Source organism: Colletotrichum truncatum (genome assembly GCF_014235925.2).
Source record: "Colletotrichum truncatum strain CMES1059 chromosome Unknown Contig_0010, whole genome shotgun sequence".
Lineage (NCBI taxonomy): Eukaryota > Fungi > Ascomycota > Sordariomycetes > Glomerellales > Glomerellaceae > Colletotrichum > Colletotrichum truncatum.
In genome coordinates this window covers 56-468,786 of record NW_027222407.1, presented here as the reverse complement: position 1 = coordinate 468,786, position 468,731 = coordinate 56, and the positions used below count along the sequence as shown (strand labels likewise).

Genomic DNA, 468,731 nt, shown 5'->3' with positions numbered 1-468,731 from the left:
TGGATTAGCCGTGGCTTGAGACTACGTCGTTCCATCCTCATGCATGTCTATTTCAGTACCGTTCAGGGAATGATCCGTAGCAAGGTAGTTTGTGTATTTTGGAGGGGCTTTGACGTCGTCAGGACTCGAGCGGACCTTATGCTCCATGCCTTTAACCCGCCTGTCAATTTGCTGTCAACCCTTACCCTTCTGCTTTCCTGTAAATATCTAGCACTCCTACCCCAATCGCCTTGAGACCGTTGGTCCTTTCCCCTGTTGCTTTTCTTGCTCTTGCCTGCCATCTCACCGCGTTTGCTACCCCCAGCGCTGACGTCACATATCGCACGGTTTACTGTCCTGCAAGAGGGAGGAGAAAGGAGGGGTTGTCCCTGCACAGGTAGACGTCATGATTGGTGACCGTGGGACCCACAATGAGGTCCAGCCTTCAGGGGATCGAAGGAAAAGTGGAGAAATCCGCAAAGATCGTCTTGAAAACGACCCAATGCGCGTATTCTATCCGCGGACCCGACGTCGTAATTGGATGGCGCCTCTAGCTATGAAGTCAAGTGCGGCTCCTCCCTTTCTTCTGGTTCTCACTCCTTTCAGGAAGACAAGCTCACATTCTCATTCTGGCTTGACTTGCAGCGGCCCCTACACGCTGTTCTAACCCATCAGGGAGGGGAATTTACGTCGCCCAAGGCTGTCATCCGACCTCTTGACCTGTCAAAGGGCGGCGTTTCTCCAACATATGAGCAAACGGATGCTGGGACGCGGGATGTGGGTTTCATGCTTTTGCTTGCCCTACGTAGTACGTCGTCGGGCCCGTCCGCCTGGATCGGAGGTGATTACTTATGGCTGACGGTTCCTGGTGCTAGTGCACGTGAGGCCTTCTTCAGCCCCCTAGTCTTATTCGATGGGGCTGAACCTAGTTCTGGCCACTTAACCTGTTTTTCCGTCTCTTTCTTTTCGAATCCCGCTGTCAATCGGATCGCATCATGATGATATACATAAAAGTCACCTAATGTTGTCAACGGACGGACAACTCCAAGAAATCGGCCGAGTTAGCCGAGACAAGGCTTCTTCTAGCGTCTGTCCGACTTCTTTCTAATAGCTGCTCTCCTATTGTTACATCTTGACGCAGTTCAACCGCCTTTCCTACAGCCACATACATACTGTGAAGTACAAATAAAAAAAAGGTTTTAAGCAATAGCAATTATAATCTTCGTACGTGCTTGTAGGGGAATTGTTGCGTGTAGTATTGTAAAGGCAAGCAGTAAAGCAACGGATAACTGTTCGAAACAAGACTTAAACAAGGGACTGTGGGCGCCTAGGGCGTCTATGTTCGATTCATATATGGACGCAATCCATTCAAAGGCCCGCCAAAGAATTTCGCTCGCTCATCAACGCCGCATGATCCAACTTACAACTTCCGCAATATGTATCGTACCACTCTCTCAACGTCTCCCTTTTGCCCTCGTCAATGTTCGGCGTCATGACCTTTTGATCGCCGTTCCGCTTGGACTTGGCACTTGGCCCGTCTCCGTCGAGCACCGACTTGAGTTTATCGCAACGGACATTCTCGTCGGAAAGCCAGTTCTCCCACTCAGATTGCACCATCTCCCGCTCGATACTGTTGACAATGCGCATCGCAACCAACAGATCATGCCGATATGACCCCAGGCGCTGACGCGTCCGACGAAGTCGGCGAGCTGTTGCTCGGCTTGTCGCCGTTGACAGGGTCGACCCTGCGTCCTCGAATGGCGCGTCGAGATCGGTGGCGTTTGCAACCAACTGAAAGGTTGTGAAGCTGCACTTTATTAGCGACTGATACCCCCTGGTTCATATAAGCGGTTCGACGATACTTACCAGGCACTATCAACAGGCCAGGAACTGTTGTGGCCCACTGCTCCTGTTGCCTCACCCAAGTCCGCCATGTAGATTGCTTTGCTCATCATCACGTTCGGGCCGACACCAACGCGGCTCATGAATTTAGCGGCTCGTCTCTCGGTCCACCAAGTAGAGCTCTCCTTCGACGTCAGGAACACATTCGTGAACGTACTTCCAGCCAGAAGGATAAGAATGAGCCGGTGGGTCGACAATACGCTGAAGAACTTGCGCACTGCGGCGATTGCCCACATGATAAGCGATGTCACCGCACTCTCACCGAAGGAACGTAGTGTCTCCAAGAGCATAGCCGTTAGCGTGCGCGGTTTGATCAGCTGTTTCTTCGACGCAGCAGCATCGGCTGGTGAGAAGACTACAACCTGTGTTTGCTGTCCGATGTTTCCATAGACTTGGATTGCCCTTTTCGTACGGCTGTGAGCGCCAAGCTTGCGTACCTGATCCGTTGCCACATCCGCTAATTCTTCTGCGTCGCCTTCTGCATCATTAAGAGCTTGTCGTTCGACAAGACCCTTGGAGAAGGCTGGCATCTTAGACCAGTCCACCTTTGTGTAGATGGCCAGCTTGCACTTTGACTTGGCCACGTGCGTGATGACAATCTTTGTCACAAGCTTGAAGTACTGGGAGTGTGGAAGATGCCATGCTGTCTTGACGTGAGTGACGACGTACGTAACGTGGTCTTGGAACACGTCCATGGTCTGGTAGTCAATGACATCCACAGTCTTTGGCCGGCCTAGCATGTCCTTGTAATCGAACTTGAATTGGAATTCTCGCCTCATTCGGCCGTGGTCTGCGAGAGCCCATGGACCTTGAGCGATTTGCTGTGCCCTACGCTCAAAGTAGAGCTTCGGGAACACAAAGCTCTTATCTCCAAACAGTACGTGGAAGCATGCCTTGGCGCTAATCTCGAAGTGCCTCTCAGCCACCTTCCTCTGCATGTCTTCGGGTTCAAAAACAACGGGATGCGCTGGTAACTGAAGCTTGGGTGTATGCCGGGTACTTGGACCTGATAGGCGAAGCCTTGGGCCAAACTGATTTGGGCGTTTGGCAGGACGGCCAGAATGGGTCCCATCATCAAATGGCGTATTCGATGAAATTTCTTCCCAGCTTTCAACGCTCGGGCTCCGCTTGCTGTTATCCTCGTATTCCAGGTTAACTAATGCAGTGATGAGTTCCGGCAACTCCATTGGCTCTTCCGACTGGAGGTCGTCGATGAGCAGGTTCAGTCTTGCATGTAGCAAATGGAGGTTGTCAAGGAAGATCTTGATCGTGATTCTAGTGTATCCGGTCTCGTTACCGTCCTCGCCGAGATGAAGGAAGATGAAATCACATTCCTTCCCGGGTGCTGCTGTGACTTCGGCAATTATGTCAAGACTGATAGCATAAGCCACGACAAGGCCCATCTGCTGTCCGTAAAAGTACATGTTGTCAGGCGTGATGTAAATGCGGCCGTTGCCGGCAAGACCTTGTCCATTCGATGGAGAATCTTTGCCCGATGAGCTTGACCAGGCAGCACGGAAAACGAGGACGAGCTTCTCATCAAGAGGGACGGTGGGAAACAGAATTCTGAATTGATGGTGCTGGATTCTCAGCTCCGGAGGATACCCTGGTGGAAATGTTTCGACAGGTTGTTTAATTGGAGCGTGCGGTTGGTTGAACTTGGCATCGACACTAACCGTCTTTCTATGTCCAGTTGTAGGCGTCGTGGGCTTCTCTTCGCCAGTTTTACCTACTTCTCGAACGATTATTCCGAATGGATTCTCTTCGACTTGTCCAGGAGTGTTAGGACGGCCCGGACCTGAGCCATAGACTGTGCTCCATGGGCTGCTTCCCCAGTAATTTGCAAGAACAGCGGTGGGCATATGGCTTGTGTTGTCGCCCATTATGCTTCTGTCAACCGAAAACATGACTGCAGTTCTGCTCAGGTTGGTTGCCGCGGGAGGTCTCGCTAGCGTCAACGGAGCCAGAGTTCCCTGAGCCGGATCAAGGGTAGGAAACCTTGCCGCGGACATGTTCCTTGGTGTGCTTTGAGGAGGAGAAGGGTATCCAGGCAGGTGACCGTGACTCGCTATCATACCTGCGATGCCGCCACTGCTGGGTGTAGCAGCTGCGGCAACAGCAGCTTCGGCGCCGGCCCCAAAAGTCGCTTTGCGGTGAAGATCCAACTTCTGTATGATCCTCGCAGCATGCTCACGGTTACTTTCACCTTCTTCTCTGACCATTTCCCTCCCAAGATCCCGACCGAGAGCTGTTATGGAACGGCGGGGTGCATTGCCACCTACGTCAAAACTGGCACGGCCAGCCAAGTTGTTGTCAGATCCAGGAACTGGAAGAGTGCCAGCCCGATCAAAGGTTGCTGCAGGCTCTTCACCAGCTACCAATGCATCCAAGGACCTTGCAGAAAACTCAGGTAGCGGAGGAGGAGTGATCGAGAAGGCTGGGTCGGCTCCCGCAGGCGAAAAGTTGCTGTCTCTATCCATACTAGCCTCAAAAGCTCGCTTTTTGGCTACTTCAAAGACTTCAAGCCACTCAGTGAGCTGACTCTGAGTCTCAGCTTGAAGTACCAAGGTCTGGCTCTTGGTTTTGACTTCGAAGCAAAACCTGCGGTCTTCAGCCACAGCAGGCTTGGCATTGCATAGAAGGACGCCAATCTCGTCGCCTTGCAACACACCCTGGGGGCCATTGATCAACCAGCCAAAGATACCATCACGGCAGTAGTACCAGCGACGGACCCAGTTCGACCTAGCGGGCTTGCCATAGAGGGTCTTGAGGAAAAGCCAGCCCTGCTTCTCCGAAATAACGGCGGAATTCTCATGCGCCTGGACATTAACAGGACCCCTAGATCCGAGGAATGGGACAGTAGAGGCGCTGTAGTCTTCCAACTCGCGAGACGGCTTAAATGCTTGTAGAGTGCTCTCCCCGATATCACGCCTGGCAATCTGGAGTTCCCTTTTGAATACAAACTCTGATGTTTCCATCTCCCTAGACCATCCGCGAATACGCTCCATCTCGGAACCCCATTTCGTGGAAGCTGTAGAGGCATCCCTCGAACGCTTCATCTCCTTCCAGAAGTCGGCGCTAACCCGCACCAGCAGCTTATCGAGGCTAAAGCGTATTTGCGGCGCAAGCTGGCAGAAATCCATAGCCACCTTCAAATACGCTTTGCGAGTCTCGTATACAGCAAAGGCTTCTTCCCGAATTGCTGAAGGCTCCTTCGTCTTAGACTGACTCATATACCGAGCCATGGCCTGGTCGAAATTTCTTTGCGTATGTTCTAGTACTCTCCGTACCTCTTTGAACGACCGTAGGTCGGCGGCAACAAATGAACGGATAGGGTCGACCGAAATGGTATCTATCTTTCTCAGGGTCGACATAATCTGCGACCACCACTCCTTGGAACCATCGCTTATCCTACGCAAAGCGAGCAAAGTGTAATCGTGATCGATAATGGCGTCGGCGGTCGCGGCAGGAGGGAAGATCTTGGAAAGGTAGGTGTTGACGCCCTCTTCAAGGGCCAACATGTCGCGCGTGACTCGAGAGGTAGACTTCACGTAGTCATCAAGCCATTTTTCGACATTGTCAATATGCTCCCCGAAATGCTGGGCGGTCGATCGGAAGGTCGGCGAGTCGAGTGCGGCTTCGTTCAAGCCAACGGGGATCGCAGGACTTGATTGCTTTTGCACTGCGGCGACCGGCGCGGCCGGAGCAGCGGGTTCGGCCATTGCGAAGTGGTCGGGGCGACTGGGAGCCGTCGTCTATAATATTATCATTGACTTGTATGGCGTAGGAAAAGCATGCTCGGTATATTGTGATGATAGAGGAATGTGTTTTCGTAGTTGTGATGACGTCGGCTAGAGCCGTATAGGGACAGGCAGTTTAGGAGGTGTGCTGTCAATGTCAAGCCTCATCTGAGGTACAGGCTGGGGACGAACCAATGAAACCTCAGGTATAATATGTGCATAACGGCTTGGGTAGTTAGTTGATCCAGCCTTGCGCTGTGATTTAGCGGCCGGTCCACTGTAAACCCAGACAACAAATCATTCGATAGGCCGCAGCAAGGCTCTAGGCGGCCTGGGGAACAGTGGCCCAAGCTTCCCATTAGTGCTGTTATCTTTGTCTTAGCCGTTTGACAGCGGGCGCCAACAGTTCTCCAACGTTTCTTCCTCCAGATTTTCCATCTTCACCCCCTCATCCCCGTCGGCCCTATGGATGAGATTATAACCTTGCGCTCACCATCTATCCCACCGTACCATTCTCCCAATTTTTCCTTTCCTGAATAACAAGCTTTTTACACGCTTTGAGCTTCTTAAAGTCTCAATGCGCTGCTCCTCATATCGGCCAAAGCCTTACGGAGTTCGGCAAATTCAAATGAGCCTGACCTTTTGTTGACCTGGACTATTCCACGTAGTAACGTCCCACACCCACTTCTGGGCACCCCCCACATTTGGGCACCCCATTTACACCAAAAACGCCGTTTTTCGAAATTCTATATTAAACTAAATACTTTACTTATTAAAGAGAATAAATATATGTTAAGTAGATTAAGACTTAATTATAATACTTAAGTAGCTATATACTAGTATTATTAATAATAAGTATTATAAATTCAAGGTTTAATATTTATAATACTAATTTACCTAGCCTATATCTTAATATATAAAATAGGTAGAGATATTTAACTAATATGATTAGAATTTTTAAGTAAGATATAGTAGATTTATATATTCTTATACTTAGTAAAAAATTCTTTAAGCTTAGAATAATATTTTAAAATTTCCCTTAAGAAAAGTTTCTATTATAGAATTTTAACCCTTAATTATACTATATTTACTAAAGTAATACTTTTAAATCTCTTTTAGATATAATTATATACTTTTAATAAGTATAAATATTAATTTCCTAGATTTTTTAAATAAATATATATGAGCGAAAATATATTTTTCTAATGTTAAGGAATACTAGTAAGTTACTAGTATTGTCACAGTTAATAAGTCGTTCTAGTCATTGTTGTCTATTAGGTTAGGTCTATCCTAGGTCTAGCGAACAGGTGGTCTAATATACCTATAGGGCGGTCTAGGGCGACAGTATCGCCCCACGTGTGGCAGCCCCACTGGCAGCCACACTGGCAGCCCCATAACTGTGGCATCCCTGCTGTTGTGTCTAATAGAACTGTGACAGGTGCCCGTCCCGAAAAAGACGATCGTCCCGATCGTTTCGGCTGCCTAAACATGACTTTAAACGGCTTAATAACATGACTTCCTTAGGCCTCTATTAGTGCGAGGCGTAATAGGGGGGTATGCCTAAGGCTGGCTGTAATTAACTGGCTGGGCGTAACTGTCTGGCTGGGCGTAACTGTCTGGCTGGCTGGCTGGCTGGCTGTAATTAACTAGCTGGGCGTAACTGTCTGGCTGGCTGGCTGGCTGGCTGTAATTAACTAGCTGGGCGTAACTGTCTGGCTGGCTGGCTGGCTGGCTGTAATTAACTGGCTGGGCGTAACTGTCTGGCTGGCTGGCTGGCTGGCTGTAATTAACTAGCTGGGTTGGCCCAAAGCGGGCACTTAGTCCCTTCTGTAGGCCGTACCATCCTAGGGCCCTATACCGGTTCCTTTCCACGGGCCTAAGGTGATATTCCCACCAGCTGAGTGCTTTACCTCTGAGTAGGCTCTGCCATTCTCGGAGGACTTCGTCTCGAGCGTATGGATTAACGATTTTCCTTCCAATTGCTAAGAGCCATAGATCTACGTCTCGGTAGCATAGTGTCTGTTGGTCATAGAATATAGGCTCCCTGCCGTACTTGCTGTCGGCGTCGGGCCAGAATACTCCGTATCGTTGCTGAATGTTCGTTATGGCTGCGAATCTTCTCCCTGGGTCTGGTAGGAAAAGCAGTTGCTGTTGTTGTCGTTGGGACTGTAGCATAGTCATACAGAGGCTAATTTCGGTATAGATATGGGCATGCTTAGCGGCGTTGAAGAGGGTCTGTAGAAACGGCGCAGAAGCCCGTTCTATAACTTCTATGGTCTGGCCGGCAGTCTCGGCAGTAGTCTCGGCAGTCTCGGCAGTAGTCTCGGCAGTAGTCTCGGTAGTAGTCTCGGCAGTCTCGGCAGTAGTCTCGGCAGTAGTCTCGGCAGTCTCGGCAGTCTCGGCAGTAGTCTCGGCAGTAGTCTCGGCAGTCTCGGCAGTAGTCTCGGCAGTAGTCTCGGCAGTCTCGGCAGTCTCGGCAGTCTCAGTAATCTCGGCAGTCTTAGCAGTCTCCTGCTGTGGGATTCCAGCCCTACAGGCTGAGGGCTGGCAGCCCTGTTGTAGGTGTCGGAATAGGGCGTTGCGAGATGTGAAATCGCTATAGCAGATGCGACAGCGAAACTGGCTTCCACAGCTATTGGCATAGACGTGGCGGAAGAGAGCGTTCTTGCTGGGGAATCTAGCGCTACACTTCCGGCAGGGCTCTGGGCGCTGTTGGCGGGTCTGGATAGCCTTGAGGTCGTCAATTGACGGCCATACCGTTGGGTCCCACGCTGGCGTAGGCGTAGAGGGATAACGGCGTTGACGGTACGAGGGGTGATGGTCTCGCGTAGGGTCTTGAGGGGAGGCGAATAGTATAGCTGGTGCGCGCATATTGGCGGCGTCGGCGTTAGCAGCAGCGTTAGCAGCAGAATTAGCCTGGTGCGGGCGGATTGGCCACGGTCTGGTGTTTCTCAACGGATTGAAAAAAGTAGCTTATTTGCCCATGCTGAAAAATTAACTATGAGGTCGCGAGGGATCGCAAAGTAGGTTGTGCTACCACTTGTCACAGTTAATAAGTCGTTCTAGTCATTGTTGTCTATTAGGTTAGGTCTATCCTAGGTCTAGCGAACAGGTGGTCTAATATACCTATAGGGCGGTCTAGGGCGACAGTATCGCCCCACGTGTGGCAGCCCCACTGGCAGCCACACTGGCAGCCCCATAACTGTGGCATCCCTACTGTTGTGTCTAATAGAACTGTGACAAGTATCTACTAACATTTTAAAGCTTTTAGTTTTAAACTTCTATATTATAACTATTATTATATTTAAACCTTTATAAAAAATTAGATGGCTATAATTATACTTAACATAGTTTATATATATTTTCTTTTCTTAGTAAGTATAGTAGTTAGTTTAATATAGAATTTCGAAAAACGGCGTTTTTGGTGTAAATGGGGTGCCCAAATGTGGGGGGTGCCCAGAAGTGGGTGTGGGACGTTAAGTGCCGTGGCACACCACACGTTGAAGGATGTGGTGTTTCTATTACACGTTGATCTGAAAACAGACAAAGTAGACGCCGGTTTAACATGTACCTTTGAAAAATTTCTTTGTTCAATGGCTGCCTGCGAGACCAAACAGAATCGCATTTCTTGTCTGACAGGTCCATGCTTGTCTCTCCTAGTCGGCTTTACCACCCTACATGTCCCATCATGCTTGTATCATTGTGATACCTCATGAGAGAATGTTTAAGGACGAGGACAAGCCTGTGGCATATTGAGTGTCGCAAGTCTCTGCTGCGCCGAGTCATGGATGTCGCTCCACGGCACGTCAAAAGCTGCTGTTGCATATTAAAGCTCAGCAACACCCAGAGCTGCCCCGCCACACTTACTAGAGCTTTTCTGTTCGAAACACGGGGTTATCATGACTGGTTACCACGTCGTTTCTACGACATACGAATACACAACTACAACCGACAACCCAACCCCAAACACTGGGCCCGTTTCTGTAGCGGGCTTGGGGTGCCTCTGGTGAAACAAATCCCATCATCAATGTTGGGGAAAACTCCCATGAAGTTGGCATCATGCTGGCTACAACTTGTGTGAATGCCCCAGAGCCGCTTCTGGGCCCTCTTCAAAGTCGCGTGTCTGTCGCTAACGGCCCCTGTGGTGGTGTCCTCTGCTGAACAGTGAGGGCCAAGTCAATGCCAAAGTGCCCGCCACCAACGAGTCAACGTCGTACCTTTTTTTTCCCCCCCATTCCCAAGCGGGCAGCACAGCCCCTTAGCCCCTCCTGTGTGGTCTCTATTATGCAAAGTCGAGACCCGGCGACCACTAGCAAGCCTCAAGCCAAAGAGATCAGCGGGCCCTATGCGCTGGTTGCAGCGCATTTTCAGCTGCTCTAGGATAGCGAACCACCCAACCACGGAGGCCCCGTATTCGGCCCATATCCCCTGAGGTGTGCATTTTTCCAGAAGACATTTTTTTCTGGGACATTCATCAACTACTATGTACGCAACCACGTTGCCCCTCCCTCACCAGCCTCCCGGCTCCTCTGCGCCACACGCGGATCTTCACCGGTAAGGTTGTTGCCGGATCGCTTCTCCCCACACCGGCAGTCCCTGTTCTTTTTTTGGATACACTTCCAGAGCTGCAAGATCTGGGGAAACCCTACGATTTTCGGTTTACGATGTCAACATTTCCATGTACGAAGCGGACATGTAACCGCCTGGCATCCGGGAAAGGATGGCCCTGCTTGTCTTTTTGCTTGATTTCATCCACAACTCAGTACGTATCGACACCCACATCCAGTCGGCCCAAGGCATCAATGGACAGTGTTCCGGCTCTGACACCATACGAAGTGTGTTAAGTGGCGAGTATTGATACCAGGAATACCTTTCTTTCCAGTACCCGCCCGAAACGAAACATTCTGTCTGTATACTTGGGCCAGGTTTTCCATGCTATTTTGGATTCAAGCAAATTTGGCTTAGCATATGCCCGTGTGCCATAACTACGTCGCCAGTCGAGTATGGTTACACGGAGCACCTTGAGCTGCATTTAATGCATGGCAACAAACCTTGAAGAGTCTCCATCACTAACTGAAGACGAATGAAGCGAGGAGGATACCGTTCCGCAGAACAATAATTTCTGGGTTCGAAGAAAAGCGTCTTTCCGTTGTCTACCAATCGACTGCTGATGCCAACAATCACCGAGGGATCGCCATTCGGACAACCGTGCATCAAGTCAAGGTTTGCGGGTCGCGGGTCCAGCCATCATGGCATGGATCTGCCTTGAAATACGGCTACACCGGAAACGACACGGCCTGGGAGGCTTGGCGAGGTGTAATTCAGAGTGAACTTGCTGGGGCTGGACACTGCGGTTGATGGCAAACAAACACGGGATGGCGGATGTTCACCATTGAGTCTGGCTGGGGGTAGAGTCAAGTGACGATGCAAGAGGTCACGAGTATCTGTAGTAGTGAGGACACTGGCTGCTGTCAGTCACCAGTATTGAATTGTGGACCACATTCTGTAGCGACAGCCAAAGGCCACGGGGGACCAAAAATAGGTAGTCAGCAGACTTGCCGCCACGGCGCAAAGACTGACACCTGCCAACCGTGATTGCAAGTGAGACTCCACCCGACTCACCGACGCACCCGGTTTTTTTTTTTTTTATCCTTCCTCTTTTGTCGCCCCCTTCCGCGTCTACGACCGAACAACCGCCGCTCAGGCAAGAATTCACCTCCGCCCACTCTTCTGCTGCAATGCCGACAACGGTACTACACTGGGGCAAAGACGCCAGGTACCGATGCATTAAATGTACCAGGGGCAGACTTCTTCAATCCACTTAGGTAAGACGCCCTTGGTTGTCACTGGACTAACATGCCGCGATGTAATTGCCGGGATAGTGATGATGAAGCCCTTACTTTTTTTCTGGACACGTCTCTGAGCAATGAACCCTTGCTCAGTAGTCCTAGAGAACAAGGACAGAAAATACATGGTTTGATTGGGCCGCATTTCAATTAGCAACAAATCCCAATCCGCTTCTGAAAAGGTTCGAGAACGCTTGTTTGAGCAGTTGGATATCAGCGGACAACATAGACCCCTACCCAGGCCACATGAGTATGTAACCTTTCTTGATGCCCTTGACCTTGCTGTGTTTCTAGCCCCTTAACCTGACAGGAGGCTGCTTCTGTTTGCGCCATTAACGCGGATACTATTACTTGACGGCCATGGCTCAAAGGGTATCCCTTGAGACCTTTCGACAGTTCGCGTCTCTGCTCATCGTGGGTTTCGAAGCTTTCTGGCATATGATTGGCTATATATCAATTGAGGAATTTCAGCAATTATTGCCAATCATTATAAGGCACTCGGCCTTTTTTTTCGTCTGGACCCACATGGTCTCAATTCGGCCATCAGCTCAATAGCCAATGAGGTTTCAGAAGCCAGCTTTTTCGCAGACACACCTCAGCTCACCTTCCGCCGCTAGCAAGGGCCTCAACCTTGTCACAAGCCATCTACAGGCTGTCGTTGTTCGACAACTTCACGTTTAACCGACCATTCTCTATCCACAGTTCTTTTGCTACCCATTTCATTTTGACAAGCCAAACCCCTTTAGGTCGAAGTCCATGCGAGGTTTAGAAGAAGGACTAGGAGTTCACGCTTCTGAGAGACTTTCCCCACGCCGGTTCCTAGGAACATTGGCAATGCTGCTGCTACAGTACGCCGCGCCATCTGGTCTGATGTTGCTGTCACTGACGGATCTCCAACCGGAGCTCCAACAAACAAAGCCTAGTGTTGGTCCCTCTGGCGGTTCTCTTGACGGGCTCTTGGGCCGCTCCAATCATTGTGTTGCCCTGAGTCTCAAGAAATTGGAGCCGGAGCATCGATTACGACTCTACTCTGCCAAATAGTCCGAGTTACACATGGAGGTGCCCAGCACCTATCTCTGATCACGCATAAGAGGCTACCCGCCGTCACGGCTGCGCCTGCATCGTTTCAAGACGATCTTCTGCTAGAACCGACATGATGCAGGGCGACTATCAGATGTGTCCTGTACGCACATGCAAGTCATGCAATTACTGGTTTCCTAGCATGCGCAGAGATTTCTGTCGGTAGTTATGTGACTGGACAAGATGATTATTCGGCGAGATGACGATAGCCAAAAGCACAAATATCTTATCTCCGGGAAAGTCTTAGCTGAGCCAGGCCCGAATGTGCTGATCGGATAAAGCAGCGCGATCATCGTATTGATGACAGTCAAGAAGGCATGTTGACGGTGGCGAGGGCAGTTGTTGGTCCTACAGTAAACAACTTAGACCGTACGACTAGGCATCAATAATGGTCAAATCTGGTCAACTGCATAAGCGCAACTATTTCACGGAACTCCTGGATAGCTTCCTAGCGGCGGGCGAGTCTAAAGGCTTCGGCTCCTTGTGCACCTGCATACTAGGTACGGCACCGGCGCCCATTTCTGGGTCGCAGCAGGCCCGGACCTGCTTGGGCGTATGTGATTGAGCATGATATCATGAAATGTTCCAATCATGATGAGGGGCGTCGCAAATCTACGAAGAAGGGCCTGCGCCTCGACCGATCCGATACTTGGCGACTGAGAGTGTGCTGCACAGTCAAGGAACAGGCTAGTATGTGATCAGAGCGATGTGTAATATTCGCAAAATGACACATCGCAAAACGATATTGCAAAAGTATGGTTGGAACTGTTTAAAAAAAAAAAAATACGGGGGAGGCATATTTGAAAGCCCCGGTGCAGACCCGGTGGGCAGAGATGTTGTCGCATGCTTGAAGTAGTCGTGTCAGATGAAGCGCCAGGCGCTGCGTCAATATCGTTTGTCGTTGCAAACTCGCCTCTTCATTCTCCACTTCTCCTTTGAGCTTGCTCCCCAAAAGGTGGACTGGCAGCTGGCGCGCTGGGACAGACCCTGTGGCTAGTTAGCAAGGGGATGCACTCTTCCGGGAGATACATGTGACAGGAGGTGTTGGTGGGTGTCGACAAGCAGGGGTTGACCTTCTTTGGGGAAGAAACATTCCTTTTGCAGAAGTGACAAGTCGTGGCTAGTTTCTTTTTTGCCAGCGTAGGGGCGGCCGGGCTTCTTTGGTTCCGCAACGATGATAAACGACGCCGGCACTGATTCAGACTTTGGGGGCCAGCATTTCTATGAATTTTCAAAACAGGGCAAATGGCCGCGGCCGGCTGAGGCAAAGCTCGCAGGGAGACTCATAGACGTATGGCGAGGGGTGTACGTTGGTTGGGGGAGATGCATGGGTGGCATCCTATACCGGTATCAATTAGCTGTCAAGTAGCGGCAGAGCCAACTTGCGATGACGGAACGGTCGAAACGAACAAGAACCCGAAAGTATGGGCTGCAAGAGGCCAACGCCAAGATAAGCGATGTATTCGTCAGTATTACACGGACAATACGACTACGACTGCGATGTACTTTCCTTCTCTGGGAGTGATTCAGCTTTCTGGATCTCTCGTTTTGCTGCTCGTCGCACAGGCCGCTAGGCAGCTGGAGCAGATATCAGGCCGACTTAGACCGGGCTTCCTTCGATGATGAATCGGCGGAGCGCACAGCTGGTCTAGCCTTGGGCCGCGTGAAGCTACATATCAGCTTTGGAGGCCGCATCAAGACCATATCAAAACCAAGACGTGATGTTGGTTGTCTGAAGCCAAGAATTTCCATGGAATTTCGGAGTGGCTTGACGCTTGACAGGCCACAGACGACGCCCCAAAAAAGCCCACAGACACGAAGACCAAGACGGCGCCGAGATGGGACACGGACTCTGGGAGGAAAGGGGAAAAAAAAAGAACGGATCAAAAGCTACGTATCCTTGCCTTGGTCTGGCTACTTGCATGGCGGCGACGACAGGCTTGCGCTTTGCATCTGCACTGACATCGGTCGTTCAGCTGGGATTTTGCGGGTTCCGACGGCTCCCATTCGCCTGGCCCTCTCGGATTCTGTCATTCAGCATATGCAGGTCGCAGCACAGCCCTCGTCTTTGCGTCCGTCTCTCTTTTTTTTTCCCCCCTCAATGTGCCTCCCATGCTAACCTCGCATTTCCGTTCTCTGTGCTTCGTCTCGCTCGTGCCGGAAGTATCTTTTTTAGACTCTTTTTGGAGTATGCATAGTGCTTTCTAATTCCAGGAAGACGGAGCATTCAAAGAAAGCGCTTTCTTTTCCCTCCGCCCTGGCCCGTGAGCGCCTGCCGAACCTGCCGCGGCTGTTCGTTCCGGGGATTTGAGGCCGAGGAATACCGACCGGCGGCAAGTAAGACGAGGGAGGCGACTTGTATTCTGTACATGGCATGACACTCGAAGATTCAGCCTCTGGGTCTCTGCTACGGAAGTCTGTTCACACCCAAAGACAGATCTACCGGAGCATTGCGTCGCCCGCGTACTCGGACCCATACAGAGGCCCTTGTTGCCCTATATCTTCTGTCTTCATGACAATCTCACCTAACCATCTTAGTTTTTAGTCTCTTAGTGCTACCTTGGATGACGACGTATGGTCTTTTTTTTTTTTTTTATCTTTTTCTTCTTCGCTTCCCCTCATCCGACTGTCGCTTGGCTTTCGGGCAGGCTACCGCTAAGGTAGTTTGACATTCAGGGCCTTTCCCGTTCTGATGTCTTCCTCAGAACGTGCTGTGGCGCACTCCTAAGCAAGCCAGCCCACGCATACCTTACACAAACGCCTTTTACCCATAGGCTGCCTTTGCCAAGTCTGTTTGGACTAGGCCGGTAGGGGACATATTTTATACACGCTTACGTTGGAAAGAAAGAAAAAAACGGGCAAAAAAGAAAGAAAGGCTCAACGTTCAGCATCATTACTAGTATGAGAAGTTCCGGCTTAACGGGCAGCCAGCTAGCCACATTGTCTCAGTCAGCCAGTCGACCTGGCCATCAATTCGACTTTCCTGGTACGAGCACACCAACTCAAGGAAGGCATCGGGCTAATAGGAAAGGGAACGCGAAGGGGTGAAAAACAAAATAATCCAAGCCGCAGGGTGGAAAACAGTGGTAACGAGAACAAGGTGGACATGGTGACATTAAACTCGAGGGGTTCAGTAAACAGGATATTCGGAATGTACGAAGCACTTGGCTTCAGCCAGGCTTTTCTGGTTCCAGCTGCTTACGCTGCCCACCAAACCTTGCCTCAGGTTGTCATCTTTTTCAAACTTGTCGATGTACCTAGCTACCAGCCGGCACAACCCTCCTTGTAAGCCGAGGGAGGCACACACACACACACACACACACACACACACACACACACACACACACACACACATTCATGGCGTGTATGCAAGCGCCAAGGGGTCTGAGGTATCTAGCTAGGTTGAATTCCAATGCAGGTGAAAGACAGGCAATCCCGAAAAGCAGGGAGGAAGAGGAGGCGCTGGGCCGAGTGGGCTGGCTGGGTGTTTTTTGAATCGAGAGTTTGTTAGTTGATGGCGCAAGAGACGACGTGGACAAGGACGGCAGGGAACGTTCAATCAAGGCGACGGCGAATTTTTTTTTTTCCCCTCCTCCTTCGTTACTTCCTCTCCATCTCCCTCTCAGGCCAACTTTTTTTGGTCAATGCCTGTTGGAGTCCTCCATCCCGCAGCATTGGGCCGCCGTCCGACTGGATTTTCCTGCATGTTAGTCACTGGCTTGGGTCCCCCTTAGGCTGGCTGGATTCCCGCGGGAGACCAACGCCAGCGCCAGCGCCAACAGAGGCTGGCCCAGTGAGGAGCCGGCACTATCAGCTCCATGATCAGGGCATTGAAAGCCCCATTTGAAGTGGATGGAGGCCCGGGTGAGGCGAGAGGCGTAGGGACAGTAGACGGGCCTGGCAGGCGGCCCAGGATGCATGCACTGCGGTGGCCTGGCAGCAGGCGTTCCGAGGAGTGGACTACTAAAACTACTACTTACTACCAATACTGGCTTGTACATGTTTAGGTAGTGTGTAGGTACGATTGGCAGACGTGGGTACAAGGAGAAGGTACCTAAGGCACCCTATAGCAGGGTGGTCCCCAGTGCCTTAGGGAGATCCGATGCTACTGCAAAGCGCGCTGCGTTGCCCCCGCTGGTGTGCATCATCCATGGATCCTCGTCGTTCCCGCTCCTGCTCTCGTTCCTCTCTTTCTTTCTCGCTTTCCTCCATCCCCCTCCCCCCCTTCCTTTTTTTTTTTTTTCTTTCCCTTCCCGGGGTACTCGAGGAACTCGAGGAAAGTGGTGCCCGGCAAAAGTAGACGTTCCTCTCCGTATGTCACTCCACTTGCTCCTCTCTCCTTCCTCCCATCCCCTCCCCACTGTATAGCTGCATCTGCATCTGCACCTGCTCCTTGCGCCTGTATCGTAGTACCTACCACACACCCCCTCACACCCCCTTCCCTTCCATTCTCTACCCTACCCTACCCTTCCTTACTTGCGCCTTCTTTCCCACCTCCTGGACCATGACCGCCTGCCGACAGCCCACCGATGCAGTCGAGGCGAATGGGAGTAAGGTAGGTACCTTGGATCCCTCAACCCAGGAATGTGTAAAGGTGCGAAGCGAGGAGCGGACAAGGAAGGGGGGAAAACGAAAGACAGGTATCCCGTACCATGCTAGCCCAGCCCTGTACTCTACCGTCCCAGCCCCACCAAAAGAGCAACCTAGCCTACGGGTTAGGTACCTCACCACCCGCTGCAGCAGCGCAGCGACGACAGGCGGGCAAGACATGACTGGACTTTGACAACGTCGTGCAGCGACAGGCGCCTGGCAGGTAGACAGGTAGACGGCACGGGTAGACAGCCAGACCTGCTCGACCGATGACTATAACACCCCACCACCCTCGCACCACCTCCTTCCACTTCTTACCCTCCCTCTTCTCTCTTCACGAGCTCTTCGTCCACTGTTCTCTTCTTCTCATTCGCGGTAGCAGGCGTGCAAGCCAAATATCCCTTGCTCTACTCTTGGGGACCGCCCAGCTCCGTCATCACTTGTTTCCTTTATTATTCGTTTTCCCCCTCCAAATATCCCCAGATTTCCGAGACCCCACCCCCCGGCAGCTTTCAAGATCAAGACCTCAACCCTGGGTAGACACACAATCCAACATTACGACACAGTCCGCCTTTACCCGTTGCCAACTACCACCTAGGGCCTCTTCATCTTATAACGACATATCCCTGTCACCGTCGCCGCCGCCGCCGCCGCCGACTTCTCTTCGTGACACCAGGACAGCTTCTTCCTCCCCAGCCTAACAGAATCCTAACCCACAACCTTTACAAAGATGCCTGTTCAACTACTGCCAGCTTCTGCGGCCGCTTTTGCTCCCAGAGCCTCATCAGTCAATGTTGTGCTGGGTTCCAAGGTCGAGCCGTGGTTGACTCAAACCCTCAAGCGCATCAACAGGATTAAGCGCCCTCTCAACAGCGTCCCTCAACACCAAAGATGTCTAACCGAGACCCTATCCTCACCGAACGCTATTTGGACTCTCACCTCCATCATGCTTCCCAAGGCTCCCGAATCTGAGCTGCGCCAGGACTCCAATCCTCTGGTCGAGGCCGTCTTCAACTACCAGCTCCTCCACATCGAGGCATACATCGTCCATGTTGACATGGTTCTGCGCAACGAGGTCGCCTTCAAGTTGACTACCGATTCGATAGAAGCCCTTGTCGAGTATCACAAGGAGATTCACTGTGTCGACAGCAAGGCTAAGACATACGACTGGTCTGAGAAGGATCAACAGTGCAAGAAGTTACACGACGACTTCGTCCAGTCCATCAACAAGTTTGTTTACAGGACGCATGTCTCCGCCTTGGAAGGCCTCGAGGAGGACGGTGCCGGTGAGCTGCTCTCGGGTAAGAGCGATGAAGTCAAGAACAACATCATGGGCCTGATGAAGCCCCTGCTTCCGCCTCCGCCCCGTGTCGTGGATGTCATTAGACAACCTCCTCTGTTGCCCAGCTCACCCGCAAACGTCAACATGTGGTCGCAGCCTACCACTCCGGCCAACTTGCCCACCGTCGACGCATGGAGGGTGCTTCCCTCAAGTCCGAGTATCACGACTTCCCAGGACTCCACACCCATTTGGGCAAACATTGGTATGAGTGAGGTTCAAATTCCCTCTCCCACGCCTTCGTACAGCCAGCCCTTTTCCACTGCCGGCTTCTTCTACAGCTCGCCTGGCATCACGGCACCCATCCCGGCGTTGCCCCTGCCTAGCATGTTCACTCCCCAATGTGGCGTGAGCATCGGCTACGGCGGCTTCGGTTGGGACCGTTACCAGGAGTACACGACGACGATGTGACAACCAACGCCTGTCACCAATGATGGCTATCCTGCCGTAACGACCTCATAGCATTGCCTGACGCGTTTGTCCATGTTTCCCGGAGAAAAGTTGAAGTCCTCTCTCTCACTTTCTCGAATTGCTCGGCATAGAACCACATTCGAGGCATCTCGGCGTTTTGCATCAACTGGGGGAGCGAACGGCGTTACGGAAACTCGCGCAAGATGAATCAACTCAACAAAAAAGATATAATCTCGGCCTTTTCTTTGTTGGCAGCAAGCGAGCGTCTGATTTTACAATTCTGTCTTTTCGATATCCTGGGAATAACAACCACCACTCAATACGCCGCAAGCTCGGTCACCTTTCATTCGAATCACACATCATGGCTGGGTCCGGGGCGGGCATTTGAGTGCATTTACATTTGGGGGGGTTTCGCGAAATAAAGGCAACTTGTGTCTCTCTTCCCTTTTTCTTTCATCTCTTTTTTTCCCTTTGGTCTTCTCATCTAAACAAGAGGAACACGCAGCAATGCAACAACCCCCCGCTCGACTCCAGGCCTGGAGCCGAGACAGAAGAAACCGACAAACCTTGGATTCTCGATTCCCCCGTTTTTTTGGATTTTTTTTTTTTGGTCCTTTTCTTTTTTTCTTTCATTGGTTTAAGAGGCTTTCTTAGAGATACCCCATCGGCATTATACTGGATCGGAAGATACCATACCGCTGCGCACTTGCTTTCTTTCATTTCCTTGGCTTGGGTTTCCTGTCTTACGGATGATTACGACGACCGTTTCACGACGAATGACGAATATTCACGACTGCGCGCCTTACGATTACGATTGAGATGACACTGCTCACAGGGCTAGATGCCGCGACACGCAGTTCTCTTGATCATTTTCGATTCGCAGAGACTATTCGGTTTTTCGGTTTTGACGGCGATGACTTGCACCCGGACTGGATCCAATAATGGCAACGTTTGTCGCACGGAAGGGTCGATTTCGCAAAATAATCATCGCGTAGCCGAGACTTGCACGTATCTGAGATACAGCCGTCGGAGCAGACACTGGTTTGTCGACAGGATTCTTGCTGCTGCCTAAACCCCGCTGGGGGCGCGGTGGACACGGAAGTGAAGGAGAGGTGGGACACACTATCAACACATCAAAGAAGCTGGGCATCGCTACGGAAACACCCTGCAGGTCAGGGACGTGGTGCAAAGACCTCTTTTGCCATAGCCTCGGAATCTGCTCTCACGGCTACATATATCCTCACTCAAAGATACGCGGGGCGGACGAACCCGACTACCTAGGTCATGCTGATTACCCCAACCGGAAGCCAAGTACGACGTTGCTGAATCCTGCGAGACGGGACCAACGATGAACGGAAAGGAACAAACCGGAGAGGGGGTCATTGCATGTTAACCTGGGGTCAAGGGGGGTCACGCCCTGTGGCAGCTTCGGGCTAGGGGAAATGTAGACGGGGGACAGTGAGAACAGGCGACATGTGGCTCGCCCTCACGCATGGCCTCCCCGCCTACCGAAGGAAGAACGATTCGGACGGGCACCAGACTGCTCTGGCAAGGGATGGGAAAGCCGCATGGGAGATTAATTGGGTGTCTGTATCCGCTGTGCGGGTAATAGAACCCAGCTCCCCAAGGAAGCAATTCTGCGGCAGAGGGCGCTGGGAAACTTTTTGAGAGAGAGAGAGGCAGAGAGAAAAAGGAAATATGGGCAACAAGGCAACCCTGGAGGTTTTTCTAACCTTGGCCTGGACATACACTGCTCAATGGGTTTTTGATTGCATTTTACGTTATTAGTTAATCCGAACAAGATTCTGTTCAACAATGTGTGCGTCCTTGTGTGCTTACGTGAGGTGTATACAATGGATGACGAAAACGTAGAGAGCTTGGATCGACTGACGGAAGACTTGGGATGCTCGCATGTTCACGCGTTGGTGAGAATCGGGGTAAGATCTGCCCCTCCTCAGCTTCCTCAGCTTCGACTCTGGTGGGTGGATATCGGAAGGGGAGGTTGGACAGGGTGCATGTTTTACTTTGGAGTCTGTTGTGCCATGCCGCGTTGTCTTTGGGCATCATCGATGTTCAACGGGGCGGGAAGGAAACAAGATCTAATCTGCCAAGCACGGCTGGGGTAAGGCCCCTCCCTCCTTCCCCATCTCTCTACTTTCTCTCCCCCTCATCCAAAAGAGAAGGAAGTAAAGAGAGACAGTGACCGATCGGTCGGAGTGGCGAATTTTCTTTTGCTTTTCCTTTCTTTTTTTCTTACGCTTTATTTTCTCCCTTGTCTCCCTCCCCCCCTGTATCCGATAACCCAACACCTTGGTGAGATTCAAGTCAGCACTTTGCATCCAAGGCATAACGGTTAAAAAGCAAGATTTGCCTGTTCGGCGCCGGCAGGCCGGTGTACTCGGCGGAGCTCCCAGGACCGAAGAAGGGGTAAGGCGTTCTTTTTTAATCATCTTTCAATAGGGCGCAGGTTACGAGGAACGTCTCTAGCCATGTCCCCCGACCCCGACCCATGCTTTTCGCGGAATGTTATCAACACCTTTTTTCCCTGAAGTCATATTAATCCGGAGCCGGTTTCCTACTCTGGCATATAACTGTCGCAAGTGTTCGAGACAAGTTTGTCTGGACTACTAGTAGACCCTGGGGTCGGGCCGGATTACACACACGCACACACACTCCAAATATTCACCTGTTCTTTTTTTGAGCCTCTTTCTAGACACCCCGTTTTATGTTGCGGGTTTCTGGCCGGAGAGACATTCCCGAGGAAGAAGCGTCTCAGACACAAGACACGCGGAGGTGCCAATCGATGGGGAATATGGAAAGAAAGGAATGTCTGAGGGCGCCCCGGACGACGTTCTAGAAAGAGACAAAAAGAAAGGAAAAAGACCGGGCGTTGAGTGGATATCACTCAACGCCCGGCGTCTGAGCGTCCCTTGGCTGGATACCCGTCATCGTCGTCGATGAGGTAGTAAGTGCCCTTGGACGTTTAAAGAAAAGACACGGCCACCACCCCCACCATGTACGCTCGGAACTCGGGCCATGTGCAGGCAGAAAAGCCTCGTTGACGCCCCCTCGCACGGACGGGAACGTCTGAACGCCGGGGGGACTATACAGCCCTGTTCAAGGACAGACGTGGATTGTTGTAACGGCGGCGTGATGTGTTCCACCGGTTCCGAGGGTGAGGCTTCTAGGACATGCCGGGGACTGTTTTCTTTCTTTTGTTTTCTATTTAGGTTGATCTATCTTGGTACGAGACACGGAGGGTCACGATGAGGAACGAATTGGATGGACGTGGCGGCGAGGTTGAGTTACATGCAGTGAAGCTACGGCGTCGCGCGGGTTGTCGTCTGGACAGTTACAAGTTTGACGGGGGGGAAAGGGCCCCCCCAAAAGAAAATAGACTTCGATATTTGATGTTATAGAATTTGGGTTGGCAGCTATCACGTTTGGAAAGGGGTGCGAGGATCGAGAGGCCCGGTTGGAGGTGGTTGGTGCTCTGTGCAGGGCATGGGGTTACTGCCGTCCGTCCCTGTGAAGAAATGTTTGGGGTCTTGCGGATGTGCGAATTACGCGTCCTCTCCTTCTCTCTATCTCTAATGTTTTCTCTCCCGCTTCCCCGGTGGGAAGGATGGTACGTTGAAGTCACGTTGAGGGAAACGTCGCATGGGCGTTTGCAAGAGGTTTCCCCCTCCACACCAGAGTTTTTTTTTGGGGGGCTGAAGATCGACGAGTGGGTATACGTGTGTGTGTATGGGCGCAAAGAGGGTTCGGGCATTTTGAGTTTCTACTATCATTTGCCTGTTAAGGCCTGTTCAAAGTCTTTTTATTTCCCTTCCCTTTTCTTGCATTTTTTATTTTATTTTATTTTAATTTTTCTCGTTGCTTGCAATTTGGAGAGAATTTGTTATGGTTCTGGCCCTGGCGTCGCATGAAGGACGTTGATGCGTACGTTGATGCGTACGTGTGGGGGATGATGACGGGTACTCTACGCATAACGGGGGAACTTTGCTCTGCGTGTGTGGGTTTGAAGTCTTTTGATTTCCCTTTTTCTTTCTTCGGTCTATGTGTTCCGCGCCCCGGCGCCGCAGCGTAAACTTCATGCAAACCGGAGATGCAATTGTAAGGCTAACCTTTTTGCAAATACACACACACATACACACACACACACACCAAGTCCGTCTTTACGGCAACACCAGGCTCGGCATTCGGAGGCGGAAGAGACAACAGATGTGCTGGAGCACCCAGAGTGCCAGAGCAGAACAGGGGGCAGACGGGCAGACAGGGAGGGTGTGGCTTGCCACTTATAGAGAGGTGACAGGGATAAAAGGCCGAGTTGCGGCTGAGCAGGTCCAAAAGGGGATGGTGGGGACTTCGCGATGTCCGGGCCGCAGGACGAGGGACGAGGACGTGGCAGCCCCCCCCCTCTCCCCGGCTGATGTGGCTGCCGCGGGGCCGAGGTGGAGTCGATGAGGCGGTGCAGCTCCGGTACGTTTTACACATTGAAACGAAACATTCTGTGGAGAAGCGAGGAGTGGGGTGCGGGGAGGCCTCAAGCCCGCATTGGTCGGGTTACGAAACCGAGGCCCCTCTGAACGGAAGGTGCTCCGGTGAGGATGTGTCTGTATGTACATTTTGCTATTTTATCTTAAGTCTATCTGGCACTCCCGAAAGGGGAGGGGGTAGAAGCCAGCGGATGTGGCCGAGACTCAAAATCCGCCTTGGTTCTCTGGAACCCCGGGCTTTTTTTGTTTTTTTTTTTTTGAGGGACCACGGGTACAATCTGACGTGGTCTTGATGTGGAAAAGGGGGGGGGGGGGGGCACGTTGGGACGCTGATCAGCCAGACTGAGCTGTTGTCTGGTTTTTTTTTTTTTTTTTTTTTTTTACCGCCTCGTCCCGAGAGGATTGATTACCCTAAAGGGCAACTCAGCCGGGACTGCACGCATAAGTGAGAAAGCCCATGGCGTCTCTGTTGTTTGCCGCAGGACGATCGAGCACACACGCGTGTAGACTGGCAGACCGACATGGAGGACATTGTCCGGTTGTATTGTGGCTGCTTGGGTAGTGGTCATGTAGCACTGGGGCGTGGAAACCCCGGCGGAGCCAGTGAATATAACACGCCAGCCTGTTTCTCACAACCACATCGTCACGGTAAATCGCAGCTTAGCAGGGATGCCTAGATCCCAACAGTGGTGCCTGAAAGCCTTGGGCACCCTATCTTCGCACTCCGACTAATAGAATTCGTTGTCGACGAGGCGATCGGCTCCGACTCCGGGCGTCGCCTATGTGGAGGATCGAGGGGGCATGCTGAAGATCCTTCAAGTCGGATGACGGCCACGGGGGGTGGGGGGTGTGGCGTGGATCGATCTCCGGTTTTGACTGCAATGCAAAAGCGACCCAGGGATCTGGTCGTGGAGGGCATCATGATGACTTCGATGGGTGTGATGCCTCTTTGGTAAGCGGTCGATGCCTGGACTGCAGTTCGCGGGTGACTGGGGGCTTGCTTGCTTGCTTGCTTGGATAGGTTGGGCTTGGCGGTTTGTTAATTTGACGGCCACAAGTAATACTTCCAGATGAGAGAGATTGCAACTCTGACATGCAGATGTAGCTTCCGCGCAGAACTGGACACTCGTTAGTTGGACTGCATTCGCCTGCTTCTCGAATCACTTTCTAAGCTGTGATCGCGTTTGATCTCTAATCAGGTTGTACCTGTGGTCAGTAGCGGTCAGCAGCTCGGACGCAATCCTATCAGCACGAACTATCATGAGAGCATTAGACTCAACAAGGCAATAGTACATCAATGCAAAGCAGATGAGGTTAATGGTCGAGATGGTGCAGGATCGTTTCGAGGGCAGTCATGGAACCTGCCCCGGTTGACGTGCCAATCAGGCAGGACAACTCTTAAGCTAGGTGCTATTCCTTCTGTTGAAGTGCCACAGCAAGAAGTTTGAAATGTGCATTAACAGAGAATCATATGGTTAACGAAGTCTAGTCAGGCAATGGCCTTATGACAACTTTGTCTGAGTTAAAGTATTTCTCAAACCCCGTAACCGATACAAACTCTTATGCCTTGAAGCACCTTGACTTTGCACAACTCATTACACTTTGTTGCACGGCTACCTTAAAATTCTTGGAGCGGCATGATTATTTCATTTTCAAGCCTAGGCAAAAATAATCCGCAGTTACTCTGTCTCTACAAAATTCGGATTCTTGCTACTTAAAGCCAAGAGTTTTAGAGGTCAACAAATTGAATTGTTTTGTAAAGCTTGTTAAGTCACAAAATACCATCACAAGCACGACTTAAGGTAGCTCGTAAACACAAAATCCGTGCCAGTCAGTTCTGTGACGGCTCCAACGCCGCAACCATACTAAATAAATCGTTTCTAGGCGTCCTTAGGTTTCTGGCCGTTCTTGAACCAGTCCTTCAGGAGGCCAATCTCCTCGTCGGTGAGTGCGGCCTTGTCGGTGCCGTGAAGAGAGATGACATAGGCCACCAAACTGCCGGACTTGGCGGGGTCCGACGCCAGCCCGCGAGCGTCAAGAAGTGCGCCGGCTTGAGAGGGGTTGGCAACGAACTGAGAGAGTAGGGCCAGCTCGTCCTCGTCGAGGATCGGGCAGGGGTCGTTGTTGCGGTTGATAATCTCTTGGGCCAACGTGTGGGTATCGATCATGTGGCGAGGGGAGGGGCCGGTGTAAGGGGCAGACTCAACGGTGGCAGCCATTTTGGTTACGTTTGACGGTGGCTCTGATATGATTGAGAGTTGTAGATATGAGGATTAATGCTCTGAAGCTTTGGATTGAAGAGGTATGGCTTGGCCTGAAAGCACGGACGACTCTTGGTTATATACTTTGACCCATCTGTGACGTGAAAACCATTTATCAGCTAAAAGAACCGGGATCGTTGGTGTTTGTACCCAAGTGTTGGTGTGGCAGCGTAAACAAGCAAGCAAGCCGCTGTTTGTGTTTATGCGATTGCCTGGGGCAGGCAACAACCAAAGTCGTTGGACCTGCCACAACGAGAAACTCATTCAAGCGCCAATTGGCCAGGCCTGTTGGCACCTCACAACCAACAGCATAGAACAGGCTGCACGGAATCAGGCAGAATTTCGTAGCCCTAGCAACCGCCACTAATTTTGCTGAATAGTTAGCCAAAGCTCTCTTTATCAACATGCCAATGGTAAAGAGCAGTAATGATTACACCGTACCGAGGGCACGAAACAGGCACAAGTTACGACATGGGGGGGGGGGGGTCAACTTTTGTATGACACCACGGGACAAGTTGCTTTTCTCGTCCTCATAACACCAACAAGAGCCTGGCTTGGCATGCAAAGCGCCGAATGCTTGCCTACGTACCATTGCAGCTGCCTAAAGTTCACCAACTAAGGTATGTAGGCCACCCCGCTCACATCGGTTCTGCTACGTGAAAGCAACCATCCCCTCGCGTTTCATTAACTGAAATTACACCTAAAATCACGCGTATCCTGAGTACTTTTTGACGACAGTATGGTGGATCCTACCTCACAGAGTGATATGCATCTCGCAGCAAGCCGCGAAGAAAAAACAGCCCATATGGCCCAGCATATGGACCAGCATATGGAAAGGATACAGGGCCAACACCCCGAAGTTGACTTAAAATTGTCTTCGCAATGGTGGATGCCAGCCATCGACCTTGGGGCTGATGCTGAGGTGAGAAGACGCCTGAAGCGAGCGTGTTTCATACTGTGCTTTTTCGCCCACCTCTTCGTATCGTACGCTTAATTACATCACTAAGTATCTTACGTCATAGGAATCACTGGATGCCGATACAAACAGCAAAGTCAACAAAATATTGAATAAGGCAATGGAGAGCAAGTTTGACCCTGAAGTTATTAAAAACGTTCGGGAGGAGTTGAAGACGATTCTTGTGGGACAAAAGGACATCCTGAAACGTATTGAAGACATCATATTCCCGAACGAGCATGCTATGGCTCAGATGCGCCAGTATATCCAACAACAGGAGGAGAAGGGAAGTCAAGCCTTTCCCGCATGCTCCGCTAAGCCGGGTTCTGGCAGCTATCAGAAATGATGTTCACGGTGATGGAGACGAAATGAGAAAGCCTTACAAGATACTTTACTTTCCACCCTCAGCAGCATGCTAAGAGCTTCTTAAGTCTCAGTATCAGTACAATTAAGCATACTCAGCCCCCTTAATATCGGAAATCTAGACTGAGACCATGGGGAAAGCCTTTGGCAACAGCATTTTGACTAGTTGTTGCATCAATAGGAATATGGGGTAAGGCCGCCCGGCACGTGGGGCTTGAAGGCACAACTTCCTCTCTTCGACATCTGTTGGATTAGTTAGAATACGAGGCCACCTGGCCAGGCCCCGGCAGTAGGTCTCAGAAGGGACCGATGTCTTCTTTCCATACGTGACGAGCAATGAGACTATATTTCCCACTTTCACTTCTAAACCACCACTTCATTCTACTTCTACGCATCATGTTTGTTAGGAACTTATTGTTTTGCTATTTTACCCGTACGGGACCACTTTCACCCCGTGAAGCCTACAGTTCTCCGGCTCATGTGAGGGTGGGTAAGCTTGATTATGACATTGTTAAGATTGTTGGTCAAAACAGCCTGTGTGATTTGTTCATGATGAATCTGGTTTACATAATTTGGTAAAGCTGATTTCATGTGCTGACCAATGCGCATACTTGACTCAAATGTGTTTACTGCTTCCTTAATGACCCTAGGAACCGAATCGTAGTTAGTAGAGTATAACTAGTGTGAAGATTTCCAGGCAAATTTTGGCTTACAGTGGATGGATAGCACAGAGTAAGCAATAATCTAAGCAACAGAAGGTATTGTTTCTCTTAGCATAAACCATTTAGCTAGCTGGTTTATGAGGGACTTTGAAAGCGGAAAGTCAACCCCAGAATAACAGGATGAGCTCTACTTAGGATAACAGATTGATAAACAGCTTCATTACCAATGCCAACAATTGTGTTATGAACAAGTCGAAAGATCTCAACTCCGCGGCACATCACGAGATCGCAGGCAACAAATTTGAAAACACAGAAATTGCATCCATCCCGGACAATATTATCAAGATCTTGAAAAGAAAACTGCGCATTCAAGAATTGTTCGGTAATAAGCGTCAGAATACTAATCGCCCGCACTGTGACTGCTTGTTCCATCATTTTCTCAGTGTCACTACAAAGTCAGACGCAGCTCTTTAGGACCCTACTGAAACCCGAGAAAGCATAAAGTTCGGCATAGAGTAAAATTAAGTTTCTCAGTCCCTTGAAAAGACCAATCATTTTTAAACAGCCACTTAACTGCAACCTAAAGATTACAGCCGGAGCCTTGCAGAGGTCGGCCCCTCGGCTCCTATTCGGGACCGACGTCTTATTTAGGTAATCTTCTGCCGAGTTTTCAACCAGCATCAGCTTCTACAATCTATACCCATAATTCGGCGCCGATCAATCATGAAAACAAGTATAAGAAGCATTCAGTTCGCTTATTATTCTGCGTGTCGCTGCTTAATATCAATCCGACTAATAAATCGAAAACTTGACTTCCATACTTTGGCCCGCACTATGTCGACTCAAAACGTTGCCACCATTTATCAGGCTTTCCTGGTGTAGGTTTCACAGGGGGTGAAACAGGGGGTGAAACGGAATTCCGTTCGTCAATAACAAATAACAGTAAATTGGTTCTAATCGATGGTTCATGATGATAGTTGAAAGTGGTGTTGTTGACTAGAAGGTGGGGATATTCCCCCTTGGCCTGTCACGTGGGTCTGGGAGGCTTGGGCCTCTCAGCCTGGCGGGCGTGTGGCTGGAAGTGCCACACGGCTCCGTATTCCAACTATCGCAACACTGGAAACTCTCTTTTTATGGTGTTGAAGCGGTTGGAATACGTTGTCCCTATACAGTTCCGTCTCCTCGTCAATTCGGCCTCCTATCCCTACTTTCTCCCGTAGTTACGGTCTTGTTACCCATCCCTCCATACGTATCGTTATCGTGTTGCTATCAACGAATCTCTCGAGGGCTCGATTTGGTTTGCTCTTCGTGAGGGCATCAGCAGGGTTGTCTTCGCCGTTAATCCAACGAATTTCTTGTAGTTCTCGTCTTTCGTACGATTGTCTCAACGCCATGATATCGATCATGAGTCGCTTTTCTTTGGTAGTGCCCAGCTTCACGAGACACTCGTACAGCGAATAGGAATCGGTACAGACAACTGTCTGAATCGTTGGTAGGTTGAGGTGGTCAGTGATTGTCGCCAGGGTTGTGGCGAGGGCGTAGGCCATATCGACGCCAGCGACCATCCCGTAGATCTCTGACGCTAATACGCTGCGGGTGACTCGTTTACTCTTCGTAGAGCTGTAATGAACGAGGTTACCGTGAATCGTGAATTCTCCGTTGTTGCTGTCAGAGGAAGTGTCGTTGGCTAGGATGATCAGAAACCCTAATTGGGAGGAGAGGTCGTGGTTATTAGCGAACGACCCGTCAACGAAAACGAATAGCTTGGCTGTTGTAAGGTCGAGTGGGATAAACGTTATTCCTCGGTTAGGCGATTCTATTTGCCATCGAATCCGTTGATTCAGTGCTTTTATCGCTTCTGGCGAGGGGTCTTGGTGTTGGGCAGCAGTGGATAAATCGAAACAGGCCTCGGGTTGGCAAATTGACGCGATGTACGCCCCTCTGGCGCGTTGTTCGACATATTGCTGTTTTGGGTTGGGTTTAGTAGTCTCAATACATCGTAACTTCTTGGCTTGTCCCTTTTGCCTCAAATTGATCGAATTGTCGGTTGACAGCGCGATTATCCCTCCGTTGAATTGGAGGGGTTCGTCAATTGTGAGGATATTCTTCGCTTTTGCCGTAAAAGCCGCTTTTTCTAACTGTTCGTCTTCTAATTGTGAGAACGCCTTGTCTGACAAACCGAGGGTATCGTCGGTTTGCATGCCGATACAGCCAAAGTGTGGATTTTCGGTAGATGAGATCAATAGGCATGGATCGTACGAAGAAGTAACCATCTGGAGATTCTCTCTGTGATGCTTGTGATACGTTGCCCACCAGTGGGTTCCAGCTTCTGCGATTCCGTACAGAGGCTTCACAACCTCCATAATGGTCCCTTTTGGGTACTGGTCTTGAATTTGCTTCGGTGGGTAGGCGAGAATAGTACGATTGAGCCTTGTGGAGGATTGAACGTAGGCTTGTGTGATATCTCGAAGCCATAGTTGTTTCCCTTCTCGTAGGAGTGACGGGGTAATTGACAGAATTAGCCGTTGACTCGCCCGCTGAATCGTTGGCGATTGGGTCAATATAGCCTTCTTGCCATCGTCGGCGTAACCCTGTATTACAAGTCTCGATTTCTCGTAGGGTTCGGTTGTTTTACCCTTGACTTCGTTGACGATACGAGATCGGAAGATTCGTACGTTCTGGTGCCTTCTCTTATTGAACTGGGTGAATTTGAACACTCCTCTAGCGATGAGGCTGTTGATCTCTTGTTTAGTTGACTGTTCGAACGGTTCGCCTGGTGTAGTAATAACACCTTCTCGTCGTAGTTTGATTGCCAATTCTTCGTCTGCTTGCTCCTTAATCGATAGGAATATTTGTTGATAATCCGGGTCATCGTTGAATTCCTCTGTGAAGTGGGCGATTGGCAGTGGTCTCTTCCGGGGTCTGCCCGGGCGTCTTCTCGGTGGCTCCGGTGCCTCTTGCGGTTCGTCCGGTTCACTGCCTCCGCCGGCGACGATAATTTCGTCGCGTACTACTTCCTGCTGCGGTATCTCAGCTTCGGGTTCTTCTTCTTCTGGCGCGGCGATGGAATTAGGTGGTTGATCGGGATCTTCGTAGTATGGTTTGACTACGGTAGACCGGAAGGTCTTCGGACCACGTGGCGTATCGACAGTACAGGTTTCGCCGTTTATGGCTGCTAAAGTAAACGGTCCGGTCCAGCCCTTCTTTTCGCGCCATACTCGTACTTGCGACCGTAGCGGTAAATTAACAATTGGCCCTGTATCAGGGCCATTGCGGGTGGCGATAGCTTCTGCCACCTGTCGCCTTGCGTGAAGTTCGCGTACTTCGCTCGTCGCCTTCTTAATCGCTTTCGCCCGCCTTGTGACTTCGGGAGATGGCGGCGAATCGTCGGTAAGTCGTGGGTACGAGCCGAATACCAAGAGTGTTGGCACTATTCCGTTCGGGCCAGCAGTATCGTTGACTGCTTTGACTGCTGTTTGAAGTGCTGATTCTGGCGTAATTGTTGGGTCTTCTGCTCTGATGATTTCGTACGCCCTCCTTAGAGGTGTATGGTATCGTTCAACTTTCCCAATACTGTTGTGGGCTTCTATGGGAATTTCCTTGATTTCAATTGCCATTCCTCTCGCCGCGTTTCGGAATTCTGTTGAGCGGAAGTTTGTTCCAGCGTCGGTAACTAGCCAGTCTGGGGGTCCCTGATACACATCTATCCAGCAGAGGCGTAGGGCTTCCCAAGTGGCTTTCGCAGAAATGTCCTCAAGGAACCGGGCGGCGTTGAACGCCGTGGCGGTATCGACGACGTGGAGGACCGGTCTGTTACCCTCAAGGTACATCACGTCGGCGATAACCTCGTAGTTGAATTCGTAATCGTCTCGTAACGTGAATTTGAACCGTGATGGCGCTGGTGCGTGCATTTGGCATCGATGGCAGACTTTCGATAGTTGCTCAATTGCCGTAATTTCAACTGGGTGGCCGGCCCTCTGGAGCACCTTGTGTAATCGTTGAACAGATGGGTGTCCGAAGCGACGGTGAACCCGTCGCAATTCAGCGTCTGTGAGGTGGTTCCAGGCGAGTGGTTTCTCCTTATCGAGTAATAACCATGGGTGGCCCCATTTGCGAATAATAGGTACGACCTTATTTCCTTGGATGAGGGTATTCGTAACGTTGTTAAAGTAGACCTTCAATCGGTCCATATCTCCTAGGCACATAAGGAAGGGAGTGTTAGTCTCAATAACGTGAAATTTGACGCTTCCAAACGGCGTTGGCACTTTGGTAGTCCCTATAGACTCCAGTGGTATCCCATCGCCGAATTTCACTGTAACGCCGCCAGCCGCCTCAGTGTTTAACGTAATTCCTTCGTAAATTTGTTGTAGGGCCACGAATTGTGGGTGGCCAGCGGTTGAGAATCCTGCTGCGCCCGAGTCGGGCATGATCCCTTGGAAGTTCTGGGCAGAGTAGCGTCCCTCGAGTGTGAATTGCGAAGGTAGCTCTTTCGGTTCTGGTTGGTTGCGGAAGAGGTCTTCTTTCGTAATAGCATGGCGGGTTGACTGGTCTGCTAGGATCGTGGCGATCCTGTTGCCGTCAATTGCTGTTGTAGTGAAATAGGCGGTGACCTGGAATTGACTGTCGCTGCCGGTCTCTTCCTCTTCGTCACTTTCACTGGTTTGTTCGGTTACGTGGTAGTATTGCTGGGGGTCTTCGGCGGTAGGTTGTAGGTCTAACCCGTCGAAACCCTCGTATTGGACGAGAAATTGGCCATATGCTGGAAGTGACGTATCCTGGGCATATTGGGTGGTTTTGAACTTCTCGTACGCTTTTCGTCTCTCTTCTGTGGTGTGTTTGGTTGACCAGCAGTTAGGTTTTCCACACACGTAGCACTTCTTAGGCGTTGGCGGTAATAGGGGTCTGTCACGGCTTCTTCCTCGTGATGATCGACTTCGTGATGAACGACTGTATCGTGAATAACGCCCTCGACCGTTGAAAGTTCTGTCGGTCCAGTACTGCTCTGGTGGGTTGGCTACTGTGTTGAATTGTTGTTGGTTGAGACGGGTAGCTGTCTCGATCGACGAGATTAATTGGCTGCGAAGTCCCTCGTACGTCTCAGCCGGTACAAATAACGCCATTGCACACTCTGGAATATCTCTACAAGCGTGTAGAAGTTGGGTATGGAGGGATCGGTCGTTATGATCCTGTTGTGGCAAACCGGGCTGAATCTTGCTTAATTTGTCACATAGTATGTCAAAACACTCCGATTTGGTCTTTCCAGGGTTATCGCGAATGATTTGGGGAAGAGTAGTTGTATTCCACTGCGTAACGTACGCTTGTTGCCTTTCCCTAGTCTCGAAGTGTGATTTCAATTGGTTGATCATGGTCTCGAAGTTGGGCTGTGGGTTGATCACTTTAATCGAGGCGTAGAAGTAGGTTTTGGCTATTCCTTTCAGTATTAGGGGAAGTGCCCTGTTGTATTGGGAGGTGTGAATTCCCAGCATTCTACAGTGATCCACGAATACTGGCATCTTCTTTTCGAGTACATCGTACATATCGCCGCTGTATTTCATATCGTCGGGGTACAGTTTCGCGAATTCTGTTAATTGCTTTCCGATACGGTCTGTTGACTCGTATGGTTGGAAGTCTGTTAACGGAGAGACCGTGGGATGTGGCGGTCGGTACGGTAGTTGCCACTGTTGTTGTTCTTGTGGAGGAGGTGGCTGTAGGGTTGGTTCGACTCTTCCTCCTGTGCTGTTGGCTACTGTTGCCGGTCTCGTGATCTCTTCGTGGAATTCGGGGTCTTTTATCAGAGCCTTCAGGTTGCGATATCTCTTGACGCCTTGTTCGAGTTCTTGGGGTGACCAGTAGTGGAATTCTTCCTTTTTGAGGGCTAATGCCACGTTTTTCGAGATTTTCTTGCCATCCATTTCGACGTAGACGCCGTTACCGATTAAATAGTCTCTGAAGAATCGTAGGATTGGGGGAGGTACGTTCTGGAAGTCTTCTTCTGACCAGTCGGCGAAATCGGGAGAAACTTCGTTCCATAGCTCGAGGCCCGTGAGATTCCTCTTCTCATAGGTCTCAAGTAGGAAACCCATATAGGAACCCAGTTGCTGTGGGCTAGCGTTTGTAAGGTCGATTGCCCAGTTGCCCCATACTGCTGGATCGATCATACTTTCGATTCTCTGTGGGATGGGGACTGTTGATTGGCTTTTGGCAGTGACGCCGCTCGCGGGCGATCCTTCTCGTGAATTTCGCTCCATTCTGACAGTATAAAAGGATTACTTCTGTTCAGAATCTTGAATTCTAATCCTCAACAGCGTCAGCTGCGATTGGTGCAAGATGCAGGCCTGGAAGTGGGAGTCAAAAGACGATTCGGGATATTACGATTCTAAGGGGAAAGAATCGTGAAATCGGGGATTTTCGTCGGTTCGTCGTTTGTTTCCGTCGGCGCCGTTCTCGCTGATGTTCTCGAGGGGTGTGAGGGTATACACAGGTCTCGAATTGGTAGGGAGAGAGTTCTACCGTAGATTCTCTCGTGAATCTCTCTTTCTCGCTTCGGGCTTCGCTCCTCACTGTTGGGAAGTTTAGAATCTAGCGGACAGTTGGCCTTATGACGCCCACAACCACGTGCGTTTCTCCTAAGCCGCAGCCTCGGAGGCGTATACGTATAGCTGTATAGGCGGATTACCGCCGGTAGTCTCCGCTCGCCTTTCGGCGTGTTCTTCTTCTAGTGGGGAGGTCTCTTGTGGCAGGCGCCTCGCGGTTGGCACCTCGTCTGGGGATTTATTGAGAAACTAGCGGGCGCCTCGTGATTGGCACCGCGCGTGGGGGATAGTTGTAGTTGGGGAAGTTGTTATCCCTTGTGGGATTCGTGAATCTTCGCCCTTGTGGCGTGAAGAGGTTGGAGGACCGTCGATTCGGTAGGTCTCTTCTTCTGGTGATTGAAAACGCGTGATGGAACGCTCTTGCCAGCGATAATTGGCTGCGATTAACCTTATCCCGCCCAGGGTGAGCGTAGCAGTCCCTAGGTTACTCGAATAATCGGATTGCTGGTAGATTCGAGGAAAAGAAGCTTTCTTCTGCTGGTTTCCGTAGATCCCAGTTACTCTCGCTTCTTCTCTCGTTAGCACGAAATCCCTACTTTTACCTGGGCTTGGGTATCCAGTTCAAGAAGTCGTCTCTTCTGGTGTTGACCTTGCTGATCTGCGGTTTGTCCGTAGCAGAGTGGTAATTGTGAAGTTAACCAAATTAATGGCAACTGTGAGGTTTACCACTGATCAGTGTAGGTTTCACAGGGGGTGAAACAGGGGGTGAAACGGAATTCCGTTCGTCAATAACAAATAACAGTAAATTGGTTCTAATCGATGGTTCATGATGATAGTTGAAAGTGGTGTTGTTGACTAGAAGGTGGGGATATTCCCCCTTGGCCTGTCACGTGGGTCTGGGAGGCTTGGGCCTCTCAGCCTGGCGGGCGTGTGGCTGGAAGTGCCACACGGCTCCGTATTCCAACTATCGCAACACCTGGACAACTTAAATCTCAAGAAATGGGACGAAGCAAAGAAGTTGCTTCAAACTACGGTAACCTACAATGATCAAAAGACAAGCAATGAGGACTTTGTCGACCACGTTGCTGCGGATATTAAAAAGCGCAACGTTACTCATATCAGACTCGACGGCGTTGCTGTTCACCCTGACGGGAAATCGTTTGGCGGTCGGCAGATCATCAAGACAAGTGACAAAGGTGCACCTAAAGCTGATCCTTGGGCTCTCGTTCTGGTCTTCATTGACGACACGAACAAGATTTCGCGGTTATACAAGATAGACGATCGCCTGATCTCGCAGGGTCCTCCAGCAACGAGCCTATCGGAAATTACATACAAACCATCTGCCAACCCGTTATCATCGGATGATCTGAGAAATTTGTACCTCGAATATATCAATAGCTACAATATCGGCACCATGTCAACTGTCCTTCCTCAAAAGTTGGCTGCCGAAATGGCAATGCAAGGAAATGTGGCCAAGGTGGAACAGGTTGTGATCATCCTCGGGCAGATTCTTTTGCCTGCCGTTGCAGGACTCAAGTACAAAGTTGAAGACATGGTGACCGATGTTGAAAAACAACAGATTTTCGTCAGGCTTTCACTTGAGGGTGTTCCAGAGAACAAGAACCTGCAGAAAGGAGCTGACGAAAAGGGGAGGGTCAAGGTTTATGAGCTTGCGACATATGGAGTGGAAGAGGGCAAGATTGCCTGGGCATGGTCTGCACCAGACTTCGATATTTTGCCTCCTCAATAAAAATAGAAGGAAGTATTGTTTTACGTTATCTAGCTTCAGTTGGTCAACTAGTCTGAGGTTCAGGACTACTCGGAACAGGGCAAGGGAAAAAGGTTTTTTTTTCGATCAAATAGAAAAGAATGCCGACTCTCATGAACCATTACCAGTGACTGGCCAATACAAACCGCAATGAAAGGCGATATTCCTAATGAGAACTGACTGGTGTAAGGAATAGTAGGCATGTTACTAGCATTCAATCTCAAATTTAAAGGAATGTGGTGTGCGTCTGGACTGGCTGGTAAGATGAAGTCAAGCCGGTCAACTAGGTAAGCTCACCTAGTACACTGAATAATTCTTAATATCTTTCCTTGTAGCGATGAGTTTTGTTTGGAATTTGGGTGTCATTCCGCGCCTACTCCTCTTCATCACCCTCCCATCCGTCTTTCAATGCTCCCACGGTTTCAGCCCTGTTGTCGTTGGTCTTGCATCTTTGAGCATGGGGATCGGCTAGTTGACTGGGCTTTTTGTTTTCGGCATCTTAAGCGACCACGCCTCACATTTGTGCGCAAAGTTAGAGGTTCGATCGATAATTGGGCGCCAGCTAGTTATTTATGACCTTGTTCTGCGAGACTTTCCATCTATGCATAAACTTAACACTACCAAGCACAATGACTTCTGCGTGTTATGGAACATCCTTCCTCGGCTTTCACGCCCTATTCGTCATTGAGAGATGTTTTGTAACTTTAAACGGACTGATTAGATGAACTAAAAAAATTGAAAAGAGGCCTGTCTAAATATACCTCGTGCATGTGTTCGGCTCTGCGGCTGTCCTATCTGCTCTCGGTGCGAACATCCCTCACCGTTAACTACCTATTTGGTGCTTTTATCCCTGTAATTGACCCTAAGATGGACGATTCACCTGATATAGCTGGGAAAAACACTATTTCCCGCTTTCGGTCTCTAGCATTCGCCCCTTGACCTATGCCATTTTGCAAGTATAGAGAGGCCGTCAGTCAGCCAGAACTTATCTAACTGTTAGTTAGACCTGACAATTCCTCAATCAAGACTGGGAGGGTTGATCACATTGCGATCCGAGTAGCAGTTAAGTCTTGAAGGTAGTATGTAACCGTCATGTTTTTGAGGTGTGTCCTAGAGGGGCCTGCTTATCCAATAGAGACAAAAGTGCAATTACCTATCACTGGCTAGTTCGTTATCAGATTGAGCAGATTTAGGCCTCCCTACGTAGTAACAGAGTGACAATCGAAGACAGCCTGATTGGCTGTTTTTGAGGCCTTTTACAGCACTACCCTTTCTCCTCCCGCGCATAGATAATAATTAGTAATGCCGACTGTTCCCTTGTACCCGCTTGTATCGCATGCCGTTCTGTTGGGGTTAGGCAGAGTCTGACACCGCCCTATAACCATCTGACATAATCCTCGAAGACCGCAAAATAGGTAGTGTCTGAGATTGACTAACTCCCCTCTGAGCACAAACCAGGCTCTCATTGTTGCCAGCGATGTTGTCGTCGCAAAGCATCTCGGCTGGGTCTGAGCGACACCGACCCCCGCTCAACCGGCGAAGGGATAAACCTCAATTGTCTTGTAACCTCTGCCGCCGCCGCAAGTCAGTAAAGCCCAAGTTCGAAAATGCTTTGAAAATGGGAATACTCACGGGTAATTGAGCCTCACAGACTTCGTTGTGATAGACAGCAACCCTGCCAAACATGCTCCCACCGTGGCCTTCCCTGCACATATGCCAACAATGGACCTGCATCTGCAGGAATTGCCCGGCATAATGCTTCATCACGACCGCAGATGAATTTACAAACTCGACTGTCTCAACTTGAAGACCTAGTGATCTCAATTATGGACAATTCAAGCCCAGCGGATGAAAATTTGCTCTCAAATGATCTTCAAGGAAGCAGCCTAGATCATCCGATATCAAGGGAACTGGCACACAAAGACCAGACCACGCTAATCGATAATTATGAAAACTCCTCCAAGACCCCCGAAAGCGGCAGTATTCGCGTCAGTGCGTCCGAGTCTCGCTATGTTGGGACCGGGCATTGGGCTTCAATCCTGGACAGCATAGCCGAGCTTAAGGATCACTTGGAAGCGGAGGAAGAGACACAGACAAGCAGTGCGGCGTCGGTTTCGTTATCTACTACTGATGACTATATGGAAATGCCGCTGTTATACAATAATAAGCCCATCTCAATAGTTGATATTGTTGGCTCAATCCCCTCTAAGCAGATTGTGGACCGATATATCTCATATTATTTCAATTCATTAGACTTCGCATCCGGTTTGTTGATCAACCCTCAGTCACGTATGGCACTTGTCTGACATTGTTGAAGGCGCGGTTCATACCGGAAAGTTTTTGAGAGAAGTGAGTAACTCATATGTAGTCGCCTACTATGATAGACTGACGCATCTCAGTATGAAAGATTCTGGCAGTCGCCATCTGAGACTCCAGTCATGTGGCTGGGACTACTATATTCAATCATGTGTATGGCAGCCATGGCATCGAATTCGCTAAGTAGATCCGAAACAGATGATCCCACGACATCGATTAACCATTATCGAGAAAAGACTGCACAATGCTTGCTTATGGGGAGATATGCCAACGGTGGCCCCTATACATGGGAGACTCTTTACCAATATGTCATCATCGAGCTGTCTTCGCGAAGAGATGTCGCCTCGAGCATCGGTATTCTTCACGGAATAGCAATGAATCTTATCCTTCAAATGGGCTATCACAGAGACCCATCTCATTTCCCCAGTATCTCACCCTTTGACGGGGAGATTCGGCGCAGAAGCTGGGTCAAGTCGATAGAGGGCGATCTGCAGATGGCTATGAGGACAGGCATGCCCCGTAGGATCGTCGACGGCCACTGGGATACTGAGGAGCCGCGCAACCTTCATGATTCCGACTTTGACGAGGATTCAAAAGAACTTCCTCCCAGCAGACCCGAGTCTGAGATGACAATTGTTCTACAGCTCATTGGAAGACGCCGCATGCTCGTCGCTGTTGGCGCTGCAGTCGATCTGTCCACTTCTGTAAAGCCGGTACCTTACTCCGAAGTGCTTGCGGTGGATCGCAAAATACAAGAGGCAGAAGAGAGCCTTCCTGCGCCGCTGAAAATAAGGTCTCTAGAGGCGTCCATCACGGATCCACCGCAGTTGATATTCCAAAGATTTTACCTCGCCCTTATGTTCCGTACAGGCGAGTTGATGATCCATCGCAAGTATCTAAGTGTCGATACGGAGAAGGACAGTTTTTCCTACTCTCGTAAAAAATGCCTTGATGCCTGCTTGTCGATCCTGACCATTCAGCATACCCTTGGCGAAGAGACTGCTGTCGGCGGTTTGTTGCACCCAGTGAGCTCTAGGTTGTACTTAACGGGCAACCACTATTTCCTCACAGCTTGCATGACGCTCTGTGTCGTAGTACATAGAGGACTAAGTTCAGCCGGGAATGATCATGCTCAAGCTCGGGAAGAAGATATCAAAAACGCACTAAAGAAGTCTCTCAATGCTTGGAGGCAGCGCGAATCTACGTCGAGGGAGGCCCATATTGCTGCAGAATCTATCAGCCATATACTCAAGAAAAGCGTTTGGATGGAGGAAGTACCTCCGAGCGCAGAGCAGCCATCTTTATGGGATAATGTGACCGAACCCGAACTCTTTGGAGGTTTGTTATGGCCTGAAGCGGACACATTTATCGATGCCCCATTTACCATGTACGGCAACGAATGGGATGGAGGGATATTTTCTTGGTTTGCAGATTCTTCAAGAGGTGGCATCTGACTCAATGATTATCAGGCTATGCCTCATGGATATGGTGGTACAATAGAGTAAAATGATGATACTTGAGGCAGCTGAGCTAAGCTTTTGTTTTTAGGTTAGAGGCGGCTTAGCGTCTCGAAAGCAATAAAGAGGAAGTAAAAGCACATATTCTGTGACGCCTGGAAGTGTTCTCTGCAGATCTTTGAGTAGTTCGTGGCAGCATTGCATATCCTGCAATATAGAGATTGAACTCTTTGAGCATGAAATGTGTGACGTTCTCACCTCTCTGCAATTTACGTTGTAATTATCCCAACATCAGTAATTTTCTTCACATTTAGTTCTGTCTAGAAGTTTCTGGTTAGTTCCACATGGTATTCTGACTTATTCGAATGTTATCATGCATGGTGGCATATTTCGTAGACTTATTGGGGTGGCTTATTTATTGTATAACCCTAACCCCGAGAAGTTAATTTCGCCTTCTTATTGTAAGAAACATTTGACAACTTTTTCTCACATATCAGACACAGCTTGGGCAGCGTACGGGAAGATACAAGCATTGTGGTCTAATGCTGAAGGATAGAGACGACAGCACCAAATAGAAACTCGCCATAAGAAAACTACAATATCTTAAAAAAGCAGTGGCTGAGGCTTCATTCTCAGTTCCAGAGATCCCTGACTTTGACCTGGAAAGAGAGACAGCCACTCTCCCCACATACAGACAATGTCCTGGTTGGGACGTGCCTTGGTCCCACTAGGGAACACATATCGCTTCAATACAATGCCAATTGATCTGTTGGCGCTAAATGCGGGTGGTTTGATGGCTTGCATGCAGTTTCATCTCGCGTAGCTGAATTCGGACAACACAGGAGCTTCCCATAGGCACAGATTTATTTTCTATAACGGAGTACCTTCCTAGTTCAACAGTACGCGGACATGAAGTAATGGGCTGATTTTTGCATTGTCACGACCTGGACTTCGAGCCCTTGCTCGTCAACAGACCGGGGAAAGCGAAGCGGACCGGGGTGATTGGCTTCGGATGCAACGCAAACAGAATGTGCCACTGAAAGAGCCCCGCTGTTGGACCATGGCGAACCGTTGATTAGCTCCGGTCCCTGCATGCCTGCGAGTTTTCTCCAACAGATCTGTGAAATGGAACGTTTGGTTGCATATCATATGCTTCCTTGCACCAACAGAACCAAACAATGGACCGCTGGGCAACGAAAAGTGGCTGAACATAACAGAAATAGGGACGAGTATTAAAACCCTTGCTTGTCCAGAGCCATTTCTCCTCTCGAACCCCTCTTTACTAGCACCTCCAGTTCAGAGTATTACTCATGCCAGATCACCAGTACTTCTGGACGAGTACAGCATAATCTTCAAGATGGCCGACTCCTCGACCAACCCGCCAGCCCCAGTTTCCCCTTCCAGATTGGAAACAGCCGCACCTGTAGTGGAAGCGTCCGATGAGCCCGCTGCACTGGCTGCGATTGAGGCTGATGACACAGATAGTGTTGGTCCCATCTCAACCCTCTGAGGTTGCTCCGCTGATGAAGCTAATCAACCTAATAGCTCGCTGATACCACCTCCACCATAGATGAACGAATGTAAGAACATTTCATGAATTTACAGTTGATCACTCATCGCTAATCATCCAGCTCGACCTACACGGCATCGCTGAGCTCCAGCGTCGTTGATTATCCCACCGAGAACGGTCGGCGGTACCATGCCTTCCGAGCGGGAAGTGAGTAACTGAACAAACTATGCAGAACTGTCCTGCTTCATCGTTGTATGTATTTCAGTCCATCACTGACTGAGAAATAGATTATTTGGCACCGAACGATGAGGTAACATTAGCGTGATTGCTTAAAACGAAGTATTTAACTTGCTGACACCTTCAAATGGTAGAGCGAAATGGACCGGTTGGACTTCAACCATATGCTGATCTTGAAGACTATTGGCAAGGGAGAAAAGTTATTCTTGGCTCCAGTCCCGCAAGAGACTACCCACCGAATTCTTGACATTGGTACAGGGACCGGTATTTGTAAGAGACACGAACTTTCACATTGTTGTTTGGTCACCTGACATGTTGCAGGGGCTATCGAGGCCGCAGATCTGTTTCCTAATGCTGAGGTTTGTAAAATCATAGCTGTTGATTTCATTCATGTTCAATTGAAGCTAAAGTTTTGTACAGGTTGTGGGAAACGATTTGAGTGCCATACAGCCAGAGTGGTAAAAGCTTCCCGATTCTTTCCAAAACGCTATTGAGCCATGTCATGCATTGTACTCATATAAAACAGGGTTCCACCTAACGTCAAGTTCGAGATTGACGATGTCGAGAGCGAATGGTTGAATAACGAGAAATATGATTTCATTCTCAGTCGATACATGGCTGGATCCATCGCAGACTGGCCGAAGCTGATAAAAAATATCTACGAGTGCGCACAAGAATTCTCTATTCACGATTGGGGAAGTGTTAACAAGTATCTAGTAACCTCAACCCCGACGGCTGGGTTGAGTTTCAAGACTATGATATCACGTACCATACGGATGACGGTACCTTTACAGACAAGCACAAGACCCACAAGTGGATAACAACTTTGATGCAAGCCTGCAGGTTAGTTGGCCGCAACCCGTGCCCTGGGCCTGAAATTGAGGGCTGGGTCAAGGAAGCTGGTTTTGTCGACGTCGTTCATCAGAGCTTCAAGATGCCTTTGGGTCCTTGGGCGAAAGACCCCCACCTCAAGGATGTTGGTATGGCGAATTTGATCCAATGCTTGGATGGACTGGAAGGCTTTAGTCTGAGGGCGTTCACAACCATCATGGGATGGACGAAAGAGGAGGTTCTAGTGCTGCTTGCTGAGGTCCGCCGGGAACTGAAGTCTCAAGCTTTCCATGCCTACTGCAACATGTAAGTGTACTCCCTATGGGTGCTTGATCCCGGAGGACACATGCTAATGAAGATTGTTTAGCCACGTGGTCTACGCGCAGAAGCCCAAGGACGAGGAAGACTAGGGAATGGAATATTACGGAAGTATTGATGAAAGACTGATAGGACACATGCAAACACCAACGTATCAATTGCGAGGTAGAAGATTCATCCTAGCTACCAAAGCATATATCTGTTCGCGAATGTCCTGTTGCGATAGTTGGAATACGGAGTCGTGTGGCACTTCCAGCCACACGCCCGCCAGGCTGAGAGGCCCAAGCCTCCCAGACCCACGTGACAGGCCAAGGGGGAATATCCCCACCTTCTAGTCAACAATATGTTACGACCCGTTGGACATGGTCGCCAACACGACCCCGCCTGGATCCCGGCGGCTAACGCAGGGCATATGTAACCCAGCCGGACAGGTGTAACCAGGGATCCTCGGAACGGAAGAACTATGGACAAGTCACGTGGCCTCGGGGATAACGCGGGGTAAGGACAACCCGGGCTGGATATGTTGGATATGTCAAATATCCAACCGATCCCCGGATATGTTGGATATGTCAAATATCCAACATAGCCAAGATAAGGAGGACCGTTCAGGACTTGTATATAGGATGGACTCGAGCCGGGCTCGAGGACAGACTTCCATAGCTCTTCAGCAATCAACTTTGTGATTACCCTAACCGGTACTTTCAGCTATACCTAAGTGACGACTACTCTACGACTCTTGTTGAGGCCTTGACTGATCACCAAGACCTTTGAAGATCTACGATCTATTCGACCAGGACCACGGAACGACTGTTACTACTCTCAATCCCTGGCTTACTGTTAACACAAACCCACTGTCAGTTAGCTGGCCGTAACATTAATCAGGTTAGGGGATTTGCGAATTTATTTATCTTTACTATTACTTCCTACTATTATAACTATTAGTAGCTAATAGAGAAGAATTAGAATTGTTACGGGGTTTTAGCTAGGAATAGTTATAATAGTAATAAATATCGTATTTTTCTAAAGCTAATTCTTAATCTTTTAGATTAAGAGCCTAGAGCTAGAACCTGTCTTTTATCTAGGTGTTATGCCTTGCTAGGTGAAATATATATGTTAACCTTCTTAGTATAGCGCCTTATAGCGCTTCTAGTAGTATAGCGCCTTATAGCTCTTTGCCTTGTTATATTTACTTAGTTTAATAAGAAAAGGTATTAGAATGTATAAATCTTTTAATCTCGTATCGTTAACAAAGTTAAGGGTAAAATAACTAAACCTTATAAGAAATCGAGACTTATAATATAGGGTTATGCCGATGATAGTAAGAAGGCTATATTAACCTAATTGCTAACGATTTAGTAAGTAAGTTAATAGCTAATTTTATTAATTACCTTATTACTTTTACGAGAAGGGAAATAACTATAGCTTTAAGATATTATATAAGCCTACGTTTAATCCTTTACAAGGCTTAATTATACTATTCTCGCTTACCTACTAAAGCAAATTCAAGACTAGTACCTAAAAGGGACTATTATAAAGGTTATAAAGCCTCTATATAAAATTATAGAAGCTAGAACCTACTAGTAGGCAACGTATTATAAGCATTATAAAGAAAATCTTTAGATAGTTACTTCTTTATACGATCTATACTTATTAATCTTATCTATCGAAAATCTATACTTTAGCTATATCGGTATATAAACCGACGATACCCTTGGTTTATTAGATAAGGCGTTCTTATAATTAGAAGATAAATAGTTAGAAAAAGTAGCTTTTATAGTAAAAGCAAAGAATATCCTTATAATTAACAAACCTTTCTAATTTAATAAAGGGATAGTCGCGCTATTAACTAATAATTCGATTAATTTAAGGCAAAAGGGATAAGCTAAGAAGTTACTATAACAAGGCAAAGAGCTATAGGGCGTTATACTACTAGAAGCGTTATAAGGCGCTATACTAAGAAGGTTAATATATATGTTTTACCTAGTAGGGTATAATACCTAGATAAAAGACAGGTTCTAGCTTTAGACTCTTAATCTAGAGGATTAAGAATTAGCTTTAGAAAAATACGATATTTATTACTATTATAACTATTTGTTAGAAGTATAAGTATATTATACTTCTATTTTACTTATTTATCCTATTTAGTCTTATCTAAGACTTAGTAGGACTTACAAAAGTAACTAGCTAAGAATGGCTGCTTGCTAGTTTAAACATATGACATTCAGATCCCTATGGAATACTCTCTTTAACCTTATCTAAAAGTCTATTTAGTTAAAGAAGATTCTAGTCTGATTTATAAGCTGCTTTATAAGCTAGTTGACGTATATACTTACGTATACTAAACCTAGCTTATAGCTTCCTATATTAGCTATTATAGGCGACGTTATACTACTATATAACTAGCCTAATTCTCTCCCTTAGCTAGCTATTAGTTCCTCAACCAACTCAGCTTCAATATAAGCCTATACATTCTTTACTATTAAAGCCCTACTTCATAAGTACAAGTTCCCTTACTCTAATACCCTGTTATAAGGATATCGTACTATCTACGAGATTCCTACCTACCATTCCAACACTATTCCTAGCTAAAACCCCGTAATAATTCTAATTCTTCTTTATTAGCTACTAATAGTTATAATAGTAGGAAGTAGTAGTAAAGATAAACGAATTTGCAAATCCCTTAACCCGATTAACCTTCTTAACAAACCGGCGAGTTAAGAGAATAATAGCTATACTTAGCTAAGAAAAGTTGATTATACTACTCTTCTAAAGCGAATCGCCTAACTTAAGATATCTTTATCTTAAACTAAATGCTAAAACGATCTATTAAAATAGCTTTAGTAGATATTATTAGTATAACTAAAATAAAGTCTTACCTCTAGCAAAGGGGGAGATATTAAGGTTAAGAATATCGAAGTATTTACGTTAAAAACTAGCTACCGAAAGCATACCGAATAGCTTTAAGATTTAGAACAAGCCTATAAGGGAGCTTTTAAAAGATATAAAACCGATATTAAAAAGATAGTCTTAGTACTAGACTATATAGACGCTAACTACTAAGCGAGATAATACCTATATAAAGACAATTTAGATAAGGAATACTAGCTAAACGCCTAGGAATATCTATACTTTGTTTATTAGACGAAAATACTTGTTAAGGATACTTAATTCTAGGAACCCTAAATCATAAGATAACTAGTTACTATAAGATAGCAATTAGATTAAAAGCTATAAGACTTTTATACTTATTTATAATCTTTTAAGAAGGAATTTACCTTTCGTTTAGAAAAAGAAAATACTTTAGAATTTTATGCTAAGTTAACTAATAAATTACGGAAGTATATATAGACTAATACTGCTAACCTCCCTACTACGCGAGAGGCTATAGTAGCTATATCTACCTGATATTAAGGTGTTATCTAACCGAACCCTAAGCGAAAGCGCGATGATAAACAAGATAGTAAACTAGGAAGGGTTAAGAGATAAGCTTAAAATCTTACTTCCTCCTCTCCTTAGTCGAGTCTTAAAAAAGGAAGGAAAAACGGCGTTAACTATACTACTAGCAAACTACGCCTTTGTTATATCTACGGTAGTCTAGACTATTTATCTAATATTTATACTAAATCCTTAAAGGAGGATAGAAAGAAAATAAAAGGAAAAACGGGGGTTTAGTAAGTAACTACTAATACTAATACCTCTACTTTAGGAAAAGGCAAAGGGAAGGAGTAACTCCTTATCCTCCTTCCTAGCTTATAGTAGGGACTATTTAACGATTCTATACCTTTGTTAAAGTTAAAAGAAACTAAGTAATAATATCTACTAATATTGATTTTGATTCGGGAGCCGAGTACGATTTAGTTTCGTATGCCTTTATATAGTAGTAAAGACTAAATTAAGCTAAGCTAACCTTTCTAATCCTATCTATATTAAAGCAAAGTATTATCCCTACCTATAAGGTTTTTTAGGTTTTATTTATCCTTATCGATTCGCGAAGAACTTATCGGTTATTTACTTATTCCTATATAGTAATTAACCGCGACCCTCAACCTAAGGGAAGCCTTATATTGCTTTTAATAACTACTATTAAGTATTATAATATTTTCCTAGAGGGAAAAAACCGTATATAGTAGTTTAAATATTTATAAAGGAAATAAGAGAAGTGCCGAGCCTCTTGCTTTGTAAAAAAGGCTATTCGAGAGAAGGTGTAGGTTTTCGCTATTATATAGCTCCCCGAACCATAACCTCTCCCGGATAAAGAGGAAGAGGAGCTTACGATTAGGATTATAACTATCCCCCCGGAACTACGTTCGTTTATTAACGTTCTTATACCTAAGAATGCTAAGAATCTCCTTATTTTCAAAGCCTTAGACTATTTTATTAACATAGAGGAGGGAAAGTCCCCCCCTTAAGGTCTTATCTACCCCTTATTACCTAAGGAGCTAGAGGAACTATATAGTTACCTCGAAGAGAATCTCTAAGCAGGACGTATTCGTCTATCAAAAAGCCTAGCTAAGGCCCTTATTATCTTCGTCCCGAAGAAGGATAGTTCCTTACGACTTTACGTTGATTACTAAAGGCTAAATCGTATTATAGTTAAGAATCGCTACCCTCTCCCCTTGATTTCGGAGATCCTTAACCGGATTACTGGTGCTTAATATTTTTTAAAGATCGACGTTAAAGATATATACTATCGTATACGTATTAAAGAAGAAGATAAATAGAAAACTATGTTTCAGACTTGTTATAGTTTATATAAGTTTTACGTTCTCCTTATAGGTTTAACTAACGTACCTACTACTTTCTAAGTATATATTAATAATGCTTTGGAAGGCTTAGTAGATACTATCTATATCGTTTATCTAGACGATATTCTAGTCTTTTCTAAGACTAAAGAAGAATATATAAACTATTTATACTAAGTCTTATAACGTATGTAAGAAGCTGCCTTATATACTAAACTATCGAAATATACTTTTTACTAACGATAAGTTAGGTTTTTAGGGTATATTTTATTTATAAAGGGAATCTTTATAAACCCCTGTAAGGTTAAGGTAATTGCCTAATAGCTAGAGCTAATAACCTTCTAAGAAGTTTAAGTATTCCTAAGGTTTTATAACTTTTATCGTAGATTTATTTATAAGTACTTTAGGATTATACGCCTTCTTACTAATCTCCTAAAAGGAAGTATAGGAGGCTATAAGCCTAGTAAAGTATAGTTAGGATTAGCTAAGAAGGTAGCGTTTAGGATGCTAATCCTAGCATTCTAAAGCGCCCCTTTCTTACGCTATTATAACCCTTAACTAAGGTCTTATATTAAGACCGATACTTCCTACTATATAGTAGCTAGTATCTATTCCTAGCTATAGCTAGATAGGAAGTAGTATCTTATTGCTTTCTAGTCTAAGAAGTTTAAAAGGGTAGAGTTAAATTATAAAACGCTTAACTAAGAGATGTTAGCTATAGTAAAATTATTTAAATACTAGCGATACTATATCGAAGGGGCGGCGTTTCTAGTAGAAGTTCTAACTAATTACTAGAACTTATAGACGTTTATATTATAGCTAAGGCTAAATAGTCGCTAAGCGCGATATTGCATGCTACTAGCTTTATATAATTTTGTTATTCGATATCGATAGGGGAGAACGAACCCCGTAGATAGGCTGTTAAGAAGACTAGATTACGAAGGCAAAAAGGGGCGAAAAGGGGTCGAATACTAACCTATTACCTACCTTACAAGACAAGGTAGACCTATCTTAGAAGGATATAGTCTTATAGCAAAACATGCTAGGCCGACGTATATAGGCTATTATACAGGCTATAGCCTGTCGAGTAGCTTATAAAGAGGAAGTTTATAGTAATAATACTTCTAACTTCCTTAGTACCTTAATTAAGAAGGCTTAGGAAGAAGATCTATTATATAGACGTCTTAGAGAAGCGTTGCAAGCAGAGGTACTAAGGAAACTATATTAGTCCTTATTACCTTCCGGCTTCGTTTAATTCTATAGGAAGTTATATATCCCTAAAGAAGCTAGTCTAAGGTTAGAGATCCTCTGTCTATTCTATAACGATCTACTAGCGGGATACTTTAGAAGAGACAAGATACTTAAGTTAATCTAGCGAAAATTTCGTTAGATTAATATAGAGAAAACCGTTAAAAACTATGTTCGAGGATATATAGTATGCTTAGGTATTAAAGCTAAGACCTACCGACCTTATAGGGAGTTGCAAGCTTTACTAAGACTAACGCAACCTTTTAAATAAGTATCTATAGACTTTATTATAAGCTTACCGCCTATATTTAACGGTTACCAACTCGTAGATGCGATCCTTATTATAGTAGATCGTTATACTAAATACTATATTTATATTATAGTTAATACTTTTATTACTATAGCAGAACTAGCTGTAATTTTCTACGAGAAGGTTAAGTTATTCGGAGGCAGCCTTAAGGGAGTTATCTCTAATTAAAGACCTGTTTTTACAAGCTAATTTTAGGCTTAATTCTGCTATTATGTAAAGATAAAGAGAATGCTTTCGATAGCGTTTTATCCCTAAATAGATAGCTAAATAGAAGTAGTAAACAAGGCTTTAAAACAATATTTAAAAGCGTTTATAATAAATAGAAATTAGCTTACGCTACTAGCATAGGCATAATATATAGCAAATAATAGAAGAAATGCTATAATAGGAATTTTACTTGTAAAGGCATTGCTAGGTTATTAGCTAGAACTACGCCTTGACCTCGAGGACGAGGTTGTTTAAGGGGGAGTATAAGGCGTAACTAAACGCCTAGAAAAACTCTAAGAATTACGTAACTAACTTAAGGAATACTAGGGAAAGGCAACCGAATCGTAGGCGAAAGCCTATAATAAACGGTACTAACCCCTTAACATCCCTAAGAAGTCCCTGGTTATGTTATCTATAAGGAACTTACGGTTTAAGGCAACTTAGCATAAGTTAGCCCCGAAGTTTATAAGCCTTTTTAAGGTCTTAGAAAAGATTAGCTATTAAGCATACCGACTAGTACTACTAAAGCAATATAGCCGGTTATATAATGTTTTTTATATTAGCTTACTAAAGCCGTAGTATAGTGTTGGAACGGTAGGTAGGAATCTCGTAGATAGTACGATATCCTTATAACAGGGTATTAGAGTAAGGGAACTTGTACTTATGAAGTAGGGCTTTAATAGTAAAGAATGTATAGGCTTATATTGAAGCTGAGTTGGTTGAGGAACTAATAGCTAGCTAAGGGAGAGAATTAGGCTAGTTATATAGTAGTATAACGTCGCCTATAATAGCTAATATAGGAAGCTATAAGCTAGGTTTAGTATACGTAAGTATATACGTCAGCTAGCTTATAAAGCAGCTTATAAATCAGACTAGAATCTTCTTTAACTAAATAGACTTTTAGATAAGGTTAAAGAGAGTATTCCATAGGGATCTGAATATCATATGTTTAAACTAGCAAGCAGCCATTCTTAGCTAGTTACTTTTGTAAGTCCTACTAAGTCTTAGATAAGACTAAATAGGATAAATAAGTAAAATAGAAGTATAATATACTTATACTTCTAACACCCCCTCTTTTATACTATTTAGTAGAAAAGATAAAAGGGTAATTCTAGTTAATACTAGAAGAAGGATCTAAACCTATAAGTTTAATAAACTTAATAAAGTTAGGTCTAGATAGAGGCTTAGTTAACCCGTCAGCCGGCATACTAGTAGAAGGAATATAGGATATAGAGATATTTCCTTTTTCTACTTCTTGCCTAGTATAATAATAGTATATCGCCGTGTGTTTTGTTCGATTATGATATTCTGGGTTATAGGCTAGGTTTAGGGCTCCGTTATTATCGGTTTTGATTGGTATCGGCTTATAGTTAAAGCCTAGTTCAGATAGGAGACCTTGAAGCCAAATAGCCTCTCGTATAGCCTCTTGAATGCCGTTAAATTCAGCCTCAGTTGTAGAGAGGGCTATAGTTGATTGTTTCTTAGATTTCCAGCTAATAGGGCCACCGTTTAAAGTAAATAAGTAGCCGCTAGTTGATTTCCTAGTAGTAGGGCAATTAGCCCAGCTGGAATCCGTATAGCCTATTAATTCAGGCTGTTGAATATTCGATTTAGACTTATAGTTAATACTAAAGTCTTTTGTAGTTGAAAGGTACTGAATTATACCTATAACTGCCTTTAATAGCGGTTGAGTAGGATTATGAAGAAACCGGCTAATAAAGGAAACACTAAAGGCTAAATCAACCCTAGTCATATACATAGTGTAAATCAAAGAGCCAACTAGATGTTGATATAGTTTTAATAGCTCTTTAGAGGGTTGATAGTTAGGGTTATTCTGCCCTAAGTCTTGCTTTAGAATTCCGGGAGATATAGGGATATCTGAGCCTTTGAGGTGTTTAAAGTTGTTGTTTTCTAGGATTTGTTGAATATAGTGGCTTTGAGAGATTTGTAAAGACCCATTAGGTCTATCTCTAGTGATCTTGAGACCTAGAAAATAGCTGATTTCGCCTAGATCCTTAATTTCAACGAATTTAGAAACCAATAACTTAAGCTTCTTTATTTCGTTAAGATTCTTAGCGAATATAATAAAATCGTCGACGTGGGTTACTATGATAATAGGATTGTCCTTATTATTATTATAGTAGGTTGCCTCGTCGGATTTAAGAGGTTGTAGGCCTAGTTGTTTAAATATAGCCTTAACCTTAAGTTGCCACTGTCGAGGGCTCTGTTTTAGGCCGTATAGGGCTTTTTCTAGCTTTAGAACCTGATTACTAGTAGGATTATATCCTATAGTGTTTTGTTTAGGGTTCTGTTTAAAGAATTCAGCTAGAGGAATATTAGAGGGATCTAAATAGATATCTTCCTCTAATTCGCCGTTTAAAAAAGCTCCTATGATATCGATATGATGAATTTCCCAATCGTAATAGGCGGCAAGGGCAAATAAAACCCTATAAGTTGTAGGGTTAGACCCTATAGCGAAAGTCTGGAAATAATCGATTCCGTAACGTTGTTCAAAGCCTCTAGCCACAAGGCGGGCTTTATATTTATCGATTTTTCCATTAGGTAATAATTTCCGCTTAAATACCCATCTAGCCGTTATAGGCTGGATTGAGGCTAACTTAGAATTTATAGCCTTAAAGGTGCCTTTAGAGATAAGTTGGGAAATCTCTTGATATATAGCTTTAAGCCATTTGTCTTTTTCAGGGCTTTTAAGAACCTGTTTAATAGTAGACGGTTCCTTAGTATAGTAACTAGAAAAGAGATAGTGAATAATATAGTTATTCTCTTTAATAGTTATATATTCCTCCTTGTTCTTAATAGAAGGAAGCCTGATTTCGATTTTGTTTTTAAAGTCTTTAGAGACTATAACGTCTTTAGAGACGTCTTTAGAGGGTATAACTTCTTTAGCTTCTTTAACGTCTCTAGAGACGTCTTTAGAAATACTAGAAGTAATGGATTTAGAGGAATCTTGAGCCTCTTGTTCCCCCTCTCTTATAGTATTTCGTATAAAACGAATATGAGTAGCCCTTATGATTCGTGATTTATAAGGCTTAGTAGGGCAGTATATAATATGAATATTTGTTGCCTCTGTATAGAGGTATATGCCCTCTTGAGTATAGGTATAAACCTTATTCGATTTGACTTGTTTTTCCTTAGGATAATATATATAGACCGAATCTCCTATGTTACATAAGGAAGATAAATCAGGTCGATTATCCTTATTAGGAAATATATAGTTGAAAAATGCCTCGTATGGTGTAATAGGGAGTCTTGAAGTAGCTGTATAGTTTAATAACTTAATAACAGCTTTAAAGACTTCATCCCATAGAAATAGAGGTAGTTTTAAAGCTAGTAATATAGTTCTAGCCTTTTCAACTATGATTCGATTTGCTCGTTCAGCTATACCGTTTTGTTCTGGCGTGTATGCAGTAGTAAGCTCTATAACTATCCCTTTAGGTTTAGTATAGGCTTCTAATTCGCTTATAGCGAATTCAGTACCATTATCAATTCGTAATGACTTAGGGTACTGGTTATACTGCGTATAATAATATTCTAGCTTATTTTGTATAAGAGATAAGATTTTATCCTTAGTAGGACTGAAATCTATATCTCTATAGCTAGTATAATCGTCAGTATATGGGATAGCGTAGATATTCCCAGCTATAGTAGAAGGCGTAATCTTAATCGTATCGATACATAGTCGATCGAGAGGTTTAGTAGCCCTGTTATAGTTAACTATAGACTGTTGTCTAGTTAACTTAGCTTTCTCACAGCTAGGGCACTGTAAATCGTCCTTTTTAAGCTGGTTGATAGGAATCCCCTTAGTTATCTTAGCTGTCTTATATAGGTAAGAGTAACTAGGATGTCCTAATTTGTTATGCCAATCCATAGTAGGATTAGTAGGGTTATTACCCTTAAGATTAGGGTTATTTTGACCCTTTAGACCCTTAGGGTTAGGGTTACCTTGTAATTCCTCAAAAGCCATATAGTTAGAGGCTTCAGAATCGGAAAGTTCATCAATTCTAGAGGATAAATCAACCTCGTTATAATTAGAGGTAGTAGACTTTTTAGTCTTATTAGTTGAGGAGGACTTATTCGTCTTCTTATTCCTCAAACTATGAATATCAGGTTCTAATTTCTCATATATAGATAGGAAAAATCCCCTTTTAGGGATATTCAAGGCAGCAAAGGCTTTGTGAGACGGGGTATATAAATAATTCCCGTTAATATAGCCTCCTGAGAGATAGTGCCTTAGACCTGAAATAATATTTATAGGGAAATCCGGTATATATAAGGCTTGTTCAAGCCTAATAGTTGACCTTTGACCTTTAAAGTAGAGCGGTAGGTCTATAGTACCTTGGCCCTTAGGTTTTATAGGTCTAGCGCCTGTTTTGACTTCTGGGAGGTTGTCTTTAGAAGTATAGGCTGTAAAGAATTCTCTACTGTTAGCTATGTGAACAGTAGAACCGGAATCATACAGCCACCAGTTCTTAGGACTAGAACTAGAACTAGGGCTATTAGGCCTCTTATTAAAGTAACTAGCATCAATCCCACTATAATATTCTAAATTATAGAAAGAGTAGGAGTTGCTAGGAGGCTGTTGGTTTTCCCTTTTATTATTGCCTTTAGAGGCATTAGGTCTATAGTTAGACCTCTTAGTCTTTTTAGACCGTTGTTGAGACTGTTGCCTATGGATATAGGAATTAGACATAGGGGTGTCCTCATCACGCCTATTTTCATCTAATATATCCGTAATAAGGGCTTCTAAAGTAGGTATCTCTTTAGAACGTAAGGCAGCCCTTTGCCTTTCAGCCCAAATAGGAAATGATTTTGATAAGGCAGCTATAAAGACCGTATTTTGGTCTATAGTCTCGATTTTTGCTCCTACAGAGGCTAATTTAGATAAATAAGCCTTAAAAAAGCTAATAAATAGATTTAAAGAGCTATAATCCTCGAATTTAATAGCGTGGAATTCGAGATATAGCTGTTGCCTTAGAACCGGCCCGGAACCTTCATAGGTATCCTTTAGTAACTTTAGGGCTTCTGCTGGGTCTTTATTATTAAAAACCAGGCTAAGAGGTTCTGGCTGTAAATTTTGCCTTATAACTAGTAAGGCTTGTGATTTTTGCTCTTCGGTTATAGCTGAATATTTCTCTTGATCCTCAAAGTATTGGGATAAATTCAGCAATTTAAAATAGATTTGAAGGGTAGTAATCCAGGTATTCCAGTTATCTATACCCTTTAATCGTTGGTTTTCAGGCATTAAACAGCCTGTAACGGCTCTTATAGCAGTAGTAGTAGTCGTAGTAGTCGAAGACATATTGACTTTTAATAGGGTGCTTATTGCCCTTAAATATAGGGACTTATAGCCCTTGGGTACTTATTGCCCTTGAGATAGGGGACTTATAGCCCAAAAACTGCTTATAATATAGGGAATTTATCCCTTAATAGGCTGCTGAAGATACTAAAGAGCTATGCCTTGAGTAAATAACAGGTATTTTGCCTTGTTATTAAGTGCTAAGCCCTAGGATATGCCTTTATAATAGGGTATATAAGCACTAAAAGCAGCAAGTAATATCTTAGAATAATAGTTTCTAAGACGTAATCCCCTTAATAGTCTCGTATTTAGTAGTACTAAGGACTTACACTTCGTCTGCCTTAATAGTACTAGAATAGAGTTAAAGTTTTAGACTTTTCGTCTTAGGGGAATATAGCCGTTATAATAATAACCGTTATAATAATATACGGTTTAAAAGAATAATAAATATAAATTCCTAAAACTTATATCGTTTATAGGAATAAAATAGAGTTTAAGATATTTAATAACCGAAGAGTTGAGGATAAAAGAATAAGTAAAGTTATTACTCCGCTGGGCTCATAACCTGTTGGAACGGTAGGTAGGAATCTCGTAGATAGTACGATATCCTTATAACAGGGTATTAGAGTAAGGAAACTTGTACTTATGAAGTAGGGCTTTAATAGTAAAGAATGTATAGGCTTATATTGAAGCTGAGTTGGTTGAGGAACTAATAGCTAGCTAAGAGAGAGAATTAGGCTAGTTATATAGTAGTATAACGTCGCCTATAATAGCTAATATAGGAAGCTATAAGCTAGGTTTAGTATACGTAAGTATATACGTCAGCTAGCTTATAAAGCAGCTTATAAATCAGACTAGAATCTTCTTTAACTAAATAGACTTTTAGATAAGGTTAAAGAGAGTATTCCATAGGGATCTGAATATCATATGTTTAAACTAGCAAGCAGCCATTCTTAGCTAGTTACTTTTGTAAGTCCTACTAAGTCTTAGATAAGACTAAATAGGATAAATAAGTAAAATAGAAGTATAATATACTTATACTTCTAACATATAGTAATAAAGATAGCGATCTCTTACTAATGCCTGACTTAGAGGAGGATAACTAGTTGTAGGAACTAGACTATATCGTTAGCCGTCGAATAAGGGGAGATAATACTTACTACCTTGTTAAATAGAAAGGGTAGCTAGCAGAGTATAACTTTTAGGTATACTTTAGTAATATAGTTAGCGCTTAATAGGTAATATAGGATTATGAAAAGAAACGAAAGAGATAATCTAAAAAGAGTAAAATAAAGGAATAATATTAAGGTAGCGCGATACCTAAAAGAAAACCTTCCTTTCTAATACCTAACCGCCGGGATAAGCTGCCTATATAAGGCGATCCTAACTATCAGGACGTAACTAGCTAAGAGGATAGGAAAATAAATTAAAAGGGGGATAGAATACTACTATTCGGGGTTAAATAGGATTATCTACTATAGTTATTCCTAAACCTACGATCTTCTTAAAAAAAAAGTCTTAAGCAAACCGAACGAAAATAAGGCGAATAATAAGTAAAAATAAGATAATTACTATCTAATAAGGATAGGAAAGCCGAACCTTAGTAAAGGGAAAGCTTAATAACGCGCTTTCGGAAAAGCTTGAAAAGATAAACTACCTACTAGTTATATTATATAGCGTAGCCTTAGGCATAGAAGATATGAAAAAGTTCTTTATAAGCTATCTTTTTAGCTGATTACTAACTTATAAAGCCTATATCTTTAGGGAGGACTCGGAGGTAGAATTGCTTACGCTTTGCTAGATAAGAAAGTTAGAAAATAAATAAAGAATATAATAAAACAGGGTCTTTACTAGATAGCGAGGGGGACCTTTATTACGAGTAAAGGCTATAAAATCGTCGTATATCTAGTAGCGATAGTTAATAATTACCTTATAAGCTATAATAATCGCCTAACTAAACGTTAGTAAAGACCTTATAAATAAGTTAATTAGGAATATATATAGGTTTAGGCTACTTAGAAGTAGTTATTTTATAATACTTACGGTAAGCGCTTTCTAAGGCGTCGTAGCTAATAAATAAGTCGCGCGTAATAAAGGAGATTTACTAGCAAATATCTCTATTATCCTCGTCTTAAACATAGTATATTAAGCGTTAAATAACTTTTTATAAAAAGAAATAGTCTTAATAGTTACTAAATATAAAGGATAGTATTTATAAAGATAAACGTTAGCTAATTACTAAAGATAAGGAAGGAAAATGCTTTACTTACTATAGTATATATATCTCCGCGATAGTTATATTACGTATAATATAAAGATTTTTTTAAAGTAAAAGAATACTTAAGGATAGCGACTTGCTTAGGATTAAAGACTATTCTATCTCTTTTACGATCGTATTTATATACTTCTATTATAATACGAATATAATAAAGATAAGGCTAAAAAGTAGTATTATTACTTTCTAACTAAGGGTTAGGAAGTTACTTACTAGGAGGGGGCGAAGGGAAAGCGTTATTAAAGCTAGACTTTATTATAGACGAAGGGGTAGGGGAGCGTTAAGCAAGGCTAGCGGTAGGCAGGGGACTAGGGGTCGAGTCGCTAGCGTTAGACTTATTACTATCGCCTTCCTTACTAGACTTGCTTGATTTAGACTTTTTAGTTATAGTTAAATTAGTAAAAATACAGTCTTAATCTTTACCTAGGGAAGGCTAACGCTTCTTCCGAAGAGCAGTATTATAACGATAGGTTTTCGCTACCTTTAAGGTATAAAGTCGCTATACCTAATTATGCTAATTGCTTTTTTTACTACTAAAAGTAAAGGTTTTGTTAATCTTGCTATTACGAACTCTGCCTTTCTCGCAAGGCGTCTAAGTCTAGGGTTTCTAAGGCGTTATACTATCTAATCGCGACTAAACGTCTAGAGAATAAATAAAGATAATCTCGAGAAAGAGAAAAATAAGGCGATTCTGCTAAAGATAAAGAGAAAAGCTAGTAAATAATACGTAAGTCGTAATCGATAGAAGAAGCGAACGCTATAGCAAGGATGTTAATAGAAAAGAAAAGTAAATAAATAAAGTAAGCGACAAGGAAATAAAAGCGTTAAGAAAAGGTTTTTTTTTAGAGAAAGGCTAGCCTAACTAAGCTATACCGAACTCTAAGCGAAAGCCTAACTAAGCCTGACCTAGAGCCTTACGCCTTGCTTAAAAAAAAGAAGACTTATATTTTCTATATATAAGTTGCTAGGGATAGTAATTATAATAAGGGAGTAGTTATAACAAGGTAAAAAGCTATAAGGCGTTATACTATTAAAAGCGCTATAAGGCGTTATACTAAGAAAGTTAATATATATGTTTTACTTAGTAAGGTATAATACCTAGGTAAAAGATAGGTTTTAGCTCTAGACTCTTGATCTAGAGGATTAAGAATCAGCTTTAGAAAAATACGATATTTATTACTATTATAACTATTCCTAGCTAAAACCTTATAATAGTTACGATATATTAAGACTACTAAACCTAACTTAAAATAGTAATATATCGAATAATACGCTAGAAAGGCGTATATCGCGTTAATTTGCTAACCTAAGGCTTGTTTCGATTTATCTACTACTACCTAATACTAAGACCCCTTGCTAGAAGTAATAAAAGTACTAAATCAACGGATTCGATAGTAAATAGAATCGCTTAACCGAGGAATAACGTTTATCCTACTCGACCTTATAATAGCTAAGCTATTCGTTTTCGTTAATAAGTCGTTTACTAATAACTATAACCTCTCCTCCTAATTAAGGTTTCTAATCATCCTAGCTAACGATACTTCCTCTAATAGTAATAATAGAGAATTTACAATTTATAATAACCTTATTTATTATAGCTTTACGAAAAGTAAATAAGTTATTTATAGCGTATTAGCGTTAGAGATCTATAAAATAGTTACTAGCGTCGATATAGCCTACGCCTTTGCTATAACCCTAGCGATAATTACTAACTACCTTAACTTACTAATAATTTAGATAGTTATCTATACCGATTCTTATTCGCTATATAAGTATCTCGTAAAGCTAGGCATTATTAAAGAAAAGCGACTTATAATCGATATTATAGCGTTAAGATAATTATACGAAAAACGAAAACTATAAGAAATTCGTTAGATTAACGGCGAAGACAACCCTGCTAATACCCTTACGAAAAGCAAACCAAATCAAGCCCTCGAGAGATTCGTTAATAGCAATACGATAACGATACGTATAGAGGGATAGGTAACAAGACCGTAACTACAAGAGAAAGTAAAGATAGGAGGCTGAATTAACGAGGAGACGGAACTATATAAGGATAACGTATTCCAACCGCTTCAACACTATAAAAAGAGAGTTTCTAGTATTGCGATAGTTGGAATACGGAGTCGTGTAGCACTTCCAGCCACACGCCCGCCAGGCTGAGAGGCCCAAGCCTCCCAGACCCACGTGACAGGCCAAGGGGGAATATCCCCACCTTCTAGTCAACAACACCACTTTCAACTATCATGAACCATCGATTAGAACCAATTTACTGTTATTTGTTATTAACGAACGGAATTCCGTTTCACCCCCTGTGAAACCTACAGTCCAACCTACCTTACGCACAGTGAGGTTTACCATTTTGGTTCAAGTGACAAGGATATTTTTGGGTACCCATTCATGGCATCTGGCTCATCAGTTCATGTAGTCTAACATATTTTCTGGGTGGAATCGATAATTTGGAAAGCGATATATTGCTGGTTACCTTAGTTCTAATTGTACCACAAACGAAATCGGATCTGACCGTGTTCTCCACCCAGCTCCCAACCAACCACAAATTGATTCCAATTCTTTTAAGCACCTCACTTAAGAGTCCAACAAATCATCATCTTCTGTCATTGGGTTGTATCCAAAGCACGCATTCTACTCGTATTTGGCGGTGTGAGATGGGAGCTGCTGAGTCGATTCTTACATCCATGTCTTTCTGGAACTCGACGTGCAGATCAGGGTAGGTAGAAAGTGAGTTATAGTCAGTCAGTGGTCTCTCGTGTCAAAGCGTCGAGGTGCTCTGACCCGCCCCGCTGTTAGAGCCGTTGATTAGCTCTCAAACGAGGACGTCATTCCATGTAATGGATTATTCTGGGGAAAAAGCCAACTTTTGTTGTCATTTCCCTTCATTTTACACCAGCAACTTGGTCTATCGAGCTCCGGGAGGCTCATATGAGACAGGCTGCACAAAATAGTATTTCGTGCTCGTCTAGTCCCGGCCCTCCCCAATCTCTGACCCTGTGCACAACCCCGCGTGCCCCTGACGAACCATAACAGTATTCTCCGAGTGTCGGCCCAGCCTTATTCACCATATTCAGAACCTCATGCGACGTGTATAGAAGATGGCAACTCATGTTGAGGTAGAAAATGATGTAAGATTCGATACTTGTCTATGGCTTTAAGCATACTTACTGATTCAGAGATAGCTGTCAGACGCCGACTCAAGTATTGACGACCAAATGTATGGACACGCAATTTTTACCAATATTTCTACGTAGCTGACGTCTCAGGTCGGCGTATACGGCAACATTGACATCGAGCATACTCAACTACCCTGTGGAATATGGTCGACGCTACCATGCTTATCGATCGGGATGTGAGTAACGTGACCATTATCCAAGTTTTACTCTTGTACACACTTGAGCTATCTGGTCCATGGTGAGCTAATCCTTCCTTAGCCTACTTTGCACCGAACGATGAGGTAAAATAACCCAGTAAATAGGTATGCAATCACATAATCAGATACAGTCGCTAAGCAATCGACCTTTGAAGCACGAGATCGATCGGCTAGATTTTACCCATACCTTGATTTTGAAGACTCTTGGCGGCAAACTCTACATGGCACCGTTGGAAACCCACAAAGTCCAACGAGTTCTAGATAGTGGAACAGGCAGCGGAATTTGTGCGTGAGCTTTTGAATTTGTGTTTGAGAACGCACCTAATTACATGCGATTCAGGGGCTATTGAGATGGCGGATATGCTCGAAAATGCCGAGGTATTTGATGCCGTCTCTTAAAAGAAATTACCTGCCTTACCAAACTCTAACAGATCATTGGCAACGACTTGAGCCCTATTCAACCAGAGTGGTACAAAGCCTTCTCCGGCATGTTTTGGAAATGCCATCTAAAATGTTTACTTACTTTAGCACAACAGGGTTCCACCCAACGTGAAGTTCGAGGTTGATGACATTGAAAGCCCATGGCTATATCCATTCAAGTTCGATTTCATCTTTAGTAGGTATTTGGCAGGAGCAATTGGTGACTGGCCAAAACTAGTGGGGAACGTTTATGAGTACGTTTATCATCAGAAATCAGAGCATTCTAGTTACTAATTACGTGCCATAGTCATTTGAATTCTGGAGGATGGGCCGAGTTCCAGGATTATGACTTCTTGTTCAAGTCAGATGATGCTTCTCTTACGGAAAACCATTATACCTGGCAATGGAACGACCAGTTCGTCAACGCTACTACTAGCATCGGTCGCGAATCCCGTCCCGGCCCCAAGCTAGTAGAATGGGTCAGGAATGCTGGCTTCGTCGAGGTCCAACATTTCGTACACAAATGGCCAATCGGTCCCTGGCCAAAAGACCCTTACTATAAAGACCTCGGCATGTGTAACTTGGTACAGCTTCTAGCAGGGCTGGAAGCATTCACTTTCCGGGTCTTTTGTGAGGTCCTGGGATGGCCCAAGGAGAAAGTGCTGGCGATGCTTGCCAAAGTTCGTGAAGAACTAAAGAGTGACGCGTTTCACGCTTATGGAAACTTGTAAGCTGCCCCTCAGACTAATCGGGTTTCGTAGGCATTTAGCTGAAAGAGCTTACAGCCATGTGGTCTATGGTCGAAAGCCATGAGACACGGAAAAATGTGCCGCCATAGGTAAATGGTTTTACAGGACACTGATATAAGCGAGTCAACGGAGTACCCAGCGCTAACATACTTCCAAATTGACGAAGTGCTGGTATCAGGGGAGGTTGATATGCCGTTCCAACCTCTCCGCCTCCGCAATCCCCTCCGACCGAACCGACCCACCGTGCTAGCGGTCCGGCCCCGCCCGGCGTTGCTTCCGAAATGGGGCTATCGACGAATCCTGGTATTTGTCCGATGAACCTGTCCACTGACCTAACTACGGGCAGTGTAGCCCAGCCGGGGGCTTCCAGCGAACGCCCGACGAGGGCTTATCAACTCTAGGCAAACTGCTCGGCGCATATCGAATGACAGTTTCCTAGCGTAGGATTGGAAACCCACAACCACCATCTCCACCTCTGGTTTTTAGTGGCGGACAGATAAACGGAGGAACGGATTTTGGTCAAACGGTGCGGCTGTTTTTATTAAATAACACATTATCAGCTTTGGTTTCGTCGTTCGTTCATCCTGTTCTCGAGACATCTTATTGTGTTTCCCCTACACGCAGAAATGGCCAGTGATTCGACCCTGACCGTCCTGGCCGGTGTCGCACTCCTAACCATCTTGTACATTGTGTCATCGAGAGCCAAGAATGCCAACTCGTCCCCGAAACCCCTCAAACTTCCCATCATCGGCGATCTTCACAGCTCACCGCTGGAGAAGCCGCTTCTGCACTGGGATGCGTGGACCAAGATCCAAGGGCCAGTGGCCACGCCTAGACTCTTCGGCATTGTTCCGTTTGTAGTCCTCAATACGGCCGAAGCAGCAACTGAGCTCTTTAGTAAGCGCAGCGCGTACTACAGCAACCGGCCAAGCTCTGTTAGTATGGAGATGATCACCGGCGCGGGCCCAGGAAAGTCCAGGTTTACATTGATGCACGACTACGATTCGCATTTGAAATTGCATCACCGTATGCTATCGCCCAGCTTGGGCGCTTTGGCTGCTCCACGTTACCAGCCTCTCATGGAGTTGGAGTCGAAACAGCTTCTTCGAGATGTTCTGAGTTCGCGTCCAGGAGACAAAGGAGAGTTGGTAATGAAGAGCACCGAGATATACCCGCTGCTGGAGCGGACGCAGGGAAGCGTCATCTTGGGCCTGCACTATGGCATACGGGTGCCGAGCCACGATGATTCTCTCTTTAGCGAAGTCGTCGATACCCAGCATAAGGTCACTTATGTTGCTGCCAATCCCAGTCTCGTCGACTTCATACCTCCGCTACGCCGCCTCCCTGCCATTATCTCGCCTTGGCACCGGGCGGCTGATAAGTTATTCATCGCGCAAAAGGAACTTTATTCGAAACTGCTGGAAAGGGGGACAAATGAGCCTGGCTGGAACGCCACAAAGCAGGCGCGTGCCGTGGCTACCAAGCATATGGAGGCTGGGAGTGTACCAGACTTGGACCTCGCCTTCACCCTAGCAACCAGCATCCAAGGCGGTATGGAGACAGGACCGAGACAGATGCTGTGGCTACTTGTAGCCGTGCAAGAGAACCCCGGCTTCATGGCCAAGGCTCATGCTGTGCTGGATGAGGTTGTGGGCTGGGATAGACTGCCGAGGTTCGCGGATCGGCCCAAGTTGGCTTACATTGATGCTGTGGTATCCGAGGTAATGCGTTGGCGCCCGATCTCGCCTGGAAGCATCCCGCGAAGAGCAGATCGGGAAGATGAGCTTAACGGCACCCGAATTGCCAAGGGAGCAACGCTGTTTGCGAATGCATGGGCTATTGGGAGAGATTCGAAAGTATTCAGCGAAGAAAAGGGTGATCTCGGTACTTTTGTGCCGGAAAGATGGCTGGATGGAAACGCAAGAGTGCGTACGGATCTTCCATTGGCGGTGTTCGGCCAGGGTCGGCGCAGCTGCTTGGGTAAGCGTGTTGCGTTGGATAACACGTTCATGATGGTGGCAAGTTTATTGTGGGCTTTTGATATCGTGGCTATCGAAAAGATCGATACGATGGCTATGGACGTCACTGGTTTCATGACTGTGCCTTCCGAGTTCAAGTTCAGCTTTAAACCTCGTGGGCCTTGGGTTCAAGAGGTCATTCAAAGGGAATGGGATGCAGCGGAGACGGATTTGGAAAAGGTAATGGGGCCCTGGGTAGACATGGAGAGCTCCTAATGGAATGATTGAGAGACTCATGAGGATTCATTTCTGCTTCTGTTTATTGTCGCACAAGTTGTGAATCTTTCTGCATTCTCGCTGGAAATCCCCTCTCATATTTCGGCTTGACCAAGTTCACAGACTAAGTTATTGCCTGTTCGCCAGCTCCGTATCGTGCATTGTACGCCACCACATGTACCGGAACGATAGTGAATTCGGTGAAAAGGAGGTTACGGATACTTGATACTAAAATAAGGTTCGGCCAGCTCCATCATTATTGTCATGGTTAGCTTGTTGGCAAGATGCCTTGGCCCGTGTCACCACATTTCAAATGCCAAATAGTGACTCCGCATCCTGCGGACGGGGTTCATCCTGATGAGAACCAGTTAGGCTAGCTCTAGAAACGACTTGATGCGTTTCGCTCCTGGCTGGACTACTGTTCTCAGCATGATGTCCGTTTTGCAACGCCAAGATCTTGCATTGGGCATCGAATGACTCAAATAGCTTCATGGAAGGACTCAATACCAATCGTACCTACTCAAGATTACTCTTGTTTGAATAATCTCCTACCGAAGGACAGCACGAAGAGGTGGGATGGCCGGTGCTGCAAATAAAAGGTCGTGTTCACCATGGAGTATGTAAAGGGGAGTAAGAGAGAAACCAGGAGCCAAAGGGTTTCAGCCTGTTTGTTGATTCGCAGAGTATCATCTATTTACTTTTTATTGATTTTTTTAAGAAAACGCCGAAATAGTTTACCTCGCTCCATCATCTCCAAGTCACAGCTATTTCTAATCGGAACGCCGATGCAGCCGGCGTCTGTATCACCGTAAGACTCCCCCCTTCATGGCTCCATAAGATGTCTTCTTAATCAAGTACAGGGTAACTGTTAACTGAAGATGCAGAATCCCTTGTTTGTTCGTCAGTTTGAGACGTGGAAATGGGGAATGATGAGACGGCATGTGCGTCGGCAAACCGGACGAACGGCAGTCACTTACTCTGATGAAAGTTGGATGCAAAAGGTCGTACTAGCCAGAGCCGCATACACAACCCTCGCGAAGCGCAGGGTTGATATTGGGGAAAGGAAAGCATTGACGGCCCTCGGCTTCACAGTTTTCGCCTGCGACGCCGCAGTTGTTGTCTTTGCAGGGGCCAGTATACTGAGCAGCAGAGACAGCAACGAAGGCAATGGCAGTAACGAGTATGCCGCGCATCTTGGCTGTATTATCTGAGGCGAATGACAGAAGAACGGGCTTGAACGGTCGAGGTAGAGAAGGGATGGCTTCCGAGCGTAGGTATTCGGATGAAAGGAGAAGCGAGCTGAGAGTTGATACTTGAACTATGAGATTGAAGCTGTGCGTTCGCTGCGATTATATACTCTTATCTGACCTCAAGCGTGCGCTTGGTTCTCGCCACGCGATATTTGTGGAACTGGGAGTCTTGGCGATTAGGCCTTGGAATTGCTCAAGTATCCCAGCTTCCGAGCCAGCTTCCGGATACAGTACGCCGTTAGCTATATCGGCAGATTGTTTTCACAGTAGCTTGAAGTTGGGATACTATGGCGTGCATCTAATCGCTTGTTCCTATCCTGCTGCTTCTGTTTCTATTCAAAATCTTAAGATTTCTAATGTGATGTTGAAGCCATAGTCAACCAGGCTGTGGATGTCAACGACTACCGGACATCAAGCCTAGATACTATCATATTATCCTGGACCTTTAAAGACGCCATGGTTGTTTTTGCGCTACACTCGTTACAGATCCTTTCATAGGGTGTAACGTTTTCTTCGATCTTGCTATGTCACATCTGAGGTTTTGATGGAGGATTCTCCGGAGGCTCTTGTTTTTTAGGGTGTTACTTCATGCGATTGATTGCGCCTTTGGCACTCACTTTCTCAGCCCCTTTTTTTGTTCTATGAATATTCTAAGTGGCGTCTTGTCTATTTGAAGGTGTGCTAATTGAGGCTCGAATTCCCATCCCTGGTGTTGTAATCGGATGGTGGCCCGAAGGCTTGGCTGCACCTTGGCGAGTTTGAGGTATTATCGGTTTCTCAGGAGGGAGTGGCAGCAGGATTTGGGGTCACTATCCGTCATTGCTGAGTAAAGAAGGTTTTTATGCTGCGGTTCAGTTGTGTCTTGGCGATGAACGTTTCAATTATCTCTTGGCTTCTACTTTGGCACGGGATGCTGTCCGCGGCTTGGGTGAAACAACAGTCTTTTTTAAAATAGGACATCTCTCCTTGACTGTAGTGACACTGGCTGTGGATTGACGTCTGATGGAATGTGAGAACCACGGTTGTAAAACTGGTCCTCTTCACTGAGTTGAACGTCAAAATAGCACAAGAGAGTGTCAAGCCCCTGCCTCGTTGTTTTGGTCGTGGCGGTGGTAGACATCCTTATACTCGCGGCCTGTGTCAGTCAATAGTCGTGGCCCTGAGAGCTAATGTGACATAGGCTCATTTTGAAACACGACAACGGGGATGAATGGGACAGGGTTGGGGTCGGAAAGTCGCGCTCTGCGATGCGCTACATGGATTCGCACATCATTTTACCGTCAGTCTAGGTCACACTACTTCTTTACTTGCCGCATCCGACTTTCTTAACGATGTAAGAAAAGACGAGTTGAGGAGATATCAGCGACAGGACCGAGTGTAGCACCGTAGAAACTTCAAAAAACGCCGGGTTGCTTGGCACAATGTGAATGTTCGAGGCTTTATTTATTCCCCGGTGACTCATCGCCGGAACTTGGGTACAGGTCCCGTGGAAGAGCATTCCCTTAAAGAGAAAGTGGCGGGAACTGGGTGCAGGCCGGAGGGGTGGGTCTCAGTACCGGAGGCCTATGGGGCCCCGCACTGGGGTCCGTCATTGAGCGGAACAAACACCTCCGCTACCTATTTTCCGGTCTTCCAACTACCTTGGATATGTCTTGATTTTTTGACATACCGATAACAATGCAGAGTACCGTTATGTTTTTCAATCGACGAAAAACAACCATTAATCAACGAGTCAAGTTAATGTCAAGATTATGACGTGCATAGCAGCAATTCTACGCTGATTAGAGCGGTTGGCTGCTCCAAGACATTGAGAATTCCAAATGAGAGTCCAGCGGCTCACATTGCCATCTGTAGTCCAACAAGTCCTTCATATAAAAGTAGCCGTGGAATTGTCGTTGCTGCAGTCGTATGAGCTGAGTGGCTGGTACCTGGGTAAGCACTTAGGTCACGTATTGCTTTTCTTTTTCCGTAACAGGTAAGTCGTGGTAAAAAATCCTTTCTAGGCTCACTGCAGACGCCACCAGAGCTTCCCCACCTCTTCTCTACTGTGCCGCACAACCAATGTTGCCCGGTGTGACTAATCGGAGCTGACGAACTGTTATTGGTTGCTAGAAACTCTTCCGCTTAACGCTTCATGATGTCCACAAGCTCTGGATGACATAAAGCCCCAGGCAAGGCTTCAGTTAACGCCTTCCAGAGCTCAGGCTGCTTGCAGTAGCCACAGTCTCTCGCCACGATGAGCTCTTCATGCACTAACGACGATACACTGGGTCCCGTCGTCCATGGTTGCCGTGATGACTTCGATTTTACCGTAAAGTTCGAGCAGGTTTTCTTGTCAATCCTGCCTTCGGCAATATTCATTCTTTTCGCGCTATCACGTTACCTCGTCCTACCTGGCAAACCGAAAGTTGCTACTGGGCCCGTATTGCAATGGCTGAAGATCGTTAGTATCACAGGACAAGATTGTCTGGCCTTATTCTGATTCCCAAGCAGTTGTTCCTTGCCTTGTATGCAGGTCTTCGATTGCGTCGACTGGTTTCAACAAGCCACGGCGCGTCATGGACAACCGAAATGGCTATCACATCCGACGTGGTGAACTTCATCGCCGGTCTTGTCATGATTCCCCTCTCAATTTTGGAACATTCTCGGTCACTCCGACCGTCGATCCTACTTGGGATCTACCTCCTCATCACCCTTATTTTTGATCTTGTTCAGTTGAGGACGCTATGGCTCTCAGTAGAATCTGATACCGACTACCGGCAAGCCTATCTCTCGGCCGCGACGGTCGTCATCAAAGCTGCAGCTTTGGTACTCGAGTCTTTTCAGAAACCCCTGGCATGGCACCTTGAACAGAAGCCACGAAGCCCAGAAGAAACAGCCGGTATTTTCAAGCTTGCAACATTCTCTTGGCTAAACGGGCTGTTTCTCAATGGCTTCCGCAACCTCCTCACCGTCCGCGACCTGTATCTGCTCGACGAAGCCATGACCGCCGAAGTCATGTACGCTAAATTCGAACCACGTCTGCAAAAGAACATTAGCCTAGGCCGCAAGCATGCTCTCCTCAGGAGTCTTCTTGGCACACTCAAAGTACCCTTTTTCCTACCTGCGGTGCCACGGCTCTGCCGCATAGGGTTCCTGTTTTGCCAGCCTTTTCTAATTGAAAGCCTGTTGAAGTACCTTCAGGAACCCGATGGCCATTCATCGCCTAGCAAGGGGTATGGATTCATTGGCGCCGCGACATTAACTTACGTCGGCCTGGCTGTGTCACAGTCCACATACTCCTACTTACTCGGCCGTTCCCTCTTCATGATGAGAGGAGTCCTTGCCTCTGTTGTTTACCGCTACACAACAACACTAAAGCTCTCCGCGGCGGATGATTCAACGGCGCTAACACTCATGAACACCGATGTAGAGCGTTTCCAGATTGGTATAGGATTCTTCCACGACTACTGGGCGAACCCTACCGAGATTGCGATCGCATGCTGGTTACTGCAAAGACAAATTGGCGCGGCCTTTTTAGCTCCCATTGGTCTCATAGCAGCATGTGCCGCAGCCGCGTTACTGCTTTCCAAGTTTATCATCCAGCGCCAGATAGTATGGATGCAGGCCATTGAGAAGCGAGTCGCCGTGACCTCCAAAGCAATCTCAACCATGAAGGCGCTGAAAATTTCCGCCATGACCGGCCCTGTAGAGAAGTCTATACTGGGGCTCCGGCTGCGTGAGCTTCGTGACGGTGGGAGGTGGCGCACGACGCTCGGCATGGTAGTAACGATTGCCTTCGCGCCCACCCTGCTAGGGCCGGTCGTGGCATTTGCTACTACATCTTCTGTTCTCGACGTCGCCCGCATTTTTACATCCATGGCTTACTTGGTGCTTCTAGCTAGCCCATTGGGGATGCTCTTGCAATCCTTTGCCATGTTTGTCGGGTCACTTGCCTGCGCGGGTCGCATACAAGCTTACATTGAAAAGGAAGCACGCGTTGACTTCCGCAAAACATTTGACCCTAAGAAACCTGCAGCGCAGCATAACGGGGCTCTTGTTTCTGATTCAAAGGCCACAGCTATTAAAGTCGTACAAGGCTCCTTTGGTTGGGAGGAAGAGAAGAATATCCTGGAGAAAATCAATCTTGAAATTCCTGCGTCCTCGCTGACCATCATCGTTGGACCTATAGCGTCAGGAAAGTCAACGCTGTTGAAGGCGCTCCTTGGGGAGACAACCTTTCATTCCGGGGACGTGATCTTTGGGGCCAACAACCGCAGCATAGGCTACTGCGACCAGTCTCCTTTTCTTTACAACAACACCGTGAAAGCCAACATCATCGGCCACTCCGCCTTCGATCAAGAACGCTATGATCAAGTAATAAAGGCTGCAATGTTATCGGCCGACCTCGCTACGTTACCCAAGGGAGACGGCACAAAGATCGGGAGCAACGGTGTGACTTTGAGCGGCGGCCAAAGACAGCGAGTTGCCCTCGCGCGCGCCCTCTATGTAGACACCGAGCTTCTACTTTTCGACGACGTTCTTAGTGGTCTTGATGCCAACACGGAGGAACACGTCTTCCGCAGTGTCTTCGGCCCCAACGGTATAGTCCGCTCAAGGGGCGTGACGGCAGTACTTTGCACCCACTCGGTTCGACACCTACCATCGGCCGATCACATCATCGCTCTCGGCGCGGATTCCACCGTGGTAGAGCAAGGGACTTTTGCCGACCTCAAGGGTAACGGCAAATACATCCAGAGCTTGAAAGTACAAGAAGCGGAAGGCGCCCCCAAAGAAACCAAGGACACAGATGCCCCTGAATCTGACCCCTTGACGCGGACCAAGACTGCAGGTTCCATTACGACAGACGGTCCAGATGCATCGCGGCGGGTAGGCGACTTTTCCGTCTACAAATACTGGTTCGGCACAATGTCGAAGCCGGTAATCGCGGCGTTTTTGTTCTGGAATTGCGGCTACGGTGCCACCTACGCCTTCCCAACAGTATGGCTCAAGTTCTGGTCCGAAGACATCACGTCACCGCATCCAACACACTCATGGTCATATTACATGGGAATTTACACACTCTTTGAGTTCTTGTGTCTGTTTTGCCTGGGCATGGCTGTTATCACTTGCTTGCGGCCAATGATCTTCCAGTCAGGGGGGGAACTTCACAAGCATGCTCTCCGTACGCTTATTGGCGCGCCCCTGAGGTATTTGACTGTGACAGACGCGGGCACGATGACCGGCCTGTTCGCTCAAGACATCACCTTGATAGATGGCGAGCTGCCCATGTCTTTTATCAACTTCTGCCTTGGCTTCTTCACTTCATTGGGTATGGCGGCTGTCATTTTGACCTCGTCGCCTTGGATGGGCATCTCCTACCCGCTTCTCGTCGGATTGTTGATCTTGGTCCAGATGTTCTACCTTCGAACATCGAGGCAGTTACGATTGTTGGATCTTGAAACCAAAAGCCCCCTATAGTAAGTACCATCTTCTTTATGATTTTTTATTTTTTTTTCATCTTGTCTGACCACCATAGCTCTCACTTCATGGACACCCTCAAAGGCTTGGCGACCCTTCGAGCCATGGGGTTCATCTCTGCCGATATCTCAGTCAACAATGAACTCGTCGACACCAGCCAGAGACCCGCCTTCCATCTCGCCCTGATACAGGGCTGGCTGGCGTTCATGTTGAGGGCCATCGTCGCCGTCATCGGAATTGCCGTGGTGACGCTGGCAACCCAACTTCGAGCGAACTCGGGTTACACAGGCGCGTCTCTTGTGACTATCATGTTGCTAAGTGACGCTCTGACGATGCTTTCGGCCGCCTACACGTCCGTCGAGACAAGCATCGGAGCCGTGACTCGCATCAAAACATTCCAGTCAACAGTCAAGCCGGAATCGGGTCCTGAGGAGGACGTGATTCCCAAGGAGAACTGGCCGGAGAGAGGAGCCATAGAGATCAAGGCAGTCTCAGCTTCGTACGATGCACCCCGGGATGCGGAGGACGCCGCATCGCCCAATAATCTGGCTCTTCGCGATCTGAATCTCACCATCAATCCCGGCGAAACAGTGGCTGTGTGTGGGCGGACGGGAAGCGGCAAGTCGTCTCTCGTCCTCCTGCTCCTCCGGCTGTTGGACCCCATGCCGGATTCCACGGGTGGAATCACCATAGATTCGGTTTCAGTGGACAAGGTCAACAGAGATGCACTGCGCAAGCGCATAATCGCCGTCTCTCAAGACCCAATCTTCCTCCCAGACGGCGCTAGCATTCGTAGAAACCTCGATCCGTCCGGAGAATCAGACGAGGCGGATTGCAAGAGCGTCCTAGAGCTGGTCGGGCTGCTCCCGGCAGTTGAAGAACGGGGCGGCCTCGATGTCGCGCTCACAGCAGAATCGTTCAGTGCCGGTCAGAGACAGCTGTTTTGCCTCGCGCGCGCTGTTGTTCGCCGGCGCGTGAGGAGCCGGAAGGGCGCTCAGGGTGGCATTCTGCTTCTCGACGAGGTCTCTTCCAGCGTCGACCGGGCCACCGAGATACAAATGCACGAGGTCATTCAGCATGAGTTCAGGAGATACACCGTCATAATGGTGTCTCACCGGCTGGACACGGTTATGGATTGTGACACGATTGTGGTTATGGACAAGGGCCGCGTGGCGGAGAAAGGGGAACCGAGTGTGTTGAGGGAGAAGAGGGGCGGCATGTTTCGTGAGCTTTGGAGCAAGAGCAAGACTACGGAGGAATAATAGCTGGCTGGTTTGGATAACAACACCGTGTTGGGGCGTCGAGATACCATCTCCCCTTTGACCCCTCCCCCCTTCGAAGCTATCTGGCTTACACTACTGTCCACTTATTTCAACGTTGTAGTAGGAATAGAAACCTCTCTCTTTCTATACGACCATGTTTGATTCACCATGACACAGGTGAACACCAACTCTGTCTAGCTGTTATAAATCTTTCAGAAAACTACACATCATTGGCCTTGTTCTTACATCAGAGTGTAAACTCTGGTGTCGATATCAACGACACTGCCGTCAACAGGTAGAACAAAAAAACTAGTTCTCCTCGACAAGTTGCATCTTACACCAAGATAGACCCGTGACCCAGACCTCATTCCTGTATCCAGACGCCAAAGTTTCACAGAAAGATCGATTACAATCCTCGAAACAACATACTCCCTTGACTTACCCTCGTTCTCGCATATCCCAACTTGAAAGTCCACACACACACACCCCATATCACACCGCAACCATCACCAGAACCACAGATCCGCACCCAAGACCCTGCAAACTGCGTCAGAACCGCCGTCATCGCTCAGGCGGCCCACCAAACTAGTCCCCCCCCTCCCGCCAGGGACCTGTCGACGCGGCGAAGGCCAATGGATCCGTGCCGGGGGCCACTTGGAAAGACCGGGGATGTCCTCCCCGGGCGACGATTCAGTCGGCCGGCCGAATCGGTGCTGCGTTACATTTGTTTATCGACACTCCTTTTTTTTTTTTTTTTTTTTTTTTTTTTTGGTGCCGTGTTGGTGGACAATGGACTTGACGCATGATTTTTTTTTTTTTTTCAACTTCTTCTTTGGGAACCGACTTCAACTTGACATGTTGCCACGGAACCATTGCGAGAGCTCCCTCATCGGATTATCTTTTTCCTTGTTCGATGCGGGAAAATGTGGACTGGTGAGATATATATCCCCCCCCATCAAGGGTTTTGGGGGGGTACAGTGACAGTATCATGTCACTGCTGGCATTCCAGGCCTTCCAGGCGAGGCTTCAGCTCTTTTACTTGGCTTGTCCCGGATATGATCAGCGAACTCTGGATTTAAACATCATAGCTTCCGAGGGAGCGTCGTTGTGACATAGTATAGATGGGCGCTAGTGAATGATGTCAAAAAAAAAAAAAATGGTACTTGGCATGATATCAGACGTGTTATATCGTACCCAGATTCTGGTTATCGCTGTGCTAAACATGTTCGGGCAGAACCAGGTAGTAAATTCAGATATTGTAGCAACATACGGAAATCCTGGGTAGTCACTCATTGCCGCTTTATGCCATGCCGGGCTGTTGTCCAAGCTTGGAGCTGCGTCCATCTAGCAGGAGGGAACTACATCCAACCAGCCAGAGCCAAGGGATGACTTCCCAAATACAAAAGTCATGTAGTCGTGACACGTACCGCAAACCTCTAGTCCTAGCTTCGCATATCAGATTAACTCATGGAGCTCGCGCGACCCTGCGGCGCAACCATAACCACCCACCCCCAGGTGAACCGTCACATCACCGACGTCATGGCTATATTACCTGAGCTCAAACTGGCGTCAAGTACAGCGGAGTCTCCTGTGAGGGGGATGGATGGATAGATGGGCAATGCGCGACAATCCAGCGAACTACCAACTTTGGATGATTAAAAAAATATCGCATCAGAGCTGAATCGTGCTGGAGTTTGCTCAGCACAGAAGAGAAGAGGAAAAAAAAAAAGATCTGATCTCGATTCATCGAGCGATCCCGTGTCATCCTGCCTAGAACGGAAGAAGAGCGTGCTTCCGATACGTCATGGCAGCCTGATGAGGCGCTACCCCTAATTCACACACCAGCGATCGACAAAAGATAACCGCAAAAAGAAGAAAAAAGGGGCCCTTTGTTGGCTGGTGCGACCGTGCAACCGATGTAGGATGGCCGCCGGGCTCTCACCATCGGTAAGGGTCATCACGGCCTTGGATCGTTTGGTGTTTGGGAGATCAATGAGATGCGCAAGCGAGATGCAGTTTGTTTGATGTGTACTGTACCCTCGGGGCAAGGGGACGCGGAGGAGGAGGAGGAGGAGGAGGGGGGTAAAGCTGGTCCCAGTTCATGCGGGATTCCTCACGCATTCCGGGCGATCATTGGGAAATCCCCCTTAAACGTCACGGAACGTTTGGGACAGAGTACTGGGAAAGAGATCGTCCGCGACCGGCGCAATTTCAAAGGGGGAAGAAGATGGAGAGAGAGGACAGGCCTGCCCGTCCTTGGTTGCACGGATCGGCAGCCAGGGCAGCTTGCTGCTGCACACCCCCAATTCCAACTCTTCCGTCTGTTGTCTGGTGCGAAAGCGACCTGCCACCTCGAGAAATACCTCCTGTCTCTCAATTCCCATATTTTGCTTTTCTCCCGAACCCTCCAATCCCCTTTGGCCATTTACCCCCCGGATGACGGATTGAGGTTTCCTGACCAAGCCATCAAGCCATCCGTCCTTTTGCTTTCGGTTGGTGGTGCCGGGAGCTACACCCGGGCCCGGGATGAAGGGTAGTTGGGGGATGTGGCCGACTGGAATGGGCGACGCAGCTGAGGCGGAACGTTGCGTTGCGGTATGTCACTAGGCGGTGAAGAGCCGTCACCGACTCTGCCGACGAGGGATGCCGGCTCAGCGACGTCACATGTCGAACGCCGTGCAGTAGTTGGTCCAGCCAAGTGGCGGCCAGCTGCAACTCTCTCCAGCGGTGGCTGCCAGCCGGTTCAGCCAGTAGCGGGTGCCCTGTAGGTAGACGTAGAGTAGAGTGGTAGAAGAGTGGTGGTGGCAATCAACAACGGCGGCAGCCAGCAGCAGCAGCAGCAGCAACAGCTTTCTGCCGTTCCCGGAATCGGAGATGCTCTCTGCTCGGCGGGGGAGTGAAAATGCCTGAGGCAATTTTACATCATCAGCACTTATAAGCCAACCAATCAGGTCTCAGCGATAACGGTGCAAACACAATGGCCAATAGACGTGGAGGACCCTGCATTAATTGATTAAGCGCAGGGATGCTGAAGCATGGCATGCAGCAGGGATACCCATTTGAGGCAAGGCGCGTCCGTGCTTTTTGCGAAAAGTGGTCCGTTATCTCGATTCGCGGCGCCCGATTTTCCCTCCTTCCCAGCCAGCCAGCCAGAAAGAAAGAAAGAAAAGAAAAAAGTTGGAACGGAGGTGTGTCCCAGCGTCTCGTCTCTTTTGCCCATTTTGTTGTATCCATCCGTATCCGTCGTGTCTGTCCCAGCGAAGGAAAATAATCCCCTCATTATCCCGTACTTTTACCCGTTCGCCGCCTCCTTGGGACCGCCTATCCTTGATGGAAGGAGGGGCGTGAAGGCAGTCGTGATGGTGTGGTGGAGGAGCTCCCTTCACTGCCGATGCGACCCAACTTCAAAACTCACCGACTTTAGCCCACAAGGCCAACAACGGAGAAACACCAACCGCTCGTTTTTAGTATACCAGACACACTGGCGGCAGACCACAGCACCATGAATGTACTTCCGGCAATCTGGCCTGTTTTTCTTGCTCTTTGCGTATCACTGAAACCAACCACCTCCCGACAACACCCCTCCCCGTCTCCATCAGTTACCCTCGCGCAGATGAGGCTCGTTTAACGACGACATGTCTCATTTTGGGGTTCATCTGGGGAAGACCACGTCGGTCGCACGTGAGAAGTAACCGCAGTAGGGATGATGGCGGCAGCGTGACTGACCGCAAAAGCCTGGGGAACTCGAAATATGTCTTGCCTGCAATCATCTTACTGGCAAAAAAAACGCGGCTGTTTTTTTATTTTATTTTTTGGTAGTAGTAGTACGTACTCCGTACTCCGTAGTAGGGTAGGGATTTTCTTTTTCCTGATCCTGTCACCAAAGGAAGACATGCACACCTCAGTCAGCGTACCCACCGCCTCCCGCAAATAAGAAAGCAAAAACCTGCCGAAATGTCTGTCTGGGCCAGCCGGCCGTGAGCTTTACTCGGCCGGCAAGAGAGGAACGTACTGTATTGATCGTCGGGGTTGTCCAATCATCTTACAGGGATAAGGGAAAACCGTCAACGGAAATGTCGGTGTCCCGTTTAGAATCTCGGTCCTTGGCCGTCAAGACTCGTGTCAGTTCGAGAGCCTGTGTGTACATTGTGTTGCGCCCCCAAAGTCTTCATCGCTTGTGTCTCCCGGTTCTCTTGGACGTCACAACCGCGGTCGACGCTTCGGTCCTTTGTGTGTTTCGCATCCTCGTCAACGCCTCATCGGCTGTCAGGCGGACGGCGGCAGCAGACCTGAACAGCCTCGGCGCGGACTTAGCTGTCAAAAGGGGACGAAGACCGAAGGCCCAAAGGAAGAGCCGCCGAGGGAGCGGGATAGGCTGGGCGGCGGGTGGGGTCGGCCAGATTCCGGGGATTCTTCTCTGGCGGCCTGCGTGTGCAAGGCACAGCGCTCTTCGGCGACAGCGAGAGTGAACGGACTGTCGTCGCAAGGCTGTGGCGAAAAGAAAAGGGGACAACCCAAAGCACCGGACGAAACCCCATCAATGCTGCGCAGCGGTCTTGCCTGCAAAGCACCCCCGCCACATGATTCTACCCGCTCGGGCGAGGCGGCAGTGACCAGCAAAGCCAACCTGTCGTCTTCGTCGCAATTATCCCTCTCTTCGGTGCCACTGAAAAAAAAACCCACGGCGACGCGCCTTCGCGGGCGGGCCCTCCTAGCAAGCTATTTGCAAATGCCAAGTCAAAGTGTACCCACAAACGGCCCTCATCTCCAGGCTTCTGGAGGTGTTCTGGAGGCAGTGGAGCGTGGGAGTGCAAGTGGACGAGTTCCACCTCTTGGCAGATGGTTGGCTATGGCTGTTCTTTGCTGAAGTTTCTGGATCTCTTCTTTTCTGCACCATGTTCTTGATCGGGACCAGCTCCAAGCTCAAGCTGGCCTCTTTGCCTTTTGGCCTTTTGAAAATTGATGAGCTTGGCCCCGCCAGGTCTCCATTGTGGGCGGGAACCTCCCCTGTGCAAGCGAGCTCCATCGCCAACGATGACAGACGGTGGTGGGGATGTCAACGTCGAGCCATCTGTGCTATTTCCCTCAATTGTCCAGTTTTGAGAGTGAGAGAGAGAAGATCTCTCATCCGTGGCTGGATTGGGTCTTTGCTCTTGGAGGAATTGATGGGCAATGACCGAAATCTCTCAGTGTGGTACGTCGCACGACCTGCGTCATATGCAGTGGGTGAACTGACTCGAGCCCTCCTTCACGGACCTTGACCTACGCCAGCTTTGTTTCGTACGGGATTCGTTCGGAGTCTTTGCGAGCTTGGACAACCAAGGGGAGGGGGCCAAACTGCCGTCCCTCTCAATTCACTCGGCCGACGCCTCACGACCCGCCGCAGTGGCCAAGCGGTCCCCAAATCTCAATTGGCGTGCTGATAATGAGATCAGGGTGGATAGTGGCGCCGAGGAAGCAGCGCCGCTTGATGGGAGAGATGGAGAGTTGCAATTGCAAGCGGAACTACTCCTGCCACTAGAGCAAGTCATTCCGGGGGCTACATGGTACATTTGTTGATAACCGGTTTCGTTATGTGGGCAGTAGCTGTTGGCACACAACGGCTGTCGGCGGCAGTGGGCTTGCCGACTGCCACTGCTGAATTGAGCTGTAGTGTAGCAGCGAATGGCAGTGACGACCGGGCAGCGTCCTACATACACATACACACCCATAGTACCAGAATGCACACTACGCAGTCACTGCAGTGTAGTAAAAGCACCCTCAGACATTGCCATGTGCTCTATTGATTTCGCCCCCCCGTAAATAGTACACCAAGATGCTGTGGCACCCCCACCCCATTGACAACTGACGGGACGCTTGCGACGTTCGATGCAGCTAAGGGCACAGACAGGACAGACCGCCTTATTCTGCAGAAGACATCCTCAGCCCCAGCAATCACAAGTCACTCACACAGAACAGAAAGGGGGAAAGGGGGTTCATTCGTGGCTGGAGAGACCAACCGGTGGATGAAACCTCGAGGCTTCTTCCCAGCGGACCTCGACAACAACCGGACGAACAACAAGCAACAAGCCTCATCTCTCTCCTCTCGACTGGGGAGGCTGGAGATCGGAAGAGAGCGACTCGCGACGATTGGAAATGAACAGCGTTCGTCTGGTCCAGCGAGCCAGTGTCAGTGGAGGATGATTCTCCACAATGGTGGAGAGACAACGCCCCCCGGTCCAGGTGTCCCAAAGCAGTAATTGAGCAGATGGGTAGTGAATTTGGGGGATGAGGCGGAGAAGAATGGCAAGACGAAACTGAGAGCTTCAGAGACTGAAGAGTTGCAATCGCTTCGACATGACGCCTGCCTCAAAATAAAAGCGTTGCAAGGAAGATTACGCTTTGCAGCGGCCTGGGCATTACCCTTTGACAGGGTGTTTGTCAACTTGTCAGACGCAAGACCAGGCCTTGTCTTTAGTATCCGCAAACTGTAAACCGGGCTAGGCGCGCCTGCCCATGCGGCAGGGCGACTGAGGTGTAGTCCAGCGGTCGGGAGAGTGAGAGAGTCTGTATCCCGTACCTCATTTGGCGTTCTCTGACTCTTGTTTCTGGATCCCCAACACACTACGTGCAGCAATTCTGACCTGTCTGTCATTACCAGGAGGGGCACTCAGACCAGGTGTTCCGACGTCGCACAAGGCGATTGGATCCCGCCTATCGCGGTGCAGATGCATAAGGTATCCTGCAGGATGGGTGCGAGCACACGCATCTACGCATCGGAGAGGGGGGGCGGGATCACCATCGGAGGGGGGCATGGAAAACCGTCGACCGGCAGCAATGACAACAAATGACGAGGGAGGTCAACGATCATGACATTCAAAGTAGCGCCGAGGAACGGACAACGGCGACCGACAAAAATTGCAATAATAAAAATAACAACAAAGAAGACAGCTTGACAAAACACCCAAGACAATTAGCACCAGACAAGCTACGAGAACAGCACTACTCCAAGAAGGGCGGCTCGAGTCCGATGGTATTTTCGTATGCGTACCCAGCCCAGCCTGCCTGGAGACCAGCCAGCTTAATCTTAGGCCACGGCGTTCCTTGTCCTTGTCGCGAAGCATCGGCTTATACCCCCTGCTTCTGCTACTGCTTCTTTGCTGCGGCGCTGGATGCTTTCAACATACCCCATCCATGGAAAATAAGTGGAGGATGGATCCCCGAATCCCGATCCCTGAGAAGCGACTGACTGGAGACCTGGCCACTGCACGCGTGGGCTGCGATACGAGCGGCAGCCGGCAAAAGAATAAGAAAAAAAAAAAAACACAGAGTCCAGATCGGTCTCTGTCCGACAGGCCCTGTCGGTGTTGTTATTTCTGTAGTGACGATGCAGCAACCGCAGATGAAGAGGAGCCAAGCATTTGAAATGAGGGGCGCAGAACCGCCGCGGCGATGAAGATGTAACATTTGCCGGCAGCTCAGAGGTTACGATTACGTCGAGGTTATTCTAGAGGCGGCGGCTTTGGCGGCGACTGGTGTGGGACGTATCTGTGTAACGACGATAGCTCGGGGCATCGTGGTTTGACTACGATAGTATCTATCGGTTCCTCCGTCCCTCCCGCCCCTCTGTCGACGATAACGATCATCACGAACAAAGTGCCTCAGGCAAAGTGGTTGAATTACAGCTGCATTGGTTCTCCGGGGGTTGCCATGCCACGACAGTTCATATTAGGTACTGAGTAAATATGTGATGGGTCGGAGTTTGTGCTAATAAGGCGGGTGAGAGAGGTTTATCGGTGAAGGTGGATTTTAAGGGTCTTTTAGGAAGCTGAGCGTTGTTGTTGAAAGGTATATCCCTACAATGTCTCGTCCACCGCTAATTTGCAGGGCCACGGACGCTGCAATGGCATTATTGCTTTTTTGGCCTTTTTTATTTTTGATTGTTTGGTTGTCACCTTCTCGCTGCTCTCGGAGTGCATTGCGGCGGCGCGAACAAGGAAGAGTCGAGACCCTTGGCCTAAAACCAAACCTGCCCCTTGGCCCAGCTTCTAGAGCCCACCAACCACTTCCTCACTAGACCTTAGGGGAAGGTGAAGGAGCGGCAAGTTAAACCCCAAGCAACTAGCGCCCGAGTCGACCACGCGCACGCCCACCCCTCTAGAAAACAAACGATTACGGTAGGAGGTTAAGAAGCATTAAGGAGTACTGCTCCTACTACGTATGTACTAGTATAGCTCAAACTATTGCTGCTTACCATGTAAGTAATACGGTGAGGAAGGACTTGTAGAGAAGCACGAGAGTTAAGAGACATTGACGGAGTGACACGCGAGCAAAAAGCCTCGCTCCCCTCGCTCAAGGAGGTTCCCAGCGATCTCCATCAGCCCACGGACAGTTAGCGCGTCGAGGCGAGAGAGAAACAGCACCGCCTGGTTACGTAGTGTCGTTCTTCATTTCAGGGTCCTTTTTCTCCAGAGCAGCGCAGGAACTGATTCCGCTATCTGACCCAATTTGTAGTATGCTAAGTTAAGCTAACCCTTCGTTATCCCCTGGATTCATCTCTGTCGAGCCGAGGCGGTGGCGGGAGAGTGGACGAGACGAGACAAGCAGGGCGGAAGCCGAGCGAGAGGGACAGACAGGACGGTTAGGTCCAGTTACTGGGGAACGGGCACCCGAAGCGGAAAGGATCAAAAAGAAAAAGAGGACGGTTGAAAGAAGAGGCTTGGGCTCTCTCTCTCTCTCTCTCTTGCTTTGGAGGGGTTGAGAGCCACTGTGGAAACAGCTCTTTTTGCAGTTAGAACGAGAAAGAGACGAGAGAGTGTGAAAGACTGAAGGGAAAGAGACCGCGCCCCCTCGACGGGGACATGGCCGGGGTGTTTAGGTGGGTTGAAAGACGGTTTGGCCCAACCACGCACGCGGAAAGAAACCCGCCCACAGCAGCAGAAGTCGCTAATCCCCTTGTGGGATTGGGGGCACTTTGGCTTTACTCGGGGCAGGTGGATACTTGGGTGAGAGACACAGAGAGAGAAAAAAGCACTGACTGGGACGCTGGGACTGTTGGACGGGGGCTTCCCTTGTAGGTGAAAGGGCGGTCGCCGTCGCCTCCGCCGCCGCCAACCATCATGGCCGCCGCCGCCTTGCCTCTCTTTCGCTCTCTCTCTCCCTCTCTCTGTTTCTCGGGCTGATACCTCTGTATCTACCCCCCCTGACGCCACTGGGATTTCTGGGCTTTGGCCTTGGGTTGGATCTGGGGAGGGTCTCGCTGAAATTCCGTCGAGGTGATATAGCTGAGGTGGTGGCTTTATCTTTGTTTTTTAATTGCTTGGTTTTGGGATTGACATGCTCATTACACCTTGGCAGGTCGACGTTCGTATCTCTCAAAAGAGAGTTTAAAGGCTTATCTCAGTCGAGGGAGGATTTACGTGGAATGATCGAGGATGAGCCAAGTTGCATCTATCGGTGTGAACATCTTGCTGCACTGCTTGCTCTCTTTCTCTCTCTCTTCCCATCTGCCATAGGGGGTGTGGTGTGCACTCTCCAATCTACCCCCCTCAGCGATAATGATGCCCTGGTATGCAGCGTGTCATGTCCCGTCCACCCCTACCACGCTACCGCGCTACCACACTCCTCTTCCTCTTCCCACCACCCCCCCAAGAGGTGACACTCCCCCTCCTTCCCCAGCGCCTGGCCTTTCCTCTCCGCCTCCCTCCCACTCGGGCAACTCACTCCGGCCAATTGCCGCAGCATTAAAACTAATAGGGAACCCGCTCCCGCAAGCCTCTACCTCATTCACGGCTCGCCCTTAAGGCTCCTTCTCCCACGCCCCCAGTCACTGGTGTCTCGTCCCATTTCATCCCCCAATCGACCGACCACTACTTCACCAAACCCGCTCCCACCTCCCATCGCACGAACGCATTTTATCTTTTGCGACTTGCTTCTTCCTCTCCCTTGGCCTATTTCTTATCTTCACCCAAAGAAACAACAAAAAAGGGAACACACCAACCTGGTTGATCGAGCGCATCTTTTAAAACCTCCACGATAACACCAACACCCTCGACCTGTACTTTTGGACGTTTGCGGCACGCTTGCTTCCAACCCACGGTTCACTTAGACCCGAGTCCTATCCTGAAGCATCCCTCCGATAACACACATACACACGAGACCTAACGCCTCGCCTTCGTTCTTAATCAAACCCCCCCAGCCGCCCGCAACATTCTGCCACGACACGAAAGCTGTTGCATTCCTCAACTACGCGCCTCATTTGGATTACTTTAATCGGTTCTTACCGCTGCCATCCTCGAGACGCTCCATTATCCTCAACTACCCTCAACTAAGCTTACACCGCACAACTTTTACAACCACCTTCACACTGTCTCCGATACAATGGCAACCGAACTCGTAATGCCTGCCCTCATCGACCAGCGTGGGCCCTTCTACGCTCCCCAGCGCCCCGATTTTGGCCACACGAGATCGCAGTCTTTCCAGACGGCGCCCCGTCCCTATGGCCAGCGCGTCTCGCCACTGAGCACTCCCCACGATGGCTCCCCGACCTCGCCCAAGTCGTGCTTGAACGAGTCGGTACGCCCCATCTACATGCCTGCCGTCCTCCGCCCGACCCAGCACCACTCCAAGATGCCCCGGACTCCCAAGGCCGAGGACATGGACGGTGAGGACCTCTTGTGCCTGCGCCGCTCCAACAGCAGCTTCATCAGCTTGCCCGGCTTCAGCGTCATCGGCCAGAAGCTGTCGCGTCGCTCCACTGGCGACAGTGGCAAGGTTATCGACCTTGACCTGGATCCCGATCTGTTCCCCGAGGTCACCGGAGAGCCCACCCGCAAGCACTGGAAGGTAAGTCCCACGACGGCTCACTGCATATTTGACGAGCCTGGAGAACTAACAAACTCTCAACAGCCCGACACCGAGTCCACCATGTGCGACGACCCGACCTGCAAGCGCAACTTCAACACCTTCACCCGTCGTCACCACTGCCGCCGCTGTGGCAACATCTTCTGCGGGCCTCACTCTGCCAACGTCATTCCCCTCGACGAGGGCTGCAACTACAACCCCCGCGGAGCTCTCTCCCGCGCCTGCTTTCACTGCTTCACCGAGTTTAAGGTCTGGAAGAGCCGTAACGGCAGCCGCAGCGGAAGCGACCAGAGCTCCGACTCCCACAGCAGCAGCACCACCACCCCGACGAGCCCCATCGTCGCAAGCCCGGTCGCCCCTTCGACTCCGGGTCTCCTGCCTCCTACCAAGGGCCCCGAGGTTGCGGCCAGTGTCCCTCGCGACTGGAACTGGAGCACCTTTTGAGGGACAGAGAGAGAGACACACAAGACGACAGCGGAAGGCTTACACAAGAATCTTTTGGACGCGAAAACAATAAGCGGATCACGACTGAATGCCTTTAATTTTACGAAGAGCGAATCACAATAGAAATCATAGACATACACACGGCGGCGGAGATTCTCACCAACCACCCCGACGATACCAAACACCAACACACAAGAATACCCACTAATGGACTGCACATACGCGTCACAACCATTACACTCGATCCGCACATAGAAGGCCTTTACAGTTTTGAGTCTGACCGATTCGACTTTGGCCGTGTTTTGCATTTAGCGTGGCGTTTGATGGGACTATCAGGTTTTGCATTTGGCTTGTCTTTATTTGTTTAAACAGTATTGGGATGGCTCGCCACAACATTGGGCTCTAATTTAGCCCTGGCGAGTAAGGAGTTTGACGGCATACCCGATGGAGGTGTCTATACCCCAGATGTGAGGGCCGGGTATTCCGTCTGTTCCCTGACCCTCAACCTTGCGTGGTGGGGGAAGGGGAAACAGGAAAGCGGAATAGGTCGGCCGAACACCTTCATGGATCGGCGTTTTGTATTTAGAGTTGACATCACCGTATTGGTTGATGACATGGAACGATACAGGATGGGGGAAAGAGGAAAGGGGAAACAACCCGGACGGGCTGCGAGCTAACCTTGCTGTGCTCGACGCCGTGGCCAAGTCTCCTCGAGTACCCCCGCATGACAGAAGAAGAATACTATTTGTTGCACGTACAAAGTTCAACCTTGCACGCCTCGCCGTTTTGTGACTGAAGTGATTCTCGCCAGGGACGATGAGAGGCGAAGCCTCTTGGTCGTAGACTTTTGTATGTTGCCCGTGTGTCTGCGATGTCACCATGTCACGATATCCACGATACTCACAACGTCCTACCCCTCGCGCCTCGAAAAGGCCAATGACTCCTCACCGACATGGTTACTTTTTTTTTTTTTTTCTTTTCTTGGGCATCGTCCCAGCATGGCAATCCTTTAGTTTGGGAACGCGAGACACCTCTGTGGATAAACAAGACTGGTTGTGTGGAAGGTGACTTTCACCAGTGTAGTAGTCAGTCAGTCAGCCTGTTCCCTTTTTTTTTCTTCTTTCGTGCCGAAGCTAGCCTAGCGGCTTTCTTACTATCCCCCCCCCCTCCCCCTCCTCTCTCAGCACCGGCGTATTCCGTCCTCGACGGATGGTTTAGACTTGTTTGTTCGCCCCCCCCCCCCCCCCCCCCCCCCCCCCCCGCATATCATTATTGAGCGAATCTGGCGGCGGTAGCGGTGGTTAGTTTGGAGGTTTTTTTTTTTTTTTTTTTGCGTATTACTACCTTTTTATTTTGTATAAGTGGATGTCGATGCGTTTGGTTATTATGATTAGTTTCAAAAAGTCATTTTGGTCTTGGGTACGAGGGCAGCTGTTCGAAGGAGCGCGAAAGAGGGGGGGGGGGGGGGGGGTAAGGTATCATGAAGGCAGGTCAGGTCGGTATGATCCGTCGAGAATGCATGTGCTTTTTCGTAGGTTTATAAGAGCAAAGTCTTATTCTTGGTGTGTGTATGTGTGTGTGTGTGTGTTTGCACATGGGCGGGGTTTTGAAGAACGGGACGGAACGAAACGAAACGGCGTTATGATGAATGAATGACTTGATCCCTTCACCCCTTTTCTTGCTTACTCCAAGCCTAGTAGGAGATGGATGGATGAGTTTGGTGGTGAGCTGTGTGGATTATCATTACACGCTCCGTCTCATTGCCACATCATTATGACTGTACGCCAGACTGTGACTGACGGGGGACATGTGAAAGGGAAGATTGGGGTATGACGAGACTCGGCGGATAGGTAGGTCTCATGGTGTTGATGTCTGCAACGTGGGAAATATTATCCACATACACACACACACACACACTTACACGTCCACTTTTCACGCTCACACTCACTCACATTCCAACACCCAAAGTCAGAGGTCAGAGTCAGAAGTCGGAGTCAGGATGAGGTAGGTAAGCACGCAGACGACACACACACACACACACACACACACACCAACACACCGACTTTCGACGAACGCGGACTATAGCGCAGCCGCTAGCCAACAAACACACCCCCACCCCCTCCTTCCTTCCCCCTTCCCACTCCCCGCACCATCTCATACAGTAAAATGAGTGGAATAGGCCTTCGTGGACACGCATCTTGCAGCGAGGGTATATATAAAGACTGCAGCAAAGTACCTACCTACTTTACAACCCCGCACTCGAACGCCGCACGCGCGCGCGCCCGCGCGGCTGCAGGAAGCCGTAGCGGCAAATCCGTGAGGGAAACCAAACCACATGCCCGTCTGTCTGTCCGTCTGTCCGTCTGTCCGTCTTGATACCCCCCTTCCCTGTGGCGCCCCCGCAAGTTTAAAATGTCGCCGCATCAGTCCGTGTTGTGGCTCAGACGTGTCGGTGACAGTGGGCACGTGTTGCTTCTGTTGCTGCTGGTGCTCGGTGGGTGCGGTAGGTTTGGTGTATGGTATGTCAGTGGTGAAGGATTCAAAGGGTCAGGGTCTGGGCTTTAGCGTTGGCTTTGACATGACAACCGAAGCGCAAGCGTGTCTTTGCATGTCCATCCATCTGCGTGGGGCGTCGAGTCGGAATGTCACCTTGATAACAGTTTCAAGATGGGGTGCGTACGCCGAAGTGTGACTGAATGGAAAATATATATACATGACTGGGCTGTGTCCGGATGACCTCCGGCCATCATCCCGGGATGCGTGATGTGTCGCCGGAGCCCATAGTCCGGATCTCGGAGGATGCCCCCACATTTAACGCACTTTTGTGTCGCCGCTTCCGGGCCGTGTGCTGGTCCCTGTCCTCATCCGGCTGTGGCGTTTTCCCGACATTCTGGTCACTAGACCCAATTCACAGCTGTCGACTCGCCATGGCCACAAACTTATTGGCTCCAAATCAAACATACGACGAACACGGACAAGCGGGACCTCTGCGTGACAAAATTCAGGTTGGGTGACTATGTATATATACTCGTGCCGGGTCGCGCCCGATTTGCCTATGTACCCCTCCCCCAAACGGTGAAATGCAAACAAAGACTCTAGACAGTTACGACTAGATAACGAGCGCTACGGGCGATGCAAATGCTTACCCCAAATGTTTTCCCTGCTCAAAACGCCAGTTAAGTATGACCATGCCGCCTCCTTGGACGCCTCTCTCAGTGCCGTCCCTCCTCCAGTTATCTCGTGTTTCCCATTCCCATTATCACCCGTTCTGCTCCCCATACAAAAATCCACTTAAGCACGGGCCTTGGCCTTTCCGTTGGCGCGGCGGGGGCTGCCCTCCACAGCGTACTCGGCAGAGCCGTTGTAGATCTCGCGGTTGACATCACGAGCCGCATCCCAGCCAGCCTTCTCTGCCAAGGTGACGTTGCTCTCGCGGCGGGCCTTGCCCTTACCCTTGGCCGACTCGGCGCTGCTACGGCGGAGGTAGCTGCGGATGAAGAACATGACGAACAGGTAGGTAAGGGGAGCCAGGTAGAAAACATTGAGCCAGATGGCGAACGTCTCGCCGCTGGTGGTGATGCAGGGCTGAGTGACGTAGACGGTCTCGGCAATGAAACCGGGCTGGGGAGGAGCGGCAGCGGCGACGGACGCGCTGGCAGCCTCCTCAGCAACCTTGGCCGTGGCACCAAAGACCATGTTCTTGAGAGTCTCGAAGGCACCAGCGGCAGCAGTAGCAGTGGCCTCAACAGCGGTGCTGCTGGTGGCGGCCTCAGCTGCAGCCTCGGCGGCCTTCTTGGAAGTGTAGACGGTCACAGGGACGGTGTATGACACAAAGGAGTGGAGCATAGCGTACGAAGCACCGACGAGGAACTGGGTGATCTGGAGGGTGGTGAGGGTTCGCTTGATGGCCATGGGGACGCGGATGTTGAAAGCGGTGATGGTGTAGTAGGTGTACTAGTTCGACTGGTTAGCATCTCTATTGCCCCCAAAAAACAACAAGCGGCGCGCAAAACTTACCATCATGGCGTGAATAAAGGAGTTGACCAAAACGAACATCCAGATGGGGGCAGACATGTAGCGAATACCGGCCCACATGCACATCATGGCACCGGCGTGGTGGTAGGTCTGGAGAGTGGAGCTAAGCTTGCCCTTGGCCAGGATGATGAAGGTATCGAGGACCTCGTAGAACTTGCTCAGATAGAAGATCCAGCCGTAAAAGGCAAGGCCCTCGTTCCAGATTCTGCCAGAAGCGGTACGGCTGGGGCGACCATCGAAACCAAGCGCGGACTGTCCAGTCAAGCTCTGCCAGAAACCAACAGTCTCGTTGTAGACGGTAGCGGAACCGAAGCCGCCGTTGCCGTTGAGCTGGCAGAAGCTATCGGCGGTGGCAGCGAGGCCATTGGGACCGAAGGGGCTCACAACACTCCTGCGCATGCCTCCCAGCATACCCCAGAAAGTCCAGGCCGAGTAGACGGCAAGGAAGACATTGTGCAGGACGACAAAGGCGAAGAAAGGCTTCGTCTTGCTGATGGCCCAGGGCTTGCGGTTAGTGGACCTGTTGTACTTGTTCAACAAGCTGACAGTGACGGCGTAAGTGGCGGCAATGGTGATGGGCACCTTGGGGTCAAGGGCGGCGGAGAAAATGTGGTCAGGAATCTCGAAGGGGGGTGCGGCGGCGATGGATCCGGGCTGGGGTGGGGGGATGGCCATGTGGGCGCCGTCCGGCGGGAAGGTGAAGAGGGAGGCGGGCGGAAGCTCGCTGAGCACGGTGACGCCGGCCATGGTGGGGGGTATTGACCAATTGAGGGCCTCGATTCGATTTCTTACGGTCCCGCTGTTCGCTCGGGCGTTGGGGTTGCTGAATCGCGTTGCAGCAAATGAGAGAGAAGCTCGTTTGCGACGAGGGCAGCTGGGCACACGACAGTCGCAGTGCTAACAGAAAGCTGTTGAGTATAGTTCGACGGTCTAGCAAGTGCTTCTCTGCTTCTCGTAGACGTTTGATACTGAATAATAGGAGCTTCGAGGTCCTCCTTTCAAACAAAATAAGTTGAAACTCTGGCGTATGCAAAGCTTCAAGCTATGAGGCAAAGACAAAGATTTTGTCCGTCGCAAGGGGATGGTGAAGAGAGGAAGACGAGGTGAAGAACAGAGGAGAGAGGAATAAAGAAGAGGAAGAAGCAGAACAGGCGGCAAGGTCAAAGCGAGGGGATCCTCGAGGTCTTAATATGGGGAAAGGGAGGGTGGTGGTTTTCTGGACCAGACGGGGACGGGGACGGGGACGTGGACATGGACGTGGAGTGGATATGCTGTGTAGTACCTAGACTGGCGGCTCCTCCCACCTCGTCACGTAGCTTGACTGAATTTTGGCGTGGGGAGATGGGAGAAGTTAGTCTCTGCTCGGGCTTTAGTCATATTTAATGCTGGGCCGGGTAGCAACAGTGTACGTTAAGCATGTCAAGCATGGCAAGGCAAGGCATAGCAAGCTGGGCATCCATCCGTAAATGCGCCTTCCACCGTCTCAATGCAACGCTCAAAGTCAAACGGTACGTACAACTGCGACTTTAACCTATCAACAGGTGCCCTGTTCAAGTAAGGGGAAGGAAGACATGAACCAAAAGATGGGCCAACAAGAAGGAAGGTGTGGATGGGCATTCTGCAGATGTACTACGTACCGTTAGAGAAAGGATTAAGGAGAAAAAAAAAATTAACGAGTTGTGACAAGAGGTCAGGGACGCATGGCCAAGCACTTACCACCACCACCACGACTACCATGACTTGGTACCAGATCAGCAGGATTCAACAAGCAGGAACAGTGATGGAAAAAGATAATGCTTATCGCCTTCCCGAAGCCGCAAGTCCCTCGTGCGCGCTTGCCCGCCTTGTCGGATGGCCGCGCAAGGTGCCAATTTTCTGTGGATTCCACTTCTGAACACTAGTATTACGATTCGATGAGAGTGGACCGCCAAGCAACAGACATACATTCATCCATACACACACACACACACACACAGGCTCATCATCATTGCAAGTACGGAGTACCTTGTCACTCTCGGCCTAGACGATGATTGTTGAGCAAGCACATGATTAACACCAGCAAGCTTAACTCCGGACGAAAGGCACCGCAAACGCAGACTGCAATCTTGTTAACGATTGGCGCCTTGTTAACGGATGGGGAACGGGAGACTCCATCTTCAATCTGAGCTCAACTCCTTAAAGCTGACTTGCCTCGGCTTCTCGACATCATCCTTGCCCCCGGTCTTCTCGCTATTCCCAATTCTTTTCCTCCTTTGACCTAGCAGGATAAACTAACGACCCTAGCCTTCTGGGGTGAATTCCGCAAAGGAAGAAAAGGAAAAAAATGGTCCATGCAACTTACTCCAACGTACCAGACGTGAACATCAAGCCTCGGGTCACTGACCAAGAGGAATCATTACTGCCGTTGAACAATCTTGCCTTTGCGCGGCTGCCAATTTGCTGACTGAAACAGTTGGAGAGCTGCGACATGGATGCTTCCTTGAACGTGTTCCATGACCACTAGAGCTATTCCCTTTTTCGATAACGGCAAGCCAACGGCTATGGCAGCGCATTGGGAGCTTTGGTCACCAGCTCCAACTCTAATCCGGCTGCGGCTGCGGGTGTGGCAGGAAGGCATGATACGGAACATCTGTTCGACCCATTGTCAACAAACCTATTGTCTACCTAGCAGCACTGACTGTGTCACCGTGCCTTTCTTTATTCCACGTCAGTCAGTGCTCACGGGTCACACCACTTGCAACATTATGCGCCGAATGCGAGTACATGCTGAGCTTTGTCTCTATAAAGTAAAAAAAACTGTCATCGGGAGCTCCGGACGGTCAAGTTGAAAAGTCAGGTGAAGTGTAATACACATTTTGGAAATGCAGTTGGGTAACAAGGGGGCCTTCGTTGTCCCCCACTCCCTTCTGGAAGCTCAGGCTGAGGTTCTGCCCCTTGTTCCTAGCGGGTTCCTCACCTGCGGATCTCGTAAACATACGGACCAACTGTTAGTACAGAGCGCTACGGGCTGGTTCCCACTGCTAACAAGCTCAAGGTAGTGCAAGTAAAAAACTTACTATCAACCATCTTTCCGCGTGGGTCCTGGCTACCCGGCCTCCGTCTATTTTGTTGGGGAGCGCTATGCCCGATGCAGCACATTCTTCTGCTTCGTGTCGAAGATTTTTCAGTTTTAATTGCAGCTCTTTTGCAGGCGGATCCTCTTATCTAATCACCATGAAGTCACTTCTCGGTCACCGATAAGCATGTGAGCGACCAACCCCAGAGCAACAGCACTCTACGCGGTTCGCGATCGTATCATTGATGACGGATTACCAAGTCGGAGTTTGACTGATGAGCACTCGGCCGGAACGGACGGGAAGAAGCCGTTTATGCATGCCTTTACGTCTTCCCCGTTCACCCAGCTTCGGATCATTCAAGGCTTTGTCTTGGTTGCACCCCCCAACCGGTCGCGCCCAACCAGACCTTCTTACAGTCGGTTTTGGTTGGTTGTGTACTCCCGTACTGAACACTTCAACGAACATGCACCCGTGACGCTCAACTCCGAAATCCGCAATAACTAGGAAAAAGGAAACCAGGAAGGAGCTTGCGTGTGTGCTTCCAAACGGTCAACAATTTCTTCGCGGATCGACTCTCACATGCATTTTTCCGACCGTCAAAGTCAAGTTTCCCAACAAATTCGGCTTCGAGAGGCAAAACGCGGCCCCAACTTCCGTTTTGAACGCTCTTGGCCGCCAGACCGCCCATCGCCAGATGTCACCCCGCCCCCTGTACTACGTAGGCAGACCCGCCTCAGGACCCTGAAAAATTCCACGCCTGCAGGTTAGAGGGGAAGCCAATCTGGCGTTTGGCCACTCTGTGAGGCCAGCCAGCCAGCCTGCCTGCCTCACTGTCACTGACCAGCTTGCCCGCTCGCCCGGATCTGCTCGCTCCCGCCTCCAGTAGTGCTAAACGGCAAGCCCATGCGCTCCCGGGTGCTAGACTGGGCGTCTCCGAGCTCTCCATCGCCGATCCCGACTCTAGTTTCCCGTAAGAAAGGTCCGTAACGCCGGAGTCTGATAGGCTTCGACTGCGGACTAGGACGGCCGGGCCGGCACAAACGGCTGATCCGGTCACAGAGCTTGGTACCGACAAATCAGAGGACCAACATCAGCCCTGGACGTCACTGGCACTCGAGAGATTCGCAAGGCTTGTCCTAGCATGGCACGTAAGTCTGCCGGAAGAAATGCTCGCCATCAATTGGTAAAAGTTTATCGCATCTAAGCAGATGAAATAACTGACGGACAGCTGCTGAGATCATAAGCTGACTTTTCCAATTTTGTGGTGTCCATGCGAGCCGAGGCTGAACTCTTTCCAGCTTAACAGACTGCATCAACGATCTGCCCCACAGGATCTTAAAATCTCACCCAAAGCAAGGTAACATACGATCTGCAGATAGAGTCAACCCGGCATTTTCTTGTGGGCGCAACCATGTACCGCCTCCAAATTTGGCCATTGTTGGTTTGTCGGGAAACATGGCTAAGTTGTTCACTGCACGACTGGGCCATTTTGAAACCAGTGCCGTTTTTTTAAGACAAGGACAACACGTGTCGCAACCGCGCTTCTGTTGCTTTGCCTCTTCGTTCCAGTGTTAGTCAATCCTGCATCGGGTGTCATTGACTTCAGTTGAGTACATTTGGTACATGTGGTATACTGGTTGCATAAAGGTGCTTTCCTCTCTCGTCAACGAGCAGCTCTCGGTGTCCGACTGGCTCCCGTTCCTATCCCCCTTCCCCGCACGATCACCCAGCTCGGTAATACATCACCAGCTTGAGGTTGCATGCGCCCACCCAAGTGCCGCGACACAGCCCTGCACCCCACCAGGAAACAATGTTGACAGTCCAATCATCCTGTGTTAACGTTGTGGCGCTGGCTTTTGGCTTTTTGGGCACGCTGAAGATAACTAGAGGCTTAAGCAGGTTTCTAGAGGATATCAAGTCACATTGCTGGCTCACTCTTAAGCCGCCACAAAGTGTCCCGGATCGGGCCTAGGTAGCCCAGCCGAAAAGAAGAAAGCTGAAGATGGGCTTGGAGCTGGGCTCGTCTCGTCGCACAGACCCCGCACCCATGGGAAACAAACACCCCTGCAGCACCGCCATGCGAGTAGCAGGGGGTAGCCAACGACGTATCTGTGCTTCCCCCCCAGCCCAGCATCAGTCGATCATGAGCTTCCGAGGTGCCTTTCCTCACGCGCGCCACTGAAAGTATACCTTATCTGAAGCTCTCCCTCGCTTGATTGCGTGTAACTCTGCTACACATCGACACCCTCCGTCTACTGCCTGCCATATACTGCAGCATTGTGTATCCCGAACAACCAGAACTACTGTACCAACATCACGACACTCCATCGCAATGGGTTTGCCGGACCAGGTCTCCCAAATCCAGCTTCCGCCGCTGCCGGCGTCCGAGTTCTGGAATGAGTTGCAATGGACCGTCCTCTTCTCTCTGCTCGAGGCAGCTCTCCCGTCCATCTCGCAGCCAGCGACCCTTTCGGACCAAGCGAACCAGGTCCGAGTGTCTGAAGCCGAATATGCCCAGGCCCTCCACCTCGTACAGAACACCATGAAGAAGCCCCCGTCAGAGGAGAAGTTTCAAGAGTGGCTAGCACACTGTCCCGCAAAAGAACCGAAATTCGTCGAAAGCGTCAAGAGAACGCTGGCCGTATTGCCCGGTGCTGCGCAGCGCACACTGGGTGGTGCAATGGGTGCTTTGGCGTATGTAATAATCAGTCGAGCTTTCAATGATCTTGGATAAACCAATTAGCTCTAACTATTGTCAACAGGACTCGCACTGGTACTCTGTTTCTTACTGGGTACTGGACACCGGTTCATCAACAACCGGTCCATGTCCGTGAGAGCATGCTCAAGGCGTGGCAGACCTCCAGGCTTCCAACTATCCGCGTTTTGTCAAAGTCAATATGTCTACTGGCTCAAAAGTGTGCCGTGCAAACCAGTCCCTTATTCAGGGAGTTGACTGACTACACCGACATGCCGGACTTCCAGACGCATGGCGAGGGCTTCGACTTCAACTTCATGCAGTTCGACTCATCCCCCTCGCCAGCCGTCGTTGAGACCGACATCGTAATCGTGGGGTCCGGCTGCGGCGGTGCCGTGGCGGCGAAGGTCTTGGCTGAGGCGGGTCACAAGGTTCTCGTTGTCGACAAGTCGTACTACTTCCCCCCGTCCCAGCTACCCTTGCCGCAGGACATGGGATGTCAGTACTTGTACGAGAACGGAGGCTTTCTCACCAGCGACGACAACTGCCTCAACATGGTTGCGGGAAGCTGCTGGGGTGGTGGTGGTACCGTCAACTGGAGTGTTAGCCTGCAGACGCAGGGCTTCGTACGGAAAGAATGGTCCGAGAAACGCGGCCTGCCGTTCTTTACGTCTCCCCAGTTCCAGAACTCCCTGGACAAGGTTTGTGAATTTATGGGCGTAAGCACCGATAACATCCGCCACAACCACCGTAACAAGGTCCTTCTCGACGGTGCTCGGAAGCTTGGATGGCACGCCGCTACGGCCCCGCAGAACACGGGCGGTGCAGAGCACTATTGTGGCCAGTGCCACCTCGGCTGTGGATCAACGGAGAAGCAGGGTCCTACCGTCAGTTGGTTGCCGGCGGCTGCAGCGTCGGGCGCCAAGTTTATCGAGGGATTCGAGGTTGAGAAGGTCACGTTTGATGAGTCTACTGGTACCAAGCGGGCGACTGGTGTTGTTGGAAAGTGGATTTCGAGAGACGTCAATGGACTTCTCAGCACGCCGGTGGACCAGAGAACTACTAGAGAGGTTATCGTGAAGGCCAAAAAGGTCATCATGTCTGCTGGCTCAGTCTCCAGTCCATTGGTGTTGTTGCGGAGCGGCCTGACTGTGAGTGGTTTTCTTTCCAACGCCAACGTCCTGTCCTAACTGTGCTAGAACCGACACATTGGACGTAACCTCTACGTTCATCCCTGCAACTTTGTCGGAGGATACTGGAAAGAGGACACCAAGCCATGGGAAGGTGAGTAATAGTTGTCTCCGCGGGGAACACATTCTAACGCGGACAGGCGGCATCATCACAAGCTATTGCTCCAGCTTTGAGGACCTGGACAAGGCAGGCCACGGCGTCAAGCTCGAACCAACCTGCATGATTGTACGTTTTCACTCCTCTTCCTTTGAACAGCCTGCTTACTGATAACCCCTTCAGCCCTATACTATTCTGTCAAGCATGCCATGGCGGTCCGGTTTTGATGCGAAGCTGGTACAGCTCCGCTTCCGTCACTTTGGCGCCTTTATCTCGCTTACCCGTGACCGTGACCCTGGCCGCGTCTATCCTGATCCGATCACTGGTCGCCCCAGAATCGACTACGTCGTCTCCGACTTTGACCGCGCCAATACCATGGAAGGCGTCATTGCGCTCGCAAAGATTTGCTACGTGGAAGGCGCGTCAGAGATTCATGCGGGCTTCCCCGGCCTCGATCCTTTCGTGCGTGACGACCATGCTGAGGCGCCTGAGAAGTCCATGGCAGACCTTTCGTCTTCATCGCATGATTGCAATTCCAATGACGACGGAATGCTAGACGGCATCAACGACCCCAAGTTTGTGGCTTGGCTGGACAAGGTGAGGCAGGTGGGCAACGCGCCGCCAGTGGCCATCTTCTCGTCCGCGCACCAAATGGGCACGTGCAGGATGGCGCCGAATGAGGACGAAGGCGTCGTCGGACCCAAGGGTCACGTTTGGGGCACGGAGGACCTCTTCGTTGCGGACGCGAGCGTGTTCCCGAGTGCCAGCGGAGTGAACCCGATGATTACCAACATGGCCATTGCGGACTGGATCGCGGGGGGTATCGCGAAGGAATTGAAGGCCGATGCTTGATGGAGCGCAGACGGAACTTGTACAAAGCTGTGCTGTAAAGTGGCGACTGAAGTCAAATGTGCATGTATACCCGGATCGCAGTCATCGGACGCGCGCATATAGGGGTTGTATTCCCAAGATAGATGTGTTTTTTGCAGCAAGCGGCTAGTCCGTTCGCGAGCATCATACACGGTGTACTTGAGTATTGTATCGTTGTAACATTTACTATGCTTCTTCTTCTTCTTCTTCTTCTTCTTCGCCTACAGACCCCCCCCCCCCCCCCTTCTTTTTTTAAGAGTCCAAAAAAACATGTTCCAACATTATCCCTAGCGTGAGCTATCACTAACCCGAGCAAAGTTCAACAAAAAAGGTACCATCACAACTGCAAAAGAGATCACGGCATCTCCCACCGCCCGCTCTTCCCGCCATCCTTCAAGACAACCCTCAACCCCCCAATCACCATCCCCTTATCCACGGCCTTGCACATATCATACACGGTCAACGCGGCCGCCGAGGCAGCCGTCATGGCCTCCATTTCGACCCCGGTCTTGCCGTCGCACGTAACCGTCGCCTCGACGTTCAACACCGTCTCGTCGTCTGCCTCGGACGCGGGCTCCAGCTCGACGCCGACGTGGGAGAGCAGAATCGGGTGGCACAGCGGTATCACGTCCGGGGTGCGCTTCGCGGCCATGATGCCCGCTATGCGCGCCACGCCTAGCACGTCGCCCTTCTTCATCTGGCTCGCGCGTACGAGGCGGAGGGCCGTCGCGGAGGAAAAAGTTACTGTGCATACTGCCTTTGCGACGCGCGAGGTCGGGGTCTTTTCGGAGATGGAGACCATGCGTGCTGAGCCGGTGGGAGAGACGTGGGTCAGGGATGGGTTGGCGAGGTTGTCTTTCGGGGGGGAATCGTCTCGGCCGCGGCGGCGGGTGGTCGTTGAGGAGAAGAGGCGAAGTTGAGATGTGACGGTGGTGGTGGTGGTGGTGATGGGTAGGAGGTGGGTGGGAACTCCTGGGATGCCTCTGGACCACCGTTGCGAGATGGGTGAAGATGGAGGGAGAATCGGGGACACGAGTTGTGAGGCACGGCGAGCTGGGCGACGAGACGAACGCGGTTGTTGAGGATCTAACGTATAAAAGGAACAAAAAACTATTTAGCCTTCCCGGGTCATGATACATCCATTTGAATTCATTAAACCCCGTTTCCCCGGAACAAGCCCGCCGCAACCAGGTTTCCCCTCCAAAAAACTGTGGTATGCAACGCCGGTCTCAATGCAATAAGAGTAGTCTGCCACTCCTCGAAAAGACACAATGATGGGGGAAAGGAGGAAAAGAACAAAAAGAAGAAGAAGGCCATTACCCACCTATTAAGATCATCGGCCTGTTCTTCATGTGCTCCAGCTCCCCGATGCCCGCGTGCTTCTCCTTCTTCCGCTTGACCGCCATGCCGATGACGTCGAGCAGCTCTGCCTCATTGAGGGCCACGCCCAGAGGCTTATCCGCTTCAGCCAGCCCCTGCCGGCGGTCCATCTCGATCTGTTTCATCGCCTCAAAGGCCTGCTCGTCGATGGGGTCGCCATTGTTGGACTTGCGCAAAATGTCCCGCAGCGAGACCTCGGTGTTGCCAAAGAGACACACCTTGAGGTTGCCGTCGCTAGTGATGCGCAGCCGGTTGCAGGTGCCGCAGAAGTTGTGCGTCATGCTCGTGATGAAGCCTATCCTACCCGCGTGGCCGGGGATGCGCCACGTCTTGCTCGTGTCGTTCTTGTGGTCCTTGACCTTTTCCAGCGCCGGGTACTTCTCGCGGATCATGTCCAGCATCTCGGAGTAGCCCAGCATCTTGCCTTGGTTCCACTTGTTGCCATCGAACGGCATGTACTCGATGAAACGCACCTCGACGTTCTTGTCCCGCGTCATCTCGACGAAGGGCACGATCTCGTGGTCGTTGCGGCCCCGCATAACGACGCAGTTGATCTTGAACTTGATGCCCGCACCGACCTTGTTGAGCTCGAAGATGCGGTCGATGCTCTTCTTGACGGCCTCGAACCCGTTGCGCCGCGTCATAATCGTGAACATGTGCGGGTCTAGAGTGTCGAGGCTCAGATTGATGCCAGTGAGTCCGGCTTCCACCATGCTGTCGAGCTTGCGATGCAGCGACAGACCGTTCGTCGTGAGACACAGCTCCTTCAAGCCGTGAGGTCTCAGCGCGCCGATTTGGTGCATGAGCGGTACTATATCTCGCCGCACCGTTGGCTCTCCACCGGTTAACCGGATTTTGGTAACGCCCTGCGATACGAAGACGGAGGATAAAAGCACAATTTCCGGTGTCGTTAAAAGCTCCTTCATCGGCGATAGCGGCACGCCTTCTTCCGGCATGCAATACACACACCGGAGGTTACACCGCTCCGATACCGATATGCGGAGGTAGTCATGCTGCCGGTGAAATGTGTCGGTGAGAAAGTCAGAAAAGGGTTTCGCGTCCTTGATGAGCTCGCTGCGCGACGGTGGTCGCTGTTGAGCGACTGGTGTGACCTGAGCTGCGGCGGCCGCACTCAAACACCGCGTCTGCGGGGCGCGCCCCAATTGTGGTCTCCAACCCCGCGGCAGGCGTCCCCCGCGCAGGGCAGCGCGAGGTATTATGGTGTGTCTCATGGTGGCCGACTTGCTTGAGAAGAAAGTGGCGATGAGAGGTTAGAGACGAAAGGGAGGACGCAGTGGAAGAGATGGAGAAAAGAGAAAAGGGAGCCGTGGAATGGCGATGTCAGGCACTATTTTACCTTGGTCGTTCCCATTACTGATATTTAGTACTTTTCACAGCAGTGGGAAAGTGAGACGGAAGTTTTCAGATCAAAACGGGGTTGAGCAGGGGTTATTGAATTGATATGCTATCATGGTGATGGGATTACCATCTCCGAAGTCGTACTAAGAGATGTGAAGAGGTGAGTCAGCAGAAGCGTGGCGATTACTATTTGGCCGTACTTATTACCAGTTAAAGGGCGTCCACTAGGGAAGAGGAAGAGGGCAGATAATGGAGGGGGGCGGCTGCCGCTGAAACGCACAGATCACCGGGTCTGGCGGAGTTGGGCGAAAGTTCAGCGGGGCTCCGGCTTAGTATACACTAGTAGTGTAAAGAACGAGCGGTTCACGTCGGCGGTGCTGCAGCGCTGAGTTGGCCAGCTCGGAATCACTGAATTAGCGCCATTGTGATTGGTCCCGTGGGGTTACCGCTGGGCGCGCAGCTGCCCACAATCTGTCAGTGACCGGGCCAGTGAACTCCACAGTGCCTTCACTACTGATAGTCGGCAACTTCCACCTTTTAGGAAACTGCCAGGAGACCAGACGAGGTCAGAGCCCCGCACTAGCCCCAGATAGGAAATCATGTAAACAACGTTGGTGACGATGTTTCTTTCCGCTGCGACAACGGCTTTTTTTTTTCCTTCCAAGACTCCACCGAAACCCCCCAGGCACTTACCGGATTCTTCACCGTGACAAAAGGGATACATACCAGCGATCCTGAGAGCTTCTTGCTTCACCTTGTCCACACCTGTCTCAGACTTTCCCAACCTGGACTAACCCGATTTCAACTTCCCTCGGAAGGCGCAACAACATCTCTGCACCTCCTCACCCGCGGCACTAACCCGTGAGTGCCATGCATGATGCATTTCTCCAGGATCTTCAAATGTAAGACGCTCCCTGATCGACATTAGCACTTGACTGACACCTTTTTCGGTAGCATCGCCTCATTGCGTATCAAGCCCTGATGGCACTTTGATCGCGACCCTGACTACAGACAGCATCAGCATCCGGTCCATCGAGACACTAGAGACCATCCACAGTGTCAAGCTGCCATCCAAGGTTGGACTCGCCAATGCTTTTCTGTGGTCGCCATCATCTCGTCGTGTTCTCGCCAGCTTCGCTGATCAGATTCATGTCTACTCGGCTCATGAGCCTGGCTATCATGCGGTCATCCGGAACCCCGCTTCTCCCAACTTTAAGCCTACCTTTGTTCAGTTTGGTTCTTCAGACAATGAAGTCTTGATGTGCTCTTCGTTTGGCCTCAAATTCTCCGTTTTTGACCTCACTACTTCGAAAACAGTGGAAATCGGCAACCCCAAATTTCACCAAGCTGCGGCGGCCTCGCGAGGGTTCGCTCTCAGGCCGGGTTCGGGTCACTTGGCCCTGTTGACCCGTGTTACTGGAAAAGACATTGTCAGCATCCATCATCCCACAACGAGGGAAGTTCAGCGCTCCTGGCACCCGGAGACCGTGGATGCCCAAGGCTTGGCCTGGACACCAGATGGCCGCTGGCTTATCATATGGGAATCCGCAGCCCAAGGGCACAAGATCTTGTTCTACACATCCGACGGCCATTTGTTCAAGACGTGGGCTGGCCCTGCTTCTTTCGAAACTGAGGACAAGCACTTCGATTTAGGTGCGGGGGTGAAGCTCTGCCAGCTGAGCCCAGATGGTGCCCGCATGGCTGTGTGTGACCACACCAGAAATGTGTGCGTCTTGGAATCCAAGTCAGCAAATACTGTGATGAGGCTCGAACATCCTTCAGCAATCATTCCCAAAGATACCGTTCAGGTGCTTAATAGAAATTCCAAACTTACATTCTTGTAGACTAATTTATTGGCAGATTTGGCAAGAGCAAATTGGCAATGCTTCCTCGGCTTCCGCTCACTCCTTCATTAAAGCGACACAGTCTGTGTCTGCCCCGGTTCGAGCGAGTGGTGGAAGCGTAGAGGCCAAAGCAGGTCGCACCTTGGCCGTCTTCGACGCGTCGTCCAGTCTGCTGGCTACGACGTTAGAAGACTGGCCGAGCACCGTCTGGGTTTGGGACGTCGAGTCGTTCGAGCTTCGTGCCGTTCTGGTCTTCCACAGCAACATCTCTGCATTATCCTGGCACCCAACGCAACGTGAGTTGCTTAAAATCACTTGTGAGGGCGACAGCTACATGGGCTTGGTGTTTGTTTGGGACCCGCTGTCGCATGGACCGAAGACTATCAACTTCGCAGAACACCTACCCGACACAAGAGTGTTTGGAAAACCGCAGGTATCGTGGGTTGACTGGACCGGGGACTCCGCCGTGCTTCTGGTGGGAGACACTAAGCATCATCTCATGGTGTCCCTAACCGAAAACGATGACTCTGGAGCTCCGTGGCAAGATGCACAGCGCAATGATTTGACCATGACTACCGGCAAAGATGAGACACAGTTAGACCCAGCTGCATTGGACGAATTCGACGAGGATATCTCCGGATTGGATATGTCTGAAGTCGACGACACGTTCTCCTTCAAAAAAGTCTGATCGATCTCGTGCTGGCCACCGCCTCGGTTAAAGAACGACAACGGGTACCCAAACTCCTGGCCAACCACTCAATTCAGCCAAGCCCTGCCGTGTTCCAATACGGCGATTTTCATTGGTTTCCCAAACGGCTCGGGGGCAACTCCTAGTGCAGCCGGGAGAGCTCTCAGACACAGGATCCCCTACAGGAGTGGATTGGCTTCTGCTAAAAGAACCCTTCTGCTATATGCAATGTCACTGCAGCCATATTCTGCAAGAAGTCCCTTACGGATGTCCCTCAACGTGATTGGTGCTCTGCGCTAGAGTCAAGGCACAACCGCGGTTAGAGGGGAAGAGAAACCTGCATGCGCACTCTCTCCTACCAAGCTAGGTGGTTTGGCGCTTTGCTCGCCACTCTATTGTTCAAGAACTTTCTGCGAACACGTTGTCAATTTGACAGATGGGCGTGGCGTCTAAGAGTAGCCTTACCTATTCTTTAGTTGATCTTCATCTAACTAATGCCAGCGTGCATTGGCTACTGGTTGATAACGCCGCTGATGTAGAGCGTTTCCACGATCAATTCTCTCGGCTGTACGCCACCGCAAGTGTTGCGTATGTAGATGTTCAAACTTGCAACGATGCCGCTTCAGCGATATCATACTTGCAGACAGGAGAGCCGCTACCCAGCGAAAACCCAGCGAAATCGCCTTTGGCCGGCAACTTCTGCTGGTTGAGGCCTCTGCGGGCAGATTGGACAACACCAACCCCTGTCAACGCTCAATAGCGCCTTAGCTTCCTGCCCCAGACCCGAACACTAGTTGGTTTAGAGACAGAACGACCCCAGTCAAATCGGAGCTCAATGCAACCCACCATCGAAAGCTATCTCTAGCTTGCATGGGAACTTTTCTCGCAATAATTACAGCTTATGCTTCAAAACTCTGCCGTCCTACGACCAACCAAACACCAGGTCCGTAGCGCAGATTGGATCAGGCGACTACGATTGTTCTCGCTTACGTGCACCACGGTATGCGGGTGGCAAGCGACGGAAAAGCAAATTGAATTCTGAAGACCTTGCAACGCGAAGAACCCCTTAGCCGTGGCATTCCCATTTTCTCCTCAGGCCACCGGTCTCGGATGGTCACCAACTCGGATGTCCTGCCATGGCGCCGGGCCGCTGTTTACCTAAAAACAAAGACCCAGTTATCAAGCATTGGATTTGGTCAATATCCCTGAAGACGTCCTGCGGCTACAATCCCAGTCGCATCGGGCAAAGATAGCAAAGTCCCCTTTTGGGCAAGTGGCAATATTAGCAGCATGGTCGCATGGTAGGCGTGCTCCGAAGGAGACCTTGCCATGTTGACAAACTTATCAAAATATAAAAAGAATTCCCACTGTTCTCCTCTCGCAAACTCGCTCCACTATTTGTTTTCATCCTCTCTGCGGACCCTGGCTGAAGGGTAATGTGGTTTCTCGCCGGATCTTGTACTACATGAGATATTCTGTTTCGTCATCCTCCTCATTGTCACGCCAAGAACCAGCCCAACCAAAACGTTGGTTTGCATAGCTGAAGGGTTCTGTTGTACTCTGGGAGCCGGTTACCGTGTTGCACATCACTATGCAATCTGCGCAGGTTCCTCCTGGTACTGAAACGGGAATTTTCTATATCCCGATTTGTAACGTGCGTCTTACCAGCTGTATGCCTTTCCAAATTGCTTCTAACGATCTGACACAGCTACCATTCGAGACCAGATGGAAGCCACTCAAAGAGTGGCTCTGCCGGGATTGTGAAGTTGACTATGTCCAGATCTTTACCATAAGTACTTCGGGATGGATTAGAGTCAGGGGCTCATACAACTTTCATCGTGTATGTGGTAGGTATATTGAACCTCGGTTGCATCTGTGCGTTATTTTAACATGCCATCAGGTCGTTTGAAAGAAGGGGTGTTTAATGGTAGACGTATCATGTATGATGACCGAAACATGACGAGTTCAGTCGTGCTCAAGGAGGTTCATGATCCAAATGCAAGTCCCGTATCCGCGCCACTGGGACCTGGCCAAGCTGGACTCGCATCAATCGACCGACATCAAAACAGCTCTTACTCGTTTGGCCCCTTTTATGGAACGCCATATGACTCAGTGAGAGCTCAGGCATTTCACAACCTTTCTCCTGTCAATGATGAACGGTGCTTACAGTGGAATACATCCAGTTTACCCGCCATTCATGGGCATCACACAGCTCAGCAACAGGAAACTTGGTATCCCGATGATGTACCCAGTGCTGGGTTCTTCCCCAGCACATCTACAACATCCTCTTTCGGTTCCTCTGATAAGCCCAAGCAAGTTGTTGCAACGGAGCATAGAAGGATCATCATCAGACGGATAGGGCACAACATTTCAGAGGATCAGATTAGGGAACTCATCAAACTAAGTCTGGAACGCATCACTCCAGTGGCATCAGAACTACAACGAATTGAAATTCCGCGGGGGTCTAGCAACCAGACAAGAGGCCACGCCTTTGCGACCTTCCGTACCCCAGAAATAGCAAGAAGTGTAGCTGAATCTCTGAATGGCAAGACGTGGAATTCTCGCCAGCTCGAGGCGCGCCTCACCAACGAGGGGCTCACTGAAGAACAAAGCAACTCCGGGTCGCAGAACGCTACCTCACGACAGAGCAAGGTTAGTGACGGAGCAAAGAGGAAGAGGCCAACCGACAAGGTGAGAGCGTCCGGTTCTTCGGGATTCAGCATCCGGCCATCCAGCGAACTATCCTCCTCTCGTCTGTTCCAAAACCAGCAAACAACAGGGCCGATCATTGCTGATGGGACCAGCCGCAGGTCTCGATCCAAATCGAAGGAAAGAAAGCCAAAGTAAAGATTCGATCCAACACACGCAGGCGCGGGCCGGGTTATCGGAAGCGCCAACAAGCTCCGTTGGCAAACGAAGCCAACAAAATATGGCGCCACATCGAGAAGGTGCTTCCTCAGGTCTTGGCTTTAAGCAGGCTACGCCGGCAAGCATTGTGCCGTTTTTTAATGTTCACCGCTAGTAGTTTTCTTTTTGGCAATGTATCGAATGTTAGTCGACTGGAACCTGGCGCTTTGAATGTCGTCGTGACATGGGTTATCTCAACAACGACCAACATGCTACTGAAAGAAATTCAATACCCAACCATTTCTACAGTGATACGTACATGTTTAAACTGCTATTACCTTGCTTTCTGATCCTTGGCGAGGCTTTGATTTGTCCATCGACAGCTTTGGGGGGGGGGGGGCTACAAAAATGGGGAACATGCCTGATCAGCCGTCCGGACCATGCAGCCGGAGTTGCGCGGGTTGCATATGTTGGTGCATGCCTTTGGTCCTGTTGGTCGAATATCGGGCCCAGGCGCCTACTCTTAAGAACTCCTACGGCTGGAAAACAAACATTGGTCCCGTTACGGCAGTCAACGCGCGGTCATGATTTGACTTCGTCGTCGAATTGGCCGGCAAACAACGGAGCTTTAACCACGTCCGGAGGCTCTGAGACCGTTAGGAGTGCTGCCAATCTATAGACCGCAATATTGGCTCGGCAGATTCGACAACGAGATGGCGTCAGTTATCAATAGAGAAAAGTGCATCAAGTGTCACAGCCTCGGTTTCTGCAGATAAGAGAGGGTCGGAGACGGACCCCAATTGGTATGTATGTACGATTGAGGTCGCCGCACGACAACGGGCATTTCATTCATTGGCCGTCTCTCGTAACACGAATGGCGCAGCCAGCCGTTGCGAATATACCAGATTGGGGAGGGGGCACGAAAGCCGAAAGATCTGTCGTGGACAATGTAGTATGGGCCGCAACGGGCCGTCGCCGGCCCCAGCCTGGTGCTCAATCTAGCATGTGTCCCCTAACATGCATCAACGGGGAAGGCTGTTGGTAACGACGCGACCGACAACTTGAGATATGCGGGACTAATTACTCTGCACAATCCTACCTCAACTTCTTTACGGGCGAAGCGGGCGGCGCCCACGGAGATGTGAGATCTGCGGGGGGAAAGTTCGCCTTCCGAATCCCCGGGCCGTCTGGCGACGGCAAGTAAGCCATTCACAAAGCATCAGTGACTGAATCTATTTGCTTGAACGGGACCGCGGTATGTCCCGGTGTTGGCAACTCCTATGTATGTTGAAAACCCAACACAGCCCATTCATTCCCATCCCCATGTAACATAACCAACGCACTGTGAATCCCGGTTCATGTTTGCTCGGGGGGTCACTGCCCACATCTCCAAAGTCCGAGGACACTTCTTGTCTCCTTCCCCGGCCATTTTCGCCCATCCACCACCCCCCTTTTCACTCCCTCTCCAGTTCCAGTCATCCGGGGAGGAAAGTCCAGCCGGAGTTCATGCGCGCGCGGCTGCAGATACAACAAAAGCTACTACTACCCCATTCACACCTTCCCGCTGCCCGTCTAGATTCTGCCTTGTCATACAGCCTAGATCGTCCGTCGATCCGGAACGGACACCCCTGACCAGCGAGCGAGCGACAAACACTGCCCTTTTTTTTTTTTTTTTTTTCTCCTTTTCTGTCTTTTCAGCCTAATTGGTCATGTCGGAATATGCATTGAAATTCACTTACCCGCAGACTCAACGCTGGTCCTTATCCCGAAACCATCCACGACGGATTCGTGACTTGGCGAAAAGTGAGGAGGAGAGGTCTTGCGGCTGCAGCCTCCGGGACGTGTGATTATGCAGCGAAATCTTTTGTCTGTCTAGACAGATTGGCATCTATGTTTTATGTTCTGCGGTCCGCATGAATGAGAGATACTAAGAAAACGAGGAACAAGTAAATCCTGTACTGTATCATCCTACTTCCAAGCTTCTCCCCCTTACATAGAAAAAAAAAAAAAAAGGAGGGGGGAAAAGACGGACAATTCCTTGTTTCCCCTGAATATTTGGGGACGAGCACCATGATATCCAAAAGGGACAATGAGCCGGACGAGAATAAAACGTGAGAATCTTGTTTTTTCTACATCTACTTCATGCCCGTGTCCTCCTCCTCGTGCGCGAGGAGGGTGAGTCGGTCGTCTAATGCTAACCCAACGCCACACATTGCCTTCCCCCCCTTTAGTGCCGTGAACGTGCCGCTTCAAGTTCATGTCTTTTGGATACATTACTCATAAAATAATCAACCGCCAAAATCCATCTTTAGAGCAATGCTGGGCTGTCCAGTCGCACCAGTCGACGCCTGCTCCGACGATCCCTGCTGACGGCCCCACCTGATGACCTCATCCAGGAAAGCCTTTTGTCCGTCGCTCATGCTGGCCACGACGGTCCGAAACGCGTTCTGGTCCACGGCCGCCAGCTCCAACAGTCTAGCGCTGGTATCCCTGTATGCGTCCTCGCCTTCCGACGACGCACGTGCGAGGCAGGTAGGGAGCACGAGCGCCATGGCCACGGGGATGCGGTCCCGGGGCACGATGCCCACGTACTGGCTGAGCGAGTGCGCGATCAGCGAGCGGGCGTTCTCGGGGTCCTCCGGCGCCGTATTAGTCACGAATGCGACTAGGCGCGGAAGGAGGTAGCGTGCAATGGTGTGGTCTGCCGGCGTGGGGTTCGCCTGCAGGAGCAGGGATCTGATGCAGTTTGCTGCGATTTTGGCCGTCTAAATAGAGCAGAGTGTTAGTCACTTATTGAACCTGCAAGACATCAAGAAGGGGGGGGGGGGGGGAAGTGGGAGGAGGAAACAACATACCATGCGGTCCGTGAGGCAATCAATGACCTCGTCGAGGTACCTTGCCACAAGCGGATCGTTCGCCGCCAAGTGATTCGTGCCGCCGGTAAACAGTATCGTGCTCGCCAACAGACAGTTCTTGACGCACGTCAGAGACGTGGGGACCTCGCGCTTCTGTGCATTGAGATAGATGGAGAGGAATCGACGCAAGCAGCCCTGCACCTGGACGTCTGTAGGCGTCGGGCCGTCGCCGTTGGTCCTGGCGGTGGATGATTTGGTCATGCTTGCTACGAAGCGCTTCAAAGTGGGCAGGGACTGCGGGACAATCACCTCCTGGCAACCTGGCGTCGCGAGGATAGTGGCCAGGATATGGATGATGCAAGCATGAAGATCCGTTTTGATGATGGAAGGGAACACCTCGGCGGCGTCGACGAGGGCGTTCAGAGATGAGCGGATCAACAGCACCGCTTCCTCCGTCATCTGGTGGCGGACGGGCTGGTTTGCTTCCGTTAGGTTGGGCAGCAGGCCAGAGAGAACAAGGACAATGATGCGGGTGAGCTCGAAGAGCTGGTCTATATCGTCGGACAGGTCACCGTCGTCGCCTGAGCCCTTTTTACGCGCAGACGGGTGGGAGACGCAAAGGGCCCTTGCAATCTCTACAATGACACCCTGAACGTCGAGTCCTTCCGTCAGGACAAGTCGGTCAAGGAGGTCCATAGTTTCCGAAAAGATTGCTTCTCTGTAGATGGCATGGCCAGACACGCTGGGGTGGAGAATCTTCTTGAGGGCCTGCAGGATAGCCAAGTTTTGTTCCTGGGTGGCTAGCGAATCGCTTTGTCCGGGACGCGTTGCGAGAGCCTCAAACGCAATTCCGAACAAGACGAAGAAGAAGGCGACAGGCTCATCGCGGTAGTTGATATCAGGTCCTTTGGTGTTACCGTTGGTGTTGAGTCCCTCGGACTCCTTTCCATCCAGTGCATCAAAGACGAATTCGCTGTCCTGCTCAATCAGACTGGCAATGGCGTCGACAAGCTTGAGCCAGGAGTCTTGGTAAAACTTGAGCAGAGTCTCCCGGTTCAGCGCAGCGTAGATCGTATCGAGACTGCCGGACAGAGAAGGTGGCCCCAGGGTCATTGAGATGTCAGGCTCGAAGCGCAAACGAGCAAATTCTCTCAATGACTCGAGCCACAGCGGCGTGAGCGTTCCAATGTGTGGCTTCAGCACGTCGAGCAAGTACTTCTGCTCAGAGCTGGCGACCTGCAACTCGGCCCAAGCTGAGAAAACTGACATCTTGACCATGACTTGCGCGTTGGAGCTGAGACCCTTCAGGTCGCCGATTCCCGCGTTCTCGTTGTCCTTTGAGAAATTCTCGAGGGCGGACACGAGGGTCTTGAGAATACGGCCCATTCTGTCAATGTCCGTGACAATGCCGGTCGAAATGAAGCCGGCGCAGACATTGACCGCTTCGGAGGCAAGCTCAGGAGACGAATCCGCAGCGAAGGCGGGCGTCAACGCCGAGCTGATCTGAGCCTGGTACTGCTCCAGAAGCATCGCCTCCTCAAAGTCAGGATCAGGCGTCCTGCCAAACATCTTGAGGACGGCGCCGATGATCTTGAGACCCCAGACGCGCAACTCCAGCACGCTCGACGTGGACGCGGAAAAGGCCATCCGAACAACATCGGCAATCTTGTTCTGGAGCGCCAACTGAGCGGCAGACTCGCCATTAGTCATTACGTCCTTCGCAATGAAGACGAACATGTCGTTGATGCAGCTGATCGCAAATGTAGTAACCTGCCATCGGAGAGGTTCAACTTCGGACCCGGCCTTACCGTCCTGGTCGTCCTTGGCAGTTCCAGCGGCGGCAGCGAAGCCGGCGACTTCCTCATCTTGCAAGTCCGGCATGCCCCCTGAGCCTTTGTTCGAAGAGTGAGATTCCTCGGTTGCCTTGGCTCTCGTCATCTTGAGCACGTTCTGGAACCGGGTGAGCCATATGCCAGTGTCCGTGAGACAGGTCTGTCGCATCCAGTTGCGGAGAATGTTGCGGATGCCGTCGTGCGTCGGCGTGGTGTCAAGGACCAGCCACAGCTGGTCCTCAAAGCCCTTCTCAGCAGCACCGATAACATCGTTTGGATTTCTCTTCATGATGTTGTAGAGGCCGTCGACAGCAACGTCCCGCAAAATAGGATACTCCGAGTTCAGGTACTTCTGGAGCGTCTTGACATACTCCTCAAAGTTCATGTATCCTGGGGCATACAGCGAGAGATGCTCAAGGCAGCTCAAGCAAGCTCGCTGGACAAGCAGGTCATCCTCTTCCTGGAGCTGGCTGACGAGGTTAAGGATAAGTTCTCGTGACTTGGTAGAGTCTTGCAGATCGGGACCGAGGACGTTGATGAGAGAATCGACGCATCGTGTGATGGCAGCCGTTGTTGACAATTCCATCTCAAGGTTCATGGTAATGGCGGAAGAGATCTCGGGGTTGTGCGTGTCGGAGACGTAAAGCTGTGCCAGCATCCCAAGCGTGCTGGGAACATACCCTGCGAAACTCAACCCAGCGGCATCAGAAGCAAGAGCCAAGGCCTCCAAAGCCCAAAAATGAACCGTTGGGTGAGGATCGTTGCAGAGCGACATGAGAATACCGAGAATCGTCTTCAAGTGATAGCCAGCCGCCATACCACCAACCTTGGTCTGGATCGACCCCAGAGCCATTGCACAACCCGCGCGGGCACTAGGCTCACGGTTGCTGACAATGGTGTCGACAAGGTACTTGATCTCGTGGTTGGTAAAGGCGTTGCCGCAAGCGTTACAAAGTCTCGCGACTGCGGCGTAACCGATGCTTCGAACGTACTGGTCTCCATCAATGACGAAATCACGTAGCATATCCTGGAGAAGCCTCTCCACGGCGAGATTGGTAACGTTACCAGGAGAAGACTGTGTCTCCTTCACCGCAACTCGCAAAGTAGACAGAACCGCGACCGAAACATTGACGTTGATGGCAGCCTTCCTGCCGGGGTCTCTTAGCAACGAGCCGGCTGACATGAACGTCTTGACCTGCTCGAGAACGCTCTCCTGGACCTTGGGCGGCGTCAGCGGGAAGACAAAGGCAAACAACTGAATCGCCATGTTGATAACTTCAGTGGCCGGAGGGTCGGGAATCGTCAGCTCTGAGGTTGTATCACCGACGTAAAGGAGGGACGCGTCGTGCTCCAGAGTACCGCAAACTGGAGACAGCAACAGACGATCTATGGTCTCTTCCGGGCTGTCTTCTTCGAGGGGCGTTCCTTCTATGAAATTGTCCTGCTGTCCTGGAAGCCCCTTGATTTTGAAGCCTGAGATCAAGCCAGTGATACCAAAGCCGGAGTTGTCGCCAACATCCCACACGGTCTCAAACGTGGCTGCGGCATTAGCTATAGATGCGCTGAGAGAGTTGGCAGAGTAGTTCTCCGGGTCAGCAAAGAGCGAGATTGCAATGGTGAGCAAGTTGGACTGCAGCAGCGCCTCGCTGCCGCCGGCTGGGCTAAGGTTCACCAGCTTGATGTAACACTGAAGCACTCGACGCTGGACCATCATGTCGAGGTCGTGCAATTGGAGCGCGGGTGTCAGTCTTTGCGACACATCGTCGGTGATCTTCTTGGATGGCAGCGTTCTCAAGAAGGCTGACGTGTTCTGCAACATTGTTGCTATGCGCTTGGAAACGTCAACCGTCAACAGCCGAGTGTTGAATTGCAGGAACGACAGGATTGATCCCAAGGCGCACTCTCGCACATGTGTCAGGAACGAGGCTTCGAGGAGACTCCGATGAGCTGTGTTGTCCTTCGACAGAGGCTTCGGCAGCGCGTTCTTCCACAACAACAGCAACTGGGAAAGGTGAATCTTGACGAAGTTGGGTCCGAGGGACATGAGACCGCCAATCAATATCCACGCAACCTGGATCTGGGTACTAGAGACCCTCAGTTCCGATTGTCCACTGGACTTGAGGAGATTCGTGGCCATCGTCAAAACACGGCTGTTGATGTCGACCGATCCATGCAGCGGCCTTGCAGGGCTTGCACTGAGGGTAGCTGCCAGGCCGTGGGCGAAGCCGACGCATCGACGAGGAGAGTTTCGCCCGCTGGTAAGCAGAGACAGCTCTCTGCTAAGGCTGTTCATGCAAACCGACAAGCAGGGCAGAAGCTGCTGGGGGCAGGCCAGGACAAAAGCCTTCATGCATGAAGATGCATGCACCTGAACTGAGTAGCTGGGGTGTTGCAGAACCCCGAGGAGGCCGTCTCTGCATGGCTCCGCGAAGTTGTTTGCTGCGGAGCCTAGGGTGTTGATGAGAGAAGCTATCGCGCCGAGAGCTGCGATCAAAGTATGCTTCGTCGGCTCCGAGCGCTCCACCAGAGCTTGCGGGTAGTTCTTGAGAATCTCGTTGATAATGAGCTTGGCGGCCGCAATCTGCCCGGACTCGCCTAGAATCTTCTGTCCAATAATGTCTTGAAGGATGGTGTCGACAATGCGCCTCGAGATGAGGAGTCGGTAACGGTTGTTGAGGATGTTGGGCTGCCCAATCAGATCAATGGTCAAGTTCTCGAGAATCCTGAGATAGTGAACCTCCACAGTCTTCTCTCCGAGCTTCCTAAGCACCTTACCGTAGCACACGCCGATGGCGGCCCTAGCTTTGTTGGAGGTCGCCATCTTCGTATATTGCGTTGAAAGAACCTTCAAGATATCGGCCAGCGAAAGCGCTAGATCCTGCGCTCTCTTCCCTCCAGGAGCGGGGCTACCCGGTCGGGACGTGGGCAGCTCATCATCGTCTGCCACCATACTGGCCGGCGTACCAGTGCGCTTGGGAGGCTTCTTGGTGAACTTCTTGGCCTTCGCCAACGGAGCGCCATCCGCGACACCGGTCTCGGAATATCCTCTAACCATGGCCTCGGCCAGCGCCTCCGCAGCCGCGTGTCTGACCTGAGACGAAGACGAGTCAAAAACCTTGAAGATGGCCGCCTGCAGCTTCTCGAAATCGTTCGAGTTCTCAAAATACGGCGTGTGCCGCACCAACGCCCTCAGGCATCGACACGCGGAGACGACGACCAGCGAGCCCTTGTCACTGGTGGCGTAGCTGCGCGACTGCTTGAAAATATCCCTCGCAATATTCTCGTCTATGCTCCCTTCCACCATCTTGATGATCTTGCCCAGAGACGTAAAAACGGCAGCGCGCAGGCCTGCATTGTTGGACGACGATTTGAGCAGTTTGACGAGCGTAGTGCAAGCAAACGGGTGCAACCCGATGGCACTGTCGCCGGCAGACCCATACACGTCGCCCAGACAAGCGACAGCGGCGTGTTTCGTGCGCGGGCTGGCATCGGTCTTTGACCTAACGCCGGAAATGATAGCGACCAAGTCGTTGATGGTCTCAAAGAGGAGCTTGCGGTCGCCATTGCCAAAAATGTGGGCGAGACACTTGCCGAGGTTGTTCCTGACGACGCGACTCGGCTGGGGCGAGGGGAGGTTGATGATCTGAAAGATCTCCTTCTTCAGGTAGAACTGCTGGGCGGTGCAGTCATCGGCGGACAGGCTCAGGACGTGCTTGGAAAGGGTAGACACGAAGGTGAGCAGGAAGAGCTCCTGCTGTTCGGCGGGGAGGGCCTGGAGCTTGGAAACGTCGAGCTCGGGGGTCGATGTCGCGGCCGAGTCGGTGATGGAAGAAGTTGTCGCTGTCAGGGGAGGCGGCTGTGATGGTGGTGCGGATGGTGCAGCAGATGAGGGCCTCGACGAGGCAGCTGCCTGTGCGGTGTCCCCGTCAGAGCCATTTGGAGCTCCTGTTGACGACATTGGGGACGGTGGTGAGGGCTTGTATGTGTGTGTGTGTTATGACGCCAGAAAGCGCATACACGAAAGGGGGGTTATGTGTTGTTTTCAATGGATTGTGCCCTATTGTCCGTCGAAGCTGTGGTGGAGGTGGGATATTGGGGACAGGTTGAGGGACAACAAGCATGCGGTCAGGTAAGGTACGGGACGGGATGGTGGTCCAAAGGCGATTAATTAGGGGCGCCGCGGCGGCTACCCCCCGGCGGGTCAGCCCAAGTCTTGGGGGACCATAAGTCAGTCCATGACATACCACTTTGAGGCGCTGGACACCCACCTTTCTGTGGCTCAGCCGGGAACTCTCAAGTGTCAAATAAGGTCTCTCAGGGTCTGGACCAATGGAAAGCCACAGCCAGCCGTTCCCGTTGGTCCCACTTAAATTTTGGAGCTCCGACACATTGAGAGAGAGAGAGCTTCCCTCTCTACTTCAAAGCCGCTGTTGCTGTCCGTGTTGCAGAACTGTGTTGGTGGAAACATGACATGAACCGGAGGAGGTAGAAACCCAACTCTCTCTATCCTACCCCAAAACCCCGAACGCCGACCCCCCGTTCCGAAGTACCGGCAGCGACTCCCACCGAAAAAAAGAAGAAGAAAAAAAAAGAGTTCGACAGAATGCGCTCCTTCGCCGCTAGGTCCCTCCGGGACTTTACGTCCCGCATCACCACCCCCGTTCCTAGATCTCAGCCCACCTTCTGCCGACAATGCCTCCGCCCATTGTCGACGACGCCCGCCGCGCAGAGCGGGCACAACAAGTGGTCCAAGATCAGGCATAAGAAGGGCGCCGCCGATGCGCAGAAGAACAACATGCGCAGCCAGCACTCCAAGACAATTGCGCTCTACTCAAGATGTAAAGGCCGTCTCTATGGTTTCGCAATATATCGTCCACTAACCACGACTCGCAGTATACGGAACCAACGATAATCCCCAGTTAGCTGCGGCCGTTGCTACTGCGAAAAAAGGTACCTGAACGGCGGACGAGACACTTCAACCCCCCAACAATGGAGGAGAGACGGCAGTAGCTGACTGGACCAACCTTCCCCCTCTCACAGACGGTGTGCCGAAAAGCGTGATCGACTCCGCCATAGCCCGAGGCCAAGGCCGCTCCGCGACGGGAGCGAGCCTCGAAACCCTGACCCTCGAAGCCATCCTACCTCCGGGCGTTGCGCTCATCGTCGAGGTCGAGACTGAAAGCAAAGCCCGCAGCCTGCAGGACCTGAAGCTGCTGGTCAAGAAGCACAAGGGCACGACCAACACGGCGACCTTTTTCTTCACCCGCCTCGGCCGGGTCGTGTTCGAGGCTAAGGAGGGAGCCGGCGTGGACGACATCATGGATGACGCCATTGAGGCGGGCGCCGAGGATATCGAGGCCGACGAGGAGGGAAACCTCATCATCTGGACGCAGCCCAACATGACCACGTCCGTCGCCAACGGTGTAGGGCCCAAGTTCGAGCTGAAGCTGCTCAGTTCGGAGATCATTTGGTCTGCGAACGAGGACACAAAGGTCAAGCTCGACGGCGCCGAGGAAGCGACGGTGCTGGGCGACCTGCTGAGCGCGCTGCAGGAGTTCCCCGAGGTGCAGGCCGTCTACGGCAACCCGGCCAAGGGAGAAATCCCCGAGGACGCGTGGGCCAAGATTGAGGAGAACCTGGACTCGTAGAAAAGACGATGTATAACCCCTTCCCCGCGGAGGGTGTGCAGATGTACACCCCGGACATCTTCCCTCTCTTCTCTGTTCAAGTTTTACTTTGTTATTGCTTTTTTTTTCTCATTCTTGTACAACATGTAGAACACAGGTATAATACAACAACAACACTATAGCTGCTCTGAGAGGCGATGTTTGGCTTGTAAACGGGGACCCGGAAACGAAAACTGCAATAGTCCTCTTGTCCCCCCCAAACGCCGCGTCCATCTCGTATGACGCTTTCCCAAGCCCATTGTTTTGACATCCCGAACGCCAATATAGTACAGCGCACATCCCCCCGTTTCTCAAAATGGCTTCTCGCCCTCCTTCTCCTTTTTTCAGTCGGAAGAGTTGCGGACTCCGCCATGGATACTCCTCTCTCTTTTTTTTTTCCTTCTCTCGTTCGATTTTTCCGATTCAACTCGTATGATGATCCACCTCGATCCCGTCTCAGCAGCCGGAAATGCCCAAATCGACATCGCGAGACGACATTCACTGCTCCTCGTTCGAAGGCGGGTTCTGCGCCGCGTGCGCCCTCTCCCTCTCCCTCCTCATCTCCTCTACCAGGCGCTGCCTCCGCGCAAGTCTAATGTACTCCTCCTTGATGTCCTCGCGGTCGAAGGGGATCTTGTGCGAGTGTTCGGCCTTGGGCCAGAAATCGGGCACCGCGAAGCGGTTGTCGAGGTTCGTTCCGAAGTAGTACATGATGCCAATGGGGAACATGACATACATGCCGAACTGCGTGGCGCGGGGAGCGTCAGTTGGGTTTGGTGTTGCCTCCCGACGATCTCAACGGCGTACGAAATGCATGAGGCGAATTGGCAGAATGAGAAAGAGGGAAAGAAAAAAAAATAGAAATTTGGGCAACGTACCTTGAAAACCTCGAGATTGAGACCACCCATTTTGAATCGTTTGCGCAGGTTTTTTATGCGTCGTGTGCAAATGCTAAATCAGAATCAAGAGGTGCTTGTGATGATCGGACGATTTCGAGAGTGGATGTTGGAGCTCTCTGCTCCCACTGAGAATCATCTGTAGCGGGATTGGACACCGGGGACGTGCGGGAGGGCCGGAGAGTCGGCGCAGGTTTTTTCCACCTTTTCCGGGGTTTGCAGTGGGGCCCAAGCCCGATCTGACAGAGCCCGAGGGGGGGCATGCGATGCGCCGACGGTAACTCATGACCAAATTTTACTCCTCTTGCCAAATGACATCTAAACTGAAACTCATTCAAATGACCCGTTGGTCGCTTTTTCGCATTTGATATTCATAAACTACGATGATGTTTAGTATGCCATGTGCGAACAATGCTTTCAACCACCGTTCCCAAAAACCCCTCTCCCCACCCAAAGACTCAGCATGCCGCACCCTCCCAGTTGCCCCAGCCTGAATGCCTCTAAACGCCGAAGGATGGTCTATGTACAGACTTCCGGAACTCTACAGTTGGCTCATACCCGTATCATACATGAAATTCAGTGAATAAGCTACGATCCCACCACAGTTATCGCGGTCGCTGAGCCGCCGCTCGTCTCTGGCTCTGTGCTTCCTCCATCATCATCCGTTCTGTCAAGCTTCGAGGCGTCCCCGAAAACAATACCTGCCCCACACTGGCGCGGTAACTGTTCAAATCGCCGTCGTCGACGCCGCTGCGTCCGTCCAATCCACCGATAAAGGTGCTGACATCCCCAAGCGAGGCTGCTTGCTGGTAGATTTCAGGGTTCTTGACGACAGGCATCGTCACAGGACGACCCCTGAATGACCCAACCGATCCAGAGATGAGATGTGCCGGAATCTGTGGCTCAGGCGGCTTGGGAATTGACACGGCGGGTGATGTTGAGTAGAGCGTCTGAGCCACCGGTTGGTTGACTTCGTGTTCGTCATCTTCCTCGTCCTCGTCCTCGTCCTCCTCTTGTATCGGTGCGGGTCGCGCTCGAGGCTTAGGTGGAGCACTGAGACCCTCAAAGTGAAACATGTCATCGTCGTCCTCGTCCTCGACTTCTATTTGCCTCGCCAATGTCTTTGCCTCGGTCGACGATCCTGTCTTTTCCGGGCTCGGACTTTGAGGCACTGGTGTTATCCTTGTGGGCGAGCGAGATAGCGGAGACAGAATAGCCTTCTTATTCGCAAAAGATTTCGGCTTTGCCATGGCGAGGAAGCCATCGTCGGATGAGCTGTCGTCGCTATCATCGTCATCCCTCGCCATATTAGGAATCTCTGGTGAAGCGGGGCTGGTTTGCTCCAGTGTCCGCCCACGCTCCACAACTGGACTCTTTGGTGACTCCCGATACTTGGGTTGGGTTTGAACGGAGTTGTTGGCGTGCAGTGAGCTCTCCGAATCGGACGTGGCCATGCTTCCGTTCTCCTTCTCGGCATCGGATCCTTGAGCGTCGGGGTTTACAACTGTCCAGACCGTATTCGCATCTAAAGGAGCTCGAGAAAGGGCGCGAAGGGCTTGAGATGAAGACACCTTCTTCGGTGGGGGGCCAAGGTCCTCGTCAGGTCCCAACAACGACTCGACAGACATTGACTCCTCCTGAGGTGGCGTAGGTGACCTCGAGTTGGCAAGGGTATGTGACAGTACCAACGAAGGCTCGGATGACTGCGGCGAGGCTGTAGGTAGCACTTCCCCTCCCTCGAATTCGAAGCGCACTCGGCGGGGGCTAGCAGGGGTCTTGGATCCGCTGGAGGTCCGTCGCAAGGCACTTCGGCGCACCTTGGAGTCGCTCTGCTCGGAGGTGCCCGATGAGGTCGTGTCGTCTGTAGCCCGACGTTCGTGGTTCGGGCGATCAGGAGTCTGCGTTGCAGCGACGGACACCTGGACCGGACGACGCCCAGAGTCCTGTCTGGAATTAGGGGGGTCCATTTCGTAGTCGTTAGCAGGAGGCTTTGGGGGTGGCGAGAGGACTGGCGAGTGATTCGTTATGGGCGACGGTTGTGCGCCGTCCAGCAGAGGCAGGTAGCTTGGTGTGAAGAGTCCGTACAGTTCCCTTTCCCTTTCCCTTTCCCGGTCGTGAGCACTGTCGGGAGAGGTTAGGGTGGCAGTCCCGGCATTGGCGACGACGGATGAAGGAGGGGCAGAATGAGTGGCCTGTGACTGCGGCGTCGGAGTGGATTCACGGCGGTCGGGTGCGGTTTCGGTGACCTTTTCGGTGTCGTCGGTAGGCGGCGGTGGCGGTGAGTCAGGGTGGTCTCGTGGTGGACAGAGGGCGGGACTGAGGGCGGGATAATTGTGGTAGGAAGCAGCGACAGCACGGTCGACCTCGGCTTGCAAGTCGTTTGGGAGGTTCTGGAGGAGGTTTTTGGAGTACCTATGGAACTCAGTTGCCATGTCTTGGCGGTAGGCTGCAACCTTGTGGTCGAGGTCGGCTAGTTTCTGATGCAGGTCTCCAATGAGCCTCGTCGCATCGTCCATATCCACCATGTCGCTCAACAAGGCGAACAACGACAGCGGCTGCGGTGACCAGGGGAAATGGACGGACGAGGGTTAGGAACGTGAGCAAGGAGGTGGGCCAATGGATTCCTAGGCTTGGGCATGACGCAAGGCGTCTGAGGAAAAAGGCAGCCCGTCGCGGCGAAATGGTCGGCGGCGTCCAATGTCTGGTTCGGGTGGGCAATTTACGGTTGCGGCCAGACCACACCCACACAAGACAAGGGCAGAGCGAGAGTACGATAAAGCCTGGTGACTAGCTAACTGGGGGGGGGGCCCTGAGGAGGGGGCGGCGGCAAAGGCGACGGCGGGCGGAAGAAAGGCGTCGGGTTGCAGATGAGCGGCGGGTGAATGGGGAATGTTTCTCCTTGTGCTCTGATCTTCCCCGCGGAGAGTTGGGGGTGGGAGACAGAGAGAGAGAGGGAGACAGATAGGGAGAGAGAGAGAAAGAGAGATGAAGTCTTGGAGGGGTGTGTAATTGTTGGCCAGGGGTGGTGGTCTCAGATCAGGCCAGAATCTGGGTTTGTCTCTCTTCGAGGTAGATCAAGGCCAAAGCGAGAAAAATAAAAATAAAAAGTGCGCAAAGAAAGGCAAGCGTGCAAAGGCCGGCCAGGTTCGAGGAGGTCGTAGGAGACAGAGGACACAAGTGACAAGGACCACACAGGCAAATGTGCGCTGAGTTTGTGGTCTGAAGAGGGGACCGATGCACGATGTGGGTTTAATTTTTTTGGGGGGCTGCTGCTGGACGTGGTTGGCGGGCAATTGGAAGGAGAGGCCTAGAACACGCTCAAGATGGTGTCCCCGATCCCCGCTGTCTGGACTTTGGGTCGGTTAGTCGGGTCGGTGGTTCTCCTTCAGTGTGTGATGTGCCCTGGTGGCCATTTAGGGAGGGGAAAGGGAATCTTGGGGGCGCAGTACGTACCGAACGCCAAGCGAACAGGGGGTGGGATGCCCCAAAGCCAAGGGCCCGTTCGGTGCTTTCGGTGGACGCTGATCCTAGAACCATCCATCCAGTTGATGGGATATCGCCTTCCATTTCCAGGGTACGATTGCCAGAAGGACATCACGCACGCACTTGCTCTTCTTTTTTTTTTTCCCCCCCTGGATGATGAATCGTCATGGGGATTTCCCAATATTCAGCGCATGGGCCCGCATCTGCGTATCTGGCCTTACGTGTGCTTCGCCTTCGTCTTACTCAGTATCAAACGAGTAATTAACATGTCCATCGTTCGAGCGCAATGCCCCTCGCTCTCGGGTACCAACGCCGCCCATCTATCAATCTCACCGAAATGCAGGTCGGGGAGGCTTCACGAGGTTAGCACGTGGACAATATCCCCAGCCTGGTCCCGCTGCTCGTTTCTTTTTCCTTTTTTTTTCTCCCCTTTTCTTCTCCTTGGTCTGTCTCTTCCTTTTTTTTTACCCAGTTTCCAGCAAACCTTGGAACCGGAACCTGGCTTACGGGCCAAGTTGGTGTCATAACGGAGTGAGCACCTGGTGTCAAAGCAGATCAACTCATACCCACCCCTCCTCCAATCGGCCATTCCGTCCGTTCTCGACTCATTCTCGAGACTCACATGGATCAAATCTTATGATGCAACTGCAAGCCTTCTTTCATGTGCCTTCTCTTGTAATTCAATCTTTACCCTGTTTCTCCCCCCTTTCAATGCTACCCCTCTGCTGCCTTCGGTTTTCCCACTGGTTTACTGGGTGAGCAGCGTGGTTCTCGCCGTGTGCGGCTGCACGTCTGATTTGATAATCCATAAATTCACATTCCCATCCGCCCATCATTTACACCGTCCAACATCAGATTGTCCAGGACCAGAAGATGGAAACTTAAACCTCCCCGGCTTTAGAAGGGCGGCGCTGTTGCAACGATTGCTGCAACCCTAGAGCTGTCAAACGATCTCGGCGACCGGCAGCGTCTCGCCTTTATACTAAGCAAGGACGCGTGCGTCTGCCCAATCTTCTTGATAATCATGAGATGAGCCGTGCCGCCCACCCACCTTTTAGCTACTCCCCGTCTTCATATCTTCGTATCACAACTTCATACTTCTTGTGCACTTACAACTTAGCGCATGCCAAGCCAACCCTCCGCGAACCCGCCGCCAAGAGCCAGAATCTTGACTTTGCTGATAACACGGGGTCCGTTTTGGATGAAAAAACTAGAATTTTGGTCTTCGGTATGGGTGCCGCGCAACACCTGTTCTACGACATGGTAGGGCAAGGTTCAGGCTTCAAAACAAGCACTGACTGCGGGTTCAAGCTCAGCAAAAAGCCAAAAAGCCAAAAAGCCGGCCTCTCACGAGCGTCCCAACATTGCTTCTGATGCCCCTCTTCCCCAGTAAAAACAAGGTTTAAAGCAGCGTTAGCAGGTCGCCAAGGGGGCTCCTGGGACGGATAACATTGTAGCGGCATTCGCTGAATCAGAATGGGGATGCACAACATTTGGCTTTTCTGCATGCTTTTCTCTAAGTTCCGCCGAGATAAGGTGGAGGGATGGAGGGGAGGGGGGAAAGTAACTTGGAAGTGGGATGTCCATCCAGTCCAATCCAGCGTCATATTGTGTGTTTGTGTGATGTCGGGGAAATACCAGCCCCTCATCCGGCCACCCACCACCACCACCTTCCATTCCCCCCCTCCCCCTCACACACCCCTCCTACCCCCCCTTCCCCCCCCGCCCGTCGCCTGCGGTGGTTCCTTGACCGAGTCCGGCTCTTGGGTGTCACGCGGCCGCTCCCCACGGCGCATGACTGGCCACGCCCTCTCACCGGTCCCGGAATCCCGTGACTGACTCCTCCCCTGTCCCACCCGAACCCACGGGGTCAACGACTTCGAGTCACGGGACCGACGGGAGCAGAGCTGTTTTTTTTTTCCTTCCCTCCCCCTTCTCTGTTCCAAGTTGTTCGACTTTTGCTTCGACCTTGTCCAATCCCATGTCTTGCAGATCACTCGCAGGCCTACAAGGCCCGCGCCCCCGCCAGGAACTTAAATTAACCATTCGACCCGGCTGAATATGCCATGGCATTACGGAGGAAATCGCCTGGTTTCGCTCGCACTTCCCATTGCGCCGGAAGGCAACAAAGCTCGGGGAAATTCCTGACACGCTTGTCCTCTAAAGCGGCGGAGCGGAGGATTACATTATGCCCACGGGATCCGAGTACGACGTCTTGGTGGCGGCCAGCAAGGGGTGGGGTGTTCTCCCCAGGGGCGGTGCACGCAACTTGTTATGCTTAGATTGAGAAATGTTGATGGTCCAGACTAGCTGGATAATATCCTCCGACCATGCATGACAGAAAAAGGAATAATGACAGAAAAAAAATAAAACACACAAACCCCCCAAGGGACAATTCGCGCTTCGGCATCCCCATTGCTTCCCTTTTCGGTTCGCCAGTTTTCCCAGTCGAGCAAACCGAAAGGGGTCTAGACAGTCTCGGTGGCTGTCGCTCTCCCGCTGTCACCGCTGCATGGTGCGGTCATGTTGACGGCTGTCCCGAACCCGCCGTGTCACGCACGGCTTAGACTAGCAAGGGTTCCCGGGCAATAAGTTCCGGCGCCGCGGCTCGCAACGGGCGGCGGAGGGCAACCCTCTAGCAGCTTTTTGCCGGGGTAGTTGCTGCGAACGCGCGGACATTATTGGATCATTACTAGCTCAAGGAAGATTATGAACATGGTGAAGGTCGTCGTACGGATTGGCTCGTCGTAAATATTCTGTCATGCCCCCGGCTTACGGAATGCCGGTGGTGTGGCATGCCTGCATATGCACAGGTTATACTAGATGGATGATGTGGTAGAATTCGACTACCGTACATCTTTGTTGCAAAGATGACGGTGATAATACGCGAACTAGAGACGTAGTGCACTTTACAGATGCCGGGCTAACACCAGCATGCTATCTTACAACGGTTTCCGGGCCGTGGTACACAACATGGTCTAACTGCCGGTCAGTTGATCGACACACCTTAGACTTCTTCACCAAGCAGCACGGCAATCTAATTCGAGCCGTTGGTTAGGTAATGTTTACTGACACAGCTTTCCTCTTACCACTCATGCCTTTGCCATCCCGACACCTTACAGGCCGGAGACTACGTAGATATCATTTCAAGTGAGGTGGCAAATGTAACAGAAACTCAACTTTCTGTGTGTGTCCTATCTAGACCTCCGATTGAGGTTATTCAGAGTCTAATCTGAGCTTGTTGTGTCCCTCATATGGTCACCCAATAGGGAGAACTTCCGCCCAGACAACCAAGCAAGTGTACTAGAGCAAGTATCCACAACATGATCATCCATCCCAAGAAGTCCGTCATCCAAACCTGCAATACCCAGTTCGTTCAGTCACTATCGTGGTAGGATGAGTCGCCATCATCCTGCTCAACATAGTCAACCTCACAACTTTCGATGACAGCTTCATCCTCCTCAACCGCAGTTAGTGCAAGAAGCAAATTCTGGTAGAAGCTTCGGAGCACAGGGCCGAGCGTCTTTCGAGCGCGGTTGTCTGCCTCCGTAACGACGGCACCAATGAGCCCCGAATAATCCTCATCCATAGTGGATATGATACTGTTCAAGTCCTGCAGGATTATCACGTCTAGGCTTTTGATAGTTTCATTAACAGCATTGTCGACCTTGTTAGCAGCATTCTTGAACATGGTGTTTTGTGAGGATTCGACATGGCTCTCCATGATTCCTTTTAGGGCCATGAGAGCACCAACTCCTAGCATATATGTTAGCAAGACATATCGGCCACTCGCAGGCCGTTCTCTCTTACCTGTTTGCTGGGTGCAGATGTCATAAGCGGGTTGCATAACGCCCAAGATAGCAGGATAGAACAGACGACTTGCGTCTCGCTGATTGTTTTTCAGTACCGTAAGATGTTTAGCTGCCATATGCGCCAACGTCTCGTTTTGCCCGGCGAGATGCTTAGCCACAATATTTTGGACTAAATCGCCATTCTCGGCGAGGAAGCGGCGGCCCTTCATACGTTCGTTGAAGGCATCAATCAACTGTTTGCAGGAGGCTGCAAACCTTTCAAGCTTCTCAGGGATCCGCTTGTTGAATACCTGATCCCATTGGTATGCTGTGTGGTTCTTCAAAGGCTTAAGAAGTTCTATGGTTTGTGAGTTAAGAGGAAATTCGTATTATGATACGGGCCAGGGCAGACGAATTCGTACCTTCGTTAAAATCACGAAGTCCAGCGACACCCTTAAATACGCCACTATATTGCGTTAGCACATGTCCAAGGCATTGGTGGTTTATAATCTTACCCGCGGCGACAAGTAGCTCTGTATGTCATAAATCGAAGTCCACCAGCATCAGGCTTCGCTCCCCAGCCTTTCGCGGTGTTGATAGCCTTGGCAGAGGCAAACAACACTCCCTCCCGTGTCCGCTTGATAATGTTCTTCTTGACAATCGAGCGACATTCTTTCATACAAGTAGAGAGAAGTTCTCCGAGTGTCTATGAAAGATTTAGCTCTCGTTCTAACAAACAAGACACTCAAGGCTTACCGTTCCAAGCTTCTCCAATGACTTCTGCAGGTACTGGGTTTCTGCCTCCTTCTCTTGACTTGACAAAGCTGTGGAGGCCATGTCACCGGCGATGAAAAGGTCCATCATGCCCAGCAAGCGAGAAATTTCGCTCATGTGATGCTTGAAATGTCTAACTTGGATTCTGTTAGCCAATTCTAGAGTGTGCTCTCGGAGGGCCGGAATTTCGGTGTCATCAAGGGAAACGAATCCTGCAACGCGACGGTCTTTCTTCATTCTTCCTCGGAGCTGCTGGTAACCGCGGCTGCTGATGCAAAAGACTGGAAGATCTTGTCCAATCTTGTTGTAGTCCGGCTGGTCTGCCTGTAGCTGTTGAGTGTCTTCCTGCGAGTCTGCGAGAATCTCATCGTCGAACCTAAGTACCTGATTAGCTCATCCAAAGAAAGCATTATATAGATATTTAAGTTCATAATACTCACTCCTTCATTCCAAAAGCAAAATCTTGCTTGATTGCTGCGCGAGAATAAATATTCCGCCCCCGGATACACTCCTGATACATGCTGGTCTTCGTGGTTGCTAGGTTAATATTGAGTTTCTTGATGCTAGCTTTGAGCTGGGAGATCTGCTTTCCGATGTTATTTCTCTCATTCTTGATAGTTTTCTTTAATGCCTTCAGCTCATCGACCTTCGCAAGTGTCTCCTCGGCTGTCAGAGGCTTGGAGAGACATTCGGGCTCATCAAGGTCATCGGCATTCATATCTGAGTCGCTGCTGTCTTCCTCTGTCTCGCTCGATAGAGGTTCCTTTTTCACATTTGCAGCTCCATCGCTTTGCTTCTCTAAAGTGGCGGTCTGGCGCTTTCGCTTGCTTGGGGATGCGAAAGGAGCATACGCTACTGTCCCGTTGGAGGTCTGTAAGTGAAGACCACGCCAGGTCTTGAATTCCGAGCTAACCATCTTCTGTCGTATATGAAGGCTTTTCTTCTCAGTCTCTAGTGACTTCAATTCTTGTTTCTTGACGTCAATATCCAATTTCATGGCGCTAGACTGCTGTTGTTCATGTGCAATGAAGTCTTCAATGCCCAAGCTGAAAGCCGCCTCATCAATAGAGATGTCGTCTGCTTTGGTGCAAATGAAGGTGATATTCGTGTACGAACTATCGTACTTCAGCTGCTGTTTGAAATTGTCACCCAACAACGTTTTGGCTGTTTTATCGTCCACGGCCCGAGTGATAGGGGCAACAATCCACAGCCGAGAACACTCTTTGACGTACTTCCCAGCAACGGCAGCTCGAGCAGCGTTGGAGTCGCGACCACCAGGCTAATTTGTTAGTCAAGGACTCAAAAATTCGGGGAAACTTACCAGATCTACGAGGACAACACCGGTTGATAAGATTTCAGACTTCAAAAACACGCGCACAACCTTGATCAACGGCCAAAACGCCATCGTCGGCTCCTTTGGCGGCGTGTCGTCCGCTTTCTTTCCTTGTTTCTCTTCAGAATCGACATATGCTTGTATGCCTGAATAGAACTTGTCGCACTTCTCTTCCTCGACCAAGATTGTGCGCCCGGTCACTTCCCGAACCTTTGTGTAGTTCGCCAGAACAGCAGAGTCTGTTTCCCTCAGCATCTCATTGGTGTGTCCTGGATACACGGCCTTCAAAATAGCATAAGCATTCCCAGCGTCAGTATCAGGATTGTGAATATCCGCTGAAAGTCTACCATCGCTGTCAATGATATCTCGGTGGAGAGTCAGGACCTCCTTAGTCCACTCGGCCTGAGTGATGAATTCGATTTCCGCTCGGTACTTTTTGGTTGAGTCTTCCGAAATATTCCACGATATCTCAGTGATCACTGCAGTGCAGGCTCTCATGCAGTTCGTTGGTACGACTCTCTCCTCGTCCAGAACAGCGTTGATCAAAGAGCTTTTTCCGGAGCCTGTGTCGCCTAGAACACCAATGACGAAGCGTGGCATCTGATTTTCACCTTGCAGCTTTCCGATAGATTCAATCCATTGCTGGGCGCGTCTCAAGTCAGAGATTTCGCACAGGCCTGCCGTAATATCTCCTAAGAGCTTGGTGGCTTTGCTGTCGGCGTCTCTCAACTGAGAGACTGACATCGCTGTCTTTGCCTTCTCTAGGGCTTCTTGAGCCATCATGCTCACTGAGCCACCCTGCCCATCGTCCGGATAATCCATATCGGCTTGGATCTCAGGGACAGAATGCTACCAAGAGTGCAGGGTTGGACTAATACGGTGCTGTGAGATGTAAGCTTCGAGACTCCTGAAGAACCTAATTATGGCAGGGCCATTCACTCAGCTGAATTTAGAGGATTTGGGTGGAATGGAGTAAGAACATAGATAAAAGTACCGTAAGATGAGCAATTGACAGACTGTTCAAATAAGAAAAGGTGGGTAACAAGTGAATCGGGAACAGAGAGAAAAGGCTCAAGAGGATCGTAGATCAAACTGAGCGCGACTCCCAGTCGCCGTCGCGTTCCGAAATAAGAGAAGACTTACCAAGAGCAAGACTTCTGCACAGAGTCTGACTTGCCAATTGAAATATGTACTTCGTTCCAGAAAAAGATTGGTTTGGGAGCCGAATTTGACTTGCACCGGCTCGATATAGAGTTGAGGATGTAGATACTTGTTGCGTCTGCGACTAAGTTGTAGTGCGTGAAGCCAAAGGTTGGCGATGGGGAAAGTGTTACGAAGGAGAGAAAAAGACCATAAACAAAAACAAAAAGAAAGTGGAAATAGGGCAGAAGGCAGGTGGAAGGAAGGAGGTGGGATATTGGAAGGTTCCAACCACTTCTCTCTATAGTAACAGTGGAAGGTACCTGCCTCTTCTGCCTTCCAAAATGGTATCTTCAAACCAGGCAGGATTTCCGCCTCAGGATTCAAATTTCCTTAGACTGTCATTGAAAATAAGTGAAACCTGAAGTGAAGACCCAAAAGAACTCTCGCCAGTTGAGAACTTGTTGTTTTTCACGTGGCAGATCATAATGGAGTGAGCCATCACACCAAGTCCTATGCAACTTTAATAGTATATGCAAACAATGCACTTTCTCCAGCTCACCCCTTCGCTGATGTTTCCTCTAATTCCAAAAGGGGCTTTGATGAGCAAGAGAAACACAACAAAGAAAGGATACGGCAGATAAGTTCCGCAAATCTACGAGAGCGTGGAGCATGTAAAAGACACCGTTGACATCAAGAAGTACACGTAGAGAAAACACGCCTCAAGCATTCGACCTACTTAAGATGAGTGGATCTATGACATACAAATAACGATAAATTGAGAAGGTACTGGACGAAGATACTGTATGGGATATTTGCAGAGTTTCTGGAATCAGGATCTAGGGAATGTCGGATTAGCTTACGTGCAAGAGGCGTCAACCTGTTACATACTATTTCAAATAGTGACTATCCTAACATGATTTTTAAAAACATATCCGAATATTGCAATTTAGCAGCAATTCTGAAAGTTCACATACTGAAACTGTCGGTAAAATGAATAGTTTGCAGTTTCTGTCTTGCAATAGTTGTGATGCATTGAAGTGTCGTTGGCCTAGTGTAGACAGCTTGGGGGAAAACAGGGTGGGGCCAGACCCCATACATGGTGTCTTGTCGTTCACCGCCTTCCTCTTTAGAAGGCCGTCTCCTGGTCGTATCGTGGAGCTGGAGGCACCTTACTAGGTCTTAGCTCCAGCCATCTCCTTGCGCCTGCCACTACCCGTAACACTTGTATAGTAACAACAATTGCAGTTCGCATCCCATCAACAATTGCCGACGGCGGAAGCTTCTCAAAATGTCCACGATCACTACTACGGCCCTGCAGTCGGGCGAACCGCCCATCATCCCCCTCTCCTTCAACTCCAACCAGCCAGAGACAATCCGTCTTTACCCGCTCTCCAATTACACATTCGGCGTGAAGGAGACCCAGCCTGAGGAGGACCCCTCCGTGATCGCCCGTCTGAAGCGCCTCGAGGAGCACTACACTCAGCATGGCATGCGCCGTACCTGCGAGGGTATCCTCGTCTGCCACGAGCACAACCACCCGCACATCCTTATGCTACAGATCGCCAACGCCTTCTTCAAGCTGCCCGGCGACTACCTCCGCCCTGAAGACGATGAGGTCGAGGGGTTCAAGGCGCGTCTCGACGAGCGCCTTGCCCCCGTTGGCAGGATCGGCGAGGGTGAGGAACCCGCGGATTGGCAAATCGGCGACTGCCTGGCGCAGTGGTGGAGGCCCAACTTCGAGACGTTCATGTACCCATTCGTGCCCGCGCACGTAACTAGACCGAAGGAATGCAAGAAGCTTTACTTCATCCAGTTGCCCAAGAGCAGTATGTGCTTCCCCTGGCGCGGCGCCATGCGTCAATGGATCCAGACCTGAAGAAAACCCGCTAACATCCCCGACAGAAGTACTTAGTGTGCCGAAGAACATGAAGCTCCTTGCAGTGCCCCTGTTTGAGCTCTACGACAACACGGCTAGATACGGACCCCAACTCTCCGCGATCCCCCATCTTCTCAGCAGATACAACTTTGAGTTCGTTGACGAGAACGGCAACATTGTGGCGGTTACACCTGGCTCGAGTGCTCCGGAGGGATACGTGCCAAAGACCAAGGTTCTGGCCGGCGATGACACGGATATGCAGGAGGCGAAGGATGAGAACGGCGAGCAGTAGAACTGCAGGTGCGCATAGGCATCTCACGGGACAGGATTGGGCGAGGCGTTCGGCGTAGGTTAAAAAGTATCGTACTAGACCTGGTGGCTGTACAATAGGTTTCGCCTCCATACTTGGGACTATACCATATAAATTTGGTATTATTTACTTCATAAGGATTCGGTGATTGATATTCTTCTAACTGCGTTCCACTACCGGGCTTCATGCCTTGGGCTCTCCCTGAATGGTGGCCACCAGCCGGCGCTGGTGTTTGCTAGCTCTGAACTCCAAGTACCAAATTCCTTGCCAGGTTCCCGTAGCCTGCAAAAAGGATTAATCAGGCGTTTCTCATGCTAGGAGATCCATTTTACTTACCAGTCTGCCGTCCTTGATGGGAATTGTAACGCTTGCGCCCACAAGGGCGCTCTTGATGTGAGCCTATGCCATGTTAGTAATTGAACCAGACCACAGCAATCAATAGAAACTTACCGGCATGTCATCAGGGCCCTCGGCGCTGTGGCGGTACAGCTCCTGGCCCTTGGGGCCGGCCTCAGGTGCGATACGGTCCAGCGCATCACTCATGTCGGCCCGGACGTCATCGTCCCAGTTCTCGTTGAGGCTGAGGGCGCAGCTCGTATGCTGCACGAACAAGTGAAGGATGCCGACCTTGTAGTTCTTGAGTTCCGGGAGCTGGCCGACGACCTCATCGGTGATGAGGTAGGAGCCGCGCGACCGCGCAGGGAGCGTGAACTGCTTCTGGAACCAAGAGCCCGTCATTGTCGCTGATGGTGGGGTATGACGTGGGGTAGACCTGCTCGACGTCGAGGATGCAAGTCCCACAAGTGTGAGAGGAAATTGCCAAAGAAAATGAAATAAGTTTGGGAAGAGGCAGACAATCAAGAAAGTGAGAATGAATAGGGTGGTTGTCGCAGAGATGTGTTGGCGGTTGTGTGGTGTCGGAGACATGTTTGCTGCAGTGCTTGGGAGTGAAAATGGTGCTGGCGGTCCAATCTGGTGGGGCAGGTTCGATGGGTAAGTGAGGTCAGATGAATTGCGAATCAAGGCACTTTGATACGCACAGAGCCAATGAGTTGTGCATCTTCAACTTTCTACAGCAGCCGCCACTTTACTTTACTTTTGCCGCTCTGTTTCCTAGACATATCTATAAGAAAAATAGTTTCTTTGCAATGTCGAAGTTGACTTTGTTCAATGGCGGAGCATGGACAGGTTATTCCAAGGCGTGTAGAGAAATACCGTAGAGAAATATTGGTTGCTTCCCAGACGGGTCAACTGATCCACCTCCAGATATCATATTATGCCCATGGCACAATCTAACTTGCCTCCAATTCTCACTTTCATATGTGCTGGGTGACAACACAGATAGATAAATTTTAATTGCCATTACGCCGCTCGTGACACCGATAAAAGCCAAAATGAAACCTGCTTTCAGAATTGATCCTGCTTTGCCTGGGAACATCTTGAGTGGGTTAATCGTCCTGTAGTGCCACAATACATGGAAAACGACAAGGTTAGAATCCCTGCCCCGTTGTAAAATGTGTCACCTAAGCTCTGGTTCCGAGGAAGGATGAAATAGTTCTTCAAAGCATTGATTCTGCTATATTTACAAAACATCGCCTGTCGTTTTATAGCTCACGGCTGATGCTCCTTTTCGTCGTAACCCTGCCATTGCTGACACCCGCACACATCACAACAATCTATCTATGCGAGGGGGTACGAGGTCTCGGGAAGGGACTCGAGGTGCTTGCGGTGGTGCTCGTTGGCCTAGTCATTCAATTAGTCAATGTCTCCCATACAAATACACCTCGCTTTCTAAGCGGATATAGTTGAAATCGCAAAGTCCAAGAAACATACATAGGGCACGCCGCAGTAGTTGCAGGTAGCGATTTCAGGCTTGTCAGTGTTGATGAAGATTCTAGGGTGTCCGGCAGGACCGCCGCCACCGTCGCACGCAACGACGCGGTTGTGAGTCCACCGGACGGGCTCCTCGTGAACAAGCTCCATCGCTGAGTACGGTTGTGGCTAAGGTTCAATTGGTTAGTCCCCGGCCAGAAACGTTTGTCGTTGAAGCCCAAAAGTGTCTCATCGTCTCACCTGGAGAGAGAAGTCGGTCTGCTCAAATCGGGGGCCGGTCATGGCCTGAGCTCTGGGCCTCTGGCTGCGCGACCAAACGAGGGCTCGGTTAGGGGCCTGGCCGACCTCCTTGGGAACGGTGTTGTCGGCCGTCTGGGGGGTGACGCTCTCGGTTTTCTCGACGACGGCGGGTCTCTCGGTCGTGCGGGCGGCCGTCGACACGGTGAAAGGGCGCGAGGCAACGCGAAGCTGCCGCGACAAGGCGCTTGTCGCTCTTCTGGATGCCGACAACATCGTGCTGGCTCAATTGGGTATACGGTTGGAAGGGACGGGCGATTCCGGCTCACCAGATAGACGGTTTCTGGGGAAGCTTGGAGTTCCTGAAGCAATTGATTACACCTGCTGTCATTCGTCGGGAAGAATTATACCCCGTCAGCCGAGGCGGTGGGCCCGCTTTGGTCTGCATGTGCGCCCAGAGCCCCATTTTGCCAATGTTAGCGTGGGAGGGATCTCAGAACCACCACTTACAGGCCTGAAGTTCATTCAATTGACTTGTGTGCAAATTGCCTGTGTCTTGGTTGAAGTAACTATTTTTATTTCTTCTATGGATGATAGATGAAGTCCTGTGGTTAATAATCCCTTGGAATGAACCTAGAACCCCTACAGCGGCTTCCTTCTTTCCTGCTACAGAGGAGCCCCTATGACTGGAAGTTGTCAGTATGCATCTATCATTCCTAAACAATCAATGGCCAGCTCCTCTGCTTGAAATAGCCGGCTGGCATCCTTAACAGAGATGTCAGCTGTCGAGGCTCTTTTCGGTACGCTGATCTTCTTACGACGGCCACCGTAGCCCAATGACAACTGTTCCGAAGGTCTAGATTAGGGGATAATTTACCTCAACCAACAACTGGCAATAAACCGATGCAACAATATAAAGAGACTCGAACACCAATGCTGAATTAAAGCTCTCTGTGATCGTGTCGTCGGCTATAAAAGTGCAGTAACTTGTGATCATCAGACCTCTGCGACTGTTCAGCGAGCTTCGTATCATCTGTACAACCAAGGCACTAGTAGTAGTTCCTTCAGTTTTTGAAAGCCATGCCGACTACGCACCGAGGTTCGAAGCCACACCGCTTTTTCTGTTGCCCTCGCAATGGCGTTCTGGCAACGGTAGTAGGTCGAGTCCCTCCTCAAGCGCCAGGTTGAACCCTACAAGGATAATTGTATCAATAGCAATCATCATGAATCACAACACCTTGGTGGTACTTAACGTATTATTATACTTCTATGATAAATGAACACCCAAGCGAGGCTTGAACCTTCTTTTCTTGTCGTAGGAACACACACGCATTTGAATCACCGATAATACCAGCAAGTTTACGGCCTTAGACGATTAACCATAATGGGAACACATATCTGGGCCAATTTCAATTGGCGGTTTTTAGCCGAGCCTGGTTATTTAACTTGAAAAGAGTAGTGTATGAAACCAAACTAAATCGAGTCAGACCAACGCAGTCACGAGTTTCGGGTTGTAGATCAAGCTTGTATTCAGTCCATTTACACCGTTCGCTACATAGTTCGAAACTTATCTACTTGAGCAGAACCAACTTATACCTCCGGCACAGTCGCAGTCGACTTGATCTTCCTGTCACCAGAGTCAGCAGGATGAGACTCCACTTGCTCCACGTCCTTCGGCTCTGCTGTCTCGAGAATCGTCTCCATGTAGGCCTGTCTCTTTGGTCTACGAGACCGTTAGCACGGGCTCGAACTTGGGTCCAAGGTCAAGAACTTACAGCAGATACTTTACGTCGATGTAACGCAGCACGCACGTCATCGTAATGACGAGTACTCCGATGGCAATGGCCGATTGCCAGGCATACTTGTCTAGGAATTGTCAGCTGATGAAAATTTTGAGGTCTCGCCAATATAAAACATACAATAAGGAGCTTGAACAGCAGGCCAGACCAGGACTTGAGACCATGCGGAGATGGCGTAATATCCGGCAATAGACACGCCGATAATCAGCGTCCTCGCCTCGGGGTCATGAGGTAGCAAGTCGGCGAGCCAAGCAAAAATGAGCGGCGCAGTGCCCATCGCGGTGAAAGTGAGGAAGTAGCACGCATAAGCAGTTCCGAGCGGTGTAGTGGTAGGGTAAGTCGTCCAAACGCTCATGGCAATGTTGCAGACAAGGCCGATTACAGCTGTTGCATTGTTAACATCTTGACTTCTGTGGTGTGGAAGGAGAGAAGAAGGGCGTGTTACCTTGGACAATGATGAGTGTCCACCGCGTCTGCAGCAGATCTGATACGATGGCCCAAACCCAGACTAAATCTCCTGATTAGCGCTCTGTAAGACCGAAGCATTTAGAAGAATTATACTAACCAAAGACTACATTGATTGCGCTGGCACCAATGGGGATGGCGTTCACCTCAGAAGTTGTCCATCTGGGGCTGCCATCCGCATTCTTCAAGCTTTTCAAAAATAAGTTGAAGTAGTTGCTTCCATATGTTTCAAGCACCGTCGCAATGTAAAGAACCGGTAGGAAGTAGATAACCCAGGTCTTAAACGCCCGCCTACTGTGCGTTAGTCACCTGGCCCTTTTGCTGGTACACGGGACATACTTAGTGGCGGCCCAGGTCATCTTGGAGGGCTCTGCCTTTCCATGACGTTCGAGTCGTTCCATAGCCAGTTGAGCGTGCCCTCTCTTGAACCAGAATGCCCGTGGGTTAGGGTTGTTGGGTGTATCAGGCAGCAAAACGAAACCCATGGCACCGACCAAAACGGTCATAATGACATTGATAATAAAGAGCCAACGCCAGCCCGGGAGGCCTTTGATACAAAGTCAGTTCAGCTTCTAGGTCGAATAGGAGCGTTCATACCGTGTGAACCATCCATGGAACTCCTGATGGCCACTTGCAACGCGCCTGACATCATGGAGCCAACTGCTTGGCAGGAATGGTAGAAACCCATGCGCTTAGCTAACTCGGACGGCGTGTACCAATGCATCAGAAGTGTCATCATGCCGGGCCAAGCACTGCTCTCGCAGAGGCCGAGGAGAACACGCAAAACATAAACCTGCTGCGCATTCTTAACAAGTGCGAACATTCCCGTAATGATGCCCCAGCAGACTTCAAGGCCAGAGAGCCAGTAGCTTGGGCGCACGTAGGTCAAGATGACTTGAGAAGGAATGAGCATGATGCAGTAGGCGATGTTGAAGTACGTGGTGAAGCTGAAGCCACGAGTAAGTATAACATCTTCCAGATGAGGGGTACTGCTAATACGAGAAAAAGAAAAGAAGAACCAACTAGTTGTATTCATTTCCGTGGAGATTGAGATCTTCTTTCATGCCAGAAACGTATGCGTTGGTAATGTTCGTCTGGTCCAGGACTTATAATGTCTATCAGCACTTTTTATTTACTTCACAGCTGACTTGATTCCAAGACTAACACTTGATGACTACAATTTGCGTTAGCTAGATGTCTATTGGCAAGTTGTCAAATTATTCTTGCCTTGAGAAATACAACCGAAGGTCATGAGAAAGATGTCTAGACGCCTTACGAGGTTGGCTTCCTCCGGCGTCCGCTCATGGCGCGCCGCCAAGGCGAGGTTGCTGAGGCTCAGTTTACCCATTGCCTTGGATTGAACGAAGAGGAGTTTACACGGAAACGAAGAGAAATTTTAGAAGGAGAGTTCGAGACGACTATTCTATATACACTTTCCCCGCAATAGCACCCATGGGGCGTCTAACAAGATCGACCCTGTCAGAAATCCTCGGCTATAGCGTTTCTATTGTTTATTGTTGGTGCCCCGGGTACTGTTGCCCTTCCGTTATCAATGGTTAATGACATCCAAACGTTACGTTACTCGAGTGGAGTTTGCGCATGGTAGGAGCAGAGTTGCATTCGCGCACAGCATGGAGAAACGCAGGCCGTCTCCTCATTGGAGCAGCTTCCGGCGCTCCTGAATCGGCGGTCTTCCGACAATGCAGACCCCGTACGATGCTCGGATGGAGTGGAGTCATGTGCGGCCTGTAACTTACTCGTTGAAAAAATTAGATATGGGGTTTTCCGTCTTTCTACGGTCTAGTTTCAACATTTAGCCTCCGTTATGGATACGGGGAAAAATGGACTGTTCCCGGTGTCGCTGACAAGGACCGGTCGTGCGCCGCTCGCTGAACGACAATCCCTCCAGCTTTGACTATGCTGATCGCGCCCGTAATTCGCCGTATACTTCTCATTATGAAATACGGTGAGAAATTTTTTATAAGCTTCCCTGGCCTATCTCAGCCCGGATGGGTTGATGGGCTAGGCTCTCCCCCGGAAGTCGAAGAATCGCCTCAAATGCGGTTAGTCGTTGGCATACCGTTTGTAATTGTGTGGGAAGATTGTGTCTTCGCTGCCAATAGACTACGAGCAAGAGGCTCACTTACCACATGGATAGAATTTTTGTACTCGCAGCCATGGGATAGATGACACACTACTTGAGTCACAGTGAAGGGAGCCGGTGACAAGGACTTCAGGGTAATGGTATTATCAGCTTGGAAACTCTGTTACGGTAGCAGCTTTCAAGTTAATTAAACCCGGCGGGCCTGAATCGGGTATTGTAATTCCCGAAGCATGGAAGGCAGCAGATGGCCTGGGCTGTCGAGCGTGGGCGAAAACAGTACGCATTATGTTTTCTTTTACGCACAAAATAGAAGCTCCATGATGAGGAGAGAACTTGGAAATGGTAAAGAGTTGATTGCTATGTCCTTCATGTTGTCAATAATTGTGTTGACGAGCATGGCTTGCAGCGCAACTTGAACCCCAAAATACACACCGTGGCTGCTTAACTGAAGAGTATGCTATTCAAAACGCCAAAGGTCCCCGAGGAGTACCAAAAGGCGGATGGTAATGAGTCACACAGCACGACCTTTTTGGATGAGAAGGCCACAAAAGGGCTGGAGCTTAAAGCTTTGCGTGCATACGGATGGCCAGCCGGCTGAATTCATGAAGGGTTGTATTATGCGTAGGCGGCCATCATAGACATTACTCTCAACAGGATGTCATTTGCCGGCTAGATCCATGGTTCTCCAGGATAATGGAATGTCATCAATCTCAATGAGCATAGCAATTTGTTTGTTCGCTTTGAGTTAGACGATGTAGTTCAGACGAAGATGCCAAGAAACAACGTTAAAAATTAACTATTGTGATACGGATGTGGAGGACATGCGGTGAGAGCCTCATGCCCCGCGCCAGTTGTAGAACTGGCGAAGGCGTTGGGGTAACAGTTGCCGGTTATGATAATGATATGCTTTTGTCAGCGCATGTTTCTGACCCTTATCTATAATATAAGGCATCACTTTTAAGTTAACGGTGAATAAATTCAATAGCAATGAAGATCTCACGTTCTCTCAGATAAATCAGCCAGGCGAACTCTGTAGGTTGTATCCACCAAGTACGCACGGTCCATGAAGTGCACTCTGTAGTTTAGGCGGTGACAGCCCACTTCTGCATCTTTCACGGCAGAATTTCCAGAATTTTGGATTGGCTGTCTTAAACCAAGGATTCCGATCGATCACCTTACTTTGACTACGACACCGCGTCGCACTCTCACTTACCCCGTTCTTTACTTACTTTTAACTCTCCTACGGTCTTTTTGGCACGCGGACAGAACCTCGCACTTTCAAAACACACACAAATACCATCGTGACCAAAGAGGGAACTACGTCACAATGCCTAACTTGGCCCCCGAAACTCCCCCAAGCAGAGGGGTCTCCTCTCGCTTGCTGACGATGAAGTTTATGCAGAGGGCTGCTGCGACCGGTTCTCCCGCGGAGTCATCCCCTGATGAGCCCTCGTCGAAGCGGCGCAAATTCCAGAACTCCCCCCTCACCGGCGACTTCCACTCCTTCGACCAGACAGCTGTACAGGCAGCTCTGAAACAGCAAGAAGCCAAGCGCTTGTCGGCACTTGAGGCGTCGAGGGCCGAGTCCGCAGACACACACTGGGTATTGGATGGCTCATGGGGCAAGTCGGAGGATGCCAAGAATGCACCGCCGAATATTGTATACGTCGGGTATGCGGATATAGATGGAGCCAACGAGGAGGATGATTCAGACAACGCCCAACCTGTCGGGAGAAAAAAGATTGGAAACTTCAAAGGCAACGGAGCCAAGGTACGATTCGAGAGCAATGGTTTGGGGGGTGGAGGATACGCGCTAACTAATGGAGCAGAAGCCAAGCACCGAAGCTGCACCGCAGGATGAGAGCGATTCGAGCGACTCTAGCGACTCGGATGAGTCAAGCGACGAGGGCTCGTCTTCAAGCGACATGGATACACCTTCGTCAAAGTCGACATCTAAGCGAATCGAGGGTCTGTCCTCGGGCGGCCAGGGACGTACGAGGGTGAACCTGAAGCCGAAGAAATCTACCGAGTCGCTCAAGGCCCAGGAATTCCGAGACAAGAGAAGGAAGAAGGAAGTGAGGCTGAACCAACTGTCGTCAATCTCCGGTGGCTTCTCAAACAGCCCCAGCGGAGGCAAACCGTCTTCCTTCCCCATGAACTGCCACAACTGTGGCAAGGCAGGCCACAAGGCGGTGGACTGTCCCAAACAGCGACGAGACGGTAAGCGGAAGCCATCACAGAGATCGCATTGAACTTGGATTTTTTTTGCGAGCAAGAAACAGTTTGTTTTGGTTTCGAGATACCCATATTGCTTAAGTAGGGCTTTTGCGGTTCGTCAGCTCTCTTTTGCTTGACGGGGGCCGTGATGACGGAGCCACAACTACATCCTATGATAGACCAGAGAGGGGCTTGATGCGCGGATACGAACGGCAATGCAGAGGCATGTCGTATGTTATGATACGTTACGTAGATGGGTATTGGCGGGCTTCATAGGGCCTCGACGGGCCTGGTTCGGCCTGGCAATTTCAGATGGAAAAGGGGGGAAAAAAGAAGAGATTTATTGAACACACCTGTAACCTGCGTGATCGTACAAAGCTTCAAGCTCTAACAGTGACACCGCGCATTTACCAACAACCGTACTCGGCAAGCGTCGCTGGATGGAACCATGAGAAAAGGCGTCAAAGCTGAAGAATCATACCAGCAGACACGCCAGCTTGGCCGCTACACTTCATACCCGGGAGGGGGTCAAGCATACTACAACTGTCAACGCTAGCAGACACGATGGCGTGGCACGCTACTACTCGTTGAGTCGGACATCCCATCGGTTCTGGGATGACAGAAAATGCTCGTTGGACGACTTCACATCTGCTCCGCAGGGGGTCTGCGGGCCCCGGCCAGTCACCTGTCCAGAACCGCCCAGAAGGTATCCGTAGAATCAAACAAGTCCTCTCGCCGCCTCGGCCCATCACTTGATGGATCCAGGCCATCGCCTCGCGGGTCAACAGGTCGGCTGGAAACTGCCGATGTAGAAACAGGAAACACCACCAACCCTGTCGACACGTTTTTGTTTCACTCATCTCGATGTGGATCTATTGTATCGATCCCCGTTTCTTGGCCACCTTCAACGGCGAACTAATGAATTGTCGACCCCCTGGACTTACACACAGCTTCGCTCAAAAGGGCAAAACGGGGAAGCTCGGGAGCATTAACCCCCCCGGACAACTAGAGAAAGACTGTATGTCTGGTGATGGGCTGACCAAGCGTTACCTCGGCTTCTCAGGGGCAACGGACGACTGAGGGGTCATCTAATATCATTGCAACGGTCGTCCGGCGTTTTGAGGAGCGAGATTACATGGTGTTGACCATGAACGAGCCAGCCGCAGGATGCGCTATTGCCTGTGAAGAGGAGATGGAACATTCGATATCGACGAAGGATAGATATGTTGGAGCCAGCACCCACTGCCCTGTTATACGAGATGAGGCTTGCCGTTTCTGGTACCTCATCGCCCAACTCCCTGAGCATTGGTGCTTTGAATAACCGGAATGACGAGTGAAGCTCCAGACTTTAGCGAGGCACGGACGGATATCGCTGTTGCGACGGATTGGCATCGACACATGAATTACTCTTTCAAACCGATAGGTAGCACTCTGGTGGTAGAACGCGCGGTTCACATCGCAGTCGTAAATTGGACGCAGGAGGAGAGCCAGCAATAGTCCAGGATTCGAAAATGTTTCAAGGGCTTACGGACAAGGGGAGCTTTGCTTGAGTATCTCGCTTCTGGTGATGTAATCTGTGCAAGATTGAAGACTTGCACGCAACGGCTTGGCGGCCACGAGATTGAGGCACACCGGTAATATCAACACCCCGGGCTTGAAACGAAACAGTGGGGATTTGTTTCTTCGGGACAAAGTCCCGAGCCATCGGAATATGGGTTCCACCCTGTTTAATTCAACCCAAGGTTGGCGATGTCTTCCTACAGACCTTTTGTTCGGGCCAATCTACCGGCATCCTGGCAGCCTCTTGACTATTAGCTTTCGGGGCAACATTACTTTCCGGCCCGTTATTGACCGGGCCGTGTATGAGGTGGAAGGAGTGGAACCACCGAGACTGGGACCGGAAAACTGGAGCATTGCAGGGGGGCATGATCGGTAAATCGTTCCTCGTACCGCATGCTGCAGGGCGCGATGGATGCTAGTAAGCTGCACCGGCAAACTTTAGATATCATCTCCTCAGACGACGGAAGCGCAGGCAGCGAGGAGAACCCAACGAGGCGGCAGGTGCAATTGGCGCGGCGTTCCAGCCCCAGAGCAGGCATCTGATGCACGTAATGTCGTCAAACTCGACCGGGAACGGTTCTGTTTCCTTATTGAGGCTAGCGCGGGTGCATCATCAACAGCAGCGAGGCGAGCGGGACACACGGCCCAGGAGTAACGGTGGGAGGGGTTTGAAGAGGAGACCCGCGTCAATTATGAGGAGCGGCGGGCGCCCTGATGGCTTTGCATCCCAACAGCGGTCAAGGACCTCGACGGGCGGTCTGGCGGTGGGCAGGTTGTGTCTGTTGCGGGTTCAATCACTTTTCTAAAGTGGGCAACGGCCAGGAATGACTCGTTTGCAAAGCAGAAGCGATCGGCAGTGCGAAAAGACCACACCGAGAGGCTTGAAGGATATTGATATCTCCTCGCCGAATAATGAGATATCGGAGTAGTCTCCGATTAGTGACGTTCCTATTCTAGCTGTCTCTTCATACGTCCCAGATAGTGCCTGACCGTGCCCGAAACGGCGTTCTAACAAGGTTACTGTTGTGTCGGCCTGGTGGTAAGGAAAGACGAGTAGAAATGATGGCGGGCCATGGTTACATGACCTGCCTTGCCGGGGTTTGTGCGTGAGCTATGCATCGAGGATCTGCTGGACGGAGAAGTGTTGTCTGGCTTGAAGTTGTGGGACGACTGAAAGAGCTTCCCTCCTGCAGGGGAAAGCCCAAGATGTGGTTGAATCACGGGGCTGTCCTCCTGTCGAGATGAGAGTCAGTTGGAAAGTATAATCGATGCAATCTTGCCAGAGTCCGTATATTGACCAACGGCATTGTCCTCATCATCCTCGTTGTCGAGTAATGAATGCATTAACCTGATATCGGCGCCCTCGATCGTTTCCTGTACCGTGCGTTTTACAGATGATTTGATAGTGGAGTCTAATCGGAACAACCCTTAAAATGGCAGAGTCTGCTTGGTAATTAATCCGAGCAACGACGTGTTTCTGACTACGAAGTACATTACAAGAGAGCACATGGTCGCTGAGTGATACAACGATACGTACTAAGAAGCCGTTGAGTCAGAGATTACAAAAACCAAATCTAATAGAATTACATTCTATTAGCCGCTCCTTGATTTTTTCCCCCTTCCAACCTCACGTCTTGCGAAGCATGGATAATTCCCTCCTCTAATCTGTAAAGTACTTTGAAACAGAGTCCCTCTCATCATCAGGTCAGGTACGCACATACCAGTTGTAGACAGGAGGGGTTTAGTCTGTATGCTTGGCATCACCCCGGAATGTGGAGGCTAAGAGCTCGTCGTTAGCTCCTCAGCAACAGGCACAGGAATGCAGTAAGAAAGTGATCATCTCGCTATGACCTCGAATGAGATTGTATGGAGACCTCCCAAGTGACATGTCTCCTCTCTCCTACCAGAGCATGTAGATGAGCCTTTGACCGTGCATGAGAGAAGCATGGCATCGCGCCAGCCGGATCGAAGCCGATGTGTTGGGCTTCAGGGGTAACAAGGTCCGCATGGTGTCCTGCCTGTCTGGCTTACAATGCTCAAATAGTCAATCTGCGTCTTTTACTCCAGCAGGCCAATACAAATGATGGTAGTTTGTGGCGGGGTGCTAATGTACGGCATGAGAATAGTGTGGCGGGCCAGGTTCGTCCAATGCGCATGGTAGAACACCGCCCATCCATGCATCAAACTGTTCGCGCGATCTGTTGTTGAAAAGCCTTACCTTGCCCCAAAAGGTGAGGCGAACATAACTAAAGGGCTTCAATAGCCTTGATAAAACAGCTTTCGTATGTGCGGCCACCGCTCAATTGGTCCGTCACCTCGACATGTCCCATGAGACAAGCAACATGGACAGAGAGCGCTGGTCGTTAGATTAATGTACTATGGTGGCATATACTCCGTACACGTTGAAGTATGTTAGGCCATGAGGGGGTTTTTTTTTCTCTTTTTTTTTTTTTCTTTCCTATTTTTTATCTTATCTTTTTCATTCTACCTTCTTCATTTCCTTCTCCCTTTTCCCCTCGTGGACAGTGTTCGTGCGTTACCTGCAGTCAATGTAGCCAACTTAAACGTAACTCAACGACGATTTTCTTTGCCTTTCACATCACATCACCATGAGGTAACCTGGGTCCAAGCTTCTCTTTGGCACCTGGCAGTTGAGCTTGCCCGCAACCAGATTCTCGGGAAAAACGCAGACGGCGCAAGGGACCTCCGTTTTTTTTTTTCCTGCCCTCCCTAAACAAGTAAAAAACAGTACCCTGCTTGTTTGATTTCTTTTTCGGCGTTGACACCCGGAAACTGCAACACACCGGCTCTCATCCCCTGTCACCGTCTCGCAACACGTTTCTCCCGTTCTGTCTCAGTTCTCCGCCAACGTCCGGGACGGGACAAGGGTGGGCAGGGCCTCGGATATCAAAAACCCTCACAGACGGTTTTTGATGGATCGGCGGTAGAGGTTCGTATGTTGAGCCTTCCACTGGGCACCATCCGCCTTGCCTGTCCCTCTCAGTTGGCTTTTCACTTTTAACGTCATACAAGTCATAAGAAATTGGACCATTACGAGAAGGCTAAGCGCCACGGGAGTGAAACATTGGGTACCCTGATGATTGGCTTATAGAGGGACTCAAATGCAGGGCAGAGTGGCAATTTGGGGGACACATTTGACATACAGCGGGCCAACCCGTGTTGAGTGTTTTGCTCTTCCTTCACCCACCCCTTGCTGGGCTAGAGGGAAGCAGTTCATGGGTGAGCGAGAGGATGGGGGGACCAAAGGGACATAGGATTCGAGTGAGCAAGCCGGGCCAAGAATGATGGAAGAAACAACCCGACAAGCCTGTTCCCCTGCTGGCTCATCAACAGTTACTTTTGCTCTCCCCTGTCGTTTATCCTTTCCAACTTTCCCCAGGCCGGTCCGTTCCCGAACCTCCGCGCCATGAAATTTCTAAAGACTAATCAAACTATCGTGCGTTTCGACGTGCCGTATCATCCCACATTGAAAAGATGCAACAGCCAGGCCCATGGAAGATTGTCTCTTTCAAAGTAAACACCCTCCCCCCCGGGAGGCAGGCGTGTGTGCAGGACTCCCCAGGGCCCATGTTATTCCACCACGGGGATTTGTCAACGCGGCCAATGCTGTATTCCAATACCGAGGGTGAAATTTGATCAGAGTACAAGTGATCTCTTACAACCCTCATGGTTGTCAGGTCTGACCTGTACCCATAAGAGCGCTGCACATATGCGCTGGTCGTCGCGCTCCGGGCCCCTTGTTCGTTACCGAGGCCGAGCCCGTTCGTCATCCACACTCACCCTTGGGTCTTTGGCCTCTGACATTAACAGACCGATAATATAACCGCCAGGGAAGGATAGTGGTGCCAATCAGTTCCTTGCCACCCTGCTTGCCCTACCTTGCCCTGGCCGCAAACCTGCCACTGTTGTGGTTGCGTACATAGTACAGTAGCGCAACTTGTTTCAAGCTGACAAGCCGGCCTCTTTCCACGTGGAGCTCTGGGTGTCGGGGTATCCCAGCGGAGAAGCACAGGATGGGGAGAGTAAATCGAGGCCTTCCGCCGGGGGCGGGCAGGGCTTCATCTGACTGACTCTCTCACCTGGGTGTCAGGGGATAGACAGGGGAAGAGGACGGGATCTCGCTTCGATATTTCAGCTCCATGTCCTCATCTCCAGCCTCAATTTCAGATACTCTCTCACATCTACCACTCATGCCCTAGGGCGAGATATATGAGCAAACTCTCGGTTACCTGGGTAATGTATGAATTCCACACTAGACGGCTCGTCACGGAACAAGAGCCACTATATGTTTCAGGGCCTGGTCGTCATCTCGCCGCCTTTGTGTGTACGTACGTGTATGTGTGCGTGTGTGTGTTTGTGTGTGTGTGCCCTGACATCACGTCTTTCAGCCATAGAATCCATAAGGTGTAGCGGTACTTTCGGTAGGGGGGGAGGCCCATTGCCGCGATATTACTTTCTCGCATACCAGTCAGTCAGTCCAGTCAGTCAGTTAGAATCAGTAGCCCGTCGTCGCACATTGTCAAAAGTCACCACGCTGTCTTGACGTAGCAAAACCTGTCGTCATCTCGAACTATGTGCCCCTACATCGGCTTCTTTCTCCTTGCCTCTGGGCAGCTCAACACAGCAAAACGCCTTGCATCTGCCGTACCCCGATACAGCCTACCGTCGACAGGCCTCCAGGCACCGTTCCAGCGATCAGCAGCCCAACTATCCGCTTTCGTCTATCGTCTCTGGAGTCCGTCTAGCTGGTACCCTTGAGTCGCACAGCGGTAGCGTCCCTTGCGTCCCCACACTGAGCACAGACCCTTCCTGGCCTGCTGCTTCCAGGTTCTCTCTCTCTCTCTCTCTGCAGTTGGTGCTCCAGCCATGGCTTCTGTTTCTGCCACTGCCGCTGCCACCGCCACTGCTGCTGGTCAATACTCCTGCTGTCACCCTCATTTGTACACTACCTAAAGAGACACACAACCACCGTGGCGGCCACTGTTACTCCACCTTTACACCCGCTGCTGGCTGTGGACCCTCGTTTCCTCCAGCTCCCTGTAGTGTATTACAGCCCCCCCGGCCAGTTCCAGTTTCTGTTCCAGTTTCCAGGTCCCCTCCCCAAGCTGGGTCTTTCCATCCACCTCTCCGACCAGCATCATCATCACTGTTGCCTCCAGTCCTAATTCCAGGCCCAGGCCCTAGCCACGCCTTTGCACACGCAGTACGGACTGCACACATAGCATACACATATATACTTACTTACATCCATACGGGTACAGCGCCTGGTATCCCGCACCAAATAACCCCCGGTCTTGATACCAGCACCAAGCACCAAGCACCAGCACCTCCCCGGCTGCTTCTTCCTCATCCTCCACTATCAGTCCCACGGCTGATACTTACACATACGCACTTTGCATCTACCACTCTCTTGTGCACACGTCCCTCCAGTTGTTGTTGTTGTTTGCTCCAGCCTTGATCACCTTCAGAGTGGTGCATCTCGTCACCCTCAGTCAGACCTGCGAAACCCACTTCTTCTTCCTCATAGACGTCCACATCCCCCCCTCCCTTGAAAAGTGGCGTTCCCCCACTACATGACCAGAGCTTTCGCATTCTTACAACGTGCCAGGCGACCAGCAGTCATCTCCCATACCGTCTTGCTGCAACCCCGAGCCGCACACTCCCTTTCAGCCAACTGCATCTCCCGTCGCTGTACGAGGATCAGCACCATCGGTACACACAGCAACATCCCAATCCGATCCGACCTCGCCAGTATACGGTATAGGCACACATCCTCCGACATGTCCAGCAGAGACCCCAATTCCGCCCGTCCTGGGGACCTGGATGGCCCCAACCGCGAGCCTAGACCTCAGCCCGTCGAGCGGGTGACGGATCAGCTCGAGACTCCTTCCCTCGACGACAGAACCTACCGTGTCATTCGATTGTCCAACAAGCTCGAAGCACTTTTGGTACATGACCCGGATACAGACAAGGCGAGCGCCGCTCTTGACGTCAATGTCGGCAACTTCAGCGATGAGGAGGACATGCCTGGAATGGCCCATGCCGTGGAACATGTACGATCCTGCGCCCAACAGAACTTTCCCGTTTTTCTACGTGTTTTCCTTTTGACTAACACCCGCTTGCGCAGCTCCTCTTCATGGGCACCAAGAAGTTCCCCATAGAGAACGAATACTCCCAGTACTTGGCCTCAAACTCAGGCAGCTCCAACGCCTATACGGGAGCAACCTCGACCAACTACTTTTTCGATGTCTCTGCGAAGCCTGCCAACGACCAGGAACCCTCTGCCTCGAACCCCTCGCCCTTTAGGGGAGCCCTCGACCGGTTCGCCCAGTTCTTTATTGAGCCGCTGTTCCTCGAATCGACCTTGGACCGAGAACTGCGCGCGGTGGACTCTGAGAACAAAAAGAATCTGCAGAACGACCAATGGCGACTGCATCAGCTGGAAAAGTCCCTCTCCAACCCGAAGCACCCCTTCTGCCACTTCTCAACCGGCAATCTTGAGGTTCTCAAGGCTCTACCAGAGGCTAAGGGCATCAATGTGCGGGCTAAGTTCATGGAGTTCCACGAGAAACACTATTCAGCAAACAGGATGAAGCTGGTTGTGCTTGGGCGTGAGCCTTTGGACGTTCTGGAAGACTGGGTTACTGAGTTCTTCTCTGGCGTTCCTAATAAAAACCTTGTGCCGAATCGTTGGGAAGACGAAGTGCCTTTCCGCGAGAGCGAGCTCGGTATGCAGGTGTTTGCCAAGCCAGTCATGGACTCACGAGAACTGAACCTATTTTTCCCCTTCCTTGATGAGGAGAAGATGTACGAGTCTCAGCCTAGCCGATACGTGAGCCATTTGATCGGCCATGAGGGCCCCGGCAGCATAATGGCCTATGTCAAGGAGAAGGGCTGGGCTAACGGACTGAGCGCCGGCGCATACCCTGTCTGCCCGGGCACCCCTGGCATTTTTGACTGTCAAATCCGCCTGACGGAGGAGGTGAGTCTGATCGATGCTGTTTTAACTTGGAGTCAATCTAATCTCTGTCACAGGGTCTCAAGAACTACAAGGAAATCGTCAAGGTCTTCTTCCAATACGTCTCCCTCCTTCGAGAATCACCTCCACAAGAATGGATCTTTGATGAACAGAAGGGCATGGCAGATGTGGACTTCAAATTCAAGCAAAAGACTCCAGCAAGTAGATTCACAAGCAAGATCAGTTCCGTCATGCAGAAGCCTTTGCCTCGGGAGTGGTTGCTCAGCGGATATAGTCGGCTGAGGAAGTTTGATTCCCAATTGATCGAAAAGGGCCTGGAATGCTTGAGACCAGACAACTTCCGCATGACCATTATATCACAAAAGTTCCCTGGTGACTGGAACCAGAAGGAAAAGTGGTACGGCACCGAATATCGCCATGAGAAGATTCCCGAAGAGTTCATGGCGGAGATCAAGAAGGCGGCTGCAAGCCCCGCTTCGGCACGCCTAACCGAGCTTCACCTCCCTCACAAGAACAACTTCATTCCCACCAAGCTTGAGGTTGAGAAGAAGGAGGTCAAGGAGCCGGCGCTGTCACCGCGTGTCGTCCGAAATGACAGTCTCGCTCGGACGTGGTTCAAGAAAGATGACACATTTTGGGTGCCCAAGGCCAACCTCGTTATCAGCTGCCGGAACCCTAACATCTACTCGACCGCAGAAAACGCTGTCAAGGCCAGGCTGTTCACCGACCTTGTTAGAGACGCTCTGGAGGCATACTCTTATGATGCGGAGCTCGCTGGTCTGCAATACAGTGTCACTCTTGATGCCCGTGGGCTGTTCCTAGATCTTAGTGGATACAACGACAAGTTGGCAGTCCTCCTGGAGCAGGTTTTGATAACGATGAGAGACCTTAAGATCAAGGACGAAAGATTCGAAATCATTAAGGAGCGTCTCAATCGGGGTTACAACAACTGGGAGCTTCAGCAACCGTTCAGCCAAGTTTCTGATTACACGACTTGGCTGAACTCGGAGCGCGGCTACGTCGTGGAAGAGTCTTTGGCTGAGTTGCCCAACATCACTGCCGAGGACGTTCGCCAGTTCAAGAAGCAGATGCTTTCACAGATGCACATCGAGACCTATGTGCACGGAAATCTCTACAAGGAAGATGCCCTGAAGCTGACCGATATGATCGAGACTATTCTGAAGCCCCGTGTTCTACCGCGACCTCAATGGCCCGTCATTCGATCGTTGATTGTCCCTCCTGGTTCTAACTACGTCTACAAGAAGACACTAAAGGACCCCGCAAACGTGAACCACTGCATTGAGGTTTGGCTTTACGTTGGCGACAAGGGTGACCGTCTGGTTCGCGCCAAGACCATGCTGCTCGACCAGATGTCTCATGAGCCAGCCTTCGACCAACTTCGAACCAAGGAGCAGCTCGGATATGTTGTTTTCAGTGGAGTAAGAAGCTTTACCACCACGTACGGCTTCCGATTTATCATTCAGAGTGAGCGCACACCTGAATACTTGGAGTCAAGAATCGAAGCCTTCCTCAACTTGTTCTCGAACAACTTGGATTCGATGTCGGAATCCGATTTTGAGGGCCACAAGCGTAGCTTGATTGTCAGACGCCTTGAGAAGCTCAAGAATCTGGATCAGGAGAGTAGCAGACACTGGGCCCAGATTGCCAGCGAGTACTATGACTTCGAGCTGGGTAAGTAAACACACGTGGACTCCTTGGAGTGATATGCTGACAGTTCATTCTATAGCTCAACAAGACGCCGCGCACATCAAGTCGCTCACGAAAGCGGACATGGTGGAGTTCTTCCAACAGTACATCAAGCCAGGCTCGCCGACACGAGCGAAACTTTCGGTGCATCTGCATGCGCAGGCAGGAAAGTCGGCCGAGGCGGACGCCAAGGTCAATGGAGTTAAGGAGGAGGAGACCAAGGCGACTGGTCCGGAGCCCGTCCTCATCACAGATGTGCGCAGCTTCCGAGCGGGACTGCAGGCGACACAAGGTGCCCGATCAACCAAGGATTTGAGCGAGTATGAAGATACGGACGCGAAGCTATGATGGAGAGTTGGACCAGAGGGGTTCAATAGATTTGCAAACAGGAGGCGTTGAGACTTGGGGTGTTTTTTAAAGAGACATTTTCTAGAATGACAACGGACTCAGAGCCACATGCGTTGTCTTGATGTCAAAATGGGAAAGGACGGACCCTGAAACAGCTGTTTGGCTCGAGCCTTGGTGTATTACAAACATGCATTGTTGGAATAGGGGAGACATGATGTTACGAGGCTTCACGACAGGATCGGGATAGACGCCTAATAGCTGAGGAGCCCACCGTTTCGTCTACGGCAACAACCGCGATGACGGGTTAGACGGCAAGACTACCTAGGACTAGGTAGGTAGAGAAGCGCAGGATAGAAAAGTGCAAGTTATATGCTTTTACGAGGAATAGAATGCGAAACTATCTGTTCTTTCTGACAGGTTGTCGCGTGAGAGGCGAAGTCCGACACGAGTCAGAATTGGATGGCATGTGGCAAATGAGTAGTTGCGCGTCGAATTGAATGCCAACGCCAAAAGGGTAAGTTTCAGGGAGAGAGGGTTGAACAAAGATTTTGAGGTTCACTTGGCGTCATAACTTTAATTGGATTCTGGGTGGCATAGGAGAGGCTCTAGATAACGTAAATGTGCCCCTATCAGGATGTTTACTCATTCTCTTTTTCAACAGCTAGAATTCTGTTATAAAAAAAAGTTCCCGACAAGAAGAGCAGGGGGTGAAGAAAAGACTGACGTCAGGCAAAGCCGACGCAATGAAGATGGGACTGTGTGGGTGGGTGGGTGGTACGAGGGAAGTGGGGCCGCGGGGAGGACGCTTTGACGACGGAATTTTTACGTATATTTTTTTCTTTCTTTCTTTCTTTTTTGGTAGTCTCGGAATGCTCAGACTGGCGGGCACAGGGTGTGGAAGTTGCCAAACGCAGAGACATTGGGTAGCCCGATAAAGCGGGATCGACGCGTCTCAGTGGCTGGATAGGTCGAAGTTCTGGAAGGATCATAGTAGATGCAAGAACAGGGTGCAGAGAAGTTGCGAGAATCAGGCACTTCAGGGATTGAATCTCTCTGTTGGATTTTGGTCTATTATGGTACCCGATTCCCGGAAGTTTCAACGAAGCACACACACATGACCTGGCTCTGGCTTCTACTATGTGTATGTACATAGCATAGTACGGAGTATGTGTGTAAAAGTGCACACATCAACATCAAGTGAAGTTGCCCACTAGGGCATTTAGCAGTGACCTCTCAGGGCTGCACCTGGCTTTCACATCCGGGATTTTCCCAGCGCTGGGATTGGAGGTGCTCGAGGCCTAGGAGAAAATCCCTCCTTTTCCCCGCCATGCCCGCTCCTAATACCACACTCTTTGCCCCCAAAAAATCAACTTTGGCAAACAATAAGTGCTGAGGAGCCTAAACGGGCAGCTACGATTCGCGAGCAGCAATCGTTTTTTCCCCTCTTGGTGGGGGGGGATGAACTGCTGCGGAGCAAGTACGAAATCTCAATCGATAACCGATACATGTACCTTCCCTGAAATAGTCTACTATTTTTTTTTCTTCATCTTTGAAATTTTTTCTCATCTCTTACCTTATCCCGCATATGTTGACCGTCACTTCTCTATTGAATTTTTTTTGTCAAATGTGGAGAAGTGGAATGAATACCAATTCGAGATTTTGTGTCCGTCCTGTATGTAGGCTGGGTTTAACAGTGATACTTGACTTCGCCTGAGTTTCTGTCCCCGTAATTCAAATGGCTTTGCACATATAGAATCATCTTTGATGACATTAGGCATTTTTATTTTTATCTCTATTTTTCTTACTAACCCTGCCACTAGTACAAGAGGGGAGGAAAACAAGTAAAAGAGAAAGAGAAAGAGAAAGTGAGAAATACGTACTTTCTGCTACGTACAGCCTCCTTCGCGCCCACGCTCTCAAGGCACTTTACACAAGTCATTCACCCATCCATCCCATTTCTTAGTCAAGTCAGCCTGGACGGACCCGGGCACCGGAATTCTACTTCAGGGGCCCCGTGCAGAGAAACGCTGAGCAAAGAATTCGGCCTAAACTGCGTCAACCGCATCCGCATCCGCCATCCACTCAGTCTCCGCACTGAATTGATTGCACTACTCTCTTCTTCACTGCGCTGTACCCTTACCGCAAGGCACCACACCAAGGGCGGCACTTCCTGCTCCTACACCGTGTGTCTCCGCAGGCCAAGACAAGGCGGAAGAGAGGTCACAAAGCAGACGTGCGCACATCTGCATCTGATCTGTCCCAACTCAAACACGCACACTACCCATCCGTCATTTTTTTATACCCACCTTCCACGCCCTACTCACGACTTGGACCAGCTCCTGCCGTCTCCTTGTGGGATCCAATTCCATCAGGTCCTCCCGCTTTCTCTCCTCTGCCACCCCACAGCCCCGATGCCCAGTCCGCTTGGAGGTCCTCAGCTGTAGTCTTCCACCACCCCGTCGACTACTTTTTTTTTTTCTGTGCTCTGCCCTGGCCCGCCATTCAGAGGTGCTGCTTATCGACTGGCTGGCTGCACTACTAATGCAATACACCTTCTCCCACCTTCTATCCATACACCTAGACTTCCCCCGCCGCCATTCCGGAGCTGCAAAGGCAGCTCGCCTTCACCACGTCTTCCTCAAAGAAGAGAAAGCTCTCCCGCAACCAGTCCCGCGACGACGAAGTGCCTGACACTTCTTCCCCCGCCGACACCGTCCTCCCGTCGTGCGAGCCAAACGACGATCCGGCCTTCTCCTTCTCCGCCACTTCCACCGACGGCCGGTCGACCCCTACCTACCTTCGCGGCGACTCTATCCCGGCTTCAAGCCTGCCTGCGCACCTGCAAACCGGCTCCCTCGTCTCCGCCGACTACGCCTCTAGCACCGCTTCTTCACCCTGCGGTGTCGCCGACCTTTCCATCGACAGCGATCGCGGAGGGGACATTTCCGGTCCCGAGACTGGCACTGCGCTGACATCACATTCAGCCAGAAGCCGGTCTCCCTTCAACGTCTCCCGCCGGGCCATAATGACCAGTGATGCCAACCCGCACCAACGCTCTTCCTCGCCCTTAAAACGACGTGCTTCCAGCATGGACCCCGACGCCGACGTCAGTATGAAGGAGGATGTCGAGATGACTCCCGCCCAGTCCACCGAGGATGCCGAGGCTGCTGCGCCTTCCTCCAAGGCTCAGTTGCCCCGCGCCATGAGCGTCGACTTGCCCGAAAATGCTGCGAACGGAGAGTCTGGCGCGACCCAAGACAAAAGTATGAGTGTATCCCCCCAGCCGCCTGCGGGCCGTTGTATACTAAACAAACCCCCTTCGCAGACCTCCCGCCGCTGCCAGACCAAATCAAGACGATCCAGACCTTGCTCAAGGCTTTTAACGAGGAGCCTCCCAAAGCGGGTGACATCGCTTACATAGTATCGAGATCATGGGTGGAAAAGGCGCTGGCACTCGGGGGAGACCCCAAGTTTGCCAAGAAAGAAACCACGAACGAGCCGCTAGGACCTGTGGACAACTCAGATTTGATTCTTGAAGTTTTGCCGCAGCCCAATGGCGAAGATTTTGTGCGCATGAAGCCTGGCACTAGCATGGAGGAAGGCGAGCTCTTCCCAGAAGATGCGTGGACGCTCGTGTCGGAGTGGTATGGCGTGAAGAATGGACAAAAGCCCATCGTTCGTCGTGCTATCAACACGGCCCCAGACGCGGCAAGCCCTCCCAACATCGTCTTTGAGCTCAACCCGCCCTTCTTTACTATTCACAGGTTGTGGTCGCTGTCCAGTCCCTACCAGATCGATGACGATCTCAAAACAAAGCCCCCGCTGGTTCTCGCCCGAAGCGCCACTACGCCGTACAACCCCTTTTACAAGGAGCTGAAGGAGCTTACGCGCATTCCTCTAGACCGCAAGATGCGCGTATGGCAAGTCACGCAGAAACCAGTTGCGCAAGCGACGCAGGAGGCATCACCTCCATCCGCGCTCACACCACCCGACTCTCCTAACTTGGACAAGGATTCGACGGACCCTTGGCAACATCTGCTCGTAGAAGTGCCCAACTTCTTAAAGATTGAGTCTTCAGATCGGATCAAGGTTCCCGCCGTCGACAATACTGCCAACCCTAACTACAACGGCAACTCGCCGGTGTCTGTGTATGGCCTAACCCAAGATTTGACCCTCGTTCTCGACGAGGAAATTTCCAAAAACCAATGGGTATCCAACTACTTCAAGGGAGCTCGCAATGATAAGATCATTCCCTCGCGAGGGAGCGCCTCAAGCCTGGCTACCCAGAGCAAGAACAACAGTGGAAGGAGCAGCCCTGCTCCCGGGCCGGTGACCAGGGGCAGGACGCAGAAGAAGCCAGGAAGAGGCTTAGGCGCCGTTGGCTTACAGAACCTGGGAAACACTTGCTATATGAACTCGGCCCTCCAGTGTGTTCGCAGCGTTGAGGAGTTGACCAAGTACTTCCTGACCAACGAGTACGAGAAGGAGATCAACAAAGCCAATGCCCTCGGCTATAAGGGACAGGTGGCTATGGCATATGGCGGTCTTCTGAAGGAGATTTACGCGGATTCGCGCGGCGCAGTCAGCCCCCGTGACTTCAAGAACACTGTTGGCCGCGCTCGCAGTACCTTCCAAGGTTGGGGCCAACAAGATACACAAGAGTTTCTGGGTTTCCTCCTCGATGCCCTGCAGGAAGATCTTAGTCGCATCAAGAAGAAGCCGTACATAGAGAAGCCGGACTCCACTGATGAGATGATCGGAGACGAGGAGGCCATTCGTAAGATGGCAGAAGAGGTTTGGGATATCACCCGAAAGCGCGATGACTCGGTCATTGCAGACCTTTTCACCGGATTGTACAAGTCGACCTTGAAGTGCCCCGTCTGCGACAAGATTAGCATCACTTTCGATCCTTTCAACAACCTGACTTTGCCGCTTCCAGTGGAGGACATGTGGAGTAGAACGGTCAAATTCCTGCCACTCAACGACGCGCCGGTCCAGATTGAGATTGAACTTTCAAAGCACAGTGCTATTGAGCAGCTGAAGAAGGCCATCTCTGAAAAGACCGGTGTGCCCGTCGAGCTGTTGCTGGGAGCTGAAGAATTCAAGGGCAAGTTCTTCAAAATCTACGACGATAGCAACGACGTTTCGGATGAGATTCAGTCAAATGACATCCCTACCTTCCATGAGCTGGAGGCGGCACCGACCAACTACCCCCCCAAGGCCAAGAAGATGGGTGCCCCCAGCTCCATGCTGGATATCAGCGATGAGCCTTGGGTTGACCCGCGCACCGAGCGCATGGTTGTGACTGTCCTCCATCGTAAGCGTGGTGGCTCATCTTACCGCCTGAGAGGAGACGACGTGGTCTCACCTCCTCACTTCATTGTCCTCACTCCTGAAGAGGTAGGCACAATTAAGCGCGATTTGCTGGATTTGAACTAACAGGCTGTAGGCTCGCAATGAAGACGCTATCCGCCGTAAAGTCCTGGAAAAGGTCGCCACTTTTTCCACATGGTCTGAGTTCTCCGAGACTGACGACAGTACTGATGCCGACATGGTCATCACGTCCCAGTCGGATGCCGATTCGTCGGGAGACAGTAAGGTTGTTTCCCACTCGGTAGAGGGAGAAGATGACATTGTGGATGTATCCATGGTCGCAGGTGGTGACCAGGCTAGCCGACGAGCTCTGAAGCAGTTTAACACCAGCCGGCCCAAATGGGTCAACGCCAAAGCTTACCTTCCTCCCCAGCTTCAAAACCTGTTTGAGCTGAGCTACTTTCCCGAGAACGGAGACTCGCCGCTACCGACAGGTTGGAACTCGGTTGACGACAACAAGAACTTCCGCACTCTGGCTTCCAGAGCACCCGAAACTGTGACTGAGCAAGACTCCAACAGCCCCGACTCTACCAACAGTGCCGACAGCGAGCACGAGAGTGCCAGCGAGGAGCAATCTCCTCAGTCGGTTGAAGAACAGACTCGCATGGCAGAGGAGTCGGAGGAGGACGAGCCTGTCCGGCTTCCCAAGGTGAGCACACTTATGATGGGTGTTTCATGTACAAAATTTGAATCGGGATTTAACATGAAGCAGGCCGCCCGGGGCAGAGGCAACGCCAAGGTTGGCGGGGCTCGCCGTAAGTTCAACAAGGGTAACAAGACCTACGGAAAGAAGGGCAACAAGCGGCGCAACAAGGAAATGCGGAACAGCAAAGAACAGTCATACCATGTCGTCGACGTTGCTCCCCAGCCGTCGCCTCTGGACGACGTTCCTGGTGGCCCGCTTGTCCGTCTCGGTGAGGGCATCATCGTCGACTGGACTGAGGAGTCCTGGGACATGGTCTTCGGCAAGGATTCCCGTGATGAGGAAGACACGCGGGGCCAGAAGACCTTTGTCGATCCCGAGAAACTCAGGGACCCTGTTCTGGAGCAGAAGCGGAAGGCGCGCATGACACGCAAGAAGCAAGGTATCACCCTCGACGAGTGTTTAGACGAGTTCGAGAAGGCCGAGGTGTTGTCCGAGCAGGACATGTGGTATTGCCCACGCTGCAAGGAACACCGACGAGCCAGCAAGAAGTTTGATCTTTGGAAGACGCCGGACATTCTCGTTGTCCATCTGAAGAGATTTAGCAATGCTGGTTGGCGACGTGACAAGCTCGATGTTCTAGTTGACTTCCCCATCGAAGGCCTCGACCTCCACAAGCGCGTCCTCTGCCAGGAGACCGGTAAGGAAGAGATTTACGATCTTATTGCCGTCGACGATCACTTCGGTGGCCTCGGTGGTGGTCATTACACAGCCTACGGCAGAAACTTCATTGACGGACACTGGTACAATTACAATGGTACGTACAGATCCCGAAAAAAATTCTTATTGATACTTGCTTACCAGAAGCAGACACTTCGGTCAGTAAGACCACGCCAGAGAGCGTAGTGACCCGGGCAGCCTACCTGCTCTTCTACCGCCGTCGATCCGACGGCCCCTTGGGCGGTCCTCGCTTCAAGGAAATCTTTGACAAGTTCGACAAGGGCGGCGAAGATGACGAGGAAGAGGACACCGATTCGGGGGAAGATCAACGTCTCGTCGGGGGCTCCTCCCTAACTGGATCGTCGAGACTTGGGACCGGAGCCGAAGCAACTCTCCCGCGCGGAAATCGTGGTTTGGCTAGTAGCACAATGTCCACAGCAAACCGCGGCGCAGAGGACGAGCTCCCGCCTTACGATGGCAGTTCGAGCACGAACGTTGGCAGTGAGAATATCCAGAACAGCATCGAAGATGAAGGGATCGGTATGGCTGACAACATGACTGGATCAACCGGATTTCAGGCAGCACAGAATTGGAACTGGAACTCCCTGAGCTCCAATGAAGGACCAACCAATTCCCTCGGGATGGAGGGCTACGCTAGCGACGACGCCCAGCCCGACTCCTCCGATGAGAGAGACATTTCTGGCAACGACACGGACGTGCAATTCGATGACACCATGGGTGACTACGGTGACGCGATACACGAGGAAGCCGCACCGCCGCCGCCGGACTTTGGCGCCCAGGTCAGCCTCTCGGAGATCCAAAACGCTGCGTGGGAGCGACAGAACAAGGACAAGGTCATCTCCGTTCCGGCTGCCGATGACGATGTCGCTTCTACCGAAGCGGCTGAGATTCACCTCGACGACGAAGCGGACCCACGCCCGACTCGGTCTTAGTAGTCACCCACTGGCAATCGGCGTCGGGGGGTTTGGCGGCCTGTTTCTTGGGAGGAGACACGAGAATTCGAGAATTTTTGCGTAAGGAGCAACGGTTCTGAGTATTGTGAGAAAATGGCAAGACTTGGGTGCATGTTTCAGACGTTGGTATGCATACGAGTCCACGCATCGGAGGGCTGGTGGAAGGCATTACAAAAAAAAAGCAAAGAGGATACAATGAGGCGTAAATAGAGATAGACCCCTCATGCCCTGGCATACACGAGGCGACACTTGTCCTCGTTTTTTTTCTGTTTTTTTTTTTTTTTGTCGGAGTCTAGGTTGCATGAGGCCATGCATGTATGACTTTTTGAGTATTACGGTTCGCTATCAATAGCATACAGCAGATTCGTAACAGTCTGTCCCGTTGATTGTATTTTTCTGAGATCTGTATCATGTTGTCCAAGAGCCCAATGTCATGTGTGACCATGCGAAAACAAGGCGACTTTCTCTAACCGTGAGCCATGGGGGCAATACGGGCTTGAATAGTTATTCCTCATTCTACAAGGAATAATCAGGGTTTAGATGCGAACTGCGGCAACGGGCGATTGGTTAAATAGGGCCAGCTACAAAAGGTGTTGTTGGATGGTATCGTTGCTTCACGACTTTCCTTTTACGGAATAAAACGTCTGGCCCTTGATTCGGTCTACGAGGCTCTTTTTTTTTACGGTTTACATCGGTTTTATAAACTAACAAGAGGTTTCAAGGGCTGTTGTGTTTTGTTCAGAAACCAAGTTGATTTGCGTTTGCCGTTGACTTTGCGTAAAGCATTTTGTTTTTTTTTTCCTGTGTTAATGTACGCCGCTGGCAGACAGCCGTGGTATGGGGCTCAATCGTATTCTCTCTCTCTCTCTCTCTCTCTCTCTCTCTCTCTCTCTCTCTCTCTCTCTCTCTCTCTCTCTCTCTCTCTCTCCTCTCTCTCTCTCTCTAAGGCCAAGTATGCTGTTGCTTCGCGGCAACGTAGACATCTTACTATATTGATACTTGTGTCGGCAGCTAAGAATCAAACTGCGTGATCTGTGGTCCAGGGCTAGAGGTTATTGTTTTATTGCCATCTTCTCGGTTGGTCAAAGTACATATCCACGAAACAATGAATTGCCCATCCACTTTCACCATGGTTCTCTCAAACCTAGCGGTTGACTGGTGTTGTTTTGGCTTCAAGTGTAGGATTCTCTTTGCCCTTAAAAATAATGTACATTGGTTGTGAGTTCATCTTGGGAAGTTGAACGATCAATTACGCATAAATGACGCCTGATATTATGAATGCCGCTGTACTCAGGTGGTTCCGTTGTTTAGTGGCCTGAACAGCAAAACCAATTACCATCTCGTCAGGCTACCGAGACTCGTCCAGGAGACGAAAGACGTTATTCTCAGCTGAAGTGCACAAAATGAATCTTGAAATGTTGTTCACTGCGCCAGGAAAGCACGTACATTGCGGCCGGAGGACTAACAAGACAAGACACCCAAGCAGGTTTACGAACAACCAGGTGGTTCTCTCAATTTTCTCCTTGGTAAACGCCTATTTTGTAGTTGCCATTATAAGCGTGTCCTATCCCCAGCCATTGTTTTTTGGTGCTGTTTGTCCACAAGAGGCAGAGTTTGATTTCTTTTAAAAGGGTCATTGTGCGAGCTTCATGTCGACCCGGTTCATTCTAGGCGTGATAAAAGTAGTTTGGGCTCACTTGTTCAAATCCTCGTACCTACTCTACTACGAGACCTCCCGAGAAGGTTACGAGTATGACCTGTCATGGCGGTTGTGGGAACTAAACTTGGTTACTACGAGGCGCTTGTCTCTTCACTGCCCGCTTTCCGTGCTGGTAAGGGAGCCTGCCGAATGAGTTACGGTCAAAATCCCAGCCCAACATGTTTGTCGGATACAAAATTGAGCGGATGCGTCTCAGCCCGGTAGGTCAACGTCCAGTTGGCGCCGACATAGGGGAGCGGTCACAAGGGCGTGTACGGGGCGGAGTGACTTGGAACGTTGACGAGTGTATAAAGGCCGTCTCTTCTGTTAAAATTGGCTGTTTTCGTTGTGGAAGCAAGACCATTTACTTTTCCACGACCACCATTCTAACAACTCTTTGCATCGGAAGGCTTAAAATCTCAAGGTTATGGACGCAAGTGTTACCGTTAATGTCAGTATGGTGCTCGAAAGAACTGATGTGAACTACGTCAAAACCAGGAAGATGGTATCTCAACAACTTGCAAACGTATCTTGTATGAGAACTATCGCGGTACAAATCTAGGGGAAAGAATACAGAATTAGGTCCTGGGCTTCTGTTGATATCGTACTATTTGCAGGTCTCTCTACACGTTGCACCGTTACCTAACCACCACACCCCAATCATATAGCCAAGGCACAAGTCCAACCTGAAGAGTACCTGTCCTTCATCAACGTCTCTTCAAACATGACAGCTGGGAGAGATGCTCGACAACTAGCTGATCAAAACTATGTGGAAGGGTCGTGTCATTTCACAACTAGATTAACCGGCGCAGGGGCATCGATTAGGGACCAAGTGACCCTTCATGAACAAAAAGGATGCCAAACTGGCAAAAGAGAATCTCCTCGACGGGGAATTGAACCCCGGTCCCCGGCGAATCGTATGAATGACAAGCCGATATCCTCACCACTAGACTATCGAGGATTGATAGATGTTGTTATTTGATGACTGAGATCGAAGCGAAGGTGGATATGAAGCTCGTGATACCCACTTAGGTCACGAAGCCTAGGGTTTCCTAAAGAGTAGAGTGGTCGGGGACAACTAGAGACTTTGGAACTTTCAAGTAGTTTGAACGGGAAATTGATAATGTACTACTAACCCGTCCGTTCGCGAGCTCAAATCGAGTTGCAAAAATTCATAAGACTCTCACAACATGCGCCATCAACGCCCCTTTCCCAACCCAAGCCTCCTAGTCATGGCAGAAGAGGTGTCTGATGCCCGCATGGCCCAATTCTCCCTAGGCAAATTGCAGCAGTTCTTCTCAAATGGTTACAAGTCAAAGTGGGAGTCAAGGACGGACGGACGGCGCCTTGATAACTAACTCCTTCTGACATCTGTTCCTAAACTTCGTCCAGATCACACGAGACTCGGCCTAGTTGGCTGAAAGACAGCTGTCAAAACGCGATAGTTTCTCAGCAGCGAACGAGAATCTGGTAGTTAAATGAGTCAGTAATTGCGATTCGTCAGCTGAGGGTTTTGCCTTGAGGCATGTCTTCCACCGCAACCCCAGTCACCAAGCTTATGCGCAACTATGCCGCAAGAATCGACGACGATCATCTCGCACACGGTGGTTCGGGATTCATGCTATATCGGACAGTCGAGGCCAGCAAAAAAGTCCTCTTCGCCGACTCCGGATGCCTTACCTGACATGCGCCCGGCAGCTGAAGATTGCTTGGGTGGACCGCTGGCAAAAAAAAGAATTCGCAAGTTTCACTCCAAGCTGTCAAACCGTCGCAACCCACGGGTTCAGTCACAGATAAAGAGCAATCCAAGTGGATATCCTAACCAACCAGCCCCGCCATCCACACAACAGGAGCTTCGTCCGGGGTAAATGAACCCTCGTGAAAAGCCTAAAGGGAAGCATAACCAAATCCTCGGTTCCAGCAATCCGACTTTTTTTTTTTTCATTTATTTACCAGGCGCTTTAAATTCGCCAGCCCAAGGAACCCCGACATTACGAACCAAAACCACACAGCCATTCCCGGCCCGTACCTAACCCCCCCCCCCCCCCCCCCCCCCCCATCCTTTCCAGCGTTCATGAACACATCCGATAGTAGGCAGAAAATGAACCTCTGGAGCGCGTATCCCAGACGAGATATGGTCTGACCCCTGAAGCAAAGACCTTCTCGGGATCTACGCCGAGAAAATCTCTTCCTCCCATCTCAAACGAACGCGTCCCAAAACCCAGGGGGGGTGAAGGATGAGCGAACGTAGTCGGGTTTTTTTCCTTCTTCATTCCCCCCCTCCCTAACATTCTAGAGCGGGCTTCACATTGTTTGAACTGTTCTTAGGGCGTAACAAAACTTTTGAGATGAAGAAGAAGGAGGGGGGAGAACATGAGACAATCAACTCCTGCACTGCGACCAGTAGAGGTCGTAGACCCGATATGCAAGCCTCGCAGCTGCGACGCTCGAGCTTTTTCCTTTCATGTAGTTCTTCTGTATGAATGCATGGGGAAGCCGAACGAATGAGAAAGGGAGAATAAAAAAAAAAAAACCCGATGTTGATGGGAAGATTTGGCTCCCCTCCTCGGTCCATCTACTCCTGCACGAAATCTTCCTCGCCTCCGTGAATGCGCAGCCAGAAACCGCAGAGACTGAGCATGAGACGTTTGATCGGATGTGTCATCCATAGTTGGCGTGCAATAACGGAGTCGTTTCTCATTGAGTGCGATTGCGCTTGGGCCCAGCACGGACATGGTTCACAGTTGCAGAAAGAGCAGGTCAGGAACGATGTCGCATTTCAAAAGGCCATCATGGAGCAAGCATTGAACTTGGCCGGGTAACAGCCAACATGCATATTTGACGGAAACCGACACTTTTGCGACGGATTTGAGAAGACGGTGTTTAAGAATGGAGTCCTGGAAGCAGCCCAGGTTGCCCAGGGAAGCATTTGGCTATGGCGGCAGTGAAAGTGTTCTGGGTGTGTGTGTTTGGACAGATCGACAGGGCTGAAACAGAGAGTTGGCGAACTGCCATCGACCTTAATGGAGCGAGCGTCCAAGAGGAATACTTGACACTCTCCATGCACTTGCTTGTGAAGTAGTGCTACTATTACCCAGGGGGGGTCGCCTACAGCCGCATCACTAAGGGGCTCAATCACGCCTTCCGGCGTATCTAGCAAGTGGGAGACCATGCCGGGACGGAATAGCTGCCCATCTGAGAAGTTCCTCAACAAGGCACATGGATAATGAATACCCAACATATATAGTAGATGAACGGGACTGGGGAACCCAGACGCCCAGAAAGTATGTAACCGTGGAAGGGGACATGCCCTTGATATCGAGCATGGGCGATGGCGATATATTTGTATCTTCTATTAGCGGGTAACAATGGGCTGGCCACGAGTACGTGTTTTTTTTAGGAGGGGGGGGGGGGGAGGGGGGTTTGCTACGCTGAAGCAACGTCCCGTAGGTTGTTTATTGGGGGGGAAAAAAAAGACAAGAAAGGGAATGGAGCGCTGGCAGAAAATTAAAGCTGAAGCAGAGCTATTTTTGATAGTGCCATTAAGGAAATTTTAGTAACGGATCGGAGATGCCAGCGAGCACATAGACATGCGTTGAACTTTGATGCGGTCCCACCACCTTCCCAATCGTCATCCGCCAACTGAAGCTTCAGGCCTCAACTACTAGTAGGAGCCTTCGGTCGCCGCTGAAATACATACACACTTGCCAGACGTTGCAAAATGCCATTGATTAAAGGCTTGGCAAGGCACAGTTCTTCAACCATGTAACTGATCTGCGGGCCAGAGGGGTGGATACGGAAGGTCCGGAGGACATTATGGCGGCAATTCGGGATCGCAGAATGACTTCTGGAAGTCGCGGGCGCAGAGCTGCGGGCGCGGAAGTATGGCCGATGCAGTTGCGGACGTGAGCAGCGCCCGGAAGGGAGAATCGAATCTGCGTGGGCGGGGAAATGGGGATGTGTCAGTTGTCAACCGTCAAGTCAGTTTGCGGACGCTAAAGGGACCCATGACTCTGTGACCAATGTTTACTCGTAAGATGAGAATCAAAATGTCGGAATCAAGAACCGATCTAAAGTATTCGTAAGTAGTGATTGGCATAGGCATGGGCTGTTCATAGTCCTTGGACAAACTTGCCGTGTGGTTAGGTTACTGGGGTGGGATGGTGGTTCTTGCAAGCCCGACTAACTGCTCCACCAACCAAGGCCGCCATAGGCTGGCGGGGTTGGAATGTTTATCGTCATAGACAGATCGTGATTTCATTGGCGAGCTGATGACAGCTGAGATGAACCCTAGGGGGGCACGGATGAAACGGATGCAGCAGCAATGACTGGAAGGAGGGTATTCTCTCTCAGGACCAACCAGGTGACCTGAATCAGAGAAGGATGGACATTTAATTCAGCGACACTGGAATTCCCATGTGGGTGAAGGCCAGGCATTCCGTTACGATGTTCCCAGTGTCCAACGAAATGAAGCAATACCCGCCGTTTCGAAAAACCTTAGGGGTCAACCGCAACAGCTCGATATACCGATCCTCATTTTGTTTTGAGTTGATGCCACGATACTGGATTTCCGAACATTCCATAGAATGAAGAGTTGATCAGTCATTGGTAATTGAAAAGGCCCAACACGAAATTAGTTGACGAGGCACGCAAGAAGATGGGCCAACCTGTTGTTCAGGAGACAAGCTGAGGCTAGGAAGCGGGGAGCTGAATGGGGAAGGTCGACCAGACAAACAGGCATCGTTTCTTAGGACTCGACGAGAACTGAGACTCGCCGAGTGCAGCGGGAGTATTGGTAAAGAAAAGAGAGCCTGGCCACCAGAAGTGGCAGACGGGTCGAGCAACAGATAGCATCGTTTTCATCTGAGAAAATTCCTGCATTGTCATTCTCGTCGCAAACAGAATAAGCTTTTTCCTTTACTTCCGTCAGTTGGCTGGATCGGGGCAGTCCCCAAAGGGTCGATCCTGTCTTGCGCCTCGCCAGTGGCGAGACCACAGCGAAGCGTGACGTAGGTACACAGTAGTCCATACAACTCTCCATCAGAAGCAAGGTAGCTTTGGGACCAGGTTAGGATCTGCTCGGCCACAGGCGGCAGTCGGCAATTTATCGGGGTCCAAACGAGGGTTTTAATTGATAGATTCAGTGACCGTTCATGCTCAGTGGGCATTTGACCGGGTTGAGCAAACAGAGCAGACGAACGGTGCTTTTGCTTCCCAGTTTGATTGTGACTAAGGCTGCTTAGTCGGTCGTTGTTGACACATGCAAGCAAAGGGGCTAGTCTACAACCGCTCCGACTAGAGGCAGGGGCGCGGCCTTGGAACATCTGTGGATGTTCAGACCTGAGTGTGCAGGGCAGGCCGCCCAAGAGGGAAGAAGCTCGCAGTTGGTTGCGGGAGTGCAGATGCAGTTTCTAGGGGGGAGGGGTGGTCCATGTCCTCTTTATTATCCTTTTCCTTTTTTTTTTCCCTTCTTTTCCTTCCTCTCTCGCAGTCCGCGGCGTGCGACTTAACTTGGGGGTTCCTGGCTTTTCGGCTATGAGGTTCGACGCAATGTCGAAGGTCCCTTTAATACGAGGTAGGTACTTGCAGCCCAGAAAATTTGAACCAAATGGCACAGGTCATTCGTGTTGATATGGCGCGGGGCAGATGGTTGTCCTTTGTAGCGAGCGACGACGCAAATAGTCTCCATAGTGGGCTCCGTTCAAAATGTGCGCCAAGAAAGAGTACGCAACAGGTGGTGGTGCCGTCCGTAGAACAAACCAGGGCAGGGCAGGGCAAAATCGGCCTTGATCAGGAATTCATCAGCAGGTGTGGACCAGATCAGGGACTCTATCCATTTATCCACCCCGGGATCACAGAAGCACGTAAGGGAGCCTTCTTTTTGCCCCTTCTCCGCCTCTCCATTGCTTCTGGAAGACACGAAGAAGGAATGGATCATGGATCATCGGCGATATTGCGCAAAGTGGACAGTAATCTGCCATTCGAGAGCACGGAGCCATGTTTGCCATGATGCTGGCTGACCAAGGTGGGTAAGTGTGGATTCACTCCCTCTGCGTGGCAGGCTGGTCCCAGCTTGTGCGAGGCGAGGATCGGCACTGCGCGTGAACTGCGAGTCGAGTTTCTGTCTTCGAACCCCTTTCCCGCACGCTCGTTGGGAGGAGGAAAGTACGATGTCACGATCGCAGCGATGAGTTGGTTCAATACCCATCATTGTTTGCGGAGCGGGAGGGGGCATCGGATGCAAGTACGGCAAAGGGAACGCATGCAGCCAGGGCGACTGATAGCGGCGGAGTTGAGATGAGGACGGCACCGTTGAGGGAAATGGCGACGATTTCAAAAAGCAGAGGAGGTTGGAGGGATTGGATTTGTGGTTGGTTTCGGTGGGTAGAGTAGAAACGGGGATTGATGAGGTAAAAAGATGGGCAAGCAAGTGTACTATAGTACATGCCGGGTACGGCGATGGGCACTGTAGCCCTGGTTAATGAGTGGCCGGTGGAGGGACAGGTCTCTTTGCCGTTCAGTGTTGGGTGCTAAAAGCGGTGCCAAAAGCTGAGGGAGGTTGATAACGTCTTGTGGCGAGGTAGAACAAAGGACCACACGCATGTGTCGTACCTGCCTTGGTGACAGTACACATCAAAATACGGCATAGTAAAAAGCGAGGAATTCATAGACTCGATGAACGGGCAACCGCTTGAGAAGGGTTTCTGAGGTCAATTTTTTTTTTTTTTTTTGTATGTCACTTACCCGACTCCCTGGAGATACCCGACAACAAGATCTGTCATTCCAGCTTGGTAAACGAGTGATTAGCTGGAGCTGGTTGTGACCGGTTCGTCAGTTCCAATCGGTGGGGTGATGAAACAGGTTTACCATACAGTACGGATAGAGACAGAGAGAGAGACAGAGTGTGGGTTTTCATCTGGAGGGGGGGCGGGAATGCAGTGTCGAGTTGGTTGGGTTTGCTGCACACCACTGTACGACGGTACAGCACAGCAGCGTAGCTCCGCTAGAGGATGGAACTCGATTGACACAACGGTATCTGGACGCACACACGTAGTCTCTCTCTCTCTCTCTCTACCTCTGTACGTCAGTTTGCAGCAGCAGCAACAGCCACTACTACGTAGGGGCGTCTGCTAGTGTATGTACATAGTATACACTACTTAGGCAAGGTGCCTACAAGGTAAGGTACTCGGCAGCGCCCCTTGAGCCAGTCACAGACGGCGCGAGCGGGAAGGTGGGTGCCACGGTTGCGCCTCCCCGGTGCTCCCTTCCCATTTCCAGCGTTTCCAATGTTCCTTCCTGCGTCCCTCACCCTCGCTCTTGCCCCAAAACGCTCCGACCCTGGACTAGTTACCCTGGCGTGGTAGCTTGGGTCCATGTTCCCTGCAAACCCTGTTCCCAGCTGTACCAGTAGGAACCCCCGATACGCCCCCCCAGTGGTCCTCTCGAAGCCTTCCACACTTTCGATCGATGTTCGAGAAGCCGGCCAGAAGACCAGGAGCAGGGCCCTTTCCTTCCATCCCCTCGCACGAGCACGACCAGGGCCTGCAGAGATAAGCAGTGAGCAGGAGTAGGACTAGTAGCAGTAACAACAATAACCCACTGCAGACTGCACGTCACGGGGGGCGCTGGCCAGGAAGGTTGTACTTCAGCACGGCGCAAAGGTAGTGAGCTGGGAACAAGGAGGGAAAGAAAACACAACGTACACACGCACACACAGACAGACAGACAGAGGAGCGGAAATAAGAACCTTTTGCGGTATTGCTCGCATTTTCTCTCTCGTCATTCTGGCCTCCCCCCCCACAGAGGGTCGCGGAGGCAGACACAGATGCACACACTCACTCACTCTCACACGCACTGCCCCATATCCATGATCGTCCCATTGCTTGCCTGTTCTGATTCCGACCTGGGGCTCCCATTCAGGACTACCTAATTCCCAGGCTGACGCCTTCCCATTGCCCTCGGTTAACAGCAACCAACCCCCTCCTGTGCCTATGGCCTTTGCCCTGCTACGGAGTAAACACCACCCCGGAGGCCACGACGGGAACAGAGCCCAAGGTCCAGAGCCTGGCTTTTAGTCAGACAATTTGGTCGGATCCATCACACACGGTCCGTCTATTCGCTTGCTTTTGGCCGCACTATCACGCCGTACCCTTTCACCATTGTTTCCTTGCCATCGTCCTGGCTGTCGGGTTCACCAATTCTCTTTGGGCTTGAAGTTGTCTCTCTCGCTGCTTGCAGTCGGCCACCCACTCCATTCCTCGATTCCTTCACCCCCCCAACCGACCTTTGACTTGATGTGGATGACGGGTGTCAACGCCTGTGCTATGTACTAAAGCACTATCGACTTTGTAACAAGTGAGAGATAAATAAATAAAAATAAAACAGGGAGAAAAGAAAAGAGAAGAGAAAGAGGACGGAAAGGTAGACCGAACCAGGCTTCGTTCGCCGGCTTGTAAGCCAAGGAACCCTGCCTTGCTTGCTCTGCTTTGTAACGCCTGCATCGCCTTCAGCAGTCCCAGTCCTGTGTCGAGGCCAAACCGCACCCACGTCACAATAGCATCTCACTGCATCTCAGCCCAGCACAGAGCAGCACAATACCTAAGCTTCGTGGGCGCTGTCTCTCAGCATGCCTTTGAGAGCATCTATCCACCTTTCCTACTCTGGGTTGTCGTCTCCATTCCTCTCTGCATCCATCCATTCTCCTCCTAAGATGCGCCAGTAAAACCTTAGCCTTTTTTACCTTCTCTCCCATAGTGCTTTACCTTACACGCTACACACCACTACCATTGTTAACACTTACCATTTACTACTGCCTGCCACCACTACCTCACTCGTTCGCCTCCTCCTCTGCCAATCCAACCCGCATTCGCCAATCTCTCTCACCCATTCCTTCTCTCCATCGGCTTCTCCTCCTTCTCCTTTCCCATTCTCATTTTCTCCAAGCCAACATCTCGGGAGGTAACCTTACGGGCACCGGCACTACACCCTACGCACTTGTCCGGCCCCCCTCACTTACGCAATCCCTTGACCTTTCGCCCACCACGACCGAGGGGAACAGAACAAGAGGAAAAGAAAGAGAAAAAGAAGCTCCCGCTTTACACCTTGGTAAGTATTTGCCCCACGCGAGGGAGGGAAAAAAAAAAAAAAGCCTTCAAGTCGCACTCTCGTAGACTATACGTCTTGAGCTTCCGTGCTGTTTCTCGTTCCATCCCGCCTTGCTTTGTTGGGCAAAGTATGCAGAGGGGAAGGCAAGGCAAGGAAGCTTGGTCTGTTCTGTGCCGCTTCTGGGCCCTCCCCTCCTCCCTCTTGCGCGCGCGTCTCCCCTCTCTCCCACCCACCAAAAGGCACCACACACACTCAACCCACGCACACACACACCACACACACGCTAGAGTCTGTCTCCTTCTCGCACCCACCCCCTTGCTTAACAATTTCGTATTCGAAGCCTGGTCCATTGTACTCTCTTTCCATCCTCCCGTCCCAGCTGCCTCACGCCTACCTTCTTCCCTTTTCCCACTTCAACGCCCGTTCGTCCCAGCCCTGTTGTACGTAGCCTGCCCTCATGATATCACTTCTTTTGTCGTTGTCGCCGCCTGTTTGTGCTCTGTTTCCTTGTCGCCGCCCGCGTTATTCTGTTGTCTACCTGGCTTTAACCCACAACTAACCTAGACGACTCGGTCGCTGCCAACAGCATAGAGGAGCCTCCACCTTCGTCTCGAGTACATAACGAACTTTCCGCGCGACGGTACCCGCAACTGCGAAACGACAATCCCCCTCTTCCGTACTTCTCTAGTCGCCGTGCTAGGTGAGATTGATTCTGGTCAATCCTCCCATGATCTCGGCTCCGTCGGCAAAGCGCGATCACTATCAATGCCAACTTTGGTGACCATCACCACCGCTGCGCTTCTGCTTTAATCGCGTGCGCTCGGCCATCTACCCCGGATGAGAGCCCCGGCCGAAACCTCGACTTCGCTTGTCTTCCAATTGTCTCGATCCCACCAGCCGCAAATCTCTACCCTTCGAACCCATCCCGCCAGCCTGCGCATTTCTTGAGTCCCCGCGGGCGTCGCGCCGCCGTGCTGCAGTTTAACAGGACCGGGTCGCCGTCCTCGAGCCATCCCACTGCGGACCTGTTCGAATTGTCGTTTGATTTAATCGCATCGCACGCTCCCAGCCTTTCCTCGCCCTTGTGGCCAGAGCGCTCCGGTCGCGAGACTGGTTGCTCCCTGAAGCCACGATGGACAATGCCACTTGCCATGTCGTCTATGTGAACCGCCAGGTTCGCCAGGACAGGCTCATCCGTAACGATGCCAACCACACCCACTTGTTAAACGGGGTCGCTCCCGACGGAGAGATTGAAGATGTTCAGAAAGACGCCGCTCTTTTGCTGGATACATTCGGAGAAGGTAGGTTTCAGCGCTCTCTCTCTCTCTCTCTCACACACACACACACACTCTCTCTCTCTCTCTCTCTCTCTTTATATACCGGGTTCACTTGTGCTAAAATGCTGTTCTAGTCTATCTGTGTTCCACAGGTTCAGCGTGCCTTTCGACGCTTTTCCAACTTTCGGACGAGTCCATGATGGACCTTGTTCCGACTCTTGTTTTAATCGACGTACCCTACGACGAGCAATTACCAAAGGTCCGGTCGACCTCTAGATCACCTTCACCACACTCACGCCCAACTACTGCAGATGTTGACATCCATACCCCGGAAGAGGAGGTTTACGGTCTCAAGTTGCTGCAGAGAATCATGACCGAAGCTCACCTGCGTAGCATATCCAAGCTTATCGTTCCTGTTCCCATCGTGAGCTTCGCTTCCTTTGAGGTTGCACAAGCAAATGGTGGAATCATCGGGAACTCACAAACAAAATCCTCACCAGCAGTGGACCGTCGATTGATCATCCGATGCCTCGATCTAGGTGCTATCGACGTCATAATCAGCCCTTTGCACGCCAAGTGCATCACAAGCCTTGAAATCCATGCTTATCGTGCGCATAAAGAGGCAGCAAAAGAGCAGCAGGAAATGCTGGAAGTACGGAGGGGAAGAAAACGCTCTTGGGTCGGCGTCAATGAGGAAAAACCGTTTGCATATCTTAGGGAAGCTATGGTATCCGGACTAATGAGGGGCATTTGTCGGTCCGGCGCGGACTCGGACGACGATCGGATTTCTAACGTCAGCATCGCTGTCTCCACAGATCGCCAAGCCGCCGTCGCTGCCGCTGTAGGCAAGTGGCACTTTTGTGCCCACAGTTTCACCGACGACGAGTTGCTTGTGGCGGCCATGATTATGTTCAAGCATGCGTTGACCATGCCAGAGTTGGATCGTTGGCGGATACCGACAGGTAAGGGTCTCGCGCTCATGCTTAATCAGTTCTTAGTTGCTGACAGCGTCTAGATCAACTCATCAGTTTCTTGGTTGCCTGTAGAGCTGCGTACAATAGTTTTGTACCATATCACAACTTCAGACATGTCGTGGATGTCCTGCAGGCCACCTTCCACTTCTTGGTCCGCATCGGCACTCTGGCGCCATATCCCCCTGACCCACTGGGATACGATGAACTCCCCGAGAAGTCGCCCGTAGCAACCTTGCTGCATCCTTTTGAGGGCTTGACCCTTCTCATCACGGCGATAGGCCATGATGTTGGGCATCCTGGCGTGAACAATGGGTTTCTTGTTACCCTTAATGCCCCGTTAGCACAACTATACAACGACCGCTCTGTTCTCGAGTCATTCCACTGCGCGGCATACTCCCAAATCCTTCGACGGTATTGGCCCAGCGCATTCGAAGATACCAAAATGCGGAATCTGATGATTAGTTCCATCCTCGCTACGGATATGGGCCTTCACTTTGATTACATGAAAAAGCTCGGAGACACTCAGGAGAAGCTGGATGCTAGCAACACAACCGACGGATGGAATGGTCGGATGCTTGAGGAGCAAAAGGCATTGGCATGTTCATTGCTCATTAAATGCGCTGACATTAGTAATGTGGTAAGCCTAACTCGGCATCGTTTGACATGAACAGCAAGATAACATCGTGGGTTGCAGGCGAGAAAACACGAAACTGCGTTGAAATGGATGCACATCCTTTCGGACGAATTCTCTCGCCAGGCTTCAATGGAAAGCGAACTAGACATCGCGTCCTCTCTCCTTGCGCCTCCGAAGAAGGATCTGATGTCGCTTTCCAAAGCTCAGTTGAGCTTCATGAACATGTTTGCCATCCCCCTGTTCCAAGGAGTGGCAGACATCCTTCCAGCAATGAAGTACACGGTCGACGAGCTTGAGATCAATAAGAGTCTATTTGAGCAGCGCATCCGAGACGAGCAAGCGAAGGAAGACCCCATTCGCAAGCGACTTCTCCGCGACGGGACATTCTCACCGCGAACCATGAGTTTCGTGTCAGGCTCAGAAAGTCAGAAGGAGTCTGCTACCCCACGGGTGACAACGCCCATGGCAGAAATCGCAACACCGCCGTCGCTGATGGACGAAACAAGTACAGAGGACAAGGGGCTGTCCCCTGAGCCGGCCGACCCGGTAAACAGGCCAATGCACGTGCCAAATACCTCTGACGACTACAAGGAAGTAAACGGGATTGTGACATCGTTTGACTCGGTGGCAGACTTTGCAGCCAGTGATCCCTTCCACTGTAGGGATAGGGCGAGCAGTTCTCCCGACAACCACCATGGCCATAACGGCAAGCAGCGATGCAGTGAGACAACCGATGGAAGCACAACTGGTCCCTACACCGGAGACTGGGCTTCGCAGGCCACCAGCGCTACCACAGGCAAGATGCCTCTTTCTCCCAGCACTCAAGGCACTAGCATTGTCAGCAGAGAGTCAACCGAGCATTTGCCTGGGGTGCCCATAATCTCAGAGCCCAAGCCTTTCAACGACAACAAGCAGGAGCCCCCGATGCTGGATCAAGAAGCGAATGGCTCTCATCTATCACACGGTAGCTACAAGGCTGACGGAGGCAAGGTGGTGAAGAAGAAATCGAGCAGGTTCCGAATGAACGCATTCCAATTCTTCCGACGGAACAGAGCGTCAAGCCCTTCCATGTCGGCGGCCGACACTGCTGGCTGATGATGTCGATTCCTAAGCGAGTCCAGGCCGAACATTTTAGCCACACAAGTGCGGCTGCATCAGGGGCACGGGAGATCCACAATCGTGGTGGTTCATACAGCAGCCCCGGTGGTCAATATACCCAAGCCACCATGTTATTAATCTAATAACAATCCGAGATGACCGGGGCAGCGCCACACACGCAACGACTTGTAAAGCACAGTATACGGACCTAGCTATATATGTACAGTATCGGAGACGGAGTTAATGCGAATTAGGGGATTTGGTGTTCCGCCCACAAGGGCGACGGCAATGGGGGAGACGCGGCCGCGTCACTCATGACCTAGATGGGAGGACCTATAAGAGCTTGGTTCTTGGTGATCTCGGCAGCTTTATGGACACCAAAATAGGCTGGACTGGGGCGGCGTTCTGGGCAGGTCTGTAGGCTGTGACGATAGGGCATTGGGACGGACGGAGACGGTCTGGGAATGGGGGAAGATGGCAGCGAAGCCTTGTTTTGATTAAGGCCAAAGTGGCCTACCACCAGACCAGAGGAGCGATATCACGGAGGGCATACAGCCGAAAAAGACTGATGGCCCATGGTAGATGAAAGAATACAAACCCTGGCAAGTTCAAATGCGATACGCGAGCGGCGAACTACATTTTCAATGAAGGATGGCGCAAAGTGACCTTGAGTACTGTACGGATAGAGGAGAGACATTGCTTTCCACCCCAGTCTTGGCAGCGGGTACTGTTTTGTTTTAAGGTCTGGCTGGATTGAGCAAGGGCATGCAGTCGCTGACGTCGACGCACATTGAGTTGCAATGGGAAGCAGCTGTCAGTATCTTAATAAGGGGTGGGGAATTACAATGTTATGCTGAGGAAAAGCGTGTGCAAGCTCAAAAAATTAAATCAAAATCTACTTGAACAAAAAATAAAATATAAAAACCCCCCGTGGTCGTCTCTGCTAGCAGAGAAACAAGGTGTAACCAAAGAGGCGAGGGACTACAACAAGGCGATTCCGAAATGGCGCGAAGGTTACTCACAAGGAGGATCTGGCCGCAGAGGTTCTCGACCGAAACACGGCGACTAACGTCATCCACTCATTCGAGGAGCGAACAGCCTAGGATTCTCTGCCTGCCTACTAACACTACTAGCTGCCAAACCTGGTCACATTGTCCTGACAGCCCGTCGTCGTCGCCAGGCTCTCCGCCCAAGACACTGTACGTGCAGCGTTTGTGCCTGAGAATCCTCCGTGCTCTCGCGGCGAATCGGAATGCGTGACACTCTTATCAGGCAGCTAAAGTGTGGGCCCCATGGCAAAAGGTCCCAGGTTCAGTACCTGTACCTGGCATGACGCAGTTGGCCATGCTTGGTATCAAGGCACACACGCAAGCCTGCTATTAACATGCACCCACCTCTCTCGGGCGATGATGTGTTAGTGACTCTGCAACAGGCAGGTCCCCTTTTTAGCGTTCGAGGCGCGGGGATCAGCTGGACGCTACCAGTAACACGAATTCCCCAACTATCGCTTGGCCAACCTTTGGCCTGGCGTGGAGAGGGGGGGTCCTTGGCCTGCGAGCCAGTTGTTGCTCTACTTTCGAAGCTGGAGCTCTCCCTCCCCCACAACAACAGACTCAAGGTCCATGCTGAGCTGTTTTTGCTCGTCGCTACTGTTACGGTTGCTGCGTCGGCTGCAGCTACTGCGACAGCGGGCCCAGTGGATGGAAGGGTGGTGCGAGCGCCCCCAACCGGTAGCAAGCAGTGAGTGACAAGCTACACGCCCGCCACCACCACCGCTGCTGCTGCTGCGGTAAGGGATTTCTCCATATCCCCTAGCAAGAGTGCACGCAACCCAATCAACCCGCCCGCCTCCGTCATGTTTCATTTATTACGTCCGCGAGCTTCCTGCCTGCGACCCGATTACCATACTTACTTCCGAGCTCCCTCCTCCCAACAACTCCATCCACACTCTCTCATCTTCCATCATCTCTTCCCTTCTCCCCCACCACCCCTTCCCCCATCGCATCTAACCTTCATCAACCTCATCTCAATACCTTCATCAGAGCTCGCAGCAGTTCTGTCTCCGAGCTAATTGCCTGCCCATCATGAGGTTCTCAACCTCGGCCCTCGTGCTCGGCGCCGCCTCCACCGCGGTTGCCCTGGACCAGCACGTCCTCGGTGGTAACAAGAGCCCCTTCGATTCCATCAAGACCACCGGCGAGAACTGGCTGTCGGCTTTTGAGGACAAGTTCGGCAAGATGACCTCGGAAGCCAAGGCTGTCTGGGACGAGATCACCTTGCTCGCCCCCGACGCTGTCGAGGCCTTCAAGAAGAACGCCATGCCGTCCAAGCCCAAGGCCCACACTCGCAAGGCCGACAAGCACTGGGACCACGTCGTCAAGGGCGCTGACCTTGAGAGTATGGTAATTGAGAAGAATGGCCAGAAGCACCGCAAGGTCGGAGGCAGCCTGAAGAGCTTCAACCTCCGCGCCAAGAAGGTCGACCCTTCTGCCCTCGGTATCGACAAGGTCAAGCAGTACAGCGGTTACCTCGACGACGAAGAGAACGACAAGCATCTCTTCTACTGTAAGCCATTGTCATTCAATCCTCGTCTCACCTTGCAATGTCACTAACGTATGCCGCAGGGTTCTTCGAGTCCCGTAATGACCCCAAGAACGACCCCGTCGTCTTGTGGCTCAACGGTGGCCCAGGCTGCTCCTCCCTGACTGGCCTGTTCCTGGAGCTTGGCCCTGCCTCTATCGACAAGAAGCTCAAAGTTGTCAGCAACGAGTGGGCGTGGAACAACAATGCCTCGGTTATCTTCCTTGACCAGCCGGTTAACGTTGGTTACTCCTACTCCGGTTCTTCCGTCTCTAGCACGGTCGCTGCCGGCAAGGATGTCTATGCTCTGCTCTCCCTCTTCTTCCACCAGTTCCCTGAGTACGCCAAGCAGGACTTCCACATTGCGGGCGAGTCGTACGCTGGCCACTACATCCCTGTCTTCGCCTCTGAGATCCTTTCCCACGAGGATCGCAACATAAACCTGAAGAGTGTTCTGATTGGCAACGGCCTCACTGATGGCTGGACCCAGTACGGATACTACCGCCCCATGGCTTGCGGCGAGGGTGGTTACCCCGCCGTTCTCGACCAGGGCGAGTGCCAGGCAATGGACAACGCCCTTCCCCGCTGCCAGAGCCTGATCAAGAACTGCTACGACTCCGGCAGTGTCTGGTCTTGCGTACCGGCCAGCATCTACTGCAACAACGCCCTGATTGGCCCCTACCAGCGCACTGGACAGAACGTCTACGACATCCGTGGCAAGTGCGAGGACAGCAGCAACCTCTGCTACTCTGCCCTTGGCTGGATCAGCGAGTACCTGAACCAAGACAACGTCAAGGAAGCTCTCGGCGTCGAGGTCGACAGCTATGACAGCTGCAACTTTGATATCAACCGTAACTTCCTCTTCGCTGGCGACTGGTTCCAGCCCTTCCACCGTCTTGTTCCCAAGCTCCTTGAGAAGATTCCCGTTCTCATCTACGCCGGTGACGCCGACTACATTTGCAACTGGCTCGGCAACCGCGCTTGGACTGAGGCTCTCGAGTGGCCTGGTCAGAAGGCCTTCAACAAGGCCGAGGTCAAGGGTCTGCACGTCGGAAAGGGTGAGGAATACGGAAAGGTCAAGTCCAGCGGCAACTTCACCTTCATGCAGGTCTATGGCGCCGGCCACATGGTTCCCATGGACCAGCCCGAGGCTTCCTCCGACTTCTTGAACCGCTGGATTGGCGGTGAGTGGTATGCTTGAATGCGACCACAGTAATGAGGTTGTACGAAATGATAGAGTGAGTTGCGTAGAGCAGACTGCCACAACTGTAAACGCTTGGATAGGTCCGTAGTATAAGAAATAAACGTCTTCGAGTTTGCCAACACCAGAAACCATGTCATTTGGCTAATGCGCAGGTTCCGGCGCCGGTCCGGCGCAGTAGAAACTATTACGCTATCAAAAACATGAGGTTTTTTTTTTTTTTTTATTTTTTTTATTTTTTTTTATTTTTACAACAAAAACATCTGGCTTGAAGATTAATGTTGATGTGATGAGCGTTCTGGTTGAGGGTGTGGTTAAGGCGACTATTGGGGGGGGGGGATAACCTGACCAATTACCTACTTATTTAAATGAATTATGGGTCTATCTGACCAATTTTATGATTGGCTGTATTGAGGTGAAGTGGGTCTACCTGACCATGGAATTTTTAATCGGTCAGGTGCACGGACCAGTTACTGATTGCGTCCCACTACTGATTGGGGTGCATACCCCATATTAATATTTAAATCCCTATTCCATTCTGATTCTCTTCCTTTTCCCTCCGTAACCCTTTCAAATCGTATGCGCCCCCCCCCCCCCCCCCCTGGCGCACCGATTCCTAATTACTTCCGAATCAGTTCAGAAATCCGACATCATGCCTTCATACAAGGATTCTGTAAGTACAATGGAATCGGTTTAGGATCGATTCAGAATCAGGACGATTACAAGACCTACAAAGAAGGTCTTCTCCAGGGCGGCAAGAACCACCGCATGGAGGATCTTCCTCCCTTCGAGTTCAACGAGGTAAGTGATTCAGAAGCGATTCCACAACGATTCAGAAACAGTTCTGAATCGATTCAGGCTGGCGAAGTCAAGCTCGCCCCTGGCGAACTCTACTGCCGCTGGGTGGTAGATCCAGCAGCATCACGTGCACCAAGGTAATTCAGAATCAGTTCCGGATCAGTTCAGAACTAATTTCGAATCGATTAGACGGAGCGGTTCTCGAGCGAGTCGAACCTCAAGAACCACATCAAGAAGCACAAGCTCGACGGGGTCCCGGCCAAGGTTAAGAGCCGCAAGTCCGGCGCGAACTCCGTCGAGGAGAACGATGATGCAGCTGGTAAGTGATTCTGAACTGATTCTGTACCGATTCTGAACTAGTTCTAAACTGATTATGAATAGAATTCTACGACCGCATCCACGGCATCGCCATCGGCGCTCGCGATGACAGCGAGCTGCAGACTCCTTCCAAGAAACGGAAGGCGCAGACCCCTCCCCCCCTTCTTGCCGTGCCCACGCGCAAGCGGGGCAACCAAACTGTGGTAAGTGATTCTCAATCGATCCGGAATCCTTTTGGAACCCATTCTGAATCGATTCTGCAACAGATCAACTTCGCCGAAATGCGTCGCGCCGCCGGCTTCCCTGCCAAGGGCAAGTGCACCTACTGCACCACTGCCCGCAATGCTAGTAAGTTTAGAATCAGTCTTGAAGCAGTTCAGAACTAATTACGAATCGATTCAGAATGTCCTCCCGCCCTTCGCGATCAGGAATGTGAGGTCTGGGCCCGCTTTGAGGATGATGAAGAAGATGAGGCCTGAATCAATTCAGGATCGGTTTGGAACCAGTTTGGGACTTCTTTCGGGACCGATTTGGAACCGCTTTAGAATCAATTCTTTATAGATACCCGGGGCGTTCGGTTTTTAAGCTTTTTTTTAAAAAAAGCATTTCTAAATCAATACAGAAATGATTTAGAATCGATTCTCTACCTATCCTATATGCTATCAAAGTCCTAACCTTCTCCGCCGCTCTGCTAACTCTAGTTCCTTTTCTTGTAGTTCAAGCTTCTGTTTTTCAACTAGAAGTTTTCTTGCTTCTAATTCTAATCGCTTTTCTTCTAATTCTAGACTTTGCTTCTGTAAGTCAAAGTCATCTTGTTGTCCCTGTCTGATTTCGTTTCTTAAGTTAGAAATAGATGTTCTTTGGAGAGTATTTGACCTAATAACCCCAGAAGATGAAGCATGGGAAAGACGAGGGGATCGATTCCGAATCGCTTCTGAAAGACTTCGGGATCGATTCGGAATTGAGGATGGACTTCTTGAATTAGTACCCCTTGAGGGACTAGACGTAAAGAGTCGGGTTGATAAAAGCCTTTCAACACGTTCATTATCTAGTTGCTCACGGGATTCCCTCTGGCGTTGGCGTTTAAGTTCTAAAATAATTTAGAAATAATTATTAATAAATATTAAAGTATTTTTAACTTACGTAAACGGCTTGCAGCTGTATTATAACGGCTAATAATAGAAACATCTTTCCAGGAAAGCCGGATTCCTAGTGTTGTAAACACTGTATCCTGCTCTAAAAGATGGCGATCGTATTCTGCACATCTAAGTACTTTTGAATTAGTTCTCAACGCATTCCAAACCAATTCCGAATCAGTTCAGAAGGGATTCCAAACTTACTTCTGGATACATCTAAGTAATGGTAAATACCGATTACTCCAAGTATATGAGGCTTCATGTAAAACCTCAACAGTATTTGTATTAGGTATGAATTGACTCCAATCTGATAAGGGGATTTTAGAGCAGTTCTGATTAAGTCCAGCTGCAATTGTTTTTCGGGCTTTATGTTGAGCCCATGCTTTTATTTGAGGTTCAGCTAAGTAAATTAGTTCCCAAGTGATTCTGAAGCGATTCGGAAGCGATATAGAATTGTGGGAATTGCCGGGCATGGTTGTACTGAATCTGTGATGTAATTAGTTCTGAAGTAGTTCGGGATCGATCCCGGATCGATTCAAAAGTAGTTCGTTTACCATTCTCCAAGGCGATTTAATATCCTCCTCATTTAAAGTCCTTATATCAATAACATAAAGGACTCCATTCTCACTTGTTTCTGGATATTCTATAAATGTAGGTAGAAAGATTACTTTTTGAGCAAGTACATGAACATCCCTGAGGCTATTATGCCCAGAACGGGTTGCCTCTGATGAAACAAGTGTTGGAGGTATTTCTGAATCGGTTTCGAGTTGATCCTGAATCGATTTAGAACTAATTCCAAAGTCGTTCTCATATATCCCTACCTCCTCATTTACTGGTAAGCCAGACTGGGCCTGGGCTGGTAGTTGATAGTAAAGATTTAAGTCTTCTTCAGCTTCTGCATCAAGACTAGTAGGTTCTAATAGAGGACTTATTCCCTCTAGGCGAGGGAAGAGATTTTCAATCGATTGAAGAGCCATTGTAAATCGATTCGGAACGGATTTGGAAGCGTTTAAATGTCGTATGTTCTTACAAAAAGTATGTCAAGGGTGAGGTTTCAAACCGCGCTAAGGAATTTCAACCTGACCATAGCTAACTAGCTGACCATGGTCAGCTGATCTCAGGGTAGCCCCACAAATCACAAAATAAGTGGGTAATTGGTCAGGTTATCCCCCCCCCCAATGGTCGCCTTGACCACACCCTCTTCTGGTTGCGCTGTGTCCGGTTTGACTAATGGTGTGCCGGAGATGAGTCGAAATGACGGTATTAGTCACCACGGCGCATTTCAAACAAGTTTGTACCCGCAAATCAACGTCAGACCAGCCAGCACTGCCTGGCAGCCTACAGATATTTCACCGCCTGCTGCCCCTCCTTTGGCAGCTGCGCCGTACTACACATTACCCCGCCAAAACTTTTCTGTCGACGACAGTCGAACAGCTGCGACAACCAGCCATTTACGCTTGTTTAATGTACATTCTTTTCCCTGTCATTTTTTAAAGTAAAGAAAGAATTGTCGCATAGCACCACTGATACGCATCTGGGAGGCGCGGAAAAAAAAGTGCCACCGAATTCCTCGCAAACAAATACCATTTACAACAAAAGGAAATAGAGACTGCCGCCGCCGCTGCAGAAACCGCCAACATGTCGCGGATCAACCTGCCGTCGAACCAGATCAAGCTGACCAACGTGTCGCTTGTGCGCCTCAAGAAGGGCAAGAAGCGCTTCGAGATTGCGTGCTACAAGAACAAGGTCATGGAGTGGCGGTCCGGCATCGAGACGGACCTGGACAACGTGCTGCAGATACCCAACGTCTTCCTGAACGTCTCCAAGGGCCAGACCGCTCCGAAAGAGGACCTGGAAAAGGCTTTCGGCAAGGGCAAGAGCACAGACGACATCGTGCTGGAGATCCTGAAGAAGGGCGAGATGCAAGTGGGAGGTAAAGAGCGGGCGGAGCAGCTTGAGCGGGTGCATAACGAGGTGATTGGGATCGTCGCGAGTAGGCTCGTTGATCCGAGGACGAAGAGAGTTTACACGACGGGCATGATTGAGAAGGCCTTGGACATGTTGTCTTCGGCGGCGCACGGCGCCGCGGAAGATGGCAAGAAGGGCAGCAACGCGCCAAGCGGGGCCGGCACGCCCGCGGGCGGGGAGGAAGGAGAGGCCAAGCCGAGGGAGAAGAGCATCCACTGGACCGGCGTCGTGACGACCAAGTCGGCGAAGAGTCAGGCGCTGGAGGCGATGAAGGCGCTGATTGCGGCGCAGCCTATCCCCGTGCAGAGGGCGAGGATGAGGCTGAGGGTTACGTGTGCCACGAGCGTGCTGAAGCAGGCCGTCAAGGACAAGGCGCCCAAGACGGAGGAGGGGGGCGAGACGGCGAAGGCGGGGACGGTGAAGGATCGGATCCTGGGCTTCGTGGAGCAGGTCGAGAGCCAGGACGTGCTCGGGAGCGAGTGGGAGGTTGTCGGGTTCGTCGAGCCGGGTGCGTTCAAGGGGCTCAGCGATTTTATTGCAGGAGAGACGAGGGGGATGGGACGGGTCGAGGTTCTTGACATGGCTGTCGTTCACGAGGATTAGACGCGAGAGGTTAGGATATGCGATACGATTATATATACCCCCTTTTAGACCGAGGGTTGGGTTTTTTTTTTTTTTTCTTTCACAAAATAACTGATCGTTTTTTCTCTTTTTCTTCCCTGCACTCGGTTGTTTGCATGTTATGATGCCCTATGTGTTGGCGGGGATGGTGATGCTTGAGTGCGAGCTGGTGTAGACAACTGGGCGTGGATCAACAACTGCCTATCTGTCTCGTCACAGTCACTTACATCCAATCCATGATTAATAATACCGGCGACACACAAGCTCGGTAGTCATGTCTTTGGTAGGTAGTTGAATGGTGGAGCGAGAAAAGAGCTGGTGTGGTGGTACGTGATTTTGGTCTAGGTTGGGGACGCTTGATGGTTGGCATACTCTGTACATCACAAAACCCCATTAGATTTCGCCCTGGTATTTCCGCCAGACGTCATGGCAGACCGAACTCTTATCTAGTATAGTATTCAAGTCCTCTGACAGGCTTAAAAGATCCGCTCGCTTCGGGACCGCACATGTATCAGTTTTGTTCATTTGAAAAAAAGGACTAGAGGTCGATATGTCACTGGGTTCCACCTAATAGTATGCACCAATTCACGTTTCGCTTTCACTATTGGATATGGGCGGTAGATTGTACGGTATCAAGCAGTAAAATCCCATTTTGAACACCAAAAATCACATACGTCTCACGTGACCCAAATGTACTTTTTTAGCTTTTTGTTTTTTGGTGTGATGGACTCTTCCGTTCGTTATCTAGAGATGCCACCATCCTGCGCAGAATAGCAATCCCCTCGTTGTAATGCAGCAGAGAATCATCATCATGTAGATGGATGAGAGAGAAAACCAAGCCGAATCACGCCGCCTAATGTCCCCCGCACCCAGAAGCTCGTCAAAACATTTAGCCACCCTTCTTCTTGGAGACACCGACCGTACGGCCGCGGCGACCAGTGGTCTTGGTGTGCTGGCCACGAACGCGGAGACCCCAGTAGTGACGGAGACCACGGTGGGCGCGGATCTTCTTGAGGCGCTCGAGATCGTCACGGAGCTTGGAGGCGACACCGTTGGCGAGGATCTGGCTGTCCTTGCCGTCGACAATGTCGCGCTGTCTGTTGAGGAACCACGCGGGAATCTTGTACTGGGTGGGGTTCTGGATGATGGTGACGATACGCTCAAGCTCTTCCGAGGTGAGCTCACCGGCGCGCTTGTTCAGGTCGACTATGTCGAAAAGTCAGCATTCGACTCGTTTTGGCCTGTCCAGCAAGGACGAGTTGCTCTTCGTTGCGGTTGTATGGATTCGGGAAAGAGGGAAAAAACGTACCATCGGCCTTCTTGCACACAATGTTGGAGTAACGACGACCGACACCACCAATCTTGGTGAGGGCGTACATGACCTTCTCCTGACCACGAACGTTGGTGTCTGCAAGCTATGTTAGCCTCCGTTGTCCTTCTTCTCATATTCATCTCGGCTCAAAGCGCGATCGGGGATTGTCGTCGGGAAAAAAACGTACTCAGAAGACGAAGGATGAACTGGAAGTTCGCTGTGACGAAACGGTTAGCGGATTGCGCTGCATTGCGACCGATCTGTAAAAGGTTGACGAACTCTTCTCCCCCGAAACGAGCGACATGTTGGGCAACTGTCGGCGATGGCTGCTCCTAAATGTCGGTGTTGATGGTTGACGACGGAATCGGGATACAAACGATAGGTGAAGTGGTGCGCTTGGGTTGGGATAATTTTTTGGCGTGGGCTCGCTAGGGTAGGGTCACGTGTTTTCCGCAGCCGCAGGCGCACCGCACGAAAAATTTCCTTGTGTTTCGTTGGCTCCCTGCTACGCAACTCCACTGATCCAAGTGGGGATGGGGTTTTTGTCAATTACAATTGGCCAGTCTCGCCCTCCGATTCTCGACCAGTCCGAGTCCACAAATTTGATGGTCCCAGCCGGGGATATGTGCAGGGAAAGAGACCCTCGCCACAAGGGGTTCCTACACAACACTGAATAAGACCCAACCGTGTGTTGCGTGGTTTAGAGTCCGACTATGCCTAACAGCATCTGCCAGGCTTGGTTTACGAGGTTCTTCTCTGTCTGCTTGCCTATAAACAACCTCATTCACCTCAATAAAAATTTGACTACTAAGGCTGGTCCTGTTGTCTACGGACTGAAGAAACCAGTCATACTATGTCTCCTCTCGATTTGTTAACTGTTTGACGATGATAAAGATTTTCGAGATCAGTCTTATTATCAATGTACACGCGGGCTCGCAAGGACATACTCCGGTAAGTAAGGTTTCTCAGTGTCATTCAGCATAAGCAAACCTTTTGTGCTGCTCTGTTCAGTTTCATTTAGGATGGATTGCAATCCAACAGCTCGGTGTTATTCAAGACACCCATAAGGAGTATAGAATCATGGCATGCATGCCTGACTACAAATTGTTTTGTCCCTTTCTTCTAGGTTTGTCTTTTCATCGCCACTAAATTGAGTTTTCTGGTTTGTCAATTTCACAACGTTGCTGATTCCCTTTCCCTCATTTTGCCAAACCCCGTAAAGAGCCTTTTGAAATTTCCTTTACTCATGATACCGGCGGAGCTGCCAGCTGAACTCATTGTGGAGGGGCTGGCTGTCCCTGATTCGCCCCCGCAATAATCGCCGCCGGCGGAACCGGGGCCGGAGCCCCCGCTGCAGCTTGACCGGCCGACTGGCCTCCAATGTTAGCCCCAGGTCCTCCGGGATTCGATCCTATGATGACTATACCAGTTCCTGTGCTGCCTTGCGGCGGCGGAGAAGCGGCAGCGGGTTGGGCTTGATTTGCCCCTGCAACAATCGCAGCTGGTGGTTGTGGCGCCGCAGCGCCTTGAGCAGGTTGAATGGAAGGCTGTCCTTGGTTCGCTCCAGCAGCGATGGCACCCAGTGGCTGCCCTCCATTCGCCTGTGGCGGCGCTACGAGTTGAGCTGGAGGAGATTGTCCTTGGTTCGCTCCAGCAGCGATAGCACCCAGTGGTTGTCCTGTGTTTGCCTGCGGAGGCGTCGCGACTTGAGCTGGAGGCTGAACAGCAGCGGGGGGAGGTTGGCCCTGGTTCGCTCCCACGGCAATAGCTCCAAGAGGCTGCCCTACCTGCGCCTGGCCCGTATTGTTGAAGATCCCCAGTCCAGATAGACCTGCAAGTTGCGCGGCGGCAATTTGTTGAAACGAAGAGAAGATTGCAGATGCTGCCCCGGCCAGTGCTGGGTTTCCGCTTGCTGCATTGGCAGCTGACGAAGCGCAATCTGACAAAAACGTCGCCGAATTTTCGACAAACAAACCTTGCTGGTTAGGGAGAATGATAGCCGCTGGGTCTGGGACAGAAAGGCTGAGCTGCGGAGCCTGTGTTCCTGCAGGAAGGATAATGCTCTGGCCAATTTGCCCGAAGGGAGCTGTTTGATCGAAGGATGCAAGCCTGAGTGTGCTGTCAACGGCATCTGGCCCAGATACTGCAGAGGCTTTGAAATTGTCGTCAGTGTTGTTGGATCGCGAACCAAAAGGAGGTGCTAGGGCAACTCTGGCTGCTCCGAAAGCGTTTGACTGAGAGGTTGCCGCCTGTTTCGTTGATATTTGCATAGGTATCGGATCCGTGACCATCACCAGTGCCTGCTTTCCTGGCTGGCCGTTATCCGCGAGAAGCTGGTTGACGAGATATCGCTTGTTCTGCTGACCCTGGTTCCTGTTATCAACAAGGCCGGTGACGGTAACGATGATTGTGTTCTATCCAATGTCATCTTAGCCTACAATTTCTCACCCGAGAGAGCTGAAAATCTACAAGAACTCACTGCTTGAGGGAATTGGGCCTTGAAGTGGTTGATCCGGATGGTATCCTTGACCGTCTGCAATTGGGTCGCGAGTGCGAGCTGCGATTGAACCAGCGCTGCTAGTTCTCTCTCATTCTCTCGCTGCAGCTGGTCAAGTTTGTCAAGATTCTCCTGCACAATAATGATGTTTGGTCTGTTGATGTTTTGGATTATTGTCACGTCTCCGTTGCGGTTTCCATTTCCTTTGTTTTGCTTCTGGCCCTTATTGCCATTGTTGTTTTTGTTTTCTCTGTCCTTATTCTGGTTCTTGTATTGCTTCTGTCCTCCCTTATCTGCGGCTTTAGTATCTTGCGCCGGAGCTGTCATGGCTAGTTAGCCTCTTGTCGCAAGAATTTCATTTCTACTAAGGGGCAATTTACCAGCAGAAGCAAATGAGCTTAGGACCGCTAGGGCAGTAAGAAGATGCTTGTAATGCATGTTGTTTAAACACATGAACAATTAAGAAATAAACAGACAAGATAGGTTGCCAGGCACAGCCGACTAAAAGTGGTGATTATGAATGAACACAAATGAATGAGAGTATTAGGTGACCTCTAGGGTTCACCGGAAGAAACAAGCAGACCTGCAAGCTAACTGTGAGGCCAAAAGATTTACTCGTACGAAGCAAATACTATGATCTCACGTCGTCTACTTCGACGGGGGAGCGGATCTGGTGGTCCAACTTTATGTATAAACTCTAACCACTAGTTGTCGAGATGGCAATCCAGCCCCCCTTCGATGAATCCCTCCTGCCGCCGGGATTTGCGTATCCCGTCTTCCATGAATGAGTGCTTCCGCAAAGCGAGCGACTCGTGGATAGGTAGGCGGGTGATACGGCAGGCCCTGGTCCTTGAAGAGTAAAGCAGCTGTTGCAGCATAATCAAAGCAAGGTGGACGTGATGGTTCAAGAAACAGATTTTATCGGGTGAAGAGGCAAGGGGAGGGCTGCTTAGAAGAGGGGGCATAGGGCTTGAAGCCGTCTGCCCGACTCTGCGACTCCTGCCATCCAACCTTGACAGACACTGACGTGCCGTTTGAGCCGGACTCTGTGCACCTGTCAAAAGACGCCTCTCATGAGTGACAGGACGGGCTTCAGCACTATGCCACCAATCATATCCTTCACCTGCCAATCCTAGGCGTATTCGCAACCCACGCGAAACGATAGGGTGGAAGAGCCTCATCCGGAACTTGTGCGATCGGGGCATTTTCTTACCTATATTGTCGAGTCAGGAAAAGGCGAGGGTCACGTCCTACATTTCTACTACACTGCGACAAAAACGTTGCGAAGATGGGATATTAATTACTGCGTCTCCCGCCATAGCGCGGTCGCCAAAATATATTTCAACTAGGGTCTGCGAGAGGGTTATGTTCCGCCGCATCACGAAGTTGTTCCTGTAAATGAACAGGTCGAAACGACGATGCGGCTCTTCCAGGCCTGGAATATCGGATTGGAAGAACATGTTGTAATTTGAGTTAGGCTCGAACCGATGCTGTTGCCAAGGTATGGGCGCCAGCGTGAGTCTGTTACGTTTAAACTGGCAACACCCTTACAGGGGTTGAAGCTTGTTTTCTCCGAACCAGGCACAGTTTGACTGTAGGCAACTGGATCATACTCGAAACACTGATGGCCGGCCCTAACCCCTGTCCGAGTTTAGTAACATAACAAAAACAATGCAACTGAAGGGCGTGCAAGGATACTGCGCCAACCGTGATTCCGTGGCGAGTTACCTCGTATAAGCATTCTTGTAATAAGCATGTTTTTGTTTGACGAGTTGGTGGACTAATTCGCCACAGCTCGGAGTTCGTAATGCCACCCCGATCAAGTTCCGTAGATCGCGTTTCCCAACCATAACATTGCCAACAGTACCACAATTCTCAGCTTCAGAGCGCCCCTCGAGACAGACGCGCCGTCAAATGTTGCACTCTCCGTCGCCTTCTCTGCTTTCTCTGCTGCCACTGCAGTCTGCCACGGAACAGGGCTCTTTTTACCATCCTTGACGGGCCGCCCCAAAGTGACGTGCTCCACGTCCTCCCGGAACAATGTACCCGTCAAATGGCAGGCGATTCGCCGAGTAGCACTGTGGCTCTTGGCACATGTCCAAAGGAATACAGTGGCGATGATGATGATTTCAGCTGACCTGGGAAGGTAGCCCTGGCGCCCGATCCCCAAGACTCCAGCACCGTCGCTTGCCAGCCAGATGTGGTGGTGAAGAACATACGTCTCAAGAGACATTTGGCCCAATGCCGCAGCAAGTGAAATATGAAGTTGACGTAGACCGTGGAATGAGTTGCGCGTTATGATGGCCGATAAGACGAACCATGGGCTGGTATAGGGGTGGAATGTGTTGTAGGAATCGTTATTCTGGTAAACCTGCGCCGCAAATGCCAATATGATGAAGACAATGAAATAAGCGATGGCGAAGAAGATCACTATCGGCTTCAGCGGTATCGCATCTCGTTCCGGGTACGCGATCTCCAAAAGTCCACGATCCAGCGCGTCGTTGCTTCTTTTAAAGGGAGCCCAGCCGCTGATGCCATGATGACGGCGTTTAAGGACTGATACTCGATGCACAGCAGCAGCAGTGAGGATGCCAAAGTATGGTATAAACCGATCAAGAGCGAAATGTGAGCGTAAAATATCCACATCCCAGTGTATGCTGCTAGTTAACTTGAGGATTCGCAAGAACATCTCGGGAAGGTGGGTACTTTGCACTAGGAAGTTTATGCAGGTTGCAAGTACAACAACTTTGAGGAAAAAAGCTACCGGATTCCCATTGAGAGACCTGAAACAGGCCAAAGTTGCGAAGGTAACTCCGAACCAGAACGTCATGAGTGGCGCGGAGTAGATGATCCATTCGCTAGATGTTGCTAGGCCGAGGACGCAGCTAAGTAGGTTGAGTCGAACCAAGACGTAGGTGACCCTGCGCAGCGAGAAGTCCTCGGTACGAAGAAAATAGGTGGTATGACCGTAGCAAGACAAGAAGATGTAGGTTGCCACCAAAAACTTGTGCACCTTATACATTGCCAATGATTCGGACGCTGCGTGGTAGTTGTACAATAGGATGAAGGCCTGCATCCAACCTTTCCATTCATCCGTCTGTTCTCGTGATAGAAATGAGGTTGCAATAAGGCCTCTCGATGACGACAGAGCAGGCGGACGTGCGCGAAGGGAAAGACCTGCTAGAACACCTAGGCCAATCAAAGGAATGATGAAGTTTAACGCATCAAAGTACTTATCATGCTTGATAAAAAGGTGAGTTCGATCGGTCAGCAGGCAGTAGACAGCGACAGCTACCAACGATGCCGTCGCAAGGAGTATGTCCATCACTTGAGAAGTGTGAATAGATGGAAATGCATCCTGCTTTCGATCCAGGAACAAAACAGGCAATGCTAATATGCTCAGGCCAAGAAGCAACACTTGGATTCTCGAAAGAGAAGGATACGGAGCGCAGCAAGTGATTTGGTTTGCATAGCCCTGTCTGACCAAACCAGCATTGCAGTGGGCGTTAAGGACAATGTCGAGCTTCCTTTCGGCCACAATATCGATTGCGTGAAGTCCGTCATCAAGGAAGGCATCATCATGACCGTCCACCATGGCATTGTAACTTGCAAGAACATGCGAGTGCTCGGCGGTCCGAAGGTGCTCCAAATTCCAGTTCATAGCGTCGATTTTCTCGGGTGTTATTGTTTGTGACCGAAGGCCCAAAAGCTTGTCATAAGCTGGAACCGGAACAGGCGCAACGAGCACATGGTTGGACAATTGCTCGAAAGGTGATCGGGATTCACTTTCAGGTAGCAGTACCAAATGGTCAATATCGCGGTGCAGATACGGCATGAGGTTATTGATGCCTTCTCTGAAGAGCTCCAAATAACGATCGCCGCCCTGCCGGGCTGCCCAAAGGCCAGGAGTACCGGCGACGATGAGGGCAGGTGAGTCCCTTCCCTCTTTTCGGACAAGTCTTTCGTAATCAGCAGAGCCAGGGCGTTCCCGGAATCGAGCCAATTGGCCGAACAGGCTGGTGGAGTTGAGCCAAGGGTCCCAGATAAACTCAAGTTTAACGTCCTCGACCTCCCTCGAAAGATTAAGATGCTTTTCCTTAGAGACGGCGAAGTCGAGGATAGCTCTTTCAGCGGCGTGATGGTCAAGCCTCGTCATGGCGGCGAAGTAGATCTGGCGCATAGTAGAATCACCGATAAAGACCATTCGACGGTCCTTGAAACAATTCGACACATCCTCGCGGGACATTTCACGCATTCGACAGTCTTCGGGTTCCCATTTTTTGAAAACATCCCTCGGTAGGCTAGAGTCATGACTGGAGCGCCATCTGCCGCTCGAAAGCAGGCTCTTACATCTGTACGGATCGTATTGACCTGGCGTGCATGTTAGCGCGTAGCTCAGTTGAGGGCCCAGGCAGGGCCGTTAGAGATCGCACCGAAGACCAAATATTGATAGACGACACAAAAGATGAGGATCACGAGGGAGATCCGAGGCAAGATCCGTACAAAAAATGGCGAGCTCCCTGCGGAGACAGCCAGCCTCTGGACGCGGGACATCGAAGGGGTATCTTGACGGGGAAACAAGCCACGTGCGGCGTGCATTAAGATTCTGGCTGGTGGTAATGACGGCGGCCTAGATTCGCGAGAAACCGCATTCTCTACCGCCTAGTAGCGCATAAACTTGCCAGATCGCTCTACTCGACACTGTATTTGTGACAGCGCGGCTGACGGGCAATGGAAAAGGCACATACAAACATACGCACGCGCCCCGTGATATCGTGCCTATGAATGAGGCGAAGAACGCAGAGGATGGGATGTTGAGAGGATCAGGTTGATGAACTGAACCCCAGCCACGAATCTCAGAGCGCGGCTGCCAGTTCCCTTATAATGCCAACAGAGCCTTGCGCTACGAAAGCCAAGAGACGAACGGATGACAGGGCTGGCGTTGCCAAGATACCGCTACGGAAAGTGACCCGTCCATATTCTTGGGATCTCATTCCTCAGCCTCTCAGGGTGGTAGAATTATTTCCGGAGGAAGTAGTGCATATTTGAGCGGCATTGGCAACGAGGAGAAGGAGGGGGGTAAATGGCAGTCTGCAGCACCTACACTGGCTGTTGGTGAGATGGCAGACCTGAGATAACAGGCTAGAAACCGAAAATGATTTCAGTAACCCCTGTTGCGGGATGCTCCTTCGGGAAAGGTACCACGCGACGTTCTTGTGGGGATTTTAAAGCGGAAACGCAGGCACCACTATACTACGGTAAGACGCTTGCCCCCTTGTCAATGAATGGGACACAGTGTGGGCGCCTACCCGCTACGCTGGTGATTGCAACGGACGGTGTCAGCTGTTAATCACCTAAGTCGGGCAAACACGGTGCGGCCCACCTACTTGGCCAGTGCTGTACCCTGACGGCCAAGAAGGCTCACCGCGACGCACCAACATTTTTTATGGGCTGAACAAGAGTTTTCTTCTTGTTCTAATTTTTTTCCTCCTCGCAACATGTTGTCGTTCTCCCTTTTCCCCCTATCACCCTCCATCTGCATTCGGCGTCTCGTTGCAACCGGCGGGACTGCCACTTGGTGTTGATGCCTATCATGACTTGATAGTATATCCAACAATTGCCTTTATCTCTAGGCTACACACAGGAATTTGAAAATGGCAGTTCCAAATGGTAGGTTATTTGGCCGGCAAGTCTCGCCTTGGCGCTTTTTTTTTCATTCTCTTTTTTTCTCGAATGATGAACCCGCTCGTCTTTTGCCATAGCTCGATCAGTCAGCTTTCTCAACTGCTGATCTTGAGCCGGATACACTGCACCTCGGTGCTGTGTACAAGACTAGAGTAAACTCCAGACAATGCTTTTTGAGTACGGAACCTTTAGAGTTGAAGTGAAGGCTTTCGTAATTTATCTGTTGTCATATCTTTCGCAAATTTTACTACTTTCTTCCCATTTCCTTTGTACATCCGGAACTTTGCCAGTAACATGCTCCTGCTCACTGTTTAGTAATTACCATTTCTGCGTGTGCGTGTCTCTTGCGCACAATATTAGATCCAGTCATTGCTTTATTCAGACTTGATGTCTTTCTCTATCTTAGAGCTGCCTGACTCCAGAAATTCCTTGCAAGGTTGACAGTATGCATGTTACTCCCGTCCACATCCAGACCACCGCCTCTCGAGACTTCCTAATGCACAACATCATTTCCTCTGATCTATTTTGTGGAGCTTGGTCGTCTAAGACTATTGCTTGAGCTTCGCTGATAGCAGCGACAGCAGACCCTGCCGATCGAACTCGCTTAGCTGGACTCTCTGGGCCGAGCTGAGATGCTGAACCCTAAGCTTCCGGATGCCACGAATGCTCAATAGTTCATCGGCGCCGAGACTGTCCATTAGTCTGCGGTTCTTATACGATAAGGCAAAGTACGTAGCCAAGCTACCCTCTCTTGCGTTAAGTGTCGTCACCGTAGCTTTCGAGATTTTGATCGTGAGGTTCCGAAGGTTGGGGCATTTGGCCAGCAGGTCAAAAGCCTGGTCAGAGACAGGTCCACACCAGTGCACATGAGCATTGCGCAAGTGGTGGAAAAGCTTCGCGTGACTTTTGAGGTTGGAGAGAAGGGTGCAGCAGCAGGCAAAGTACCATGTTCTGTGGCGGTAGAGAACGTCATAGAACTCGTCACCCAAAGACTTGCCCAGGAGTCGGAAGCACTTCTTCTGAGCCTCAGTAACCATCGCAAAGGCATACTTCTCTGGGTTGACACAGGCACAGTTGCCCCACTCGACTGGCACCAGGGTCGAAGGTGGATTGTACTGATCGATGATCAAGCTGAGTATGCGGGCACGGATTTCCTTGGGTAACTTCAAGAACGGAAATCCTTCAGGCGGGGGAGGGCGATCTGTTGCGTTAAAGTTAGCATCTGAACTGGGAAGCAAAGAAGGCCCGGGTCTCAAAGCTGAGAGGGTACAAGCAAGCTGCTGTATGAGGGCAAAGGATTATAATACTTACTGGCAATGTCCAGAATCTCAGTGCACATCTCGATGAGCTGAAGACAGTACTGTGTCTCCTTCGGCTTTTCCTGCATCAGGGATGCAACCTTGCGGATGGTATCGGTAATGGCCTTGCGGTTCTCGAGACTCAAACGAACCTTCCGGCCAAGCTCAGCCTCATCCATATAATTGGCCTTGCAATCATCCAGATACTGTAGCAGCTGTTTGGCATTCGTGGAGAGACCATACTTGGTGGGGATGTTGCTCATCGCAATAATATACCATTTCTTGCTGCCCACGATCCAACCGCCACGTGCATTCAATGAAGCCATCTTGATGAATAGCCTCACAACCTGACACTTCTTTAAGTGGTCTCAGCAATTCCGTGAACTTGTAATGTCCTTGGTTATTGTTGGAGTAGATGTGAGTTTTGTGCAGATTGATAGGTTGTTCAACGAGACCCTGAATGGTTGTCTTGCGTGTTGGTTAATCGGTCGGGCTGCAGACGCTGTTTCAGTTAATTATTACCACGATAATTAACGTCAAGGGAAAACTTACTCTAGATGAAAGGGCATTCAAGGGTTTGCTGGATTGTTGCGAGGCAATGAACCCTACAAAGCACTTCGCATAGGTGCTTGAGTTTGAGGTCTAACCACAAGTGTTATTCAGAGTTTGTTGAGAGGTGATTTCCCTAGTATTTCGGTGACAAAGAGTAGGTTGAAGGCTTGGTTTTAAAGGTGTCTGCTGTGAAAGGTCCTGGTGATCTGTGACTGCGATAACAGAGCTATTTTGTTTTTCGTTGATGCGGCCGGAAAAAAGTCAGCTGGAGGTAAAGTGACTGAAAAATAGTCACTGTTCCCTAGATAGTATGTTGTGACCCGACGCGACGCGGTCAAGTAAGACGCCCAGACGAAGCTGATATACGAGCAGAAGGAGAGTCTTGTATGAGTGAGAGTAGACACCGGCCAATGAAATAATTATCATAGGCCGGTGAGAGGGTTTATCGTCCGAGGTCAGCCAGTTTGCGTTGTGGAAGGAGAAAAACCAAATACAGCCGGCGTGGAAGTATGAGATTATTTGGTGGGCGGCAAACTAAGAAGGAGGCAACTGGAGCCCGTAAAGAGAAGTTTGGGGCAAAGTAACGGATGTGCCCAAAGAAAGAAAGAAAAAAAAAAATTGAAGCTGGCGTGCTGAGAAACCGTGTTCAGGGAGGTACAACAAGATAGTCGGTCGGTCGGCTCTTGCCTTGACAGTCCCTATATGACCTAGGTGCCCATGATAGGTAAGAAACAATTGTTGGGGGGAGTAGGTAATAACCCCTTGATCCAAGGCAAAGGGCCGAGGGATAGGAGTTAATTGCTAGCTGTATTAATCGATTGACCTTCCGGACAGAAGACGTAACAAAAAACAGTTACTACTTTCATCTACCCACGTCCGGTCTATCAGTAGTAGATCATAGGCTCTTTGGAGATTGAGACGTAGTGCAGACGAGGTGGAATCATTTGTAGTATATTCGAATTATTCAGTTATCTGCCCATATTCGTAGGCCCAAGGCCCAACCAGTTTCCGACTACTCACGAGCATTAGCTATACAGACATTATCATTCAAACATGAACACCTTGATACCGGTCTCTACTTTGAGCACCTGGTGAGGTAAAACAGATCGAATATATCTCCCCAAGAATATATCTCCCCAAATTTGCTATATTCGTCCCACAAAAAATACAAACCAAACTCCACGGCGATGCGTATTAGATTGAAGGCCATTGCGTACTTCCTTCGTCATACAACTCTAAAATCTCTGGTCCTCCTCAGTCAGAAGGACACACCATTCCTCAAGAGCCATCCTTATCAACCGATTCTTGCGGTCGCCACACTGTTATGTCTCGAGGTGCCTGGGCTCACACCATTGTTGTAGTGGCTTGAGCGCACTTGATCGTGACTCGGTTGGCTCTTGCCAAAAGTCAATGTGAAGCCGTTGAGAATCTCTTGGTGTCTGAGGTTGGTCTCGCTGAAGGGGCGTTCGCGAGGGTCGGGCTTTTCCTTTGAAGCCTTCTTCTTGGGCTTCTCATCCTTCGTTGAGCGCCATCCTAGCGTCCTAGCAAGGCGGAGAGCGGGAGACTTGGGGTCTGATGGTGAGCGGCCATTGGTTTGGCTAGCTTCCGAGATGGATTTGCGGCGGCGGAAATGATCCCGGATGGCCATTATGAACAAAACTGATATGGAGGTAAAAGTCGCCAGATGTAAGGAGAAGTCGAAGTAGTAGCGGCAATCAGTCAACGTAAGTGCCTTGAGTTATGTAGATGGCAAGTGATGTAGCGATGTGAGTTGAAGACTGACGTTTATTAAGTGGTTCAGGTCTTGGCTGATGTCTATATTTGTATGTTGATCTGAGGATGCTAGGGCTAAGCAAGAGGGGAAGAGGAGGAAAGGGCCGCCTGTGGTATTTAACAAAAGATTGAAAGGAACGCAGCTCATGGGACAATGTAGCGGCTAGACGGATGTGGCAATCACAAAGAAGGCACCGTTAAGGGTGACCCGAGAGGGTGGGATGAAATGTTCTTTCGAAGGCCTTCCAAAGACTCGCGTTGGTGGGATCGGCAGAGGAAGCCTGCAGGACGGGATCCCCAGCTACACACCCCACGACACCACCACCAGACATGACTACTTTTTTCGGTTGTTTGCGGGCCGGCGTCATTGAATGCCGGTCGACGTCATCCCAAAACCTCTGGCTCAACTGCTGCTCTTGATCGAAAGACTTATTGCCTGTACTCGTCGCCGATAAGACAAAGCGCGATGCTCGCTTCTCGCCGCTGATTGAGGATGGTCTTTTACGCGATGAAGCGGTCTCCGACGGTCTCGACCCGACCATAGCAGCCATTGTGCTAGAGCTTAGCCATCCAGAAGTGTATTCTTTCAGGAATTCGACCTGCCCCGGTAGCCCCGACTAGGCCGCTTAGTGATGGGGAAGCCTGGACACAAGCCATGTCTTACTTGTTCTATGGAATCTCAAATACAAGGAGCTATTTAGTGACACCTTATGCCTCTAAGGATGAGGGAAATCCCGATTGTGTTTGCTAAAGAGACATTGATTGGTGCATTTGTTTCTAGCCCGCCAAACCATTACCGGAACGCCACTCTAAGGAAAGGCTTAACCGTCCGTCATGGCTATCAACAAAGACCTTCCAAACAACATTCAAGTTGAATGAACAGTGATGCAGACAAAAAAAAAAAAGATTGCATAGTGCATGGATGCCCGTGATGCCAACTGTCGATGTTCCCTGATCGACGCAACAAATCAGCGAGATATGCATTCAGCTCCAAAAATACTGGCGCTGCTGGAGCCAAGACCACCAAGAGCTGCAAGTCCCCAGACCAGAGCTGCGGACTCCCAATCTAAATCTGTATCAGGCAGTCTATCCCCTTCAACACCGTAGAAGCTTTCAACGGGGCTTGGATTATATGCAATCTCTAGTGTCTTGCCAAATTCTGCTGTGGCTTTTCGACTCCGAGCTTTGCGAGGCTCTTTAAGGGCAAACGCTTCTGGGATATTCGCCCCGTCAGACTTCGCTTTCGCTGAGAGGCCTTGGCGTTGTGTGGAGGCCGAGCCGTCATAGCTATCTGGTTCTGCTTCCGCTTCCGGCGTTGAGCTGCCGTTGCCTGCCGGCAGTTCGGCTGATGGCTGTGCTTTAAAGGGCCTTTTCTGGACGAGCGGAGTTGAGGAGGCGAGAATGTCGTTCACATCGAGCACACGTGTTGCGGCCCATAGCCCCTGGCTGACACCACTCAGCAAAACGTCTGATGCCACTGCTGCTACGACAGGGTGGTCGGATGCTGATCCCAAGACCTTTCCGAGAGCCGTTGTAGTGCGCTCCCATGTCGACCGCGACTCCTTATCAAAGGGGAAAAATCGACTGTGGCGATGATAGTGAGCATCTGGTGCGTTGTATGACAGCCCCAGGGCAGTTCCTTTGACATGGAATACAAAGCTTGCCGTGGATAGAAATCTGAACAAATCGATAACAACCCCATATGTTTCGTGGTAATCAGAGAATACAGCTCCCCAGCTGACAGGAACGACCACAGGAACAATTAGAGGTGCGAACGTCAAAATTCGCTCAAAGATGGCCACACTCGCAAAGTTTGCCATTCCTGCTGTCGAAGGAGCCCAGTATATCAAGACATGCGTAAAGCAGAATGAAGCAAGAAAAAGCGCCGGATGGGGGAACCAGCCAGCAGGCTTGGGCGGGAAGACTCTATCGTGAAGGCGTCCGAATATCCAGGCTTGCCCCCCCGCGTTTTTAGTCCGAGCCGGAGTTGGAGTAAGAAGGAGCGCCAGATAAAATAAGTTTTGAGCGAACGACAAATTGACTAAATGGGCTAACGCGAGGTAGGCCCATAGATGTGGTATGCGCCTCCTTCGTCCTTCAACCGCCAACAGTAAGCTCCAGGAAACTGTTGCAAGCTCAATCTGCTGTCCCCACCAGAACCGGCGAGCTTTCTCCGCGACGATCTCAAGTGCGTCCAAGTAAACCGGAGTATCGGTCAGCCAGCGAGCTAGGAAGACCCGAGTTGCATTTTTGCTTCTGAATGGAATGACGCCGCTGTCTCCGTAGAACCTAAATCTGAGTAAACAAGCTGGACAAAGAACACAGCCCAAGACAAACAAACCTGGCCGGTATTTGTACTCCACGTTGATCAGCCCAGACGCGGTAAGAGAGCTTCGTGTAGCTGAATGACCAGTAGCCTGCGACGGCCAGGCTGATGAGAGCTAGGCCCGTAAAGACAGGTACAAGGGTTGACCTGCGACCAAGCCTCTTTCTCGTGCTCTGGGACGGTGGCAGGTCTTGGTACGATCTATACAGGCTCCGAGCGACAGTAAAACCAAGATATGCAACTGCCACTGCGTGGCCACCTACCAGACTCAAAGGCAGGAATCTAAAGAACGCGTTAGAACGTTGATCATCGTTGGTATTTAGCTGAGAGGCGGCATACTTTACTTCAGGCTCTGGGAGCACAGGCGCCATGTTTCCTCCTTCAACAGTATTTTCCTTTGGCGTTTGGTATGAATTACATGCAAGAACCTGACCTTGGAGTGAAAGGGAAACGAAGTCGACCTTAACCCCAAGGCTTGGATGATGCGAATGCAGTGCGCGTCATCGTCACACAACTGCATTCGTTCCTTGGAAGCTCAATCGCCAGCCTTTTGCCATCGTTGATCACAACTGTATAGTTACCTAGACCATAGGCAAGAACCGTCTGTTTCTCAATGTAACAGTACTGAACAAGGTTGCTGCCGCCGTTATGGGGCGCCTCGTCTGCGCACGGTCCAATGGAGTACGGAGAAACATAAACAGCGGTATCGCTAGCGCAAACCTCGGGTCGGCCCCACTCCTCTTTGGCCATAAAATCTCAGTTTGTGATGGGAAATCTAATTCTTCTTCTTCTTTTCTCACTACATCAGTATGGGTTAAACTTACACCGTCATGTGTAATTTAATTCAGATGGCGGCTCCGCTTTGCGGCTTGCTGAGGGTTGTCCTGTCCTCCGTGGATTTCCTTCCGTTCCCGGCCCCCTAAAGTGAACACCATGTGAACACCTTTCCTTATCAGCCGAGTACGACGATTCTTCCTGGTATTTGACTGTGGGGTGGTCTCAACAGAATTTTTAGTTAATTCTGCCTTTGATGGCTAAATGCTGCAACTTCTGAGGCAGCTGCAGCGATTCATCCGCTCCCCACGAGCTTGAAATATTGAGCTCAAGGCTGAGCTTTCGTATCTTTTGCATCTGCCTCAATCTGCACTTCGGTAAAAGTGCAGCACCAGGTCATTCGGTATCTGTTGCCAATCCAACTTTTGGTGTGGGTAATGATAGAACAAGCCATCAAACTGGCATGCCCCGATAAGGGCAGGCACAAGATATGTTCACAAATGTCAATGTTTCGAAAGTCAATTGACATGGGTGTGCTACGTAAGCCAGTGTTAGAATTAAGTTGCCAGCAGCAAATTAGGTCATCAATTCTGCTGTTCTAGACCGCAGACAACCCCAATTGCTTCCGTTCAGATTGGCCGTCAAGGCATGGTTTTTGGCGGAAAGTGCCACCGTATCGATAATTATAAGCTGACTTCACCTCAACTTCGGAAAGTGGATACTCTGTTGATATCATTGACTAACGTCCCACACCCACTTCTGGGCACCCCCCACATTTGGGCACCCCATTTACACCAAAAACGCCGTTTTTCGAAATTCTATATTAAACTAAATACTTTACTTATTAAAGAGAATAAATATATATTAAATAGATTAAGACTTAATTATAATACTTAAGTAGCTATATACTAGTATTATTGTTAGAAGTATAAGTATATTATACTTCTATTTTACTTATTTATCCTATTTAGTCTTATCTAAGACTTAGTAGGACTTACAAAAGTAACTAGCTAAGAATGGCTGCTTGCTAGTTTAAACATATGACATTCAGATCCCTATGGAATACTCTCTTTAACCTTATCTAAAAGTCTATTTAGTTAAAGAAGATTCTAGTCTGATTTATAAGCTGCTTTATAAGCTAGTTGACGTATATACTTACGTATACTAAACCTAGCTTATAGCTTCCTATATTAGCTATTATAGGCGACGTTATACTACTATATAACTAGCCTAATTCTCTCCCTTAGCTAGCTATTAGTTCCTCAACCAACTCAGCTTCAATATAAGCCTATACATTCTTTACTATTAAAGCCCTACTTCATAAGTACAAGTTCCCTTACTCTAATACCCTGTTATAAGGATATCGTACTATCTACGAGATTCCTACCTACCGTTCCAACAATTATTGATAATAAGTATTATAAATTCAAGGTTTAACATTTATAATACTAATTTACCTAGCCTATATCTTAATATATAAAATAGGTAGAGATATTTAACTAATATGATTAGAATTCTTAAGTAAGATATAGTAGATTTATATATTCTTATACTTAGTAAAAAATTCTTTAAGCTTAGAATAATATTTTAAAATTTCCCTTAAGAAAAGTTTTTATTATAGAATTTTAACCCTTAATTATACTATATTTACTAAAGTAATACTTTTAAATCTCTTTTAGATATAATTATATACTTTTAATAAGTATAAATATTAATTTCCTAGATTTTTTAAATAAGTATATATGAGCGAAAATATATTTTTCTAATGTTAAGGAATACTAGTAAGTTACTAGTATCTACTAACATTTTAAAGCTTTTAGTTTTAAACTTCTATATTATAACTATTATTATATTTAAACCTTTATAAAAAATTAGATGGCTATAATTATACTTAACATAGTTTATATATATTTTCTTTTCTTAGTAAGTATAGTAGTTAGTTTAATATAGAATTTCGAAAAACGGCGTTTTTGGTGTAAATGGGGTGCCCAAATGTGGGGGGTGCCCAGAAGTGGGTGTGGGACGTTACCTTATTCAAATACCTTCCTCCTGGACCATCAACATATTAAAAACAGTGCCTGTTTATTACACCCATTATCCCGTATACTTCATTGTCATTCAGATGAAAAACTTTAGACGTAGGCCCGGCCGCCACCAGAACGACTTTTCTTCCACACCCAGAAGACGAGGATGATGGTAGCCAGGGCAAAACCAAAGGTCACGAATTGCATGGCTTGGTCAGCAGTGGCCTTCTTGCAGTTGTCTACAAGTTGTGCTGGTGTTCTGGCTCCATAACCCCATTTCCCATCCACCTTCGTCTTTCCGCGATTGACTAGGTCATTGTCTTGCAGCTTGGTCCACTCGTCTTGAGTATTGGGGTCGCAGGTAACTCCACGGAGTCCAATGGCAATGGCCTTATGATCTGTCAGTCATCAAATCGTAATATTTGAAGTTTATGTACTTACAATGCCTCCGGCCAGGAGCAATAGCCCGCTTATAGCATCGGCAGCCATCACAACGAGGGCCGGGATTACATCAAAGAAAGTTGCGATCGCACCGAAAATGGCAACAGCCAATCCAAAACCGCCAGTAAACGCGCTGTATTTGGTAGTGGTAGGTGCATCTCCAACTCTCTGGGTCTTGATGAGCTCGATAGAAAGGGCAAGGACAACTATGGCCATGATGCCCTACAAAGTGTTAGACTATTTGGTCCATAAGATCAAGATGTCAACTAAGTTGTGCTTACCTGAAGAATCCATACGCCCAGGCTGATGAATTTGAGCGTCATTTTGGTGCTGATGTGATAAAACAAAATTGTATGTAGAATAGTCTAATAACCTTTTACTACAGCGAGGTGGCACAGAGCCTTCTTTTAAAGACGAATATGCCAAGGACTAAAGGCAGCCCACACCGATAGTTGTACTTAGACAACGGGGAGGGAACCATCCTAACGCGAGGGGGATGTAGTCTGCCTCGAGATATGTGACTCAATCACACGCGGTTTGGATGTTGGCAGGCCTGTGTCACGCCAGGCACCAACGGCCATTAACTCATTCCCCAATGTAACTTCCAAGGCGGCGCATCATGCTGTGCCTCATCCTGGCGTTCAGCCCAGTGGCACATAAACGAGAATCATGCATGTTTGCGAGCAAGTACAAGGAAGGTACAAGCAAGGTTCAGCTCTTTCTGGTTGAAATTGTAGAACAGTCAGCCTTCCAGATACATTTAGAGCAAGATATTCAACCAAACCATGAGACTGACCCCAACTTTCTAGTTACTTCAAAGTTCATAGCAGTCACTGTTATAGTACAAGCCATAATATACAATGGCACAAGCTCGTTTACGCCTGTTTTCCGCGGCAACATATCAGTACTATTGAACCAACAGGTTGGAGGATCGAGTGATCCAATGGGGCTGGGCAACTCAGGAAAATCCAACAAACATTGCATTTAATGAGCTGAGCCACAAGGACTAATGCAGGTTGGGACGTTCAATGTTGCTGCTGGGATATGGATGCGTAGTCAACACTTGCTTTTACTAATTTAAGACCTGTTGGTTGGGCAGTGCCAGGCGGCTTGTTGTTGCCGTGCTGCCTGGTTTCAGTGGAACCCAGCTGCAACCAAATCACCCCATCATCTTACCTTGAGAAAGCTTACCTAATGCGATCGTCCGGGGATCACATTCGCTGACTCATCGTATGTATTACTGTCAACTGCAGCACGTGCCAGACTGCTCATTGCCCGGAGACGGGAAATCTCCAAATCCCCAGAGCCTTCAGCGATAGCCGGGATAAGTGGATCCATCCCAAATTCCATTGCGTCCGTCACCTTCCAGCACTTGGGACGCACGGTTCAAGTCGCGACTGTGTGCCCAAATTTTTTTGATAGCTTCCATCATCGGCTGACAAGCCCACGTCTTCTGTCCTCTGACCAACTCCGATCTCCGGCTACAATCCATCAGCCACGTCCACAAACCTCGCCATGTCGTCTCTCTGGGATACCTTTTCTGGTCGCAAGTCCTCTCAGAAGGACGCGAGCGCCTCGCACACCCCTACGCCTTCCCAGGAAACATCAACTCTCCATACTGCGCCCACCCAGTTCGACCCTTCAGCAGGATCTGGTGTCGAGTCTTTCCTTCAGAGCTCTGCTTTCGCGGATCCGGCGCAACTACACCCTCTGTCCGGTTTGAACAAGGACACCCTCGAATACCTCTCTCTCGAAGATGCCGCTCTGACTGATGTGCCTGGCGGCCAATCCGTCCTCCCATCTCGGGGTTTCACGGATGATCTTTGCTACGGAACTGGTGTTACATACCTGACGGCGTTGTCGATAGGAGGAGCTTGGGGATTGCAAGAGGGTCTCAGAAGGTCCGCTAACCAGCCGCCAAAGCTGCGTCTCAACTCTGTCCTCAACGCTGTCACCCGCCGCGGTCCTTTCCTCGGTAACTCGGCCGGTGTTGTTGCCATCACCTATAATCTCTTCAACTCTGGTATCGGCTACCTTAGAGGGAAGCATGACGCCGCCAATACTATTCTGGCAGGCGCGCTAAGCGGAATGGTCTTTAAGAGCACAAGAGGCGTGCGGCCTATGTTGATCTCTGGTGGCATTGTTGCCTCTGTGGCCGGTGCTTGGGCTGTGAGTCTACGCCTGTGAGAGCTTTGTTTTTTCTGAGATGCTAATAACTCATACAGGTTGTCCGCCAAACTTTCTTCGCCATCCCAGAGCCTGCTACATCCTCGGAGCACGCTCACTTGTAATTTCACGACGCAACCATTCTTACGAACTATCTTCGTTGAACCCCCACCAATAATGAAACTCATATATCCTCTACGGTCTATCATGGATCCGTGGACGACAATGCTCACCGATACGAGCTTCTTCTGTCTGTTGTTTGAGTAGGATATTTAGAGAGCCTTAGAGGAGTCTTGGGCATGGCGACGGACGATCTCTCCTCTAGCGGACCCGTGTATAGTATTAGGAAGGAGCATAGAAGACCGCATCACTGGGTGGTGGGCGTTCGGTACTTGTCAAAACAAAAATAACCTGGCACAATCCTACTGTGTTCACTGCCACGAGTGGCAACTTTCTGTGCCATTAGTCCCCGGGAGTCCATAATCTTGACATCTACATTAGGACCTTGGCAGATTAGTGCCTGCGCCGCCTGTATCGTCGTCCGTCCCTCTTTAGCATGCTACCCCATATACCAATGTCGGACTACAACGAGCGCCGAGAGCATCATAATAGTATAATCTGTCACAAACGCTTGCTGGCCCGATGACGAGGTTGGTTTGCCCCGCTAATCGGCTGGGATTCATATTGTTACCGAAAGCGCTTCATAGTCATTTCAGACTTTAGTACTTCGAGTTATTGCTACTCATTGAATTGATAACACTGCCTTCTCTACTTTGATGGGATTGGAGTACTTATTACTTGATGGCTGCTCGTAGAACTTGGCTTTGTTAGCAACTTTTGGTCGCCGCCGAACTAAAGGTTGTCGGCAAGTTCTGTTACTTTGGGTATCCTGCCAACACATGGTATATAACCTGTTGCACCTGATTTTTCGAATGTGTTGTCGGTCAACCTCATTTCATATTTCGTTTCATGATTCGGCACTCGGAAAGCATAGCCAAGTCATGTCATTAAGGACTTGTCAGGTCGGGAATTGCGTGGATGATCAGCTTATACAGGAAGGAGCTACTGAGTTTAACTGGGCTTTTCGGTACTACATTGCTTAACTTACTTGCCCGACTCACCAACCCTCTGTTTCTTCACTATTTACTACAAACCCATCGCCTTTTTGCCCGAGTCACCGTCTCTTTTCCTTTCCGAATCTGGACCACTTATTGTCAGTATGTGTGGCTGTTGGCCCTTCTCGACCGCCTATTACGACGACGAAGATCCTCCTCACGTATATCGCTACATTTGGGACGGCCAAAAATATGTCATGGAGATGGTAAGCCAGCTATTTCTTGACTTTTTTTTTTTTCTTCTTCTCTTCTTCTTTTCGTGGCTCTTGATTTCCTCTGGCCCTGGTTTGGATGTGGTGTTCGCAGAATGATGTCCTTGCTTTAATCAGCTGCAGCTGCAGCTGTTACTTGCCCAGCTTCACCAAGAAGGGTGAAGAGTAGGAGGCAGAGCAAGCCCCCGACTACGAGCTATGAAAAGGCCCTAAGGCGACTTGTGAAAATTTCAAGAAGATCTGTCAACATACTCGTACTCCCTCGCCCTTACCTACAACCCTTTCCAATGGCCCTAACCTTCATCTCATTCACTTAAGCCTAAGGCAAGGTATAGAGAACTACTCCAGCTTGTTAGCCACACATAAAACATTTTGACCCCAAAAGTCTTTCGCTGTTTTATATACTCCTCGACCAATAACGAAGCCAAGGACTAAACAGAAGACGGAAGACAATTCGGTATCGATTTTAAGCATCGTGAATCCATCAAAGGAAGCCAACCATGAAGTCACCCAAAATCAAAACAAGTACCAACAATATTACCGGACCACGCCAGGTTCACTTCAAAGGGGACAGGAGCAGCCCAGGTGGCTCCTTCCATGTCACGCAGGAAAGCGATACCTTGACTGTTCCTGCCCTTGCCAACCACGAGGTTGAAGAATCAAACAGCAGCGGCGTCTTCATCCATTCTTCCATCAACCCATCTGCGTCCGTCAACATTGACAACGCTTTCCATCCCACAGCATCGTCCAGTCAGATCCCTCATCCAGCTTGCGGCCCATTCATCCCCGCCACCTCGACCTATCCTTCTACTACTGAGCCCAACGCTTTCGCACCTTTTGGCAAATTCAATCCATACGGCCTTCAATCATCAGCATACGCCAATATGGCTGACTACCAGAATGTCGCTCCACCTGCTGGTGGACTTCATTTCCAACCCCCAGTTCCCGATACCACGTACGGACCCATGCAACACGTCTATGTGCCTCGCTTCGACAACAGCATGCCACTTCCTGGCCATGCCTATCATGTCGGTCTTTCTCAAGTTCAAGCCAATCCTTTCATTTTACCTTCATCGTGTAGCAGCCTCCTCCTTTCCTACTTGACGCGCTGTTTGTTCCATCACTGTTTACGCAGTTATCAGTCACTTACATACAAGGATGTTCAGCACTTGTGATATCCTTTGGGCCAGGTAGTTCTTGGTGTCCATCTGCCTCTACCTTATTAATATTTCTCACCCAATTTCACGAGCGGGATGACTAGCGCTGACCTTAAATCACAGCAGCCACCCAACAACAATGTCACCTACGTTGGCCAAGTTCCTCCCTTCAATCCTCCCATCATGATCGCCCAGCAGCCGGCTATGCAGCCTGGAGTTTCCATTCAAAACCCGCCCATCATGCTTCAAGGCCAAACTCCAGTTGCTATGAACGGAACTTCTATGTTCCAAGGCCATCTCCCTATGGGCATGCCTCCCAGCATCGGCGTCGGTATTATGCCCATGTTTGCAGGTAATGCTGGTCTTCCCCCTGACGTGACTGGCTTTGGAAAGACGGCCGGTGAGGTCGCCATGGAACAGGCTCAGTTCGCTTACGCGAATGGTCTCTTCGAACCTCAGGATTTTAAGCCTGCTGACGACAACCCATCTCGCTATTATCCTGTTCGAGAAGTAGACGGTAACTGGACCCAGCGCAACCGTTTCACAATTGACAACCTTGGCGACTGTCGTTGGTATGTCACGAACGAAGGTTACTTCTACGCTATCCGACTGCCCAACTGAAGCACTGGTGAGTCAAAGCAGTCTATATGGAGCCTCCCCAACATCCCGCTAACCCCGGGGCAGATGTCGAGCCTTGATGACCACGAAGATTGATCCAAACGAAACTATGGATACAGACTTGCTTGTAAGACCCCCAAAGTATCTGTTGCAAGTGTTGCTGTTGGCTGATTCTTGAAGATCATTCTCAATCATTGCATGTAACCACGGACTTCTTCCCCTTTTCCCCGTCTAAGGGCTTCCTATGAGCTCGAAAAATCAGGTCCTTTTCTTTGAGGTAAGCCTGAATACATCAAGGTATTTCGAAACTCTCGCTTACACAAGCAGAAACAAACAACATCGCCCTAATTTTCTCTTCGAGGTCGTCAAGACAGCATTGCGGTTGACGAAATACGGGACAGACTGGAATTAAGGATGACGAAAGACGGGCGAGCTAGTTCTCGTTAGGTTCGTGGTTTGTAACGTAGCAGTACCTCAGAACACAATTTCTTTCGATGTGCAATCCATAAAATAGCTTGGTCTGAAATTTCGTTAGGTGAGGCATGATCCGTTGTTTCTGCTCAGCTTGTCATCAATTCTTTATTCAGAAACAGATAACATCCGAAAGGTAGGACCGAAGCATCATAAAGGTTCCACACAGACCTCTAGGTAAATCACTAATAAATTGGAATGCATGAGTTTGTGACATTGTGATGGTTCGCACTTAGCGTGTATCGCGGGTCAAGAAAGCTACTTCCTCCTGCCTATTGAACTTTTAGACCGCCAACAGTCATGATGGGGGCAGACGACAATTCACATAACATAAACAAATAGTTTGGCGCTTCTACTTGGTGTAGGGACATGGTAATGCTCCCCAAGGGAGAAAAATTCACTCAAAGTCGTTCTCTCTCAAAGTTGACCCCGCAGTAGCAACTGCCTCCCTCACCTTATAAATTTCTTTTAGGCAACACCACTTTCTCAAAACTCCTTTTTTTGAGAGGTAAATGTCATAACGAAGCCTACCATTCGTCTTTTATACTTACCTGACTTGTAATTCATTGGCTGTTCTTCCAATCAGTCCATCTGCTCTCGACACCACAAGGAATTCTCGTCTTCTATAAAAAGCCGGCTAATTAGAGCAGTGAACATTATGACGATAAAACAGAGAAAATATACGCTCTGTGAATGGGCCCTTGGAGTCAGCGTAGAAGAGTATTGCGACTCGGCCAAGCGGCGTCCCCGCAAGGAATCGCGTGGCAGGCCGCGGATCAGCGTCGAGATCTCGACTGATGAAGAATCCGAGGAGGAAACTGTCAAGATCACTTATCCTAGTTCTGGTTGCAGAAAACTTGGTGCTCAACCTTCTAAAATCAAGAAAGTCCGCTTCCAGAAGGCAACACCCAAGCCCGCTTTGAGATCTTCCAGTATCGGAACCAACTCATCAGGTGATTCAAAGCCCGATCCGGACTGCAAGTGTCGGGACTGTACGATAGGACGCAGAAAACTAAGGAAGACAGGGAAAGGCAATAAAGAAAACGATGTTGAGACAGAGATTTCTCAAGCCGAGGAAGAATCACACGGGAGGGAAGGCGACAGGGTCAGGCCGAAAGGGGAAAAGAAGAGCAGGGAGACGAAGGAGAAAAAAAAGGCAACAGTTGTTTCATCAGAAGGAGACACCGAAATTGAGACGACCGAGACCGATACTGAGAGCGAGGATGAGACGCCGCCATCGCCGAAGGACAAGAAGCAAAAGAATTCGAAAAACACCAAGCAAAATGCGAGGAAGTCCAGAGAGACCCCAGCCCCTGTAGGCATAGAGTCGAACAATGTTGGCCCAACAAAGAAAAAGGCAGGAAAAAGCGGTTCGACCAAGGGAGAGATTAATAAGAGCAAGGGGCCTGAAAAAGTGCGTCCTGAAGCCACTCTTTCTCCCCATCTACGTCGTCCGAATCTCATAATGCCTGTTCGAGCTGAGGTTCTCCAGGTCGAGCATACCATCGAAGGAGCCGAGGACCCTCGACCCAATGCTTTTCATGATCCGCAGCACGGTGTTGTCCGGGTCTATCATGGCCCAGCTTACGGTAATCCGTACGGGCTTCTGTACCCCGTTCGCGATTCATCCAGGGCTACTTTACCAATTGGTGTACCTCACCCGTTGCAGAATCCTTACTTCCTCGGATTCGCCAAACCTGAAAACCCTGGAGACAACCATTTCAGAGGACGCTCACCCTGGGCTGCTGTGCCAGTCACTTACAAGCCTGGATTTCCTCCAACAGTCGCGCCAATAGATCCAACTGAGGTGCCGAGACGAGCATACTGGACTGCGGTTTCACCAAACAAATCTATCCCAGTAGAGGAGCCTCAGAAGCCTGTAATGTCAGGGGCCAACCAAGATGACAGCACGTCAACCGCCGCGAAGAACAAGGAGAAGGGGTGGGATACGAACGTTGGTCCTGAAAGCAGAAAAATACCTACTCCTACCAACAGCGTCAAAACTAAGCCACTCAACAGCAATGTGGCTCCAAATTCTCCTATTAATATCAACTTGACCGTCAATCCGGATACTCCTTGGGCTGCATTTGCAAACACCCTAAGCAAAGCGCCTGACACACACAAAACCAAGTCGCAATCTGGAGGCAGAGATGGATCCAACAATGGAAGCAAGAAATCTTGGGGATCTAAGAAGGCTACTGCTGAATGGCAGCCTCTCCCAAGCGGAGAGCATCCAGACCTTGAGTGGGGCATGCCTCCCAAGAGTCTGTCGGCCAATGATTCAGGCTGGGGACAGGCTGGGGATGGTAACAATGACACTTGGGGTGTAAACGGTGGCTCTGGAAGCAACCACGGAAGAGATAAAAACAATAATGATTGGAGCTTTTCCGCCAATGGTTATAACAATGGCGGTCTCGGTTGTTCGGGCAATGCCCAGAACAGCGGTAATCAAGATGTGTCTGGTGGCGACAATGTTTGGGCAACGGCGGCCAACGGCAATACTTGGGATGGCTCTGGCAATGACAGCAACCAAATGTTGGGCAACGATGATTGGGTAACCTCCACCAAGAATGCGTCGGACCCGTGGGCCAATATCAGATGCAACTACAACAATGGGGCAACGACTTCTAATTACGCCAGATCAAATGAGTCGAACAGAAGCCACAATAGCGGAAGAGACAATCGTAGCGCCAGCGGCCAAACGAAACCCGACAGTGACTGGTATGGCCGGAGTAACAACGTTGGCGTTCCAGCAGTCGCTAGTGGTTCAAACAGATCTCGTCAGTCACAGAAAAGCCAAGCTGCGCCTATCAACGGGGGTTGGGATGGAAATGTCGGCCCCATGGTCAACATTCCCACTGACACTTCGTCCAAGAAGAGTAACGAATCGAGAAGGAGTTCAAAGAAGGGATCGGTAAACGGTGACCCCTGGAACACCAAAGGTGGCGATACATCGACTTGGATCACTGACAACAATGCTGGACCGACAACCAACAGCCCTAACGCATCCCAGATTTCGAAGAAGAACGAGACAATCGAAAACACATGGCCGGCAGGCGATGGCGCCGGATGGGGGCCCAACGCTAGCGGCGGCCATAACCCTACCGGCACCGAGGTGAGCAAGGGATCGGGTAGCAACAAGAGCATGCCGGGTGCCTGGGACAACAACCTCCCATGGGGTGATACTAGCTTGGCGCAGTCGACTGGTGGATTGGCGGACACCTGGTAGAGTAAAGAGTAGTCAACATCTCTATAGCTTACCAGAAGACCAAAATTCCATTCCAACATGGGCAATGGGAATGTTGACCCTCGAGTATGAAGGATACTCTAGCTTACGGTAGTCGGTCTGGGAGATATTTTTGGTTTGGAAGAGAGCACATGGAGCTGATTCAGAAACCTGGCTTGGCGCTTGTGGCCAAATAGCATACGTAGAGAGCTACAACATATGCCGTGAAGAGGGATCGGGTCAGAAGGCGCAGGCAAAATGTATTTGACGCATGGAGACACAGCATCATCGAGGTGTTTGATGGGCAGCAGAGTGACGGTTCCTGAATTGCAATAACAGTTTGTGATACCTGAGAACTGTGAACTTCTGCTCTGCGGCATACGAAGGTCGATGACATCGACCTAATAGTGCCCAAGCATTTGGAGAAAAAAGAGATGGGTTGTATGGAAACAGCAAGAATTGAGGGGCGACAAGAGTCCGAGCAAAATAATCAACATAGGCCTGGTCAAAACGCTGCAATAGCCCACGCCCAAGGGTGGTGCGAGGCTTCATACACATGTTTGGCCAATTTACTCCTCATCACTAGACTCCTCCTCCTCGGCCTCCTCGAGCCACTTGATGAAGGGCTCGGCGGCCTTGCGGACCTTCTTGGAGGTAGCAATATCAACGTACTTCTTGCTGGCCTTGCTGCCCCACTTGATGGCGACCTCCTCGCTGAGCAGATCGTGGTTGTAGTACAACTGAAGGATCTTGACAATCTGGTTGTACAGCTCAGGGTGCTCCTTGCCAAGGCTGCCAATAAGGCGCTCAGTACCACCGAGCAGAGCCTTCTCGTGGCGGTCGGAAGTGACAAACTAGAGTCAAAAGTTAGACCTGTCGTGGCAAAAATGTGTTTAGCATCGTCACATACCTGCTTCATCATGCCAGCACGCTTGGAAATCTGGGAGACAATGTTCTCGTCAAAGATGGTTTGAACCAGGACAAGAACGGAGCGGTGCTTGGTCTCAATGCCCAGCTCCTTGGCCTTGACAAAAATATCAATAGAGTCAACCTTGTCGACGCCACCCTTGGCGGCGGCCTGGTCCTGAATCCAGGTGCCGAACTCGTCGTAGACGGTATTGCCAGTAGCCTCACCGTCCTCGTCCTCATCATCACCATTGATGTTGAGCTTCTGCTTGAACTCTCCAGGAAGCTGAGCCTGGCGGGCCTTGACAGCCTCCTCGCTCATGTCGACGGCCCACTCATGGTCCTGAGTCTCGGTCTCGTCGAGCTCGGGGGCCTCCTTCTTCATCTTCTCCAGCTCATCATCGCTGCCAGCGTCCTGGTCATCAACGTCGTTGGATCCGTTATCGGAACCCTCGCCGCCGCTTCCGCTTCCATGGCCGTTCTCCTTGGCGCCGTTGGCCTTAGCACGACGGGCAGCCTTGCGCTCGGCCTTGTCCTTCTTGCCCTTCTTCGGCTGGTTCTTCAGGATGTAACTGCTGAGCTTCAGGCGGAGATCAACCTCGGAGCGCTGACCACATGCCTTGCAGTCAAGGAGGATACGTCCGTCCTTGATGTTGACGTCGGTCTCGGGGTTCTTGCACTTCTTGCAGAGAACAAACTTGTTGATAAAGCCGTCGAGGTGTTCTTGCAGCTTGGCGGCGTTGTGGGAACCGTTGATGATCCAGCGGTCGTCAGCAGGGTCGACGTTGGTCTGCGCACCAAGCTCAAAACCAAAGTACTTGATGACGTAGGCACCAGGACGGGCGAGAGACTGGGCGACGCTGCTCAAATTGACAATGACAGTCTTGATACCGTTGCCCTTGCCTTCGATCTTAGTGACAAGCTTTTCCATCTTGTAACGATAGAAAGCGTCCTTGACGTCGCGACGAACGTTGATGAGAGAAGCCATGATTGCGGTATTGGTATTTGAAGACAACGAAAGGTCTTTTGAAGAATAGTTGATTGGGAAGTTAGGATAGCGAAATTGGGCTCAGGAAGCGAAGCTTGTAGTGATACTGGGCGGTTGAGCGGACGGGTAGCATGAAGCCGTGATTCGAGGTAATATCGATCGAATCGAGAATAGCTGAGATGGAAGCTGGAGGCGAGCAAGAAGGGCGGACTTAATGCTCAATGGGTCTTTTGATGGACATAGGGTAAAGCGAAACTAGATCGTCTTTGCTGTCGAGAATTCATAGACTCCTCTGGGATGGAAATTTCAGCCAACTGAACTGATGTTGGGGCTACAAGGTTTCCGCGCTATGCGAAATGATTGCAGCTTGGGGACAAAGTGTCTGAAGACGGTGGTCTTGTCGTGCTGATACATAAACTGCTATGTGCTTTGTACCGCGTGAGGGTGTTGGGTTATGTTCAACTCTCGCGAGGGAAGACTCAATGGCCGGACGATGCGCGAGAGAGGATGCTAATGCTGATTGATGTGATAGTTGTAGTGTAGAAAGAGGGGTGGCAATATTCTCAGGTATGGAGTATTTTGTGCGTGTTTACCGCGAGCGGCGCTAGGTACGGTTGATGCCGAAGCAAAAGCGGTGGGACTGCGAATTGCAGGAATATATTGGCGAAGATGGACTTATCCCCGAGCGGAGGGAATTTTTGCGTGTTTTTTGTGTGTGGAAAAGAGGAGAACGGAGATGACTGGGCAGTGAGTGCAGAGTTTTGAAAAGGTCGGAGTGGAGTGGGAGGAGGGACGAAGAGTCAGGAAGTTTTGGAGACACATGAACAATAAAATTCCTTAATAATGGGGCCCAACCTCGCCGCCCGCCCGCCCGCCGCCTTACCACGCACCACACTCCCTGAGCCGCTGCAAGTGCCTCAGTGCATCTCGTAAATTCACTGGTACCGCGCCGCCGCCGCATCTTTGGGCTGTGTCTTAGGTACTGTACCTGCCAGCCTTGAGGTACCGGCTGGGCCTGGCCGACCTATTGGTCTGGAAACCTGAAAGCCATGGCTCGTTCGCCACGATGAACCTTTCAAAAGGTCTCCTGAGGAAAAATTGCCCTCAGGGTGCAAGGCATCTCCGTCTTTACTATGTGTAGTCGCACTTGTCTTGTTGACTGGAGCCGTAAGCCCCTACAGAGGTTGTTGTTTGCCCCACGCGCGCCACCGTTCCAGTTCAGTGCCCAGAAACCAGGGGGTAGTAACGCGACCACACGTAACAACGCCCAAGGTATGCAATCTGGCCCACTCCCTGCCCTACCCTGTCTTCCCTGTACTGCCTGTAACGATTGCCCTGTGCGCAACCAACGTGGGTGGTTTCTGGGTTTTCCATCACCGAGGCTCAAACACTGACAGACTGACCACCCTGGCATTTGGAAGGAAGCTGCAACGGCTCCCCATCGAGCACGGGCCAAACAATGGCCTTCCCCGCTTCAGGTACATCCATCGTACTGCAGCATTGCATGCCCCCCAGTCAGAAAAAGAAAAAGATAAAAAAGGGCCTAGAAAGAGCAGACAGCAATGAGTAAAATGCTTCCTGTCGATGAACAAAGGCAGGGGGGGAGGTGAAAAGACAAACGAATAATGTATTGAGAGCTGAATAGCGCGCCAAAAAAATAAAAAAATTAATTAGCCCTAACGCTGATATGCCTTTCTTATCTTTCTCAAGTCGCATGGGCCGCCCCCTTTCTTCTCACATCGCCATCTGTTTTTCGCTCTGCCTTGCCTAGCCGACAGACAACAAACAGATCCTAGGTAAAAGGTAGGATTCAAGTTCTACCCTGCAAGTCATATTTGACTTACTTGCCTAAAACCCAAGTCATCCACACAACTACCCACAAGTCAGTGAGGCCAAACTGTAATGATGCCTCATTGGTTGTCTCACGCATGGGACGGAGTTGCCTGATCTAAATTTGGCTAGCATACTGGTTCAGACTTACTACGTACTTCGGCTTCCGCACCTGCATGCTTCCTATGTCTTTGTCCATATGCTGTGAGAAGTGAGCCATTCCAGCCTGATGAAAACACGTTGATGAAGGCTAATAAGTCCTCAGTCGGGTTGCCAGAGTCATCCATTTTTCCTAACTTAAAAAGACAAATCTTTGACAACATAGTTGGTTGCCGATAGTTTATTCACGAATCTTGATAGACTATATTTGTCTTTCTTGTAAAAGCTCTATCAATCGGTTTATGTATTCTTGTAGTATCAGAAGTTGAAGCAAACGTTCCATCATATTGATGCTCTTTTGATCAGTACGTGGCATAGGTTCGACCACTCACAACTGGAGGTGGGGCAGAAAAGCAATAGAAACCAAGAGAAGAGGAACCAAGAATAAATCCCGCCATTCAATAGGACAAACAGTCGGTTGAACAGAAACGTAAAGGCAAAGGGCTGGATAACATACTCATGCTACACACTTGCGGGATAGAACATGAGTGGTATCATCGGTACCCCAACAGGTGCGGGAGACTACCGCAAGCGGCTGGCCAGTAATACGAAAGGTCATGAACCTGACTGTAGTGTAGGTAAGGGGGCACGCAAGGGGCACGCAAGGATCTCAGACTGCACCAGTCCCTCCGGTGTAGAACGAGGTGGTCTCTAGCGACAAGTCTGGGGCTCGTCGCTTGGCTCATTCGGCACTTCGGATGCCTGGCAGAGGTACCATTCGCCACCTGATACTGTTACCTCCAATTCAACCCAAGTGTGTCGCTTCAACTGAGGCGCTGGTCACTCCCGCTTTTCAGCGATTGGAATAAACTGCAGCAGACACTTTTGACCAAGAGGCCGTGATGAAATGAGCTGATCAGCCATGGCCATTGACTCGGCCGTCATCGAAGCATCAGGGAGCGTAGTGTAACGAGAATAGATATCGGCAAGGAGTGTCTTCATCTCAGCGAGTGCTAGACTGCGCGGTAATATGTCAGAAACAAACGTCATGGACCCGTATTGAACATGAGTAACTTACTGCTTTCCCACACAACCTCTGCCGCCATTAGCAAAGGCAAACATGAGGCGTTTTCTCTCCGCATCCCCAACTTGCTCCATCCACCGGTCAGGATTAAACAAGTCAGGCCAGGGAAACACGTCGTTGTTGATACGATGGACAGAGTACGCCTGACAGCTGGCAATCGTCTTCTCCGGGATGAAATGTCCGTCAATAGTTCGCCCACCTTGGGGCACATATCGGGGAAGAGACATGGGGATGGCAGGGAAACACCGAAGTCCTTCCTGCACTACGGCATCGAGGAACGGGAGCTTATCCACCGAAACACCAGGGTTATTGCGCAGCTCATGCTGCAGCTTCTCTTGGAATCGCATTGACCTAGGCTGCGAGAGCTCCCACATGAGAAAACATAAACCATCACCCGTCGTGTCGATCCCGGCAGCCATGTGGTCAAGACACTCTCCAGCCATATCAGTTTGGTCCAGATCGCTTGACTTCTCATGCAGTCGGCTTAATAGTGTGAACTGTGCAGGATCAGGTCGCCCGCTTGATTCCATGACAAAGTTATCGGCAAGGGGCGTTTCCCGTGGCTTAGCAAAAGCGTACAGCACACCGGACAGTGCCTTGTGCAGCGCCGGGCTGTAGTGCTGAACAAGGCGGTTCTGCAGGCTATCATCCGCGGCGACTTGGTGCATCATTTCCTCGTCCGCTTGTTCTTGGAGACAATTCGTACCGTACGGGTGGAACAGGTGGTGTGTAACGCAATCACAGGCGTATGAGTGTAAACTCATCTATTCGGAAAGGTGAGCAAGCTACTGCGGGGTTTTACTTATGTTTGGACCTACAAAGATATCATGGCTCTCGCCTACAGAGGCTTCACATCGCCTGATGAAGTTTAAGGACCTCTCCTGGATCCCTCGCAGGGGCGCCGGACGTAGGACGTTGCTATTTGCATACCGGTCGGCGATGATTCTCTTCCGCTTCGCGTGCTGATTTGTATAACAAGTTATTTTTGTTTCTCATACAAGGTGCAGAGTGGCTTTACATCTTCTTTATTCAACGTGGTAAACATGGTTCTGGGTCTGCGTAAGCCTTTGCTCTCCCACAGACGAGATTAGAACAATCTTACCTTCGTCCATAAACTCTGAATAAATCGTAAAACTCTGTCTTGTCATACCCACTGCCTCCAGAGCAGTATATTTCCTTGACGGCTTCATAAGAGGTAAATGACACCTCGTTTGGTGCGATTCGGACGACAGGGCCATACTTTTCATGAAGCTGATGAATATAATGCGTTCTGTTGGCGTGTAGCTCATGCCATTTCAGAATGAACGATGTAAATGCAGATGTCCTCGGGCCGGGGAGTTTCCACAACGGGGAAGATACACAGCGGGTGAGGTACACAACGAGGAGGACTGCGGAGGCCGCTCCTAGAAAGATGGGGGACAGAAGTAACATGACCGAATGCTGCCTTCACAGCGAGCAGGCGCTCAGTTGGCTGGGACATGAATGGGGTGAAGAAATGTCATTGCGAAAGAAATCGCTACGGATCATGGGCCAAAGCATGTGTGACGCTGGGGCCTCTTATCAGCTCTGGGCTGGCTATGATAGGCGTCGTTCAATCAGCGAGTTTCTATTCGTAAATAACCAAGCAACAGCACCGATGGGAGACCGAGGAGAGCGTTTTAGGTAAGTGAAACCCACTAGAATTCCAAAAGAGGGGGGTGTGTGTGTGTGAGGGGTATAGGGTAAACACTGAGAACTTCTCCAACATTGTCTAAACAGTAAAATCCGACTCTCTGTGAGGGAGGACTCTTCAGATGGTCTCCCCGTCGAGTTGACGGAGGAGCACTGGGAAGCAGAGAAACACACGAAGTCGTGTCACGTTTTGATTCTTAAAACCTCTACGCCACCTGTCCTGCCACCCAACCAACAAACGACTCACTGGCCATCTCCTCCAAATCAACGCCCCGCCCCCGCTCTCGCTCCTATTCATTGTTTTACATTTGCCATATTTTCGCACATAAAATGACGGTTTTCAAAGCTCTCCCCGTCTTTTAGAATCCTGCGTCGCCTTGTCATTCGAACTGCCCCCGCCCAACAAGCTGCTCAGCCAAGACATACCGGGAATTGATACTGAGCCTGCCGGCGGATACTCCTTGCCGTTGACTGTGACGCGAGGCGTGCATGTGCACCACTGATCCTCAGGGATACCGCTCAGAGCCGAGGGGATGTGCTGACCGCAACCGCGCCAGGTTGCTTTTGCTGCTAACGTATCAGCTTTGTTACCTACTCTAGATTGGGATTTGAGGATGCGTGGCTAGTCTCACAGCAAGTCGAACAAGTGACTCCAAAGCACATATCGAAAACGAAGTGGTCAGGTTCTCAAGTCTGGAGCTGTCGACGGCTATGAAGATCTTAAGTTTTGTTTCGAGGGTCGTTGAGTTGTAGTTACGTTTTCGAGTTGTGGATGATTTCGGAGAGCTCCCATGGGATTAAGTATTCGCGACCCCCGCGATGCCATAATCAAGCGGTTCTTAGGGTCGCCGACCTGCATTAAGCATCGCCGCGGACCTGTTACCCGAAACAGTGGGTCTCGGTACGCAATCCTGCTTATCGCCGACCTCGCAAACAGGCGCTCCGGGGAAGTGGGGTTGAGAAAGGAAGCTCACCATAAAAGTTTCCAAGAAAATTAGATGGTCACTGCCGAACCGATGGATAATTACGTGTACAAGAGGCGTCTTAAAACACTTTGCTGCTTGACTATATCTATGTATATGAGTTTGCGGTAACTTGTCACCGCCAGTCGCTGGTCGGCGACCACCCTGTCGACACGCGGAACTTGCTACCTGCTTCATACTTGCTGAATGAATTGAATCACGCGGTCTGCCAGCCATACCTGAGAGTCCGGATTGTTAACTGTGTGGCTGGCTCCCGGGATCAAGCCAGACAGCGGATGCACTTTGGGGCTCGTTTTTTTCCAGGATTCGATGAGAGCCTGCTTGTCGATGCTGGCAGGGACGAACTCGTCCTCGGCCGAATGTAGGGCCATGACGGGCTGTTCAAAACGATTCCATACTGAAGACACGAAAGTGTCATCAAGATCAGATGAGAAGTAATCGTCGTCACCCCTTGGTTTAATCAGCATAGGATGCTTCCAAATCATCAGAGATCTAACTTACCCTTTGGCTGCCAACGAATGCCAGCGATACGCAGTGAGAGGAGTCGAGAAAACAGACGGCACGTAGTCTCTAGGCATGACTTCACTTCCCTTGCCCCCAGAAATCATCTTCTCCGCAAGTTCCAGGCTCTTTTTCAACTCTTCAGAATCGACGAAGTCGACGATGCTCTCTCTGTCAGAAGCAGGGCCTTGGAGGATGAAGCCATCAACAGGATCCTCCTTATGCTTGGTGTACTCCATGCAGTCCTGCTACAATAAGCCGCAATCCCCAAGGGTTATTTACGCATTGGATACACGTACCTGACATCCAGTTGAGTGTCCCATGAGAACAATCTTTTTCTTTCCAATGCCTCGGAGATATCTCACTAGAGCTGATATATCTTCGACATCGTTCTTAAGACTCGAGTAACCGTAGCCTGTAAACGAGCTCCTCATCCGGATCTCAAAAACTGACCAATCCTGCCCTTTCGTCTGCAGATGATTGGCTATAGTTAAGGTGTACAGGACGGTGTGAGGCCCATCGCCGAGCCCGCCAATGAAAAGGATGGCGTTTGAAGCGCCAGACGACCCTATCTCGTAGGCGGCAGAGTTTGTAGTTGGAGATGCATAGGGATGGACGGTGCAAGAAAACGGTCCTGTAGCCATCGTTGCTAGAAAAGTGCGGGACTCAAGATTAAAACCTGCTTGTGATTTTTCGAGAGCTCTTGGTTCAGAACCAAAATTATGCATTTGCCACAGTACTCTAGATGCACGTCTTGGTCTGCAGTTGGCTGAAATGGGGAGCCTGCTGAGGTTGACGTAACTAAGAGCTTTAACTTGCACTTCTACAGCTGCGGGGCAGTGAGCTGTTTCCAGTGCAGCATTGTAAAGTTAGTAGCTGTTTGATAGTGGGGGGTGTCCTTCTAAACCTGCTCCACAGAAAAGCTCCCGGATTGGTCCAGCCGACAATTCTACACTCACCAATTCGGTGTGCCTACGGAACTCACAACCTTGTCGTGAGCTGTGCAGGCTGCAACTGAAGCGTAACGAAACCCATATCTTTGTCACACCGTATCTTCCATTACTTATTAAACTACACTAAAACAACCAACACAGATAGAGCCTTTGGGGCAGCAGAAATTACTGTTTGAGTAGAAAGCTCCACGAAACGAAACCCAAAGCGCTCAAGGCTGGGATGAGTGTTCGCTACTCTCGCTATGGCGACCAGTTTGACAAACGCGACTCCGGCTCGAAATGAGTTCTTTCAACAGGTTCGCTTCCACACTCCTATTCCATAGTTACATCTGACACATCTATCACTAGCTTAAGCCATGCTGCGTCTCAATCAGCCAGTTGGCTATCCGGCCACCTGAAGGCACATCTTCATTCAAACGGCTCACAGAATTGACAACGGAGCTGTTTCACATCCTCAGCGACCAGATCAATAAAGACGCTACGGTAATGGATGAGAAGCTTGCCGATTATGTCTTCTTCCCACTTTCACATGTCTTCCGCAACCAAGAGCATCATCCTAAGCGGCTTGTCGAGCTCGCGGTCAAGTGCCTGACCATTATCATCCATCACGGTTGGAAATCGAGCATTTCGCCCCAAATTATGCAGCAGCTCCTTATACTTCTCACCTTCATCATTGGGGGGGTTCCGGGTCGGGAGGAAACGCGTGATCTTCCCGAAGAAACCGAACTAGAATCACTAAGAGCCCTTACCACCCTAATTACTGTGACCGGGTCGTCGGCAAAGGCAGCAGCAGCTCTGACCGAAGAGAAAATGGTGCCGAATCTTGGGCATACCATCACTGTCCTTCTGGTATGTGTCACAGACGGCAGAACACCAGAGATTCAGCTCGAAGCTCTACGCACTCTAGGCTGTTTCTACACCGGTATCAGAGACCATGGTGCCCTTGCATCATTCCTGCCTGGTGTAGTTTCATCCTTGACTAAAATCCTTGCCAAACCCCAGAGAGAGAAGACTAGAGTTCTTGTTGCGTCTATTCAGGTCTTGAAACTTGTTATCTTACAAGTTCTGGGAGATGTCAAGACCCGAAGTATCACTGCAAATTTAACTCGCTCGACCTCTTCCGAGGCCGAAACGGGCGAACTACTAAGCCCGTCTTGGCTGAAAGCTACATCATCGCAGATAAAGCTAGCTTTAACAACGGTTCTAAAGCTCCGCGGCCATGAATCTTTGGATGTACGAGAGACGTTACTAGCATTATCTCTGGGGCTTCTTGACGAGTGCCATACCACCCTGGAGACTTGTGCCTCAATGCTGGTAGAATCTGCTATAGTTCTGTCCTCAACAGACCATGCTCCATCGATGGCTGCAACAAGTCTACAAGATCTAGCAATCATATATCCTGAACTCGGAGAAACTGTCAAGGTTACCTGCTATAACTGGATTACGAGCTTGCCACGGATTATGCAGTCTGCCGACGAAGGCAACAAACAGTCAGCCATCCATAATCTCAGGAAAGGCATGACTATGGTGAGCACCTTGCAACTAGACTCTTCTCTTCTCGATGAATCAATTGCGGCAGCTCTAAGAGAAAGCGTCACATATCTGATAACCGGCACAAAATCAAGCAAAATCATGGATCAAGTGGCAACCGACGCTTCATGGTACAGCCGAGATGTTGTGAAGGCGGAAGAAGCCTCAAAACAGTATCAATTGACCTTGTTAAGCCAAGAGAGCCAAGCCGGAACAAGATCAGCAATAATAGGCCTGCTCTCTCAAATTGGCCCACCATCTCAGCAGACCAAACTAGCCGCTGAAATGCTGGATTACGCCCGGGATGCAACGGGTGATGCCCAGACAGCGTCGTTTTGGTTAAGCTTTGAGCTCCTTAAAGCCTCATTGTCTCGTTCCAACGAGTTGGATGACCTTCTCGATTTCTCCTCGTTAGGTCCTTCCGACGAGGGGGCCGATGCCGTCTTTCAAGAAGTGTACTCATTCGCCGTTATGGTACTTGATTCTCACTCAGAACTCTCCGAGGCTGATTGGAGATTGGAGGCTACTGCACTGGAGGTTACTTCATTTGCAGCATCTCGATTGGGCGAGGCCTTTAGACCTGAACTTATCGATGTTCTGTACCCAACTACGACTTTCCTGGGCTCAACAAGTCCTTTACTGAGAGAACATACCATAACGACACTGAACATATTAGCCGCGTCTTGTGGATACACGAGTGTGTCTGAGTTGATTATCGAGAACGTTGATTACATGATCAACTCAATTTCGCTACGCCTCAACACGTTCGATATCTCGCCGGCATCCACAAAAGTGCTGGTTATGATGACCCGCCTAACAGGGCCGCGTCTACTGCCATACCTGGACGATGTGGTGGCATCCATATTCGCCGCATTGGATAACTACCACGGGTACCCTCTTTTCGTGGAAAGTCTCTTCTCTGTTCTCAAGGAGGTTGTCAACCAAGGCGCAAAATCTGACAAACTCCTGCTTGAAGGTCGACAGAATGGCTCTGGTAACCACAAAAAGGTTGCCGCCAAGCCAGTCACTATCGAGGATATCATCGGCCTGCTGAAGCAACGGCAAAACAGAGAAAAGAAAGTGGCGAATGAAGCAGAGGAAGAGGAACCCCAAGGGCATCCGCAACAGCCCTGGGGAACTGAGAAGGCGGCAGATGAAGACGAAGTGGACAACCGGGTTGACAAAGAGAAACCACCGAAGACTCCGACTTACATCTTACTAGAAAAAATCACGAGCCTTACACAGCATTATCTTACTTCATCGAGCCCGACGCTACGAAAATCGTTGCTCGATCTCTTGGCAACCGTTTCGCCCGCCCTCTCTGGCGACGAGGACTCATTTCTGCCCCTCATCAATGTCGTTTGGCCTGTCGTCATCACTAGGCTCTACGACCAGGAAACTTTTGTAAGCATTTCAGCATGTGACTCTCTTTCAATACTGTGCGTCACCGCAGGTGACTTCTTGAGTTCTAGGATCAAGACAGAATGGTGGGATGGCTTGGGGAAGTGGTGTCGAGCAAAAAAGATGGAGGCTGCGCGCGCCCAAAACAAGACAAGGACTCATCAAGATACGGACAGAATTAGCGAAAGGACTGCTCCCACTGGTCAGGGCATCATCATCCCCATCCGCTCTGACAACGATTTGCTGGGCCAACAATCGACAGACGTTGCAGTTAGCACGGTAGCAGGCGGCCTGGGCAAGTTTTCTCAGGCAGCACAAATCTGGGAGGCAGTTGTTCGACTGCTGACAGCCATTGTGTCTCATGTGCGCATTGAGGCCGAGATATTCGACGAATTCCTGGAGTTGATGGCAGAAGTTATCCAAAAAAATCCGGAGGCACGCCAAGCGCTTGAAGCAGTCAACTCTGATGCCGTCTGGTTTGCACTGTATCAACGAGGGCACATAGAAGCGATGCGGACGCCGCAACTTGATGGGTACACATTCACGCCATTGCCTAGAATGGGTTAATGTAATGCATACGATTCCTCTACAAGTCTCATTATTAGCGGGATACATTATTTAATGTGTGAGCCCACATATCCTGCCATTCAAATCATCATCCTATCGACATGATGTCGGAACAGGCCCAGATGCACCGCATTAAAGCCCGCCCGACTAGCAAGGGTTGTGGTGTGTTGGCAGATGATGCGCAGGACGTTGCTCTGGGAAAGCAACCTGCTGATTGAAGGAAGCTAGAACGACGCTAGAAACGTTCTAGTGCATGCAGAGATGGGCTGGCAGTTGGTACGCCAATCACAAAATGAGCCAATATCACACTTGCCCACCCACCCAGGCTACACAGCACCCCATGAAGTTGAAGACATGGCAAATGACCACGAGACAAAACGGGAAGAAAATATGCGGACAAGCAGACCATGTATCACTCTCGATCATATTCCATGGCGCTTTTAGACGCCCAGCTATTGTGCGTTTAAGTGCTTGTCAAAACCTCGGATGGTCTCTTGTTCTTCTGGTATCTCGGTGAGTCCGACCCTAGCGAGGACAGGGAGTAGATGTCAGGAGATCAAAACTCCAGTGTGATAAAAGGTAAGATTGCGATAGAAGCGAACCTGTCCATTCCGTACTCATTACTGTCAAGATCGGCAACTGTCGTTTGTGATAGGTTTAAGACGCGAAAATATCAATAGTCCCACTGCAGCTCATTTAATGATGAAGCGGGCATGAGGGTGATGCGCCCAGGGTATGCCTGGACCCGTGGAAGAGCCACGGGATGGCAGCAACTTCCCCAAGTGTTAGAGCAGTCTCGTTTCATGAGCGGTAGACACGAGGCACAGGTTAAAGGGCAGTTCCCGGCGAAGTGATCCATTCCTTTTCGTAAAGAGCATCTCGACAAAACTGTTGACTTGGAGCAGCAATGCTTGTCAAGGTATCTTGGAACTAAAATCCTGCTTCGGTTACTTATCAAGCAGATAGGCAATCAACCTCCTGCCAATTTTGGATAGCAGAAGTAAACGCTATCTTTACATGACTAGGTGCAAGAGGGTGTCGCAGGCATGAGCACGCTCACGCGCACGCGCACGCCACAAGAGGCTACGAGCGGCTAGGGGTCGGACACAGTGTCCGCCGCTTGGCTAAGCATTGGGCCAATGGCTGTCACCGACCTAGATCTTGCCAAAGCTTGATTTCTCTCGGCACACAGGGGAGACGAAACTTCAACCAACCATCTCACTTACCTCCGTCTTGCAGTCTAGCCTGAGAACCAAACATGAGAAGCAAGATTATTGTATCCACAGTCAATAGTCAGTCTTCCAGGCTGCTAAACCAATTCCAAATGATTACCAGGCATAAGTCATGCCACTAGGCAGGCCAACTCGAGCCAGAGAATGGTGGTGTGCTAGTTCACCTTCGGGACGCTAATCCCCAGCTTCCGCGAACACCTGTGGTACACTGCGTCGAACAATGTTCTAGAACACATTCTACATGACAATTTAGTGCGTTTATCGTTCTACGATGTGGCGACAATCCCACAGGCGTCAAGCGCACAATCAAGTGAGTGTCTCGCCCCGAATAATGCTCTTTGATCATTTCGGAGCCTCTAACCCTTTCCTTACTAGAGGCAGACTCCGCATGTACAAGTCTTATCACTTCTACCAACCCCTCTCTCCGAAACCAATGGGTAATTAATAGGTTGTCCCAAGAGAGGGGATCTCGCGATCCGTAAAATGTGATGGCGAACCAGAGACCTTGATATTAATAAACGTGCAAACCGTTTTAAGACAGCACTCACATAGAGTTTTGCTTTCTGTCTACCTTCCGCATCGGTCAATGGAGTACATTATACACCTCATGCTGTCGTATCGTAGCGGGGGTATCAAAACATGACTGGCAGACCTGTGGAAGAGATGGCAGGTGAGCGGAGCTGGGTGGGAAACAAACTCCAAAGTAACACCGAGAAACGCCAGCATATCTACAGGGCCCGGACCATCAGGAGCATCTCCAGCGAGTTGACCTTAACCACCCGAATGGCCTGCTCCTACCGTCACCAGATTCAATTATTGGTTGCTTCAGCCCGGGACTTGAGCTAACGTCAGATACCCCGCCTACCCTTGTCAGCAACACGCACGCCGCGCCGGGTGATAATGGGACTACCCCGGCCCGGTTCCCTCTGCTGGAGCTAGAGGTCAAGCCATTTTGGTCTCTAGTTCCGGGGCAGGACTACTGTTATCAGTTTCGAAAGCTTTGTCCACTAGAGTCCGAGCAATCAAACAAGGGTCTAGCCCGCTCAACTACTCTGTCGTGTGGGAGGATGGAAAGAGGCTACTGCAGCGGCGAGGCCGGGGAGCGCAGTCCTGCCCCCGTGGACCTGGAACAGACGACCTGGATTAACAGAAGTGTGAGAAGTCAGTATCCGAGATCGTTCCCCGGTCACTAGACAGATCGAACTCCTGGTCTGACCAATTCTAAAGTATATATCGGGGTGTTCCTCAACACTCCAAAGTTGAGGTGGTGAATCGTCCCCAGTTGTTCCCTCTTTCCAATATCCAACAGCGATACCCAGAAATCCACATCGTTTGGCACGGTTCGCAAAGATGTCCACCCAATCAACAGATGGCGAGAAGCACCAAACGAAAGAACCCGCTGTAGTGGATGTCCAAGATGGATACGAATCCCACGATGTTGAGGTCGGAGTGGTCACCAAGGGCGAGCCCCTTCAACGAAACCTCCACAATCGGCACATGCAGATGATTGCTATCGGTAAGATACATTGGATTATGAACTTCCACTTGATAGTTCTGTGCTAATCTTTATTCTTGTAGGTGGTGCCATCGGTGCAGGTCTTTTTGTTGGCTCTGGAGGAGCGCTTCGAACTGGCGGTCCAGCCGCTTTGGTAAGAGCCCAATGACCTCCTATTGAGTATGATCTAAACCTAACCATAAGACTGCAGGTTATCGGCTACCTGATTGTTGGAATCATGTTGATGTTCACGACCCAAGCACTCGCTGAGATGGCAGTACTTTACCCTGTCAACGGTGCCTTTTATACCTATGTCTGCCGATTCGTCGACCCATCCTGGTCAGTTGCTCTTGTAATCAAACACACACATCTATCTAACCATGTCATAGGGGCTTCGCAATGGGCTGGGAATATGCTATGGCCTGGCTAACTGTTCTTCCCTTCGAGCTCATCGCAGCCAGTATCACGATCAAATTCTGGCGCGATGACATTAACATGGGTGTCTGGGTAACCGTCTTTCTCGTTGTACTCATCGTCATTCAAGTCTTCGGTGTCCGCGGCTATGGAGAGGTCGAGTTCGTTCTCAGCATCATCAAGATCGCCGCTTGCACGGGCTTCATCATTCTCGGCATCGTCATCAACTGTGGTGGCGTTGGTGACAGGGGTTATCTCGGCGTGAAGTACTGGCATGATCCGGGCGCCTTCCAAAATGGCTTCAATGGTTTTGCTAGTGTCTTCGTTGTTGCAGCTTTTGCGTTTGGCGGCACTGAGCTTGTTGGCCTGGCCGCCGCCGAATCAACAGACCCGCGCAAATCCATTCCCATGGCTTCCAAGCAGGTCTTCTGGCGCATCGCATTCTTCTATATTGTCAATCTCCTTATACTCGGCCTCATTGTCCCCGCTAATGACCCCCGTCTCATGGGCTCCTCCGGCGCAAACACCAAGGCGTCCCCCTTCGTCCTTGCCATCCAGGATGCCGGCATCCAGATCCTCCCTTCGATTTTTAACGCTGTCATTACCATCGCTGTCATTTCGGTCGCAAACTCCTGCACATTTGGTTCAACCCGCACAATGCAGGCCATGGCTGAGCGGGGCATGGCGCCTCGCTTCCTTGCCTATGTTGACAAGAAGGGCCGCCCCCTTTGGTGCATCGCGGTCCAGATTGCCTTCGGATTGCTTGCGTTCATTGGCGAGTCCGCAGACAGCAGCACCGTCTTTGGCTGGCTCCTCGCCCTTACTGGTCTGGCTTACCTCTTTGTTTGGGGCTCCATCTGCATGGCGCACATCCGCATGCGTATGGCCTGGAAACTGCAGGGCTACACTCTCGACCAGATCCCCTATAAGGTACCACTTGGCATCTGGGGAAGCGTCATCGGCCTTGCTCTCAACCTTCTCTGTCTTGCGGCCACATTTTATAACGCTCTTTACGTAAGTTACTCTACCGTCAAGTCAAAATGTCGCAGCGCTAACCCGGCCCGTAGCCCTCCCCTGGTGCCAAACCTGACGCTGAGGCATTCTTCAAGGCCTACCTTGCTGCTCCCATTGCCGTCTTCCTCTACCTCCTCTGGAAGGTCATCTCGCGCGACTGGCGTTTGTATGTACCCCTTCACGAGATCGACCTCAACTCTGGTGTCCGCCTCCAGGATCCTAGCGAAGAACCTATGCCCGAGAAGACATGGGCAAACCTCCCGCGCCGGATTGCACGTGCTCTGTTTTAATAAATAATAGGGGGCGAAGGCCATGTTTTGCTCGATATCAATTTGTAATGAGCTTTCTCAGCCGTGGAAAATCGGCGAATCAAAGGTGTAAGAGAGAAAGAGAAGGGTAAAATGACGTGCTGCGAAAGCATCTTAGAAATACCACGGGAAAATTTTCAAGGTCATATTGAGAGATCAGGATGCTCTTTTCTGCCTAGTACGTCCTGCTGTACTGTTAGATTCTTTTTCTCATGAATGACGACGTTTTGCACTTAAAATGCTACAGTTAAATACATAATAGAAGTACGACTGGAAAATACATTTTGGTCTTTGAATAGGCGCATCGTATTGAAACAGTGTTCTACGGCCATTTATACAAGAAAAAGCCCTGCCGCTTCGAGGTACGGCATAAGGGCCATGACCGGCTAGATCTAACCCACCGCAGCGTTGGTCGCACGCAAAATTTGACATTGTTCACGCTTGCTGATCAGTGTATGTATTCAAATCTAACCCAACCTATCCGTCTAAATCAGCTCTGCCGGCGAGGATGGCAAGCTGTTGGTGCGCAAGGTATGCAATGTCTCACCGTGCCGGTCGTGGCTCCCCTGCCTCTGCCGCGAGATCCCGCTCAACCATCTCGATAGAGCCCAGACTAGGGAAACGCTTTGAAAAGTCCTGTAGGTAGTCGTCTTTCTCTTTTGCTGACATCTCCAGTACTGACCGCCCTGACAACCCCACGCCAACCAAATGGTCGGAGGGCATAGTAGGGGGCTGCGACGTTTTTGGTGGCGAGCTTGGTCGGCCACCAGTTGGGAGGCTATTAAGGTGCATTGGCTTACGCGGTGCCACTGGTCTTGGCCCAGGAGTGTTTCGTCCAGTTGGAGGCATTGGCTCACTCGCGGACGCACGTATTTTATGGACCATGACATCTTGCGAACCGGAAGGTGTCACGGATCGGGGTTTGGGACCACCGACCGGCTTGCGAGGGATATCGGGCAGCTGTTTGTCCAAACGATTGCCGGTTGAGGATGCATCGGTGTAGACTCCATAACCCTGAGCAGTACGGGGAACCTGGGCCGCGGATTTCTGACCCTCGTTCAAAAGGGTTTGCACTCTGTTTTGAATGCTGACAGCCCGAGAGACTCCACCAATGCTTTTCGGCAGCGGAGTGGGACCGCCAGAGCTTGATCCTTGGTTTGTAAACCGTTGGCGGTATTCTGCAGCGGCAGCTTCGACACGGCGCTCTTCTTCCTCAAGGCGCAGGCGTTCAAGCTCTCTTCGCATTGCTGGTGTCATATCCTCAGTTTCCTCCAAGCCCTTGCCGTCATCAGTGCGGCCGTCGGTAGCTTCTGAGCCTTCAATCGGAGTTAATGCTGGGCGGTCTGGTTGCTTGAGAGGTGAGGGGGTTCGAGCGGGCACAGGGGCCTGGTTTCCTTCAAACCGTTTGAACGCGTCCCCAAACTTTCCAGCAAAGATATTTTTCGTCCCCGACAAAGAGCTAAGACTTCCCCGTTTGCCATGCTTAGCGCCCCAGTCCTTTTTCTCTGACTTTGACTCTTCCATACTACGCAAGAACTCTACGTTCGACTCAATATGGGCCTCCTCCTCGAATTCTATCGGCGCCGCAGGAGAAGGAACTCTATCAGGGAACTTCGGGGACAAGAGACTAGGGGAAGGCAGAGGCTTCGAAGAACCTTCTTTCTCCCGCAAGAAATCTAAATTGGACTCGAGATGGGTACTGACTGGCCTCGGGCGGCCGTCAATGGATCTTCTTTGGGCGCTTGAATCAAGAAGATCTAGGCTTGGTCGTCCACCTTCCAGTGAAGGACGCGATGATGATGGATGCCGTACGTGAGCCGGCCGGAACTGGTACGATGGAACGCGGGCAATGGACCCCGTGGCCGAATCCTCGGTGCCTGAGCGCGAGCTGGCGTTCGCATCTACCTGACGAGGAAGGCTGGCTGACCGACTATGGTCGGATGTAGGCACTCGCCATATAGGTTTAGGCTCCCGGGCTTGCTGTTCAGGCGCTGGAGAGGTTGTCATCGTACCCGTCGAGACGTACCTCGATGGCGGAACCTGATACTGGGCTTGCGTCTGGGACTGAGATGAAATGGCTTGCAGTTCGGGATTCTTCTGAATGATAGCATGTGCTCTGCTCATCTCAGTTGGCTTCGAAGGAGCCGAAGCAGTCTTTGTTAAGCCAGCAGTGCCTGGTGGCGGCGACTTCACTGTTGGCGGCGTGTAAGAAGATGTACCTGTTGGGGCAGCAGTCCTAGAGCGAATGGGTTCCTGGCTCTCCGGAGTCGGCTGCGCCGCCGTAAAAGCCGCATCGGCGGGATTCTCATTAGGCCTCTGGCCCAGGTTCCTCTGCTGATGCGTTGAGGGCGGGGTGTTCGAGTCGAAGTTGAATTTGGACCCTTGCTCATGCAGGAGAGAAAATTGGTCCAAAGAAGGAAACCGGGAAGAAAAGTCATCCACATCTCCTGCTGGGGCAGCTACAGGAGCAGCTGTTGGAGCGGCTTGCGTATCCAGAGCAGCAAAAGGATCCCCATTAGTCACCCGCATCGGGGACGGACTCGGCTTTGGTGCTTGCTGAGTCTGAGATGGTTGGCTGGTCGCTGGAAGTCTCCCTCTTCTCATGGGAACGATGTCCGGAATGGCCTGTTCTTCTTGCGCAGACGGGGAGAAAACGGCACCAACAACGGGCTTAGATTGAGAATGGTCTGCAGCAGAACGCCGATCTTTACTTTGCAGCTCTGAGTGATGCTTTCCAGAATAGATCTACGCATTTCCTTAGTGAGCCGTACACCTGAAAGCATGCTAGAACAACCCACATCGTGTATAGGAACATCACGGCCCTGCATGGCACAGCCTTCGCGTAGAACCTGATAAATATTCGGTCTAGATTGAGGGCTCTCGCGCAACATAGATGCTAATGCCTGTTAGTTGTCGCTCTCCTTCCGCATGTATGAACGTACCAATGAGCTTCTTCAGCCGGTCAGAGAACACCGGGTAACTTGGGAATCTATAGCTCGCATTGAGAATGGCCAGCTGTCCCTGGTCTTCAAAAGGCGTAGTGTAGTAACACAGTTTGTATAATAGCACACCCAAAGCCCATATGTCCGATTTCTCGTCGATCGGTAGCTTGCGGTAGACGTCGATCATCTCTGGGCTTCTGTATTGCATGGTGGTGTGCTTCTGGACATCCTCGTCCATGAGCCTACATTCGACAACTGTTTGCGGGGCGGGTTTGGGAGGCGCGGCGGATCCAAAATCGCAGAGCTTGAATCTCTTCTGGGAGCCATGGCTGAGAATTAAAACGTTCTCAACCTTTAGATCCCGATGAAGTAGCGGCGGCTTAAGATAATGCATACAAGCAACTCCTTCAGCGATGTCGGTGAAGATGTGGAGGATTTCAGGCTCGGTCAGTCGGTGTTGTAGACGCGTGTTCATAAAGTCGATCAAGCCGCCTCCGTTGCAGAATTCCATGAGAAGGAAGACCTCGTAGCCTCCCCCACGCATTTCAGATGCATGCGAATCGATGTAAGTAACGATTGGTCGATGGCCTTTCAGCCTTTTCATGGTCTCAACCTCGGTTCGCATGCTCCGTAACGCCTCCTTATCGGGAACAGCCACTCTCTTCAGGACAGCCACGTCCGTGTCATCAATGGGCTTGGGAAGCTTCACCAGATAAACATGGGCAAAGCCTCCCTCAGATAGATATTTCTGAATCACCACCCTGTGGTTGCCAACTTGTATCTTGGTTCCAGGAGCGAAAGTGCCCGCAGGAGCTGAGGCCACGGGAGCTGGCATCGCAGCGCCATAGGTGGCAGGATGAGCAGCTCGCGGGGCCGCTGCGGGCATGTGGTGGCCGTATGATGCCATATTTTTATAGAAGGCTCGGAGATGTCGTGGTCGACTGAACGTGGAGGTATCGCCGCCCGATGCAGTGAGACTGGAGAGGTGGGAAGTCAGCGGGCGGTCGAGGGAGGACGGTGAGAAGGTAGGCGACAGTGTGAATAAGGATTATTAGGGAAGGGACCGTGGCATTGACGAGCTTTTTCGACTCGATCAAGGCACACCTATGCCATTCTTGGGTTTCGATGGCGGTTGTTGGCGTCTTTGATGAGTTGATTCCAGGTTGCCATCAAGCTGGACCTGAACTTGGACATGCAAGACAGTATGGAGTACGGGTAGGCAGTACGTAGTGCATAGGTACGGAGCGTCCATCAGCCGCTATTAGTGGTGGAGCGCTGGCATAAGGCCTTGGGGAGCTAACCAAGACCCTGGCACACCCTGTTCACAGTTCCATGTTTCGCAATGCACTTAGTCGGGGAAGTGTCGGGTAATTGTCATGCACCACAGTTTCTGTCAGTGGCTGGGCCGCAGCTGCCACGAAGGTGTCACCAGATGGCAGCACCTGAATCTCATCTCATCCTGAAAACGGGCAACAGAGATCCAGATTTCGTTGGTGGGGGTAGATCACTGATGGTTCTTATCGATATCAGATAACGATAAGACTTTCTTATCCAGCCAAATTTTTTTTCTCTCGGGCCTCGAGCCTCTGTCCGGGCTGCAGCGTCGCACCTTTTTTAAGCTGATCTGTAGCAACACCAAAACCTACGCAATTCTAAATAGACGACAACGAAGACGATAAATATGGTCAAACGAAAGAGAGTCGAGATTGCGAACGCCACTCCTGCCAAGGGTGCAACGCCCGTAAAGAAGGCTAAGCCGACCAGCAATAGCTCAGCTTCGAAACAAACATCATCAGGTCTCCCGGCGGAGGAGTTGACGATCCAGATTGTCGCAGGCTCCTATGACCGGGTTCTTCATGGCATTACCGCTACGATCAAGCCAGAGGGCACCGTTGATTTCGCCGACACATTCTTGTTCACCGCGCATACCTCAGCGATACGTGCCGTCGCCCTGTCTCCTTTCTCAGCTCCTGTCCCTGGACAGGGCCAGAAAGTGCTGTTGGCATCTGGAAGCACCGATGAGCGAATCAACTTGTACAACTTGTCAGCGCATCCCCCAAACAGGAAGAACCAGGAGCTTCTTTCATCCGTCGCTCCCCGACCGATCCTCGAAAACCCCAAAAACCGCGAGTTGGGAACATTATTGCACCACTCGTCAAGCATCACCAAGCTGGTTTTCCCCTCGCGGTCTAAACTACTTTCTTCGAGTGAAGATTCTACGATCGCCGTTACGAGGACAAGAGACTGGTCTGTCCTGTCGACAATTAAGGCACCGATAGCCAAGCCCCAAGGCAGGCCTAGTGGTGATACTGCCCCCTTTGGCGGGACACCGTCGGGTGTCAACGACTTTGCCATCCACCCCAGTATGAAGTTGATGATCAGTGTCAGCAAAGGCGAGCGGTGCATGCGATTGTGGAATCTGGTCACTGGCAAGAAGGCGGGTGTTCTCAATTTCAGCCGAGAGATGCTGCAAGAAGCGGGAGAGGGGAAACATTCAAGTGGCGAGGGCCGTAAGGTAGTTTGGGGCAAGACCGAAGACGAGGATGAGTTTGCCGTTGGCTTCGACCGAGATATTGTGGTGTTTGGCATGGACAGTGTTCCTAAGTGCCGTGTTATGCCTGACACCCGAACCAAAATCCACGATTTCTCTTATGTTGCTATCGAGGGCGAGACGGAAGCCAGTATGCTAGCGGTTTCAACAGAGGATGGACGAGTCTTATTCTTCTCTACAAAAACGGATGACCTCAACAAGCCGGAGAAAGACAAGTCGCTGTCTACAGCCAAGTTGATTGCTCAGCTTGGCGGGAAGGAAGCAGGGGTCTCCGGCCGTATCAAGACCATGGCCATTCTGCAAGCTAACCAAGCTCTGTTTGTTATCGGAGGCAGCAGCGATGGAAAAGTGCGGTTATGGAAGGTCGACACGAAGGAGTTGGGAACCAGCAACGGTAACAGCAAGGCAACAACAGGCGGCAAGCTACTGGGAACCTACGATACACAAAACCGCATCACCTGTTTGGCGGCATTTGCAATGATACCCCGGCCGGAGGGAGTGGAGGAGAGCGAAGACGAGCTTGAAGAGGATTCTGAAGGCGATTCTGAGGATGAAGAGGAAGAGTAATTTCATGCGACTGTGCAATATCACCGACAATAAGATATCCGTTTAATCAAAATATATACATGCGCAGAAATCGTGAACATCGGAGTTTCGCAAGGCGTGAAGTTCAGACGGCGGGGAAAAGATTGACTCCGAATGGCCGCCCATCAGCGCCATGCAGAGGTTTGGCTCGTGCAGAGTCCCGCTGATCGGCATCGGCGTGTCTCGTATCAGTCTGCAGATTGCATGCCAATCCTAAGCTCTGTCTTTGGCGCACGAGCGTTTATGGTTGGAACACTCCAAAACTGCAATTTAGAAAAAGTCATAGTTGGGCCAGGTCCGGACTCATCAGAGACAAGCAATGTACGCAGATGCAGGTTGGCGAGACATGGTCGCAAAACAACGACGCAGCCGGGCGCCTGAGGTTGAGATGAATAGTTGGGTGCGCTTTGGCGATGCCAGACCTGTGTACGAATATGTCCATTCGGTGCGAATCTGATGTGAAGCACTTTCTACTGGCATGCATTCTTTGTCTCTATGCCGTTGGACGACGAAGCACGGCAAGACAATGCAAGCCGGCGAAAACTATGTAGGGCTACCCGTTCCCCCCTTCATGTTTGCTTACGTTACCTGAGTATGAGAGCCTCGTGCGAACGCTTTTACCAATCTTGGTATATCTCATCTACTGGTACCAGGGCCCTATACTTGGTTAATGGCTGGATACGCGGACAACTCGGATACGGGCAAACAGGCTGGACGACCTGCGCCCCAAATCCCCTTGCCTGAGACCCAGAGTAAAGCAGCTTGGAGGCAAGGCACACGACTCGACTTCCCCTGTTCACCCTTCGATCGTGAGGGACGCACTGTGGCAGTCACAGGGCACTCAACCTCTCGAGGGTGTTGTTCAAAGGAACAAGAGGGACCGGGCTAGCAAAGTGTGGGGTAGCGGCGAATCAGCAGGCCAAGAATGTCATTTCAGGACCCAATCTGGCGTCCACCAGTCATGTGGCCCCACTGGACTTTATCCTATTGCATGCAGCCGTGCCTTGGCGCCAGTCCCCTAGCTCCAACTCATTCAACAGTAGAGGAGGCAAGTGCCAGCAGCCAAGGGGAATCCTTGCCTATTCGGTCCATGTCTCAGCAGAAAAAAAAGGAAAGCAAAAAAGAGGGCAGGAGTACCCCATTGCGATGAGGTGCCATTTGGTAGGCAAAGTGGGAGAGCTGCAGGGTAGGTACCTTAAGGTGGAACGTGAACATGCTATGCGGGTTAAATCAAGTGTGCAACCTCCAGACATGTGAATTATTCCTTCAGATCCCTCCTCACAGAGTATTCCCGTCCCTATTTCTGCTGCATACGATTTTTGAAGTCCGACCTCCCGCCCGCCGCTCCAAGCCACACAGCGCAGAGACCACACCACCACCACGCCGAAATTCCCCTCTCTCGTGTGTTGCTCGCGTCTGTTTTACTGGTCTGTCTCATTTTCCCAACCGAGCAACGCGCCAGAGGTGACTACAACTTGTACCAATGCTGCTACGGAATACGGAAGCCAATACCGGTACCACATAACTTCTGCGAACTGACCTCTAAGAGATCATGCCGTTGCAGTCGCCTCTCTCTTTCCTCCCGTCGCCCTAGCATAAACCCACTTGTCGTCAGCAAGCTCCCTTGCGGAAAGCCTCACCTAGTCGCTTCTTTGCAGTGGCACGTTCTTTCTTCCTCTTCTCCATTCGCATACACTTACGCATCCAATCCCGCCCGTTCGGTTCACGGCATCTGTGGTCGGCGAGCAAAGGTTGTCTTCTATCAGCTCCTCCAAGTTGACAGTCGGGGTCCTAACAAATTCTCGTTGCTGGATGCTGCAGTCTTACACACCTTTAGCATACTCCATCCAACCCTTTCGATTCTCCTTCGTTCGTCTCATCCTTTGTCACCGTACCTCTGACCCCGGTTTGAGAGTGAATCGTGTCCTAGCCCACGTGAGACGAGACACTTTACCTCTCGTCTGAACGTCTCGGTGACGATCACCAATCCTTTCGACCTTGGACTGCGGGGTTCAGTTTTGTTGTACTAGGCGACGTCCGGCTCAATCATCTCAAAAGTGTACCTGTTTGTTTTTTTGACGTGAGCATATAATACTTCCTCGCATTTGCCTGGTGAACTTATTCCTAACTATCTCATCGCAGAGCATTCCTATCGTCATCCAAACGCCCGATCCCTAGCTATCACCAATATCGATCGAACACTATGTCTGACGACGGCCCCCCTCTCTTGCGACCCATCCCCCGCCGCCCTTTCGACTTCAATTACATGAGCCCTACTCCCCCAGATGAAGACTCATCCTCCCCTAGTCCGAACCCTGATATCGATCTTTCCAGATTATATAATGGACAGACTGCATCCTCGGACGCAGGTTCACTGCCCCGCGCCCAATCCATAATGAACTTGACGGCTTCCACACTCTTCGGAATCTACTCTCCGACAGCGTACGGAAGGGACCGTGACGGCAACGAAAGGGATGAACCGGATACGCCTTGGGGTACTGGGTCGCAGACTCCCATTAAACGCCCCAGTGTAGACGATTCGACGTTCGAGCTCATGAAGGACCGCTCGACCCTGTTACGCCGGCGGACCTCCCAGCGCGGTCCGAAGCCGCAGCCGCCATCAACTGCAGCCTCTACTCTGTTTACTCTCTCTAGAATAACCCTTCTCTTCATAATTGGCATGGGATATGGCGTCATGGTCACACGATTACAGAACGAGCACAGGTTTTCGTCATTCCAGGTTGAGAGCATAATTACACCAAGCTATGACTGGCAATATCTGTCACTATGGGGCTTGTCGGGTGTTGTTCTCGGTGGCCTTCTACCTTGGTTCGATCGAGTGTGGGAGGATGCGTTTGGTAAGGAAGAGGATCTCCCAGAAGAAAGGGATAGCTCATCGCCGGAAGATGTAAGCCCTGTAAAGGACTGGGCCCTGGTTGTGCGCAGCATAGGTGCTTTTGTTGGCATTGTCTTTGCTATTGTGAGTTTTCCCAGCAATAAGTTATGTGACACAGAAGCTGACAATGAATAGCGGAAACTCCCTTGGGCGTCCACCCTTCAAGTATCCCTTACATTGGCTCTTGTTAACCCTTTCCTGTGGTATCTTATTGACCGATCAAAACCTGGTTTCTTGCTCTCAATGGCCGTTGGTGTTGCTGGATCGGCAGTGCTTCTTGGCATTAATCCTGACGTGATGCCAACCCCATCCTCTCTCACTTATCGGAACGAATCGGACAGAGCGTATTCGGAGCCAAGTACGCTCGGTGGCCTGGCTCGGCAGGAGACCATTGAGACGGGTATATGGATGCTTAGCGTTTTATTTTGCAGTTGTGTCTGTTTTGGAAACATTGGCAGACGGCTGGCTATCAACAAGTCGGCCACCGCACGTGGCCGCTGGGCCGGCATTAGATAAAATTGTACTGTGGATCAGTTTGTTTTGGCTATGTACGGGAGTGTAGCTTGTGGGATCGCTTGAGTGAACAGAGGGCCTCGAAACAGCGATAACGGGGCGCATCCGGTGCAATTCATGACTGTTTGACTCTACGCACTGGCTCTTATAATGTTTGGACGGAAGGGGAACCAAAGTGCAGAGACTATCTTCGCTACAAAGAAACCGGCTTTAGCGACCTCTTCTACCCGCAGGTATGTAAATAGCCGGTTTCTGGCGGTTTGGACACAAAATATCATGTGTTTTAGGTGTTTCCTACCTTGAGCGACAAGCGATAGTACAAACATGCAGGAACTCCCATCGATTAGGCATCACTCGGTGACAAGACGCAGGTTGAATTGATAATCCCCCTCTTTTAATAATATCAGTTTCTTAGCCTATAGTTCATTCTGTTTGTCTTTTATTCTCAAGCTGTCTCTTTCTTTTTTTGCTTTCCGCTTTTTCCGTCTCGATATCGTCATGGGTATTGCTTTTTATTTAATTTTACCGACCTCCCATATGTCGAGTTTTGCAGACTACCTGGTCTGAGCGATGGCATCGACAACGGCTTGGGCTTTGCTGGTGACCTCGTTCCCATAGTCCACTTGAGGGAGGCCCATCATGGTTAGGAATCGCGGGCTGCTGATCATCTCGTTGATGGTAATGGCTCGTCCGCATACGTCGGAAAAGCACTCGGCGGCAGCCGCAGGGCCGGTGGTTCGACCTAGGGTCCCCTTGTCAGCAAAATAAAAGTATGCAATTATTGATTACACGATCCTGGCTTGGCTCGCATGCGGCGACGGCGCGCACGCGGTCAGTCGGTGTGGGGGTTGGATGCATAGCTGCATGCGCTCAGGGCTATTCTAACCAGATTGCTGACGGATCTGCTCCGGATATCGCACGGGCTCGCCGTCCCGAATGTGATCGAGCTCGGTCATGATATACCGGGACCGATTGACAAAGTCCCAAATGTGGTAGAGACCCCGGTGGGGATTTTCAGGCTTCCAAGCAGGGTGGGCCTCAATGGCTTTAATAAGATCAGAGAGCCGTTCAGTAATGGTAGCCCGGACTTCGGGAGAGGGAAGGGCTGGAGACATTTTGGAGACCGGAATCGGTGGGTGAAACTGGAAAGGAGGTAAATATTGTACAGCCTGATGTGTTGTGATGGTACTGTTGAACGACATAGGCAGCGTTCTCGAATATGTAGACTGAGTCGTGGGAAACAAAGTGTCGAGAGGTTGACAATAGAGAATGGGACGAAAAGAAAAGAAAGCTAGAAGCTTAGCTTAGTCAAATTGGCAGTCACAAGGCAAGTTTCCTAATCTGTGAGCTGTCGGTGAGGGTAAGCAAGGGTTTGGAACGCGTTGCCGCGAGTTGTGGCATGTTTCCATCCCACAGGCTCGGCTGGACAACAAGCCACCGCCTTCATTTACGAATTTTAGGTTGCGTTTACAGAGGGGAAGCAAGTGGAGTAGAGATGACGGGATTGGGCTGAATGGAGGGGTTCGAAGGGGTTGATGGGGTCTTGACGGCTGATCCAGAAGCGAAGATCTGGCCTAGATTTGGCAGCTATATTAAGTTACGAAATCAGCATGACGAAACATCGAGAATGGTTACACAGAGATGGCAATCGGATCGATAACAGCTACAGCGCCGTACATCCCCACTGTTCCCCGATCTTGAATGATGGGATTCTTATCATTGGGAATGGAACCAGAGTTGTGATATCCGTTGAGTGCAGCAATATGATTGTGTGACCACAGTAGTGGGACTAAGCAAAGCTTCTTCACAAGAGCTCGCCTCATAGCTCTCTTTTGGGCTTAGGTGTTGATGCAGCCACGCTACGGGGCGTAGGCTAAATCCTCCCGAATAGATCTTTTTTTCGAGGGAGCATCGCCGACAAGGCTTAGCAACAGAAACAATTTACCAGCTTTGTGGTGGAGGGCGACAGATCGTAGCAGCCGTTACTTTGAACCCTCTGTACCCAGCAATGGAAGTATGACTAGCTTACTTACGAAGTTGATTGCCAACTTGATAAATGTATATGGCCTCATGCCTGCCTGCTACCACGGCCAAAGTTGGACAAAAACTGAAATCGAGTTGCGTCTAACCGTGTGTTTAGCCCGAAAAGGCCAGTTTCAGTCACCACTCATTATTCCATGGGGTTTGAAAGTATTTCGAGCTAAAATGATTACTGACCCCCCTGTCCGGAACAGCGATCAACCGTGGCCGAGGCCAGCGACTGGGACTAGGGTCCATTAGGACATAGCGGAGTTATGACCGAAGTTGGCCATAACAGACTTGTTGCAGGCATTGGAGATCCGAAACACAAACTATCGAACATAGTAGTTAAAAGGTTGGCCTGCACTTGTTGTGGTCGTGCCCTATGGCATAAGGGAAGAAAAAAAGAGTGAAAAAGAATGTGTGCCTGCCGCTTCGTGTTGGCGGGGGCAGGTAGTGCTGTAATGACGCACTGGATCTGGAAAACGAGTTGCATCTGAGTGGGCGCAGTAGCGAACGAGACGCTGGAAATGCAAGACCCTGGACATGTGTATGCTGTCTTGGGTGTGTACATTCGCTAGCGTCGATTGCTGGCCTTGAGTGAGTTGGGCAGGATCGCTAAACTCAGTTATAATCACTTGCGAGAGTCATATTCATCCGAGTCAACTCAAAGGGAAACGCAGTTTTTGTGTGGGAATACGGATAACAGGTCATGGCTCAATGCGCTGTCGCAGGTTCCTTCCTAAAAAGAGAATCGTCCGTCCAATATCGTGTACACTTTAAGTCACGGTACTTGTCGGCATGGATGGAGCGTGTTGATGGCCATGTTTGCTGATGGCAGGGTCCTGGGGCTCGCTCCCAGCGAGATCTCCTTGCGGCCAGACGAACTTGGGAGACAATCGCGGTGTTCCGCCGGTTCGCAAGTCGCCTGTAAAAAACAATGACAGTGGGCTAACGGATAACTATTCCTTGCATATGGACTATTTCCGCAACAGAATTAAACCGAATCAGTTGCTGCACAATACCGCCTGCACCAGATCCTCGGCCGAGATACCGGACTAGCACTTCGGAGACAGGAGGGTCTTTGGATGTCACGTGGCCTTGAGACATCATTTCCTCGCTGACCTAAGCTGCCCTCACTTCGTCCTCCAAGTCTACTGCCAGAAACATGGGGAATGGCACTGGTTGTTCAATTGCGTCATGTCGCTGAGGGGCATGAACAAGGACAGGAACCCGTCATAAGAGACAATTGACAAGCCGAGAAGCCAGATGCAACACACAACGCACAAAGAATAGCTACGGTAAGTCGACAAGTACAAGCATACAAACTTCAGTGTTTTGCTTTCTGGATAAGAATACAACGATTTCAGATACTGAATGCTGAAAGATAGAGCCCTGGTACGCTGATCGTGATGGGCACATAGTACATAGTGGTGGAAAGGCAAATACCAGCAGTTGAATCCGACCGCCGTTGAAAGGCAATGTAAGGGATCCCCTTGTCGCCCTAGCCCACTTCACCGTACCTCTAGTCAAGTAAGCCTACCAAACCCAAAGTCTGTCCCTCCACCAAGCCCGTAAGTGTCGTCACAGCTAGCCTGGGATTTGCCCACTGACAACAGCCCGCTAAACCCTTATTTGCCTAGGCGCAAGGGGCCTGTCGAGGGCACTTGGAAAACCCGCCCATGCGTCGCCTGCCGGAAAATGTACCGGTACTTGACGTTACCTTTGAATATCGACATGGGCCACCAGGCCTGGCACCATTGTCCGAGGGCGGCTCTCTTCTCATCTTTCTCTCTTTCCTACGCGCGCTCTCTGGGTCTTCTATTCATCAGTCTGTCTATTGGCCTTTCATTGGCCTCTCTGGCTGCTGGTCCCTGTTCGCAGTCCCCTGGCCGCCTCCTCAATTTCATTGACCTCATTGCACGGCCACACCATCCCAGAAACGCCCCTCCAAGTCCACCCAGGCGCCCAGCGGATTGGTAGCAGGACGTTAAATGTATGACGCCTATCTACGATTCTCCCCCATCGTTACTTCGCGCTCCAAAGTACTCTTCCTATGCATCTGGCTCCTACCTGGTACATGCATGCTGCCACTCCTCTAGCTTCTAGCTCCGGCCCTCGGTCAACTAGCTTCGCCGGCGTTCCTTTACCTGGCCGCTTTTGAACTTGTTCAGGCGCATCATGAGATCCGCTCCATTTTGGAACCACTGCAGCTCTGATGATACCGCATATATGACCCTAGGTTACTACCCCCCCGTCACTTTTTTATTGCCGAACCACTCATACGTTCAAGTGGCTGCTAGAAAACACCTCTTTTCATTTGCTTTTGATACCTAGCGATAACACGCCTAGAAATCCTAAGACGCTCCGACAATAACGTTTCAGAAGAGAGGAGGAGTACGGACTATACGAAGAGACTGTAAAGCCTAGCGAGCCATCATCAGATACCCCCGAAAACGCCTTGCTGTGCCAGCGCCGTGCTGGAGGAGACGCTTCATGTCCTCCGACCAGCCGCGGGTCGTCGAGAGCAGACCATCGGCCTTGACGTCTAACCCGGTACAAGAAGCCGAGGACGAGAAGGACCATGGCACCATCGAACGTCCCCTACTGGCTGATCAAGTCCGGGATGTCATCCGCTTAATCCAATGTCGAAAATGCTCACGCCCGCTCCGAGAGCCCGTCACACTTCCCTGCGGCCGGAGCCTTTGCAGAGAATGCCTGCCCGAAACACATGCACGAGAAAATATATCTTACCCTGCTACGCCAGGTAGACTACAAGGTTTCGAGTGCCCATATAAAGAATGCGGTCGTAACCATGCGGTGGGCGACTGTGCTGTCGACGTAATCCTTACTAAGGCCGTCAACAACTTCAAGGCTGAGATCGAAAAGGCAAAAGTAATGAACACAGGTGCCGAAATATCCACACATGTGGTGATCAGGTTTCCTGATGCTGTCAAGAGCGATACGGGTGTAGATGATGAAACGACATCAAGGGTCGTCAAAGGAGGCCCACTTGCTGCTGTTTACGCGCTTGCGGAAACAGGTGAACTGGATTACAACTCCAACGTCACCTTCGCAGAGGTCTCATCGCTTGGAGACGAGGCAGCGGCCCTTGACACCAGAGTTTTTTCCAAAGTCAAAGAGTCTGTCAGAACGGAAATGGATTGCCAGGTCTGTTACGCCTTGTTCTACGATCCATTGACAACGGTCTGCGGCCACACTTTCTGTCGCTCTTGTCTTCACCGGGTCCTGGATCACTCATCATACTGTCCGATCTGCCGAAGGGGGCTGTCAGTTAGTCCCTTGCTCTACCGAGAGTCATGTCCCTCGAACGAGCATCTGAAGACTATTATCCACACATTTTGGGCCGACGCTGTTCTCACGAGAGGCGATGCTTTGGCTGCTGAGGCACTGAATCGACATCGCGAATTCGATATTCCGATATTTGTTTGCACTTTGTCGTTTCCTATGATGCCAACATTCCTCCACGTCTTCGAGCCGCGGTATCGACTTATGATTCGGCGGGCACTAGAAGGCGACCGAACTTTTGGCATGGTTCTTCCACAACGGCCCCGGACCGCCAGCGACACACATTTCATGGAGCATGGAACACTGTTACGGATTGTTAACGCCGAATACTTCGCAGATGGTCGAAGTCTTATCGAGACAACCGGAATCTCCCGTTTCAAAATCACGAGGCACGGCATCTTGGATGGATATCTGGTAGGGAAAATTGAAAGAATCGACGACATTTCCATCGCGGAGGAGGAAGAGCTAGAGGCAACTGAAACCCAACAAGCTCTTGAAAGATATGAGAGCGCCGCTACTCATCAGAGCGAGGAATCTACAGCCACGAGACCAACCATGACTACTTTGGAAGATCTGTCGAGCATGCCGACCAGCGAGCTGTTGGCGTTTGGTGTTTCCTTTGTCGAGAGGATGCGACAACAAAGTGTACCTTGGCTGGCACAACGAATGTTGGCAATATATGGAGAATGCCCAAACGACCCTGCCCTCTTTCCTTGGTGGTTTGCCAGTATTTTGCCAGCTAAAGAGTATGAAAAGTACAAACTGCTTGGCACAACAAGCGTTAGAGAGAGACTGAAGATATGCTGCGGCTGGGTTCTGGAATGGGAATCAAGTAGGTGGTAAGTGTGCTAAACCCCCAAACCAAAGTGTCATTTGTTATCAGTACCCCTTTCTATGATTGATCTCATTGTCAAATTTTCACTTCTGTTTGGACTCACCTCTGTGGTGAGACTGAACGGGAAAAGTTCACTGCTCCCGTTTGCTTGTTATCAGACAATGAAACAGACGGGCTAAGTTGCAGAATTTCTCAGGGGTACCCTTATTGACGGCCGGTCAGGTCTCTCTCGGACTGCAGGATCCTCTGATGCTGGGGACTAGCCCAGTGGCAGGCACTGCAGGTCCTACACGAGTGGCCTCGGCATTGCGATGTTGGCCGATCCCAAAGTAGTCACGGAGACTCTTAAGCGCCTTTGTGCCGTCTCTCTTGAAAAGGATAACGCATTGGTGGATGAGCACGGTTCCGCATGTGCATGGTGGTACTTGGCATGTGCTAGGATCATATTGCAGCATTACATTATACCAACAGATACCAAGTTTGGGCTCTGTAAGTATGCTGATCAGTTGTGTCTAATGGAAAATTGACGAACAACCTTGGTATTCACCCCGTGACTTTGTACGCCCATGTGTTGAGACTCTCCCAAGGCCCATTTTCTGTGACAACAGGCACCTTGAGGGGCCATTCGTAGGCACTATCTTATAGCGAGCTGGCTTAACCACAATGTTCTACAAGAGGTACCAAAGTTTTACAGTTATGGAGCGTGAGAGAAATGTTGCCATGCTTTTAGGATCTCAAGCGCTAGAATACCCTCTGCATGAGTTACCAAAGGAGTCCGGAAAGAAGATGCCTCCCACGTACGCAAGGGGATTGATGCCTGCCTCTCTACGCGCCTGCCTTAGCACTCGTCTCCTGAGGATCCCTTCTCAATGAACACTGAGTTTACTTAGCTCATCTGGAGTTTCCTTTCATCTTCCGGGCTCCTGGCTGAACAGGATATGACCTGTACCTACCGCCATCTGAACAGGTAATTTGGATAGCTCCTTACTTGAATTCATGTGGGCCCTACCCTTCATAATCTAAAACCTGTGGTCCCCCATCCAAGCACACCAATACTTGCCATCACACCTACAACAACTTTGACTGCTCACGGCAGCATACGATACACCGTATAAGTCAATCTTCTGAGCAAGCAAGCATGGCGTCCAAGCGCAAACGCAGTCATGCCAAATCCAAGACCGTAAAATCTCGCAAGATTCTTTCTGGGAATCTTACATCTAAATCGAATACCAATTCCCATGCCTCGCACTCGACGTTGCGGAACAATGGGGACGAGAGCTACATTCAACGGATACCTACTGAGGTATATACCTTCTCCACAAGTCTAGCTGATGGAGTTTCCTAACGTTGTGGATAGGTCCGTCTAATTGTTTATGCTGCAGTTGTAACACAAGATGCCCCTGTCAGGCCGGTCCAAGTAGAACACAGGTCAAACAAGTTCTATACGCCACAACCTGCAGTACACAACTTCACGAGTCTGCTTTTGACTTGCCGGCTTTTCTACAATGAGATCCTCGCTCATCCATACTTCTATACAGTAAGCTATCTAAAGTTAGACTGGAACATAATCTGACATGTTCGCAGAGAAATACATTTATATTCAAAAACATTGAGACCTCGAGCACCTTTCTGGCAGCCTTGGTGCCGGCGCGTCGTTCATATATACGCCAAGTCGATATTCAGATCGCTCCTTTCGAGTTATGGGCGGCCAAAAAGTTCATATGCTCGACTGCATACTTGCTTTCTCATTGCACCTCCCTGAGGCAAGTAAGAATGATTTTCACCGCTTGCCGTTTGTATACCGACCTGCCCTTCTGGTTCGACGACCTCCGACAAGAATGCATGAATACCAAAAACGGCCCTTTCAAAAGTTTCGCCCTGCTAAGAAATATTCAACACTTTGAGGTGTTGGTAGAGTGTGGCAGTTGTGGTGAGATCAAGCTCGTGGGCTTGGGTACACCATCAGGTGCCGAGTTTTCCGAGACGCATGATTACTTTCGATGGGACGAAGAATTGATGAGAATTGTTCAACTCTTGAGCACCTCCTTGGAAAATTTAACCCGAAATTGCTACACGAAAGACGATACATATGCACCAGTAACTGGGTCACAATTGCAAGATGCTCTCCGCGCTTCTGGCATTGATGTTTATAGAGAAGACAGAATCAGGCGGAACAGTCAAGGAGGCTTCATCTCATGCAGAACTCGAGGACGGTTGCACAGGTTAAAGGAGGTTTCGATGAATGGGGTCATTCCCGAGGCTCCAATGAACCTCAAGTACCTGGAAGTCGATGAGTACAACGATAATGGCCGTATATAAAGGGTAGAGGGAGGGTTGTGATGAGCAGGAAAAGGAGCTTCTGCCATACTTGTGGAAAATATGATATAGGACTGCCCATGAACAAATCGTATATGAACTATAGAAAGAATACTACCATCAAAGCATATGTACCAACTGAACCTGACTACTGGCTTTGTCTGTTACTTCTGAAAGTTACTGTGCATTGAGGTAATATTTAACAAAAGCAAATTTGATAACGACCTCTGCGCATGGATATGTAATAGGTCAAGGAGCCAACGTCAAGAGAGCAAGGGGCAGTCCACAACGCTTCCTCATCATAGCAAGCATGCATTTCTCTCCTGCAACTATCGACGACCTTTGTTAGTGAAATAGCAAATTCCAAGACTTGAGAGCCTGGTCCCACCGTTGGATTCTCGTCGATAAAGCTGCCATGTCCTACAAAGTAATGAGATTACGAACAGTTGCAGGCAATATTAGATGACAAGTATCTCACTCAAGGCAAATATGAGAATGATCCTCTTATGCAAGTGGCTATTCAATTGCAGTCCGTCACCATAAAGATCGAGAGGACACTTGAGAGATAAATAAGATTTATCAACGTCGCTGGGCGGGTGTGGACGGTCAAAGTAAGGCAGTCTCTTTATAAACTTGAAGTAGGTTAAATACTGATATCAATGACAGTCTACGAGGTAATTTCTATGATATGGTGGGGATCCTGCCGAGGCGAGAGCATGCCTCCTTGTAACAGCCATAATAATACACTAACACAGATGTCGCTTTTGCCCAATAGGTAGTTCCCCTTTCCCCAAAAGCAGCAATGAGACCAAACCCCAAAAATCGATTCTTTTCCGTATCCCCAGCCCAGTCCAAAGAGAACAAAATATGTCAAGCTATCAATCCAGATACCTGTGGGATCACAGATTTCTCCGTGGCCGCCTACTGAATTCCAAAGAAGGCATCGTCAAACTTCCCGTGCTCCATCTCTGTCATGTCACCAAAATACATATCGTCGAAGGTACTGCCATCTCCACCGTCGCCGCTCATATTCATGTCGAGATCCATGCCTTCGAGGCTCGTGTTAGCGTCCATGTTGAACAAATCGTCCAGATTCGTAGAATCCTGCTTCTCGGCCTTGGCCTCGACAGGCTTCTCCTGGTTGGCAGGTGGTGCCGACGTGACTGTTCCTGGTGCCGTTTGTGCCGTTGTCTCTGTCTTGACGCTGTTGCTGGCGGCGTTGTTGTCAGGCGGAAGTAAGCTGTCGAGTGACAGGATATCGCCACCCATATCAGCGGTGCCAAAGGACATGTCCATGGTTGTGTCTTGTGTTTGCGACTGATCTTGAGAATCGCTATTCGGAGGAGCTAGGCTAAAGGTCATGTCTGTGAAGTGGAATTCTGAGCCGTTATCTTCCGTTCCGCCGCCAGCGTCGCCGTCAAGGCCGAATAGGTCGTCCATTGGTGCCTCAGGGGCGCCAGCGGTTTGTGTGGTGGCAGCGTCCGGGTTAGCTTCCGGTTTGACGTCGCCCATGGGGGCCATCATGGCTGGCGGTGCCGGTGCCGGTGTTGGCGTTGGCTCCTGTTTCGTTGCCTGTGTGGGTTCTGCTTGTGGCTGGAAGCTGACGCCCATGTCTGGGAAGGGCGCCATCGATGGAGCTGCACTCGGTTCTGCGGGGACCCTGTGCGGACCCGAAGCTTCCGTGATTTCAGATTTACTGTCCGGAGACGGCTCCCGAGGCGACGAGTCGATGTCAATGGCCATTGGCGATTTTGTCTGCGCCTCGACCGGGGCGGGTTGCTGGACTGGGCGCCTTAGTTCTTGCAGCCGGTCCAAGTCCCTTTGCAAAGCTGCCTTTGCTCTGGTCTGTTATAGAAATCAGTACTGCCAAACATTTCAACCGGCGCATCGAATCAATAGGGACTTACAATCTCGCTCTCTAGATCATCAAGCTTCCAGTGGAAGCTCTCAATAATCTCGGGCATCTTCGTCTGCAAAGAAATCTGAGCTTGAACCTGGTGCCTACCATCCTTACTCCATGATTTCAACGCCTTTCCAGTTTGTACCAGCTATAAATTGCGCATCAGTCAAGCTAACACATGTCACATTGATGGGGAATGGCATACCGCATCGTTAATGAGGCCCTGAAGGGCGTCTGCAGCGTCGACATTGAGTGGTTTTGAGTTGGCCATCTCAAAAAAAACGGAGTCGCGGCCCGTTTTACTTATCTCAGAGTAGCTAACGAAGCACCTCTGTCTTCGATTTGTCCGACCGAGTATTGGATGCGGTGACCAATTTTCGGATTGTTCAAGTTGGCCAATTCTGCTTACGTTGGGAACAGTTTGCTAGGCGTGGACTCAGTGAAGTATTTTGGCAGAAGCAATCGGACGCGTCAGTAAGTGAGCGGCCAACCTTAATGACAATGTATACTCTGTTTGAAGAATGGTTCTCTTTTTGAGATGAACGAGGCGGGAGTGGAAGATAGAATGATAGCCTGCCGTATATCTTCTGCATAGGAGAGGCTGTAAATGTTTGATGTCGTTTGAAGCAACCCAGCCTCCAAATCCGAATGACGATACGTACCTTGGAATCTGAGAGCAAAAAAAGAGGTCCGAGCGAGGTTGCGCCAAGAGAATACAGCCTCAGGCTCAACCAATCAACAGACGCTAGCCGTTCAATTGTGCCACGCCTACAGCGTTCCAGCGCCAAAGGAACCCTGGAAGGTACCCCGCACGTTGATGTGGACGCAAAGGCAGAATGGAGGGAGCGGAAGGTACCAACGGCGCAGGCGAAGTAGCCAGTCCACTGCGAACTACGTAGTAGTAGGGCAGTTTCCCCTCCCTCCTCATTGCTTTCTGTCTGTTACCCCCACCTCCCCTATCATGCATCAGGTCACAATCTTGGGACGAAAGTTTACATTGAGTAAACCCCCCTAGCCGATTCGAAACCAAGGACTGCCATATGAGAAGGCCATTGTTTAAGCTGAACTTTTCTGAAAGGAAACCTCGAGGCTGGCTCATCCCAACTTTGTTCCAGCTGGCTTCATCCGCACTCACATCACTACCAACCGAAGCAAAAGCCAGCCAAGCTAAGACCAGCTGGACCCTTTCGAAGTCTGGCCACTAAGCGGATATTATACCCCAATTAGCAACTCAAATGCTTGTCTGACATGTAATTATCGACACTACTGGGCCACGGAGCTTTTCCGGATTAAGAAGAGATTTTAAAACCTCGCGGAGACCGTTGTTGCGGATGGCGGATGACGAATGGCAAGGACTATGCCCATCATCGGAGGTATGGAAAACCCTATCGTTGCCGCTGGTGGGTTAGACCAGGCAGAGTGGCCGAGCAATCGGAGCAGGGAGTCCTATTCCCAGGAAATTGGTTCTGTCCTGCAATGCGTAGCTCCAAAGCCCGAATTTTCGGCTATCGATGTCTTGATCTCAGTTTCTTTTAGACTTCCCTGGCAGACCGGCTGTTGTGATCTGCTACAGCAAGGCATTCTCGACTGCGTAGTAACTGAAGTGCCAGACAGGCCTCGTGACACGGAGTTGAAAGCAGACAGTTAGTAAAACGCATTGAATCGAGGTTGGTCCCAGATGGCCACTCCTGGCCATCATTCGACTCCCATCAGAGAACTGGACGTTGAGGCTCGGTGGCTCAACACTGGGTGCTGCTGAATGCATGTTCTCCCGGTTGAGACCTGCCCAAAATCGGTATGCGGCTCTTATCCAAGACACTCAATCGATGAGTGCGTTGGTTACAACGCACGCTGTGATGGGTAAAGTAGGTGCACTCAAGGGAAGCGGAAATCCGAACCATAGCTGGGAACATCCCATGAAAACGGCAAACCGTTTTGTATGGTGATCATTTTGTATTACTGCACTTAGCCTTGCATCCATTACGGCAACGACGCACGATGCGCCGGGTTACCAAAATTTCATCTTGAGGCCGGGATTCCCATTGACGCAAATATTATTTGACTGCGCTTGCATTTCGTACTTCATTCAAGCTCATCCCCTCTCGCCTCCATGTAGATGGTACCATCATTTAACGTGATGCATTTCTGCTGTCACTGTAAGAGGCCCAATCCACGTCCTAATCAATGCTGCTTAGGTGGGTACTCTCATGTGCCCCCTTCAGTTCTGGAAATCTCAAAATGCAACCAACTGTTGATGAGGCGGCCGTCCTTACCCGTACTGCCAGACCTGCCTCGCTCATCGGCCTGCTAGTGCCTAACGTTCAAAACATCATCCATCGTGTGTCATGGTGCAATCCTCAGAGTCCCACGTTGTCAGTGGCAGTCAGTGTCAGTTGCAACTGGCTTTATTCCTGATACAGACTAGCGCCAGTCGCTTAGGCATCTATCTGTTGCAGTAACACCCCTTTTTTCTGCTGCCATCCCATATCTGCTCACGCCACAAGCCCTGACCCGTCGGGAAGCTCCTAAGTGCCTTGGACAGGCATACCTAGGCACGATCTGCTTGAAATAACAGTACTCGGTACAGGCGGCAAGCGACCAGGCGAAGAAGAAAAAAAGAAAAGGAACAGGCCACTGGGACCAGCTACAGCCACCCGAATTTTAGCAGCGCCACCCTGAATTGACTGGGGACAGCCGACGACTGTATCCAGTGAAAGGACTCAACTTGACAGGCCATAGCCTGGCAAATGAGCTGGACTGGCCCCAACGGACCAATCTCGTGGTCTGGGGCTCGGCGGTGGGCACCACCGTGGGCTGGACTGGTGCTGTGTGATAGGTACCTATGTGCCTTGGTGAGTGGCACACCCCAGACCAGAGGTAAGGTACCTACCTACCTACCTAATGAGTAGGCAAGCAGGTGTGATGGATGCGCCTGCACACTGCTGCGCACGCGCTGCTGCAGCACTTAATTCTTATTTGCACACTGGGCTGGAGGCGCCGGGAATATCTGGCTGCTCCATGATGAAAGTCCCCTCATCGCCCGCCTTCTTCTCCCTCTTTCCATCTGCTCCCCTCCCCCTCGCAGAATCTCCTCCTCTCCTCCACGTTGTCAAGAAACCTCTTCTCCTCTCTCCTCGGACCGGTTTTTGTTGCGATTCCTTTCAGGGGGTTCCAGTCCTCTTTTCCCTGCCTGTTTCCTTGGTGCTCGCCTCCGCTTATCATTTCCTGTCATCTACACCACTACCTACGCTACAGCACACAGCGCAGTCAAGTACTTTGGAGCTTCTCGGCATCTCTCTTATCATTCGCCGTTCCCCTTGTCTTCCTATCCGCTTAAGCGTCTCTCTTGTCACGTTGGGTCGACGTCCTTTTAGCTGCTCAGCCGTCCCCACGTCCACATTTTTTCCTGTCGACTTTCGAGTGCTTCTCTCTTCCAAGTACAAGTCAAGTCAAAAGTCGTTTGTCCTAGACCGCCAGACTCGACACCGAGGTATTTCTTTAACCTAGGACGAGCCCTGATAAGTCTGGATACCAACAAACATTCGACACAGAATTTTAATTGTGCCTGCCGTCTTTTCTCTCACTCCCGCTCCTTTGGCCTTGTTGCTTCGCCTTTGCGTTGGGGTTCTACGGTCACGTCAGAAACTGTGTGACGCTTTCCAGTACCATCGCTTTCACCCTTTCTTAAACTACGACCAACCTTCGAACTGTCGACACTGCTACTCGAATTGTCAAGGTCGTACCCGCACTATTGCATCCGTCAGATTGTGCAATATCCGACCTAGAGTTCATCTTTTTGAGTTGCCTGACCTCTAATATCGCTATCTGACTGTCAGCACACGACTCCCGAATTTCTCGACATCCAAAAGTCGCGCGATCGCATTGTAATACCGAGCGAAGAGACAATGGCGGACAACGGACCTGCTTCCAACGCGGCGCAGCTGCCCCCTCCTCCCCAGCCGAGCGCTGGAGCTCCGGGCTACGAAAATGGCCAGAACGGTCAGTCGAACCCGGCTCACATGCCGCCGCCTCCTCTTCATATCCCTCAGAACACCAACCCGATTCCAACTGCGGTGACGTCGCCCATGTCTGGCGTCGACAAGATCATGTCGCCCAGCAGTGCCGGCGGGTTCGGCCGTCGCGCTGCTCCCGAGCCTAACAAGCGGGCGCTGTATGTTGGAGGCCTGGACCAGCGTGTCACTGAGGACGTTCTGCGCCAAATTTTTGAGACCACTGGCCACGTCCAGAATGTCAAGATCATCCCCGATAAGAATGTGCGTACTTGTTGAATCAGTATTATGTGGGCATGGTTGCTGCTGGCTCCAACCTTCTACGAGCCTTCCGCCTCTCTCTCATACCCCTGTTCATACCATTGCTGACCTTGCGGCACAGGCCAAAGGTTACAACTACGGTTTCGTTGAATACGACGACCCCGGTGCGGCTGAGCGTGCCATGCAGACCTTGAACGGAAGACGTGTGCACCAATCTGTATGACCGCCTACCCCGCTATGGCGAAATTGGTACTGACCGCTGCTAGGAAATTCGTGTCAACTGGGCCTATCAATCCAACACGTCGAGCAAGGAGGATACGTCGAACCACTTCCACATTTTCGTTGGCGATCTCAGCAATGAAGTCAACGACGAGATCCTGCTCCAGGCATTCTCTGCGTTCGGTTCCGTCTCAGAGGCCCGCGTCATGTGGGATATGAAGACTGGCCGGTCTCGTGGATATGGTTTTGTTGCTTTCCGAGACCGACCGGATGCTGAAAAGGCTCTGAGCTCCATGGATGGCGAATGGCTCGGCTCGCGCGCCATCCGTTGCAACTGGGCAAACCAGAAAGGGCAGCCATCTATCGCACAGCAGCAAGCCATGCAGGCTATGGGCCTGACCCCTACGACGCCATTCGGCCACCATCAGTTCCCGGCTCACGGTGTTGCCAGCTACGAAGTCGTTCTGGCCCAGACGCCTTCGTGGCAGACCACCTGTTACGTTGGCAACTTAACTCCCTACACTACTCCCAATGATGTTGTTCCTCTGTTCCAAAATTTCGGCTATGTCGTTGAGTCCCGCTTCCAGGCCGACCGTGGATTCGCATTTATTAAGATGGACAGCCACGAAAGCGCGGCCATGGCCATTTGCCAAATGAACGGCTATAATGTTAATGGACGTCCTTTGAAGTGCAGTGTAAGTTTGAATCATCTCCAATTCCTCGATTTGGAGAAACAGCACTGACATTCATTCCTATTTGAAGTGGGGCAAGGACAAGACTCCCAACCCTCAGAGCGCCGGCTTCGACCCCTCGCAGCAGGCATACAGCCCCCAGAGCGCCTCTGGACCGGGCTACCCTGGCACCCCGACGGCCTACTTCCCGCAATACGGTGGTATGTGCTCGACCATGGCTTATGTTCAAGTAGCCTGTTGGAACTAACGCATCTACCACAGGTCAGTACGGCGGCCAGCCTGGCAACTTTGCCGGCCCGACTGCCCAATCCCCGGCCGGTTATGGAGCGCAGCCGATGGGATACGGCGGACCCCAGAGCGCAGGAGGCTATGGCCGTGGTCAACAGCCACCCAACGCCCAGTGGTCTCAGGGCCCTCAGGGACAGAATTTCAACAACGGCTTCGCCGGATACCAGGGCTAACTCCCTAGAGAGGAGCCTCAGCGGTGAGCCCGGAGCGTACAGTGTTGCATGTTGGTTGAAACGAGCGCATCTCTCTCTATCTCTCTCCTCTGTGTGCGCGCATTCACAGCGTTGCCAGGTCATAGGGGTACTTTTGTGGAGTTTTTGATGTTTTTGGTGGCAGAATGGCATGACCTACGCATCTTTCATGTTTTCGAAAAATCATTTCTTGCCAAGGCGTCTCTCTCTATCTCTCTCCTTTCATCTGCGATGAGGGGCATGCGTCGGTTTCTCTTGTGTGAGCACTGGGAATGCGAAGGACTATGTGCATTTCCGGGATGTTTTATGTCTTCTTCGTATCTTTCTTCTACGGCCTTAGTGGTTTCCACCAAGTCACAAACATTTCTTCTTCTCCTTTCCTTACGCGGTCATTTCTCTCAACCTGTTGGGGTAAGAGGCAGACTTGAAATGCTGTCCCGTTGACATAAAAGTTTGTTGCTTTCTGTTCTCTCATGGATACCTCTTCAGCATGACGGATCTGTTGGATTGACGAGTTATGACAAAACTTTTTTTTTTCTTTTTTTTTCTTGGATACAAAATTTTCTTCGTCGCTTGTGTGTATGGTCCCGGGTACACATGGGTCATACAAACCCATTTAGATACGTACGAACCAGAACCAGGACCAGACCGAAGAAGATGTGACTGATACAAGGCGGGGACGGAAGAATTGTCACGATTGGTTGAGAGCAGGGGTGGCAGTTGTGCAGGAGGTAGAGAGATTAGTGAATCGAATGGAAAAGATAAAGAGCAAGCTTGAAACGACGAAAGAGAGAAGGAAAAAAAAATACAGAAGACACCGCAAGACAGGTCCAAATTCGGGACAGACTGACGTTTCCATGCATAGTGATAGACATGAGAGTATTCCTGGCCAGCCAACCACTCTCGTGTGACGTCCGTCCGTTCCTTGTTAGGCGTGGGGTGCATGGGAAGGATGTGGCGATGGTGGCCAAGATACCACGAATGAGGAGGAGGTACTGCTGTACATGACTTACCTGGCCAAAGTGCCAATCAGAGACAAGGCTTATGAGAGGGTGTCTAATTGGTCGTTGCAAGGTGAAGGATGTTGGTGAATTTGACTGCCTGTTCGGCCTGTAGGCTCTGTTATATGCACCCGTCGGCAAACACCATGCTACCTGCAACAAGGAGGGGTCAGGGAGAAATTTTACCAACTTTATGCTTGGGAGTGTACAATATGGGTGGCCGTTTTTAGCCATTGGGCTAATGGGAGAAGGACAGACGTTACGAGGCAGTTGTCCTCACCTATGCTTCGGACCAGGCCAAGAGCGGTTGGCTGTGACGGCGCTCCTTGGGGGCGGACATGTCGTCATTCGTTGGGCTTTTGCTGTAAACCATCACTCCTCCTCAGGCCGCCGTTGGTGCCTCGCTCGGCATTTGGGGGTTTGTTGGATTCCTGCCAACGCTTTATGCACGCGGATGGCCGTCGAGAACGGAAAAACGCAGAGGAGCACAGTGGGGGTAATTGGAGGCCATGGAATACATAGGAGAGGATTTGGCGATGGAGAGAATCACAGCTCCCTCCAAGACCTTGAGTTCATAGCACTCGCACACTGGATATTGATCGGTACTATCTTACATGCTCTCCCTCTAGCGAGAACCATTGAAGTGACAACTTTGATGAGGGGCGAAGCCCATGAGATCGCTTGGGTGATATTATCCTGTTGAGTTCCGAATCAGCTGCCCGAGCTGAGTCTTGATTACCCATCCGCCGTCGCTTTTTACGTGTCCTGTGCCCCTGTCACGTTGTCGGGCTGCAGGTGACATATCGCTGTGCCTTTCTTCATCGCGATAACTCATAACCGCCTGAACCGGTACAGCCCCATCCACGAAGGCGAAATTTGGGCTTCTTATCGTCATGCCGGTTTGCCAGCCCTTGGTCCATCAGTTTGACCATGAAGAAGCAGGTGTACTCAGCCTGTAATATGGGCATAGCAGCGAAATCTCGACGGCTTACAACTTGGCCTTCTCAATCCTTTCCTGCTCGGCCCAGGCCTTGTTGATGCGGATATTCTGATAAAAGCGCCATGCACCGAGGGCTGCTGCCGCCGGCGGACAGGCCAGTAGCAACCAACTCCACCACACTGGGTTCGAGGCCTGTACCTCGCGCATGGCCTCCGTGATGGCCTTCTTGAGGTCCTCTTTGGTTCCATCATTCCAGAGCACGACGCCCTTACCCGGGCCCCTCGCCTCGCACCTCCTGGCCTTGAGTCTCACGTCCGTCTGACTGAGCACCCGGTTCTGCGCATCCTCGGCAGAGAGGTGCGGATCGCGGGCTCTAAGTCGTTGCATTTGTACTTCCGGGTCTCTGACGGCGACGACGAAGACCGTGCCACAAAGGCGGTCAAGACCACTCTCGAAGAGGAGGGGCACGTCAAGGAGAACAGCCCAGTGACCACGGATGTAGGCGTGAAATATGGCCCTGTACATGGCTCCACGAACAGCCGGATGGACGATGCCGTTGAGAACGGCGCGGTCACGCTTGCGCTCCTCCGTATCGCCGAAAACGCGACGACCGAGCGCGGGCCGATTCAGCGGGCGTCCCTTGCCGTCAGGCCCGGCTTCCGGCATAGTGTCCGAGGCCGGGATGAGTAAGTCCGGGGTCGTCGGGAGGAAGTACTTCACGATTGCAGCATAGCCTTTTGTTCCAGGCTCGACGACCTGTCTGGCGAGAACGTCTGCATCGATGAGTGGGATGGAGTAGGGGGGGGTTGAGAGGATGGATGAGACTGTGGACTTTCCCGTTGCGATGGATCCCGTTAGACCGATAAAGAGCATCTTTACGTGTTGTTCTTCTCGAGTATGAGCTTATTTCTTTACTTTCCTGTTTTTCTTTCTTCTTTTTTGTAATATTCTTTATGTATTTTATGACTGGGGCTCGAGTTTTGTTTTGATTGGTTTGTGGCGAGCCTGTCTCTCTGAGCTTGGTGTCTTGTTGGGTGAGATGTAGAAGAGCTCAAGATGCTGATAATGGTGATAGTGGGGTGGAATGATAGTGACCGAGGCACTTGTGGGTGATGGGGAGGGTTGTCCAATTGACGTGCTCAATTGTCCTGCTAAGCACGGTTGGGGTGACTGGTATGAGCGCGGCCAACTCTAGACCGTTTCGGCAGGTGAATTTGGGACTGTACTACTGTTTGCTGAGTAAAGTAAAAAAACGCCTTTCCCTTGGGGTCGCTGGCGGGAGTTCTCCGCCATGTAGTCTCACAACGCCATAGCCAGTCTCAGGGACCACTATCATCATCTACAAGGTGGCATGCCAGTCAGCTTACGTAGGGTAGCGCAGGAGCGCAGACCTGCGGCCCACCTGCAGGGAGCGTCTGATGCCCCCCATGTCCGTTCTGTTCTTGCCCCTCCTGTACTCTTTTTTTTTTTTTTTTTTTTTTTTTTTTTGCCTTGAAGCGGAACGATATTGTGATATGAAGAGATTGAAAGGGCAAAAGGTACGGTTGGCAACTGCTTAAGGCATTGTTATCTTGACAGCAGCATAGTGGATTGGGGTTACACTATGGCGTGGAAGGAAATTGGTGTCCGCTGATGGTCACCCGCTCCATTGCGCACCGTCCACCATGGTTCGTAGTACTATGTAGTTGTGCCACTAGGCTGGAGTGGAGCCGTGTTTGGTGGCACGCAGGGCAAATTTGGCGGAAGGGAAGCGGTATCTGCAGCGCAGCGGCTGATGAAGAATTACGGCGGCTTGCCTTTACCTATATTTATGCCGTGAATGACTGCAACAACCACTGTCACCACAGAAACAGACCAGAGAAGCCTTTGCTCTTCTTACCTCCCTCATGAGCCTGGCGTTTGACTTGGTCGGTCACTCCTGAGCCGGATACTCAACATTACTTAGTCCGGACCAAACCCAGAGCCAGGCGTCTCATTGTACATTGGCAACGGGTAGTTTCTCTTCGCTGGGAGCGGATATTCGGAACGTTTGGCGTGCTGGCCTGGGCTTAGCCAAACCCACCAAAGTACTCACTCGCAAATGATCCGAGCAAAGAAGTGCGGCATCAAATGCCATTTCAGTCATTCATTGTTTCCATTGCTGGGTCCACGCCGTAATAGCTGTCCTCGTCGTTGTATTGCTCGGAGTCGTTTGAGTCGTTATCGTTATCATAGTCCGGTCGTTACCATTTGCGTCTTTTCGGCAGCCATTCAAAGCTGCGAACAACCGACTTAGCTGATCCAGCAAAGCCCGGCCTTTTCGTTCAACATTAACTCGACAGCGGCTATCGCTGCGAAAGAGACAGCGGAGGGGGAGAAATAATAATAAATAAAGAAGATTAATAATACATTCCTATTCTGGGAACGAAGGACTACTCAGCGATAATTGCACGGGTTGGCGAACGACGAAGGGGGAAGGATGTGATGAGAGGTGAGAGGGCGAGGGCACTATGGGTGAGCTGGAGCTGGAGCTGGGGCCATCCTCTTTCCTCGCTTGGGTGCCCCTCTCCACTGCGCACCGGCCAACATGGAAACCCAATCCAAGCCTGACGTACGTACTATGACCATGCCTGCCCTCGCCCCCAGCTTTGCTATGTACTTTTGCGTTCGGCTTCCCCTCCATGAGCTGGACTACGCATTGCGTCGTCGCGCAGTCCAGCCGTGGGCCCCATGTAAATGTTGCAGTAGAGTAATGATAGCCCACACGGTTAAGGTGCTCTGTAGAGTGAGATGCTATCCGACTAGATCAGATCAGTTCATTTCCCTTTGTGCACATATCAAGCACCGGGGGCAGTCCAACCTAAGACACAGGTCTGAGCCTGCTCCCGTCCGTTGATGCTCGCTCGCTGCCTTTAATTCCAGATATGTTGGTCCTTGTCCACCCTGGCTGCGACTGTACATGCTAGCGGTAGTATTGCTGCAGCCGCTGTGTTTTTTGTCCGTGAGGTAAATCAAGGTACAGCCAGACAAGATAGAGAGAGCATTTCTGCGCAACGCAACAAGGGCAAATCCTTGAGGCACATTGTCTTGCCCATTGCCTACCCAGCTCTGCCCATCCCCCGTCCCGTTCTCCTCCTCATCCTGTACCATCGTTGTGGCCCGCGGGACGCTCGCATCCTCTCTCCCACCCTTCACCACTGCGCCGCCCCATTTCGCGCCCTCGACACCAGCCCCACCACCACCACCACCATTGCTTCATCATCATCCGCCTCCTCCTCTAGTTCCCGCAATTACCTCCCCGCCTACGCCAGCAGGAAATCAACTCAATTCTTCTGTCGCTCTCGCAGCCATCTTTCTTTCGCGTAGTCTGTTACCGAATTGTCATTATGAATGCTTGACAAAATCACGCAAAGACTGTCGCCTTCTCAAACTTTATTCCCACCAAGAGAGTTTGGGCCGTGTCAGCCCAATTTCCCCGAATCCTGTCCTTGGCACTCTCCGTCTCAGTGTTTGACTGCATTCTCCGCGCGCCTTGGTCTGCTTCACTCTAAGCCTGAGCTTGAACCTGACCATCACTCTCAGCACCACACCTTGCTTAACACTTACTTACTTCCCTACCTGCCATCCCCATCCACACCCATCGTCCCCGTCCTGGGTCGACATCCCCGATACCTGCCTAGTGCTGTTCGCGCCGCAACAAGACTTGCCGCACACGTACTGCGCTTGCTGTACAGTACCTGGCACCGGAAGACGGGCGCACAAACACGCATGACAACCAAGAGCCCGACCTACCTTTACCACATTTACCCTACCAAAGCGACTGGCACCACCACCTTTACTGCCCACCTCCGACTTGCCCTCTAACCTTTCCATTTCCAGTGCAGCCCAGACCAGACCGGTCCGGCCCCATTTGTCCGCTTAACGCGTCCAGTCAAACCAGCGACGACATCAGCTCAAGCGCTCGGCCTGACCTTCTTCCCTCCAACATCACCGACCCCCGCGCAACCGTTCAACCTTCAATCCAACTGACTCCGACCGACTGCAAATCCTCTCGCTTCCGAGCCACCATCGTCCCCCGCCGCCCCCGCCGCCATGGACTCCCAGTGGCAGCAGGGCTACGCCGACTCGGCTGGCTCTGCGAGGAGATACAATGGCACCGGCGCCCAGATTCCTCGGGGAGATTACAATGGCCAACAGGCCCCGCAGACTCAGCAGCCTCCTGCAGGCTTCAAGTATGACCAGTACCAGAGCGCCAGTGGTATTTCCTCCCACGCTGCAAGCGCTGCCACATCCCCAATGTCTACTCCTCAGATGCGCGATGGCAACGGCGACATTCCTATGCACGATGTCCAAGACTCGTACACCGGGATGAAGTATCCCATGAGACCTCATCACCAGTCTCACCTCTCGGGTAGTCGCTCGTCCACCCTGTATTCACCTCAGGAGCCCTCGGCTGCTGCCCAACGGTATTCGCCAATGGAGGCCCTGTCCCCCACCTCGCCTTACGCGCCTAAGTCTGCGCAAGGCCAATTCTCATCGCCCCCAGGACAACGACAATCTCCGACCAGGCAGTCCGAGTACCTCCCTCAAAGCCCTCATTATGGCGGTCGTCAGCAGGGTCAGCAGCTTCCGTCGATCCCCCCCTATGGGTCTGGGCATGATGGTTACCCGTCCGCTGTCGTATCCAACATTGACGGTGCCTTCGCGGCCGATCCCAAATCACCGCGACGCCCAATCCCACAGCCAATGACTAGAGGACCCGTTCCCGAATTCAGGCCATGCCGAGCCCCAACCGACCTTCGTCCAAAGGCCAGCTCCCAGCCCCCCTTCAGGCGTGCTAACCCGGAAGGCGGATTCATCAGCGTAAGCTCAACTGCCTCGCGATCCCACTACAGCCAAGTCGTGCTAATACGTTCTCCCTGAAGCCTCTCCAAGCACTTACCGTGCATCTACCTGCCACCTACAGGATATGCAATCCAAACTTCAAATACGAGTCCTCCCGCAACCCTCGCCGGGTTCTCACTAAGCCGAGCAAGGGCGTGAAGAACGACGGTTACGACAATGAAGATAGCGACTACATCCTTTACGTGAACGATATATTGGGCTCGGAGGAAGCCGGCCATAAGTATGTTTGTACAGAGAATCTCGGCGAGCGCGTAGCCCTGGACGCCTGGACGTTGAAATTAACTCGCTGTGTAGAAACAGGTATCTCATCCTCGACGTTTTAGGTCAGGGTACCTTCGGTCAAGTTGTCAAGTGTCAAAACCTGAAGACTCAGGAGGTCGTGGCTGTCAAGGTCATCAAAAACCGTACCGCCTATTTTAACCAGAGTATGATGGAGGTTTCAGTTCTGGACTTGGTAGGACTATACCTATGCCGTGATTCGCAACAACCAACTGATGTGTACCGTTTAGCTCAACACCAAGCTCGACAAGAACGACGACCATCACCTTCTACGACTCAAGGACACTTTTATACACCGTCAGCACTTATGTCTAGTATTTGAACTTCTAAGTGTCAACTTGTACGAGTTGATTAAGCAGAACCAGTTCAGAGGTTTAAGCACGACTCTTGTCCGTGTTTTTGCTCAACAGCTCCTCAACGGCTTGGCCCTCCTCAACAAGGCTCGACTTATCCATTGTGATTTGAAACCTGAAAACATTCTGCTCAAGAACCTTGAAAGCCCCATAATTAAGATCATCGATTTCGGTTCCGCATGCGACGAACGGCAGACGGTCTACACTTATATTCAATCGAGATTTTACAGATCTCCAGAGGTTCTGCTGGGCCTGCCATACTCGTCTGCTATTGATATGTGGTCATTGGGTTGTATTGTGGTCGAGCTGTTCTTGGGACTTCCTCTATTTCCTGGTTCTTCCGAGTATAACCAGGTCTCACGCATTGTCGATATGCTTGGTAACCCACCAAACTGGATGATTGAGATGGGCAAACAAGCCGGCGAATTCTTCGAAAAGAGGCAGGACGAGTTCGGTCGCCGGACGTATCAGCTAAAGAGCATGGAGCAGTATGCAAGGGAACACTCGACCAAAGAGCAGCCTAGCAAGAAGTACTTCCAGGCGAACACGCTCCCAGAGATTATCAAGTCCTACCCTATGCCGCGTAAGAATATGAAGCAGAGCGAGATCGACAGAGGTAAGTTTGCTCCTCACATGAATTCCCTTGTTAAGCAAATGCTAATATTATTGGCAGAAATGAACAACAGAATCGCTTTCATCGATTTCGTGAGAGGCTTGTTGAATATCAATCCTCTGGAGCGCTGGTCACCGCAACAGGCCAAGTTGCACCCTTTTATTACGCAGCAAAAGTTCACCGGTCCTTTTGTCCCGCCCATGAACCTCAAGTCCAGTTCCCTGAACCGGTCTCCGGCGCCAGGCACTCAACAACAGCAGCAAGCCGAGGCCCTGAGCAAGCAGAGGGCACAGGCCGCTCAGGCTCAGGCGAATTCTGCCGCACAAGGAGCTTATGCCTCCATGGCCACTCAGTATCAGCAGCCAGGACACTCGCAGGGCCCTCAGATGTATGGAAACAATTCCATGTATTCCCCTAGCACTGGTCACGCACCTCAACCACCTCCTTACGGTGCTCAGCAAGGCGCATACGGGCAGATGCCCATGACACAGGCTCCGCAACAAATGCCACCTGGACCATACGGTAATATGTCCCAGCCACAGCCACAGCCGCAGCCGCAGCCCCAACAGCAGTCGCAGCAGCAGCAGACTGGCCTTTATGCCCAGTCCGGAATGCGGCCTCCTCGCCAACGTGCTTCAACCATGGAGCAGCAGCAGAGTGGCATTCCAATGGCTATTCAACGCGTGGCTAGCCATCTTGACCCGAGCCAGCCTATTCGGCTGCAACCTAGCCCGGCGTACTATCCTCCGCCTGCTGACGGTGGCATGGCTGGAATGGACAATGCTCCTGGCCGAGCAGGCAGGCGTGGAAGCCGTGCACAGCAGGGTGGAAGGGGTAATCGGGACTTTATTCGCAACCTTGAGGAGCGAACTTTGGAGGAAGGGTTCATGGGCAACCAGAACCCGTGGCATTGATTTATGGGCCATATGTGGCCACACGATCACCTTGAACCTGCGATCCGATATCCCCGTCAATAACATAGACATTGGCGCCACGCAAAGCGTTTGCACCAAAATCCGGATCGGTTGTATCAGGAAAGCCCTGAGATTGACGCGGCCTAGCGAGATCTTTTGGCCGCGCGGCAGGACAAGTCCTGACTGCAGGATCGAAGATGGAATGATGTAAGATACCCCAAGGTCCTCGAGAATCAACTTGTGGACCGAGACTGTCATACAAAACTCTGTTTGCATGAAACCATCAAGCGAATGAGACGCGGCACGGAGCTAGGACGGGCGATGAAAGAATGCACAATGGAGCTTTGATGGGATGATGCATGAGGAAAAAGAATGACGAGGACTTCGGGTTGGCAAAGGAAGGGGCTTGGTGCTGAGGGGAGAGGGAGAGGGCCCTACAGGCCAGCAACGACACACGAGAAACGTCCTTCACACAACGTTCCTAACTACCTACCTACTTCCTGAAGTTCGCACGGGTCCCGGATACTGCAGGTTGGCTTTACAAGTTGTTTGACTAATGTGGAAGCGATGCCTATGTCAGCACGCGATGGCCTCTAACATGAATCTGCCTTATATGTGCCTGTCCAATCTAGTGTTGAAGCCGATGCTCTTAACCAAAGGAATCAAGTGAACAGTTTGATGCACGACGAAGTCAGGATATGGCCGGGGTAGAGAATCAGCCAAGTAAGTGGGATTGAGCAATGACCGGGACAGGAGGCAACACCTCACGCTAAGGTCACTGGAGAAGGCGCGGTCGAAATTGACGGCAGCATGGAAACAGACAACCGGCAAGAGGCCGGTAAGAATGTTGGAGGATGCTGGAAGCCGCGCGTGTGAGAAAGGTGAGGGCATGGGAATGCTAAGATGACTACTGACTCTTTCCACTGGTCTGATCTTCAAAGTAAGGAAGGAGGTTAACATTGCTCCCATTCTGGTGACGCCGCCCCTGGTCGGTATCAATTCCTGCTGTCCTCCATGTCGTCGTTCAGATACTTCCCCCCTATCTGATCTGCATACACAGCCTCTTTTTTTCTTTTTCTTTTTTGGATTGTAACATCTATCTGGAATACTCCGAGTCATTGTACGGCAAGCTTGTTTGAGCTGCCTTACTCCACCATGGAACACGAATTGTCCGACGAAAACAAAGCGACTGGAGCGCATGAACCACCGACAAATGTCGCGTTATCCAACAAGCGACGTTCGTTCCGCTCACTACTTGTCAAATCATCATGGGCTCAAACAGTGGGCTTCAAGGTTTTCGGCAACAAAGGCAAGAGAGATGATAATACCATTGGTAAAAGGAACGACAACAACCAAACGGACGTCATTAGAACGACCAATAACGCGCGACCTGAATTCTTTTCAAGGAAACCAAAGCGTTCAACGCACACGGCTCTGGCCGAGCCGCTCGCAGAGCTGGGACGACTGGATAAGAAGACTACCAATTCTGAATGGAAGACTGTAACACTTGACGGTATCCCAGACTAAGTTCTGAATCTTCTACCAGGATAAAGCTAATGCAACGATAGAATCCGAGAAGGATTCGCTGAAGCTGCTCAGGCGACGCAGCCTGGGGGACTTGTTCAAAAGTATTCGCCTTAGTAAAGTAAATCGAACAAAATTTCAAGACATGCTCCAAGACAACCAAGACACCGAATTCGAGTCGAGGGCCGAGGATCAAGTAGATGGACGTCATCCCAAGATGTCCGAATGCCCGGCTCTTGGGGAACTAGAATTTGATATGAAGTTTTACGCTCCTCCCAACGGCTCTTTGACTCGTTCTGTTTCTACAGTAGAGAAAAAGACGATAGATACGGCAAGCAGTCACCAGGAGCAAGATCAGGCTTTAGTCATGCCAGAGGATACAGTGGCCCATGACTCTGGCTCTGACAATGCCGTCAATCAGCTGGTTGTCACTGAAGAGAATGTAAATTCTTCTGGCAAAGCTGTAGAACGAGTAGCCGTCATCTTTCCAGCGACTATGGAATGCGAGGAGCATGTCGAGTACTTTACGGGAGCACATGGCGCTTTGATGGCCATATACAATCAACGGAAGTTGTTCGCGGATCGAGTACTGTTCAATTCGTGGACCGACACTTTTTATGCGCTACCGCCTGCTTTTAATGCAGTTCAAACACAACCTACAAAAGACTACGTCAAACTTACTGACCCTCGCCTGAGTATACAGTCTTCTTCTAAAGTCGACAGCTCTATAACGCTTCCAGGACCATGGAAACTTTCAGCTTGTTCACAGCAGTTGAACGTCAACGGCTCCAAGGACATCCGGACAGCCATTGCGTTGGAGATGAAGACTGGAAAGGATGTCGATACTTTGGTGCACAATGAAGACACACTTCAGGGGCCTCAAACTGACCCGGAGAATAGCCTCAACAATGGACCAACACCCCTGATTGTTAGTGCTTCAGATGACACAGACCTTGCACAGAAGTTCATTGAAGTGCCTTTGATAACGTTGATTTCCTCACTAACTGGAGAGCCTACATCGAGCGCTAATGATCCTTGGATTTGGTATCAAATTCACAAGAAGACAAGAGACACAGCAGGACTCGTCGTTGTGCCATTTATGCGCTCCACAGAGTCGTCAACCCCGCTTGACGTATTGGAGTATGAGAATACCCCGACTTGTTCAACACGTAACAGGAGCTTGGAAAATGCCGCGGCCGGTCATACCTCGTCGAGATCAACCAAGGCCTCGACATCCATCAATTTCGATGAGATGAAAACGGAAGGTGGGCTTAACAATAACCCCCTATTTTAATTTTGTGTGACATGGGAAACGGTAGCAACTAACAGCAAAGTGAAATCTGCTGTGGAGCAGAGCAATTGACAGACGAATACGCAGGCAGCGTTCTATCGAATAAAATGGTAGTTTAGACACTAGTAGTGCATGGGATTAATCATTCTTATTGAGGTGTAAGAGCACTATTATACACGCTTGAGTAAGAGTAACAGGAGAAATTCTACTCTATGGCATTGACAAGCAGTCAACATTGAGGGGGTTGATCAAGAGTGAAGCTAATCGTTTGCTTGACCACTGCAGCTAACGCCACCCTTGCAGTGAGGCTCACAGTGGCACCTATAAGTGGAGTCGCCGCTGCCATCCAATCGACAGTATGTGGGGGCCCCTAGAAACACGCTCCACGGCCTTCGCAGACCAACGCGCCCAAGTCAGCCTCAAGTTAACTTTCCTTCCCATGTCGTCCAGGGTCTTTACAAGGTATCTGACCCCGAAGCTTGCTCTGCCCGCCTTTTCGAAACCTTCTCTACACCGCAAATACGGATTTAGTTGATTGATTGACTGTCCTTCTCTTCTGCCTGTTAAACCCTCGCAACATCTCCCATCCAGTCACAGCTCTTCCAGCCCTCCAATCCGCAGAGTCTACTCCGTTGCGACAGTCTCGACCTTGACATTTCTCCCATTTACCTAGCCTTTGTCGCCTCTTTGAGAAGCCAAGATGGCCAAGGTTGCAACCGACTTCGAGAAGATCATTAACGAAGGTGGGACTCCTAATCTGGACACAAGCCATTATCTCGGATCGGTTGCTAATCGGACAACGTTGCTCGGCGCGCAGGGCGAGAGAGGAAGAAGAACGAAGCACTGGCACAGAAGATTTTCTCCAAGGACAGAAGGCAGAGCGCCCCAACTAAACTCAAGCCCGGCGTAGGCCCCTCGCTGGCTAGCAGAATTGGTGTCAAGAAGGTATTGTTAGCCTCAGCATCATCCCCGTCATCCTCTCGATTCCCCCAAGAATCATTCAACAAGCTAATATCGCCACTACAGCAGCGCACCGTGTCTCTCGGCCCCAAGGCTGTCCCCGCCGGTAACATTGACGGCGATTGGACCCACGATCTTCATGGCACGGTAACCGGCGGTGGCGTAGGAAGACGAGGCGGCGCCGGTCCCGGCGGTCTCGCAGCGCGCATCTCGGCTCCCGGAAGCAAGCCTACCGCAGCAGGAACAAACAACAGAAGAGGCGATCGACGCACCGAGCAGAGGGCTGCCAGGGTGGCCAATGCAATTGAACGCACTGATGCCATGGCCGATGTGCAGATGACATCTGCCGCCCCGGCCAAGAAGGGTCTTTCGATCCGGGGTCTTGCGGGCCCGTTTGCCGTTATGGCGCACAACTTTGCGCCGGGAACGACGGCTGCCGATATTGAAAGCGCGATGACGCCTGTTGGCGGAGAAATGCTTAGTTGCAGAATGGTCAAGTCAAGCCCACTCCTTGTAGCGGAGATGGTGTTTGCTACTAAAGAGGGTGGCGATGCCGTTATCTCTACATTTAACAACCAGACGGTATGCAGTCTTATCCCGAGTGCTAGAATTGACGAATGGGATTGCTGACTCTCATCTCGACAGGCCGATGGCCGTATTATCAAAGTCTACCCCAAACCTGGCGGTTACAAGGAGCCCGCCGCGCAGCTGAACGCAAATGGGTCTCGCAACGCAACCCGCTCGACGTCGAACAATGTCATTGACGGCTCCAACGGCTTCCCCGAGCCCATGGAGTCCGACAACACCGTAGCTTCTAGCGGTCTCTACAGTGATAAGCTTGTTGGTGGAGGTAACGGTAACGGTAACGGTAACGGCGGCGGCGGCGGCGGCCGCAGAGGGCGCGGCTGGAACCGTGGTGGACGACGATGAAGACAATTTAAAATTGCATAAAAACAGATCCTTGTCTTTGGCGTTGGTAAAGAGCGGGCGGAAGGTCGAATACCATGGCGACCCATATTTGCAGTATTTCTCTCACGGCAATCAACCGGGACTTTCGTCTCTCTTTTTTTATTTACTCCTTTAGTTCTTGAGGGTGTTCTTTTCTTCTCACACGAAAGAACATGTAGTAGTAGACGACTTTTTCTTCGCTTCGTGCCATGGTACCGTCACTTTTGCTCCTTACCGTCCAGTGCGAATTGAACGACCATGCAGTTTCTGTATTCATTATGCTGCATGAAGATGCGAAGAAAAGTATTTGGTATTTCTATGCTTCAGATTGGGGTATATTGTATGGTGTGGTGTGGCCGTAAGAAACTCTACTAAACTACAGTTCTTTTTGTTTTTACATGGTATTACATATTTGCGGCATATGCCCTAAGCCTTTTCTTCATGAGAGCCGTTGTTGGGGGTCGGTGAGCTCGACTACGAAGCGATTGATGACGTTCCGCCTCTGCTGAAGCTTCTCGAGCTCCTTTGCGTCTTCAAGCATGTTGCCCTTTTCGATCCTATCAACAGTAGCGATCAGGCTACGGCCGAGATCAAGAAGGTCCCTCTCGAAAGCGTCACGGCGCTGCGTCCATTTCACAGTCGAGGGTTTGCTAGTAGTCTTGGATCTCTCCATGCCCTTCATCGCTTGCTTAGCTTTGAGGAACGAGTACCACAGTTTGTTCACGGCGGCCGCCAGCTGGCTGGCATAGCCTTGTTTCGCGCCTTTCTCGTCGCCGGCCTTGGCCATCTGTCGGAATTTGTGATCCGTAGCCAGGGCAACACGGTGATAGAGGAGCGGCGCGAGGAGGTCGATCTGCGGGCTTCGACCCGTCTCCTCTTTCAACGCCTGCGCACGCAATGTCATCAAGTCTAAAATCGCGGTGGCGTTGTCGAATGCGGCGTGGTTCATGTTGTCGCGAAGACATGTCTGCAGTCCACGGTGAATGATAGTAGGCGTGATGAGCTCTGGTGGCATCTGCTGGATGATGCGGACGCTTGCAGCGCTTGCTCCGTTACGTTCGTGACTAAGGAGAATCTCTCCATAGTTTTGAGAGTCAGGTTTGAGGCCATACAAGTCGGTAAATATTTTCCAGTAGTCAGCACTGACTTTCGCGCGTCTGACAGCCGTCTTGTCGCGAGCGGCTAGGAGGAGGAGCGAGAGCGTGTTTTGACCCGGCACGGCGTAAGTGACATTTTTCAGACCGGGGACTTGTTTTGGCGTTTGAGTGGCGATGATGTTCTGCATGCCCTTGTTTATGTCTTTGGATTCTTTGCCACGGGATTCCGGAATGGCTTTTGTTCTTAAACGAGCTTCGGTGTCCAGAGTGTAATTGGGAATACTCATGGTCTCCTCCACCAAGGTAAAGATCTCCGCCTTTTCCTTGCTACTCCCCAGAAGCAGTGTGCGGCCCATGGCACACACCAGGTTCTCGTCGATTTTGAGCTTGCCGTTGCGCCATTCTCGTGTCACCTCTTCCCAAATGGCCTTGCACCGATCGATTGTCTGCTGCGCTGCGTCGTCCAGCTCTCGAGGCGCCCTCTCCAGCTTCTGGGACGTCTGTCCTGACTCGCGCTTTGGGTTTTCGGCATCCAACTTAGGTGCAACCTTATATCGCAAGTTGTTAAGAATGGTTGTGTATGTGTATGCATCGGCTCGGCGTCCTTGTTTAACATCTGCCGTCTCAAGGATGGCGAACATGGCGTCGATATCGCCGGCACGGCCGCACACCTGGAGAACAGCGTTAAGGTGGATGAGATTCGGCTTCAAGCGCTTGTCCTTCAAGAGTGAGTTGTATATATGTACGGCCTTATCAACAGCGGCTTTTGGATCGGCCAAAGTCGCGCAGCCACGGAAGATTATGGTATAGGTCTGTTCGTTGGGTAACTGGCCGCGTTTCTTCATGTCGTTGAGAAGCTTGATACTGGCGTTCAGGCGCTTCCTCTGCCTAATCTCGTAGTCGATGAGATGATTCCAGGCCACGACGCATTGCTCGTCCTTGCTGGCGCGTTGCGTGAGGAGAAGAGCCTCGTCAAAGCGGTCCTTTCGGAGCGTCGCCTCGACGTGCTTGCCAATTTTCCAGCGATCCTGCATATGCTCTAGATGTTTGCCAACAGCCCACTCAAGCTTTTGCTTTGCCCGCTTCGCAGCAAACTCCTCGGATTCAACAGTATCCTTTAGTCCTTCAATAAAATGCTCTTTTGAGACAACGCCTGCCTCCGGCGCAGTCTCTTCTTCCTCTGAGGGGATAGCATCCCCTGGTTCACGACTTGCGGCGTTCTCGTTTTGTCGGGTGCGTAATGCTCGGCGTTCGTTTATTGCAGCGGCCGGCCTTCTGGACAGAATTAGTGTTGAGTGTTGACGACGGAAGTGTGTACATACTCCGCAGTGCTATTCCTCAGCTCCTGCATAGTGTTCTTCATGGATATTGAGTATGGGCGTTGGAATCGGCGCATCGGAAGGCCGTGTTGGAGCATGCGCGGGGCCTCTGGAAAGGAGCCAGCAGAAATAACAGGCTTGAGAGCCCGCTTGAGGCAGGAGTTGCACGCCAACATATTGGATGGCTATTTTGTACTACACCAGTAGATGCTTCTGGTCGTGATGGTCCAACGAGGCGACTTGGGAAATTTTGCGACAACTGAAGCTGCTAGAGCTCCTTATCTTATCGGACACCCTGCATACAGCAAGCATCTTGCATGAGTAGCGTGGTTACTGACGCTGGGTAGCGGGGCAGCGCCGTGCCGCCCCATAGGTACTCAGGTAGTGTAGCTGGAGAGACCAATTGGCCTGACGCCAATTAACAATTATAGCCGAAAACGCGTCTCGCCAAACACGAGACGCGATTTCTTCACGCGCTACCCCGACGAATTAAACTTATGGTGCCTAAGAATCCGTGCTGCGCCCATCCCACCTGCACAGGTCAATTCCACCTCTTGACAACCAAGTTGAGACGTCAACAATCCCACCTTCTCACGATATCTTCTTTCGATACGATGATCTAGAATATCACCAAGGTTCTTACTTCTCTTCCTCTTTTTCTTCAATAATACCCCATAAATCCATTACGAAGTCTGTCTGCCATGCCTAAAGTTGACAGGCGCTCGAAGCTGGCTGAGCTTAGGGCTCTGCGACAGTCCGGGAAGAAGGGCAACTACGAAGTGGAGGACGTTGCCGAATTGTATGAGGAAGTCGACGAGAATCAATACAAGAAGATTATTCGAGACCGGTTAGATCAAGACGATTTTGTTGTGGACGATAATGGCGAAGGATATGCCGACGACGGTCGAGAGGAGTGGGATCGTGCCCCGCAGTACTACTCCGACAGCGACGACGAATTGGTTGGACAAGGGAGAGGAAGACCGAACAAAGCATGTAAGCCGATGCTCTCATTTATTACTTTGCAGCGGGCAATGTCTGACAAACAGCAGCAAAGAAGCAGCGTGAAGAGGAGGCGGCCAAGCGAGACGCCAATGACAGAGACATTAGCGAGTACTTCACCAAGGGGGCTGCCAAGGCACAGGCAAAACCTAAGGTTTGTCCAGAAGGTTCAGCATGAAAGAACAACATAGTGACAATGCCTTTAGGTCGTGAAAACGAAGGAAGACGATGACTTTCTCGCCGATTTGCTCGGTGAGGTTGATGCCAATGTCCCTGCCCCCGTTTCTCGATCTGGTGGCAAACGCAACAGATCTCCGGAAAGGCGAAGAGCTCGTGTGCTCTCCCCCGCACCTGATATACGACGGCCATTGACGAAGAGGACCAAGACGGTGGATGATAGATGCCCATCCCCTACCATCGATGACTCGGCCCCCGAAGATGGTTATATGCCCCCAATGGGAGACGACAGGGAAGACACCCCCACGCTGGACAATGCAGATATTCTCATGTCTGACCCAGCGCCGTCCTCGCCTGCTGCGAAGGTAGCGCAACGCAAGGCTCAAATCAAAGCAGAGCCAAAGGACGACGAGGACGATGATATGATGGAAGTTGCACATGCAGGTACCATTACCACTGCCAGTGTGAACATCACGGGATCAAGGCCACCCAAAAAACTGGTTAAGCCTGATCCTTACCCGTCGCCTCTCGACTCATCTCCTGCAAAGGCGTCTGAGCCAGCTGTGGACTCCTCCGCTTGGAACTCCATCACGGATCAGTTGAACGTCGTCAGTAGTTCCCCTGCTGAGACCAGAACTGTTGGAAAGATAGACTATAAAGACGCTATCGAGCCGGACGGCAGCCTCAACATGTTCTGGACAGATTACACCGAGGTCAATGGCAGTCTCTGTCTTTTCGGCAAGGTTTTGAACAAAAAGACGGGATTGTATGTCAGCTGTTTCGTCAAGGTAGACAACATCCTGCGCAAGCTATACTTCCTCCCACGTCAAACAAGGGTGCAAGACGGCGAGGACTCCGGTGAGGAGGTCGAAATGATGCACGTCTACTCTGAGATTGATGCCATTATGACCAAAATGAACGTGGGCATGTTCAAGATCAAAGCATGCACACGAAAGTACGCATTCGAATTGCCGGGAATTCCTAGGGAGGCAAAATACTTAAAATGTCTTTACCCCTACACAAGTAAGATACCGACCCATGCGACTGGTTTATATATGCTAATTAAGAACAGAGCCTGTGATCGATGGATCAACCAAGGGCGAGACATTTTCGCACGTTTTTGGAACAAACACCGCTCTGTTTGAGCAGTTCGTCCTGTGGAAGAACATTATGGGACCTTGTTGGTTGAAGATTAAGGACGCTGATTTCGGTGCCCTTAAGAACGCTTCCCACTGCAAGCTTGAAATTCTAGTCGAACATCCCAACATGGTGTCTCCCCTCAGCGACTCCGATAACCTTGACACACCTCCTCTGACATTGATGAGTCTTTCTCTGCGTACTGCCTTCAACGCCAAGGCCAACAAGCAAGAGATTCTCGCTATTAGCGCCAGAATATATGAAAAGCTCTCCTTGAATGACACTACCCCGGCCGAGAAGCTTCCCTGCCGCACTTTCACCCTTGTCCGGCCTTATGGGACAGCATTCCCTCTAGGATTTGAAACGATGGCAAAGGATAGGAAGAGAGGTCTCATCAAGACATTCCGTCAAGAGTCCGAGATCCTGATGTTCTTTCTTGCTCAGCTCGACGTTGTTGATCCGGACGTTATTCTCGGGCACCAGTTAGAGGGCGTTGACTACAGTGTTCTGCTCAATCGCCTGCACGAGAAAAAGACTCATCAGTGGTCTCGTCTCGGCCGACTCAAGCGGTCACAATGGCCAGCTTCCATGAACAAAGTTGGCGGCAACGTGTTCGCCGAGAGACAAATTATGTCTGGCCGCCTGCTTTGCGACCTCGCCAACGATGCTGGAAAGTCTGCCATGTACAAATGCCAGTCTTGGAGTTTGACGGAAATGTGCAGCCTTTACCTGCCTGGCAACAACCGCCGCCAGGACATTGACAATGAGGCAGCACTCAAGACCTGGGCTACTCAAAACAAAGAGGGCATGATGAACTACGTTTCCCATATGGAAGCTGACACCCACTTCATCACTGCTCTTGCCTTGCAGGTTCAGCTTCTGCCTTTGACCAAGGTCCTCACCAATCTGGCTGGTAATTCCTGGGCGAGAACCCTTACGGGTACACGTGCAGAGCGAAACGAATACATTTTGCTGCACGAATTCCACCGCAACAAGTACATCTGTCCTGATAAGCAAACTTTCAGGGGCAGAATGGCTCAAGAAGAGAACCAAGAAGAGGAGGGCGAGGGCAAGAAGAAGGACAAGTACAAGGGAGGTCTTGTCTTTGAGCCGGAAAAGGGTTTGTATGACAAGTTCGTTCTTGTTATGGACTTCAACTCTTTATATCCATCTATCATTCAAGAATTCAACATCTGCTTCACAACGGTGGACAGGTCAGCAATTGTAAGTCGTTGTGGTCATGTGTCTCTGAATTCGGCGCTAACGCAAGCTCTAGGAGGAGGATGAAGATGCCGTGCCTGAAGTCCCCAAGGATCAGGGTCAAGGTATCCTGCCCAGGCTCATTGCCACTCTTGTCAGCCGGAGAAGACAAGTCAAGGCTCTGATGAAGGACAAGAGCGCGACCACTGAGCAGCTTGCCACCTGGGACATTAAGCAGCTTGCATTAAAGCTCACGGCCAACTCCATGTACGGTTGTTTGGGCTACACCAAGTCTCGCTTCTACGCCCGGCCCTTAGCTGTCTTGACCACCTACAAGGGTCGCGAGATTCTACGCAGCACAAAGGAGCTTGCCGAGAGTAAAGCACTCCAAGTCATTTATGGTGACACTGATTCCGTCATGATAAACGCCAATGTTGATAACGTGGCGGACGCCTTCAAAGTCGGCCAGGAATTTAAAAAGGCCGTCAACGAGCGATACAGGCTCCTTGAGATTGACATTGACAATGTGTTCCGGCGGATCCTTCTACAAGCCAAGAAGAAGTACGCTGCCATCAATTTGGTTGAGAAAGATGGCAAGTTTATTGAGAAGATGGAAGTCAAGGGTCTTGACATGAAGCGTCGTGAGTACTGCGGATTGTCCAAGGAAATTTCCAGCAAGATCCTCAACGAAATTCTCTCTGGCGACGAAACCGAGGTGTCAATCTCGCGCATCCACGAATATCTCAGAGAGATCTCGGGCAAGATGCGAGAACAAGCCATTCCGGTACAGAAGTACATCATTTTCACCCAGCTGGGCAAAGCTCCTACAGAGTATCCCAACGCAGACTCAATGCCCCAGGTTCAAGTTGCTCTCAGGGAGATCGCTCGAGGAAAGAACGTCCGTCGTGGCGATGTTATTTCTTATATCATCACCGGTGACCCCCAGAGCTCCGATCCTGCTCCGAAACGAGCGTACGCCCCTCCCGATGTTATGAAGGTGGACTCCGGTCTCTCACCTGACGTTGAGTGGTACATCGGCAAGCAAATTTTCCCTCCAGTTGAGCGTCTCTGCGCGAACATAGTGGGGACGTCGAGCTCCCAGCTTGCCGAATGTCTCGGGTTGGACATTCGCAGGTACAAGTCGATCCAGGACAGCCAACAAGCGTCCTCCGGTAACGACATGGAGATCCATCCCCTAGAATCCCAGATTCCCGACGATGTTCGCTTCGCTGAATGCACCCGTCTCTCGCTTCGTTGCCGCGCTTGCAAAGTGTCAACTACCTTTGAGGGTCTCCTAGCACAACCTGACCGTGTCTCAGCCTCTGGTGTGCTTTGTGCCTCGTGCGGCTCAACCCTGTCGACTCTTTCCATCGTAGCCCAGGTAGAGCATGCTCTCCGCTTACAGTCAGCCCGCTATTACGAAGGTTGGCTCGTGTGCGATGACTCAGCCTGTGGTATGCGCACTCGACAAATGAATGTTTATGGCACCCGTTGCTTAGGACCCAAAGGACTCGCGCGGGACTGCCTGGGTCGGATGCGTTACGAGTACACTGAAAAGGCCATTTACAACCAGCTCGTGTATTTTGCCAGCCTGTGGGATGTTGAGAAAGCAAAGGCCAAAGCATCCGCCGAGAGCGGGAACGACCTCTCGCGGGAGGACAAGGAAAAGATCCTCGCGCTGGCCGAGCACAACCGCGTCCGCTTCGACACGGTTAAGGGTGTGGTGGACAAGTACCTTGACAAGTGTGGCAGACAATGGGTTGCCATGGACACTCTGTTCGCGAAGTTGGGCTTCAACAAGCCCGTTATCGCTGCAGCATAGGTACGCTACGAAACATGATACACAAACAATGATGACGAACAAAATGGGCTCTTTCAGAGCAAGGTTTTTTTTCCATATGCTGTTTTGAGAGGGAGAGGAACTGGCTGTCCGTATAAATACTCCTCGTGGCTTGGAATGAGTTTTGTTAGTTGGCTTTGGCAGTTATTGAGCCCGGAGTTTCTGGTTGAAATTAAGGCATTCAAGTAACTACTATTTCCTTTTGATACTTGATGTAGTAAAATAATCATATATGAGCTATTCGTTACCTTCTGCCTCCCTTGCACAACTCACAGCACCAACATGGTCAATCTTTCATAGGTAACGGGTCCTCAATTTACCTGACTTATCAGACCCGCTTGACTTAACCCCTCTCTGTTCTAGGATGGTGGGTAGGGCTAACTTCTGCCAAGAGGAGGGGCTTTTGCATGGGTACATCAGGGCTGGCAGGGGGCCCGGAGGGGTTGACGAACTTGAAGCTATTGCGAAAAGCCATCGTGCATGAAGTCACATCTATACCTGTATATCAGCACACAGTGCACAACGAAGAAGATAGGATGCGGTAGACATAAACCATCACACTGGAAACACGGTAGGGCTCATTGTGAACTATGTAGTCTTTTCTTGTGCAAGTCCACTGGCTGGCTCATATCGAATTAAATGTACAAAGTCAGAGGCATTAGGTCCTGAGCCCGGTCGATTAATCCCGCCATCATCAATCATCCTCCCAGGTCCCAAGCCCAAGCCCAGGATCCAAGTTGCCGTTGGCGACCAACAACTAGATCCTACGGGCTAGGCTAGAGCAAGAAAGCCTCAGTTGGAGGAGTTTGTTGACCAGACAGGTTTTTGCAAGGGGAACCTCACTTTTCTCCCAAACTTGTTTCCTTGCTGTTTACGTAGAATGTTGGAACGCAGTCGTAGGAGACCAGCCAGTGGGCAAGCCAATGCCAAAGGAAAAGAAATGAAGAAAAAAGAAAAGAGAAGAAATCCTCTTCTGAACAATCCCCAGAGTCCCCATTTTTTGCATAACAGGAATCACGACCTGGCCGAAGCTCCGTTGTATGCTTTTGTTGAGCGTTCCCTCATATCCATCCGGAAGAGCAATCGCGAGTGCCTAGTTGTGCACCGCATGAGCTCCCATTGCTGGATGGACCCCGCTGAGGCCGCCTTCTGTCTTTCGTGCGTCTGGCATAACTATTCGCCCATGTCCTATCCCCCAACGTAGCCAGGCACAAAAAGATGACCCCATGAAGCGTCGTGAACTCATATTAGAAAAGGAAAAAAACACGTGATGAGAACGCACGGGAAAATGCGATCGGATAGGGAAGAGGATTGGACGTGTAAAAAAGACATCCTTAGTCCGAAATTTTGGAAAACCTCTCTTCCATGCGAGAGGTCTTCTCGCTGTGAATCGTCTATGTCGGTATTCTTCTCGAGGTATCATGGCCCGCAGCAAAGATCAGGGTAACTTTTGAAACACACGAACTGTGAAAACCCTTGTGTAAATGCACCAAAACAGCCCCGCCCCTGTCTATTTGCCGAAATGCATTGACTTATTGGAAAAGGAAATGCCCAGATTCTCTCCTCATTTGTCTTCGCCGGCAGCAGAGCTGTCAGGAACGGCCTTGGACAGAGCAGGCGATGCAGCAGTCGAGGGAGGAGAGGCTGGGTTTTCGCTGTCCAAATTGGCAAGTGCGCTGTGCAAATGTCAGAAACTTCAATACAAGCCGAGAGAGCGATTGAGAGCTTACCTGAAGGCGTTGGTGTGTTGGGTGGTAGGAGGAGTTCCGGTGCGAGAAGAGGCGCCAGAATCTTCACCAGGGCGGCCAAGTGAGCCACCAGGTCCAAGTCTGCGGCCGCTGTTGCTGCGAGAGGCAAACATGGACGTGGGACCAAGAGTGACGTTACCGCTGGCGGTTCTGCCAGTAGAGCCCTTCAGGCGACGCAGGTCGTCCATACCAACTTGGTTGGATTGGGCCTGCATATAACCAGCCGAGAAGTTGCGGGAATCGCCACGACCAAGGTTGGGACGACCACCAGGGCCACGCTGGCTGCCACTGCGCTGGTTCTCCTGTGCCTTCTGCAAAGCAGCAGCCTCGGCCTGTGTCGTTGTTAGTTTGCAATCAAACAAGTAGGTTCTAGAATCACATACCTCAGCACGAATCTCCTCAAGTGTCTTAGGGCCCTTGTTGGCCTCCTTGGACGACCATCCAGATCTGCGAAGATCAATGACATCCATGAGCATGAACTTCATTCTGCTGGCGAGTTCCGGCATATCGGCCATATGCTGGATACGGTCAAAGTAGACATTCATCAACTGCTTGCCCTTCTCAGAGGCGTCAAGGTTGCCACCAATGGTTCTAAGCAGCTTAGACAGTGACTCTATCTCTGCCTCATCGGGTACACCCTCGTAGTCAACCAACTTGCGGACACACTCGTGCATGATACGTTCAGTGAGCATGCCAAGCTTGTACAGCTCACCAATGAACTGTACAAGACCCAGACCACGTCGCTTAGCGGCAGCGGCGATGTAATACTCGTCAGAGAGCATGGCGGCCTCCATTGTTTGAGCCTTGTCCTTTTCACCTTCCTTCGGCTCGGGAATGTTAACCTTCCAACCACGCTCAAACTCTTCTTGGCAACGGTTGAGCAGGTACTTGCGGAAGAGGGCACCTCCACTGACGACAACGCCGTTCTTGTCCTTGATGTTCTCGTCGCGAATCTCAGGGCTCATCGTGTCAAGCATACGCTTGCAGAATTTGGCGTACATAGAAGCCCAGTGAGACTCGTCAGTAGCCTTCTCGAAAGTAAGCTGGATGACCTGGCGAAGGGTGCGGCCATCAGACTCGTCCTTAGACTGGCCAGCAATGGCAAGAATCTGATCGGCAATCTTGTCGAACTTCTCAGGTGTCATCTTGTTGAGAGCAGCCTTGACCTTGCGCTGGACCATCTCGGGGTCCATATGGTCTGCGCTAGGGCCGCCGCTTGCGGAACTGCTCTTGCCTACACTGGTAGGCTTCCAGCCAGTAGAGGAAATCGTGATAGGCTTAACTTCCATGCCCTGCGTAAGAGGCATAGTCTTAGCAGCCTGTGCTTCCTTGGCGTTGAAGTCGTTGCGTCTGCTACCACCACCACCTCTGGCCGAACGGGTTCTGGGAGAGTTGGGCCCCATGGACGGTGTACGACCTGGGATCTGGCCAGCGACAGGGAAGGCTGGACGGAAGTTGCCCATACCACCTCCACTCATTGCAGCGTTAGACATGGCAAAACGCTCGGCAGAGGTTGTACCTCTGATGTTGGGGTTGGGGGGCCCACCACTAGGGGCACCGAACTTGCCCATTACACTGGCAGCACCGCCACGCTGGGAATTGCCACGGCCAGATCCAGCGCGAGGAGTAGAGGCGGATCGGGAGCCGTCATTGTCCCCGATCAAAGATTTGACTTGCTGGTGGAACTCCATCGAAGGTTGCTCGGTGAAGACCTTCTGGAACTGAAGCAAGAATTGAGCGTCGTACTTGAAAGTCTTGCCCTTCTTAGCAACCGCAGCGTTCAGAGCCGGGTTGGGAGAGCTGATGCCAGCAGGGTAGAGATCCTGGTTCATGACAGTCAAGAAACGAGCAGACTTCAAAGACTGAAGAGCCGCGCTAGGCTGGGGCGGCTCAACCGGCTTAGTGTTGAGAGGAGCCAAGTTGAGGGGAGATGGCTTAGGTCCACGTTTCTCAGTGGGGGTAGCCTTGGGCGCAGAAGCTTCGGTAGGGGTAGACGCCTTAGAGTCGCCGATGCTCAGGTTAGAGAGCTTGTCGGCAACATCGCCAACCTTGGCGGGTTCGCCTTCGGAAGTAGCCCCAGCCTTGCTAGTGGCAAGCAGCTCGGCTACAGAGGGAGCGGAGCCGCCTTGGGCACGTTTCCTCTCCTTCTCTTCCTCGAGACGCTCCATCTCACGCTCGGCCTCGCGGAGCTTACGGTCCTCATCGGCGGCGTTAACCTTCTTCTTCTCCTCTTCGGCCTTCTTCTGAGCCTCCTTTTCGATGGCCTTTTTGGCGTTGTACTCAGCGGCCTCCTTCTCACGGCGGGCATCTTCCTCCTCCATCTCGCGAATCATGCGCTCCATCTCCTCTTCCTCGGTCTCGACAGGAGCAGCAGGCTGGGCGGACTTCTCAGCTTCAGCCTTTGCCTTTGCCTCGGCCTCGGCGGCAGCTTGGGCTTTAGCTTTCTCTTCCTCATCAGCCTTGCGCTTGGCTTCAGCAGCTTCTTCTTCAGCCTTGCGAGCCTCCTCCTTGGCCTTTTCGTCAGCCTCAGCCTTTGCCTTGGCCTCGGCAGCCTTCTTCTCTTCCTCTACAGCCTTTGCCTTAGCCTCAGCCTCTTCCTTCGCCTTGTCCTCGCCACCCTTGGCTTGCTGGATCTTGGCTCTCAGCTCGTCCTGGATCTCCTGGCGGGTTTTAGGTGTAGCCTGACTGTCATTGCGAACGTGGGACGGGGTCGCTGACTTGGGCGGGGGAGTAGGGGTCGAAGACACAATAGGAGGAGTCTTTGACTGCTGGATACTAGGAGCAGGAGAAGATGGAGTCTTGATGCTCTTGAAGTCAACAGCCTCGCCCGCAGCGTTCTTGATCACAATGGCAGCGCTCTTCTTGGGCCGAACGAAGTTGCCAGATGATGCCACAATGGGTGTCTTTGCCTGGGCATTTTGGGGCTGAGGCGTGCCAGAGACGACAACAGGCGCGCTGGGTTGACCGGTGCTAGAGGACGGCCGCTCTGAGTGCGATGAAGTGCGCGACATGGCAGTCGGTGCAGGCTGATGGTAAGGGGGTGGCACGAAGCCAGGTTGGAACGCCGGCGGCGCTCCGGGGGGGGACGGCATGTATCCCATCTGGTTGTAGTAGATGGGCCTGCCGAACTGATCGTACTGGGTCTGCGGGGGAGGGTAGCCGTACTGCTGCTTTGTGTGTGTTAGCAATCTCTCAAAATTACCGCTTTCAGGCGAAAGATCGATGGGAGGAACTGGGGGAGGTGTAAGGAAATGTCCGTCTGGCATCACCAGAGACGGTTCGATGAAGTTGAATTCACCCTGCGCCGAGTGATAGTCTGGGTTGTGAGGCATGTTGCTTGCAGGAAATCGCGCATAATCGACTATCCAGATCCGTTCTCCACGCTTACTGTCGTGTCGAAGTCTATGAACGTCGAACGGCGTTTCCTGCAAGGAATCCGCGTGCCGCGGCTTGTGATGAGACAACTTGTCACATTCACGACGTAGATTCTTCTTCTTGCTCTGCAACGACGGACCAAGGGACGAAACAAAAACATCTTGAAAGAAAGAGGGGTGTTGTACTTGTTGAGGGGCCATATTCGGTGGCGGGTAGTGGTACTGGGGAGGAGTGGCCATAGGCATCGGGTGCATCTGCGCCGGAGGCATGTTAGGAGTTCCTGGCTGGGACTGGGCCAGGGCAGGGCTTCGGGTCGGCTGAGGCGAGTTGGGGTAGGGCTGCATTGGTCTCCCAGGATGGAAGGCAGGTGGCATACCGCCGCGGCCTTGACCGTTGCGATACTGTTGGTTCGGCGGGAATCCCATGTTGGCGTTATACGGAGGCTGGTGCGGGTTGAAGCCGCGGCCACGGCCGCCCTGGGGTTGGAAACCTTGCCGGTTGGGTTGGTTGGGGCCAGCAGGCCCGCCCACATCACTGTGCTGAGAAACGCCCGATTCCCGTCTAATGTGCGAGCCAGGCTGCGCAGGCAGAGCGGCCTGGGATTGAGGAGTAGAGGCTTGTCTCATGTGGCGCTGCAGGAAGAAAATGTGAGTGGCGGGAACATAAACGCGTCATGCACGCGGGTCGGGACGGGTTTTACTTACATCGCCATCGCTTCCGAGACTGCCAAAAGTCATCGCGCCAGATGGAGCCATGCCTGAGGGAGGACGACCACCGCTAGCAGAGGGCTGGGGAATAGGAGATGGGGAGTGCGCGGGAGAGGGCACTCTCTGGTTAGTTCCGGGAATAGGGATAGGAGCAGCAGTACTCTGAGGAGTGCTGTGCGCAACAGCAGGAGAGTTGTAGCCAAACTGGATGCCAGGCTTGGAGCCGCCGACAGGGCCACCGTTAGGAGCGAAGCTGTTGGGGCCGTTGGCACTAAGAGTAACGGAACTCTTGCGGCTGTGATCAGCCGCGTTTCCGTTCATGTTCGAGGAGCCGTGAGCGACTGCTGGGGCAGCAGGCACAGCAGGAGTGATGGGGGGACGTCCATTTACTGGTGACGGAGCAGACGGCTTAGCATTTTGCGCAGAGGAGCCACCGACCACCACAGGTGGGTTGGATCCCGTCGCAATCAGCGGCGTAGAGGCTTGCTTCTTGTTCGCACCGGCAGCGGACGCATATGAAGGAGCCGAAGTCGCAGCAGAGGAGTTGGGCGCCGGGTTGGACTGGGGGCTGGCAGTCGAAGTCATATGTGGAATCTCGTCGTTGCGCGTACCGAAAAAGAGATGCTTTAATGGAATGGCGTTTCGAGGTGAAGGGGGCGTCGGTGTCGAGGGACGATGTACTGGGTTGCGGAGGGACGACGAGGTGGTCGAACTGGCGCAACTGACAAGATCGCTGTGATACCGAATCTCAAATTCGACAGTGGGGTGCCAGTGCGCAGAAATTCAAAAGTGAATGACTGTCGGACAGGAAGTCGATAAATCCTCGCTGGGAAGATTTAGGATCGGATCGGGGGAGGTCTGATTCGGCCCGTTGTCTGGGTTGCGAAGGATGGTGTCGTAGATTCCTTGACGGAAGGAACGAAATATCGCCAGGCGATGGGGAGAGGGGAGACAACAAGAACTGTCAGCCTTCGCAGCGGTCGCGGAAGAAACCAAAGAAAGGTTTTCCAGGGACCAGCGGGAATTACGAAGAGGGGAGAGTTGTCTTCTGAAGGGGAAAACAGAAGAAACTGTTGATGAAGAAAGGGTCTCTGGTGAGAAAATTATCCACCTTGACCAGTTTCGGTGTTTGTGGTGAGGGAAGATTTGAGAGGAGGAGCGTCCAAAAAATTTTTGGGCGGGAGATATTATGGCGTGGACCTGGGAACGAATGTGAGGGAAAGACCCAGGAAGGTACCTTGCCGAAGTACCTCGTCATAAAGCCCGCGCCCACACCCACGCAACTGGAGCGCCAGGTAGCCAGAGCCCACAATCACGGCCCTGTGTGGGAAAAGGTCGGTACAGAAGACACTGTGCCCCCTCCAATCCGCAGGCTGGCCACGCACTCAATCACTCACTGAGGGCGTCCTGGTGCCCATTCACTGCCCTGGACACCATTTACCCCAGGGCCCCAGCCCATACCGTTTAGCGGAACGACAGTGCGTCGCTAGATGAGTTGCTCGCTTATCAGCACAGTACAGGCCCCGCAATTCCGGCGCACAAATGACAGTGTGAATTCATAATTGGTGAATAAACAGGCCTCCATACTCGTTCTGGGCAGGTACACATTCATATGAGGCAACTAGGCCGTATGCAACTGTTGAGTGTTTCTTTCCTGTGGCAGAGGCCCAGGCTCAACCCAAAGTTTCATTCTGTACTGTCAATGGGACGGAGGCCAAAAAAAAAAAAAAAATCGTAGGTGTGTCTACGGTCAGTCGACTCAGGGCAAAAAGGAGAGAACAAACAGCAGGCACTATCGTATACACGCCCAATACCTGTGGGAATGAACCACATATCGTGCCTTTGAACATATGTGTGCGTGTGTTTTGGGGCAAATCAGCTGCAGATTATTCTTGGATCAAGTATCCATCTTCCTAATCCAGAACTATCCTTTGTGCACCTGCGTCAGAACTACTGGAAGGCCTACAGCCCAGAACATCCTCGAAAGGCGATGGGGCACATGCTGGGTGACAGACATGGGAAACCAACAGTTTTCAGATTTAGGAAGAAAATTTGATCTTGGTCCAAGGAGACATCCTGATATGTTGATTAGGGGCTGCAAGTAAAATAAAAACAAGACAATGCCTTGACATGACCCCCAGATGCGATGGGTGTCGGGTCAGATTACTTGCATGCCTTTCCCCAAGTTCCGGCTCTACCTGGGCGGCCTTAGCTCGGGGTACATGGAGATACAGGGCACGCACCACTTTACAATGATTATTACCTCAGGTTGTCTTCGATTCCAGCCTGGATACGACAAGACGGAACACAACTGGTGCCGGTTACAAGGTGCTGTCTATAGGTCCCTCAGGACTCGAGGGCTCAAGCACCTCAATGCAAGCAAGGTAGCCCAGCAGTAGACGTAGTTTCGAAGGAAAGGGGATGGACAGAGACGGGGATCTTCCCCCCTTCCCTCTCGGTTTTTTTTTTTTTTTCCCATCCGACAAGCAAACCACGCTCGTGTAAGACCCTACTTTAGCCGGGGTTTGCCCCCCCCCCTTTCTGTGCTTTGTTTTTATTTCCTCCTTTTTTTTTTGCCTCGTCTCCCCCAGCACAATCTCTATACAGGGCGAACTCGCAGTTGATGCAGTGTTTTACAATCTGCACCTAGGCAGCCCAAACCTAGCAATCTTGGGTGCAGAATGGTGTGCTAAGAAAGCCCGTGTTACGCAGTCCTACCTCCTTCCTTCCTGTGTTTTTTTTCCATCCGCGCTTCATCATCCGGTGGTAGAGTTGAGTTTGCGCTTGCAAAGTGCTTCCGTGCCCTAAAAGGCCAGCCTAGGAAGATGAAAGGTGTCCCGTTCATTTGTTTGCTGCTGGGTTTCTCCCATCCCAACTCTGTGTTATCATCTGCTAGCACTATCTAGAATATCGTGGCCAATGCACATGCGTGGGGACAGTAACGAATTTGTTTACTGTCCCCACGCAATCGCTTCACTCAGCAAGATGCAACTCTGACGCCTGGTATTGTAGCATGTACGGATATGTGTCTAAAATAACGTCTATCCATGCCTCATGCAGTACGAACATGTTGTGACAGAAGAGTCCGCATTCATAATCGAGGCACAATCGTTCGTCCACAATGTTTTGTTCTGGAAAACCTTGACGAAACTGAGAAAGAAGAGGCAGACCGGAGACAGGAAAAAAAAATTAATTGATCACAGTTTCAAAAAACTGAACCTGGGTTGTCGACAAGAAGCACCAGTAGAAAGGCAAGCAGGGCTGGACAAGGGCACCCCCATAACATCCCTACCCTTCCCGAGCTCATACCCCTGCAAAATGCCGACTTCAGAAAGATGCTGACATGTGCGTTTTGCCAATGATTAATTGTTCACTTTTAAAGTTGTTTTTTTATTCCCCTCGCCGTTTTGTTCGCATCCCGCGAAATTGTCGAGACTTTGATGTCCTCCATCATCAGATCACAGCCAGGCACTCTGCAAAAAACAAGAATTCTCGTTTTCAAATCGTAAATTGGAAACGGCAAGTCCGTTTAATCGGCAAATGTGGGGTCTCTACTCGTGTTTGATTCTCTGGTCAACGGTTTGCGGAAAGAAAAGCTCTTGTACCACCCCATAACCCTCCGTCAGACTCTTAAACATCGTCCGTCATCACTACCACCCAATCCAACTTTATTTGAAGCCGAGACGAGAATATGTACCATTCAGCCTGGAAATGAAAAGAACAGAGAAGAAAAAAAAGCACGTTCTGCTAACGATCAATTACTGCTAGCCCCCAAGGTGAGAAACATTATGTTTGTCGTTGAGAATCGGTACAGCACCACTGAATGGGCCGGACTTTCCCGCGAGACCACGGTGTTGAATAACCAACTCAGCCACCTATGCCTTTGGGTCCAAAGACCGAGGGAGCAGACCATCGATTCGTTTTGACCTACTTCTAAAATAAGCCTGTATTTTTGGCTGCAGTTGTCGCTCGCTCTATACACGCACACGGTTGTTAAAGCTACTGGCTTAATCGGACTCAGCACCGTCATTTCACCACGTCGTCTGAGACGCACCGAAAAATGTTTTTACCCGGAGTGGGAATTCGGGGGTTAAAGAAGTGTCCGTCGCTCCACCCTAGATCAACATCGTTTTCCCATCAATCATCCATCACACGCGTCGACGCGTCGGGGTGGACAAGTAAGAAGAGGGAGACTGCCAAACGAGATGACATGGGATTTCCGACACGCGTGTCTAAGTGATTGCGCCCCCCGTCTTGCGTGGGATCTGCGATCCGCTGCCTGGTCCCATCGTAAGGTGCCATACCCCGGCCTATTCTCCCCGGGATTGTGAAGACCAGACGACACAGGCCATTGCGGTTGACGCTAGCTAGTCTACGGAGTGTGGACGGTTATCTATCAGGCATATTCATACCTGACGATATGAGGTATGCGCAGCCGGAAATTTATGGAAGTGGTTGCGGAAAGAGATAGGCCAGAACGATTGCGGCGCGCAAAGTGACCCCATCTCTCGTCGGCCAGCGCACCACTTCATCTTGATTTATTGCATGTTACGGGCGTGGCACGAACTGGACGTGGCATCAGGTCCAGTCATGTCGCGGTATTGCACAAGCTTTCAGCTTCTCGTCAGGCTATATATATATTTACTTGGTCGCCGTCGTTGCTACTCAAATTGTCATGAAAATACAGAAAGCCCTCAGTGCCTCAGCTCGTCATCCGGCATCCACTCTTTGCATCCGTAAGGACCTGGAGACGCTCCCTGTTGCTGGGACTACGGAAGTGTCAGATGCGTCGGTTCTTGAACGGCTTGGGCAGCCAGGCTGGCTGTCAACTCGTTGTTTTGGGCAAGAAATAGGCAGACATCAGATAAAAAGAAACTAAAGAAAGAAAAAAAAAAAGACAGAAGGGGTGCCCAACTTGGTAACTAATATCAACTAAGATGAACCTGAGTAGATGAGATGGGAGACACGAGACACCCCCCAGAGCAGTAACAACCAATTACAAATGCTTAAGATCTCCCAAACTCCCAATTGCCCCCGTTCCAAGAAACAGATGGCGCAAAACTAACGAGCGGGAGAACTATTTTAGACGTGGAGAGTCTGATCCAAGGGATTTTGGCGCGTCATGTCAGGGGCGAGTCATCTCTCTCTCTCCCTCTCTCTTGCTCACAGAAATCGTTCCCTTCCTGGTCAAACTCCAGTGTTTTTTCTTCGTCACACTGTCGTGTGTGTGTCCGTCCATCTTAATTGCCACACACCTACCTATTCGCCTGATTTTTTGCTGCCTGGCAATGCCGTGCCGTACACTCTGCCAGCTGCCAAGCAATACCCTCTCCAAGCCTTCCATGACACATGCATTAAGTCGTACAAGCTGCTGACTCTTGCAAAGTTGACTCATCTGTCAGTGCGCGTGGTTCTGCGGAAAATCCGTGGTTACACAATCCCCTTCGACATCAAAATTTTCCGACCTCTCTCACATGTGCAGACAGAGAGGACCGTCGCCACTCACAGGCCCCCTTCCCCCAAGGCGTCTTGTCCGCTTGCGCTATTGCCAATACCCACGTACGTACTCACTTGAGTCACCGAGACCTCCTTGTCCCCCAAGGCGCCGTACTCGAATCTTTCTTCGGTTGCGTATTCTGCTGCAGCTCGTGTCGTCACTGTGCATGTTTGCTGCGGGCCTTCCTTCTCTGAACTAGGGGATAAAAATGATAGCTTAGAAGTTACCATTACTGTCACAAATTGGACAACGGACGCCTTTGCCCATCGTACTAGTCACGTGCTACAGATAGTGTAAAAAACAAAAAATAATAAGAGGGATGAGATAAATAAAGCCAAAAGTGTTGTGTAAACTTGATACGCACAAAGACCGGGGGAAAGAGGCGCAACGCTCCGGTATGGAATGGTCCAAAGTTTGTCAGGCTGGTAACGCCCCCTCTCCCCCCCCCCCCCCCCCCCCCCCCCGGGCCCCTCCTGCCTGGCTCTCTGTGCTGCTAAAGTGCTTTCTGATACCGTCCGTCACTTAGCCCGACAAACGTTGGTGCGATGAATATTTCCTGCCATTACAGGAACACTGACAATCCGGGACCCAACCCCCTTTATGATCTCAATTCTGGATATTCTACTGCTCATTCTAGAAGCTAGTGCCAGTATCAAAGCTTCAGCAGCACCACGCAATATAGGTACAAGTGATACGGTATCGGGCTTTCTGGCTCTCTGGAAACATCTCACATGGACACGTGCTGAAGATTAAAGTTGCTTTGGATAAGTGTTTTCATGGCCCAATCGTGCAGATCTGGGGCTAGTAATTTTCCCCCAATTTCGTGGTCGTTGCATGTCCTTAGATACTGAAAAAGAAAGGGAGTCAACCTGTGTCGTTATCGTACAAGTTCACCCCACCTCAGCTGTCACTGATCGTCACTTGCATCTTATCGGCAAGGGTATTCCATCTCCAACATGTCCCCGAAATGCCTCGCCGCGTCCCTGTCACGCTTCGGAGCCTTGCGCTTCCTCCGGCTGTACGTCATCCACCTGCTCCGTGACCTCTTCCACTTCGTCCATAGGGGCCTCCTGCGTCTCCATATCACTACCGGGTATCGCGCCTTCCGCTTGAAGTTGCTTGACCTTTGTGTTGGTCATCTCGTACACGTACTGCCCAAGGTGCTCCACACCCTCCATGCAGACCTCTCCTGGCACCTCAGCCTTGTCGACACCGGCAAGCTGCCTCTCTGCCGGCCACAATTCTCCAGTGACAAGCATGAGCTTGTCCGGTCGAGCCAGTAGCTGCTCAAATGCTTGTCGAAGCTCGTAGCATGCCTCAAAAATCTCGCGGCGTCCCAATATGTAAAGCCCAAGACGGGCACGTGAGAGCGCCACCGTCATGCGACGAATGTCCCGTAGGTATCCCACTCTGGATGTGCGTGTCAACGAAAGAATGATATCTGTGGCACTGTTAGCTTCTAGTTTGTAATATCTCATAAGGAAGGTTGCTCACAGTCATTCTGCTCGCCCTGGTACTTGTCTACAGTTGTGACAATCTTCGGCATGCCAAAGATGGTCTTGTTGGCACACCTGTGTGCCAAGACATCTTTCACCAGGGCGCGCTGTCCCGCATATGTTGTGAGAATGCTAATCTTCGAGGCCGGGTAGCCTAGAAGACGCATGTACTGGTATACGGCAACCGCGTATTCCGCTTCACCAAGGTTTTGGATGAAATGGGGAGTCGGTTCAGTCTCTCCACGCCCCTTGTAATCTGGCACATTGATAAACTGATAGTCATACTTGAAGCCAGCATTCGCGTTAAGATATTCGCCCTCGCTCTCCACGTGTGGCAGGTTACCAAGCTTGGGGTATCGCCACTGGTAAAGGCTGGCAATGGACGGTCGAGCTCTTCCCTGCTGATCCAAGGCGATGGTAGGGACCCCCAGACGAACGAGACGTGAGAAGAGGGACTGTTCTAGATTTGCATAGTGACGGAACGCCAAACTTTGAATGACTGGAGAATTCTGGAAATGGTCACCACAGAGGACGACCCTCTGTAGAGCCATCTGCCCGTTCTGTGGCTTCTGCATGGCCAACGGAATGAAGTTTTCGATTTCGGTAATTTGAGCGGCTTCCTCCATAACCACATTGTCATAATGAAATCCGAGAGACGCAATCTCCCCCCGCCTCATCGCTGCATGAGTAGATGTCATGGCGATGATGCGAGCTTCATTTGTCAGTAGGTAATTTGCCTTGTCTTTGTCTCGGCGCAAGATTTCAAACGGCATGGCGTCAGCCAGTTCGGAGAAGATCTTTTCAATGTGTCGATAGCACCCGTTCGCAATGTCCAGAACGGTGTCTCGATCCGCTTCGGGAGGGAAAAGTGGCTGTGGCGCGTCTGAGAAGAAAAGATGGAACGGGAAAGCCTCGAGGATATTGGCAACAGTTGTATCCTCGTGCTTTGTAAGTTCCACGAATCTTGCCCAAGCCGGCTCGATGTAGACAGAATTGAAGTAGCCAGCCGTTTCTGCAGAGTTACCATGGGCACCTGGAGCTCCGACACTAATAGCTAGACGATTCACTTCGTGTAGATACCGGTCCCGATTCTCCAGAAATGACTCCACTCGTCCATGCTTGCTGAAGTTACCTTCCGTGTAGAGTTCTTCCTCACCGTGTCCCAAACGAAGCAGATGGCGTTCGTCGATATCAAGCGCCACGATCTTCGCAAACAGCTGGTTGAGCGCCTGGTTGCTATGCGCAACCAGGAGAGTCTTCTGTTCCGGGAAGTTGTGGTAGATATTGTTGATGATTTGGGTTGCAACATCCGTTTTTCCTGTGCCAGGTGGTCCCACGATAACTGTGAGTCCTGGTTGGGTTCCGGAAGTAATGGCTTCAACCTGCGCCGGGGTGAATCGCACCGTATTCAGCTTCGGTGCATCAACGGGGTATGGGCCCATGTTTGGTGGTTTATAGGTCGACACTTTCACAGTTTCTACTTCTGCTAAAAGTGCAGGCTCGATGCCACGACGACGCTTCTTGGAGGGCTTGGCTTGTGGCTCAACAGCCTGCTTTTCCGCTGTCTCCAACACGTACGGCGGGCCGAAGCTGCCGCTGACATCGTCACTAGGCTCAACAATTTTTCCGGGCAAACTTCCCGTAAGATGCTGCCAATCCAAGAAAGTGTCGCGGTAATCTATCGTCTTAAGACGATTGGGCAGCTGCTTATAAGTTGCCCCGGCCGGATCACCGTAGCCTAGGAAAACCTCGTGGAACCAAGAGGCAATAGGAACTTCAGAAAGCGTCAGACTGCGGATAGATTCCAAGATTGGCTTGAAGTTGTTCTCCCTTCCACTCCGGCGCAAAACTACGTTGATTTTCTCGTATGCTTCCGGAGGGGTTGCAGACGATCGCTCTGCATCCAAAGCGTACGTTCTTGAGTCCAGTCTTAGCTGAAGCCTCCGCCGACCGTCGTAATGGCCTGCGCCATCACGCACGACCTTACCCTTGTCATCAGTAATCTGGATGATTTCAGCAGATCGGATAGTAACAATCCCGAGCTTCTCAGCTTCAGAATAAGAAGCGTCTCCGTTGGTGATGCTGTTGGCAGCAGGCGCCTGGATAGCCAATAGAAGGACAACATCATCGGGTCTCAAAGAGTCCCATTCACGTCTTATACCATCATTCAACCGACGGACATCAATCGAGATTTCCGCCCGAACCAGTGATGGCTTGTCGTCCCCAACAGATGCCGGGGCAACTTCGAGAATCCTAAATTGTTCAGCAAATCATCTTGGTCGCTAGAGAAACAGTAACATACGAAGGCTTGGTTGTTGGTAACGCCATCTTGGAAAACCCCTGAAAATTAGTCTCCCCTGGCTTTCGGCTCTCGGGGCGGAGGCGACGGATGGCTGATTCCACATCCTTTCTAATACCGTAAAAAGCCTCGGCGCGGGACAAAACGAGCGATCTCCATAGAAAGTCTCCGACAGACAAATACTGCAGGTTGAGTTTTGGCAACGCGAGGGGATGAGACCCGTCATAACTGTCAGTTCTCATGATGCTATTCTCGAACAGAGACTGCTCGGTTGGCACAAGGCTCATACTGCGTGTTACTTCCTGGAAAGTCTTTCGTTTCTCAAACGTAGTGAGGAGTACCTCGATAAGAAACTTCCTGTCAATACTAACGCGCAAGGAGTCAGGGTAACCAGTCCGAAGGTGAAGTAATCGCGTTAGCTCTACAAGTTCGGCATCCGTAAGGGGCGCCAGCAAACTTGAAAGTTCATCTCTCTTGTCGATAGACCCGTAGTTTGACAGCGCCAACACCGTAAGTTTTTCTTTAAAATACTTCAGCGAAACCTTTTGCAGTTTAGACAAGTTCGCGCAGTGCCTGTCATAAGCTTCTGTCCGGCTTAGCTGTGCACCTGTTTGATCGTCAATCGCAAAATACGAATAATGGCGGAGAAGCGCATGAAGGTCTCGTAGGAGATTGTTTTCCTCGTCGTTGAACACAGGAGATAGGCGCATAGCGGGCAAAACGTGAAGATCGAGCAAAAGAGTGTTGACATATCGTCGAGTGGGTAGTTGACTTTGCAAATCTGTCAGAAACTCGACGAAACGCTCGCAGTAGGAAACTTGGTCTAAGATGTATTAGTAACAGCCAACATGGACTCAGAAGAGGGAGCAAAATATCTTTACCTGGCTTCACGCTTTCTGTGTATATCAAACTCAGAAACTGCAGGATCAAGGTGTACAACCACGACCGATCGAATCTCAGTTTTGCCTTTGTGGCGTCATCGGCAGCATCATATCTCTTTGCTGCTGCTCGCCATGCCTTTCGCACATGAGAATTCTGTTCAAGCTTCTCCTCGCGCAGTTCCTCAGTTGACAAACTGTGCCAGATAGATATCGAAACCAGTGGCGCACATTCCTTCCTCACAATGGCGCAGTCCAAGCTTTGGAAAGCCGATATTAAGAATGCCAACAGGTGAGTCCTGATGCTGGGTGAAAGCGTTTGGTCGAGAGTCATAGAAAGAATTCGACGGAACAAGCTCGAGAAATCGTCTGGCCGGTCCTCAAATATGCCCCATGCCTCGAGCTGCTCACGTCGCTTCACGTTCACCAAAAGAACCACCAAAAGTACATGGTGATTAGATGATTCTTCCGTGTATCCAGGCCATAGATAACTACGCAAAGATAGCCGTCAGTATCGGTTCAAAGTTTGCAGGTAACATGACGTACCTTTCTAGTGTCTGCAAACTCTCCAATGTCAATATAGACTTATATGGGAAGCCATCATGCTCTAAAACATCCCATATCTCCTGCTTGACAACCTCGTACTTCACCTTGACCTTGACCGCCTTCTTGGTTGGCTTGAGCCAGTGCTTCTTGGCGACCTGAGAAAAAGCGCTCTCTCCCTCGATATCGGCAACAGTCGGACGTTCACCTGTGTGTTTCGTTTTGGATCGAGTCGAAGGCGCAGTTTGGGCCTCGCCGCTCTTCTTCTGCCGCTTGGCTGTGGGCATAATTGGCAAAATCGATTAGGAAAATAATAGCGCCAACGTCGCAGTCGCAGGCAGGTTTGTGTTAAAACGGTGAAAATGACAAATCCCCGTCGATTATGCGATGCGCGCGGGGCGCATTTGTTTACAATGTCGAGACGTTCTGAAGCTTGGAACCTTTAAAAATTTCAGCCTTGCATTTCGGGCAATTCATCAACTCCCAGGTTCTCCACGCGACGACGCGACCCTCGGGTTGGCGTGCAGAGGCTTCCAACTTTAGCGGTCGTTAAACACACGGTAGTGTGTTACTAGGGATTTTTACTGGCTCACAGCACTCTGCCAGCACAGGTCATTAGCGTGTCAGCCTATACGTAGCACACACACTTACCCCCATGCCTTGCTTCCGATACGTACCGCTTCCAGCAACTCAAGCTCAACCAGGCTGATTCTTTCGTTACCAGCCTTGCGCATCCCAACTCGCAATAATCCAGACGAACGTCACCCGCTCTCCTCGCCAACACGACCTCAAAGAGGCCCGATATCCCGGCGGTGCTGCCCAGCACACGGTGGACACGCTTCAATCGCTTCTCTCATTATTTATCCGAGCGCAACTTTCTTGACGCATCTCGAGATGCCCGCCACCATCGCGCCGGAGCGCCACGAGGTGCCCGGGGTAGTATCATTTGCGAGGCTCCTTGATGACCTCTTGGCTCGCTCAACAGAAGTCAAATCTACTCCTACAATCGAACCTGCACTACAGAAGGCGGACTTTGGCGATCTCGATAACCAGCTTGCCCACGTCTTTGCAGCACCCGATGCCTCAGAACAGGAAAATGGAGCCAGCAGTGCTACACAGAGAAAGGCCCAGCAATTTGCTATCATTGAGACAGCTGTACGAGACATGTTCAGCAACTTAATTGTGCGTCGAAACTTAGATGTGTTATTTTGAAAACTGAACTAATAGGCAATCTGGGATGGCAGGCTACTACCACAATCGAATCCCCCGATTTCGTCAAAGTCTGGAACTTGTTCGACCTACTTGCCGTTCTGTCCGATGACGAAAAGTGTGACCCCGCGTTGCTTTTCTGGTTGGTGGAAGAGCTTTTGGATAGCCAGACGATTGCCGGATGCCGCAAGATATTCGATTTCCTTGAGTCCAGGCGAGAAAGGATCACTGTCAAGCATTTCAAGCAGAAGCAGTTGGTCATTCTGCGGAGTTGTAATGAACTTCTTCGCCGTCTTTCTCGCGCGGAGGACACTGCTTTTTGCGGACGAGTTTTTATATTCATGTTCCAAAGCTTCCCCTTGGGCGACAAGAGTTCTGTGAACTTGCGAGGAGAATACCACGTTGAGAACGTCACAGTCTATGATGACCTTACTACTAAGAACGAAGACATACCTGATCAGATGGATGTGGACAAGCCCGCTGAAGCTAAGGATGCGGAATCGAAATCCCAGGCAAAGGCTGTGTCCTTTGACCCCAAAAAGCCAATTCAAGCGGATCAGCCACTCGAGCCAGATGTTTTGTACCCTCTATTTTGGTCTCTTCAGGAAACCTTCAGTCAGCCAAAGAAACTGTTCGAGCCCGAAAATCTTGCCAGCTTCAAACGTGGCCTAGAGGCAACCATGACATCTTTCCGGGCAATTCAAAACGAACAGGGCCAGAGGCCACCTAAGGCGATAGATGAGGCTCAGCGGAGCTTGAAACGTAAACGAGAAGATGCAGAAGAAGGTGATTTGGCGAATTCTTACAACCCAAAGTACTTGACTAGCCGGGACCTATTTGAATTGGAGGTATGTTTCACAACTTGCCCAGAAGAGTCGGGTCACTAACTCAGTAAGATGAGCGACATATCGTTCCGAAGACATATTCTTGTCCAAGCATTGATTATAATGGACTTTCTTCTATCTCTTTCCAGCAAAGTTAAAGAGAAGTTGGCAGGTAACGCTCAGAACAAGTCGGTAATATACATGGGACAGGTACTGAGTGATGAAGATGTGAGTAATTTACTTCTGGCTAGAGTCCCTTATGCCGTACTAACAATCAGCAGACCAAGTGGGCAACAGAGATGAAAAAGACCATCGTTGAGAAATACCTCAAACACGGTGTCGACGGCCCCTACTTCTGTCGGGTGGTTGAGACGGTCCTTGCTAGAGATAAGAATTGGGTCAGATGGAAGTCTGAAAACTGCCCATCAATAGAACTACCACCCGTGCCTCCCGAAACATTCCTCGAAGCCAAGAAAACTGTTCAACGCACAGCAACGAAGAAGCGTTTAAGGGCTACACCTATGGGCTCTTTGTCATTGAATTTCTTAGAAGATGGTAACGAAAAGACTGCGATGCAGAAGCTTAAGGCCGAAGAGAGATACAGCCTTCCAGAATTGGAGAGTTTCAAGAGGAAAATTGCCGACGATGACTTTGAGATTGAAATGCCTACAAACAATCAGACAAAGGCTGCTGCCGTCGAGAGCAAGGCCAGCAAGAGCTGGCGAGCCCTCAGGATAGCAAGCAAGACCAGGCTGGCTTTGTTTGACAAAATTGACGATCCGGATAAGATTGACGCAGTATTTGAGGAGCCAGTTGACGCAGATGAGGCCGAGGCGGCCGCGGAAGAAGCCGTGAACATTACCAACGTCCCTGAAGACAAACGTCCCATTGTCATCTCGGGGCCACCTGGAGTGGGAAAGGCTACAATATTTGGTCTTCTTGCTGCACGGCACCCTGGAGCCTTCACGCGGGTACCTCGGCATACCACTAGGAAACCTCAGGAAGGAGAGGTCGATGGCCAACACTTCCACTTTGTGGAAGCACAAGCCTTTAACATGCTGAGGGATGGCGATGCATTGCTAGAGTTTACGATGGTGGACGATGTGGATTACGGAACAAGCCGGAAAGCTGTAGATGCCGTTGCTGAGGGAGGAAAGGTTCCGGTGATGTATATGGACAGCGAGGTAAGTTCTCTCTGCCTTGTGAAGCTCTCGGCCATCCCTCTAACCCCCTGCACAGGCCGTTCAACAAGTTCGAGATCTTGGCTTCTCGGCCCGATTTGTTCTTCTTCTGCCACCCAGTAAGGAACTTTTGGCGGAACGTCTGAAGAAAGCTGGGAAGAGCGATAGTGTCGTGCAAGAGATGCTTTCCAAGGCGGTCTCCTACCTGGAGACGTCTACCGCAAATGAGGGGTTCGACCTAGTTTTAACGAACGAGGATCTCGGAACTACCGTCAAGGACTTAGAGGGGCACATATATGGTACGGGGGGGGGGGAGAAGCTCTCAGATGAGAAGCCTGCTGAAATCGAGGTAACCGGTGAGGATGCGGCCATGGTTGACGCGCCTGCAGAAGAACCACCAGTGGAAGAAGAAACGCAAAATGAAGGGGTCGAGGTGGCTGAAACTATCGAGGTGAAGGGGACGATGTCGTAGATCACCTTGTTACCCGATCATTGAAGATATAGGTGCTCATGGGCACAAGGTCGTAAAGATGTTTGATACCCATAATTTTTGACGATTTTGAAACGAATGCAGAAGCCTCATGCGCCCGTGAAGTACGATTTCTCGCACCATAGCTTTCCAAACGTTTGATCAATGCAAGTTTATTCAAGTCTTCCTCAACGTTCCAGCTGCTTCGCCAACCTCGACGTAAGTATCAAGACAGACGTGGTGTTTAACGCCGGACATAATGATTAGGGAAATGGCAAGATAGCTCCTAGATACAGAATAGTGTGGAAGTGGCATTAAAGACCAGTGTCAGGGCAAAACATGTATATTATCACCTGTTGCTACAAGCATGAAAGCAGCGTTTTCCACGTCGCCAGAAGCCGCTCTATGGTCCCTGAGTGACTGAAAAGATATTACCCAACAAGCCCTTAAACGCCGGGTTCCTCCATCCCTTCCAGTCACGGTCCATCGCCCCCCATGTCTCGTCAAAGTCAACTACTTTGTTCCGGACGTAATATGAGCCCTGGATTGCCCACAACGCCCAGTCGGCGTCATTGCCCTCGAGGTACCCCACAAGACAAGTTATATATCCATAATCCTCGGACGACAACCCGGCCTCCGGCCCACCGACCATGCCAACGCCGAACTCAGACAAGAACAACGGACCTGTGTAACCCTTACTCTGTTCAAGAACAAACCCGAAGAGAGCCCCGTACTGTGCGCGCTCAAGATTACAATCCCCAAAGTTGGGTGTCGTGACTGTGAAGCTGTAGCTATGCGCCTCCCACACATTCTTACCGTTCCATGCTGAAGTATCCAGTGCTCTTGTCCGCAACGGGAAGAAATCCGTAGCAGAGTTAAGCCCGCCGATGATGACAAGCACGTCTGGATTCGCCTCGTGGACAGTCTTGGCACCGCGCGTGACATATCCATACCACTGATCTGCTGCGAAGGGAATCTGCGTCCATGTAGCTCGGAGCTCGTTACGAATCGATATGGCGACGACGCCTGGTCTCGTCGTGGCCCAGATGGACACCTGCTGTAAGCCTGCGAGCCACAAATCTGTATCGAAGTAACGACTGTTGGCGGCCCAGTAGAACCTCGCATCCTTCCACCACCCATTGCCATCGTCAAGATTGCAGCACCAGCTCGCTTTGCTAACATGGTTGTCGAGAACAGTCATTATGTCGCGCTGCCAAAGCACGTCGATGATGCGCGAGAAGACGTCGCGTTGTGTGACGTTGGAATCCGCCAGAAACGGATTCTTCTGAACCGCCTGGTCGTAGAGCTTGAGGAGGTCTGCCTCGTTGACCCCCGCCGCCTTTGCGCCGTTAATGAACGAGTCCCGTACCTTGATCCCCGGGTTGAGGGCGTGGTCGGTTGAGAATGTGAGGCGGACGCAGTTAAAACCTTCGTGCTTGATCCAATCGGCCAGGTACTCTATGGGTTGCTTGTGTAGGCCCTCGGGGAGATTGACTTCCATGTGGCCTGCCCAGTTGATGCAGCGAAGTTTAACACGTTTGTTTGACGAGTCTGTAATCCAGCGGCCGGTTGAGAAGAGGGGTGTTTGAGGCTTCTGAGCTAGGATAGGGATGATGAGCCCGATTACGGCCCAGAGATGCAGAGTGAGCCTCATCTTAATTGCTGACTTGCAAGACTTGCAGGTCCAGATCCGCTGTAGGACTTGGGTATGACTTCTGGACGATTCAGGTCTGCGTCGTGCGCTGGCTGAAGAGCTGTGGAGAGGAATATGCCAAATTCGAGACCAACTCAACTGAACCAGATCGAAAGCAACAACTACACGGTTATGACTATAAAACAGAACCACACAAACGAAAGGGTTTGGGTGAGCCGGTGTTAGTCAAAATATCGACTTCCCGAAGACGGTCTCAGCTGGCTTTTGAAGGACGTTCTTTCAAATCACGAGGACGTAGTGTAGGACTCAGGTTTGGCAGCTGAGAGCCTCCAGAAGCATTTGGCAACGATAGACAGCAGATGCTAGTTGAGAGCAACCATCTTGTAACGGCACATGAAGAGGGGAGTTTGAACAAGATATAGTCACTCAAGACAACGTGTTGGCAACATCACGCGACCCATCTGCCTTCCAACATCCTACCTTAATTGCCTTAGTCCCGAACAGTCGACAGCAAATAGGAGCATCCAACCTATCATCTCCAGTTCATCTCCAGACCTCAGTTTCATCCACATAGAGACTCCAACCTGTCAGTCTCCACGAACAGGTGGTCATGGACGAAGGCTGATTCGGCGTGGCGAAATCAAGCCGGCGGTATACCCTACGAACAAGCGTTCCAAGGGGTGCTGTATAGCAAAGAAGAATGAAAAGAGACACTCCAATATTCAAGACGACGAACGAGAAGCAAGAAAACCATCTTGTCAAGACGCTGGTCAGGTCTCCCCCGTTAACGGCAGGGACACCTCTCTGCTGAGCACATGGCCGTCCTGGCGTGTGATTGGATGTCTTAGGCAGGGGGGCGGCATAATGAAGGTGGGATAGCGGCGCGGGCTGGTTGAACCTGGAGGTGACGTCCAAGAAAGAAAGGCCCCAAATAAGAAGTAGGTGTGTGCCCGAGGAACCGTGCTATAGGACCGTCCGAAAAACAGACCCACGTCACCCGACCGAGCCCCGCGGGCCTGAGTCCCTTTGCGCCTCTATCATTCGACACACATACCCTTCTTCCGTCGCCCTCCTTATTGTCGTGTTTCCCTGCAAGCTTTTGTTTATTGCTTTTGCATACACTCTCGAATCTTCGAAAACGGATATTTTGCTTGTCATTAGTAAACCCTTCCAGTGCTGCTCTTTCAACTAGCCCCCTTGGCTTGGGATTTCCCCGCAGGCCCCAGCAACCAGGTTAGGAAAAATTACAAGGAGAGAAATTATCCTCATTTCGCGGCACGCTTGTTTCTTGTGAGAAGCACCAATGGGATACCTTTGAGCAGGGCACCATCACATTTGCTATTGCGAACTCATATGGGCGGGAGTCCAAGACACACCGTCAGGTCATGCTTTGAGATTATAGTTCATTTCTGTCATTACTCATCAGCCATCTCTGTATTCAAGACGGCCGGTAGCTCCGGTCTACCGCTATCCCAGGTTAGGGCTACCACGCCAAGATAGTAGCCCAAACTAGGCCTTCTTCCTAACAGGCTGGTCGTTGTTGGGCCCCTTTGAGAATGCGCCAACGTCTTAACCCTCTCTCTGTCGATCGCGAACCTGCAGCGGTAATTGGATGAAAAATCCAAACGATGTTTTCCTAACAGACTCCTCGAAGTCCCCTATACATCATAGCATCATGCGTCGTGACAAACATTGGTGCATGGTTAAACTCCCGCTCAAAATGACAGTCCACGGGTTGCCAGAAGCAAAATAAAGTAAAATAAAAAAGCTTATACAGCAGGTGTCGGCTGTGTCACTGAGACCGCGGCTCGTACCTCAAGCTCTCGCCTTTTGGCAAGCAGACTTTTGAATGCCCCAAGGCAGTGGATCAGAGACTCCTCATCGTGGGCGCAGAAGCGATAGCTTTTTTCTTCTGTAATGAGCTGGAGACAATGTGTTTTGGTCTTGCTTACCGGGTCGATATCAACCACGTTGACGATTGCTGACATTGGCCTGATAAACTGCGCCGTATACTCGGATTCGTCCTTGTAAAGAATGAAGTTCCGCGGCCTCAGTACACCCCACAGGTTCTTCCACTGCCTCACGCCACCCTTACTTCTGAGGAACCAAAGCCAGCCTTGCCAGATGACGCGGTCAGGATCCTGCTCGAGGTTCAGGCCACTAACCTGGCTCGCATTTCGGTTACCAAGACCTGGCCGACCACTTGAGCCTTCACCTTCACCCAGGGACTGGACCGCCAAATCCTCGATTGACATGCCCTGTATGCGCTGGATATCGTTATCCGAGAAATCGGAGTGTGAAGCTAGCTCGTTGCCAGAATACCCTGCTGAGTCTGCCATTTGTGACGGACGACGACGGTCCGAGCCGACAAAACGGGGCACTGGAGGTTCCAGCGGCTCCGGAGAGCTTGACGCAAGCCTTTCAGGTCTGGTAGCATCTGCACCTTGTCCGGAGCTACTCCCAACCACCATAAAGGAGGACTGTCGGCGGCCACCGACGGGACTTGCAAGAAGAAGCTCCCCATCCTCCTCTTCAATCCGGGCATGACTTCTGATCAATTCGACCCATTCCTCCGCATCGTGACTGCTGCTGGCCTGGAGATGGTAATTCCTTGCTGGAGAGAATAAACCGAATACGTTCTTTCTTTTATTCTTGGGATCCTTCAGCAGTGCAACCGCCGTAAGGTCAGCGAGGTACAGCTTGTGGCGCAGCTTGTCTTCCTTGTCAGATCGGTAAATGGATAGCGATGTGGGACGCAGAACGAGATATATCGACTTCCAAGCCTAAGAACAAGGTCAGATATGGCAGATATTATGCGGCCGTACCAATTGGACAAACCTTCGTCTTCTGCGTGCGTTTTTGCAGGTAGCCGCTTTTGACGACGCGGTCAAACTCGAAACTGCCATTTTGGTTCACTGGCGACGAATAGGTATCCAGAGCAAGGCGGTTCCGCAATCGCGAATTGGGATCGGTTGGAAGTGAAATTGAAGAGGGCGGAATAGAGACCTCGACAGTTGGCGCTGGAAGCGTCTGAACCTGTGTTTGGGCCATTTTCGTTATGAAGGAGCCAATCCGTTTCGGCTTGTTGTGGGTGTAAGTGGGTTGACAATCGCATGCAGTCACGCATCAGTGGTTGAACCATTCGGGTGTTCCGTAAGGAAAGCAAGAGGATGATCGACAGATTACCGGAAGGTGAGCATTTCCCGGCAAGGACGGATGAGGGAGGATTAAAAAAAATCGAGCGGCGGGTGACCGAAAGGCTGAACTGGATCGACAGGGTATGGTAACAAAAAAAAAATTAAGTCGGCAAGTTACCCAACAGAGAAAGAGATTCTGGGCGAGGCAAAAGTTCGGGGTGGCTGGAAGTGGATATACCTTATCGAGTGGGAGTCGCGTGTCGGTTGATTTAGTATTTCCTTGGTCGGGTCTGTTTTTGGTTGCGGCGCTCTGGTGGAAATGGAGAAGGTGTCTGAGCTGCCCTTGCGAGGAGCTAAACGAAAACAAAAAAGAAGCGAATGCAGCAGGTGTTTGGACACACGTGGAATGAGAAACGAGTGCAAGATGGGACGAGACAGGCCGCGCGGTGGTAGGATATTTGGGGGGGTGAAAGCGTAGAAAACAGGAGAGGCTTCGGAGAGACCTTGGCACGGTTGTCGTGGTAAAAGGGGATATAGAAGTATTTAAATGGTGAAACTTTGAGTGCCAAGAAATGTAGACGAGTCTCGAATATGAGAGCTGGGCGAGAAGCAGCAAGGAATCGAGTCGGGTGCAGCGGGATGGGAGTAAGATGCGGTGTGTGTGTGTGCGGAATTTATGCCAGATGCAAACGCCTTCTTTTAGTGTGCTTATGTCTGCACTGCTGGTATGTGTTTGCGAATGCAAGTGAAGCAGGAAGGCGTTGGGTAGGCGTGGATATTATGATCATGAGGGGAAAGGAACGAGGAAGGGAAAGCCAATAAGGAGGGGCGTGGTGGGAAATAAGATGTGAGGTCAGATCAAGCCTCTTTATCCAAGGCTGGCTGAGGTGACCCAAGAGGGGAGGAGTGTAGTATTGCAAGGTCTACTGCTGTTGAGCAAGGAATCTATCTGGCAGAGGCCAAACGGCGAATCACTGATAATAGGAACGGATGCTGCGGGTTTGACGATGATGCCTTGGGTAGAGAGTGAGTATGTGACTGAGGTGCCCCCCAGTTAAGCTTTGAGGGGGCGCTGATCGGCACAGCGATGTCGCAGGAAAGAAATGCAGCAGGGTCGAATGTATCCAAGTTCGGGGTGAGCGGCGCGCCATCTGAAGACGGGCGAATGGGCAGAAAGGCTACAAAATTAGGCCGTGGAGCCCTTCACAATGCGACTGCATTCAAACTGATGGGATTAAAATGACCCAAGAACCACTCGTACTGCATATGTCAATAGATGATGGTACGGATACGTACCTAGCTTAAGTCCCTTATACGTAGCAGTTGCCTTATCCGTACAGAAGAAGGGGGGTTAGTCCTCATCGTCAGTCTCTGGCCCACTCACCACTGCCAGCGCACTCAGAGAACCCACCGAGCGATGCATTGCTCTGGACCACATCTCATAAATGACCTCCCATGCAGAACTGCTCAATATAGATCCGTGAAGGGGTTGAGTATTGGGGAGTAACACGGAGCTGGTCCGGTTTGGGGTTCGGCCAGGTCACCACCCCAGCTCTGAGTGGTTAAACTAATATGAAAAAAAAAAAAAAAAAGAGTGAGAGTGACAAACAGACGGGCCAAGGAGACAGGGGAGAGGTGGTTGGGAATGGCGGGAATGAACAGCGGGCGGATCACCGAGCGTCTTAGCGCTGGTGACAGTATGAGAGTACGTACATACATACAAATACTCTGCCGTGTGTCAGTAAACAATTCACAAAAAGGGAGACATCAGAAGTACTTGTTATGTAAACGACCCATCATGGCGGCTGCAAAGTCCAATCTGTAGATGGACTTCGCTCCTGTGCGGCTCGTTTTCTTTCCCCCCTTGAAGCTACGAAATGAACTTGGTTGTATCTGAAAATATGCAGGTACAATATGTAGGCTAGAGCCTGATCTATGGTCCCGCCTGTAGGTCCTCTGCCCAAAGCAGTGTTTAGTTATGTACACTATGTGCCTTTCAGTGGCTGTAGTCCAGACCGGCGGAGGCGAAATAGTGGGTAAAGCACTGAACAACCAGCACCGCCCCGTTTCGTCTACAAAACTGTTTGACGACCCAGGTTGGGATGCAACTCCTAATCCCCGCCCATCCAGTCGAACCAGACTTTCACCAGCAGGCTTTGGAGAAAAGGGGGGCCGCTGTCTCAGATAGCTAAATCCTGTCACCTTACTGTGGGCGGCCCACCAATCCGTCGGGTGTCCCTGTTTGAGGTAGAACACCACCCGTCCCATCTCGCGCCTTAACAGTCTGGAGATTTGTGTTTTGTTTTCCGCTGCCCTTACGCCTGATCTCCTCTGTTGGTCCGAACATGCTTCTATTCTTCTCCAAACCCCCAAGTGACTTGGCTTCGTAAACCTTGAGATAGCTATCTGAGTAAGCCGGCCCCACCAGAAATAACAACGATCAACCGCATCCAACATTCAGTCTCACATGTCTGGGTTACAACGCTGAAGCAAAGCAAAACGCGCCATGGTTAAGCGCCCTGACCAGACCCGTCTGCGACCCCGCGCGCGCTTAGACGGTACCTGTGAACATCACGGTACATGTTGCTGCCATTTTCAATCATCCGAGCAGAAAGGCTCACTAACTTACGCTGCCTCGACGTCAAGCCCCTACCTTAATGGTCCGCGTGCTTTTTCAATCTACGCACAGCATCCTGAGCATTGAGAAAGGAGCCGGATATCAACTCCATCGCATTTCAGCCTCCCGTGTATGACCGCACCACCATACAAGTTGGATACCTCTGATCTTGAATTTGACCAACCCTCCTCTACTTCTCAACTGCCGTTGCGCACGTGCTGTCTTCACATCTATTATTGCTGGAAGACGTCTGATCGACACAAACGACACGAATGAGACTAGCCACTGCTCTATCGTGGCGTTCGAGTAGAACTCCTTAGAATGTGGCAGCTACTAGCGTGTAAGCCCGGTGCGGCCCGATAACCGGCTGTTGATCTAAAATGCATCCGTGGCCTGACTCTCGCGAGACTATCGTATATGCTCATTTCCTGTGTGGCACTAGTTATATGAGTTCGACCCTCCGTCATGGCTGTTTCTGCGCAATTCGCTCCTGTGCTAGTATTCTGGGTCTTGTGCACTTAAGCTAGGGGAGGATACGCTCAACCGACGTAAGGGGAAGAAGTTACGCATCTTCAGTTTGATCGATAGTTCCTGTTTCCATGTCCCAAAAGATCGTCAATCGTTGAACTGCACAGACTATGGCAACTTGCGTGAAAAGCTAAAGTGTGAATCATAGTATGTACAAGCCTGTAAGAGATGCCACACTCGAGGAGACATGGTATCTGAAGGTTACTTCGCCAGTATCAAATCCCCAGGCCGCTCCGTGTAAGAAACCCAGAGGGCGAACGCTCTACTCTTGGGCCTTCACTCACTATCTATGGGCATGTGCAAGTTACAATGAACGCTCGAATAAACTTATCACCTCACTCTAATATCATAAAAATCGCAACGCCTCTACCATTAACCGTCTAAGCAAACTTCGTATGGGCAGTCCGGAATAGACCTTGTAGTATTAATGTCATCAATACGAACGGCATTCCTTAACTACTACGGAAGCTTCAGACAGCTTCTTCCCAACCTCGTAGCGTCAACCTGTCCTAAAAAAACAACTTGTGCCAACAGGTCGGCGTACCGTCGTTCACCTCGGCCATCTGGGCACTTATGATATTACTGCGTGCAGGATGCAAGTACCCTTTTTTCCAAACATGGCATACTCGGTGACTTCATTAGCAATATATTGGTGATGTTGAGTTAACCCACATGGTTAGCGAATTGTTGCAACTGTGGCCCGAAATTACGGCGCCAAGGGTTGTGTTCCAGCCAATTCGTAACACAGAAATACCCCTCTGTGTAACGATTCACCTATATCATAGCATACTTTTCATTCGTACTGGTGAGTTTGCTGGTGTCGGCATGGGCTCGCTCTGATATACCTTCAAATTTTGCAGATAGGTCGGAGGTGTTGGAGGCTGGGCTTCAAGCGAAGATTAGCCCAGTAAATAACCGGGAAAGTGGAAGAGGAAGAGGGGGATGGATGGATTCCCTGCCATTTAATACTCAGTCGAGACAAGCAAGTCGGTAAGGCAAAGTGGCCGCGTGTTGTCCCTTGTGTAGGCATGGCAATCGCCCATTATGTTGCTATGCTATGGCCACCAACCCCGAAATGTAGCGTGGGATATCATTGTAGATATGCACAATCAAGTGAGACTTTTCGCCGAATGAGTCATCGGCTGAAGGTTGCAGATTGTGGCTGTCCTTCCAATTGCAGCAAGTGCAGATTCCTCTAGCAATTTTGACTTCCCCTTCTAGATCTTTCGTAAAACTTGGGAGATTTCCATTACCTGGCTTTCGTTCACTGGGACTTAAAGCCTTCAAGTCTACCTGATTAGAATTGTCCCCGACCGTGTGCCTCTTGCCAGACCTGGCACGCGTCAATTGCCATCTTCTCCTTTAAACTATCGCGAGGTATTGCAGTTGCGCTTGATTAATTGCACTTCGATACATCTCTCGAACCTCCGCAATCCACATCACTATCATGGCAAGTGACGAGACATCTGAACGTGTCTTGGGAGAGATCAAGGCGGAACTGGCGGTCACGCCTTATCGTTTCACCTCTGCCCATCTCCTGACAGGAGGCACTGCTAATTTCATCTACCAAGCCAAATTGGAGCAACCCCTGCCCAATGGAACCATCGAAGTAGCAATTAAACACGGCGAAGGCTTTGTCCGCCAAAGCCCGAACTTCAAACTTACCACGTCCCGTTGCGTACGTCACCCGTTACTCTACTGCTCATCATTTTAACTCATCGGTATTCAGCGTGTCGAGGAGTCATGTCTGAAATATCTTGAATCCTTTCCACCGCACATTGGTTCTAAAGTCTCCGTTGGCACGCCGAAGTTGTTCTACTTCAACGAAAAAACCAACACACAAGTCCAAGAGTATCAGCCAGATCCACTCAGCCTCAAGCTCTACGCTTTGAAATTCTATCATTCTGCAAGCTCTGAAGAGACAAAGGACCAATGTCTAGAGATTGGGTACGGAGTCGGCAAGTGGCTCCGGGAATTCCATAGCTGGAGCAATTCACCGGACCAGGTGAAGTTACGTGAAATTGCTGCGGCGAACAAGGATTTGCAATCCATCAAGCACTGGCTGAACTACCAGCAGCTCCCTAGTGCTATCGAGCGTCATCCATCAGTGTTTGGTGAGTGCGCGGATGTGTTTGCCGACATATTGGACAAATCGGCGAAGGAACTAGAGAACGAAAAGAATTTGCAGGTCATTCACGGAGATTTTTGGACAGGAAAGTGAGTTGACTTCGTCCCATATCCTTCAAAATTCCCTCTCACGATAGTTGTAGTGTTCTTCTGAGAGGTCAACCCTGGACCTCAGGACACATTCGGCTCTTTGTTGTGGACTGGGAGATGTTCCAACTCGCCTTAGCACCCTTTGACCTTGGCCAGATGATCGCAGAACTCTATGAACTGAAGTTGTTCAAGGATATAGATGCTGGCCTGTGGCTCATCCAGGGATTCGTAAAGGGATATGGCGCTGTGGATGATGACTTTGCCTTCAAAACTCTACTTCAAGTGGGCGTCCACCTCGTCAGTATTGGCACGACAGTCCAGGGATGGGGAACTGCGGAGCAGGTCGAGAGTGTGGCTATTGCGGGAAAAGATATACTGCTGAATGCATGGTCAAAGCAACGGGAATGGTTCAATAACCACCCGCTCGGCTGCATACTCTCTCGGAACTGAATGGTGGACTACGATAGGGCATCGGTACCGTTTGCTGTTTCATCGATATGAGAACTCAAGCCCCTCATGCTACGACTAGAAGCATGCCATTCGCGGCTGGGCCAGACAGTACTGGCCAAATATCTACAACCTCTTCTCGATACTATCCAGCTTATAAATTGAGAGTTGAGCTCATATGCAACAAGCTCGAAGGACTGACTCACTTCACAATTGACTTTTCATAGCGCGCTGTTCCATGTCGTGTGCGGAAGCAGAAAATGAGTATCTTGCGAACGATGAGAATACCGCCATTAATGAATGTTATGTACGGGTGCTGTCTTGGTCAATCATTGTTTGTGATTGCTTGAAAAAGTTCCGATGTTTCGGGAAGTAAGAGTTGAGAAAAAAGGTATTTAAGAATTTAGCCCAAAAGATAGCACAAAATACGGATACTGAGTCTGAGTCAACTGGGTGGCGGAACCCAAACATGCAAATATTTTCCTTTCCAACCAAACACCTTCGACCACCTTCAATCGCAAAAGCGAGCACAAAGAAATATCCAGTACGACAGGATACTAAATTCGTCGTCCCCTTCCCCCCAAAATATTGTGTTGGATCGAACGAGGGGAACCTTCTGATTTTAGTTTTACTGGCTCTTGCGGCCCAACTCCCACAAAAATGAGCGGAAGCAGCGAAACACGTCCCTGCCGGAGATGCGAGACACCGACCGTTCTGACCGTGAGAAAAGATCCGCTATGCGTGTAAGCCATTATATGAAGTATTTTCAGGTGCAAAAGTTCAAGGTTAATCACTTCATTAGGACCTGTTATGAGCGGCACATTTCTCAGCGGGTAATCAAGTCCCTCAGCAAGCCGTACAAAGAGGCCAAGGACAGGTTGGGAAACACGTCAAATGCGAAAGCAAAGTACCTGGTTGGCCTCTCTTTTGGTCACTCGTCGGCAGCCATAGTTCAGATCCTGGATAAAAACCTTCACGGCCTCCGCGAGAAGAACCTGCGGCTCGCCTACGAGATTCACGTCATCCACATCGATACCGACTTGTCAGGTGCCTCCAGCGCGTCGGCAGGCTCACCAGCAAACCAGTTGCTGGACAAGTATAAAAATAGGTTTCCGAACTTATCCATGCAGTGTGTACCGTTAAGCGACGCCCTTGCACTGGATACTATAGATTGGTCCGCCCTTCCAGCGCTGCAGCTAGATCTTGAACCTGCGCAACAGGTCAAAGCTATGCTTGAGGCATTGCCATCTGTTACGTCTAGAGTGGATATTCTGAGGTTGCTTGTGCGACATCTTCTTCTGGCGCTTGCTTTAAAGAACGAATGTCATGCGCTGCTGCTGGGCTGCACGACAACCGCTCTGGCAGAGTTGACACTTGCGGAGACGGCGAAAGGGAGAGGGTTCGCTGTGCCATGGCAGGTCAATGATGGCCCGGTTCCTATCACAATATTCCCGCGGTCAGGTGAAAAACTCGAGGGCCAGGCTGCCAGCGGGGCGCAAAAGGCTTCAGTCCCGGTCTATTATCTTTTAAGGGACGTCTTCAAACGTGAGGTCACAACATATACCGGATTAGTTACGCCACCTATGAGAGATCTGGTCCAAGACGCGGGGCCCAGAAGCAGCACTATCGTGTCGCATAGGGAACTCAGTATCGAAGACGTCATGGCTCGGTATTTCGAGGAAGTGGAAGAGAGCTACCCCTCTGTCGTAGCCAACGTTGTTCGCACCAGCGGCAAGCTTATGCGAGTTAACGACGGTGACGCTTGTGCAGTTTGCAGCATGGATATTGACGAGCAAGGTGGAGCGAGATGGAAGGGAGAGATTGGCGAAGATCCTGATGATGGAAAGCGCAAGGAGAATACAGGGCGGCTATGTTACGGGTGCGAACGGTCTATATATGGATAGATCAAACAGACAGAATAACTCATGTCGCTTCCCTCTCGCAGCACTTTAACCTGTTCTCTGCTGCCTTTGTGAATAACCCCCCGCCGGCCCAATCACTAGAGAGCCGATCCCCGGCTATGATATGTCCATCCGGTCTACCCAGCTATTTTGAACTCCATATATGCAAGGAACATTGATTTAGTAAGTACAGGATCGATCCTCGATCAAGGGTTTTGCAGGGCGGCCGTAGGAAGAATACGATCTTCGAGCTTCCTAATTAGCTTGTTCGTCTGCTCAGCCAAGGTCAGGGTTAGGATTGTGTGAGGTAAGATTCTGGCAAGATGAGGCAGAAAACCCTTGTAGATGGCTAAGAACCCCTCCGTACGAACCGTCTTGGACAAGCAGTCAAAGACGCCCTTGTACAAGTTTCCGTTTTGGTTGTACAGGCGGGACATGATGGTATCTATCAGAAGGCATCAGTAAGCAATATCTAAGGGTGCCACTTGCGCGGAATCCACGTACCAGGAGGGTGCATTACACAGCAAACAACGAATCCACTGACGGTGCTGCTAGCAAGGTGCAGAGGTAGACCCTCTTCCATACCAAGATGGCGAACGAATCTTCTCTTGGCGAAGAAGTAGGTGGGCAGCTGCACGGAGCTTCCAAAGCCAGTTCTAATCATGGCGGCGCCGACACCACGATAAAGACCACGGACTCCCTCTGTCTTGTAGATCGAGCTGAGGCCATTCCATGCGTTGCGGTACTTGTGTTGCGTGCCCACAGGCAAGAAGGGCGAGAAGCTCTGTAACCGTGTCTTGACGAGGAAGAAGGGACTACCGGCGGCGGCGCCCATGATTCCTGACCCGGCGCCACAGAACATGTTGATGCCCAAACTCTGCGTCTTACCGTCGTTGTATATGAAGGTAGCAAGGGTATTGCGCATTGGCTCGTAGAAACCCAGACGGCAGCCGTTCAGCAGGACTTGGTAAATGTACGCGCACCCGATACCGCGGTAGATGCCCCGAGCGCCCTCGTTCCTGACAATGACAGACACACCCTGAAGAGGGCCTCGGTATTGATGCGGTTGATGTCCCTTGTCCTTCAATTCTCCTTGTAACTGCATCCTAGAGGTCGTCGGAAAGAAGTCAGCGCGCTGCAGTGGCGGCCTGCAAAGGGAAGGGGACCAGCAGCACATAGACGCACCGAATCTTGACAGTCTCGAACGGGTGTGTAGCCGTCACAGCGCCGCAGGCGGCAATGCCGCCGGCGATGAAGGCGCTATTGCAATGGTTAGCTGCGCCGTTTCGCAGGGTGCCGGCGTGTCATGACTTGCCCCAAAGTTGTTGACATAATGCCAATCTCTTTGCGCGCACAGATAAAGATATATAACTTGTCAACCAACTGAGATGGCGAGGAAGCCGGTTATGCCTTGAAAGCGGTTGTAGTTGTCAGAGACAGATGAAAAAGAGCGACACCGTTAGAAACACGAGGACCTAGAGCGATGACACAAACGGGTCAGCAAAGAACGACGGAATAGTATCGTGGCAGTCTGACGGCCAGCCAGCTGAAGCAAAGCAACGTTCTGATTTGGTTTGATCTTACATGTTCAATTCTTAGTCAGAGCCCATTACCTGCTTGTCGTGCACCTCTAGAATGGGCAAGATCGCAGAAGATGATGGAGCGGGCAGGTTACGAAAGCTCGAATTGATTGACTCTTCGGGCTCTGGGGGGTATCTCAGTAAGCTCCGCGCGCGGAAGAGAAATTGGGAATTTTCGGGTTCAACGACTACGGCCGTGGATAGCCATTGCCGATCCCGGCCTTCTCAATTGCCAATTGGCACCATGGCAGGGTTCGCGGGCTATAGCGGCCTGAATCGGTACCCCGGATCCTAGCTGAAATGGGGGCGTCATTTTAGCTGGCCCATTGCCAGTGAGCCAGTTTCCAATACTTGGTCACGCGTCATCGCACGAGGCTGAAAGCCACTTTTGTTCTAAAATGTGGCTGACTTTGGAAACTCCTCGTGTTTAGTTGTTCACCTTCCTGCCCCACCATTTCAAGCTGGTACCAATTTGAACTGCATTCGCGGTTCTAGTGCTTCGACATAGCCAGCAACGCCCGCAGTTGATTGATTTCGCCGCACCTCTTTTGCAACTAGCCCAACTGAAATGATACCCTGGAGGATTTCTATGGTATAATCCGACCACATCACTGTGTTGAATATCGGGCAGAGACTGCAGGCAACAACAGCATCTGTATCCCCAGCTGCTGTCTACCACCTGAGGCTTGGAAAGCCGCCAATTGCCGCCAGACCGTCATTATGGCTTCGACGCCAATGGATTTGGACCAACGCGAGTCTACACCAGCCAACGGCATCTCGTTGAATATCACCCGTTCCTTAGCAACAAGCAACACATCACAATTAAGTGATGTTGTCTCAACATTCCGCCCGACGAAGGTAGGAAAATGTCGCTGCTCCCTCGTTTGTCAGTAAAGGATTTACCTGACTGGACGCTTAGCTTTTCAAAAGAGACGACATAAAAGACGGCCGACCACAGCCCCATGTTCTCTCACTCGACTTTGACGATCCAGGCGAGCTCCTAATGACGTCTGAAAGCGATGAAACCATTCAAATTTACAATGTCAAGGAGGGACGGCACGACAAGAGCCTCTTGAGCAAGAAGTACGGCGTTAAGTTGGCGAAATTTACACACACAAGCTCAAGCATTCTTTATGCGAGTACGAAACAGAACGGTTAGAGTTGAAATGCAAATAGCTATCTCTAGATATGCGCTAATTGAACAAATAGACCAGATTCGATACCTGGCTACCCACGACAACTCATTTATACGATATTTTGAGGGCCATGAAAAGAGTGTAACGGATATTGCCGTGCACCCAGGTGCCGACAATTTTATATCATGCAGTCAAGACAACACCGTGCGCCTTTGGAACGTCTCTACCAAGCAATGGTGCGGTCAGCTGTTTCTCAGCACGCCGTATCTCGCAGCATATGATCCATCAGGACAAATCTTTGCAGTTGCCTCTTCTAGTAGTGGAAGTGTGTTGTTGTATGACTGTCGCAACTACGACAAGGCACCCTTCGCAACCTTTGACCTAGTTGACGTGGGCAGGCACGTGGACCCCCAATTCGTAGTCAGGGGCTGGACAAAGTTGGAGTTCTCGAACGACGGAAAACACATTCTCGTTGGCACACGTGGCAGCGGCCACTTTCTCCTGGATGCTTTTGACGGGAGCTTGAAGGCGTATCTTCTCAAGCCAGAGGGCGGCACTCGGCGATTGGCTGCGGGTGAGGCGTCAAGCACGCACTACAATGGGGTAAGCCGAACAGATGCACCAACAGTGGAGAGCAGCGGCGATTGCTGCTTCTCGGTGGATGGCCGCTATGTGCTCAGCGGGACTAAGAAAGATGTTTTGGTTTGGGATGTCCTAACGGCTCCGAACGAAACCAAAACACTGAATCCCAGCTGGATCTTGGAGGACAAGCGTGAGGCAGCAGTACTGGCATTTAACCCGCGATACAATTTCTTTGCGACTGCTGACCGGGAGGTCGTCTTCTGGTTACCCGACCCGCATGCATAGGATACGGAACGTATTGGTCTTGGATAAGCCATGAGCGCTACGGGTTGGCAGATTGGATGAAGGGCAAGCATTTTCGGAGTCTAGGATACATGATACCCCAGCCCCTGTAGTTCTGTGTCAAGAAAATTTTGAATGACTAAAAATGTCAACTGTAATCGCATACATAATCAGCAGTTGAGCTAGATGAAGCGCACCATACCAGGGTCAAATGGTTGACGCGATGCAGTGCGGCTTGAGTTTGCCCCTCACCTACCGCCCGAAAGCACAGGTCTCAATATGTAGCTACCTAGACCGAACCCCACCAAAACTTGACCCTTCACCGTCCGCGACCAAGTTTGGTCATTCAATTGAACGTCACTCCACCCTACCACCACTGCACGACGCCCAGCAAACAATTGCTGACGGACAGCACGACTTCTGCGCTCGCTCAAACTGTTCAATCAGTCGCATAGAAGAGCCAAGCCTCGTGATTACGGAAGCTTGTGCTTGGACGCCAGCGGAACAAGGCTGCGACCACACTCCCTCGATCAGAATGCCGACCTACAAGACCAGCCAGGAATGGCTGGAGCAATCCTCCCTCCTCCTTCAAGCCCGTCCAGCAACCGTACGCTCGCCTTATCCTCTTTCACCCTGTCGAGGGATGTTAACTAACTTTCGTCGCTATGCGCGACATCTTTTCACCAGACCAGAATCACAACAAAGTACTCGATAAAGCCCGTTAAGCCTAGGAAGTCGAAGAAGGGTGACGAGGATAACACTATGACCGACGCTGCAACCATTAAACCCCCGAGGGGTAGCCTTGAGATCAAGACATTTGACCCTGTCAGCGGCGTCGCGCTCAAGTACCGTACCACCAAGGCTGCCGAGGTCTCGCGTCTCATCACCACGCTCGGCTCTTTGGGCCGCACCATGTCAACATCCAAGGCTCCTGAAGACGTCAAGGACGAGCCCATGCTTGACACCCCTGCGGAAGAGAAGAGCGCTGCCGCGGTTGAGCCGGAGACTGGCAGCGCGCAGCCGGAAAAGCCCCAGCAGGCGGGTGGTGCCGCTGGTGGAAAGAAGAAGAAGAAGGGCAAGAAATAAGGCAGTTGCACGTTCATAGAAGGCGATAAGTAGAGGATGCGACTCGAAAACGAGCTTTCGCTTTAAAGGCCGCATATGGAGGTGGGAGTTACGAACTGTGAATTTATTGTGAGTTGAGACACTCACAGGAAAATGGTGGGCTTAGCATTGAAATGCATACGTACATTTCGTCTCATGACTGCACACACTCAATTGTTTCAGGAATACTATGTGCCCAACTAACGTCACAGTTACCTTCACAAAAGAACTGAGTTGTAGTATGATCACATTTCATGTGTTATTACTGAAAATAGTCCTTGCCAATACATTTATCCATCACAACAAATCATGTCCCCATTTCCCAACGTCATCCAACCGGCCAGCCCGTGGGAGCCTTTAACTCCCTCTGTAAAATGATGCCTCCCAACGCCGTGTATGAGAAAATGAAATAACTTTACGACGCGACTCAGCTGAGGCGAGTAATTGCAAACCGACGGCGCTATGGTAAGTGCCTTGCGAAATCCAATGTACAAGGGTATAACGAGAAAAGGGTCAAGACAACAGCAACTCCGATCACTTCAAATTTAGAAGTCTTCATCGAAGCAGAAGTCACCACCGTTCTCACCCTTCTCCTCAGGGCTGGAAGCCTCATCTTGGTACTTTTTGGTGCTGTTCATGACACCAGCCTTCTGGTAGTCGGCAACACGCTTCTCAAAGAAGTTGGTCTTGCCGCCAAGGGAGATGTTCTCCATGAAGTCGAAGGGATTGGTCGACTTGTAGACCTTCTCGTTGCCAAGAGCAACTAGTAGACGGTCGGCGACGAACTCAATGTACTGCTTCATGAGATTAGAGTTCATGCCAAGGAGGCCGCAAGGCAGAGCCTCAGTCAAGAATTCCTGCTCAATCTTAACGGCATCGACGATGATGTCCTCAATGACCTGCTTGCTAGGGCGGTGCTTGAGGTGGGAGTACAAAAGGCAGGCAAAATCGGTGTGCAGGCCCTCATCACGAGAGATGAGCTCATTGGAGAAGGTCAGGCCGGGCATAAGACCACGCTTCTTCAGCCAGAAGATGGAAGCGAACGCACCACTGAAGAAGATACCTTCAACAGCGGCGAAGGCGACCAGGCGCTGGGCAAATGTGGATTTCTGGTCGGTGATCCATCTCAGAGCCCAATCGGCCTTCTTGCGGATGCAGGGGACTGTGGGAGAAGGGTCAGCAAAATAAGCGTGCACGCTCAAAGAGGATCTAACATACTAGTATCAATAGCGTTGAAGAGGTATGTGCGCTGCGCAGGCTCCTTGATGTAGGTGTCGATGAGCAGAGAGTAAGTCTCAGAATGGATGTTTTCCATCATGATCTGGAAACCGTAAAAGCAACGGGCCTCAGGGACCTGGACCTCGCCGCTGAAGCGCTCGACCAGATTCTCATTGACAATGCCGTCGGAAGCGGCAAAGAAGGCAAGAATGTGAGAAATAAAGAACTTCTCGTCGTCATTGATCTTGTTGTTCCAATCGTGAAGGTCTTTGGACAGATCGATCTCTTCCGCAGTCCAGAAAGAGGCTTCGGCTTTCTTGTACATTTGCCAAATCTATATGAAGAGTCAGTTAGAGTCTCTAACCAAAACCACTTTACGCGTCCCTGACGCGTGTTATGACGCACCTCGTGGTACTTGATGGGGAAAAGAACAAAACGCTGGCCGTTCTCCTGAAGAAGAGGCTCGTCCATCTCTTCTTCCTTGATGGTAGGGGCAACGTTGGCCAATTGTTGTTGCTTCGTGGTCTCCTCAGTGGGCTTGGTCTGAATGTCGGTCTTCTCGGTTGCGGTGGCAACGTCAGAGCTGAGGGGCTGGTTTTCCTTGTCGGCGGTGTTGAAGTTAAGCTTCTTGACGGGTGACTCCATCTTGAAAGACTCAAGGGCAGAGGCAGCCTAATCGAACTAATTAGTCTGTGGCTTCAACAAGACGGTCGCATGGAAGGGATTGAATCAAGGCATGGCTGGGATGTGGCTCCTAGTCGTGACGTACCTGCTTTGATGGTGTGACTTCAACGGACATTGTGAGGTTTATTGGCAGGCGAAAAGAAGATAGAAAGGGTAACGAAAAGACCACAGGAGACTCCTTGAAGTTGATTGAGAGTATCAGAGAGCTGGTCGAGGTTGTGTCGTGGGTGGTTTCTTGCTTGAGTGTGAAGAGATGTAGACGCGATGTTCGTAGACTGGACTTAGAAGCCAGGCTTTTAAGCCAGGCAGGTCAAACGCACGTGCAGTGAAAGCGCGTCTGTAATTACAGGGGTAGACGCGTTCGTGTTCACGCAGTTGTGCCCCTCGCCCCACTAAAAGCGCGTTAATCAGGGGGCATCCCAGCGCCGCCTAAAGAGATCACCGGCGCGTTTCGCTGCCAAAGTGGTAGGATCCTGTCTCGGTTCTCATATTCCCACTTTCAAACCTTGCAAAAAACGAAGAGCGGCACACCCAAATGGGACGCGTCCGACCCAGCCCTCTTTTTCTTCAACGTATCTCGCCATTTGTAACGAGCTACGGCACCCAAGTGGCCGCATGCGTTCCACTCCTGGTAGCCGACCAGGCAACGATGTCATGTCTGGGGCAACCAAACGCCATTCCACAACAGCTCCCGACAGCCTTCGGCCGAGCAGACGCGCTCCATTTCTCAATATACCCGCCAGTCTGGGTCAAACTACCAAGCTGTAATTCCGTATCCGTAATTCCGCAAAGGTGTTGCTGGCTTCGTACTCGGTGTTACGAACCAACGCGTACTCATCCTCCCTGGTCTGGAATGCCACCTTAATGTTATCTGATCCGATCTGATAAGCAGACTCCTCACAGCCCCGGCCTGGGCGGTTTAAAGTGGCTCTTCAGGACTCATTAATATGTAATTATGTCTAAGCATCGACAAATTCTGATGATTTCTAATTCTTGACTGTGGGTCGACGCGGTCAATCGCGGTCGTCATCATCGCTGGAATCATCCCCTCACCGGGAAGCACAGACTTGATGCCCAGCTTCGGTTTTCAGGTTCAAACAGCCAATGTGTCACGCAGACGTCAAGAATGTTAGTAGTATGTAGTATAAAGCGTGTTGCAAAACCTGCAACAAGTCTACTGAGATAAACTAAAATGGGTATGTAAACTGAAGTACTTTATCATTTCTGTGTCCGCGTCGTCCCGCCATTAACATCATAACATAAGCGAGTCTCGAGGGATGGCGCCAAATAATGACGTTGTAGCTCATCCTCCTTCACAACGTACCGATAAGCCAAACCCATGAACTAATATGCCGCCCGGGCGCCTCAAGAATAAAATTTGCAATTGTTTTTCCTCGTCCGTCCCTTCCATAAGTATCTGCTTTAGCGGCGCGAGGCTTGCTGAGCAGGTCTGTCCCTTCGATCGCGGCTCTCACGACCCATCTCCTCGTCCTGAACTTTGGAACGACCGAATCCAAACCAGCCTCGGCTTGCACCAGAACGACTGTCCCGGGTCTTAGCAGGAGCAGGAGCAGTCGGGGTGCGTTCGTTATAAGAATGTTGGCGAGCACCCCCACTGCTGGCCGCCATATGTGCATGCCGGCGCGGTTCCTCTTCAACGTACGCAGGCGGCGTATGTTCATCTTGCCAACGGTCAAATTCGTCTGCCTCGCTTGGGTCAACCGCTGGTAGAGGTGTTCCAGTTCGTCGAAGATTCTTCTTTCCTTGTTCGCGAAGATAGTCTTCAAGAAGAATGGCGTTCTTGGTGTTACAGCGAAAGGCAGCGTCAGCGATGTCTCCCACAAAGGGCACGAGACCAATGGCGAAGTCAACAATAATGTTGAACAGCATTTTCGTCTTAAGCGATCCTGGAAGTCCGCCATCAATCTTATTACAAGTCTTGAACACCATTAACGCCATGAATGCGTCAAGAGCATCACCGATACTGGCAAGAGACAATGTTAGTTGCTAAGTGAAAGCGAAATGTGGGGAACATGCAACATACGCAGGGACAAGACCAATAACGCTGCTCCAACCGAAACGGACACCGCAGAGGCTGAATAAAGACATGTCAAGACGGTAAGCTCGTCTTTTGACCTTAGTTAAAACCTCGCCATCCTTTGGAGAGATGCCAGGCGGCAAAGCCTTTCTCCGCTTCTTAACTTTACCGCTAGGGCGTCCATCAAGTCTGGTGGCAGGTACTGTCTCGAAGTAAGGATCCTACAGACAGAGTTAGTTGATTGTGTCGGGCAGTGTAGGATGCACACATCTCGAATGAGACACGTACCTCGCGTCCAAATTTGTTCTCGACCCTTTCCGCCAAGATCTTCTTGCTAACCCACTTGGCGACAAGACTTGCCATGTTGGTAAAGGGGCACGGTAGAGCGGTAAAGCTGCGGTCGTGAAGGGTTTCTTTGCGTGGTCACCCAACAATATGTCGTAAGTGAAAGCAAGGTTAGTGAGCTGGACTTTACTGATAGGCCCGGCTGCAAAGTCGGGTTTGGAGAGCGGCTTCTTATTGTGGTGTCCAGAAAAGGTGATAGTAGTTGAGGTTTGGAAGCAGCCACTACGGATGGGGCTGTGGTAGAGGCTGGAGGGCTGGAACAAACAACTATGAAAGAGAGAATTGAGGGGGAAACGTGGCGAGGATTTAAGTATCTAGGCAAGTAAAGCAACAAAATGCTATGCAGGGCCTAAATCACCACAGAAGTTGCCTCTCGACGTAACTAAAGGCCCGGCTGATCATGAGCGCCCAGAATTCCTGTTTTGACAAGCCAGGGACCAGACCTCGATCATGATGTAATTCTGGCGGCCACTGCAGGCCAGTGCATCTGAGCAGTACCGAGAGGCCTCTTCAGCGGGGCCAGAACAGGCTAGCTCACTGTGTTTCACATCATGCCGCAGCGATTTTGCTGTGTGGTCTTTCGTCAGCGCGCAACCCGACTGGTCGGAATGGGCAGTGCCGGAGTGTTGGTCCTGCTGAAAGCTGAAGTTATGGAAGCTAGTCAGGGACTGGTTGGTAGGCCTAGGCCGCTTCTGCCCATGCTGCTGGCATTGACAACGATACTGGAACGGATGTCCAGCCACGTAAGTGCAAATGTGGCAATCAAATGACCTTAGCTTAGCCACGATGTGGCTTCGATTTTCCATGCAGCCCCGCCTCTCGAGGATATTTCAGACCAGGTACAGGCGGTTATTGAGAGCAAGCACCAGGGAGTTGCTTGTCTACATTCGCCCAATAACGTGTACCGACTCAGATGGAGGTCCTAGCCAGTAGGGGATCAGTGGTGTCAGTGTACATAGCAAACCAGACGGAAGCTCTTAGTCTGACGTGACAAGACGGGCTGTGTCTGACAGTCTTCGTTCCGGACAATGCACTGTACCAATACAAACTATGCAGATAGGAAGTTGTCAAATCAGCTTGTCCTGGCCAATCAAATTTGGGTCACTGGGGCTTTCCGCCACACAACACCTGCCACGTCCGTTCTATCTTTCTCCACAGAAATTGAGCCGACTGTGGCTTTCTGCTGGACAATGACTACTACCTTACTATGTACCTTACCTGTCGTCTACGAAGAATGTAATGCATCAATTCTCTGCCTCCTTCCATGTTGAACAGCAGCACCACAACCAACCACCGAGAGGGCCGCTCGTTCACACATCCCGTTGCTTACAACAAGTTGCAGATCCAGATCATTCTGCTTCAACCACGCTTAAACGTGTTGTCAAACGCCACTCCTCCGCTTTGACTTTTTTGTTAGCCCGTAGTTGCCGACCCAGTCGCAGGCGCATTCCGGTCGCAAGCGGGAAGCCTTGAGCCTGAGCCTGATCCGCAACCCAAACCGCCTTACCCGTACCATGCTATCGCCGCTCCTCGCCTTGTATCCAACCCATACTCGCCGCCAGGAGTTTTTATCTACCGCAACTGCACATTCTTGTACAGGCGACTAAATCGACACGATCTTTCTTTTGGTATGTTCTTGGCTGTCGCCCAAAATGGCCGAAGGAAAGATGCAGCTGGAGGATTGTATGTTACCCCACACCAAAACAACAATGGCGACAACCAGCCTCGTGTCGTCACCCCTCATATTTTTGCCGGCGTAACAAGGCTGACAGCAAAATACTAAACAGGGTTGGACGATCTCTGTGTCCGATTCATCATTAATCTTCCCGAGGAAGATCTTTCATCTGTTGCACGTATCTGTTTTCAAATCGAGGAGGCACAATGGTTTTACGAAGATTTCGTCCGCCCACTCGACCCTACCCTTCCTTCCATGACCCTCCGAAGCTTTAGTCTCAGGATATTCCAGCATTGCCCGCTGCTGGCGCCGTTTTCAGTCGAAAATCACACAGAAGCCTTCGAAGAGTTTCTACAATACAAGACGCGGGTTCCTGTAAGAGGGGCTATCCTGCTTAATGAGGCTATGGATTCAACCATACTGGTCAAGGGCTGGAAAAAGGGTGCCAATTGGAGCTTCCCTCGTGGTAAAATTAACAAGGATGAAGATGACCTCGAATGTGCCATTCGTGAGGTATACGAGGAGACCGGATACGACTTGCATGCAGCTGGCTTGGTACCCGAAAACCGAGACGTCAAGTATATTGAGGTGACCATGCGAGAGCAGCAGCTGAGGCTCTATGTCTTCCGCAATGTCCCTTTGGATACACATTTTCAGCCCCGAACGAGGAAAGAGATCAGCAAGATTCAATGGTACAAGCTCTCAGAGCTTCCTGCTTTCCGAAAGAAGGGTGCTCAAAACCAGAACGACGCAGCCGCAGCTGCGAATGCAAACAAATTCTACATGGTGGCCCCTTTCTTAGTGCCCCTCAAAAAATGGGTTGTGCAACAGAAGAAGAAGGATGCTATTAAGGCTGCTAACGAGACGCAATTCCATCCTCACACATTCCACGATGAGCCTGTGACCGAGGACGACGTTTGGCAAACTGAGCCAGCAACCGATACTTCGACTCGCACACCAGCACTTGATACTCTGGAGGGTGCAACCAAGGAACTACAGCGCTTGCTAAAGGTTCAGCCCGCCGCAGCGCAGGCTACTTCGGTCCCTCTCTCTCCAGATGTTGGAGGAGATAAGGGCGCATCGTTACTGGCCATTCTTCAAGCCAAGACCCAGGCTGCTGTCAAAAATGCCCCGGTCTCGCAACTCCCTCATACACCGCACGATCATACTATAGAAGAAGTACCACAACCACGAAGTCCCCATGGGCAGCATCATCCTCAGCAGCGGGCGCCGATAACAAGCTATCAGCCTGCACCCTACTTTCCGGTTGTTCCAGATGGAACACCCCAACAATGGGCTTTCTCCCAGTCCAGCCATGCCAGCAATGTGGGCAATGCTGCTCCCCAAGTCAGACAATTAGTGAATGGTCCTGCCTACGGGCACCCACAGCCGACTTTGAGACACCCGCAACCACTGCCTCCTCAAGTTCAAAAAACACTCCTCAGTAGGAGTGCTTTCGCCGAGGCCACTCCGCCCCCCCAACCAAATCACATTCAGGAAAATGCAAACCAGACCGTGATTACGGCACAGTATCAACAAACACACTTTCATCAGCAAACCCAAAACCTGCTGTATCAGCCTAAGCCGCCCGCCGGTCAACTTTCGAATCAGTCTATGGCACTGCTAGGCGTTCTCAAAGCCGACACAAAGACAGCCAGCTTGGACGTGCCGACAGCTTATTCTCCGCGAGCATTTGGCCCGTCTGCCCCGGGATCTGTTCAGCATTCTGGCGCAATACATGATCATGGTGGGGCTCAGCCTTATGAGCAACCGACCGGTCCACCATTCCCAAACACAGACCCAGCTCAGGCCTATGCGAACCAAGCCTTAAATCAACGAGGTCAGCAGCCTATTGACCCCGCGCATCGATCTGCTCTTCTACAGATGTTCAAAAAGCCCGACGTCAGCTCATCCCATTCAAATCAACCTGCCGAGCTGCCGGCAACCACATCTAGTGCAGCACTCCTTAAGGGGCTCTCCACCGCGAGAGGAAACAGCCACGATACTTCCAGTCCAGTTGTCCAGAATCGCAGCACTCAGCCTGTTTCAAGCAGCCCGCTCAGCAGGCCTCCCCAAGGACCTTCAGACCTATCTGGTCAAATTCCCATCCACCACTTATCGTTACAATCCCAAATTGGCAGGACCGAACAACAAACTCAATATACAGGAGGCTCCAGCCCGAGAACAGTGGAGAGTCGGGGTGTATATCACCAAAACAACAGCAATCACTCTTCGCAAATGCATCCGAGTCACGTATTGCAACACACAGAAAATCTGGCCAAGCCAAGGGGGTCTCGGGGATCCGCCATGGCCGCAGTCTTTGGCCCAGCCGGTGCAGACAAGCCCGCAAGTTTAGCAAGTCCTCCTGCAGCATCAGCTCTTCCAGCACCGGGTACTTTGCAGCGCAAACCTGAAATGTCCACAGAACAGAAACAGAAACTTCTCTCGCTCTTTGGCAAGCCCCAATCCCCAAGCCCGGGTCCAGGCTACATGATTGGTGATAAGGGCAAGGCCAGAGAAACGTTACCCCCTGAGACAGGAATGCGGTCGCGAGTGGCGTCTCTTGCTTCTGTGAATGGACAGGGCCATCCGGAAAGCCTGCCTGGGTCTCGACGTGGCAGTCAGACGCCGATTTCACCTGCAGACCGTAGCTTCCTACTTGGCTACCTCGCGTCGGTGGCGAACAATGCCAAGTAGGACTAGCTAGCTCTTCCAAGGGAGGGCAGCTTGGCTCAGATTTAGACTTGGTAGCGCAAGCATCACAATTTCAGGTACTGGCTTGCGAGCTCATTGAGTTGAAGCCTGGTTTTCTTTGTCTTTTTTTAAACTCCTTTTTTCAATGTCATTGCATTGCTACGGGTTCTTGGGATTTGACAACGTATCTGCGTTGGTAAACTATTGCTTGGGAGAGATAGCAAAGGTGCAGAATGGGATATTCAGGCATGAGATATTATACCCTGGGATGCACCACGTCTGCCAGTTTCGCTAGAGTAATTGGAACCGATTCTCCAACCAGTTGTGTCAGGGCTGTTCCTGGGGTCTGGGGAAAGCTGTCAAAGGTCCAGGAAACCCCTTGGACAAACAGACAGGTTATCCCCCACCCCCGCGCAGTACCATGTGCCTGTCTCCTGTCCCCGCGGTGGCGTGACATGGGTTAGCCGGCCTGTAACGGTGTAAAAGCTGGACCTAGCAAATGTGGAGTTCTAATAGGCTGTTTCGTCCTATACTATTGGTGTCGGTAAAGTACGTTTGTCACGAGGTGATACTTCCAAAGTGGGCTGATGAAGCGTGGGATGAACTCCTCTGGCGTTGTCCAAGCCATCCCTCAGTCATGCTCATTTCGCACCTCCTCTTGTAGACATGGAAATTGGTGGGAGAGAATTGGAAGGCCTGTTTCGAGATGGCAGGAACAAGATAAACGCAACCGAAATCGGTTGCCTTGCCATGTGCCCATCTTTTTCAATCGAACCATTCATTGTAAGAAAAGGTTGAGTGCGGTACACACCGATGGCCTCATCAGCATATGAGAAGCTGCTGCAGTATAACTGAGCCTATGGGCCCCTGGGTTTTGTTTATTGGGGAGAACTAATTTTGATCGTATTAAACTCATAAATCATCCGCTCAGAACTTAATCTTCACCGACGATATTTCCAGAATTTGGAACTAAGATAACCACTTATACTTGTAGTCAATTGCAGATCGCTGTATCCCAAGTATGTTCTTCAATACATCCGCAGATGCTCTCTATATCCCCCCTACCACAATCGACCCTGTAGGCTACGGCAAGGTTGCTATTGTCACAGGCTGTGGATCAGGGATCGGTCTCGCATGCACACAGCTTCTCCTCGCGCATCAGTATCAAGTCTGCGGCCTCGATATACGCGATTTCAACTACTCGCTTCTCCAAGAGTCGGACCATGGCCGGTTCCACTTCCACCGCGCCGACCTCACGGAATTGCGGGCGTGTGAAGATGGTGTATATGCATCAATTGCGTCTTTTGGGTGGAGTATACCGTGGCTGGACTTACTCGTAGAATGCTAGTCTAACGAAGGACATTAGGAGAAGAATCGATCTGCTCGTTAACGTGGCGGGTGTCATGGATAGCTTCAGCAGCGCTGACGGCGTCACAGACGTTGAGTGGGACAGGGTTATAGCCGTCAACCTAACCGCCCCCGTCAAAATGATGAGGGCCGTTCTACCTTTCATGAAGGAAAAGTCCACCGGCGTCATTGTCAATGTTGCCAGCACGGCTGGGCTCTCAGGGGCTGTCGCCGGTATTGCGTACACTTGCAGCAAACACGGACTGGTAAGGTCACTCTGGATGTAAATTTCATGAGGGCGAGAGAGCTAACTCTTCGGGCCTATAATACAGATTGGCGCCACAAAGAACGTGGCCTGGCGTTTCCGCAAGGAGGGTATCCGGTGCAATGCCGTGCTCCCCGGTGCTATCGATTCGCGGATCGGCAAGGCTATCGCCTCGGGGCACGCTGACGAGTTTGACATCGAAGCTTATGCACAGGTTGAACCAGTCCATGCTCTGCATGCCCAAACATCGGACTCAACCCCAAACATCACGCCGCTTGAGGTTGCACAAGCAGTCGTATTCTTGGCGACTGACCAGGCGAGGACCATAAATGGTGTGGCCCTGCCTATTGACCAAGCTTGGGGCGTTGTGTAACAATTTCTCGTGTTTTCCTGGTCGAGAACATATGGAAGAATGGGTACGAAATTACGAAGTATTGTCACGTATTGACTTGCTCTATTTCTTTTCGGGATTTAAACTGGTTAGATGACCCGTGTCACCTCTTTGCCCTCTTGTCGTTTCACTTTTCCATCAATGTCCCTTCTTCGATCATGTTTGAGCCCTGTGAGCTAGGCAGTTTGCATGCCTATGTGCCATATCCCAAATAGCAAGGTCCATATCGCCGAGTAAAAACTGTCGTTTATTACATCTATCTTACTCACTTCAATCGTTCCGTGACATGAAGCGCACTGTCACTTGAGCAGGTGAGAGGAAAGCACCAGAAATGCAGCTACTGGATATTGCCATCATACAATAATAGATGCCACAGTAAGATATGAATGTGGACTTCAACATTGGCGAATGGGTCTTAGTGAACCTCTCGTACACCGCTAGAAGAGGGCCATGCATCAAGCAAAGTAAATAATATTTATTCAAGTAAAGATATCCGCAACTCCGAGACGCCTGTAGCACGGTATATGACGGTCAGTGTGCACTGCTTTCAATTACACATGGCCGTGTTTGTGAATACCATCATCTGAGAGAGCAGTCCAGTTGGAAAATCGATTCCTTCTGCTCTCTCTCTCTCCCTCACCGGCCCCTTGTTTTTCTCCTTTTTTGTTGTAGTCACTACCTCGTGAACACGAAATTGAGGTGTCGTCGTTTGCCTCATTGCTGATATCTCCATCTAGGCTTAGTACCTGAAAGCGGGTTGTTATTTCGTTTATTGTATTCTTGCCTAGGAGGGCTTGAGTAGTGATGCGGTGGTGACGAGGTTTCACTAAGGGCTGTGCACATTCGTCGACATCCCATTCGATTCTGGAACCTTTGTACAGGCTGATGTTCTTTTAGTACTTGTCCAAGCCTCGTAGATCACATAAACTCACAGCCGACTTACCAGGCATGTTAGCGCAAATACTGCATTGTGGACCGAATTGGTACTGATGTAACAGCTACTACCTCTGAAGGTAATTTGGATAATGATAAGGTTGTGGACATGCTCCAAATCATCCCTGGCACTTTCTTCGGTGAGCCTAGGACCAGCACGCCGAACAACATATTACGTGTAGCTCCGAGTCCAGTTTTCCTGGCAAGGTGACCGGGCAGAACAAATTGCCGTTCACTCCATCGAACATCGACCTAAACTGCCCATCAGCAAAAGTACGAGTAATCCCATTCATTTGTATTACCCTTTTGTTCTTGACATATAAGTTGTGGCGTCGAGCGTGCTCAAAGAACTCTCTAGCATCTACTGCATGTAGAAAAGAGACGTGAGCAGAGCGGCCGTGATCTCTTAAGAAAATCTCTAGAAGCTGACCACCTCGGACGGAAGCTGTTACATCACTGTGAGTCGTCTCCTCAGGAAGATTGGTCAACAGTACTGTTCTGGTCGCAATTCTCTGGTACTGCGGGCGTGGATGCGTGTGCTCCTGTGTTTGATGGCCTGAGCAATGCTGGTGGTGGGCTTCGACAGATGAATCATTTGACGTTGCAATTTCCTGCACATCCGCTTCACCCAAATCATGTTTCACATGCTTGCTGTTGGGCGGGGAAAACTGCTCTGTGAAGCTTGCTGCAAAACTTTGTGGCAGCTGGCGTTGTTTGGCACGTATGGTGCGTAAAGTCCCCAGACCTGCCCTGATTATCATATGAGATCGGGCTAAGAGTCTGTTGTCCACCATCCTCTTGCCATTTGGATTCAACGCCTGTTAGGACCTATAAATAATTCAGCTTAGCATGCTGGAAGCAGAGTAGGGGCTCGACGACAACTTACAGCAAGGGTATCTTCCGTGGCACCACCCCGCAACAGGTTCTGGCGCAGGTTTGCTGTTTAATAAGTTAGAAAAAAAAAAGGTATTGGTGCTACTTCGGAATCACGCCGTGGCATTTGAAAGGTCCCGTACCAAATTCGCGAGAACTTTTGAGTAGGACATTATACTCGACGCAGGAGATGGTGACGGTACAGTGAGATGAAGGAAGTTCATTAGAGTCCTTGGCCAACAGTTGTCAACACCCCAATGCCTCAGAGTAAATGACAGGCGAGCTAGGTCGAAGATAGGGAGAAACGTACGAACTGAACACTGTGCCAAAGGTTAGCCTTTTTTTTAGCTCTCACAAGTATAACCCTTGCTGATGGCTTAAACAGCAGCACGGGCTTAGTGGAAGTGTTAGATACTACCTTCTGCCGAGGCTATCAACATAGGAACACTCAGTGGAGACCGTGTTACCCACTAACGACGCCATGATTTTCGTAAACCTCTGAATAAATCAGGATGGTCTAAAGGTTGTTCTGGACAATGCTGTTGGTTGCAAGATATCGAAAGCGGTTGCACGGCGCCCCCAACACAAGGAAGTTAGCTGAGCCGACGTGAGAGAGGTACCTACCTCATCCAGACAACACTTCTGTTTTTATCGATAAGCATTCTTAATTCGGTCTGTTAAAGAGTTCTTGCAGGGAGTTCTCCCATTCTCATATGGGCCCACTTTTAGTGGTCTGCGTTTGTTGCTTCGAACTCAATTACCCATAGGCAGTACGAAGTCCAGTGCAGCAGTTTTCCAGGCCAGTTCCTGGCGACGGAAGGCGTGCTGGTAGCCCTTGGGCAGCGGCCGGGAGCTTCAGATCGTCCAAACACTCAGCCTTTCCTCAAACTCAATACTACACACCACCTGACAAAGCAATACAGGAGGTCCTTGGATCTATTTGATATTCGGAATGAACTTGTTTTGACTTTTTGCCCAATAAAGAAACACCGTTGGATCATTAACGCCGTTACAAAAACGACGCCCCGTTGATCAACAGTTAGCTGCAATAAACCCGACTATCAATTAGTTTTCGAGTTCAAAATCCTTTATTCCTGGATCCGTATGCGGCTGCCTATGTTTCGCACCTTTTTATTTTTATCTTTCTGGCTCGATACCGGAAATAGTTGGTCTACGGAAAACGTCGGGATGATTGGGGGAAAAGAACGTTGAGTGAGACATCAATGTCATATTAGGCAGTGGCTGGCATCATTGTTGAACGAACAGCGAAGCCACTTTACGCCGACACATATCCATTCCTGATGACAATGACGGCAAGCAGGTAGCCAAGGGAAGCAGAATATTACCGATATCAGTGCAACAGCAATGGATCAGTCCTCAGCCACAGCTGGATAAATGTGCCGACGCTTTTTCATGGTTGAATCCAGAAGCTGATGTGGCGCCGACATATTACTACACACCTCATGCTATTCCCAACGCCCTTGCTTGTCTCGTAAATACTACACGTATAAGTCTAAGACCGCTCTATTCGTTCCTTAGTGACGACTGTCGCAACGCAAGTGGAAGATCGGTTTCAGCAAAGAAACCATTTGGTCGCACAAGGCTGGGAGGTACTGGCAAAATATTCAAAACACCCGGGTGCTACGGCCAAAGCTTCGAATGCCGATCCTGGCGGAGAAGGTTCTGTTGGATGTTCAGCTAAACCCTGAATGGTTCTTTTCGCCGCTCGATTGCACGGAATGGTTAAAGTACGAGGGTAATGTCCTGTGCAGGCACAATATGCGCCGAAAACCTGCTGCGAAAACCGATGCAAGTGGGCCAACTCTCTGCATTAGAGGCATCTAAGGGTAGTGGGATGCATCAATTCGGATATCTAGGAGACAACGACGCGTTTGAGTCAAGCCAACCAGGGTGAGAGCGAATTGGCGCTATAGGTGAATAGAAATCATGCTGGTGAAAACCCAGCCGATTAGGACTTTCGTCAGCGACATGCTTAGTTAGGTGAGGTCATGCATTGTTTGGGCGCGAACCCGGAGGTATTGGTTGGGGTACTAGCAGCTAGGCACCTTACTGAGCACTAAGCACTAAGTGCTTGGGAAATCTGTGAGGTGATCCGGTGTTTACAGTCGTGACGGCCCAGAAAAGCAATCATGACAGCAACGGCGACACACAGGGTACCGTAAGCTGAGTTTGGGCCAAATATTTCTCTTGCCAAGCGCTTTGATCATCAGGAAAATTTTCACGGACGCAGCCGTTGTGCCAATAATCATCAGTACAGTCCATCAGTCTCGCCTCAGTCTCATCATTGATTGAATCTGTGGAGGCGCGTGTCCAAGTAATTATTTTTAGGCGGCCAACACGAGAGAGGGGAGGCGTTGGAGGGGAGGAATACGATGGCTTGGTGGATCCCACCTCCTCAACCAATGCCTTGGCTACTAGCCTGTAGTGTAGCCATTAACAAACCTGGCGTTGCACTGCGCCAGTTTTGGGCCCCGGCAATTCAATGCGCCAAAGAGTCGCTGGATAGTTGGATTGTATGTGCCAAGATGCTGTGTATGGAAATTTTCATAATTCATTGTCTTGTCCGGCCTTGATGTTTGCTTGAGTAGTTCAAATGGTTATTCAGCCTTCTTCGGCGTTGGGCTTAAGCGGCTGCAATTTATACGAATGCATACTGGATGTATTGGCCAGCGATTTTGCAGGAAGGTCAGCGCTTTAGCACTCCAGCCGAACAACATCAGCGGGCTGTGCCACCGTGCCACCCCATCCTTTGGCTTTGCTGTTATGCAGCCAGTATCCGTAATGGTGTGTGCTCTAGCAGGCACCGCCCCTGCTCGAGCTGCTGCCCTGCATTCCATTTTTTGTGATGATCCTGTCACTTGGGCAATCGGGGGGTCGCCTTGGTTGCTGTGGACCCACCAACCTAATCAATTGGGGGGCCCATCCCCGTTCCCTCCTGTGAATTTCTTTCATCCCATTCCAACGCCTTCCTACCGTAATACTTGGGCCTACCAGAGTGATTCGCCTGGGGCTACTCTACTCTGGGCAAACCTCTCCCCTTTCTTTCCAACCATTCTCACTTACCTACGCACACAACGCATCTTGCTTCCCAGTAGCAGCATCACCGGCAGCCTTCTTTAACGCCCTTTTCTAAATTAATCAGACTCCAACACTCGCTTGACACAATTCGTTTGCCTACCTGTCGTTTACCGAAAGAGAAGGAACTTTGCAAGGTGCCCTCGGTTTTGATTTGGCCCTCAACCTGTGATTTTACCGAGAGAATCACTATTGCGATTTTGCCTGACCCGCGAAAAAGGGGGTGAACACGAAAATCACATCACCCACGACAGCTACCTTCTTAGCTTCACCAAACGAAAACAGTTCTTGCTTTTGATCGATTGCAATCCCTTATTGACGCCTTATTCGATCACTTGTGGAAGTTGTTTTTCCTGACCTGGCCACTGGTCTTTTCCGACATCTATTCGTTTCGTTAGGGATACTGTATTCTTTTCAACAACAATGAAGGCCGTCCAGGCACTTACCCTTGGTCTTGCCACCTTCACACCCCTGGCCGCAGCTTGGCCAAAATGGCTTCCGGATATCGATGCTCTCGTTGTTCGTCAAAACGATGCAACCACAGGTAAGAGGTTTTCGCTTCACTTTTGGACCTCTCAAGCCTATGAAGCTAATTTTGCCTAGCCGCTCCTACTGCTACTGAGGCATCATCCGCCAGAACAGGTGCTGCGGCAACCACGACCACCGCGGAAGCGACGGCGACGAACACTGGCGGAGTAAAGACAACAAACCTCAACACAGCAAAGGCACCTACAGGCACCAAGACGGGTTCTGCCACGGGTACCGAGACAGAAACGGCCGAGACTACCTTTGATGCTCGAGACCCAGCTGGCAGCGTTGTGATGATCGATCCCGCAGCAACAGCCGCTGCTATTAACCTCTACAAGATCGGAGACTACGTCACCTGGAAATGGAACTACACAAATGTTCAGGCCACCCCCACTGCCATCGACGTGCTTGTTAGCTGCTCTGCTAGATCCCGCACATGGACCTTGACCCAGAACATGACCTGGGCTGTGCCTGCCTCGTACACATGGGATACTAGCGTGCAACAAACCGACCCCTCGGCCCCGCTGGCAAACGACGAATACACTCTGGTCATTTACGACGCCGAGACGAGCGTCAGCGCCACCGCGGCCCCTGGTTATTTGGGGGTCTCTAACGCCTTCAAGTTCGGTATGTACGTAAGGCAAGAGTACCATGATCTTAACGACTGGGAATGCCCAACCTGCGGCTCAGCTGCTTCTGCCCTAGATAGCAAGGCCATTAGTATGGCTGTGGGCATGAGTATCGCCACTGTCATCAGCTTCACGTGGTTCGTAGCAGGGCTGGGCGTGTTTTAATGAATATTTTCTCAGTAATTTGTGGTTGAACATATTGTTTTGCGAGCTACCAAGAGCGAGGATCAGAATCTAGCGGTAATCATTGACAGGGGGCATTCACACGGGTGGCGTTATGTTCAAATTTGGCGGGGTAAAATGGTGGCTCTGAATATAAACTTGGATATTTAATGAATTGTCCTGATATATAGTTTAATTGATGATGCTGGCCGAAAAGCACGGTCATATGTTTGCCTTTACTATCCGCTTTTTCCTCAAAGGTGCTCTGTCTAAACCATTCGTAAAGAGAAGCCGCCTCCTCTCTCTTCTTTATCCCTCCCCTGGAAGATGCCGCTAAAGTCAACATCACCCAACTCAACGGCATTCTGCCCACGTATGGGGGCATTGGGCTCGTGTCTCCTCCTTCTCTCCTGACCAGCCTTACTAGGGAATGTCGGGAACATGCCCTCCTTCTTTGGCTTAGGGTCTTCCCTAAAGTACTTATGATTTAGCATATCTTTCGCTGACGGCCGTGAGTCGGGATCCAAGGACAACAGGCTGTTTAACAAAGCGCATCCGGCATTTGTCAATGTCGTAAATTTTGCTCTAATCACGGATCCCGTAGCAAGTGACGTTTTGGGCAGGCGCAAAGAGCGGGCATTAGGCAGGCTCCTAAATGATGGCCAACTCTCCTGCGTAGGCACGCCGCACAGCTCAAAGATTTTCGTGACTTGGTCAACCTCATTTATACCCTGGAGAAGGGGCTCCCGTGTGAGAAGCTCTCCAAAGATACAGCCTACACTCCACATATCCACGGCCTTACCGTAAGCCCTGGTTCCAAGGAGGAGCTCGGGCGAGCGGTACCACAGCGTGACGACAAGTTGTGTTAATTTCGGCGGAGGGTCGCCGACATAGCGAGCCATGCCAAAATCTGCAATTTTCAGCTGCCCTCTATTGTTCAGCAGTAAATTGGACGTCTTCAGATCTCGGTGGAGTATCCAGTTATCGTGAAGATAGGCGACGCCTGACGTCAGCTGAAGTAGTAGCGTTTTGACTTCAGAAAGTAGGAAGGGCTCAGGCATGTCCTCTAATATGCTCTTCAAGTCATGTTCAACAAACTCCAGCACAAGAAAGATACTGCAGCCCAGTTAGTTCTCCATCTAGGACATATAATAAGGATCAAGTACTTTTCGATTTTGGTGGTGTCTTCTCCCACCACAACCTCCTCCAAGCCCACAATATTTCGGTGGCTGCAGTCTCGCAAAACCTGTATCTCTCTCAGACCCGTCACTGGCAATCCGTTACGATCGCTTGGCTCGATTTTCAGACGCTTCAATGCCACCACCTTGCCGTTTTTTGTTTCCTTGGCCCGTGAAACCCAGCCATAGGTCCCCTCTTCGATGTCGTTAAGCTTATCATAGTTCTCTACGCTACGGCATTTCCCCCAGTGACCGTAGGGAACTCGTAACAACTTTGCAGCATTCTCGTTATTGTCTGATGAAACCTTGGGGGCTCTGCCTTCTGTGTCTGGAGTGAACTTCCGTCGTTTTGTCGGCCGCGTGTCGTCGCCCTCGTGATCGGTAGCATTATCGTTGGTTGCCTTAGCCTGCTGCGTCAATCGCTCGGCCTCGGCCTTACGCGCCTTTTCTGCCTTGTGACGCTTCTTCTCCTCCTTCTCACGTTTCAGCTTGGCCTCCAGAGCTGCGTCCTCCTCATCGTCTGCCCACCTCGACTTTGCGTTGCTCGTCATGGGGACGGCGAGACGGAGTTAAAATATTTAGGCAGAAGATTGATAGGCGCCTTAGCCTTTTTGCGAGTTATGGATTTGAATTCTTCGTCGCTTATATTTGGTTATCGTAGGCTGTCTGTCGTGGGTGATATGGCTTGAAATAGAACCTGACTCCCGTCCGTCGCGTTTGCTCGCTGAGGTGTGACTTTTGCAGGGATTTCGCGCAACGAATCGGCGGTAAGCTGCCTGAACAGTTTCGGGGGTTGGTACCTTGAACGGGAGACGGAGCTCACCTCATGCAAGTCACCTTAGCTTGGAGCTAGGGTCCGTTATCTTATCACGCTCCACTCGACAAAAGTTACCTGTGCTAAAAGCTTCGGCTTCATCCAACCGGCCTGTCGACCTGCTGACGTTTTGCTACAATCACCCTCTAACGCCAAACAAGAATAAGTATATGACGGTGTAACACATGCGCTTGTGCTATACAACACGAAGATTCTGTATTTTTCTCGGTAAACGGCTATGATTCCTAAAACCCACACCGAATCCTGGGAGTAGCGTAGAAGGACAAAAGGGATCCGAAGAACAACAGACAGGATGCAACGACTGCTCCCCCGGCGAGCTCTAGCCGGTAGCCTACAATGCATCGCTGCGACTAGTACACGCAGGCACTGGGCGGCGCAGGCTGCAAGATCCTTCTCTTTGACAGCACCGAAATGGGATATTGAGGAGAAGGAAAGGAGGTGGTCTACTCCTTTAGCAAGGCAGCTGGCCGAGGCCATTGCAGTAAGCACCCATGAACCCTATCATTTGCAGTCTTCACTAATGTCAAGTCCGTAGGCTACCGGCCCTGTACCACTTGCAAGTTACATGCGCATGTGTCTGACGGGCGATATCAACGGATACTATACCGGTTTAGCCGAGGAAAATAGAGATCAGTTTGGGCTAAAGGGAGACTTTGTTACCTCTCCTGAGATCTCCCAAATATTTGGCGAGTTGGTCGGTATTTGGTTTGTCGCGGAATGGCTAAGCCAAGGAAAGCCAAGGAGGGGCGTCGAGCTCATTGAAGTCGGCCCAGGGCGTGGCACTTTGATGGATGATATCCTTCGGGTATGAAGAGCGATGGCCTTTCTATGTCTTGCGAGCAGGAGGCTGACGCTTCATCTAGACGATCCAGAACTTCAAGGACTTGGCCTTAAGTATCGACGCTATTTATATGGTGGAGGCTAGTCCACAGCTGCGGGAGGCCCAGAGGAACCTACTATGTGGCCCTGATGCCCCTTTGACCGAGTCTAAGGTTGGTTATCACAGCGTTTGCAAGTATACCAATTTGCCTATTGTCTGGACTGAAACCATACAATCTATCCCAAGAGGTGAGGAACAGAGCGATACACGGCTGCTTAATTTTGATGAGACTGACATGTATAACTAGACCCTGAAAAGATGCCTTTCATTGTGGCACATGAGTTCTTTGATGCTCTCCCTATCCATGCTTTCCAGGCCGTGACAACCCAGCCTCCTACTCCCGAATCTGCAACAGCTGATGCCTCGCCGGCCGCTTCCGCACAGGAACCTGGGAAGCCTAAAGTCGAGTGGCGGGAGATGCTGGTATCACCGACACCGCCAGACGCCACCCATGCGACTATGAATATCCCCAAGTCAGAACAGGGAGACCCCATCCCTGACTTCCAGATGACCCTATCCTCAGGCCCAACACGTCACTCAAAGTTCCTTCCAGAGACTTCTTCTCGCTATAGCCGCCTCAAATATGTCCCCGATGCCGTGGCGGAAATATGCCCCGACGCTTCGCTCTATGCGGCCGACTTCGCGAGTCGCATTGGGGGATCAAAACAACACCCCAAAGCTCGCCCTTCCGGTGCTGCACTCATTCTCGACTACGGCACGACTGACACTGTCCCTACTAACTCGCTACGCGGCATTCGACGCCACCGTCGTGTCAGCCCTTTCTCCGAGCCTGGTCTCGTCGATCTCAGCGTCGATGTGGATTTCACAGGCATCGCTGAAGCTGCGACACGCTCAAGCGAAGGAGTTGAAGTTCATGGCCCTGTTGATCAAGGTGCCTTCTTATGGCAAATGGGTATCAAGGAACGAGCCGAGGTGCTCATCAAGCAAGCTAAGGCAAAGGCGGCCGCCGACAAAGCCCATGATATTGAGAGGGCTTGGAGACGCCTCGTTGACCGAGGCCCTAATGGAATGGGAAAGGTTTACAAGGCCATGGCGATTTTGCCTGAGAACCAAGGCAGGAGACGGCCAGTTGGCTTTGGCGGCGATTTGTAAACTTCGCAAGCCATTATGGTAGATATCTGTGGCACGATACGAAGAGGGTTTAATTAAATGTTTGGTCAAAAGTACCGTGATATTCACACAAAAGCTTGTAGCGTTACGCACCAATGAGACGAAATACCATGTTTCTCATGTCTAAAGCAAAAGCTTCATACCGAACAGTTAAGTCCAAAGGACTGACTGCGCCAACGCCACCCTTGAAGCACATGTTGTACATTGCAGTTACACGATTGCCGATCTGGTCCATTGCCCCATCCAAGGAAAAAAAAAACAAGAACCTCTATTTTCTGGATCGTACAAGCTTAGCGTCTTCTTCGTCCGAATCATCCGAAAACCTATCGCCGTCTTCGCCTACTGCAAATATGGTCTCTCCATCCAATGACTCCCTTGGGACGTGCCGTTGTGGTTGCTGTTGTGGTATGGTGCTCGCTTGTGCGCCAGATGAAGTGTCACGTACTGCTGGGTGTGCATTTGTCGTTCCCTTGCCTAATTGAGCCTCCTCATCATCATCTGAATCGTCAGGTGCACCGATATCCGCCATTGTGAACGTTCCATCATCGTCCTGAGCAATCTCATCACTCATGGCGAAGCGTCTATTATTGGCAGTAGGCCTCCACACATAGGCGATCCAAGCCACGTCGGCAAAGTAGACCAGGTTCAACCAACCGTCAAGAACAAACCAACGAGATTTCCAATGGAAAGGAACGTAGTCAGGGTCGTTGACAGAGGCAAAACTGAAGCTGTTGAAGAAGAAGAAACCGAAGATAACAAAAATGCTGATCAGGATGCACCACCACAGTTTTTTGTACATGGCCTCCTTGGCGTGTTGCTTGCGCTCGCGTAGATCTTTGAGCGTAAAGTTTAGAGAATTCAACGTCCACACATAAAAGGCAGTAAGGGTACCGGCAAGTGGGAGTACAATAAGGAGAACAAACGGCCCTAAGATTAAATCAGCATGCAGTCTCAGTTGCTTGCGTACCGTTACTTACCAGCGGCATCAGGAGTGATCAACAAGCTGGTAATCGCATATACAAGGCCAAATACAAAGTGAGCGATGGCAAGCCAGCGCACCCAGATCATGGTGCGGCCAAGCGTCGGCTTGACAACTCCGTAGCCCATACAAACGATCAGTAGAAGGAAGAATGAGAAAGAATTACGGGCAGCGTTAAGGATTGCAACAAGTACTAGTAGCACTTTGGACCCAATATTGGCACCGTTGCGGTTAAGATAATCTAGTGGATGTTAGCAATGTGTTATTTTTATTTCGACACACCGTCTCACCGTAAAATCCCCAAGTCATCAGCATCTCGACGACCAGAAATATGAGGATGGCCGTGATGTAATTTTGAACGGGCAAAATGTCATGACGATGTTGATAATAGAGAAAACCCCAGAACCTAGACTATGTTAATGCTACGTCTAACACGAACAGCAAGTGTTTCTTACACTGCGACTAAGGCATAAAGGATTGTTATGCCTCCGTAAAATGGAAGCTTGGGAATCTGCGTCGCGGGAAGCTCGCCGTATGCATTGCGGAACTCAACGACGGCAGTATATTCCTCCGCGGTAAAACGATCAGTTAGGACGCAATAATAACCGGTTTTGCGAATCATGTATTTGGTCGCTTGCGGCTCTTTCAAGTGGATAGCCTTTGTATCGATCATGTTCTTCGACTTCGTGGTGGCCTCAGGGTCGATGATGAACTTGCCAATATCTGTCTCGTTACAGAACCCTTTCTTCACGAACTGGTCCTGGCAGATGCCGATTTTCTTTCGACCACAACTGTCAGTAACAACACTTCAGATTATTAGGCTAGAAAACTCGGGCGGTGTCTTACATGTTCAGAATCAGGACTCTCGCGGACACCAATAAGATCCTCATCCTTCCATTCGAAGATGACTAGGCTCACGGTGGGATCTTGGTCTGCAGGTGCTTGCTTAGGGAGAAACATTACGTTGATGTACGGATCGACAGGGCCGCCCCAAGCAGTACGGCTGTACATGCCTGCATTTGAGAACATCAGCATCGATGTATCGGTACCAATTATTATATCATTTTGAAACAAGGTTTCTACATACCAGAACACCGCTGTCTGTTCTCGTCTGTCTGATCCTACAAGGTAAAGAACCACTGGTTAGTTTCTAAGATCTGAAGCAAGCAGACGGCAATGCCTGGGTTAGGAGAATGTTACCATCTTAACCTCAAGGGCGCTTGCTGCCCAAAGGGACATGCCCAGAACAGAGGTATAAAGCCAGCCCTTCATCGTGATGTGCGTTCTGGAAACAGATTGCTTTGGATAGCAAGGGATCAATTCGGCTTCGACGTCGAGGGAGTCGATATGGCAGCAAAAGATGCTTGGCTATGCCCGAAGTTGTTGTTATCGTTGTGTCTACCGCAAAGTTGAATGAGCAATGGTCGCATCGAGCATGCCGAATTGTTGGACGCTCTGCGACTTGCGTCTTCGGTGATTTGATGCCGGCAGATTGTGAAGTTCAGCGAGCCTGGCCAAGTCGGAAACGTTGCACAGGGACAGTGTAATGCTGGACTTGTAACGAAGTGTGACAGCCTGGCAGCCTTTTGGCGGAACTGACAGCGAGAGGGAGGACCAGGGACGTGCCAAGCTCCGAGGTACGTACGCATGTCGCCGGACCTTCAATACCTGCGAGATTTTATTGGCTGGAACCGTCGAACGGCCTATGGCTGAGCTGCTGGGGAGTGAAGTGTGCTTGATACCTTAGCACGGTGGTACCTTATCCCCAGTACCAGCAAAGGGGCGTTTTGATTGGCACCCATTTAAACTTACCTCCTGCGCGACAGCCACCCCACTAGTACCACCTTGATCCAACCAAAACTTTCCCATATCCTCGAGACTCCATATGTTACTGAAGTCGTTTCCCCGGAGCTAAGGTCACCATTGTAGCCTGTGGCGGTACAGACTTCCTTCTTTCCACGTCGCAATCACGCCTCTTCAACGCCCCAACAACGACAACGTCATCCCACGACGATGGGTAAGAACACGGACAAACTGTACATTACCCATTCCGAGTGGTCATCTTCGGATGCGTACTCTGCGAGCGCCGGCGCCAACGTGAATGCACGCTCACGTATTGGCTCAACTTATCGTCGTTTGCCTTTCAACTTCTGTGCTGCTAGCCTTCAGCCATTCAAAAATCCTGTCTGCACCCAAGACGGTACGATTTTTGATGTAGAAGTGATTAGCGCATGGCTAGATAAGCATAAAACGAATCCGGTCAACGGCAAGCCGCTTAATTCGAAAGACCTCATCAAGCTCAACTTCGCCAGAAATGCTGCTACCGACTCACGGGCCCCCGATTCTAGCGATGGCCAGGGTGACTTGATAGATCCTGTGTCCTTCAAAGTTTTCACAGACAACACCCATATCGTTGCGATCCGACACGGAACTTACGCAAACGTCTTCGCATGGGAAACGGTCGAGCGAATGAACATTAAGGGCAAGAATTGGCGGGACCTCGTCGACGATGAAGAGTTCACCAGAGCCGACATTATCACATTGCAAGATCCTCAGAATGTCGCGAGCAGGGACCTGAGCCAGTTTAAGTTTCTCAAGGATGGCGAGGACGCTGTTTTGACTAAGGAACAGGAGGAGGAACGTAAAGAGGGAAATGTCAACATCAATGCGCTAGGACGAATGGGTGATAAGGTTCTCAGGGCAAAGCAGGCCGTTGAAAAAGCACGCAAGGAACGCGACGAAGGAGGTGATGTGAACCGCACGTCTGCAGTTGTCAAGCCCGGGTCAACAGTGCAGCGCAAGTCTATGATTGTTGACAAGAAAGTTCCGTCTAATGCGGCGGTGTATACAACCGGAAAAGCCGCCGCTAGTTTCACCAGTACGGGTTTAACACCCGAAACAAGCGGCGAACGAGCGCTCCTGTCCGATGAAGAATTCATGCTGAAGCCCAAACGAGTCAAGATCAAGGGGTATGCCCGAATAGAAACGAATCTGGGTGACCTCAACATTGAGCTCTATCCCGAGTTTGCCCCTCGTGCAGTATGGAATTTCACGAGGCTTGCGCAGAAGGGGTACTACCGGGGTGTTACTTTCCATCGCAATATTAAGAATTTCATGGTTCAGGGAGGCGATCCCTCTGGGACTGGTAAGGGTGGCACCAGCATCTGGGGCAAAAACTTCCAAGATGAATTTGATGGGCCTTTGACGCATAATGCTCGAGGTATTCTCAGCATGGCGAACAAAGGCAAAAACACCAACTCAAGTCAGTTCTTCATCATCTATCGGCCGACAAAGCACCTCGACAACAAGCACACGGTTTTTGGTAAGGTCGTTGGTGGCCTTGACGTGCTGTCAAAAATTGAGGATGTCCCTACAGACGGATCTGACAGGCCGCTCAACAGAATTGTGATGAAGGAAGTTGTTATTTACCTGGATCCCTTTGAGGAGTTTCTGAAGGAGAAAAGCGAATCCGAAAAGCTGGAAAGGGCGAAGCAGGAAATAGAAGTAAATGGTGGTACGGAAGATGACAGAACAACATGGACGGGCAAACGAATCAGGGCCGACGGGACTGTGGAAGGCGGAGATGTTGGCGCTGGCGTAGGCAAATATCTTAAGTCGCAGAAGAGTGGCTCAGGACATGTGGAAACGGAAGATGTTGATCTCTGGGAGGAGCCGGCTCGTAAGAAGATAAAAAGCGGTGGTTTTGGCAATTTTGATAACTGGTAAAGGATATGGTCGTCGGCATTCGCGTAAAGGACCGCCCAAAGGCATGGAGAGTAAATAAATAGATATGATACCCCTAACAACTTGTCATCGTCATCGTTTCGGGTCTACAGTAATATTTCGGTTGTGGCGGGCGTATTGATATGTACAAACAGGCGGTTAGGTCTAACCATTCTTTTCAGGATGCGATATCTGTTGTCGACCTTCATACAAGCGTGGTCAGGGCTCTACACCAGCATATTGTCTGCCAATGCCGGTGGATTGGGCATTTCATCCCAAGGCAAATCAGACCAAGGGATGGAGATCTCCTTGCTTCGAACCATTTGTGCCACCCCCCCAGCTTGCATTAGGCTTGTCTCCTCAAGAATTGCTTGTAGACGTCCGATGACGTATTCCTTTATCTCGTGCGTACAGGAAGATGACACCCCCAGCAGGTACAGAGGCCACACAATAGTGTTACTAGCTGAAGCAAGCGTCATGAAACGCTCGGCACTATTATCAAGATCCGCTGCCTGGGTCGGGTCATGCAGAGTAGGGCCGTTGAAAGCACCCGGACTGGAAGGACTGGCCGACGGTGACCCTGGAGAAGACAATGCAGACGTTGTCGGCGACGGTGTAGCCCGCAGGGGTGGTCTTCTCACTTTAACAACGGCCACTGGTAAACCGTGACTTTCTGGTCTAGCATCCCTAAAGCCAACGACGCCGAAATGCTGCGGTACGCTTGCTAAAATAGCATCACGAAGCTTTTCGAGCGTGTCAACTGACTTTGCAAGTTGTAGTTTTGCCGCATACGTCCACGACAGTATTTGCTGATCGTGACAGCATTTGAAAAGTTCGCCAATAATGGTCTCGTGCACCAGCATCCTGATTGATCGAATGCCATTCCAAGTTGCCGCAAGTGTAAGTGCAGGATACACATGGCAATGATAACCGTCGAATACAGCGGGGTGAGCTTGTGAGAGGCTCACTGGTCGATAATGCCAGGATTCTGGAAGATCAGCTATGATATCGACAAACTCCTCGTCAACTTTTGACAACTGGTCAATGATTGCATCCTTGTGTTTTAGTTTGCCGCGCTTAATGTCATGTCGCAGTTGCAGAACCTTATAAATGGATCCTGACATCCGCCAGTTTGGGTCACCTGGGGGCGAAAGCATGCCCAACTGGTTCCGGAGGTCAACCAGTGGCTGAGGCATAGGCATACTTCTTTGGATACAGCTGATGAGAGCTATGTGGGTCAGCATTATGAACATACGCACTCCAGCCTTAGACCTGAATTGGCCGAGGCCGCGCATCTTTGCCAGGGCAGCGGCGCCGTTGAGGTGTTCTTGCCATGCCCGCACCGTTTGGGGGTTGCGGCCTGTGAGCATCTCGTATGTAGTTAAGATGAGGATGGACAGCATAGTTGTGTCCTTGACTGCCTCGGAGGGATCGCGTAAGGCTTCGTTTGTCAGACGAAGTGCCGTCCCGTAGCTTCGTCGCGCCCAGTCCATCGTTCGAGTGCACTTGGTGAGGTCGGAGAGGCCGGCCAAACCGACGGCGGTCATGCTCGCCATGACGCCGTCTACTTGCCGACCGGGAACCATGCTGGAAGGGCGCCAAATATCGAAGATGAAGTCATAGTTCTGATAGCAGGCGTTCTCATCAACAGAGACATAGCGAGAGAAAAAGTAGGCCGTACCGCGCTCCTGATAGGACGGCGAGAGCGAGTATAACAATGTGGCCGGTGGTGATGCAGGCCAGTTGCCTTCGTCGGGTGAGGGTAATAGACCATCGTCGTTCTCATTATCGCTGTCTTCGTCTTGGAAATAAGCAGGGTCGGGTGGTGAAACCCAAGGAGTCAGACGTGGTCGGTTCCTGATGGAGACATTCTGGGTCACCACTGACAACGCACGAGATGGCGTTGGGCGGCGAGGGCTCGCTCCCTTTGATATTTGGGGAAGCGGGTCGGAGCTCTCAGTATCGGTGTTGAACGGTCCAGCAAAGCCGTGCTCTGGAGCCTCAGCCGCGGCAATTGAAGCCGTCGGTTGCCTCGCACGACCCCGTGCCCTAGTTTTGGCAGCTTTCTTAATGACATGGGAGCTTTCATCCCGAAACATTAGATCGACGAGATTCCGATAGCCAGGGCATTGCTGTTGCCGTTTCTCGCACTGGCCGCAACTTGGCTCCTTCTGATCACACTGTTGATGGCATCGTTAGCTTCACTTCAGTTGAACTCTGTATCGTCAACCACAGCCTGGCCGCCTGCATGCCCGAAAGAATCTCGAAGGAACAAAGTTGCCATGGGCATGAAGGTAAGCTTAGTCGCCAGACACGAGAGAAAGGATCGCGCTCGAGCCTAAACTCACTCTAATCTTTCGCTCCCGACAGCTGGAGCAGCCTTTAGACGGTTTCCCGCAGTACACCATAATGAAATTCTCAAACCCTGGCCCTGTAGTTCCAGTTGGCCTGGTAAAGGAACAGAAATGCAGTAATGCTAAGAGCCAGCCAGGTAACGATATGGATAGCTCGCAGTGGGGGCCATCGTCAGGCTATAGTTTCCTCGATTTACGACATAGACCAGGGCGGGGGAAAGAACGAGAGGGAGATGAAATGCAGAACTGGACCTAGTCGGAAACCATATTCTAATGGGAGAGAACTGCCCAGCCTTGTCAGTCGAGAATGCGAGACGACCGCTCCAAGGTGGGGTGGGTGCCTTGCTTTCCTTGAGGTGTCGATCAGAAGGGATGCGAACAGCGGCGAGCGTTGTGCTATTGGGCCTCGAGTTTGTTGTGATTGGCACGTCTGGGAGGATGAGGATCTAGGCAGAATATGTGTGGGTTATCGCCTCCGCAGTTGCATCAGGTGTTTATAGGCCGTTCCAGAACGGAGGACCACGGTAACTGCACTGTAGTGCCAATATGGGGTTCATGAGTCTACTAGTATAACTGGGCAGTTGGGCCCTGTTTTGGGTGCTCGTAGCATCCGTGGATTCATGCCGTCGTGGAGCAAAATCCCTACAGCGAAATCAGGCTCTCTCAATGTCATCACACAGCCACACTTCTTGAGGGCGACAGATGCACACCATCTTCTACTCTTTGATGATCTGGCCTACCCTGCAGTGGGCTCTGTTCTGCCGTATACATTGGCATCGCACACATGTTGTAAAGTGCAGTGTGCCTTCTGCATCTTGCAGCGGTGGCTTTTAGGCAGCATGTCCCCGACGGGAATGGCTGCAGAAGCGTGCATTGTCAGGATCCACAAGCTGGACCAGAGCAGCTTAGCCCATTAGCTAGTGTTCAACGGTCATAATTCCCGCCTATGGAGCCCCAGCGACATACAGCCCGTTCATCGTCACATGCATGTCACACTGCCTATTCTATATCGGTACGTCTTCATCCAGAGGTGATTGATCAGTATGCGGCGGACATCATAGACCGGTATTCGTCCCAAAAAGAAGGGCTGGACCGAATCCGCCTTGGGCCAGCCATAAGTCACACAAATGCCGTCACCATCCTAAACAACAATATCCTGCCCGAATTTCTGTCCAGACTGCACTGGAAGCCTCATACCGGAGCGCTGCCACCAATCCATAAACATAATTCAAACGCCAGATGGGCCTACAGCCCAGAGACAATCACCGCTCGGCTTCCAGTCATGAAGGAGGAAGCTTCCTCAAGGTTGGTATTGCGGTCTTAGCGGGACGATTCAGCGCCTGAAAGCATTCCTCTCGAGTTCGAAGTTACTAGTGCTACACCACAGACAGGTTGAGTAGCATTTTACACGCATACAATATCGATTGATAACACCTGTGATTTGGCTGCTCGACATACACCTAGAGGACTTCTTATAAACGACCTATATCTCGCCGTATGTATACCAAAGAAAACCCCATACCTTTGTAATGTGCCCCAGGTAAAGGCTATGGGTATAAAAGATGTCGACTGTTTCTCACAGCTCCTCCCGAGTTCCGGAAGCAGCTTCTCCACCGATACCAACAGTCAGAAGCTTAGGGTTCGAATCAAACAGCGACCCGGACTGGTCATCACCATTGGACGGGCCGACATCGTCGTAAGGGAACGCATAGCCACGACCGTTAGAGCTGACCTCATGGCAGATGCGTGAATAGTGGTTTGTCCGGGTATCTCTGTAGTAGTTCCCGATCTTTTCATTCTCGGGTTGCTGGTCGTTTACAAGGAGCGTCGAACGGTTGAACGCTGCTGCAATGCGCGCGCCAATGGCACCCATCTCGGCCTGGTTCCGGGGATACCCGCCAAACGGCCCGGTGCTGCAACTGAAGATATCACGCGCGCTCGGCTGCGCAAATGACCCGACGCTGCCGAATGTCAGGAGATTGTCTGAGCCTACGCGGCCCTTAACGTCGCCCCATTCGGCCTGTGTGTTTACCGTCAGGTCAGCGGAGCGGTACTTGTCCCAGACAGCATCGACATATGGCTGGTAATATCCCTCGAACAGATTCGGCTTCATGACAATGCCTGAGTTGGGGCTGAGAGCACGCAGGTTGGCCGTATTGTCAGGCGTCCGTACAATAAGTTGGCTCCAGCCAACGTTTTCGCGGGCGTCTTGTGCACGCAACCCGTCGCAGACTGCGTCGAGGCCATTGTTTGGGAGCCCCGGTACGTTGGTGATCATACCCGAGTCATTCTCGAGAGTCAGGGACACGGGTATGCTCACAAAGTCGACATAGGAGATGTTGACGTACAGCTGGAAGCTGTTGAAGGTAAACTCGCAGAAACCCCATTCTAGGTTGTAGTTCGCATCAGACGGGTTTGTCGCCGAAGGCTCCACCACGGCCGGGCCTGGATTCAGGAGAAATTGGAGCGGGCCGTCCCGGGAGAACCAGATCCTCCCACCAGCGATTTGGGGGATCGTCACCTTTCGCATTGATCCTGGTGACCCCAGCGAGATGGCGCAGTCGACCTGTAGCGGGTTCAAGATATTGGGCGGCGATGTCGGATAGTAGCCCGTGACACCGTCAGCTCCAAGGAGGAACACGGCATTGTTCTTGTTGATATCCAACCCAGTTACGTGGGCGTAGGCATTGGAGGAGCCAGTGTTATTTCTCAGCAAAATGTCCAGCGTGGGTCTCGTCATGTTGATGGTCCGCAAGGTTCAAGTTGCAAGGGTACTGTGGCTGAGCGTTTGCTAATGTTGGCGGTTCCGAGTTTTATATGATGATGCAGTGCTATTGAAACCCCCGAGGAAGATACTGTGCTTCATATCAAAACGACATTATCGCATCTTTCCTATTGACTGTATGTGAGATCCAAAAAATGATAGCAAATGACCGGAGTGGCCATGTGCAGATGTCTGACGCCCTTGAAGGAAGAACCGGTGACAATCTTATAGCAACAAGGTGAGCAAGTGTGATACGCTGAATGCCCACTCTCTCCTGGAATGACGAAATAGACGACATGGTTGTGTGGGCTAGTGCTCGCTACCAGCACGGCATACCAGGTTTCCAAGATCCATCTGACGACTCCAGCCGGCAAGCCAAAGCCCAGTAACCACACGGTGGTAGTACTGATGGGGTGTAGCCAAAAAAAAAAAAAAAAAGGAAGGCTACTTATACTATACATATCGCTCAAACGCAAATGTTTCCTTGGGGACGCAAGATAATGCCTAATAGTGAACGGGGACTATACAGAAAGAACCGCCACAGGGGTGTGCAGGACGTAAAATCCGGGGTAAAGTGTCTCGGCCAATTTTTCTAGAAAGGCCCCGTATATCACACGCCCAGGATGGATGAGCAGAGCCGTGGAGGTGCACTACAACGCTATGACAATCTGATACGACGATGAGCCGACACCGGCCATCGATCTCCTGCATGTATTGATGGCCATGTGCGTTCTTCTAGAATGATGGGACTCGCATGAATGTGCTGCTGATCCCCCTCAAATGGAGAGAGTTGGGAAAGAAGTTTGGAGTAACATTGGGGACGTGCGGTGGTGTATGGGGCTTGAGACATTAGAATATCCAATTGCCGACTGCCCACGAGCAATTTGTGTGTCAAAGTAATGTCAGATGACGCTCTGGGGTCGACAGCCGAGCTGGATTGGCACTCTACACTTACTTGGTGTAGACTGTGTCCCTCGATTATCGTCCAAACTACGTTGATAAAGACACTAGTAATGCAATGCCATTCTTTTGCGGTCTTTGGCATGGCTTGGAGATTGGCGGTCGTTGAGCGCGTTGCAATGGTGTTAGCTCCGTCGCAAGTGAGGCCTGGCTTGGAAGAACCTATTGACATCTCACGCCGATCTACAACTTTCCATAGACGTTGGCCAGGCCATGCAAAATCAAAACTCATGATTTGGAGATTTCTATTTGTATAGAAACTTAATCAGAATGCCAAACAACATTATCATGAATAAAGAAAGGGGTTAACATGGGGGGAAACACAAGCGTGCGTTGCATTCCTTCAGCAGCCTGCGCATCGTACAACTCCGTTCACCGCGCTACATGCTCAATGACAAAAAACACAACCTAAAAGGATACATCATCGCTGAAATGGTATAATGAAAAAATGACAAAATAATCAACAGGCCAAAATCAAAGCCAGACAACAGTCCAAGGCTGTTCTTGGAGTGCTAAAGAAATCAGAAGAACAGGGCATTCAAAAGCAAGAACCCCACGACAAGAGACCACGAAGGAGCCTCTAACGAAGCGACCCCTTGTTGACTTCCTTGATCTCCCTGAGCACTGTGACTTTCGTGCCCGGATTGCCCCGACACCGTTTGGTTATTGGTCATGTTCGTTTGGGCACTGAAGAAGAAGGAAGTAACATCAGGGATGTTGCAGATGGCGTCTGGCGCCGAGGGATCAACACAGCGGCTCAAATGATCGGCTCTACGGCTATCAAGTGACGAGTTGAAGTATGCCTTCACGGATGCCACCGTCAAAATCGCGTCCTTTTTGGGGGGGCCGCCAGACCAGAGGGGGTTGCCGTTGCTCCAGTGCTGGAGGATCAAATGACCACCATCGGTCGGAACGGCACTGCCGTTCATCCTGCCAATCATTTTGTTGTCGGCGTAGAATATGACTTGATCACGGAGGTAGTCGATACGGTATTCATGGAAGTCGGTAGTGGGGTTGAAGCCCAGGTTGACTTTGACGAAGTTACCAGTTCCCGCGGCATCGTAGCCCTTCTCCATCGACGCGCGAGACTGCAGGACGATGTTGGCCGGATATGTGTTGTTCTCCGGGTTGAATTCCCTTGTGAGAAACTCAATATCAATCTCTTGCGTGTCGTTGTGATACTATGAACGCTGTTAGTAATCCTCTTCGGCTATCTTCAGATACCAGTGACGGTATCTTACCCAGAAAAAAGCTGCGCATGTCCCAGCAACGTCAGGGACCTTCATCATTGCTCGAAAGGAGCCATAATGGAGATCGTTTCGAGCTGAGTCAATCTCTGCGACAGGAACAAGGCCATCTACTGTCGAGCTCTCGACAAGTAACTGAAGCCCGGCATCCGCTTTGGTTGAGCTGAGCCCGAAGGAGCTGGAGCCCTCATGGACAGAGGCTACATTCGTCGGCATGAATTTTTCTCCAAGAGGGCCTCTCGCGTTTTTGTTGGTTTTGTTGAACTCCTGTCGTACCCAATCGGTGTTGCTCTGAATGTCCTTGACCTTGGTGAAATCGGTCTCGATCAGGTCGGTGAAGACCACTTGTGTACTGGTGATGTTTGCCGCATATCCGCATTCGCAGGCAGCCTGGGCGAGACAAGGCAGTATGACAAGCGCCGCCAGATAGGTCGTTGCCATGTTCCTCATGATGTCTACAGTTTTGAGAAGTTGTTGTATGTGATCAAAGATGTGTGTATGTGTGTGTGTGTGTGTGTGTTTGTGTTTTATGTGTATTACTTCCAGAGTAGCACACGGATCGTCGTCTAAAGTTTTGACAGATAATTGAAGAAAACCAAAGCGCACATGGAACCAGTCCAGGCGTGCATAAGCAGAAATAAAGATGATGGGATGAAATTATTGGCGCTCAGGCGAGGTAGAAAAATACGTATGGAACGAAGGATGGAGTAAAGACAGCAGTGCGAAACATAAGAAGTAATTCAAATTCTCGAGGGAGTGAAGGAGACTATGGGCAAACTTGTACTTGAGCGAGACAGGAAAAGCAAGGTATAATCGAAAGGAAGCGGCGCCGTGTGACCATCGTATCCGTGGCTGTGGCTCGCCAGCAAGCCAAGATACAACACTCCTTCGTCACTTCCACGGTGACAACTATTATTCTTAGCGCAATACCAATAGTTCGCGAACAGACAGCCTCGAACGAGTGTATTTGGGGGTCAAAGGGACTCCATTCGCGAACAAAGATGGAGGTAACGATGTGACAGTACTGCTGAATCATTGCCATTCCACATGATGGCAGTGAGATATACAGATATCATGACCGTTGGCCACGTGAATGCTGTCATCTTTCTCAATGATACTAAGATCAGTCTGAAACGACCCCAGCCAGCTTGCCAGGACAAAGAATCAACACGTAATGTACACCTAACTGTCTCCTGCTGTTTAGCTCATGAGTCCGTGTGTGAGTGGTGGCGTTCCAGCCACACCGGCCGTGTAATATCGTGTCACGTTGAGCTGTGTTGTTTTCGCTGCAGGATCCCGCACGATAGGTATCAGACGAAGGGTGCTGAAAGACCAGCGGCGGGCCCGTGCGGCGTGACGGGTAGCATGGAGCCAGAGTCCAATGTCGTGGCCAAAGCCACTTCGTTAGAGACTCGCCGATGGGGTTATTCGTGTCAAAGGAAGTGCACAATGGGAAGAAAGAAGCTGTGCCTCTGGTGGTGTTGGAGACGGTGGGGCCCCGCTGAGTGGCTCATAATCCTACTCAAACTGACCCTGTTTGTGTTTCCCCGTTTCATGTCTTACATAAATCGAGTTAAGCTTGGGTTTGGTCCACTTCAATGAGCTATTGCTCAGAATGCATCGCCATCCAGTTTTGCTTTATTCAACCTTACCATGACTCACTTGGGTTGGGGAATCCTTGCTCATGCAAGCGCTGATCGAGTTTTGAAGTTGTTCTGGTTAGCCTGGCCATTTGCGGCTTTGCTAATAGCACACTCGGAGGAGTTGAAGCCCATCATCATCTTGGGATGAAGCAAAAAACTCCAGCATTCCGTTAATTAGTATGACTTCCAGCAAATAGGTTTAGATGCAGACTGGACCTAGCCCACGAGGTTGAATAGCGTCCACATAGCTTCACTGCCCCAGTGCAATCGTTGGCGGCGAGTTGCATATAGCCACTCACCAACGCGATACCGATTAGCATTCTCAACTCAATCCTAGGCTCTTGTTCTTTGGTTGGGGGCACACAGCTGTGCAGGCTTAGCTGTTGAGGTCACACTCGGTCTTCCTCTAGCCAAGTTGGCGCAGGCTCATGCCTCTCTCGTTCCCCATCATCCTCCGTTTAATATTCAATCCAGCGTGGTTCTTGAGAAGGTGTCAACCAAACAAGCGAACCGTTGGTTTCGTGGTCGTTAAGCATACCAATTTGATCGTCGCATCATCCATATAGAGTCCATCGGCTAGCACGGTGTGGAGTAGAGGATTTCATGAGGAGAAGTGATATTTCGATGCTAAACTCCTAGGAAACTATCTATACACATGTGCTCGCAAAGCCAGCTCCTCCCTTTCATCCCAACTGATTAAGCAGACCCGGAAATTTCTCATCTCGGGATATGCCTTTACCACCAGCCAAAACTACCACCATGATCCCTTTTCTCTCCAGCCAATCATGCCAAAGATGCATTCCATAGTAGAGACAATTAAAATCAAAGTCATATGATGAAATTCCAATAGAAGCAAATACTGCAGTCTGTATATCGCACAAGGTATCTGAGCAGAGCCAAACGAAACAAACAGAACTGAACTAAACGCGCGACAGAATGGAAACATCGATGAAATAAAGAGCAGAAAGACTAGTCGGACCATTGAAGCAGCGAAGATAACCATAGGAGGAAATAACGAAAAAACAAAAAGATGGAAAAAAAGGATATCAGCAAAGCGCAAACATTAGTAAGGACTAATACAACAAACGCAAAACCAGTCAATACCAACCCCATCATCCTGGACCAGCCATCAGTGCCCTGAGGCAGTCTTTGGGATGCGTGAGCAGGGCCCGAATTATCCCTATTCCCCAGACTTGATTTACCGAGGAATCCGTGCCGAACCCAATGCCCCCAACCCTTCTCCGTATTCCTGCCCCATTATCGCTCAAGACCGAGTCCAATGCTGGGACGTTTAAATAAGAAATCATCCCAACGAAAAACAGAGATTCAGAACCAGTTGAGCAGGCTGGTTATGCGCAATGACCGTCCCGAAGCCAAATATTCTCTCAGCTGCGCCGCCTCTTCCATGCCAACGGGGCAGGCCACAGACCAAGAGGGTATGTTCGATGAACAACTCCAAATCCTTTTGCGCCACAAATGTCAAAGTTCAACCCATCAGACGTAGAGGTATATGCCAAGGAGAAAGGACGACCCGGATGGGCCGCCTGAAAGGGAAAAAATAAAGAAAAAGATAGGAAACGAGACAAAAGAAATCGTTCAGTCATCTCGCAACTAATACACACTGTCCTCGTCCGCCCCCTGAGATGTCATCGAGGGGGTCGAGACGCTCGAGGACGCTTCCATGTCGTCGACATAGCCGACGAGCGCTTGCGCGTGGAGTCGAAAGGACTCGCCCATCAGTCGGGTGATTCTGGTACGTAGTTAGCATCGTCCTTTGCCATTTGGCAACTATTTGATATGGCGTGCGCCGACTTACCCCCAAACTACGACTTCGTCCAACATGCTGCCCCATAGGCGGGCAACAACAGAGCTGATTTGGGAAGCGTATACCTCATCAATGTCCTTTTCGAAGAGTTGCCGAACCTTGTTGTACATGACGAGCTCTTCCTCAGTCGCCTGCTCCTCGTCATGTTCCAGACGGTAGAGCCACAGCGAGAGGATAATCATCAAATCAAGTCCGCACAAGGCATGCTCAACGCTCCAATTTGTTGGTGAGGTGCGCGCAACCCAGCGAACGCCCTGAACTACAGCGATCTCGATGCAGTTGTAGCATTCTTGAATGACCTTAATCATCTCACTGGAACGCTTAACGCGGTCCCGCGCATGGGTCATGGCAGCCGCGACCTCGTACGAGTCGTGATAGCGCAATGCCTCTTGCACAGATTTCAAGTCAACCTCCAAACGGACTCGTGCATTTCGATACAGCGCCTTCGCGTTGAAGATGAGGGGATGGCCTTTGTGAGGAGCACTCAGTGGGACAGTAACATTCTCGGGCTCGCAGAGTTCGAGAGATTTCTCCCACGTCTCTAGTGCAAGTCTGAGCTTGTACTCGGTTACAACATCTTGAAGGGCCTCGGGGCTGCGCTTGTGGTACCATACTTCAAGGAACAACGCGTTGATCATAACCCGCGACGCAAACGCGCTGTACCTGAGTGTCTCTCCCTGGAACAGGTTGTCATGCGCTTCCATAAAGGTGACCATGGGTGATGCCTTCAAGTGCTCATGCCAAGCGGTTTCATCCATAACATTGAGATTCCAGAGCGCTTCACTCGAGGGTAGCTGCAGGTCTTCGAACTCGTTGAAGCTGATTGCAGGCGTGTGATTGTATGTCAGGGTGAGGAGTCCGAAGAAAATGTAGACGGCATAGTACGTGCGGCGACATCCCTCATCCTCGATCCACTCGTTGCGACTAGGCTGAGCTCCGTCGCGAGCCTCCTGGCGAAGCTTGAGCTCGTATCTGTTTCCAGCGACCATGTTGGCAAGCAAACTCTTGATGGAGCAAGTCCACTCTAGTCCCTTGGGATCACCACTCCAGCTGGCAAAGATCATGTTGAGAAGAGAGGCTTGCATGGTCCATACGGGACACTTGCGAGAGCTAAAGTTCTCCTTGTTTAGGAGGAACTGGTTCACGAGCACCTTGGACCCAATGTGGAGCATGTAGGCTTGATCTTGGTCAAAGGCATAAAGCGCTCCAATACTAAGCACCGCGAGTAACAAGGCCGGAGAGACCTTGTTTGAATCAAAGGAGGCAGGGTGCAAGAACGGCAAGTGGTGATGAAACAGTCCAAAGTATGTCGACAGAAAGCGGTTCAACGTGGTCAAATTAGGCAAACGAAAGCCCTCCGGAATAGCATGCTCAGTGTCGTTAGCCCGAATATTGTCAAGAATCTGGTTACGCTCATCGTCGCTGGCAACCTGAGGAGCGCGGAAGCCTGCTGAAGACAACGCTGCCTCGTTGACGAACGGGCTCTGTGGCACAGGGGTCCCAGCCGCTGAGTTGGGCAGCGAATTGATCATAGACTGGAGGGCAGGAACGAGGCCGTTGCACGTCTGGCCATTGATTGGCGGCAGTTGAACGTTGTGGAGGGGTTGCAGGGTGCTTCCACTGTTAAAGGACTGCTGAGACTCAAAGGAGCCAGATGCCGAGGATGCAATGGAGTGTGCTTTGGGCTCCGATGACTGAGACATGAAGCTTTCCCACTGGGGTACGGGGATTGCGCCATTAGGGTACGTGACTGTGGGCTCCATAGCATGGGGCGAGTAAGGCATCGACGGGCTGCCTTCGTAGTGACTCCCAGCAGAACGCGCTCCCGCCGCGGCCTTATGCTGGAAATCGGCAACGAGCATGGCGGCAGTCTCAACATCGAGGGTGCCATCATGAGAAGCGGCCTCAAGCTGGTCTATCGCAGACTGATCGAGTATGGGTGTTTTGGAAGGGCCACCGATGGCTCTCGTCTTGGGACCAGAGCGTCGTTTGCCGTCGCTGTGCAAAGGGACGCCTCCATCCTTGGCATGCACCGTTCGGTCATGTCGAAGGAGAAGATCGCGACGGACGAAGGTACTCCGGCACTTCATGCACTTGAATGGGCGCTCTTTCGTATCTAGCACAAGTTGGTCAGCCTGATGGATGATGGCGATAATTTTGTCGACGTTGCAATTGGGGAGTTTTTCCCCCTGCGGACGCGTGCTCGAAAGTCCAGCCGACGATGACTGATAGGAGGGGAGGGGTTGTTATTTGTGGCGAGGGGTTCCCAGTAACGTGAAAGCTTGCGCGGTAGGGAGTGAGGGGGAGGGAGAGGGGTTCGGAAACAACTTACGAGAGCGCTCATGTCTACTACGATGCTCACTTCTGCTAAAGGCTCTGTTGCAAAACTGGCATTTGTATTTGCGTTCCGGTGCGAGTGAGGCCTTGCGAGAGGCCGGTGTGGATGAAGCGGACGTGGGAAGAACCGCAACGCTTGCGCCGGGCATCTTGACGGCTTGGGTCGTTGTCGCGTATTTTTTTTTCTGAGATCAGGATGGGGTAGTGGTGTCGGGTGGCTGGGAAAGCTATTGCGACAGCGACAGCGACAGCGAACGGCAACGAAGGTGATGTGCGGGCGGCGTGTTCAAGACAACGGCTCTCGATGGATTGTAACGATGGTTGAAATCGCCTGGCTCGTAGTTTCCCTCCTCGCTCGGCGCGCTCCCGTGGAGTTTAAAGTGTGTCTTGATTAGACTGGTGGATGTTGCTGGTCATTTGGTTCGATATTCTGGTCATAGGAAGGACGTAAGATTGGTGTGAGGAAGAAAAAGCTGGCTTAGAGCCAGTATATAAAGCGGCTTGTCTGGAGGCGACAGGCGCACTTGAGTGTGTTGATGGTAGGAAGCCAGGAAGGGCGACGGCCACGTTGAGTTGCGTATTGGAGATGAACGATGATCACGAGTGGGAGAAAGGAGGAGACGGAAGAGGGGAAGTCCAGGAAAAAAGTAGGAGGGGAGCAGGAGGAGGAAGAGCGAGGCCTTGTGAGAACGGTGGGGACAGTCGAGTGCGACAGTGGGAGGGACGCTGGTGTATTGGAGGGGGGGGCAGGAGGGGATGGGGGCAGAGAGGGGGGATAGAGGAAGGAGGACCACGCTGGCCGGAGCTGGACAGGTACCTAAAAACAAGTACCTTTTCCACTGTAAAGAAGCGGGAAACAGGTAGACAGTAGTCAAGGAAAGTACGTACCCAGGGGTTGGCAGGTACTGCTGGAAGACGATTAGGGCAGGCATGGTTGGCAGGTGAGGTGCCTTGGACAAGCAGGTTGGAACATCAAGCCGGGAGAGGTAGAGCAGAGGTACCTCCCAGCAAGGTGGATCCCCGAGCCACTCGCTGAGATGGATGCAAGGCGGACAAGACGGGACTGCACAACGGGCACTGCACACACACACATTCGCACACATATACACCAAGAGGAGAACAGAGTTCGTTCACCGGGCCACCAGAGCAAAATAGACCCGACCCGACTTCCTCCATTAGAATGAGCAAGGGATAAGATGGGCAAGAGGTGGAGGGGGTGGAGGGGTGGAGGGGGGAAGGGGAGGGGAGCCCTGAGGTGGGAGTGGAGGGGGAGACGACGACCCGACACCCAGATTCAGCACCTGGTCCAACGGACAGCGAACAGCGGGTCAGAGGTGTCCAGCGGCGGCCGGCCCAGGGCAGGGCGGGCAAAGCGGGCAGGGAAGGCAACACAGGTAGGTAGTCACGAGTGGGAGAGGGGCAACGAGGACTCGACAACAAACGAGCACCGCTGCCGCGCTGCCGTCTGTTGTATAGTATTCAAGGTAGACCAGAGTGACCGGTCGAACGCCTTAGATTGGATGGGGGATTAAAGCAATGGCGAATGTGAAAGGTGTATTGGGCGCAGAACTGGAAAGCTGTCGTGTTGCGTCTGTTGCTGTGTCCCGCTCGCTCTCTATCTTCCATCCGGTCTGTCGCTGTTGCTGCTGCCGTCGCTGGCACCAATGCACGCACACACAGCCCACAAAAGAATAATAGCTCGCCGAACAGGGTAAGAGATACGTACTCTGTACCTCTCCCAGTCTCCCGTCTCCATATTTACGTCTTCGAAAAGGTACAAAGTGTAAGTACCTTGAGCTACTCGTAAAGAGAGCCGGAGCTATGTAAGCTGCACTGAACATCATGCTCCATGTACCCCTCTGGCAGTTGCAGCGTGGGGAAGTACATCTCTTCTACTTCTCTTCGTCCAGCTGGCCGCAAAACATCCATTCGGATTTCTTTCTCTACGTGTACTGTCTTTGATCTATGAGTCTAGAAGCCGCCGGGGAGGGTGGGACATGGATTCAACAAAAGCTAGCAATTACCAATTATGCCTCTGCTGTATTGTTTCTTTGCTTAAAGCAATTTAAGAAAAATTCTCGGAACCAAAAGCGTGTATCATTGTAAAGCACCGTCATCTCGTTTGATACATGAGAACCGCGGTGCTATCTCAATCTAAGACAGCTTTAGGGGCTAAGGACTAGAAGGATAAGGGGGAAGCGGGAAGGGGGAAAAAAAAATTATGAGAAAAAAGCTGACCATCCAAAAAAGGGGGATATCTGTTTGGATTGGAGGGGTCAAAACAAGAGACAGAGACAAACAGAGGTACATGAAGTCTAGGAGACAAGAGCATACTGTCATTGATGCGTAGTGCGTATTGCTTAGTACCCTCTCGGAACACGACGCGACATGGCTTCCAAGGATTCAGGGATCATAAAATTTTCATAGAACAAGGGATATCTCATGCTGTCTACTTTTAGTGCTGGCATGGAGATTGGAATTGCTGCCGACCATAATTTACATGTACGTACCACACACGTATTCTAGCCACAACCAGACACTGCACAAACGGTTCCCCCCGCCCTCAGAAGGTACGGTAACAGGGGAGCAAATAGCGGACGGCCGGGTTATGGGCACCTCATGGATGACTGCTGGAGCTGGCAGGGGGAGGGCGTGTGTCCATGGAGGCGGAGACACAGCTTGCGACAGTCCATCATCGGACAGCACAGAACAGCGAAGCAGAGCAAAAGCTGAGGCGGACTGGGCCGGGTTGGCTTCGGGTGGACAGAACGAAGGCCGTGGTACACGCCGCTAAGGAAAACGATGCTTTGTTGGTCTCGAACGTGCGAGGCAGATGGACGAGGAACAACCCCTGGTATGCAAAAAGCGACTTGCTGACCCGCCGTGCTGTGTTGTTCACCTCAACCAACGATGAGGGCGAGGAGAGATGAGGTAAGGGGTGATAAAAAAGAGGTGAGAGGAGAGGTGTGCGGTGAGGCAGGTCAAGATATGCAACCACAAGGAATGGTACCCGCTCTAGTTCGTCCCGTTCCATAGTTTGTTCACCTTACTAAGGCATGGTACAGCAGCTTATGGGTCTGGACAGAGTACGGATGGACTAGTGCGATGCGAATGCTCTGTAGGGCAAATTGATCATGCCGCACTCACATGGAGATGCATCATGAAGTAGGTACAGATACTCGTACATGGCATTCTAGCATGCTGTTCATAACTTGCTTTTCCATGCTAGCCATTCCTATCTGGGCCACTGACGTAGTGTCTCTTGACGACCACAAAAGTTGAATAATTAGATAATGATCCGGGAAAGGTGACGAGAAAAGAAATTGCAATGACCAACGGCTTGGGGCAACATACCCCCCCTCAGGGTGGCTCGCTGACCCTCATGGTCTTGCCTCGCCAAATCCCGGGCCGCCGATGTGGTTGGCAATTTCGCCTGGGCTCTGGGAGGAAGGAATTTTGCCAGCCTTTGAAGGCCTGGCACCCACCCACCCATTGCTTCGACTGCTTCTAACAACGCTTCTATTGCCGGGCCTCCTGGCAGTGACGCCTTGCCCTTGGGCTGGGAGTTTAGAGTGGCACTCCCGTCGGTTTGGTTATTGCAATTCGTCTCCGTCACCCGCAGCTCCACTGATCGTTTCGTGTCCTGAGGCTGCCGAAAGACCACCCACCTTCTACCCCTGGCTGCCCAGGGGCACTTGGCTCTCGGCCATGCGTAGCGGTTGTGGGCCTAGATTGAATAGGAAAGGGGAGAAAAGGAAGAGGGAGAAGGGAAAAAAAAAAAAAAAAGAAAGAAAGAAAGAAAGAAAAAGGAAGGGGGTCAAGGTGGTGCTAGTCTAAGTATGTAAAGTATACTCCGTACAAGTTGAGGATATCGATTCAATCAGTTTCTGGAGGAAGCAGACTGCGGGTCATGCGAGCTTGAGTTGAGTAGAAGAAAAGAAAAAGAAAGAGAAAAAAAAAGGGAAAGGAAAGGCCCACCAACGCGTCTTGTGCGAACCAATAGGCAGACATCCCTTGTCCCGGTTTCCGGACGTACTCTAACGCGCTAGGATGAGCTGGTACTCGAGGGATACGTGTCTTGTGAGGATGCACTAACGCGCTTCAGCGGATTACATGCTTGTTCCCGTGGACACTCGGGGAACTTGTCATTCCCAGCGGTGAGAAGAGGTATCCATGGGTACCTCCGCTTTGCAGTCAGTCATGCCTAGGACGCGACCCAATACACATGCAGGCGCGAGCACTTCCCCGGCGATGGTCCCACTATGCCCCGCCGTTCTTCCCAAAGGACCTGCGCGCGACGTGTACTATGGCAGTGGTGGTGCCCCTTGTGCTGGTGTTCGCAGCCAGGGCCCAGGGCGTCGGCAGGTGGGTCTTTCGGAACACTGAAGCTTACCAAGAGAAGTCACCGACCTGCAGACTCGGCCAGTGAGGCGATGTTAGGTGTGTGTATCTTGCAAGTTTTGCCGTGGAGCTCTCGGGGGGCGGCAGGGAGCATGAAGCGCAATTTGACGCGGCGCTGGGCACGAGACGAGACGAGACGAGACGAGGAGCGGTTAGCTGGTTTACCCGTCCGCACCGCACCCGCACCCGCACCGTGGACGGGACCACGGCAGACTGCCGCTTCTTAGCCGGCCGAAACAGTGGGATGCGCTACCTCCCTTGTATGGCCATCGTAACCTGACCTTGGGCTGTTGGCACGTACTACAATTTACGATACTTGGCAGCACATAACACAGCACAATCATGATGCACCTGGATCGAGTCGGTGTGTGTGGGTGTGTTATCCTCAGGGCACATCTTCTTAAGGCATCTACTCAGCGGTCTGAACTCAGTCTAATGTCCTTCGTTCATGGATTCATTCCACACGCCCGCGATCTTCGTCAAACGAGATGATGCCGATGTCGTCGTCTCTGTTCTGCGCCTTGCCCCTCGTACCCCTCGCCCCAGCCCCTCCCCCTCCTTCGTCCCTCAATCATCCCTTCTCTAGAAGTGCTTTGCTTTTCTTCTTTTTCTTCTCCCCCCGTTCCAAGCCTGTTTTTTTTTTCTTCCACTAATCCACTCTCCCATCATTTAATCCCGAACACGCCGTGCATGGGGGGAAAAAAATATGCTGTTTGGTTGTTTCGTCCCGAACTGGCTACAGTGAAACTCAGTAGGGAAGTTGCAAGTGCGAATAACGTACTCAGGAAGCAAAGCAAAGGGACCAAAAGGAATAGCAGTAAGAGAGACAAAAGGAGGAAAGTAAGGCTAATGTCAGCATTCAGCAGTGCCCCCTCCCTCCAGCCTCCTCAAGGCTCTCACCAATTGCTTCCCGGGGTTCCGGAGTCTTAGATAAGATGTTACTTTACATAGTAGAAGAAGGTACTTTGGGGGTACCTGCTACCCCTTCGTGCTCAGTCGAGTCGTTTGGGCATGGGAACACCAAGGGTGCCGCCGAGGCTTATTAAAGATACGTATTCGGTTTTCTAAGCGAGTAGCACAATTTCTCCGTGCCTTCTATCTCTAGGATCCATTGCTTCCATTGCCATGTCCTGTCATTACCGGAGCCCGGCCTGGCTATTTGGAGGCCTGTAATTAGATTGCACCACGGAATGTTGTCTCAAGAGAATTGTTCTCCGCCTTCCGCTGCTGAGATCGCAGGTCCTCAGGGATTCTGTCATCCATTCCCATCATTACAGGATGCTGGGTACCTGCCTTGCCTGGCTTAATTGCCTCTTCGGCTTCCCCTTTGGGCATCGAGGCTCCTTCTATCCTTCAATCACTTCGCATTTCACGGACATGCGCTGTTCCTATCCCTGGCCCCCTCCCGCTTCCCCTCCCCCTCTTCAACTCTTGCAACCTCCTCAGACCAACTTCCAATTTGAAGACAAATCGCCCCTCCCCCTCCTTTGAAGCGACAGACTGTAATCCAGATTCGCGGCACCGAGTCCTTATCCATTGCGGATGCCGTTAAAGTCCCCCGGTTTGCGCCATCTGTCGGTACCTTGTTCGCTCGCTGCGACTAACACAGTCACCGCCTCGAATCCCTGAGAAATGCCTAAGTTGGCTTCTGGGGCCCTTGAAAAGCAGGGAATAATAGGGAGGAAAAATTACTCGGACCCTGACCGCGTACAAGGCAATAGAGGGGCACTGCATCGCCATCGTTGAATATCGAGCACCAATGATGCGGTGAGTCCTTGCAAGTGCATCTTCACCTTGTCGGCCTCGAACGACCAAATGTCGGAGTGGGGGTTCAAAATAGCGGGCAGAATGAAGCGTATCGACTGTCGGGGGTCACAGGGTACCGTAAGCAGCTTACCGACTTCCACGAACGCTGCAGGGCAAATCTTCTCAACTAAGGCGAACAGGCCCAGAGCCTTCGGAGAGGGTTAGCCAACTCACCCTTTGACTCTTTTGTCTTCAGCCTCTGCGCTGGGAATAAGTTGTATCCCTTTGCCTGATCCCTCTCGATACCGGCGCATCACCCAGTCCACTTCACCTCGTTCTGATTCCGCAGACTTTCCGTGAACCGTCTTGGTCACCTCCTGTCATATGTCGAATCACCAGGCGCTACAAGCTACACTACGATACCACACACGCAGATCGTTGCGCCTACCCGCCAACGTTTGGGTTTAGGGTGTCGCTGTCGCATTGCAGTGACAGCGGCGCAATAATACCCCCAGCTATCTCCTCAGTCTTTCACGCCAATGAGCGACCACAATTGATGATACCCGCCCAGCGCACGCTTTACTTCTTGTACACTATTAATCTGCACCCCAGCCCGGCACTCCTTCCAACATCCGTAAGTTGGCCCCTCGTGGGATATATGGGTCCATGGACAACTTAATTCAGGACATGTCTCCGCCATGAACCAGGCTATCTGGGAGCCCACTCAAGCGAACGCCGGAAGACGACCCAGAACCAGTCCTCGACTGGGGCAACGAAAGGAACACGGGATTGTCAGGCCCCAGAATAACCCGAGCATTTGGTGCTCCTCAAAAATTGAATCTGAGAGATGGCACAGGGCAGAGTTTGGCGACTTCGCAAATGAACGCAACGCCAGCGCCTTGCTGACTCGACAGCAGCCTAAAGTCCATGTTACAGTGACCTTTTAATGCTTGGAACTGGTCCCATCACTTCCTTGAGGATGGACGCTTCGTCTCGTCCTCTCAAAATGCGGCTCTGTTATAGCCTGGGTATCCCACAACTGGACAATGCCAACCAGCATGTTGCAACAGCGTTAGACACACCGTTCATTCACACACAGGAGAGGGGCAGACGGGATGGGACAGAGACAATATGCCAACAGCGAACAAGAGAAGAGCAAAAAAAAATTAAACGAGAGTCATTACTTCGGAAGTACCTCTGCAAAACGGGGCAGGCTAACAGATACCGCTACTGAGGCACCTCCACGCCTGAGCACTGGAGGAGGGGTTGGGGCCACTTCACCGCGGCACGGTTCCGGTCAACCGGTTCCCCGTTAGCAGCACTCCACTTACCAGGGTGCTTGCTGGAACTGGTTTGGTGGAGATGGTCTAATTAATGGCATGGCATGTTGAAGGGTTGCTTCAGAATTTCCAAACACTGGCAAGACTGGGCTCCTCCGTCATCCGTAGGTCCCGATTGCTCCCAAGTAGTGGGCATTTTTCACACCGTTCTCGCCTCATGGATCTTGCTTTAGACAGTTGCGGTTGCCAACAGTATACCTGACTCACGACTCGATAGATTGACAATCTCAGATACCGCTATTGTTCTTGCACGTGAGGCCCTTGAAGTGGGCTTCAACATCTCGTGTGCACGATCTAGCGCATGGACTATCGTGTTATTTCTCGGTATGTTATCTGTACTCCGTACCACTGTAAAAGACGGGTTGAACAGGGAGTGCTGTATGTCCTGCAGGTGCCGTTTTCTCTGTCTCTTTCTTTCGGTATTTGACATGGTGGAAACAATCTGATCGACTGGATCCAATTACGCGGTTTGCTGTAATCACGTCTGCGAGTACTGTACATAATTGGTGAGCCGATCAGCAACCCAAGTGGGAGGCGGCTGGTTGCTCGCCCCTGACGATCACCACCTTGAGTGGCAGGTTTGCCAGCCAAGTTTTTAATACATCGATGTCTATTTCCATTGTCAGCTACCATTACTCAATATGCTGGGCATTTTGCTGGAAAGCACGTTGGACTGTCACCGGCGGGCAGGGCCTCGGGCAAGCGTCGGGCTCACGAGCGAATCACAATCCGAAACCAATTTTAACAGTTGATGGCCTGATATTAGGAGGCACCTGGACCTCCCTCACCAATTGGTGTGCTTGTCCAGACCTGGCATGGAGTATGGTTCTGTTAGAGAGCATTGCCTCGTCCAACGAAAGAGGAAACAATGAGTGCACCCTTATTTTACCTTGAGGCCGAAGCCCGGTCTATGCTTAGTGCGTGGATGTACGATAGCACATCCGTTTCGTCATTTTCGGTGTGTGCCATTAGGTAGTGGTCTAGAAGCCGACCAAAGCTCAACGAGAAGGGATTGCGCCAGGTCAAAAGCAGGCCAAGGTCGGTACCACACAAGCAGACAAGCAATCACCGACCGCTTGTGGTCGTGACGGAACTGGTGGCGCAAATGCTGCCTAGCAAACCACTAAGGGCTCGACCACTAGCCTCGGGAGCAGCTCATACAAACACGCCGCCTCTCCACACGTGCCGAAGAAATTAGCTGTCTTGAGTGAAAGTCAGCAAGGCCTTGAGGATCAATCGGATCGAATCGCATCAAAGTGCATCGGCGTGCCTGTGGACAGATAAGTTGTAACGGCTTTCTTAGACATGGCGACATGATCTCATTGCATTTCCAGGCGATGGCCGCCGACCTTGACTCACGCCATTTCGTCCAAAGGCTTCCCGGGCTACATATAGAACCAGCCACATCTGACAAAGCGAGTGCAGGAAGAGCGCGGAGTTGGGCTGGAGAAGAAATCGGAGCAGCCAAGCTGGTTGACTTGCAATGCGACAGTCCGCTTCTGCTACGCCCGATCAGGTGCGGATGTTTGACGAGCCGTCGGGAAACGTGACGGGTAATCAACCAGATAAAAGTTACAATTGCAGCCGAAAGTGAGGAGGAGTTCTGTCGACAGTGAGGTTGGCTGATCTGAAGTAGCTTGTGTCTGTGTGGTGGTGTCGTCCGGAGGGGTGCTGCCTCAGGTGGCGGGGAACAACAAGACGAATGGCACGAAGTCTCTCTGGTTCGGAGCTGAAGGATGCTGTTGCTCAAGCGACCAAAAAAAAAAAAAAAAAAGAAGGTAACGCTGTACCGCGAGTATGTAGTATTTCATCGACGAAAATTAGGGAGGGGGCGGCTGGTTCAGGCAAGAGTACCTCAGAGAACGGAGACAGAGGCGTGGGATTGTGGGTAAAAATTAGCGAGCCTGAACTGCTCTTAGTGCACTGTCCCACACTGTAGTCGTTAGCCATCATTGGTTCATCACCACCTATGTGATCAAAAGGACAGTGGTACACTTTTTGGTGCTGCTGCACCTCGCCAGTGCCTTATCTATGAGCTTGCCATACCACGAGGGAAAAAATAAATAAAAAGAAGATAAAAGAAACGCCATCATACTTTTCATAGAGTACAAAATGGTTCTCCGGCTTTCTTCGCTGTCATTATAATTGTGTTGTTTCTGATTGTAAAGGTAGAGACGCTTTGAAAAGTGAATGAATGAATGAACAGCTGCGCCTTTTTTTTGTCACCCAGGTGCGTAGCAAGGACAGTGCGCAAAGCGCCACTTTGCAGCCTCAGCTTTGCCCGGCTCCACACCGGTGTAAGGCGGCCCCTGCTCGAGGTTAATGTTCCCCCCTCCGTCCCCTCTCATCTCACAGTGTTCGTCACAGCGACCTCGAACACTTTGAGTATTTGGTGTGTTGGGCTACCCGTACCGAAGGCGACAGTCAAGAGGGTGGGTGATGGGCCGCATGTCTCGGACCAACAAGTTTCCCACGGTTGCAGAGAACGCTTTCACGTCGGCTTACCAAGATTGAGAATATCTCTCATGCAGCCAGATAAGCCCCAACAGACAAACTTGCAGCAGGAGCAGAAAAGATTTTATCGTCCGAGATGCGGGCGCATACTAGTTTGAGTTGAGACCCAGCCGACGGATTACCATTGCTTCCTTCCCCGACGCCTGGATTGCCCATCACAGTTGTTCCGAGTGTGTGCGAAATCATACATGCCCAGCACTTTTCAAGCTGGGCAATGGGCCTGTGTGTGACATCCGGTATGCTGTAAAGTGTGGTGCTGTACCGAGTTGGGTTACCCCAGGCAAGATACCTGACCCCAATTCGCGCACTCTGTGTATTGTTTCCTCAAAGAATGGCGGAGCTAGCCAGTAAGATGGCGAGTAGGGGATATAGGCCCGCTCTTAGGGGAGGACAGCAGGGCCCTGGAACAACGACAAGGAGTCCACTTGCCATTATGGCTACAATTCAACGCCGTAAGCCTTCCGCAGATGGAGGTATTCCTTGCCACAGCACCTTTGTCGGTTGCTGAGCCTGCAAGACTGTGTGCCAGCGGCACGCAAAAGACCCTGAGAGGGACAGCCATCGTAGTCTCGGTCATGCCCAACGAGGCACCGTTCCCGCTGCCACTACCACTCTGACCTGCCACTGTTGCTTTCGCCCCTGCTGAGGAGGTCTCATCACTGCTACCGACCTTCGTACTCTTTGCTTTGCTTCGCTTCGGTCGCTAGCCTCAGCAATACTACGACGGCCAACCGTCTCGCACTGCGCTTCGACGACAACCATAGCCGTGAAAAGACGACAGACAGTCGCTTCAAGACGTATCGTCTCCAGCACGTTCGAGGCAGACACCGGGCGCATCAAGACCCCAATACGCACCGTCATTATCAGTAGTAGACAAAGCGACTATCTTACCCTGGTGTCTTACCGTCTAGCCCCCTAGTTCCTAGACATCGTCGACACAACTCCGTCTCTCTGTTGGTCTTTGCCGTGAGGGGGACTTCCCTCATCAGGCGACCCTCTCCTGGTTCTGCTCCTTTCTCCTCACCCCCTCCCGCCCAGCGCCCACGACGCGAAAAATCAGCGAATTGTCGTCAATAATCCACACAACTTTACCCGCCGACTGCATTGCTCATCCCACCAGTCATCTTTCTTCATCGCGAACGACTTGCTCGAGTTTCCCCGCGACTGTGCCAGCGCCAAAACGGAATCTTTGTCGATACGGCCACAGGCACGGGCGCGCGCACACACACACACACACACACAGCTAGGCCGCTTGCCTGCTTGGTAGACGAGAACGTCGCCCCCGCAACCCCCTGCTCGAACCTGCGACTCCTCGATTGTGGGTTCGATTCCTGATTCTCTCAACAACTCGTCGCCCCGACCTGCACACACATCCTTTTTTCCTTGCGACTTTTTGGCTTGACGATTGACGACCCTTTCCACGACTGGGCGAGGCTGAACTGAGCAGAACGCACCTGCCCAGATCATGACTTGACCCTTCTTACCCCTCCTTGGGTTATCAGCGCGACCGCCTCATCATGCTGATGACACAGACTGCAGTGCCGGCACTAGTTCAGGGTCAGAAGAGTAACACGTATAATTCTCGAAAGAAGCCTTCGCGCGAAAATCTCAACTTCGAATCCAGCACTCACCATCCCTCACAACCGACGTTGGACGAATCCAACGTCGGCCAACCCTACTCATCTTACTCCCAGACCATCGCCGCCTCCTCCCTCATGAACGGGATTGCGGGGACTGCCCCGCCGGGCACCATGTACGTCCGAGCCCTGTACGACTACGAGGCCGACGACCGTACAAGTCTTAGCTTTCACGAAGGAGACGTCATTCAGGTCATCACACAGTTGGAAAGTGGTTGGTGGGACGGCGTTATCAACGGCGTGCGCGGCTGGTTTCCAAGCAATTACTGTCAAATTATCACAAGCTCCGACGAAATTCCTGACCATGACCAAAATGGCGACATCGACCACGTTGACGACGACCCTGATGAACAAGAAATCTATGACGAGCAGCTTGAGGAAGATGACGGGTCGGAGTTGGACGATCTCAATAACGCCCTCCCACTCGAGGGCACCGACCTCAGCGACAAGTCGAGGGCCGATTTCTGGATTCCACAAGCAACCCCTGACGGTCGTCTCTTCTACTACAATATGATGACAGGCGATCGAAGCATGGAGCTGCCACTCGAGTCACCTGTTTCCACTAACGAGACTGGCCCGCGCAACAGGATGAATGTGAATGTTCCGGAAAAGACACGCCCGCCTCCCGAGATGATGGCTCGAGGACTGACGCAAGACGAGGATGAGGACTCTGAAGTAAATTCGGCGTCTGAGCTCGAGGGAGAATCTCTCATGATGACTTCTCGTGGATCTTTGGTAAGACAATTCTGCCCCTGTCTCCCAAGGCTCCATGTTCCTATGATTGTGTTCCGTGACTGATTTCGACAATGTTCGATACAGCCCCGTAGCCGCCGGTCCAACAACGACATGCTTTCACCATCCACCTCAATGGACTCCATGAACGGTATTGCGCAAATTTCTAGAACGAAGAACGATACGTACGTCAATCCAAACCTAGCGCCGGGTACGACACCAATGATTGCATCCGCGACCTCGTTTACAAGCACATCCTACAACACGCCTCCGACCAGTACCGTGCCTCGCTCATTCTTTGATGACGGCTCGGCACCTCCATTGACCTGGACACGCTTAGTCTCTAATATGCGGAAGGCCGTAGATCGTTACCGCGATGCCATCACTAGCAATAACCGCTCCGAGTATGTTGCGCGGGCGGAGGACATTTCAGATCATCTAAGGTTGCTGCTTGCCGCTGGATCTGGGACAACAGACAATCACTCTGGTCAACCTTCTATCATCTCAACTAATAAGGCACTTTATCCTCACTTTAGAGATATGATGTCCAAGTTCTCGAAACTCGTAATCTCTTCACACATTGCTGCTGCCGATTGGCCCAACGCTGAGTCGGTACAAAAATGTCTGCAAGAAGCTGACGGCGTCTTGCTCGGCGTCTTCAGTTATGTGGAGATCGCACGGCAGCAGAGAGGAGAGGAAATCCCTCGTCTATTCCCTGGGTTTGTCATTGGTAGTTCTACTGGCGGCAGTTGGCAGAACAACGGCCTAGGGCCTCGCGACCCCATCACGGCCAACTTCCTGGAAGACGAAGAAGGCGTTGTTGAGCCTACAGCAATTTTAGATGGCAAATTACTCGAAAGGCTGGATGAACTAAAGAGGATGCTTGTCTTCAGTATCCGGGAACTGGACAAGAACTTGATTGTCGCGGATAAAATCATCACGCCTTTCAAGCATGAAGTGATTGGCAACAATGTCTGCTTGGCAGGTGGTAAAGTCTTGGAGATGTTCAAGCCGTGGATCGCTTTGATCGAGTCCATCGACCTCTCATCTTTGGGAAACAGCTTCCAGACGCCTCAGTTGGCGGACTTTAGCGCTAACAAGCAAAGCCTTTACGACAATATGTCTGATCTTGTCTTAGGCTGTCAGGCTGTGGCCGGACCATTGGCAGATGAATGGGCCGAAGTACGAGGCGAAGCTTTGGAGAACCGCATGGACTATGTCCGTCAATGTGCCAAAGCACTTGAGACCAACTCATCACACATTGGCTTTTCTTTACAACTGTTATCTGAGCAAGTACAGATCAACCTGCAGCAGCAAGCCGAGTCGCGGCAAAGAGAGGATGCCTTGCAACGCGAACAGCTCCGGAGAGGTGAGACCATGCCTTACGATCGACCTCATCAGCGCACGGAATCACGGACTACTCCAGCTCGACCCCCAATGATCACTTCTCAATCTTTTACGGAAGGAGATGGCACTGGGAACTTCCGCGGAGGCGACTACTCTAAGGTTAAGAAGATTTTGGGCGACGACCCAAATCCCCAAAGCAACTTGCCACCTGTGGACGATACTCCTGAGTTTCTCAAACTGGATCACGAGGCTGACCTCTCCTGGGACGGCAAGATCCAGCCGCCGATCGTCAAAGGTGGCACTCTGGAGGCTCTCGTTGAACAACTGACTCGGCATGATAAACTTGACTCCAACTTCAACAATACCTTCCTTCTAACTTACAGGTCGTTCACAACGGCTCAAGATCTTTTCAAGCTTCTTGTGAACCGATTCGGTATCCAGCCGCCTGAAGGCTTATCGCAATCTGACTTTGAGGCATGGCGAGATAGAAAACAGAAGCTCATCCGCTTCCGCGTCGTTAATATTCTGAAGAGTTGGTTTGATAACTTTTGGATGGAAGACCATAATGAAGAGTCGAAGCAGCTGATCCGAGACGTTTACACTTTTGCAAGAGACACTGTTAAGTCCACGGAGACTCCAGGTTCTGGCCCCCTGATGACGGTGTTGGACCAACGCCTAAGCGGCAAAGAAGCTGGAGCACGACGTATGGTCCAGACACTCAACCAGAACACGCCGTCACCCATCATGCCCAGGAACATGAAGAAGCTGAAGTTCCTGGACATTGATGTGACAGAGTTTGCACGCCAGCTCACGATTATCGAGTCTCGGCTTTATGGCAAGATCAAGCCAACCGAATGCCTGAACAAGACTTGGCAGAAGAAAGTCGGTGAAGGAGAGCCGGAGCCTGCACCGAACGTCAAGGCCCTCATCTTGCACTCGAATCAAATGACGAACTGGGTAGCCGAGATGATCCTAGCACAGATGGATGTGAAGAAGCGTGTCATTGTTATTAAACACTTTGTGGCTGTTGCAGATGTATGTAAAATGTTATCTTTGCAACTTGGGCTTTACTGACGGCTTACAGAAATGCCGGAGTTTAAACAACTTCTCTACACTAACTTCAATCATATCGGCACTTGGAACGGCACCAATTGCTCGTTTAAAGCGCACCTGGGACCAAGTGCCACAACGGACCCAAGGCGTCTTGGAAACCATGAGGAAGCTTATGGCTAGCACGAAAAACTTTGGTGAATACAGGGAGGCGCTCCATGTTGCGAACCCGCCCTGTATTCCTTTCTTTGGTGCGTGCCCTCGGTCGCTTAATACCACCACATTTGTGACATTGGCAAGAGAAAACTGACCTTGGATATAAAGGTGTTTACCTGACTGATTTGACCTTTATCGAAGACGGTATCCCATCCGTTATAAAAAAGACCAACCTCATTAACTTTGCTAAGAGAGCAAAGACTGCCGAAGTAATTCGTGATATCCAACAGTACCAGGCTGTTGGATACTCGTTACAACCTGTCCCTGAGCTACAGGACTATATAATCAGCAACATGCAAGCTGCTGGTGATGTGCATGAGATGTATGACAAGAGCTTGCAGGTAGAGCCACGCGAGCGAGAAGACGAGAAAATCGTGAGGTACGTGACACTCAGAGATCTACCTAGATCACTTGGGGAAGTTCCGTTTTAGAACTAGAGGTCGTCAGCCTCATTATGCAAGCATAAGAACTGCCCACTCAGCGGCATCTTCACGCACTCAATTTCCTTTTCTATTAACATTCCTTTACTTTACAATGGGACACATAGGCTTACTCTACTTGGTTATGGTACAGGGTTCTTGCCGAGTCAGGTTTCCTATGAACGACAGTTGCTGGGATGGAGACGCATCGCAATGCACACATCCATGCAGGTAGTTCTCAAATGGTGGGTTGACTTAAGAATTGATTCGACATGATCCATGCCAAAGAACCATCAGCAACCTACGCCCTGCGATTGAGTCCACCGGAGTCGTGAAGGGAGTTAGCACCTGGACACGTTATGTGAATCGCGCGTCTGATGACCTCAACCGGAGGTTCGAAGCATTCGCAGCCTGACGGCGCCTAATAGAAGGGAACGATGAGCGGCTTCAACCAAAATGCGATCATCAAGTGAGCGAAAAGTGGTACAACGTCGACAAATAGGGTAGAAATCGCACAACTGTGTGCTGGTTACTTCTAAAAATGGAATTGATATGGTCAGAACGGATACCCATTCTATCAATGATGGCCACGGGAAACGGGGGTAGGGTCGATGATGAATTATCAGGCGGGGAAGGATAGGAAAGACAGGAAGGACACGGAGGACAGGGAAGACGATCCGACGGGATGAAGAAGATATGTGAACAAATCTTTATGTACGGTTTTCTGGGACAAAGTCATACTGGATACTCCCTCTGTTAACAGGTTATTTGGAGATATTCGACTGCTCCATCACGAAAACAAAATTGTCAAGACTACGACAAGGACAATATAACGTTTTTATCAGCGACGCAGATCTCGATTCGACGTAGATTGTGTCTGAGTCGCTGAGATGCGTGCTGTGCAGTCGGGGGCTGGTGTCTCTTTGCGCCGCAAATGTGGGCGCACTTTGTTTGATGGTCCAGCAGCATAAGAGACTGGTGAACTTTCATTTGCTACCATCAAGAACACTGAACACTCTTCAGACAGTGGATAATTATGGCCTGCCAAAAGTACTGAGACTATGAAGACGCAGCATTTACACAGGGTAACCCGTCAACAAGGGCATTCTTCACCTCCATCTCACAAAGGATGAATTTTTCCATGAAGCTTAACGTGAAAATACGTTTGCTTTGCTATGCCAAAATAATCACTTTGAACCAAGCCTGGTACAAATCAAGCTCTCACGAGAACTGACACATTGGCACACAAAGGGCGTGGACGACTTTTGAAAGAGATGAAGAGATGTACAAACGAGCCTGTAAAGACTGAGAAGCACGCGACAGCCTTTGATGGGTAGTTAGCCTTGTCTATACAATCAATGCAGGCTGGTCATGACCCTTTAGGGAGGTAGAGAATTGCTCGCTCAAAGGTCTGATTTAAGCTAAACCGGTCTGCAAGAAGTGGAAGACGGATGTATGGGACGGGAAAGTGCATAGGCCAAGAGATCGCCTCTGTCAGAGAGCATGAGAGTTGCAAGTCAAATGTTTCAATAAGAAACTTGAATCAGGCAACTATGCTGAGAAACATCTTTCTCTAATTGTGTCACATCACACATACACAAACAGTGGAATTATGTACAGGCGTAGGGAGAATCGTAGGGATGATGGTGATGTCAAATAAAGGGTCAGAAAAAAGGCTTCAAGGTGACAGTAGGGCATTAGAATTTTATTTGCAGATACAGTTGTGATAAAAGGCTGTCATAACGTCAGATTCCGGCATCATTCCTGTGCAACACTGTTGTTAAAACATTGAAACGTGTAAAGAGGTTGCGAAAAGTCCGTGTTTATCCTGACCTCTTCTAGTGACGGTGTAACTTTGCCTTGATCTTGTCTCCCAAACTCTTCTTCTCCTTTTCGCTACCATCGTTTGGGCTGTGGGTGCGCTCGACACCGCTGTTGCTACTATGTTTACTGCCGCTGTTGTTATTATCTGTAGTATTGTGGCTGCCAGGCTTGGCCGCCGCTGCTCTAGCAGCTGCAGCTGCAGGATCCTTCTCGTCCAAAAGGCCTATAAACTCCATGTAAGCACGTTTACCATATACCCAATATGTTATTCTTTGTGACTTACGGTCTGCCTCACGGCCGGCACCGGGCTTCGTCGCATCAAAGTCACCGCCGTCCGCTGCCAGACCGGTGCTCTTAATGTACTTCTCCCCGGTGCCTTCACCATGGCTCTTATTCTGGGGACCATCCTCCTCTTCGCTTGCCTCGCCTGCAGCAAGGCCGCTGTGGGAAGAGCCACTAATGTTGCCGGCATCGCCCCCGCGCTCCTTGGCTACGGCCTCCAGAGGTCTCGGACCGGGCCCATCAAGCTTATCCCCTTTGTTTGTAGGACCAGTGCCGGACTCGGTGCTAACGTCTTGGCCCTCAGGCTTCGGATCGGTAGCAGGGTCGGTTGGATGCCGCGTATCGGTCTTGCCAGCAGCGCTATCATGCGGCGCCGCATCCTCGGGTGATCGGTCATTCAACTCGGGCTTTCCGATGTCTGCCTTGTGCCTCGTAGGATGTTCTGTCGCAGACGAGGATGCGACAGGAACTCCGGACGTAGTCGAAGTAGCGGTACTAGACTCATTGGAAGCTCCTACGGTATCCGCCTTTTTCTGTGGGTCCTCTAATCGGCATGTCAGTGATATTGAACTAATATGCCAAGTTGAGGTCAGAAGGCGCCCAGTCAAGTTTCATACCGATGTTGCCGGCGTCATACGGCTCGCCATTGTTGGTGTTTCCTCTGACGCCTGAGATAGGTTCTTCCTTAGCCTCATTGGTTCCCCAGATAGCCTTTGTTGCGGCAGTCGCCATGTTGTTGATAGTCTCCATGTTGATTTGTTTCAGTTTTGACTCTTCGTGCTTGTGGATTACGCGGTGAGGTTGTTCAATCTTACGGTGTTGGTGACTTTTGTTTTAGATATCTTTTGAAGTGAAATGGCCCTGGTTGGCGTCTGGTGTCTGCTGTTTCTTGATACAAGAAGAGATGATGTAGGCCGAGAGGTGTGTGGAAGAGTACGTCAGAGGGGGACTTCTTATAAAGTCGGGCTCGAACGGGTCTGACGTCTTTGGCCCTGGCAATTCTTGACTTTCCTTACATGTCAAAGGTACCCCAAAAGTAGGGAGGGGCACAAAGATGGGTTGGTTAGGACAGAAAAGTTTCCCCTAGAGGAAAGTGGTAACGGTCGTCATGCTTGGGTTCTCCGCTGGGACGGCTGGGACGGCTCAAGGAAGACAGGATAACTTGGTCATGGTTGGTCGATGTGTACCTCACATACACTAACATGCAGGGCTAGTGATCTGTGTCCCCGTCTGGTGGTTGACAAAGGCCACAAGATATCCGAGAAGAGAGGGCCCAGGTTGACCCGGTTCCTTCTGTCCCTCCGAACAGCCATGCCCTGTGGTAGTCTCAACTTGTTTCAATCCTGGACTGTCTTCATTCGCCACACAAGAAAACATGGTTAAAAGGTGGCTTGGACACGGCCAAAGCAAGGTAGTGTGGGTATGGGTTTGGCATGAGGTTGGTAGGCGAGCAAAGGCAAGTTGGCCATCTTGCAGGTCTGGACTGATGGTTGACCAACTGGCGTCAGTGACTCGAAGAGACCACGCCAGAGACGGTGCAAGCGGATGCTGTGTGGTGGCTCCCGGTGTGGCCAATAATGAGAGTCGAGCCAACGAATGAGGGATGTTGGTGTGCTGGCTCGTCATCCTGTCCACCGTTCTGCCAAGATAACCCTGCGTCTTGATGGAGGACCAAGAGTAAGATCGGTCGATCGTGGGCTGAAAGTGGACGACTCTGGGGGATTTGAAGAGCTATGACGTTACATGCAGTAGGCGTGATGAGGCAACAGACACAGCGTCAAGGGAAGCTAAGGCAAGAAAGGTGCCTGTCGGTCGCGTGCAGATTACGTCACCGGTTGAAGGTCACTCTGAAAGTACGCCCGACTTTTAAATGCTTACAATGATACACGCAGCTTTCTGAACCTTCGCCAACAAATTCATTGTGACGCTTTCATCTCTATAACGCATGTGCCATGGACAAACTGATGCTTAGGTTGACAGAGCAAGGCGTTGCCGAAAATAGCCTGGTCGTTAGAAATAGCGTGGTTGCATTCATTGCATAATCCACCATCCAACCAACAAACGAGGTGGTGACCCGCCAAGTACTCTGTGCCTCATAGTTAGGCTGTCACCACGGCCCAGTATAAGGCTCAAGACTCTGTCAATGAGGGCTTCATAATGAGCGTTGCCGCGCCACTAAATCATTCTGGGTCCTCTTCTCATCTGCAGCCAAGTCGGGAAGCCAGTAGTGGAAAGCCAAGATGAGAATGGATCAAAAGACATCCAACGTCCCATCTAGATCAAGTGCCTACCTAATATTACTGACAATATTAGTTTAGGATAGAGTCTGTTATCTCCTTCCCTCTTTATCTTGCCTTTCCGCTTGGAGCAACGCCGCTCTAACGACAGCAACGGCGACCTCGGCCCAGAGCTTTTGTCATGGTGGAGAAATAAAGCCCTCTGTTCGTTATAATTTCCTTACATATATTGCTCGCAGGTGGTCGGTATAGCGCCAACAAAGAAGTAACAGAAAGCATACCTAAGCAGTATAGCTCTGAGGCAGGTAGATCGGGAGGTGCGGAAGACAGTCATTTTTATTGAAAACTGTCTTCGCATCCGCATTCCTTAGATAGCCTTGTCTGCATCATCATCGCTCGATCACGTGCTATGGATACACACACCGGGTAATAGCGGGAGAAAGTGGGCCTCCTTGGGCTTTCGAATGACCCTCGTGCATCCGTTTGTGTAAATCACTGGCTCGAGATTTTGTCAGCACACTACCAGGGCGACGGAACCGTGGTGCGCTGTAGCCATTCACGCTGTCCACCAAGTTTGACCGCGCGTCTAGTGCGCGAGATTTCGAGCAATGGTTGTCAGCAATCTGTAGCCTCATATCTCAGTTGACTGCAACTTTCTTCAGCTTTGAACTTCTTGAGCCACTATAACCAGTTGACAAGTCAACAATTGACAGCCCAAGCCTGTCGTAGCTCGCAGTTAGGTTGCTGTTTGCACCTCAACGACAATACATCTTACATGCACCGCTCTCTTGAGTGCCTAATTATGCGCTTGCTTGCTATTTTTCATCTCTGCACCCTGGCTGGAGCCGTCCTACCCCTCAACGCATCGCCCAACAGGGTGTCTGCATATCAGAAGGTCCTGACTCCTTCTAAAGGCATGTGTTAACGCTCGTAAATAGGACCATGCCAATGTCTAACCACAAAGTTGTCTCGCAGAGCCCATATTGGACATCTCTAAGCAGCTGCTTCCATTTTCCAGTCGCCCAACCCACAACACAGCTGGCTTTGTAGCGTTTGGTGACTCTTACAGTGCGGGAATCGGAACCGGTGTTGACGGCGTGGAAGAGCAGTGTAGACTCGGAGACCACGCGCATCCAGTGTTGATCTATAGTGACCTGGCGAAGAGCCAGGGTCCTAACACAACCACGTTCCAGTTTCTGTCCTGTACTGGCTCCACGACTGGCAACATTTTGTCTGGGGGCGAGCGCAGCCAGGTTGACAGCTTTAACAACTCCATCAATGCTGACCTGGCTTTGCTTTCTATTGGGGGGAACGACCTCGGTTTCTTTCGTGTCATGAACGCTTGCATCTTCCGCTTCTACAGCTTCTATTCAGGCACCTGCGAATCAGCTCTTAAAGATGCAACCGAACAGATCGAGAGCAATGAATTCGAGAGGCGGTTGAAGATGGTGATTTTGCAAATTCTGGACAAGGCTCGGTGGGAGAAGCGGCCTTGGTTTACCATTACCGTTACCGGGTATGCACGATTTTTCAACGCCGACACAGAGGAATGCGACAATTGCACGCTGGGTGTCTGGTGGAAAGGCCCAAAACTTGAGCGAAGAGTTCGGCTAAGGATGAACGACATGGTGCTGGCCGTGAACAAGAAGTTGAGAGCTTCTGTTGAAGCTGTCAACTCCGAATTTACGACCCCTAAAGTGATCTTTGTCGACTATGACGCCAAGTTTGAAGGCCATCGCTTCTGTGAACCTAACGTAACGGAACCTGCATACAGCCGGGCGGAGACATGGTTTTTCTTGGTCGGGGGGAAGGACAACAACCCGAACAGAGAGGATCCTACGCCGGTTCCCAACATCACCAAGGCTGATGCCAACTATGCACGTGGTCAGGTGTTACCGCCCCTGTCGCCGCTCGTGGATCCAGAGACATGCCTGGGCCCGGCTGAAAGCCTGGGTGATTGGGGTTCGCTAGCATTGTGCTATATGGCGCGGGCGAAACGGGACGATCCTACGCTTCGATTTGCGCGTGAAGATATCATGTTGCAGAATTCAATGTGGTACGTTCCGACGTACTACGGTAAAACGTTCCATCCGGTAAGCTCTGTCGGCCGAGGGCCCGTCTCTCGCCACTGAAACAGGAGGCTGATGATTAAAGCAGAGGAGTCTCGGCCACGAGGTAATTAGAGACGAGATTTACAGTGCATGGTCCCAGCTAAGGATGGCGCCATACACGTAGAATCTGCGGATTGCGCGTTCCAGATCGCAAAGCCTGAGTTACGGACGGCTACGGCCCAAAGGTATATTGAACCTATGGTAATAATTACAAGGTATGAAACGAGGGTTTTGCCGCGATAAGTGAGGCTTTCTTGCACTTGTGTACAGTTGTGGTTGATGGTATTGCTGTTGCTGTTACTCCTGTTGTGGATGTCGTTCTTATTCTATTTAGGGCTGGCAGACTTCCGTCAGCGTCCTAGGCGGAGAAAGAATTTCTTCGGAGTCGGTCTCTAGTCGGACAGACTTGTTCATAGGATCACGAGTTACACCGAAATCCCATTTCACATGCCTAGAGCAGATTGGAGGACAGGGCTGCAGGGAAAGGGGGCACCGTCTTCTCGTTGGGGACAACGGTGCATGTGTTTGGCGGGGAACTTCTTGGCTCGGAGAAACTCTCGGACAGCGCTGAATTGAACAACTCTACAGACATTCAACACGTTCCTATGATAGTTGTTATACTGGTTGAAACCGGAGTAATGAAGTCTTGAAGCAGAACGTTATAAGCGGCGGTATGTCTTTCATCAGCGACCGACCTAAGGCTATATTGATGTTTACTAGTCCCACCACAGAATTATTTCATGTTAGCACTCTTATTGGAATCTCTGGAGATTAACAGCCTCGCATTTGTGCACATGAACGTCGATCTATTCCTCCGTCTCCGCTTTGAGCTCGGGCGGGGCAGTTGATGAGTTGTCACTTCTGGGCGGTCGCAGCATCGGACTTTAGGGGCCAAAATCAAACTGGTCACATAGTTTGGCAAGAAGGGGCGTGATTGGCTGGGGGATTTCGAATATTGCCGCTTACTAGCTGTATGAATCGTCCTGCGTAGTGTTCCCGAATCTGAGGTGCAAAGGCAACAAGGAGCTGGAGCAAAAGAGAGGATGTCGTACACAATCAAGGTTTATATCCTTCATCATACTCTATACCTTGTGGTTTGAGTCGGGTAATTTGATGTCTGGCCTGCAAGCTGGAACTAATTTGCCCATTTCTCACTTGTACTTATCAATACACTAGTAAAGCAGGGTACGATAACCGTTTGCTAGGATGGGGACCGGGGGGGAGTTTGTTTCGTTCTCTGGGGGCGACCACGATGTCCCGGTCCCCAGAAAAGAAGCCCTTAACCTATGAGTCCTATGTACATAGTATACTACTAGTACCAATCTTTCTGTCCCAGCATGATTATCTCTTGAAAAGGGGCAGACAAGCTAGGAAAAGGACAAACTTCAACGGCCTAGTCCTAGTCTCTCCAGTGTCTTTGCCATTCTGGGCCTTGACGTTTTGTGTGTGCCTGTTTTTGCATGATGCAAGCTGCAAAATGCTGCAGGCAGCTCGATCGGCACACTTCAGAGCAGGGCCGCCTCCACCTTCCTGAGATGCCGGTGCTTTGCCCTTACCTTACGGGGCTCCTGTGGCCGATACATGCCTGGGAGGGCTGCCCGGGCAGCAGTCGGGGAGTTTGTGGCATGCGGGTATATGTACGTGCGAATGGAGCCGGGATAGCTGTTCAAAAGGGAATAGGAGGGAGGAGTCCTTGACCCGCCTCTTGCAGGGACCCTGGTAGGGATCGCAATGAATGGAAAGTAAACCTAGAGGACACACACAAGTATGTATCCGTGAGAAACTCATCAACGCAATTGGGCCTCCAGACACACAACAGCCCTCTCTTTACGAACATAAAGTTCTGTACACATTACTGGTCCAAGGGCTGCCAGATCTGCCATTGTTTCACTTGAAATGCACCAAGTCAGTGAGGACATGGTTGGGTGGTGGTCCGGCTCAGCGCTGGGAGGTGCCGCTGGCACTTCCACAGGACCACACAAGGTGTCGAGGCCCATTGAAAAATTATTAAGTGTCCAGCATCCCCAAGTACCCTGCTCAATGTTCTGTGGCGTGCTAGTACATACTATAGTAAGTGCATTGACAGGGTAAGGCGATGCACGCACGGCTCACTTTGAACACCTGTAGGGCCGGGTCTGAGTGTCCCAGCAGAATTGCTTAGGCTAACCTGGGGCACTGTAAACAGTCAGTTACTGCTGTCGCTGACGATCAAGTGAGCCATGTCTCTTCAAACAACGCAACCCGAGAATTTATGATGAACAGGCGTTGACGATGAGAGTTCTATGCACAATGGTTCAAGAGGTGACATATGACAGCAGGCGTTGACATATGTTACTTTGAAATTGAAACTGTCAGGTGGTCACCCCCGCCGTGCTCATGGCCCGTACTGTGTTTAAGAAACCCAAAAACCCCTGCAGGTATGTCAAAACGCGTCCAACTACTTACCTAAGCCAGACGAGGGAGGTTTACAAGCCAGCCAGCCCAAGTACCCAGGTTCTCAGGTACCCAGGGTTCCTATGTACCTACCTTACTTTGCCCTACTCGGGGAGTGGTGCTTGTCCCAAGAACCCTGCCCAGCTGTGACTGGGACGGGATTCGATGACAGATCCCGCTGTGCCACGCTGGAGCTTTCCCCAAGTCCGAGCTGCGTCTGAAGTGCGAAAATGTTCAACAAGCCATCGATCACTCTTCATGCCCTGGCACTTTACCATGTAATACCTATGTAAGATGTTATCCACTGTCCTCCATGGATACGCCTTTCTAAGGTTGTGCTCTGACGTCTGCGTCTCAATAAGGATACTCCTTAGGCATCTTTGTCTTCCATCCCGCCTCACCAATACTTTGACATTGCCCCGTCAAGCATAGGTACGCATCCTTCCACAGCTCGCTTTGCTGCGGTTTCTCCTCCTCACACCTACCTGCCTTACTTGATAACAGCCTCTTTCCCCCTTTTGTCCAGCTTATACTCTCCTCGCCAGTTGCATCGCTCCATCTGAATGAGGTCGGCAACGGAACTGTCTTGCTGCCCTGAACTAGAACAAACCCTAGTGTTGAGAGCCTAGAAATCTGCTTTTGCCTGTCTACCTGACCTCCAGACTTGTCCACACAAAGGCTTTTAACTACCACTGTTTAAAGGCTAGACGTCTCCTATCTGTCTGTCTCAGCAATTGACGACTCAGCTGCTTTGTCACCCTGGTCCTAGTGTCATTTGGATCCGCGACGGGAGCCTCCACGCCTACGCCCACGTCCGCGCGTGCTACCGCCCACGTCCGCGCGTGCTACCGCCCACCACCCCCCTCCTCGTCTTCACGTTTTCGTTCTCCTTGTCCCGTTCTCGAGCGCCCGTCCCTTTGCTTTTTGGGACTAGAGCCCCGCGCAAGGTACTGTGCGAGCGGAAGTCTGGGACAGCTCCCAAACCACGATTTGACTGAGAGGCTTCTCTCCACACACAACCCTGCGAATACACTGAACTACCGCAGACTAAACTGCCTTTCTCACCTTGGTTGCCGTCCTTCTCTCATCCAAAGGGAGATCACTGCGGATCCAACCGGCTCCCCCCGCCCCCCATCTCTGCACTCTCTGAATTGTTAAGCTCGCTGCATTTCTTCACAACTCGGCTGTAGAGCACGATTGAGGCCCCTTCCTACGCCAGACCCGTTACTACTGTCCCACGTCCGCTGTCTCGTGAACGTTGATATCGCCGCGGGGCTTACTCGTCGAGATTTGGGTGGCACAACGCTGCCTGTCTTGCCCCTCGTGATGGGCCAGTTGTTCTAGCCCGCCGCAAGTCGTACTCGAAGCACATACTGATACCAGAAGACAAGCACCTCTTTCGGGCCTCTCGTCTTAGAGGCCGTCATCCTCAAAAGGCTCTTCCGCGAAAATGGTTTATTGCGGCAAGGCCTCTCAAGGCTGTCAAAACTGTCGGACTCGCCGTATTAAGGTGCGTTTGTATCGGCTTGTTTGTCTTCCTACCATTCCGCACTGTTCCCTTGACCGCTGCTCTCGTCCAGGAAAGACCAGACCGTAATTAACGAGTTGCCATCTCTAGTGCGACAAGGTGAAGCCAGAATGCTCCCAATGCATTCGAGTCGGCAAGAAATGCCCCGGCTATCGGGACCAGCTCTCTCTCATGTTTCGCGACGAAAGTACCAAGGTTATTAAGAAAGCCCACGCCCAATGGGGGGTTCCTGAAGGCTCCGAGAACGGTTCTACTCGGCCAGTCGCGTCAACCGCCCCTTCCCCGCCATCCTCATCGCCAGCTTACAGTCGAAAGAGCACGCCAACTAGTACGGTAGTCGCATCACGAGTAGACAAAACGGCTACATCACCAGCATCCATCTCCACGTCACCCGCCTCAACACATCGATCTGCAGGCTCAGCATCTCCAATAGCGTTCCCAGCTGTCAAACAAGAGCCTGGCCGCGATAGCAGCCCGTTGACCATACACGTCGGCCCCAGCCTAGAAGAGCAGGGCCTACAGTTTTATGTCAATCGATATTTGGTGGGACACCCGGACGAGCCGAAATCTGCGAATGATCTTGCCGCTGAACCTTGGTTATGGCACCCAGCGTTGCAAGACGTCATGTGCGCTGTGGGCCTCGCTGGGCTTTACAATCTAACAGGTAATATGGAAATGATGGCGACAGCTAGGGAGAAATATGGTTCAGCACTCCGCCAAACGGGGAACTTGATTCGCCCACCACATACTCCGAGTATAGACGTGACGATGAGGGCTGTAGTGGCACTTGCCATGTTCGAAGTAAGTTGTCACTAGGTTCTGTTCTTCTCAGGCAGTTTTCCGAATACTGAGCGCTCTGAAAGGTCGTGAAAGGAACCCACCACTCCACTGGCACCGTACATGCGCACGTTATGGGTGGTGCCGCGTTGATGAGAAGCTGGTGCCCGATGCCTAGTGTGCCGTTTGGAGGGTTTAGAGCGTTGTTGCAACTGTGCTACTCAATGGTGAGGCTCTCTGTCTCCAGTTGCTATTTCGGCGGTACTGATTTCGCAGTTTATTCCCCTTCATGTAGCTGGCCTGCCTATACCCCCAGACTTCTACGACTGGGTCTCGTATGGTTCACAGATGCAATGGCCTATTGATCGGCCATCGACTGATCTAGCTATTTTGATTGCCCGCTTTGTCGAGATCTCTTCATTTATTCATAACCACGTCATTAGCGACGGCAAGCCAAAAACGGTCAACGTTATCCAGCAGCTTCTTGACCTCGATATCGACCTGGCGGCTTGGACAGCAGGGCTAACTGGAGAGTGGGAGTATCGTGTCGTCCACGCAACACATCTGCCATCAAAAGCAGTCTTTGAGGGCGAGTACCACAAATATCACGATGTTTGGACCGCCCGGATTTGGAACTACTATCGATGGGCCCGGCTACTGGTTAACCAGACCTTACTGGACTTGGCAAACCAAAATCCTATCTCTAGCTTGTCTCTGTTATCGGCGGCGGCGCGAGAAAAGGTGCTGAGGACCATACGAGACCTAGCAAGAGACACACTTGTGAGCGCACCCACGCATTGGCGGCACCCAGTCCTAGACAAGACTGCACAAGTTACGGTAGAAAGCCCGGGAGGAGGAGGAGCTGGATCGGCAGGACTGCCAGCATTATTGTTTCATTTAAAGGTGGCAGGGTGTGCTCCTGGCGTTCCCAAAGAATACTGGGAATGGTCATTGGCTGTCATTCAGACGATTTGGAGTGATATGGGTATGTTGCATGCGCGATCAATGATGGAGGCCATGAGAGCACACGAAGACACTATGCAAAGAGCTGGAGCAGCAGGCATTTTGGCAGACGACTGGTAACTGGTTAGGGAAAAACGATGGTTAAAAGATCGGCGTAATGGGGTTCAGGCCTGGGACTGAGAGTATCATTGCAAGCTCAAGACCCGGTGATGCATTTGGGGTTTCGGTTGGGTGATACCAATTTTTTACGAGGCATGGGGAGTGCATCGAATTTTCCTTAAGCTTGGAGTGTCTGTCGAAGTGCATCTGCTTTGATTATCCTTACATAAATGCTGAACAGACGTGCCGAACAAATGGAGACATGGACGGGCATCATTTTTAAATGCAGGCACTCTAAGGAAGAACTAAAATGATTCAGAGTAATATACCCTCATATACTCTCATAATTCCACGTTCTCATGGTGTGTAGAGTGTTGTAACTGCGCCCTGCATGAAACTTGGCTCTTGAGTTTGGGGGACAATCGCTCGAGTTTCTGATATGCGTACAGTGTGCGTTATACAGTCGCTCGCAAATGGCAGCACGGATTATCCACCAGTCCGACCTATGGGATCACTGTGGCGGATGCTACCGGATCCCACGCGTGACTCTCCCCATGGTCTACCACCACCGACCTTCAACATCAATCAACGACATTCAATAGCCACGCGCAACCCGGGCTCAGCGCAGCGCAACCCAGTCCGAAATTTTGTTGACAGTTAGCGCACTCAATGAACGCTCAAAGCTTTGACGCATTCTGGCTGCCATGAAGTGATTCCTCCGGTCGAGATTTCATCGCCGGACCCCGACACCTCTTTCCCTCCTGCGCCTGTATCGTCTGAGTGATCCAGCATAGCTTGGCGCTTTGCATCACATCACATCGCCGTTCACATCATCCTCGGAAGCCCCACCATCGCGAATTCATCATCTCATTATCGATTGGGGTTCGGAATAGTTTTCGTTATTTGGGCACAAAGCGGCAACCATGGCGACTGTTTCAGATTCGAAAAAGAGTACTTCTTCCCCTGATACGTAATACCGCCATGAACTCACTTTGGTTGCGCATCTAGATGACGAGCAGACGATTAAGGTTGCATCGAAAAAGGACAATAGGAATCGCTCCAATGGTACTATCAAACTGAAGAAGCCAGCACCCAAGCACAGTAAGCCCGGCAACTGGAGAGAAGGTAGCGTAATCGAAGGTAAGATCACGCCAATTCCTTGCAAAAGCTGTCGCCTTCTCTTGACTGACCGACAACTCCCAATCATCAGATGAAAAGAAGCCAAAAAATGCCGACAATTCTGCGTCTATTTCCGTTGCCTCCCCAGGTCCTGTTGTTAATCCGCTTGATGACAGTGCGCGGGAAGCATTCGCGACTGGCCGTCCCCTAGAAGATAGCCCCGACCTTCAACAATGCAAGCATTGCAAGAAAAGCATTCTCAAGACGGCTGCCAAAGCTCATATTGCACAGTGCTTGAGACTGAAGAAGGAGAAAGCCCAGCGAAAGAAGGAGGCGAGGGAGGCCCGCGAGCGAGCTAAAGAAGCAGCTCGAGAGGAAGAGGCTAGAAAAGCAGACGAGGACGGCGAAGGCAAGGGTGACGATGATAGCGACGGGGATGACGACGGACCTGATAAAAAGGCCACTGGCAACAAAACTGCTAAAAAGGCTGCAGGCAAGAAAACAGACGGAGAGGCGGGCAAAGGCAAGAAACGCAAAGCGGATGGTGACGGCGAAAAGGGCCCTAAACAGAAAAAGAAGAAGGAGGAACCGAAACCAAAAGCCCCAAAGCCCAAGGGTATGAAACGAAGCATTTCGAGCGCAGCTTATGAAAGTATACTAATTAGAGCGCAGGACCTGTCGATGTTGAACGACAGTGTGGTGTTTTGTTACCTAACGGCCAGCCTTGTGCGAGGTCGTTAACTTGCAAGAGCCATTCCATGGGCGCTAAACGTGCGGTGGCAGGGAGATCTTTACCTTATGACATGCTTCTAGCGGCCTACCAGAAGAAAAACCAGGCGAAACAGCAGAGTAGGTGTTGCTTATGACGGTGGCTCAGGATGCATCGGATAGCTAATGATGTTCTATAGAGGCTGCGCTCGACGCCAATGCTCCGCTAGATGATGAAGATGAAGCCAACGCGGGACCAGTAGACTCAGACGAAGAGACGTCCGCTGTTATGAGTGCTCTGTCACACTGGAACCCACAACCCGTGGTGCCGCAGCCGATACTGAATCCGATCAAGAGGCAGTATCAGCTAGCGCGGCTTCACGAGCAGTTACAGATGGCAACAAATGGTGGCAGAACCAATATCTTCAAGGTTGTAGGTCTCGGCGCGCAAAAATTACCCGAAGGTCATCTGGGACTCATTGACACAGAGGACGCGCCGGGCGAGCCCGATACCTCAGTCATAAATTTTGGGGGCTCTCGCAGATCCTCCAGTTTCAGTATGCAGGGACAGCCACAACGCAGACAGTCAATAACCAACCGTGCTTGATAAAGGCGGGGCCGAGGAACATTGACTTGGACTAGAGAAGAACTATTTCGAACATGGCTTGTATTTCTGGATGATTCATTGGGTTGGCATCCTGTTGTTGGATTAGGGACTGATGCATTTACGAAGGAGAATGGAGGCGTCACGGTTCGGTGGGATACCAAATGATTGCGGCTGGAAGAATGGCCCTTTGGCGGCGGCGTTTTCGGTTGTGTGACGTCGAGCTCAAGGGAAACGGCTAGTATCGAGCTTGTATAATAACGGGTCGAGAATTTTAAACCCGAATGAAATACCTTGTAGTGGGCTGAAACTGAGTATACTGAACAACAAGCTATACGGATAGTTGATTGTTACCAATGGTCAAGTTGTTACTGACGACGAAGGAAATTGAGATATAATCAAGCCTGTAATGATAGTTAATGGCAAGGCGTAGCACTAAGCCAGTCATCAGCTAGCGTGCATTCGATACGAAAGACGCAGGCTGGCCTAAATATTCGAATCTGCCTTGTCACATGGTCCGCCATATGAGCCCACTGACGCCCAAATGCGGAACTGCCGCCAGCATCCACGCACTGATGACGTCGTTCTTTTCCCCAGATTTGTGCTTCCCATCTGACGAAATCTCGACTGCGTGGGATTGAGCAGCATGTGCCCGTTCTTGTCGATCAAGCTGAACCAGAATAAGCGAATGAACATAGGTAGCCACTTATTGGTGCCTGTCGTATAACATCCTGTTCCTCAGCTCTATCTTGCAGCTCACCACCCATTTGCTCTCAGCACCACCACTAACTACCCTGAACCAGCTGGGGGAAAAGCAAGGCGCATCACTATCGCCCTATTTTTTTTAACAGACGGCACGCTCCATAACACATTGATCAGCATCTGCGCCATCGATCGAATTGCCCGCGATTAAGTCTATCTTAAGGATACTTAACTACCAGTGTCCAAACGCCTGTTTTCTGAGCCGTCATGCCGCCAGCTGGTATGGTTGAGGCCTTTGGCCATGCCCTCGCCGGTGCCACAGGCACAGCGCTCTCCACAGCCACTGTCTACCCCCTCGATCTCATTACGACGCGTCTTAAAGTCCAACGTCAGCTCAAGAAGGAAACCAACATGCCGGAAAACAGGCAGTACCATGGCGTTTTCCACGCGTTTGAGGCTATCATCACGCATGAGGGCGGCATTTCAGCACTTTATACGGGCCTCGCCCAGGACATTTTCAAGTCCATTACGGATTCTTTTCTTTTCTTCCTGTTTTATGCTTACTTCCGCGAAGCTCGTCGCCGCACACATGGCAAGAAGCTGCCAGCTCTCGAGGAGTTGGCTGTCGGTGCAGCGGCTGGTGCCTGTGCGAGAGCCTGCACAACGCCAATTGCGAACGTTGTCACGAGGAAGCAGACATCGGCCATGCTGGATCGCCGGGACAGGAGGGAAAGCTTATCTGTGTGGGATATTTTGGGTACTATACGTGCCGAAAACGGTGCCAGAGGGCTCTGGGCAGGGTATTCTGCTTCACTGCTTCTTACTATTAATCCGAGCATAACTTTCTTCCTAAACGACAAGCTAGGGAAGGTCTTTCTGCCTAATACAGATGAGGCCTCGCACACTCCTCAAACGACATTCCTACTCGCCGCTGCCAGTAAGGCCATCGCTACTACAATAAGCTATCCTATACAAACGGCCAAGGCTAGATTGCAAGTTTCCAGCGACGCTTCGCTAAGTCGAAGTACCGACAGCCAACAAACCCTGTCTGATAAACCGCCGCAAAGCCCGGTTTCCACCAACGAAAGCAGTGAAATACGGAAAAAAATAAAGAACTTTGTCAACGATAGTGTACTTGCTCTCGTCATTTCCATTGCAAGGACAGAAGGTGTGACGGCATTGTACGCCGGTCTCCAGGGGGAAATGCTGAAGAGTTTCTTCAGCCATGGCCTAACAATGGTGTCCAAAGGAATTATCCACAAGTTGGTCATTCGCCTTGGCATCTTCTTGATGATGTTGGGGCAAAGCTCTTCGTCCAGTCAAAAGTTGCAACGCTTCCGGCAAATGTTCCTCAGGCTTCTGTAAGAGCTAGTATAGGAGCTAACACTGTTGTATTCCCATAAAACATGACCCTATGCACGTTTATCTGAAAGTGCTGGCTGGATGATAACTGGAATCTTGTTTCTTCGGGCCTTGACTACTGTTCACGGCAATTGTTTCCAAAACAGCACAAGGACTTCAAGGCTCAGCATTGGAAAGCAGCCACCCCGCTCTTCTCAACCTTGTTTGCACCACGCGCAGAGAAACCAGTGCCATCAGATCGAAGTTCGATCAGTCCAACAAACTCTCCCTTGGATTTTTTTTGCTTCTCGTTTATATCCTTGGACGCAAGCCTCGCATCGCAGACATAGCAAGCGTTCTCCTGCTGCAAAGCATGGTTATCCTTCTCCAATAACATGAACTTTGCGGCACAACTTCTGCATATGATGTGGCCACATTTCTCGGCAAGCTGAGGTCTTGAGGCATTTCCAAGGATCTTCAGGCAAGAAGGACAAACACGCCGAGTGCCTTTCGTTTGAGGGTCAGTCTCTTCTTTAAAATTTAGCCGAATCAGGCTCTTGAGGGAGTAGGGATGCTGAAGTTCTTCAGGCGAGGCAGGGCAAACAGGAGTTAATTTGAGCTTTTTTAGTTTATCTGTTGCTTTGCGGGCTGCATCGGCGTCTGGAGTCTGGGAAGGAGTCCAGAATGATGGCAGAGACTTCTTAGAGATCTGGAAGATAGTTAGTACAATACTTCATGGGTTTGGTACAGAATAGAATCACTGACTTTTTCGTCTTGAATCGACTTTTTGGCTTTGATGCGATCTTCATTCGCTATTCTTTCCAACTCGACTTGGTCCAAAACGAACTTCCGTTTCGTACCCTGTTTTGCTGTGGACTCATCGGCAATTGTATCAGCATCGGTTGTGGTCGATCTGGAAGCTGACATTGAAGATGCAGACAAGAGCGAGGGGACAATCCCCGCTTGTATCATCTCAAATTCTGTGACGGTACGCTCTTGAGCTTCGGCGTCCTGGCGAGCCTGAGCCTCGAGATATTCTTGCTCAGCTTTCTCCCGTGCCCGATCCAAACGTTTAATCTCCTTTTTTTGTGCCAGGAGATTCGCAACAGCACATTCTCGACAGAAAATATCGCCGTGGCTACAAGACACCGGATCCCTAGCTATCTCTAGGCAGAGGTAGCACGAGCCAAACGGAAGGAATGAGTCCCTAGTCAGTCGCGCAGAGGTCGAGGACCATGCGGCCTTAGCGATGTCACGCTCATGAGAGGTGAAGACACTGCGAGATGTGTTGCGCTTGCCTAGATGTGGTCAGTATGATGGTATACACGTGATTAAGGCTTGAATGAACTTGTGCTGACTGTGTGCCATGGCTGAATACCATAAAGTGCAATATTGAATCTAACGGTTTGCACAAAAGTATCTTCCACCAAGCGTTCAATAAAAAAAATCTTTTCTGGAGAGTTTTCAATAACTTTGCGCCATCGAAACGGACTTAATGTAAGGCGCGTTTATTGGATGCATGAGGTGAACGGAGGTGGATGGGCGGCAAACTGGATCCTAGGAGAATGACGAAGTACGTACTCATGCATAGAGCAAGCGCGACGACAGGGGTATCAAGTACCCACAATGTACGAAGCATGCATTTATGAAGCTCAGTTGTTCTCTTAGCGAAATAACTATGCTAGAACGATACACACGTTTGTTGAGCCCCAGAGCTTTTTCAATGGATGCTAAATTTGTCTCCCTTCTGCTCAAAGCAACGATTGGCCACTCAAAGTGCCAATTATCTCTGAGGATATTTCTTCAGTGTGAAGAGACGGTGTGTCCTCCGACCTAGGCTGCCTTCAGCTGCGGCACTTTAGCTTGGTAGTGGGCTGCATAACGCGGTTGGCCGTTCCCAATCGCGTTGCTACTCACACCCAGACAGACACATAATCCTGCGCACAGTGTATTCATTTCCTTGATTTCCCTCCCTCCACTCGTCGATTGACCTGTTAACTCAACCGACAGTCTGTTAAGATTGTTCATGCAATCAATATGGGGGCTACTGATGTTCCGCCAGACCAGCCAAGTTTGCCATGGCGAATGGCTTCTGCGGCTGTTATGACCATTACTGGGGCGCTTTCTCGAGCCTTTCTGTTTGCCCTGAACGACGTCAAAACGGAGGGGCAGTCGCAGTTTTTAAAGATCTTGGACAAGCGTCGAGCTGAATCTCCGGAGCGCGGCCTCATTACCGGTAATCTCACCTGTCATTTCTTTTGCTTCATAACACCAATTACTGACCCCATTTGTCGTTAACGGCAGTCTCCAATCACATCAGCGTGTGGGTTTGAACCTCAAATGGTCTATAATGACTGCGTCAAGCTGACGCATATCGAAATCGCAGTCTGGATGATCCTTTGATATGGGGCGTATTACCACTCAAATACATTTCAAGCCCCATGAGCACTCGATGGGGTTTGGGTGCCCACGACATCTGCTTCAAGAATAGGTCTATAGCGAACCCTTCCTAACTATACATCGTCGTCGAAGTGAAGCTCACTCACTTCTCTTAGCTTCTTCACTTCCTTCTTCAGTCTTGGCCAAGTCTTGCCGACTTATCGTATGTTGCACTCGCCGTATGGAGGTCTTTTTCAGCCGACCATGACCCAGGCCATCCGTATCCTTTCAGGACCCGGCGCCGTTTATACTCGTGGAAATACATTTAATGCCGGCAATGAGGAGACTTTTATCTCACCGGCATTCTATGCCAAAAATCACAATGCATGGGTCCACGTTTTCCCAGAGGGCTGTGTGCACCAGCATCCCCAGCTCACCCTGAGATATTTCAAATGGGGAATATCACGGCTGATACTCGAATCAGACCCAGCCCCTCAGCTTGTTCCCATCTTTATCGACGGATATCAAAACATAATGCCCGAGGATAGGAAATGGCCACGATGGTTGCCACGCATCGGCGCCAAAATACGTGTCATATACGGCGAGGCGGTTAATGTCGATGAGGCCTTTAGGGAATCGCGATCGAAATGGAAACGCATGGTACGAAAACAGGAAGAGCTTCTGGGAAAGCCACTGAGTGTTGGTGACGTCCCCGAGGCGCTTAAGGACCACCCCGAGGTTATTCAACTGCGGGTAGAAGTCGCCAAGAGCGTTAGGGATATGATTCAAAAACTAAGGCTTAGTGCTGGCTATCCCGATGACGATCCTGCTTACGCACTGGCTGAAACTTGGGAGCGAGAGCCGAGGGAAAAGCAGTTCAAGAGCCCCGTGGACGACAGTTTGGTCCATAAGGAATGAACGGCCTCAGCTTATTATAGGTGGTGATTTAGATTAGATGGCGGCTTGCAAAGTCTAGCCACTCCTGTATAGCATTCAAAGCCCTGTGATAACACACTTATCAAATAGATTCAACGAGCACATATATACATACACATGTAATACCTCTTCTCGGAGCATATTTCACTTTTTAGAGCTAGATATCTGCAAAACTTCTTTCGCCACACAGAAAATACAAAGGCATCCCTTTTCAGTCAAAAAATAATTCACCAAGATTCCAAAAATGTAATTATTCGCTCTCGAGCTTGACGAGAAATAAACTATGTAAAATCCCTTTGACACGACGGTCTGATGAGCCAGCAGAATACGTCTAACGCCCGATTTTGTTAAATCAATAAGTCTCATACGATCCCTGCCCCGGGTAAGATCTAGTCTGAGCTTGCAAGGCTTGTTGCTGGTGTTGCTGCATAACAATGTCGTTGAACCAAGGATGCTTAAGGGCCTCATGAGCACTGATACGAAGCTCGGGGCGTAGTTGAAGCATTCGCTGGAGCAAATCAATACCTGTGGGGTCAATCTGTGGCAGAATCTGGCGAAGGTCTTGCGTGGCGTACATCTGGAACGTCGGCTTATATTCCGGAAACTGGGTAATACCAGTCCAAGTGCGCTCGGTTGGAGTTCCCATGATTCGGAAGATTCTGATGATTTGGTCCTCATTCGTCGTGCCTGGGAATAAGGGCCTTCCTGTATACATCTCGGCCATGATACATCCGGCAGACCAGATATCGATACTGGTGTTATACGTCCTACTGCCCAAGAGAACGTCTGGCGCGCGATACCATAGAGTTACGACCTCATTGGAGAAAGTGTTTACTGGGATACCAAAGGCACGGGCCAGACCAAAATCACCGAGCTTTAGCTGTCCCTTGCCGTTTATGAGCAGGTTCTGAGGCTTCAGGTCTCGGTGTAGAACTCTGTTCTGGTGACAAAAGTCAATGCCTCTCAAGAGCTGGTACATAAAGGACTTGATTTGGTGAGGCTTTAAAGCTCCTCTATCGCCGTGCGTATCCATGTACTTCTTGAGGTCGCCGTCCATGAATTCGAAAACTAGCATAAGTTTATTCTCGGTGTGGATAACATCGTGGAGGGCGACAATGTTTTCGTGTTTGAGCTCTTTCATCAAAGATATTTCTCGAATCGCAGTCGATGGTGTGCCTTCTTCTGAATCCAGATGGATTTCCTTTAGGGCCACCAGCTCTCCCGTCTGGCGGTTACGACCCTTAAATACCTAGGACAAGACTGTCAGTTTACCTGTAGGCCATACGAGAAGTCTTACACTGAACGTACTGTTGCATAAGTTCCCTCACCAAGCTTTTCCAGCTGTTGGAATGAACTTGGGTGCCTCTTGCCGTCCATATCTGATGGCGGTGAACCTCTCTGGCTCGTCAGATTTGCTTCAGTGGAAAGAAAAGAATGCGTCCAAATGCCAAGCTCGGTGTGGGAATCGATAAACTGTTACGAGAAGCAGAAGCGATCGATAGTGCTAAGCTCCAGGCACCGTCCACAGGACCCACGAAAAAGGGACGTAGGTAAAGCGAAGTTGGCGACGTACGCGCTCGATATTTATTATCGCAAAAGATGCTCGGTTCGATATCGCGAAGTAAGTTAGGGTCGATGAAGCTCGTCCAGAAATCGCATCGACTGATGTTTGCTACTTAAGACCAAAACGAAATGATGTGGAAGAGGCTTTGTGAGGTCGTGCACGTCTGCCGATGTGGAGTACGGTATAGCAGGCACCTTCCGTTGTGTATGGTATTGGCGGCACTTTACCAGGTTGGTCGGGTGGATTTTGGGCGTTTGGTGAGTCAGGTGAGAAGGAAAGCTCAGGCGAAAGAGAGGGGAGGTCAGGAATGTAAGGCGAGGGGCAGTGGATACCGGAGCATAATGGAGGGGCACTGCAGTGCTAGCGGCCAGTTCTTTGTGGTGACCCACTGCCATATGTATCCGTAGAGTGATTATAGTGCTGCTTGCGCTTGCACTGAAGCATCAGCCAGGCCGATCTTAGCTTACATAACGTCTTCCCCAAATCTCCACCCAAGCCCCGCACTAGTCCGTATTTGGATCGTGTTTCTCTTATCAGCTCACTCAAAGTACCTGGAATCTTATCTTGGAACCCCCCATCCTGGCCGACTCCCCATTACCAACACCTAGTAATAGTGTAGTATAGTGTACACCTCATCTCTTGACCTCACGTCAACAACTTTGTTACCCCTCAACATTCGCTCAGATACTTGAAGTGCTGTACGCTTTACGAACTCCTTTCCATACCGATGGTACATTCGTTTCGATATGCGACCTCTACCCGGCAACAGTGCGTTTCCGGGGAACGCTTCCTCGAGTGACGGAACCACCGATTGCTTCACATCACCAACTACGACCCCCCAGATGTCATACATCCTCGCGGATGAAGCTGCTGTAGACAGCTCTATGCCATCAAACTGTCATCCTTCTATGCGCACCCGGGATCCGAGAAAGCATCCTATTTATGCCCTTCTCGGCGACGGCCCCGCCCCGAGTCGCGAGTCCACTGCAGCTCTATCTCCGCCTCCGTCTGCTCCACGTTGCGCTCCCACTTTGCAATTACGTGAAGCAGTACCTCAACGACCGGTCTCTGCAAGCAATAGGTACCCAGTAAGATTACAAACTCCTCCGCCGACGACAACAACAACGACAGCAGTGTCTCGACCTATGACGCCTGTATTAGGCGAAGTATCAGGCCCTTGTTCAGCCATCAGTAGTTCTTCATCGCGACGAAATTCTTTGGCAGGATCACTCTCTGAGTATCAGGAAAGCTTCGTCATGAGCGCTTTCTGTGCCTCTGAAGCGAGTCGTCCCTTGAGCAATTACGGCAGTGAAGGTGTGCAGCAATTTATCATGCCCACCATTAGCGTTCCCAGTCGACGTCCATTCACGGAAGTTGGAAAGTCACTCGGAAGACTGAAGATTCTTGTGGCGGGCAAATCAGGTATATGCCACCAACAAACCTCGAAAACCTGCAAGCTGTACTGACTATGACAAAATATAACAGGCTTGGGCAAGACATCTTTAATTAAAGCAATAACACAATCTTGCCAACACATCGTACATGTCGATCCAACATTGCCCGTTGTTCCGGCATCCGCCGGGCTCCTACCCTTAGACGCACATCCCAATGATCCTCCGATATGCCAAGGCACTTTTCAGATCACTGAGACTTTCGCCAGTACCAAGCCATATCCGCCATGGTGGAAAGAGCCGGCTCAATCAAGTCCCATACCCAACACCGGGAGTTCTGTGGACATGATCCTGGACAGGAACATTTGTTTAATCGATACCCCTGGGTATCAAGAAACATGTCGAGTATGCTATGAACTAGCTCGCCTTGCATGCGGTTAGGTTGACTAATCATATATAGCCTGCCGATATCGTCGGCCAAGTTTCGCAGTATGTTGAATCTCACCTTCAGAAGAACCGCCTAGATAGCCTCAAGGATGGCGACGTCCTTACAGCGGTTGGCGGAGGGGGCGGTTTGCTTGTTGATGCCGTGCTTTACATGATATCCAGTTCAGGTGAGCTTCCAAAGCAACACTAAGGCAGATCTATGTCTGAAGCTGTGTTAGGCCTCAACTCGACAGACATTTTGTACCTTCGTCACCTGGAGGCGCTTACCAATGTGATACCGCTTCTTGCACATGCCGATACTCTGACGTCTGAGCAGGTTGCAACAAGCAAAAAATTGATCTCTGATCAAATAGCTGATGCGGGTCTTCAGCCTTTCACTTTCGTTGCAATGGCTTCAGATGTGAAGGACCCCGCCATTTATGCCATTTCTAGCCAGTTGGGGACAGACCGCGATGTTATGGACGCTAGTCTGCTCATGAGTTCCGAATACGTCCAACCGCTCGTACCAACAGATCTTATTCGATTACTGAGTTGTATGTTCAGTTTTGACGGGGCTGCGTCGTTGCGCCATGCTGCAGCCAAGAAGCTTCTTGACTGGCGTTTTCGGCACCCAATAGCCAGTGACAACTCTGGCTTTTCCGCGGCATCCAGTTTATCGACACAGAGACAACTACTACGAACACAGACTGTTGCGTTGGCGCCACTTGTGACGAGCCGCATGCCCAGCTGCTCTGTGTACGAGAAGCGCTTTTATCGCGTCCAACTCACGAACTGGGCCGCAGACCTACAACGTAGCCTAGCGAACGAACGAGCCTTACAAGAAAGACAAGCACAGGAGCAGGCCGTTGCGTGGCTACGGGAGACATGTAAAGATGGTGGCTCGCTGTTGGATGGCAGACGAGGTACTAGCGCATTGACACGAGTTGGAGGGCGGGGAAAACTGCCACACTATCATAGCAGGAGAAGATATAGTACGGGGTCAGATGCACCGGTAAGACATCACGATCCCTTAGGTTTGCTACAAATTAGGGCCGAGTTCCGCTGGCAAGGTGCTTTGGAAATGGTGGGTGGAATTGGGATACTTGGGGGTCTAGCATGGCTGCTTGTTTGAGAGTGTAAACGAAGCCTAAAATAATGCGGAAATAGTATGGTGCCGAGCACTGGGCTGCGGATAGCATACAGGATTGTATACAAATGGCGGGATAGCACCTCATTGTGGAGCTTCGGCTAGGATACAAACCGATCAGTGAGTAGTTGGTTGTCAGCGAAATGAGACTACATTTGCGTTTGCTCCATTAAGAGTACTCTGTAGTGCAGTATGCAAAGAATTGCAGGTGCACCATTGCCCCAAGACCCACGTGCTGATTGCATTTCCTGAAAGTTTTAACACTAAAAAATAGGGAAAAAAAAAAAGGGCTTGGGCTAATGGCAATAAGTGATGGGCCTTGTAAGGACTTACCTAAGATTGCCGCCATTGACGCGCCTCACCTCAGCCTCGCGTCTGAACCTGGTCGTCAGCCAAGGCATCCAAAGGTAGCGCAAAGTGCACTCCCTGTACCTTCTCCAGCTTAACTGCACCCCAGTAAGATTACCACAGCGGGATAGCCTGTATCCGCTCTCACTTACCATTACTTTGTTTGCGTTTGTTCAAAACACCTTCTCCGACAAATCTTTTAACCACTCCATCATCGCTAGGCCCGGTGCCTCTTCGCCCAACTGCCTTTTCCAGCTTGGACGTTCTTCGTAGACCCTTCCAATCAAGTCCCGAAGCAGCACCTCGTCATGGCCAGCGAAGAGAGAGCTTACGGCGTGACGCCGCCCATTTCTACAGCTCTTCCAACCGAAGCAGAGAATCAGGCGAAGGAAGCCCTCATTGAAGAGCTTCGGAAGCAGAACACATTCGAGAGTCCCGCAGAGACTGCGAAGAGGTGAGCGATGCAGAATCTTCCCGCAGTTCACACCTCAAATTATAAATGGCTGCTAATTGGGATGCTTGCAGGTACCAGGTCATCGACCAACTTCAACTGATCTGCGACGAATTCGTAAAACGAGTGGCCCGGAAGAAGGAAGAAGGCAATGAGGCTCTTATCAGAGACGCAAGAGGACAAATCTTTACCTATGGCAGCTTTCGTCTGGGCGTTTTTGGACCTGGCTCAGATATCGATACTCTCGTTGTCGCTCCGAAGTACGTTACGCGAGCTGATTACTTCGAGATCTTTCCCGATCTGTTAAAGGAAATGGCCCCGGCCGGCGCCATTACGGACATGGCTGTTGTGGCAGATGCTTTCGTACCCATTATCAAGTTTGAGTTCCTGGGCATCAGCATCGACCTGATCTTCTCTCGCATCGCTATGCTGAAGCAGCTGCCCAAGAAGTTCAATGTCCAGGACTCCAGCCTGCTTCGAGGTTTAGATGAGGCAGAACTCCGATCGCTGAATGGTACCCGGGTTACGGATGAAATTCTAAGCTTAGTGCCAGAGGAGACCACCTTTAAGTTGGCTTTGCGAGCCATCAAGCTTTGGGCACAGCGCCGTGCAATCTATGCCAACATAATGGGCTTTCCCGGAGGTGTTGCATGGGCTATGCTGGTTGCTCGAGTCTGTCAACTGTACCCCAAGGCCGCTAGTTCTGTCATCGTCAACAAATTTTTTCATATTATGCGTCGCTGGCCGTGGCCACAACCCGTTCTTCTCAAGAATGTCGAGGGCGGCCCTTTGCAAGTACGCGTCTGGAATCCCAAGGTTGGTTGCCGTCCCTCAAGCCTGGTTCAGCGTCCTCTAGAATTCACTCACACTCGCCTTAGGTTTACAAGGGAGACCAATTCCATCTCATGCCCGTCATCACTCCTGCGTACCCCTCGATGTGCGCCACCTATAATATCACGCGTTCAGCCATGACAGTTATTCAGCAGGAGCTGCAACGAGGCTGCGATATCACGGACAACATCATGATGGGTAAAACCCCCTGGAGTGATTTGTTTATAAAACACACCTTCTTCACACAAGGATACAAGTATTATATTTCCGTTGTCACCGCAAGCACCGATAAGGAGGCCCACAAAGTCTGGTCCGGCTATGTTGAGTCGAAGGTTCGTGTTTTGGTCCAGGGTTTGGAACAGCACCAGTCAATAGCGTTAGCCCACGCATTCAACAAGGGCTATGATCGACGACACAGATGCTCAAATGACGAAGAAATCCAACGAGTTCAGGCCGGAAGTCTTGATTTTTTGGCCAAAGATGGTGATGACGAAGGCATGAATGTTACAGGGCCAGCAAAAGAGAAAGCCGAGCAGGCCATTTCAAATGGCACACCCGGTATCAAGACGGAACCAGAAGGCATAACTGCGGTTAGATCTGAAATGAAAGATATGATTGCGGGAGTGAAAGAGGGTGAGGAGTTCAAGGTCAAGTTGGAGGGCAAAGAAGGACATTCCCTCCCGACTGAAGTGTTCACGACCACACATTATATTGGGCTGACACTAAGCGAAGGTAGGTCACAGCAAACGGACTCGTAGCCAGCACTTCGTTACTCCAGGTCTCTTGTGTTGCGTAGTTTTATTTATGTGTAATGCTGACTTATTAGGCGCCAAATCTCTTGATCTATCCTACCAGGTGGACAACTTCAAGTCGTTGTGTACAGCATGGGAAAAATACAAGCCGGAACTCAACTCCCTAACTGTCCAACACGTCCGGAGGCAAGCATGGAGACGAATAAAAGTCTGTTTGGAGAGAGTCATTAACCTAGCAGCAGTTTCAATTTGCCAGACGACGTTTTCGAATCCGGGGAGAAGAAGCCCCAGAAACCTCAGAAGAGACAAGCTAGTGCGAATGGGGCCGCGCAGGTCAAAAAGCGCAACGCTTCAGAGGTACTGCATGCCCTGAGCTTCAGCTTATGCTGGACAGCTCATGAGGCCGCTCACCCCCGTTAGATGTGCTTTACTGATGTGCCGTACAGGACACTCAACAACCGCCTGCAAAGCGCCAGCAAGCCTCAGTGACAGCTGCTGGCTGACCGTGGGCTGTAGACCTTACATCACATATACATGACGTCGGTGTCGGTAGAAACTCAGGCTATGCTTCTGTCCAACATCCTGCTTGATGCATACACACCACTGGCTGTATTTCTATTGCACTTGATCACTAATCAGCAGGGGAGACGACATTGACGATTCCATACAGCTCGCCGAATCCGGATGCAAACTCAGGTGCGAGCTCGCCAACTCCGCATTGCTTGTTGGCGCTACATGTGGACAAGCTTAGGTCAAACCCAACAGAGCCATCGATTTTAAAATATTGAAAATTCAGTACGTATTGTGGACTTTGGTATGTTCCTCACCTTGGGCAGCTTGTTATGAGCTGGCCTGGATGAGCATAAACTACTAAAGAGCAATACAGGGACAAGCTTGGCACCTACCATGAGGATAACAAGAAAGGGAGCATACAGTTGTTATGCGATGCAATATATTCTATGCTCATTTGGCCGACCACAGCCCTTAAGTCAATTGTACATTAGGTATCCCACAGCTTTACGAATAGACTGTGTCGTATCATAGACTATCTATTCCCGCTACGTTGTGCGACATTGCACTGAGTTATGTACTCCCCATGAGTCAAGATTATGAGCTAATGAGCTATACGTCAGTATATAGTGGTGAGCTCTTGGGGCAAGGTACCTACTTTAAAGACATGGTAAATTGAATGTCGGTTGTGTTCGAGGCGTGTGCGAGATGGGTCGGCTTAGTCGTCTTCGTCGTCACTACCACTCGACCAGCCTTCACGGTATGCCTCAGCCAGGTCAGCGAGCTCATTGCTGATGTCTTCGCGGTCTTCTAAGCCAATAGAAGATGCAACGGTGGTTCGAAGTGCTCTCATTGCGGTAGATACGGATGAATCGGTTGAGAGGCTGGTCTTGATGCCAAAAGCGTCGGTGGATGGTTGGCCACTGGCGTCACGATAGATGTGAGGGAAGCTGTCTGGCATTGGGAATCCTCCCTCTGTATAGTATCTAGGGGCATGGTAAATAAAAGGTGTATGTGCGAGGTTTGATTCGCGTATTGGCTCACCTTTGAGTGCTGGTCTCCACAAGTGCTGCTTTTGGCTGTTCCAGTTGTTGATCGAAGTCACTTATAGGGCCAGGCACACCACGGGTTGTGATCGTCTGGCCGAAGACCCGGGGTTTTCGGCCTGTGCCCTTAGATTCCCCTCTTCTGGCCGTGGGCTTTTCTCTTACGATGTCGAAGAAATCCGTGTCCAGTTGGGCATCGCCATCTCCATCATCATGGTCCAAAGCGGGTTGCGATGTCTGAGAATTGGGCTTCATATTTGAGGCTGGCCCCACAACGGTCATCTGTAGCCGGCTCATAGTTTGTTTTCCACTCAAATTAAGTCCACCGACGAGACTATTGTACGTGGCTTGTAACCCACTATTGGCATCACTGGCATTAAGACGAGACGCCAGCCCTGCCGTCTCCATTGCTGTGCTGAGCAGGGCTGTGGTATGCCAGGTTGATCTTGGGTCCAGACTGATATTTGAGTGCAGTCGGCCTTGAGGAAGTGTCATGGGCACCATCATTGAGGCATTCTCACACATTCCCCTGACGGTCATGGCAGTGTTGGCCATTTGGGTGCGTCTTTGGTCCTACTCACAATAGATTTAGTTAATTCCATTCAAGGGGGGGTTTTGGAAATTCGCACGATTCTTGCTGCTGGAACAGGTGCCTGAAGCCCCCAAACCCAGATAGTAGCCTTTCCGTATTCATCTCGTAACCGCTGGACATACTCGGTCGCGAAGCCACCCCAGGCATCATCGATGGTAGTCATAATCTGAAGGCCCTGCATTTGGTCGGCTTCCTCTACAAAAGGACGGAAATCCCGGTCAACGATGTCATGTTCTTTGTCGAGTGTGTCGAAGAGTTCTCTGCCTAATGCCCATTTATCAAATGGCATGATTGTTGAGTTTAGCTCATAATCGTAAAGCTGGTTAATGGACTTAGGATGATAGAAGACGCGTGAGAAATCGGACCAGTAGCGCACGTCAGACGGCTTGAGTGGTGAAGCAGCAGTACCATAGTCAAGGCTCTGCTGATAGGCGGTCTGTTCTATTTGAGGCTGCTTGTGAATATGAGGTGACCCCTCCCTGTTGCGAAAGAAGGAGCATGAGTGGTTAGACACTATAGATCATCTTCGGCTATGGGATATCGACAAAACCAACCAAAGGTGGGCGGGAGCGCCTTCTTCGCTTGCGTCATAGAGAGCATTGATTTTGCGGAGCGATCCGAAGCCACCCTTGAGATCATAGATGACAGTGCGTGGAAGGAAGGTTTCGGATCCATCGAGTGCTACCCCCGGCCGCCAATGCACATTGTGGTCCACTGAGGATTTATCCTGTTGTGAGTATGTGAAATAGGATTCCTATCATGGAGGAGAGGGCACAGAAGTCAGCTACGAGGTGCAGATATATCATGGCACATCTATCATTAGGGTATCAAACCTGGGCATTCCAAAAATGAGTTGCTGTGTAATTGCTCAGTTGGCCTAGTTGCAGAGTAATAATCTCGTGCATTTTGAGGAAGTCGGAACAACTTGCGAGCCGTTGCTATTCGTAGCTCAGTCCTAGGCGTGTGGTTTGGGTAGCAGCTAGCATAGCTTAAATCTAAGTCAGCTGGAGATGAATAAGCTAGTTTTCTTGTATTGGTGTCAAGATCGGAGCGGGGACGCATCGAGCCTCGACGTGGGCCTGTACACGTTCGGACCACTCGGCTGTGATGCGCCGTACTTGAGACAACCGGTGTGACCCGGGACGGGTCCTATACAAGTTTCGACCTTGCGGTTGTGCCAATCTTTGGTTTGTACCACTCACTCCCTACCTCACTGTGAATGAGAGTATAACGGCAATGTGAGTGCCTCACTAGGTGAGGTACGATAAGCCGCTATCCTCTTTTTGTGGAATGAGGGCAACATGCCGCTGAACGTTGCGCCAGGGTCCGAAAGGATGGGAACTCAAGATGGTGTTCAAATTATTGGCTAGTGTCCTCAGGGACACGCGAAGAGTATTACAGTACTTCGGACTCTAGGGATAGAGACATTAGGAGGAATGAACGCAGATGTCACTTTCCCCCCTTAATTGGATTCCAATTCCAATGCATGGTCAGTTGATACCTCTGCCAGATACTGGTTCTTATGAGCCAACATGTATAGAAGGTAAAGGTGTGTATTGAAATTAGTTCTCTACTATTATGCCACCCATTTCGAGAAGTTCTTCCTTAGTGAGAAAGGGCTGAATTTGAGCTGCTGAATGAATCTGTTTTACTCCTGAGGCAGCTTGCAAGTACTGTGTTAAGCGTCTCGTGAGCACTGTACGCGCAAGAGGTGGAGAAAACAGAAACAGGGGAAATTTTACTGATAAGCCCAACCACTTTTGAAGACCACAACTGAGGTAAGCCAGGAAGCCAGGGGTACGCGACTTTCGCGCACAATGCACGTAATTAGCCAAGTACCTGAGTACCTTGGCCGTTGTTGCCATCGCTCTTGGGCTTTCCCCAGCTCCCTAACACCTTACCTTAGGGCCTCCGACTTAATTAACGCCCTTCCCCCTCCCTCCCAAAAAGGGCGACGCGTGCCAGACATTCGCGACCGCATCTCAACCCTTGTACAACCAACCGCCCACCAACATCTTCAGCTCCGACTGTAATCCTGAGTACTACTGCTACAACCTGCAACCCGATCCCTTTCAGAGACAAAGATACAGCGCACCTCCCCTCCTAGTGGCATTTCCCTGCCGCGAACTTGCAGTCGGCCCAGCCCTCGCAAGTTGACTAAACAAGACCTTCACCATTCCTCATTCCCTAGGACTAACTACTTGAACCTACGCCGCCCATCGCTTTTTTTGCCTCCTGTACGCGCCAAAGGTCATCCGTCTCGGTTCTTTCACAAGAGCTGCCGCATGCCTGAACTAGCCGTTTGCACACCATGCCGGCATCATCGAAGCGCTCACAGCGCACCCGCCGCGACGCTCGTCGGGATACGTCCCCTGCAAGACTAGATGACAGCTCGCCTACCCGGCCAGCCAAACGCCGCAAGAAGGTAATTAACACCTCCCTGTTATGCAATATTGTACCGTTGCACGTTATTAACATTTCGTCCTTTAGGTCGAAGAGCCTCCACCAACCGAACCTGCCGACGAGGATGAATCCAGCCTCACTGCTGATCAGTCCGGACAGCCTGCAAGCGATGAGGATCAGCTGCTCTCTCAAGTTGTTCAGCATCTGCTTTGTCCCAAGGAAGGCCCCGTTCAAGCCAGCAAAGATCACGCGAACTCAATACACGAAGCCAATAAAAACGGTGTCCAGGCTTATGCTAAAATAGCTGCGCAGGATTGGACGTTCTACATTACAAAGCTTGTTGTAAATATTGGCCGCTCATCCGAAGGCATGGACGAGGACGACGAAGATTATATTCACATCGATCTCGGCCCGAGCAAAATGGTCTCGAGACAACATGCCCGCATCTATTTCAGTTCCAAAGAAGAGATTTGGTTCTTAGAAGTTAAGGGGAGGAACGGAGTTCGAGTAAACGGAACCCCTCTGAAACAAGGAAGCTCTCGGCGCCTCGAGAGTGGCGAAGTGCTCGATGTTGGTGGCACGGAGATGATGTTCGTTCTGCCGACTGAGATAAGCCCTCTTCACATCCACGCCCTTTATCTAAAGAGAGCAGGCTTGTCACGGCAGGACGTCACAAGTCCTCCCCAGTCCAGGACAGACCTACCGGACGAGCCTTCATCGGCACTAGGCTCAACCATTAGGAGTTCGCGGGGCCAACAATTCCGACAACCCCTGGCGCCAGCCCCGGCGGACTACAAGCGGCCAGGGACCCCTCCTTCAGTACGTGGTAAGCCAACACCATCGCAGCACAAGTCACCGCATTACTCAAGCTCCGGCACGTTATTGTTGAATTCAAACGACATCGATTTAAGTCATGACGATAACAAGCACATCAAACCGCAATATAGCTATGCGCAAATGATAACCCAAGCTATAATCAATACACCAGAAGGAAAGCTCAATTTAAACGGAATATACAACTTTATCATGAGTAATTATGCCTACTACAGACATCAACAAGCCGCTGGATGGCAGGTGTGTTCCAGATTTCCATTTGTCGTCTCACCAACTTACGTTCTCTATAGAATTCTATTCGCCATAACCTCTCATTGAATAAGGCGTTTGACAAGGTTGCACGCTCCACTGATGAGCCTGGTAAGGGTATGAAGTGGCAGATTGTACCAGAGGCGCGAGAAGAAATGACCCGAAGTGCGTACAAGGGCGGCCGAGGCGGCCACAGGGGATCCTCAGCGCCTTCATCTCCTAGCCAGCTGAATTACATTACTCACGGACCAAGAGACATGACATCCAGAGAGCCTGTCTCAGCACGAAAGAGGAAAGTGTCGGCAACGGGTTCACCACCACCCAGTTCCTCTTTGGCCGCAGCACAGTCGACCCCAGACCGCAGCACACGACGTCTTGCCCCTCCGAGCACAGCATTGACTGCAGATGGCAGTCCTCTCCCGAGACCACGTAAAGGCGCGGGCGCGTCAGCTTCAACGAGCTTCACTTCGGCTAGCTACCATGACCAGTCCCCTACTCTAACATCATCCTATCTTCCTGAAGATGGAGCATCCTTTGTAACCCCTGCACCTCACCGTGTCCATCCTAGACTAGCTCCGCCCAGCACTGCCCAGCGGCCTAGCCAGCATATGCCGACTAGCTCCCCAGCGCCCTTCTGGAAGTATGCCGATATTGGTAGCACACCGTTGAAGCCCGCTGCCCATTTCGACATGAGCCCTTCGAAACCATCCTTAGGTGGCATACCACAGAGCAGCAGCCCCCCTCCTGTAAAGTCGCCCAATCTCAGCCCCACCAGGTCTCCGAACAAGGAGTCATCACGAGAGGTGCCAAGCGAGCCTTCAAACCCGCCCGAGATCGAAGAGGAACAAGGTTTCGATCTGGCAAAGTAAGTTTACTAGCAACCATATACGCTCTGCGTCGTAGTACTAACCATTACTGAAGGGGTTTTCAAAGTATTGGGTCATACCATGCACCCGTTAGCCGGGGAATCTCCATAGCTAGTGCCATGAACGGTCATACGTGAAAAGTGGCTGCTTTTTTACGAGGAATGAAATTTTGGCTTCTGTGTATCATTAGCATCTATTGCAGTTACGTGCTTTAGTACACAAGCATTTTTTCGGCATGAATATAGATGATACTGAATGAACTATGGTTGAGAGTGAAGAGACTGTGATTCTGAAGGGCGTTACCCCATGCTACTTTTCTGCATGCCGGAATATGTCGTAGTGTTCTCTGACAATGCACCGACCGTGTGCTACCCACCCAATTATAAGAGTACATGTGCTCCAGCCTCAGTGTCACAGATTGTCCGATAAAAATACAAGCGTGCCCTTATAAACTGACAATGTCGAAATGCCAAACAAGGAACAACGGTCAAAGGGGTACGCACAGCACCGACTCATGGGAGTTTCTTTCTTGGTTTATTTTGAGGCCTTGCCCCTTCTCTTGGGATTGCCCCTGTTTGGCCTTCCCTTGGAGGGCTTAGTCTGCTGATCAGTACCCTCAATAAACTTGATGAGTTCATCGATGCTTCGGGAGTCTATATGCGACGATCCGTCCAACTGTGTAGGTTGCGATGTCGAAAGACGAGGGGCGACTGCTGATGCCTCATAAGGGGAGCCCTTAGGAGTGAAACGGATGCCAGCACGCAGACGTCGTGCCTGCACATCCTTCGCATGCTTAGCAATGGATACGGCGTTTTGCGTTAACTGCTCCAGCCAACTTTCTGCTTCCTTTGTATTCTTGTCCTCTGGGCCAAGCTCGTTCAAGAAGATGTTGTAAGATTCACGCATCCGGTTGACAGCGCCCTTTGAGTCCTGGTCAAGAGCAAGGGCCTGGGCAAGCTGGAAGAGAAGAGTAGCAGCATTAATAGACTGCTTGCCAAAAACATTCTCGCAGATACGAAGAGACTCCTCAAACCAGAGTCTAGACTCATGGTAGGCCTTGAGATGTTGCAGCATAACGGCGCCGTTGTTGATGGTAGTAATGGAATCGGGGTGATCGGGGCCATATATGATCTTCCAAAGTTTCAGAGCATGCTTGGCGTAGACAAGAGCGCCGTGGCTGTCGCCAGCTTGGTGTAAGAAGAGACTCAAGTTGAGATAGTTAAGAAGGGTCTCGGCGGAGTCAACACCAACTGTCCTCTCCGAAACCACGATGGCTTTTCTAGCGAGCTCGACGGCGGCTTCCTTCTCATCCAGCTGGTAGTAAAGCATGGACAGTGTGTTGTAAACGCGAGCGACTTCCGGGTGAAGAATGCCGTAAATCTGTTCGTGCAGGGATAGAGATTCTAAAAGAAGCTCCTGGCCGAGTTTGCGCTGATTCTGCATGATGGAAATGCGACCCGCTTCCAAGGCCTCTTCAGCAAGAGCACTACGAGGGCAGGAGTGCTTCACAACTGGCACAATGTTGACAATGTCATCAGCGGTAAACGTAGTGGCTGGGGGCGCCGGGGATGAAGAAGTGGGCGAAGCGTCCCTAATAGTCTTCTTCTTCTTCTTCTTGTTGCCCTCGCCATTAGTCTGGCCGTTGGTGGCTGTGCCATTGGTCGTAGGAGCCGGGACTGCTTGCTCGAGGGGCTTACTGGTGAAGTTGTATTCCTTGGCTTGCAACTGAAAGCCGAGCTTCAAGGAAATTTCACGCAGCAACTGTAAAGGCTTAACGCTGGAGTACCAGTCAGCGTCGAGGCGGTATCTGAACCTCTTCAGAGCCTGCTCCGCGATGCTGGCTCGAAGATCTTCAGGTGTGAGGTTTTCGAAGGACAGATCCGCATCAGAGTAGAGAGACCTTAAAGTGGGATCAATACCAGCGTTTGGCTTAGAATTCAACTGATATCCCAAAAGACAGTTGAGGAGATGAGATATACATGCCGATGTAAATGGAGCGGGCAAATGGCGTAGGTATGTGGCAGCGACGTGCTTGAAAGATCGAGCGACCATATCTTGCACACAAATGTCTCGCAAGCATTGCAGGCGAGAATCTGAGGCGAGAGCAGCAACCTTGCCAGTGTATCTGATGTTGATACCCCGTTTGTGCAAGAGCCGTCCAAGAGACTGGCCATCCATAGGGAAGCTAATGTCGCAGTCCGTGAGCTCACGAACAAGATCAGGGATAACTTGCTCCTGAAGATATTCACAGGCAAGACGAACGTCTTGTTCATCCTGCTTCATTTGAGACTTTTCGGCATCAGTCTGCGGGGCCTGGCCACTGAAGACATCAGGGTTGAGAGAGAATTGGAACTTGGAAAGGTCGATATGGTCTTTCGACTCCTTTGGCTCCTGCGTCTCCAGTTCCTTGGGCTTCTCAGCTTTGGCAACCTTCTGGGCAGACTCCGACCCTTCCTCACTCTCACTCTCACTTTCGCTTTCGCTCTCGCTCTCCTCGCTGTCGTCGCTGTCGTCACTGTCATCGTCCTTTGTCGTGACCTGTTCGACTTTCTGAGCCTCTGTCGAGGTTTCCTTGGCCGCTTCCTTGGCCGCTTCTTTGGCCTGGCCGCGTCGAGCGAGTTCTTCATCAACCCAGGCTTTCATTTTCTTCCTCCCATAAGAGTCAATAAGCTCTGGGCGAAGGACGGCCATTCGGTGCGGATATTCTTGATAATCTTTGCCCTGCTCTTCCAGCCAGTCAATATCCAGAGGTGTCACCCGGTACAAATCCAAGACATATTTTCTTCCGTCGGTTCCCATCAAGCCCTTGGTCTCCACACTAGCCTCGAGATCAACGCGCTTGCCATCCTTGTCCCAGACAGCATGCTTCTTAACCTTGAGGGCGCGCGACAACTTCTCAAAGACAGGGACAAATCTCTCATCGGCGGCAACAACGTCCTTGCCGTCGACAGCACCATAATCAATCTGGTTCTCGCCAGGTTCCCTCTGTTTGAAGATACCGGGCACGATGCTCTGGCCTACGATCCTTTTGCCCAAGTAGTCAACCACAACCGTAGCCGGAGTGAATAGACCGTCAATATCCAACTGATTGACTAGTCTGACACCGGCAACATCTTTGCCAGTTGCAACTCGGGCAGCCTCGTCACCTCCTTCAGAAGTAAACGTACCAACACCGTCGGCACCGAAAGAGAAGAACACGTTGTTATAAACGAAGATTTGAGCATCTTTGCACTCGGTGGGGTTTAGAGGAGCAATTTCCCCACGAGCGACCAGCACGGCGCCACGAGTAGCCGCATCGTTATAATCAGCGAAAAGCTTGGACATGAGACGCTCTCGGAAAACCCTGTCCTGTACAGTCTCCTTGGGCAGCTCTCTCGCCGACTGAAACTCTTCGTTCCAATCCCGCAAAGTGTCAGTATTGTCGGCACCAGCAATTAGGTAAGTCTCTTGCGACCTTGTCCAGTCGGCGGTATGCGCACAGAGAGGAGACGAAGCTGAGGGGACAATCCAGGGTGCCGATGGAATAGCGTTGGTAATTTGGAAAGTCGCAAGAGGATCCTTGCGATTGTTAAAGTCCTGGAGCTTTAGGAAAGAGCCCGAGAATGAAGGGGAGATCAGGTCGAGCAAGTTCAACAGTGAGTGAGCCGAGTGGGCCTTGGGGGCAGCTCGGGGGAAAGGATCAAACTTTTGGTTGGATGATTTGTTGACGAAGAAACCGCCGACATGAGCCGTGATCTGGTGTTGCTCTCCTTCGTTGGTAGTGGCCACAACATACAAAAGGTGACCCCGTTGCTTCAAGTGGCAGGGCGGAGGGTTCCAGGGCGACAACGATATAGATTTGATTGTCTTTGGGGCTTCCTCTTCAGCTACTGGAGGCAACAGAGTCGTGATAGGAACCGTGGCATCGAAAGTATACTGCTCGTTGGTATCCTTAACCGCTTGGGGCTGAGCTTGCTCTCCAGTAGGCTGCTCCTCAGACTGGGGTGCAACAGTGTCGAGAAGGGAGAGACCCGGCAGAATGCCCTGGACCGCATCGGTGCGGTCTCCAGCAGCGCCAATGAGCTCCCGAATCCTCACAAGGTGTATCCGGGCCTCTTTCTCAGTATAAGGGTCCTCAACCAGCGTAACTTCGGGGTCCTCGCTCAAGCCTTGAATATCGGAGATGGGCAAAAAATCATTGATGCGCTCGCCTTGATGCTCGAGATGGAAGCAGGTATATTGAAATGCCACAGGCAAGTCGATGATGGACTGTCGAACCTCGTGAACCTGCTCTTGAGGAGAGACCTGCATTCAACTAGTCAGCGAATATACTTAGAATCAGAAGCAACTTAACTGACCGTAATCTGCATTTGACCAGGCTCGTGGGGCAGCTTAACGGTCAGAGTTATCAGTGCTGTGCGCAGTTAGCCATCTTACTCGGACACTCAGGGTCGCAGTCGGTTTACCTTCAAGACCCTGGTCAACCTCAGTTGAATCAATTTGGGGCTCGTGCTGGCCCACGATGGGAGGCTCGGCCTCTTTTGCGGCATTGTCTGAGTAAAAAGTATGATTAGCATGAACAGAGCTAAGGGGTGGATGTTTGTGACAAGATGGTCGTAGATACCTTTGCCTGTCGGTTGATCGGACTGGGACATTGGAATTCCTGGTTTATGCAAGACCAATAGACGCTAGCTGTTGGAGATCCCGGACGTTCGCTGCGGCCAGGAAAATTGTTTTTGATGTAGAGAGGGAGGAGATGGTATTGGTGAAGCGGGGAGGGTTGCTTGAAATTCAACAATCGCACAAACCACCAAAGTATGGGTCGCAAATACTATGGAGAAGAACGTAAGGAGGCTCAATAAGAACACAACTCCCAAGTGGCGTGAAAAGAAGAAGGGTAAAGGCCTGAGAAGGGAAAAGTTCCAACCCAGAGGCCAGTTGCGAATTTTGGGGGTGTGTGGGGGATAGAGAGCTTTTGGAGCGACGGGGAAAAAAATTCATGGGAGAAAAAAAGTCGCCTTGTCATTTCATCAATTGACGGCAATGCACCGGCCCGGATTGTTGGAGCTCGGTTTCTCGGGCCCACTCCGCTGGGAGAGCTCTACGTATGTTCCGTATGGTCGCTCAAAGAGAAACCCCGTGCCGCTACGGTGGCCTATCGGCATCCCCCCTTTGGTCGGCTCTTACCTAATACACGTGAAGACCCTAAGGTTACGGGGGTACCCCCACACGTGACCATCTCCCATTGGTCTTGGTGAGTCCATCCATCTTGAGGGGTGGGTCTCTCCTGCTGTGCACTATGCCTGATTAGGAACTAAGTAAACAGAACATTTAGACAAAGCAACTTATCTTCACCGCGCTTCAATCATTATTGAATGCTCAGTGAAATATATACACCAATTTCGCAAAGTAAGACCCAGCATATCTTCCTCCATTAGCTCTACCTGAATCTATACACAATCTTTGCTTTTGTGCCGTCAAACGCAGTCTAGAAAACATCCTTACTTGAAAAGCTCGACGTTTTGGTTGGCCTACGCATCATTGCCAGGACGCTATACTTTGTGGGCTTTAAGATACTCACCCTCAAAACACCTATCTGGGGGCTTCCATATTAGGCGCTCTTCACATTGCGTTGATGTTCCCAATTAAAAGAACTGTTGTCGCCATGGAGGAGCCTGGCATTTTAACTCAGCCGAAACTCTCGAATCGGAATTATATCGGCGATGTTCGCAACATAGACAACGCAGAGAATCGTACGTGGACATCAGCAAGGTGTCGAAGACTTCTACGGCCTCTTCATTCTCGAATAATTGCGTTACGGAAGGCTGCGGCGGTTGGGAGAGCTGGATACGAACTTGAACCGTGTCAACAGGATGAAGAGGTGGTGCATCAGCCGTCAGCCAAGAGACGAAAAGTTGGAGACAGCGAAGACAACCATGAAAACCAGAGAAAACGACCGCATCGCACTTACTCAAGGAAGTTGTCTCCCACTTTGATCGCTAGTACTTCAGCAAGTCATTTATCCCTTGGAACTATGAGCCGGGTTCCGACTCGGGCACAACAAAAACCGCAGACCTCACAGCCCGGAATTCCTAACGTATCAACTCCAATACTTCGCAAAGTAAGGTGCTATGGGGACGAGTTCCCGCCCTCAACTACAGCCGTATGTCAGGAGGCCAGGGACGCTTGTTTGCCTCCGAGAATGGCAAAACGCGGGGGTTTAGACATAGCACTGAGCAAGTTGCAGCGTGCCCGCCATCTCTACCCAGCTTCAAGATATCAACTATACGAGGGGATTCTCCACGACCTCGATGCGTTGCTGCGCGCGACATCCTTCACAAAACCTTCAGCGGATAGAAAATCACTTTTGTCATTTTGTCTCCGCAAAATGCCTGATTATGCGGCTCACGTTGATGCCTGGGAAAAGCTCAACACACCGATCCATGGGCCAGTATCCTCGATTAAAAAGATCAGTTATTCAATTGCAATGTACGATGAGTTAGAAATTTTGGGTGGCGCGGGTAATGGCTGGAGTCATCTTTGGGTATTACTGAGGGCACACGCCGTTCACCTTCTACGGGCAGCAATCACCGACGGCACACTGGATACAACATTCGCATACATTTTGATCGATTACTGTAAAAAGATCGATGGTCAGTCCATGTCTGCGGAACTTATAGAGGCAGTGCTCAGTAAGTCTTATTCCGGATCTTCAAAAAGTAACGGCACGTTGTGTAAGGAGTTACAGAGTGAGGTCCTGTTGTCCTTGGCAGACCTTGCAGATAACGCTCACATCACATCTCACTTGTTCGAAAATGTCTCGTTACTCCTGCTTCGCAAGCAACTTCCTTGTAGCATACTGTCGTCCAAAGCTTTTGGCTCTCTATGGACGAAAGCTGCATCTTCGACACTTGACGAAGAAACCAATCCTTCGGGAATCCGTTTTACTTCCACGGGACTGGGAATTTTATCACTCTGCTCATTTCCGAAGTGCAGCAGCTACAAGTCACGGGCTTTGAGGAATGGCCCTGCTGAGCTAACGTTGGCAAGCGTATTGGGTGCTGTCTCAGCTATGGCAATGGTATCTCAAGACTTCGGGGGAACAACCAACGAAACAGAAGTAGGATTACCAAGCCAGGTATCAAGAGTAATCTCGCAGATTCTACAAGAAGCATTGGCGCTGGTAACAAGCAAGGACGGTAGCGTTGAAGCCAGGTATCCTTTACTGCTGGCTCTCTTCCTGTCCTCAGGCGCAAGAGACAAACACAATATGAGATCAAGATCCAGAGCAACTTTGAAGGCTATTTGGTTCAAGGAGCGACAGAGCGTCGGGTCACGGGGCAGCGGCAACCAACGGTGCCGGCTTTACGACGCCACGATTGCTTTGGCTTGTTCGATTGCTCACTGCTGCGGCAAGGCCACAGGCCGGCCGTCTAGCTATTACTTCGCCACAGTTTGCGATCTCATTGATCAACTACAGGTTTCAGGTCTCGCAACGCTCCAAAAAGATGGTGCCTTCCTTCTTGCGCAGAAAACTGACGACCTCCGCGACCTTGTCTTCGCAGAGACCCTGGCAGGAGTATTGGCTAAGCGGGACACCATTTTGGAAGGGATTGGGGCCAGAGAACTCTTCGCAGGTTACCGGTGGGAAGAAGGTATCAGCGAGTGGATTGCCGCTAGCCCGGGTTCGAAGCGGCGCAACGTTGCCCAAGTGGCTCTGCGGCCCTGCCAAGCCGATGGGGAAAACGAGGGGAAGGAATATAAGCGGTTAAGCTTGTCAGAGTCAGAACCGTTAATGTCGGTAGCGGGGGGTTCCGGCAAAAGCGGATGTCTGCAGCCGGCGACCAAGGCGGCGGACACACCGAACCCACATCAAGGAAACTTCTTGAAGGGAAGGGAAAGGCGCGCGGGTAAAAGCTGTTATCGTAATGGTACACTCGGCAAAGTCTCGATTCACGTGGAGGATGGCGTTGATGAACTCAGCAAGACATCCCAAGAGAGTTGGTCACGAGCTGTAGGTTGTTGTCCAATAGGCAGCAGAGTCATTAGTTCACGGGGGGAATGCCGGCATCTGATCCGGAGCGGCAAGATGGGGCGGCGCAAGGTATTGGCAGACCTGAGCATTATGAGCAATATGACAGGCCACAGCGGCGACGACGACGAACTGGGATTGTAATGGGGATAGCAGCATATAGATGAATGGTTCATTTCTGTATTGTGAACAGCCAACGGGATTCAAAACATCTGTCAAGTCTTGTTTCAGCGCCTTGTCTCGCGGTGGAGTTTCGACCAGGAACATGAACAGCGGGTTGACAGGGATATCTGAATGGTTTTTTTTCTTCCTCCCCCAACTTTCCCTCATCCAGTCATTCGCGTCTGGTGCGGCGGCGATCCCGTGAAGTGGACATTGCAGGGCAGCGCAAAATTGTGTAGAACATTAGCCTTCAGAGCAAGATGTTCACGAGAACCTGAAAAGCTGCTGGCACAAAAAAGAGGTTCCTCTTCTTCTTCCACTTTTTCCATTGTGTGTGTGTGTTTTTTTTTTTTTTAATCAATATTTTCCTTTCCATCAAACCCTCCGCTCTTTCTTCCTTTCTTGGACGGAGGGAGAATATGATGCATGTCCGGGCGAGGTGGTACGTCATCTTCAATTTCCCGGGCCGAGATGGTGTTATGGCAGGTTAGGGATGCTTATTTCTGAACTGATACAACTACACTGGAGTGAAAAGCATGAAAGCAGACCGGATTACCAAGCAACAATCTGCAAAAAGTCGGAAACTCTTCGACATGTTAGCATGCTATGTTAAGAAGTGGTTGCGGGTCGCGCGCCGAAGTAGTTGAGATGAGGTGGCAGACCTCGAGACGCCAGCTTGTATGGTATGTGTATGGGACTAGGTGCCTAAGTGACTTTGTCAAGTGAGACGCGAGCATAACACCCGATGGAAAACGGGGATCTTGCAATGCGAGGTCCTCGGCGGGGAACGTCTATTGCGTACACCTACATTGTAATACCCCAAAGCTTAAGACGCTGCCTTAGATGTTATGGCGCATTGCTTGTTGAGTTAAGGACCCATATTACAAGGACTGTGCAAGCGAATCGCAGATCTCGGACGAGTAGCGACACTGAAGCCGAGGAATGGAACTACTCCCGGCCGAAGGATCATCGGTGCCAGTCGCACACCAAAGAACTGCGAGAAGACTCTTGAGGCTGACCACCTGAGTCTGGCATCCCCACGCGTAGGTTTGCTGAATCTTCGTTGTACATCTACTTTTCTAATCAGGCCTCCTTCTATGCATGGTTTATTGTGACGTGAAAAAAAGGACCGAATGCTCATACTTCTTGTTTATCCATTAGAGCTCATCCGCTTCACCTCAGAGTAGCTAGTGTTCATAGGAGGCGGATTCGTCTTTGCAGTGGCAATGGGCCGGCCCCATTGGCAGGCCACCAGGCCCAACACCGACAAGGTTCTATGATGGCGGAACGGAGAGATGGCATAGTATTGATGATATGATGATATGATTACAATAATTGGGTTGCTACCAAGAATGGCAAGCGTAGGAGGACAGGGTCTAAGCGAACCCAAGTATGGGAAACGAGGAATGCAGCATGAACAAGACATTGCCTTACTTGAGGAAAACTATATACATATGCTCATGTGCCCTCAGATGAACAGCACAAAACATTCGTTGGATGGACACACCCCCGAGGGGTTACTTCGTGTTGACTTTGAGGAACATGATACTCATCATTCAATTGCGAATCAAATATATATTCACCAACGTATCCCACGCAGACGACGAATGATATACGTTCACCGATGACTGCATGAAACAACGGGGATTCGACAGCGAGCATGTTTAGAAATACGAGATTGGTGCATGGCCGGATCGGAAGTAGCACGGGCACGATGAGAATGGTAGGCGGATACTCACGACATAGCAGGCATCAAACAAACATATGTAACATCAAGCCCTTTAGATGGCCGAGGATCGAAGTAGGAGAGGTTGAACTGCTTGTTGCCTCAAAATGTGACCTAATGACGGCAGTCCGAGTCTGTTAAGTGGCTGATCCGTGAGTTTACTCCGCGGTATTAGCGGCCATCACCAGCCGTCCTTGGTGAAGGTTGGGAGGCATCGTTCATGAAGAAGAGCAACGGTAATCCATAAGTCCGCCCATCCGGTTGCAGTCTATGAATGATGGCTTGCAATTACTTTCCCTGCTGCCGCTGGTGTTTCTGTCGGTGGCAGTGCCTGAGTCAAGGCCCGCGCGCGGGCGAGGGTCCTACAACATGGGATGCTTCCACTTGACTTGTCCCATGTTTTTCAACGCTACGTTCATGTCTATAGATGGAATCGATGAAACGCCATCATCTCGGCAGGACAATCTAGCGTCTCATCTCTAAGGCAGCCTGTGTGCAGAATGCACGGCCTTTCGGCCTCCAGCCGGGCAGGCGAAGGCACAGGCCATGTTTGTTCATCGGTGATATCCTGAAGATTGTCCCCGACTATTAGAAGGAAAAACTTGTAACCTGAAAACTGAAAGTAAGGACATTAGACCCAGAGATATTGCACGCTTAGGCTAGACACGTCATGGTACCAGTAACTACACAGCTCTTGTAACCATGAGTAGGCTTGCGGCGCAGTCTTTCAATGACACTGTTACTTGTGCTGATGAACTTCTCTATTTATGATGATGATGATGATCATAAACATGACCAGATAATTTAATTTAAGATAGAAGGAGACGATCTTGGGAATTGTCTGCTGGCAGGGACACAGTCATCCACTGGCGTGTCTTCTATGTGTACAATGTCAATGGAAACCTAATAGTAGCTAACGTGAAGCGATATACGTTATCGCGGCCTAACAGGAGACCGAAGAAAAAGATGAAGGAGAAAGGTAAATTGTCACACGGAGACGCAGGCAAGCAGTGAGGCAAGCAGTGAGGCCAAAGGGCTAATGTTATGCCTCCCTCAAAACAATGAAAGAAATAGAGAGGGAAAAAAAAAAAAGAATATATGGCTTGGCGATGGCTTTGAGTGTGATCAATAAGGTGTGTAGGGGGTTGGCCAGAGGTGTTGTACATCACGTCTGGTCACTAATTATTCGATGTTCAGATCTAGCCGTGGTCCTAGGTTGGCTTGATGTATTTCCTTTGGATTTGGAAGCGCATCGACCTTCCACTATCCAGCCAGGTCATAGACCAACCCTGGGCAAGCCACAGATGAAATTCCAGCCAAGAGAGCGGGTGTGGTTGTCTCAAGTGGACGCCAATGGAAAGGCTGGTATTGCGTTTTGTGACGTCGTCAGGAAGAGTTGAGACCAAGCAAATCAGGGCCTGGTATCTGGTCGGTGTCAGAAGTCCGGATGAAAAGTGAAGGGTAAAAAAATAACGAGGACAAGCAGATTCGGACTCAGCCTGCGATCTGTATAGAATATCACATAAGCCAGTGTGCCGGTGCATGTGCTACCATGTTTGAGGACGTCTTTGACATTCCCTCTTGCTTGCTTTCCTTCTTTTCCTTTCTTTCTGGCGGGGGATTTGGGGATTGGGGGTTGATAGACTTATTCTATTGGCTTGCATTGCGCTGGACCCTTTGGGATGAGACCCACAAGGGCTTCCTCGGCTGATCCTACCCTGACACGGCCGAGACGCACATACGCTGATACAGCTTGGGACTGGGCAATTTTTAATCGCAGTTGCAGTGGTGCAGTTTTGGTTGGGCTAGATTATGTCATGATCGAAGTTTGGGAAATGATTGGTAAGGTTGAGCAGGGCATGTATGGTTCAAGAACATAGGTGGGCCTAGATTGGCAATCATTTGGATGGCGACAGTCGTTTGGCCGTTTGACTACCCGTAGCTGGGTCCCACCGGACCCTCCTCTATTGTATTAGTTTGGTGCAGCCACAGACGCGGCCTGTTTCAGAGATTGAAAGATCACACTTCCCCGCCACCAGTCGGAGTGCAATAGGCGCCGCTGCTGCGAATCTCAACGCATGTACTGTCATTCTACTAAGTCGCACACCAACTTACCTTTCGATGGACGTTGTAAGTAGTAGTGTGTCGTGACCGTCAAATCAAATCGACAGGTACAGCTTGCAACAGGCTACGCAGTCAAGAAAACAAGTCGCACTGATACCGGGCCACGGCTCGTTATTAGAGCTCTTGACTAGGAAAAGACACACACTCACTCCACCAAGACTCAAGGCTGTAGTAGCCGCATATCTAACAGCAACTGCGCTTTGTAAAGGTGCGCGTGTAATATTAAGGGCTTCCCACTTCGGACGGTACAGCCAGACTTGTGTACATAGTGGAGGGATGATGATTGCCAAGCTTGCTACTGGTTGCATTGTAAGAGGGGTTGAACTGGGCCACAACCTGGGTACTACGAACTCCGTAAGTTGGTTAGTGAATGGCATTTTCTCCGATGGCCAACCGACGGACCAACCTGTGCGTGTATGATGAAATAAAAGGCGTTGTCCCTGAAAACGTTGACTCCAAGGTACCAGTCAGCATTGTGGCCAATCAACTGTCCAACCGCCAGGTTCGGCCAGGGGCTGGCCTGTTGCATCCAATGATAGTGAGGTGATGAAAGGAAAGGGGGAAGATGGGAGAAAAAATAACAAGCCCAACAGCAGCAGCCACAACTATTCACTAAGCAAACCCCTTCCTATACATAGTAGTTTTGACCGATGTCCGGCAAACCTGGGAAGGGCCACGCCGAAAGCCTAGGAATAGTTCAGGGAGATGAGAAAAGGAAGCGATTTAAAAAAGAAATGCACCGAAAAAGGAACGGCAAAATCACTAAAAAAGAAAAAGGTCTGATCCATGTATAGTGCTGTGCCTGTTCATTACTGAGTGTTCCCCTGCGTCTTCCCTCCTTGATCTGCTGTAAGGCATCTCCGTCGCCACCCTTGATCCTTGCTAGCTCTACGTCTCACGCCTCTGTTCCCATCCTTCTCAGAGTACACGTCAACTATGTACACATTCTTCGCCGCTTTTACTCCTTGACCGGCAACATGCTCTACCCCTGACCCATCCATTGCGCCATGCCATCCCGTCGTTCCTCGAAGATCCAATTCCTCCCTCCCTCCCACACACAACGTGCTATACCACTAGCGCAAACCAGCAAGGGACAGGGGAGAGTCCCGCGGTTATTTATGCCTGCCGCTGTACGGACACCACTCGCTGCGGTTTAGACAACCAGAAACCGGTACCCATGCCCTGGTTGCCCGAGTCCTGACATGAAGGACGAAGGAGCCAACTGCCGTACTATGATACGGATACCGCGAACGAATTCGGACGCACTTGCCGAGTCAACCCTTGCCGTGCCCTACCCTGCCATGCGTCGCCCTGCATGACCCTGTGCCACGCCTCGTCTCGACTTGACTTGCCTGATGGTACCTCAGCTGTTTGACCGCCGCCGCCCTCCACTCATCGCCAGTGCTGCTGTCCCGTTGCGTAGTGTAACATTTTGCGCAGCAAGCCGTAAGAAAAGAAGAGGTGGTGACCGAAAAAGCCTGGGACAGGCAAGGGGACTCCCTTTCCATCTATCTGGGGACGCCCACATCGGCGGATCTGCAATCCTCTTTTTACAGTGGGAAATGGTGTTTTAGTCCTCGTCGACTGGGGACTCACCGGTTCACACCCAACTCCACACCCCTCCAAAATGGGCACCAAGAGCGCACCAACTAGATTATCTTCCTTGCCCTTCCTTGCTTGCACAGTAGTCTTGAATCCAGTACCTTGCCTAGCCTAGAATACAGGCTGTCTGTGTGCGTGGGCTCGGCTGGACTAAGAAATACACCGTCTGGTACTTACAGCGCCGGTCTCTTGCTTACCTTCTGATAACATATCTCGCAGATCCATCCCGTCTTCTTTCCCTTCCTCCCCTCTCTCTACGGCTTGACGGCTCATTTTCACTTCTTGTCCCTCCCTTTCTCAATTCTTCTCTCTCAGGCCCAGGCTTCGAGCGACGTGAATTCCAAGACGTCCTTTTTCTTCTTTTCTTTTGCTGCCGTCATCTTCATTCCTTGCATTGAATGCACCTTAGGCGACGTTTCTTCTCCGGCTACCCACTACTCTTTTGAAATACCTATCGTGCCGGTTTCGAGATATTTCCACCTACGAGAATCATAAAAAAAAAAAAACATTGAAAATAAAACTCGACGTTTTATTTATTCGTCATTTTTTCTTTTACTTTGTTATTGCAAAACAAGAAACCCGTCACATCATCGCTGCAATCGACAACTGTTTCTCCCCGAGAAAGATTCCTGCTTCATAAACCTACGATTTCTCGATATTTGGTCACGAGTTTGCTGAGCAACCGGCGGTCGATATCAGACTTCAAAGGCACCTGCGTAACGACGAACAAGCGAGGCTCTTTTACATCTGGACCTTCGTGGATCGAGCAGCTTTCCGTGTCAAATATCCATCATTATGGCTGGCGGCGGCGGCGGCGGCGGTGCCGCAAAGTCTCCAGAAGAGCAACAAGCGGCTATTAATGCTGCCCTTGAAAACAAGGCTCTCGCGAACTATCTTTACTACATTTGTGCCTGTGTATCGGCTGCTGTTATCATCTGGAGAGTCTGGGCTGTGATCGTCAAATATGTCCGCACCGTTGCCTGTCTCAACAATGACAACCAGCGGTACTTTGCTGAAACCGATTCCAAGGTCTCTTGGCTGAAGAGAAACATCCTTTACGCCCCCATCTTCAGCAAGCGTCACAACCGAGAAATTCAGATGAGCAGTGCTGTCAACGTCGGCACCCTGCCCAGTCGTCTTCAGCTGCTGTTCCTCGCCGGTTACCTGGGCACCAACATTGCCTTCTGTGTCATCAACATCCCCTTCGCCAGCTCCTTCTCTGCTGCAGCTGGTCAGCTTCGAAACAGAACAGGTACTCTCGCTGTCGTGAACATGGTAAGTGTTAATCTGCATTGCAGCTGAATCTGAACCGAACTAGCCCCTGCTCTTTGCACCTGCAGGCAAACATGAAATTCTCCGATGAATATATGCTAACCTAACCAAACTTAGATCCCTTTGTTCCTGATGGCTGGGCGTAACAACCCTTTGATCAGTTTGCTGGGCATTTCGTTCGACACTTTTAACCTGTTGCACCGTTGGTTTGGTCGCATTGTCATTCTGGAGGCCCTTGCTCACACCTTGGCTTGGTGGTCAAACAAGGCCCAGGCTACGGGCTGGGAGTCTGGATGGAAATCCATTGTCGCGGTACCCTTTTTGCTCTTTGGTTTCATCGTAAGTACATACCCTCCACAGTATAGAGGTGAGATGTTGACAGCCATGGTACAGGGCACATGTGCATTTGTCGCCCTTGGGATTCAAGCTTCTAGCCCCATCCGCCATGCCTTCTATGAAACGTTCAAGCTCCTTCACATCTTATTGGCAATCACAGCCGTCATCGGAACCTGGTATCACTTGCAGATGAAAGCCTTGCCCCAGCTCAAGTACCTGTGGCCAGTCGTCATTTTCTGGGCCGGCGATCGTGTCTGGCGCGCCTGTCGCGTCTTCTATGGCAACTTTGGACACGGAGGCAGCAAAGCCCTCGTTGAGGCTCTTCCAGGCAACGCTTGCCGTGTAACAGTGACAATGGCCCGCCCATGGACCTTTGGCCCTGGCCAGCACGCCTACGTGTATATGCCTTCAATAAGTTGGTGGCAATCACACCCCTTTTCTGTTGCGTGGGCCGAAGAAGCGGAGGATCCTCAGGCCGAGAAAATGTCCCTCAACAGACAAGACATCTTGGCCATGCGCAAAACTACCATGTCTTTCATCATTCGCGCCCGCACTGGCATGACGGACACCCTGTATCGCAAGGCGGCGGCCTGCCCTGACGGTCGTATGACTACAACCTGCATGATTGAAGGACCCTACGGTGGGCTTCATGGCATGCGTTCTTACGGTACCGTTATGCTCTTCGCAGGCGGTGTCGGAATTACTCACCAGGTCCCTCACGTCCGGGATCTTGTTGCTGGTTATGCCAACGGAACAGTTGCCGCTAGGAAGGTTGTTCTGATTTGGATCATCCAGAGCCCTGAACACCTTGAGTGGATTCGCCCGTGGATGACAGAAATTCTGGCTATGGAGAAACGTCGAGATATTCTTCGCATCATGCTCTTTGTCAGTCGTCCTCGTTCGACCAAAGAGATCCACAGCCCCTCGGCCACTGTACAGATGTTCCCTGGTCGACCAAACATCGAGACACTCATTCGGGCCGAGCAAGAATCCCAAATCGGCACGATGGGCATCAGTGTCTGTGGTCCTGGAGCTCTTAGTGATGAGGTGCGCCGCGCGGTGCGCGACCGCCAGCATGATTCTGCTATCGACTTCAACGAAGAGGCCTTTTCATGGTAAGAAGGTGGTAGTCAGCAGCAACCTCGACGCTTTTGCACTTTCACGTGTACATCAAACAAAAGGGAAATGCCCTTGTGCAAGTCAAGAAGGGCAAATGGATACTGGACAGCATAAGGCAGACAGATATATGTCCAGGAATCCAGACCAAACGGGAGGCTTGGCTCGAAATGTTCTATGTAAATATAGGGGCTCACTAGAGGTCGTAGTGTCGTGTAGATAGATACGCATTCCATGTAGTTAAGAGAAACAGCGGGGTTAGCCGCCGGATACGTCACCCGATATTTCCCTGGACAAAAACATGATTTCAGATCCAATGATGCCTGCCCCATTCCCCTCTTCCCCTGTAGCGCAGTAACCCCAGTTGCTTCCAAATACACCACGTGAGGCGACTGTCAGCTGTTGATTCAATCAGAAGGCTTCCAGGGCTTCCGGGCAGTTGACATAATAGGAAAAAAAAAACCCTCCCCCCCCCCCCCCCCCCCCCCAAAAAAAAAAAAATCCAAGTGTTCCGCTGCAGCAAAGAAAACCTGGCTTTTTTTACTTTTTCTCTCTTGTCGTAACTTGACAGTTGAAACTAATATCACCTGGGCGCGTTTGCTGCATAACTATATCTGGAGGGAAGTGCTTTTGCTGTGTAGGTTTTAGTGGAGAACAGTGCCCAGCTGTGTCATCTTATCGCCTAGTCCTTGGCTTGGACATTACCTCACCTGTGCTGTCGACCCCGTCTCTCTACTACAAACCACTCCCCGCACCTTACCTGCGCCCCAACAACGTGCGTACTCATCAAGAAGCTGTCTGTGACTTGAACATCATTCCCCTATATTCTTGCTTTCGTCTGACACAATACTGGGATACAAGAGTGCAACGGTCGCCTCATTCCTCTGCTCTGGCGAGTTCCAGGAGGCTCGCCAATGAGATCTGGCGACCTCACAACAGTCTGTACGATAACCCCGTTTGACGAACTCCCCTCGACCTCACTACCTCCGCAGAGGAGTGAATATATACCATGGGGCTAGCTTACAACACGTACTTGAACAGCAGCAAGGTCTATGGCTGCAAGACTTGCAAGGCACATCTGGCGAACCATGAAGACATCATCAGTCGGGTACGTACGACTTACCTATTTCAACCTTGCTCTGAAAAGATGGCTATTAGTCGGACGACGCCATTAATTCTTATCATCTTACCTTCTCTCCTAACCATCGTACCCGTGTAACAGAACTTCAGAGGCCAACATGGTAAAGCGTACCTCTTCAATAGCGTTGTTAATATTGAAACGGGCGAGCCGAGCGAGCGCAACATGACAACCGGGCGCCATATTGTGCGAGATATCACTTGCAAGCAATGCAAGGAGACGGTCGGTTGGAAATACGACAAGGCATACGAGGCCACAGAGAAATACAAGGAGGGCAAGTTCATTCTGGAAGCTGAGCTGCTTTGCAACGTTACTTGACCGTCTTGGCGGTGACGTAGTGGGCATTGGCTACGGTTGGATTTGCTTTAAACCTAGGGTCGGGGAACTTTGGTATCGTCCTCGAGGGAAAGCAGTATGCTACGCTGCATTTGGGCGGCGTTATTGGTGTTTGGGGGGTTTTGGGCACGCGCCTCTAGTATAGCCCGTATTTGACATGAACGTAATGGTGCTTATCATCCACTTGCCGCACTCCCAAAGACTTTGACGGGGTCAGTAGAGTTGAAAGTTCAGTCGAGACTCGTCTCACTGCCGGGCTGGGCAACATTAATGTTCCAGCTTGAATTACAACCGTTATTTGTCTTGTAGTCCTCAGCGTAAATTCAATCCACCATGATTTCACCAAGAAATTTGATCTTGGCACCTCAACCAGACTACTGTCTGGTGCGATCACCCAGCAGGACAACCCGCAGTAGCAGCCTAGCAAATAGCACCTCGCGAATATATTTGTTCAACGTTCTGGGTTATACATTTGACACAGCTTTCGTGGTTCTCTTTAGAAACCTCGAGACCGATACCAATAACTAGACGTATAGGACCTCCTGTATATTCGTTTCCAATCTATGCATCATTAACATGACGTACATGTTTGCTCTGATTCATTGGTGTTCAATCGGTTCCTCTGGCAACAATTCCTCCACTTCCTCATCGGGGACGAGGAACTGGAATGGGGGTTGGACGATGCCATTGAAGAGGAAAGTAAAGTAGACGAGCAGCGCGAAGCCAAGGACCTGGAGCCACTTGAATGTCTCCCACCGCAAACCCAATGAGACGATCCAGATGAACAGTGTTCTGCAAGTGTCGATAGTAGACCTGGATGTGGCAGAGACACTTCTAGTAACTGACAGCCCGAAAAAATTGAACCCGCTGAACATACGGTAACTGTTAGTTACGGCCATGACGGCTTGGTGATAAGGTACTCTTACCCGATACTAATCATAATCAGGATGCTGGATATGCCAATCGCTCTGTTGTTAGTTAATTGTCTCCAGCCCTCTGCCATGTCGAAATACCCATAGCGGCCAGCGTCGGTACGGCCAATCGCCAGATGCAAAACAATCATACTAATTACCGTGACGACGAAGCCAAAGAGGCCCTCCCAACCCACGACCCTAATAGGCTCAATGGCAGACCGTTCCAGAATCCATTCCTCAAGCACAAATTGCGTCGCAGTAAAGATTTGAGCACCGGCGATGAGCAATACACCAATGACAGACAGCAGCGCATTTGAGGCTGGAGATGCGTCGTTGTCGATGACTTCAACCTTGGTCTTATCCTCATGATAGATGGCCCCAGCCAAACCAACAATGGCAACGCCGAACACAACACCACCGAGGGACAGCCACTGAAAGAGAAACAGCCGCCTGTGAAGAAAAATGACACTGAATAGACCAACAAAGAGAACAAGAGCGCCGCGAGTCATCTGATAAATAGAAGCGACCACAAGAAGCAGACCAATGTTCATCAGCGTTGTACCAAGGATGTCGCAAATAGCCGGAAGGGCCAGTAGGAGGATGCGAGGGCCGCGAAGAATAGAACCATTGCCCTCCTCACCGTACGGTTTGGGTACTCCACCAGAGTTGTTGATAAGCGCCGTGTTTGCTTCGTCTGCATCGTTTGTATTGACGGCCTCGTACCCGTCCGACGTGGGGGATGCTCCAGAGACGAAGCGACGGTAGAGAGCCATCAGGCCGACAACCAGCCAACAGCCCATCTCACCAACAAACATTTGCGCCGTTTGTAGAACGGGCTGGTTGAAGTACAATCGCTTCGACGGGTCCTTGGAGTCGCAGTTGGCGACGCATTGCATGTCCTAACAGAGGGGTACGTGAGGTTAGTACATGGTAATCACTCCGGAGCAAACATGTCGAGAGCCAGGGTTATGACTGCAAGCACAACAGCAGGACTTACCTGGTACTTGGTAAGCAAAGTGTTGCAAACACCAGTCAGTAGCATCATGGCCACGAGAAATGGGATCAAAGCCCTTGACCCCATATTGATAAACTTGTCGGTATATGCGAGTTTTGGCGAATTTTGGGCTGTAATGGGTATGGAGGAGCCAGAAGAAGTAGACACAAGCGACGTAGGTTAACCAATCTAGTGGGACAAATAAGTATCGGATCGGGCTGTAAAACGGTATGTGAAGGTAAAGGTTTCAAAAGGTCAAGTAGGTATGGTCACTCTTTCCGAGGTCAAGGGCCTTGTGGCACAAGGTAACCTGCAAGGTTGGGTGAAGAAGGTTGGAACGGGCGCAGTCATAGCTCAGTGAACGCTGTCCATACAGGCTGGGGCAGCGGCAGCCGGACTTGGGGATATGGAATGTGGAGTGCAGGGACAATTGTGAAGTAGCTTATCACTAAAGTGGACACACCGACTGGCTCCTCACATGCGCGCCATCTTGGCAGAAGGGGACCCGTGAGCACACCAGATGACACCAGGTTGGCCAACCTCTCAAGATCCGTAGCTTCTGATAGCTGAACATCGATTCGGGGTCTTTCGTACGGCAAGTAAATACTCATGTCTTCTTTTCTCTCTCCCCCGCCCTTTTTTCTTATAACAATACAAGCCCTGGCCTTGGAGTAAGTTGCGTCGCTTTGTTAACGACACTCTCTTCGTTATATTGTATCATCGGGTACGATACAACTGGGCTTGAGGGATACATATTGAATGACAGAGAAGATAACAAGCCTAGATATCTAATCACCAAAATGAGTGCCCTTTTTGCAGGCAGTCGAACTTTCATGTATAGGCATAATACTCTGCTAGGTGCATATCCGCTAACTTGCAAAAAATAATTATGTCTAATATTTTATGCAAGTTCAACCCTAGTATAAAGCAGATCAGTCACCGCTACCTCGCTTCAACAGTGGACGTGGACTGCAGTCTTCTCACTTGTACTTGGACGTTTGCTTTTACAACGTGGTATAAGCCTTCACTTTTCAAAATCAAGTTACGCTTGGTGAACTTAAATGAGATTCGTATATTATGAAATTTCCCCTTTGCCCTTCTTGTTCCCTTTTGGCTCCTTATCCTTGATATTGTTGTAGTGTTGAATTCCTAACTCCTTGTCCTTTTCTAACCGCTCCTGGTCCTCTTTACTCACCGGTACCCCTTCGATGCTCTTAACCTTCTTACCTTCGGAAAACATCATCAGGCCTCCAGTGGCAGCTGCTATACAGGCGAGGGCAACGAATAATCCAGTAGCCCAGCTTGGTCTGTTATACCTGTTCATTCCCCACATAAACCCTGACAGGACGCATTGCAAAAATGTGTTCAACACATTAAACCAGATAACAAAATCCATTTTCCAAATGGCCGTCGGTGGTGCTCTGACACCCGTCAGAGGTGGGTCTGGGATAGCTTTCTCAGGATGTGGAATGTGTGACCACGGCCTATCCGTCGCCAACTGTGCAACATTATCAGGCCCAACGTCGGCAGGAAGCTGATCAGAGCCAGGTAGCCGAAACCAGCTGCGATGAATGCCTGCCAGACGGGCAAGCGCCTCGGGTTTCCGTAAAAGGCGGTATTGCAATAAAAAATAAAGGTCGCGAAATCTCCATGGTGCCAGGCCAAAACCAGTTACACAGAAGAGAGCGTTGACAATTTGGGAGTCCCATTCAATCCATTTACGTCGTGGTGAATTGATGTCGTTGCAGGTTGGGTAGCACATGGCTGGCGATGCGTTGCAGAGCAAAAGGAAGAGCATGCCACCCCATGCAACAACATTAAGGCCATAAAGAACGACGAAAAAGCCAATCGGTGTCCACGTATAGTTCCAAAAGGCCTTCGCTCCTATCCGCAAAGACTGTTTCCAATTATGTGCGGGCGGGAAATGGTAACCGTTCGCGTACGGCTCATATAAGTCACGTTGGGCGGTGGCAACTGTGGCCGAGGCGGCACTCGTTGGTATTCTTTCGTGACCTTCAATACCCGACTTGTTGCAATCATCGGGCTTGGTAACGTCCGAAGGTTTTGAGTCTGTTGTTGACTGGTCTAGTGGTAAATTTCTCTCCTTCTCGCTGTTGCCCAGTGAGGACGCTGGCCGAGACATGGGGGGCAACTTGTTCGAAGTCGTCGAGGCCGATAAGTCGTTTTTGGCAGTTATAGCTTTCGGTAGATTCGAGGGCGTCTGGAACCAGGGGTGTAGGTGTCCGAGTAGTATAGCAGACGACCACAATGCCTCTCCGGGAACACGATGTTTCGGCGAATCGGGTAATAGAAGTGGTCGCCAGGCAGACAAGAAATATGAAAAGAGGGATTAGATGAACAATGGTAAATGTTAGCCAACAAATACGGCGCCAAGGTATCAGTGAGAGGAAATAGAGCGAACGATTGTCAAGCGATGATGCAAGCCGTAAGATACTTTAATCGAGAGGAAATCGGGTATCGGCAAGTTTGTTGATGGAAGATTCAACAGTGTGGAGTAGACAAAGGTTGAAGCCACAGCGACACAAGGTTATGACCTCAGGGAACGGAAATGTTTTATGAGAAACGGGCTGAGCAAGAGTGAGAAAGGGGCGGCGGGGACAGGGACTGGTGCTGGCAGGAGCAAATCCTAATGACGGAGGCCTGGGCAGGGGTCATTAGAGCCTGGAGAGCCATCATTGGCCTGATGGCCCTAAACAGGTAGGTAACAAAGCAAACAGATGCCCAAGCATTAACCGTGCGGGCGGGAACCACCAAATAGCCGTCGCAGGTCTGGAAGAGTTACGTCAATACCTGTGCTTGATACGACAGTGACAATGCCCCGACGGACCCACGACCAAATCGCTCAGAATGCCTGTGTGCAGTGAGGTCAGCTACCCTCCAAAACAGTCAAGCATGTTGCGCAGTAGCCACTTTGCTACCCGTTGATTGGACCAGAACCTACAGATTACGTCGGTCAGCAAGGAGGAATCTATTGTCCTGTGTTGACTTGCTTTCCTTCCCTCCCTATCGGTCTCATCTGATTGCGCATAGAAGCCATGCGTCTTGCAGTTAGTGGAACCCAATGTATCGTCATGCATAAAAGCATAGTGCAAACCGGGTCGAACCTACTCTCAATACGCCACCACCGAGGTATGGAAAAGTCGACCTGAGTCGTCTTACGTCTTACGAGTACAGCTTCGCCACGTCTTAACGCGTACGTACGCTTTGCAGCCAAAATATGTGGGTTGAAGGTGCGTTTTAATGTGCATTGATTAACAAAAGTTGAGCTATGGGCTGGGCTGGGCACATTGATGAGCCCTTTACTATCGGTAACGGCACCACCCAAAAAGCTTGACATCGGAGAACCCGTCACGTTTTATTTTACCCAACCATTAGAAACAGTGCCAATACATAGATACGTAGCGGCAGCAGTAGACTCATATAGAAAAGGCGTACATGTCTTGCGAATGACATTCGCTTGACTGTGTGAGCATTTTTGGCAATAACGTACAAGAGTGACAAAATATTCCGTCTCACAATTTGGAAAGGGTAAGGGAGCGAGCAATGATAGGTAGAAAGATAAGATCATAACAGTAACGGATATATCAATGACGGCGAGTGTATGTAGCTGATATGGCATATGAGAGAGACGTAATGCAACGATGACGATGCCGAAAATTGATTCACAAGGCCAACAGCAAGCAAGATTTAAACGATTATGCAATTATACAAGAAATACCACATAGTCCAGCTTGTCCCATGATATGCACGTATTACGTATAGTATATTAGGCAACAACCCCAAATCCCCCGATGGCTAACTGGGTCTGTCACCCACCGGTTGCGAACTCCAATTGGCCCTTGATTGTTAGAGGACCCTTTGAGAACCTTGAGAACTCTTCACTGCGCTTATATTTTCCCTTACTTCCCACCACCTCAACTTTATTTCACAAAGATTATTATCAGCACCCTGCACAACTCACTCACATGTCGTGGTGACGTGCTGCGGTGACTTAACATGGCGGTCGAACAACAACACCTTGTCGATCTGACCGCTCTGGTTCTCAACAACCTCAAGGACCAGCACGATTGGACAGATGCCCAGGTCCACGATGATGGCCAACCCCGGCCACGACCGATGATCACTGGTCTCCCTCCGAAGAGGTTATACATGCATCCTGACGAGCAAATCGAGGCTTTGGAACTCGAACAATCCACGGGCAAACGTCTCAGCCAAACGCCCGAATTTGAATGGGTTCTCCCAGTGCACTTGAGCGAGCAATGGACATTATCAACTTTCGCCGCTGTCTTCGATTGCATCGAAGCTCTGCCTCGCAAATCAAGGGTGTCTCAAACTCCAGATACGCTTTTGAGTCGCGACTGGCGGGGCGCAGATCGCCAGAAGAGACTGTTGCTAGCCGTTGTTCACGATGATTCGACCGTCTCCTACTATCTCGTGCACGAGGGCATTGTGAAGCCGAGACAGAACTAAGGCACCCATGTTGCGTTATCATCTACAATTTGCTGTGGCACATCCAAACTCTTGGCTGGTCACTGCTGTCTGTCATGGTTCTCTAGAGCTCTGGTTCCAATACAATTTGGACACAACAAATAATACGGTCATGGTGTGAAGATGACCTTTTGGACCTTCATCAGGTCGAACAGATTATATCCTTCAACAGCATCGCTCAATGGCATAACGCGATCAAACATGAACCTAGCGAAAAGTTAAATCACCTTAACCTTCATAGGGCTTATAGGGCTGGGCTTATGCTTACCCAAGTTTATCTTGCTTCTTCTCCAGCATGGCAAGGGCTTCGGGAAAGATGGATCGTACAGGGCACCGACCCATTTGGATTCGCAGGTTCTTGCTTTGAGGAGAGTCAGCGTAACCACATTTCGACTGTCAATCTAGTCACACTCACCTATATGCTTCATCCCCAGTCCACGGAATCTGTCCTTATGGTTAGCAAGCTTGCATACGGTGCACTCCATGGAAGTATGGTACTTGCCTCACCGTTGTGAACACCGATGCTGCTGATCACACCCCAAGGTCTAACAACATCAAATGCCGTTCTCAGAGCTGGCGAGAGTCCAACAACTTCGATGACAACGTCAGCCCCCCGGCCTTCCGTCACTTCTTTAATCCGCTTTTCCATGCCAGCCCGGTCTGTCTTGAAATTCAGGGGCTCCGCGCCTAGACTTTTAGCAAGCTCCAGTCGACTGTCTACACTATCAATAGCAAACAGATGCTTAGGACGATACTCGAGGGCAGAGATGACCGCGCAGAGACCAACAGGGCCACACCCAATCACAACAGCAGTGGCATTAGACCTTTCTTCTTCCTTCAGCATGTTGAAGCCGGTCTTAGCACCGAAAAAGCCAGTTGGCCAAATGTCGGCCATAAGAACCAAGGCTTTGTCAGAGATAGTGCTTGGGGCCTTCATAGCAGTTCCGTCTGCATTGGGAACACGCACATATTCGGCCTGCGCACCGTCCAGGGCGCCGCAACCGAAAAGTTTGCTGTGCACACAGCGTGAAGAGTAGCCATTGTTGCAGTAAAAGCATTGCATGCTGCCATGAGTTGTGTAAGCTTTGGATGCAACAGCGTGGGAAATGTGTATGGAACCCACCATGAGGATGTGAAGGGTGAGACAATCTGGTCACCGATGTCAAAAGAAGTAACAGCGGAGCCCTTTTCGACTACAGTACCCGTGAACTCATGGCCCATGATAAAGCCGGTCTCGGACGGCTGGTGGCCGCGGAAAACGTGCAACTCTCTGAAACGCTCTTAGCTGAGTGATGGAGGGTACAAATACTCCAGGGACGCCTTACGAGCCACACAATGCAGTTGCCTGTACTTTGACAATAATGTCGTCCTCATCCTGAACTGTTGGATTGTTAAGGACTACACTCGAGTATAGGGGGAATAACGGTAACACCAGATATTTACTGACGGGTAGGGACCGGGCGTTGCTCAACAGAGACATTCCGTGGTCCGTTAAACACAACGGCAAGCATAGATCCTGGAGGTGACATTGCGGGGTAGGAGATCGACAATTGAGGAGGATGCGCTGGTCGAGGGAGAATAATGACAACTAAACTTGGGATGACTTGCTAGACAACTCTGCTGGGTTAAGATGATGGTAAGTTGTGGCAAGAAGTAAAGTGAAAAAAGAGCCTCGCACTTTCTGAGGCGATTATGATGTTTTTCAGAGCGACGGTAGTGGCAGGATGCTTGTGGTAGCTGGATACACCTCCACTCTGGTGCCTGTATATTCATTTTCGCACCTCGGCTCCGGTGTCGCACAGAGACATTCCATTACTGTGCGATTACAAATACACACAGTCAACAGTATGACGACTTTTCGAACTGGCCGAGGCAGACAGAATAAGATGGCATCGCTGCCATAAAATATCACATGGGGGAGAAAGACATTTAAACACACAGAAATCGATGGCTGGAACCAACAGCAATGATGGTACCGAGATGATTGCAAAACCCTAATGTCTGTTTTATTTTCGAGTGTCCAGCAAACCTGATGTGTAAATGAACGTCATGTCTACTATGTTGGCCTGCCTTCGTCGTTAGGTGCAAACTCCTCTGGGGATCATGCCCTGATGGTCACAAACTTCCTGTGCATGTATTAGATATATTTCTCTTCATAGTCTGGTCAGCCGCGGCATTCCTTGATTCACTCCCGTGGCCTATGACGATAGTAAATGGCTCGCGGCAAAGCATAGAATGCACAAAATAAGGCCACCGCACCGTGGTTACATGGAATTTGCAACTGGAGAACCATGTACTGAGCAGGGGCTCACTGGATTGTCAATACGGACCAAGAATTATCCCTTGTGAGGAGGTGAACTGGGGCGCAAGAAAATTGTTGCAAGACTGGCCAAATCTACCAACTGCGGTGGCTGGTCAGGGCCAACAGTTATCTTATCGAACAGGGTTATCTGTAGAAGACACATTGATATGGAACGACTGACAGGACGAGTCGTTCTGTGAGTTTATCGCCCCGTCTCCATGTGGGGTAGAGGATGCTTACCTAAGCAAAGCAAAAACATCAAATACAGCCGAGGTACGTGCCGAACGCTAGAGGCTGGAAACTGCCTCCCGCTGAAGAACCCCCGTCTGGGGTAAACTTGTCGGGGTTGAGAGTAGCCCAGGGCCCTGGCTGTCGAGGCCGGTGAGGCAGGGCGTGCGTATCACGAAATCTCACGGAACGGCAATTAGGCCAACCAGATTTGGCAATAATGCCTGCAAGAATATATAACGCTGTTTCGTCCCTCATTGTCTGGCCCACTCCTTTGTGAAGTGATATGACCTGGGATACAGCCAGTAGCTTCGGTAACAATAGAAGCCAGGAAACTGACGAAGAGCCGAGGGGGGAGTTGGAGGTTAGCATATAACTCCACCGAACATCAGGTACCTCTGAGCTTTTTTCCTCGATCGGTGCGTGGCAGTCAATGTGTGGTGGAGGGGAAGGAATATAGCGGCCCCTTTGGCCGCCAAAAAGACGTGGACACCACAGGCTCCCAGCCTCGCTGCTGGCCTCGGTTTACGATGGTGCGTAGCACACGCCAAGGTTGGATGATGCCAACCCCCAAGCTCTGGAAGCAGAGCTGGGGTCTCTTCCTTGGCCAAATGGCTTTTGTCCAATGGAAACGGCACAAACCGGACCCCTTTGACTGATCCGCCTAGCGGATTGAGGCTTAGAGGCTTAGCGGGCCTAGTGCATAGGTCCATCGTGGACATGGGTGTGTATTCACGCTGGCAATTCCGGGCTGTCAGCCTCCCAATTGGACAGAAACAATAACATAACCCAATCACCAGGCAGGAGGGGCTCTCTGCCTTTTGCCCTGCATTGGAGAGAGCAAAGGGTGGAGAAATCGACACAGCTTGACTAAACAGAGGACAGAGACGTCCCCAGCGCCTCTTGGGCAGAGCACTAGTGTATTAGCTAAGCCTGGTGAAGGGAAATAGAGGAATGGAGATGAGGGACTAGCCATCAGCACACCATTCGCTCATTCACTCTCACGTATTCGCTCTCACGTAAAGGCTGGAGCCGGTTCAGGTCCAGTGAAAGGTGCCACTCAACAGAGTTTGCACTGGCGGCCAAAGTGCGTTGACTATAGCAAGACCCCGTCCGGTATGGTATGGTACGGCTTGGCATGGCACCAGTACATATCAGAGCAGTATAGCACCTTGAACAGGAGTGGAGTTGCTTCATGTGGCGTAGGCTGTACTTCTCAGTACCTGGGCTTATCCCTGTCTTGAGCCTCCACTTCCATCCCGTCCTCCATCCACTGTATTGGGTGCGGCTATTTGACAGCGCCGTGACTCTGGCTTGTTACCCTCAAAATAGGCCTCCACCCGTCCCATCCTCATTCCATTCCATTCCAATCCTATCATCCACTTCCCCTCAATGCAAGGTATGCAGTAGACGTGTGACAGTGCAGACAACGCACAGTGAAATGGCCATGGGCAAGGGAACCTGTCCCATCCCATCCTCTCTTCCCCGCCCCAACCACCCAGATCACGGATGCTCATCTTTGTCCTGAATACCCACGTCCAGGTCCTCGTGGAACTCTCCTGTCTGTTTTTCTCACCTCCCAATACCGTCCAAATTTGTCGTCCTGCCGACATGCTCCTGCTCTGACCCGATGAACCCGACCTTGTTGTATGCTGGAGATTTCCGAGGCAGAAAATTCATCGGTGACGCTCGCCTTGTATGGCAGGTGGCGGTGTGTTAGCTATTTGTGTGGGCAGTGGAACCACGGAAGAAGGAACTGCGCTGCTAATAACATAGGGTCTGCAAAACACTCCTACTCATAGACCTACCAAAAACTTGCCAATGCCGCCGGTCAAGGGAACCTGCCTCCATTGTTAGAAGCTGAGAATGCTGCCAATTCATCAGAAACAAATGGCAACAAGGCTTCCGGATAAAGGATCCCCGGCAGTAGAAAAGTAACGGGGAAAATGCAATGAAACTAGGGCCTATAAAACGTTCTCAAATTGGTTACGGATATGTTGGCCTCTCTTTCTCCCCAAGCTCCCTGCTTTGATTTCCCACAAAGTGTGATAGCTGAAGACATAGTGATAGGGCAGCAGGTACCCTCGTGTATCTCCCCTCGTAGGGATGCCGCATTCCTCTTCATCAATACCTTGGGGCACAACTTTAGCCTCATTTGGCCAAGACAAGGTACCTCCTACCTCGAGAGACTTACCTGCCTGCAGACCCTTCCTTTCCCCATCTCATCTTTCTCCTCCTTCTCCTCCATTCCCATGCCCACTCCCACGCCTCCTCTTTCCCCCAATCCCCATGTCCGATTTTCCGCCATCACTACCCACACTCTTTCACAAGCGACTGGCACCCCGTCTCCCATCTTTGGTCGCCTCCACGTACCCTTCCAGTCCATCACTGGGGTCACGCGGTCCCTTGAATCTATCTGTGGCACTGGGCGCATCTCCCATACGCACCCAAGAGATTATGCGCTAAAGCAAACGGATACTGCCTTTAAGGCGCCCTCCACACATGCGCACACACACCCACACCCACACACACAACAGACACGCTTGCGAAGAACCGCCGCGCTCTGGCTCACCCGTTGTGTCTCTGTTCTGCTCTGCTCTACCTAACGATGCAACTCATCCCAAGGCAGCCGACGACAACAGAAGCACGACTGACCTGCCTCTTCCTGCACAGCCTAAGGTCAAGGTCCTCGACCCCCTACGGCGCCCTCAATTTCGAGCCGACCTTACCTACATACGGAAGCATCGCCGCCCTTCTTTTACCGTCTACCATTACCGCAACCACAAGACTTTCTACTGAGTATACTTACTCTCTCACCTAGACATCGACGCGCCCTCCCTCTCCCCCAGATCTTTCCATCTCTTCGTTTTCTCTTCCCCTCTCATTTGCTGATCTTGTCCATCGTTCGGCATCTGCATGATTGTCATCCAATCAACCTTGGGTGCTCGCTATTTTCCGCAAATACAGACACTGTTCTCTTCAGCCCACCCAGATTGTATCCCCACGAACCCGCTCCTCACCACACCTCTCACCCCCACCCCCCTGTTCACAGGCCACACCGACCTCCGCCTCTTACACCCAAGCGCTGCCGCAACCATTCTCTAAACCCCCGACGTACTTTCATCTTCCTGCCGGCCTCCATAACCTCGCGCTTGCACTTGCATCAAAATCTCCTGCGACCTCGACGACAGTTTTACCCCCGTACCCTACGACGGCGGCGAAAGCTGTCTCGGGGCCGAATCGCGACGCATATCACTCTACTCACACAGCCGTCTTCCCCGACTTGATCCCGTTCTCAATCATAACACATTACCCCGGTCGCTCCCTTCGGCCCCAACAGCTGCCGCCCAGCGAGGGGATTAAACGAGTCTGCGAAGTTCGCATCGTGCAACCCGAAGACAACGCCAGCCTTCTCGTACACGACGGTCCTCACGAGCTTCATTTCTTTGCTACTGTAATTGCCAAACCACAGTCGCCGCCGCTGCGCCGTCATTTCCCCTCGACCCGATCCTTTCCCCATGGCGGCTTGATACTGTCAGCGCTGCGAGCTACGTTCCCCGTCAGTCGCGATAATTATGACTGCGTCCGCTACTCAGAGCCACTTCCAACATCCACCTACGAGCGATTGCTACGACCCCGATGACGTTCTTCCCCGCGACAGCCCACAGATGCAACCTCACCGCCCTAAACTACAGCCTTCCCCTAGTCCCCCGCCCACTTTCAGCTCTGGTCGAAAATCATCTCAAGGTCGTCGCAAGGTTGAGCCTATTCAAGGCGATGCAGTACTGGTCGCCCACCTTGGTAACGGCAGACAGCCAGAAATAGCACACGCTGCCGCTCTTGAACCTCTTGCCTCTGACAACGGATCTGAGGACGATTCATCTTCTCCTGAGTCTCCTGAACGCGACATGAATCGCCCACCTGAATCATTTGACCTCAAGTTCCTAGCGGCCGGCGCCCTGGCTCGAGCTTTCACCGCTCCTAGCTCAGCCGAAGCTCCAACCTCGGAAGCAGCCACCGCCATCTCAACAGTCAAGATCGACCCTTCGCGCACAAGAAACGGTTCGAGATTGCAACCAGGAACGGTGCTCCCAGGAATCAGCACTCGGGAATTACCCATTCGAGATGATCGCCCAACTTTGGCCGCCCCTGCTGTTGTTTATCCGGCCGGGGACAAGCATCCTGCGCATCAACCACCTTTAGCTCTGCACAAAGCTGAAGTTGCGTCTCCGGTCAGCCCGCCTCAATCTGCCCCTGGCGGACTACCCCCTCTTTTGGACTCGCCAAAGTCAGACGGCAGCGGGCATGGTCCGTTGCCATCCATAAGATCGCAATTGGGAGACTTGAAGCATCTTGCGGAATCAGCCATTAGTACGGACAAGGACTTGGGTCCGGTAAGGCACGCTGCTTCATTCCCTCGATCGCCTCCTGCTAGTCTACCTCGGCTGCCCTCCTTAGCCGGACTCCCAGGCGGGCATGGGTCGCCTCCGATTTCACCAAATGAGGGGTTCCGAAGAGAGCTACCGTCACCTGCACACTCCATTGCCGTTGTCAGTCCATACTATTATTCCTCGTCTAGTGGCGGTGGCCCGCATCGACCAAGTGCCGATTACAGCAGTGGAACAGCAGAAACCCCCAGCACCGACCAAACTGCATCAACACCAGCCAATTCAGTAGCTGATCGTATGAGTATTGACGGGCTCACCAACCCTCAGGCCGGCTACGTCTGCACATTTACGGGCTGTAACGCGGCGCCTTTCCAGACACAATATCTCCTCAACTCTCATGCTAACGTCCACTCTTCCGCTCGACCGCACTATTGTTCCGTTAAAGGCTGCCCTCGAAGCGAGGGTGGCAAAGGCTTCAAGCGAAAGAATGAAATGATTCGGCACGGCCTTGTTCATGACTCACCGGGATATGTCTGTCCCTTTTGTCCAGACCGAGAACACAAATACCCTCGTCCAGACAATTTGCAAAGGTAAGGAAACGTCCATTTATGGATCTTCCAGCTTCTGGACACGCCATTTCCCCAGTTACCACAGAGTGAAAATGCAAAATCACATTTACGTTTTGCCCTTGCGCTCTTTTACATACTATTTCTTCTTTCTTCCTGCATACACTGAGCTAACCAACTTCATAGACACGTCAGAGTTCATCACGTGGATAAAGATAAAGATGACCCACTGTTACGGGAGGTCCTCTCTCAGCGACCTGATGGGCCCAACCGTGGTAGACGGCGAAGGGGAGGACCTTCCTAAACGCGATACAGCTCATGGTTTTACGTTTTCTCGTATATACTTTTTCCTTCTTCTTCTAGCTTCTTTGTGGTTCACCTTCACGCCATTGGACCGGCTTCAAGTTGACTTTGATTACCGGATGAGGTTTGGTATATATAGGGGTTGGACTTTGGGGTCTTGGGGCGGTACTCGCGTTCATGTTGCTGTTTTAACTTCGCTTTGCTTTCTCATTTTCATCAGGTTTATTGTTCATTCGCGAGGGAGGAGGTATTCTCGTTGCGGGCCATAAGGCCTATTGAGTTGGCACGGCACGAGTTTACGACGGGAATTGTTCTGTCTTGATCCAAAGGGTTTTGGCGTTGCGGTGGACTATATACCACATTGACGAGTCGCTCGCGTCCCGTCACGTTCTGCCTTGTTTGCTTGGGTTGGTTTTTATTCTTTATTTTCGCCACGTTTGTGTTCAGCTTATGCTTTGAGCTTCCAAGAGGACGTCCACGGGTGCAAATGCATTGGTATGGCGACTTATCATCAGGGTTATATGCTCCCGTGTTGCAAATCGAAAACTCCTTACTATGTATGGCATTTTATGAGTTCTCTGAAGCGCGTCTTAACGAGGTGTGGCCGATATCATGGCGAAATTTACAGCAAAGGCTCAGATGCCGATTGAACTTGTCTTCCTCTTTGCAACATCTGCTCTTCCGGGGCTTCTAGATATTCACAATCTGCCAGTCGCCGACATGAACCGTGTTGTCACTTAAAAACTCGACCTCGATGCTCTGGCATGCTCCCTGGCGGCTTCCAAGTTGTTCTATCACGAGCCAAAGCTGATCTTGTTGAAGCCGGTCTGGCTCAATGTCAAACTCGGGGGTTCGTACTGCCATGGTGAGCTCCCGGAACTCGCCACCTCCAGACGTAGCGAGTATCGACTCTTGGGGTCCTCGGCCGTACACGAGAGAGATGCGGACGGCAGTTGTCGGTATGTGCTGGCTATGCTGTCCCGTCAAGATAGGACAGCGCACCACCACCTGAGCCCGAGTGAGTCTCGATACTGCTATTGGCGCTCTCCGTTGCTCCTCCCCTTCGCCAAATACAAATGACGGGGTTCGGGTGCGTAGGAGACCAGCCCCATCGGTTGGAACAAGCTGTACTTGACATTCAACCTGTGATCCAACACGCATACCAAAATCGGCAAGCTGACCTGGTTCCCAAGTTGAACACACAACTGTATAAGTCCCTGGATCTACCATAGGAACTTGCACAAGGGCATTGCCCCTTCGATAATCTCCGGAGCTTGCAACGACATCTTTTACCCCTATGGAGGTTACCCTTTTCCCATGAGCCCACACCAAGTCGACATGGATAGCAATTTCGCGGTCCCCTGAGGAGAGGAGGATAGATAGCGGCGTAGCTTGCGGGATGGAGATGCTGAATTGGGGATTCTGCGAGTAAGTTATTGACGATGCGTTGCCTCCGGCTGTCCTCCTGGACCAAGCGCTCGACAGTTCCTTGTGGTATCTCATCTCCTCCTCAGCAGGTTTTACCTCAAGTGGTGCTCGCGAAAAAAAAGTGAACGTGCAAGAGTAGTCCTCAAGTGGCAAATCCTGATGAGCCATGACGATAGTGTATGGCTGGCCGGCACGAAGCTTAAACTTAGCGAGCGTTTGCGGTGAGTCGACATAGGGGCCTTGATAGGCAAAGCCCTCCCTTACTTGAACCTTTTTCCCTTTATTCTCGAATACAAAGATGCTAGTGAATCCTAGTTGTCTCGAAACTGCCGCTAGAGATGCTGATTTCTTCCGAGCAATGTCTAGCTCCTCATCTGCGAAGTGTCTACTCAACAGAATCCATACCATCTCCCCAGTGGGCGATAAAACTGAATATTGTGGGTTGTGTGCCAGGGAGGACGTCATGTTTTGGGAAGGGACACGCCACGTGAAGTGATGGTCCTGTCGATGCGTAAACATGCCGGGGTCCCAGTTTAGGTACATAGACTCGAAGTTCTGTGCTACATCCTCGACCGATATCCAAAAGGAGCCAATAGGTCGGGAGTGCTCTGGTGTCTTTGTCTGGACCGAAACGGAGGCATCAGAGAGCGAAAGCTTTGCTGTTGTCTCGGCTAGACCGGATGAGCCCACGCCTTTCCAGACAAGACCATCACACCAAGGGTTTTTAACGAGTAAACGACGCCCTGTTGGTGCGCTGTCAATATCCAGAACAGCATAGTCATGTTCTCCTACGAGGCCAAGGGCATCCTCTTCGGACGGTGTTAAACGACCAGTGCCGAGCGTAATGATAAGGCTGCCGGCATGATATGCCTCTTTAATGCTTTCCCATGTCCCTTCGAGATCCACGTCTTCGCTGCGTCTTCCAATTAGTTATCACCAGTTGATCGCCACCGAGTGGGCCACGGTATTAATGAGAAGTCTCGACGCACCTCTGCAAAAAAAGCTGCTCGGGGATCCAGCCGGTAAGAACCCAGAGGTCTGTACCAGAATTACTCCCAGGAAAGTCGTAACCTCCCCGTACTTTGAGATAGGCCTTCTCTAGAAGGGCTGGCCAGAGCAAGTTGGGATTCTGACGGTCAACGACGAATAGTGTACGGTTATTACGTGAGACAGGCAGCCGGTCATCCACCACGACTTGACGAAAACAACCATTGAAGTGCATTCGAAACATGTACTTGCCATTGCTCGAGATCCTCGGTCGTCCCTTTTCATGGTCGAAAGGAAATATGATAGAACCAAGAATCTAGTAAGCAGTGATCAGCGAGCTTGTGTTAGTTGTGCGTGGCTTGGTTTGAGACTTACAGATTTTTTGTTCCCCAGGAGAATTTTCATGGCGGCACAGAGACTTGCTACAACAGAGCAGTCGGTTGTGATATCTTGTACAAGATCGCATTCGCCCTTGGTAGCCATGAAATCTTCATCTACAGAATCCTGTGCCGCCTGATCCACCGGTCGTTTCCAATCATCGAGTATTGCCTCCTGACGTGCCGACATGGTATATTTCGCTGGGTCTCTATCTTGAGCGTGAGCAAGGTAGCATATCAACGAAAGGCTTGCCCATCTCAAATGTGGATAATTTTGAGCTTCGCAACTCACATGAAAACTTGGCCTCCATCGGGCAGGGTAAAGAAGCCTTCAGCTGGGTCGGATTGCCATGGGGGGAAAATATTTCCATGCAAACGAGAAGAACGAAGAAGTATGGTCCTCTCGCTGGAAGGGATCTGGCGAGTCTGACAGCGAGCACTAGTGACTGTGCCAGAACCAATGTTGCTGTCGTTGGCGATGGTTGTGGCGGGGACAGAGCAAGAAGCTTTGAGCTGTTCCGCATAAGCGATGAGCCCTTCGCACTTTTTTCTGAAGCGTGTGCGGTCGGCCGGCGAATTGGACTCTTTGACAGCTTTCATGTATAAGTCTGCGGCGGCGATAGCATGATTCAAGGCTTCACGGCCAGTTGTTTTGGCCACAAGGGCCTCTTCTCTCTAAGCAGCAAAATCGCATTGGTCAGCCAAACAAGACTAAAATAAAAATAAGATATCGGCGTGGGGTTGATCAAGAAGCCATGACTACAAGACCTCTTACTCACAATGGCTCTCGCTTCCATGATTTCCGCCGAGCAGCATGGCCAGATTAGTTAGTGACTGGAAGAGTAAGAGGACAGTGACGGCAAGGCCGGCTGCAAGCCTGCCAAGGGTCTGAATGTAAGGTGGACGCAATCGAGCACCAGCCAGTCAACGATGTGTTATCGAAGACAGATGACATGAGAGACTCCAGTACCTGCTCTGTATCTAAGATCTAAGATCCAAGATCAGACTCTCGCTCGGGTCTCGGTCCTATTTCTTACCCAGGGGCGTAGAGGTGGGACTTAGTGGACACCTTATAGACGGCAGAGACCGTGGCGCGGGGGAGGGGTTCAAAGGACGGAAGCGCAATAAACTAAGCTCGGGTGCCTTTGGTTGGCAAGCAGATGAAGTATCAGGAAGCAAAGTCGTTGGTGGGATGAAACGGAGCGGAACGCGCACCAGGTTGAGGCTGTGCAAAGCAAAACGGCTCACACCACGGGTGTTGGACTGTCGAGACCCAACAAAAGACCACAGCAGACCAACCCAATCCCAATTGGAAGCGGACCAAAGCGGACAAGCCCAGCCTAGCCCACCTCACAGATCTGGCCAGCTGACTAACTAATCACATAAAGCCAATTGCAAAACCAGAAGCCCAAGCGATTTGGGTCTATCCGGATCTTTATTATATAGGTCAAGTGTTATGGGCGATGTATGATGACAAAAGGTGCAAGGTTCAGGTGAGCGATCCAGCAGATAAGGCTGCAGGAGAGCGACATCGGCCAAGGCGTGGATTTGCAGAGAGGAGGTAGGGCGCCGAGCTGTTCTTGAGCAAAAAATGCCAAAGGGTGTTTTCTCTCACATTCTTATGTTAACGATATCGCAGATTTCGACGACTCTGCTGTCTTCCTGCGCGCCGTAAGTAAAGCAGATATAACCAAGGGACGTTTCCCCGCAGCAGGGCAGTCGGAAACAGGCACAACACACGGTAGCCAGCCAATCATGTTAGGACAGATGAGCGTTCTTGAGCAGATGGCCCACATATTGTGTCTTCGACACTTGTCGCTCCCCCATTGTGCTATCGTTGTTTCTTTAGTGGCTGCTCATAAGCAGTCCCATGGTGGATGGTACGGGAACATAATCGCTACAGATTAGATACGCACCTACCAAGTTGCCCGATGCACAGGCATGGATAATACAAGCATATTGAAACATAGAAAGCCACATGCTAAGCGTCAGTGTAGCGCTCATACATCTCGAATCACTTTCTTGCCTGTTGGAGTCCAGCCCTGTACACCCCTGTAGGAAGAAATCGGAGGATTGGCTGCTGCTTTTGCGACGAGTTGGTCAACAGTTACCGAGGTGCTTAATGGCTTCTCCGAAGCAGCTTACCTAAAGCGCAGCCTACAGTACATAGTAGGCTGGTTAGTTGCACCTGATCGACCACCCCCTGAGTCGGACCAGGCGCTCGTTCTGCCGAGAACCCCACAAGTGACCTCACCAGTTAACCGACTAAATGGTCGGTTACCTACGTTGTACCATACCATAGATACGGTAGATGCGCCGGCTGGCTGGGTCCAAGTCTCAAAGGACCTCGGTCGACGAGCGAGTTGACACCTCCTTCCCAAGCTTGCTTGTCATGGCTACCCATTGTTCCTCTCACCGTCTTGGGTAGGAGCCCATCACACATGGCCACCCTTAAAGTTTGACCAGACCCTTCATCCTGTCCAGTCTAGCCCAGCGCTGCACAGCATCTTCCACTGCTATTTACGTCCTCTTCTCATTATCACTCTCGAAACAGGCTACGCAGCATCTTGCACATTTTACTGCTCCTGGACCATTCTACTTCCGCGTCTTCTTTACCCTCGAATCCCGACGTTTACGGATTGTCAACGCCGACGCCGACACCGACCCCGACCCCGACGCGGATACCGACATCAATCACTGACGATTCTAAGCCCCCCCCTGTCACAGCCCAACGTGTTTCCTTCCTCGTCTCCCCTCAGATTTTCGACTAATCGGCCTCGCTTTATTTACCAGCCAACTCTTGAACCTTCGACTCCAAGCAATATATACAACCATGGCTGCTCAGTCCAAGCCAGCTCCTATGTCACCATGGGGCAAAGCTGTTGCTGGCGCTACGGGTGCTGTGCTGGCGAACGCCCTGGTCTACCCTCTTGACATGTGAGAAAATGCCCGCCATGGTGATCCCCCACTCCCTTCCCTTTAGCAACGCAACAATTGGACATTAGCCACGTTAGATCCTCGTCCTTACTCATTTTGATTCGACTTTGCATACTTTAACCTTCGTGCCCAAGACATGACTGACAGCGTTACCCTTTCACAAGCGTCAAGACGCGTCTTCAGGTTCAAGTCAAATCGCAGCCTGCTCCTGCTACCCAAGATAGCACCCATCCTGTTGAACCGCACTACTCGTCGACCTGGGACGCCTTGAGCAAGATAGTCGCAGATGATGGTCCTAAAGGCCTTTATGCTGGCATGAGTGGCTCTCTCCTTGGTGTCGCATCTACCAACTTCGCCTATTTTTACTGGTATTCCACTGTTCGGGCTCTATATTTACGTTCGGCGAAGACATCGGCACCACCATCGACCTTGGTAGAGCTTAGCCTCGGTGCTGTTGCCGGTGCCGTTGCGCAGCTTTGCACAATACCTGTTGCTGTCATCACCACCCGCCAGCAGACCCAACGTAAAACCGAGCGCAAAGGTTTTGTGGATACGGCTCGAGAGGTTATCGATGGTGAAGACGGCTTGTTTGGATTGTGGCGTGGTTTGAAGGCAAGCTTGGTGCTCGTTGTCAACCCAGCGATCACATATGGTGCCTACGAAAGGCTCAAAGAATCTCTGTTCCCAGGCAAGAAAAACTTGAAGCCCTGGGAAGCGTTCTGTAGGCTGTTCCACCTTCCTTCTGGTACCCTATGGCACTGGCACAGGCAGGATTTTGCTGACTTCATCTAGTGCTCGGAGCTGCCTCCAAAGCTATGGCTACCATTGCTACCCAACCTTTGATCGTTGCCAAGGTGGGCTTACAGTCCAGACCACCTCCTGAAAGGAATGGTAAGCCTTTCAGCAGCTTCGTCGAGGTCATGAACTTCATCATTGAGCGTGAGGGTGTTCTGGGTCTGTTCAAGGGCATTACGCCACAAATTCTTAAGGGTTTCCTTGTGCAAGGGATCTTGATGATGACCAAAGAACGGTACGTTTGCACCTAAGCGCCTCTAAGTCTGAATGATGTGACGGGTATTGACCGAACGGCAGCATGGAACTCTTGTTTGTTCTTTTCATCAGGTATATCAAGAGTCTTCGAACAAAGCATCTACAGACAATCGCCCAGAGCAAGGCGGCTGCTCGCAACATATCCTCTGCCAAGCCTCTCATCGGGAGGTAACGTACGACCACGATCATCATATGGGAGAGTTGACAGCAGCCTGACCACCTGCGACAACTAAGAACACTTAGGGAGAATCTAGACAATCTATAACAGTATGTATGGGTAGACCGGATGGGAATATGTAGGGATGGGCACCAATCTGTAGAGCACAATGACATAGAGAAACGTAGTGGAAGCATCGATTATCGTTCGGAAGTAGGTGCCTTTTATTGGGTGCTCCATCTACGTGGTAGACTTCGTGTTGCATTATTTTCTGCATTCAGTGTACCGGTTGGCTTTAAATATGTTGATTTCTGCGATAAGAGCCTGAGGGATTGAGTGCAGGGATATACACATGTTCCGAAAGGCGAATCAAACATATGGCGTTAAGAAGCTAGAAACAAATCATTTGGTTCTACCATCCTCTTTTCTCGAAATGTCAGTTACCGCCCTGATTTGGCGTAGGACCATTACAGTATATTTCCCCAAACACAGTGTTTTTACTACAGTGAGGGGCAAGGTACGTACTTTTTCACTCTCGACTGTTCGCCATGGCTTCGCCTCACAATCCATCTATTAGGGCACAAAATTTCGACCCCACAACCTGCACCACGACTCACCAAGGCCAGAGCCTCGATATCCTGCCTATTCGAAATCCCGCGACCGCACAAGCTACTCCAGACTTCACCACCAAGTTAGGGGCACGTTTCGACCGCAGCAATGGCCAGTACGTTGTGATTCTCTGGTTTTTGCAGATTTCAATTGCCAACAACTGTATTGCTAACGTTTCCCAGAGTCCAAGAACTCCTCGCAGCACAACCAGTCGCGCAAGGCGCACCGCAACGGGTACGATTTAAAACCCCTTTAGCCATGACAACAGTTTCAATGAAAATATGGACATACTGACGCTGTATTTTTTTTCTACTTTTTTGCAGTATCAAGAAGCCCAAGACCTCGAGATACCCCTCGCTGAAGGGCACCGACCCCAAGTTCCGCCGTAACCATCGTCACGCCCTGCACGGCACCATGAAGGCCCTGGTACAGCCCCTCCGCCGAAGAACCCGGTTCACAATATTTTCGCAGCAGCAGTTACTGACACCTATAACAGAAGGAGCTCAAGGAGGGCAAGCGCGAGACGGCATAGAGGGAGAAACGCTGGGTTCATGGTTATTGATTTCTTCTACGGCATGGCTGCGATGCAATGGGGCATTAGGGAACAACTGAAGCTGGCAAAAAGTTTAGGCCAGCAAACCAATCAATCAACCACGGTTCAACCTCTCGGTTCCGACATACATTTTCATAATCCGGTCCACATGCTACTACGTTTTGTTGCTGATGAGATGTTAATGTGCAACGAAACGGTACAGCGGACAGAGCTGATATTTCACGTTCGACAATCATGTTCAAAATGTGCTACAGTTGTGTCACCGTATGAAGCCATATACGGCTTGCCGTTTAGTGTTTGTTTCCTGTGCCAGCAGTCCAACACCCTGAACGAGTTTCACAATTACTCGAAACTCATAATGTGATGGTAGAAGTCAATCTTTCTGCACACTCATCCAAAATAGCAGCAAACAAGCTACTCTACGTGCAACAACTTTGACAAAGGTAGGATATCTACCTAAATGAAAGGGGTAGCATTTCCGGTGATAGGAGTTGGGCGACGTCTGTAGCGCGGCACAGTGGCCTCTCCTGGCGATGGAATGGAGAATCTGGGTCAGTCTGTTACCCTTTTTGACGCGTGCCAACCCTTCCCCCTTCGCCAATACTCACTCTTAAGGTTAGGCTGTCAGCGGCCGCCTCCACCTACGGACACCATGCCCCAATCCGTACTGTAAAATTCATTACCTTTCAGGTGAGCTTGTAACGTTCCAGCAGTTGGTTTGCGATGCCAACTGCCAAAGTCCTCAGTGTCGGTAGCAGACAACCCCCTGACGCTTCCTACGCGTGCGGGTGATGAACTTTTCCTGTAGTCAGCACGTTGAGTGGGTACTGTTGGTCTCCTTCAGCGTCCATTGGGGTACCAGGCTTTCATGACTCAGCTGGTACTACGCCACGTTGCTGAACCCCCGTGTCGTACATGAGTACGTCTCCTCAAACCCCAAGAAAACAGTTCAGTCCTTCTTTCTTTTCTCACCCCCTTCATTCGGGTAATACCTTCAGACGACGCCAGCCTTGATATCGTATTACCTGCCTGGAAGCAGCAATTTTTATTTTTATTTTTGAATAATACTGCTGTCTTGCCAGAGCATCGATATTCTGGTTAACTTCCCCTCCCCCACTTGTCCCTCTTCTCTCTTCCAAACTTGTTTATGAGCGCTACCATCGATACATCACATCATTATCTTCCTCCGTCGAACCGCTACTGTGCAGAGCAAAACACAACAAGCCTTGCTTTTGCCATACAGGACAACAGATTGGAAAATCTGCTCAATTTCCTCTAAGCCACATCCCGCCCACCACCGGCTTTCACTCTCCCATTCCAGGATCATCTTGGGTCATCGTCAGACAGAACCCCCGTTACCGTACAACAAGATATGTTTTAGCAGGTTCCTCATTTGATCCCGACTCCTTTGAGGTCAGGCAGGTTTCTGCAGGAGCTTTGGGCACGAATACGTACTCTACCAATTCACTCTCCTCGTGCCGGTGAAAGTTTGTCCCCGTTGGAAAAACAAAAGAACAGGCCTCTGGTCGTTGCCGTCTGAACAGCCCAAAGGACAAGAAAGCATCTTGTGTGCTTCAGCAAGGGTTCTGGTCGTCTAGCCGAGTTCAAAGCCACCCAAATCAAGTTACCGACATCGCCCATAAGTTTTGTCACTGGAGTGCTACCGAGACCGGATTTGCTCACTGGAACTTGGTTGACTTGATTTGACAACCATTGAAAATCTCGAAACAGCGCTGGTCCCTCCTTGCCGGGCCGAACCCCCCTCCATCACCAGACAAAGACACGACACCCTTCATTGCAGCCACACGCATCGTTTCATCTGCTACTTGACGACTTTTTTTTTCGCTATCAATCGGATTGAACCCGTTTGCCGCCACTGCGCAACTTCTTACCTTGCCTGAATCCCGCCGTCTGCCGACAATGCTCAATATGCCTGGCAGTCACATTGCGGGAAACCGCAACAGCACTCCCGAGGCAAACACAACGCCGTCTCTTCGACCGCCTTCTTCGAGAGCTGTTCCTGCTAACAGTCATTTAAGGGCATCGGCCGACATGGCTGCGCTCTCCAACGCGTCCCCTTCCAGCCGCATTCGACCCTCCTCTGATTTTTATGGTCAGTCACAGCAGGGCCAAGGCCATGGCAACTCCGAGACAGATGCCCAGGATAAGATTGCACAGCAGTGGATAGCTGATATCGACCAATATGAGACTACATTGGAAGAGATGGCCGCGGCCACCCTCGATCAGGACTTCAAGGATGAATTGAGCGCCATTGAGCAATGGTTCAGGGTTCTCAGCGAGGCTGAGCGAACCGCTGCTCTTTACGCCCTGTTGCAACAAACAACTCAGGTGCAGATTCGCTTCTTTATTCAAGTTTTACAACAAATGGGCAAAAACCATCCTATGTCAGGCGTCTTGTCTCCTGCCAACTTCGATAAAGGTAAGCGTGTTGCCCTCGTTCTGTGTGTTTTGGCCTTCATACGCTCTTAAGCCAGCCTTGAACTGACCTTTTGTCATTGAGACCCCATGTCGAATCGCCTCAGCGATGCCATGAACAAGTTGAATGTGGATTCTGCCAGAAACTCCCTTGCTCGTCCCTCTAGCACCGCAACTGGCAAGCGACAGTCGGGCCTTGATCCTTCGACGATCAACGCTATGTTTCCCGATGCTGCTGCTGCCATTGCCACCGAGAAGGCCAAGTTTACACAGCAGACAGGCAACCCGCCTGCGTCAAACCGCAACAGTGCTGTCGCCGATTCTCGCCAGCCCTTGGGAGCTCCCACCATTGCTACCCCTGGCGACAACCATGACTTAAATGGACAGAATCAGGCGTCTCCTTGGACTGGAGGCGATCAATCCGCTCAAGGATCCAAGCCGTCTGGCGGTCAGCCGCCAATGGGTCAATTTGTGCAGCCGCCACCGTCTGGCGGCTTGAGGTCTCCCCGCCCTCAAATTTCGAGCAATCAAAACATTCAAAGCACGACTTTGACAACCAGTGACAAACCAGCGGACCTCCCTCTTCTCTCTCCTTACAATCCTAGTGGTGGAAACTGGGCATCTATGGTCAATACTCCACTGGTGGCCAATTTTAACGCCAACCCCAGTGGCACACAGGCTGATATGGTTGCCAACGCTACTGCCATGAAACTGGCAGCGCTTTCGACAGTAAACAACCGCTTCGCTCTTGATGATGTCCGCAAATACCGGCGTGCACGCTCGAATGATGCTCCTGGCGCTCCAGGCCAGCAAGGGATGGCCCAGAGTATCCAGGGTGTTAATGTTCCTGGTGCTAATGTCGTAATGATCAACGAACACGGACAGGTACTCAGTCGCGAACAGATGCTTGCACTTCAGGCCCAGAACATTGGCTTCGGCCAGCATCGATCGCGGCCCAGTTCTCCTGGCATTGCGATGCAACCTGGATTTGGTTCTATGGCATTCGCTTCTCCACAAAACAATGGTTTCCTAAGTGCATATGATGGATCCTCACCGCTGCTTAACAACGGCATCCCTCAGGTAAATGTGGGTCAGCTGGGTGTAGGCAATCATGAGGGATACCTATCTGACCATTCTGACATGGTACGCGGCCGTTCACCCAGAGGTCGACGCGGCAGCTCAAAGCCACCTGAAGATCCAACAGATCCTACTTTGTTACAGGATATTCCTAGCTGGCTCAGAAGCCTTCGGCTCCACAAGTATACGGAAAATCTTAAAGATATGAAATGGCACGAGTTGATTGAACTGGATGACAAGGCCCTGGAGGATCGCGGAGTGAACGCTTTGGGAGCGAGGCGGAAGATGCTCAAAGTTTTTGAGCAGGTCAAGGGTACGTATCAGCTCCATCTCCAGTATAATCGGAACTGACATATGGTGTACAGAGGCTAAGGCTGAAGGCAAGATCGCCTGAGCAATGCGGCGTAGTAGAGGCCCGGCGTATTCAGCGCATAGGTGGCCTCCTCTTAGCGGCGAAGAATGCATGAGAATCTGAAACCACGGTTAGGAACACAACTCACTCGGGCCCGATATCGCGCTATGCGAGTGTGTATGTACTCGTTTGGCAATCGAGAAAAGGAACCGAATTGGAATGCTTGTTTTAGTACCCCTTGAGATTATGTACATATATAAAAAAAAATATCACTACTGTCCCAGCTGTACATCGGGAGACGTGTTTCGTCCTTCAGAGCACATTGCCAAGCCACTAGCTATAGCTACTGCTTCTTGCTCTTTGAAATGACTGATTTAGTTTGCAACGTGCATGTTGATTGTCCTGCCTCAACTCAGGTGGCTTGGTTGAGGAACGTCCTCGGCGACAATGTCAATTGCCTCGACATTTTCGAGTTAGAAACTCCTGGACACTCTCAAAAAATACACACATATGTTCTGATCACGTGACTGCCGAAGCCTTGGTTTGTTGAGCCTGCTAATATCAGATACCTCTTCTAGTGACAAGAGGAATAATCCCGAAGGAGCGTGAACTATCTAGCCAAGTGTGTGGGTACAGGTACAATTCCGTATGTGGTTGTTGGAATAGCGCGCTGATCATTGCTCATACGGGCTAATTGCAACGGAAAGTTTGCACCTTAAACTTGGCGTTTTTCGAAAGCGTACTCCGTATGATAGGCAAGTTGCTGAATCCGATGTGTCTGTCTTTGCTTTCAAGGAGACTACTATTGCATACTTGGGGGTTCGGTTTAGTGGGTGGGGTAGGAGGAGAGGTACTAGCGCGTGACGTACCAGGTTTAATTTCACCCAGGAACCTTTTCACCTTCTCGTTCATTTTACGTTTGAACTTATGTAAGTAACGGCGACACACGCTTCAACCAAAAACGCCTTTTCGATTGTTGCTTAACGCAAAAATTAAACTCATCTTAACATGCGACGCTAATAGTGGCACGCCCGTTAGATCTTTCTCATTTCGGCTTGTTCGCAAAACCCCTGCCTGCTAAAAGTCCTCTCATAAATTGCATCACGAAGAGCAGCGACCATTTAGTTCGTCAATTGGGCCAGCTTCAACAAGTTCTTGGGGTTTGGGACCATTTTCGAGCCATTTTCTCAGTATTCTGTTCTGAATTCCGCGTAACGTGCTGATTGCCATCAAAAGTGGCATCATGGATATTGGTCTGGACCATTCAGAGGTTGTGAATCTCGGGGACGGGGCGCAGCTTATGGGAGAAGATGAAGGCCTTGTCTCGGACGCTGACTCGGATGAAATGGAGCTTCGTGGAGATATTGCGAAATTTGACCAGTCAGTCCGGGAATTTCTTTCGTCTCATCAATCTACAAACGCGGCAGACAACAGCGGCGAGGGCGAGGAGTTTAATGGAGCACCGCCGATTACAAAATCAAAACAGCCACCGCGTGGTGGTATTCGCGGTCCTCGAAAAGCCGCTGAGCCACGAGGCGATATCAAATTCCGTCTTGCCCGGGTAAATCAGGCTTTCATGAGTGGTGAATACGACCGCGCACGAAATTTGGTGTTTGAAATTATCAGAATCAACGCAGAAACCCATCAAGCATGGACCGTATTGGCATCAATTTTCCGTGAGGAGGGCCTCAATGACAAGGCATTGATGGCCATGGTCATTGCTGCCCATTTGCGACCGAAAGATGCCCCGGGCTGGATGAGCTGTGCATCATTTGCCATGAGCCTAGCAGAGGAAGGGCAGGACGGCGCTCTCAAGACCGCACTTATGTGCTACTCTTCTGCTGTCAAAGCCCAACCTACGAACCTTGAAGCCAGACTAGGTAGAGCTGAGGCAAGTCACCGCCAAGGCTTCTTATCCCAAGCGATTAGCGAATTTGCCTATGTCCTCGGGCGTCGACCGTTGGACATAGATATTGTGAGAAGACTCGCCGAGGCCTGTGCCGATTCGGGGGGTGCTGAAGATGTACAGAAGGCTGTGGAAGCTTACCAGAACTTTTTTGCACATGCCCGTACGGCAGACCATGATGCAGGAAAGGAGCTATCATGGCATGATGTCAGCATATTTGTAGAGCTGTTCGCATGTGCTGGAGACTACACCAATGCAATATCACAACTCAGATCGTTGTCTCGATGGCTACTCGGGCGGCAAGATGACGAGTTATGGGATGTCTGTAATGATGACAGGGAATGGGATCGTGATCACTCCCGACGCCTCCAGATTCCCTCATTTGAATCATCTGTTTACGGATTGTACACCTATGGCATGGGTCTGCCCCTGGAGTTCAGGGCCCGTTTAGCCTTGTATCGGCTAAAGATACGAGACAACGAAGAATCGCAGGCGAGTTTCCTCAACAACACTGTATCATTTAACAGATACTCCGATCACTAACACGCCAAAGTCTCACTTGCAATGGCTGGACCCCACAGAGTCTGCAACAGCCACAGCGGTTGAGGACTTCCCCTATCTAATTCGAGATATCGCTGATGAGCTTTTCGATATTCAGCGCTTTCCCGAGGCCCTTGACTATTACGAACTCTTGAGACACTCTATCTATGGTCAAGATGCTACCCTGTTGCTGCACCTCGGCCGCTGCTACCTAGCCAAATCTGACCTTGCTGCGGCAGAAGATTGCTTCCTTCTAGCCATTCAAGTAGATGAGAGCAACATTGATGCACGTATTGAGCTGGCCAGGATCTATGAAAAGGCCAAGGAAGAAGAAGAGGCTCTTATTCTTGTCACTGAAGTCATTGCCTTGCAAGGTATCAATGAGGAGCGAGAGCAGCCCGGAGACGGCGATGGAAATGCTGGGGCCAGTGCAAGTTGGCCACGAACGCGAGGCTCCGTCTTGGTCGATGGCACAAAGCCCCGACGTAAGCGGGAGCATAGACGGAGGCCAACTAACAGCATTGTTCGACCTAGGTACCGGCCGAAAAGGCTGGTCGCTCCAGATCAACGTCTACAAGAAGAACGCGCCCGGGCTGACGAGCTCACAAGGCGCTACGAAGTTGTGCGCAACTTGAAAAGAGACATACAGGAAGGTGACCACTCTCTGATACCGACATGGATGGCCGCTGCTGGTGAACTTGTTGGCGAATTCAGATCCTTCAGAAAGTTCTATCCCTGGGACAAGTATCTCAAATTTCTCGGCGCTGCCAATGACGTTGTGTTTAGTGCGTCATCAAGGACGCAACCAGGGCTCTCGGAGCTGGCCGAGAGACTCTCAAAAAGTAACCACCCTCTCACACAGAACTAAACTGTCTCTCTTGGGCTGTTTGTCTTTCAATGCTGACGAAGGACGTTCATAGATGTAGCTCCCTCTCTGTCAGACGATAAGAGAATGAGCATTGCTTACGAAGATGACGGCTATCGCGGAATCCCATTTGGCGAGTGGCTTGAGCTGTTTCTCGACTATGCGATTAGCTTAGCATTGGCCAACCGCGGAGAGGAGGCATACCAGGTCTGTGAAGCGGCAAGAGACTCCATTGTATTTGTCAATTCAAAGGATTACATGTTTTTGATTCATGTGGCATGGGCTGGTAAGCTCCTTCTTCCCAAAGCCGGTTCAGTCACATGACTTATGCAATTCTAGCATGCGCTATTTACCTGGCGGACGAAGAAATGTGTGTGGCCGTCGCAAGGTTCTTCATGAAGGTCCGGCAGCTGGACTCAGATTCATACCGCATGTTTGCGGCCTTGTGCAGGCTATGCCAATCTCCAGCGTCCTGGTATAATTCAGGGCCTGCCCAGAAATATATATTACGGCAAATCAAGATAATTGACGCCTCGCATCTGTCGGCAACCCAACTGGATAGGCATCACGATGCCGCAGTTCTTGAGATGCCAAATGCTGCCGAGACTAAACAACTTGACATCTGTCTGCTTATGCTTTACGGGCATATTCTATTTACGTCCACGAGCTATACGTTTGCCCTGAGTAAGTAAAAGGCTACTGCTAGTCCTCTGTCCCCACGGTATGAGCTGCCGAAACGAAACAGGCTAACCACTGGTGCATCCATCATAGACTACTTTCTCCGAGCACGAACGTTGGATCCGTTAAACCCAATGATCAGCCTCAGTGTGGGACTTGGGTACATCCACCACGCCCTCAAGCGTCAAGCAGACAACCGGCAATATCTCATCATGCAGGGGTTTGCATGTGTATTTGAGTTTTGCCACTCGAAAGTTGCCGGGACACCAGATGAAAGACGAGAAGCATTCTTCGGTGTTGCGAGAACATTTCATATGCTTGGGTTGCACCACTTAGCACTTGAGTGGTACCGGAAAGTCCTGGGCTCTGAAGGTGCCCACATTGATCTGCAACAGGAAAACTCGGCTGGCCGAGATGTGATATTGAGCGCTGCATACAATGAGTATGCACTGTTCATTAGTAGTGGAAGCGTTGAAGAGTTGGAAGAGTCGGTACTGCCCCGGCTGGTTCTATAACTGGACTGCCAGGAAGAGTTACATAAAAATTATATTTTGCAAAAATAGCAGGTTGATAGGTTTTGATACTTTCTCGCTCCCTAACCCACCATTTCCTTGAACGAACTGGGCCCCTCTGTGGTAGACACATGGAAGCGAGCCCTCTCTGCCCTTCTTAGGGATGCCCCGGCGTTTGATAAAACAGCAACCCGCGGACGCGCTGTATTAGGCGCCGCGAATTACTGAACAGATTGGTTTGATGAAAGAAAGAAAGAAGAAAAATCAACACGCCTTATTAGGTAGTTAATAAGTGAAGAGAGTCCCAGGCCCGATACCTTCCCAATAGGCTTAATATTAGTTGACGTAAGTATACTCATCTTGTCTTAATTACAGCTATTAAGTTTTTTTTGGTCGCCCGTCTGTCGAGCACCCCAGGCAAGTACTTCACGGCACTTGTCATGTGAGAAAGGTGGGGTAGCAAGAATTCTCCAACTGAAATTTTCGCGCTAACCCATGCAAGTTCCAATTTTTTCAATCACCCCGCCCCAGGGTCATTGATTAGTTTGGAGGGGCAGTTCTCGATAAGAAAATCCTCTGCACCGGCGTCGCAACTGAGTCTGCCCGCCCTGTCTTGTCCCCCTCCTTCCAGGCAACGGAGGTGAAGCAAAGAAACTTTACTTTCCCACCTCTCCTCCTGTTTTCGCTTCTCTATTCAACTGAAATCGGATCGAGGACTATTTTCCCAGACGCCTCCGCGTTCAACCTCGTACCCTCCTGGTCGCTACATATCATCAATTGTCACAATGACTACGACCGCCAGCCTGCGCATCTTGCTCATCGGCAATGGAGGGCGCGAGCATGCACTGGCATGGAAATTAAGCCAGTCCCCTCTGGTCGATTCCATCTTTGCTATTCCTGGCAATGGTGGCACTGCCAGTTGCCCCAAGGTTACCAACATTGCCAACATTGCCGCCGACGATTATCCCGCTCTTGTCGACTTTGCTCAATCCAAGTCCATTAACCTTGTTGTTCCTGGCCCTGAAGCACCTCTTGTCGATGGAGTAGAGGCCTATTTTCGTGCCGCCGCCATCCCCTGTTTTGGCCCTTCCAAGGAGGCTGCCCAGATGGAGGGCAGCAAGACCTTCTCCAAGGATTTCATGAAGAGGCACAACATCCCCACGGCTGCTTATGAAAATTTCTCCGACTACGATAAGGCAGTTGCCTATCTCGACCGTATATCTCACGACGTCGTTATCAAGGCTACTGGCCTAGCAGCGGGTAAGGGTGTTATCATTCCTACCACCAAGGAGGAAGCCAAAGAGGCCCTCAAGCAAATTATGCTGGATAGAGCTTTTGGTTCTGCTGGAGATGAGGTGGTCATAGAGGAGTTTCTGACTGGCGACGAATTAAGCATCCTCACTTTCAGCGACGGTAATCACACCTTGTCCCTTCCTCCCGCCCAGGATCACAAAAGGATTGGTGACGGAGACCAGGGTCCCAACACTGGTGGAATGGGCTGCTATGCTCCAACTACTATTGCTACCAAAGAGCTTATACGCCAGATCGAGCTCGAAGTTGTACAGCCAACCATCACTGGCATGCGCAAGGAGGGTTACCCATTCAGGGGTGTTCTGTTCACCGGTCTTATGATCACCAATCAAGGTCCCAAGGTGCTTGAGTACAACGTAAGATTTGGCGATCCTGAAACACAGACTGTACTTCCTCTTCTCTCTCATGACACGGATCTTGCTGAGATTATGCTTGCCTGCACGGCGCATGAGGCTCGTCTCGACTGTGTCAACATAAAGATTGAAAACAAGTACAGTGCAACAGTCGTTGTGGCGGCGGGAGGCTACCCAGGCTCTTATGCGAAGGGAACTCCTATGGTGGTCAACCCATCCGCGTCGCCAGATATCACTGTTTTCCATGCGGGAACAAAGCTTTCTCCGGAAGGTCAGCTGCAGACCTCGGGTGGCCGTGTCATTGCGGTTAATGCAACCGCCGAATCACTCGAAGCAGCAGTTAAAAAGGCCTATGAACAGGGAGTCACGCTCATCAACTTTGACAAGATGTATTATCGCAAGGACATTGCTCACCGTGCGTTTCGGTCACAACAGCAAAGAGAGGCCTTGACTTACGCTGGGGCTGGCGTTAGTGTTGACGCAGGGAACGAATTTGTCGAACGCATCAAGAAGGCAGTACGTGCCACAAAGCAACCGGGTGCTGACGCCGAAATCGGCGGGTTTGGCGGCGAGCTTGACCTGGCCAAATGCGGCCTTCAGCTCGAGGATGGCCAGCTACCTGTTGTGGTTGGTGCCATTGATGGCGTGGGGACCAAACTTATGATTGCACAAAAAATGGGCAAGCACGATACTGTTGGCATTGATCTGGTGGCCATGAACGTCAACGATCTGGTAGTCCAAGGTGCCAGGCCCTTGATGTTCTTAGATTACTACGGCTGCAGCAGGCTTGATTTGAGCACTGCGGCATCTTTTGTTGAGGGTGTAGCAGCTGGCTGTATCGATGCGGGATGCACGCTTGTAGGTGGCGAAACAGCGGAGATGCCCGGCATGTATCAGAAGGACGACTATGATGCTGCCGGTTGTGCATTTGGCGTCATGATCAACAGCCAGAGGTTGCCTCGTAAGGATGATATGACCCCTGGCGATATCCTGCTTGGTTTGGCCTCTAGCGGTGTTCATTCTAACGGTTTCTCTCTTGTTCGCCGCATTTTGGAGCGGGAAGGACTTGCATATAGCGATATTTCCCCCTGGGATGCGGGCAGGACTGTCGGTGAGAGCCTTCTGACACCCACCAAAATCTACGTCAAGAGCCTGCGCGGTGTCATCGAAAACCGGCTCGTCAAGGGCCTTGCTCATATTACAGGAGGCGGTCTGATTGACAATGTGCCTCGTATGTTGCCCGACCACCTGGCGGCCGAGATTGACTTGAACGCGTGGGAAATGCCCGCCATATTCAAGTGGCTGAAGTCGAGCGGCAATGTCGAGCCATACCAGATGGTTCGCACTTTCAACACTGGCGTGGGAATGGTGGTGGCAGTGGATGCAGCTCTGGAAAAGGAAACTATTGCGGTACTGGAGGCTGCCGGCGAGAAAGTTATCCGTCTGGGACACCTTGTACAACGGTCTGGCGAGGACCCGCAATGCAAGGTGCTTAATCTGGACACATGGGTATGAATCGGAGGTAAAGGTGAAAAGGATGGGCGTTAGATATTAGAGATAGGCAAAAGTTAACCATGATTTCGACTCGCCAATCGCGGGTGACACGCACATTATGAGCTCCCTACCGCCCAGTAACATGTGCTGAGAATTACCGATCTTCAACATTAGTAGACATAACCGGAAGATCATGTCTAATGGTGAGCCCGTACTCAGGCGCCTATCATCTACTGCTTCTATGTACGGCACGAGTAGCAGGCCATTTACTCGTTGACATAATTTCCTACGACTAAACTTCATGCGGAGATTTCTCGACCCTCTCCGGGATCTCTTCTTGCACGATAGAGCTCTCATGACTTGCTTCAAGCTCAGATAGTATTATCCACGTAGGAATGAGGCATAGAACGGTGATGCCAAAGTTGAGACCGATGCTGACAAAGTGGTTTGCGTTGCCCTCGGACTGCATCCTATACTCAAGCTGTAAGTAAAAAGCCACTTAGGAGGCTTAATAAGAAGATAAACCACAAGAGCAACAAAATAGAAAGGAGACGGAGGATGACTTACGCCCAGGCAACGGTTTGACCCAACGCCTCAGTGCCCCTCAAGATACCTGTGTGGTGACTCAAGTCCGATAGATTCGCTGCATATTGGCCAACAAGCCAGTAAAGGAATTGCTGAAAGGCCTGGCCACCGAACTGCCAGAAAAAAACGAGAGCGTAGCTTTTACCGAATCCTCCCTGGAACCAGTCATACGCGGGTGGCTCATCCTTATCGTAAATCTGCTTTTGCAGGATTGAAGCCCAGATCCACGTTCCAACAAGGACAGCAACAATAGAGACAAATACCACGCGGCCTCGAGTCTTGATGAAGATCTTCTGGTTATCCAACAGCAGAGCGACGAGAAAGGAGCTGAAGATTCCTGCAAAGTTTGTGAAGAAACTTGAGAAAGCGCGTGAGCGAACAGTAAAATAAGTAGCCAGCCACGTGCTCATGAAGCCATTGTAGAAATAGCTGATAAAGAACGCTGGAAGCAAAAGCAAAATCCTCCTGCTGATAAACAGCTTTCCGACGGCCTTGAACTCGGCGCCCCAGCTGGAGCTGGTGTTAGTGATGATCCTGGTTCCGTCCCGCCGCCAGACTTTAGTCGGAGGCGACAGGCACAGAGCGATTGGCAACCCAAGGCACATAATGACTATGAATACAATGTATGTCGAGGATGATATAGAGCCAGTCGTCTTCCTGTTGGCATTTAATCCAAGATTGATGGCGCCACCTACAATTGGCCCAGCAGCCTTTGCTGTTTGCCAAATTGCCAGGTAAAAGGCGCGATCCCCTGGCGAAGGATAGCCGATGATGATTGCCGCTTCAGCTGCCCAGAAGAACCCAGCTGAAATTCCGCACAGAGCGCTTCCAAGAAGCATAAACCATGTGTTGGCACTAACGTTGTTTGTGTACAACCCGGCACCAAAGAGCGGGTAGCCTATGGCGCCTATCGCAAGTCCATAGGGTAAGCCGATACGATTGTTGATGGCACCAGCAGCCACACAAACGATAGCGAACAGACCATAAACAAGCGCATTGGCTGCAGATACAGCATATCTTCAGAAATGGTAAGCCTTGTGTAAAAATCAAAGAGGGAAATTCTGCTGCAAGGCTTACGGCTCAGCAGCACCTCCGGCTCCCAGCCCGCCTAACGCATCCCACATGCCTGGGGCCGTAAACGATACTCCACAAGCAACAATGATCTGAAACGGCACGGAACGGAAAAACGGCCGAGACATTCGGGTCTCGGCACTCGGACATGGGGATCGGGCGGTAATTGGGGGATCCCGCTCACTCTCATTCAGGTCCGAGGCTTCCGTCAAGTTAGACATGGCCGAGTAAATGTACTTGTCTTGGCAGGGTGTTCAAAGAAAAGAATATGCCCGTCATCAGCGAAAAGAACCGATCAAAAGACAAAATAGGAAGGTGACATGTATGATACGTTTTAAACCGACAGCTTTAAAGAACCGACCACCAAACCGTCTTTATTAAGGGCCCGTGGCATACGAAATATTTCCACTGTCATTATGTCTTTTTGTGGGTTGATTGCGCCATCAGATCTATGAATAATGGAAAATGAAAGACTGGGTACATCATCCATCGTAAAGATAATGTGGGTATTACTAGCAGTAATGTACGTATAACTTCTCTTGAGTAGCAAACCCATTATGGCGCTTTACTATAGAGCTGTTGTCCGTTCTTTTCGAAGTTGCCAATCACATCCTGTCCTCTTGGGCCTATAGCCCAGTCAGCAAACTGTTGTGCAATTGTCAAGTTTCTGGCCTTGTTGCCGACAAGTAAATGTGCGGGGTTCAATAGAGGGTCTGTTTCGTTGTCGGAAGCCGCCTTATATATCACAGTTTGACTGGTAAGGTTGCTAGTAAGCGACAGATAAGTACCCCTGTCGGTCAGAGTATATTCTTTGAGTTGGATTGCTGCGGTAAGAGCCTGGATTGGAAAATTGATGTATTGATGGTACCAGGTCGAGTATGCAGTAGCCCATGGAACCTGATGAATTAGAACTTTTTTCTCTCTTTTTTTTTTTTCAGCTGTCTGTAAACTAACCTGGCCGATTCCAATCCAGAGCTCAGACTCTTTAATGTTGGTCGCTGACTTGTCATATCGGCTCAGAAATCGAACAGGAATGCTGCTATTGGCACGATCGGCGGCCTGGAAGAGATCCGCAAAGATGGCAAAGACGTCGTTAGTGTCGTTGATCTTTGCCGGGTTTTCCGGAGGTCCAGTAATAAGGAAATGGTCACGGAAAAGGTAATAGTAATAAGCCGATGAAGCGATTCCCTGAGATATTGCAATCTTCTCAGCCGAGGGGGTGTAAGTGATACCAACATCGGCATCTCCACTCTGGAGATACTTGATGGTGAAAGTGGTATCGCTGAGAACCCAGCCGACACGGAAGGGAACCGAGCCATTTCTAACGCTATCCTGAATAAAGGAATCCGCAAGCGCTAGGATGATCAGTTAACAATGGGCGTGCACGCATCTCATAGCTAGTTACCTTTAACCAAGCCGCTTTGGCCCGCACCCCCGTTACCTATACGGAGGAGGATGGGTGCATCATCAGTAGAGTTGAATCCACCATCGTAAACTGCAGCCGGGTCAACTGCAGTGCATACACCGCACAGGAGGAACGAGATGGCTAAAGTGCCAGGTGATAGTGTTTTATTGGGCTGCATCTCAAACTGGGTCTTGGACCGAGACGACAATACGAAACTTGAACGTTCATGACTGGCCTGAGAGGATGAATGGCCTTCAAATACTTTGGCAAGCAGCCCATCTGTCGTATTGGTAATTTAAGAATGAAACACGGCGCATTCGTAGCAATATGAAAAAAGAAGACCTCGCTCTGACCCAAAATTGCCCAGCATGCCAACGCGGCCTATAGGGCCACGGCGCTCGATGGCGCTGGCTGGCATGCACACCGGGCGCGGCTTAAAACCCAAGGTTATGGACATTAATTACTAAGTTCCTAGCGAGTACGGTCTGTTTTGCTTACGGTTTATTAGATCCGATTATTATAAGGCAAGCTACCTAAGCTATAGCGTACTAATATAGTTAGTATACGTAAATATTATACTTGTTATAGTAAATCTAAGTTTCTTATTTTAATTAGTATTATTATATAGATAATAAGTTTGAAAATATAATATTTAAGCTAGTAAAATAAAACATTATTATATTTTAAGTATTATAAGGTAAGATTATTAATTTTATAAATGAAATCCTTAAAATAAGAGATTCTTTAATAATATTATAATAACCTTAAAGTAAGATATATAAGCTTAAATAAGACTATAAAACTTATCTTTTAGAAGTTTTATTAGCTAAACCTTACTAATAATATTAAGAAATATATATTAAGTTATTAATTGGGAATTGATAGGGACGCATCACGAATTGATAGGGACGCATCATCCTTAGGGACGCATCACATTCTAAGGTTGTGATTGGCTAGAAATTTTGGTGACCCACAGGTACAAGTCGGCGAAGGCGGTGAGGCCAGCGTTGCTAACGCCCCACCTTTTCACAGCCATAAGAGGCCTGCCTCCGTTTCATAGACATAAAGCCGGCCCGCCCTACTAGCCTACGTTTCTTGGCTATTCTTCCCATTTGAGATTTGCAAAACCATCTAAACGACCGCTTTTGCAAATCTCAAATGGTAGGTCTTTTTCTTCCCTTCTAAGGAGGAATTAGGTTTTATCAAACTAAACTGAAACGGCTTTTATAAATCTTAATTGATTTCTACTTCTATTTCCTCTTATATAATAATAAAGAATGCCCCCCCTACCCTTAACGTTTGAGACTCTCATTACTACTACTAAGTAGTTCCCATTGACTCCTCGTCCTACGGATGCTTGCCTGTAATCTTCTTCCATTCGAACGAAGGCCAGTTGATCGGCTAGTACTAAGAGTAGTTACTTGGCTTCGTGTCTGCCGCTGGGAAGAGGTTGGCGCCTGGCTACTGGCTGTCTCTTGTGTAAGCCTTGCTAAGGTGGTCCTATTACGGCTTCCTGGTGGTCTGCCACGCCTGCGCCCTGCTGCTAATTGGCTAGGTTGTTGACTTTGTAGTTAGCTATGTGATTGTCTAGCTAGCTGGTTGCTTGATTGGGTGCTATCCCTTAATGATAGGGATGATAGGACTGGCTGCATTGAGTTCTTAGGTCTGCCACGGAGGTTTCCTGCAATCTTCGGATCAAGGATCCGTCGATATAGATCCTGGGAAGAAGACTCCCGCAGCCGCCATCGTGGGTGAACCTCATCCTTCATAAACTGTACCCTATCTACAAGTTTAGAGTAGATCTTATAGCAGCATGGGATACCATACTCTATAGAGACAGTACAGTCCTCTATGCAGTCTCTAAGAGGCGCTGGAAATGGATTTCTACCTGTTGGTAGAGCCTTCTTTGCCAGACGGTATTGCTTCGTAATCAAACCAAGACACTGCGATGAGAGTATTGTTCGAAGCTCCCCAAGGTACTCAGATCTGTTCCCTATAAACTTACGGCTTGTGAGGATCTCATCCTGTGCACAAGCTTGCTTAAAGCGAACCTCTTGATCCTTAAGCATATCCTGCATCACATTAACTAAGTGATATAGGTGGCTAAGTCCATTAAGAAGATAGCCCTTGATGTTGTTGTTGCTTGATTCCGTCCCTGAGGTTACACGGATGCCGAAGTTTCGGTACTGGCGAATAGAATAACGTGCCCACTGCTCCCTTAGTGGTAGATATATTCCATGCAGGTAGTTCAGAATAGGCCGTTGGTCCTTAAACTCTTTGCAAAGGTTTGCCCATGCTTTCCTAAAGGCATCCTCTGTCTCAGCAAATAGAACCAACTTCCACATTATAAGAACCCCCCGGTAGCTATGTGGCGTAGCCCTATCTACTGAAGTATGGATATAGGCATGGTCCTTATTGCTAAGTTCGGTAACTGGTTGTGGAGCTAGATCGTCTTCTTCAGACCTACTACTACTAGAATAGCTCTGAAGCTACTTCTGCTTGGCTTTAAGCATAACGTTTGAGTTGATATGGTGAATACAAAGCTGTTGTTGCACATTCGGAAAGTATTCGTTAAGAGCTGCCTTTATCTGTCTGTCGTAGTCGGTGATAATAACATCTGGTTGGCGAATAGAGTTCTGATTAATGAGTTGTAAGATACTCTGCGATAAGAACTGGAACCCCTCTAGTCTCTCATTATCGATGAGACCAAATGCTGCATTGAATACCGATCCAAGACATGTTTGCCCTGTAGCTTGGAAGAGTGGAAGCTTGAAGCGATTGGTGTTATAGGTGTTGTCAAAGCTGATAACCTCGGGGAACCGCTTCCACATCCGGAGAGAGTATGGAAACGTCCAGACAAGCCCAACAAGCCGATTCGGCTCATCATCCGCCCACTTCACAATATAAGGGATCTCCCGCTCATCAAAAAGCTTGATTAGAGCTGCAGTTGGTGTATACCCATTAAGCTTTTCGCGATTGATTCGGGCTCTAGCGTTATAGATATCCCGCTAGGTGAAAACAGATTCAGGAAACTGCTCCTGAATAATAGCACCTACGTCGCGTGCCCGAATACCAACCCGCCGACTAGTAGTCTCAACTGCATCCTTAATAGGCTCAGTCAACCTCCTATAGGCTGGGTGTGCAGATGATGCTAAGCTAGGGATATGATTATGCTGGCTGTGTATTGGGTTGGAATGCTGACGTAAAAGCCATTTCCCCTCCTCTATTGCTTCAGCAATAATTTGCCATTGGCAATCACACTTCCGAGATGCGCGGGCTCGGATGCCAGCACCTCTACCTCGCTTTGGTAGCCCAAATCGATCGCAACGAAGTATATAGCGAATTATACGTCCTTTACGATAGCATCTATTATACTTTGCAATCCTAAATCCATGCTCTTTTGCAAATTTATTAACTCGGTCGAGGAGGGTTTTAATTGTTGCTTCTGGTTCGCTAGGGATCGGTGGGTTTGGAATAGTTTCGGGGGTAGGTGATTTCGACCTTTCGCTTGTAGTAAGGAATAAAGTACTTAGAGAAGATGGTATCGCTATCACTTCTGGGCTTTGTCGGGGAGGTGAATAAGGTGGAGGAGGAGGAGACTCGCCGATTGAGGATATGTCTGAAGGGTGTGGTGAGTAGCCCCAAGCCTCACGATATCGACGAACGCGTTCACATTGTTGGAGGAGAGCACGCGTAAGACGTCGGTTTGTCCCAACAACCTCTTGAATGAGGCTTAGAACAGTAGAGAACTGATCTGAAGTGGGTTGTAAGGGTTGATTTTCAGGTTGTAATACTAATTGGCTTTCTTTTGGTTGACGTTCAGGTAAAATTGTACGCTGCATACGTATTGTCCCCTTTGGAAAGGAACATAGAAGATATAATTCATCTCCCTGGGGGTTGTAGCTTGTGTCGGAATCTTGCTGTAATTGTTCAGGTGGAATCTCAGAGATTAGGTCAGGTTGACCCTCACGATCGCCAGCCCCATAGAATTGACTGATAGTGGCATCACTACTAACTGAGATAGTATGGCGTTGGCGCTTAGGAGAAGGCAATTGATTGTATATACTAGAGCTGCTGGGTCGGCGACGCGATTGGGGCCTTGATTGACTTGTAGAGGTAGACATCTTGACGTTGTAAAGGAGAATAAATTGAATATGTCTAATGCGCTTTCGTAGTTATGAAGGGATGGGCTAAGAAGATAAGAAAGATACTTCATTAGATGATGGCAGAATTCGGATGCACTAACAATAAAATTTTGAGCCAATCACAACCTTAGAATGTGATGCGTCCCTAAGGATGATGCGTCCCTATCAATTCGTGATGCGTCCCTATCAATTCCCTATTAATTATATTAAAAAGTAAAAATACTAAGTAATAAGCTATATAAGGAGTTATACTATTATTATTACCTTCTTAACTATTTAGAAAAGTTAGCTTAGACTTTATTATAAAACTATTACTAAGTATATAAATAATAATAGTAAATATAATTTAATCTTAGTTATTATATATTATATAACTAAGTTTAATATATTTATTTTTATAATAAATTACTTTATAGCTATTAAACTAATATAAATCTTTTATAAGTATATAAAGTATTAATTTAATACCTTAAAAAGTATTATAAGTAATAAAAATAAACTTTTAATTAGCTAATTCTAAAAGAAATTTATAAGGGAATATACTATTAAATATAGATTATTAATAATATATTACTTATAAATAGATAAGTAAATAGAAAAGATATATTAAACTATAAAGAAGTATTTATAAATCTATATTATAAATATACCTTATTAATAAGTAGTTATAATACCTAAGGCTAAATTTATATATAATAATAATTATTATAATATTATAAAATATTCTTTAATAAAGGTTTTATATAGCTATAACTTTAGATATATAAAATATATTTTATTAATAAATAAAGTTATAGTTTAATATATCTAAAAAAGAATTAATTATATAATAAGATTATAACTTAAAGACTAAGAATACTAATAGAAAGCTATAAAATCGTAAGTAAAATATTATAATATAAATATAAGCTATAAATATATAAATATAAGAAGGTTATTAGACTTTTAATAAAGAACTTTTATTTTAAAAATAAAAAGCTTATACTATAGTTTATCTATATTAATATTACTAAGAAAATAAGATAATAAGTATATTATATTTATTTACCTTAATAATATTATATATATATAATATATTCCTTATAATATTATTAAAACTATAAGATAAATAGTAAATAATTATATATTAAATAACAAAGCTATTAAATATAGAAGATAACTTAGATAAATAAAAAATAGAAAAGATTATAACTAGATAAAAGATAGGTATAGAATTATACTCCCTTATTAAGTAAGTAGGATAAATTATAAAGTATAGGACTTTTTATTCTACTTAGATATATTAAGATATTTATAAGTAAACTTAAAGCTTTAAAGGATTAATTATGAATAAATTTTAAAAAAATCTTAGCTTTATTAAGATTTATTATCTTTAATAAATAATTCCTTAAATACTATTTTAAAATAATATTACTACTTATAAGACCTACTTAGAACTAACCCCGCTTATTAACTATATATTATAAACTAAAGAAGATCTTAATTCTTCTAATTATTTTTCTTACTTAACTTATAAGGATAATTATAACCTTTTTTTTATAAAACTATATTAGATTTAAGTATAATAATAAAAATAGTTATTAAAGCTTTAATACTAAGTTAGGAACTAGGTAGTAAAACTATATTACTAGTTAAAAGACTAATAAAGGAAGTAGTTATAAGTAAATAATATTTAAGGGGAAATATATTTTTAATAAAAGGGATAATACTTTTAGTTAGTAAATATTTATTAAGAGATTTATTAATATTATTATTTATAAACTACTTACTAATAAGAGAGAGAAAACTAATATAATTTAACTTTTTTAAGTCTTCTTAGGAATTATTTATATTATTACTTATTAATACTTTAGTAGTTATATAATAAAAATAAGATAAATTAAGACTAGTTATTAAATATATATATTCTTAAGTTATATATTACTAATCTAAATAAGATTATAAAGCCTATTTTAACTATTAAAAAGATTAGAAAAAGTAATAAGTCATTATAAGCTTAGCTTTTATTACTACTAAACCTAAGCTAGCTAAAATAATATTTAAATAAAGTTTTTTACTAAAGGAGTTATTATTAATATTATAACTTAGACTATTTAAAAATAAGCCTCCTTAGTAAAAAGCTAGCTAAAAGTTATTAAGAACTTAAGAATTAGTTTTATTAAGATTATTTTTAATAAGATTAAGAATTATAAAGTTAGTAAAAAAAATAAATAGTTACTTACTAGTTACTTAGTAAGATATATTAAGAAGTAAAAAAAAAATAAAAGAAATAACTTTTTAATACTTAGAGATTAAGTAACTTAATAGTAAATTATTAATAAAAGTATTAATAAAAAAACTATTATTAAATTAGGTTTATATAAGTATAGAAAAAGTATTAGCTTAATTAGTCTTTTAAATATTATTAATATTTAACTACTTACTAGCTATATTATAACTTATTTTTTAAGTTTTATAAAAATAAATATTTACTAAAGGTTTAATAATAATAAAATAAGTTACTTAATAAATCTTATGAAAGTAAATATTACTAAAGGTTTATTAATAATAGTATTATTTATAAAAACTATAAGAATAAAATACTTTTTAATAAAAAGTATATTAAAAGGAAGCTAATTAGCTTTATCCTTAATAGTTTTAAACTTAAAAATACTTTTATTAACTATACTTTTTTTATTATTAAAAGAAAGCTTATATTAATAAGTAAGTATTAATACTTTATTTTTACTTTTATTTTTAATAATACTTTTAATACTTAGCTTAGTAATAGCTTTTATAAATATCTTAGTTAGTAAATCTTTATTAATAAGATAATTATTAGTAATTATAATATTATAATTAGGAACAAGATTATTAATATATTATAAAAACTTAATATAAGTTTTTAATATAAGCTTATAAAATTAAGTAAGTCTTTTCTTAGGTTTAATATAAAAAGTAATTACTATATTAATAATTAGATATTTAATAAAATTATAAAGAGAAATAATAATTATATTATTATAAATATAAATAAGCTATATAACGTCTAGTTAATTAAATACCTTATTATAATTTATAAAGATTCTTATTTATAAATTTAATTAAATAAGAAGTAATATTTAGTAAATAATTAAGAAATATATATTAACTAAAATAATAAAATTTAAATACTTTTTAATAAAACTTAACTTTTAAAAGTTTAAAATACTTTTATTCTTCTCTTAGTAAGTAAAATTAGTAATAAGATTATAAATAAGCTTACTAATATAAATTTAATAATATAATATAACCTTAGGCTTTTAAGAAATATATTATTACTATAGTTTAGATAGCTTACTATTAATATTTTTAAAATAATAATAGATTATTATATTTTATAATAATATTATTATACCTTTATTTAATAAAAATCTAGAGATATTAATAGATTTAGTAATAATTAAGATAAAGATTAGTAAAGAAAAATAACTTACTTTATAATATTTTTTTATACCTTAAAATAAATATACTTTACTTTATACTTACTAATATAATATATAAGATTTTTTATATCTAAATATAAAATACCTAAATAGCTAAAGTATAATAAGCTATTATTAATAAGACTTTTAAATCTATAATTTATAAGAAATATAAACTTACTTAAGATATTATTAATCTATAAAATATGAAATATTATAGTAAAGGATTACTAAATAGATATAAGAAAATAAAATATAAAAAAAAATAGAATATAAAATAAAGTAAGTTTTTAATATTATATTATTAAAGATAAAATAAAATAAGAATATATAAATAAAAATAAGTCTATATTAGTAAAGAAAAAGAGATAAGATAAAAAGTATAATAGTTAGAAAAGGAAAATAAATACTTATATAAAAAGGGGATTTTAAGTATAATAATCTTTAAGTAGTAAGCTAAAATTTATATTTACTATAAAATATATTATAAAAAGTATAAAAGACTTTTATTTTTAAAAAAGAAAGTATAAAATAAATATATAAGGAAGGAGTAATAAATAAAGTAATATATAATATACTATAAAGTAAATAATAAAAAAGTATTAGATAACCTTAAGAATTAAATATATATAGATATTTAAAAGGATATAATAATAAAAGGAATTAAGTAATAATATATATATAGATAATAGTATATAATAAGAAGAATTATAATAATATAAAGTTATAATACTATATTTACTATATTAGTCTTCTAAGTAAGGCTAAGTAAGTTATATAACTAAGTAGCCTTAGGAACTTAGCCTTAAGGAAAGGGAGGTAATTATAAGGAGTTTAGTTAGTAATACTAACTACTTAGCTAATAGAAGATAAGTAAAGTATATACCTCCTTATAAGAAGACTAAAGATAGTAGTTTAGCTTAAATACTTTTAAGCTAAAGTATAGTAATATAATTAGACTTATTTATAACTTTAGAGCCTTCCTTAATTAGGCTTTTAACTATTTACTATATTTTATAATAAGGAGGTATATACCTTACTTATTTTTTATTAGCTAGGTTATTAGTATTATTAACTAACTATTTATAATTACCTCCCTTTTTTAAAATATTAAGCCTTAAGGTTACTTACTTATATAACTAGCTTAGCTTTATCTAAATAGCTAGTATATTAAATATTAATATTATAATTCTATATTATTATAAATCTTTTTCCTTTTATTATTATTATATATTAATATTTTATTATTATTTAATTCTTTTTATTTTCTTATTTCTTTAAAATATTTATATCTATTTTTAAAGTCTTTTATACTTTTTATAATATACTTTATAATAAATATAAATTTAAGTTTACTACTTAAAGGTTATTATACTTAGGGGTTATTTTATAATAACATTTATTCTTTCTTTTTAATTAATATATTCTTTATCTTATATTCTTTTCTTTCTTAATATAGACTTATTTTATTTTAAATAATTCGTATTTCTTTCCTTTTTTAATAGTATAATATTAATAACTTATCTTATTTTATATTTAATTTTCTTATATCTATTAATAATCCTTTATTATAATACCTTATATTACTTAGACTATTAGTTTTTTAAATAAGTTTACTTTCTTCATAAATTAAAAATTTTAAAAACGTATTAATAATAACTTACTATATCTTAAATATCTTAGTATCTCTTATTTAGATATAAAGTATTTATATATTAGATTAATAATTAAAAGTAAAGTATATTTATTATAAAGTATAAGAGAGAATATTATAAAGTAAGTTACTTTTTTTAATCTTTATCTTAGTTATTACTAAGTATATTAATATTTCTAAATTTCTTCTAAAATAGAAAGTATAGTAATAATACTATAGAGTATAATAATCTATTATTACTTTAAGAATATTAATAATAAGCTATTTAAGCTATAATTATTATATAATTCCTAAAAGCTTAAGGTAATACTATATATCTTATTAAACTTATATTAATAGGGTATAAGTATTAAAAAATAAAAAGTAAAAAACAATAAGAATTATTATACTTAGAGAAATAATAGAAATATTATAAGTATTTACTAGTATTATATAAGAATATTAAGCGAATTTTAGTAAAATTAATAACTTTATAAATAAAATAACTTTATTCTTTAGTTTAAACTATATTTTATAGTCTTAATATTATATTACTTATACTATATTTATAATAACTTAAAGTTAAAATATAAGAGTAAAACTATATACTATATAATAAGAGATTATAATATAAAGTATTATAATCTCTTATTATAGCTTTAAAGAAGCTAAGGTTACTATAATTATATAATATAATTTATTTTCTAATATAAAAAAGCTTATAAAAATAATACTATATTACTTTAATAGTTATTTAAGAAACTAGAAAGCTTTATTAGTAAGCTATAAGCTAAAAATAAATACTATTCAGATTAGTTAATAGATATTATAGTTTTTCCTATTAGTAAGTAGTTATAATAAGTAGAAGTCGGAACTATAATAAAAATAGTATAGAAGTTAAGTAAATAGTTATAAAGTAGTAAATAATAATAAATTAATAAATATAAGTATAAATAGTTTATTTTCTTATAAACTAACCTATTAATACTAATACTATTAAGGGTATTTTTTATATAGGTATAGCTAGTATATAGAATATTATATAACCTAATAACTATCTAATAAAACTATAATAAGTACTTCTATTAAAAAAGGATAATTATCTTAATTAATAATAAAATAATAATAATATATAAATAATAATAACTTTAATAATAAGATCTTATCTTAGTTATATTCTAGTATAGTAGTAAAGTAGATTTACTTAGCTAGGCTTATAATATTTTTAGTAATTACTTATTTAATATCTTTCTAAAGCTTAATAACTACTTTATTAAGTTCTATAAGCTTAGTATAGAGAATAGTAATTTTATTATCTTTAGTAGTAATAATATAGTTAACCTCCTTGTAATTATCTCTTTAATAATAGGTATTACTTTAATAGCCTTAAAGTACTTATTAATACTTTCTTCTTAATTTTGTAAGGTATAGTCTCTATTTTTTAAACTACTTATAAATAGTTATAATACTAATAGTTATATTATTAATGTTTATAAATAATAGAATTAGTAAAAGGCTAGTATAGTAAATTATAATAAAGTAGTTTATAATAATATTATTAACCTAGCTATAATTAATAAAAAAGATAGTTTTTAAGACCTAGGCGTAAGATAGTAAATACTCTATATATAAGATGTTATTATAATATATAGTATAAGTATATTTATTAGTATCTTAAGTATAATAAATAAATATATTTAAATAGGGGGTAGCTAAGCTTATAAAGTTATTAAGATAAGCTTTAATCTCTTAATAAAGTAAGTATATTACCTGGATGGAAATAAAATATATCCTAGGTATACTTTTTAGTATTTTAAACCTAAGTATTATTAACCTTAGTAATATTATACTTTTTCTTCTTAGGGGTACTAGATTTCTTAGTATTAAGAGTCTTCTTCTTTTTAATAATTACTTAGGTCTTAGAATCTAAGGTATTAATTTTCTTATTAGTATTAGATTCCTTAACTAGCTTAGGGTTAGCCTTCTTAAACTTAGACTTACTATTACCCTTAGTAGTCTTTTTAGGTATATTTCCTTTAGCCTCCTTAGTAAATTTAATAGGGACCTTAGGGGCTTTATTAGTCTTCTTAAAGTCTTTTATATTATTTAAAAATATATCCTACTAGTTATTAATATTTTTAGTAGTAACTAAAATAGTAATATTAGTATTAAGGTTAGTTTATTAATAATATAGAGTTTATTATTATTAAGACTAAAGGTATTATTTAAAGACTTATTACTAGTCTAGGCTTTATTATACCTTATTTACTATTAAAATTTTTAATAAAGCTAGGAGGGGTTTTACTTATCTTATTAATAGTTTAATAAATATATTAAGACGATATCTATGTATTTTTAATACTAGAACTTATAGTTAGAAATATAATAATAATAATAATATTAATTTAAAAATTTAATAAAAACAAAAAGGTTTTTTATACTATATTAAAAAGTAGGAGATCTATTAAATTTTCTATTATATAAATAAAAAAAAGGATTTATATACTAAGTTATTAATCTTAAGTAACTTATAAAGCTCCTTAGTATTAAACCTTATAATAAATTCCTTCTAATAAATAAGATATTTAACCTTTAGCTTATATTTTCTTTAGTTTATTATATAGCTTATAATAAAGTTTATTTCCTATTCTATATTATTATTAACCTTAATAAGTTAAGGTAGCTTTTATTTATAATTAACTAAATTATCTCCTTAAGCTAGCTTATTTAGCTTTATTATTAATAAGATTAGGAAAATTTATTAATAACCTAATCTTATATATTATTAAGCTTACTATTAAAATAATCTATAAGAGGAAAAAATTAAATATTATTTATAGATTATAGTATAAATTAAATAAGTAAATGCTTTTCCTTAATCTTAGTTAAACTTTATTATTAATAAAGAATTAATATCTAAATAATTCTTATTCTAAGATTTCTTTCTTAATAAGTTTATTATATTAATTAAAATTATAGCCTTATCTTTATAAGTCTTCCTTATAATAATAATAGACTTAGTTAGAATATCTTTTTCTTATAATTATATCTAAAGTACTTTAAGGCTTAAATCTACATATAACCTTATTAAGGAATCTCTTAATTATTATAGTATATAAATTATTAAGCCTATATTATAATACTAACAGAATCTCTAGCTATATAATTTCTTAGAATATTAAAAGCTAGAATTATATAGTAATTTTATTATCTAGTATATTCTTTTATTCTATTAGTTTATAAATAGCAAGTTATAAATAAAAGTAAGGTTATTCTAAAAGTATAGAATTTTAGTCTAGATAGCTAAAATAAACTTATAATCTTTATTATTAATAACTTAATATAGAAATCTCTAGTTAGCTAATTAGTATACTCTTATATAGATTATTACTTATTTCTTAGCTTTATATATAGTATAGCTAAGTAGAAATATAACTTTCTTTAAGAATTTATTTATTATAAATATAAATATATTAAACTATCTAACTCTAAGTAATACTTATAGACTCCTTTATACTTTTACTTTAAATAAGTTAATAATAAAGTTAATTATTATATTGTTAAAAAGGATTTTTATAACTAGAATTAGTTGTAAGCTATTTAATAATCTTTAATAGTTAACTTAGTTTTCTTATACTTTAAGTAATAATTAAGATATTATTTTCTTATTAATTATTTATTTTATATCGAGACCCTAACTAGCTTACTAAATATATAGTCTATAGTAAAATAATATTCTTATTATAATTAAAGCTAAAGACTTTTATTAAAACTTTATATAAAAAATATAGTCTTTTTATTATATTATATACTAAATAAAATAAAAAGCTTATTATTATTCACTATTATAAAGAAATTTATTAAGAAATAGTATATATTCCTCGTATTAAGTATAGTTCTTCTTATTATTAGCTTTCTTTAATAACTACTACTTATTACTACTTTTTTATTATTCTATTAGTAACGAAATAAGCTTTTCATACTTTAAATTAGCTTTATAATTCTGAATAATAGTTTTAATTAAGTCTTTACTTATCTTAAATATAAAACTACTTAGTTTTTTTAATAATTTATATTATAATACTCTTACTATTATTACTATATATAAGTATATTATTTTCTTTAAATAAGTCTATTTTACTTTATGTTATTAATAATAATAACTATAAAATAATATTAAGTATAATATTTAGTTCTCTGAATTATTCTTAAAGGTCTTAAAGCTTTTAAGTATAAGTAATTACCTTAGTATTAGTACTTACTACCTCGTTATAGTTATAATTTTCTAACCTCTAGCTATATTAAGGTATAGATTATGATTTTAAGTAAGTAAGATTATAAAGTATATTCTTTAAGATTCTCTAAATTTTATCAAAGTTTAATTAAGAGAAAAATTAATTAAGATTAAGTTATATTACTACTTATTATAGTTCTTCCTATTATTATATAGCTAAAATAAGTAGAGGTTAGAATTATAATGAAAATAAAAATATAGATAAGATAGTATAAAAGTTAAATAGATAGGTATAAGGTAATAAATAATAATAAGTTAATATAAGTATAAATAACTTACTTTCTTATAATAAATCCTATTAATAATAATACTACCGAGGATATCTCTTATATAGATATAGTTATTATACCCCTAATAACTATTCTATAAAACTATAATAATAGTGGCTTAAAAGTTAGTTAAAAATAAAAGAGGTTACTTTATTAATACTAAAAGTATATTATTCCTAGAAAAAGAATAATAATTTATTAGAGAGAAATATCTAAGATAGGAAAGCCTTTAGATATATTAAAAAAATATTATAGTAGAAAATCTAGGCTATAATATATATATAAAACTATCCCTTAAAAGATTTATTAAGTAAACCTTTCTAATAATAATAAAAGATATATACTAAGCTAAATATTATATTAATAAGTTAGAATACTAAGATATAATTATATTAATAATTATACTTATTATTATTATCTTCTTAGTTATTTAAAGAAACTAGCTTCGACTTTACTATAAATTATTATTAAGTATATATCATAGTAATACTAACTATAATATAGATTTAGTTAGTATATATTATTTAGTTAAGTTTATTATATTTACTCTTATAACTTATTACTTTATAATTATTAGACTAATTTTAGTATTTTATACGTATATAAAGTATTACTTTAAAAGATAATATAAGTAATAAAAATAAACTCTTACTTAGCTAATACTAAGAAGAGTTAATAAAGAAAAAGATTATTAAATATAATCTATTAATAATATATTACTTATAGTTTAGTAAGTAAAGTAATTTTATATAATAAATTATAAAGAATACTTATAACTCTATTTAAAGAATATACCTAAATAATAAGTAACTCTATTAATTAAGGTTAAATTTATATATTATAAGAACTATTATAATAATATAAGATATTCTCTTAGGAAGACCTTTTATAGCTATAGCATAAAATATATAAGATATCTTACTAATACTTAAAGTTATAATCTAAAGTATTTAGATAGAAATTAATTATATTATAAAATTAAGGCTTAAAGCCTAAGAATACTAATAGAAAGCTATAGAGTTATAGATAAAATAGTATGATAAATAATATAAGCTTTAAATAAATAATATAGAGAAGTAACTAGATTTTTAGTAAAAAAATAAAAAAGCTTATATTATAGTTATCTATATTAATATTACTAAGAAAATAAAATAAGTAGTATATTATATTACACCTTAATAAATATAAAAAACATATATAAGTACTATTCTATTTAATACTATTATAATATAAGATATATAGTAAGTATTAATAAAAACTCTTAGTTTAATATTTTATAATTAATAGTTACTTTAATAAGTTTATAATAAAAAAAGTCTATTTAGAACTTAATATACTTATTAATAGTTAAAGCTATATATCTTCTAAAGTAATACTTATAGAAGAAGATATTACCTTAGCTTATCTACTAGCTTTAGTCTTTATTATTAAATCATAATAATAACTACTTATTATTATTATTATTTAAATAATAATAAAGAAGGAATTAATATATAAGATAACTTTATACTTATATACAAAAGTATTATACTTAAGAATAACTAAATATAGTAATAAAACTAAAGAAATAAGCTTTATACTCTTCTTTTTATTAAAAAAAGTATTAATTATATTATTAATAAACTATATGTTTCTATCTTACGCCTAAGTCTTTATAACTATCTTTTTTATAATTAATAGCTAGATTAATAATATTATTATAAACTACTTTATTATAACTTACTATACTAGCCTTTGTTAATCTATTATTTATAAACATTAATAATATAACTATTAGTATTATACTTATAATAGTTTAGACTATCTATTAAATATTTATATAAAATTCTTTAAAAAGGATAAAAACAAAGTAAAAAATAAAACCAAGCTTTAGTAAGTAATTACTAATATTAATACTTTTATTTTAATAAAAAGTAAAGGGTATAAGTAACTCTTTATCCTCTTTCCTAGCTTATAATAAAAATCATTATATTTTTATACTTTTATTAAAGTTATAGAAAGTAAACAAAATAATAATTATTAGTATTAACTTTAACTTTAAAGTTAAATATATATCTATATAATAGTAAGTATAAAACTAAGCTAGTTTAACCTTTTAAATTTACTTATATTATACTAATATATAATTATTAGTAAGAGTTTTTAAATCTTACTTATTCTAATTAATTTATAAGAAATCTATTAAGCTTTTTTTATTATAATATAATAACTAATTATAACTTATAACTTAAAGAAAGCTTTATATTGTTATCTATAATTATAATTATATTATTATTTTAGGAAGAAAATAATATGTATAATAGTTTAAATATTTATAAAGGAAATAAGAGAAGTATTGAGATTCTTAATTTATAAAAAATGCTATTTAAAAAAAGTATAAGTTTTTATTATTATATAGCTTTTAAGGTTATAGTTCTTCTTAATTAAAAAGAAAGAAAAGCTTAAGTTAGAATTATTTCTCTTTATTACTACTTTTATAATTAAGAATACTAAATATCTTTTTATTTTTAAACCTTTAAACTATACTATAATATAAAGAAAAGTAAATCCCCCTCTTAAGGTTTATTATCTTTTTATTACTTAAAGAACTAAAAAAATTATATATTTACTTTAAAAAGTCTCTAGTTTAGATATATTTACTTAATAAAGAGCTTAGCTATAGCTTGCATTATTCTTATCTATAAACTAATAATATCTTATATCTTTATATTAATTATAAAAGCTTGATTCTATTATAATTAAGAAATTTTACTTTCTCTTATTAATTTTAGAGATTCTTAACTAAATTATTAATATTTAATACTTCTAACTTATTTTATAAGCTTATTATAATTTAAATAGGTTTTATAACTTCTATATAAGTCTAACTATAATACTTATGATTTTCTAAGTATATATTAATAATACTTTAGAAAGCTTAGTAAATATAATCTATATTATGTTATTAAGTAATATCCTAAATCTTACTAGGATTAAGAAAGAATATATAAACTATTAATAATAAGTTTTATAATACGTATAAAAACTAAGCTAAATACTAAAGTATAAAATTATTTATTACTAATAATAAGTTAAATTTTTTAAGTTAAATTTTATTTATTAAGGAGATTACTATAAATCTTTAAAAGGTTAAAATTACTATTTAATTATTAAGGTTAATAATCTTTTATAAAGTTTAAGTATTTCTAGGGTTTTGTTACTTTATTATTAATTTACTTATAAATATTATAAGTTTATATACTTTCTTTATAATATTCTAAAAAGTAATAAAAGAAAGTATAAGCTTAATAGAGTATAACTTATATTAATTAAGAACATAATATTAAATTACTAATCTTGGTATTTTAAAATATCTTTCTGTTATATTACTATAACCCTAATTATAATCTTATTTTAAGACTAATACTTTCTATTATTAATATATAGTATTTATTCTTAGTTATAACTTATTACTTTCTAGTTTAAGAAGCTTTAAAAATAAATTAACATTATAAAATACTTAATTAATAGATATTACTTATTATATAATTTAAATATTTATAATACTATAATAAGAAGATAATATTTCTAATAAATATCTTAAGTATTTATAAATATAATAAATACTAATATCTTAGTTAAAGTTAAATAATTATTAATTATGATATAAATAATAATAAATAAACTATATTATTAAATTACTAAGGAATCTAGACTATGATTATAACGAATAGTTAAATATAAATATTTTACTTACCTTAAAAATAAAATAAATCTATTATAAAAGAATATAGTTTTATAATAAAATATACTTCGTTATTATATATAAGTTATTATATAAGTTATAACTTATTAACTAGCTTATAAAGAAGAAGTTTATAATAAGAATAATTTTAACCTTTTTAGTATTTTAATTAGGAAAGTTTAGATGGTTTATTATCTCTTATGTAACTATTTTAAGAAAGTATTATAAAAAGCTATTTAAGAAACCTTTATCTTCTTTACCTTCTTACTTTATTTAGTTTTATAAGAAATTATATATCGTTAAAAAAGCTAGTTTAAAATGAAGAATTCTCTTTTTTTATAATAGTCTTATAAAAAAAATCTTAGAAACTATACTTGAAGATATATAATATTATTTAAGTATTAAACTATTAAATCTATATTAACAAGCTTATTAATAATCTTATTATTAGTTCTACTTACTTCTAAGAGTTAAGCTTTATTAAAGAATATCTGAATATTTATTTTAATTAATATAAATTCCTTAAATATTAATTAAATATTTTTTTTATCTAGTTAAATATATATAAATAGATACTTTATTTATTTCTTAATAAAATTCTTAGCTAACTAGATACTATATAATCTATATATATATAATAATAGAGTTACTATTTCTCTTTATAATTTTATTAGATATTAAGTTTTAATATAATAATAACTTTTTATATTAAACTAAGAAAGAACTTACTTAATTCTGTAAGCTTATATTAAAGACTTATAGTAAGCTTTTATATATATATTAATAATCCTATTCCTAACTAAATTACTATAATTACTAATAGTTATTTTACTAGTAAAGGCTTAATAACTAATATACTTTTAATAAGTATAATAAGTATTACTAAAATAAGTTTAAAAAGTATTATTAAAAATAAAAAAAAATAAGGTATTATATTAATGTTTATTTAAGTTTTCTTTTAATAATAAAGATAGAATAGTAAATAAAAATACTTTTAAGTTAAAAGTAGTTAAGCATTAAGCTAATTACTTTTTAATTTTATACTTCTTATTAAAACCTTACTATTATTATAGCTTTTATAAGTAATATTACTATTAGTAAACTTTTAACAGATATTTAATTTTATAAAACCTATAAGATATATATCCTACTTCTACTAAGTATTTAGTAAGTATTTATTCTTATAAAACGTATAAATTAAGTTATATTATAACTAATCGATAGTTAGTTATTAATAATATTTAAGAAAGTAATTAAGTTAATACTTCTTATATTTTATATAGACTTAGTTAAATAATAATCTTCCTACTTAGACTTTTATTAATAGTTTACTATTAAGTTACTTAATTCGTATTATTTAAAACGTATTTCTTTTATTCTTTTTTAGTTTATAATATATCTCGTTATAAGAATAGATAGTTGCCTACTCCTCTTATTAGTTCTTAAATTCTTAATCTTATTAAAGATAACCTTAATAAGACTTATTCTTAAGTTTTTATAACTTTTAACTAGCTTTTTATTAAAAAAGGTTTATCGTTAAGTAGTTATAATTATAATCTAAATATTATTCTTTTTTTTATAAATTCGTCTTTAAGTAGTCTTTTAGCTAACTTAGATGTAAAGGGTTGGCGGACGAGAGGCGACGCCTATGGCGTGCCCTGCCCGAGCAGTCCCTTAAATATGGTTGTGTGGCCTAGTCAAGCATAGAGTGCTTGAACTGTTAGATCTTTTGGTCTATTGGTCGAGTGGGCAGGCCACCCCTATCGTTATATTAGAATTATTTTAATAGCTATTAAGCTTATAATAGTTTATTATATATTTAAGTCTTATAAAACTAAAAACTAGTTCTTATAACAATAGTTAGATTAATAATATATAACTAAGGGATATTTAGCTTTAATAACTTCTAATAGATTATTCCTAGTCTTAACTTATCTTATTCTTATTATATAACTATTAATATATTAATATATTATGAAATAATAATATTAAGAGTATATAGAATAGTTAAATTATACTAATCCTTTCTATTTTAATAATAAGTAGTTAATAAATAACGATTTTAATTAATCCCTTACTAATTATTTACTAGGTAAAGGTATTATCCCCCTTATAAGAGAATACTTCTATCTAGATATTATTTATTTATAACTATACCCCCTATTAGTCTTTCTATTAGTAATATAGCTTTATTACTTACTTCCTAACTTAAAACTAGGGTTTTAATAAATATTCTTATTATTATACTTAGAATTATTCTAGCCTTATAAAAAGAGTATTATAATTACCTTTATAATTCTTTTTATAAGTATAGTAAAAGTAAATAACCTATTTTACTTTATAATATATTATTAATAATCTTTTAATAATATAGCTTATTTAAATTCTTATACTTATGCTTTATTTATCTTTCTATTATATAACTAGTTTATAAGTATTTAGTAAAGTTCTTACTAATATAAATTTTTTCTATTAATATATTTCTAAATATCTTCTAGTTATACTCCTATATGTAAATTGTCTTCCTATTATATATTCTTAAGTTTTTTATTATTTATATTAGTAAATAGCTATTATAATATTTTCTAAGTATTATAAAGGTTTTCTATATTTTATTTTATAGCTATCCTACTTACTTTAAAAGATAGCATCTATACTTACTCCTTATATAGTTATAATCTCTTTAGTTTCTTATTTATTAAGTTATTCTTTATACTTAGTAACCTTATTATTTAA

General features: G+C 49.3%; 129 protein-coding genes across 129 annotated transcripts; 69 read left to right on the top strand and 60 right to left on the bottom strand.

Annotated features, from left to right (window-relative positions):
* Positions 1-1,347: 1,347 nt before the first annotated feature.
* CTRU02_213592 (PH domain-containing protein) lies at positions 1,348-5,603 on the bottom strand (the record flags this gene model as incomplete). The annotated part of the gene is made up of 2 exons (XM_036733925.1): positions 1,348-1,786; positions 1,846-5,603. 2 exons carry the CDS (start codon positions 5,601-5,603, stop codon positions 1,348-1,350), a joined length of 4,197 nt encoding a protein of 1,398 aa, XP_036574342.1.
* A 1,578-nt stretch (positions 5,604-7,181) lies between these two features.
* CTRU02_213591 (uncharacterized protein) lies at positions 7,182-8,492 on the bottom strand (the record flags this gene model as incomplete). Its single annotated transcript, XM_036733926.2, has 1 exon — positions 7,182-8,492. The coding sequence occupies one exon, from the start codon at positions 8,490-8,492 to the stop codon at positions 7,182-7,184; it is 1,311 nt and encodes a 436-aa protein (XP_036574343.2).
* A 9,375-nt stretch (positions 8,493-17,867) lies between these two features.
* Positions 17,868-18,887, top strand: CTRU02_213590 (uncharacterized protein; the record flags this gene model as incomplete). Its single annotated transcript, XM_036733927.1, has 1 exon — positions 17,868-18,887. One exon carries the CDS (start codon positions 17,868-17,870, stop codon positions 18,885-18,887), a length of 1,020 nt encoding a protein of 339 aa, XP_036574344.1.
* A 6,379-nt stretch (positions 18,888-25,266) lies between these two features.
* Positions 25,267-25,605, bottom strand: CTRU02_213589 (uncharacterized protein; the record flags this gene model as incomplete). Its single annotated transcript, XM_036733928.1, has 1 exon — positions 25,267-25,605. One exon carries the CDS (start codon positions 25,603-25,605, stop codon positions 25,267-25,269), a length of 339 nt encoding a protein of 112 aa, XP_036574345.1.
* An 847-nt stretch (positions 25,606-26,452) lies between these two features.
* Positions 26,453-26,948, top strand: CTRU02_213588 (uncharacterized protein; the record flags this gene model as incomplete). Its single annotated transcript, XM_036733929.2, has 2 exons — positions 26,453-26,569; positions 26,670-26,948. 2 exons carry the CDS (start codon positions 26,453-26,455, stop codon positions 26,946-26,948), a joined length of 396 nt encoding a protein of 131 aa, XP_036574346.2.
* A 1,899-nt stretch (positions 26,949-28,847) lies between these two features.
* CTRU02_213587 (uncharacterized protein) lies at positions 28,848-33,875 on the bottom strand (the record flags this gene model as incomplete). The annotated part of the gene is made up of 1 exon (XM_036733930.2): positions 28,848-33,875. The coding sequence occupies one exon, from the start codon at positions 33,873-33,875 to the stop codon at positions 28,848-28,850; it is 5,028 nt and encodes a 1,675-aa protein (XP_036574347.2).
* Positions 33,876-34,866: 991 nt separating this feature from the next.
* On the top strand, positions 34,867-35,910 carry CTRU02_213586 (SnoaL-like polyketide cyclase; the record flags this gene model as incomplete). The annotated part of the gene is made up of 2 exons (XM_070206089.1): positions 34,867-34,875; positions 35,158-35,910. 2 exons carry the CDS (start codon positions 34,867-34,869, stop codon positions 35,908-35,910), a joined length of 762 nt encoding a protein of 253 aa, XP_070060121.1.
* Positions 35,911-37,405: 1,495 nt separating this feature from the next.
* Positions 37,406-39,698, top strand: CTRU02_213585 (fungal specific transcription factor; the record flags this gene model as incomplete). Its single annotated transcript, XM_036733932.1, has 4 exons — positions 37,406-37,512; positions 37,580-38,193; positions 38,246-38,277; positions 38,328-39,698. 4 exons carry the CDS (start codon positions 37,406-37,408, stop codon positions 39,696-39,698), a joined length of 2,124 nt encoding a protein of 707 aa, XP_036574349.1.
* Positions 39,699-41,058: 1,360 nt separating this feature from the next.
* CTRU02_213584 (methyltransferase domain-containing protein) lies at positions 41,059-42,689 on the top strand (the record flags this gene model as incomplete). The annotated part of the gene is made up of 10 exons (XM_036733933.1): positions 41,059-41,187; positions 41,247-41,281; positions 41,333-41,418; positions 41,499-41,521; positions 41,583-41,718; positions 41,770-41,807; positions 41,869-41,906; positions 41,975-42,112; positions 42,166-42,585; positions 42,647-42,689. The coding sequence occupies 10 exons, from the start codon at positions 41,059-41,061 to the stop codon at positions 42,687-42,689; spliced, it is 1,086 nt and encodes a 361-aa protein (XP_036574350.1).
* Positions 42,690-59,806: 17,117 nt separating this feature from the next.
* CTRU02_213583 (uncharacterized protein) lies at positions 59,807-61,232 on the top strand (the record flags this gene model as incomplete). Its single annotated transcript, XM_036730692.1, has 9 exons — positions 59,807-59,836; positions 59,891-59,925; positions 59,975-60,060; positions 60,143-60,165; positions 60,213-60,366; positions 60,422-60,459; positions 60,513-60,550; positions 60,618-60,755; positions 60,809-61,232. The coding sequence occupies 9 exons, from the start codon at positions 59,807-59,809 to the stop codon at positions 61,230-61,232; spliced, it is 966 nt and encodes a 321-aa protein (XP_036577468.1).
* Positions 61,233-61,876: 644 nt separating this feature from the next.
* Positions 61,877-63,484, top strand: CTRU02_213582 (cytochrome; the record flags this gene model as incomplete). Its single annotated transcript, XM_036730693.1, has 1 exon — positions 61,877-63,484. One exon carries the CDS (start codon positions 61,877-61,879, stop codon positions 63,482-63,484), a length of 1,608 nt encoding a protein of 535 aa, XP_036577469.1.
* Positions 63,485-64,491: 1,007 nt separating this feature from the next.
* Positions 64,492-64,677, bottom strand: CTRU02_213581 (uncharacterized protein; the record flags this gene model as incomplete). Its single annotated transcript, XM_036730694.1, has 1 exon — positions 64,492-64,677. The coding sequence occupies one exon, from the start codon at positions 64,675-64,677 to the stop codon at positions 64,492-64,494; it is 186 nt and encodes a 61-aa protein (XP_036577470.1).
* A 2,293-nt stretch (positions 64,678-66,970) lies between these two features.
* Positions 66,971-71,456, top strand: CTRU02_213580 (ABC multidrug transporter; the record flags this gene model as incomplete). Its single annotated transcript, XM_036730695.2, has 3 exons — positions 66,971-67,177; positions 67,228-70,193; positions 70,253-71,456. The coding sequence occupies 3 exons, from the start codon at positions 66,971-66,973 to the stop codon at positions 71,454-71,456; spliced, it is 4,377 nt and encodes a 1,458-aa protein (XP_036577471.2).
* A 2,597-nt stretch (positions 71,457-74,053) lies between these two features.
* CTRU02_213579 (uncharacterized protein) lies at positions 74,054-74,356 on the top strand (the record flags this gene model as incomplete). The annotated part of the gene is made up of 2 exons (XM_070206088.1): positions 74,054-74,220; positions 74,281-74,356. The coding sequence occupies 2 exons, from the start codon at positions 74,054-74,056 to the stop codon at positions 74,354-74,356; spliced, it is 243 nt and encodes an 80-aa protein (XP_070060120.1).
* Positions 74,357-81,815: 7,459 nt separating this feature from the next.
* CTRU02_213578 (FYVE domain-containing protein) lies at positions 81,816-82,742 on the top strand (the record flags this gene model as incomplete). The annotated part of the gene is made up of 2 exons (XM_036730696.1): positions 81,816-82,280; positions 82,344-82,742. 2 exons carry the CDS (start codon positions 81,816-81,818, stop codon positions 82,740-82,742), a joined length of 864 nt encoding a protein of 287 aa, XP_036577472.1.
* A 3,291-nt stretch (positions 82,743-86,033) lies between these two features.
* Positions 86,034-87,524, bottom strand: CTRU02_213577 (GNS1/SUR4 family protein; the record flags this gene model as incomplete). The annotated part of the gene is made up of 2 exons (XM_036730697.1): positions 86,034-86,696; positions 86,760-87,524. 2 exons carry the CDS (start codon positions 87,522-87,524, stop codon positions 86,034-86,036), a joined length of 1,428 nt encoding a protein of 475 aa, XP_036577473.1.
* Positions 87,525-92,165: 4,641 nt separating this feature from the next.
* On the top strand, positions 92,166-94,667 carry CTRU02_213576 (long chain fatty alcohol oxidase; the record flags this gene model as incomplete). Its single annotated transcript, XM_036730698.2, has 5 exons — positions 92,166-92,527; positions 92,596-93,679; positions 93,728-93,812; positions 93,859-93,944; positions 93,999-94,667. The coding sequence occupies 5 exons, from the start codon at positions 92,166-92,168 to the stop codon at positions 94,665-94,667; spliced, it is 2,286 nt and encodes a 761-aa protein (XP_036577474.2).
* A 373-nt stretch (positions 94,668-95,040) lies between these two features.
* Positions 95,041-97,297, bottom strand: CTRU02_213575 (molybdenum cofactor biosynthesis protein 1 b; the record flags this gene model as incomplete). The annotated part of the gene is made up of 2 exons (XM_036730700.2): positions 95,041-95,771; positions 96,010-97,297. 2 exons carry the CDS (start codon positions 97,295-97,297, stop codon positions 95,041-95,043), a joined length of 2,019 nt encoding a protein of 672 aa, XP_036577476.2.
* Positions 97,298-98,298: 1,001 nt separating this feature from the next.
* Positions 98,299-99,956, top strand: CTRU02_213574 (WD40 domain-containing protein; the record flags this gene model as incomplete). The annotated part of the gene is made up of 3 exons (XM_036730701.1): positions 98,299-98,326; positions 98,379-99,232; positions 99,285-99,956. The coding sequence occupies 3 exons, from the start codon at positions 98,299-98,301 to the stop codon at positions 99,954-99,956; spliced, it is 1,554 nt and encodes a 517-aa protein (XP_036577477.1).
* A 1,591-nt stretch (positions 99,957-101,547) lies between these two features.
* On the top strand, positions 101,548-102,803 carry CTRU02_213573 (uncharacterized protein; the record flags this gene model as incomplete). Its single annotated transcript, XM_070206087.1, has 4 exons — positions 101,548-101,610; positions 101,665-101,803; positions 101,857-102,110; positions 102,156-102,803. 4 exons carry the CDS (start codon positions 101,548-101,550, stop codon positions 102,801-102,803), a joined length of 1,104 nt encoding a protein of 367 aa, XP_070060119.1.
* A 2,288-nt stretch (positions 102,804-105,091) lies between these two features.
* On the bottom strand, positions 105,092-111,448 carry CTRU02_213572 (uncharacterized protein; the record flags this gene model as incomplete). Its single annotated transcript, XM_036730703.1, has 2 exons — positions 105,092-105,568; positions 105,659-111,448. 2 exons carry the CDS (start codon positions 111,446-111,448, stop codon positions 105,092-105,094), a joined length of 6,267 nt encoding a protein of 2,088 aa, XP_036577479.1.
* Positions 111,449-112,093: 645 nt separating this feature from the next.
* Positions 112,094-113,138, top strand: CTRU02_213570 (DUF28 domain-containing protein; the record flags this gene model as incomplete). The annotated part of the gene is made up of 3 exons (XM_070206085.1): positions 112,094-112,346; positions 112,381-112,440; positions 112,531-113,138. The coding sequence occupies 3 exons, from the start codon at positions 112,094-112,096 to the stop codon at positions 113,136-113,138; spliced, it is 921 nt and encodes a 306-aa protein (XP_070060117.1).
* Positions 112,466-112,957, bottom strand: CTRU02_213571 (uncharacterized protein; the record flags this gene model as incomplete). Its single annotated transcript, XM_070206086.1, has 1 exon — positions 112,466-112,957. One exon carries the CDS (start codon positions 112,955-112,957, stop codon positions 112,466-112,468), a length of 492 nt encoding a protein of 163 aa, XP_070060118.1.
* A 516-nt stretch (positions 113,139-113,654) lies between the features above and the next one.
* On the bottom strand, positions 113,655-114,064 carry CTRU02_213569 (mitochondrial cytochrome c oxidase assembly factor; the record flags this gene model as incomplete). The annotated part of the gene is made up of 2 exons (XM_036730705.1): positions 113,655-113,900; positions 114,035-114,064. The coding sequence occupies 2 exons, from the start codon at positions 114,062-114,064 to the stop codon at positions 113,655-113,657; spliced, it is 276 nt and encodes a 91-aa protein (XP_036577481.1).
* Positions 114,065-114,657: 593 nt separating this feature from the next.
* On the bottom strand, positions 114,658-116,577 carry CTRU02_213568 (uncharacterized protein; the record flags this gene model as incomplete). The annotated part of the gene is made up of 1 exon (XM_036730706.1): positions 114,658-116,577. The coding sequence occupies one exon, from the start codon at positions 116,575-116,577 to the stop codon at positions 114,658-114,660; it is 1,920 nt and encodes a 639-aa protein (XP_036577482.1).
* A 4,334-nt stretch (positions 116,578-120,911) lies between these two features.
* On the bottom strand, positions 120,912-124,255 carry CTRU02_213567 (Nuclear GTPase SLIP-GC 4; the record flags this gene model as incomplete). The annotated part of the gene is made up of 7 exons (XM_036730707.1): positions 120,912-121,291; positions 121,346-121,684; positions 121,749-121,792; positions 121,842-122,032; positions 122,083-122,476; positions 122,541-123,379; positions 123,422-124,255. 7 exons carry the CDS (start codon positions 124,253-124,255, stop codon positions 120,912-120,914), a joined length of 3,021 nt encoding a protein of 1,006 aa, XP_036577483.1.
* A 1,609-nt stretch (positions 124,256-125,864) lies between these two features.
* Positions 125,865-126,744, top strand: CTRU02_213566 (cleavage and polyadenylation specific factor 5; the record flags this gene model as incomplete). The annotated part of the gene is made up of 2 exons (XM_036730708.1): positions 125,865-126,402; positions 126,479-126,744. The coding sequence occupies 2 exons, from the start codon at positions 125,865-125,867 to the stop codon at positions 126,742-126,744; spliced, it is 804 nt and encodes a 267-aa protein (XP_036577484.1).
* A 201-nt stretch (positions 126,745-126,945) lies between these two features.
* CTRU02_213565 (UPF0047 protein C4A8.02c) lies at positions 126,946-127,500 on the bottom strand (the record flags this gene model as incomplete). The annotated part of the gene is made up of 3 exons (XM_036730709.2): positions 126,946-127,044; positions 127,099-127,161; positions 127,213-127,500. 3 exons carry the CDS (start codon positions 127,498-127,500, stop codon positions 126,946-126,948), a joined length of 450 nt encoding a protein of 149 aa, XP_036577485.2.
* A 942-nt stretch (positions 127,501-128,442) lies between these two features.
* CTRU02_213564 (NADH:ubiquinone oxidoreductase subunit) lies at positions 128,443-129,108 on the bottom strand (the record flags this gene model as incomplete). The annotated part of the gene is made up of 3 exons (XM_036730710.1): positions 128,443-128,505; positions 128,596-128,763; positions 128,836-129,108. The coding sequence occupies 3 exons, from the start codon at positions 129,106-129,108 to the stop codon at positions 128,443-128,445; spliced, it is 504 nt and encodes a 167-aa protein (XP_036577486.1).
* A 1,314-nt stretch (positions 129,109-130,422) lies between these two features.
* On the bottom strand, positions 130,423-132,444 carry CTRU02_213563 (major facilitator superfamily transporter; the record flags this gene model as incomplete). The annotated part of the gene is made up of 10 exons (XM_036730711.1): positions 130,423-130,555; positions 130,608-130,698; positions 130,752-131,015; positions 131,077-131,139; positions 131,197-131,387; positions 131,436-131,643; positions 131,694-132,043; positions 132,120-132,201; positions 132,262-132,270; positions 132,336-132,444. 10 exons carry the CDS (start codon positions 132,442-132,444, stop codon positions 130,423-130,425), a joined length of 1,500 nt encoding a protein of 499 aa, XP_036577487.1.
* Positions 132,445-134,527: 2,083 nt separating this feature from the next.
* Positions 134,528-135,452, top strand: CTRU02_213562 (zinc knuckle; the record flags this gene model as incomplete). Its single annotated transcript, XM_036730712.1, has 2 exons — positions 134,528-134,971; positions 135,030-135,452. The coding sequence occupies 2 exons, from the start codon at positions 134,528-134,530 to the stop codon at positions 135,450-135,452; spliced, it is 867 nt and encodes a 288-aa protein (XP_036577488.1).
* Positions 135,453-142,778: 7,326 nt separating this feature from the next.
* On the top strand, positions 142,779-146,032 carry CTRU02_213561 (zinc protease; the record flags this gene model as incomplete). The annotated part of the gene is made up of 4 exons (XM_036730713.2): positions 142,779-143,051; positions 143,126-143,980; positions 144,034-145,669; positions 145,725-146,032. The coding sequence occupies 4 exons, from the start codon at positions 142,779-142,781 to the stop codon at positions 146,030-146,032; spliced, it is 3,072 nt and encodes a 1,023-aa protein (XP_036577489.2).
* A 2,581-nt stretch (positions 146,033-148,613) lies between these two features.
* Positions 148,614-153,721, top strand: CTRU02_213560 (ubiquitin carboxyl-terminal hydrolase; the record flags this gene model as incomplete). Its single annotated transcript, XM_070206084.1, has 5 exons — positions 148,614-149,295; positions 149,358-151,432; positions 151,482-152,054; positions 152,118-152,865; positions 152,919-153,721. Coding segments are annotated over 5 exons (4,881 nt in total), but the record flags the coding sequence as incomplete, so codon positions are not given.
* Positions 153,722-158,016: 4,295 nt separating this feature from the next.
* CTRU02_213559 (uncharacterized protein) lies at positions 158,017-158,142 on the bottom strand (the record flags this gene model as incomplete). Its single annotated transcript, XM_070206083.1, has 1 exon — positions 158,017-158,142. The coding sequence occupies one exon, from the start codon at positions 158,140-158,142 to the stop codon at positions 158,017-158,019; it is 126 nt and encodes a 41-aa protein (XP_070060115.1).
* A 7,536-nt stretch (positions 158,143-165,678) lies between these two features.
* On the top strand, positions 165,679-168,526 carry CTRU02_213558 (high affinity camp; the record flags this gene model as incomplete). The annotated part of the gene is made up of 4 exons (XM_036730715.1): positions 165,679-165,847; positions 165,958-166,785; positions 166,839-167,434; positions 167,492-168,526. The coding sequence occupies 4 exons, from the start codon at positions 165,679-165,681 to the stop codon at positions 168,524-168,526; spliced, it is 2,628 nt and encodes an 875-aa protein (XP_036577492.1).
* A 2,087-nt stretch (positions 168,527-170,613) lies between these two features.
* Positions 170,614-172,310, top strand: CTRU02_213557 (carboxypeptidase y precursor; the record flags this gene model as incomplete). The annotated part of the gene is made up of 2 exons (XM_036730717.2): positions 170,614-171,094; positions 171,154-172,310. 2 exons carry the CDS (start codon positions 170,614-170,616, stop codon positions 172,308-172,310), a joined length of 1,638 nt encoding a protein of 545 aa, XP_036577493.2.
* Positions 172,311-172,962: 652 nt separating this feature from the next.
* CTRU02_213556 (uncharacterized protein) lies at positions 172,963-173,249 on the top strand (the record flags this gene model as incomplete). The annotated part of the gene is made up of 3 exons (XM_070206082.1): positions 172,963-172,983; positions 173,025-173,111; positions 173,169-173,249. The coding sequence occupies 3 exons, from the start codon at positions 172,963-172,965 to the stop codon at positions 173,247-173,249; spliced, it is 189 nt and encodes a 62-aa protein (XP_070060114.1).
* Positions 173,250-176,200: 2,951 nt separating this feature from the next.
* On the top strand, positions 176,201-177,133 carry CTRU02_213555 (carboxypeptidase y precursor; the record flags this gene model as incomplete). The annotated part of the gene is made up of 1 exon (XM_036730719.1): positions 176,201-177,133. The coding sequence occupies one exon, from the start codon at positions 176,201-176,203 to the stop codon at positions 177,131-177,133; it is 933 nt and encodes a 310-aa protein (XP_036577495.1).
* A 907-nt stretch (positions 177,134-178,040) lies between these two features.
* Positions 178,041-178,463, bottom strand: CTRU02_213554 (40S ribosomal protein S18; the record flags this gene model as incomplete). The annotated part of the gene is made up of 2 exons (XM_070206081.1): positions 178,041-178,358; positions 178,461-178,463. The coding sequence occupies 2 exons, from the start codon at positions 178,461-178,463 to the stop codon at positions 178,041-178,043; spliced, it is 321 nt and encodes a 106-aa protein (XP_070060113.1).
* Positions 178,464-179,737: 1,274 nt separating this feature from the next.
* CTRU02_213553 (uncharacterized protein) lies at positions 179,738-181,398 on the bottom strand (the record flags this gene model as incomplete). Its single annotated transcript, XM_070206080.1, has 3 exons — positions 179,738-180,877; positions 180,943-181,280; positions 181,341-181,398. The coding sequence occupies 3 exons, from the start codon at positions 181,396-181,398 to the stop codon at positions 179,738-179,740; spliced, it is 1,536 nt and encodes a 511-aa protein (XP_070060112.1).
* A 1,381-nt stretch (positions 181,399-182,779) lies between these two features.
* On the bottom strand, positions 182,780-185,559 carry CTRU02_213552 (cas1 domain-containing protein; the record flags this gene model as incomplete). The annotated part of the gene is made up of 2 exons (XM_036730721.1): positions 182,780-185,331; positions 185,394-185,559. 2 exons carry the CDS (start codon positions 185,557-185,559, stop codon positions 182,780-182,782), a joined length of 2,718 nt encoding a protein of 905 aa, XP_036577497.1.
* A 1,634-nt stretch (positions 185,560-187,193) lies between these two features.
* Positions 187,194-188,269, bottom strand: CTRU02_213551 (uncharacterized protein; the record flags this gene model as incomplete). Its single annotated transcript, XM_036730722.1, has 2 exons — positions 187,194-187,846; positions 187,957-188,269. The coding sequence occupies 2 exons, from the start codon at positions 188,267-188,269 to the stop codon at positions 187,194-187,196; spliced, it is 966 nt and encodes a 321-aa protein (XP_036577498.1).
* Positions 188,270-189,789: 1,520 nt separating this feature from the next.
* CTRU02_213550 (uncharacterized protein) lies at positions 189,790-190,143 on the bottom strand (the record flags this gene model as incomplete). The annotated part of the gene is made up of 1 exon (XM_036730723.1): positions 189,790-190,143. The coding sequence occupies one exon, from the start codon at positions 190,141-190,143 to the stop codon at positions 189,790-189,792; it is 354 nt and encodes a 117-aa protein (XP_036577499.1).
* A 322-nt stretch (positions 190,144-190,465) lies between these two features.
* Positions 190,466-190,819, bottom strand: CTRU02_213549 (uncharacterized protein; the record flags this gene model as incomplete). The annotated part of the gene is made up of 1 exon (XM_036730724.1): positions 190,466-190,819. One exon carries the CDS (start codon positions 190,817-190,819, stop codon positions 190,466-190,468), a length of 354 nt encoding a protein of 117 aa, XP_036577500.1.
* Positions 190,820-191,236: 417 nt separating this feature from the next.
* Positions 191,237-192,965, bottom strand: CTRU02_213548 (uncharacterized protein; the record flags this gene model as incomplete). The annotated part of the gene is made up of 3 exons (XM_036730725.1): positions 191,237-192,557; positions 192,610-192,876; positions 192,934-192,965. 3 exons carry the CDS (start codon positions 192,963-192,965, stop codon positions 191,237-191,239), a joined length of 1,620 nt encoding a protein of 539 aa, XP_036577501.1.
* Positions 192,966-195,500: 2,535 nt separating this feature from the next.
* CTRU02_213547 (uncharacterized protein) lies at positions 195,501-196,156 on the bottom strand (the record flags this gene model as incomplete). Its single annotated transcript, XM_036730726.1, has 3 exons — positions 195,501-195,782; positions 195,834-196,055; positions 196,115-196,156. The coding sequence occupies 3 exons, from the start codon at positions 196,154-196,156 to the stop codon at positions 195,501-195,503; spliced, it is 546 nt and encodes a 181-aa protein (XP_036577502.1).
* A 318-nt stretch (positions 196,157-196,474) lies between these two features.
* Positions 196,475-196,685, bottom strand: CTRU02_213546 (uncharacterized protein; the record flags this gene model as incomplete). Its single annotated transcript, XM_070206079.1, has 2 exons — positions 196,475-196,550; positions 196,630-196,685. The coding sequence occupies 2 exons, from the start codon at positions 196,683-196,685 to the stop codon at positions 196,475-196,477; spliced, it is 132 nt and encodes a 43-aa protein (XP_070060111.1).
* Positions 196,686-197,348: 663 nt separating this feature from the next.
* On the top strand, positions 197,349-198,124 carry CTRU02_213545 (mitochondrial import inner membrane translocase subunit tim23; the record flags this gene model as incomplete). The annotated part of the gene is made up of 2 exons (XM_070206078.1): positions 197,349-198,002; positions 198,059-198,124. The coding sequence occupies 2 exons, from the start codon at positions 197,349-197,351 to the stop codon at positions 198,122-198,124; spliced, it is 720 nt and encodes a 239-aa protein (XP_070060110.1).
* Positions 198,125-199,826: 1,702 nt separating this feature from the next.
* CTRU02_213544 (uncharacterized protein) lies at positions 199,827-201,104 on the top strand (the record flags this gene model as incomplete). The annotated part of the gene is made up of 2 exons (XM_070206077.1): positions 199,827-200,441; positions 200,607-201,104. The coding sequence occupies 2 exons, from the start codon at positions 199,827-199,829 to the stop codon at positions 201,102-201,104; spliced, it is 1,113 nt and encodes a 370-aa protein (XP_070060109.1).
* Positions 201,105-202,230: 1,126 nt separating this feature from the next.
* Positions 202,231-204,801, top strand: CTRU02_213543 (uncharacterized protein; the record flags this gene model as incomplete). Its single annotated transcript, XM_036730729.1, has 1 exon — positions 202,231-204,801. One exon carries the CDS (start codon positions 202,231-202,233, stop codon positions 204,799-204,801), a length of 2,571 nt encoding a protein of 856 aa, XP_036577505.1.
* Positions 204,802-205,367: 566 nt separating this feature from the next.
* Positions 205,368-206,692, bottom strand: CTRU02_213542 (translation initiation factor 5; the record flags this gene model as incomplete). The annotated part of the gene is made up of 2 exons (XM_036730730.1): positions 205,368-205,652; positions 205,709-206,692. The coding sequence occupies 2 exons, from the start codon at positions 206,690-206,692 to the stop codon at positions 205,368-205,370; spliced, it is 1,269 nt and encodes a 422-aa protein (XP_036577506.1).
* A 2,769-nt stretch (positions 206,693-209,461) lies between these two features.
* On the bottom strand, positions 209,462-211,136 carry CTRU02_213541 (GTP-binding protein; the record flags this gene model as incomplete). The annotated part of the gene is made up of 5 exons (XM_070206076.1): positions 209,462-209,639; positions 209,700-210,469; positions 210,524-210,667; positions 210,724-210,754; positions 210,808-211,136. The coding sequence occupies 5 exons, from the start codon at positions 211,134-211,136 to the stop codon at positions 209,462-209,464; spliced, it is 1,452 nt and encodes a 483-aa protein (XP_070060108.1).
* A 580-nt stretch (positions 211,137-211,716) lies between these two features.
* CTRU02_213540 (uncharacterized protein) lies at positions 211,717-212,039 on the bottom strand (the record flags this gene model as incomplete). Its single annotated transcript, XM_070206075.1, has 2 exons — positions 211,717-211,943; positions 212,009-212,039. The coding sequence occupies 2 exons, from the start codon at positions 212,037-212,039 to the stop codon at positions 211,717-211,719; spliced, it is 258 nt and encodes an 85-aa protein (XP_070060107.1).
* A 493-nt stretch (positions 212,040-212,532) lies between these two features.
* Positions 212,533-213,504, bottom strand: CTRU02_213539 (esterase lipase; the record flags this gene model as incomplete). Its single annotated transcript, XM_036730732.2, has 3 exons — positions 212,533-212,809; positions 212,861-213,105; positions 213,160-213,504. The coding sequence occupies 3 exons, from the start codon at positions 213,502-213,504 to the stop codon at positions 212,533-212,535; spliced, it is 867 nt and encodes a 288-aa protein (XP_036577508.2).
* Positions 213,505-214,055: 551 nt separating this feature from the next.
* CTRU02_213538 (heat repeat protein) lies at positions 214,056-217,311 on the top strand (the record flags this gene model as incomplete). The annotated part of the gene is made up of 2 exons (XM_036730733.1): positions 214,056-214,109; positions 214,162-217,311. The coding sequence occupies 2 exons, from the start codon at positions 214,056-214,058 to the stop codon at positions 217,309-217,311; spliced, it is 3,204 nt and encodes a 1,067-aa protein (XP_036577509.1).
* Positions 217,312-217,564: 253 nt separating this feature from the next.
* Positions 217,565-217,828, top strand: CTRU02_213537 (uncharacterized protein; the record flags this gene model as incomplete). Its single annotated transcript, XM_036730734.1, has 1 exon — positions 217,565-217,828. One exon carries the CDS (start codon positions 217,565-217,567, stop codon positions 217,826-217,828), a length of 264 nt encoding a protein of 87 aa, XP_036577510.1.
* Positions 217,829-219,893: 2,065 nt separating this feature from the next.
* CTRU02_213536 (amino acid permease) lies at positions 219,894-221,756 on the top strand (the record flags this gene model as incomplete). The annotated part of the gene is made up of 5 exons (XM_036730735.1): positions 219,894-220,059; positions 220,122-220,192; positions 220,250-220,377; positions 220,428-221,466; positions 221,520-221,756. 5 exons carry the CDS (start codon positions 219,894-219,896, stop codon positions 221,754-221,756), a joined length of 1,641 nt encoding a protein of 546 aa, XP_036577511.1.
* A 561-nt stretch (positions 221,757-222,317) lies between these two features.
* CTRU02_213535 (nak nak-unclassified protein kinase) lies at positions 222,318-225,623 on the bottom strand (the record flags this gene model as incomplete). The annotated part of the gene is made up of 3 exons (XM_036730736.1): positions 222,318-224,519; positions 224,573-224,670; positions 224,717-225,623. 3 exons carry the CDS (start codon positions 225,621-225,623, stop codon positions 222,318-222,320), a joined length of 3,207 nt encoding a protein of 1,068 aa, XP_036577512.1.
* A 774-nt stretch (positions 225,624-226,397) lies between these two features.
* Positions 226,398-227,834, top strand: CTRU02_213534 (Protein MAK11; the record flags this gene model as incomplete). Its single annotated transcript, XM_036730737.1, has 1 exon — positions 226,398-227,834. The coding sequence occupies one exon, from the start codon at positions 226,398-226,400 to the stop codon at positions 227,832-227,834; it is 1,437 nt and encodes a 478-aa protein (XP_036577513.1).
* A 2,221-nt stretch (positions 227,835-230,055) lies between these two features.
* Positions 230,056-231,264, top strand: CTRU02_213533 (insig domain-containing protein; the record flags this gene model as incomplete). The annotated part of the gene is made up of 2 exons (XM_036730738.1): positions 230,056-230,832; positions 230,884-231,264. 2 exons carry the CDS (start codon positions 230,056-230,058, stop codon positions 231,262-231,264), a joined length of 1,158 nt encoding a protein of 385 aa, XP_036577514.1.
* A 551-nt stretch (positions 231,265-231,815) lies between these two features.
* Positions 231,816-232,376, bottom strand: CTRU02_213532 (uncharacterized protein; the record flags this gene model as incomplete). The annotated part of the gene is made up of 2 exons (XM_036730739.1): positions 231,816-232,012; positions 232,148-232,376. 2 exons carry the CDS (start codon positions 232,374-232,376, stop codon positions 231,816-231,818), a joined length of 426 nt encoding a protein of 141 aa, XP_036577515.1.
* Positions 232,377-235,776: 3,400 nt separating this feature from the next.
* On the top strand, positions 235,777-237,674 carry CTRU02_213531 (LON peptidase N-terminal domain and RING finger protein 1; the record flags this gene model as incomplete). The annotated part of the gene is made up of 2 exons (XM_036730740.1): positions 235,777-237,428; positions 237,647-237,674. 2 exons carry the CDS (start codon positions 235,777-235,779, stop codon positions 237,672-237,674), a joined length of 1,680 nt encoding a protein of 559 aa, XP_036577516.1.
* A 2,987-nt stretch (positions 237,675-240,661) lies between these two features.
* CTRU02_213530 (uncharacterized protein) lies at positions 240,662-241,911 on the bottom strand (the record flags this gene model as incomplete). Its single annotated transcript, XM_036730742.1, has 3 exons — positions 240,662-241,585; positions 241,648-241,788; positions 241,846-241,911. The coding sequence occupies 3 exons, from the start codon at positions 241,909-241,911 to the stop codon at positions 240,662-240,664; spliced, it is 1,131 nt and encodes a 376-aa protein (XP_036577518.1).
* A 3,634-nt stretch (positions 241,912-245,545) lies between these two features.
* Positions 245,546-247,283, top strand: CTRU02_213529 (nuclear and cytoplasmic polyadenylated rna-binding protein pub1; the record flags this gene model as incomplete). Its single annotated transcript, XM_036730743.1, has 5 exons — positions 245,546-245,914; positions 246,033-246,128; positions 246,178-246,825; positions 246,893-247,022; positions 247,084-247,283. 5 exons carry the CDS (start codon positions 245,546-245,548, stop codon positions 247,281-247,283), a joined length of 1,443 nt encoding a protein of 480 aa, XP_036577519.1.
* A 2,007-nt stretch (positions 247,284-249,290) lies between these two features.
* CTRU02_213528 (dephospho-CoA kinase) lies at positions 249,291-250,115 on the bottom strand (the record flags this gene model as incomplete). Its single annotated transcript, XM_036730744.1, has 1 exon — positions 249,291-250,115. The coding sequence occupies one exon, from the start codon at positions 250,113-250,115 to the stop codon at positions 249,291-249,293; it is 825 nt and encodes a 274-aa protein (XP_036577520.1).
* A 3,198-nt stretch (positions 250,116-253,313) lies between these two features.
* On the top strand, positions 253,314-256,285 carry CTRU02_213527 (CMGC dyrk yak protein kinase; the record flags this gene model as incomplete). The annotated part of the gene is made up of 5 exons (XM_070206074.1): positions 253,314-254,084; positions 254,147-254,346; positions 254,421-254,580; positions 254,636-255,907; positions 255,956-256,285. 5 exons carry the CDS (start codon positions 253,314-253,316, stop codon positions 256,283-256,285), a joined length of 2,733 nt encoding a protein of 910 aa, XP_070060106.1.
* A 1,155-nt stretch (positions 256,286-257,440) lies between these two features.
* On the top strand, positions 257,441-257,812 carry CTRU02_213526 (uncharacterized protein; the record flags this gene model as incomplete). Its single annotated transcript, XM_036730747.2, has 1 exon — positions 257,441-257,812. The coding sequence occupies one exon, from the start codon at positions 257,441-257,443 to the stop codon at positions 257,810-257,812; it is 372 nt and encodes a 123-aa protein (XP_036577523.2).
* A 1,025-nt stretch (positions 257,813-258,837) lies between these two features.
* Positions 258,838-259,065, top strand: CTRU02_213525 (uncharacterized protein; the record flags this gene model as incomplete). Its single annotated transcript, XM_070206073.1, has 1 exon — positions 258,838-259,065. One exon carries the CDS (start codon positions 258,838-258,840, stop codon positions 259,063-259,065), a length of 228 nt encoding a protein of 75 aa, XP_070060105.1.
* A 735-nt stretch (positions 259,066-259,800) lies between these two features.
* Positions 259,801-260,990, top strand: CTRU02_213524 (pentatricopeptide repeat protein; the record flags this gene model as incomplete). Its single annotated transcript, XM_070206072.1, has 3 exons — positions 259,801-259,843; positions 259,918-260,642; positions 260,706-260,990. The coding sequence occupies 3 exons, from the start codon at positions 259,801-259,803 to the stop codon at positions 260,988-260,990; spliced, it is 1,053 nt and encodes a 350-aa protein (XP_070060104.1).
* Positions 260,991-261,447: 457 nt separating this feature from the next.
* CTRU02_213523 (pentatricopeptide repeat containing protein) lies at positions 261,448-263,600 on the bottom strand (the record flags this gene model as incomplete). The annotated part of the gene is made up of 2 exons (XM_036730749.1): positions 261,448-263,380; positions 263,428-263,600. The coding sequence occupies 2 exons, from the start codon at positions 263,598-263,600 to the stop codon at positions 261,448-261,450; spliced, it is 2,106 nt and encodes a 701-aa protein (XP_036577525.1).
* Positions 263,601-264,125: 525 nt separating this feature from the next.
* Positions 264,126-268,759, top strand: CTRU02_213522 (DNA polymerase alpha catalytic; the record flags this gene model as incomplete). Its single annotated transcript, XM_036730750.1, has 5 exons — positions 264,126-264,417; positions 264,474-264,577; positions 264,630-265,623; positions 265,673-266,961; positions 267,014-268,759. 5 exons carry the CDS (start codon positions 264,126-264,128, stop codon positions 268,757-268,759), a joined length of 4,425 nt encoding a protein of 1,474 aa, XP_036577526.1.
* A 1,582-nt stretch (positions 268,760-270,341) lies between these two features.
* CTRU02_213521 (eukaryotic translation initiation factor subunit) lies at positions 270,342-275,192 on the bottom strand (the record flags this gene model as incomplete). The annotated part of the gene is made up of 4 exons (XM_036730751.1): positions 270,342-270,453; positions 270,508-270,857; positions 270,909-274,532; positions 274,605-275,192. 4 exons carry the CDS (start codon positions 275,190-275,192, stop codon positions 270,342-270,344), a joined length of 4,674 nt encoding a protein of 1,557 aa, XP_036577527.1.
* A 5,898-nt stretch (positions 275,193-281,090) lies between these two features.
* On the bottom strand, positions 281,091-285,607 carry CTRU02_213520 (DEAD helicases superfamily protein; the record flags this gene model as incomplete). The annotated part of the gene is made up of 5 exons (XM_036730752.1): positions 281,091-281,545; positions 281,599-283,853; positions 283,903-284,722; positions 284,781-285,268; positions 285,324-285,607. 5 exons carry the CDS (start codon positions 285,605-285,607, stop codon positions 281,091-281,093), a joined length of 4,302 nt encoding a protein of 1,433 aa, XP_036577528.1.
* A 607-nt stretch (positions 285,608-286,214) lies between these two features.
* On the top strand, positions 286,215-289,006 carry CTRU02_213519 (nuclear matrix protein; the record flags this gene model as incomplete). Its single annotated transcript, XM_036730753.1, has 5 exons — positions 286,215-286,502; positions 286,565-287,377; positions 287,426-287,581; positions 287,635-288,537; positions 288,593-289,006. The coding sequence occupies 5 exons, from the start codon at positions 286,215-286,217 to the stop codon at positions 289,004-289,006; spliced, it is 2,574 nt and encodes an 857-aa protein (XP_036577529.1).
* A 400-nt stretch (positions 289,007-289,406) lies between these two features.
* CTRU02_213518 (cellulase family protein) lies at positions 289,407-290,657 on the bottom strand (the record flags this gene model as incomplete). The annotated part of the gene is made up of 1 exon (XM_036730754.1): positions 289,407-290,657. The coding sequence occupies one exon, from the start codon at positions 290,655-290,657 to the stop codon at positions 289,407-289,409; it is 1,251 nt and encodes a 416-aa protein (XP_036577530.1).
* A 1,769-nt stretch (positions 290,658-292,426) lies between these two features.
* CTRU02_213517 (ph domain protein) lies at positions 292,427-293,708 on the bottom strand (the record flags this gene model as incomplete). The annotated part of the gene is made up of 2 exons (XM_036730755.1): positions 292,427-293,440; positions 293,496-293,708. The coding sequence occupies 2 exons, from the start codon at positions 293,706-293,708 to the stop codon at positions 292,427-292,429; spliced, it is 1,227 nt and encodes a 408-aa protein (XP_036577531.1).
* Positions 293,709-298,386: 4,678 nt separating this feature from the next.
* Positions 298,387-299,606, top strand: CTRU02_213516 (phosphotransferase enzyme family protein; the record flags this gene model as incomplete). Its single annotated transcript, XM_070206071.1, has 3 exons — positions 298,387-298,617; positions 298,669-299,156; positions 299,210-299,606. 3 exons carry the CDS (start codon positions 298,387-298,389, stop codon positions 299,604-299,606), a joined length of 1,116 nt encoding a protein of 371 aa, XP_070060103.1.
* Positions 299,607-300,263: 657 nt separating this feature from the next.
* Positions 300,264-301,507, top strand: CTRU02_213515 (cytoplasmic tRNA 2-thiolation protein 2; the record flags this gene model as incomplete). The annotated part of the gene is made up of 2 exons (XM_070206070.1): positions 300,264-300,346; positions 300,406-301,507. 2 exons carry the CDS (start codon positions 300,264-300,266, stop codon positions 301,505-301,507), a joined length of 1,185 nt encoding a protein of 394 aa, XP_070060102.1.
* Positions 301,508-301,710: 203 nt separating this feature from the next.
* Positions 301,711-302,787, bottom strand: CTRU02_213514 (Mitochondrial oxaloacetate transport protein; the record flags this gene model as incomplete). Its single annotated transcript, XM_036730757.2, has 3 exons — positions 301,711-301,949; positions 302,009-302,610; positions 302,690-302,787. Coding segments are annotated over 3 exons (939 nt in total), but the record flags the coding sequence as incomplete, so codon positions are not given.
* A 1,017-nt stretch (positions 302,788-303,804) lies between these two features.
* On the top strand, positions 303,805-305,087 carry CTRU02_213513 (WD repeat protein; the record flags this gene model as incomplete). Its single annotated transcript, XM_036730759.1, has 3 exons — positions 303,805-303,942; positions 304,004-304,238; positions 304,294-305,087. The coding sequence occupies 3 exons, from the start codon at positions 303,805-303,807 to the stop codon at positions 305,085-305,087; spliced, it is 1,167 nt and encodes a 388-aa protein (XP_036577534.1).
* A 532-nt stretch (positions 305,088-305,619) lies between these two features.
* CTRU02_213512 (uncharacterized protein) lies at positions 305,620-306,170 on the top strand (the record flags this gene model as incomplete). Its single annotated transcript, XM_036730760.1, has 2 exons — positions 305,620-305,691; positions 305,772-306,170. 2 exons carry the CDS (start codon positions 305,620-305,622, stop codon positions 306,168-306,170), a joined length of 471 nt encoding a protein of 156 aa, XP_036577535.1.
* A 563-nt stretch (positions 306,171-306,733) lies between these two features.
* On the bottom strand, positions 306,734-308,205 carry CTRU02_213511 (ribonucleotide reductase small subunit; the record flags this gene model as incomplete). Its single annotated transcript, XM_036730758.1, has 4 exons — positions 306,734-307,350; positions 307,407-307,740; positions 307,812-308,078; positions 308,176-308,205. 4 exons carry the CDS (start codon positions 308,203-308,205, stop codon positions 306,734-306,736), a joined length of 1,248 nt encoding a protein of 415 aa, XP_036577536.1.
* A 1,307-nt stretch (positions 308,206-309,512) lies between these two features.
* Positions 309,513-310,491, bottom strand: CTRU02_213510 (ph domain-containing protein; the record flags this gene model as incomplete). Its single annotated transcript, XM_036730761.1, has 3 exons — positions 309,513-310,074; positions 310,135-310,349; positions 310,417-310,491. The coding sequence occupies 3 exons, from the start codon at positions 310,489-310,491 to the stop codon at positions 309,513-309,515; spliced, it is 852 nt and encodes a 283-aa protein (XP_036577537.1).
* A 1,912-nt stretch (positions 310,492-312,403) lies between these two features.
* Positions 312,404-314,845, top strand: CTRU02_213509 (uncharacterized protein; the record flags this gene model as incomplete). The annotated part of the gene is made up of 1 exon (XM_036730762.1): positions 312,404-314,845. One exon carries the CDS (start codon positions 312,404-312,406, stop codon positions 314,843-314,845), a length of 2,442 nt encoding a protein of 813 aa, XP_036577538.1.
* A 1,018-nt stretch (positions 314,846-315,863) lies between these two features.
* On the top strand, positions 315,864-316,827 carry CTRU02_213508 (bacilysin biosynthesis oxidoreductase bacC; the record flags this gene model as incomplete). Its single annotated transcript, XM_070206069.1, has 3 exons — positions 315,864-316,162; positions 316,209-316,455; positions 316,522-316,827. 3 exons carry the CDS (start codon positions 315,864-315,866, stop codon positions 316,825-316,827), a joined length of 852 nt encoding a protein of 283 aa, XP_070060101.1.
* Positions 316,828-318,764: 1,937 nt separating this feature from the next.
* On the bottom strand, positions 318,765-318,875 carry CTRU02_213507 (uncharacterized protein; the record flags this gene model as incomplete). Its single annotated transcript, XM_070206068.1, has 1 exon — positions 318,765-318,875. The coding sequence occupies one exon, from the start codon at positions 318,873-318,875 to the stop codon at positions 318,765-318,767; it is 111 nt and encodes a 36-aa protein (XP_070060100.1).
* Positions 318,876-322,170: 3,295 nt separating this feature from the next.
* On the top strand, positions 322,171-323,069 carry CTRU02_213506 (uncharacterized protein; the record flags this gene model as incomplete). Its single annotated transcript, XM_036730765.1, has 2 exons — positions 322,171-322,291; positions 322,351-323,069. 2 exons carry the CDS (start codon positions 322,171-322,173, stop codon positions 323,067-323,069), a joined length of 840 nt encoding a protein of 279 aa, XP_036577541.1.
* A 266-nt stretch (positions 323,070-323,335) lies between these two features.
* On the bottom strand, positions 323,336-324,795 carry CTRU02_213505 (uncharacterized protein; the record flags this gene model as incomplete). The annotated part of the gene is made up of 2 exons (XM_036730766.1): positions 323,336-324,182; positions 324,233-324,795. The coding sequence occupies 2 exons, from the start codon at positions 324,793-324,795 to the stop codon at positions 323,336-323,338; spliced, it is 1,410 nt and encodes a 469-aa protein (XP_036577542.1).
* Positions 324,796-325,371: 576 nt separating this feature from the next.
* CTRU02_213504 (DUF185 domain-containing protein) lies at positions 325,372-327,072 on the top strand (the record flags this gene model as incomplete). Its single annotated transcript, XM_036730767.1, has 4 exons — positions 325,372-325,560; positions 325,615-325,884; positions 325,943-326,147; positions 326,207-327,072. 4 exons carry the CDS (start codon positions 325,372-325,374, stop codon positions 327,070-327,072), a joined length of 1,530 nt encoding a protein of 509 aa, XP_036577543.1.
* A 286-nt stretch (positions 327,073-327,358) lies between these two features.
* Positions 327,359-329,341, bottom strand: CTRU02_213503 (lung seven transmembrane domain-containing protein; the record flags this gene model as incomplete). Its single annotated transcript, XM_036730768.1, has 7 exons — positions 327,359-328,017; positions 328,068-328,310; positions 328,360-328,475; positions 328,525-328,847; positions 328,916-329,082; positions 329,157-329,190; positions 329,270-329,341. The coding sequence occupies 7 exons, from the start codon at positions 329,339-329,341 to the stop codon at positions 327,359-327,361; spliced, it is 1,614 nt and encodes a 537-aa protein (XP_036577544.1).
* Positions 329,342-330,082: 741 nt separating this feature from the next.
* On the top strand, positions 330,083-331,795 carry CTRU02_213502 (uncharacterized protein; the record flags this gene model as incomplete). Its single annotated transcript, XM_036730770.1, has 1 exon — positions 330,083-331,795. One exon carries the CDS (start codon positions 330,083-330,085, stop codon positions 331,793-331,795), a length of 1,713 nt encoding a protein of 570 aa, XP_036577545.1.
* Positions 331,796-332,019: 224 nt separating this feature from the next.
* Positions 332,020-334,200, bottom strand: CTRU02_213501 (C6 finger domain-containing protein; the record flags this gene model as incomplete). The annotated part of the gene is made up of 2 exons (XM_036730769.1): positions 332,020-333,972; positions 334,141-334,200. The coding sequence occupies 2 exons, from the start codon at positions 334,198-334,200 to the stop codon at positions 332,020-332,022; spliced, it is 2,013 nt and encodes a 670-aa protein (XP_036577546.1).
* Positions 334,201-335,722: 1,522 nt separating this feature from the next.
* CTRU02_213500 (glucanase b) lies at positions 335,723-336,886 on the bottom strand (the record flags this gene model as incomplete). The annotated part of the gene is made up of 1 exon (XM_036730772.1): positions 335,723-336,886. One exon carries the CDS (start codon positions 336,884-336,886, stop codon positions 335,723-335,725), a length of 1,164 nt encoding a protein of 387 aa, XP_036577547.1.
* Positions 336,887-338,391: 1,505 nt separating this feature from the next.
* On the bottom strand, positions 338,392-339,567 carry CTRU02_213499 (glycoside hydrolase family 16 protein; the record flags this gene model as incomplete). The annotated part of the gene is made up of 2 exons (XM_036730773.1): positions 338,392-339,051; positions 339,112-339,567. The coding sequence occupies 2 exons, from the start codon at positions 339,565-339,567 to the stop codon at positions 338,392-338,394; spliced, it is 1,116 nt and encodes a 371-aa protein (XP_036577549.1).
* A 1,944-nt stretch (positions 339,568-341,511) lies between these two features.
* On the bottom strand, positions 341,512-341,876 carry CTRU02_213498 (uncharacterized protein; the record flags this gene model as incomplete). The annotated part of the gene is made up of 2 exons (XM_070206067.1): positions 341,512-341,708; positions 341,765-341,876. 2 exons carry the CDS (start codon positions 341,874-341,876, stop codon positions 341,512-341,514), a joined length of 309 nt encoding a protein of 102 aa, XP_070060099.1.
* Positions 341,877-342,371: 495 nt separating this feature from the next.
* On the bottom strand, positions 342,372-345,071 carry CTRU02_213497 (C2H2 type zinc finger domain-containing protein; the record flags this gene model as incomplete). Its single annotated transcript, XM_036730775.1, has 3 exons — positions 342,372-342,510; positions 342,577-344,701; positions 344,918-345,071. The coding sequence occupies 3 exons, from the start codon at positions 345,069-345,071 to the stop codon at positions 342,372-342,374; spliced, it is 2,418 nt and encodes an 805-aa protein (XP_036577551.1).
* A 2,511-nt stretch (positions 345,072-347,582) lies between these two features.
* CTRU02_213496 (uncharacterized protein) lies at positions 347,583-347,852 on the top strand (the record flags this gene model as incomplete). The annotated part of the gene is made up of 1 exon (XM_070206066.1): positions 347,583-347,852. The coding sequence occupies one exon, from the start codon at positions 347,583-347,585 to the stop codon at positions 347,850-347,852; it is 270 nt and encodes an 89-aa protein (XP_070060098.1).
* An 8,588-nt stretch (positions 347,853-356,440) lies between these two features.
* CTRU02_213495 (RasGEF domain-containing protein) lies at positions 356,441-360,336 on the top strand (the record flags this gene model as incomplete). The annotated part of the gene is made up of 4 exons (XM_036730776.2): positions 356,441-357,295; positions 357,380-359,674; positions 359,724-359,940; positions 360,014-360,336. 4 exons carry the CDS (start codon positions 356,441-356,443, stop codon positions 360,334-360,336), a joined length of 3,690 nt encoding a protein of 1,229 aa, XP_036577552.2.
* A 1,826-nt stretch (positions 360,337-362,162) lies between these two features.
* Positions 362,163-363,180, bottom strand: CTRU02_213494 (glycine-rich cell wall structural protein 1; the record flags this gene model as incomplete). Its single annotated transcript, XM_036730777.1, has 3 exons — positions 362,163-362,371; positions 362,432-362,974; positions 363,048-363,180. 3 exons carry the CDS (start codon positions 363,178-363,180, stop codon positions 362,163-362,165), a joined length of 885 nt encoding a protein of 294 aa, XP_036577553.1.
* Positions 363,181-365,442: 2,262 nt separating this feature from the next.
* On the top strand, positions 365,443-366,902 carry CTRU02_213493 (Lipase 1-like protein 3; the record flags this gene model as incomplete). Its single annotated transcript, XM_036730778.2, has 3 exons — positions 365,443-365,459; positions 365,632-366,760; positions 366,825-366,902. 3 exons carry the CDS (start codon positions 365,443-365,445, stop codon positions 366,900-366,902), a joined length of 1,224 nt encoding a protein of 407 aa, XP_036577554.2.
* Positions 366,903-370,661: 3,759 nt separating this feature from the next.
* Positions 370,662-372,599, top strand: CTRU02_213492 (White-opaque regulator 1-like protein 2; the record flags this gene model as incomplete). The annotated part of the gene is made up of 4 exons (XM_070206065.1): positions 370,662-370,721; positions 370,830-371,540; positions 371,603-371,743; positions 371,793-372,599. The coding sequence occupies 4 exons, from the start codon at positions 370,662-370,664 to the stop codon at positions 372,597-372,599; spliced, it is 1,719 nt and encodes a 572-aa protein (XP_070060097.1).
* A 902-nt stretch (positions 372,600-373,501) lies between these two features.
* CTRU02_213491 (saga complex component) lies at positions 373,502-375,012 on the top strand (the record flags this gene model as incomplete). The annotated part of the gene is made up of 5 exons (XM_036730780.1): positions 373,502-373,529; positions 373,587-373,718; positions 373,789-374,313; positions 374,370-374,546; positions 374,606-375,012. 5 exons carry the CDS (start codon positions 373,502-373,504, stop codon positions 375,010-375,012), a joined length of 1,269 nt encoding a protein of 422 aa, XP_036577556.1.
* Positions 375,013-375,978: 966 nt separating this feature from the next.
* Positions 375,979-377,076, top strand: CTRU02_213490 (uncharacterized protein; the record flags this gene model as incomplete). The annotated part of the gene is made up of 1 exon (XM_036730782.1): positions 375,979-377,076. One exon carries the CDS (start codon positions 375,979-375,981, stop codon positions 377,074-377,076), a length of 1,098 nt encoding a protein of 365 aa, XP_036577557.1.
* Positions 377,077-377,236: 160 nt separating this feature from the next.
* Positions 377,237-378,420, bottom strand: CTRU02_213489 (ring finger domain-containing protein; the record flags this gene model as incomplete). The annotated part of the gene is made up of 3 exons (XM_036730781.1): positions 377,237-377,761; positions 377,818-378,350; positions 378,411-378,420. 3 exons carry the CDS (start codon positions 378,418-378,420, stop codon positions 377,237-377,239), a joined length of 1,068 nt encoding a protein of 355 aa, XP_036577558.1.
* Positions 378,421-379,089: 669 nt separating this feature from the next.
* Positions 379,090-380,349, top strand: CTRU02_213488 (tafazzin; the record flags this gene model as incomplete). Its single annotated transcript, XM_070206064.1, has 3 exons — positions 379,090-379,340; positions 379,439-379,543; positions 379,608-380,349. 3 exons carry the CDS (start codon positions 379,090-379,092, stop codon positions 380,347-380,349), a joined length of 1,098 nt encoding a protein of 365 aa, XP_070060096.1.
* A 370-nt stretch (positions 380,350-380,719) lies between these two features.
* Positions 380,720-381,744, bottom strand: CTRU02_213487 (negative regulator of the PHO system; the record flags this gene model as incomplete). Its single annotated transcript, XM_036730784.1, has 2 exons — positions 380,720-381,616; positions 381,676-381,744. 2 exons carry the CDS (start codon positions 381,742-381,744, stop codon positions 380,720-380,722), a joined length of 966 nt encoding a protein of 321 aa, XP_036577560.1.
* A 933-nt stretch (positions 381,745-382,677) lies between these two features.
* On the top strand, positions 382,678-384,880 carry CTRU02_213486 (heat shock protein; the record flags this gene model as incomplete). The annotated part of the gene is made up of 4 exons (XM_036730785.2): positions 382,678-383,353; positions 383,417-383,727; positions 383,783-383,936; positions 383,988-384,880. The coding sequence occupies 4 exons, from the start codon at positions 382,678-382,680 to the stop codon at positions 384,878-384,880; spliced, it is 2,034 nt and encodes a 677-aa protein (XP_036577561.2).
* A 671-nt stretch (positions 384,881-385,551) lies between these two features.
* On the top strand, positions 385,552-387,780 carry CTRU02_213485 (poly polymerase; the record flags this gene model as incomplete). Its single annotated transcript, XM_070206063.1, has 6 exons — positions 385,552-385,697; positions 385,769-386,510; positions 386,573-387,257; positions 387,322-387,463; positions 387,520-387,634; positions 387,724-387,780. 6 exons carry the CDS (start codon positions 385,552-385,554, stop codon positions 387,778-387,780), a joined length of 1,887 nt encoding a protein of 628 aa, XP_070060095.1.
* Positions 387,781-387,811: 31 nt separating this feature from the next.
* Positions 387,812-387,934, top strand: CTRU02_213484 (uncharacterized protein; the record flags this gene model as incomplete). The annotated part of the gene is made up of 1 exon (XM_036730787.1): positions 387,812-387,934. The coding sequence occupies one exon, from the start codon at positions 387,812-387,814 to the stop codon at positions 387,932-387,934; it is 123 nt and encodes a 40-aa protein (XP_036577563.1).
* A 571-nt stretch (positions 387,935-388,505) lies between these two features.
* Positions 388,506-390,330, bottom strand: CTRU02_213483 (protein DML1; the record flags this gene model as incomplete). The annotated part of the gene is made up of 5 exons (XM_036730788.1): positions 388,506-388,788; positions 388,832-389,406; positions 389,463-389,916; positions 389,980-390,179; positions 390,259-390,330. The coding sequence occupies 5 exons, from the start codon at positions 390,328-390,330 to the stop codon at positions 388,506-388,508; spliced, it is 1,584 nt and encodes a 527-aa protein (XP_036577564.1).
* A 1,406-nt stretch (positions 390,331-391,736) lies between these two features.
* On the top strand, positions 391,737-393,914 carry CTRU02_213482 (fork head domain-containing protein; the record flags this gene model as incomplete). Its single annotated transcript, XM_036730789.1, has 4 exons — positions 391,737-391,850; positions 391,916-392,902; positions 392,953-393,776; positions 393,833-393,914. The coding sequence occupies 4 exons, from the start codon at positions 391,737-391,739 to the stop codon at positions 393,912-393,914; spliced, it is 2,007 nt and encodes a 668-aa protein (XP_036577565.1).
* A 397-nt stretch (positions 393,915-394,311) lies between these two features.
* CTRU02_213481 (eukaryotic translation initiation factor 3 subunit clu1) lies at positions 394,312-398,411 on the bottom strand (the record flags this gene model as incomplete). Its single annotated transcript, XM_036730790.1, has 4 exons — positions 394,312-398,061; positions 398,115-398,170; positions 398,223-398,309; positions 398,381-398,411. The coding sequence occupies 4 exons, from the start codon at positions 398,409-398,411 to the stop codon at positions 394,312-394,314; spliced, it is 3,924 nt and encodes a 1,307-aa protein (XP_036577566.1).
* A 980-nt stretch (positions 398,412-399,391) lies between these two features.
* Positions 399,392-401,932, top strand: CTRU02_213480 (uncharacterized protein; the record flags this gene model as incomplete). The annotated part of the gene is made up of 1 exon (XM_036730791.2): positions 399,392-401,932. The coding sequence occupies one exon, from the start codon at positions 399,392-399,394 to the stop codon at positions 401,930-401,932; it is 2,541 nt and encodes an 846-aa protein (XP_036577567.2).
* Positions 401,933-408,197: 6,265 nt separating this feature from the next.
* Positions 408,198-410,129, top strand: CTRU02_213479 (ferric-chelate reductase; the record flags this gene model as incomplete). The annotated part of the gene is made up of 3 exons (XM_070206062.1): positions 408,198-408,677; positions 408,792-409,013; positions 409,068-410,129. 3 exons carry the CDS (start codon positions 408,198-408,200, stop codon positions 410,127-410,129), a joined length of 1,764 nt encoding a protein of 587 aa, XP_070060094.1.
* Positions 410,130-411,135: 1,006 nt separating this feature from the next.
* CTRU02_213478 (uncharacterized protein) lies at positions 411,136-411,582 on the top strand (the record flags this gene model as incomplete). Its single annotated transcript, XM_036730795.1, has 2 exons — positions 411,136-411,234; positions 411,349-411,582. 2 exons carry the CDS (start codon positions 411,136-411,138, stop codon positions 411,580-411,582), a joined length of 333 nt encoding a protein of 110 aa, XP_036577570.1.
* A 617-nt stretch (positions 411,583-412,199) lies between these two features.
* CTRU02_213477 (uncharacterized protein) lies at positions 412,200-413,595 on the bottom strand (the record flags this gene model as incomplete). The annotated part of the gene is made up of 3 exons (XM_036730794.1): positions 412,200-412,467; positions 412,527-413,413; positions 413,512-413,595. The coding sequence occupies 3 exons, from the start codon at positions 413,593-413,595 to the stop codon at positions 412,200-412,202; spliced, it is 1,239 nt and encodes a 412-aa protein (XP_036577571.1).
* A 988-nt stretch (positions 413,596-414,583) lies between these two features.
* On the bottom strand, positions 414,584-415,651 carry CTRU02_213476 (uncharacterized protein; the record flags this gene model as incomplete). The annotated part of the gene is made up of 1 exon (XM_036730796.1): positions 414,584-415,651. One exon carries the CDS (start codon positions 415,649-415,651, stop codon positions 414,584-414,586), a length of 1,068 nt encoding a protein of 355 aa, XP_036577572.1.
* A 1,874-nt stretch (positions 415,652-417,525) lies between these two features.
* Positions 417,526-417,999, top strand: CTRU02_213475 (putative trna-splicing endonuclease subunit; the record flags this gene model as incomplete). Its single annotated transcript, XM_036730798.1, has 1 exon — positions 417,526-417,999. One exon carries the CDS (start codon positions 417,526-417,528, stop codon positions 417,997-417,999), a length of 474 nt encoding a protein of 157 aa, XP_036577573.1.
* Positions 418,000-418,127: 128 nt separating this feature from the next.
* Positions 418,128-419,546, bottom strand: CTRU02_213474 (alcohol dehydrogenase, GroES-like domain-containing protein; the record flags this gene model as incomplete). The annotated part of the gene is made up of 7 exons (XM_070206061.1): positions 418,128-418,224; positions 418,286-418,378; positions 418,433-418,466; positions 418,525-419,081; positions 419,141-419,293; positions 419,343-419,397; positions 419,465-419,546. The coding sequence occupies 7 exons, from the start codon at positions 419,544-419,546 to the stop codon at positions 418,128-418,130; spliced, it is 1,071 nt and encodes a 356-aa protein (XP_070060093.1).
* Positions 419,547-424,122: 4,576 nt separating this feature from the next.
* Positions 424,123-425,805, top strand: CTRU02_213473 (C2H2 type zinc finger domain-containing protein; the record flags this gene model as incomplete). Its single annotated transcript, XM_036730800.1, has 2 exons — positions 424,123-425,525; positions 425,688-425,805. 2 exons carry the CDS (start codon positions 424,123-424,125, stop codon positions 425,803-425,805), a joined length of 1,521 nt encoding a protein of 506 aa, XP_036577575.1.
* Positions 425,806-426,494: 689 nt separating this feature from the next.
* On the bottom strand, positions 426,495-429,196 carry CTRU02_213472 (palb protein; the record flags this gene model as incomplete). The annotated part of the gene is made up of 4 exons (XM_070206060.1): positions 426,495-428,145; positions 428,222-428,535; positions 428,595-428,868; positions 428,889-429,196. 4 exons carry the CDS (start codon positions 429,194-429,196, stop codon positions 426,495-426,497), a joined length of 2,547 nt encoding a protein of 848 aa, XP_070060092.1.
* Positions 429,197-431,429: 2,233 nt separating this feature from the next.
* CTRU02_213471 (uncharacterized protein) lies at positions 431,430-432,755 on the top strand (the record flags this gene model as incomplete). The annotated part of the gene is made up of 4 exons (XM_036730801.2): positions 431,430-431,533; positions 431,698-432,254; positions 432,326-432,563; positions 432,626-432,755. The coding sequence occupies 4 exons, from the start codon at positions 431,430-431,432 to the stop codon at positions 432,753-432,755; spliced, it is 1,029 nt and encodes a 342-aa protein (XP_036577577.2).
* Positions 432,756-433,288: 533 nt separating this feature from the next.
* On the top strand, positions 433,289-433,881 carry CTRU02_213470 (60S ribosomal protein L29; the record flags this gene model as incomplete). The annotated part of the gene is made up of 4 exons (XM_070206059.1): positions 433,289-433,471; positions 433,534-433,583; positions 433,673-433,775; positions 433,846-433,881. 4 exons carry the CDS (start codon positions 433,289-433,291, stop codon positions 433,879-433,881), a joined length of 372 nt encoding a protein of 123 aa, XP_070060091.1.
* Positions 433,882-433,900: 19 nt separating this feature from the next.
* Positions 433,901-434,266, top strand: CTRU02_213469 (uncharacterized protein; the record flags this gene model as incomplete). The annotated part of the gene is made up of 1 exon (XM_070206058.1): positions 433,901-434,266. The coding sequence occupies one exon, from the start codon at positions 433,901-433,903 to the stop codon at positions 434,264-434,266; it is 366 nt and encodes a 121-aa protein (XP_070060090.1).
* Positions 434,267-435,822: 1,556 nt separating this feature from the next.
* CTRU02_213468 (SAM domain-containing protein) lies at positions 435,823-437,809 on the top strand (the record flags this gene model as incomplete). The annotated part of the gene is made up of 3 exons (XM_036730803.2): positions 435,823-436,342; positions 436,424-437,728; positions 437,781-437,809. 3 exons carry the CDS (start codon positions 435,823-435,825, stop codon positions 437,807-437,809), a joined length of 1,854 nt encoding a protein of 617 aa, XP_036577579.2.
* Positions 437,810-439,010: 1,201 nt separating this feature from the next.
* Positions 439,011-442,271, top strand: CTRU02_213467 (RNA polymerase III transcription factor tfIIIc; the record flags this gene model as incomplete). Its single annotated transcript, XM_036730804.1, has 5 exons — positions 439,011-440,165; positions 440,227-441,055; positions 441,134-441,364; positions 441,418-441,762; positions 441,850-442,271. The coding sequence occupies 5 exons, from the start codon at positions 439,011-439,013 to the stop codon at positions 442,269-442,271; spliced, it is 2,982 nt and encodes a 993-aa protein (XP_036577580.1).
* Positions 442,272-443,053: 782 nt separating this feature from the next.
* CTRU02_213466 (bifunctional purine biosynthetic protein) lies at positions 443,054-445,447 on the top strand (the record flags this gene model as incomplete). The annotated part of the gene is made up of 1 exon (XM_036730806.1): positions 443,054-445,447. The coding sequence occupies one exon, from the start codon at positions 443,054-443,056 to the stop codon at positions 445,445-445,447; it is 2,394 nt and encodes a 797-aa protein (XP_036577581.1).
* A 271-nt stretch (positions 445,448-445,718) lies between these two features.
* CTRU02_213465 (uncharacterized protein) lies at positions 445,719-447,303 on the bottom strand (the record flags this gene model as incomplete). Its single annotated transcript, XM_070206057.1, has 3 exons — positions 445,719-445,896; positions 445,994-447,028; positions 447,089-447,303. 3 exons carry the CDS (start codon positions 447,301-447,303, stop codon positions 445,719-445,721), a joined length of 1,428 nt encoding a protein of 475 aa, XP_070060089.1.
* A 334-nt stretch (positions 447,304-447,637) lies between these two features.
* On the bottom strand, positions 447,638-448,665 carry CTRU02_213464 (extracellular tungstate binding protein; the record flags this gene model as incomplete). The annotated part of the gene is made up of 3 exons (XM_036730807.1): positions 447,638-447,979; positions 448,037-448,437; positions 448,488-448,665. 3 exons carry the CDS (start codon positions 448,663-448,665, stop codon positions 447,638-447,640), a joined length of 921 nt encoding a protein of 306 aa, XP_036577583.1.
* Between the last annotated feature and the right edge of the window lie 20,066 nt (positions 448,666-468,731).